The 487,403-nt window shown below is 38.6% G+C and overlaps 5 protein-coding genes and 4 long non-coding RNA genes across 30 annotated transcripts; 4 read left to right on the forward strand and 5 right to left on the reverse strand.

Moving 5' to 3' along the window:
- Nucleotides 1–37,010: 37,010 nt before the first annotated feature.
- Nucleotides 37,011–138,345, reverse strand: TBC1D1 (TBC1 domain family member 1). 9 transcript variants are annotated; one of them, XM_064418414.1, is made up of 22 exons: nt 138,326–138,345; nt 130,027–130,549; nt 90,597–91,130; nt 87,454–87,543; nt 86,383–86,487; nt 85,647–85,779; nt 84,162–84,253; nt 82,406–82,516; nt 79,318–79,446; nt 77,189–77,275; nt 75,840–76,129; nt 74,696–74,824; nt 72,194–72,313; nt 70,925–71,064; nt 60,477–60,662; nt 56,598–56,759; nt 54,625–54,783; nt 49,909–50,153; nt 49,318–49,477; nt 44,603–44,772; nt 41,731–41,901; nt 37,011–38,810 (listed from the first exon to the last, which is right to left on the reverse strand). In XM_064418414.1, exons 2-22 carry the CDS (start codon nt 130,441–130,443, stop codon nt 38,613–38,615), a joined length of 3,828 nt encoding a protein of 1,275 aa, XP_064274484.1. In that variant the 5' UTR covers nt 130,444–130,549; nt 138,326–138,345; the 3' UTR covers nt 37,011–38,612. The 9 variants fall into 9 exon arrangements, with proteins under 9 accessions (XP_064274484.1, XP_064274485.1, XP_064274481.1 ...); XM_064418415.1 differs by lacking the exon at nt 138,326–138,345 and adding an exon at nt 138,024–138,150 and having other exon boundaries at nt 75,879–76,129; XM_064418411.1 differs by lacking the exon at nt 138,326–138,345 and adding an exon at nt 138,024–138,150.
- A 6,554-nt stretch (nt 138,346–144,899) lies between these two features.
- On the reverse strand, nt 144,900–179,844 carry PGM2 (phosphoglucomutase 2). 3 transcript variants are annotated; one of them, XM_064418422.1, is made up of 15 exons: nt 178,992–179,844; nt 178,387–178,519; nt 159,002–159,169; nt 158,051–158,157; nt 157,610–157,694; nt 156,338–156,421; nt 155,580–155,773; nt 154,304–154,493; nt 153,534–153,631; nt 150,914–151,094; nt 150,702–150,795; nt 149,462–149,591; nt 146,808–146,997; nt 146,071–146,204; nt 144,900–145,303 (listed from the first exon to the last, which is right to left on the reverse strand). In XM_064418422.1, exons 3-15 carry the CDS (start codon nt 159,086–159,088, stop codon nt 145,201–145,203), a joined length of 1,677 nt encoding a protein of 558 aa, XP_064274492.1. In that variant the 5' UTR covers nt 159,089–159,169; nt 178,387–178,519; nt 178,992–179,844; the 3' UTR covers nt 144,900–145,200. The 3 variants fall into 3 exon arrangements, with proteins under 3 accessions (XP_064274492.1, XP_064274493.1, XP_064274490.1); XM_064418423.1 differs by lacking the exons at nt 178,387–178,519; nt 178,992–179,844 and adding an exon at nt 171,868–172,618; XM_064418420.1 differs by lacking the exons at nt 178,387–178,519; nt 178,992–179,844 and adding an exon at nt 163,522–163,673.
- Nucleotides 163,766–166,073, forward strand: LOC135299406 (uncharacterized). The gene is made up of 2 exons (XR_010361386.1): nt 163,766–164,141; nt 164,517–166,073. It is a non-coding gene; the product is annotated as an uncharacterized LOC135299406 (long non-coding RNA).
- An 841-nt stretch (nt 179,845–180,685) lies between the features above and the next one.
- On the forward strand, nt 180,686–203,799 carry RELL1 (RELT like 1). Of its 4 annotated transcripts, none has more exons than XR_010361384.1 (8): nt 180,686–181,073; nt 191,103–191,342; nt 193,076–193,147; nt 194,404–194,461; nt 197,061–197,300; nt 197,983–198,160; nt 198,664–198,753; nt 201,340–203,799. XR_010361384.1 is itself a non-coding variant. In XM_064418424.1 (7 exons), the coding sequence occupies exons 1-6, from the start codon at nt 180,716–180,718 to the stop codon at nt 198,152–198,154; spliced, it is 1,140 nt and encodes a 379-aa protein (XP_064274494.1). In that variant the 5' UTR covers nt 180,686–180,715; the 3' UTR covers nt 198,155–198,160; nt 201,340–203,799. The 4 variants fall into 4 exon arrangements, 2 of the variants coding, with proteins under 2 accessions (XP_064274494.1, XP_064274495.1); XR_010361385.1 differs by having other exon boundaries at nt 197,983–198,156; XM_064418424.1 differs by lacking the exon at nt 198,664–198,753.
- Nucleotides 203,800–213,307: 9,508 nt separating this feature from the next.
- Nucleotides 213,308–255,220, reverse strand: C4H4orf19 (chromosome 4 C4orf19 homolog). The gene is made up of 6 exons (XM_064419270.1): nt 255,155–255,220; nt 254,773–254,889; nt 232,686–232,770; nt 229,987–230,041; nt 217,562–217,609; nt 213,308–216,503 (listed from the first exon to the last, which is right to left on the reverse strand). Exons 1-6 carry the CDS (start codon nt 255,218–255,220, stop codon nt 215,579–215,581), a joined length of 1,296 nt encoding a protein of 431 aa, XP_064275340.1. The 3' UTR covers nt 213,308–215,578.
- Nucleotides 255,221–259,362: 4,142 nt separating this feature from the next.
- Nucleotides 259,363–310,425, reverse strand: NWD2 (NACHT and WD repeat domain containing 2). Of its 7 annotated transcripts, XM_064418430.1 has the most exons (8): nt 283,856–283,972; nt 279,219–279,329; nt 276,747–276,966; nt 276,483–276,641; nt 268,072–268,275; nt 266,333–266,477; nt 265,442–266,031; nt 259,363–265,007 (listed from the first exon to the last, which is right to left on the reverse strand). In XM_064418430.1, exons 5-8 carry the CDS (start codon nt 268,207–268,209, stop codon nt 261,075–261,077), a joined length of 4,806 nt encoding a protein of 1,601 aa, XP_064274500.1. In that variant the 5' UTR covers nt 268,210–268,275; nt 276,483–276,641; nt 276,747–276,966; nt 279,219–279,329; nt 283,856–283,972; the 3' UTR covers nt 259,363–261,074. The 7 variants fall into 7 exon arrangements, with proteins under 7 accessions (XP_064274500.1, XP_064274496.1, XP_064274497.1 ...); XM_064418426.1 differs by lacking the exons at nt 276,483–276,641; nt 276,747–276,966; nt 279,219–279,329 and adding exons at nt 288,921–289,009; nt 309,476–310,425; XM_064418427.1 differs by lacking the exons at nt 276,483–276,641; nt 276,747–276,966; nt 279,219–279,329 and adding exons at nt 288,921–289,009; nt 299,862–303,735.
- Nucleotides 309,075–333,798, forward strand: LOC135299410 (uncharacterized). Its single transcript, XR_010361391.1, has 3 exons — nt 309,075–309,527; nt 333,192–333,280; nt 333,687–333,798. It is a non-coding gene; the product is annotated as an uncharacterized LOC135299410 (long non-coding RNA).
- A 66,675-nt stretch (nt 333,799–400,473) lies between these two features.
- Nucleotides 400,474–431,198, forward strand: LOC135299411 (uncharacterized). Its single transcript, XR_010361392.1, has 7 exons — nt 400,474–400,573; nt 413,341–413,406; nt 422,139–422,222; nt 424,260–424,524; nt 425,530–425,580; nt 429,931–430,146; nt 430,903–431,198. It is a non-coding gene; the product is annotated as an uncharacterized LOC135299411 (long non-coding RNA).
- A 38,757-nt stretch (nt 431,199–469,955) lies between these two features.
- On the reverse strand, nt 469,956–479,228 carry LOC135299409 (uncharacterized). 3 transcript variants are annotated; one of them, XR_010361390.1, is made up of 3 exons: nt 479,101–479,228; nt 475,319–475,498; nt 469,956–470,765 (listed from the first exon to the last, which is right to left on the reverse strand). It is a non-coding gene; the product is annotated as an uncharacterized LOC135299409 (long non-coding RNA). The 3 variants fall into 3 exon arrangements; XR_010361389.1 differs by lacking the exon at nt 469,956–470,765 and adding an exon at nt 471,482–471,704; XR_010361388.1 differs by lacking the exon at nt 469,956–470,765 and adding an exon at nt 471,482–471,717.
- Nucleotides 479,229–487,403: the final 8,175 nt, after the last annotated feature.

The raw sequence follows: 487,403 nt of genomic DNA on the forward strand, positions 1-487,403 counted from the left end.
GGCTGGGTGTCCCCTGAGCAGGTACAAAGAGGGAGGCATAAGTCTTTCCTCACCAACCCTAGTGATACAGCCAGAGTAGCCTTCTGACATAGTGACTGCCATGCACCGTGCTGAGAAGATACACTCCACTTTCCCTGTATTTGCAAGAGTTCAGATCTTGCTAGATAAACACAAGAGGAATTGGTATTTCATAGAATCAGAGTGGTTTGGGTTGTAAGTGGCCTTGAAGATCATCTAGCAACCCTCCTGCTATGGGCAGGGAACCTTCCACTAGACTGGGTTACTCAGAGCCCCATCCAGTCCAGTGCTGAACATCTCCAGGGATGGGGAGCCCACAAACTCTCTGGGCAATACTTTACTTCAAAATGGAAGTAAAGAGCTCTTTGCAGAGCTCTTAATTACAAAACAAAAGTTGCAGGCTTTTTGTCAGAAGTGGGCTCTGAACAATTTTTACAATGTGAGTTGTTCAAAGCTCACTTCCTCAGAGTCCCGCTGAGGTTCTGCATCTCTGCACACACCATAGCAGGGTTTCTCTGTCAGAGATCTTGTAGTCTTCAACCTGGTGGGGAGATTTTGGTTTCTTTAAATACACTGGCAAATTTTATAGCCAGAATGAGGAGGGTGCTTAAAGTAAGGCTGGGAAAATCCTTTTTTTTTGGTGGGAAATATTATTCTGCCACACGCATATATGCAGATACACATCTCCAGCTGTAGTCATTATTCCATTGAGCCAGGACAGCATGTAGACCATGGTCTATCACTATTCTAGCACCATATTAAGCATTCATTTGTCAACTGGCAGCAATGGAAGTGAATGTAGTTTCTTGAAAGGCTGTCAGCTTGGGATTCATAGTGTCCTTGAAAAGTCTTCATCAGCAGACAAAGGGTGGCAGGGCTGATGGAGCAGAGGAGGTTACCTTTACTACATTTGGATGTGTGCCATGGAAGGTACCCATATAACAGCAGGGAAGTGCCAGGGCTGGCCCTGGGGCACACTAGAAAGAAAGTGCTCTGGGGAGAGCAGAATCCAGGTATCAGTCACTGCAAATCTGTGCAGTGGTGGTCTGGTAAGGATATGGCTGAACATGGGATTATTCCCTTAAGTATCTATGTTAACAAAGATGTAGTCTGCATCAGAATGGGAAAACATGTAATAGATAATCAGATTACAATTTTCAAACAAATCTTATTCCGACTTCCTGCACTGTACCTTTTACTTTCTGCACTGTATTTTATTTAGGTACTGTTAAGACCTCTTGTAACAGACTGGGCACTTCTCTTGCACAAACACAAACTCACAAGATTCCCTGCATGGGCACTGGGCCATTTTTTCCTCCTGCATATTTTCTACTATAGTGTCCAGGAATTATGCACGTGCAAAAGACACTATTTGGTCTGTAACAGGGATATAATTGTTGAGAGGTATGATGAAAATTCATGGAAATTTAAATCTGAGATAATGCTGGAGTGTATGCAGTTATTATCCACAATGAATTTTAAAATGTTAGGGCAAGGATCATCCAGGTTTATTGCAGTTGCACTGCTGGCATGTCAATCATATTGCATACATGATGGTGTTAGTAGTGCATAGCAGCACAAGGACATAGCCTGTGCTGGAAAGTAAATGATGGCATGGACAGAGCCAAAAACCAGCAGGTAGTTCCTCAGTTCACCATGGACATTGTCCTTCCCACATGGTAGCAGTCCCTCAAACTTGGCTGAAGTGTAGCTCAAGCTTATTATAAAGATATAAAATCTTAATTGGAAGCAAATTTCTGTTTCCTCTTCTATTGACAAAAATAGCTTTCTAAAAGTCCATTACTCTTTTAACCATAGTCTATAAATGCTTTTAATTGCACCACCTTTCATGGTATGACATGAATTACAGATATTTAAATGTAATGCATGGCTCAGGTATCACAAAAAACCAGGTTCTCCTGAAGTGTTATCAATAAAAGCATGATACATGATAGAGCTACAGATTTATGACAAATAAATGCTAATTTTACTTTTCCCAGACATTATAAACATATCAAGATGGTTAAAAAAAATATAAAAATATTTGTTGAAGGAAATTTCCAATACGAAGAAAAGTCTTTTTTCCACTAGGTCTCTCAAAAAAAAAATTCAAGTGGAGAATAGGTGATAAAAGCCATTTTCCCTATTACTGTTTATGGATAGTGCCCTACCACACATGACCAGTGCTGGGTGGAAAGATGTAAATACATCTGAACTCTCTTGAATAATACAAATGTCCTTGTAGATTAGGCTTAAACTGGGTATAATCAGAGTATCTGTGAGAAAATAATTGTAAGAACCATCTGTATAGGGCCATTTGGAGGAAATAAAATACAAAATTTGTTTTTCTTGCATATTTGTGTCAGTAAGACTACTCCAAGTAAACTTAATGAATTATATATAATATATATATAAAATTATATCTATATTATATTAATGAATTATATATAATATATTATATAATGAGAATAATTTCTTCTAGTCACAAGCATCCTAAAATTAAAATAACAAAATATGAAAAATATCAAAGTGATCCCTTCCAAGTAATATCCAGTAAGAATATTTTTGAGATTTCCCTTTTGCAATAGTTCTTTTGTGAAAAGAAAACATTGGGGTTTTTTGTGTTACAGTGCTTATAAAATGGGGGAAATTTTGATTTAATTGTTCATTGACAAGTGGTCTTAGAAGCAATTTTCAAGCAGCTGTATTTTTGTGGATTATTCCCTCAGTGTTGTTCATGACATACGGAATTACTAAATGTCACAAATCACCCTGGGACACCACGTATTGTACAGTGCAGATTATTTATTTTGCCAAGTCCAGGTTTTTCTTTCTCAGCTTTAGAATTTGGAAACAATCCCAAAGGTAATAGGGAAGTTTGAGAACCTTCTCTTAAATATGCCTCTTGGCTGGCTCCCTTTCCTGTTTCCTTGGCCTCTCCAGGGACACATAATCAGTGCTACTCATGCAGTCCTTATGAAGTTGCCTACAGGCCTTCTCAACTTCTTACATTTCAGAGGAAGAAAAAAAATAATTGAGTAGGCTGTTTCAAAAACTAGGCTTTTTCTTTTAATTCATAACATCTAGCTGCTTTACAGTGCTGGATAAAGAAGCTCCATGTGACTGCTCCCAGCTCTCTCACACCTGCACTGTGAGAGGTTATAAATCAAATGCAGTAGTTTGCCTTGTTGTGCTTCTAACCAGGTCAACCTCCCCCCAGAACAAAATTCCAGAAAGCAAAGACCTGTAACAAGTGATTGCTGCACATAATGCTTCTCTATCATTACATAAAGGACTTCATATTAATCATAAAAAGCTGGACTGCTTTTTCAGGGATTTCACAACTGGAGACAACTCGAGGTATCTCAGTTTGTCTGCACTTGGATGCTCCTCAGTTATTTACCTTTTCTTGATTTTGGTACAAAAAGGGTTCGGTTTTTTTCATTTCCTTTCATTTACTAAACCAAACTCAGGACAAAAGGCATTCATGAAATCCAGTACAAGATTAGGATTGATTTATTTATGTATAGTCAAGAGGAAGAACGAAAGCTGAGTTCCAGGAACAACTACATGTTAACATGAATTTGAATCTAGAAAATGAATGGCTGTCTGCCAATTTAAAAATTCACCTTTCTTAAATCTTATGGACTTGCCTTGGATTGCAAATTCAAGATGTGGTCAGGGATGTGTATTCAATTGCCATCCATTAAAACCAGGTAGGGCAGTTTTCTTTATCTCTTCCACAGCCCATCCTCCCTCCAGAAGATCTCTTCTGTTCATGGGCCATTGAGCCTCACTGCATGACTGATAAAATTACAGCATGCCATTGTGAGGTGCTTCACCCAGGGGGAGGAGCCCCAAGCATTCCCACTTGGGTAGAATCTGAGGTGTGGAACACCACAGCATCCTTTTCCCACTGGATTCCCAAAGGATCAGCTCTTTCCCACTGGATTCCTGGAGGAAGACCAGGCCCGTCTACACCACCACTGGACCTTCAGAGGAAAACTGCACCCTTCTACAGGATCCCTGCTCCAACAGAACCACACCTGACCCTCCAGGAGGGCTGCAGCCACCATTTAATGGGACTGCTACCAACACCCTGACCCACAGAGTGTCAGGTTGTATTCTGACTCTGCCAGTGGTTTGTTTTGTATTACTGCATTTTTATTTTTATTTTTCCTAATAAAGAACTGTTACTCCTGCTCCCATATCTTTGCCTGAGAGCCCCTTAATTTCAAAATTATAATAATCTGAAGGGAGGGGGTTTACATTTTCCATTTCAAGGGAAGCTCCTGCCTTCCTTAGCAGACACCTGTCTTTTCAAACCAGGACAGGGCTTAAAAATTATTTGTCAACAATCATTTTATTTATGAACATGTATTATAAAAGGAGAACCATTAGTCTTTCACTTTCTGGAGATGTTTGGATTTCAAAATCTTGCCTCTGTTGCTTTTACAGCTGAAATAACCACCTCTTGCCTGGATGTCAGATGATGTCCTCCCTAACATCCTGCATTTCACACCCTCTCCCCACTAGTATTGTGCAATACCAGTCTTGAAAAGAATCAGCTTTGCTTTGAATGGAGCAGAATGCCTTTTAAAAAGTAGCATGTGGTCAGGTAGTGAAAATGTTGTTACGTAATGTATGCCAAAGAGGTGAATCAAAGACATTTAGGCCTTTTGCTAACTTATTAGGTGCCTCCAAAACAAGGTTTTGGGCTTTGATCTTCCAGCCTTAGTGTCCTTTTACCACTGTTTAATCTAATTATATCAAACTTCACTGGAGCCAGCTAGAGTCGCACACACTGATCATCATGTGAAAGTGAAAGCGCTGTTTTAATTACACACTTATTCCTCTGTGTGGGCAGATGTCACAGGTGTGGTTGTCACATCCTTCCAATATCTCAGACTGCTCATGCAGGAGTCTTGTCAGCACCATCACGGTGAACGCCATGGTCACAGTTCTGGATATGTACACGTGTTACAGAATAACATAAAATTCAATAGAGAATGAGAGCCTCAGTCCAGTACTGGCAGATGAGCACCCTTCTGATGGCACCCTGAGCTGAGGTCTGCTGAGATACATGTCACAGTTACTGAGGTACCTGTGGTCCCTGCTCCTTCAGAGCTTGTTTTGTGCTATCAAGTGGCTCTTTAAGGAGAGAAATTGCCTCCCTGGTTGCCAAATAGTGTTTAGCTCTAAGAACAGAAAGCCATGAGGAAAGAAAGTCTGAGGTGCTGGTGTGCAGAGATATGTAGAAGGTGACTGGGAAGGATGTCCTACACAACCCAGGGAGATGTAGCAGGCTCAGACAAACATTAGCTTTGGTCTGGAAGTGGGTTGTTGTTATCCAGTGAAAAGGGCATTAGACATTGTCAGGAGGCCTGGATTACACATCCTCTGCATTGCTGCCAAGTGCTGCTGCTGTGTTACTGTGTATTTCCTTGGATCATCCCTCACAGCTCTGTTTCCCGTCCCAGAGTCTGACAGTCTGATCTGGCTCTTAGGGCTCTCCTGATGCCCTGACTGCCCTTGAACAGAGCACTCCTGATCCCCTCCTATGCTTCCACAGCAAACAAGGGTGATTTGTGCCCTTCTGAAGGCTTGAATTCACCTGCGGTAGATGTGGACATTTGCAATGCCTTTTCTTTGCTGTTTTAAATCAATTTCTCTTCTAGGAATAGAAGTGTTTATTGTCACCGTCATATTTTCTGGAAAAATCCCTTTGCCAGGATTTCTCTCCAGGGAAGCTGAGAAGCCTCAGAGAAAATAGGAAAACAATATTATCTCATTTGCTTCTCCTGTGTTTTGCTGCTTTGGAATGTGGTTTGAGATTGTTTATACAACAGGTGATTGTTTCATTGGTTTCTGCTGTGAATTATTTTGACTTATTTTCAATTACAGCCAAGCTGTGACGAGGCTCTGGAAAAAGTAATGAGTTTTTCTTTAGTATTCTTTTAGCCTTCTCTCTGTATCCTTTCTGTATTCTTTAGTATAGTTTAGTATTCTTTAGTATAGTATTCTTTAATATAATATAGATAACAAAATAATAAATTAGCCTTCAAAGAACATGGAGTCAGAATCATCATTCCTTTCTTCATCTGGGAACCCCGCTAATACAAGAGTTTAACAAATAAATACTGAGAGCAAAACAGGAAAAGTAATTAATTTTCCAGACTTTTTGCTCATGGTGGAATTCACAGCCATCAGAGAAGTAAGCCCGATAACTAATACACGTATTTAATTTTTTAATTTTTTTCAGATTTTGAAGCTTTTAGGTAATTTGCTGACACTCTGTAGTAAGGAATTCTTCACTGATTCAGGAATTCCTTTAAAGGTCTTAAGCAACAGATAAGTTGAACTGAACTGATGAGTCTGTTACACTCATCATATTGTTCATGGACACAGAGGAAGCACACCTTATATAAGTAAATCCGAAGATTTTTAGTATAGTGGAAAATGTATCAATCTCATTCTAGAATTGTCTTTAGTCTAGACCTAATTGCTGCTGAAATAAAATTATATTTTTTTAGACAAAGTCTCAATTATAGTGATATGGTCCATCTCTTCTCTCGGGCAGCCAGCTGTAGGACAAGAGGACACTGCCTAAAGCTGCTCCAGGGGAGGTTTAGGTCGGACATTTAGGAAGAAGTTCTTCCCATGAAGGGTGATGGGCATTGGAATGGGCTGCCCGGGGAGGTGGTGGGGTCACTGTCCCTGGGGGTGTCTAAGGCAAGCCTGGATGTGGCACTCAGTGCCCTGTGTGCTTGACAAGGCAGTGTGGGGTCACAGCTTGGACTCCGTGATCTCAAATGTCATTCCAACCTTATAATTTCTGTGATTCTGCAGTACTGAAATCATAACATGTGCAGTTCTTAGGAGACATCCTTTTCCTCAGGGTAATGGTCACCCTTGCACTGCACTTCTGAGTCCTGAAGTCAGCAGCTTTGGGCTACTGAACAGGGTGACACAGTAAGTTATCAGGCTCTGAGTGCCTGTGCACAGTTTAGTGCAGCTCTGTGCTTTATCATCCCACATCTGTCTTTCTCTGTGCCATCCCCTGTGTCTCTGCTTCTCAGGGCCTCCACCATTGGATCAGATCCATGTTTCTCTCCATCATTATTAGAGTAGTTTATTAATATTTCATTCTACAGGAAACAACTGCTTATTATGGCTACCAATATAAAACTGAGATTATACAATGCAATGATAAACAAATTAATTATCTGTAGATAGTGGGTTAGTTAGAAAAGTTGCTGCAACAGCTAAGTTCAGTAAAACAAAGCTTCAGGCAGACGAGGGTGAGAGCAACCTGACAAGGCTCAGTCCCAAGGCTATGCAAACTCACTGCAAAAGTGATGGCCTGTCTGTAGCAGTGACGTGGCCATGTTATGGAGTTACAGGGTTGCCAAGGCCCCAGAGTCTCCTGGCTCACATGTGGTAAGGCTGTCCATCTCACTGCAGCAAGCAGTGCTGCTCATGCAGTTCTTTAGGTCAGAAGGCACCTCTGGACATCATCAGCTCAAAGCAGGGCCAGTTTAGGTGGCCTTCAGAAGACAGCCCTGCTTTTCAGGGCTGTTCTTAACGTTGGCTTTTCTCACCAATTAAAATCCAAGGTGTGATACTGTTGTGGTTTAACCCCAGGCAGCAGCTAAGCACCACACAGTCACTCATACCCATCTCCGTGGCCAGATGGGGGAAGAAATAGGAAGGATGAAAGTGAGAAAACATGTGGGTTGATATAAAAACAGTATAACAATTGAAATAAAAATAATTGTAATAATAATTAATTTTAACAAAGACAATATCAATAAATGGGGGGAGCAGGTGGGGCAGAGTGGGAAGATAACAAAAAAATAGAAAAGTAAAGCCCAAGAAAGATGAGACAAGAATGGAAACATTCATGGAGGTGAAATTCCTCACCACCAATGAAATGATGCCCAGCCAGTCATCAGAGGGCAGCTCCCCACCTACACTGCTGTTAGCATGATGCCTTATAGCACAGAATATCCCTTTGGTCAGCTGTGTCCCCTCCCAGCTTTTTGTGCACTCCCAGCCTATGTGATGGTGTGAGAGGCAGAAAAGGCCTTGGCTCTGTGTCAGCACTGCTCAGCAGGAACTAAAACATCCCTGTGTTATCAGCACTTCTCAGCAGAAATCCAAAATAAAGCCCCATACCAGCTACTGTGAAGAAAATTAACTCTACCCCAGCCAAAACCAGCCCAGGTGCCGTAAGGTAAAGAAGCCAGAGTCAATGGGCTTTATTTTCTGTATGAAATAAAATAAACCCTTCAAGCATCCCGAAACTATTACTCTCAAAACTGGTCCTACTGAATAGTCATGACTTCATAATAACCAATTTCAACTTTAAAAATCAATTCTGTTTATGCTGTATGGTTGGTCTAACATTATCTTAGTTGAGCAAGATGGAAAAATAAGAGCCTGGGCAAAGTATTGCTGGCACACCTTTCTAACTCAAGTTCATCCAGCAAGTTTGCCAGCCAATTAAGAGGCCATATCTCTGATGACACTGCACCTATTCCTGTGCAGAGCAGGAATTCCTTGTGGCATGGGGGCTTCCCAGAAGCTGGAGTGTGTCTGCCTGGGTGAAGTGTGGAGCCCAGCAGCCTGGGGGTGAGCAGGGTGGGGGAGGTGAACAAGGAAGAGGATATTGACCTTCTGCTCCCTGGGGCTCTTGGTGAGCTGGGAAAAAATCTGTCAGCAAAAGGTGCTGTATGTCGAGGATCACCAGCTGTATTTACATGCTTTTCTTATGCAGCTGTATTTGTTTGCTTATTTATTTGCTTATTTATCTGATTATTATTGTATTTTTTTTATTATTTATATGCAGCTGTATTTGTATGCTTATCTTGAAAGTACATGTTTTAAAAGAATTTGCTCAATGTATCAATCTACTCAGATGGAAATAATCAACGGGGATCATGGTGTTTTATTTAAATACTCTCTTTGGTTATATTTCATGGGGATTTATGTGCTTATATAAGACATAGAGGGGTTACTTGAGTGAACCAGCCAGTGGCTGATGCCAGAGCTGAAAAAGAGCAGAGGCATCCTGCAAGCCTGCATGCTGAGCTGACTCTAGGCCAGTGTGCCCTCTCACTGTCCCAAGGAGAGTGCTCTGTGTTTTGGAAAGGACAGTGAGTTCAATGTGGCAAAAGTAAGATAAAGTTCAAAGCTGTGAGTTGTAGTGGAACAAATACAGTCTAGAAACACATAAAGGGAAGGTGCCAAGAGGATGGAGCCAGGCTTTTATTGGTGGTGCCAAGCAATAGAACAAGAGACAAAGGGCAGAAACTGATGCACAGGAATTTCTGCCTGAATTTGAGGAAGAACTTATTTACTGTGGGGGTGACCAAGCAGTGGAACAGACTGGCCAGAGAGGCTGTGGAGTCTCCCTCACTGGAGGTATTCAAGAACCATCTGGACCCAGTCCTGTGCCATGTGCTGTGGGATGACCCTGGCTGAGCAGGGAGCCAGGACCAGATATTCCACTGTGATCCCTTCCAGCCTGAGCCATTCTGTGATTCTGTGAAATTAATTTCCAAGCAGCGATAGCAATTAATCATGGAAAGGATTTAGATGCCATGAGCTCTCCAACTCTCATTTCTAAATAGAATTCTCTGCTTAAATACATAAAAACATTTGGAAAAGAAATCATTCAGGCAAGGTTTTGACTTATCTTGTTTACAATGCAAAATGAAAACATTCCTGATAAACAGTCTATAAATTGATCTATACATTTCCCTCTAGTGGCAAAGAGACATAGCCACTATTTGATCTCAGGTTAGTAATTAATCTAATGTTGTTTTGATTTTTGGCAGTTTTCCTTGTAATTTATTGAAATTATCATATTTTGGTTTACTATTTGTGATATTCCAGGAAGAGAAATTACTCCCTTTCTCATTCCTTTTTTTTTTAAGTAAAACATCAACCTTATTCACTTATTGTCCCTAATGACCCACTTAAATTTTCCTATTTCAGATTTCCTACAAGAAAAACAGCAATGAATAAATGTTAGCTATCAGCTCTATGATCTCAGCCTAAATTAAGGAAGTGTGTTGACAAAGTCCTGATTGATTTATGGTAATGCAGACATTTTTCATAATCCCTAATAAATCTAATCTTTCTTCTTAACAAAATTCTTTGTTGTTGTATCCTTAAATGACCTGCTAGTAAATAATTATATGTTTGCCTATATAAACAAGTTCTTAGTAAGATATTAGCCAGACATTCATTTCTCAGCTTGCTCCTTAGCCAGTTTATTCTCAGTTGTCCAGTACCCTGCACTAGAGATGACTGACCAAAATCCTGATACTAGGCCAGAAAACAGGTCCTAATATTTCACCATGCAGTCATGCAGCCTTTAAGAATTGGAGATTTTTGTTGAAAATTATATAGATATTCTAATATTCCCCCCCCCCCAAAGCCTTATTGTTCCAACACAATTTTTTTTTCTGAGGCAAATAGCTACACTGATACATTTTCTAAATACTTTAACTCAGTTTTTACTGGACCAGAGTGGAGTACGACTCAGTGATTAGGGTTACTTGTGGCTGTACCTCTGGACTATGTGGACATGGGCTGAACAGGTGTGGGCTGATTTGAAGGGAAGCAAGAGTATGTAATGAGATTCAAACTAGGAAAACCATGAGTTCATTTGGCTGGGTTGGGACTCAGAGAGGGGCCAGTTGATGCGTGCTGATGAAAGGGGGTACAGAAAGATGTAACTGGGCAGTGTTAGATCAGTGGGAGGGAGTTAAGCCTCCTCCCCTCCAGGCTTGGACCCAGATTTGTAAAGTCTCTTTTGTTTCAGGCCCACCGTTTCTTCTACACATATTTCTGAAAGCCTTTCCTTTGTCCTTGGAAGTGGTGATACACATCACACACTTGACTTGTGAAGTAATTATCTCCTTCTTTATGCCTGCCTTGCAGGGCTCCTCTAAGAGCAAGCTGAGCCCTATCTGCTGATGATCTACTTGAGGAAAACCTTTCCCAGCCCCACCCTTCTGGGTGTTGATAGGGCAGCAAATTAAAAATTCAAAGCCTCTGGCGTAGGGGTGGCTGTTTCAGATACAGCAGAAACTGAAGATACCTCCTCCTATCTCTCTTTGATGTTAATCAGTTATCAAGACATTGGCAAGTTCCAGCACTCTGTCTAAACCAATGATGTAATTTTTACAAGTAGGCTTGAAGCCCTTGGCAAACCCGCCCTGTTTGTTTCCCCATCCTTAAGAGCTTTGTTATTGCTATTCCTGATTGAAATTCAAGGCCTTTGGAATTTCAGTTCATGTTAGAGCCAAACCCAGAACTCTGAAGCTCTCCATTCCTGGACACCTCTTGGGGCAGGGACCTGAGCATGCTTCCTGTGCTAGAGCTGGCCTGCCTGAGCACCACAGGCAGCAGCTGAGTGACCAGGAACATCTTCTGGAGGGTCACCTTGTCCTTGGCTAAACCATAAAATCTCAGTAAGAGATTATATGACAAAATGTGACTGTAGTGGAAATACAGGCATGATCAGTGGGTCAAGAATCTCCCTTTTCTTCTCTCACAAAATGCTAATGCATTACACAGAAGTCCTAAAGCTACTTTCATCTGCTCTCCATGTGAAAGAGCCTCTCACTTCGTGCCTTCTCCAGTGCCACGTAACTTTTTTCAGGCATATGATTATATAAATGAACATTTATCAATCAGTTAATCATCTCTGTTACACAGTACCTTACCATGACCAGAGACACTGAAATGAAGAAAACCATGTCTAATTCATACTTGCTCAGAAACCCCACCTGCTCTTCAGTGGCTCCCTCTAAGCAGCCTTTTTTTTTCCTTTTTCATATGTGCTGTCAGTTTTATGCCCCAGGTAGTGGGAATGCCCTAGCATTCCTCTCTCAGGGCACAGTCACAGGAATTCCCAGGGTGCTCACTGCTCAGAATTGGCAGGCATGGCAGAGGTTACACACAAGACCAAGATGGAAGTAAATGGAAAATTTAACACAGCTATAAATAGGCAGAGCTATTATTTAAGTTTCCACATATAGGAATTGGCTTCTTTAAGGAAGGTCTTTGGTATGAAAATCCTCTAGAGAGGATAACTGGAGAGGCCCCAAATAATCTTGTTTATGTTTGCCAAGTGACAAAAACCAGTAGTTTGCTATTTAAGGGGTATTGTAGAGAACTCCAAAAAAGAACAAAACGTCCTTTTTAAGTCAATAAATATAAGGTGATAAGTAATTTCAGATTATCAAAGATAGCATGGGCAACCCCATCTCTGTGGGGAGAGAATGTGTTTCACAGTAGTTACTACTGAACCTAGCAGTAAGACCTGGAAATGAAAGACTGAAGCTAGAAAAATTGCTATTGGAATTGAGGTACAAAATTTTAATTGCAAAGTTAATTAAAAATTGGAGGATCTCACAGGGGACTGGGACAGATTCTTCACCACCTGAAGTCTTATATCAAGACTGAATGTCTTAGAAACCTTTTCATTATTTCCTCTTGAGATTACTGGACCTTATACAGGAATCACTCAGAGAAACTATGTTCTGTATTTTGTCAGAGGTGTCAACATGGTCCCTTTTGACCTTAACACCTGTGAAAAAAATCAGAGCCATTTTCCTTCTCTGTAATAAGAAGGCATTCCATGACATGTCAGGGAGTACAAATGGAGAAATGTGATAAACTCAACCCAAGAAGAAACAAATGGCTTAGTTACGAAAGGAAATGTCAGTGTTACCATTGCTGTCAGTCTGTCACTGCAGCACACAGGATCAAGTGCTGTGTTTATACACAGAAGGAAGCCAGTCTCTGAGAAGGTAGGTGCTCTGATAGAAAACTGAAAGTCTGACCAGAGGAAAGCATACTCCTTGGGATTACTGCTGAAGTACAGCTGCAGAGGAGGTTCTTGAGGCCTCCAATCTCCAGGCTGGCAGGAAAGGGCAGGCTGGGTTGGGTCTCTCAAATGTATGGGGACACTTATGTAACACCGACTGGCTGCTGACTATTACCATCCAATTATATATATTTGACTAATACTTTTATTCATTGCCATTTTAAAGACCATGTTCCCATGTTTAGGCATTTGTTTCTGCAGAAATAGGGTTTGGCTCTTCAAATATGTGTAGAAATGGAAACCTGAGCTTGATCCTGTTTTCTCTGCCACTCCTTTAAGAATGGGACTTTAAGCTCAATAGAAAGGTTTCCTGGATAAAAAAAGTGAGAATATGGTCCCATGCTTTAGGTTCACTCTGAAACCATCGTAACAGAAGTAAAAACTGTTCCATTTTCTGGGATAAGACAAAGATTGGGAAAGCAACCCCCTCCAAAACAAACTGTGTAATTGCAATGGCAGAAGAAGACAGGTGAATAAAGCAAACTGGATCCACCAAATGAAAACACGATGATGCTGTAACTCTACCTTCCCTCACTGATCTCACCCAGTCCAACGTTCACATAAATCAGGCAGGGGTGTGCCTGAGAGGCATTAGTTCACTGAAGACACCTGACCCAGGTCAGAGACTGCATGATAAACTGGAGCATGGCTCCAGGCACTCGCCTTGGGATTGAGCAGCAACCTGCATAGATATGCCCTGCTGAAATGCATCCAGATGATCTGGTTCATCAGGTCAAAATTATCCTAGCTTCCCACCCCACCCTGTGTCCCACCTGGCTAATCCATGAGCAAGGCTTACCATTCCTTCAGGCTCCTGGTGGCATGGGGCTGAGGTAAGCTGGCAGAAGGCTGCTGGGCAGCTCTCTTACAGGCACACACTCCGATTCACACAAGGCAGCAAAGTACACACACACGTGGCATTTGCAGAGAATCTGCTCCCTAAGCAAACACGAGAATCCCTGCTGATGGCAGCAGATGCAGGGTAGGTCGCTGCTCGGTGCTTTTATGCTCATTCACTGTCCTTGCAGGTGGCAGAACGGGACACCCCGGCACACACACACACATCAGGGTGACACTGGCGTGAGACGGCAACACAGATCAGTGCCAGCCCTCAGCTTTAGCAGCCTCAGTTCACCCCCAAAACAAAGGTGTGGAACAAAGCAGTCCAGCTTGGTACTGAGGGAAGGTGGCCTCCTAAAAGGTGCTAACAGCCTGACCACACTGTCCCAGTGGGAGGAGACTCTTCCTGGGAGATTCCCAAGGGATAAATGCCTCACGAGAAGCTCAGGACCTGACCACTTAGAAAAATCAGGTGAAGATCCATTTTTCTTACTTCATATGATGGAAGTTCATTTTTACCAGTAATAGAAATGCATTTTCATAGAGCTCTACCTTCCATTAGTCTCCAGGCAGGCCATGCTTTCCTTCTCCCCACACCTTTCTCATGCCCTGGGGAAGCCTCTCTGCCTGTCTCCTCTGCTCCCACACCTGACCCTCCATCCTTGACACGATGCCATATCCCACACCCCGTGCACATGTCCTTCCTTCCCCTCACACAACGGGGAGGGAGGAGCTGTGGTCTGGCTGCAGACATCCCAGGCTAGAAGTGTCTCTGCAGAGCAAGCTTAGCTTGAGATGAACGCTGCAGCAATATCTCAGGTGAAATCTGCTCTTCACGTGTGATGGTCCCTTGGGGTCACCTCTGGAAAGGTAGCCCTGTGTTTCTGAGGAACACCCACCAATATTTGTGTAAAGAAGGTCTGGTTGGTCTTACCCACATTGAGAGATAGCTCAGGGAAGTGGTGGCTCTCCCAGCCAGGCTTTCTCATGCAGCTTCACACTGTGATGAGGTGTGAAATCCAGTCCTGAGAGGGGCACGTAGTGAGAAGAATCATACTCTTAAAACCCTTTCAGACTTCACAAAAATAAGAGCAGTCACTAAAGTTACTGGTATAGATTAACTCTGCTGGTGGTCCCTGGAAATGCCTGCATGTCCATCTTGTCAGTGGAGAATACTCAAAGCAATTTCACCTGAAATCTCCCTAAGACTAAAGAGGAAAAATAAGGACAGTGGGAGGTGCATTCGCAGATGGATGGGATGTAAGGAAGTTATCATAACTGTATGACACTGTAGCATGAGAAAGCATCTTTTTATGCAATATTATAAAGAAATTTCAGCAAGGTGTGTGATGCATGCCAACCAGCATTGCCCCAGAAGCTGTCATTGGTACTGGCTGTCTGGCAAGGAGTGCTGTGAGACATTCAGGTTCTCTAATAATTAAGAGCTTGCTCCTGCCAGCTGCTGAGCATGCCCATCTTGTGTCCCTTTTGGCTGAAGGTAAGGACAGTCATATCTGCCTGACAAGAAGCTTTGGCAGGATGACAGGCCATAATTTCATCAATAAGATCACATTAAATATTTACATGATAAAAAAAGTAAATCTGGAATGAAAAAAAAATCAACACCTCTGTCCACCAATACACAAACCTCTTCATTTTCTTGCCTTTCTCTCAATCTGGGTTTTAAAACCTTGCTGAACTGTGGAAAGCCGTTCCAGACCCTGCATAATGAAAATGCAGTCTGTGGAACTGATGAATTGCAGTTTAGCTGTTAAATACAGGACATCCAAACTTTACTGCTGCCACAAGCAAACTTCTTGGCAAAATTTGGAGAAAGCAGACAATGTTGTACATGAGTAGAAGGACGTATCTTTATTAAATACCTCAAGGAGAAAGCTTATGTCTATATCATGCATGTTTTTGTCAAGAACAGTTTGGAGAATTTGAGACAACCAATGGATTCCTAATTTTGAAATTAAGTCAAATTCAGAATACAGATATAGTAATAGGATGGTAAGATCATGTTATGGTCACCTACTGTACAGAGCATCCTGTGGTATTCAAATAAATGCATACATTTTATACATGTTTGATCTGTGGAGAGTTGGACAATTTAAGGTTTTGTTAGTAGCTTGGAATGTTTTTTATGCTGCAATTGAGAAAGCAGCTTTGAAGTCATTCAAAGCAGGGACTACTTTGAGATAATCAGGTTTTTGAACACTCTTGCTACTTCTTCCATTCATTGACTGAGGAATATCATTGGCAGGGATATGGTGAACATCAGTCAAAATCCTGGAAGCCGAGATTTCACAGGTGATATCTGAATCATTGACCAGACATGATGGCATGTAACTGCAGAGACTGACAATGGGAGGAACCTGAAACACACAAACTTGCAAAGCAGGAAGCTGATAGAGCAGGGAAGATAAAAAGGATATTGAATAATGTAGCAAAACACACAGACTGCAGAAGTAGAGTCATTCAGGCTGAAAACTTTGCGAGTTTTGTTGCTGTGACATTAAAGCAGATAATAGTACTGGGACTGGAGGGGAACCAGTCACTTTTACTGTTTCAAAATGATGTGTAAATGAAGATTAATGGAGAAATAAACTTCTATTCTAAACAGAATGTAAAGGAAATGTTATTGAACAGGTCAGAGACACTGGGGACCACAAAGGAACTGATGAGAATACTTCTTAACATTGCTATGCCTCCACATTTCAGACAGTAATGGATGGTTGGATGGATGACAAATGAGAGCACAGCATAGTACAAGGGAGACACATCAAAGCTACTATTAAAGCAAGTGGAAATGGATTAGCCACTGTCTGGGGAAATCAGATATCAGAGCTAGCAGTCAAGCCATGGAGTGGAGTCTAGAGGGTAGAGAAAAAAGACCATAAAGGTTTGTGCTAAAGAACATTTGTCTGGCTTGGAATGATATCAAACAACGCTCTAAGAAAAAGATGAGTTATGGGTCATCTCAGAGGCCTTAAGTGTCTCTTAGATAAGTAATATTAGGAGAAGACTTGTCAGGTATGCCTTTAGACAAGTCTCTGTGGACTGCATTGGACAATGGAGCTGTGTTAAACGGGTGCTTCACGTGTTCTCATGAGGGTGACATTTGACTGTGCATTGGTGATGCAGTGCTTGCCTAATCCTGGTTGGAATACATGGCAACTGGTAATTTAGGACTTTAAAAAAGGACAGTTTTTATTTTTTGCTCTATACTACTACACGGCTGATGGCTGCTAATGTCCAAAGCAATTGTGACAGAGACACATTTCAACTTTTTCTTACCCTGTCACAGCAGTGACATCTCTTAGCTTTCCTCCCTTCTCTCCTTTCAATGACTTTCCTGTTTCTCACTTTGTTCCACACTAGCCAAAACTTTTTCTCAGCCACTTGTTTCCCCTTTACTGTAGCCACTGGCTTCCCTCACTGCCTTTACATAAATTTTGTTGTGACAAAAAAGCAAGAACCACAAAGTCGACTTCAAGTTATATGGAGGGGAGGAACAGACACAAGTGGGGACCAGACACAAAGACCTGTATCTTCACACGTGTTTTGTGGAAAATACAAGTCACTTTCCTTCATGGAGAGGCCAAGCTTCCCTCCTAGGAATCTACAGCAGAAATTGCTCTCAGAGGAAAAGAGAGATAAATGTTTTGTATTCCATACTGGCATGAAGTTAGCTAGCAATTAGTTGGGGTGAGCTAACCAAAACATCGAAAGGAACTATATACAGCACACACAGAGCTTTCATGTCAAGGACCTTGCAAAGTGATTGCACTGTGCTTAGTGCTTATGAGTCCAGGAAACTATCCATCTAACCAAAATACAATCTTCCATTCAGACAGGCTACTGGAACTAGACAGATTTGGAATTATTGACATTTAGAAACTCATTTTCAGAGACAGGCATCAGACAACAAATGGGAAATATCTAAGCCAAAGAGACTATTGTAATGTGCAAAATAAATAATGCACACACTGAATTATTTATTAATTAATTAATGTTGTCATAAACAAACTTTTACTGCTGAGCCTTTCAAAAAACTCATCTAAGTAAAAGACAACTCAAGCTAAAAAGAAGGGAAAATTATTCTGGATATTGAAAGCAGTGAGGTAAAAAATCCTAAGGAACATTTTTACTAAATTTCCTAACTTGGGGTTCACAGAGACTGGAGCTTCCAAAATAGTGATGAAAAAGATGGTGTCTCTAGTGTAGTGATTTATCAAAACACTTCACAAAGTTCTTAACATACATTGTTAAGAACACAAATTCCTCAGTGGCATTTCAAACTAGTTATCCTAATATCCACTCATCTTTAATTGCCAGCGGCTTTGCTCAGGCCTTGTTAAGAGTTCTTCTCTCAAAGAGTACCAGTGGCACAAGTATTTGTTAATGCAAACCTTTTTTCCCTTAAAACAAGTTTCTGTGAAGTGTACAGTTTTCTTACCTTAGAATTGCTTACAGAGAGTTAAGTTATTTATCTCCTTGTCTGCTAACCTCGTAGTCCAAATGATTCCCAACCCAGTCTCAAAGAGAAATATCCTTCAGCTCAATTTTTAGAATCATAGTTTTTGCCTAAAACGCTTTATGGAACTGTATTCTATTACAAACTCACACAGTAATGCAGGCACAATATGAAAAGTCCTGAAGTGAAGTAGACCCAACCATTCCTTGACCCCTCTAAAAGGAAGCTTGACACATGAAGACTTAACTGCTCTGGCAGCTTCCTTGGCTGCTTCCTAACATTTTTCTGAGGAATAGCATCTGGTGGAAAATACTTTCTTCCTCCCACAAAACTACAAGACTTTGAAATCTTTCCTATCCTGAGTTGGACAAAACCCAAGACTTTTGGAAGCGGTTTGTAGAAACCAAGAGATGCCTCACCAGCCAAGAGCCTGGCCCGAGGTGTTCAGCACTGACTGTCCTTCTCCCTGGGCTAGCAAGACATTTGTTCCACCTGCCCCAAGGTGAGAGGAACCACTTATAAAGAAAATAAACAATTATGTCTGCAAAATGACCAATTTTCTATAACAAGCATAGGAGCTTTCAGAGAAACCACCCAAAACACATTCCTTATCACTCCCCAACAGAGAAAACACTTGGGAAGGAAAACAGTGAGTGCTGTTCCCTTGGCCTGGAGCTGGCAGGGTATGGATCCAGCTTTGGGCTTTTTTCTCATTCCAGAGGAGAGCTCTAATCCCAGTCAAGTGGGATGTTGTGACCAAATAGCCTGTTCTGTCCTGGAAACACTCCTCTTTCTCTCCCCTAAAATGAAAATAAAGAAAAAAAGGAAAGGGGAAGGGGAAGGGGAAGGGGAAGGGGAAGGGGAAGGGGAAGGGGAAGGGGAAGGGGAAGGGGAAGGGGAAGGGGAAGGGGAAGGGGAAGGGGAAGGGGAAGGGGAGGGAAGGGAAGGGGAGGAAAGGGAAGGAAAGGGAAGGAAAGGGAAGGAAAGGGAAGGAAAGGAAAGGAAAGGAAAGGAAAGGAAAGGAAAGGAAAGGAAAGGAAAGGAAAGGAAAGGAAAGGAAAGGAAAGGAAAGGAAAGGAAAGGAAAGGAAAGGAAAGGAAAGGAAAGGAAAGGAAAGGAAAGGAAAGGAAAGGAAAGGAAAGGAAAGGAAAGGAAAGGAAAGGAAAGGAAAGGAAAGGAAAGGAAAGGAAAGGAAAGGAAAGGAAAGGAAAGGAAAGGAAAGGAAAGGAAAGGAAAGGAAAGGAAAGGAAAGGAAAGGAAAGGAAAAATATTTGTTTGATACATACACATCCTAGTGAAAGATTCTCAAGCCTAACCAGAGCAGGCAATATCTGATCAAAAGCATTTGGCTGCAAAATTCATGACCAACTCTGTTTGAAAACTGCTACTCAGCGGCAGCTTTAACCACCACCACCGCTCTCTCCAGGCTCCTCCGTGTTTGTTTTTCCACATGCCCTGGTAAATTTGCACAAGGGTTCAAGGTCTGCTGCCGTGCGTGCAGCCTTTGCCAGCCTTGTTTCTGTGGCGGTGCAGGGAGCTCCGGGCGCCCTTTGCAGCCCCACGGCAGCGCTGCCCCCGGCGCTGCCCGGCCGAGCAGCGGGGCGCGGGATGCGGGATGCGGGATGCGGGATGAGGGATGCGGGATGAGGGATGCGGGATGCGGGATGCGGGATGTGGGATGCGGGATGCGGGATGAGGGATGCGGGATGCGGGATGCGGGGTGAGGGATGCGGGATGCGGGATGCGGGATGAGGGATGCGGGATGCGGGATGAGGGATGCGGGATGCGGGATGAGGGATGCGGGATGCGGGGTGAGGGATGCGGGATGCGGGATGAGGGATGCGGGATGCGGGATGCGGGATGAGGGATGAGGGATGCGGGATGCGGGATGAGGGATGCGGGATGCGGGGTGAGGGATGCGGGATGCGGGATGAGGGATGCGGGATGCGGGATGCGGGATGCGGGATGTGGGATGCGGGATGAGGGATGCGGGATGCGGGATGTGGGATGAGGGATGCGGGATGCGGGATGAGGGATGAGGGACGCGGGATGCGGGATGTGGGATGCGGGATGCGGGATGAGGGATGCGGGACGCGGGATGCGGGACGCGGGATGCGGGATGCGGGATGCGGGATGCGGGATGAGGGATGCGGGATGAGGGATGCGGGATGTGGGATGCGGGATGAGGGATGCGGGATGCGGGATGCTGCCAAGGGCCTGCCGATCTCGTGGAGCAGTGCGGAGCTGCTGGGGCTGCCTGACCCTCCGGGACAGTTTGTCGCTTGGCCCCCAGCACGCAGCTCTGGGCGGATATGATTCCTTGGCTCTGCCCCCAGCACACCCTTCCTGCCAACTTCCCCGCATTTGCATTCTGCCGGCGCTGCCGGCGGAACAGGCGCTGCTGCCCCCGCGCCAGCCACACCTGCTGGCGGCTCACAGTGCCCCAATTCACAGCGCAAACCTCCCGAGAGCTCAGCCGCCCCTCCTGCGCCTTCTCCGCTGCCTCGGGGAGTCCCGAGTGGTCTCTCCCAGGATGAGCCCCTGTTCCCTCCGCCCTTCTCCCAGTGGCACGTTGCACAAGCCAGTGTGCCTACAAAAAATCACCCAGGAAAATAATTTTATAGTCTGTGTTAGCTACTGTTCTAAATGTAAAGGGGATAGCAAAGGAAAAGAAAATTCTATTTAACTTTCAGATCCTTGGTAACAAAATCTTTGTTGAGTCTATAACTAAAATATTAGGGAAAGACCATCAATAAATGAGATTTCTTTGGATGAACAGGCAGCTCTGCAGAAAAAAAAAAAAAGACAAAATTAGAGTGCTGTAAAATCAAACAATTAGAGTGAGGTGAAATCCACAGTGGGATCAAGTGGTTGGGGGTGACTAAATTAAGACATAGCTGAAGAAACACAATATTTTAGGCTTGATTTTTCAGATACAAGCAAGTGTGCATGGAAAGTAACCCAGACTCGCTGTGCACCAGCTGCTCTGAGTGAGTGCAGTAAGGACAGCCCAGGCACTGGTACAAGTTGTACACAGCCCTAGGACACAGTCTATCCACGAGTCACTTCTGTCTGCACTTCTTCACACCACAAAGGCAATGCAATTACATGTGCTCTTGCTTTTCCTCATCTCTTTTTTGGTTTTGTGTCTCCTTTTCCTCAAATTCTCAGTCTGTAACTTAAAAAACAAAAAAAGGATTACATTACATAGTACAATGTAATTAGCTTAAATGAGGGAAATCGAATTTACTAGGAGGAAATCCTGGTTTTGCTGGAATGCTTCCTGCTTGTTCTGGATATTTGGCTCAAAAAGATCAGAGGGAGAGTACCTGTTTCATCATCAGTGTGTTTTTCCTTAAAACATCTGGACATGAAATGTATGCATTTACTTTCCTAATCATCATATGTATTTATTCATAGCCTCACTGACTGGCATCTAATGACATCAAAAATTCAACTTATAGCACATGACATACACGGTGTAGCCCCTTCCAGTTCTTCTGCAGGAGGTTTACCCCAATGGCCCACACCAGTTTCAGTGGTGCTGCCCTCTTCATTAGCCCACGTTTTTCCTGTACAAGCTTTCTTCCCTCAGTGCTGCTCACAACTCAAAGCACACGGATGCTACAAGTGAGGAATTCAGCTCAGCTTCACCTCCTTTGCCTACTGCAGGGGGCTCACCTTGCTGAAGAGGCTCAAAACAGGTGCAGCATTCCCAGGGATAGGAATTGAGGGAGCAGTTTCTCAGCATCTTTTGTAGAAACATGTTGCAGTGGGGTGCAACTTGCAGCTGGCCAGCTGTGCTGCTTCAGTGGAGACTTGGAATGTACCTCTCTGTCACACCAGTGATGGGAGTGCATGTGAGTCCCCTGTGCTGGTTTATGTGTGGGCAGCAGTGCACAGAGCTCTGCTCCAGCTGCAGAACTGTCCAGAAGCAGGTGTTTAGCCTGTGGGCAGCCGGGACATGAGCTTATGTTAGGCCATGGTTCCTTTGCCAATTCCATGAATGGCCCAAGGAAGTTTCTTGGTGTCACCCTCTCCCTGAACTCAGCTTGGTTGCTTGTAGAGAGACAGCACAGAATCTCACCACTCTTGTTCTCAGGCAAAGTGATCTCAGCTCTATCAGTCTGCCTTTTCCAGAGGTGCATCCTGCTTCACCTCACCTTGTGTTTTGTTCTGCACAGACTATGGCAGGATGTATCCCATCCCCACTCTGTGTCAGGCTGTGCTCCAAGGCGCTGTCCCTCCAGGATGAACAGACAGTGACACACGAGGATTATCTGGGAGAGCAGCCTGTTCCAATCTGTATCACTCACCTCCCCGTGGCTCTCACATGTTGATGATTTTCTCAAGGCCCCCTCTGGTCTTAAGAGATACTCTCTGGATCTGCCACTCCTGCTCACACTAAATACAAAGCTAGGGAATTTTGGAAAGTGCTGCTCAACAAAATTGGGCTCCTGCCATGCCTTGCTCAAACCCTGCCCTGCTCACACATCCCTGGCCAGTCACAGTGGCCCCACACCAGGCAAGGGGTGTTTGCTGTCCAGGGGTGCCCCTGCCCAGCCTCTCATTGCTCACTGCTGCTGCATATATTTCCCTTGTTGCATGGGAAAAACCATCAGTCTTGGTGTTCTTGGGTGTTTTTTATAGAAATACATTAATTGGACAAAGGAATTTAATCACCTTTTGCTAAAAAAAGGGATGACTGCAGTGCAGACCTAGCAGCAATATAGATCTGTGGTGATTTAATGTTAGGGCCCACTCCTGGACGAACAGCTAAATATTCCAGCTTTCCAAAGGTTAAGATACATGTCTAATTGTGATCTATTTAGAGAAAATAGTTCAGACATCTGATACATAGCCAAAAGTGAAAGGTACTTGCTAAAGTCTTGGGTGGCAAGCAGACTGCTGCCTACCCCTATGTCCTGGCACTACTCACAGCCCCCCCAGCCCTGCAATAACTTTCAACATTTTCTGCCTCTACAGCTGAGCTTCTTTGTCCTGGCTCAGTGCCACCATGCTCTGCACTTTGGTTTCTGCCCAGGAAAGGCAGGGCTATTTCAGGGTTAGAGTGTCTGAGTGGGGCTCAGGACTTTCCAGCACCCATCTCCATTCTGCCTCTGCTTCTGCAGAGCATGGTGAGCACAAACAGAAACAGTTGAACTCATTATGTTCCCACCACTGTGCTTATAAAGAGAGAAAAATGGGACATCTTCTTCAAGGCACTTGAAAAATCTGCAGATGAAAAGTTCTATAGAAGATCAGAGAAATGGAATAATGCTCTCTAACTAGCTCTTTGGTAACAGAGAGATGTAAAATTGCTGGATTCTAAATTGAAGTTGAGAAATTGAAAACATTAATTTTTTTCTAGGTAAGATTTTTAGAAAAACTGTCAAATTACAACAGGAAGTATTAGATTTCATAATATTGAAAGATTATGAGCATAATGACATGCAATATGGCACAAACCTCTTACTCATGTCAACTTAAACAAAAAATCTGCACTTTCAGATCTTTTTCTCTTCATGTATCTAGAAACTGAGCAGTGACCTGGCAGCTGTGCCATGTGTCAGTGATGTGAAACAGGTTCTGCCCCTCACACCTGACCTGGAAGAAAATTGTGAGGTTGAGTATTGCCTTAACTTTAGGAGTCTGGCATCCAAGATATTCTGATGCCCAGAATTACATGGAACAGCAGGTGCAAATTATGAAAAAAAGCAAAGGAAAAAAAAAGAAAGAAGATTTTCCAGCTCTCTTGTGTATTTTCTCTGGAAAAAGCACATTTAGGTTGCTCTGCCAACACTTGCACTGTGTAAGGTTGACTGGGCCTTGTGGGCTGCTGTCACCAAGTATGGACAGAAATTTGTATTGTATATAGAAGATGAGCTGCCCAGAGATTTTCTTAAGGGCTTGTTCTGCAAAGCATGTGAGGAGTGCTGCTCTCTTTATGCATCCAGATGATCACAACGTGAAGAAACGAACAATATAACGTGAATCTTAAATTATGTTGTTATGTTTCAGAGCAGCTGTTTGTGACAGAATATTGTGATAAAATCAGCACATATGTTGTGGTGTGGTGTGGACTGGGTAAGCACAATGTGCTCATCCTTCTTCTTGGTCTTTGGCCTTCAGAGGCAGTTTTGGCAGAGACAGAATCATTTAGCGTCTTTAGAAATAACACCACCTTTGCCTTCCTAAACTAAGGTCTTTCTGACTTGTGTGATTGCTACTCAGCTGGGGACTGAAATAGCCACAAGAAGGTGTCTTTGGTGGTTAAGCCAGCAAAAGCAACGAGGGTAACCAGTGTGGAATGCATGGGATGCCTAACCTTCCTTCAGTTCCGATGCTGCAGCTTCCTGCCTGGACAAACAAATGCAATGTGAGCCCAGAAGGATATCAGATGTGTTAGCTCTGATTGAAACTACTACCTCTCATTGTAAATGTTGCCTCCCTAGATAAGGCACAGGCACAGCAGCTGGCAATGGGACAGTGCCCTTAGAAGTGCCTGCAAAGTCTTCCCTGAGTGTGAGATTCATCTCATGCCTCTTGAGAGAGGGATAAACCTGTTTCTCTGATTTAAAGCAAAACTAACAGTTATCCCTTATTCCATCTAGCAAAGAATAACCAATAAGATCCCAGACTTGAAGCAGAGGCTTTACATTTCTCTCATCCAAACCAAATGGTGCCTTTCCGTAACTGTATCAACAGCCATAACAATGTCTGTAGCCCAGGCTGGATTAATTTATTAATAACAATTAATGGAATCACCTTGCAGAACTATCAAATTCCAGAATTGCTTTTTAAATTGAACTTCTCTTGAATTTTCCTAGGTGGTACCTTTCTTAATCTCTTGTTCCAAGTGAAAGGTGAAAAGTCTTTTTTTAAACTTCATTTTATTACTAAAAATAAAACTAGCACAGATGAACTTTGAAGTATATGCAATTGAGTCTCATGTGATCAGAGGATCCAGTGTTGACAGGGACTCTCTTACTTGATGTAAGTTAAATTATGATATTCTTAGCCAATGCTAGTGGAGAGCTGCTTATTGTTTGCAAACAGCATAAATCTGCTCTTGATTTGTAACACTGGTGGGTCACCTTGAGGAAACAAACCGAACTAATTTTAGGTTCATATTTTTAATACATCAGTTTAGACCTGTCAGCACATTACAGTAAAATTTAATGTTAAGGATTTTGCTGAATTTTATGACAAATTCTAATACAGAAGCAGGTAACCTTGGGTTTCTAAGGTGGAAACCGTGTTTAGCTTTAATGCTATGTGCTATTTAAAGACTTTTAAAAACATTTTCCAGAGCTGCACTGGCCTAAGATATTGCCTGGGAGCGAGCCCGCAGCTGTTTGCTTGCAGCAAACCTGAACTGTGCTTCTTCTTGTGGGGCAAGCTGGCCCCTTTTTGTTTCACAGCGGCTGTGTTTTGCTGAACGCAAATAAATAAATCATGTTTGTGTGACAGGGGCCGCCCTTTGGTCCCCGGTGCAGCCCGCACTCCCTGGGAGCAGTCAGGAACCGAGCCCGCTCCGCTGTTCCCAGCGCTGCTGGAAGCTGCCCGGGGCTGCCCTGGCACAGCCCGGCACCGCTGCCGAGAGCGGGGAGAGCCGGGCTGCAGGGCCTGCCCAGCCTGCGCTGCAGCACACCGCTGCATGTGTGCCTGCACTGCAGCACACCGCTGTGTGTGCCACCTGCACTGCAGCACACGGCTGTGTGTGCCAGCCTGCACTGCAGCACACCGCTGCATGTGTGCCTGCACTGCAGTACAGCGCTGCATGGGCCACCTGCACTGCAGCACAGCGCTGCACGTGCACCCTGCACTGCAGCACACCGCTGCATGTGCCACCTGCACTAAAGCACACCGCTGCACGTGCCACCTGCACTGCAGTACAGCGCTGCATGGGCCACCTGCACTGCAGCACACCACTGCACGTGCACCCTGCACTGCAGCACAGCGCTGCATGGGCCACCTGCACTGCAGCACACCACTGCACGTGCACCCTGCACTGCAGCACAGCGCTGCATGGGCCACCCTGCACTACAGCACACCGCTGCATGTGTGCCTGCACTGCAGTACAGCGCTGCATGGGTCACCTGCACTGCAGCACACCACTGCACGTGCACCCTGCACTGCAGTACAGCGCTGCATGGGCCACCTGCACTGCAGCACACCGCTGTGTGTGCCACCTGCACTGCAGCACACCGCTGTGTGTGCCACCCTGCACTGCAGTACACCGCTGCATGTGTGCCTGCACTGCAGCACAGCGCTGCACGTGCACCCTGCACTGCAGCACACCACTGCACGTGCCACCTGCACTAAAGGACACCGCTGCACGTGCCACCTGCACTGCAGCACACCGCTGCATGGGCCACCCTGCACTGCAGCACAGAGCTGCACGTGCACCCTGCGCTGCGGCACACCACTGTGTGTGCCAGCCTGCACTGCAGCACACCGCTGCATGTGCCACCTGCACTGCAGCACACCGCTGTGTGTGCCAGCCTGCACTGCAGCACACCGCTGTGTGTGCCACCCTGCACTGCAGCACACCGCTGCATGTGCCACCTGCACTGCAGCACACCACTGCGTGTGCCACCTGCACTGCAGCACACCACTGCGTGTGCCACCTGCACTGCAGCACACCGCTGCATGGGTGCCAGCCTGCACTGCAGCACACCGCTGTGTGTGCCACCCTGCACTGCAGCACACCGCTGCATGTGTGCCTGCACTGCAGCACATTGCTGCATGTGTGCCTGCCAAACGCAGCCGCAGGGAGCAGGGGAAGGGCAGCACAGCTGCTGTTTTGTCCTGCATCCCGATGGAGCCAGAGAGGTTTTCTAGCACCATTGCAGAAGTGGTTTTTTGCTCCTCTGTCTCCATTGCCATAAAAGGAGGAGAAGAGCACTTTCCTACTCCCCAGACAAGCTGTGGCTAAAAACAAATGAAGGATTTTGAGTCACTCAGTAACAACGATGGATATCGGATAGCATAAAGCAGAGATCACTCTGCTTGTCCTCTGCATTCTCTGTCAATTGATTCATTGCTTTCAGACCTTTTCAAACTTGTTTCATGAACTAAGAATTCCATGATCCTAGTAATTACAGTACATACAAAGTTTTCATCAAAAATTTTTCAAACCAAAAATTATTTGTAATAACTAGAAACTTTTCTATTTTCCAAGTCATCCGAAGATAATTTCTTGGACATATCTCACAGCTTCCGCTTTCTTTTGGAGTTGCTGGCAAGGAAGCTGCTTTAAACACAAACTGTTTGAAACAACATTACCATCTAGTGGAGAATATGATCCAGCACTGATGTGAATTTCTTAATGCAGAAATAGACACTGTGTGACTTGCACAAAGACTGTTCAGCACTTCTTAATGTTGAATTAGGAAGTCAACTAAATACTCATTTTGAAAATCAGTGCTTGAATTTAGCTGACTGGTTTAACAGAGCAGTAAAATAGTCTTTCAGTTACACTGTAGATCAGTAATATTAGAAATGCAGGAAATCAGTATAAGAATCTCTAGATTAGTTTTAATTCCCTAAGATTTTCAGAAGAAAACTTTAATACTCATTCTGAAAAAGCTGGTCACAGGGCTTTCACTTCCTGCACCTCCACCCTGCCCTTCCTACACTTTCTCTCTGATGCTCAGTTTGTTTATTGGGTTTCTCTACTGTCCCACCAGTTGCTTCCCCTGCACAGGCTTTGGTGAAACAGCCAACCTTCAGTGGGGCCTCCCTGGTGAAGCACGGCCCTAGGAGTGTGCAGGACATGTGACAACTCTCCTAAATCTGTCTGGTCTCATCTGTGTTGTCCCTGACCCACCATGCTTTTTCCCTCATTGCCACATTTACTTCAGCATTGTGCCTGAAACCAGTTTGCAGTTCTAGACTTGGCTAGTTTGTCAATCCTCTTCAGCCTAAACCCTTCTGATTTAGGCAAAAGTTAACTGAGAGGGAAACACACCTTCCTCTGGGGACACGAACTTTATACAGTGCTCAAACGCCAAAGTAGAAAGCTTGACAGAAAAATCAAGGCCAATGTCTGCTTTTAAATCCACTCATGATGAGGGCCACACTTTCACTTGCAGAAGGTTCCCCAGGGCAACATGCACAAGTGTGAAAAGTCGTACTGGGAACTTGGTTCATGTCCTCCACTTTCCCTGCACAGCCCCTGGTATCCCTGAGGAAAGCTGCACTCGTGGGAGTTGCTGTCTGGAGGAGACGGAAGCGCTCTGTGCAGCACAGCCGCAGGGTTGCACAACACTGAACAACAGCGTTGCAGCACCTCCTGGGCTTGGGGACACAGTAGCTGCTTTGCTTTGGAGATTACAGGCTTAGGTCTTAAACTCCTGGGGTAATAAACACATTAAAAAATAACCCCAGCAGCAACAACAGAGCCCCTCCCCCAGAGGCAGTTTGTTATCTGAGGGTGTCATCCTGTTCCTGTTGGAATCGAAGATCAAATTCCTCCCTGGGGATAAATTTGGGTACTTGAATATCAGGCATTAAAAGGAAAGTAAAATGAGACTATAAAATATCAGCCAAAAGTTTTGTGAGTTTTCTTTTTAGAATCAAATTTCTTCCCTTCTGATAAGATGCAGCAGAGAAATACCCCACAATTGTTGGTGTTTCTTCACTTACACATACAGAACATGGTAGATCTGAGAGACAGAAAGTCCTTAAAACTTGTAATTAAGAAGATCATTACAATATGCCCAGGGTAAGACTATATTGAAATCAGCCTGATTTTTGTGATGGGCCTGGGTATGAGACCTATTTAATTTTTAAACCTTCTCCACTAACAGCAATGGCTACATACCCAGGCTAAATGCCTGAAGCTTTAGAATCTGTTTGCAAAAGATTGTTGGAGAGAGCTGGAAAAAGCTCTTTCAGTACAGTCAGAAAATAGGAAAAATGGTCAAATGAATTAAGACAAGGGAATGAGCTTGGCATTTTCTTTGTGGAATATTCAGAACATCTTTTCACAATTCCATTTAACCTCCAGTGAGACTCATAATTGTTTTTTAAATTCCAAATTAGGCCACTTTGGTATCCAGTGAGAACATTAGATTGGATATGTGGGGGCTTGGTAAACTAACACAGCTGACAACTTGTGAGTGCTTGCTTTCAAATGTTGCCTGCTTTTAAATGTTGCTCCTACCTTTAAAAAATGCAACCACGACCTGGTCTCAGACCAGTGCCTTGCCCATCTATGTAACAGCTAGGACTGGAAACAGGACTGGGATACTGGGGGGTCATGATGTACATAATTCCAGACTGGCAACTTCAGTAAATCTTGCAAACCTCCACAGGAGAAAAAGAAAGATGATTTTTTACACAGATGATGTTTCAGAAGAAGAATCTTAGGAAGGCTTCTGACTGGTCTTGATTCTTATAATGGTATTATGTCTTGTGGAAACAAAATGCCTTAATACAATGGAAATTACATAATTAGGAATGAATAATCTATGTTATAACTACAGAACAAATCTTGGGGTGATCAAAAATGACTGAAAAGACCTTAGGAGCAATGGCCATTGCCAGCACATTTAACATGAGCTCCCAGTGGGTGCTGAAGCAAGAATGTTACCTACAAACACGGAAATGCTGGACTAACCAGGGGCATGCAGAAGACCATCAATGGACCATCCCATGCAGTATCTGTTCCTGTCTTCCAATAATTAGGAAAAATGAAAGGTGGTACAGAAGCCCACAGTCTAAAGGGTCAGGGGCTGGTAAAATGCTTCATACTGCCTGCATGCTCATTGTACTTCAGGGAAGAGAAGTCTTGAAGTGGAACTGAAAACACTCAAAGCAAGTCAACATGGAATGGTCTAGGCAGACATGAGCGAGCTCTTTCCATACTCCAGGCTTGCTGGTCACAGGCTAACTCCAAACTGGGAATCTTGTAACTGCCTGAGTTTGAGACTGCACTGAGCTCAAACTAACAAACTTGGCCAGGAAGCAAAGCAATAAGGTGTGGGTTCTTGGTAAAATTAACAATCTCTTTTGGAAGGCTTAGTATATCTCTGATCACAGACAGCTTTTTGTAAATCTGCTTCTTGGGAATTGTGGAGATACACCTTGAAAAATAGCCAAGAATCAAGAATGGAAGAGAAGGAGCTGAATTTGGAACCATTCATCAGGAATGGTGGGTACATGTCTAACTTACATCCTTTTCTGACTGAAAGAGCCAGATCCTGGTATGCATAAAAGCTTCCAGACTGCTCATGCCCTTAGTTTCCTTAGGGAAGAGGGCTGGCAGTGCCAAAAACTTCTGGCCAGAAACCATGCTTGGTAATGAAGGAAATCTGGGAGAAAATATCAAATCTTTCAAGAACCATTCCAATGGTTGATCTGCCTCAACAACAACAACAACAACAACAACATCTTTTGGCTCTGCAGGGTCTTCAATGTTTAGTTCTTGTTTGAACACAAGAAGGGTCAACCCTTCTAGATCAAACTCTCATGGAAAGTGGAAGAGCCCTCATCTCTTGACACTTGCTGGATCATATGCTGCTGGTTTTCCAGAAGAGATGTTTCACCAAAATGCGCAGGACTGGTGTTAGTACAGAGCCAGTGACTCTCGTGGACCTCACAGTCACAGAGGAAACTACCTTAGTCCCCAGTGATGTTTTTCCTCTTGACTGTTTGGCTCATCAGGACAGGGTGCTCAAGTGACAGACAACAGAGCTTGCAGATGTTCTGCTTATGTCTGTCTTGTGTGCATGTCCCACTTTTATGTTGCAAGATAGAATAGCTGGTGGGAGGGGAATACAGAAGAAGCAAAGTATAGTATAATCTTCTCTCTGAATTTTTAGTCAGTGCAGTAACTAAAAATTCCTGAAATTCGTAGCCCACAGCAGTGAGCTGTTGCATGCTTTTTACTGGGGTCTATCTGGAGGTCATACAAAGGGTTTGGGTAAATCCCTGCTGTCAGCTCTTTGCTTCTGAAACTCTCATTTCCTCCTTCTCTCACATACACTTATGTTCCTTTAATCATAGAACTTCCTACTTCTTTTTTAAGCAAAAGCTGACAATGGAAGTTTTTATCTTTTGTTGAAGCATGAGGTTTTTTAAAAGGGGAAACAAGAATTTACTGTACTTGCAACACAAACAGATCCACTCAATGCCCAAATATATATTCCTTACTTTGTCCACAATTTTAAGCACCTGTTGCCTTAATTTGTACCTATTTAGTCATGTCTTTTAAACATTAGCCCCAGTTAAAACAGTATTGCTTTCTGGAACTGAGATGCTGGAACAAATAAAGAGAGAATCTGAAATGCTAGCTTTTTTTTTTTTTTATTCTTTTAAACAAATGCCAGTAATTTTGGATGCCTAAAGATGTTCTGAGAATAGAAGATGCTGTTTATGCCTGCTGGATTTAGGCTAAAACTGACTTATTTTTCCTACCCTGTGTGGAACTTGGCAGCTACCAGAGTATGGGTAGTGGCTTGCTGTGGCACCTTTCATGCCAGCCAGTGTATCTAAGGCAGCATGCAGTAACACTGAAGTCAGCAGTTATATATGACTCCATCACTCTATCCCATTAAATCCTGCAGGAGCCAATTGGGCCACCTGGAGTTTCTGCAGCTACAACTTCTGTTCAGGCATGGTAAAACACCTACATATGTTCTGTCTCACCATCCTTTTTCTTGTTTTCCTGCAAAGTCAGTGCATTAAAGCGATCTTTCTATTCCTTTGACATTGTTTAGGAGTTTAATGCCAAACAATGAAGTTAAGGTCAGAAACATGACAGTCAAACAATAAACCCCAAATTTGTGAGCAAAAAACTTTTTCATTAAATGTCAGGTAAGGTGGCAGGTATCACCAAAAAACGCTTCCAGCAGGGGCTGCAAAATAATGGATCAGCATCATGGACTGGCTTCATGTAAGCTCCAGCAAAGTTACATGTTCTAAGTGTCTGTGGCTGAACTTGCTACTTAAGTTATTTGATTTCTAGGCACTATGGAAGCTTGTTCTCAGCATGATGAAGATGTCAGTGCATCCCAGATATATGCCACAAGCTCTTGGAAGATATTTTTGTATTAACAAGTCTTCTTCTATTTTCCATTCTAGCAGGTCATTCTGACCAGATCACTGTGTTATGTAATCAGGTCTTACTTGACTTTCTCCACTGCTTGAAAAGGATAGAACAATTTCTTTATCAGAAAAACCCTGCTGACACTGAAGCCTTCCTTCATGAGTTCCATCAGGGACTGAAAAAAACCTGAAGATTTTCTGAAGCTTATCCCAATTATTTCACCATGCTCAGATTAGTATTGCCTCTCAGTTCAATGGGTATTTGCACTCACATCTCTTTATGGTATCTCAGACATCCTACTGCAGGTCTTGAAAATGTCATGGCTTTATCCTGTCTGGCCCTACATGCCTTCTTAACAGTGCATCTCTTTGCATTTTTAATAAGCATTGGTTTTTCCTTCTCTCAAAAATGAGCATAAGGTCTGTTAACAACTTGCTGGACACGTTTCCTGTAAAGAATGTGCTTAGAATGACTCTGTATTTACGTACTAATACATTGCTATTTTACCATTTGCAAGGTTCACTGCTCCTCTGTATCTGCCTCTTACCTCAGTCTCTAACCACTGAAACCACCATTTAAGATTCCTTATCAAAAAAATATCAGAGACAATTGGTGTATCAGGCCATTAAACACCAAACAACAACCACATTTCAGGTTTTGTTTGTTTTGCAATCAGACTTTTTGTGATATGCCCTAAGAGAAAACTATGAATAATGAACTGGGAAGACGTACATGTACCACTAATCCCACCAAGAATCCATGACTTCATGAGCTCAAAGTCCCAGCCAGCAGCTGACTCTCAAAGCTGCTCAGCTTATTTTAACTAGTACATGGAAGAAATGCTCTTGAAGACAACATTGCCTTGGCAATTTCAAATCTGCAGCATCACAAGAAATGTCACTATCTACAGAGCCAACAACATCCTATGCATCAAATGCTGGCAACACAGAAAAAAGAGACTGTATATAAGAGTGTTATTAGTATTCACTCATCCTGTAAAACTTATGAAAAAGAAATTTGATAAAACTGAACTTGAAATTTCTTAATGCTGGTGAAACAGTCAACCCCTGTGCCTCCTTCTCCCTGCCCCGCTTCCAAAAGAAATAGGGCAATAGGATAAACCAAATTGTAGCAAGACTTTTTTTCCTGAGGACCATCTTGATTAGAATGACTTGCATGTAACTACTGAGAAATGGAAACTCACTGTCTCACTAGTAACACAGGACCAGACAGATACAATCGAGAATTATCATATTCTGCTTTTACATAGGAAATGAAAAATGCATTTCTATCTCCTTTGCAGACAAGCAGTCTAGTGTGAAATGTTAACAAAAGAAAAGGTATTACAGAAGAGTGCTGGAGAATGACAGAAACAAATAGGTATTTTGTTGAACCTAGGATCAATGGCTGTTGTCAGAACATTTTTATCAGTTGTTCCTAATCAAAAAAGAAATGTAATGAAATTTTTCTAAGATCTCTTTGGTTCTGAAATGATGCATGAGAAAAGTCTGGGATGGGGAGCTAGTACAAGCTTCTCCAGAAGCCCTGTTTTCATGATCTCTTTTCTCTCTGCAAGAGGAGTTTGATCATCTTTCAGCATCTATAGCCCCAATGCTTTTCTAGCACCATGAACATATACGATACAGTTAGACAGAAGGGAAAATGCATTTATACAAAAGAATAACTAGAGTCTTGTACATAATGAAGTCCTTCTTGATTTGCTTTGGGTTATGCTGAAAAGGCCTGCTTTGAGGCACAGAAAGTTCTTGCAGCCTCAGGTTTGTCTAGATGAAAGGAACATTTTCTGGCAGCTACATGAGCAAACGAGTACCTAGTGATCCACCCTAACTCGGGTTATGTAAAACTTAGTGGGTGTAAGCTACACATGTGCCTTCTGAAAGAGATGCCTGGATTGCACTCCTGATGGTTGGCCTGGCTGCCAGCGCTCTTCTCCCGCCCACACACCTGCTCTGGTAAAGCTCTGTTGTAGAAAATTACTTCATGTCACAGGGTGTGACACCATACAAATGCTGTGCAATGATCTAAAGTGCCTCAAGCAACCATGGCATTCATCCAGCTGTAGTCAAAATGTATTCATTTCACACATTTATTCTGGTGTCATCAACACCAAAATTGTGTTTGCAAATATGGTGCAGTGTTTGATGTGGAAAAGAATGTGAACATAGAATTTTGAAATGGATGGGAGACTAGTAAAGGGCCGTGTTACACAGAGCAACCATTGTGCTGGAGGTGCCTAAGCAGGCTCTAGGAGAACAGGCTGGCTTGTTCAGGGCAGAGCAGTGGCATGCACAGACACCTAAACAAGCCCTGACCAGCCCAGCCCCAGAAACAGCAGCAGTGCAGATCTGAAACCTGAGCTGTGTGCTGGGGAGCAGGGCTGCTCTGAGGGGACAGTGAGCCAGGGGCTGAGGGTGACAGGCAGGCAAAGGGAACAACTTACTGACAAGGAGCATGTCCCACAATACTCAAAAAAACACTAGCAAGGCAGGTTAACAGCTCAGATGACCAGTCAAGGCTGAGCTCAGGCAGGAAAGCCAAGCACATAGGTCAGGATCAACAAGGATACATATCCAGATGTAGATGTGGCTGCAGCATAGCTCAGGCAAGGATCAAGCACGGGAAATGCAGCTTAAATGCATCTCCTAAAAGATGGTGCCAGTGTGGGAAGCAAATGGCTTTCCCAGCTTTCTGTTGAATGGTTGCAAGGCCAGCAGCATTGAGGCCCAACGCTGAAATGCCTCTAAGACAGATGTCTGCATTATCTAATTAAGCAGCCTAATCACCAGGAGAGAGCAGAATGCAGGGAGGGCACTGATAGTATCCCACCTGACTTGGCTACAAAGTAGTATGCTCTGCCATTTTGACATACCAGGCTGTTTTATTACTGTTTATTAATTGCAGCACCTATTGTAGTGGGCTTGAAGTAAAAAAATTGGATTCAGTTCCTTGCTCCACTAAATGATGAAATAAGATCCCAAAGGAGAAAAAGCACCAGCTATGTTGTCTTTGCCATGCAGACTACTGTCCTTCATTCAGAGTCCTACTAGCTGCAGTCTTGTGACTTAGTCCTAAATGCAATTCCTGTCAGATTATTATGTTTGAATTTAATTTTCAAAGAATATTTATTGACTGCTATACTACAGTCCTTGCTGCTCAGGACTGCTGGCAGTGCCTCTACTTGAGCATGTGTCAAGCAAGAGCTGGTGTGTGCTGGGTACCTGCAGAGGAGGCACCTGGCAAGGACACAACATGTTTTAATGGGCCTGAGAGAGTTACTTTTGGGAGGGAGGAATAGCTTCCAGTAAAGGACAAGGTTCCAGTGGCGGCATTTCCCATTTTACATTGTTTTGGCAGAGCATTGCCTGACATACCAAGTACACGTTACAGACCTTCTGGAACAATCTTTCAGAAAACCAGTTTGACACAACTTAGAAGATCTGGATTGCACTGGATGCCAGCAACCAGTGAGAAATTGAAATATTTGGTGAAAGTCATTGCCCTTTTTTGTGACTCAGTTCTCACTCTAAACAAGAGAACTTGTGCCTTTATGAAAGTGCTTTGATCTTCCCACGATAGGCACTGTATCATTTCTCCAATTCTGTATTAAATAATGATCTCTGGAAATAGACACCAGAGCAAGAAGAAGTACATCAAACAGTCAGAAGCATGGGGAGTCCCAGGTACCTACCACAATTACTTGCTGGAAGAAGACCAAACCAGAACTGGTGACCATGACACACTGCAGCCTGCCCTCTGTCCATGCAGCGCTGTTCACTGCAAAGGTTTCAGAGATCCTGCCTTTTGCTTGTTGCAAATGTCAACATCAGTTCTTTCCACGTTTCAGGCTAATCTCTCTCAGGACCACTGCATCCATGTAATTCACTAGCACACTTACACTGCACCCCTTGCGGCCTTTGACATGCACCTTTGGAAGCCCAAGTTGCACATACCAATGAACCCCTTCCTTCCTTCTTCACTGTGTTTTCTTTTCTTCAAAGATTAGGCATCACTGCTAGGGATTTTTATCTGTAGAAGTGATATGCAGAAAATGTTGATTATTTCAACTTGGATTTTCTGGGAGTGGCTCATTTGCTGTTTTTGCTGAGGGATTTGATGTATGGATTTGCAGGTGGCTTTTAAAAAATATTGTCTGAATCAGAAATTACTGTTCATATAGAAGACAGTATATGATGACAACTTCTGGTACTCAGAAAATAGAAGACCTAATTTTACACATTTTTAAGGATGCCTAGCTACAGCATAGCTGGAGTATCAAGTATCTGGGACTAGCTCTGGGCTCTATTACTTCTTTCTCACACTTTTGGAAGGAAAAGCCCCGAGCTTTTACAAAGTTGGAAACTTGGTAAGTGGTATTACTTCCCTTTAACTTCTAGTCCAAAGCCTTTTACTGAGAATTTGTGTAAATGCATTACGAAGTGCACTTAGATGAGAACTAGAGTCACTGTTCCCAGAAAGCATGACTGGTAAATAGGTAACAAGTAACTTTAGGCTTTTCTAACTATATAGAAGCAACTGTTTCATTGTACCAGGGAGCTGAATGGAAATTATCAACAATTGTAGACAGCACTGTATTTCCAGGGCAAGTCTCATCTCACATGCTTCTGAACTGGCACCCCACCAACTGTGGTTTTGTTTTTGAATACCAAAAAATGTAACAACATAGATGTAGGCATAGATTATTTTTATTGCTTTTGTTAAAAAGTCAGTGTATGAACTCTGGCACTATGCTGTAAAAATGCAACATTACTGAGTGATCTAACAGTATGAGGTCCATTATGACAAGATTTTAAACATGAAGCGTAAGCTTCACTGTGGATTTCCAAATTAAAAAAAAAAAACAAGCTGAAGAGGTAAATGGATTATTAATAACTGATGTATGTGGAATTTCAATACTAAGTGAATATAAGGTGGACTTGCAAAAACCAAACATATAAAAATCACATCCTGGGTGAATGTCCACTATAGCAAAACACCAGTGTCTATAAACTCAGTGCTTAGCGACTGAAAAAACCGATGGCAATATTCCTAATTCTGAAGTAAACCCCAACAAAAGCATATCCATGGACATTATTGCACAATGTTGCTTTAACTGGCTTCAAACTACTTTTGCATTAAGAAAAGTGAGACTTACTTTTTTAGATATTTAATCTTATTTGAAAGATGCATTGCAAAATAATGGTGTTCTAATTAGAACTTCTATACCCTTTATGAAACAGTTTAAGCATATCTGGCACACCATGAAGCTCTTGAAATGATTCCACTTCTTCAGAAAAAGTCTTTAGATTTCTCAGAGGATGGGTGAGCACAGAGTAGTAAATAAAGGGGAAAAATGACAGTGGACATTACTTTCCTAGCAATAAAAGATGTCTTACATCACACAGCAGGTCAGAAATAAATAAGATGAAATTTGAGGAGTCTGAATAGAAATCCTTGAATGATGCTGCAAGAGTCACAGGCTTCACCAAATTAATGTCAGTATATTTTGTTAAGAATAATGGAGTTACTATATACAGTATGTTTATCAGATAATGCTAACTAACAATACACTAAATTAATTGTAGTTAAAGAAGAAATATACTAAACCAACATACTTAAAAAAAAGGAAGGCAACCCCCAGTTATGCATAGTTACATATGATAATGTCCAGCTCCCTGGAGTTCCATGGATTGACACCTTCAAGCATCAGGAAGCAGTTTTCTGAGGTGTAAACAACATAATTAACAGAACCCAGCCAAGCTGTAGGGGAATTACACCAACAAAAATTTCAAGTCCAATCACAAATCACCTGTAAATGTTACCACTGCACAGCTGCAATGGGGCAGTCATGCATTCAAAGGTTTTTACACTGACATATTTCTTCAAAAGACCTTCTAAAGGATGTGCTATTTAACTTGGTGGTGATCCAGACACAAACAAAACTGTGACAAACCCAAAGCACTTAGGTTTAGAAGCACTTATTGAAGAATCCATACCATATTTACAGTGTATTGTGCATGACTGCACACACTAGTAAGTTTCCCCTGTTTGCTATTTCTTATGTGGCATCTTACTCTTCACAGTATTTCTACATACTAAGAAGAGAAGAGTCTTTCCCCAGGAAACCAGCTTCTCTGATATGGAAACCACCATGCCCATATCTTGCTTTGCCACAGTAAGGTGTGTACAACAAACATGACAACGTCAAATCCCCATGGATCATGGCAAAATGACTCAGTTCTTCCCTTTGTTTCTTGCTCAGCTTCTCTGCTCCCTTACAAATGTGCAGGTCAGTCAGCATCCAGTTCTTGTCTAGTAAGAAGAGGCTTCCCATCTGTATCACTCATCTTTTTTTGCATCTCTTCCACAGCTTTCAGCAGAGCTGCTCGCTCCTGCTCAAGAGCGAGAATGGACTGCTTCAGTTTGCCTTCATTGGTCAATAAAAGCTCTACTGTAGCTTCAAGGTTTTGGATTTTTCCATTAGCCACCTATCACAGTAAAAAGATAGGAGGGGAGAAAGGATGGGAAGGGAAAAAAAAGGTAAATTCATTAATGACTGAAACCATATTTAAACTATTTTTGAGATATATGAATATATATAAAATACTGAAGAAATTATGAAAAATTAAACTCAGAATATAATGCAAAGTAATGAACTTAGAAAGTTACCAAATCTGCAAATTTTATACCAAGGAACTGCAGGTTAAGATAAGCTTCTGTATGGGTCAGTTGGGAGATATTTTTGGCCAGTCACAGTTGTTGCTTTGCAAAACAAAGATAACTCAACATATTAGCTGCATCCTCATTTCATCTCAACATTGAGTCCAATGAATACCAGGTTTGAAGGCAAAGGAGAAGAGGATTTAGAGCAATATGCAAATGGAAAACACATTGTGAAAAAATTCAAAAATTCTCCCTCAAAAGGCTGCACATACTGGCATTCTACTTCATGGTGAAACAAAGTATTAGATGGTTCAAAGTCCTCCTGTGACACCTGTAGGTACTTTGACAATGTCAGATATCTGTTTGGAAGTTTCTGCACTTGGTAATATTTGGAGACAGGATGAGTACAGGGTGGTCTTTGCTTTCAGGAAAGTATTTCCCTTTCTGATGAGCCCAATAGCCATCATGTAATTATGATGGGTTAAAAACTTCAGCCTTTGGGGACAAAGTATTGACAAATGATATTGACCATTGACATTATCTGGTGATGCATTTTCCTCATATCAGCAACGGGTCACCTTCCACCCTATGAAACAAAGTCTGATGCAGCCCACCTCCAAGACAAAGGGATTGCTCCAACACTACAGAGTTAGATAGTTAACTTCCCTGCTGTGATTCTAGCTGCTGACTTGCCAGCACTCAAGTGGAGACAACCTTCGTAATAAAGTGCTTAAGGCTGTCAAGTCTATAGGGACAGGAGTGGGTGTAAGATCACAGAATCACAGAGTGGATAGGGTTGGAAGGGATCGCTGGAGGTTGTCTAGTTGCAACCTCCCTGCTCAACCATGGTTCCCTAGAGCATGTCATTCAGGACTGTGTCCTGACTGCTTTTGAATATCTCCAGTGAGGGAGACTCCACAACCTCTCTGGGCCACCTGTGCCAGTGCTCAGCCAAGCACATTGTAAAGTTCTCATGTTCAGGTGGAACTTCCTATCCATCAGTTTCTGCCCATTCCCTCTTTTCCTATTGCTCCACACCTCCGAGTGGAGCCTGGTTCCATCCACTTCACACCTTCTCTTCATATACTGATGACCTGCTCCAGGAGCTCCATGTCTCTCTTGAATTGAGGAGCCCAGAACTGGACACAGCATTCCTGATATGCCTCAACAGGGCTGAGCAGAGGGGCAGGATCACCTGCCTCCACCTGCTGGCAATGTTCTTCCTAATACACCCAGGACACCATTGGCCTTCTTGGCCACAAGGTTAATGGACAGCTGGCTGTCCACCAGGACCCCTTGGTCCCTCTCCACAGAGCTGCTCCCCAGCAGGTTGTCCCCCAGCCTGTGCTGGAGCCTGGGGTTATTCCTCCCCAGGTGCAGGACCCTGCATTTGCCCTTGTTAAATTTCAGAAGGTTTTTCTGTGCCCATCTCTCTCTGCCGAGGCCCTTCTGAAGGGCTGCACAGCACTCTGGGGTATTGGCTGCTCCTCCCAGCTTTGTGCCATCAGTGAACTCACTGAGGAGGCACCTGCACCTTCAGCCAAGTCATTGATGGAGAAGATAAATAATACTGGGCCCAGTATTGAACCCTGTGCAACACTGCTAGTCACAGGCCTCCAACTGGACTCTGTGCCACTGATCACAAGCCTTTGAGACCTGTCATTCAGCCAGTTTTCAATCCGCCACACAGTCCACTGTCCAGCCCATGCTTCCCCAGCTGAAGATCCTTGATACAGGTATTTACAGGATATCACATCTTAACTATCATCCCAGAAATCCATCTTCCCCTTACTATATTCAACAATTTCCTTGTCCATGTTGCCCAAAGTTTTATGATTATATCTTGCAGCAGAGTGCCTCTCCTTGTGACTTCTTAAGGCTCAACCTAGAACCTAAAACAGGATCAGATCTCACAGGATCAGAATGTACAGCTGAAGCAAATTTTTGTTAGGCAATCTAAATCTGCATGATTGACTAGCTTTTACTCAGGAAAAAGAACCAATGTCTGAGAAATCTAAACTTCCTTCACCAATTATCTTACAAAGTTTATGTCTAACAATAATCAATTGGTTTGAAATGTCTGCTTCTTACCCTTGAAGTCCCATTCTCCATCAAACTAAATGCACAGTCAAAAGTTTTACAGCAAACATCCAGTTATAAAGCAGCCAGAAAACTAACTTCTTGCTCAGATAAGCAAAGAACAGGTGCACTGCCTCTCAAAAAGCTGCAGACTATATATATTAGAAATGATTATTTCACATAATATTTAAACAATCTGGACAACAGCTAAAAAGATTGTAATAGAAAGCATGTCTTTATAGACAATGTATCCTTTCTCTAATGTATCCCTAAATTGTGACTTTGTAATTAGTTTACCAATTTTTGACAGAGTAGTATCCCTGCTGTAATAAAGCAGGGATAAAGTGATAGAAAATATAAAAAAGAAACTGAAAAAGCACTTTATTTTTAGTTATCTTCTACAGATATCGTTTGAATTACAAGAGAAGAGGAAGTGTGTTGAATCAACTTTACACTAACTACAAGTATATGCTCTAACCATCACTCCTCAGAATTTCTTCTGCATGTAAAATTTGATTAATAAATAAAACTTTTAAGTGGCTACATTCTAAATTCACTAGTCCAAACACCAATCCCTCCTGTGATGTGGTATAGGACAGCCTCTACTGAAAAGGTGCATAAATTAGAAAATTAGAATGTTAATCATATATGAGATATAAATTGTACCTGCAGTTCTTCCAGGAGATCAAAGTTTTGTTTGCGCAAGCTGCTGTTTGCCTTTTCTAATTTATCCAGTCTCTGATTGTCATTTAAAGATGAATCTATAAGCTCGTCCTGAAGCACATGATATTCAACTTCATAAGCTTGCAACTGTTTGGCAATATCCATTTCAAATACCTGTTGTATATAAAAATATTATTTGGTGCTGTGCAGATCAAAAACATCGCTCTTTCAAGGCTTTAAAATCTATTGATCTAGATCTAGACTCAGATATTTAATCAATGCATACAATAAAGGACTTATTTTTGGCATTCACATTTCCTATTGTGGAAATGGCAAGCCTGAGACAGTGGAGTGCAATATATTGGCATTGGATCTACTTAAAAACTTTGATACTGATTTGCTGCCTGACTTCAGCAAAACTACTTACAATGAAGGCTTCAAGGGTGTGGACTTGCAGAGTATTTCCCTTTTCAAATTTAATACATCTCAGTTTTGGCATAAACCCTTCTAGTCATACCCAGAATTAGTTGTCAGTTCAGAAAAAGAGTGGTCCAAACCCGCCTGCCACATGTACAAGTGTAAGGCAAAGTAAAATAAAAGCCTTAAATGAAAAACAGTAGACTTTGCTATCTTTATTTATGACTCTATAGTATTTTTACAGACAGAAAGAAAATGAAATCTTCTCTCCTTACACTAACATACCTAACAAAAACATTATATAACATCAAAATAGATCTCTATTATTGTTAACTACAAATCACTGAAACGAATGTTCAGTCTTATCCATAAACATTAAGAAAAACTTTTATTTTAAAAGCAGATAAATACATTGACATGCAGAGTTACCCAAGGGAAAAAAACTACTATTTTCTTTTCCTTTTTATAGGTTTTGGCAAGCATCTGCCTTCAAATTATTCATAATTATGACTCCAATTTCCACTACAAGCAGTGAAGAGGTAGTAAATGAAAAGGACAAGTGTGCCAATCACAGAACATAGAAGAAATGAAAGTTGATTTCAAAATGTATTTGAAAAATAGCCCAAGAAGGGAAGTTCCAGGGTAATTCTTTATTTTTAAACCTCTTGTACTTTATTCATTTTGAAAACTAGTCAAATGTCAAATCCCATCTTAAATAGCTGTTAAATGTAACAGGAACATTTGCCTATTTTATTCATCTGCTCTGTCTACAAAACTTTAACTGTTGGTTAAAGAAAATATCAGTTTATTAAATGTTTCTGTCTTACGTAAAATAAAAAGTTACTTCATAGTTAAATAGCAGCAGAAATGTATGTACTGAGCAAATGCACAGAAGGCTGAAAAAGAATTTTAATTCAAGTTTGTTTACACATAGTGAATTTTCATTTTCTGTGAATCTGAGTATCTCTGGAGAAGACAGCCTGTTGAAATTTCAATAAAACAATCAGTGCAATTCAGCAGGGCAGAATGTTACTTCCTCTCATGACCTCTGCCATCTCTAGCCTGTGTGCTCATGAGGAGGGAGGGAAATCCCTGCTGTCATAACCAGAGTATCAAATCTGAAAGAAGGGAAACATGAGGCAATAAAAGTTTGATTTGAAACCTAGCTAAGTGAAGGCATGTTAAGGCACGGAACCAAAGGCCATGCTGCAGAAGGATGTGGAGCATGGGGATTAACCCAGGAGCTGTGTATGGACTGTGGGCTGGTCAAACAGCTGCTCTCTTCAGAGTCAGCCCTGATCAAAGCAGGGAACTGCTCTTCCTTCTTCTCACTTCTATCTACCCACTTCCAATTTAGAGCAGTCAGGGCTGCCCAAAGAGAGCATCCTTCCCTGCTTCAGCTCAGAGCACATGGTTTTCTGCAGGTCACCTAAGCACTGCAAGTCTCTCAGCCCGGCAGGTAACACACAACCACCTTCACCCCTTGGAAATTCCTTGCTTTCCTTCCTCTTGCACAGACTTTCTAGCTCTCATCTCCTTCCTTTGACAGCAAGCACTAGGAGCCTTTTTTCTGGCCCTAATGTGAGCTGTGTCCCCCAGAAGCTTTGCTGCCAGGGCTCAGAGGGAGGCCCTCACCAGCCCTCTGCAGAGCACTGTGCTGCTGCTTTCCTTATCAACCCACGGGCTTTGATCTCCGGCAGCCCTTCGGGGGCTTGTCAGCATCTGCAGTTCTGCACAGTACAGCCCCTATGTTCTGCACCAGAAATGGCCTTCAGAAACACTGGCTAAAGCCCATCTTCTATTTGCCTGCTGCAGTTTAGATGTCAAGTGTAGAAAACACTTAGGGTTTTCAAACAGGCAAGCCCTAATTGAAATAATTTCTGTTCTTTTTATAATCCATAGGTATAATCTGGACTATTCTGCTAATTTAGCAATATTGCATCCTTTTCCTGGTCTGCTGTTTAAAAGAGTTGTATCAAGGATTCCAAGTTTTGCTGTCTAGAGTCACTACTCACTGCAACAGCCTGCACTGCCCCATGTACTCCTGACAGAATTACAAAGGTGCAGTTGTTACATACTGGGCCAGCACCATGAAAGCCAGCAGAGAACGAGTGGATGTGGGAAGGCTTCTAATTTCATTAAACAAGATTAACATTTGTGAGGCTCTTGTAAGTCAATTTTTGCTTCTGATGTGAGACTTGGAAGGCAAGCTTCTTTGGTGAAAAAAAATTAATTTTCACTAAAGGCTTAATAAAGTTACAATAACGAATGGTTACAATACTATGCAAAGCTACTAAGTCATCCTAGTTTACAAGTCATCTGCTTCCAGAAGTTTCCAACATCTTCCAAACTACAAGGGAGTTCTCAGCTTGAAGTAGTAGCTGTTCTGCCTTTTCTGTCAAGAACTTACCAAAAGCATTCCTTTGCAAACCTCTAATGTGTTCAGTTTATTTCATACCTGACTAATGGTCTTTTCCATCTGTACCAAACCCAAGTTGGGGAGAGTGCTTTTAATAAAATCAACAATAGTTTCTAGATTCTCATGCTGCAGAATCAAGGGCTTGTGGCTTCCTAAAAGGCTTAAAGCCACTTTAAATATAGCCTCTGATCCTTGAAGAAAGAGCATATCTGTGAAAACAAGGAAAAGACGGGTTATATCAAGCAAGCACATCTTTTGACAAGAATATCAAAACAGTAAATTGTCAAAGGACAACAACTTCTGATAGAAGTGACCTGGAGGTTAGATACACTGTGCTGGACCTGTGCTTTTGGCTACAGCTTTAGAAGTTTTATAGGATCAAGATTATTACTGTGAATAGCACAGTTGATTAACACAATCACTTACTAATTTGTTTAGTGAGTTTTCACAAAAAAAACCAAAAAAAAACCAAAACAAGTTTAAGCTAAGTCTACAATAAACTAGGTAGTCAAGTTTATCAACATTGCCACTTTTTGTGCATGTAATAGTTTAGTGGGCTGTTTTCATGTTTGTAAGAATATAAATTTTAATAGGAATCTAATCCAAATGCTCTTTAAAAATCATAATACAACAGAGAAAAAACCTGCACCTGAAGACACAAGTGAAGATCTGAAATTTGGTTTTTCTCTCATGTGGTGGAAAAAGCCACAAAACCACAATACAACATTTAGCACATGAGGCTAAATGCACACTTTCCAGCAGCCTCAAGTTTCAGGTGCATGTGTTTAGTTTTAGTATGTGTCTCAACCATTTCTGTTAATATGCTAATAATGATATTAATAAATACCCTGAAATCTTAGTCATACAGCTGAAGTGTAAGTATTGCAGGTGGCCCTGCAATGACAGCACCTGGCATACCAAGCACACTGAAACCACAACATACAGTGACCTTTCAATGAAATGTCCTTTCCTTTATTTTCTTTTACAAAGTGCCTATGTATTTATAGAGTAAAGAAACAGAAGTCTGCAATAAAGGCATCAGACAAGAAACCCAGTCTGTACAAACAGCATTGCCCTGCACTTGACTTTCCTGCTAACTACCATCAGAATATGCTCTTGGTTTCACTGAAGGGCTCAGCCTGCTACAGACAGAAGCACCTAACAAATGAAATAATACTGGAGGTGATGGAGGTGATAAAGGAACAGAAGATAGTGAGGGGTTTTTATAGTATTTCCTAAATATATATTTACTTTGAAAGGGCTTCTCTCTTGTTCTTTCCCTGCTTTGTACTCGAAGCTGTGAATGCAGCCACAAGCACATAAGAAGTAGCACAGTGATACCAAACCCCAAAAATTAAAAAGAAAAAAAAATATGTCTTGATACTAAAAAAAAAGGAAGAAAAAAAAGAAGAGTAAAGCAGAGATAGAAAAAACCCACCATGCTGTAAGGGAAACAACTACTAGCAAAACTACAGTTATCTCTGATGTAGTGAAGAACCTATGAAAGCACTGGCTAACAGCCTTTCTTAGTAAAACCAAACTCTATTTCCAATTTTGTATCATAATGAAATTCCCCTCTTGCACTCTCTAGCTTGCAATGTTGAAGCCATAACTCATTTCACTCTCTCTCTCCAAGAAAGAAAAGCACAACTAAAAACTAACCACAAATCTCACACTTTCTTGCCATTTGTCCTAAAAGGGGTGTAACATTTTTCAGCTCTGGGTTGAGCTAAATGTGCACTTCAGTGGCAGAAATTATTAAAAAGTGGTAACAGAGCACGCATCTGCCTCAATTCTCTATTGAAACTCAAAAGTATGGGAAAATTATTCAGGGGGAAAGCTCTGTATTAGGACAGGAAATACTGAAGAACAGCTAGAAACACAAAGTGAAAAAAAGCAGAGCTAAAAAGAATGTGTTTTTATGATTCAGCACCTGTCCCATAACGACATGCAGATAAACTCAAAGTGACCTGAAAGTTGTTAATGAATGTCTGTATGACTGAGCTGGTAATACACAGCTGAAATCCCTCTCTCATTTAGAACAGCAAGTACTTAACAAAGACCTGTTTGTTATACACTCCCCATGCTTCATATTAAGTGGGCTCCCAGCCAACAACAACACAGTGAAGGTCCCCAAATTAATGTCAGCATGACTGGCAGCCTAGAGGATTAAAAAAAAATTGTTTCATCTACAATCTTGAAACAAAATAAACACTATTCTATCAAATCTCCTCTATTAATAAGTAAGCAGGGGTACTAAAGAACGCATCTTTCGTAACACTATACTTTATCAGCTCCTGCTCAGGAGAAGTGTTGAAAATTTGGACAGATAAACGAAAACTTAAAAGGAGTTTTGCTGTTTGATTTGTAAAACAATCTAACACATTTCTTTTACATATTGCCTGTTAAGATGCCTGCAAAAAGCACGTTCTATGGAAATCCAAAGAAATGGTCTGTAACAATTATATAATTATATATGAGTTAAATATGGTCTAGTTTCAAATACTAGGGGTTCAGAGATACCATGTTAGAAAATGGCAGCGCAATCTCAGACTGTTAGTAACCTATAAATCAGTTACTTCAGCATCAACATTCTTTCCTTCCAAGGGTTCTAATAAGTGAGCAATGAAAATCTATATATGTATGTTCTGCAAAAGTGTACGAAGACATAGGTCAAAAATGATTGGATTTTAACTTTCCATGTTGCTACTGACAGCCACTGGCAGAGTGACAGCTCTAACTTTTTTTGTTTAAAGTTGTGTTTCAGTGTCTTTAGTATGGGTGAGGAGAAGACTTTACTTTCCAATGTAAGAGTATGTCCAATGTTCCTAACCGAAATAGCTCCAGTAAATACTGTTTTAAGGAAGTTGTCCTTCTGTTCTTCTAAAGTTCTTCTAAGTCTTCTGATGTTTACATTTTTGTAATAGAGTTTCTCACGCACTTTTCGTGTAAATAATGATTGTTTTGCATTCCTTTCTGGAGAAAGAGAAAATTGATAGATTGTTGGTTTGACCAGTGTGGTTGGAGAGGCAGCAGTTTCATCCTCCAAACCATGGTCACTTTTAGAATTCTATAAATATCAAAGTCCAGAAATAAATGCACCTTTTTTGCCTTGAACATCTCAGTGTGTGAGTGTCATTAATTTCATGTCATATTGCAACAGGAAGTTATTAAATACAAAGGAAATACTGAATTTAATGAAAATACTAAATACAAAGCTGCAGGTGTTGGTCACATTGAACTTTCTCTCTAAAAACATCAGAGGTTTCGAAGAGGCAACGGTTTCTGCCACACATGATCTTCTCTTCTTGACCTAAAATCAGATGTGTGAAGATCATGTATCAGTGCCTTCTATTGTAATGCAAAGTCTTGGTTTTCTGAAGCCCTACAGTCCTTCAATGACAGAGAAAATACTAATCTGTGTATTAAGGCAGAAATCCAGATATACTGGATACAGAAGGCACTTTTATAACCTCACTGCAGTCAATCGCCCCAAACACTTCTTACCATGTACAATACTATGAAAGATTAACAAAAAGATGAGTTGAATGTAAACTCGTTATATGGCACTTGCATAAAGCACTTAATTTGATTCCTACAGATTATTACTGTCAGCTACATACTTCTTGATGCACATTAATCTGCTCTGCACTCTTCCAGGAAAAAACCATGCTGTTTTCCCTGGAGTTTGGATGATAGTCATGGGACATATAGTTTTACTCTATACACCATCCTTTTCACTGTGAATTTTTCTAGCATTACTTTTAGCATGCCCTTAAACTAGACAGGATTCTTGTTGGTTCTTCCTGAGTTCTATATTCCTATTTGTGGTAGGCAAAACTTATTGTTTTTAAGTCAAGAAACTGTCAATATTAATCTGCTAATGAACAATTTCTTCAATGCTTCTCTTAAATGACTACAGAAAATGAAACTGGTTTCTCACTAGAAGAGAAGAACTGGGGAGAAAGCTCCAATCCACCACCATACAATGAAGTGGAAAAACAAACAAGTGAAAAGGAAACAAAGCATCTTCTCAGACACCAAACAATCTATGAAATATATATCCAGAAGAGAGCATCAAGGTAAATTCTTAACTGGAATTTAATTAAAAAAGAAAGATTATGTAGATATTAAAAACAGGCAACAGAAGTGACTTTAGAAACTAAACCTCAGATGATTCCAAACACTTTTGGAACTAAAACTGTCAGTAACCAAGACAAGAAACACTAGCTTAAATGCCTTGTATTTCTGCAGAGTAAATCCACCATTACACTGCAAGGGCCATCTCTGTGTGTGTTTTAAAACATAATGCACAAGCTAATAAGCTAATTTTCTGCTGACACTGTTGGAAATGATGATAATGGAGTAAATGGATGTACTTCTCAGATGATGTCTTTGTTACATTTCTTTTCAGCTTGAAAATAACTGTTGGTGTTGAAGTGTCATTGTCATAACACAATGGCTGCTTTCACAGCATCATATTTTACATCCTCTCTAAAAGTGGTGACAAGGTGGGAAAAAGTAACAATGAGGATGAAAAGACATTAGGGACTGCAGTTTACTTTCCTCCTCTCTCTTCCACTTTTACTGATATACTGCACACTCCATAGGATGACCTCTGTTCTGTTCACAGTAAGCAAGGTTTTTCTCCTGAGTGTCTGAAACTGCTTGGATAGTAATGCTGCTTGCTCCTAATACCAAGATTCCACATGTAAGACTTCAGAAGAACAGAGAGAAGTTTTATGAAGAATTACCAAACACTCTGGATACGAATCCAAGGGGAAACTGGGAGGCAAACATGGTGAGAAACCAGGGAGCAGCATAGAGGCTGGGGCCAATCTCATGTGCCTCTAGGTGGTTGTAGAGATCTCGATGGTAGTCATGAAGAAGTCGAGACAATTGGTACATCTGGATCTGCATGGAATAAGAACAAGAGACTAAAGATCAACATGTTTTAACATTCATAATAGCAAAGTTCATGCTTCATACTTATCAGAAACAGGGAAAGGTATTTGTCAATTGATGTTTGGATGAAATTGTGTGGAAACAAGAAATACCTGGAAGCCACCTAAAACACAAAAGATGGGTCACCTGTGAGCCTACAACAGGCTCATTTGCCCACCTCATTTGAACACAACAGAAGTCTTCTTATTTGCGGTTTCCATAGTTTCCCCAGAAGTATTTTGATTTGAAAATCATGCATTTAGGATGATGTATTATTTTACTGGATTATCCTTCCCTATTTTTAAGAATTCAATCTAAGTTCAAGTTTTGACAATGGTAGCTGTACTGAATTATTATTATATAACATTAGCATCTTTTACTTTAAAAAAATGAAATCATACCTGCAAAATTGTCATGTCAGGACGATATTGTTTTCTCAGGCCCATGTCAAACATAAGAAACTTCAGCATTTTAAAAGCATCTTCTTCACTCATATGAAGTAGTAAAACTCCTGCTACAAAACTAAGGCCCTGGCAATATCCTACTTCCTGGTCCAGGAGTGAATAGGCCTTCAAAATGTTGTAGAGTGACAGCTGCCCAGCTCCCAGCTGTGCTGAGAAGTACGGATGTGTTGGAAACGTGCGCCCTGTGAAAAGAGCTGAAGTTACTGACTTAAACTAAAAAATGAACAATAAAACCCCCAAAACTGTATCATATTGTCAAATTAAACAGTCTTTCAAAAATGTAGATTCTTTTGAGAAGTAGATTTTGAGTCAAACCACAGGAAGACCATAAGAAAGTTAACAATACAGAACAATTGACTTGTATACTCTACCACTGTTTTGTTACAGTTATTGCAAAGTTAATTTAGAAACTGTCAGGGGGTGGGGAAAACCTGTTGTTTGGAACAGCTGAATACCTGATTCTTAAGACTGACTCCTGAACATTTTATCAAAGGATAATAAACTATTATAAGGACTGTTATAAGTTGTTTTAACTATTAGGATTGAGGTATAGACTTAGAACATCTAAGTGGGTTGAGGCCCCTTCCCTTTACTTTTTCTTTTTGTCTTTTTCATGTAAATGTGTCTCTTGTCACAACTCGCCTTGCCTTGGTCCCTCGCAGTCTCCATATGCCTTTTTTTACCCCTGCAGCCCTTACAATACCAAGAATTGAGCACCTGTATATAAGCTATGATATATGCTATATGCATACTATGTGAGAGCACAGCTAATCAAGGCAGTCAACAGACACAGCATTTTGTGCAGCCAATTCTGGGCTTTGATTCCTTGAGCTTTGAGCATCCAGAGACTATGTCCAGGATCAGCAGGGGACTCCTGGAAGTCTGAGGGTACTGCTTCTGGCTGGTAAGGCTGATGCTAACCAACCCTTTTCAGTTGCCCTTGATGACAAGGGTGCCTGGAGCCTTTGTTCCAGCTGATCCCTTATATAAGGGAGGGCCACTAATGACCTGGGCAATGGGGCAGAACACACCCTCAGCAAGCTTGAAGGTAATACAAAACTGGGAGGAGTGACAGATAGACCTGTTACCATTCAGAGGGACCTCAACAGGCTGGCCAAATGAGCTGCCAGGAGCTTCATAAAGTTCAACAAAGTTAAGTGCAAAATTCCTGCACTTGCAGGGAACAAACCCGCGCACCAGTATTTGCCACCCATCTGGAAAGCAGCTTTGCAGAAAAGGACCTGAGGGTTCTGGTGGTCACCAGGTCAAAGTTGAGCCAGCAAAGAAGGCTGATGGTATCCTGGGATGCACTAAAAGTGCTGCCAGCAGCTGGAGGCAGCTGATTCTTCCCCTGTACTCAGCACTGGTGAGGCCACATCTGGAGTGCTGTGCCCAGTTCTCTGTTCCCACTACAAAAGAGATACAGCCATACTGGAGACAATCCAGCAAAGGATCACTAGGATAACAGAGGGACTGGAGCATCTCTTCTAAAAACAGAGATTGAGAGAACTGGGACTGTTCAGCCCAGAGAAGGAAAGGCTCAGGAGGATGTTACCAGTGGGCACAAATACCCAGTGGAAGGGAATGAAGAAGAAGGAACCAGGTTCTTCCCAGCAGTGCTCACTGACAAAACAAGAGGCAATGGCCACACACTGAAAAACAGGAAATTCCACTTTTTTTAATTGTAAGGGTGGATAGACACTGGCACAAGCTGCCCAAAGAGGTTGTGAAGTCTCCCTCTATGGACAAAGTCTGAGCAAACATGATCCTAGGCAGCTTGGGCAGACCTTGCTTTGAGCAAGGTGGATTTGGAATAGATGATCTCAAGAGCTCCTTTCCAATCTCAACCACTCTGTGATTCTGTGAACAATGACATTAAAGACTTAACCTGTACAGATTTTTTTAAAAAAATTCCAAAGGCAGATTTTTTCACTTTTAGGAAAAACCCTCCTCCTATCAAACTTCCTCTGTGAAATACCTCGACAGAGGAGAAATCTGAATACCTCTTTTGTTCTAGTATTAAGTGGAGCTTGTTTTCTGGTTGCCCACTTGTTAAATACCACCCCACCCTTTAGCTCCTGGAATGCTGCTGCACTACCAGATAATATCAGAACTCCAGTTTCAAGACAAAGCCCGGGGCAGAGTCCTTCTGCCATCTGGTAGGTGCTCTAGCCTGTCACATGGGACAAGGTATTCAGTTCTGAGTAGGTCTCCCTGGCCAGAGCATCAGAGTTGAATGTTACAGAATAAGTATTCCTAGCTTTCAAATGAGAAGGAGCTTGCATTCCTTTGCTTGAAGGACAAGTTACTACAGCAGAGTCTAAAGGCAGACCTGCGCTGCTTCACTCAGGCAGCAAAGCTCATTTCTGGCGAAGTCATGAAAAAGAGTTACAAACTCAGCAAGAATAAAAATGGTACGAAGTTCTAAAATCCAGTAAATGGAGGAGGAGAAGAACTGCAAAACTCACAAGCTGATGTGCTTCTGAGAGCTCTGATGTTGGCTTAACTAAGAATTTTAGCCTTTATTTTGGAGCAAACATCTCTGACCCTGCCCAAAAGAAACTAAATGAACTGTGATACCGCTAGAGCCTCAGAATGCGAAAGGAAGTACCTATTACTTTATTTTTCAAAATGTAATAAAACAAAACCTAATTTTCTACAGAGTTCAGCAAACACCTAGTCATGGATAGCTTCCTACACTGATAGCACTGTGACATATAAATTGAGCCAGCAAAAGAGCTGCTATACCTTAGCTCTGCATCCCTATGCACATTCTTGGCCTCAGAAAGCACTATTTACATCTGAGGATGCATCAATTCAACTAAGTGTGAGCAATACTATTACAGCTTTGGCTCACACGGTGTTAACAAGACCCATTTAGCCTAATTTGGGAAAGGTTGTCAAGTATTATAACCACTATATAGTGAGAAAATACCTTTTTTCTTTCAAGGTGTAAGTGCATGCTCTCAGAGGATTCTTAAAGACTTAAGAGAAAATGCTTCCGATAGCCTGAAGGCACACAAGTCAGAACATGCAAATCCCTTCTAGCTGCCTGTCCAGTTACGCTGTCTGTTACTGTGCAGCACAGCACTATTTCAATGTGAATTACCAGGAAGTCTTCAGCTTCCTAATTCACCTTATGGTTATGACAGGGCCCAATCCCTGTGTCAGCTAGTGGGCTGGCAAATAGCACCCTGGCAGAAACTACACCTTGCATGAAAACTACCATGAAGTTACCAATTTGCCAACACAGGCAGTCATTTGTTTCTACAAGAAGAGCACATGGCTAAGATGAGAAGTATTTGTGTGCAGAACCAGGTAGAAAATATGAGCAGCTTGCTGAGCCAGTAAGCCCCAGTCTGCTATTTGAGACAAGCAAGCTCAGACTGACTGTGCTCTCTACTGTCCAGGAGCAGACCCAGCACAATCCCTCTGCTAAGGTGTTCAATTAATTTACCCAGCACAAAACTGTTCACCTCTCACTGAACCACTTGAGTGTCCCACCCTTCACTGGCAGGGCTATCAACACCAGGTATGCTGGACAATAGGCATTTGCTAGTAAATGATCTCTGGCTGCGTGTAAGTATTTCTCTCAAACACCAAAGATTGTTGTCTGGCACTGCTCAGTCCAGGGGAATGCCTAGATGTGCAAAGTCTGAAGGGAGGCAGTTTACACACAGCCCATTCCCAGCTGGCATTAAAGCTCCTTGGACTGTTACTTTCCCAGTGCCAAGTCAAAACCAGGCAGGTCTGCCAAGTAGGGGAAAGTGAAGGTGACAGCCACCACCACCCTCTCCCACCTCCGGTCACGCCACTTTCTGCAGAAACACACCTGTTCTTTCACATTCCTATGTATTTTCTAGGCACCGCATTGGTTTTTTGACTTACTTTACCAAGTGTTGCAAAAAAGGAGAAAATAGCCTCTTTATTATCTAAAGCTTAGGTCACCATTTAAACTTGACAAATTTTCTCATAGTTTAGTACCCACTGAAGACAGTCAGCACACTGAGTTTTTAATAAAATAATAAATGGGGGCTACCAGACAGCTCTGGGTAAAGGTAATCCTTCCTCATCAGGCAAGAAAGGGGGTAGATCCACTTGCAGTGAAAAATGCTTAAATGCTCTTTGAGTAGTTATAAAGAGCAGAATTATGATGGGGCAATTTTGTACTATTGCTTTACAGAAAAGATGTAAAAGAAAATAATGCAATGGGCATTAATCATTCAGATCAGTCCAAGTACAACTTTTCCCATAAATTTTTATCATGACATTTGATTACTTGCAGTGCATAACTTCCTTTGATGGGAGTTTTTCATTGCAAATTCATTTAATCAAATGCAGTGATAATGGATTTCTTAAACTGACCCACACAGATCCTCAGGACCAAAGTGTCACTGTTATGCTCTGGAAGACATTGATTTTTTGCCTTCATTAGGGAAGAATGAATACCAAGTTCAATGTGGGAGTATCCCACACACCAGAGCTGTGATCCTCTTGGAAAAACATCAGCTCCTGATTCCTCACACCAGATTAAAAGCAGTTCTTACCAACAACCTATTATTAAATAGTGAAAGGCATTTTGTGTGTTACCTTTAAGCATCTTACAGAGATCACAAGCCCTTTTTTTTAATTTCAGACCACTACTGTACTTACCTAGATCAATAAGAATTGCATGCTGTTGGGAAGTTAGTTGCTTTAGTAGTTCTTTATAAGGTGTGTCCTTTGGTTGTTGTTTACTTGGAAACTGATGTTTAAGATGGTATTGCTCAGCTAGAAACTTCCAGATCTCCCCACGGTGGTGACGTGGTACTCCTGAGCAGAGAAATTAAACCAGTAATTTGTACTCCTACTGAGGGTTCTGCTCCAGTTAACAGGAATTGAGGAAATGAAGATGCCTATTTGCTATACAGTCAGGCAGATCCCTATTGGCAACCTCCAGTGGACCATAGAAGTAGATGAAACTACAGTGCTTTCACTTTCTCAGCCAATAAAACACATCAGCCCCTTAACAGGAGTGATTTAAAGCAAAAGAAATACTATGAACTGCCGAAGGTTAATGCTTACATCCAGTCTGAGAAGCACTAGAAGAAGCAACAAGAATTGCAATACTTGTCTCTGAATATGCTTATCTCAAATTTTTCTGTGCAAAATACACAACAAAGTGCTGCAATACAACCAATTCACACTTTTCACTAATATAGCATGGACTCTGATGTTATGAGTACGTTTTAGGAAGGTGGGGTGCACACATACCAAAAATATAAATAGGTACAAATGAGACGTGATCTAGAGACTACAACACAAGGCAGATAATCAGATAGCAAATATTGGATTTCTAGTTTTGCTATTGGCTTGCTTAATGACTGGTGCACATAAAAACGTTTTAAAGTTTGCATTTATTTCTCTTTAAAAATGGCAGATGTTACTTAACTATTTCATATAAGTAATGACAGCCTTCATTTTTAAACTGTATGCGAAGCTCTGAGAGTAAAATTAATTTAGCACAAGACTATCACTCACTATTAAATCAGCTACACAAGAAATCAATGCACTTTCACTTGGGGAAGTGTTCTGTCTATTCCATAATGCACTGGAACCAGATACTACAGTTTGAAGTAACTTACACTAGAAGTTCTTAGGACTGTTTTTTTCTTTTGGTATATATGTGACATATGGAGGACAATAACAATAGGAGACATCAAGACTTACTCAAGCATACAAGTTACATGGAAAGATAACAAAACACATTAAGATTTGATATTGTTAAAAATATTGGTTTACCCAGTTATTTTAAATGGGCAATTTGGTTTAATTTGTTTGTATAATTGCACATAGTCAAGTGCAATATTTAAAATACTAAACTTCTGACAGTGGTTAAGTCTTGATACTTCCTTTACATGTTGGAAAGCTTTGTAAAGAACTATAACAAGCTCCTTAGAGTAGTCATCTTCACCATCAGTCCATATAGCACTCAGCCTAAGGCCTTTGGGTCCAACCATGGCAAATGCAACACTGAGTAATAGCCCAATTTCTAACAACATTTAAAAAACATCCTTTGGTTGTATTATTTTTGCTGCAGTGGAGACAGGGGTGGTTGGTCAGCCCTGCAGTTGTGAGGAAGACTCTAAGTGGTGTTTGCAGGGACAACGTTCCTGAACTCAGAGAAAGCTCTTGAACTCAGAGAAAAGGCAGTTCTGCAGAGATACCCACGTCTACTGCTTGGGCACAGACATAGCACACAGCCTGGAACAGAGAATTTCCAGAAAACAGTGCAGAGGGCTTCTTCAGTTATTCACACCATCATTTACTAGCATTATCCAGGTGGGTTTTTTAATTGTAACTCTTAATTTATAAAATCAGATTGCAAAAACTGTAATGCGTTGAGGTAGCATACAACTCTCCTGGTAAGGGCAGATATTATTCAAAAAGGTATGCTGTAGCTCCAGTGATAACAACTGCAGCTACCACTGAAAGGGACTGGTACTTGCATTTGCATAACCATGATGGTAGCAAAAGCTGTGACCTGTTTTGTCAGCAGCCTGAGGAACAGCACTAGGCAGAATATGGTTATCCTTTTCAGATACAATTTACATGCATTTCAACAACTCAAAAAACAAACTGTTTACCTTGTCCAACAGCAGAGTGTATTTTTTCCACATCAAATTTAATCTTTGACCTTCCAGGTGTACTCAACATTTTTTCCCAAATCAAAGTTACATCTTTTAAGCATGGTGTGATTTCCTCATAGTCAAGCTTCAGGCGCCTGTTCTGCAAATTGTTTTCAGATGCTAAAAAGTGACATAATGAATGTAGCAGTTAATATTGTTTACTATTTGTAAAATGGATTAATTTAATTTACAACTTTCTCATGCTATTCATATAAAACATTTCGTACCTAAAATTTCATGATTCTGGGGTTGGATTGGTTTGTTTGGTTTTCTAAAGATATTAATTGTGTTTGGCCAGTTAAATTGAATTCCCTACTCCTAATCAACTCCTAATATGAAGAAACATGAGACATGATGACTAATGAAATAAACATATGATTTTCATAACAGAAATTTTCATTTTCCCAGCTCTTCAGTGCAGAAGATTTTCAGCAAATGAAAACACAAACCCAGTTTAATCATCTATTTGTTATGCATACAGCCCTGTAACAGTAGTAACTAAGTAAAAACAATAGCTGGGAAAGCATCGAAGAAACACGGCAGAAATGAAAATTATTATGTAGCTGAGTGTAATTCCAAAGTTTAGAAGTAGAGTGAGAATTTCAAAGGGTGTCTTGGTATAGCTTTTAAGTTTTTTTTCTATGGGGGCATTTAAGTACTATAATGTTCCTGGAAAACAGAATTTATTAATGTTAAACATGTAAACTAAATAATTAAGCATGTTTTGTGACAGTGGATGGACCTGTGCAAGTAACAAGACTGAAAAAATAGAAGAGGAGAAAAAGAGGTGTAGTTCCTATGAGATATATGTCAGTTGTCTATTCCCAAAAGGATGGAGTGATGAAAGAAAATGCTATAAGGAAACCAGGCTACAAAGACAGCACTAAGGAGAGACAAACAGTGGGAAATTTATAGAGAAATTAACAAAATAGGTTTCAAATTTTTAATTAGGCTGAAATGTGGCTGAGTACTCAATGCACCTAGTTCCAGGACAAGAGCAGGTCTCTACTTGCAAAAAACGAAGCAGAGCAAAAGTTCAAAATACATACAAGTCTGGAAAGGCTCCATAGTATTAAACAAAAATTAAAAGGTAATTATCTTACAAATAACATGATTTGAAATTATGTTTATGAAACAATGTATCATGAAGTGACCAGGTTTTTTTTATTAATTTGCCCTCATGTGTTTACAGTGCTTCTTTGTTGTGATGATGCATTACTGTAATGATAACAAGATACTCTTATTTTGAGGACATTCTGCCATATATCATAAGCCTGCTGCTACTTTTGAGGATTTCACAGTATGAACTCATAGAATCACTCCTATCCATTTCAGTCTTGAGACAATCTATGTTAAAACGTTATTATATTATCTTTTGATAATTTAATTCTCCATTATTTGTATTTTCAAATACAAATACTCCTTTATATAAATTTAATAAACAGTTAAAGATTGCCTGACATTTACATTGCATAATGACACTATCAACACACTAAATTCAACTTGTTCTGAGATCTGTATCTACAATTCAGGTTTTTTAGATTATTGAATTCTAAGAGTCACATAGGGTTATCTTGTCCTGTACCCCCACTGATTACACAAACATTTAGATTTTAAAAAAATTAAAAAGAAAAGAACTGTTTATATCTGGAAAGTGTACCTCCTCATCTTGTAGTTGCTTTCACATGTGAATGACTTTATTCAATGAGGTTATTCATGTGAGTTGTGAGGTTATTCAAGTGTTTGCAAGATTTGGACCTCAGAATATTTAATTTTTAATTCAGTGATTAACTACAGATACATGAAATACATCCACTCATACTTTTCTTATAGCTGTATGTTCACGATGAAAGTAATCCAGACTATCTAAACTATTTGTCAACTTATTCATATTTTTGTCAGGTCACAACCAACACATTTATAAATCAGAATATTAAAAACCTTAAAACACAGATGGTATTGTATAACATAACTTAAAAAGGGGCATTTAAATTTCAGGTTGCAGGAAAACAAACTTGGAGAAATCCTTTAATGTTTCATCTTCTGCAAACGAATGTTTTCTGGTGCTTGGCAACTTTTCAGACTTTTCTGCTTTATTCAGTCTTCTTATGCTATGTGCAAAAATGTAACTTGTGAGGACTCAGGTGAGAATATGCCTTTATCAACAACCTTATTTAGATACTGACACTACCCAATATCACACATAAGCACTACTAGTAAAGATGCTGTGCTCACTGCAGCACAGTTATGTGTTGTTTTCAAGTATTGTCTCTTCATGCAGCAGCTACCTAGGACAACTTCCTCACCCCACAGGGCATACAGCACAGCTTGGCCCTCAGTTCTGCCAACACCCACCTCATTCATTCACTAACTAGCTTTTTAGATGTGCATATCTTAATGTATGTGTGATGGTTTTGCAATTTTTTCTTTTGGGCAGACAAAATTGGAGCATCTAGTTAAACTTGCTAAAATGTGTATGGATATTAACGACCTGCGCTTGCCAAAAAACTGACTGCAGGCTGTGGATTTAGACAATTTGAATACAAGAGAAATGTAAAAAAAAAATCAGAAGTGTATATACAAAAACCAGAGAACATTTAATTCCAAATGCCATAAAAAAGTTACAGAAGTTCATCTACAACAGCACTGTTCTAAGCTTGGAGAGGTTGTATAAATCATTTCTCTTAGCACCTCTTGTCCAGATGGCCCCAGCCTCTGGCCAAGGACACTGTGTATCTGGTATCCATTGTGATATTTTATTTTACTGGATTAGCTAGTACATTGCTGGAACACGCTTGTTACCTGTGGCATTCTTAGGGAACTCGGGTGTCAAGTGTTCTTCAAACAGGGTTGAAACAGGAGAGCTACACTGCTGGGAGCAAACAGCCTACAGGTGGGCCAAGTGCTTTGGCAGGCCATATCCAATACCCAAGAGGTGCTCTGTCTTTCCAGCCATGTGTCTTAGCCTGAGTTTAGAGAGGGATTTCATGCTTGGTGTACTGAACTTTTCATACAGTTGGGCCCTCTCTCTACACACTTGGAAGTCAATCCTTCCTCGAGTAAAGACAAGAAAAAGAAATATTGCCGTTTTCATGCCAGGTACCTTCCCTTTTGAGGGTTTAGGTGCCTACCCCCTTCCTTAACACCTAAAATCACCCAGATAAAAATTTCTGTCCTCATCATTCATATCTTCAAAGGAACAGCTCTCAAAGGCAATCACTTGTGATTCTGCATACACCTGTTCTTCATGTGTAAAAATTGCCACCAAAATGGATTTGTCGCAGCCAAGTCATTCACAGAAAAATTGTGGCTAAGAACAACTGAAAATTACAGTTTCTCAAGCCCCTTTGGACTAATCTAAACCATTACCACCCTGCAGAAACCTTGCCTGCACAATGTGGGTGCTACTGCAGGAACCCATAGTTTCATGTCCACATGAACCTCTTTAAGAACTTCCTTTGAGCCTCAAGACTGGCTAAACACAATGTTGGCAATGACCAATACTTAGACAAGGACCTGTGGATGTGAATGCAGAAAAGAACTGAGTTCATTGTACTGATCATGCTGAATTACTTGTGAGAGCTTCTAGACACCAGCCATGGTAAAAAAAGTGTCCTTTCATATCAAGTAAACAAACAATAAGGTGAAGTAATGAAAAAATGATCATACATTGTGACCTACACTAATGAGTGCTGAGGGAAACATTGCTAATCTGATTGAGCTGTGGGTTCCTAGAATGTTTCATTAAGGCTTGGTGCATCCACTACCAAGGCCACAGAGAAAACTGAAAGGTGAATTTGTATTGCAGTAGGGTGTAGTACTCAAAACTTCACCAACCTTGTAACTTCTGGTTTTCTTTCTCCATTCTGAGGAGCAGTATCTGCTGAATAATGGCTTTCTTCCAGAGCTCTCGAAGCTCATGGGGTGTCCGCTTCCTTTCTTCTTTCACCGGCCCAAAGGGGCCATCTTCACACACCGGCTCCAATGGGGATCTGGGTGGGAGATCTCCCAATTCACAGTAATCTTTGAAAAAGAGAAGCTGCTGTTAACTACTTGGATGTCATGAACACAGGAATGAAGGGACAGTTTGCACACATATAGATACACACATCTATACATACACACTAACCCATGTATCCATGTATATCTAGACAGATAGATATATAGGTAAGAGGTAGCAATACCAAGCAAGGTTTCCCAAATCAGAGTTTCAAACAGACTTAAAAGCTGATTTAGAATAAGAATCATACAGGCTAAAGCCTAGAACAATTTTTTCTATAACGTGGTAAAAACATTGTACCACACAACAAAAGCACATCTTGCTAATTACAACTTTACCACAGAGAACTGAAAGGAAAAGGCAAGTTTGAGAAATTACAAAAACATAACCTACAGCTGAAACGTGGCATGACTCAAATAGCAGATAAAATCAAATAGAACACCCACATAATTTGAAGAATAATCTCTAAAGCATGTTTAACAAAGAAAACACACGCCCTTAGCTGCACAAACACACCACCACCTAAGGCCATACAATGGGATGATTACCAGTTCTTAAAGTAAATAGGTGGAAAGAGAGACAGGCACTTTAGACAGGCTTGTTTTCACTTCTCATTTTTAACCATATCATAACCTTATGCGTTTTTTCTTTTGGCTTCAGATGGCCTACCACAAAATATATAATTTTGTCAAGCATGCAGAGCAATTCTAAGACTGAAAACATTACAAAAGAAAGTGAACATTAAATAAATCTCAGGCAAATTGAAAAATCATTTATTTTTAGGAGAGGGTATATAACATTGTTTTACATAAGTAATCAATGTAAGAAGCACAAGCTGCTATACTTTGTTTTCTTAATACCTGCTGTAGTATCACTTAACTTTACAGTTTTATATAGCTTCTCTGGAGGCTCAGTAGTCTTTGACACGAAGTGTATCTAGCAGAAAAATTACTCAACTCACCAACTTTAAAATGAATGGTCAAAACAACCAAATCTCTTCCTACCAAATCTCAAAGAGAAGGCCATAGCAACAGCACTGCTTCACCCAACCAGAATGGCTATGAAATGGCTCTCTGAGCTATACATGCAAGACAGTTCTTTAAAGTTAGTGCAACAAAATCCATTCACAGATTCACCAGCCAAGGACACACATCTGTGTGTGCTATTTCAAACAGCTCCTGCAGAAGGAGCATTCCTGAAGCAATTATTCAGGAATATTGAACAGTGCTCCATGTCTTTATCATTGCTTAACATGGTGGTAAAGATTTTGAATTAAACACACACATCATCTCATCTCTTCAAAACTAACAAAACAGGAAGGTTTTCCCCCCTTTAATTTCTGCCCAGACTGTCACTCTGCTTTGACTCACACAGCTCATATGCAGCTATTCTTTCCTTGTTTGTTCGAAGGCACTCGCACAACCAAGCTCAAATGACTAAGAATGGAAATGTTCACAGCTGTTCACTTCTGCTTTTCTAAGTCTTGCCACTGTCAATCTTCTCCTCTCAAGGAGTCAGAGAGAAGTAGAATGGCTCCAAATACCACCCATTTCCTTATACAACATTTATTTGCTTGTCACCACAAAGTCTAGTGTAAAATACACATATAAAAAAGACCGCAACATTTTCAGCTAGCAGAACAATTTAAACCCTTACAACCTAGACCTGGACCTAGATGTGGATACCCACACTTATGGTATCTACAGCATTTAAAAGAACAATGAACACCACGGGAATGAGAATTAAGCAAAGGTCAAATATTTGACACTTTAATGGCAATCACCATTTCTACAAAGAAAATAGGAAAACTGACAAGTGCACGCAGAAATACAGCTGGTTATGAAAAGTATCAATACAATGAAAAGACTATTGTATTCATTAAAAGAAACTGGGAAACATTACTATTTTTTCTTTACAGGTAAATGGAAAGACTTCAATGGGCTAAGACCTGCAGTTATGGAAGAGCTACGGGCAAATGTCAGCACACAGAGAAGATACACACACTCAATAACTTTCAACTTGTATTGACCATTAAAGGAAAATAATTTTTATTTGATTGCTGGTTTTGATACAATTCTAGGTTTTGATGCACATGCTATACTGTGTAGAATTTCTAAATATAGTAGCTTTGATCCCAATTTCCCTTAGTGCATATTAAGAAATATTTAAAGGGCAATGCTCTTAAGGATAATGCTGGTAGAATTCACTTACTTTTTTTGGTATAAAATAATAAAGAAATAAAAAGACAATCTTCAAAGGAAATTGTTGATTTCCTCTAAGCCTGCATACAATAATGACACCATGAGAAACAGGAATCAACAGAAGTGCTCACCATACACCAATGCAAAAAAGTAAAAGTGATCTAGATAGGAAACCCCTTATCCACTGTACAGTGTCTGTGGTCTATTCACATTTTACATCCACTATGGAGTGCAGGCACATCCTGGGGGAAGCAAGTATCTTCTACAGGTCCTCCCAGTGGTTTATGTATCTCTTTTAGCATCAGACATGCATTCTGATTTTATGTTTGCATATATGTACTAATATGTTAGAAAACAATAGACTATGTCCAGATACAGTTTATGGGTACCTACTTGCTAAAAAAAGCCCTAAACCCAAAAAAACCCAGGCTGGCAAAGCACATGCAAGGAAACAGATTAAACATGTTGCATTCCTAAAGCAAGAACGAACATATTCAGCACCTAGAATCTTCCTGTCTTTAACGTACACATCCTGCTTCCTCAGGACAAATTTCAGGGACAGGTCTTCAAGTACCAAATTCACAAGTTTATCAGAGACATTACTCACTTGTCGTTCTCCAGTGGTCAAACTGTGGCAACACCTGAACTGCTGCAAAGCATTAATTACTGAAGACCACAGTCCTGCTTCCATTTAGGCGGAAAATTTCCCATCTGTTGCTGACTAATCTGATAAAAATCAGTATTCATTAAAAGAAATAATGCTTAAGGCTATAAAAGAAAATCAAAAGGTTACAGAATTCTATAAGCTGAACAATTATGATTATCAACCCTACCTCTAATGCTTCTGTGAAGAATCCTAGGATTGATTTTGCCTTCCAAAAAGCAGCTCCTTTTCTATTTTTTTCTTTTGCTTCTTATCACTTGTGGACATTTAACAGAAAGTCTAAAGTCTACTCTGATAAAGTATAAGACATTCAAAAGCTGCCTTCCTTCCTGTCTGCACGCTGGCAAGATTTACAGAAAGCAAAATGAACCTGTTTAACTGCTCAGGTGGCCTGTCAGAAGTCTGCAGTTGCATCAGCTGTTTGGCTGGTAAAGGAGGGAGGAAGGTGGAACATGAAGGTAATCCCACAAAGCAAAATAAAAAACTCAGACATTTGGTAAATCAGCACTAACCCATGCCCATGAACATACAAGGTGATGGAGAGACATACCACCCAGCTTCCAGCTGCAGAACAGACAAGAGCAGAAACACGGTGACAAGGAACTGAGTATTGCATTGTTACACACTGGGAATCTGGAGGATAGCAGAGAAAGCAAAGGTAAACAGTAGAGCAACTCAACTGCATCTAACTGGCAGCTCACATTCCACTGAACCAAACTGCCATGTGTTAACATCCAAGCAATGTGTACCCTTCAGAACTTTTATGAGATTAGTAGGTGCACTTAAGCAGGATCTGAATGCTTCAGCACACACTGAAAGACTGCTTCCCTGTTCATGTGCCAACTTAGTCAGCTTTTGTTGACTCCTATTCCACATTTGACCTGACCCTAACTCCTTTTAAATATATTGCTTCCTTTGCTTCCACATAAAATTCTACCTCCATACACGCAACTCCTACAAGCCTATAGCACTTTTGTTCTCTAAGGTTCAGGATTTGGCAAGGTGACTCAATAACTGTTAGAACCTTTTATCAATGGTAATTTAATGGTAATTTTCCATTTGAGGTTCATGTTTGGACTGCACTTCAGAACTATTCTTCTGCACAATGGAATTTTACAAGTCTGTGGGTCAAACCCAAGGATTCCATGAGAAACTGCACTTCACTGGGAAAACCACCATCTTTCCTGGGCTTGTGAGAATTTCTTCAAGGTACTGAATTTTAGATGACACTTCTCATGAACCAGATGGAAATGCTGCTCAAATATTCTAGCACATCCATACGTACCTCAAAAGCACTCCTCTTATGCTCCACCACTTATAATACCCAACAAAGGACAAGGCCAGTAGGAACAATGGACTGAGATGGAATTTGTACAGCTCATCTATTCATTTATACTCAGTTCTTGGCTTCACATGGCACTTCAACCCTAAGGTGAAGAGTATCCCTACACTCCAAAAGGATCAACAAATGCATGACACAAAACTCTTAAATGGAAAGATGACACAAAAACAAAGTAAAAGATTAAGAAGGAAGTATCCTGATATATTACTACCAGGGCCCATACTAAAGAAAGCCTGTACATGGAAAGATGGTGAATGACCTCAGTAGTAATTAAAACAGACAACATCTAATCAGAAATTATATGAACAGGGATATTTCATTTGTAAATCACTAATAAAAAATTAGCTTATCAAATCTTTTCCTAATCAATCCACCTTAGTATTAAACAAGGTTTAAGTGACAAACCAACCTAAAAGCCCAAATTTAAAAAACATTCTTTCAGCATCACTTAGTCTAACCAAGCTCAACTGTCAAAACCAAGACAAAAAGGTTTATCTTTGACTAGAAACTCCAACACTTCAAGTAGAAAGCAAGGGCTGATAGGGAGGAGGCTCAAGAATAATGCATTACCACCAACCTCACTACCAAATTGTTTACACATGGCTTTCTACACGCAGTATTTACCAATCACATCCACTCTCTGGGGTTAAAAAGTCAGACAAAATATGGTGAGAATCTGGACAGAAGAATCCATTACGCCTTTTATTTACTACATTATGTTATTTTTCTTTGTTGTATTTTAAACTTTACAAAATTCAGCTTGGCAAACAAATGAGAATTTCAAAGTCATTTAAGTTTCAATTGCCAAAAGATACAGAAATAAAGAGAAATGCAAGCTTCTATAACAGAAGATATAATAGTTCTATTATTTTACACAGCTGCCAGGAATATTTAACTTCATAACCAGATGTGGTAAAATGACCAGGAGCCTTCTGTAATCAGAAAGCTTCAGAAACAGAATCACAAGAAGCAACAAGTTCTTCTAATCTGACATACAACTTAAAGCAATGGCTGAATGAGGAATTATTGAAAAACTGTGTATTTCAACACTATTGATTAAAATCAGCTCTGAAGGCTGCTTTGGACTTTGCTTTTCTTTTAAAGCCACGACTTTTTTAAAAAGTACTCACTAGCTCGAAATTAATCCCATTTGCTAATATTATCAATCCCTGAGAAAGGAATGCCCTGATATTTCAGTGGGCACAGAAGACATCAAACGTTAATCGTGCACTTACTGGCCGTAGCCAAACTTCTATGCTGCAAATCAAGATTGAGCACATATTTGCTCTGAAAGGAGCAGAACTGAGTAATCAATTATGACCAACTGCTTTTAATTAATAATAACTGTGCTGCTAAAACAAATATATTACAAATAGTTTACACCCCATAAACACTCTTAAGCACAGAATGCTAAAGCAACAGCTTATAGTATTTGCAATGCTCCTACAAAATTATTTTTAAAATTTTTGCTTAAATAATGAAGAGATATAGCCCACACCACAAAGCACATAAACAGACAGGTAGGTGTTAACTACAGCTGGCTTAAAGAATAACAGTTCTTCAAACTCAAACTTTTCTTCAGCACATAGGATTTAACAGTTTGACACCTCTATCTGACAGAGGCTGAAACCAAATTAATTTTAATTAATGAGGTCTAAAATAGAATGTAGTTGATTTTTTATCTGAATTTATTTGCTGAATACTGCTAAGTGGTACAAGCATCTCATTGCTCTGGATTTCAAATTCTTTCACTATTCAACAGGCAACTTCATTACATATTGCCCACATTAAAACAAATCACCCATTCTCTGTTCCTGGCAACAATTCTCCAACCTAAAATTGACATAACTGTTACAAAAATCTTGTTGTCTACTTCCAACACACCTCCCTCACCAAGAAAGCTTCAACAAGCACAACTACTTTCCCACCATTTCCTTCAAAAACTACTCACATCCCCTTAAATCCAGCAATTGACTTGACTATGCTGGGAGTTTGACAATCTGCAAAACAGTTCTCCTACCATGACCAATTCTGAACAGTCACTATGTGAGAAGTGTAGTTAAAACTGCCCACTGTACAGAGATTTGTAGATGCTGAATACATGTAAGTGAATATCTTGCTGCACTGCAGTGCAAGGTGAAGTTTCATCATCAGTCTACACAGATTTAAGGATGTCCTGCTCCTGAGAAGAGTAAGGGCATCCACCCTCACCTTCCAGACCCCTGTCCCTGCCTGGTCTATTTCTTGTGTAATACTGTGAGTGGGACCAGAAAACTGACCCAAATGAAAATCAGGGCCTTTGAGTGTGTCCATACTTCATTTGGTTTAAAATGATCACTGAGATGTTGTTCTCTTCACCTTTTTACCAGTGAACTAAAGAGTCCTAGGCCACTTCCATAACCAAAAAAATGTGGCTCTTGAGTGATGCTACAGAAGCAGGAGCATCTGCCTGCAAGTAGGGTGAGGAGATATAAAGGTAAAAAACAAATAATTGAGGAAACACATTTATTACTTAGAATGTTTAAGGCAGAAAGTAGGAGAGACAGAGCTTCAGAAAAAGAATAATAAAAACCTTCTTTCAAAATAAATGTAGTATTGAAACAGATCAAAGTGTGATCTGTTTTGTAAGAAGACTTTGCTTCCCTTTTTCCATCTCTCGACTTTGCAGGATTCAATACTCACTGCACTCCCACAAATGAACAACAAAAACAGAATTCCAAGGATGAGACACGGTGTCTGAAGGTGCCAGTGAGAGGAACTCTGCCCCCTGGTGCTCCACACCACTCGCACAATCACAGCGGCTCAGGGGAAGCCACTAACAGCAGGAGTTGAGGCTGGAGAATTTGAACTGCAGCTTGCTACAGGGGAACTAGCATCACTCAGCACTCCATCCTCCAGCTACTAGCTGTAAAGTGTTAGAAGTCCTACAGATCATTTCACCCATGTAGAAAATCCTTTCTAGGTCTTCAAATTGCACATCAGCTTCATCTTCAGGCTCACCAGGGATCACCTGGCTCTCTTGTCAAGCAGCAAATTGTATAACAGTTCTCTGATGTGCTTAATTGTAAAGTTATGTACAGAAGCGGGGAAAAATACCAGGGGAAGGGGAAAGTGGCAGCACCAACAAGCAGGAAATGGCTGGAAAAGGGTGTGTACTTGGGGCTTTGCTCCCACAACAACCAAAAGTAATGGTTTCTCTACAATGCTTTGTGTTATCTCACAGTGCTTGCCTTGCTGAGCATGGCTACTTTAGTCCAATCATCAGGCAAGGCAGGAATCTCAAATGGCAAGAAAAAAAGGCTTTCTAACATATCTGTCTGCAGTATTTTTCTTCTACTGATTTAGGACAGAATACTGTCCTTCATGTATAGTAAATCCTTCCTTTTAAATCATGGTGTCTGCAAAATAAACTGTACTCCCTGCCTGGTAATTCATGATGCAACCCCCAAAGCACAGCCAGCAACCATTTTGTCCCAACTGAGCTATAGAAAATGAAGTTTTAGCTCAAACTATTTATGAGCTTTTCCTAAAGAATTAAATGAATCAGAAGTGCAAGACAGTGGGACTAAGTGCTGTTTAAGCTGTTCAAGCTTCAAGTGGAAATTCAGGATATCAGACTTTTATCAAGTTCAGTACCTCCAAATTCAAAATTTCAGTAAAAGCTATGTACTAGTTGTCTGGGATTTCTTTTTTTTTTTTTTTTTTAACTTTTAGTAAATACACCTTCATATCCTGCTGTGTTAACCACACAGAGAGCAGCAATGAACATGATGCACTTTGAGACTCAGCTCACCACTTGCCTGTACAAACAAAACCACAAGTGTCAGAGCCTAGGTTTTTCTGTGAATATAAAGCTTCAAGCTGTCTCTAGTTCTTGTGACAACTTACACGTTCTTATGTGCAATTTACTCATTACAACCCACAGAAATTACAGCCACCGAGCAGTTTCATTTTGTTGACAATGCCTGCCCACATGTGGTCAAAGCAATGCACAGTTCAGGCACCCTGGTGGATTTTACCTTTAACACAAAGTTTAGTAAAGCAGCCTAGGTTAAGCTTGAAAAATTGTATCATCTCTGAGTCACAGAGGTCTGGGTCTCTTGGCTGAGAGACTTACTAGCTTTTAAACACACCCCTTTCCCAGCTTCTTTCCTTACTCCCCTCCTGCAGATTACTCTGTAGCAGGGTGTTGACCACGGCACCTGAAGGGAGAAACTGGTCAGTGGAGTCTGCGTCTATGAAGGGGAACTCATAAATCACAGATGTTCCCTTATTCACCTCCCTTCATGCTTACTTTTGCAGAACATGACAAAGCATGTTATCTTTAAAACCTTCTTTGCCCTCTGTCCAATTTGGCTGAAATTGATCTTTTGGTGATACATCAGCTGTTTGTACAAATTAAAGGAAATTGGTCTAAAAAAAGTGAGAAAGACTTAAAAAAAGACACAATATGAAAGAAAAACAAGATGATGAATGACAGGTAGTTACATTTATTTTGGAACTAGAGGGGTTTCTTAGTTAACTATGGTGGTGAGTCCAGTGTAGGACCAGCTGTACAGCAGCTCTCTTTAAGGCTACTGAGACTGGATAACAAGTGAGCATCCTTCACTGCCAGAAATGTTCCAGGAGATATATAGAAGTCCAAATAGAAAAACCCAGTATTTCCTTTAAATAATTTAAAAAAACCCCTGACTCTGAGTTTTCTTCTGTTCATAAACTATGTACAGTGAAAGAAAAAAGAAAATTAATGAAGAAAAAAGCCAAATATTTAAAATTTCTGGTCCTATTAATAGCACATCCTGTTTTCCATCTTGGCCGCACTTGTTTCCCAAACTATTCTGCCTACCCAGCTGTAGGTTGTTAAGATTGTATCTTGCAGCTATTATGTCTCAGAGGAAATGCTTGGGTAGGCAATTTGTGTGGATTTTGTTTTCCTATTTAATATGGGAAGGTTATGTGGCTTTCGAAAACAAGTCAGACTATTTCCAGTCACAAAGGGAGACATCACACTTGTAAAAATAGAAATTTGACATAACAGCCCTTCATATAACATGCCTTTAAGTACAACAGAGCATTCCACATCTGTGTTCACACAACATGCTCCTGAGATCACTTCACATTGAAGTACACTAAATTTGAGAGGCATCTGTGCCCATATATGCAGCTTACCTGACTGTCACTCAAACTGTGTTGCAAGCAGTGCAATTATGATAGAAACACTTCTGTTACGTGCCTACTCCAGTTAATTGAGATCTCACTTTAAGATGCAAAAAAAACATCTCAGTGACACTAACAGGGTTACTTTTTATTACATTTACTATAAGATACTGCTCCTTTCTGTTTCCTTACACTTTTTCTTATTTTTCATACAATGGCCTTAGAGGTAAGTCAGAAGTTATAGCTTACAAAGCTCATGCTGCGAAATTCAAGCTTTAGTGAGCCAGAGGATTTTCTCAGGGATTCTTGGCCCCAGCATGTCCTGTACTATCTGGCTTACATAAAGTGAATGCACAAAATGATGCACATGCATGGTTATGTGAAGTGGTTTTCTTCTAGTCTGTGGGTCTTCAGCTCTACAAAATTTCACAAAATAATTATGGGAACAGTGGAGAATTATGTCTCAAGTGGCAAATGTCACAGACTAGAGCAGCATACATGATGACAAAGCACGCACTACAAAACTCAAATGAGATCATAAAATAAATGTAATTCCTGCTGGTACACCTGGATTTTTCTAGTCTGTAGTTCTATACTCCAACACAGAAAGATGAAATAGAAGCATCCTCTTTTCTTCAGCATAATATTGGTGATGCATTTTTTCCCAGAACTCATTAAAATAGTACACATAAAAATAATTTCTTCTTTGGCTAGTTAACATGAGACAATTTACATATGAAGCTGAAATTTAAAAACTCAACAGCTAACAAGCTGAGTATTACCAAAAAGCAGGTGGCAAACTGCAATGACAATATAATCAGAACACCAGGCAAACAGATCCCCTTGGTGGACACAATGATTCACACCTCACACACTACATACACAAATCAGCTCACAGAAGCAAATAAACCCAGGCTTTACCATCGTATCTGCTGGGAGAATCACAGGCTTTCTGAGGGGTGGCCACTCGCAGGAATATCTGCTGCCTCCACGAATGCCTTCGTGTCCTCACGGGGCTGTCGGCATCCAGGGCCGGCTGGCCGTGCTTGGACTCGTAGTCGCTGAAAGGGCAGAACACAGGACAGTTTGTGGGGAGGTCACCTGGGCTGCAGGAACAGCCACACAGCCCTTGGGAACACGTGGGCACTGCCTTGGGAGTGCAGTGGGCTGTGCACATGCCGGGCCAAGCTCGCAGTGCTCGGAAGGTGAAACTTGCTTTGTGGCAGAGGCTTACACATGGCTGCAAACAGCACTGAGGCTCTGTACAGTCTACTCTTTCCAGTTCTAATTAATTTTCAGTTTTCTTTGCAGCAGTATATTAATAAGAGCATATAAAGATACATACACAATAATGTAGCTTTACCATCACACTATTTACATGCCATCCACAAAACTTATCAATTATTCACAGGAGACACAAAGACTTGCTGATGCCTTTTATCAGTACTCATCAAGGAGCTTTATAAACACCAACTGAACTTCCAACCTGCAGTGGGTATGCAATATATCCCGTCCCAACACAGACTGGGAGAAAAACTTTAAATCTTTCTGTTAGCAAGTCCACCTTTGAAAAATGCAACAAACTCGGGAACAAAATCCAAGAACCTTGGATAGTACTCCTTTGATGTCATCCACTCATGCCAAACAGAGGTTTTTATTCAGAATACAAAACAAAATAGCGAGGAACAATGCTGTTTTTCTATTAAAATTCCCACTAATAACTTTTATCTGTTAGAACTCTAAACTATTCATTGCTTTATCCCAACTATTAGCTAAATTGTTACATGAGTCTTTGTAGAAGCTGAAAGGGATAAATGAAATCCAGATAGCATCTAGGGAGGAGCATTTTACAGATCATCCTCTCCTTCCAGCTTGAGGACACTGACATTGCTTAGGATGAATCATATATTCTCTTAAGTGAAAACTCTTCTATGTCAGGAATAATCAAAGAAATACAAAGATGTAAGTTGCATGACCATTGCAACATCAAAAATTACTAAAATCTGTAATCCTAATGGCAGAGTAGTCTGGGATAGCTTATTTCTTTTGACAGCAGTTACATGCAGAATACACGCAGGTGAACATTTGCACAAATCAAGTTTTGCAAGTGCAAGAAGCATTTGAAATATTTCAGACAAAGAAGTCTTTGAAAATACAGTTTTACCTCCAGGCTTTAAGAGAGAACCCTACCTTGTTGTGCTCCTAAAGTCAGAGGTGTTATTTTCATCTACAGGAGCCAGAAATTTTAAGAAATTTGGCACAGAAGAGGAAGAATGAAGCTTTTTCCTTAAGGCAGTACGGTAGGAGATGCTGAGAGTGCAGTTGGGAAAAGTATAGTTTAGAACCAAGAAGTATAAATCCACAGAATAAAAATAATACACATTCCTATGTTTCAAACAAAAGGCAGCTAAATCCTGAAGATCTCAATATCAAGATCTTCTATCAATATCAAAGTCAAAACTAAAACTGCTAACAAAGCCCTACTTTGAGATATATATTTGTTTGGGCAAACTAAAATGTTCCAATGTATATAAATGTACTTCCAGTGAAGTTATTATTCTTTGCTCTATTACAAGATTTTTAGTGCATGTTTCAAATAAATTCCTTTAATCTAATAAGAACCAATGCAAACTTTATGACATTTTCTTACATATGAGTTTCAATGACTGACTAAGTTTGGGGGAAAAGGTTAGGAAAAGCTGACACTGATAATCTCTGTGCTAGCAAATTAAAAATAAGACTTTGGCAAAAATTGTTTTGTAAAGCATTAACAGGGTTTTATTCAGACAAACTGGGAACTTAAAAGTTAAAAGCTAAGCCTTCTGACTCGTCATTCAGGATTGTGGCTCTATTTATGCAACAGACAGGAGCACTAATCAAATTTCATCAACAGTCTTCTGGCCAACATAATTGTTTTAACATAAATTAATTTCATTTAAAATAATTATTTGTCTTTTAAAATAATAAGTCTGAAACATACTCAGAGGAAGGTAAATAAAATGAAGTAAGAACAACTCAGATAATGAGAAGTTTTTGCATGGAGTGAAATTACAGAAAATTACTTGGCTGACAATACTAGAAAACCTTTTACGAGACAAGTACACAAAATCACATGAGTAGGAGAATTTACTCCTGCAAAAGTAAGTTTAAGAAAGAATTGTTTCTGATAAACCATAATGTTCTATCTGGCTGGCATTTAGCACTGTTTCCTGAAGATGTGAATGGAAGAGAGTGGGGCAGGGCAGAATACTCTGGATGATCACTAGCATGAAGTGAAGCAGGTTCTTTAGTAGCTGATATTGAGATAAAGAAGATAAGGCTGTGGCATGGTGTGCCCTGCAAACAGGGCTCATTTACAATTACAGTGTAAATCCATTACAATTACATGGTAATTTCACTTACAGAATTGGGAAGCTTGACTGTATTGATTTAAACTCATTAACCCATTTGACATCCCTATCAATTTCCATTTTCAGTGTTGCTGCTTGGATGCTCAATATGGCATACCCTTAGAGACAGGGAAAGGAAAGGAGAAGTTGCAACTGTGTGTACAGAATCATTACCAAATCACTTGGAAAAAATTGCTTTGAGGATTTAACTTTCAGGATTCAAGTAAGTCTTACTAAATTGAAGAATGGTACTGCAGACTTGCATTTCCTGCCTTGAGCTGTGTCATACATCTGAGATAAAGCTGAATTAAGAGATTCTAGTTAGTACTCAGCAAGTACAACTGAAGAAAGTGGTGAAGCAGCATTCTCAGTTGAGTGTTTTCTTCGGTTTATAAAATCAGCACCTTGGGGAAACAGGAAACTTTCACACATGAGAACAAAACCAAAAAATAAACAGCAATAGCAATAAAAATTGCTTGCCAATGGCCAATGACTGTTGACAGTGCTTCTGAGGACATTTGGTCTCATTAGCCTTTTGAGATGAAATAAGCAGTTTTAGCTCAAAGGGTTAAGAAAGAGTTTCACACCTTATGATTTTTAGAGAGCCACTCAGTTTCAGGTTCTCAGGGAAACAAATGTTAATGAACTTTTCTTCAATGCTCTCTCTCTATATTTTAATTCTAAGAAAGAAGGCATGAAAAAGTATAATTTGATACTGCTGCAAGTAACCAAGACAAATGATGGGTTAATGGGTTGGGGTTTTTGTTTGTTCGTTCTTGGGGTTTTGTTTTGTGAGGAGTGGGGATGGTGGTGGGGTTGTATGTGGAGAGTTTTTTTCCTACCAGCTCTCCATATTCCTGCTGCTTCTTGTCCCACGTAACTACTTAGTCAACTTGTCTTTAGTATCAGGCACAAAAGAAAAGTAGTATGTTTTTGTGTTGCCATTAACAAAGGACAGAACCAAATGCTTCAGGAAGGACAAACAGAGTGAGCTCTCAGGTTCTTGGCAACTTATCCCTCACACAATTTAAGGAGTGCTGCTGTCTGCTGCATAACAAACTGGTTTGGAACAACTGGCTCTAAAGAAAGAGCCAGTGTCTGAAAGAATTTGATTGATTAAAACAGTAAATTATGTAAGTACCAGCTCTACATTAATGGTGGAGCAGTTAAAGAGCTTCCTCTCCCATAAAAATCTACCACCTTTGGTCTATACTACATTGGTTTAATTATTTGTACTATAGTTTCATATTTACGACACAGGAAAACAAACACCAGCCCAAACTATTTGCAGCTACTAGCTCACCTTTTTTGTGCAAAATGCCCGCTTGGTTCTCCACTGGAATTATGCCTTAGATATTTTAGAAAGTTGGGTGAAGAGGCCGAGGGATTAAGACGAGCTAGAGTAGGAGAACGTGCAAGTTGACCAGAAGAACTTTTAGAGTTGCCGACAGATTCGTTCACACCATATAGTGCGGATTCCAACCAGAGCGATGGAGTTGAGGTAGCACAGAGAACACACAGAAAGAAAGGAAAGGAGGGGAAAAAAAAAATGAAATCCCTTCTCTAATCTTTGAAAGGGAGCTGGCATATGTAAATGAGACATTTCCTATGCTTTTCACAGTTAATGCAGTAAATGTAAGAACATTAACTTTTTTTTAACCCAATCAGCAAAGTTCCAAATTCATGTTTACAGGCTTCAGTAAGGCATTTTAGAATATGACCAATTATAACTCACCAAAAATGGCTCTAACACCCCCATTTCTTTTTCCTTATACGTGCTTCCCCTTGATTTCTATGAGAAAGTCAGGCATATGATCAAGAGTTCCAATAATGAAAAGTGAAATACAGAAGTATTTCAACAGTAATTGGAAAAAGCCAGATAGAAAGGAGGGAGGGGACTAGAGATGCAGAGGCAGACCTTTGAAGGAGGACAGCTTGAAGAGTATTCATATTAAAGCAATTAGTGGTTTGTTTTTGTGAGTAAAATCTAGATAGGCTCATTGAAAAGCTAGACAGGAGCCCCACCTCTACCCATAACTAGGCACTTTAAGTCACTTTTGTGTGCTATTTCAAAGCTACAAATGAAATCACCAACTAGTAAGGTTTTCAGGATCACAGAGGCTACTGGATTTTTCTCTGCAAATAGAAAACAAGAAGTAGCATTTATTTATACTGCTCACATATCAAAACAACAAAAATGATTGTTTGGACAAATATAACTGAATCAAGTAGTTTGTGACATATACTGTGGAACTATACATCTCATGTCTTCTTTCTCCTGGGAAGCACCCAGGGCTAAAGGTGCTTTTAAAAAGAATACCTACAAACCTCCAAGGAGTGACACACTGCATCTCTTATCCATTAAGAGGACATACCTGGTATGCAATTATCATTCCCAAATATGCCCTTAACAAACAAAATCATAGCCTGCTTTTAATAAGGCTTACTTTCTTTCGTGAGGAGTCTCTGTGCTCACTGAGTGATACCTCATAAGTTTCCTCTGAGGAACAGATGGCGATGTTTCGGCAGGCCCCAGAGATTCCCGGCTCTCACTCGGTAAATGGCTCAGTGTGTTTGCTCGCCTCCGAAAGCTCTGCTGGGGCAACGTAACAGCCTGCTCCAGAGAGAAATCCTCAGTGTCGCTGCAGAGATCATCCAGCGATCCACTGGTCTTGACAGCATTTTCCGCAGGAAGCGCAGGAATTCTGTCTTTCTCCTTTTCACACAATGGTGGCTCCTAGCAGTGCAAGAAATAAGGTTATCAATGTGTGGGCTTAGAATCCATCTTTGAGATTGCAGTACCATGTCATTATTCACATCCCACACATATCTTTTTATCAAGCTAGGTCAAAGAAAGATGTTTGATGTTTTATGTCCTTGTTATTCATCACTTAGGCCAACAAAGCAGCGTCTTAATTTTGCAGAGAAAATTTTGAGTAATTTTGAGAAATTTTGAGAGTAATTGTATTTTGTTGAATACAACTCAAAAGAAATAGGGTCAGAACAAAATGGTGATGTTTGGCTAACAGTGAAAAGGGTGGCATTGCAGAATGATGTATCTTTAGCAACCCAATCTAACCATGTAATATTCCTCTTGTCTACCTGCAGATTCACACAAAGAACTTAAGCCTATGACTAGATGCCTGTTTCAATCCCAAGCCATGCATTTTCTTTATTCCTCACCTTGTGTGTTTCCTGCAGAATCAGCCAATCTTTCAAAAACATAAGCAGAAAGAGCAGACTCTTGTTTACATGGCGTCAGGAGTCTGCAGGTGAGCAGGCATTACAGCAGAATCAATAGCTGTATATCTAAGCCTGCAGAGTGTTATGCTGCCTCCAGGGAAGAAGACTGGCTTCTTCCATGCTGTTTGTTTGTATTGTTTTATACAGACTAAAAGTTTTCTAACCACACAAACAGGGAAATTACTTCCTGCTTTAGTTTGTGTTTGTTTTAATACAGTTCTGCATTCATGGTATGAACTTCCAGGGCTAAAACCAGTCAGATTAGGATCAGCAGCATGGTCATTATAGCACTTGTTTTGCTGCACACTGTTGTAAAATTCAGATGATATTATATAATGTATTATTTCACATATTCATACAAAATATATGTTACATATAGTACAAGGCATTTCTAATTCAGTAGGACTTCTCAGGTTTATAACACAGGGAATAGAATGAAAAGCTTAAAAGTAACTTGAAATATTTCACATCTGATCATATTTCATACTTAGTTGTTTCAGGGAATATTTTTTTAAGTGTCTAAATATGTACAATTATTCCAGGCTTTACTTACTTTACTTGTGCTGCTTAAGGTACTGGACATAGAGCTGTCCAAATCCACAGAACCAGACCTGTCCAGTGGACCTCTGGCTTTACTGCCCTGTAGAAATAAAGCACATTAGCAGATAAGATTGTCATTTATAGGGCACACCAAAGAGACTTGGGTAGCACCGTTGGGATCTGTAATTGTCACAGACAGTATCAAATTTAATTTCCTGAAATGCCTAAAAAGACCCTTTTCCCCTATGGGAAACAGAAGCCTCATTCAGGATAGTCTCTGTCAACTTGAAGGATCCTATAGAATTAAAGATTAAGAATTCTCATGGGCAATGATATGCTTTCCATGATATGTACATAATCACATATTTCATGTGTATTAGAACTACTGTTAAAGTATCTTCTGTATTAGATACTTACAAAGACACAGAAAAATGAAAAGGATGCCTTTTACACAGGACTAAACCCATATAAATTTAATACACAGGACAACATAATTTCTGGTATTACCATTAAGTGCCTACAAATCAGAAAGCATAAATATTTCTGTAGAATCTGTGAACAATATTTTTATATCATTTGTTTGAATAATGTTTTTGTGTAACCAAAAAAAAAATATCTGATGAATTTGGATGTGCTAACACAATTATGGAACTTGTATCTTCCTAACTTTAAATTATAAAATTTTTTAATGTTCTGAAGTTAGACCTCATCTTCTCTTTGAAGTTTTATTCCAGGTAAAATATAAAATGTTGTCATTATTCACAACAGTGACTATCTCTCTAGTCCAGCCAAAACTTCTGGCTCCAGATCTGATCAAAATCAAGAGCTTCCATCAAAACAGCAATGCCAGTGAAAATGCAACCAGTGTACAGCTATGCTTACATGAAGGCAGCTTATACCAGTCTGAGCAAACAGAAAAAAATTAGAACAGTACTTCAGCTAATATAACAACACTAACATATTTCATATGTTACACATATGATCACAGCTGCAGTAGGATTTTACAGAGGTGAATTTTAGAAATGCTGACTGGGAAGTAACAAGAGGAGATACAAAACTAAAAAGCATCTCTATATGTACAATTGTAACAGGAAAACCAGGCTTTTGCTATCATTTGTCTTAAGAGAAGAGGTTAGATATGATGTCTGAAACAAGCTTTGAAAACCTAGTTTTGTCACTATGAGTTGCTGGTCTGTGAACCAATAAATTGTACTAGATATTGCTTCAATGTAACCGTCCAATTTCTGTTCCTGAATATTTGTTGTTTGGCATTCTGTCACAACTCTTTTGTTTTAAGGGAAAAGGTCTGATTTTTTAATCCTTTGTCAAGCAGAAGTCCTTCCAAGCCTCCTACTGTTTTCCTCAGACTTCTCTCATGAGGTGCAGAATGAAGGATATTTGAATGAGAAGACATTCCATAGATTTAAATCATGATTAAACTTGACATCTGATTTAATTTCAAACTGTTGCTGTTTACTTCAGTAGCTAATTTCAGTGATCTGTTCATGATAAATATTTTCACAGAATCACAGAATTAACTAAGTGGAAAGGAATCACTATCACATAGAAGCTGAAGTTTTTTCCACTAATCAGTACTTCCAGACACTGTCTACAGAGAATTTTACCAGATGTAATATTGCATAGATGCCTTCATGTTCTTAGTGCCATTCTTTACATTCCTCACCTTTAAATAATCTACAGAATTTAAAAGTTCAGCTATCCCACTATTCATCAGTTCTGTGTCACTAATAAACACATCTCATAAGGAATGCTTAGTCAGCTCCATAGTAGTTTCCTTCCACATAAAGAGAAGCAAACAATTATAATTACTGGTTTAATTTTTTAAATCCAAAAGAGAAATAAACCAATTGTTTCTTTTTATAGTCCTCATATTAATCTTCATATTAATTTTTTAAAATGCCTATATACACACTTTCTCATCTTGTAATCAGTTCACTTCATCCAGGGCTTGGTATTCTCTCTTCCAAAGCCCTGCTGTTTCTGTCTTCTAAAATGTACACTCAAATATTTTTGTCACTGTGACTTTAATAACCTTCGGGCTAAGGCCTGGAATGCTAACAAATAAGACTTTTCTATCAAATAAACATTATGTTCAAAGACAATAACCATGAAGATACTTACACGTGATAAAATACTTTCAAAAGATTCTGTAAGAGACCTTTTTGCTTTGTTCTTTAACATGTCTAATCTGAATCTCGAAGCACTGCTGGACACTTCATTTACAGCATTCTCAGCAGGAGGTTGTGAAGCCTGCAAGTGTTTAAAAACAGAAACGCAAAATACTTAACAGCATGGAGAAAATCTCAGTGAATTATTTGAAGACTTCTATAACCTGTACCAATAGTTTTTCCTGGTGTCCTCAGCTTGTCATGCATTTTTTGTTAGTGATACTTGTACTGAAGTTTAACAAACTATCCAAAAATAAGGACAGGAAATCTCTTAGGAAATGAGTTGAGTGAACTAACATGCTTCAGAAGAATTGCCACTTTCATACGGATTTACAGCTCTATTGATAAATTTTCATTTATGCCAATGTAGAATTGTACGAATTCTAAATGTTTAAGTGTAATAGATTAGAGATTTCTTATGGATTCCCTTTTCTTCAACGAAGAAATGAATCAAAATCTCATCATTAACAGAAACTCTCAACTTTCTCCATTATAGTAAAATGTGTCTTTCTAAGGGACAGGAAGACATGTAACAATCTATCTTCTACATATTTCACCAGTAGAAACATTTTCATCTTAAAGCTAACTGCCAGTCGAGAGTTTTGCTTCTTAAATAAATATTTCAGTCCATTTTTAGTGCTGGTGAATACTAATGTAGCAAACAAAAAAACAATACTATGATACAAATATTACCATCCAAACCCAATATCTGCAGTAGAAACCAGAGCTCAGTTTTCAAGGCTGTTTTGGGAGGTTCATCTTGAATCTGACAGGCACCACAGCCCTCTCTACTTGTCCCTAAATTCAGAGATTTGAATGCTTGATCTGTGCAATTGCTACCGGGCAGGTGAATGATATGTTATAACCATCACCAAATTGTCCTGCCCAGATGTAATTTTAAAACATTCTCTTTCCAGTATGACAACTTTACAGGCTCCTGTATTTTCTTTTTAACTTCTGTTCTGGTTATGCCAGGCCAAGGTTAATTTTTGCAGTAGCCAGGAGCGGGCATGGCCAGGAATTGAAGGATATTTTACACCATCTGTCGTTGCTGAAGGTAGGGGTCTCTCTTCAGAGAGAAGGAGCTCCTTCCAGTCAAAAAAAAGTATCAGGAAGGACCATTCCAGTACTGTCTATCATTGGGGGGTGGATTCTGTGTGAATAATTTCTTTTCTTGTACACTCTTGTGACTAGTATTGCTGCTATTACTGCTCATTTTCTTGCCTCATTGCTGTTTCCAGTAAATTGTTCTTATCTCAGCCTATGATCTTTGCCTTTTGTGCCTCCAACTGTACTCTCCATCCCACCACTGTAGGTGCCTGGGTTGGAGAGTCTTGGTGGGGGCACTGAATGTTGAGCACCATTCCTAAACCATGTCACCTTCCCTCATTTTATTCTCCAAGGGTAAATCAGATGCTGCTTGCTATTACATTCTTAAAAAAAAAAACCACTTATTTTAAAGTGTTTTTGTTAAACATGATCCATGTACTAGTATCACATTTCATCTTTTTTCTCCCCTGATTTAAATATATTTTTTTAAAAAGGCAATAAAAAGCATGAAAGTGAATGTGCAGAGCAGAAGGGAACAGGAACATCAGGGTGTCATGGGTTAATGATTGCTGAGACAAATAACAGTATGTGTTCAAAGGTATCTGCTATTACACAGGCCTGGAGATAAATTATCAGAGTAAATATAAAATGTTATGCTGAGACAAATGATAGATTATGGGAAAATCAGTTCCCCTCTTAGAACGCTGGCATCTTTGCAAGTGTTGTATTAACCAATTTGGTTTCAGGAACTGAGCAAAGAGATTGCAGCGGGCCTTATAAATTTTCAAATCATTGAAGACATACTTCATACCTAAAGATTTTATCTTGCTTTGTATATCCCTATTTCCAAGCTGTTTGTGACTGACCATCAGCTAGCATTAAACCAAACAAAAATATTTTAGGTATGATGACAGAGGACCTCAGACAAAGTTTCTTCCTCTTATCCCACAACTGAAATGCTTTTATCTTAAAAGCATAATTCTGGTGAGATGCCCAAGACAATAAATCAGAGAGTGAAATAGGCAATTTTCCTTCTGTTTACTCAGGAAGGTCAATAATTACCTAGTAAGCCATAAAAGGAGAAGAGATTAACAAAGTGAAAATGTAGTAAAGGAAGATTTGCTGCTACTTTCCAAATTTATTCACAGGTCTAATTACTCTCCATATATTTATTCCCTAGTTTATGTCACAAATGGCTGACAGCAATCATCACAGTGGAATTATCAACCAACAGTAGAGGGACAGTCAAGACTTTTAAAAGGGTCTAAATAATTGGAACTGAAAGTTTTCAGTGAATGGATGGAATCCTTTTTTAAATACTGACCACCTTGAGTTGTCCCAAGGTAGCTACTCACAAACCAAGGCATCCAAAACCACCAATCCCTAATCTTAACTGTGCTGTATAAATAGTTAAACAGCACTGATGGAACCTGATAGAGAATAAAAGGTAGCTCATCTCTTTGGACATAGATGAGAGTCTCTGCTGCTGTTTCTGCAGCAATCCTCCTCATCTTAAGGCCACTTCAAATGATTGTTTGCACACAAGAAATAACTTTCAGTCCTGAGTAAATGTAATAGCTTTATCAATGACCAAATCCAATGTGTTGTCATTACTGACTCAACACTGACAGCGAGATGGCAAATGCCACAGATCAGCTGAGAGCAACCACAAATTCACTATACATTCTCTCACATATATTGAATTTTCATTGCAGTGAGAACAAAGAAATGATTTAGTAGTCAGCCCTGTTTGCATCCCTTCTCCTAGGCCTGAAATCAGACTGCACCAGGGACCTCAAAATCAGAGATATCTGTTTTGGCACATGACAACAGTTTATGAACCATAAGCAAACCCAGTATTCACCACTGCTTACACGCTGAAGTTTCAAATTACAAGTGATGCAAATTTGCCTTTGGAAAGATATAAAAATGGAATGGAAAATTTTTTCCTGGCTTCTCCTTACATGAACTAAAATTGAATGTTTACTTACCTGTTTTGCTTCTCCAACATGAACATGGTCCTTCTGTTTTTCTTCATACATGTTTCTCAAAAGAGAGATAACCAGCTCATTCTCTTTTTGTTCATTTCGTGGTCTTAATTTCTGTAATTGAAAACAACACAAGCACAGTAATTATACATCTGTGCAATAGTTTGCAAATGTTTACACTTTTCATTTGTCACTGTAATAAATCATCAATCTAGGAACAAGTTTGGTCTGTTAATGCTACTACTCCAGTCCACCAGAGGACACCAGTGTCCCAGGCAAAACACCAACACAGCCACAAAAACACGACCTCACTTCATACATGACAGAATTTACACTAAGACAGAGGAAAACTGTACAGATATTAAACTGCCACAAGCAAATAAAGGCTTTAACAATATTTTTGCCAATTTTCTTTCGATATAAAGAAAACTGAACCACTGTAGTTTTGAGTTTGTAGCACACACGGAGTACTGTCCTAGAGACAGGATTCACAACACTTCTCCTAGAAATCCTTCACATTGGACATTCAGATTTTGGGAAATGACACAGGATTTTTTTATAAATTAGTGCACAAGGTGAACTTATTTATCTATGTTGCATTTTATTTTGATCTCAATTATTGTAAGAGAATCATTAAATTATTAAATTATTCAGTTAAATCTAATTTATTTTAAATTATTAATAATTTCATTATTAAATAATTTAACTCCAGAAACCTAACTTTTGATAAACATATACTGCCATAAGCCTGTTGATATAATGCAGAGGATACAGTATGAATTAATGCCAAGGTAGCATATTAGAATAATAAAAGTACTACCTAAAAATGCAAATGATGGTAACAATACATGGATCTGCAAGAATGCAACATTCCAGGCTGTCCAACTGAAAAAGTTACCTGAGAAAGATGGGCAGGAGATTTGTACTTTACTCTTAGTTTTACCAAGTTAATGGTTTGCAGTCCAGAAGCAATTAACAGTTTCCTGCGACTACTAGAAAGAAGCTTTTAGTGTTCTGTTGCAGAACACTAAAAGGCAACACTGCTGCTAGCTGCCCTACGCTAAGGCATTACTCAGCTCATGGAATTGGTTCCACAGAGCAACTTCCAAATTTGGTATTGAGTGATAAATTGCCACATGGAAACAGACAAAGAGACTGAAATGACTCAAAAGAGGAAGGAAACATTACTTTTTAAAAATTCTGTCATTTCTTAATCTTCAACAGTGTTTCAATCCCAGTGACATTTCCTACAATGCATATCATCTGTTTTAAATCCAGCTATGCTTTTCTCTGTCCTATAATAGATTTAATTAAGAAGATTGAAAATTTAACTTCTTTAGTTAGTTTGACAAAAATTAAGATATAGGATAAATTTTAGCCAAGAAATTTTCTCATCTGGGAATACTACAGAAATTTGTTTTGGTCCAAGTAATGGTTTGAACGTCCTCACAGCACAAGTTATTGCCTTCACCCATTAAAAATGTGTCCAGTTTTACTCAATGAGAAGGAAACACCTCCATGGAAAGCAAGGAGTATTAGGAGAAGAAAAATTAGTAAAACAGTCATTTTCATCAAAAGATAAGATTTTAACAGCTCTAGAAAAACAAATGAAATTAAAGCACAAGCTGGCTAACAGTCTATTAAGTCTATTAAGTAAAAGAAAAAGAATTATTCACATAAAATGAAAATTACTTTGTTTTACACAGATGTTAGCAAAAAACACCAGCTGCTTTAAAATCTTGTAGGAAACAAAGCTTACCTGAACCTCTTCAAAAACAGAGGCCTGTTCCTGGTTATTTAGTGTGGTTAGATGCTTTTGTAGTTCCAGTTTAGTCTTTGAGGGGTGCAACCCTACCAAGAGGAACAAAAATTAACACATTTTTCAGAATTAATCAGTCACATAAATATGCTGACAATCTAAGTCAAAGCTTGTCAATTATTTGAGCTGGCCCATTCCATGATTTCATAAGAGGGCATTAGGAAGAACTCTAGGTTGATTGAAAGCTACTACTAAACTCATGTCTTTAAAATGAGGGGCACGAACTCTGCAATGAGGAGATTTACTGAGCACAGACCAGGATTATACTCTTAGCTGAAGACTCCATTATCACACAAGACAAAATAAACCCACAATCTACTGCATTTTAGCAAACTGGTTTGTTGGTGTTTTGTGCAGTGCTGCTTGGATATTGTTTATGGTATAAACAGAATTCCCTTTCATTTTCTCCAATTTCTATGCTCTGGAGAAAATGAGTGAATTTATTGCTAGTGAAAGTCTTATTTTGCCTTTTGATGAAAACATTTATTGACAGACTAAAGCAGGCTACCCTCTCACTCAGATCATTTTTTCTGTTCTCATCCTGGATTAAATTCCTTTCCTCTGTTTTCTGTGGAAAAACAGCAAGCCATCAACAGTATTGTGCACTTCAGTTTCTGATCATGGAGTATTGCCTTCAGAAGCAGACAATATGATTAACAACATGGCTTGATTGAAGGTATTAAGGAACACTTGCCTTTAAGAAACTTCCCAAAAATCACAACTAGCTGAAAGCCAAAACAGAGTGAAAGTACTTTTGGAAGTTCTCCAGTTTCATCAAATTAACACTAGGCAGGTTTTAGTCTAACAAGCCACTACCACGTGATCTGCCAAGCTGCTGTTGCCCTTTATTCACCCCAAACATCACTTAAGTGAACAGAATCTAACAGTGAAATTTGCTGAAATGTAAAGAGGTTTTTTATGACTTGAACGTCTGTTCCTGGGCAGCAACTACAATTCTAATTCCTGCATTTCCATGAAGGAGCAGAGAACACCACAAACACACATATTAAAAGCGTACTGTTCAGTTCCTGCTTAGTGATAGCATAATGCCAGTTTCTAAGTGGATTCAACAGGAGAAGGTCATAGCTATTGCAGCATCTATCCTTCAGAGGTTCCTAATCTACAGTCTTCTGCATTTATAGGGCTAAAAGAGCCAAACAAGCTGCAACTTGCTAATGTTTGCACTTGGAAACAGTTTTCAAAAGTTCAACTAAAACACATAAAGGAGCTTACCTCTTGTTAGAAAATTCCTATTACTTTACAGAAAACCTGACACTACAGTCCTCTAAATAAAAGTACCTGGCTCTCAACTTTCGCCCCAAGTCCCAAGCTCTTCTTAAGCATTATTTCCTTAGGATTTTACACACTGTCCACCAATGAAACCGCCAGAAAAAATATTCAACCAGAAAATTCTTTAAACTTCACCTTCTATCTTTTCACAGAGTTTATGCAAACTTTGCATAGGACACCCTTCACAGAGCTGGGACTGTGCCTTGGAACTTTGTTGTACAGCAGCCACGGTAAAAGCCTGTTTCAATGTCATCATGATTTCATCAACCTGAAAAGAACAGCATGCAGAAAAAAAGAATTTCACTCTTCCAATGTTTTCCTCAACACAAACACAACAGTTTCTTAGAATGATACTGCCCCTTGCTTGGAAATGTGCTTATGATTGAAAACCCAAGCTGTTGGTTGCTATGTCAGCTCTGTGCACAAACACACAAGAACAATAAAACTCATCATGAACTCATGTCTCTTCCAGGCCACCCAATTTTATTACTGTGGTGTAATGAAAGACCCTTCCCTCTATCTCAAAGCCCTTTATTGTTTATGATCAAAAGGCTTACTGCAGTTGTGATGCACTGGTCTTACTTAGAGCACAGAACAGGTGCCCTAAGAGAAAACACTCCCCAGAAAGAAGCATAAGGTCTAACTTAGTTTGTGAAATAAAGATTTAGTGGATTTTAAAGAGGATTTTAACTTCTGCCCTCAAAACAAATGGAAAGGTCTCTTGCAGACTGCTACATTAGTTACATTTTTTAAATACTTGTATTTCTGAGTGGAGTAGAATTTGAGGACATTCAGCAAAATACAGAGCATAGAGCAATAGAAGACATTTAGGGCCTAATATTCTATTTGGCTATTCATTTCTTTCACTTACCAGTGCTTCATCTGTACACTGAAACACATAGCAAACAAAGTGGAAGCCTCCATTTTCTGAAGACTCTCTGCAGATGAACCCAAAGTGATCCACATGTCTAATTCCCTAGCAAAGAAACAATAGCAGTGAAACAGTCATACCTACTTTCAATGTTTTGTACCTGTATTTCTTTCAGGAAGAAAAGAACAAAATAGCATTACATATAGGTCACTTATCCCTGTTAGAGCTACATTAAAGATATCTGGCCATTAAAATTCTGTCCTGTTAGAGAACCTAATACTTCATGAATCTTTAATTTCAATTAAGTCAGACATTGTTTTGTTTTTCGTTTTGTTTTTAATGAAGTATAAACGACCCATACAGCAGACTCAGAGATTAATCAATTCTATTAAAAATGTATTTTACTCTGAAATTTTCAGAATATGTGCCTATATGTTCAGTGATGAAAGCTACTATCATCAAATTAAAAAACAAAGTAATTTATGGAAAACAAAACCTGCAAAACAAACCAAAAAAGCAAAAGCACAGAGGAGCAAACTCTGTGGCACAAGAAACAGGGATTAATAGTGAATGAAGAGTCTCTGACATACCCTGCCCACAGTACATCACATATGTTACCTCTGCATGGCAGAGGACTGTCCTCATTTAAACACGTGCAACTTATATTCTTGTAAAGAATATATTTTTAAAGTATTTTTCAGCTAACTCTTCCATATAATTTTTCTCCTTTCATTCTCACTCACTTCTTGAAAAATATGGCTCAGAGATCCCAAGATTTGCACAACCATGAATCATGCTCACTGCAATCTCAAACAAGAGTTTGTTCCTGACCAGTGTGCTCCTTCAAGCTAATATTATTCATCCACTGCACACAGGAATGAGTCCTCATTTCAGAAATCATGCAAAATGATGGTTTTATAAAATTACTGATTAATTAGCAGCTTTTCAATAGCAATCACTGAAACTGCTGTTGAGAGAATCCATGTGGAGTGCAAGGATTACATGAGCATTCACAAGTAAGAGAATATTTAAATAACAAAAAAAGATAAAAAGAATACACTACAATCTTACCTGAGAACAAAAGGATATTTCTTTAAAGCTTTTCTCAATTGCGACTTTTTTTGTGTCAGGACTGATAAGGTAAACTTCAGACTGGCCAATCTAAAAAGAGCAAAATAAATTGCAAGAGGCTAAAAAGTAACATTACACTTTCTTTTGTCCCACTATACAAATGTTTCCTGAATATAGATCTCAATTTTTTTTTCTACCTGTATATTTATATCAATTAGCATATTACTACCAGAAAGAATACTGAAACAACACTGATTTGGCATGGAGAGTTCTGCACATTATGGCACTGAGGTTTAACAAGACAAGAAAATAATGTTTAAACAGATGAGAGCAATATTGTATCACAAGTAACCTACTTTGCACTGAGAGAAATACACTCACACTCCCTTTTCCTATTTTCTGCAGTCTTGGAATGTACCGTAGTCACAGAAGCTACTGAAAGAGACTGCTTTAAAATTTAAATCCAAGTGTGTGCTTCTTCCTAATCTACCTAATACTTTTTGTGAGTTTTATTTATTTATTTATGGCACACATAACATTTAATTGGAAGCATTTAACTCAAAAACTATACAAATGAATTTACTGGAGTATATTTTCTAATGTAATGTAATCTCTAGGCCATTTGTACAGTCAAAAGATGATGCTAAGTATTGCTGGGCAAAAGTAATTTTTATGGTGAAACTATTGCTTTCATTTTTCCAGCTTTTGGTAACATCTTTGTGAGATAGTAACAGAAAAATTTAAATTCCTCATATTTTCTAGCATGTCAGAGACTGCTAAAAACAAATCTCATATCAGATTTTAGGAAGGCAGGTAGAATTTGGATCCACTCACGAGCATGACTTGGAGACACCTGCTTCAATCAGTACCCAATACCAAAAGATGCACACAAAAACAGCAGCACCAATATAACTGTACTTTCTTAAGAAAGTGGACGAATCTTGTGTGGGAATAGATCAAGTCAGACGTGCCACCTCTGTATGTCTAAAAATGGTCCTGTGCATTCACCTTCCACCTCTTCCTTCACTTCAACCAGTCACAATGGTGCTCCCCAGATGCCTGCTGGTTTCCTTGTATTGTCCCTGGGGCTGATCTTGCCTTTGTTCACGGGGCTATTCCTTCCAACACCTACTCCTGATTACTGCTGTCTTCCCCTCCCTGCAGCAAGAGCCTCCTTCTTATTGCTCAGTCCCACATAATTCTTTCACATTTGGCCCCAAGGCAGTAGTGATCATTTGAAGTCAACTAAACAAGGGAAAAAAACTCAAACCAATGAACCTTTTCCCCCTCATCCTCAATATACAGCCAGGAGAAAAACCTCAAAATACCCCCTCCTCCCCCCCTCCAAATCCTAAGAAACTGGGCTAGGAAAGAGGTTCTTCAGGAAGAAGATATGAAAATTAGGACTCTTTGAACCAAGTGAGGAGAGCTGCCAAATAATTAATCTGAATATTTTTCACACGTCATGCATCAACAACCTTTTCTTCAGTCCTGGGCAAAATGTAAGTAACTGAGAATATACCAGCCATTTTTTTTCCCTCTGAATACTAAGCTACTTTTAAGTGTTTCATATGTAGCCACACACACTGATGAAACCCAAGCATGCTGCCTGCATTCCCTGACTCAGAACCTGCTGAACACTGGGGAAAGGTAACCAACAAACTCAGCTCTGCCATCAGCTGCTGCCTGTGGATACTGAAGGCACAAACTAGAGTTACTTCACTTCCTTATATTCAGCTGAATTTAGACTGGCTGAATAGGAAAAGAATACAGCTGTGCATACTAAACAATATTTTCCCAGGCAGAAAGCAACCCAAGACACAAAGCCAGATCAGCAAAGCCTCACAATTCAGAAATGTGGCCGCCAGCAGGTGACTGACATTCTATTCAGACTGAAGCTGCAGGTGTCTTTGAGACACCTCATATATTGCATATATTTAATATAAATATATTTTAATACATTTGCATATATTTAATATAAATGAAAAATGCACTCACTGGAGTAAGATGATTTGGACCTACCCAGCCCAACTATAAGCTCTCTATTTTTAAAATACGTACCATGAATCAATAACAGAGTCATGATTTATTTAAAATTAGTCATTATTATTACAAAGGGTACCTATATTCTTTATGTGAAATACATGCTCAGGAGACGAAGATGAACATGGCTTTCTTTTTACTAGGGAAGAAACATCTCTCCACCTTCTTGCACTCACTGTCACAACCTGTCACCACCAAACAGAAGCTTTAATTCAGGTATAGCTGACTACAACGTTTTCTGCATGCTACTTTTTACAGATATAATACAGTGGAAATCCTCCTTAAGGATTCTCCTTCCCTGCTTTAAAAAACCTGCTATAATTGCACACACTCCACTCTATTACTGGCCTTAGGAATGCCCAGCTCAACAGCAGGTGATGGATCCAAGATGACCTTAGGAGAGTCAGTCTTTGCAGTACCAGCTCCAGGTTTGTATCATGCTCAGAAGATACAAGCTAAGTAAAATATGTTTATCATGAGGCTTGTAAAGAGGAACAAATACCACACTGCCTGCTTGCTTCTCAGTTCTTAGAAAATAGTTTTGCTGCTCACCTATCAAGGCAAGGGCATTGCTAGACACACCAAAGCAGGGCAGGAGTGGAAGCACGTGTAGAGTAGCGTAGGAAGCTATTACACTACTGCTACACCATTCCACAAATATGCTGGCAGCAGGAGCATCTCCATCAATTCAACTGCTTATTATGGGACAAAGTCTACTAGCTCTCAGTCAATGTTTGGTCCTTCTGCTCTAGTTACAGATAATTTGTTCCCCTGGAAATTTATTTCTGCTATTACTAGCTAATGTAAGTGTCCATACCATTCTGCAATTTTACAACTACCTACTAACTTGCAGTAACTTTGCAAAAGATTTCTTCAGAAGCCCAAGGTTTCAGGCAGTACTGTTTTAAACTATTTAATATAAACTTATTTAGAATATGTAAACCAATTTGCACTAACAGGCAAGTTTAAGTTAAGCTTTGGTAATTGCAATTAAGTTATCAAAGAAGTAACTGCCATCTGTCAGAACATCTGCTTTGGTGTCTGCCACTCCAAACTCCAAGATGTGAAAATGCCACCAGAAGCTGCAAATCTTGCTTTACCGTAAACAACATAGTCCGGTTTTCTGCAATGTCAGTTGGCTGCACAACACTGTGCCCATAGATGAGCTGACTTTTTAGGTTCAGTGAAATTGCATCTTCTTCAAATGACCTGACAAAGCTGTTACTCCTAAGGCTTCCCTCTTGGAAATCCTTCTTAAAAGCAAAGGAACGAAGTCCAGGTTGAGAAAAAGATTTCCTAATTGGCCTTTTTTCCTCCTCTTCATTGACCAAGGGCTGGAACACAGACCGTAATTTGCTGCTGAAAGAGAAACCTCCAAAGTTATTGGCAGTTTCATGTTGTTGGGATGATGAGCTGAAATCTGAATTTTTTGTACAGCTTGCACGATTGAATTTCTCAATGCATTCATCTATGAGTGCTGGAGGTGCATTTTTATGTGCTACTGTCACCCGTCCACAGAAGAGCACCTCAAACTTTTTGGCAAAAGGGTCTTCAACATCTGAGAGATTATTCTGAAACTCTTCCTGACGGGCAATTTTTCCAGCTTGTCGAATAGAGCTTATAATCTCAGGCACCTACAAGAGGGGGGAAAAAATATATATTAGCATCTGGTATTTTATGACAAACAAATTGCAAAATTAAGAGGCTCTCTGTTGCAATTCTCCTGGAAGGATACTTTGATTCAGTTTCAAAAATAAAAGACCAGTTGAAGTGATCTTGCATTTATTCAAGAGATACATTATAGCAGTTAAACACAGAGAAGGAATTTCTCATTTGTCTCCTTGCCAGGAGTTCACCATCATCAACACTTTGTCAAAAGAACTTTGTCCCTTGTAATGCTCTTCATCTTCAGTAAAACTTTTGCCACTGAAGCAACCTTTATAACATGACAAATTCCAAATAAAAATGAAAGATAGAAGTACTTCAAAAAGCACACAAGAAGACATGGACTAATTAATTGGTAAAGTTATTTAATCTATTATTTTTCACTCCCCTCTCTTACTCAAACACTCATGTCACATAGGTTAATGACTTTTGCAAATTTGCTTTTCCCTTCATAATAGCGTATTACATTGTTATGGCAGTTTGGTGGTTTTTTTAAAAAATGTAAGTAGCTGCATTTTTTAATAACTATATTAATTATGTTACATGTTCATTTTTATGCTACTGTCCTAGATGACACTCTTAAATAATATTACCTCATATACAGTGTTACATGCAGGGCATCTGTATGAGACAGCAGTCTGCTAGAGATCACAGATGCTGTAATCAGAACCCAAACTGCCATGTGACACATTCTGAGGGACAGTAAACGGTCTCAGTTGCTGATATGGTTAGATGGTAGTGATAGGCATATGCTCTCTGCTAAGCTGCTGCGAGGCCAATGCTTGGTTACGTCACATTGCTTTGACTGACCTAGGAGATTAAGGTTCTTCTGCAGTCTGTGCTGCTGCTGCGGTAATGAAAAATGTGAGGCCATCATCTATGATTACAGCTGCTAATTCTGCCAGTTTTATTTACCAAACTTACTTTGAGAAAAATCCATGCAAAGAGCGCTAATTTCCTGACAAAACAGATTTCCCCTGTCAAGCATCAACTGGAACTCGCTTTACTTACAAGTATTTGGTTGCAGATAGTACAGAAAGAAGCCTGGGACCAGCAGCCTAGAAGAACAACCTCCCCTACGAGAAAAGGCATCCCTAAACCTAGAGAATATTTTTGAGACCTGGCCTCTGGTTTTTTTTCAGACATTTTTACAGCTATTTATTGCTTAATCATAATGCAGTAATGTGCATAAAGTAACTGAGGAAACAGCAAAGGACTTTGAGGGGAAAAAAAATCTGAACCATGAAAATGGAATGAATATTCTGGATGCTCACAAAGACCTCAACAGGATTCCTTTTATAGACAAGGAAACAAAGATAAAGATATGGATAGGTAGGCAGACAGGCAGATAGATAGATAGTTAGATAGAGGATTTAAAACAGTAAGTAACACAAGTAACACATTACAAAACAGGAACTGAGGAAGCATTACTTCACCCTTCAGCACAAGGCATGAGTCATCAGCTAATCATTCAGCAAAGATAATAGGGAAGAATGGGTAAGAAAAGCAGGGTCAGGAATTTTTAAGTCCATTCTCTGATATGTCACAAACCAGTCAGAAAGCCTTGGGCTCAGGCAGCTTTGTGCCGAACTTCTTTATCATATGCAACAAGAACATCAAGGGTATAACAAATCTTTAGTACCTCAAACAATATGTATTTGCTCTACAGTGAGTTTAAGGTCCACATCAGTTTTATTTACTCAACACTCCTTCAGAGAAACAATTCTGAGTGGCATAACATATCAGACTTACAATAAAACACAAAGCTTCATTCTACCCACATTTGAAGGTGCAACTGCTTTAGCAATTTTTAATAAACATGTTTTACTCCTGTGGGAGTGCCTGGACTCACCAGCCATAGGCAATTTTACTACTGAGCTGCCCAGGATACATGCAGAGACCAGCAATCTCACCTCCACTTTTGCTGAGGCTGCAGAGGCAGGAGGAAAGGACTGAGGCATTTTCTGAACTCTGCTTACTTTGGTAAAGCCAACATTAGCTCTCAAAAGAGGACCACTACCTCAACCACAGTTAAGCTCCCCCTGATGTGTAAGCTACACACACATCAATGACTTTAAGGACAGTTTCCAGCAGTGCAGGTGCTGCAAGGGTTACTGCTGAGCTAAAGCCCTGACAAGGCATTAGGGATCCAGCATATCTATGCACTTACTGAATTTAATTTCGTCAATGTTTTTTGTTAACAAACACCTTGGACATTGACAAAATAGCTATTCAACCGTGGCTATACTTTATATAGAGACAGTGCTTAGGGAAAGACACTACATCACACAGAGGGACTTTGCAGTAGTTAATATACTTTGTGTCTAAGGAGACCAAGCAGGCCTGTTGATGAAAAATGAAGGGGAGTATTTATTTATTTATTTTCACACATGCTAGGGCTTGAATCATGTCATTGATAAGTAACAGCTGGCTTCCGTGCTACACTTACTAAAAAACACAGACTCTTCTGTTCTCACTTACAGACCTAAAAAATTTTCAGCCTGCTAATAAAATTTTATTACTTATGATTAGGCAATTGATGTAGTAGCAGCAGAAGCAGCAGATCATCACCTCACTTTCCTGTGATGCTTATGTACATTAAACATTTATCTATTTTCATTAACAAAGACAAGATCCATGATGAATGAAAAAAAAAAAATCCAAATACTTATTTCCCTGGAACTGCTCTTTGCCTGATCAAGATTTGTGCTATTTTTATCTACCTGCACCACTCCAGACTTTTCATGCAAGTATGGAAAATGAACAATCCACTTGCCCTCTGTATCATCTGACATTGGCTCTCCAAGCAAACAAACTGGGATGCTTAGTAAACAAAGATGAAGTAAACAGTAGTTAAAAATAAATATATTATAATGATTTCAGGTTATTAGAAGATGTAGGCTCTATCTTTTATTTGGCAAATGTTTATTAACCACAGCTGGAACATTTCCAGATTAAGCAGCATGCCACTGGGTGATCAGTAACCACATCTCTTGCAAACCTCCAAAAATTAATTAGGATGTAAACATAATCAGGTTTTATGGCTCTTCAATTTGTATCAGAAAGCAGCAAGGATGAAGTTGCTCCTGAATTAAATTAATGTTGCTTGGAGTCTTTTAAAGGTTGTGGGCTCTTTCTGAACACAAGAATTAGATACACAATATGTTTACACAAGATATAATATATATACATACAAGATATATACACAAGATATTTATCTTTTTTGTTTAATTAGAAAGGTAATTTAATTACAAGCTGGCACAGGTTGCCCAGAGAGATTGCAGAGTCTCTATCCTTGTGGATATGCAAACTCTGACTGGACATGAGCTGAGCAGCCTGCTTTAGGTGAGCCTGCTTTGAGCAGGGGGCTGAACTAGATGACCTCCTGAGGGGCCACCCTGTGTCACCCTGGGGATTTAGATACCAACTGCTTTTATACATACCTATACATACCTAATTGTGCCTTCTAATCTGAACTTGCTAAAACAGTGGGGAAAGACTGTTGCACACAGGATTTCTTCCTGCCATGCAAATCCTCTTTTCTAGCATACTTCTATTCTTAAGTGTTTTCTGACTTGTTTCTTAATACAACTATATAATTAGTGGATAAAGATTATTTCTGTAATCAGAAAAACCACTGCTACTGACCTAAAATTATTTCCCTAAACCCACAAAACTATGTACAGAACATCAGTGTAAACAACAATGAACCTTTACCAAACACAGAGCATTACCTTCTTATCACTTCATGCCAAATAAGCCTGCTGAACAGAAGACACAAATGAAATGTGCTAGGGAAAATGTTTTAGAATGTCTGAATTAGATACAGAAAAAGATCACATATCTATAACCATTAAAAATAACACTGGACTTGTGGGTTTTTTTAAAATGGACCACATTATTTCTGCTATAATGAGAATGTTTACTTTGCAGAGACAAAGCAGGGAACTGAAATGCTGAGTATTCTTGTGATGTGGCTTGTGGGTATTCGAGCAAATTACAAACCAACACCTAGGACTTCCTAACGCATGCTACTCAGTTACAAGACAAATAGCTACAGCTTCTATGCCATGCACCAAATAATGACAAAATGGAGTAATTTTTAAGCATGCATGGGTTTGCTGCATCTGAAGAACAAAGAACAGCTCTTTCCCCTCACATAAATTGCAATTGCATCTTTAGCCCTCGAAACTGGCAGTCACCCAGAAAGTTTACATACAAGCATGTAAGAGGTCAAGGTCTTTATCCTGTCAGTAGATGCAAGAAAGAGTTAGAAACGATTTCAATGAAAACAGCCCAGTAACAGCTGAATGCAACAGCTGACTTTTGCTAAGTAAGACCAGATTGAAAAAAAAAAAAAATATTAGTTTATTTTATACATAGTAGCTAAAAAAGCAAAATGTGCCACAGAAAAAGAACTGCTAACACATCAGCTGGGAGGACTAGGTGAAAAAAGAAAAAAGTGGGATAATTTATTACTCTAGATGCTATACAATGATTATACCTACAGCACAAATCCACCTGTTTACACCTACCAGTCTCTGCATAAGGCTCAAGCACTGGCTTAATGATTTCAAGGACATAGGGGTTTTTGTTTAACCTACGGCAGACCTCCTAAGCTGACAGGAACTGGTCTTATGCAACAGTCCTGAAATTGCTGGAGACTGAAAAACATTAGGGTCAGATTCTTAAGCTGAACCTCAGAAGGTCTCACACCACCCCAGCTAGAACAAAGCCTTGAAAATCTTTCACAAAACTCTTGAAACAAGTAGATGTTTTGCTTAAATTTTGCTAGCTTACTCAAGCAAGAGAACATCAGAATTATTTTTAAGTGCTTTTACTTGCTTTTTTTTCCTGCTCAATAGAGCAGGCTCAATAAAATATGTCAAGAAATCTAATACTGTTTGCTGTTAGTATCTTTCCTTCTAGATTTTATGAGAGAGTACTGCTACAGAAAAGATAGGATACACAGCTATTTAACTGTGGGAGAAGCTATCTAGTTGTATCAGGACAATGACAGCAATATTTTGGTCATCTGTAAGTTATTTACAATCATGGAATATTTGTAAAAGTAGTAGAATGAAGAAATGAAAATAATTTTTAAACATATACAACACAGATAAAAGGTAATACAGCACAGTATTTACTTGCATTTTTTTAAAAGACTGCATAAAAGTTTTTATTTCATTAGTTTGATATGTAATAAAAAGCAACTGGTCTGTTTTCAGTACACTGGTGGCAAAATAGCTGTCCAGAAATGAGTGCAGATCAGTATTTCCTGTCCTTACCATTTTAACCCACAGTAGTGGTCAATGGACTTCTCAAACACTTTTCTCCACTCACAGGATTTAAAGTTTGGCATTTTTAAACCAAAAGCATTTTAATTAACATAGTTTACAAATATTCTTCTTCTTTTAAATTGAGATACTGCACAATTTCTCCTTCCAAAATCACAGAATGACTTAATTTGGAAGTGACCTCTGATGGTGCAGTTTCCCACATTAAGCAAGACAAACTTCCAAGTCAGATACAACTTCAAACTTTAATGAGATGCTGGGGGTCACATACAGCTAAGTTCCACATAGGAATAGCAAGACAAAATTATCTTACTCTCTGTCATTAGCAGAAATTCAAGGTGGAAAAGATCTATAAACTTTGCAGTTCATCTCTATTTAAGTGAAAGGTTTTTCATATTCAGGTCTTATCTCAAGTGTCTTCACAGAGCTTTTTCTTCTACTGTATCTTGCTTAGAGACTGGTCTATAGTCTCCTACACCTCCCTGACTTTTTCCAGTCTTTAACTTCAATTCTTGTTGTAAAACATTTTTACCCATTGACTCTTAATAAACAGTTTTTATTTGATTTTTATTCCTCCCACAAATCACTTTCAAACCCAGATTTAATTCGGGGAACAACGAAGTTCACAGCTCTTCCAGTCCCTGGCTGATGACTGTCCTCGCAAGGTCCTGTTAGTTATTCTGTGCATAGCAAATGAACTAAAGAGACATTCTTACCAACAGCTCCCTAAGTACTTCAGATTCGCAGATGCACAGAGAGACAAGTCACCTTTACTCCATGACTTCACTTCTCAACACATGTGAACCAAAATTTTGCTGCTGTATTCTCACTGCTCATAACACAGCTACAAACTGTGCCACTCTGAGCAGCTTCACCAGTTGGTCTAGAACATTTCTCTCTACGGCACATAAGATGCACTGGGTGTCTCACTTAACCAGGGAACTCATGAATGTCCTTTGAAAAGGAGAACAAGTTGGAGCACAACCAGAGGGCTGGGAGGGGAGGCAGGGTAACAGCAGCAGGACTAACCACAGTGCAGGGATGCTGCTTAGGAAGGGCTGTGAAACCTACAAAAGCAAAACAGAGGTGTTGTTTCAGCCTTAATAAGGGAGAGCTCAGCAGCTGAATATCACCGTGGGCCCATGAAAGGAAGAACAGTCACACAGGTTTACTTGTGGGCATGGTTTCCTTAGTAAGGTTTGAATGGGCATTGTACAGAGAAAGGGATAAGTGAGAGTGATCAGGTTAAGACTCAAATTTTGTAGGGATGCTTAAAAAAGCTTATGAATCTGCACTAAAATTCAAAGGATATCCTGTGTGGGGCAGAAGAGAGTTCTCTGTTTAAATCTAGTTCTTTTTTACCTGGATGAGTGGATGAATGCCATTAGCGTTGTCTGAGATGACTGACACAGTAAGCTGAAGAGTAGAGCTCCATATAGCCAACACGTACTCTTTACTGTTTACACATTATCATGAAGAGCTGTAAAGGGGACTAGACTTTCCACACACATCAAGTGCTAGCTCCAGAAGATTGTGAAAGTACTGCAGATTGATGTCATCAGTACTGTATGCCACTTTCACAGTATTGCATTCCTTTTAATATGACAGGCAAATCTCAGCTTGAGAACATTCCTCATGATTCCTCAGCCAGACAGAAAAGAGTACACTTTTTCCAAAATCACGTGAGTTTGAGAGCTCTCCATGTAATTTAAAGAGGCACAAAGAGGTTCTCTTTACTTTTGGAAAAAAAAACAAAACCAAAAAACAAAACAAACCCAAACCCGTATTTGCAGAATCTGTTCATGGAGTGTTGTAAACAAGCTCAGAAATAGAACTTAAGTGTAGTCAGTACTCTAATGAAGTTGGACTTCTGTTTTGTGATGGTGCTTTCTATCCAAGAGAGGTACATCATGTTACTGATACACTTAAAGGGTTTCTTACACATGCTTTTCATACATACCTTCTTTGAAGCCTGAAATACAAAAAAAGCTGGCTACTCGCCATAAATAAAACTCCATGTCCTAGATTGCTTCTTACTTTCAGATCCTTCTTCACGAAAATGCATGACCCAAAAGCAAACTGCAGTTGGCAAAGTCCCAGTGTGTGTTTAGAATACCTCCAAATGCAACAGCACCTGAATGGTTCTGAAGGGGCTATTCCGATGAATTGTGCTTTTGGGAAGAATACAGGTATACTCTGCCATATACCTGTTGTGCTTATTACATAGTCTTCACTAATTCATGTTTGCCCAGTCCTTTCTGGGCAAATATGAATTAGTCCTTACAATAAAACTAATTTCTTTTCATCCTGCACAGCTTTATCTGCTCCTCCATTCAGTACCATAAACTTTACTGGAACAACTGTGGAATAAATGAAAAGATATTTGAAATAAGGAATTAACATCTTCAGATGTATTTTCTCCATATTTTGTTTCAAAGGTTTCTTTTCACACAATTTCACAAATGAAGACAGCATTTCTAGTCTAGTTGCTGGTCATACCTACAGGGTTCCTGGCTCACATTTTACAAGGTGAGTACTGAACAACGAGGCAATACCTGTTGTAAAGCAATACCTAGAAATATCTGTGTTCATTCATTATCAACAGAGATGAAATCCTTTTTTTTGGGAAAGGTGCAAGATGGAACTGCAAGCAGCTCCCTTCATAGGGCTGAGACAGGCTTGTGACTTTGCCGGAGGCCATGGGGTAAGAAACGGAAGAAAGCCTATTCTTAAATAGCTATAAATGGAAAAAGACAGCAATGGCATTTCAAAGCTTTCAGGACAAAGTTCTTTTCTGTTTTGATTTTTTTTTTTGAGGCAGGGTGGAGAATTTGTCTTTTGTAACTGAAAGGCAATATCAGGACTTAAAACAGGAAATTAGGTGGTAACTTTTTAAAAAATATATTATTAATCAGATTAAATTTCATTTGTACAATAGCATACAGGCTCTCTCCTAGTATCCTTTCCTCCTGGGCTTCTGGCAGTTATCAAAAATGGTACACCTGGCAAAATAGGGGTTAACAAAACAGACAGAAGTGAATATAATTTCTTTACAAACTAAAAAAAAGCCTGAAATTCTTCTGTCCTTCTCATAAATATCCAAGTCCAATCAAGAAAGGAAGAAAACTCCATGTGTATCTTCACTACAACAAAGGTTATTTCTGATATAACCTTTTTGACAGCTGACCCAAATGTGTGTCAAAATCTCTCCCCTCAAAATTTATTTTGATGTTTTCACAAGGGAAGGTAGTGGGGGAAGTCAACCTATGTATGTTTTTGGTTGACATGATGTGTAAGTTTTATCTGCAGCAGAGTAAAACACCATCTCTCAGAACAGAGTTGACAGACTTCCAAAGGAAACAGCCAGCCACACAGCCTTTCTTCCTAGGGCTGCTGGTGGGCGGCACAGTGACAGATGATGTTTTTAATTGGAACAATTTTACTTGAATGTTAAACTTACAAAGGCCCCAGGGGAACTGGAGCGAAGAAGCTGATCAGCTTTTTCCAGCATTCTGCCTGATTGGTACAAAATTCTGATTTGCTTGTGGATGAGCACATTTGTTGCTTTGTCATATAGTAACAGATTTCAGCTGCCGCAGGTCAACTCCCCGGAGAGCAGGATGGGAAAGTAATAACTAAACATCCCATGAAAACTACTCGGACTTTCACTTAAAAGAGCAGTTAGTTCACCAGTTTCCATCCTTCTCTGCTGACACAGAAAAAACCCAGAAGAAAAAATTGCTGATGGAATAATAACAAACTACAATAAATAATTTTTATATTATTCCACATTTCATAAACAAAACCACATGAGCTGCATGAACTGTTTGCATACAAAAAATATGCTTTAGTCTAAAATGGTCAGCCCTCAATGACTGTATGTCAAACAGAAATGTTGCTTTCACAGAATGATAAACTCTGTAGGTTATATTCCAATGGGACATACCCAAATCTGAAATTCCAAAACATATTACTGGTTAAGGTTCTGGGTAAGAAACAACAGTTTTAAAGACAGGCCCCTTGTACTTAATTGCCTAAAACTTCAAAGCACTGCTACAAATTTTCTTTTCCATGACTTGCATTTGAGGAGATTAGAAGCTATAAAAAGCTCCACAGAAACAAAACCAGCATGAAACGTTTAGTGCCAACCATCCAAATTTCCATGACAACGGCTTCAGTGAGTTCATCTCATTGGTACTACAGCAACAGATCAGTAGTTCAGTAAATATAGTGAGGCAACTGTTAAGATCTGGTAAAAGTAAGATATTTGGCTATATAGCCAATAAACACATAAATTCCCCAAAATGGTTCAATGAAAAAGAAAGGAGCTGTTTAGTTTAGCTCAGCTTTGCCATTTTCAGTAGCAGGGAGTGTGCCTGTGCAACTATGCATAAGGACCTTGTTTTCCCCAAACCTGCAATTTCACAGGATATCTGTACCTGAAAATCCTGTTTGGTAGCTGCATATCAAAGGTTTCCCCTGGAAAAAAAACATGCTTTTGATCACAGTGATGGTGCTGCAAAGTATAAAGAGAAACATTCACATGTCCAAAGCTAGCAACTTTTTGCGTTGGAAAGAAGCTTCCATCCAGAAGCTTCCACTCCAGAATAATGTTTGGTTTTAAAATGTGACCATCAACATGTGTGCTTACATACATAGTGCCACGAGAATGGAAGGCTACAAACGTTTTTACACTCTGTTCACATCTCTTCAGTTAGTAACAGACAGAAGTCTAGGGCACAGAAATTCCACATAACCTCTTCAGGCCTGACATTTTCACTAAGGACTAGCCAAAAGGTCAACATCCCAATAAAACAAAAATTCCCTGACGGGCCCCTACTCCCTCCATCAGGGCCACAGTGTGTCCACACAGCCAAAGCAATGTGTATGCTGTTTGTCCAGCTTCTCTAACTGGACTCTCAAGTATAATCTGGTGTGATTACTTCACTATTTTGTTTTGAACCAGGATTGTGTTTGAGAGTGGATTCTCCCATTCCACTTCTTGTATGACAGACTACATTATGGGGATATCTCAAAACATCAGAACTGTCACCCATTTAAACAGAACTAAACCTTCATTTTGTGATACATTTTGCTGCAAACAGGCACTTGGTTCAGAGCACCAAATTAGGGCCAATTCAAAGTGAAAGTCACTTCCCAGAGTGAGGTATAGAACCTACCCTCAGCACCAGCAGTCCCCCCTGAACAACATGTTGTTACATGGCACTTACTAACGTAGATGCAACCTAAATGGGATTTCATCCAGCCTAAGAACAGCAGCTATTGTGCACCTGGCCAGCTGATCCAGGAATAGTGGCCTGGCCTTTTGGGAACTTGAAAGCACAATGGAAAAGAGGCAGCAGAAACCCTGTTGTTGTTATGTGCTAGTCCTCTGAAACAGGTCCACTGAAAAAGTGCCTGAACCTGCCTCTTGCTTCTCAGCAAGAAAACCATGCTTTTCAGAAAGATTTTACTTTAGAAAATGGACACTAAGCAAGTTTGCAGATGGTAGAAAACTGGGAGGAACTGTGACTCTCTCAAAGGTGGGGAGGCCCTGCAGAGCAACCTCGATAAACTAGCAGACTGGGCAATAGAAGTTTAACAAGAGAAAGTACCAGATTCTGCACCTGGAATGGGGCAAACCTGGATGTACAGACAGACGGGGGAATGAGATGCTGGAAAGCAGTGCCATGGAAAGGGGCCTGAGGGTCCTGGTCAATAGAAGGTTAACTCAGCAGTGCCCTGGCAGCCAGGAGGGACAACCCTGTCCTGGGAGCATCAGGCACAGCAACACCAGCCAGGCAAGGGAGGGAGGGGACTGTCCTGCTCTGCTCTGCACTGGGGCGGCCTCACCTCGAGTGCTGGGGGCAGTTTTTGGTGTCACAGTATAATAAGGATATAAAGCTGTTAGAATATGCCCAAAGGACAGCAACGAGGATGGTGAAGGGCCTTGAGGGGAAGCCGTATGAGGAGTGGCTGAGGGCCTCAAGAAGAAGAGACTGAGGGGAGACCTCATTCCAGTCTACAACTTCCTCATGAGGGGAAGAGGAGGGGCAAATACCGATCTCTTCTTTATGGTGACCAGTGACAGGATATGAAGGAATGGCCTGAAGTTGTGTCAGGGAAGTTTGGGCTGGATATTAAAAAAAGGTTCTTTGCCCAGAGGGTGGTTGGGCACTGGAACAGGCTCTTCAGGGAAGTGGTCACAGCACCAAGCCTCACAGAGTTCAAGAAGCGTTTGGATGATGCATGTGGTGTGATTCTTGGGGGTGTCTTGTACAGGGCCAGGAAGCTGGGCTTCATCCTAGTGGGTCCCTTCCAATTCAGCGATTCTGTGAAAATACTCCTATAAAAATTCTATATTTATGCATTAATGCATCTCATTATTTGTTATTGTAACTTGATTAAAAAGCAAGAATAACTGAAAACAATTCAAATACAATCCAGTAGAGTTAACTCAGTGATAAAACCAATACACAGTAGCTAAAGTCATTCCCTTGTCTCAGCTTCTGCTCTTTGAATTCTGGCTGCTTTTCCCAGTTCTGCTGCCTCACCTCCTCATACAAATTAGTAAGCATCTCTTGACATATTTTGTGTATCCTAACTGATATGTAAAATACTACCAAAACAGAGGCTGAGAATGTTTTTCCTCTGAGTCACTGCCATCCATAAGTATTTCAGCTTGAACAGTAGAGCTGTAAAGGCTTCTAATTAAAAAAAAAAAAGACAAGTTGTAATTCTCTTAATTTAATAATAATTTAATAAGTCCATTGAGGATTTACTTGTTAAGTCATTAGTCAACCTCTGTACACCATACACAACCTCAGCTCCTTCAAATTTAAAATAAAATGGTTCAGAAGACTTCTTAAAAGTATTTAAAGCTTTTATTAGATGGCTCAGTAAAAAAATTCCAACAACCCCTTAAAGCAGAAGTTTCTCACAAATGCTGCAGCATCTACATACAGGATAATGGGAAGTTACAAACTGCAAAGAGGTTCTTTACCTGACTTTTCCCTGAAGGTATTTCTATTTATGGGACTCAGAGTGGAACTGCTGCTTTGGTGTTCTCATGAACACCTCTAGTACATATAAAAGACTGCTTCATCACAGTAGCCTTTCAAAAAAAGGCTATGATGTGAAACAGTATTTTAAATCATCAAATGTAAGGCAAATAAAGTTAAACTGCAGTGCTGCAGACATATGTACATACGGAAAAAAATCCAAACAAACCCTTAGTTGTATCATCTATCTTTGATATGACCTGGGGTTTTCCCTAATCCTGCAGGATTTACTAGTAGTTTTGCTAGTGGTTGTCTCAGAACGTTTTAACCACATGAAGAGAGCTAGCACCAACTTCCAGGGTGCCTCTCAGCAAAGAAAAGCAAATGGTGTTTGACTAGAGGCTAAAAGTTCTGTTTTGAATTGCAGAGGACAGAACCTGTACAAAAGAGCAAGCTCAGCTACCTTGTCAGGCTTGGCTTGTTAAATCTGAAGGTCAACCTGAACCTCAAAGAAGACACTCATGAGAAATTAATTCAGAAAGGCATAAATGATTCAAGAGAAAAACCTTGCTAAACTGCAATCTACATAGCCAGGAACTTCTCTTTGGAAAGCTCTGCTCCTTACTAAGCACCCCTAATGTAGCTGACAAATGCAGAGGACACTGCCCTAGACACCTGTGCAGCCACACAAAAGCCATGTGAGCGACTACACTGCAGCCCTCTCCCATCAAATGGGGAACACCTAAGCAGAGCAGGTGCAATTCCAGCCTGCCAGCACAAAAAGAAACGGAAGGATGAAGAATAAAAGCAAATAGTCCCAAAGGGGACTTAAGTGCTGAGTAACTGAGGGGTTTCACCACAGGACTGACTTAATTTCAAATGCTGAGCGCATATTCCTCAGTCATTGCCCGGGCCCCCGCAGGGGAAGGCAGGGAGTGACTGGCATACAGAAAACAGTGCATTTGAACTGCTCGGTATTTTGTGACCATCAGCATTTATCTGAAAGCTGTCAATTGGCAACAACATTTTACCCCAACATAAACTGACCTGGAGAATCACACTGAGCAGAAATGTAGTGTTCTCTGACAAGGGCATTGTGTAAGCTTGGGTACCAAAACACAGCTCTGGCAAAAATCTGCACTTTCCCTTTCCTACACTGCTGGCATCCAGCCTGGGAGACAAGCGAGGGTCTGTCCTTTCAGCTCTGCCCACAGCGTCAATGGCTTCAAGGAGATTCTTCCACAGGCAAAACTGTGGCTTTTGAGCCTTCCCTCCTCAGTGATTCCCAATTCTTCCCCGGCACTAGCTCTCTATTAACTACTTGATTCTTGATACGGTATGCAAGTATTCAAATTCCTTTACAATTAGGGTTATCTGGGATAAATGCACTAGCACAAACAAGAGTTGCACCCCATAGAACACCACCACCACTTACATACCCAAATTATTTATCATAAGCAAGATGAGCTTAAAAGTAAGACAGGTTTAACAAATATGTAAGATTTTTTGGCTCTAGACAGTTTTAAAATGGCTGGTTATGGGGGATTCTGAAGAGACCAAAACTTGATTTGTTTGGCTAAAATGTAAATCATTCACTTGGGGATTAAAGATGTCCAAAGGTGCTCAACTTTGCTAGAAGCTGTGGGGAATAAAAGAAAGAGGCACATAAGTTAAACTGGAGCAAAGCATCCTCATAAATGAGTGCAACATACCCTAGAACAGACCAGCAAAAAAGCCAAAATCTTTACAGAACACCGTTAAAAAGGACAACAAAAAAAAAAAGCAGGAGGGGATTTCTTGGCCATCATGATTTTCAGTCTCTCATTCCTCTTCATTCCTTTGCAGAAGGCAAATTAATTTCATTTATAGCTTCTGACTTAAACTAAGAAGTATATTGTTAGTCGCATGCATGTCCCTCTGGAGGTCTACCAGGCGTTCTATTATACAGAGAATAGTAGGAAAGATGGCAAAACAGCAATTCTAACACAGAACAAAAAGCTACACTAGGATTACAATAAACATAAGTGGCATTTCCAATATTATTATGATTACTTCTCCAGTAATGTTTCATAGCACAAGCCAAGTAGCCACATCCTGCTGCACTGAATAAGACAGCAACATTGTTGATGGCTTGAGAACTTCCTAAACTGTGGAGAGCTCACAGGCCCTTCTGACTGAGAAATCCTTGAAAAAAACCCAAACCAAACTAAAACTTACCTCTTGTTTTGCTGTATTTTGGGAATTTCAGAGCATCTATTGTGAATACACCCTAAAATCTGATTTTCATAGGAGAAGGAATCCAAACAATTGGCTTTCTCAACTCAAAGTCCAAGATTAGCCAACCCAGCTGGGGACAGCTACACTGTAAACCCACGCTGTTCTTCCAGTGCTGGTGGCACATAAGTGGAGGTTCCTCAAGCTTCAGCACCACACTCTATCACTTGCAGCTCCCCTCAGGAGGGAGCATCTCTTAATAATTATAGAAGAAACTTTGAATTAAATTGTGTAAATTTGCTTTGCACTTTATCTTAGTTATTCTCTTTACTGGTTCCTTGTTGGTTTATAATAATTCAGACAACATAAATTGAACACAGCTATTAAATGATATACAGCGCCTTTTTTTTGTAACTAGAAAGACAAACTGTATAAATTTCATAGCTAGCTGAGAATCTAAGGACACATTTACTCAAAATTATTTATACAATTTCTTGCACTAGGGACTGTTTCAATTTCTTCAGCAATCAGTTGTCTAATCCTGGTTTCTGTAAAGCTGCTTCTGAATAGAAATTTGCATTATAAAATTAAGCAATTTGTAAAGAACTATGACAAATCTTTTTTTTTTTTTTACTAAAGCTGTATTAAATATTATAGGAACAGAAATAAAATTATTTCTAACATTTGTCACTGTATTATTACCTCCTACTAATGAATTAATAATGTGTCAGTTTACCACTGAAACCCTGCATGTCTTTTTTTGTGACATTTTCAAGCCCACAATGATTACTTTTAGTAACAATTACTTCAGTGATCTAAACTGAATATGAATAGTCTTTGTGTATCTACCAAAGCACAAAACTGTATTTTCTACTCAGAACAGTGCAAACATAGTTTACACTTCCAAGAGACTGTGCTTTCAGGTGCTTAGTCAAAGATTTCCTTTAAGTCAGTTGTCTAACTTTGTATCAAACCATGCAGGAAAAACAGGTATAACTATTCTTTTTTATTTAAATAATTTTATGAGAGTAAAACAAGTCAGTACTTTAGAATTCATTATCCACAGAGCCATCATAAAGGGGTTCAGCCAGCATCCATAAGGCCAATGGGAGCAACATCAATCCACATATGACTCAAGTGGGGCTTTATCCTCCAGCCCAGAATGGGCCCCATGGCTGAGCCTGGCAGTGCTGCAAAACTCAGCCCTGAGGAGCCTGTGCGTAGGTAAGAGACAAGCTGGGTGAAACTGCAGCTAAAAATGTGTAAACAAGGTATATTAAAAGGCAATGTTTATACAAACACCAGGGAAATCAATTTTATAGTACATTGCAGTAAATTGCTTCACATGTAACTATCTGCAGGCCTGGTGACCTGCCAGGTGAGACAAAACACTTACCTAAGTGGGGGTCACTCATTTTTAAGTAAGGGATGCAAGGGGACAGCTGTCCTTCAAGGGGGGGCAGTTTCCTCCTCCTACAGTTCCTCCCTGTTCTGGAATGGGCCACCATCTTATAAATACTGGAAAGGCTTGCATTTGTGTTGAAAGCCCACAGCAATAGCTCCTACATTTTAACTGATCAGATTTTGGCAGGCAGGAAAGTTTTGTCTATTAACGAGCCTCATTTTATATTTCTAAGTACACTGCCTTGCTTTCCCTCCCAAGTTAGTGCTGACAATTAATGGCCATCAAAAGAATAAAACTAAGTAGTTGTGAGAAATGAGCATTGAAATAATTAGTTTTGAAAGCCCAGAAAGAAAGCACTCCTAAAAGCAGTCAGAAGTGTGTTTGTGCAAGAGCTTGTTTCTCTAAAAGCAGAGTGAGCTTCGTGTGCTGCAAGTTCTGACCTCCTCCGACACCAACTCCTCTCGGACCAGCTGCTTTGCCAAGCTGGCAAGTGAACGACGAAATGAGCCATGCCTTGGGGGCATGCTTGAAGTACGTACTCAGTGGCATCACTCGTCCTTGAGAGCAGCCACCTGTACAGGAGACCGGCACATTTCTAAGGGACGGGCATCAGCCGGAATCTTTCCTGCAGATCGCACCGGGAACCGGGCCTTAGGGTATGCATGAGACACAGCCTGAGGAGGGATGGGAGAGGTCACCACACGTGCTCCACCCAACAGGTCTTCACCCAGAGAAAAAAAGGCAAGTGGAAAGACAGAAGGATACATTTCCATTTTCAGGGTGTGTCTAAAGCAGTCTCTTTTCAAAACAGAATAGAGCAAATCCTTCTATCTGAGAATCTGAACAAAGGCAACAGTCACAGATCAAGCACTTCCCTCTTAGTATCTTCTGAGGGTAAGTATTTCACTTGTTAAATATTCAGGAACAGGAATGCAGAAGTAATTAAGCAACTGACCATTTACACCTTGACAACAGAGAAGGGAGGATCAAGTTTTATGTTGTCCGTTGAATTTCAGGATACACGATTTTTTCCCCCAGCTAATTTATTAAAGGAACCTACAATTCTTGACTGCTGTACAGCTGTTTCACAGACTTGTCCTCTTCTACAGGTTGAACTGTGCCTTGAGACAGAATATCATTTGCAGCTCATTTTAAATTAGAATTTTTTTAAACATCAGCTCAAAAATATATTCTAGAGATCTTTAACCATCTTTACTGCTTTGCATCCATATGTAATTTCAATTACAGTGGAAAATCCTACTGAAGCCCTAGACACAGACGAAGAAAGCGACACATGCATTGTCATAATAAAACCTGTAAGTATCCCACTAAAATCCAACTCACTGTTCTTCATAAATTCAGAGCATGACAAAAAACATGGAAAAAAAAGACTCCAAAACAAACAGTGGGAGCGCTGTTACACATTCCCCAGAGTGTAAAAGTAGCGATACACTTCAAAAGGCACTGAGATCAGGCCTTCTGAGCAGTTCTAATTTCAGCTCCCCCCTTCTGCAGATCCGCAGCAACGTAGAACAAGTCGACCAGACCTACAGCTTCGCTTTTAGCTCCTAAACCCACGCCACGCCTGACAGCAGGTTGACTTTCGTGGCCACTTTGAGTGCTCCTCCTTTTCCCTGCCTGAACAATACAGCAGGGCTCTGCTCCCTTCCCAGGGGTGACTGACTTGCCTGGAATTTACACGCGAACATCTGCAAGCCCTAAGTCTGGACTTTACTTCCCGAGCGCGGAGGGCGCCGCGCCGCCTACCTTGGCCACCCAGCTGAACAATGGTGACATCCTAGGGGCTCCGGCGCGGCGATCCCCGGCTCCGGCCGCTCCTCTCCGCCTCTGCCGCCCGCCGCTCGCACGGCCTCATGCGCCGGCAGGGACGGGCCCGCGCCGGCTCCCGAGGGGTCCCCGCCGGACGGGGCGCCGCGAGCTCTGCGCGCCGGGGACACTGCCCGTGGCGGCGCCGGCTGCAGCCGCGGGGCTGCGGGGCGGGAAGGGAAGGGAAAGGAAGGGCCGCGGCCGCGTCCCGCCCCCGCCGCGCTCCGCCTCCGGCGGGGCTCCCCGCGCCCGGGCTGCGGGCTCGGCAGGGGAGCGGGCTCGCCCTCCGGCAGCGCGCCCGGCAACGCCGGCAACCGCCTCGCACTGCCGGCCCCGCAGTGCTGCGCTGACCGCGGGATTCTCAACTAAACTTTCTGGGGACATCCCGGCATCCAAGCCATTCCTAACATTAAAGGATCGAGCGAAAAAGCATCTATTTGAAACCACTGTGAAATGTTACACTTCCAGTCTGTCTTGCCATTCGTGTTAGCTAATGGCATTTGACATCACACGCTAGCAGCTCAACTTCCAGAAATCAGACTGTCGTGGAAGGGCAGGCAGTAGTGTACATGTTTCCCGCAGGTCCAGGGATGTTATTTGCCACTCAGCCAGGAATGCTCATTCCTGTCGTTGCTCCGGCTGAGCTGACCGGGAACTCCCTCCTCCCCTACTCGGTGGCTGTAGGGCTGCCTGAGACAACTAATTTTCCTGAGTTTGGAGGAAGGGCACAGAACCAGGAAAGGAAAAAAGGCTTGGAGTTCACAGGAAATAATCCCCTAGGCTCAAAACAAAAAGCCCTTTATTTTCCACCACCTCAGAAACAACATGAAGAACTAGATTTTTACAATCATAACAGAAAAGCATAGGAGTCTGCTATGCACTTCTCAATGAACAACTAACAATACACTCACCTGCCCCCAAGCCACATTAAACACTGATGTCAGTCAGGATATCTGGCTTCTCACTCTGTCTGCCATCTCTAGTGTGTTAACTTTGAAACCTGTTGCATGTAGTTGTTATAGTGACATCTGTATTTTAAATACACTCTGAAAACTTCTACATGCTTCTACAGGAATGGGTAGCAGAGTGGTCTTGTGGTGAAGATACTGAATTTGGAGATAGAGTAACAATGAATGAATTCTGGCTTCTGCTGTTAACATGACTTTCAGGCGTGCTACATAACTGCTCTCTCTGCTTTAGTTCACCTGTTTAAAAAAAGATGATAGATGCTGGCCTTGAAGGAAGGAGAAGTGGGCACACTTTGGCACTTGGGAAACAGCTGGAAGTGAGGCTTAAGTGTTCAGCTATAAAAACATATAGTAACGCACAAAATTCTTCAGTGTAAATTAAAAGGTCACTGTGTTGCTTACCTTCCAAAAAACATGCGTTTAGTAATGTAGTGGGAACAATAAATGGATTCATTTTTCAGAATGTTCAAATTTCTAAAAAGACAACTTCTGTATTTTAGTATTTTAAGTTTGGCTTGTGTAGATAACTGTCTCTCCAAAAATACTACATACCCATTTTGGGGAAATGGAAAAATTTGGGGTCAGGGAATAACATCTGTATTCCATAAATAGTAAGTAGCACTTGACACCATCTTATCCAAGTCTATGATCTCTTAAAAATCAAAACAAACCCTATAAGCTGTTTCATGTTATCATGGAAAGTATTAGCGAGATATTTGTGGCTGTTTTTAAAATAGCAACAGTTAAAATACTTCAAAGACACAACTTAGAGCTTATATCGTCAGAAAGGTGATCTTTCTGTTCTACAGATGTCCTACATAAATTTACACAAATACCCCCATGATCTTTTTCTCCAACAAAGTTTTCTCCATTTAAAGAAACTGTTTAGAGAATGAAAGAGATATAAAAAGATAAAGAAGTCATACAGAAATATTAAGAAGAAAGGAAGGTGCAGTTGACCTTTCAACTCAAAAGAGGAGTATTCCTCCTAATTGTCCTCTGATTTTAGTTTCTCTAGGGTTAATGACCATAAATATTTTTATGAATCTTCACAGTGTGTCATCACTGAATGTCTCATAAGAACTTGCATTAAGGGTATAGCCACAACGGTGGTACCTGAGAACTGGCCTCTCCTGTTGCTCTTGTGTTACCACTAGTGGAGATTTTAAAGCAGATCCCATTCCCATTTAAAGTTTTTTATTCTGAACGGTACTTAAACATACTTTGGCAGTTATTCTTCTTATGAATTATCCCCTCTGTCCACATTCACTTGCAACTTTACTTATTTCCTTCCTTCCTGTACACAGAAGGTCTTGATATATTCAGGTGGAAAAAAAAAACCAAACCAAAATACGCCTGCCATTAATGATCACATCCAATATTTAGTCTTTGTTTAAAAACACCCACAATTTTTATCCTTTATCACTTATTTCTCACCATTCTTTAAGATTTCCCTGAGTACTGTCTTATCCTTTCCTGAAAGTTCCAGGTGTGAAGGTTTCTACTTTATCAGAGAAAAAAGAGAAAAAGAAAATAACTACTGTGAGAGTACTGTTTGTGATGTGAATTCAAAATGTAATAATGTTTTGGTTCTTAGATGCAGCTGTAATAAATCATACCACAACAAAGGTGTCTAAGGAGACACCAGACTTCTATGACACCTTCACACAATGCAAGATGCAAAAAATTATTTATCTGAATCCATCAATGGAAAAGAGTAATGAAATCACTGGATTTTATCCTTTCCAAAGACTCAATCAAGCCTAACTCAGTGGCTTCTGAATAGAAACTGTGGTGAAGAGCAAGCTTTCTTACTTCTTTTGGCTAAATTATAAGCAAACATTTTTCTCAATACAAAATGAAATATTAATCATAAAACCAGTTACTTCACCAAACCAGATCTGCACCAGCGCCCTGATGAAAGACAACAGCAAGAGCCAACCCCTAACCACAGGCTAGTAGTGGCTGTCCCTTTGAATTAAAGCGCATAGGAGCCCACCGCCCATGCTAAAGATGAAATCCAGCTTTCACCAAAGCACCTGGGTTGACTTTCTTGGTGGTTTCTAGACACTCAGTGGAAACAGAAATTACACAGATCTGAACAATCGTCTTAGCACTGTGAGTGAAATTTTCTGGCTATTTGCTTACCAGTAGCAAACATGAAAAATGCTGACATTGGGCCGGTGCCCAGAGATAACTTGCAATTCACTCCCTGTGCGGCAGACAGAAGAGAACAGTTCCTCCCAGACTGCTGGGCACTGATTCAGCAGCAGAGTCCTTTCCAACCTCTCCTGTAATACATTGTCTTTTCCACCACAAAATTTGTAATTGCTAAAATGCTTCAATTCAAGTGATACTTGGATTCATTTTCATTTCATTCCTGATTACTCAGAAATGAAAAGTCCTGATGGTGATGGGCCATCTGTACTCTTCCCTACCACCACTGTCCCTTCTCTCTCCAACAGTGTCAGAGCTTGAGGGTTACCAATTGCACCTCAGCAAGAGGATTGAGGGAATGCAAGATCTGTGAAGGGAAAGATGATCCTACACCTGTAGGAGAGAAGTGTAAGAGCACACAGGCCATGCTGCTCACTCAGCAGACAGTGGAATTGAAGTCTTCCTTGGGCAAGTCATATCCTACAGGCAGGGTTACACCAACTAGAGTGAGGTCATGAGAGTCATTAGAAGATAAAACACCTCCTAAGGTTGAAGCAGCTTTCCTGATTGGATACCATTATCTTCAGATTCTTTCCCTGGGTCTGTTTTGGACTAGAAAGTATTTAGGCATTCTTTTTATCATTTGAAAAGTTGTATCTAGAGAAAACAGCTTGTGCTTTTCTTATGCCCTGTTAGAAGGCAGTTGCGGGTGATAGCAGATGCTGGGATGATCAGTTAGTTACCTTGAATGGAATGGGTAATTTCTCAGTATTTGCCCCAGAAAGTTCAGAGTGGAAGGATTTTGATGAAATCCTTAGTCAAACAAGGGACTGGAGAAAATACTACTCACAGCATGTGGAACCCATCATCCTGTAAAGGTAACCACAGCTATACATAATCAGCTTAATGGTAACACAATCTAGCTTTAGGGACCATTGGTGCCCATTCACAAACATTTAGCTACCAAGAGTACATCTAGACTAAAATCATTGTGCCACTTCAAACACTTCCAAAAACACTGATGAGCAAACTTTGGATTGGAAAGCTTTATTCTGTGTTGCATATTTTTTGTCTTCCCACAGACAACAAAATAAAGCTTAAAGCTGTCAGGAACTTTGCCACGGGTTCTGACTAATTCCACTCAAGCATAATCATATGTCTGCATTTGACCGAGATGAAATGTACACTGCTGAGTGATCTAATTGTAATCAAATGATCAGATCTCTATAAATGAGTGAAAAAACACAGCCTGAATCTACAGATAAGTCCAAGCAAGTTTATGAAGATATCTTGTGAGGAGATCACTTTGATCTGAATAGTTGGATGCAGAAAACCCACAAGGATGATGTGGCAAATGAGCAACAGGGAAAACTCAGAGCACAGCAGGGAATTGCCACAAAGAGACATCAGAGGTTCCATACATTTATTCTGTTTAGTAATGAGGGTTTTCTGGAAGCTGTGAAATGAGCAGTAAAACCAGAAAACAGGTAGAGCAAACTAGGAAACTGCAGAACCAAATCACAGAGGTCAAAATAAATGGGGATGCTCCCAGTGTGAAATGACAAACATACACATCAGCCAGAAACCTCCTGTTTCTCCTCCTTGTAGGACAGTAGGTTTTGGTCTTCTCAGTGTCACCAAGCTGAGGGATAACTTAACTGAGCTCTCCAGAATGCTGAGGTGGCTCTGGAGAGAGAGCAGCAGATGCCACAAGGATGACATACACCTGCACACACACCCTGACACAACTGGATAAACAATGAAATATTAATTATGCAAGACTGCTTATTTTAAAAGTCTTCCAGCACTGGGATACAAAACATGTGAAAATTAAATTGCCATTAATGTCCCCTGGCACTAGACACATGACCCTGAAAGGATTTTGCACCCTTTTCCATCAGCTTCCTGCTGCTTCCTTGTGACAAGCACCACAGATCTCAAGAGAATTTAAAAAAAACTCTTAAAGTTTAAAAAAAAATTCAAAATGCAATTAGTTAAAAGTTGTGCTTCAGTGCTTGTTGATCTTGAAGCTTATACGATTAAGTCACATGGGAAAAAAGACAATTCATTTGAAGATATAGATCATTTCCTTTGTAAAGAATCATTATCTCACAGTCGAAAAAATCCTCAAAATTACTAAGCACTTCTACTTCCAATAACAGATAAGTTACAGAGTAAAAAATGTCTAGGAAGTATTGAGGAAAACCTATGAACAGAACATGACACCACTCATTTTACTGGTTAAAATCAAAACACAATTATAATTTTATCAATTCCCTATATGCTGTGGGAGATAGATATATTATGAATGTCTATTTCCATTACATGGGACTTCATGTTAGTTTAGTTAGTCCATATTTACTGTGGCTCACTAGAACACTCTATGAGTAACATAAGATAAAGAATAATGTATGCATCATTTTACAGAGTTATAGCCTAGCTCTTTGTTTGCATAATTAATTACAGATACAAAAATAGTCCCACTGTCCTAGGCATATTATTTTGTACACCTCAGTTGCAACAGTAGGAGACTTGGGAAGTATATTGAGCTTCATAGTATGGAGAGCCATGGAAAGAAGCCAGTCCTCTCAGTTCTCCACAATTTACTTAATAACTCAATAAATTTATTTCTAACAGCATTGATTTCTCATTATTTAATTCAGCCACAATCCCCATAGACAGCACACAGATTCGAATAGGCTTATATTGTAGTTCACATACTCTAAAGCAACCCCCAGTTCAGAAAATTGAAAAAACTCCAACAGTTAAAATAAAACTTTAAGTGTTAACTGTTCTACCCCGAAACAAAAATATTTCTTGGTTTTCCTGGGAACTGCTTAACAATAAGAACTATCAGTTCAGGTTTATCTCTCAGTAGGTGTAGGGTCCAGAACTTACCTACAGTCAATGGAGCTATATTGCAGTTCACATATGATGAGCAGCTGAGTGTAAAAGCTGTTTATTTGAGAATTGTCCCCACTAAAATCACAGACTAAATTGTTAAAATATCCTTATATATCTTAAGCAGAGATAACAAAAAGAGAAAAAAAAATACCATATTGTCCTGCTCTGCTCCAGAATCAAGCTGAAGAAATTTTAATGTCTGTAAGGTTGCCCTCATACTGTAAGCCTCCCTGCTCGGGTGCTGTTGGACAAAACCCTGGTGGAAGAACTGTAGCAGCCAGCTGAGAGCTACTGCAGGCCCTTGCAGTTGATCAAGTACACTCAGCTGCCTGTCCAGCCCTTGCTCTACATCACTTCTCAGCACCAGCCTTCCACTTGATTAAAAGCTGCAGCACAGTCCTTACCTGTCTTTATATTTGCAGTGTAATGTGAAATTGAGAATACCACTGGAACCTACTAACATAATAATTTGCATGTACAGTAATTTTGTATAGAGCATGTAAATCTGCCTTTTTATTAAATTATCTGTGATTTTTATTTTGCTATGTTGTGCTGTTGATTATACTCCTTCTCAGCTGTCTTGAAAGTGGAAAACTTTATCAGCAATGTTCCCTTGCACACATTTTTAACTTACTGTTGCTAATCTCTCCCCTTCCTAACCTCTTCTGCAGACTTATTAACCCTTTGAGTGTATCTTTACCAGTGATATGGACTCATTTGTTTTTGTATTTTGGCTAAAACATACTGTATTTCAATTACAGTGAAAGCCACAAAATGGCAATAAACCATCTTTCAAACCAGGATTCAAACACCGTCTTAACCAATCTGAAAAATCACTTTCCCCATGATTCAGTTGGCTTTCCATTCAGAAATTTACAGTTCCAGGTTTCATTACAAACAACACTCCACATTTAGTTACTTTAAGACAATTCTATTTTAATTCCTAAAAAACACACTGGAAAACATTTGTGAAATATAACATACAATAGAGAGGGTTTTAAAATACAGCAGTAGGATTTGTCCTTATGGCTCTTTTGTGGTTTTGATAAAGCTGCGTTGCTTCAAAGGGCTCAGGATATACTACTGTAAGTCACTGCTGCACATTTCACCCACATGTGCTGACTGTGCTTCCTCCCCTCTGCCAGAACAATGGGAGCCTCTGCATGCTGAGTCAGCCATCCGAAAACCAGGATCCACGCAGCCCCAGCGCAGCCCCTCACCACAGGCTCTGTTAACCATCTTGTCACCAAGAAGGGGAGAGAGCGGCATCATTTCGTGTAAGACTCATCAAATTTGGAAATGTGTACCTATTTTCTGGAATAAAATCTAAAATATTAGTTGAGATGCAGTACACTATTGAAATACATAAATAAATACGTAACTAATCACAGGTCAGTTTTGCCATTTCCTCGTTTCTGGATATTCTTAGTACCAATAGGGAAATCTGACATTCCAGGAGAAATCTGCACAAAGCTGGATGGATGGGTTAGACAGCTGAATTGTTCACTGAAGTGATCTGGTAAGTTCAGACACCACTTCAACTTGCAAGTCTTAACACACCTATTTGAATGTGTTCACAGGTGCAAAGACCCAAATGGATAAGTGAACCTCAGAAGACATCTGAGCAGGTCTTTTAGAATCACAGAATCAATTCAGGTTGGAAAAGACCTGGAAGATCATCAAGTCCAAGCAGTAACTCAGCACTGCCATATTCACCATTAAACCATGTCCTCAAGTGTCACATGCACACATTTTTTAATGCGCCCAGGGATGGTGATTTTACGACTGAGCAGCCTGATCTAATACCTGAAACCCAGTTATTGAGGAGTTTTTTTCCTAATATCCAATTTAAATCTTCCCTGGTGCAACTGAAGCCACTTCCTCTCATGCTGTCTCTTGTTACCTGGGAAAAGGGGCCAATCCCACCTCACTACAACCTCCTTTCAGATCATTGCAAAGAGTGATCCGGACTCCCCTGAGCCTTCTCCAGGCCAAACAATCCCAGCTCCTTCAGCTGCTCCTCAAAAGCTTTGTGCTCCAGACCTTTCACCAGCTCTGTTGCCTTTCTCTGACCCAATCCCTCAATGTCTTTCCAGTTGTGAGGGGCCCAGAACCGGACACAGGACTCAAGGTGTGCCTCACCAGTGCCTAGTCCTGCTCCTGCAGGCCACACTATTTCTGACACAGGCCAGGATGCCACTGACCTTCTTGGCCACCTGGGCACACCCTGGCTCATGTTCAGCTGCGGTGGCCACATTCCAGCCACTCTGCCCCCAGTCCATAGCAAAGCCTGGGGTTGTGACCCAAGCATAGGATCCAGCACTTTGCCATGCTGAACCTCTTGCAACTGATCCTGGCCTATTTATCCAGCCTGTCCACATCCAACTGCAGAACCTTTGTGCCCTTCAGCAGATCAACATTCCCACTCACTTTGGTGTCATCTGTGAATTTACTGAGGGTGCCTTCAATCCCCTTGTCCAGATCATTGATAAAGATATTAAATAGGACATTTCACCCCGGGTATATTAAATTCTCAAGCGTCCCATTGCTTTCAATTAAATTAGTAGAATGAAGGTCAGTTTTAATCAATCTTCCCAGCTTCTTCTCTTAGCATGCAAAATGCTGTAATATACAGTCAAACAACAAGAACTTAATAAGAAGTTTCTCTCACTGTAGGTCCACAATGTCATCACCATACAAAAGACAAAAACTCCTAAGTCCAACTCAGCTGATGTTTCAAGCTGGCATCATGCCTTCCAGAACAGGCCGACATGCCTGTGCAAATGTGTGTACTTAAAGTCAGGTCACTGAGGGTTATCTGGCTAAGGAAAATTTGTCACATATCTAGGTTTTACATGGCTTGTTGGAAGTACATTGTCTCAACATGTGCAAAGGAGTTTATCTTGAGACCTTGACAGTTTCTGTTCTGTAACTTTAATAAGAAATGTAATCAGAAATCCGTGTTTTGTTTATTTGAGGTTCCTGGGAACTCATCTGACTCTTCCAAATCTAGCATGCATATGGATAGTCTATCCAACACAAACATTGAAAGAAAAGGAAAAAAAAAGACAACTCCATTCTAAAGAAAAACTTGAAGCATGTCTTCTGCAGTACATGAACTCCCTGCAGAAACTCCACTAAAAACCTCCTCCCAGTAAAGAGGAAGCCTGCATACAGGCAATGCATGCACTCTGAGATGTAAAAGCTATTCATGTGAGAATTAAATCTCACTTAAATCACAGATCAAGTTGCTGCTATATCCTTATGTGTCTTAAGGATGTATCTGGTTCAGTTCACAGTTAATAACATACATGTAAAGACTATCCAGAAGTCCTGCAAGTTTCTAGAAGATACGTTTTTATACTCACACACATAAAAACTTATTATAGCAAGCTCCTAACATGACTGAGAGCTAATGGTTTTATATCTATCAGGTATTCTGCTGAGGGGAGCTGAAACACACCGCAGAACAGTGGCTGATGTCAAACACTAACCAATGTTAAGCAGATATTGTTTTGTGAAATTTAACACACAAGAATGAACTCCAGAAACAGCAGTATTTCTGTTCTACAGACTTTACATAGTGCTGCTTCTTGTTACATAATAAAATACAAACTCATTCCAATACTTTTAGAGGCATTGAAAAAATATTGAAAGAACACCCCAAGGAAAAAAAAAACCAAAAAACAAAAGAACCCACTAGGAGAACCCAAACAGAACTTCAGTAGGGCAATTTGGAAAAAAAAGTAAAATGGAAATTATACTACTGAAACTTTCTAACTGAAAACCCACCAGCATCTTTCGACTGGTTTCTACCAGTTTTAAATTAAGCCTTCAGTATCTCCACGGTAAGGTGAGCAATTCCCCTGGTGGTGGAAAGCAGAAGAGGTGGAAACTGTCAAAATCGCAGTATCTTACATTTGCTCTGGACAGCCACTAAGTGGCACTTAAACACCTCATCTTAAACCCTGATGAAGCTGCGAAGAGATTGCAGGGACAAAAGGAGTATGCACTCTGGGGAACAATCCCTTTCAATAACAATGAAGTTCTCTTCCTGCAATTAGAAAAGCTTCCTAACGGGCTGGCTACGAGTGCTACTGCCAGCAACACTGCACAGCCCTCCACAGCAGCAGAGACACTGCAGAGAGCTCCGCAGAAGCAGCTGCTTCCTCTCCTAAATCCCAGCTCTCATTTGGGAATCAGAGTGCCTCGTTCCAGTGTGTCATTACCCACTACTGTGTCACTTTGAAATCTGCACTTCAGATGGGAAAACTGAAGTGCCTCATTGCTGCTGGACAGCTGGTCCAACAAAGGCACTTCTAATATAATGATAACACAACTTCTGGAAATACCTCTGAATTCAGCTTCAGTGAGAGACCTCTGAAGGTACCAACACTATTTGTACTGGAAGATGCACATTAGAACATGTTTTCATAATCTGCAGAGAATTAAAAGTGATGAACAGGGCTTTGCTCTTCTTAAGACTTTAGTAAATTATTGCTTCACAGACATATGGCATACGTCTATTTAGAATTTTAATCAGGAAAGAAACCTAATTTTTGTAATAGTGGTGTTGAATCAACCATGTTAATAATCCTCAATATATTCTTGTATTTGAATCATAATTTTTCTCATCTGGTTTTGAAAGTACTTCTGTTCCATTAAAATATTTCTAAATTAATTAATTATAGGTATGGAAACCTCTTTTTTCTACGTGAACAACATAACCATCATTAAAAAAAAATCTAAGGCTAAAACCAAACTGAATAATATATTACATATTATAGGTGTTAACCAAGCAAGTATCTACAAGCATGTTCAAAGTCATTGGTGCAAGTATCTCTGTTGTCTTCAAAGGAACTAGCCTGAAGTTAAAGTGCATACAGAGCTCAGCCTCAAAGACTCAGAAATAAGATTTATGTACAATTTGTTTTCTGATTCTCAAAAAAAAAATCTCCATTTCAGTTAGCCACAGGTTTAGATGCAAATACACCACCAGACATTCAGTGCAAGCTCTACCTTACACCTTTGGGCTGAATGTAGCTTCCAAAAATCCCAAATGAGGAGTTATAACATCTAACTTTTATTCTTTCTTCCTATGCAAGTTCTTCACATTGTAATTAGAAGCATAGCATAAAAGCAACAAACCACATAATGATTACTAAAAATACAATTTTGAAGCACATTCTGCCTGTGTGAAGCTAGTTTTGTGAGGGTCTTTTTCACACAAGAAGCTTGCACATGAAAAGTGTTCAATCAGTTATGCAGAAGGACCAAGCTTAATCCAATGCAAGAGGAATCATCATCAGTGAAGCTGTTTTTATGACTAGCAATAAACCTCAATTACTGTCACTCTGGAAAAAGTGGGGGGGAGGGTGGGAAAGAAAGGGGAAGTCCACATCGACCAGCAGTTTCATACAAAGGACAAACCAAGTATAAGCTGGCATTATCCACTCAATCCTTGTATCAGATCCTTGATGATCAACCTTTAGGGCAAACACACATATCCATTTAAGCCTGTATTTGTCCAGTCACACAAATCATTCTTTAGGAAAATATTTCCCACAGCCCTTCCCACAACTTGACGTCCACAGAGAGGGTAAAAAAAACAGAAATACAGAACAACTGTGTCTACATCAGGCAAGGGAAAGCACTGATTTTACGACAATGATTTTCTGCCATTATTCACTTTGACATATAACAGGATGAGAGATTGTGCTGCTAAAGTAAATACAGCAGTTATATATGCCTCCTCTGCTTTGGTTTTCTGCTCCACTACAGCCAAAGAGCCCCCATCTGATGACCTTGGGGGCACAGCACAAATGTCAGCCCAGGAAAGGAAAAACTCTAAATGAAAACCCAACTGCATGGAAACATAAGGAGCTATTTCAGGAAGATGATTTACTCAATATCATAATTTATGACTTGGCATCTTCATATTTGAATGTGGATGGCTTGCATTTGTCTTTTAGGGCCATTTTAAAATCTGAAAAGAAGAAAATACAACTGCCTGAAGATGAATGTCCATGTTTAAGTAGCTCCAAGTGAGCTAAAGCCCAAACTTCCTAATGAAACTTGCAAAGCACAGAAAATGGGGGGGTTTGGTTTTATTAGTCTCGAGGAAAGATAGCTGCTATCAATCAGATATGAGCTAGAACCACTCTTGAGTCCGTCTGTAGAGACTCTACTAGCCTACATGACAGATACAGTCTTTGTTTATTCATGTATTTGACAAAAATTATCTTCTCACTTTTGCTAACTAAATCACACTGTCCTCAATATGCTATTGTACTGTGCACCACAAAAACTGTTTAGGTAAGACTGATTTTTAAAATAAAAACTGTTATTTTCAAAGCAGTTTTTCCCCCTCTCTAATATAGCTACTTTCTGGCTTTAAATTGCATACAACTATCATTGCACCGAGTATCCACAAAATTAATTTAAGAACTTCAGAACTGTGCATACTTTGTATTACTTAAGAGTGTTAAGTAATTAAACAAAAAATAAAAACCATCTAGTGAGTCTAGATCAGACTTCCTGACTTGAGTTCAGAGAAGAACTTAACAGCATTCAAACTTCCAAACTTCTCCTAGTCTTAAATCAACTTCAGCAAGCCTCAGCAGTGGATAACTCAGAAAATACACTGGAGCTCCCTCATCATTAAGTATTTCTTTATATAGTAGTGTGCATGCAGTTTATATTCAATATTGCTATAAACCAAATAGTATTTTCTGAACTCTTAACTCTGGATACACAACTATTATTTCAACACTCCTTCTATTTCTCACTCAGAACTCTTCCATGGGCACAAGTCTCTCAGTTGGGTTTGGACTTTTTTATTTTCCCAGCAGTCTGCTTGCTGTGTGTTTATTTGAAGCTGTAGGACTGATGATGCTGCAAGGCACTGAGGAGACCCATTCCCTTTGTTTGTGTCTTGCATCCAACACCTTTGCAGAAGTCAGACTTTACTACACCATAGTAAGGTGAGCTGGATAACTTTGTTGCTATATATTTTGTTATTGTTACAAGTTCTGAAACTGAGGGCTTTTAAAATTATTAGTGCTTCCCTAATATGTGGATAGACAGTTTCCCAGTTGAAGACCACCCACCTCATGATGTTCATCTTTTTAGAGCAAGGCTGCTTTGGACTTATTGGGAAGAATGTAGTGATTTTTTTTTCTCACACATTACTAGCAGGACAGATTTCAATGTCAGTGACACTTTCAGAGGATATTCCGAGTTAGGAAGGACCCACAAGGATCACCAACTATTCAGTGAACGGCCCATATGGGGATTGAATCCACAACCTTGGAGTTATGAGCACCATACTCCAAAGAAGGTGGCTCTGTGTGCAGAGGCCAAAGAAGCCTGCAAGTCCCCCTGTGCACCTCCATCTTCACAGTCTTACTTTTAAGATCTATGTCATCCTACAAAGAAAGAACAACAGGTTTCCTGCTCCAGAGCCCAATCCCTTTGGAGTACTCCTGGTGTGGCACTCTATTTCCCTCACCTGCTATGAAAGCCTTATCCCAAAATATTTTATGCTCACTTTAGTTGCCAAATCTATGTCAACTTGCAATTTGACAAAAAACATCTATGGTGATCTAGCAAGGTGCACCAAATGGGTTTTGGAGCAGAATGAAATTCCTATATTTTACCTTAGTCCCTAAAGCAGCTCAGCACAGAGCTGGACAAACATTAGCGCCAGCACAAGGGAAAACAACAAGGAATTACATCAAGGGATGGATCAGAAGAGAAAATAATAACAGAATTGCCTCTTTTGACAGAGGACAGCTATAAAATCTTCTCAGTGTACCATCATAGATTACACTTGAACTAAAACCCCACAGCAGTTTAAGACTGAATGAATTGGGGATCTGAGGCTGGGCTCTAGGTGGCTGTGCCCTGACTCTCACAAAGGTGCACATGAAACTTTTCTGTGGTCATGTTAGGATGCTGATTTCATTGAAACTTTATCACTTTTCCTTTGGAATATTCAAATTGCTCTGAAACACATCACTGAGTGATACCACAGTATAAAGAATAGGGGGAAAGGTGGGAATGTGCAAATCAGCAAACAAAGGATTACAAGGCCATGGAAAGCTGACTAACTGGGTTAAGATGTTAAGCGTGAGCTTCTCTTTGGAGATATGTAAGGAAGCTCTTCTCTGTGTGGACACGAGCTTTTAAAGAAAACTTCTACAGATATGGAGGATGCTTATATATTCTTGGCTCCAGTTACCTGTGCTGGACACCACAGGCCACAAGTAAGACAAAAAGAGTGTTTAGTCATCAGATGAGAGGCCATCACAAATCCACTTATTATGTTTTTGCCTCAGTTCTACTCTTTTGTATTTCTGCTACAATCCCCCAACAAGAAAAGTGAAGGAACAACTGTTCCTTGTTCCTTAATAGCCTTGAACAATAAATAGCCTTGGCATGAACTCTGACCCTAAAATCAAGTGCATGTAACATCATAAGTAAAACACAGCTACCTTCAGTATATTTAAGTTGAAAAATACATGAACAATGCCATCTGATGCAGTTTACTATAAAGTTAACTATTACACTAAGATAAGAAATCACAAGAATATACAATTTTTATGTTGCTGCAGCCTTAAGAGTGAGAACAGGCAATTTTTTTTTACAAATCTTGTGATTAATTTCTTCTTCCTTGATCAGACATTATATCTGACTGTAAGTCAGCAGCACTGGTATTGCACAAATTACCTCCTCCATGTGCAATCACACAAGGTTTAGGGAAATCCCACAATATTTTTTTTATAAAATGAGAGCAAACACACGAGCACTTAGCTGATGCAGCATGTCACAAAGTCACTCAAAGATTTGACAAGAGCCCCGTAAAGGCTTGGAATAACGCTGCTAGGGACAGGGTCACTGGTCACTAAAGTTCCCTGCCAGAAGAGCTCACATACATGAATTGTTTGAACAGATCCCAGGATAGAACTGGTGTCATCACACTCACACTCAAGAAGCCTGTAAAGTTTGATTAATTGTGAGAGTACTGAATGCACAGCTGGTTGTTTGCATTATACAGGATATTCTGCTAGGATTTACACAGCTAAACTTTGACCTACTTTATAAACTGAACTGTGTATGTGCACTTCACAAATATGTATTTGATTTTTCATTTGTTCCGCTGCATGTTTTTTCCTTCTGTATTTTACATTTTCTTCAGTTAGTATTTGGGATACAGAAGAGATGTCCTAAATCAAAAAGCAGTGTTAGCAGTTTGCAATTACACAGATTCAATCAAAAACCCCAAAGGTTCATAAGGAGGCAGAAAACAGCCAAATTAAGTTCTCACTTGCACTGGCATTAGTCCAGTTACTTAATTTTGTTTTATGTTTTTTGCAAAAGAAGATCCATGTTTTAATCTCCATAGATTCATCAGACAGTAAAATACAGAAGAAAAAGATCACCTCTACCTTTAAAATTATCTTCCCTAAGTTCTTTTAAGAAAGGGAAATGGTGCTATTAAAAATGAGATACTTAGTGAGGCTATACCTTAGAGTCTAAAATAAAAACAAGTTGTGTAAGAATCGGCAGTCATGAAGCCAAGCCTCACAACAACTGCTTAGGAGTTCACTGGGCCCCTGCCATTCCTTTTATAGATGAATAATGTGAAGTTCAGCTCTGTGCAGCCTCACAGAGAGCTAAGTGTTGATTATCTGAAACCAGCTTCTTCAGCACTTAATCAGATCATAAACAACATGTAACAGAGTGCTGCATTCCAGGTAAGACAGCATGATCTACTTAAGTGCATAAGCTATTTTAACTCATGAAAGTAGGTGAAGGTTGTTTAAAAGCAAAATAACTGTTAAAGCAATGGGTGGACAAAAAACCTGAAGGCCTCAGACAATAGAAGGTATCACAGCTGTAATCAAAAAGCTCCACAACAGGCCAGGTGCTACATTTCAAGAAGTGCCTCAGTGTAAGGAGATGGGTTCCATCTGTGCTTGTCTTGGGGCAGATTTGGCACAGGTGAAGTCAATCTGCAGTCAAGCTGCCTGGGCCAAAAGCTGCCCCTGACTGATGACGCTACAGAGAGAAGATTCAGAAGCACCACACAGACTTGTGCATGTCTTGTGCAGCTGTGATCCTGTTTAAATTACAGGCGATATTTTTCTATTAAGCAGAGAAGTTCTACCTAGCATTTTGCCATCATAGCATTAACTGCTCTGGTAAACACAAGCATACATTACAGGCTGTATCCAGAGTCTTGGGGACAAAAAATACCCCAACCCACACAAACAAAAATACCAGTACAAAATGTAATCCTTTAAAATTCTGACTTGAACTTTTTACCTTTCTTCATACTCCAGTTCTCCATTGGAAATATCACATAAATATTTCCTTACAAGACATCAGGCTCAAGTTTCTAGGCTTTCCCTCAAAATCTCTAAACCTCCAGTTCATATCACAGAATAAAAAAGGAGAAACTTTCATGCATTCTGAGCATCTGCCTCACTAAAAAAATGAACTAAGAAATGACAGTGCTGTCTGCCAATTTCTGCTCTACATACAGGAATTTATTTTACCCTGTGATCAGAAACAACAAGTGGATGATGCACTCTACAGACAGCTCAGAGTAGCCTCATATTAGCATACCCTGTCCTGATGGGGAACTTCAACCACTCAAATATGTGCTGCAGGAAGAACACAGCAGGGCCTAGGCAATCCAGCCAGTTTCTAGAGAGCCTCAATAAGAATTTGCCAACCCAAGACAGAGACATGATTAGGAAAGCCGAAGTCCACCTGGAGGTGAATCTAGCAAAGGCAACAAAAAAGTCTTTATAGCTATATAGGTGACAGAAGACAGGCTTGGGAAAATGTGAGGCTGCTGCTGAACGGAGCACAGGACATGGAAAAAGGCTGAGATACCGAATGTCCTCTTTGACTCAGACCTCTGTGAAACCATTAAATTTAGAACTGTTAATTTTCATTTACAATAAATATAAAAGAATAATAAAGGACAGCATAACCTTAATTTGCCTTAAATCTAAACTAGCTCAGGGCATGAGTCAGATAAACTATTGACCCGTGTCCCATTTGCCAACCCAAACATCTATCAAGTAAGATTAAACATACCTAAGTAAAACAAATCATTTGATACACCAAAGAAGGATCAACATAATGACATTTGGAATTACTTTTCCAAGCTGAAAATAAGAACAGAAATTACTCATCCTCCATAATGTTTTGGCTACTTCGCATCTGCTGGAGGGTGAATCCCTGCTACAGTATAACCTTAGCCTCACCTTATCTCTTTCATTTATTGGAGGGAATTGCAGGGCATCATACAGAAGGAAAGCTGGGGAGAATGAGCTCAGGAAGGAAATGACACACCTCACCTGCAGTTCCAAACAGTTTAGAACTAGCATATCTCAAATGTAGGACTAAAATGTCAATAATTTTTAAAGTATATAGTTTTCAACAACAACAGTGATATCAATAGCATCACACTTCTGTAGTACTTAAGTAAATGTCAGACCAGAGGCCACTGGGGAGACACCAAGGGTGGAGCATGTATGGGTTCATTTCCACTGCACTCCTACAGTAGCCAAGCACTCTCACCAAGTTGTTCAGCAAGGCTGTGTTCTTATCCTGAAGGAACTATTCTGCAAACAGATTTAGGAGAGATTTAATTTTTCCCCAGCTTCCCCCACCATTACTCACCTGACCTATAAGTAGCCTTCATAAACTCCCTGCAAGCAATATAATTGAATCCAGCTCCATTCCTGAGCACCTACAAAGAATATGCATTAAAGCTTCATCCCCACCGTCAGGCAGAAATTACTCAATCATAAGGCCACATCAGAACTTCTGCAGAATGAGGGTGTAAGGATAAGAAACTCCACTATCTGTAACTAGTGGAACTTACTGAAGTTATATATGAAGGAAGGAACACTCCAGATCCCACGTCTGACAAATCAATTTGGAAAAGAAGACTCTAATCCATAAGAGAAGCTCCTTCTAGGCAGAGTAATCCATCCTTTACGCACAAAGTAGAGTGAAATCATCTTCATATTCACATGCTTCTTTTCAAGTAAGGTCATCTCATCCTTCCCTACTTACTACTACCCATCAGGGAATGTTAACCACACATTGCCATGACGGTACAATGGAAACAATTACAGCAGATCCTACAGAGGCAAGACAAAGACCACAATGGGGCACTACCTTTTCTTTCACTACTACAGAGCAGCATAACAAATAATTCCTTGCAAACAATCCTGACATTACTTAGTGTTAATTACCTGTCTACGGATTTTTTCTCTGAAGTGGCTATGTTGGAAATGCAGCAACAATGAACACAAGAGCCTTGTATTCAGGAAAAACATTGCACGGGGTCGAATGAACCTCCATCAACTCTAAAGCTGAGCTAAATATGATGCAGCAACATTAACAAAACTCTCATATTAAACAGTAAAATAATCCCTCACTAATCAGATATATGTTCTTGCTCAATTTGTATTTATAAAGGAGTAAAACTGCCTGACCTTCCTGGAGTTCTGTACTTTCTGCCATCTCCAGTGGTATGCCTCTGTCTGCATGACTTTCAAGTTTCTTGTCCTCCTCTTAAAGGCTTTAATTGTTTAGTCTTCTACTCAACTGCCTTTGTTTTAACATTCTAATCTACTGTACTTCTCCCACAGACATACTTGTATCCCCTTTTATTCTACTTATCTTAAGGTGAGGATATACACAGAACTTATTTGCAAAGCCACAAAGTACTTTCTACTTTCAATCCTCAGTCAGACATGACTTAATCCAAGAACTGTTCATCAAATACAACCCTACTACAGATTTATCTATGCAGACACAAAGAATTGTGGCTCTTGCAGTTTACAATATTATTGTAATTAGTAACTATCACAAAAGCCTAGATGTCCAAGATTGTTGGCTAAAGATTGTTATGAACACGTAAATTCTGTGACTAAACTTATCTGGACTGCTGATTCTTTTACAGACCTGAAGCAAACAGGAAAAAAAAGAGTTCTTACAAACAAGAGTGCCAGCACACAAATCTGCTCAGTTGCACAGGCTGCAAAAGCCCAATTTCTAAAATTTATTTCTTCTGAAATTGAACATGAATTGTGCTAACAATCCTAAATTCTTTATCCCAACTCACTGGCTTTTAACACACAGCTCCTTCAGTTTGTAACAAAAGCATGTGTGCACTCCCTATTCTTTCAAGTTGGGCATCTGCAAAACAGGTAACATCAGCTCACTCCTCCTGATAAATACAGAAACATCAATTAGCTAAAAGGCATTATATGACCATATTCAGGGCAAAGTAATGACACCCTACAAAGCACAAAGAACTTACTTAAAATGTGGAAATTGCACAAAATTTAAGTAAAAGAGGCAGGGCTTCATTTTGCATTGTAAGAACATCTGGCATTTCCATTACCCTTTTGTTAAAACACAGGTCCACAAATGATGATTAGATGTCCACCTAGACTGCAAAGAAGTCAAGCGTAACAACTCTTGCACACAAGGCAAGTTAAGAGACCAGGTGGAAGGCAGTTTTTGAAAGGATGGATATCTATGTGAATCTAGAGCTAAGCAGTTAAAACAGGCATACAAAAATTGTGGATGTTGTTTCCAAAAACATGTAGACACAGCTGCAAATTTAGCTAGAGACTTAGTTTGTTCATGATCATTTCAAACATGTCCAGGAATTTGATCAAACATGAATAAAAAGTACTTGAATCTTTTGTTGCAAAAGAAAATGCCTAAGAAAATGTACTGCAGGTGATCAGTGCTGTGTTCTCACCATAATCCTGGAAAATCACAAGCACAAGTAAACGCAGAAGCAAACTGAAAAATGCATTTACCAGCTGCTATCCAATGCCAAATTTTGAAATAACTATTTCTTATTTCTGCTCTTACTTACATTAGCTTGGTATTCTACATTTAACTTGACAGGATTTCTCACTTGAATGCTTACGAGTTACAACGTAATGTAATGCCTTTTAATTTACTGGAACTGCAGTTTTATCTGGGAGGATTTAACTAAAGCTGTTTCCATATGTTTTGAGCTGTAAGCTTCAGACCACGGATTTGGAACTGTACAATGTTTTGCTATTGGGCAGGTTGGCATAAATCCCATGTGTGGTGTATATTCACATAATACCTCCAGGGTTCTTCAGCAGGACAGTTCCTATGAGTCAAGTGAGCATGCTGTTTTCCAACATAATGGAGACCAGAGTTGACATTCAAGAGGTGAAGGATACGTCACCATTTTGTCCTCAGTAGTTCACAATAACTATTAAATCTTACTCATTTTTCTCATTCATGAGAGTCCGTGTCTCACATTACTCTCAAACAGAAGAGATCAAAAATTTTAATGCTTCCACTTTTTCAGCAAAGACACAACTGGTTAGGAACTGGTTAGGAAATACAGACTAAGCCAAATCTCACCCACTGCCAGACATGCATACCCAATTCCTGTCTCACATCACACAGCAGCAAGCCTGCATGTCACAGAGGTGCAAAGACTGTGCCTTTCTCCTACTCTTAACCTGCCTGCCAGGCTTGAGAATTATAGAGCTAGGAAAAGGTTTCCACAGAGTCCTGTTGCTAGAGATATGATACATACGGAGGTTCCACACTACCCTCTCCTCTTTCTGAGAAAGGAGGTATCTCTGTTTCCCAGTCACATAGGTCTCAGCTCAGGAAAACAGAAATTTGAGAGGTCTGAGTGCAGGATTAGATAAAGTTCACAGTGACTCGAGAGTGAAATACTAGCCCTAGTGACATCAACAGAAAAGCTCTCACTGACTCGAGGGTCAAGATTTCAGCCCATATCTCAAACTAAAGTGTTTTCTAAGCTGATGAAATTCAGGCCCTGATCCTGTAGGAGATATACACACTTTCATTTCACATATTGAGCAGCTTAAATTTCACTGAGCAATTAACATCAAATAAAGTGAGTAAGTTTTAATGAGATCTCGCCTCTAATTTTCAGTACCACCTTAAGATTTTACAGTGTAGTGAAAGGATTCAAACAGCACAAAAGCAACTCCAGGGATGCTTGCTTTGGTTCTTTTCTTTTTACTTACTTTTGTCTGATCATCAGCCTTAAATACATAGCAGATACTTTGCTGATTTGCTGCTTCATCCTTTATCAGACAAGCAAAGTAGCTTGGATCATGGCTGTTGTGAATCAGTTTGTGGACCTGCTGTGGCTTGTATTCAAATAAACTTGAACAAATTAAAGGATCCCACTGCTGGGTTTCCCCTGTGTCTGGCTCACAACGCAAACTGGCTGGTGAAACACAAAGTCGAATTTGGCTGACGCTGGGTTCTTCTTTGGAAGACTTTGCACTGAGCAGCTGGATCTCGGCCACAATCCAAGGCAGCATTGACATAGTGGTTAGGGAATGCACCGGGAGAGAACCCACAAGCTGCAGACTGAAACTTGCTGAGAAATCACTAGGTGTTTGACACTTTTTAACTTTGAAAGTTATTGGCTCCATTTTACAGTCCTTTAGGGAACGTGGACTAATTCACCAATATTTCAGTTCCATGGAATGACATTATCTGGATGTTGGATGGCTCCTTTGATTAAGGAACAGAAGAGTTCTGAAAGAAAAAGAAAGAGTTATGTAGGTGGTGGAACTCTACGAAAAACCAACTCTCAATAACACAAATAATTAATAGCTTAACATCAGAAAAGAGTTACCATGGTCCATCTAGGAAGTTCCCCCTCTTTACACTGGGCCTTACTATTTCAGGTCCAACAAACATAATTGTAATAAATACATTGCTTGGAAAAGAGACAGTGCTGATTTAAAATTTGCTTTATGACCTTAGCTCAACTATCTAATGAGTAACTAAATTGCAATGAACATTCTTTCTAGCCTGTGTCTGTTTCATGGGCAGCCACATGTAGATCACATGGGCCTATTTCAATCCTGTTATCACAGGAAGAAGGAAGAACTCAGCTGAGCTGTTCTGACCTTCATGACAGTTGAAGTCACTGCCTGCTAAGACACCTTTACATGTGGGGAAAAAAAAAAGTCAACTTGACAACTTTTTTGTCCATCAGTGGATGACTTTGAATTTGGCTACTAACATGGAGCTGTTCCCTTTAGGTATAGTTTGCCCAGTGATTATTGGTTGTAACCAAACAGATTTTTTTCAATAAGTAACACCCTAGAAATCACTGTCATGTAAAAATGCTAGCAGCAGTCAACAGAGTGATTGCTGAAAAACCTGTCAGATAGTAGTCAGAAGAAACAATTCCTACAGCATTCTGAGAAGAAGCAGATGATGATTGCAATTCATGGTTGCATTTTTACACTGGTCAGCCAGACTGGAATACTTAAATGTTAGCCTGACTGACATTGTATCATCTTCATTTCTTAAAATATCAAATGGAATATACCAAATTACACACAACCCTGTTGTAACCCTGTTATACCCAGCACCTAGTACCACTACTGTTATCACTATATTAGTGTTCTTAGTAATGAAATCAAATAATTGTATTTCTTTATAAATTCCATTTCACAATTTCCATTTCATGCAGTCCATGAAAACACAAAGATTGGCATTTGTTATATACTGTTTTAACTCCTCTTTAATTGCCCCTAGTTTCAGCTGTTACATTATATTGTGTGAGACTGATGCAAGGCTGACAGGCCTGTAATTGCCTGTGTTTAAATACCAGGACACTAGTTTACCATCAGTCTTTCAAGAGTTTGCCGTGATAAGACCTATTAAAAACAACATAAATAGTACCAATATATCCTTAAACAACATTTGAATTACTTTTGAACAAGTTTTGAACAAGTGCCATCTATTTACTGTGGTAACAGTATTTCTTGTCTTTGTTCATCTACAAATGTGATCAAAACCAGCACTATTTTTCTCATGAGTTTCCATTGAACTTTGTCCTTCTTTTGCTCTTGTAATAACATTTTCAGACTCAGTTTCAAAGAGTCTTTCACCTTTTTGAAAATGAAAGGAAATTTCAGGAAATTTAAAAAAGCCCCAAAAATTTCAAGACTGAAATTAATTTTGAGCTGTTTAAAATGAAACGAATCTGTAGATGTCTCACTGCAGAAAAATGTTTCTGCAATAATTGGCAAACTGTAAAAACAAGAGAGCTGCAGAAATCACCTTTGAATGCATTTACTTTTTGAAACTTTTTCATCTTTTGACAAATGAACACTGCAGCATTATCAGTTCCAAGAATAGCAAATTTAGCAAGAGTGCAAGTTTTCAAGATACTATTCAATACATTAATAATAAATAGCATTCTTGATGTGTAGATCAAATTTTTTAAAATCTTTTCATAAACCTCTGTGTGTGTATCTGGGCATGGGATGTGTGAGGAAAAGGGTCAAGAAAATCAAGCATTTGTACACTTCATTTTAAGTATACTACAATTGGGAGGGGGGTTTTTTTGTTATTTCAGAAATTAGCAAGAAAATAAGCATCTTTTAGATTAATATAAATGCTTTACATCCTAAATTAAATGGCATTAAGCTGTGGCAGGAGTGGATTAGGTTGGACATCAGGAAGAATTTCTTCAAGGGTGGTAAAGGAAAGGGTGAAAGGGTGGTAAGGATTGGGAGAGGCTGCCCAAGGATGTGGTGGAGTCACTGTTCCTGGAAGTGTTCAAGAAACTGGATGTGGTACTTGGTGCTATGATCTAATCCACATGGTGCTGCTCAGTCAAATGCTGGACATGATGATCTTGGAGATCTTTTCCAACATCAAGGATTCTGTGGTTCTAAATGGGAGAGCAGCTGCAGGAAGCATTTTTACACCTTATCAACACAAACTGCTAAACACAGTTACTATTATAGTTTTCCTTCAGCCAAGAATCAAAATTGTCTCTTTGTTCACAAACTATTATAAACTTCTTCTCCTTAACTGCAGCAATGAAAAATAGTTCAGCAGCTGCAGGGAAGATTGGATTAATTCATAACTACCATGCTGTGTATTCAAAACTACACAAAAATCCAGGTTTTAGCTTCTAGTGCTCTTGTCACTTAGTGGCATAGACAATAATCTCAGGATAAGAAAGCCTTAGAAAACTTCATTCTTAGTTGAAAACAAGAGAACCGAGCTACCACACAGACAATGATGTATTAGCCACACACTTTTTGTAGCCAGTTTCTTATTTGTGTTTTCTGAAAACGCTTCTTAAAAAATGTAGTTAAAGGCATGTAGAAATACAACAAAGTCACCCTTGTTTCTAGCAACTTTTCAAGTTTCTTTTTGCTTTTTTACCCTAGATCTACGAGGCAATGCAGCCTCAAAGAGAAATGAATATCACAATATAATACATTATTTTTCATGCTAACTCTAAGGACAGAACAGAATATAAAAAACCCAAGGTTGATAGTCTGTCATACTTAAGCAAACATTGTACTGCTGGAATGTATTTAATATAAATGTGAAGCTTCTTGGCATTCATCTCTTTTTAACAAAAATAAATACCTTGCAAAGTCAACAGCATAAATACTCCAATGTCTGCATTTGTTATTTCCAAAGAAAAACATTTACTACTAAATCAAACCAGTTAAGTAGAAGTTAAAATGCTAGGTTTTTTCCCTAATGTTTAGGAGAGGCTGAAAGTGCAGTTTCTCAGAGCACAAATTTAGCAGCATCAGAAAGTCTCCTTATCTAACCCGTATCATTCTGCATATTACTGTTCTGCATGTTCCATTTCCCTTTCCCAGACATTCTTTGTTTTCCCCTCCTGTCACTTATTGTAAACAAATCCCACCAGAAATTATGCCAATTTCAAGCTGCTGGTGTTAATGTCCTTCAAGTTCCCCCCGAGGACTAGGTTTTACTTCAAGACCATGAAGTATTTATGTACATGCTTAATTTAGACCTAAAAATAGTTTTGTTCTTCTCATCAGACCTATTCCCAGCCATAAAATTAAGCACATATTAGAGCCAAAGAGTAGCCATGCTCTCAGCGCATCCATGCCTGCCCTGCCTCCACTGCTTGCAATTTTAGCACCTTTATCCATCTCTGGTTGCCACCTTTCAGTTCACCCCCTCTGAAATTTGGCTCTGCAGGTGCCATAGCAGTTTACCATACACATTAGTACAGTAGGCTCAAAGAAGTTTCCTCTTCCTCCCAAGCGTCTGATTAACTCATGCTTATTAAATGTCTATTTCACCTCTAATCCAAGAGGGAATAGAAAAGATATAAAAATACAGCTGTCCACTAGTTTCCTTCTACCTCAACTTTGATGTTCCTTTGGCAGCTCTAAGCACCCTTCAGCTTCATTACACTGGATGTCTCCAGTTGTTCTCCCAGTGCTCACAGACATAACTGGGACAGTTCCCCTTTCTCCTTTCCAATAGCATCTTTTGAAGGGTGTTGGTTGCCCATGCACTCAAAACTGAGAACAGCTCGAGTGGCACTCCTCAGCTGACAGCTTTGCTGCTCAGACACAGTTATAGAGATATAGAGAAGATGAAAGTTATTGTTCCTACTGTTTATTTAGCCTGCTTTGATTCAGCTGTATTTGCTCCATCAGCATAAGAACAGCCAGTCAAACTGTAACACATAAGATATTTACATAAACCACATTAATATATCTATTCCTGCCTTCTGTACTAGGGAACACCAGACTGACCCCTTAATGTGGAAGATACACATGGGAACATATGTGTGCCCTTTGTCCTCAGCTTCTCTTTTGTTCTGATCAACCCAGCAACTTCTCACAAGTGGGGGGTTTAAAAAGCATGCAACACTACACTGATGGCCCTGTTCTAGCAAAATCTGATATTGTGGTTTTTTAAAACTCTAACCTAATTAAAAAAAAAAAAGTTAGTCTCTTGCTCTCCAAAATCAAGTTACATTCTCACCATGTTATGCCACCAAGTTAAAAGGGACCTCTTCAGATAGAAGCAAGTGTGATGGCAAGACAGCATGAAAGGAAAAGCTACACAAATTATTATTTCTGCTATTCTGGACCCCATGTGAAGGTACATGTCTAAGCAGCATTGCATCATGCAGGACAGCATTCCTCAAAACTCACCCTCTCTCAAGAGAGCAAAGACAAGGGCAAGGTGTTGGCTCCAGGTGCCAGTCAGTTAGATGGGCTCAGGTAAGCTTTGAGTTTAGGACTGAGAATATTGTGAGGTTATTGTGTTAGTATGTGTTAGTAACCTGGGAAAGTGAGGCACTGAAAATCAGGTTTGTGCACCTGGGGGAAAACCAGGCAGATCTGGAATAGACTCAAATTAATACAGAAAAAAAGAGAGGAAATAGAATGTTCTAAACCAAAAGAATACCATCCCACCACAAAAAAAAAAAAAAAAAAAAAAAAAAAAAAAAAAAAAAAAAAAAAAAAAGAGCAGAAACTTTGACTGTGGTGAAGTGTTATCCTTCTTTTGTCCTTTCTTTTCAACTGGACTGAGTTCAATACAGACATGCAGCCAAAAGTTTTAAACTGTTGCTCAGAACATTGGTAACTGCAGACTTCACCCTCCTCCAGTTCCTTCCCTGCTTTGGTAGCAGTTGGAGTGCTGGGACTCACAGCACAACTCAAGAGCTTGGAAGATGTGTCATGCAATGAAGCAGTCAGGGCTTTCACACAGCAATGAATAAATGAGGGGTTTGACCTGGGAGCTGAACAGAAAGATGCCATCATCCTCGACCTTTGCAGTTCTTCTGAGACACAACTGCACAGTTACTCCACATCAGGCTCAGGACATGACAGCAGCTTTAGTTTCTGTAAGTTTCTGTAAGTCAGTTTTCCTCCCCTTCAAGAAGCTAAGCAAAAAATGCAACCATACAGCAAGCTCTTATGAAAAACAGCTGGTCTTAAATAGCACAAATTTGTTCAGCTCTTCTCTGCATGGCATTAGCACTGAACCCTGTTGACAAATGGAACCAGAGGCACCGGTACTGACTGCACTTCACCACTGATTATTTTAGCAGAAATATCATACTACTTAAGGATTATGAGGAGCCCTGGCCTGCAGCCAGAATTCTGGAACACTAGCCAGAACTAAAAACCACTTGTCTCCCTCTCTTTCTGATCCCTAACTGAAATTTACATTGTCTTTGCTCAAGCTGACAGATTTCTCCATCCACCTGGCAGGATATATAGAAAAACACAAATGAGAATATATATTAAGTATGTCACGACATGGTCACTGTTGAGAACAGTGTTCAAAAAGTTTTTTTATTTAATTCAAATGGGCGCTTGGAATGACATACCCCTCTTGTTGCAAGGATATTCTTTTTATCTCATAGCTACTTATTATCTGCTGTTTCCCTCTGAAGCTATGGTTTGCTGTGGCCAAAAGCATGCACAGGTCCAGAAACCAATTTGCCTCAGAAATTAGTTTTAATTTCCATTATTTTTTCATTAAATGCTGACTTTTAAAAGACTTAATGTTTAAATTTTGTTAGCAACTCCAGACTGGGTGCTGAATAACATAACCATATACTCTGGTACTAGTTCCAGTAATAAACACACCTAAAATATTTAGCAGTACAGCCAGCATTTATATCACTCCTCAAGTATGTTTTATAAATAGGCTATTAATTTTAAAAAAGCAACAAAATGGTAGTATGTTCTTGATTACAAATATACACATTTATAATCAACTATCAAATGAAGAAAATAGCTGACTGTTCCTGCCCTTAACACCTGTTGCCATTTCCTTAATCAAGTCCACAGAAACTAATATGTTGATGATTGAAGTCTCCTGATGCAGCCTCAGACAGACCTGAAGAAAATATTGTGCTGTTTTATGAATGTAATGCACTAAAAAAAAGAGAAAAGAAATATTTGTAAAATAAAGCTTGCTAGGTAAATTACATTATGAATACCATTCATTTTTATTCAATTGCATATCCACAGCCAAAATGCCTGCATTCAACTTTGCAGCTAACCAAATTAAAGTGAAAAAGTGTCAAGTCATCTACATATCACTGAATGTGTTTCACTTTCCTTCCATCCTGTCGTTTTTCTCACCTGCAAACATTTCTACTTTTGTGTATTACCCATGATTTTCAGCATTCCTATATAATAACTCGTGACAAATTTCTATTTCAGCCCTTAAGAGTGTTGAAAGTATAGTCATATGTATCAGCTCAGAGGTATTCGCTATTCAGAAAATGTATGATTTATTAATTTTGACCCACAATGTTCCATTCAATCTCTGGGCTTAACGCAGACACAAATCCCACCATCTGCACTACTAAAGGTTCCTACAGCAGATCTGCCACGTTAGCCTCCCTCCCAAATAAAACACAGCACACAAAGGCCTCAATCTTTTCGAACTGCGCTATAAATAACCACATTCGTTTCATACCTCTCGTGAACGCAGTTTCAAGAGATCATTCCCCGGTCGGCTCAGCTGGCGAATTTAAAGGGCCATAAGAACACTGCGCCGCCGTGGGCAGACTCAAAGTTACAGCGGGCCGTGCCCGGCAGGAAAGGTTCCCGTTTTCCCCGGGAACAGCCGCTCGGCTGCTCCCAGACGGAGCGGGGTCTGGGAGGAGTTATACCCACCGATTTGGCATAGACGGGCGAGGAAACCGCAGACAAGAAAGAAAATGAACTAAAGGCACCTCTGGTCACTGACAGATTAAATTCAAGCCGGTCTTTTGGTTATTCTGATGAGGAGCCAACACTCCCAGAACAGCGGCACCGGCGCCCCCGTCCGCGCTGCGCTCCCGCCCGGCCGCCCCGTCCCGCAGCACCGCTGTTCCCACAGCCGGAGCTGCGCCTTCGCCGGGAGCCCCGCTAGGAGCGGCGCGGGACCCGCCGGAGCGCGCAGCCGCCCTTCCCGCCGCGGGCACGGGCCCGCCCGGCGCCGGACGCTGCTCCTCCCTCGCAGCGCGCTGCCGGCACGGGCCGCCGCGGCAGGTGCCGCACTCCTCGCCACAGCTCTTCACTTCCTCTGCGCCCAGAGCCGCTCTTCCTCCTTCCCCCCACCCTCCCAAAACGCTGCTCGGCCCCGCCGGCTCCGCTGCCCCGGGCCGGCCCACAGTGGGGGCACGGCGGGCCCCACCGCCGCCCCCTGACCGGCCTGGGGCCGGGGGTGCCCGGGCGCCGCTTACCGCCGCAGGATGTGCTCGCCGCAGGGAAGTGCCCTCGGCGGGCAGCGGCCGCGGGCTGCCAGGCGCGCCCGGACACCTCCCGCGCGGGGAGCGGGCGGGGCCGGCAACGGGCGCCGGGCCGGGCCAGGGGCTGCCCGCCGGCCGGCTCCTGCACTGCCCGCCCGCCGCCTCCTGCACTGCCCGCCGCCTCCTGCCCTGCCCGCCGCCTCCTCACACTCGCCACTGCCCGCCCGCCGCCTCCTGACACTCGCCGCTGCCCGCCCGCCGCCTCCTGCCCTGCCCGCTGCCCAGCCCGCCCCTACCTGCCGGCGGGCCGGGACGAGGAGGGAGCCGCGCCGCACGCCCGGCCGGGCCGCTCGCCAGCGCGGGCGAAAATAGCAACAGGCGGCGGGTCCCGGCCCCGGGAGGGCGGACGGCACGGGCCCTGGCAGAGACGGCGGGCAGCCGGCGACAGGGAGGCGCCCATGTCGCGACAGTGGGCAGCTGAAGCCTCCTCCTCTCGCCCGTGAAGCTCCTCTCGAAGAGCATTTCGGCGACGCTGGCCCGTCTCTGGCACAGCCTCTGGTCTCCCGCGGGAAACGTGTCGTTGTCGCCTTGCGGTGGTGAGCCGGGGCGGATGGCGGGGTCAGCCGAAGCGGGGAGCGAAGCCTGCTCACAAAACTGGAGCTAGCCCGGCTGGAGAGCTCTGAAGCGGTCGAGTCCCCACTGGACTTTGGGCCCAGCCCTGGCCGCAGAGCAGCCTTTTGAGAACTTACCTGAGTCACCTCGACAGTTTCCTCAAAGAAACCACACTTGCATATGCATAAAATCATTATAAGTGTAGGTATTAGTTGGTTTTCCAGTTGCCAGAAATGAAAATGCTTAGTTATACTTCTCTGCAAGTGGAGAAGATTAAGGCATCCTGCATTCCCATTGTGCAAACCACTTCTGCACTCAATTAATTTTCAAGTTCAACTGCTACTTCTTGGCAGTAAGACCACTGATTTTCTTACTTTTGATCCTGTGCACGTTTGTAGAATCAGAGCTTTCTACAGGAAATCTGCTCTGTTGCTGTGAGGGAAACAGTCAAGCAGTTAAATGCAAGCACAGCATTGCCCCAGATTATGAAAAACAAGTCAGATTTTGGTATTCAAGCACATCCCCTACTTGCAAAGTGTAGATACCCATGTAGATACAAAATCCATTGTGCCTCCGTGACCTTTGGCATCTAGGTGTACTTCCTGGCACAGTAAATTACCACTTCACTGGTAAGTGAATTGAGGTGTGTAAGTAGCAGCTCACCCAAAGATCTTGTTCCCAGTCTGTGCTCAGGTCACGGTTGGCTGCTTCCACTTCAGACATGGGAATAGGTACAAGTGCCTCTTGATTTTCGGTGTCACCTTTACGGTCCTTGGAAAGAGGAATGCCATTTCCTTGCAATCAGTACCTGTCTTTGTTTTTAAAACATCACAGCTAAGGACAATGCTGTTACTCCAGATATTACCCAATATCAGTACTGAGTCAAGAATGCCTTTTTGCTCATTTTAAGCCTGTCTGAGCATTATATGCCTCTGGTAACCATGCTCTAGCAGAAGGTGAACTGCAATTCCCACCCAGACAGCTCCAGCACTTCAGCCGAGGCTCATGCATTCCCACATTATCAGCCAATGATCTTAGGAAGACTTTTTTTACTGCTTCACTGTTGCCTTTAAAAAAAAAAGTAATGAAAATTTAATAAAAAAATTTAATGAAACAGAGAAGGACTATTTCTTGCTTTTTGGAAAATCCTTGAACAACAACAGAAGTCAATACTAGAGTATCACAATTAAAAATACTTTCTTCTCCTCTTTCATACTGGGAAAGAAATCAACCCCCAGAATGTTCAGCCAGCCTGCAGTGAATATTACCTAATCATCACCTTTCAGGCTACTTTGGACAGCATTCTTTCTCTGCTTCCTGATGAAACTGTTACTTAAATAGGGGCAATTAAAAAGAACATAATGAAGGGTTTATGTTCCAATCCCTAAAAATTAAGCACCTTTATGTGTTCCAGGGACTGGGATCCCGGTATTCATGTGAAAGCTATGAGCACCAGACTTTCTAATAATTTTCTATTTTCTGAAAAAGTAGTTCTCTATTCTTTTTTCCTTCACAGGTTAGATTTTCTTCACAGTAGCCTGTTAACTAAAGCATATACTACCACATTAACTTCCTCAGACTGAGGAGGAAAATCAAGCTGTGCTTTCCACATCTTGTAAACATGATGTAAAAATAACACCAGTTTAACCATTTTCTCTTTGTCCAATCATGTTCTAAAAAAAAAATGCAAGGAAAACCCCACCACTGCCTTTTGTACAGAACCTGAATATACAGGCTTGTATGAAGCACTCTGTGAGAACACATGGGTAAGGAAGCTTCTTTTGTAGGTTAAGAACCAGAGGTGTCTACTCACTTGGTCCCAGCTGGGGTAGGATTGTAGAACAACATAAGTTTAGGCTGAATGTGCCAGGCCATGAGTCAGGGCAGAATTTGGTGCTGTACCCTTTGAAGTACCACAAAGCAAACAGGAAGTTTCCACCCAAGATGCTTTCAGAGTTCAAGTTGCTCCATAGCCGGGCAGCAGCTGAGCAGTAATGTTTTTGGATTGTGAATTTCAGTGCAGGCACCTATATTGTGTTTCAGTTGCCTTGTAAGCTTCTGTGCTTTTCCCTCTATGTTACCCATAATGATGATTTTCTATTGTTATTAAGTAAAACAGTCTTTTTTTGTGACTTCTGTCATGTAAATTTGTTTAGTACATTATCAAGGGATGTTGCTATCTGTTTTGCAGTGCCCTGACTTAGGGAGTTCTGGATGAAGTACTACATTCTTATCCAATGACATTATATCTTCAGATACTATTTATATATAACCTCAATTCATAAACAAAATTTGCATCTGTTATTATAGCACATTTACCTACTGCATATGCTGTAGGAATACGTGCCAGTGACATTAATTAGTGATTATCTTTGTAGACAAGAGGCTTTCTATTATCACTGATGAGTAGTCAAGAAGGAGTTGAGCTACTGTTACAGATCCTGCCTGCTGCTGTCTCTGTATTTTTGAGCATTTCAGATGTCATGGTTAATCCCCTCTCTCTTTCATTCCCATACATACTTTTGAAAGTGACTTGTTTATGTATTTTAAGCTCATCCTTTTTGTTTGGAAGCTGCTGTTTCTGTGCAATCATCTATATTACAGTTTATTTAGGTGGGTGTTAGGATATAATTGGAGAGTTTAATAGTGTGTCATCCCATTATTCACAATGTTCTGACGGTGCATGACCTCATTTCAGTTACCTGGCAATTGCTATACCGCAGAGTGATGTTGGCTTCTGCTTGGAAGTTGATCAGAAATACTAATACCATGATGAATATACATTTATATAGTGCAAAAATGCCCTGGGGAGGAAAGCAATTCAGCTTAATTACTTTTGATTAGTTTTGTACTTAGAGACAGGAAACCGTTTTACTGTGATTATTTTTATTTACAATTAATTTGATATACATATGGCATCCAGATGCCTTCAGCATCAGAATCCTAAAAATCCCCAAACTTGTTAATACTTATGTTGGTGGTTAACAACTGTTAATTTAATATCATTTTAACATTGCTATTCACAGTGATTGTTAATCAAGGACATAAGATTTGCTTGTTGGTGGTGTGTGAAAACAAAACCCATGACCACTGGAATTTTTAAAAGGATTAGCAAGGAGAAAAACTTTATTTACAGAAACTTTGTAGGTGAATCAGTTACATATTTAAGCACAAATTGTACAAAATGGAAATTGCTTATATAATAAAGCTTCTTAGAATTAATTCCAGTTATCCTGAATGATTTGTTGTATACAGCAAAATTATTAAAGAAATCCTTCTGCAACTCAATACTTGACTATCATAACAATACTTTTAGATAATATGCTGTGGACTAAGTTCATAGTACTTAGATGAAATGTATTTACTTCCAGCCAAACTGTTTAAATCCATCTCTGAATTTTAATTTATTCAGTAAATTTTTTGATACTGTGACTTGTAAAAAAACTAATAACCTTCAAATCAACTCCATTGGTCTATTCTTAAAGCATGATTGCTTTTGGATTTTATTTTGGCAGAGTTTTGAGTACTATGCTAATTTTTCTCAGTCTCTCCCTCTAGCCCCATAGGCCTGATCCCCTACAGGAACAATATTTATAACTGTCACTGGAATTGTGTTTCCATCTGTTATAAAAATCAGACTAATTTTACATATTTTTGGTAATGTAGGGATCTGTCTTTATCTAGAAACAGCCAAGAATTCCCATACACCCAAGTTCAGTCTGGGCTGCAAGCACTCTTTATTCCAGTCATGGCAATTCCGATTTCTGGATACTATACTAGTGCACCTGCTCCCAGTTCAAGGCTGATTTTTTACAAATTACATTTGTCTGTGTTTTAATATCTGTCTTGGGACTAACAATGTCTAAGTAGGCTTCATTATCTTACACAACACTTTAGTGAAAGACTTAGACCAGCTCTGAAGAAATTATAGCTTAACACCCCTTCTGTCCTGCAATATTAACTTCTCTCTTTGCCATACTCTTGCTGCCTTTGTTTTGATTCTTTATTTCAGTTCTAGATCCTCTTTCTCTGACGCAAGACAAGGTTAGTAAAGACTTTAGCAATAACAAGTTTTCTCTTGTAATTTTGTAGATTGTTGTAATTGCTCAAGCAGTTTGATAAACCGCTGTGGGTTTGGCTGTTTTTTTTGTCATGCCCCACCCCCCTGAAGTTGTGAACTTGTGTCTAGGATAGAGAAAGGAACAGACCAAGTAAATTCCCTGACCTTAGGAAGACAAAATTATAAAGATTAGGTCATTATCCTATGTCTGTACCGTTTGTGAGGATGCTCTAAAGCAATCCTAAGGATGTTTCAGTATACAGGAGCGCATTTCAGGTCTCACTTCCAAACTTCTAACATTAGCAAAATCCAAATCCAGGTTTGGCATATAAAAGCACATGTAAAATATGTCTCACTAGCCTGTGGAGATGTTAAGATAAATACATAAAAAATTCAGGACCTGTAATCCTCCATCTTCAGGCCTTCCCCATGAATTCAGTAAAGCATCCTTTATCATATTCTGCACCAAAAGAAACGTGAACTCTCCCAATAAAAAGGAAAGTAAAAGGGATTATGGAATTGTTTTGGTGTGATGGTCCCCTTTAAAAATCACCTAGTTCAACTTCCCTACATGAAGCAGGGACACCTTCCACTAGATCAGATTGCTCAAAGCTGTATCCAACCTGGCTTTGAACACTTTTCAGGCATCCTACAACTTTGCTGGGCAACTTGTTCTCATGTCTCACCCCACTCAGTATAAAAAAAAAAATCTTTCCTTGTGTCCAATTAAATCTACGCTCTTTCACTTTAAAACTGTTTCCCCTTGTCTGTCACTACAGGCCCTGGTAAAAAATATGTTTCTTATAAGCCCCCTTTATATATTGAAAGATCTCACAGCCTCTTGTACAGGCTGAGCAACCCCAGCCCTCTCAGCCTTTTTTCCCAGCACAGGTACTCTAAACCTCTGACTGTTTTCATGACCTTCCTCTGCACGTGCTCTAACAGCTTCACATCGTTCTTGTGCTGGGATGCAGTACTCCCAGAGGGGTTTCACAAGAGCACAGTGGAGGGAGAGAATCACCTCCCCTGTTGGAGCCCAAGGCTGCAGGCTTGTGCAGACCCACAAAGCTTCTCCAGCCCTGGGTGTAGCTCATCAATGCCCAAATTGAAGGCACTGCCCCAGCCTGCCTCCTGAAGAGCCATTCCTCTGTCTGTCCTTTCGAGCAAGGAGGAAGCCAGTAAGAAGCAGATCCTTTGTGTGGGATAGTGCTTTTTATCCTGCCAGTGTCCCCCCCTTACATAACTGGCTCAGGCATGAAAACTCCCCTGCAGAAAAATACTGGGACACACACATGGAGGCTTGAAGGTATTAATTCCTTCTGATGGGGCATAATTCTCTCAACTAGGCTGACTTGAGAGGCTGCTGTCATGTCTTAGAAGGTGTCATAAACTACCAAAGATACCTGAAGCACCCCCAGACTCATTTCTGAGGCCTCTCACAGGCCTGCACATGATCTGCAGTACATCTGACTGTGTAAAACTTCCTCTCCTTCCACCTCTCCCAGGGCTGCCTCCCCATATCCAGCTTCACAACTGCTGCAATCTTCAAGTTGCACTGAAAATAACAAGCACGGAAGACTTAAATTCTGGGAGGATAATCAAGCTTAGAAGTTTTGCATTTATAAGAAGTATGTAGCTATGGTTGTGACTATTACTGCTACACTGATATCCAAAGCAAATACTGAAAATGCAGAAAAGCCCCATATTAAAGTCAACTGGCAACCTGAAAAAAACCCCCTCAGGCTTTGCCAGCACAGACAAGAGCAGGCAGTGAAATTGAAACTTCTGCTCTAAATTAGACATGACCAAGTCATGGCAGCACAGTGTGAGAGGCTCCAAAACTAGGCTATGCATTGAACTAATTATACTTAGTTCAGTGAGGCAAAAAAAGGTGCTGTATGGTATTCAAAGACATTTTAGTACATTTGTATCCCTAGCCTGGAATATTATATATAGTCCCACAGCAAATAGATATTGAACAAATTTGCTGTGACTTTCTTGTTTCTTTGGGCCAAAATCCCTAAGAAAGATCACTACTTCTGAATCATCTGCCCCAAGTTGGTCAAAGTCTCACCACAGGCTTTAAATACTTCCTGTTAACAGAAGAACTTCCTTTGCAAATCTAAACGTAGACCAAGTTGCATAGTGTTATCAGATGATATGCACACAAAACAAATAAGACACCACAAAACAGTCTGTTTCAGATATAATATTACTTATATTTAATTAAAAGAAGTTTTGATTGAAATACATTTGCAGTCAACTTTTAGTTCATAAAGCTTTTACGTCAACTTATTGGGTTTTTTTGGTCCATTAAGAGAAAAGGTACTACTTTCCTTCCAAAATAAGATACTAGAGCCAAGAGTACCTAAAAAAACTCTTAAAAGCAGAAGTCTTTATAGTCAGAGTTCTCAGATGTTTGGTCCTAAAAATCCTTAACTTCTTAAATAATGCACTTCTAATTCTGCAAAAGCCAATCAAGGTAGTAATTTTGCTATTTCACTCAGTCTTTCGTTGAAGTTTGTTTTTCTCTGGTTGAAAGAAGTGTTTTTCAAGAGCGTTGACCAATTCATCTAGTTCCTTCTTCAGCTGTTCAACATCACTGGAAAACAAAAATCACACAAACACAGAAAACAGTGAAACAATGGAAAAGCTGAAACGTATAGTTTTAGTGTGAGGAATTTTAAAATCTGTTGCATTGCTTTAGGCAAACATTTTCTATTAATGCTAGAAGTCTATACATTTGATTTCTTATGGCAATTCACTTATGTTCACTTTCAACTGATATGCATGAAGACTATGAAGAAACACAACTCCACAACATAATCTAAAGTAGTATGGCCAATTTGAGTTCAGAAGATCCTCTATTACTAAATGTAAGTAACTAGAAGTGTAATTTTTATACCTGTAGCAGTATAAAAATTCTTAGATGACTTTTCATCTGTGAAAAAATATTACTTTCATTATATAAGTTAATTGTTATCTTTAAATTGTATGATTTCCTAGGCTACTGGTTAAGGATATAATTGCTAAACATAAAAGGGTCTGAAATATATTAGAACACTTTATATTTGATTAAATATTTTTAAAGCAACTTTGTATGTAAAAAAGGGTGAAAATATTTGCATTTATTTAAGGTGGAATGCTTTTCCTAATACATTTTCACTGAATGTAGAACCAAGTTCAAAGAAATTTCAGTGACAAGAATGTGTCAACAAATTTTGCAGAGTTGAAGCTTTATACAAATACATTCTCTAAAATGACTTTAGTAATATTATTTGACCATGAAGAGCTCTTGTTTCTCTAAAACAATACCAAAAAGCCACAGAGACCCTGTTACACCAACTGTACTGCTGTAAGTGACAATACCTGTTTCCAGGGGGTGCACAAAGTTCAGAATAGTATTTGATCTTTGGTTCCGTCCCACTGGTTCTCATTGTGGCCACTCCTCCATTAGCAAAAGTGAATGTTATCATTTGGCTGCTTTTACTAGTAGGAAGTATCTAGAAATATTAAGAATATTTAAAAAAAAATAGAAAGAGGCTATATATAAACCCATGATTTGATGTTAGATAGTATGACAAAAGCATCAGCTAAAATTATAGTTTAGTTCTGTTTTCTTCAACATTATGGTCTTGAGACCACAAGGACAGCCTTGCCCTCAGCCTGGAATCTGGCAGAACTACATCACTGCTAGGTAGCTCATTTCAAATCGTGACAATTTTGTACTGCTAATAGAAGTTGAGTTGTCATGGCATTTCCCAGGAGGAAAGGAAATGGAAATTTTGGAGAAACACAGAATCCAAAGCCATATCATAATAGACAGTTTAACTTTCACTCCCAAGAAAACAATGCAGATTGCTGTAGCAAGGCAGCAAGATGCTCCTACTGTCCTGCACAAACTGTCTTGGAGAGAAAAACACCACAAAACCTAACAAAAAACCCAACACCACCTTGGCTTCACTTCCTCTCACCAAGGCATAACAATCGTCACCAATCTAAGTTATTTTATGACTCAGCATGTAAATATGTTTAGTGTTTCTCCACAGAATGTTTTATGTATATACATCACATATGATTTACATGTAATTTAGAAAGATACTTACAGCCTTTTGATCTGGCTGGCTGCTGTCATATCCAGTAGTTAGATCCCTTATTCCAGAAACTTTAAATCTACCACAAGATTTTGGGTATGTGTTTTTTCCATCAAAATTTCTAAGGTTGTCAAAAAGCTGTTGAATAACTTTAGGATCATGGCAGATGAAATATGAAGCTTTGGTAATATGGAAGCCGTATCTGTGAAGATGCAATATTAGTGAATCCAGGAAGCAATGTCCTAAGAGTTGTACACCAGACACATTACACAACCTTCCAAAAAGCAACACTGTACTCATGCTCACCCAACTGAAGCATTAGTTCTTGCCCTTAAAATTTTAAAAAGGTCCAAGCAGCTTAATTATCCCATATTACATACTTCAGATAAACTTCTCTGCAGATGTATTTTATTTTAATGATGAAAACCGAGAAAGTTTACAGCAACACCAGAAGAAAAAAGGATCCCATTATTGCCTTGAAGTGCTCTAACCACCATAGGAAGGGAAGAGATTACATCTAATAGCTTCTTTGAGTGGATTTCAGCTGACCTTTTCTAAGTAAAACAAATTCTAGACTGGTTTTTCCAATCACACTTCAATGAAGTCTTTCTACTCTCCCATTAAAATGTTTTTACTAAACCAAACTATTCTGAACATTGTCTCTCTACCTGTTTGCTGCCAGGTAATGTGATGCAAAGACAAATGACCCGGTAACACTGACTTTTCAAAATATCATGTTGTTGAGAAACATACAAGCCTGGGCTGGTTGTTCCAGTGAGCTCTTGCTACAGATCAAGACTTGATAAATATCCCTGACGGCAGTGAAAATCTGAGGGGCAGAAACTTCATTAGTACTAGGATGTTCACGCTAGAAATCTACATCTTAAATAGGACCATGTTTAGACCTAAATGGATATCTTGAAGGTTAATAGTAGTTAAATTAGTCTTAAGAATTCAGTAATGGAATTAACAAAACCTATCCTGTATCTGAAAGAAGTGGTAAGCCTATTAGGACCATGTCCTTTTTCTGATCTGCATTTACTACGAGACAGATTCCCCTTCTACATTTCTAAAGCACAAAATAGAGTTTCTTCTGCTTCAGCTGTAACTCACAAGGCAAATCTAACAAAAAAGTAAAGTAGTAAGAAGTAGAAAACTGCAACTCTATTATCAGCCACAAACAAAAATCAAACACATACAAAACAACCTCCCAAAACAAAACAAGAACCCTCCTTCCAGCTCATTATCAAACAACAGTTCAATAGGGCAGATTTGTATCCTTCCCTCTATCTGTAGCTTTGCCACAAAGAGTGACTATGTGCAGTGACATCTTACAGACTGCTTTTACGCTAAAGCAGCTCTGAGTCCTCTTCAGTGCCTATGTACACAGCAGCACTGTGGCACAGCACAATTCTACTCAGGCAAATATTCTGAGGTCAACCTGAAGCAGGTGTTTACTGCATTAGTATTTTAAAAAATAATTAAAAAACCTCAAGCCAGAGCTTGACTATTCAATTCTTGAATATGCATTTCCAGCTACCAGCATTTAAGTGAATTCTCACATCAGATGCTGCATTTGCTGCTCGAGGTATGAATTCCTCTTTCACGCTTTTATATCACACAATTTATCTATGCAGTGTAAGCAAGTCTTTGGCACTTGATTCCTTCCTAAAGAGACAATGAAACAAGCATGGCTAGTGCTGCACACAAATGAGAACTCAGGACTGGCAAAACAAGCAGCACAAAGGCTGGAGTTTTCCATGAGTCTCTTGCAGGTTCCACACTCCCTTGTTAGTGTGTATGAGACGTGAAGAGCTGGAGAGTATCAAACAGCCTGTGCTGCTCCCTCCTCTAAAACAAACAACCCAAAACCTCCACAAAAATCACTCCCTGCCTTATGAAATCCAATATTCATCTTTGCTATTGATTTCTTTGAACCCATTAAAAAAGAACAAAAGAAAAGCAGTGCCTCAGAGGGATACCCAGCTGTATACAGCCAAGAGTAATGGCCAGTCACAGCCCTTCTGCATAATCAGCTCAAATCTCATTAATCAGGAGCAGAAAGAGAAAAGGAGAACCAAAACTCAACAACAATAATCTATCAAAAAAAGGAGACACATTAATACAATAAAAGCCTAACTTTAGAGCCAACTAGAATGAATTTAATCACAAGTAGCCCTGCAAGAACAGAAGCTGGCTTCTATGTAGAGCATAAATAAGCCAGAGCTACTTAGACCCATTCAGCCATTAGTATTTTTGAGTGTCTGGCTCTTTTAAGCAGCAAGAAGCACTATAATCTCTGCACCTCAGCAATACAGCTGGCCAAGCTTCTGTAAAAGGACCCAAGTACAGAACTTCCCAAAATAAAAAATACCTTTTGGGCAAGTGAAGAAAAACACCACAAAGATCTCATTACTAATAGAGAATTAGTAAGGTAGTTATTATTATATTTAAAATACCTCAAAACAACACAAAACAAAGTCATAAATATATTCATGTCCACAAGGCAGGAACACTTTCTGAAGATTACTATTACAGAATTGTCTTAATAGTACAATAATACACATTTTATTTCTTTATAAACTATAGGTTGCCATTGAGTCCCTATTAACCCCAGTATGTGGAATTGAGAAAATCTGGAAAATAAAAATTAAAATTGAACTCACTCATCATAGACAGCTTTCAGCTGCTGAGACAAAGATAAATTCCTGGTTGCCAAAAAGCTGGCCATCTCTGCAGTTATAACAGCAGCACTGACACCATCTTTATCCAGAACAGCAGGACAGCACATATACCCTAAACAAGGAACATTAGTTATAATTAGACACATTTTTAATAGGAAATAGGAAGAGGAGGGAAGGTTAGCCAAACATCTTGCAAAGGAGAAATGCACGTTACCATAGTACAGACATTTTAGAGTCAAACCAAAAGCAGAAAAAAAAAAAATCTATCTTCTAATCACTGTTAATTTTAATAAGCAAGGTATTCAATGGAATTTCAAGACAGAGTTTTATCATATCATCATCATCATCATATCAGTGCTACATGCTCCCAGGTCCTTAAGGAGCTTTCTAGAAAGAAATGCCACACTGCAGGAATAATGCAAGTATAGCATTGTCTCAGATGTGATTACCTTATTCGATGGTATAAGGTAACACTGATAACTATGTGTGCAATTAGCCACATTTTCTCTGGTTTTCAGGTATTGAGAAGTAAAGAGCATTAGAGCTTTACAATTTCCTCCTCATGAATTCATAACTTTCATTTGTTACTTTCAACCATGGCTTTCCAGTTCACAAATGTAATTTGGGGTAGTTTTTACTTTATTTTATTCTCATTTACACTGAGCTTAAATCTGTCAGGTAAAAAAGCTCAAGTTAATGTCTGAAAAAAGGCATTTGTTTCTTTTTGGTAAAAGAGCTTTATGCAGAATTTGGAGTTCGAATCTGCATAGCCGTGCTACAGCCATGCTGTAGATATACACTCCTAGCTCACAAACTTTGTGCTAAGCAGAGATACAAAGGTATTAAAAACTAGTATAAATTAGCCAAATAGATAATTATCTGTAACTCACTGGAAATACACCCATTGCACTGAGGACACCCTTTTGTTGCCATTTTTACTTTTTTTACATTTTACTTCATTACTGGGACACTAACAGAGCACTGGCAAAGGCTGTCCAGAGAAATTGTAGAATATCCTTCCCTGGAGACATTAAAGAACCATCTGGGTCCAATCCTGTGTAACATGCACTAGGACACCCTGCTTGAGCAGGAAGATTAGACAAAATGTCCAACAGTCCCTTCCAACCTCACCCCTTCTGTGACTCTGCAATTCTGTCACTTTTTGCAATAGTTCTATTTTGACTATTTTGCAAGATATGAAAACATAACATTCTTATATTACCTATAGCCTCCTCAAATGCAAAAAGAACAGCTTTCCCCTGGTCCATGAGCTGTTTGGCACGGTTGCCCATCCACTTGAAACCTGTCAGAGTTTCCTACAGCAGTGAGGAGAAATCAAAGGCATTAAAAAGAAAAGCAATGTTTTATGAACATATGACACTTTGTAGGAAAGATACTAAAAGCACATGGAATAATGTGTAACATGTTGCTTACCTCAAAGTGAAAACCTTCCTTTAGTGCAATTGCTCTCAGGATTTTGGAAGAAACAGTACTGGATAACATGTAGACATCTTTAATGGCACGAGTATCCCTACTGTTATTTTTCCAGCAAGTGAAGATCCACCAGCCTAAAAGAGCTCCTAGTTCATTTCCAGAAAACACTTTCCATTCACCACTACAGGCAAAAAAATATTAGAAAGTACATGAAATCAAAGGATAATATGGGAGGGTAAAAAAGAATCTATTGGTTCTTCTATAAATGAATATTAACAAATAGATCACTGCCTTGGAATTCCATGTAAGAGTAACAAGGTATCACATGTTCATTATGAACAAACAAAAAAATTCCTCCCCCAAAGTATTCTGAAACTGTTACCTTTCTTCTCCATCATACACATAAGCTTTTGCAGTTATGCAAAGATGAAACATATTTTAAGAACAAAAATGTTCAGCGTACAAATTATAAACTCAGTGACTAAGACAAGTGACTAAGAGACACAAAAAAACAGTTCTCAAGTGATCAGTATTTTTAGTTGACCTAGTGACAAATACTTTTAATTTAATCACAAATACATCAATTAGTTATTGGGAAGAATGGAAAAAAATCTTAAATGAGTATAAAAGATTAATATTGATGTGTTGCTAGAACAGGAAAAAAACGAAGAAAAAAAGAAAGACAAATGTCAAAATTGCAAAAAAAATTCCCAGTCACAAAAGGGGACAGAGACACTTCCAGACTGACAAAACCAAGACCTACAGAAACAGTACCTGTTGTGAAAGAGAAGCAGACTCAGTCTCCTGCATTTACTGATGCCAACAGGCACAAAGCAATGCACAGCAGCAACTTAGTGTAAGAGTGCTGAGCGAGTGTGCTCTACAGGAGGTTCTGTCAAAGAAGAAGTACAGATACTGTAGAAGCCTATATTACTATTTGATTAGTGTATGAAAAGCTACAGCAGAAGTCTGACAAGACACAGGACTGAAAGTTAGGAGACAACTAAGACTGGCTAAACAATGAGCATAGAGGCAGCAGAATGAGAGCACCACGCTCTCACTGGTAATGGATGCAATAAACTAACACCCCTCTTCAAGTTTCTGGTAGCTCAAAGCTTTCAGACAAAAAGCATGAGTGATTTTGCCTTCTTGTTTTAACCCATCATAACTAGCATCATCTGAAACTCTTTATACCTTTTTGTCAATGCTGAATTGCCAACTGAGGCACATACAGACCACTGAAATAAGAACCTTCCAACTAACACTGTCCAAGATACAGCAGTGTCCACAAAAGACCATTCTTCTTCCAAAGGCAGAGAAACCTCCTTAGTTCATGCTGTGAGGCTAATGAATTTAAAAGCACCACAAAACCCCAAAGAAAATACTGCCACTTTTAAAGCTAGCTTTTTTGGTTAACTGTTGAGCAAAATGGGTATTTGCACTGTCTCCTTTAACTGGACTTTTGAAATTTGTCTAACTGATACAGATTCAACTATTTAATTCATCCACAACCACTGAGGACATCCAGCAGATGCCCATATCATCCCTTGGGTACCAAAGACTGTTGCCATAATTTTACATCCCTCTTCTGGCTCTCATGCACAGGGAATTCATATATGCTGGCCCAGCAGATTTTTTTTCTGCTCCTCTCTAAGCTGAAAACCTTGAAGCTTATTTTTAGTGATGATTTACAGTTTATAACTGCTCAGATGAGTTTCTGCTTTATCAAGGTAGATAAAGGAGAAACACCAGTATTTGTAGATACGATACCAAGTGCTTGAACTTCAGCTTTCTTTTATTGGTCAGACAAAACCACAATACAGAAATGTAAACAATTGTAGAAGTACAGGATATCGGAAGGCATGAAATCAGGGGACAGCTATATTGAGTGAGAACTATAGGTTACATTTCACAAATATGAACAGTTTATGGTAAGCCCCTGACTGAACAAGTCTGCCTGTTGTGATCCCCTTATTTGACTGGGTATGCAAAGACAAATAATGCACATATAGGTGGTTCTTGAAGGGAAGAGTACAAATGACTACACCAAGAAGTACCAAACTGTGAAAAACTTTAAGGTGAAATGCAAATACACAACATTGTGTAAAGATGTGGGAAACTGAGCAAGAGAAGCACAAATCATCTAATGATTAGTAAAATGTTTGGTTGAACAGGATTTGACAAAGAAGATACTCATACTAAAGAACAAGAGATTATCAGGGAGCTACAGATATTCTCCTGAATCCAAGTTACTTTTTAATAAACCAAGAGTGAAAAAATGTTTATCAGTCGTACGCGAAAAAATCTAACTGAAAACCTACCTTTGAAAAAGTATAGCACAATGACAACAATTCACATGCTTCTGTGTATGCCTAAACTACAGCAAATGTCAACTATTTATTCAGGGTTCTGTACACTGTCTAATAATGATCATTATTTATATCCTGCCTCTACTGTGGTCTGCTTCATACAGTCTTCTCACATTTCTGCATGTTTTCAATTAAAAAAAATTATTACTGTGACTATTCTTCCTGTGCAACACAAGTAGAAAGAATTCTCCAAATGAGCCTAACCTTGGGAGTAAAAAATGTCAATGGTTTGCATTATTTTATTACCATACCTCTCTTGTTTCTCTGCCACTGCCAGTCGATCAGCATCAGGATCATTTGCTAAAATGATTCTTGCTCCATCTTTTTCAGCCAAAGCAAAAGACAATGTCTGGAAATGTGGCAAGCAGGACCAGATGAGTGTTAATATTCCCAAATAATATTTTCACTTTCTTTATAGGTTTTAAGTAATTTTCCCAATTTATTGAATCTCAAACACCTGAAATCATTATGTCTCTCTCAAAAAACTCAAAAACTTCTAGCCTGGCAGCAGAAGAACATAGTCAGGACATTTAACTTTACCTCCATCATTCCACTTCTGTAGTCCAACTTAAAAGCTATCTAAATTTAATAGGATCCTTCAATAATGATGTGTAACAGAAATAGTAGCAGAAACTCTAACCACCTATCAGGACTTCTCCTGCCCCCTCCTGGTGTCAGAACAAATGAGTACAAGCCTTCAAAAAACAAATGAGAAGATTTTTATTGCTATTTTATATTTTAAAATTAACTATCACTTTGTCCCATGTGCAGATCCTGCCCATTCTGCTAGAGCACAGAACAAAGCAGCTGAAAGTTATAGCTAATTACTACTAATTACCTACTGACTGGTTCAAAGAGGGTTATGTCAATGAAAGGATACCAGCTAACTCTTCACTAAATGTAAGGCTATGAAACATTAAAAATTGACATTGTACCAATGTCTACAGCTGTGACTTCTGGCAAAAAGGAAAACACTGAAAGACAACACAACTATTAAAAAAAAAAAATTAAATCTATTTACCAGAACACCTTTGCCTTCTTCAGGATTTGGATACTTCACTGTGGGAAAGTCTGGATCAGGATCTTTCTGCTCCGGAACAGCAAAAGGAGGGCTAAGGTCAAATGCCTTGAATGCCAACTGCACAAATTTATGTCCTACGCCATGCACAGAAGTATGAACAAATTTCAGGTTTGTTTCCTTGTTTATATTCCTGAAATAAAACAGGTTAACAGTAAACTTGGACATAGAAGACCTGACTATGTTTGGAAACAGTATTTTATGTCACTGTTAAAATAATAAATTAAAGGAGATCAGATTTTAAAAGCAATGGCTTGAAAATTGGCTTAGCCTAATTTTTCAACAATATGAGTCACTCTTGGCATCCAATATCCTAGTATGTGCAAATCACTGGAGAAATAAAGACAGTACAGTCTACACATCACAAAGAAGTCAAGCAAAAAACAAATACAACTGACTAAAACTCTTCATCCCCAACTCTAGCATTTAAACCACTCCCAAAACCTGAGAACACAGCCTGCCCAATTTGAGCACTCATTTTAAGGAAGTAAAAAGCGTTGGGCATACCTAAAATCATGCAAACTCCTAGGGAGACACTTAATTCCAATTCTGAAAAAGCAGTGTAATAGGCCCAGCTTTCTAGTAACTCCTGACTGTTTTTAGCAAGAGTCAGAACATGGTTACTGGTGGTCAAAATTTCTACATTAAATAAGCAGATCTAAAAGGTTGATACTCATCTACTACATAAATCAATTCTAACTGTTCACCAAGAGAAACATCCACTTCATTTTGCTGAGTAAAGATTTTACTGAGCATGTGATAGGAGTAGGCTGTTGTAAGGCACTCAAGGCTACCAGGAGCAAAAGCAAGGATGGAATGACAGAGCCAAGGCCTAGTTGTCTAGAACTGGCTTAACAACCTGCCTCACTGTCTCTGAGAATCTTGTTTAAAGGCTGGTGGGCTGTCCATGCCAGCTCACCTCCAGCAGCCCCAGTCTTGCTGTGACCCTTGGATGACGCATGGCCATGAAAATACAGGGAGCTATCATCAGAAATTTGCTCACTTTGCTGGGTTAGACTTCTGCCAGGACAGTTTTATAAACTGGCTCATGACACCACCACACAGCTGCCAGCGCAACCCCAAAAGATGACAAAAAGGCACAGGCAGAACTGGGTCGTGGCAGGATTGTGACCATACTCACTTCCATCAATTTAAGCTGCCCTGCTAACATACTACTAGATGGAATATCCTTTTTCTTAAAGGAATTAACATCAGTCACCTGTAAAAGCACTGTTTCTGTATGTCTTTGAAATACTCCTTATTGACCATGGCATATGGATCATGAAGCAGTGGGCTGCTGTCAATCAGTTTGTCATCCCAAGCCTGAGGCCATGGTTCTTGGTTCTCCTCAATAGCCTGAGAAATTCCTTTGTCATGAGGGGAAATTATCTGAGCACCGTTTTCCCAGTAAACCTAAATAAAAAATAGATAAGTGAGTATTTGATCATTAATCTTGTAAGACAGTTTTGTGATGTTTTTTGTTGGTTAAGGTGCAGTAAATTCACTAGAGTATTACAGCAAATTAGGCTTAGGTATGCCCAAAGTATTCTGTTCATCTTCTCAGTGTTTCTTCTCACATCCCATTTTTATTCTATTAAAAACCCCAGTTTAATCTTATCAAAAGATATCAGGATCCATAATGAAACACAAAACAATGCCCAATCACTTACTGAGAAAAATTCCATTTTTGTATTTTGGAAACAGTCTGTACATGACTGCCAAGCTACTGAATGAGTGGTGCACAGGCAATTCTGCTGTGTTTTTTTTCAGTGGATAGCAGATTACAATGGCATGCTGCTTTCTAGAGTGAAGATTTTAATTATATTATTAGTTTAACATGATACTAGCTTTAAATACATAGTAGAGATAGAGAGATTTGCAATTAATTTAGTCTATACCATGATAGGAACTATATCAATTGCATTTAGTTTCTCTACATGGAAAAAAAGAGCCAGAAAATAGAACACATTAAAATACCTTGTAACCATTGTCTTGTTTTGGATTATGGGAAGCAGTAACCATAATTCCAGCACAAAGCTTCAGATGAGTTACTGTGTATGGCTGTAACAAGAGAAATTTACTTAAAGTAGAATGTGTCACATATTATATATTATTTCTTCTTATGCATATATAATACTTCACAGTATGAAAAGAAAGTCAAGATGTGATTCCTACACAGGCACTCCCTAAAGCAGAAGCTAAATAGTACTTGCTCCACCAGACTCCATGTGGCACAACTTTAGCCCTTGTTTTTTCTCGTGCATTTTTCCCTTTATATGCTATTAATGTTGTTCCAGATGCTTTCTGAATCTCTAGTGTTTTTCTAGAAGGATTCCAGATTGTGAACAGTGTTCCTTACTGTGGAATGACTTGAGGTACCTGAGGCCTTAGAGGGTGCCAAGTCTGTTGGGGTAATGACACAAGTCAGCACGGGGCAGAGAACTTGCAGCTCAAGCAGTCTCATCCACACTGTCTTTTGGGAGCAGCCTGGGGAAGCAGCTACTCCATCAGGGTTCAGAAGATAATTGTTTTGGAGAGAGCTTTCATAAATTAGCTCAAAACAGATGGAGTGAATTAAAAATGAAGCATTATTCATGAACACAGGTCCAATTTGTGTTTACTCCTGGGTCTTTATTTAATAGTGAAATGCAATCAACTGCAGTTCTTGCAACACCACTTTAAGCTGCACTATGAAGAATTTGACCCTAAATCTAAAAAAAAATTGTATTGGTATAAGAATGCTATGTAGCAAGTCTTTATACTACTGTGTTCTGTTTGCACTGCTCACTGGAGCAACTGGTACAGGGAGAAATGATTGCTTTTAGGACAAGGGCCCAGAGCAGGGCTTTTCTGTGTTGCTCTGGAGACACCTGGTGTTCTGATGGGGGCATCGTGGACACAATCCAACAACCCTTCTGGCAAAACATCACTGCACTCCAACAACTTGGTATTTTGGATTCAATGCTTGCCCTTGCCCCTCATTCCCTCAAAAAAAAAAAAAAAAAATCCAGCCAAATGTATGTTTCAGACTTCAGACTCCACAGCAATCTGCTGACATTCCACATTTTCCCTTCTTTTCCTATGGATGTTGTAAACTATAAATAGTTAAATAAGTACAAGACTCCCTGCAGGAAGAGCTTAAAAAGTAAGAACTGGTTTGTGTAGTTATCCTTAATTTAAGTAATGCAAAGTATCTGACGGAATTTATGTACATTTAAAGCAGATAAAAACATATAAGAAAAAACTTACCACAAAAGGAGTTGGTATTATATCAGAGAATAGATAAACTGGAACTCCCTGACTGATAAAGGTGTTGGCAGCAAGTCTTGCAAACCTAAACAGGAAGAAAAGATATCATGGGAATATATTAATTTTCTTGCCTATTAGTTTCCTAGAATTCACAGATTTCCCTCCTACTCTAATGCAATTACAAAATCCCAACAAAAACTCCATCACTTACCAATATATCTCAATTATTGTACAGACCCAATTTAAATGTGTTCCCTCATTATTCCCAACAGACAAAGCACAACTCAAAGAATTGCTCTGGCATTACCAGTATGTAAGAATATTGTAAATCCCACACATTAATTCACTTTACAGAAAGAAAAAACAATTGAAGTAGATATAAATCCATCATGGATCACACAAGGTGATCACAAAATACTAAACACAAAACCTAAGAAGTACCTTTTGCTACTACCCCCACTGGAAAGATGAGCACGAGCATCAAACCCAATCACAACTCCTCTCTTTTTCAGGTCACTGAAATTCTTCTCAAGGTATCTGCAAAATCCCTTAAGACAACAACAAACATTACATAAACAACAACCTCATTAACCCAATCTTGATGTTTAATTTACCATCACATTAAGATAATTGCTAAGATGTTGATGTCTTAGGAAGCTGAGCACACATAGCATCTCACTGAACTGCTCTGGGATTCAGCTTCAGTCCAGAACCAATAAATACCAAGAAATATCAGAAACCTTCAAATCAATATCACATACCTGGAAGCATTTAAGTACTTTTTAAAATATCAAAATCAACTCCAAAAAGGTAACACAATTAGTTTGAATTGCAGGTTTTGAGAAATTATTCAGCTGTCATAGGTCTCACATGAGGAAGAAAACAGCTGGCCAGCATTTCAAGTTTTCAAATCTCACTCTTAATAATGGCGTCTCTTTAGCACTGATAAATCATCACTCCAGGCTGCAGTTATTCAAGGTTGTGGGTTTTTCCCTGAGAAGATCTACTTTAGGATCCATGTATGTATACATACCTTCACTGCATGTAAAACCATGTCTAACACACACAAAGTTTAACCAAATATTGGCTACCTTTGGGGTTTTTTTGTAGCTGTTACAATGGCACTAAGTGTTACACTTGAACTTAACAGCAGCTGTGTATAAATTAAATTGTAAATCAAATATGGAAAGTAACTTCTTTTAAGGGTTTAACAGCTTCTCTCTGCTTGTTTTCAGAGACCAGCACTCAGCTAATAATTTAAATTACTTCTGAAAACTGGAAGAATAGGAGAGAACTTGTACTTCCATAGAATACTCATTTCCTTGCCATAAATCAGGCTCTTCCATTCATTTACACAACCAGTTAAGTGAGATAAAGTGCTGGATACAATACCTGGGTTGTCTGGATAATAGTCAAGTCATTCATGTGGGAAATCCCTGCTCCCATGGCAGCTCTGAGCCCTGCTGTGCCAAACTCCATCCTCGAGCCAAAGTATTTCTGCAGTTCTCCAGCATTTCCTTCCGCAAGCAATTGTTTCACGATTGCGTAAGTTTTTGGATTCTGTTGACACAAAATTCAGACATTCTAAATGAGGTTTTGTTCGTTTCAAGAGAAGTGACTTTCTGTCCCAATCTCTGGGTTTCAGTATCAAAACATGGCACACAACTTCAAGAGCACCAGAACTCATGCTGTCTTAATTTTAGATCAGCAAAACCTCAAGTATTATTTACTTTAGATTTATCTCCTTAAGTGAACACGCTACCTGGACAGCAGTGTGTGTATGTATATATGTATCTCCCACAAACTGGGATGTTAAAAAGACTTCCAAGATGTCTATTTTAATGTTTTCTATGTTTAAAAACAAAACAAACAAAAAGCAGCACGTTCACAGTTCAGAGAATTTTTCCTCATCACAACACAAGAACTACACTAAACATTTAAGAAAGCAAGGTAAGCTGATTATTAAAGAAATTTTTTTTTATTTATATAGCACTACATGTAGAGTTTAAAACAAATTAAATCATAACCTTGTCCCAAGACTGGGTAGCATCAGAGGTAGCAGCAAAACTAGGCAGACTGGGAAGAAGATAATTTCCAACATGTTTGCAGGTAATGCTTGTAAAAATAAACATAACCCCAGGATGAAAGCCTAGAAACTACAGCCAAATTCTTAAATAAAATTACTGGAGAGTGGCAACAAAAAGGCCGTGTCGGACCTTGAGAACAGTGAGAGGTTTCTAACTTTCACTGCTTTTCTTGATATATTGTTTCCACAGATTCTCTATTGTTAATTACTCTTTTTGTTTCCAGACTTAGGGAATTAGCAAAGTCCTGTATGCCTCAACTTCTTAACGTTATAACATGAGACTTGTGAAGTTCAGCATTTGATTTCTTGAGAACTTAGGAGCCAAGAGGACAGACGGCAGGTGGCAGATTCCTGACAAGATTATCTGAGAGGCAGCAGGTTACTCACTGCATGACTACACACACTTTACTCTGGAGTACAAAGATTCTCATTTCCAAAGGGACACAAACTTTGATTTCTAGGCAATTAAATGAACTCATAAGAGTCACAGACTTTACTATTTCCTGGATGACCTAGGCATGCTTACAGCAAGGGAAAGCATATCATTCTAGGCAAAAAAAAAGGTAAAAAAATTAAATGTAAAACCATGTATCTTCTGCAGCTTCAGAAAATGTTCTGAAGACACAGAGCGTAGGCATGTAAGTTTGCATACAAAGGTATAAACATTCTGCACATCAAACGAAGACCAGAGTCAGGATGTCCTAACCACTGACCTGTGCACCCACTGCCACAGGACAAACAACATACAAGTTTAATTACATACTGGAAAAGCTAAAGAGCCTTTAGTGCTAATGAGCATATTGCATAATGAAGAATAAAATAAAGAATTAAAAAAAATAATCCAGCTTATTGAGCACAATAAACAATTAGATACCTCAGAATTACTGATTTCCAGTGCAAAAATTATCAATTTACCAGTCCAAGAATGTTGTAACTGACACTTCCTTGCAGGCAGCTTGACTCAATTACCTATTATTATTGGGTAATTACACTCTGTAAGAATAAATATAATTCTATGTTGTTATAGAATATATAGGGCAGCATAACTGAGTTTAGGCTGTTTACAAGTTGACGTCAAGTTTTTGCTGTAACATCAGGCCTGTGTCTCAAAGGTAAAGCCCAGATGACACCACTTGCATCCAGTTTTGTACACTGCCTGATCACCTTTTGATTTCTCTGTGTGAGCTTTGTGCACACAAGTCATCTCTTAGTACTGAAATGAGCATGTTTTTAGGTAGATACCACACACATTTCTACAGGTGTTTGACAGACAATGCAAAAGGACATCAGGAGCATCCTGCAGCTCTAACAGCCAAGGAGTTTTTTGTTTGTTGTTAGTGGAACTTCCCAGGTTTGGTATCTACTGTGAAACTAGAGGGATCCTCCAGTTTTTTAAGTCTGGTTAAATGTACATGTCCAGCTGGCTGCTCAAGTCTTAAGAGTTTCTGTCCATATAATTTTCTAAAGAAAACTTGGTTGCATTAATTTAGTTGTTCCCCACTGCCTGCCTCCACCCCACACCAAATAATGGTAAAAGCCAGGCCAAGTCTGTTCAACAAGGCAGAAGGATTTTTCCAGAACTACTGTTATAATTGTTTATGGCTATTTTCTCCTAGGAACTTGTCTATTTTTTTCTTTTGTGGAGAACATTATGATGCCATTGTACACAGCTAAGTAAAAACTAATCTTTGTTTTGGCTTTTTCTTCTGCTTAAACAAACTCTTCATAATGTCTCTACCAAAGAAGGACCAAATTGTATCAGAAGGATGAAATGCTGGCTTTTTCCTTTCTAATTGATTCTCTCAGGTTATGCTTTTTCTGCTCTCAAATTAAACCAGATATGAATATAGGAGTACCATTTTCTGTGAATACAGAGGCAGATGATTTAACACCAAGATAATAACCACTAGTGCAATTAGCTTGCACATCACCTGGTAACACTCGAGTTATTTACTTTAATCTACACTACAGGAAGGCCCAAAGAGTTATCATCAGTAGAGGACTCCTCACAAGGTTTTTACAGGAGAGGAAAAACTAAACAGATTTTATTTTTACTAAAACTAGAAGCTACCTTCCATTCACAATTCTATGACTGATAATAGAAAGAATGAAAAATATGTTACTCCTGTAATGAAGAGTGATGAAAACAACCTGGTAACAAGCACAGTAATTGTCATGGAGGTAGAAACTTCCAGTTAGGTCAGCAGGACTGCCATCAGCCATAAGGGCTTGCTCTTGCAGACGATTATTTTGTAAGAAACATGGCGCTGATCATAATTAAATATTAACCCATCTCTGCATGTCAAAAACGAACTTTTTTTTATATCAGAGTAAATGGACAAGGGTTACACCTGTTCTTCTGTTGCCCAATAGAAACACGCAACAGCTCCCTGAGAAATTAAAACACCTCATCATTTTTGAGCAATCAGCAATGGGTATTGCACACTAGTCAATTATTACTGAATCAAAGATGTAAGTGCTAACAGAGGGCTAAAATTCCAAAAGTAAAGATGTTATAAGGGATACTGCATTATATTTCCAGAGGGTTTAACAAAATAATCAGAATAACCAGTTGAAAAACAAATTATTACACAGAAGACAGGAATATAACTAATGCTGGTCAGTGAAGTTATGTAAATAAGAGGCTCTAAAACCAAACTATTTTCTCAAATTTAATTAAACTAGGAAAAAAAGGCACAAAAACCTCATTTGACGTGATGTATTAGCATTTCTGAAAAGAGGAATAGTTTGGCACTGCTCTATCACTAATAAAACCAGAACTGGGTAACTGGTCGGTTAAACAGTTTACTGATTTTAATGAAGAATCACAGAAGCTCGTCATTAGGTACTTCTAATGACATCCTTTAGAACCTGGAAAGAATACTAAAAAAGAGAATTATTATATGTTTCCACCAATATTTTTGAAATAAGCAGAAGATGCCTCACCAAACAGGTATGTGTGCTGCACAAAGCTCAGAGAGCATTGTTGAGTACTCAGCTCAGGGGAGTCAATTAGTGACTGAACGGGGGCAATGGCCAGTGCGTTCTAATACAGCCAAATGAACAAATTATATTTAAAGGGACATAAAAAATGCAAACCAAACGTGCCAATAGATGCCTGCATCTCAGTGGGACCTGCAGCAGCAATCAACTACATGACCATTTCCAGAACACCACTATGGCAAGATATTTCTTCAGGTATGTGGAAAACAGAAACACATAGAAGATTTTACTTCTATAGTGCTGTCAAAACCAAAGATAGGTGTCAACAGAAAGGGAAATAACACCTGAAAAATACAGGACTGACAGCTTCTGCATTTCCAAGAGTTTTTGAAATGAGCCCCCATGTCTTTTGGGATCAATATTTTAGTAAACAAGAATTTGAAGGTACCAGGAGGTTTTCAACACTGAGAGGCAGGTAACACGGCAATGCATGCTACTCTTTAATAATTTAAGTCTACCAACTGCCCTGCGACTGAAGCGGTCCGGAACAATACGGGCCCTTTTGGAAAAGGCGTTCAGTACAGCCGAAAGCCAGACTGACAGAGCGGCCGGGACGGTTCTGAGCGGCAGGTGCCGGAGCCGGGGGGCCCCGCAACCCCACCTGCGCCAGCCCCGCCGCGGGGCGGGAGGCGATGGAAGGAGGGGTGGAGGGGGAGCGCCCCTCTGCCAGAGAGCCCTGAAAGCAGAGCCGAAGGAGCAGAGAGGTGCTTTTACCGCACCCCGAACCGGTACAAGGCAACAGCCGGGCGCCAACCGCGCCTCCTGACCCTGCGCCCCCGTGGCCCCCGCCCAGCCCGCGCCTGGCGGCGCCGCCGGCCCTCACCTTATCCCAGAGCAGCCACTGCTCGGCCGCGCGGCGCAGCGCGCCGTCCCCCGCGGAGCCCCGTGCTGCCATCCCGCCGGCCCCGGCCGCCGCCGCCGCTCCGCTCCTTCCCTCTTCCGGAGCGCGCCCGCCCCGCTCCGCTCCGCCCGCCGGGCCCGCCCGGGCCGTCCCACCTCCGCCCCGCCCGCCTGCCCGGGCCGGGGTCAGGGCCGGGGCCAGGGCCGGGGCCAGGGCCGAGGGCACGGCCGGACAGGGCGGCCCCGCCTCCGTCCTGCCCGCCGCGGCTGGCTCGGGGCCCTCGCTTAGAGCGGGGTTTAATAATTTATTTTCCCGGGGCGCTGAATGTTGTCAGGTGGGGCTGCGGCTGCCGGCCCGGGGGAGCCCCTGGCCCCGGCCCTCGCACTGCGCCGAGCCAAGGAGGAGGAGCGCCCCGAATTACAGCGGGAAATCAGCGCTGGACACAGCCGCCTCCTCCGCAGCATGGCTGACGGAAGAAAGTAACGCTTGGTTAGAAGTGTCACATTCCACGGGCATTGGACTAAAGCGACTGAGATTCCTTTTTTTATAGTCAAGATAAATGAGGGATGAGCTCGGGAGCATTCTAATTTAGGATAAAGATTGTAAGTAGATGATCTTTGAATGGTCCATTCTTTGGATCTGGTCCATTCTGACCCAAAACATGGTATGATTCTAAAATTTTCATAGAAATAATGACTTGTACAGATACTTGGAAACCTTATAAAGTTGATTAGTACATTACCAGAATGCACGTGAACAAGAGAAATGCTACATCACTTGCAAAAATGTTAATGCACATCCTTCTGATATTCACTACTGATCAGTGAAATAATTATTATGATACCCTTACAGAAACACTGTTAAGATGAAACATCAGAGGAACCAAAGAATAAGAAAATCAGAAAAAATTATGTTGTTTGGCCACTTTTCTAACCATCTGTTTTCTCTGTTGTTTTGATAATGGTCATTTAACCCAGCTCCTCTGGCCTCTGCACCTCTCTGGCTGAACACAAATCTTACCTCAGCTGCAAAATTAGAAAAAAACCCAAAGTAACTGAATTTCACTCTGAAAATGGATTGTATTCCTTCTGCTGGAATTAAAGAACAGGTTAATATGGCTTTGATTGAATAATTATTATCACTTATAGCATGGAGGCTTTGAGAGAAGCCTGAGCTGCCAAGCTGCTGCTCTGTCTAAGCAGTTCCTATAACTAAGCTTGTGTTTTGACTAAAATCCCCTGAAGATGCCATGATAAGCCCCTCTATCCTGGTTGATTTCTTACATTTTTTTTTGGACATACAGTCCAGAGAGCATTGGACCGTCCTTCTTGCCTAACAAGATTTCTTTCATCAACTTCCCAAAGTACTAAGGGAAAGAGCAGTCGGAGTGCTCTGGAGCTTCAGGACAAGGTGTTCTGGAAGTTTTCCCTATATTTTATCAGCCTTTATCAGAAGCTGGGCTAGACCAGGTGATGCACATCTGCAGGGAGTGACTGGGATTTCCCTGTGTAACTCTGCAGCACAAGCCAAGGTAGGGGAAGATCCCTGACAGCGGTGCAGATGCAGAGCTGTGTTGTAGGTGTTCTGAGGCTGCTGAGAAATGTGAGGTCACTGTGAAGGTGCCATAGAGGAGGAGCAGGTTAATTTGCCAGGGATGCCAAGTCCTGAATCTGAACTCTTGTAAGGGAGCCAGGTGCTTTCCCACAGTGCTGGAGTAATTGGAGCATTCCTTTCCCCCCAAGTTTAGAGGATGCGGCAAATGAGGAAGGGGCTGGCCTTGTGGAAATGTCACTGAACTTCTACATGCTGATCAAAGGCAGGAGAGAAGTAATCACAGGAAAAAAGTAAGATTTGCTTATGTGAAGAATGATACAGCCACTACAAGACTGACTGTAAAGCACCATAACAAAGTACTGCCACTGGCTCAACTGAAGGAGGTGCCAGATTCATGGAACATGTCCTCTTTCCCTTGAATGCCTGAGGTTGGCTATAAATCAAGCAGGTTTTCTTCAGGATGGATCAAAATGGTTATCAGGATCCATTACAGTATAGGCTCAGCTGTGTCACAGAAAAACTCTTTTGAAGTTCTTGTCTAATACCTTTTGGGACAGCTCAGAGCAGAGTGGCCAGAACCATGCAAGTTGCAAAGTGCCACAGTCCTAAAAACTTCATGATCTACTGACACCAGAGGAGGCTGAAAATGACAGAATAGCCAACTGCTGCCCGCAGCTGCTGTGATGAACACAGTTTTTCATGAAAATGATATAGTGTAAATTATTTCAAAATACTACATAACAATAAGATCCTTCCTAGTGATTCTTTCGAAAAGTGAATTTCCAAGAAAGAATTCAAAACCCAACAGTATTTCATGAGAAGCCCTAGATACTGAGTTGGAGAAAAAATGGTTGTCTACATGTTAAAAATCAGCTAAGACTGAAACATAAAAGATGAAGGGTTTTTCCTTTTTTTCCCCCATTTGTTACCAAACCCAGATGAAATTGACAAAATAAAACTTCAAGAATCCATTCAATAAACCAAGTTTAGTTAGTTTGCTAACTTTATACTCTTTTTTGGAACTTAAAATACTGTGTCTAATTTTAATTTGGATCTTCTTCAAAACAGGTGGAATCCTTGCTAAATTCACATTAATGCTAGAATTTCAGAGCGGGGTACTTTGTGGGGTACCTAAAGCATCCCTTTCTGAGAGGAGACCTACACTTTCCTGAAGTGAAACGTTTCAATGAATACTGAATGTTATAACTTGAGCTCAGTGTGGCTGCAGCTGTAGTGTGGCTTTTCACACCAAGTATGAACTAAATGGCATTTGTCTCTTGGCTCTGTTAGGCTTTAGCCTTAGCACCACAGCACCAAATTGCTTTATTTAACTTGCAGATAGGAAGAGGAATGAATGTATTAATAGTGCTCATCAATATCTTCGGTCAAGTTTTGAATTTTATGTTATCTGCAACTATACGTTGTACAGAGGGATTTTACTAACTTATATAAATACCTGAAGGGAGGATGCAAAGGAGAAAAAGAGCCAGGCTCTTTTCAGTGGTGCTCACTGACAGGACAAGAGGCACAAACTGAAACAGAGGAGGTTTGAGGTGAACATTAGGAAATACTTTTTCACTGTGACAGTGACTGAGCACTGACACAGTTTGCTTAAAGAGGTTTTGGAGTCTTCATCCTTGGAAATATGTAAAAGCCATCTGGACATGGTTTTGGGCAAGTGGGTCTTGAGCAGGGAACTTTGACCAAATGACCTCCAGAGGTCTTCTCCAGCCTCAACCATTCTGTGAATCTGAGATGTTGGTACATTCTGTACTTCATGAGATGTTGTATGTTCTGGCAAGGAACCTAAATTTTTCATTGCTGACTTCTGCAGTATTGATACAGCTGTAGAGAAAATTTGTGAAATGCTAACAGAAAGTGAATGTCACAACCAGTGATATTTTCTTGTTGTATGAACAGATATTACATTTAAACTCTTCTGCCCACTTCCCCCATTTTCAGTATGCTTTTAGTGCATGATCATTCTCCATTTGCAGCCAGCCAGGACATAACAATTGCTTTTTGTGTCACCTACAGAAATAAAAGGATTAAGGATTATAGAATATTACTGATGACAAGTTAAAGTTAGGTTTAGGTTCTCAGAACTTAGACTACATACTTGTCTTAACTTCACTACTTTAAGCAGTCTGAAAATTTAAAGGTATTTTATTAGTTTTCACTTTCATCACTAGCTTGAAATACTAGTAGGGGGCAGGAGAGAAAAAAGCTTTGATTCTACAGCACAGATTGACTGGGAAACTGTCGTGCACATTGCACATTTTGAAAAGCACATACAGCCCTCAGAAGAGGATGTTGTCTTAAATAAAGCACTGCTCTTGTAATCTGATGAGAGGTGAGGGGGAAGCCAGGGAAGAAAAGGAAGGATATGGTGGTTATTGTATTCATGGCTTGAATTTTAGTATTTGTTCTCCACTGCTGTTGTCTACCAGCTAACCCAAGGATGTGTCAGATTATTTTATGTTTCCTCTTTGAAGTTTTTTCTCCATTGTTTATTGTAAGTTTCTTGTTCACAACTGAAAGACTTTTATAATTTCCACTGTTTGGCATAGACTCCTGATCTCAGTCAGGCGGATTAGTCAGGCAGATGAGTCCTCAGTCCTGATCTTAGTCAGGCAGATCTTAGATCCTGTGGCAGCAGAACTACTAAAACATGCCTTTTCTGTCTTGTTCTAGACTGCATTCAGTTTCAGCGATAAATTAACTTATGTTTGTTCAACACATAGGACAAAGTCAGAGTTAATGCCAGTTCTTTTCAAGTATATTTTGGACTGCTGCACTTTTCTTACGTCTTCTTTTTTAGTAAAGACCAAAAATACAAGCCAAAGTGAAAAATAAAATGAGTCTGACTAATAAACACATGATCCTGAACTCACCCCTTGTGCAAATGATTTAAATTATGCTGTGACAAAAAAAAAGAAACATTTGATGTTCTGGTTTCATGGAATTCAAGAGTAATATGCACAGTTTATTTTGACCCAATTCCTTTATGAAAGAAGTGAGTAGGGTGCATTATTTTCATATATATTATTCAGTTTGGTTGTGATTAAACTTTATTCCCTCCCTAGGAGACTTTCTGGATATCTAGCAGAATTACCAGGCCTACAACTTGACTTGAATAACACCGTGCTGTCTGTTACAGAAATGGGGTTGAGAGGGATTCTGACAGTTCTCTCACCCTGAGTAAAAGAAAGCTTTCCTTAACCAAGATTAGTTATCCAGAGTAAAAGTAAAAAAATTGAAACTGGTTGCAGCGTAAATACACTAGAGAGATACTTGCCTTAACAACAAGTTATGAGGATTTTCATAGCTTGTTATGAAAACATAGCAAGTTTCCCAAAAATGTTAAGCTTCTAAATCCAACTTTAGACTTCTAAGTAAGCTGTTTCTCAAAAGTGCTGAACCTGCAGCAGTTCCCATTGAATGCTCAGGCTTGTCAATGCATGGCTGAGAGGCACGATGGCAGTATCAAAGGGGAAAGGCGGTTGCTTTAAAAAAACTGGCACAGTATGCTTTTATAATATATAGCTACACTCCACACTTTACACCATTAAAGTAGAAATTTTGTTTTACAGACAGCAAAACTGAGCTCACATGCAAAAGATTAATCTGATGTCCCATTGATGAAGGAAATAATATCTGAAATTTGGAAAGTTGGTAGAGTCACATTTCCATTAGAAAGATGCTCTAAGACGGCAGCACTAAATTCCCTACCTTATTTTTTCTGAATAAATAAAAACAATCTGCAATTGAGGAACTGACTTTAAAGATGTAGCATCTTATAAATGCAAATTATTTACTCTTGGCAGAGGAGATAAGCATATCCTACTGAAACCATACAAGAACTAAATGAAAGGCTACATTGAGAAATTTGTACAGTATGTCTTAAAATTACCTCAAACAATTTGGACATTGAACTACAGTACGCTTTTTAAACAGCCTCATTTTTAATCTCCACAAAGTTTCAATTAAAATGAAGCACAACAATTAAACCCCCCCAAACGCCAAGTTGATGCAATGATTTAATGGGCACAGGCTGCCCTCTCGCGGTCATAGCAGGAACAGCCACCGAGGTCACCCGCGGCTCTAAGTTGAGCCTTGCAAAAAAATTCCCACGTTTCTGCCAGATAATAATTGTCGGATAATGTAGTGTATCCTGTATTCCTGTAATTACTACTGTAGTAGTATTCCTGTAATTTGGGGCAGAAGCTTCCTCTCCGTGTTTTTAGATTTAGACAATCGAAAACGAATGCCAGTGAATGAAAAATACCTGCACTCTTTCTTATCCCACTTCAGTATTCCTGTTTCCAGAGTGTTCCAGCATCAAGAAATGAAAAGAAATACTGAGAACATAATAGCATTCCATATTTGGAACATTTCCAGTTACAGACATTTGACCAGGCAGACTGATATAAACCTACAAAAGTCAGAAAATTGAAAAAGAGGTTGGGAGAAAGTGAGGACTGAATGACACAAAATCCCAGATGTCAGTAGGGCAGCTCTCCACAGAATGATTTACTATACGTGGGTTTATTGTTAAGCATCCACTAGAAATAGTACAGCCCTCAGAAGACAGAAACAACCAGCAATATAAGCATTACTTATCTGTAAAACAGGGGAGGGATAACTCAGCAAGGCACAAAGGAGCAGAAGTAATCCCTCTTCCCACCATGTCCACCATCCTAAATTAACCTGAAAATACTACTATCTCTTACTTGGCAAGACTTGTAAGCAGCAATCTGTGTGACAGGGAAGGATCACATGCAAATGTTTCCCAAAATGATTAAACCACAGTGACTATATTGGAGGTGGTAACCTTTGCAGCTGTTAAAATAGATCTGTGTTTCTATTTTAAGGTCCAGATCTCCTTGCCCTGCAATGCTCAGCTGAACTGATCTAGATACCCAGCCTTATTTATGTGCTGCCTAACTCCAGAAGCAGCTGTGGACTTTGTGACTAGAAAGTAGATCAGTTAGATGTCCTCTAAAAGAGTCAAATCTTTGGCTGACCCTTTCAAAAGTCACAAAGCAAAACCAGTTAGGGATTTAATGAAGAGACATGCATGCAATCAGCATGTCCCCACCTTTGCTGAAGTAGAATATTGTGCTTCAGAAACCCCCTGATTTCACTCAATCACCCCCAAATTTTGTTCTCATCTATTCTCATGGGTCCCCTCAAACACACTGTAGTGTTGTTTTCACACCAGCTTTGGCAATGATGACAGTGACAGTGTGCCAGCTTACCAGCTCTTGCTCCCCTTCCTATTCTGTGTATTCTTATCACATCTGTTTTTTTTTCAGCCCTATCGTGGGTCCCACATGATCAGTAACATTTATTGGCATAATTTGTCTCCTAAGAGCAAACTGTTATTCACACTACTGCTTATTCTTCTGCTGCTTTTCAATTATAAATTGCATGAAAGGCAGGGTAAAAAGCTACACTGTGTTTAATCACAAATGTGAGTCTGTGGCAAATGCCAAACCACTAACATCTCATCTGATACAGCAGTTACTCTGGGCTGTCCAAGGGGCTGCTCCTCCTCCTGCATCCTTCTGACAACCATTCTGTCAGAAAGGCAGAAGGAACAGCTGAGAGGGGAGCAGCATGAAGTCCCTGCACTAATTGTAGCGACTGTTAGTATGTAATGTTTTTTTCTCTCAGTGGAGCTTTCAATACTATTTGAGTTGGATTTGTGTTTTGAAAAAGGGTATTTTAAAGGGGAGGAAGATCCTCTTGTCAGAGTTTCTTGCAGTAGAGGATTAAATGAAGGATCTGACCTTATACAGCAGCACTTCTTTGATCTGCGTTGCACTATGTTGTTAGAGTGGTGTAAGAACAAACACCATTGGAAAAAAAACCCTTTGCATTTTTTTAAGTCAAAATATTTTGAACTCAAGCAATGTGAAAATATTCAGCAAGACCTTACCTTTATCAGAGGACCTCAATAGCTGAGACAAGGTTACATTTTATAAACATCAGGTGGAATTCCTGATTATGGAATCCTGTTTGTACTGTGCTATCATACGAGAAGCAAATATTTGGAGACACAAAGCCTTTTGTTGACTTAACACTCTGGAGTGATGCTATGGAATAATTTAGGGTGTTTACTTTAGGAGGCTCAATAAAGGTCAAATGAATCCTTAGGAAAAAATCTCTTGTACAGTATACTGCCTATATAGTCCCTGTGAAGAGATTGAATAATCTTTTTACCTAACATAATTCTAGTTGAAAATATCTCTCTATATTATACATTATCCATGTGATAGATATATATTTCATACAGATAATATAAAGAGATGTATTCTCTCAATCTAGGTTCTAATATAAGTTTAGGCAATGACTCTCTTGAGGAAGCCTGGGTTACACACTGCTCCTGGAATAATGATTATTAAGGTCACAATTATTGCAGGTTAGTGTTTGGTGTACATAGTGATTCATATAAAAAATATCCTTCATAAGGCTGTCCTCATCTTAATGTATTAATATTATTTGCATTATGCTGAGATAATGCTTTGCAAACCTAAGCTGGTTATAATGCAATTCTGTTTGCACATTTTCATTCCTGCCCCCATTTCCATCAGAAAATGCTCTGGCAGGAAGAAACTGATTTGTTTATATATATATTTAGGGTTTTTTCCTGAAAATATAAAGCAAAAACACTTTATAGAAGACATTTAACTTGGCATAAAATTAAATATTTTATTTGAAACTATTAGTAAGGAAAAATGAATGACAAACTACAAAGGAGTTTCTTACCTTCTTTCCCAGTTGTCCAGCATTTGCTACGTTCTCCCAGAATACTGAAACTATATATTCTGGCAGTGTATTAAATCATCAAGCTACGTAATGTTTTGAGACTTAGACACTGTTTGAAATATTAAAAAATTTCAAATAATCATTGTGGTAGCAGCAAAAAAAAAAAAATATCCTTGTGATTAGGACACAAGGTACTGATAACTATAGTTTCTGCTGCTCTAAAGATTTGTCTGGTTGTACAGAGCAGGACAGAATCCACAGTTGAGAAACAGCAGAAATGCTCATCCTTCACAACCCTTTGATTAAGACTCTGTTTAGTAAAGCAGGATGTATGGATTTATGTCCTTTTAGTTCCAAAACAAAATCAATCGACTTGTGAACATCTGAAAAGAAGGCTAACACTGGGCTTTTTTGATTAAAACCTGTCTCCTCCCTCTGCAAACATGGGAGCCTGTTCCCACCTCCTGCAGAATGTTTATTCTGTTATTGTACTGCAACAAGTTTGACTGCATTTAATATACAGTTTGGGAATATCTGAAATAATATATTTTAGTTAATTTACTATATACTTTTGCCCTCCCCTCCCATCATCCTAGGCAAGAAAACCTAACTTGCTAAGATTTGAAATGTATGGGAACAGCCTAACAAAAAAAATCTGTTCATCTACAAGATGACTTTAATATTAATTAAATTATCATACACATCTGTTAAAATCCTGTAAAAGATATTTGTCTCAAACCCTACAGCAAGAGTAGGTGATACAGCAGAGTAACCAGGACAATTAACCAGACCATATGCTCCACCCAAAACATGGAAAATCAGCAGCTCCTTTATCTCCTATTGCTCAGGAACACACAACCTGCTTGTTTCTTTTTTTAAAAAAGCACACTGCCTTCTGGTAACCAAATGACTGTTTAAGTGCAGTTTCTATCAAAGCTAACTATTGCAGTTTTTGAAAGTATGGCACTAGAGACAGGCAATCTCTAAAATAGTATTAATTTAACTAGGGCAGAACCAGATTGGTGAGAGATGTTCAGTGAGAAACACCAGGATATTTTCTTATTGCCAGAAGATCCTCTTCAAAAAAACCACAGTGCCAGAGTCCATTTTGCTTGCGGAGCCTTACCCTTCTCCCCAGAGTGACTCTCATCATTCCTGCTGGCCTTTGGTACTACTTGTTTCCTGATTATAGACTTTTTATCCTCAGTGAAAACTGTAATCCATTTAAAGTTAACAAAGTAGAAGTTAATCCATAGATAATACATTCCTTGGAAAACTGGGACTTCTCAAAATTATATATTTTACCTTTTTAAACCTGTCACAAACACCGACTGTTAATGAACTGTTAAAGCAAAAATGACTCTGATTAAATCATACTTCAGAGCTCATCTTTGTCCTTAAATGAAAAAGAAAAATCTGTCCAAGTCTTGTAAGTTCTCACCATCAGGGGATATTATTTCCTGACCAGATTTAAGAAGCTTCTCCTTCCATTGACTTTTCCCTAAACTCTCATCCACCTGCCTCTTCTGCTCCACTCTATCCCTTGATTCCCTCTCAGGCTTCAAAACGGAATCAACTCCTGAATCAACTGTGCTTCAGATCCACATTCTCAGGTAGTTTATCCAATGTGCATAAGCAGTCAGCACAATTTCAGATAGTGAAATCATTATTTCAGTTCTTGTCAATAAACTATTGTCTTTCAGAGAAGAAGAGCTATTGCAAGGTGCTGCTTTGGTATGAAGATTACTAACCATTAGGCTCAGAGAAGGCAAGATAAGAAGCAGCAGAAATACCTAATACTCACATTATTTTAGGAAATCCCCAAATAAGTACTTAGCATGTTACATTTAATAAGCATCCATAGAGCCATGTCCACTTTATGTCTTACTGAACTAAAGCTTTTATATTTTTCTACATTTATTTGTGTACAACTGCTTTGAAGTATTCTCTGTCTCTAAACAATTGGTGACCTGACCTACCAGGGATTATACATAAAAATAGAAACACTGTTGTGAAAACAGTAAACTGGAATTCAAATTCAATCTTTTCCTTCTCTCTACAGCTTTTCAGTGGCTTCTTATCTAGAGAGTTTCATATCAAAAGCAGTGGAAATAAACAGGTCCAACAAGATTTGAGGTTTATCTCGATAGATCTGTTCTTCACTGAGTTTTACACCAAACTCCTTGCATGCAAACTTGGTGAGTCACATTTGCCTAAAGCAGAGCGTGCTTCTGAAATATTGAAGAAAATAAAGGCTGTCCTTATAAGACTTTAAATTGTAATTTAGTGATTACATACTTGGCTCTGGGCTTTTACCTATATTATTGTATTGTATAGTATTCTTGCTTAAGGATATTAAATCTTGTAGGTAAGAGTTCAGTCAACCAATGTGAAAAGTTTAATCGTATCAGGTTATTATCAGGATCACTTTCCTGACCTTCATTCTCTGCAAATGAATGAGGAACTGTTACTGCAGTAGTGTTTTATTTTACTGTAATAGTTTCAGCCTCAGTATTATTTTCAAGGAATGTGCTATTCCACCTGCACAGCCAGCATGCTCAAATTAAAGCAAGGCTTGTTATGAGAAAGTAAGCCTCCAGCCTAATAACTGAAGCACTTAAGTCCTCTGCTAGAGGTCTCTTGGAGACCTCTTTTTTTCCCAGTTCAGTAGTTTCCTAGAAGTAGATTCTAAATTTTCTGGAGAATATTACTTATGAGTGATGAAGAACTAGAAAGCAGCTTCTGAAGTGAGGATTGAGAAAGTGGCTAGCCAGTGTAGAGCTAAGTGTAAACGCTGCTGACAGACTAGGACCATAAATCTTGAGATGGGAAGGCCAAACAGATGTATTTATGTCATGTCTCCTTGCTAGTTTACTGTCATTGCATTCTCCTAGCCTGATCTTTGTTATGAATACAATCTTCAGCAGGTTATTTAATAAAGCTGGGTGTGGCATAACCTGCACAAGTTACTGCTCTTTGGCTACCTTTTTCACTTTTATGTCAGACCCAGTATAGAAAAATAATCAAAATGCAATTGGTTTAACATTAGCATTTTATACATTAAAAAAACACCTCCCAGATAAACAGTTCCATGAAATCATGAGAGCAAAAGCAGTACAAAGCTAATTTTTAAAGAGTCCAGGGTAAGCATATTTGCCATGACTAATCACTTCTTGTAATGGTTTAAATGCTATCTCTCATATGGTGCTAGAGACAGCTGGAGACAAAATACTTCTTTATAAGGTTTGATCTATAAAAAAGGACAAAAAGGCTGCCAAGCAGTCCATTTTTAGCAAAGATCAAATCTCCTTGTTGCATTTGGATAGAGTCACTCCAGAATTACTACATGGAAACTTAATTAATATTTATATTTTACAAAATACTTTGTTAGTCTCCTTTTCAAATACATTTACTATCTTCTTGCAACATAGACAGTTTGCAATTGATGTTCAAATTTCAGAAGCGAAGGAGATTTACTTCAAATTTTATCTGAAGTTTTGAGCATTAAAATAATTTAACATGAAAGTCAACTTTCAATTTTTCTGTTTTCCTTACTAGGAACTGGGATAGAGAAGAGGAGGAAAATAAATACCTTCAAATTGGCTAGATAAAACAAAACAACAAATCAATTTGGTTAATTAAAATATCCAAGATTTTTAATTTGTACTGATCTTTTTACTAGCTCTGGGAAGTGGAAAACATCTGTAATGCAACACACACTGCCAGTCTGCCCTGGGCAGAAGATGGGGAGTGACTCCAATGAGAATTACTTTCTGCCCTGCTTTACACAGCCACACAAAGTCACTGAAGAACCAAGAAATGGTTCCAGGTTTCCACACGTCTCCATGCATGCCTCCTGCTTCCCTCTTAGCTGAAATACAAAAGCAACCTTCCCCAGTTACTTTCTTACTTCCATTTTATGAATGTTGCCAAAATTCTTAGACTTGAATCAAAATATTAATAAAATACATCCTGATTTCTTTTTGTCTGTACACTTAGTGGTTTAGGCATGCAGAATGTACTCTTAGTAATGAGGCAACTAATGAAGCCAACCCCTTCATGCTTTGTCACTGCACAAAATACTACTGAGCTTTCTTCAGTTTTCCAACCCCACTACTATCATTGAATTCCTCAGTGAGTGTCCAGCTATGAAAAATTCAAACTCCATCAGATTAATACATAATAATGTATGAATGGGGAATAGGAACCAGTAGATTTTGATTTCAGTATTATAGACTTTTGCTTCACTTTAAATGTACTTAGCATCACAATATAAAATATTCATATAGTATTTACATGCTAATTTTTACTTGCTAACTATCGTGTGATGAATTCCTTAACAAATGTGCCAGCATAAATCCCAGGAAAAAGCTGCCATCTGTAGGGACTCCATCTACTTTGTGTTACTTCAGTTTCTGCCTCTACCCCACCCCAAGCAAGCCAATGTGTACACTGTGTATTCATAAAATGGTTCTCCACAAAACCACTAATCTTCTTTCACAACTCCTTTCAGCCTAGGATGGACTTGTTGTTTTCTTGTGATCCCCCTGTCAAACTCAGAAGCTGCTCAAGATCCTCTCTCTCCTCTGTGCTCCAAAGAACTGATCTAATAACATGCAACTCCTTATATTCCACTAAAGCCCAAAGCTGCTGATTAATTTAGGAAGCACCTGAGCCTCCTAAGAGCCATAGCATAAAGGCCCCCAAGGCACTGAAGACATGTTTGGTTTGAAGCCTAGCACCAGGTTAATGGCCTAGCATGCCTAAACCTGGTTAGCATCCAGAATATCAACATTCTTCTTCAGTCCCCTGAGGAAAGCTCCATCTACCATGCATTCCTGGGGATACATCCATGGAATACCATCAGGAACTGGCGTCTCAGGAGATGGTTTAAGCTAAGCATGGTTAAACATGGTTTATGGTTTAAGAATTACAGCTAATTGCCCCACTTCCCTCTTTATACCCTACCACAACTGCTATAACGTTAAGGGCTGGCATCCTGGAGGGGTGTGCTAGGCTCCAGTTCTGGTTTCCAATAGTTTATTTCGATCCACATGCAAATGATTGTATAGTATTGGCTCTGTCCTTGGGACAGCATCAATAACCTTACTCTCTTCTTCTCTGGCAAGTAGAATCAAGTCCTTTTTTTTTATTCTCTCTGGACCAGAGAAACAGATTTTCTCCTCATCAGTGGAACTCATTACAAACAAAGTCCTTTCCAAACCAAAAATGTAGTGCTTAAACTATTTCCCTGAAAGATGTCAGCCACCTGACCCCTGACCTTACACATGTACAGCTAAAACTGAAACTGAATTCCTGCTTACAAAGTCCTGTAACAAAACTGATTACTGCATTAGAAATGTCATGAAAAATACAGGGATATAAAGAGAGTGAGCAGGAGAGAGAGATTTCTCCTAGAAATATACTACCCTTATAGCTTAGTTCCTCTACTGATATTTTCTCAGCCTGAAGGCTGAAATATTGTAAAACTCGGCAATTTTTTGAGTATAAAGTTCAGAATCTTAATGAAGAACTGTATCTTCTTTACAGCTTTGTTAGGTTTAGGGATTTATATTTCCATTTAAGAATAACAAAATCATAGAATGGCTTGGGCTGGAAAAGACCTTAATAGTTCCAACTCCCCTGCCATGGGCAGGGAACACAAACCTTACACTAGACGAGGTTGCCCATTAGCAATACCTTTCAGCAATGCTTTTACTTTCATCATCAGGAACAGCTGCTTGCTGGGAAAAGTGGAAAGAACTGATTAGGAATCTAGCTTTTATATATTTTGATGGGAGTGTTCCTTACCACTTTTCCTTCACTAATGGCTTGATAATATAGCTATTTTGAGTCAGAAATACCAAGTGTTTCCAAGTGTTGGGGCTTCATTCCACTAGGCAGCTAAGCACCACACAACCAAACATGGAACACCAAGGTGAGTTATATTGCCTGGATCTAGGAATTTTTAATTTGAACACATAATTTTCCAAAAACAAATATACAAGGTGTAAAGTAACCACTCCCAAGGAGTGCTTCTTTGATGTATATAAGTGTTTTAAATACTATTGGCATTTGGATGCAGCTTTAAAACATTTTGGAAGTATTTTTGCCTTCAATATATAGATAATAACTTCCAAAGAATGCTTGTAGAAAGGATACTTAGAAAACAGAGACAGTCTTAACCGTGATTCTGGTAATAAAAGCAATTAAGTTATGTGGGAATATGTATAATTTGATTTTCAAAGGGAATTTCAATTATCCATGTTTTACTAGCACTAGCATTGATTAGTTTTACACTGAGGTATTTGTGCATACTTGAAATAGATGAATTTCAATATGTAATTACATCTATATATAATTAATTGTGAAATTAGCATCCAGCTAGTTCAGTATAAGTATCTCATTAAGTCACATAAAAGGGCTTGGTGACATGAGATTTCCAGTATCACTTTCTTTGTTTTGATGTTTAAGACACTACTTAAGACGTGCAAACAATGGTTCCTGTCTTCTACTTACCTCTGCCAATGTTCTTTCTGTAACTTTTACAAATGAGGACCATTAGTTGTCTGGTTTGTTCAGGTATTATTACCAATGAAAATGAAATCCTGGAAAGGTCTTCCAATAAAGAAAGTCAACACTGGAATTCAGTCTGGAGATGAAGTTTCAAGAATTAGTAGTGGATAGAGCCAAATACTATTTAAACAAAATTTCTTGACGACTTTGCAATATAAAAACTACTTGCATGTTTCCCAAATGATTCCATTTTCTAGTAATAGGAACAAACTGAAGATACATTCTAGAAATAGCTGACATAGATTGGACCAATTAAACCTCATTAAAAATTAGTTTTGAGATTGTTAAGGAAACTTAGTAACATTTTGAGTGAGATTTATTATTTTTCATAAAAGCTGATGGGTGGTTTCACAGATCTTCTACTGGCTAATTTGATAGTTTCCCCATGCCCAGGAGTGTTTGTTTCCGTGGATGAAGAAGGGCAGGAAGCTACTGCCTCAGAAATTGTGCCAATTCCCTGCTTGTAAACCCAGATTAGTTCTCTAATCTTAAAAGGATAAAAAAGCACAGTCTTTCTGAAGTCAGAGGGAGATTGAGTTAAAACTTACCTCTGGAGAACTTGTTTCATGTAGGCAGACATGGTTCAGTAATCCTGCTGCATTTTTCCATTTCCTTTGAGTTGGGATCTGCAGTGCTGCACTTTACCCAAAAGAAAAGGAAGATTGTATCTCTCTCCAAGTCCGTCACTTCTGTGACATTGAGAACAGCTGACAAAGAACCACACCCTCAAAAAGAGAGTAAATAAAAATATGAGGCAGAAGAGAGGCAGCTGAGGTAAGCAGCAGTACTTTCTGTAGAAAACCCAAGAGGAAGAAATAATTGTTTTTAAAAGTGTCCTGTGAAATAATTTTTAAAAGATCCCTGTGTCCTGCTGCTTGACTGCCTATTGTGTTGAAAAGGACAGCTCTGCTAGTTCCTCATTAGCTTGGTTAATAAACAGGTAAGTCTCCCACCAAGAGTAAGAAAACATGTTAGTTTTCATGTTCTTGGTTACCTACTCGACTGGGAAGAGGTATTTCCAACTATAAACATCTCAGATACTGAATCACCCTAATCTTTTAATACTTGCATCCCCGAAAAAAAATAATTGCATAAAAAATAGCGGCTACAGTTAGTACCATGAATAGAGCTGACAGTCAAGCACAGAGGAAAAGGGTTAAAACTTTTGTTATCTCCAGAGCACTTCTTTTTTGTCTATTGCAGAAATGTACTGTTGTACTATTTTTTGAGAACATAATTTTCTGCTTGTTTTTTTTACTAGAAAATGAGACTGGGAGGTAGTGAGGGGAGGAGATAACAATTGGGGTGATTGTCCCAAACAGAAAGCTGACAGTCTGGTATTTTGATGGGTAAAGTTAGGGGCTGATAAGGGTATTTCTGCACACAATATTGGTACCAGATGAAAAAAAAAAAAAAAAACATTCAAAAATCAGTCCTTATAATTATTACAATATTGTATCTTAAATGAGTGGAGTTTACTTTAGGTATTCAAAATCAGTAATAGCAAGTAAGTAAATTATTTAGGTTAGAATAATTTTGAGTATTCTATTTGGAAGTACTGGGAAACTATAGTTGCCTCTCATGTGGTACAAGAATAAGTCTTTAGTTTCATGCCATGTCAGTAGAAAAGTCCAGCTGTGGATGCTGAAATACAGAGTGGACCAAGCTCTAATCATGGGAGTTAGTTTACCAGAGTATAACACTAAGCTCAAGTTTAGCAGTGAAGATTAAAGGAATAAAGCATGAATTTCAGGCCTCGTGCATGGGAAGAGGTAACAGAGTAAGTGCCCCCACATGCTACGGGACTGTGAATCCAGGCCACATTTAGTTTCTGAATGCTTGCGTGTACTGGTCATAACGCTGCCGTGGTGGCAACACCCTGCACAAGGCCCTGTGGCTCCGGGGGCAGGTGCACTGCCCTGCCCTTACAGTAAGGATCTCCATGCAGCTCTGGGAACAGGCTCCGTGCTGGTGCGGACTGCTCCTGACACAGCCCCACAGCCAGCACGGCCCCTGAGGCACAGAAGCGTCTCCCGGCCACAGCAGAAACCCATAAAGCGACACACCCAAACCCGCCCGGCTGAGAGGCTCCCCCGTGGGCAATTCCATGAGGCACAAGAACCATTGTGGCACAAGACCAGTGCCGTGCAAACGAGTCACCTCGGGCCCTTTAGGACACGATGTGCCGCGCCCATCTCGCCCCCTCGCTGCACCCCAGCGTTGCGGTTGCCGGGCTCAGGAAACCACGGCTGGGAGCTGTAATACTAAACTTATGTGCGGGGCGCCTTTGGGTAAACCTCACAGGGGCGTACAACAAACGCCTTCGCCGCCCATTACGGCCGGGCACGGGCAGCCCGGCTCGGCGCTTCCCCACAGCAGCGGCGGCAGGGCGGGCGCTGCGGGGCAGCACCGCCCCGGGCCGGCGGCCCCGCGCAGGCGCCGTGCGGGCAGGGCGCGCCCCGCCGCGGCTGGGCCGGGCCGGGCCGGGCTGGGCGGCAGCGGCCCCGCTGCCAACGCGCGCAGCGCGGGCGAGGCGTCGGGAATGGCTCCGGCAGCGACCGGCGGGATCCCGCCGACTGCGCCATCGCTGGGCCTGATGGCTGACGGGCTGGGCAACAGATCCGCTCTCGGTGGGTCGCTGCGGCCTCGGTCCTTCGCCGCGGTGGGACGCTTCAATCCGCGACCCCCTCGTTCCCCGCCGGCCGCCCTTGTAGCGCTCCGCGGGCTGTGACCTGGCTGGGCGCTACGGCCTCTCTCGCCGCTCGGATGTCTAGGCTGACCCCGCTGCTTCTGCCGGGGCCCGACGCGGTTTCCTCGGGGCCCCCGGCGTTCGAGTCCCTGCGGGGAACGAGGGAGGAGAGCGGCAGGGCAGGGGCGCGTCCCCCTCTGCCCTGGCCCCGGGCAGCCCGGCGGAGCGGGCTGGGAAGAGGCTCCGCGGCCGCAGCGGCTGAAGTTTCTCCCGCCTTCTGCGGAGCGCGGCGGGGGCGCTCGGGGCGGGCGCTGCCGGGCCCCGCTCGGGCGGGCTGCGGTGCCCTCAGCGATCGCCCGGTGCTTACTGTCGTGACAGCCCGGCTGGGGATGTCGGAGGGTATGGCCCGGAGTGGCGAGGGGGAAAAAAAACCAAACAATCAAAAACTGTAATGAGCTGTACGAGCTCGAGTTTGTCAACTCCTCCGTAGCTGATTAACTGAGAACGGATGGCTCTTACGATAGAAGTTCATTAAAGAATTGTTTCTATTTTATCCTCACTTGTGAGGTTAAGCTTGGCTCAGTGTTTAGGTTTTGGAAATGAAAAGTTGACTGTAACCTTTGAGAACTCTGAAGAGCCCTTGCACACATACAATCACCAGAGGAAGTTAGTTTAAAATGACATTTTCTTTGTTTATGTCTAACCACAACTGTTATGCTATTAATAATCTCAAAATGAAACTGAATTTTTTGCTGGTGTAGTCTGAAGTGCTTTTTTTTGATGCATTGTCTGTGATGCTCAAACACTTATTAAAAATTGATGCTCATTTCCACTTTCAGCTTGATCCCCTGTAGTACCTTTGGGTGGTATGACATAAGTAAGAATGCACCAGCTTGTTTGAGGGTGAACTTTGAGTTTAGTGGAAGCAGTTAAGATGGCCATACTTATTAACAAAGAATAAATCCAGAAGTGTTCCTTGTCTTTCTGACATTCCTTTTGTATATTTCTATATTACTTGGTGCAGTCAAGCTTGGTAAGAAGGGTTTGAGATATCTACTACCTGCTGTTTATTTTCTGAAAGCAAGAGGAATGGAAGGCTTGTCATCCGGTGCTTCAAGAGAGTGGAAAGAAATAAGTACCACTGTGCACCTTGAATTTCAGATTTATGTTGCCTGCTAGCTGCTGTCCGAGGACCTGAGGTTTTCTGTGCAAACTATGAGGAGGAGAGAAATTGTGGATTTTTCTTCTCTTCTTGATCATGACCATATGTATATATATATATATATATATTTAACAGATAAAAACCAGTTTGCTCTTTGGCTGTTACTTCATGGAATTGCTGCATGTTTTTACATGCTGTGATTACAGTTTACCTACTAGTGGTATCTTGAAGAGGCTGTAAACAGATCTTTTAGTAAATGAAAGGATGTGTGTATGTAGGTTTATACTGACTTTTTACAAATGTTTGTACTCAGGATTGCTTTATTGAACTTGAAGGTGGGTGGAGAACTCTTGGTATGCTGTGTGCGTTTGTGGGATTTAATAACTACAGCAGCAATTCAGTCGTTTGTCTAGGTGAATAGGATTGTACTTATTCAGGCTAAAATTTGGCAAGTCTAGCAAGAGATGCAAGAGCTATGAAAGAATTTTCTTCTCAGAGTTTTACAAATGCTTTCTGTCAATGTATCTGCTATATCTCAGGATCGCAGTGTACCTCTTCACATAAGAGATACTTTGGTTTGGGTTAAAATTGATTTTTGACTCATGTAAACTAGTGAGGATTGTTGTTAGCGTGCATAAATTCATTGATAGAATGTGCTTGATGGCACTGATTTAGCGCTGCTCACTAGATGCTGATTGTACTTGTGAATTTAACCAATGGGATGCAATAGTACTAAATAGCTGATGTGTCCAGGAAGGATTTTATTTCATTGCTTTTTAATGGTCATACTGGTGAATTGTGCTTTATTAAATGTACTGTAGCTGTTTGCAGAGTGTGTTGTATTTGAAAACTGGAGTTTGAGGAACCATTTTCCAACAGAAATGCAAACGTAAAGCACCAGTTCTGTGTATTTTTGCTGTAGGAGCTATATGCTGCTCAAGTAGTGACCAAAGCAATTACACCATAAGCCCTGCAATTTAGTACTGGTAAACAGTGAACCATAAGCTTTTTGTCTCTATGTGTTAATGTAGCATTATCAATCACATACTGTGTAGCACAAAGAGCAGGCTAAATCTTACTTCCCTTTATATTTAAATTTTCCCCATTTTCAACAGGAAAAAAACTGCTCTATATACTGTTAATTTTTTTTCTCATAGAATTCTAAATAATGTCAGATGCCTTCATGGTGTGGTGACTGATGATTGACTAAGTTTGGTCTTCCATGTTGGTTCTTAACAAGCTCTCTCTAGCTGTGAGGGAATTGCAATGCTTATTGCAATTATTTCAGCACCCAAAATCATTGAGTCTTCTATGCATTATACAGTAATACTTTCAGCTATATTTTTTTGCTGTGAGTAGGACCTACCTTACATAGCAGGTACCTGCTTTCTGAATCCCCACCCTACCCTCAGGCTTTCCGAGAAGCCAGTCTAAAACTTTCTGCTGACAATTTACTGAATGTGTTGATAGGGTGTGTAATTCAGAAGAAATTTGCATTAGTAATGAACTTGTCGGGGTGGAGACTTACCTCTCAGTGTAGAAAGCTCTTTCCAGACCTCCTGCAAAATTTGCCTACAGTCAGAATTTTTGTAGTGACTTCGGTGAGCCAGAAGTTTTGTCTCTAATGTAAGAACCCTTATCAGGCAGTGGCCTGAGTTACTCAGAAAAGCTTGGTGCTTTATGGTTGTGAACAGTGTTGGGTACCGTGGATGCTGTTTGGTGTCTCAGGTCATGCCTGAGACTTGCTGCCTGGGTCTTACTGTTGGGTGTTCACTAAGTAGGTGCATTTAGAATGAGCTTTAAGGAAACTTGGCTGATACTTCTGCTCACTTTCTTGAGATACTGCTTTTGACAAATCTGATGAAGGCTTTGAAGTCTGTTCTTAACAGACATTTTTAATCCACCCTGCTTAACCTCTAAGGCAGTTGGCAGTGTGTTATTAGTTGTCAGTATGTTCCTTCATCATGTGGCTTCCTTTTTGTCATCTCACTTCCTGCTTATTTCATTTCTGGTTGTAGGTTCTGATTACTACAAGGAAGCTAGAAGTTAAGCGGAATTCACAAATGTGTTGAATGTTCTTCTTCGATGATAGGTGGCTTTCCTTTGTTATTCACTTTAAGCATATTCCCTGAAGTACAATTTCCTTGAACAATAGACAAAGCAAGTGGTAGGGAATAGGTTTTCTTCACTTGAGAGGTTTTTTTTCTCTAGAAAATAAACTTTTTTTAACCTGTTCTTTACTGACTTTTCTAGTTTGTCTGCTCTCTTCTGTAACTACCACCTGACTAGTAAGGCAGAGAAGCCCTCATGTTTCCTCATTATTTTTTTGTGTGTGTGTTTTGGCCAGTGGTGTATTTTGTCTTGTGATTGAAATTGCTAGTAATTTCATCTGCTTAGTTTTGCAAAAGCAATTTGACTGTAGTGTCCAGAATAAATAAGTACTATTTGAATCATATAAGTCGTAAAAAATATATTTATTTTGAAGTTGCATAAAACTCTTCTTGTTAGGTTTACTATCAGTAAAATAAAGACATATGTTAAATGAATACATGATTACCATCAGAGTAAAGGATTTACTTACATTGTTTCCCTGCTAAGCATCTGAATTCAGAATCTAAAAAAAATTAAATGTGACTTGAAATAGAAACCTCTACTGCAGCTCTGATAGAATGCTGTATCTCTGAGTAAGTTGAAAGTACTGGAGGGAAATATACAACTGATTTAGAACTTCTTTTCTTTTAAGGAAATATCCACAACTTCTGAAATGCTAGGAGGTAAAAGCTGGCATTGAATTAACTTCATTAAAACTCAAGTTTTTAAAAGTAAAGTTAGTTTCTTAAATTTCTGAGATGGAGGTATTTAGTGTGTATTTAGGAAATTGAGCTAATAAACAAGGAGTTTTTATTTTTATGCATGAATTTAAAAGCGTGTAATTTAACACGAAAGAAGTTTTACACTAAATGATACTTAAAATGAATGCTGTAAATGAAAGAGTACATCCAAGTGGAGCAATCTGATCTAGTGAAGGTGTCCTAGCCAGTGGTGGCAGGGATGGGATTACATAGTCCTTAAAGTCCTTTCCAGTCCAAATCTTTCTGTGATCCATCCACCTTTGATATCTGTCCTGGAGGTAGGAAGCATTGTTAGCGTTTAATGTAGTTCAAAATTCACTTCCTCTAGAGCCAGGAGAGGATGACTACGTGTCATCATCAGGTGTCTTTTCCTTGCAGGAGGAGCTGGGTTCCCTGCTGCCTGACCATTTCTCCCTGGGGCATTGCCACAGAAAGCTTAAGCAAAGCTTTTAGCAGCACTGTGTGGGGTGAATTGATCCACAGGTGATCCAGGTACGAAAGAAAGGAAAAGACAAAGCACCAGAAAAACCCCCAAAAGAACCAAAATCCACCCATGCAAACAATATTCTCTTTAATTATTTTGAAACCTAAGTGATGGCCCTTTTTTCTGCAGATGGGCAGACTGGCCCATTAATCGTGGGGAGGAGGAGAAATGCCTAAGCTGATATTGCTACTGAGGCATGTTTTCCAGCTCTGCTTAGCTGAGATGTTTGAGCACATCCTGTGCCATACCATAATATTTCATTTGTGTTGTACTTAAATAGGTTGTATGTGATCATATTTAGTTTGTCTAAAAATTAAGGCCAACAGTAGTTTGTTTCTGTATACTGTGAGATTGATATCTATGTTTCATTTTCATGCCTAAAAGCAGGGAATATGATCCTGTAACTCCTTAAACGTCATGGACAAGAAGATAGTGAATATATATGTACTTACTTTTAGCAGGTAGATTGCTCAAATAACCAAATTCATAACATGTAAACAAACATTTCTAAAAGACGTGTCATAAAAGGCAAATGGCTTGGGGATAATGAGGAAAATCCATAGTAACTAATTAGGATTTTTTACCACTAGGGCAGAGAGAAGATTACATTGTTGTTTATGGGCCACTTTCTCTAAATTAAACAATACAAAAAAAAAGTGGAATGTGCTTGAAGGGTGTAGATTCTACCTGGATTTAGTATCGGAGATTTAGAAAAACAGGGCATGATTTTAATGCTGAGTTGTATATTGCTAATATAAGAACTAAACTGTTTTGGTCTTGGTTATTAAAAGGATTTGTTTTTCAAGAATCTGAGTTGTACTTTAGGCAACTCAAATCCTATTTTTCTTAGGATTAAGATTAAATATTTCTTGAACTTTCTTATGTGTTTTATTATAAAATTGTCTCTATGTAAAAATTGCAATTTAATGAAGCATGAAATATTTTTCCACTTATCTGCTAACTTTTTTCCTCTTATATTCTGTTTCCTGAAGGTGCTGTAATTTGTCTTGAGCAATTGCTGAGGTGGAAGAACTCTGACTTTGTATCTGAGTAACAGTGATTAGAACCAAAAGACTTGTCTGAGGTTGACTGTCTTTATATTTTACTTCTTAGGTAAGGATGAAGTAAGGGCAGGCAACATTCAATTTCAGTACTCGGCATATATTATTTTTTAAGCAAATGAGTACATGGGATATGAATTAGTAGCATGAGTGCAATTTATTATTTGCAGCTTAATCATCACTAAGCGTGCTGAATATCGCTTCTAAATAATTTCATTTAGATCACATCTTCAAGTAAGTTTCATATGTAGACTGGTATAAAATGGCTGGTGTATAAAAATGCCAGGACAGCAAAGCACTGAAACAAATCAGTTCTTTATGAATTGACTCAAGTAAAGGAAGATTGCTATGGCCTGATTAAAGCCATTGAGAAGCACCAGCATGCATCATGAGACTGAGGTGAACTGTCAACAGTCTGATATAAGAATAATGTGCCTCTGGGGAAGGGGAATAGGGAATGCACAGTGAATGATGGAGCTGTGACTTGGCACATAAAATATATTGCCTGTTTAGGTCCTCAAGGCTTGGCTTTGCATTATGCCATAATTGCTGAGGGTTTTGAGGCCAGATTGTGTAGGGTGTTTGATAATGAAAGCTGAATGCTTTGCTCTGCTTGTAAGGTTACACAGCACCAAGGACTTGATTCAGCTAGGTTAATTTCTTGTAGGATATTTTTGCTTTACTTTTGGTGAATTTTTATGTCTGAACAAAAAATGAATGGCATCAAGCAGTTTCTGGACTTTGTGCAAATAACATGTTTTTATAGAAACGTTATCAATACAATGTTTTACTAGTAATGTTTGTTTCTTGTTTAATTTTTAGGTGTCTAGTTAAAACCAAAGAAAAGTCACATAGGCCTATGTAAATAATTTGGTATGTTGAAGTATCCATGTTAGTTGAATGAATTTTTAAACTTGTAAGTATGTTTTCCTTCAGAGTTCAAAACCTCTGTAAACCTTAACCCTGTTAATAGACTAATCTATGTTACAGAGTATTCACTGGATAAATTACAGTTTTTTCAACATTCTTCTGTCAGTAAAAGAAGTGCCACTATAGGCACAATTCTCCTTTTGGAGATAGCGTAGGCACAATTTGCTCTTCTGGAGGAGGGTGGTGATGGTGTTAAATTGTATCTATGTTTTCAGTGGCTGTGTCAAGCTGTCAGGATTTCAATTATGTTGGACATTATTCTTTCTTTTAATAGAATCATAGAATGCTGGGCCTTGGAGAGGATCTTAAAGAGCATTCAGTCCCAACCCTTCTTGCACCACCTCCCAGTAGACCAGGTTGCTTGCGGCCTTATCCAGCCTGGACTTGAACACTGTCCTCACAGTTAAACATTTTCTGCACATAAGTAATGCCAATGCCCTTTTTTTGAACATACTCTGAGACTGTGGCTCCATGTTACTACAATTACTCTGGGAAACGTTCTTCTAGATGTACTTGTCTATCCTTCTCATTGTTACTTCTCCACTTCAGCATTCTCAGTCAGTGGATTGTCTTAACAGAGGAGTTTGCCAAACCTCAGGCTATACTGATTCAGTAAAATGACTGCTTAAAAAATAAGACTTTTTGTGGCCCTGTTTCTTGAAAGCTGGTTATCTCAGTAATCCAGTTTAAAACTGTTTTCAGGGTTACAGTCTGTCAGGAGCACAGTGGGTGGGGTAGCAGAGAACTGAATGGGAAGGGACATCCTAAAGCCACCTTGGATCTGGAGGAATTGCAGTGAACCACAGCATGGAAAGCCTGAGGCATGGACTTCTAGCCATGTTTTAAGGGCCCCTTGCTCTCGCTGTTTGGTGGGAATTTCCTGCTATGGTTATGGAGAAAATAGATACTTGTTTGGGCAGTCCATACCACTGTTGCCACAAAGAGAGGCAGAAAACCCAAAAAGCTGAATTGGATAAATTTTATGACCCTTCCACAAAATAGCTTGAGTAGCAAGTGGATGTTGATAGTAGGGAGGCGTTTCCCATTCATTCTTAAAATTAATACAGTGCAACAAAATCCAAAGTATCTATCCGCCTGTTGTTGTCGTCTTAGATTTGAACATGAAAGGTGCTTATTTATTAATACACTTAAGAGCTTGTGTTGTGTACTGTTTCAGTTGGATTTCTTAGGTTCTGAGATGTTGTAGTCATCTAAGTAATACTTCTCTGGTGTGATGGCTTTTCTCCTGCCTTGAAAGTAAATGAAACTGCTTTTGTTAATTAACTGGGGTATTTTGTGGCTATGGCTACCTGATGAGTTAGAAAAAAAAAGAAATTATATTTTGATATATTAAAGCATGAATTATGAATTCTTAGAATGCAAGTAAACTGCATGTAAGATCAGCCTTCATAGTTACATTATTGTATCCCTTACCCCTTCCTGTCTTTTGTTTCTTTGCAGTATAAAACAATTGCAACCTTAAAGTGTTCAATTGTAGACACATTTCAATTATCCTACTCAGTCATAGGTTAGAGATTCTGAAGGTTACGTGTTGGTAAATTCTGCACACAGCCATCTGTAGGATTGCTGGCTTCTTAAAAGTGAATAGTTTTCTCTTTTGGTTTTGGGAACAAACTGGACCATCTGGTTTTGTCCAAAGCAGAAATCCTGAGATTCTGCTTTAACATTTAGTTTTGAAATCAGTTCGGTAATTTGTTTGCACTTCTTTCTATTTTTCTGCACTTCTACTATTTCCTAGAAAATTATTTTAGCAAAATGCTTATTTGCATCTTTTTTTTTTTCTTGTTGCTAATTGGGGTTTATCAGTTGTTATTTAAAATAATTTCCATTGTTTTCACTTTGAACAAGTCTTGTGTATTGCATACTACCCAACTGACAATTCGAGACTGTTCTGAAAAATTCAGAAATATTTTAAAATAAAAGGTTTACTGTTTCTAGAGGAATAAAGAAAACTAGGGTAAATACCAAACTTCTCATTGCTGTCTGTCACCTTACTGATGTTTCTCAAATGCAGCATAGTTATGCAGCCAGTGCAGGAGATGTTCTGGAATAACACTCTTTCTGCAAATTCTTGGAGGCTTCAATTTTTTTTTGTTTTTGAAAGGAAAGGATTATTATTCTAGACATTTGTGTTGTAAAAGTGTCCCTGTCATGTAAATTGTTTTCTGCTGACTCTTCTCTTGTTCAGTGAGTTTGATGAATGGAACAATTGTGAATTTCCTTGTCAACTTCAATACAAGTAGATGGGAAATACCTTGAAATAGATGGATAGAAAACAAACACTTTCTGGTTGTCATTATTTCCTACTCCAAAAAAATTGTTTTCCGCTGGAGTGGAGGAGAAGAATAGAAGGTAGAAATGCATGTTGAGGAGAGTATTGTGTAAGTGTTTATTATATGAAGTGGGGAATGTGTATAACTGTAAGGGTTTGCAAAGGTTTTGAGCATGCAACGTGTAATTTTGGATTTATCTGAGCTGTTGAGCTTTTTATACTTTGATATGAGAGAAGGTACTGTGTTTTTAGTGTCTTTGTGTATATTGGACGTAAAAGTGTGTTAATATTGAAGAGGTTGTCCAGAAATGTGGAATGTTCATTATCTGGATGGAGCTTACGTGCAAAACCTGATCTAATCAGTGCTGCATTTAGCAGCATTTGGACTGATGAACTTCAAGTGTACATTCTAATGTAAATGTTCTATACTTTTGATAGGTCAGAATCCCAGTTTGTACATGGAGTTTACATCTGTGAAATTCGAAACTTAAATGAAACAAAAGTGCTTCATTGTGGATATAGTGTGTGAGAATGCTTCAACTTAAACTCTTTGCAAGCAAAAATAATTCTTTCATGTCCTGTTTCAAGCTTAAATACAAAATTATTTCCAGATCTCAGACAAAGAATGAGCCCATCTTATTCTGATGAGTAGGGGGTGGATGTTCTTTCTTCTGAGAATTCTCACTGTCAAAAGAAAAATAAAAATCAAGGCTATTTCTTTCACACCTGATAATTTTTCTGTGCAAGGGTCAATATTAAATCCTCGATTTACTCTCATATTAGGGAAGGATCCACATTTTATTGGTAATTTTGCGTGAACTTCAGACTGGAGGAATGGTATAGCATTCTCCACACTGATGTGAACAAGGAGCAATGGTAGTGTTATTCTTCTGTGAAATATGTGAGCCCTCTATTTGAGATTACAAGACTGTCAGGCTACAATATGATTGGTTCTTCACTGTTATATTGAAGAAATATCACACAGGCTTTTTGGGTGTTAGATGTTTGTAATTGTTTGGTGAAGAGGGAATAAATGCTGTTTCTGGTGTAAGTTCTCAGCCAGCAGAGTATGTGTTTTCCTCATCACTGCAGAAGGTGCTGTGGGGATTTGATCATGCTTTTAATTTTCTGAATTCTTTCAAGTGATTTACAGTGTATAGTGATACATTTGTTTATTGATTTACATAGATGGAGAGGTTCCGTGGGTTTTGTCAAGCCATGGCTTACAGACAACTACTTTGACAACTAAAACGGATGGCAATGATGGCAAGGCTGAACACCTAGAGTATATTGCCTTTGCTTTGGTTCCTGTTTTCTTCATCATGGGTCTCTTGGGGATCCTTATCTGCCATATCCTTAAGAAAAAAGGATACCGTTGTACAACAGAAGCTGAAGAACTAGAAGAAGAAAAAATTGATGAAAAAATAGGTAATCAAGTCTAATAAACAAATTCCTATTTCTGTGCATTGCAACTACTATGAAATAATTTACTGTGAGACTTCTGTCATTTCTGTGTCTATATTTGACATCAAAGCAGTATTAAGAATAATATTTTTGTTATTACATGTCATTTGGGGTCTGATCTCTGCCAGTCAAATCCAGGCGTGTTCTGCTTTTCCCATGCGAGTCTGCTAACATTAAGTAAGAGCTTAGAGAGGGATCAAAGTATCCCTATATTTGTTTGCAACTCCTCAGATGGAGTCACCAGATCACTTTTCTGCATTCTACGTGCTGTTAACAACAAAGTATTGGTGTACATAGTGCTAGCTGAGAAGTGGCAAAAAACTTCCATTTAAAGCCTAAAATCTTAGTTTTATGTTTTGCAATCTTAATTTGTTCCTGTTGTGCTGTCATTCTCTTCTCCCCTCTCTTTATAAAACCAAGCCTTTGGACTGAATATCCTTATTGTGTTTTATGTCATGCCGCTTGTAATTTTTCCTTAAAGATGTCTTCCACATTTTATCCTAACGTTTGTTCATTTGTGCCCCTGTTTTTTATTGTTCCTTATTCCCATCTATTCTTACTTGGGGAAAAAAAGGGTGTTACCAGGTGGGAAGGGCTATACTAACATGGTGTAGCATTTGTAAAATGTAAGTAAGAGCAAAAGTCACTTGTAAATACTCCTCTCCCTTTCTCCCAATTAATTTCTTTCAGTAGTTTCATAATGAGTGCAAATTGCAGTGGCTCTGTGGTAAGGGCAGAGCCATGCGGTGCAGTAATGATGTGCCAGTGTGTTGTTAAGCATTAACTGCCTGGGGCAGCTGTGCAGTGAGTGAACCATCCGATCTGTTGGTTCCCCTGAGTGGAACAGGGGAGTGGCACTGAAGCGGGGACATCCCCTGTGTCTCAGTGGCAGGAACGAGCTGCATTGTTGCAATTACATTGCAAAGTTGCAGGTATTAAGACTAAGCGTGGGTACAGAGGTGGGGAAGCCCCTAATTTATTACATAACAGAAGAATTTAGAGTCTAGCCTATCAAACTTGCCTCAACCCCATTTTTAAAAATAAAACATTAAAACAATCATTAGGGAAGGGCACAGTTTTGCCTCTTCATTGTTTTAGTTCCCCAGTTGATATCTTATTCAGTCTTTGCAGATTATTCTAGGGGAGCTTTTAATATTGTTAAGGGGTGCATTGTGTTACAAAAGTTTGCAGGTTTTTTTTTTAATTAATCAATTGTTGTGTCCTTGAAGATGTGGTGAAAATCTTAAATTGAATCCCCCTCATAATAAGAGCCACTAGTACCTGTTTTAGATAGTGGTTTGAGACAGTTTAGCATTTTGTTTTGTTTTTTTTCCCCCTCCCTGCTGTTAGGATTAGAAATGCTGCTCTCTTATTTGTCTCCTCCTTACTATCTAGAGAAGGAATTTTGAAGTATGTTTGTGAAAATACTGAGCGTAATTAGTTCACAGCTCAATTTGTTTGGGCTAATGTAGAGATGATAAACCTGTGTTCATAGTTTTACTGAATAAGGACAATAAAGTCTTACGTAAGCTTTCCCTCTATAGTTACAAAAGATCTTGCCTTTTTTTTTTAAAATGTAGTTTCTTTTGGTGTGTGTTCTGTTTTGGTTGTGACGTTATCATTATTTATTTTTAAAATAGTTCAATTCTTGATTCATAAGGCCAAGATACTGACAACATATTTATTTCTTTGCACAGAAATGAATGAAACTATACATGAGAATAGTGACACTGTGGGACAAATTGTTAACTACATCATGAAAAATGAAGGTATAGTATTGTGTCATTGAAGTTAGCATCCCTTGTGATGGTGTTTTACAAAAAATATGTTTTTTTGGATAGTCTGATGTATGGTATGTTCACATGCTTTCATTTAATAACCAATTTATTTATTCTTAGATCTTTGAAATGGTCTTTCAAGGAAGTAACTTCAAGAACAATAGGGAAGTTTCTTGCTTACTTGAAAATTGTTTTATATGGTAAAATCAGGTTATGCATTTCCAGATACTTTAACTCTTTAGGTATTTGGGGTTTTTTTGATTCAGCCTTTTGCTTTGTTTGTGAAGCAAAAGCTCAATGTTGCTTTCTTAGTGGCAGTGTTTAAAGCCTGTGGAAACTGTTATGTTTTGACTAGATTTAACTTCTTGTCCTGAAGTGGTTCTTGCAGCTCTTGTCTGATGAGAGGCTTGTGTGTAACTGAGACAGTTGGGTATATAGCACTGATGTGGAATTCTGTATGTGTTATCTGCATGTCTGTGCAAAGTAAAGGATAAAGATGTGACTGAGAAAACAAAATCATAGTTAAGCACCCTGTGGAATGCTTGGTTAGTTCAGAATGTATTTGCCCATTAGAAGAAATGTTTAGCAGACTGGATGTTTTTGTAGGACAAGAGCCATCAGCCTTTTGATTTTACATTTGTAAGTTCTGACATTGAACTTGGTTTGAGTTACCTCTGAACGAAGACTAGTCCTCTGGAAAAGTGATGCTTTTGGGTTTGCATGTGGGGATTTTTGGGATTTGTTGTTTGGGCATTTTTTTCTGTTGTTTGCGGTTTTTTTAGACTATTAGTGCTTTGAGCTTGTTTATTTTTCCTTGAGATTGGGATTAGGTAATTCATGTGTTTTGATAGGAAGTGAGCAATTGATGGTTCTTGGCTGATAATGAATTTGTGTTTTGTAGGGCTCACTTAAACTGATGTTTTTAATCTGAAGTTGGGATAAACGTGTGACGTGATTCAGAGATCTTGTTCAAGAGATTTGTGTAGATGGCTGTGTTTCATGGCTTGCATTGGGGTGGAGCTTTGCGTGCAATATGAACTGCAATTTTAGTAGCTCATGTTAAGGTTACCCATAGAATTATATTAACATTTTTTCCTGCAGTTTTCTTTTGTGCTGTCTTGGAGATACATAATGCAATCATCTTCCTTTAAATGGCATTTCTTTGAGAAACTTTTATTTTGGTTTTATTTTTTTTTCTAAAGTTAGAACCGTTCACTTTTGAAGAGTTCTGTTTATTCTCATTGCAGCAAATGCTGATGTGTTAAAGGCCATGGTAGCAGATAGCAGTGTCTTTGAACCTGAAAGGTAATTACTCCTCATTTTAATGCATGTTTCCTGAGGCAACTAAAAGCATATGCTTCCAAAGGAGTTTGTTTCCTGAACTCTTCTAAGACTACATCGCTTGCTTGAGTTACCAGCTAAGAGGATAATACTTTGATTTTCCATTGTGTTTGCGTCCTTAAATTTTAACATATACCCTAGGTGGGTTAGTGACTGGCTCTTCTTCTTATGTGTTCTAGGTGCATGATACAGTTTTTCTGCATTTTGGTCTAAAAACTTACAGGAGCTGCAAATACTGGTTTACTTTGGGGTGAAGTTAGGTACAAGGTTGCTTAGTCCAAAACTGCTGTGGCTTCAAAGAACAGAGCAGCACTCATTTCATTTGTATAGGTGCTAACTTACCAGAGGTATCTTTTTCTGTGTCTGCTTTTGGTTTACTTTTTTCTTTGTAATTGTAGCAATAAACATTGGTTGGCCTACCTCTTAGGATTTTTCACTGCATGTCTGTTTAGATAATTATGTAGAGAAAGCATCTCTCCCTTAGATGCATTGTACGTGTAAAAAAACTTGTAGGTGCATCATATGTGTAAAAGTGCTTGTATCTGTACATGAGTACTTCTAGCTATATCTAGACTACTCTCAATACTCTTCATATATAACCCTGTGTTCATGTTCAAGGTGGAGGAGATGGAAGTTCAAGTAGAATTGTGTCACTTGTAAAAGAAGTAGGAGTATATAGTTGCAGCAAAACAAAGAGTTGAGTATAGAACCATTAAACACCTGTTCTGATGGTGAGAACCTTGGTTATGGAAAAACCTGAATTTCCAAAGGGATTTCTTCTCAAGTATAGATATTTTAAAATGTCTATGGTTCTGTAGAGATATTTATTTGAATTTTTTTGCATAGGCATGTGTAATGTTATCTTGGGCAATTTAGGCTATAGTTTCAGTGGTGAATTAAAATATGAAGAATAAGGAGGAGAGAAAATGATTGTTCTTACAGAATCTGGCAGATACTCCTGAAGCTTTTGTAATCAAGTAGAAATCCTTTGTATTTCTTTGCAAGTTCAGTGCACTATGAAACTTCCTAATTATAGAAATACTTAGGGCTGAATAAAATATGCACTTCTCTCAGTTGAAGCCATTAGTTCTATCTTTGCTTCAGGTATTGCACTGCTTTTATTTTCCTTAATAGCATTTTCTTGTTTATTCAGAGACCATTAAATATTTCTTGTCAATATTTTTATTTTGAAAATGAGCATCCAAGTAACTCCCAGTCTTCTCTGGCATGTTTTACTTCTTTAATTTGTTCTTTCGGTTCCCCTTTGGAGTCTCTGCAGTTTGTTTGTATTTCTTGAAATAACATTTCTAAACCTGCATGGTAGGATCAGATCTGGCACGATTAATGCTGAGTAATGTAAATTTAGGTTCACAGGCTGTATTTCTGTTATTTCCATTGTTTTGTCCTTTTTAAGCAAGAACGTTGTTAATGATTCATGTTCAGCTCATGATCCTCTTTTTCTGAAGAATGGCCATCTGTCTTGTTGCTTTTTAGTCTAGGTTTGGGTAAAGGCTTTCTGCTAAAACACTGAGAATTTGTGTTGTCCTTACTGCAATACATCCATATTTTTAGTAAGATTTGTGTATGTGTGAATGTCTTTCATAAATGTGTTCTCATCATTCTGATTTCTGATCTTGACCTTTACAGTTGCTATGGGTTACCCAGAGTCTATTGGTACTTTAGCTATTCTTCTATTCTGTTACCCAGTGTACTATATAAAGCACTGAATATCACCAGGACCATAAAAAAACCCACATTTAGTATCACTTTGCAGTTTTACAGCCACTGCAGATATATTACTTTCTGTATGTGTTTTTAATTTTTTTACAAGGTGTGCTGCCTTACTCTACAGTTATTTCACCTTTCATGAGCTCTGGCCTGCTGTGTAGCAAGACATTGTTAAAATCGATGTTAAAGTCCAAAAAAAGTACAGCTGGTTTCTATCTATGCTATCTGTTTTTCTGTTTTTGAGGAAAATCAGATTGATTCAATTAGTTAATCTCAAATGCCTTTTGGTGGTTGTACTGCTTTTTCTTTCTAGGTACTTAAAATTTTATTTTTTTCCCTTGAAACTGAATGATGTTGTTTCCTCTTGTCATTGTGGTACACATTTCAGTTTTGCCTCCTTTCAATATTGTGGGACTGTGCTCTTCTTCTCGGAGTTCCTTGTGATCCTGTAACAATTCTGAAATACTTTCTATAGTTTTCCAAGGTGTTTTTTTTGTGAGTGGAATCAGCTCATTAAATGTCTTCATCAATATAAGTTCATGTAACCTGTTCTCTTCTATTTAGGCTGATTTTTTCCCCCTCTTAATTTTCTTGTCTTTTGTGTTAGTTACCTTAACCACATGACTGCAGCTGAATTAGTTTGTGAAAATTATTCTAATTGCAAAAATATAATATTGGAGGGAACCGTAAGCTGGACATCCTCACAAATAAATGTTTCCTGTAAAAACTGGTTATTCACTAGACATAACTGCAGGTTGGATTTCATCCTTTTTCCTTTTTAAGAAACAGTATTTTATGGTAAACATTAAATTTTCTTTATTTCTTTTTCCTACAGCCCATTATCTCCTACCTCTCCTGAGAGTCCAATGAGTCCAGGGACTCCTTTGTCACCAGGTGTTGTTCCATTCAGACACAACTGCAAAGCCCATCACTTCCATACTGTTGGAGGAGTGGTGGAAAAGGATGTTTGTACTCGCTGTAGCCACAAACGATGGCACCTTATAAAGCCAGCTCAAAAATCTAAAGAGAACAGAAGAAGTCGTATTGGAGAAGTTACAGTCCTTTCTGTGGGAAGGTAAGGTCATTTTGTTAGGTCATTTTAGGTCATTTTGTTGTATACTTCTCTTAGAATGCTACAGTGGCCAGTGTTGGATCAGATATCCACTGATTCTGCTCTGTTTATAAGATCAGTGATTTTTTTTTAATAACCTGTTATTATTAGACTGAAGTTATTTCTGGAAGAAGTAAATGCGATTTTCTTTTTTTTTTTTTTAAGAACTAAAAATGAACTTTAAAAAGGTGGAGATTACTGTGGGTGTAAATTTGAGGCTCTTGCTCATTTGATATAGTCAAAAAAGAAACAAGAATTGCACTCTAATAAATTTCTCTGTTTCTGAATTTGGTATTTCTCAAGTAAGTGTGAGGCTATAGAAACCACTTCATTCTATTTGTTATTTTTAATTTCTACCTTATATTGTAGCTGTCTTTGAAAATTACTATTCTAAGAAGTGGTATACAATCTGTGGATTCTGCTTCAAAACACAGTTCCCTGAGAAAGTGTGATTCAGCAGTAGTGAGCACTGCAGTAGGTGATAGGAAGGAAGATGCTCTGAAGGGAAGCAGTGTCCATGTAGGTGTCTGCTCTGACATCTTGTTCTGGGGTCCTGGACATTGGTTTCTGCCTATGCTGTTGCTCCTGAGAATGATCTAACTCACCTGTGGGGAAACACAAGTGCACTTTCTTTTGCTCACCTCAGATTTCGAGTCACAAAAGTGGATCACAAATCAAACTCCAAAGAGCGGAAGAGCTTGATGTCCGTTAGCGGCGTGGAGAGTGTCAATGGGGAGATGCCTGCCAAGCAGGATGTGAGCGAAGCGCCCGCCACGCCTGCGAAGCAGGAAATGCAGGAGAGGAGAAGCTCTGACTAAGGGCAGGTATCAAACATTTGAAACTCATACTGAAAGTGTTATGTTGGGAAATATGTGAGGGTAATCAGTACAATTGAAAATGCATCAGTTCTGTGTGAAACAGAACTCATCTTTCAATTTCAAAATTTTCTACACAAGTCTGAAGAAATTACATGTGGTCATTCAGTTAATGATAAGTTAGGAAAGGCTTTTTTATCCACCAAATTCTTATATAATTGTTTATTCAGACTTTGTAATTAGAGTAGGTGTTGAAATAACTTTCGTGGGTGTGGCATCACTAGTCCAACAGATAAAATGTCTGCATATTAATTTTTTGGCAATAAACAAACTTTGGCAGTGGCTTAGAGTTAGTGGCAATATGCTTATGGTCTGAAAAAAACAAGTGCTGCTGACAGTTGTATCATTGGAATAACTACAGTTATTCAATAACTATAGCTGCTTCCTTATGCTTGCTGCTTTGTACTGTATGCTTGTATAAGATGATTGCTTACTAGATACTTCTCTGATAGATCTGTGGAGCTTTGACTAATAGCAGTGGAGTCACATGAAACTGCTGATCTCACAGGGATCTAACTAAGCCTGGCAGTTGGGGTTTTCTTGTGAGTCATTAAACTTCAGTGAATTGCTTGAGTTACTCTATTGAGCATGTGAAAAACATGCCCAGCATGGCTTTGAAATGCAATCCTCAGTGTGTTGTGGTTTATTTCACAGTTTAGAATGTTGGGGGGAAAAAAACCCTGGAAGTTCATATGGTTTGCCTCTATTTGATGATATGCTGATGGCTAATATGAAGGGGAAAGGTGATTTTAAACAAATACAATTCAAAAATCAGACTTGACCCTTGAGGAAGAAAGGTTCTGGGATGACATAGTAAAAGTATTGGACTTGAAGAAAGTGAACAAAGTGCACAGTGCCAAACTCTCTGTATGCTGAGAGAGAGGATAAAATTATGTTGTCTCAAACTATTGGCTACCTCAGATGGAAGAGGGAAATGCACAAGAGAAAATCTGGTCTGTTTAGAAAAGCAGCAAGACTCAAATGCCCTTGAGTATCTTGAGGTTAAAGTAGAGAGCTGGTATGGAGTGGGATACTTCCTCCCAACCCTTCCTGGCAGCACAGGTGTGACTGTTGAACTAAGCAGAATGTATTTGTCTGGCATCTATGCCTCGTCACTCAGTTTTAGCCAGGTTTTGGAAACACTGCTGTAGAGGAAGAGAGACTTGGAGATGTGGTATGCTTCCAAATAATAAAAAAGTTATGGAGGATAATGAGGTTAGTTTTTTTTTTTTTTCCCATAGTAAATAAGAAGACAGGATAGGCTAAATTTGGCAAATCACAAGTGCTTAGAGTAGCTGCTGTTTCAGTGTTGTACTGAAATCTCTGAAGGATCTACAGATTGTCAGGGAAAGGGAAACAGTACTCTTATTTTCTGATTCAGAATAATGTCCTTGTGCTCAAGGTTTTTTCATGTTGATGTGGTTTCTATTTCTTCCCTTTTTAAAAATCAATACCAGCTAAATGCAATAGGAGATAACATCTTCCTTCACTAGATTGGCATTTCCATGCCCAGGTTTTGTTAGTTCTGTGACTATTTTTATTTCTTTTCTGTATCTCTGGTGGTAGGGATACAGAAATCTCATTAGATTGTTCATAATATGATTTTTTTTCCTACTTAAAGGCAAGCTAGTTATCTTCTCTTTAAACATGAGAAATAGAAAGAATAGGGTATATATGAAAATAAACTCCAGTGCACTTTGTTTTAAAAAAACCCCATAATTTTAAAATCACTCAAAATGTTTTGTACTCCAGTTTTCTCTCTAATTTTTTCTTTCCTCTCCTAAATAGGAAAGCTATTCCTTGTAATTACCTAAAAGTTCTATAAATTTAAACCATTACTACTTTAATTTAAAAATAAGCTGTTCTCTAGAGACATATGATAGTAAAACTATAAAAAAATGTCCATCTATGGCAGTTTTTTATTGTAGAACCTCCCCTTAGGATTAAAGTTTTGCCTCTTCTGAAAACAAATGTTCTAATAGCAGAGAAATGGTTCAGCAGAATATTTTAATGGTCTTTCTAGTCCAACAGAGCTATTTTGTAAATCATCTAGGAAACTAGCCAGGTCTGTTTGATTTGCACTACAAAACAGAAACAGATCTTGCTTGAAAAAGGGTACGATACTGTTCCCTAGCATGGTTCTAGATCAGTTTTTGTCTACTGTCATGAGAAGCTGTTCACATATAAACAGGTAGTAGTTAGACCTTTACTTCAGCTACTTATTTCAGACTTCTAATAAATTATTGTAGCCCAATTTACCGAAACTGAATAGATAAACAACATTTCAGACTTGTGCCTCTAGTTAGTACATTTCTGATTAAAGCTTATGCTTTGGGGGAATTTGACTCAGATCTTCAGATGGAGAGGAAGAAGGGAGACATAAATGTGTATTTTACTGCTTCCAGAACAGGCCTTTCTGTCATTCAGAGGCAGTAGATTTGTGGCTGACTTTAACCACCGTTACTGAGAGTTCCTGTATGAGGTGGAATTCCTGAGTTGGACAGTACCTGAATGAAGTAGCATTGCTGATTGCCTGTATTCACTGCTGCTCTCAAGTCCAGGTTTTTTTTCCCCTAAACTGATGTGTTCTGAAGCTACCTCTACAGTGTTTCAGCTTATCTAGTGTCTTGCTGGCTGTATCACTTAAAGTTGTAGCATGTCTTCTCTATGTCTTCAAAGTCCATGTTCTCAGCAGACTCCATTTCATCAGTTAATTTTGTTTCAGATATGCTTAATGGCACATAAACAGTGGTAGATACACAGCTGATAATTGAAGTCAAAACTTTTTGTTGAGCTCTTGGACATCCATTTTAAGCTACTGGGTAAACAGAAACTGGTACTGGTACACTGAAGCAATGTAACATTTTCCATTTGTAGTACTTTACACTGTGGTGTGATTTGTCAGTTTGTCCATGTGTTTGACCATGCATTTCAAGAGTACTATCTCAATTTTTAGTTCCTCTTTATGATTTCTCATGCTAAATTTGGAATGCACAGCAGCTACATCATGCAATTGTGGATTTTTTTTTCCATTTCAGAGCACCTGCTAACTTTTTAATTGATGTGTCCATCCTGAAACTAATTGTGCTATTTAGGTTTATTTTTAGAATTGTTTTCTTCTGTTACAGGTGGAACTTTTAGAAGAAGATTGTCTGCAAGCACTTTGGAGAAAACTGAAAATTCCCAAGAGATGCATACTATTTAAAGAAATGTATTTATGGCAATGTAGCATTTCACAAGTTCTGTGATGTCATTCCTGCAAGGTTAAACACTTAATGGTTTTTGACCAGTAAAATAGTGAGATTTAGACACTTAAATATTGTTGAGCTGTGTGGACATCATAACGAATGGCTTCATCTTGGAAAGAAAAAATACGTACAAGTTTTTGGACAGGAAAGGTAAAAGCTTTATCAAGTCTTAAACTTTTTTGTACGTAGATGAGCATTTATGAGCTCAATATAAAGAGTAATACAATTACCTCGTGGATAAACTACATTCACCCCAGTGATCCATCTGGATTTTTCTTCTGTTCTGCCCACTCCATAATTGACAAGTGTTTGCTGAAGATAAAAGCCAGCCTTTGAAAGATGAAAATATTCTTTTAATCCAACTGCTTGTAGCCAAGTAAAACATAGAAGGAATTAATTGTCAGCCAAATCTGCATCTGTGCCTTCAGAACATAAGCCCTCGAACTCTGTGCAGGGTACCTCCCAGGAGAGACTGGTTCAGCTATATGCAGATGTTAAATTAAATCGTTGCTCCCCAGGCCTGTACCTCTCCCTCTCTGCAGTTGGATGAGCTCTTCGTGAGGTTACTTTCCTCAAGGGCTTGTGTTCTCCTGTTTTCTTGGAACTGCTCACTCATATTCGAAGAGGGCCTAATAGTTTTGCTTTTCTTTTTTTGTTCTTACCCACAGGTTCCTTATTAAGTTAAGGCAACATATTTCAAGCTTTAGATAAGGATATGGAATATTGGGCATTAAAAAAATATGGAATTATACTTAGTATATATGGAATATATACTTAAGTGCTTCAGAGTGGCTTTATTGGACTGAGGGTAGTTGTATTCATTGGCAACAAAATCTTAAGCCAGTGTTACTCCTTTCATATTTTAAGTGTGACTTAATGCTAAAATTACCATGGCATTGTGATATTAATTTTCTGTATCTACTTATGATCTTAGCTTTGTCCTGTTACTTGCTCTGGGGAGAGAAATCTCTGTAATACTTCAGCAAGCTTTTCTGTGTAACAGAAAATCATATCAATGTTCCGAGTGCCTAAGAATATAAGCTCTAATATAAAGCTTTTTAGTAGAGATTGCACTATATTCTGAGAACTATAACTTAATCTGCTTTATGAACTCAAGGAAAATCAGTGTATGTTTTTGAAATGGATTTATTTTAAATTGATACCTTCAATCTTTTTAAACAAGAGCTCTAAATTGTGTTTCTTCATATCTGAGAATTGTGTTTCTTCACTGATTTATGTATGCAGTGTTAACAATGTGTACAAAATTACTCTTCTTGCTTCTGTATTAGTTACTCTCATGTCTTGTCGGGAAACATCAAGTTTCACTGTCGCTGCAATTATGTGCTGCTGATGGTCTTCATTCTGTGTGTATCCACAAGATACTGATTGGTCCTATCAATATGTACTTTTCAGTGATGCTACATTTGCCAAAAAACCCACCACTACCCACCCAAACTTTGAAAATAATTAATGTTTTATTGTTCTTTTCAAAATGGATATTTTTAGAGATAATTGTCTGTCCTTGAGAACTCAAAATAATGTTTGGCTGGGACTCTAACTTCAGCGTTTAGTACTGTTCCCTGCTCCCATAAATTTAAAATCAGCTTGTGAAGCCTCTTCAATATTTAAGTACAACATAAACACCAACCTTATCTTACAGGCACACATTAAGCTTCACATGATTATTTGTGTGAAGAATATTTCTAGAAGATTTAATTAGTATTGTTTGTAGTAATAAGCTTTCAGTTTCCAAGAGATTGATAGCTATGAGTATAAAGTGTTACTGGAAAAAAGAAGCAGTGGAGAAAACAGCAGTTTTCAGATGATTTTCAGAAAGAAGATACGAAGTTACAGACTGTCCCCAAAGCTTTTTTTTAAAAAAGGGCAGTTTGTCTTGATATTGTGTTTTGATACATGATGGGTTAGTACGGTGAATAAATGGCAAAAGGATGGAAGAAAGTTTAAACGGTAATATGTATTTTTTTTTACTTATTTTAAAAGTAGTTTCTATTTTGATTCTATTGAAAATAAAAGAGAAAAAAGAGATGGAAATATGTTGGATATGTAAAATATTGTTTACCTGTATAAAGTAATTATGTAAGGTATTATGAGACCTGATATGTGCAAGAATTGAATTTATGCATTGCTACCTAAGTAAGAGAGGATTTAGAAACTGTGCCTGTTTCATTGCCTTTAACACTACACTGCTGTTGTAGGGGTATGCATATTGCCATATTAGTCTGCTTTTCTTAAATTTGCTTATCAAATGTATTTTTAACGAAATAGTTTATATACAACTTTTATACTACCAAGCAGTAAATAAAAAATATTGATTCTTAAGCTTGCTTCTGACTTCCTTAAGCCTTCAGCCATTGAGTGAAATTTAATTTTTGCACCATCTGAATGCAAAATGGAATCTTTTTGCCTCTTAAGTTTCTGTTCATGGAGATAGTGAGAAGGTTAGTTTATAGTGTGATGTACTTCAGAGCAGTTTTATTTTCTTCAGAAAGGACAATTGCAAATACTACTTCAGTTTCATATTTAAATGAAAAAGGCAGAAATCTGTGCTTTAACCCACGCTGGTATCTTAGATTTAAAATATCGAGACTTTTAACTTTTTATTATATTTGATACAGAGCTTTTAAAAATACTCAACATTATTCTTAATTTTTTCATAAGGTAGGGAATGAAAAATCACAAATGACGGGAAGCTCTTTGCAGTTGTTTCCTCTCAGCCTGTGTCCGTCTGTGATACTACAATGCTTAATTTGTTACATTGTGTTCTCACAGATGACTGTGATCTGTAAAGGGCATTAAAAATGGGTTTTGCTGCATGAATAGTGTGAAGGAGCCTTAAAGCAAGTTGTGGCTAGCTGAGATGGGATTATCAGTGTATGATCCTGTTTACAGGTTTGGGGTCCTTTATTATTTCAGTGCTCCTAGCAGTATCACACTCCTGTCTGTTTTGAGCTCTTGTTTTTGAATTTCAGAGGTTGATATACAGCTGTGTTTTATATTGAGAATGTTAAAAAAAGAAAAAAAAAAAACATTAATAAAGTCCTTCCCGGTCTTAATCTTCAGACAGAATTGAGACATTGCTGCTGCTGAAGCTTCTGGAAATTCTACACACTATGTGAGTCTCATTTTGAGGAATTTCTTTTTTGGTCTTTTTTTCTTCTATGTAAGAAACTCTGTATAGTACACAGTTTTTATTAGACAACATGTACATATATTGAAATACAAGAGGATCGCTGTATTAAAGTTTGAGAAATTCTGTTATAACTGGACTGACATAAACAAGTTCTTTAAAGAAAAACAAAGACTTTTTTTCAAATGGATTTTGTTTTCTTCACGTGGATTAATTCTTGTGTTACTTTTCCCCAACGCAGGCACTTCATTTGTAGTAAGGAATTATTCCAAAATTCAGGATCTTACCTTATGCTGTAGTCCAAGGAGCTACTATGTGTAATAAAATCTGATTTTACTAGTAAAGAACGCAGAGCCCATGTGCAGTGTATTTTTGAAAAATGATAAGGATTAAAGTGTTTCTTTTGCTTCTGAATCTCTTCATAAAAGTCTCAGTTGAAAGCATGCCATAGTGTACCTGGTTTCTCATTGGCATATTCTTTCTGAACTATACCCCTGTTATTCACATATACAGAAACTTGGACAAAATTGGTACTCCCATGTGTGTTGTGTGTCACTGGTGAAAGTGTTATTGCAGCCAGCTGCTCTCGTTCTGGGGGAATGCTGAAGCACAGGTGCTTTCATTTTTATTAAGTCTGCAGATGTTGCAGTTATGCACTATCTAGAAATGACCCCAGACTCCAGTATTCCTGCAGAGGGTCTGTGTACAGCTTGAAGTGGCGAGCCCTTTGGAGGCTGCTGGAATTATAGGGCTGCCACTTTCAGTGAGCAGAGCTGAACTGAAAGACACAGAAGAAGGAAATAGGCACTAAAACCATAAGAAATTATAGAAGAAAAGGGTGCCAGATAGATTTGTTGTCGGGTTGTTTTCTTTTTTTTTTTTTTTTCCTACAAATGAATTGAGGTTGTACTTAACTATACTCATAAAAAAAATCATGTGGGTTAAAAAGATCCTTTTTTTGAGATTAGCTTTGTCTGAAAGAGAGGAGGACATATGGGTTGGTTTGGCTTGGTAATGCTAAAGTGCCTACTGGGTTGAATTGAGGCTGTCTGTCCTAAGCAATTAAGTTTCCTGGCTGTTTAGTGGTTGTTGAGGATTCCCACCTGTGACCTGTAGTAAGAAGTGTGAATCAATTTGTATCTATTAATTTAGGGTTTCTGGGCACTTTCTTTTTTATTCCCTGCTAAGTGACTAATGCTACTGCTAATGGGCAAACAAGGAAAGAGTGGTTAAGTCTTGGCTATCTAATATTAATGAACAGCATGTAAGACTTGGACAAATAAAAATTGATTTCAATTTAATTTTTTTCTCAGTGTTTTGTGAAATCCTGCATTTTGGGGTTTTGTTTGAGGGAGGCTAGGCTCACAATACTGGCATCTGAAATTTCCACTTGTTGATTTCTTTTTTTTAATTTTGAGTATTTTTTGCAGCAGTAGGGAGCCTGCTCTAAGGCGCTGCTGGTTTTCTGTACTCAAGCCATGATTGGGTGTTACCTCTTGTCCTGGATGCTCCCTTTTGTCTCTCTGAGGGGGCTGGCTGATTCTGGAGCTACCATTGCACAGAGCTGGAAAGCACCCTGTCAGCCTTGGAGCTTCCTTCCTGGCAGGTTAAGGTCATCTGCTGAGGCAAAACTAATAAAAGGATATGTAGGGCTGGAGCAGGATAAGGAAAAGGAAGCTGAACAGTTTGGCAGGGTAGGCGCCTGTTCCTTTAACTTTCAAAGAAAGGAGGAGAGATGCCAGGCTTCTAGTGCTGGAAGCAAGAAGGTGGCAGAAGCCTTCAAACAGACATTAGTGTCACGATCTGAAAGCTCTATGCTGTTACACTAAGCAGCTTCCAAATTATCTGTGGCTCCCAAATTATCTGGAGGAAAAGAGTGGGTTGGTGGTGTATTTTGCTACTAAGTTTAAATAAGTGAAGCCAAGTCCCCTGTGGCATGGACTTAGTGCAGATCCAGTTACGTGGGTAGTGCTTGCCCATCTGTTTCTGTGTGTCAGGCCTTGTGTGGGTCTGTGTCAGTCTGTGGCTCAGAACACCTGCTGAAACTGAAACACCTCTTAAATTATATCTGGGCAGCTCTAGCACTGTAGAGGTGCAATGGTGTGGAGTGTAGCTGCAGCTACAATACAAAGGAAGATGTATTAGCAAATGCATTTTTCTACCAGTGTAACCCCTCAGTTTTAGATGTGTAAACACTCTGATGCCCCCTTCCCTTGTCTGTTTTCATTCAGTCATCCCAGTCCTGTCTCTTCTGGGCTGCAGAGTTGTTAGAGGTGCAGCAGAGGCAAACAGGAGGCACTTGTGCTGGTATACCACCATTGTGGTGGTCTTGAAATGGTTCTGGGGAATAGAGGGCATTGGATTCAGGACACTTTGCATAGCTGTCAGCATGGAGCAGAACAGCAAGACAACTAACAGACCTAGCTGGTACCTGATGCAGAGTGACAGGTTTGGGGAGGGCAGGTTCGGAGAAGAGGCGGCAATGGAAGTGTGAAAGAGTTGGGAAGATGGACTGAAAAATAGTCATGATAGGGCAGAAGCAGTCTGAGATAAACTCTTGTCTCTGAACTGTTCTGAATATTTGATTTTTGTTTCGTGGGTGTCATTAGCTATCCAGCTAAATACTCAGGTGATAATATGGTTTGATTTTCATACTGAATAAGATAGTATTTTGAAATTACCATATTAAAGTAGTGTTTAACTAGTGGTCTTCAATATTGATTTACAGTAAGAATAAGTATCCAATAAAATCAGCAATCTTAGGAGAGCCTTAAAATAAAATACCCATAAAATTTCTCAAATCTTGTTTTCAAAGGACTCTACACACACATGTATGCTCAGAGAGACAGGAATGCAATTTTTCTGTTAGGTGCAAGCAGATTTTGTGTAGAGTACCTGAATTTCATACTGCTGGCAGCAGAGGGAGCTATGAAGCTATGAAGCTTTTACTGACAATTCAAAAAGGTCTGAGTGGGTCAGTGTAAAAAAAGAATTGAACCAAAAACTTTGAAAATGTCCCGATTTAATGGGAGATCTGAGGTGCTTCATGGGGCTGGGGCAGAGCTGTGGCTAGTCAGGACCCAGCAACTCAGCCCCTCTCCTGCCCTGCAGTGCTGTGGAAGTAGCTGCTGCAGTTATTAAAAGGAACAATGTAAACTTCTCTCTGAGCCAAATTTTTAATCAAAGCAATGAGGAAGAACAGGATCTGTGTGTCGTATGTCAAAACAATAGCAGCGTGCATCGCCTGGTAATTAACACTCATGCATGAATCTGGAAAAGTAATTCCCAGTCAGGGTGGAGTATGCATATTCTTTTGTAAGGCTTTTGATAATTTGTCTTGATCTTGATTAATGCTGGATCTCTAGTATGGCTGTTTTTTTGTAGATGCTAATTGGGTGAGTTTTTTATATAAGTCTATGTAAGCAGCAGATTAATGAGTAAAAGGTAACCAAAATCAGACCGGCATTATTCTAGTAAAGTGTGATGTTTGCTGGTTAGATAAACCCATGTCACTTTTACCTACTGGCACTGAAATGTGCCATTAAAAATCTGTAATATTTCCTGTTCTGGAGACTTGTTCCAGAGAAACTTCTGGCCACAGCAAAATATGTTTCTGTGCTGCATCTTGTATTGACATCGTGGTTCAAGCCCAGGCAGCAGCCAAGCCCCAGGCAGCCACTTGCTCACTCCTGCACCAATGGGATTGGGGAAAGAATTGCAAGGATAAACACTGGGAAACTTTTGGGTTGAGATGAAGACAGATGAAGACAGTTCAGTAGGGAAAGCAGAAACCGTGCACATGAGCAAAGCAAAACAGTGAATTATTCACTGCTTCCCATGGGCAGGCAGGTGTTCAGCCCTCCCCAGGAGGGCAGGGCTCCTGTGTAACCATGACTTGGGAAGACAAGCACCATCACCCCAAATGTCTCCCCAGTGGGCATGATATCCTGTGGTGTGGAATCTCCCTTTGGTCAGTTCAGGCCACCTGTCCCAGCTCTGCTCCCTCCCAGTTTCTTTTGTGCACCTCCTAAGTGGCAGAGCACGAGACAAGAAAAAATGTCCTTGACTTAGGATAAACACGACTTCCCAAAAAACTAAAACATCAATATATTGTCAATGCCATTATTATTCTGAATCCAAACCACTATATTCTGAATCCAAGCACTCTAACAGCTACTGAGAAGAAATTAACTCTATCCCAGTTGAAACCAGGACAATTGAAATTAAGGATATTTGCATGGATCTTTTTTTTTTCCTGAGGATTTTGTGAAAAAGCTAATCTGAGGAACACCCTAAATTATTTAATGCATTATTTTTGGAAGATGATGTCAAATAAGAACTAAAGAGATGTGAGATGGAAGCAACCTAAGTTATTAATTCTTGGCCAGATCCCTATGATTTGTCCTCAGATACCTAAACAGAGTTTTAATCTCTTTCATTTTGCTCTGTAGTTATCTTGCCTTTGTCACTTTCCTTCCTTTCATTTTGCATAAGTCTACATGAATTACTTGGTATTGGCTCCAGGTATTAAGAGCAGGGAGAGGATAGGATATGTGATCACAGATTATTGAAAATCTGGCCATGCTTGAGGTTAAGGTAAATAGCTGAGGGTGTTGCCTTTCTCCTCTCTGCTTCTGCACCCTCATAATATTCAAGCTAATCTGTAGTTTGGAGTAAACAGAAGGGAACTTAATGAGCAAATAAATGACTTAAATTGCTGTCTTCGTGTTTTATTGTGGCATTGGTTGAGTACTTAAGTTGTCTTGAACCTGACATAATATTGGGATGCTGTATCTCCCGAAAGGCTTTTGAGGTTTTTTGTTTTGTTAATGAAGGAAGGGTTTCTCAGTTATTAGTGTATAGTAATTGAGCCATGAATTAAAGGAAAAACCTGTTAAATCCTGTTTATGATAAAGTCAGTCAAGATTCAGAGCTGAGTATGATGTAACCTTGATAGCTTTGATCACAATCATTGTGAGGTGTGTGTACTTCAACAATTGGATAGAAACAAAATGAAGAGAGGTGATGTTTTTCCTCCTTCTTTGAGAGAATCCTGTTTTCCAAACTAAGCTGTACAAGGGAGTATTTATTTACTCTGACTAAAGGAGAAATAGGTAGGGAGTGGGGGAGTAGCTACATGTAATAAATTCTGTTGTGAAATTGGACTAAATGATTAAAAAAAGTTAAAATGGCATTTAACAAAAAACACTTTAAAAGTTATTGCTGCTTATGTTAAGGCATTAATTTGCTATAATTTATTTTGATTTTTATTACAGAGTCCAAGATGCACATTTAGATTCTTCAAAACTTTCAACATTTCATAGTTTGAAATGGAAGAAGTCCCAAAGGAGGTGGGATAGAATTTGCAGAAGTGATCAGCAGTAGTACCATTTCAGGGGCAGGCAGTATTTCCTGCCTTCTGTTTACTCAACGTTCAAGGATTGTCTGAGCTGAAGTTTGGGATTGTGAGGGTCCAAGATGAAGGAAAACTTAAAAACAAACCTTCCTGAGATGCTAAGTGTGGATAGATAGAAGGTAGGAGACTAGAGATAGTGGTGCAAGTAATCTCACCCCTAAAGAGTTACAGCTGTGCCAATTATCAAGCATTAAGAACAAGCCTGCCCTTAATAGGCCACAGCTGGATCCAATTAAGAGGGCTATTATAAAAGAGCAGGTTGGGTGGTTGAGAGGGGAGATGGAGTTTGTTGGCTGTGCTGAGAAGGAGTCAGTGCTGTGAGGAGCTGCTCATGAGAAACCGCCGAGAAGGTATGAAACCTTTGCAGCAAGACGGCAACAATTGGTGACTCTGACGTGATCAAGGACCCCAGGATGGTGCTGGGTTCCCCCTGAATGGCAGTGTGTGCAGCAGGACATGAGCTGTGTGACAGAAGTGGCAATTAGCATAGCCACAGCAGCAGGGGGTGCCTCAGCAATAGCATGGCCCCTGAGGAGTACGGGGGAGGTTTGCTAAGTCATTGCAACACGAGCATTGAAACAACAGCAACATGGAGCTCTGAGAGGCAGAGTCAGGGCTGCACAGACAACATCTAAGAGAAGCCTAAAAACTGTATAGTGGCCATCTCCACAGTAACCCAATGTGATTGGGAGTGGGCTGCGGGGCAAGGTGCAGCCGGAGATGGAGCCCAGCGTAGCATTGAGAGCAGCAGGGGAAGCTGCCTGATCTGGACCTGACAGATTTCGACACCTGAGGTACAGGTGAGCTGCTGGGGACACAATGAGAAATAACATATCGAGTGCTGAAGAGATTGTTTGTTTGATATACGTGGAAAAGAAAAAAGAAAAAAAAAAAAGAAAAACACACACAAAAAAACCAAAACCAAACTGTGATATTCCATAAGCATAAGTTGTACAGCTGTAGATATTGTCAATATTCTAGAAATATAAATATAATTGTTTCTGATTATATGTAATGTAAGTTTGGGTAATAAATCAGTAGAAGAGTTTCTGATGGTCTGTAATGCAAGTTTAGGCAATGAATCAAAGTAACTTTGTAATTAAAAGAGAAGGGGGAATTGTGGATAGATAGAAGGTAGGAGACTAGAGATAGTGGTGCAAGTAATCTCACCCCTAAGGAGTTACAGCTGTGCTAATTATCAAGCATTAAGAACAAGCCTGTTCTTAATAGGCCACAGCTGGATCCAGTTAAGAGGGGTATTATAAAAGAGCAGGTTGGGTGGTCGAGAGGGGAGATGGAGTTTGTTGGCTGTGCTGAGAAGAAGGAGTCGGTGCTGTGAGGAGCTGCTCATGAGAAACCGCCGAGAAGGTATGGAACCTTTGCAGCAAGACGGCAACAGCTAAGTAAAATTGTTAAAGGAGAAGGGAGTCCTAAGACTAATGTCTCTAGCAGTGCATGTGAATGCATAAAATTTTATGCATTCACATAAAAAAGAAGCTTGGCCAAGGGAATAAGCTGGGGAGTTTGTGTTTTGATTTCACGATGGTAAGGAAAAAAGTCTCTGCCAAGGGCATTTCATGTTGAAAAGACCAATGAAAAAATTTTAATCTGCTTCTAACAATTACTATTAAACATTTTGCTGTATCTGTGTTCTAAACTGTAGGGCACAATGTCTGGAAAGAAAGTTTTATTAACAGAATTGCTTAAAAATAAATTAGTTTTTAATGTAGAATGACTTTCATAATTTAACTTTGTGTATTCAGCGTGTTAAAGAAGTTCTAATACATTTAATTTTGAAGTGATGCTCTTGTGCAATTTAGTGGATTCCAATTTCCATCTACATGCAGGGAGAGATACCAAAATTCCAGAGAAATAATCTATTAAGATTCATTGTTTCAATGTAATTAGAATGTATAATATAGGCATTTGAATATATATGTGGAATACCGTATATACAGACCTTAGTAAATGTTGAGATATTGTGTTCTCATTTAGCAAAATGAGAAACATTGCTAAGAATTAATCCTTTGGAAACCTAAATCACATTTAGGAAATTGAAATGACAAATACAACATAAGGTCAAGATTAAGTTTTTAAATTTTATTTCTGAGTCAGTGTTTCTTGTTTCACCCTTCAAATGATGATTAAAGTGATATTATACTTAATCAAATCTGGAATATCTTTTACAAAATAAGATTTTCTTTTTCTGAATTTCAATTTTAATGGGAAGTCTCCATAGCAACATAGGGTTGACCTACTGCCAAATGTGAAGGTGCTAAACTTTGTCTTCCTCAATGTCTCTTTGCTTTTGAAAGACTGCAAATTCCCTTTAAATTGTTACTGACTTTGAAGAATAATAAATAAAACATGAACTTCCAATATGCAAAAGCTTTCATAGAAATATCAACTCCTATCGTAGTTTCCCATCCTGTTACCTGTTCTTTATTGCTACATATGTCTTCACATTTACCTATAAAGGATTACGTCAAATACAGAAACATTAATAATGATAGATATTGGCCAACCAGCTCCCATATTATTTTTTTGTATCAAAGCAAAACTGAAAGACTTAAATGATACTTCATAAGTGACCCCTCTGAATGTAGGAAACATAGTTGATTGGTAGCTAAAGTTACAGTGTGTGGGTGTCTTTAAAAAATATGTAGTTTTTGACAGAAGTCTTAAGATACAGTTTACTCTTGCTTCCAGTAGCATTTTTTTCTCTGTGATTTTCTGCTTTCACAAGTTACTGAATTTTTCTCTCACAATTGCCTGAGCAAAATGGATTCTTCAAGCTGGCAGTGTTTGTGGTTATTTGAATCAACATCAACATGATGGACTGAATAAGATCTGGTTCTCACATAGTTATTTAAAATCTATTTGTGGAGGAAGTTGTGTGTGTGTGGCATTTAAAAATTATTATTTATTAAATAAGTGATTCTTTCACATTTATTGTGAAAATTGTACGTAATCTGAGAAAAGGTAAGAATTCCTGACACTTGATCTTGTCATGGTAGGGTTGAAGGTATATAAACACATATGTAAATATAAAATGCATACAAATGTTTTTTGTGGGTTTTTTTTTAATTTAAAAATTGCATTGGGATTTTTAACTTAGCAGATAAAAGAAGTCTGAATGCACCTATGAGGTGTTACCTCATAGGTTTATTTTATGTAAGCTTTCCATATGATGTAGGTTTGAGATATGCAGATGCCTGACTTTTTTTTTTTTTTTTCTGTGAGAGAACTCCGACCAGTTATTTCTAATGCAGTCACTAGAACTGCTTTATGCTGGATTTTGCCTCTTTTATTTGTCTTTGGCTGCAAGACATGCACTGTCTGTGGCTCAGCTGCTCTCATGCAGAGGGTTTCAGGCGGGTGGCCCATGGTTGCAGGCAGTTCCCCTGGAAGAGTTGATTGGTTTGGGTTGTCTTGGCTGTGTCTGACCAGGAGCTCTCCTCTAACATGTTTTAGTGCTTGGAGAGCAAGGTGAGAAACTTGCTGTGATTTGCACTTGAAGTTTGAGCTGGGAGTTCAGGTTGGAAAAATCGAATTGAGTGAATATTGAAAAAATCAGGTAAGTTTTCTGGGGTGTTTGTTGCATTTCTCTCTGTAACATCTTTTTTACTTGAATTGTTTTTCATGGTTCATGTCATGGTGCAGCAAGGGGCTGCTGGCTCCCTGGGGCTGGGATGTGGGGAGCAGTAGGGGTTCCCTGGGGACAGCAAGACTGGATCCCAGAGCCAGTCTGTCCTGCTGCCCCAGCCCAGGGCATGGGGCAGCCAGCAGCACCAGGACAGCCCCTGGTACATCTCCAGCAGGACCTGTGGCTGGGCTGGCAGGTCTGACCCCCGGGGGTGAATGGGGTCCTGGGCCAGGGGGAGCCCTGGGCAGGGACAGTCAGGACTGGTGACACTCTCAGCATAGTTCATTATTGGCAATGTGCTGGCACTTCCACCCACTTTCAGTACTGTAGTAGTCTTTGAAAGACAAATGGTTATGTAAAACTTGTATGCACTTAGGAGAAGGCTTAGAAGGGCCTATTAAAATAGGGAAGTGGTAGAGAAGTCAACAGTACTACAGTACTTTAAAACCATATAAAGCTTTTTTATTTTACAGATACAATGTTGTGACTCTTGCCTGTAGCTGGATATAGTTCTCTAGAAGATGAGACTTTAGGTTGTTTTAATTGCTCCTAGGAGTATCATTAACGTTTTGAGAAGTCAAAATCAGTGTATACTGTAGGCAAATACATTGTTGGTGCTTTTCGTGTATCTAATGAGGGCTATATCTTATTGAACTTCTTAAATGTAACTTTTATATTCAGAAAATGCATAAAGTACAAAAGCCACCCGATTATTTCTCATATGGTTAAAAAATTTATTAGGCATTCATAACAAAAACTTGGAAACCACAAAATTTCAGTATAAAATGTTAAGCACTTTCTATTTCAACCATACTTTTCCTGAATTGGCAGCACCAAATTGGTCTTTACCTCCTTTTTTTTCTTCCATTAGAAATGCAGCCCTCCAAGAATGCAACTATTTTTAGATCTTATGCTTAATCCAGTTTGGAAGCTTGGTCCCTTTTCTGGTATAAATTTAGGGACTACAGCAGAGCTAAGGAGGTGTCCACATTGGCTCTTGCTGTTTTCATATAAACAAAACACATCTTGCTGGGGATGTTTGAGACACAATCTGTTTGAAAACTGTGTTGTTGAGATAGGTGACATGCACCTGGAAAATTTAGTGGAGTTCAGTGTTTTGAGACTGTTGATTTACAACAGTTTTAATCTATCCGGACTGGTAGGGAATGAATTTTGATCTCTCTGGCCTCTCTGACAGAGCTGCTTTTGCACATTAAACTGACAGAAAGTTATCCACTCTCTTGGTTTTGGCTGGACTTCTGCTGTTTTAAGGAACTGACGCAGCAACACTTGGGGTATCAAACACAGTCAAGGGAGAGGTGTGTGGGGAAAAATGATGTTATCATTCCAATGCCAGGTGCACGTGCACAGATTTAGGCTTAATCCATACTGGAACCATAGCCACAGTAAAGTTCAGTCCAAGCTGCCTTCCCTATTTCATGTTTCAGTAGATCACAGAACTTTGGTTCATTTATGTAGTTTTTTTCTGCTAATGATGAAAATATGTGGTTTCTAACTCTATGGCTTCAATAGTCGTCTTTTAAATAATGGGAGTTTTGTGAACCTGGAATATGTAGTGTGCACAGACCCTCATGAGATAAAAAAGGAAACACTTGCATGAGTGCAGATGAGGTGGGTGTACAACTGAATATTCTGTGTGGAAGAAATGATGCTTTGCCCTCCTGTTTGGGCCCACAGAAAAGAGTATTACCATTAGTCAAGGGAGGTCTTCTGTACCTCAGGCAGTAGAAATTAAAAGGCTGTATAAAACAGCTGAAGGGACCAAGGTTTAGTCCCAACTCCTTTTATATAAGCTGCTTACAACAGCTCTCCATGTGTGCTGTATATCTGTTCATATTGATCCAGAAATAACATCTGGATCTTACCCAGTGTATTAGAAAGAAACCATCTAGTACTCATCATCTTCCATGTCTTCTCCTGCTGTTGCAGCTTCCAGTGCAGCCAGAGCTGCTGCAACTTCTGCATCTTCCTCCTCGATTCCTCCATTATGGTTGGTGTGTGAGGGTGCCTGTGGGACTTTGGTAACAGCCACTGATGTGATACCAGCAGTAAGGCTCTCACCCAAACTTGCAGAGTCAGTTCTAAAAGGTTCAATACTGCTCTCTTTCATGGACCAAGGTGGAATTATACAAAGGTCCTGGTCCTGTATTGCTGAAGCACCAGTGTTTTGGTCTGAATGTGTGCAGTTGACTGAAAAGCTGTCTTTTTCAACATAGTTCCCAGTTTGATTGCCATTTTGGGGGTAATCAATATCTGGCAGTCTTATGGTATTGTTTTCTGTTTCCAGTATTGAGTTTCCTTTGAGAAAGATGCTGTCTCCTGCAGACTGGGAGTCTGGAATACTGATAGGCACATTGCTGGCTGCCTTACTCTGATTGCCTGTCTCTAGGTCAAGCTCTTGTCCAGACCTATTTGATTTGGTGTAAAAGTCTCTGTTGCTGGCTGGAGAAGCCTCTGACTGGCTGGAGGTTCCCTTTTCACTGGCTTCTTTCACTGGGCTTGTATTGGGGTTGGGTATGGAGTGCTGAGCGCAGGAGTTGCCACTGTTGACTGCAACATCAAGCTTTGCAGCACACTTCACAAGGCCATCCTCTTGAGAATCATTGCCTCTGTGATTCCAGAGAGTTTCTTTCATATTGTTGGCCAGATTTTTGTTTTCTGTTTTGTTTACCTCATCCTCCTGGAGTTCATTTTTGGGCTCTTCATTTTCACTGTTCTCTTTGGATTTATTGCTGCCTTGTTCATTGTGTTTATAGCTATTTACTTCATGAATGCATCCAGATGATTGTACTTCTTCTGGATCAAAGATATAGCTGGAGTAAGAAAAATTTGTAAAGGATATGTTAGTTATGATGCTAATCAATATAATTAGTAAAAAAAGATTAAGCTTCCTTTTTAAACTGAAGATCTTGAGGAAGGAGTGTCACTGAACTTTACTTTGGGTCCTGAGAATGAGTTAAACCAAATGGAAATGCTGAATATGCTGTTGGGTGCTGTCTCCCGTGACTGATCATAGCTAACCCCTGTACTGAGATTCACCAGGAGCATAAGGAGGATGTTGGAGAACTGTGTGCTAGCCATTGCTTGTTTCCAGCCTTATTTTTTTATTTTCTCTGGGGAGGTGATTAGCCAATGAGTAGTCATAACATGGATTGTTAATTAATATGTCCACATATAGTTACTAAAATATCTTCAATTTTTTCCTGGTGTTCTTTCTTTTAAGTCTTTTGTCCTTTTTTCCCCCCACCTTGAATAATTTTCTTCCTCTTGCTCTATAGTTTCTTTTACTTACCTCTCCCAGGGTCTCTCTCTTTTCTTTATCTTTCTTTTTTCTCTCGTAGCACCATTTTCTCCCCAGTTCCTTACCTGTTCTACAGAAGTGGCCAAGGGGAAGTAGTAACCCTCAAGTGGGGCTGAAATGTGGTTTTTATAAAACTAGCTAGTCCTCCTCTCTAGGGAGACTTTTAATATAGGAATTCTTCCCCCAGCTAACTACATTTAACAGCTATGATGGAAGCAAGGAACTGTTGTTCATTTGCATTGCTTGGGAGAGAGGAGGATCTGACATAATGTGTGCTCCTTGTTTCTCCTCAATTGAGGAAAGCCCATGTTACCTAAATTAGAAAAAAACTTTACTAAAAAGTTTTCAATTCCTTTTGTGGGATAGGAATTATGGAAGCGGACCTTAATTACAGTAAATTAAAAGGACTTTCATAGGAAATCTGTATGCCTGTACCTAAACATGCTGTAAACGTTGAGAAAACTCCAACCTTTTACAGTGGCTAATTAAAGCAACAGGTGTGGGGGAGCACAAACACATGGTTTAATGCTTTTCTTTTATTCAGTCTAAGCAACTCTTGTTCTATTGTACCTTTGTATCATTTTGCAGCACCTGCACCCCATCTGGATTTTTCTTAATCTGAAAAGAGAGAAAAGGAGGGCAAGGGAGAGACAGAGTGAGTGAAGCATTATGAAATTAAACTATGAGCAATTGCATTGAAAATGATGCTCATATTTAGAAGGGTTTGTTAGCTAAAAACAAAGACATCTACACAAGAATGGATGGAGTACTGTTCAAGGTCTTTGTGGGTTGTTGTCGTGCATTGGCAATGGTCTTTAACTGGGGAAAAATCTGGGGAAGAATTTAACAATTCTTAGTGATGTTCTCTCAGAATAGTTTCCTGAGCAATTTAATGACGGGGAGAATTGTAAGTCAGTGTATTGGGTGTGGGTTGTTGGTTTGTTGTTTGGTTGGGCTTTTTTTTTGCATTTTTTTTCCACTTGACACCTGTTGGTAAAGTTCTCTACCATGAATTTGCCCAGCTGTTTTTTGCAACAGTAAACTGCTAGCATCTACCACATCTTTTACTTAGTACTTTCACAGACCAGCCTTGCCTGTGTGAGGAGTCACCTGCTTTTGTTTGACTGGAACCTGGTTTTTACTAGTAGTGGTGCCTCGTAGTTCTTGTATTAGAAGAAGTAGTGACTCTCATGTCCAATTGTCACCAGAGGAGAGGTCCTGTACTGTCCCCTCAGTGGTCATGTATTTAAATGTTACTCGTACTGACATTCTTTTGAACGTATGAACTGTCCTTGTGCTGTTCTCTGAGTCTTTTTGCGTTTTAGCATCCTATTAAAATTAAGTGTGGGAACTACAAATGCAGAGTTCTCAAGGTGTTTGAAACCTGAAAGAAGCAGATTTTTCTTTCCTAATATCTTCTTGTTTCCATTCACTTGACCCTGTGACATCCATTAAGCACTGAGGTGACATTTTCATGGAACTTTCTCTTAGTGAGGCACAGATGAGTTCCTGGAATGGGCATTTTGTTATAAGCAGTATGTTGCACCTCCATTTTACTACAGTAAAATTCCAGAGTTTTGCTAGAATTGGAGACTTTCTGTGTTTTGCTACACCATTGCATGACCCAGTGAGATGCTAAGTACTGTCTATAATATGGTTCTTATGCCAGAGTCTTCTATGATGAGAATAAATGGTTTGCTGATTTGGACCCTTGAGAACATTCCTGTTCTGAACCTAAACTGAAGTCTCAAATCTGAACATCCAAAACCCCTAAAACGCCCAGTATTCTTTATGGGTGGTGGCTATCTTGTTTTAAGTTAATAAGTCGGGGCAGGTTGTTTAATATGTTATTCAGGCTCTTTCTTTTTCTCTTGAGGTACTCTACAAACTCACATACCTTCGCCAATGCCTAAGGACAATGGCTCACTTCCCATAAAACAGAAATTGATGAAGCAAGGTCAGGGTATTTTCTGGAGTAATTTATTTACAAAACATCCAAGGAAAGTAGTATTGATTTATTCTTCTCAGACATGGTTTGAACTGTTCACTGGCAATTATGCTAGTAGAAATGTAAATCAAAACAGTTCCCCTCTAAAATCTGAGTACTTCTGGTGTTAGCACTGAACTAAATACCTGATGCCAGATGTTTCATTCTTGGAGCCTCGAACAGCCTACAAGTCATTCAGCAGCTGGTTTTATCCCAGGGTAGAACTGCTCATATGTATGCTTTTTGTCTTTGTGTACACAAGAACTATTCTGAAGCAGAAATTGCTATCAGGAGTAACCACCTTGATGTAGCTGAGTGCTTGTTGGAATGGCTTTTAAGCCAGCTGCTTCTCTCCCTGGATTACAGACTCCCTTCCACCTCTCTGCAGACTGTGTACTGGGTACTCTCACCCCACATACCTCAGCAACATTGCAGCAGGAATTCTGATTCAGGGTTTTTCATCTGAAGAGGACTGCCCTCTGAAATGCCCACACAGCCTTTGCCTTGGCTTTAAAGTTTATAGGTTTGGTGAACCCAGTTCTGATTTGTATGTAGACCAGTTCCAATAACAGATGTTGCTTCTAGCTGAGAGTGGGCACTTCAAGTCAGGGTGCTTCTGCTTAGAGTTTTATCTGACAGATTTCCTAGTCAGGGATTTTATTTACAAATTTTGTGATTTTTTTTTTTTTTTTTTTTAAAGCAAAAAATATTGCTTATAGGTTTTAAGCATTGGGAAGTCCTAAATGCTGGCTTATTATTCTGTTGTAAAGACATTTGTGCTTGTCATAGAAGGCAATTATAAATTGAAATTGCTCTTGTAGTTTTCACTACAAGAAAGCCCTTTCCTGGTTTTTGGTGTGTGTTTGTTTTGTTTTGATTTTTAAATTACAGCTGCTGTTGGAATTATCTCTGCAGCTACTACATTATGCTTTTCCACTGATTAGTTACAACTGGATCTGTCCTGTGGCATGAATAAACTATTACATACGGAAAACAGTGTATGTTGTATTATCCTATGAATTATTTCACATCCCTGAAATAGGAATATAGTTTTACAATGTCACTGTCTGAACGCTGGCTTCTTTTTCCCCCCTTGCCCTTTCCTTCCATTAATCTTTCAAGTCAGGCTGGAAAATCATTTTGGGGAACAAATTGCTTTTATAGCAGGAAAAAGCATGCTTTAATCCTACTTATCTTGTTTTAGATACTGAACTCTAAAGGCTCATGTACTGTGTGATGTTCATAGTTGTGTTAATGGATAAATAATACTAATAAGCTGCTGTCTGGAGCAGTTTGAGTCAGGCAAGTTCTGCAGGCTTGTAACAAAAGAGGGTTAGAAACTTCAACGATGGATGATGTTAACTGATACTGAATTTAGAAACATGGCATCCTTATTAAATGTCCGTTCTGTCAGATATGCCTTGCTGCTAAATTGATGAGATAATTTCAGAAAAACATGACATGATGTGGAATGCTGTCTTGTTGAACACTTTGGGGGCTATTTTTTCCCCTGGAAAAAGGCTACCTGTCTAAAGTGGCAGTAAAATCCTTGGCTTTAACATTCAGATTCTCAGAATTGAGATCAAACTGCCATTAATCCTAGATATTATTCTTTCTTGACCATGAAATTTCTGAAGGCCTGTAAATGTAAATGTCTGTCACAAGTAATTATGCAGTTACTTAATCCGGAACACTAATAGATCACCTGGCATTAAAGCTCTGCAAAAATGTTAAGTAGAGATTTTTTAGAAGTTTTTTTAGATGTGAACTGGACCACTTGGATCATTTGCAGGCATAAGATGGAGCTGTTGAGGTAAAATGAATGAAGGAGGCCTAGAACTAATTTTTTTTTACTCTCCCAAATTTTGAACTTGAATTTTTCAGCTTTTAGTTGCTGCTGAATCTCCTGAAGTATGTCTCTGTGGATGAGCTTGTACCAGGTTCTACAAAATAATCATATTTTTGCAGTGTGACAGTGTAGAATAGCCTTGTGGTTTGCATATTCAGTATCAGTGCTTGTTTCATTTAAAGTGATGATTCTTTTCTTCAGTGAAAGAGATGGAAGAGGTCCAGCTTTGTGTGTTTACCCCAGCCACCCCGCAGACCTTTAGCTGACTGTGTACAAGATAGTCTAGGTATAATGTGCTTGCAATGTATTAAAGAAGTGTTCACAGGGAGACAAGGATGACCTGTTATGAAAGATTGACTTTCTTTCTTTAAAGCAATATGATACAGAAGAGCAACTTCTTAAAAAAAGTTAGAAAAAATTCGAACAATGGAAGGAGGTAGTAATTTGTCTTAGTTTGAGGAGAGCAGGACACAATTCCCATCACTAAAACAAATGCTGAAAAAGGGAAAGTGGTTAAAAACATTTATGGTGGCGCCAGCTAAGAGAATGAAGTGGGACTTCTTTTTCTTTCAAGTGTGAGACCTTGATGGAGATAACAAGAATAATGCCTGACTCCAAACCCACAGCCTTGTGTTTCAAGTCAGTGTGCTTTAAGAGAAGTTTGCTTTTCTTTATCAGATTTGAGAAACACAAGGTATCTGACTCTAAATTAGGTAATAACATAACTCATATTGTCTATATAAACTGTGGCTGTGTTATGAGTAAATAAAAGGAAAACATAAGATAATGTCATGAAAAAGAAAGAAGAAATATTTTTGAGTCATAAAAATGGTTTGGCACCTTTTTCAATATTTTTTGAAGTTTATATAGAAACAGAAAAAAATCAGTCTTACTTTTGTTCATGGTGTATTTTTTATTCTGTCATGATTTTTACTTTTAAATTCCTTTAGACACCTCCAGGAGCAGAGGCAGAAAGCTGAGGGAGACAATATTAAAATAGCTTCTCTAGTAGATCTCAACAGAAAAACTCTGATTTTAGATCATCATTTTAAATCCAGTCTCTATTTTTTTGTTTTAGTTTGTTTGGAGTTTTCATCCCACAGACCCTGATGCTTCTGTTGTTTGGCTTTTTACTCTCCTCCATCCTTTCCCACTCTAGATTACCTTAGCAAGTAAGGAGATTTTTCCTACATGGATATTATCTGGGCTGAGCCTGGATGATGTATCTCCCAGGGGCCTGAGGCACCTCCTTCTGATGACTTTTTCTAGTAGAGGCATCTTTCAGACTTGATCCTGCCAGTGTCTTCCCCATCAGTTTGCTGTGTTTTGCACTCCTCAGTAAAACCTGTCCATTCTGAGGATAGTGCCCTGAGGTACCAGACTTTTTGTCATGGACAGAAATAATTGTTCATCAAAATTAAGTCTGTCTGCCTCACTAGTAGTGCAAACACAATTGACTTTGTTGGTATTGCTTTGCTAACATAGATGCCAAATTCTAACCAGCTAGGAGACAAATGCACAGAAGCAAGTATGGGAAGAGAAACTGTTTGCATAGAAATATGTGCAGAGGAAATACAGAGAATGTGGGGTGGGAATAACCTTAGAGAGCTCTAGGAGTTGACAAGATTCTCCTAACAGGAGGTGCAGTTGCTTTCTGTGCTAAGTAGGCATTCACACCTCTCAGATGATTTCAGAGACTGTTCTCAGCATGTGCTGGGTCTGACAAAGGCTCAGAGGTGCCTAGGCTGGAGGAAGGAAGTGCAATGTCCACGCTCATTGCAGGGCAGGTGGATGAGATGACCTTTAAACTCCCTTTGAACCCAATCCATTCTGTGTGTCTCTGTTACTGAGGCGTGGAGGCAGAGGAATAATTGATCTGGATGACAGACAGTATAAAAGAGGCACACTGTAGGAGGAGTGGTAGAGTTGAGAGGAACTATATTTAGAAATTTAGTAAACATACAGTAGAAAAAAATACCAGCCCGTGCTAGAGGGGGAGAGAGAATAACAGGAAAAACCATGTAAAGGAAAAAAGATGAGGAACATAACTTAGCCACACTGTGCAGGCTAATCACTACTATTGTTTGAATGTAATCTGTAAGAACTGTCTTAATTAAAATACAGAGAACCCTTATGACCCTGTGAGCTTTTTCCTGACTTGCTTTGAGACCAGAGGCCTCAGAACAGGTGCAGGCTTGGCGAGTAGGAGAACCCAAACCATCCTCGGCCCAGAATTATCAGAACAACCTGATCTACTTGAAGATGTCCCTGCTCATTACAGAGGGGATGGGCTAGATGACCTCCTCCAACCCAAACTGTTCTATTATTATACCATAATATAATGGTGAGAGCACAGTTTGTGCTCAAATCTTCACTGAGACCAATACTTAGAGCTGGACCAAAATCTAATTTAATTTTTCCTGACTGAATCTTAATCTGGAAATTTATTTTAAATGTACTTCAGGGAATAACTCAATTGACATATATAATTTAAAAGAAATGAACTAAACCGAGGAACTGTAATATGGTCCCTTATAGGAAGCAGATCCCACCTCATGGGCTATTTTAGTCTGTCTGTTTTTTGCTAGCTGAATTGATTTCAGTCTTTTTGTTCCTACTTTCTTAAAATGCAGCACTGGGGTGTTGTTCCTGTGCTTCAGCCATCTTGCAGTCCAGCTCTAGTGAGACACCTGGCTGTGCCATCCTGCTGACAGGGTATGACCTGTGGATTGACTTTGAGTCCCCCTGCAGTCCTTCCTATCTGTGCTGCTCTGCAAGAAAAGAAAACTGTGCAAGTGCTTTTTCTGCTGCAGCTTACTCTCCTCTTTTGAGGGAGGCAGGCTCTATATTTGGGAATAAGGAATGTCAGTGTCTGACAGAAAGAGCCTTATGCCACCCAGCCAGCACAAGGTGATTGCCAAGGTTATTGTTGATTGTCCTATTTTTCTTTATTTTACAGAGCTGAAGAGCTGCACAGGTCTGTCAGCCACTTTTATTCTCCCCTGAGAATATTATTTGCCTACTGGACAGCTTGCATGTATTTCTAGTGTGGCTAACAGTGAGGACAGGAGAAGCTGACACATCAAGACTCCTCAAAAACTTGTATAAAATTTCTTGAGCCACAGCCTAACTTCAGTGGTGGCTTATGGCTGTCACTTTTGGATGTTTAGCTCCCACTGCCACCCTCTGCTTGTTCCTTTTCAAACTGAACCCCCTATTTATTACAGATAAATATGATTATTGCTTGAATACAAATAATCCATACACTATCATCAGTTCCTAAGACTGATAACTTATTTTCAAAGGTGATTTTTCCCTTTCTCCCTGGCCAGGCTGAATTAAGCCCATGGATTGTACATTGTACAAGGTGGCCTGATATTTTGCATTTTCATGACTAAAGTGTCAAACTTCTGGGTGATATTACACACAGATGCTGTGTACAGACAATGGCTATTTATTTCAGTGAGGGAACAATGTGATCTGTTCTGTGTGCTATTCAAGACACGAAAGTTGATGTTGCTTTTGTGTGTGGGATTTAGTGATATAAGTTAGGCTTCTTCATAGTAAAGCTATGAAACTGATTTAGACTTGTAGTTTTTTCAGGGGAGAAAAGTGGCTTTAATCAGTCCGGTTATCAAAATCTAGAGGGTCTCATTGATCAGAAGCATGTGTTGCTTGTTATCTGGAAAATTAAAGAAGTCTCACAGTTACAGCCTCATAAATTTGGATGCTTTGTATTTTGACATAGAGTAGTTTTTTCATTACTGTGGAAGTAGGTCTGATATCACAAAAGGGTTTTGCTTCATCAAGGTGATGCATAGCAGAATAACTTAATCCTTAAATGATAAAAGTATGTGAGCAGTCATAGCAAGGGGCAAAGCAAACTAAGTGACACTTCAGCAGAATTGTTTCTAATTAGCAGAATCCCACACTTTTCAGGAGATTAAAAAGAAAGTGATTTAAAGGTTCAGAGAGTTGGAGGACCTCTCCTCTGAAGATACACTACAAAAGCTGGAGTTGTTCAGCCTGGAAAAGAAAAGACTCTGGAAACCTTGTTGTGGCCTTCAGTACTTAAAGGAGGCTTATAAAAATCAAGGAGAGCAACTTTTTATACAGGTAGATAGTGATGGGACAGGGCAGAATGGTTTTACACTGAAAAAAAAGAAATTTAGATGACATGTTGGGAAGAAATTCTTTACCCAGAGAGTAGTGAGGCACTGGAACAGGTTGCCCAGAGAAGCTATGGATGCCCATTTCTCAAAGTGTTCAAGGCCAGGTGGATGGAGTCCTGAGCAACCTGGTCTAGTGGGTGGCATCCCTGCCCATGGCAGGGGGATTGGAACTACATAGTCCTTAAAGCCCCTTCCAAACCAAGCCTATGATTCCATGAATATCAAATACTCAAATAACAAACACTATACTTGCCAGATGAACCATCAATATGGCACAGCTAATCATCTAAGTATGGCCTGCTCACCAAATAACCAGTATTCTGTCATGATTTTAACCTTTATTTGTGTTGTGTCATCTGAAAAGGTGGAAAGGAAATTTGCAATAGTAACAGTTGAAAAAATGCAATTCCAAAAATATGCAGTTCCAGGATCACAACAGTAGCAGTCAACTCTAACTGCCATGTACCTGAAATAGTACTATAATAGAATAAATTGTGTATCATATCTTTGGATTATTCATAATTCCATCCAAGCTGAGAGGTGTGTCTGCTGTGTAGGGGTCAGTCATGCCCTCTACTTGTGGGTGCCTGCTGTGACATTTCTCAGCACAGGGGAAGAGCATCCTGCCAGCGTGGTGTCGGGCTACTTTGGCAGTCAGTATGGACAGAGTAGTGGAAATATCTGGCTACATTTGCTTTCTCAAAATGCAGAGAAAGGTCAGATTTAGTCTGCTCTGCTTATAAGAGAAAAATACATGCTAATTATCTTACATATGTGTAGCTGTACTACCATGAAGCTATACCAGTATAGCTGGCAATGGCGGTACCTGCTAATTGTTATGTGCCTGTGTGAATACTTCAGCTGGAATGGGGAGCACCTGGATTGATGCAAATGCAACATTAGAAACTGCTCCATTTCTTTACAGCTGCTCTTTCCCCATACTTTCAGGCATCTAGCTGTGTGTTTATCAGATGCTGACAGGTTTTCTGCTCCCACATTGCCCCTTCACGTTCTTGCTTTTCCATGCAGTTGTTTTGCATCAAACTAAGAGGCAGCAGTGGGCAGGTCTCAAGGCAGGGAAGTTTGGGTGTTACCAGTACTGCTTGAGCACACCTGCACTTGTTTGCATGTGTGTTTGCTGAAGGGGAAGGCAAAGAAAGGTAGATGCTATCAGTTTTACAAAAGATGTTCTATTTTGATTTGTAACTTGGTCATTGTGTAAGCTGATAATAATATGCATAGCTATGTTAAATCCTGCTAGGCTCCTCCTCAAAATGTCCTTCTTTTCAAACCAGTAAGGTCAGACAGATCTTCCACTTACTCCTGGTGGCTTCCTGACTGTATTAGTCAGCAGGAAGTGCCATGTTTTATTTTCATAGTAGATTATTATTTCTACCTTGACAATTTTGGGGTTTGTGTCATTGTTGTTGTTGTTTTTGTTCTGTTTTTAGCTAGTTAGTTTTTATTTTGTTTTTAAGAAGACATTCTTGTACTATTTAATTCACTGACTACTGTCTCTGGTAGCTGCCAACTTTTATAAGCATTTGAGGGAGTAAGGCCAGCTCACATGGAAGATGGACCTTTTTGTGATGTGTTATTGCTGTAGCAGAGTGTCCTAGAGGATACAAGGGCTACAATCTGGAGGTGATCTGAACATATAATTTTTTTCCTGTTATGCTCTTTGCAATTGATTTAAAATATTTATAAGATATTTAAAAGGAAATAAATTCTCTCTGACTAGTTCCTCATCACACACCGCGCTAGGTCACGGAACATTTCCCTACCCCCAGTATTTACCATACAAAATGAGTGTTTTATTTTTAAGGAGTAAAAGGAAGAGTGGGGAAAAGGGTACAACTCTCACAATCATTAGCCAGTTTGCACAAAGGAAAACCAAATACATCTGATTGCATAAACACATTCATTTCCTCTTCAGCTAAGCTTGTTTTCTACATTTGGTTTTTCCAAACTTACATAGTCTAGTGTTTAAATTACTGAAGTTTGTTTTCTGTCTTTTAAAATTATCAATCCCATAAAATATAATAGCTTGTTTAATAGTGGGGCCTAAAACCCTGAGTCCTGTTTAGTCCCATATTGTATAGAGACAAACATAGAAATGTGCTCCTTCCCAAGGGATTCATGGTCTAAATGTGTGACAAAGTAAAAATGAGAAGCAGATGGTCATGTACATGTGATAGAAACAATCAGCAGAGGAGCTATATTTGAGTCAGTAATTGTGTTAGTCTAGGCCTGAGTGGGGATCTGTGTTTGGCAATACAAGTGGAGCCTCAAATTAGTTGTAGCCAATTTTTATGTAACAGAGGGACTGTGTCTGAAATGTAATTTTTCTTGAGAGGTTAAAGTGTCTCTATGTGATTCTGTACAACTGTGCACTTTGGAGGATGGGTTCTGGGCTCCAGACTTTCACCTGAAAATCCTTGGTTGTATCCAATGACTTTTAAAAACATTTAACATAAAAACAGCTCTAGAATTGGGTCTTGAGATGGTGCTGCCATGGGTCTACAATTCACAAAGTTCCCTTGCTTATACTTTGCTTTTTCCCCAATGGCCAAATTGAGCAGTCTGCTTGAGAGCATGCCATCAAGGACATGATTTTGATAGCTGTGAACGTGTCTTAGAGAGGGTCAAACTGAGCTGGGGATCTTAATTCATGATGGAATTCTCTAACTTTTTGAATACTGTGTAAAACAATCACTGCCTCCTCTGTGGTTTTGATTGGGACTTGATGTGGTGCTGTATTCTGGCCTGGAAGTCACTTTTTCTTAGATTCCTATTTACAGAATCAGCTGATTTAAGCCTGCTTAAATATAGAAGTACTTTCTAGATGTGGATTGTTTCTCAACTACATATATATGTATAAAGGCTTATTTTTTTAGCCTCCTGGAATAATTCCATGCAGTTTTATGGATGCTGTTATCAATGAGAAATCCTACTTGGGGCATTCAAAAAATTGAAAATATCAGACAGTGAGCATGAAAGCTACAGCATTACTGCTGTAGGATTTAGTCTGTGAGAAAAAATTGACAAGTCAGAATGCTTCCTAAGCATATTCTGAGGCCATTTGTCCTGTTCAGCCTGGTGGGGGCTGAGGGGAGACTTTACTGCAGTCTACAACTTCCTTGTGAGGGGAAGAAGAGGAGAAGACACTGATCTTTCCTCTGTGGTGACCAGTGACAGGACCCAGGTGAATGGTCTGAGTGGTTTCAGGGGAGGTTTAGGTTGGGCAAGGTTCTTCACCCAGAGGGTGTTTGGGCCCTGGAATGGGCACCCCGGGGAAGAGGTCACAACATCAAGTCTGAGTGTTCAAGAAGCATTTGGACAATGCTCTTGGGCACACAGTGTGACTCTTGGGGATGGTGCAGGGCCAAGAGCTGGACTTGATGATCCCTTGTGGGGCCCTTCCTACTCAGCTTATTCTGTGGTTGTGCCATGTACATTGCCAGACAGTGCCACTCACTAGCAGCATAGCAGCACGCTGTATACTCTGAAATCAAGCTCTTTTTGGCCCATCTGCTGGAAGCTGTTGCCTGTGAGTTCTGTGCAAAAATAATTTTTTATTTTGGCCTTCTGTAGAAATCTGGGGCCAAAGATAACAGAACCTTTAAAATACGCTGTTGAAAGACTTTGAATCTTTAGGTGACCTTGGTGAACAGAGTAAGATGGAAAAGGAGAGATAGGTGGAGATCTCATATGTTTTAGATATTGTGAAATTCTTGTAAGTTAAAATAAGAAAATAAAACTTAGGAAATCAGCAATGAAGTCTAAGCAGTAGTCCTGTAATTCTATCTTATAGAAAACTCTTGGTTGCATGTCAGTTCTATGGAAAGGCTCAGTGCTTCTTTGTTTGATTGTTTGTTTTTTCCCTGTTGAGTCTCAGGAAGAGGGTATGAAGAGACACTTCTGGAGTTTAGCAGGCCTTTATCCTTTAAGTATGCCATACATTTTTACTTCAGGGAGCAATATTCTGAAAATAGACTTTGATGTCCATGGAGATTGCTTCAAATACAGGATTGGAGTGTTCTGTGTGTATGTGTTTGGGCAGGATTTAGGCCAGGCAGGATATGTGATCTCAGCTCTGGTATTCAGCTGTAGCTTAGTGTGCCCAAAAATCATCTTGTCCTGAATACTTCAGATGCTTCTGATTTGTTTATATCATATGAAATATTGCTAGTGGCAGGTATTATGGTGGTATTGTTTTTGTGCTCAGAACATCAGCCTCCCTTTAAACCAAGAAAATTGGATAAAGCCATAAGCAGTTACAATGAGTCAATAATTCTCTTTTGTAAAAACAAAAGTAAAAAAAAAACCCCTAACCCAGCAAAAACTATGGCCTTGCTCCCATAAAAAAGAAACCAGCTCCAAGAAACCCCCAAACAAAACGAAATCCCTCACAAAATCCAACATATTGACCAAGTAGATTTCTTAACATAGTCATCAAGTTGTGCTTTTGTGTTTGACCATTTAATGGTATAACCTGCAGCTTTTTATAGGGAAATGTTTAGAAGTCAGTGTGCTCTCTCTCTCAAACCAAATGAATAATTCTTATGTTTTCCAATTAGTTTTCTTTTCCCATATCCCACTCTTTCCTCTGCTTGCCTTCCATTCTTCTTGTTCTTTCTGTACCATTTGCCTGCATTTTCACATTTTCTCTTGCCATTTTTCACCTGTGTTAACTGTCTTAGATTGATTCAGTTATTTATTCCTGTATTTCTTCTGTACAGTGTCTTTTTCTCAGCTTCAGAGAGGAAACTGGCAAGCATTTATTTGCTACATCAGGAAACTTATGGGTTGGAAAGAAATACTGTTCTGTTCTGTCACTAATGCTTGTAGCAGCTGAGTGTTGTCATTAGAAAATATGTGGAGTATTGTAGGGAGGGATGGTTTATGTTGTGGAATGCTGAAGTTACAATAGTGAATGGCCAGTAATTTTTAAACCTACACAAGGAGGAAAAAAAAATAATCCTACCTTTCCAATTGTACTCCATCGACTGCTTGAAAGATTTGTTTTAAATGTCTTGGTCCTGCAAGAGTAAAACACTTTGCAAGCGGTTTCTTCACGTGCACACATAAGTAAGAAGGTACCTCTGAGGCATTAACTGTCTACTGCAAACAATGTGGAAATAGAACAACCTCCTCTTGGTACCATTGTGAATTTTAAATTTAGACAGTGATCAAAAAAACCACTTGAGTAGTATGCTCATCCCCTTGAGCTGAACTGGAATGCTAACCTGCTTAAAGTGAGCATAAGCTTTGCTACAGTGGATTAGGACTCATGTGAAGTGTTTAAACAACAACAGTGAAATTAGAAAACTTTCAAATATGCAGTATTATGGGACTTTCTTTCCTATGTGTTTTATTTTTTCTTTTTCTTTCTGGGAGCCAGGATATTTACAGTGTCCATTAAAACTTCATATGTGCTTGTCAGAATTTCACCCTTCAGATTTTCACAAACTTTGAAACTTGAGAAATGCCTCTGGCATTGCAGTATCTAGATATTGGTAAAGCTGCTGTTCTTTCAGATGTGCTCCAGCTAAATGGAAAGCTCAGCAAAGTGTTTTGTATTAAGAATTTCTAAAGAGATAAATAAATTAATGGGATAATTGTGGAATTAGAGTATAACAATACTGCAATGCAGATGCTTTTCCTCCTTTTAAAAATACAAATATTTTCACTATTTCTTAGAGTGAGAGAAATGTGAGCCCATGAGGATTTGTGCCTGTATGCAAGCCTATAATGACCATGAATCACCAAGTTGAGCTCATTTCTGTGAAATGGACAATGTATTTTGTTGTGGGTTTTAGAAATTGGGCCATGTGCTTTCTTTCATTCTCAGCATCTCTCTGCATGAGTGATGACTTGAAAAATCTCAGTGTAGCTTATATTACAAACAACAAATCCACACAGAGTTATGCTTGCACCATTCTTGAAACCTGCAATGCTTTTCTTGTAAGAGAGTGAAGTTTTTGTTGTCCTTGAGATCCCTTTCAGCAGAACACTCCTAGGATCTAAGCCAGGGTAGTTCATTCCTGAATTCAGCACCCATAGGCAATGGGGCTGGGGAGGGAAAGTACAAGGCAACAAGGACACTACAAAAGCAACATTCTCATTGTTGCTGCTGCTCTTTTTGCTATACTGTCATTGTATACATATTCTTTGCAGTTATAGTTTTCATAATTTATGGGTAAACTCTGACAGGTTTATATAAAATGTCACTATCTAGCTTCCAGGTTTGGAAATACCCCTGGCTGTGTATGTAGTTTCATGGTTGCTGTTTGCCTACAAATTCAAGAGGACAACATTGCATAGTGTCTGACCCACGAGTGACATTTAGAAGACTTTCTATTAAAAGCCTGAAATATGATTGAAGCCTAAATGCAAATTTAAGTGGCCTGGGTATCTGATGTGACTTGTTGCTAAGGAGAATCTGGGATTCATTCAGCCTCGGTTCACTGCGTTGCTCTGTGCCCTTAGAGCAAGTCACTTAAGCTGTATGTCACCATTTCATATCCTTCTCAGAGCTTATGTTTGTGCTGCACTTTGAAGATTTATAGCCCTATTCAGTCTTACTATACTGTTGCAAAGGGTTGAATCTTTTTGTGCATCTGTTAAAGGTGTGATCAGTTCTTTATGTGAAGTGAATAATAAAGTTTATGAAGAATGAGTCATGGTGTGTTCCTGTTTTTATGCAACCTTTTAATGCAGTCATTTTATGTCCTTTTTGCATTCTAATTTATTTTTAAATATAGGTATCGTTATTAGTTAATTATTTACAAGATTCCTCCTTTTAATTTTTTTTCAGATCTCTAACAATCTTACCTGCAGTATAATTCTGTCTTGATGTCCTTATTTGTTTTGTGTAAGCCATGGCCTAAACACTTATGCATACAGTGAAAATAAATGAAAAATAAAATCCATGGTCCAGTTATGAAAGGATGCAGGTAGCTTGTTTAACTAAACTTTCAAGTGCATTCTTAACTGCTGTAAATTCCTTTTGTCTGTTTAACAAATTCTGAAGTAGTAGGTTAGCCATAGGATTTTCCTTTAATTTATTACTGGGTTTTGTTTGTTTATTTTGAATCCTGTAGGAAATTCCTATAATTCTGTAGAAATGTAAAATGAAAATGCCAAAAAGGAGAGCTGCCGGGAGTCACAGCTGCTGGTAAGTTGTCAGCACACTTCTTATATCATGTCCAATGATAACTGGTTTGATTGTCAACTTCTGTCTGATGTGTGTACAATTGGCTTTTTACCCAAAAGTAGACAAAATGTTCTATATTTATTCTTAAACTTGAGTTTGAAGTATCTTTTTTTTTCATTGTATTTGGACATTTTTCCTTTTCTGCTTGATGGTGATAGTTTGGAGCATGGCTGTTAGCCCTATAAATTGCATTTGGACATCTTAATTAAGTATTCTTTTTACCATCATCTTTGCTTAGCAACATCCTTTCTGAGATATTCTGGGAAACTTAATACTTGTCTGATGTGTAAAACAGTGTTCATAAATCAAGGTATGTTGCCATATACTGCTTGCTTCTTGCTTATATTGTTTAATAGTTTTTATACTACTCTCTTTGAGCCAGAAACATGAAGCCTTACACATCTAGTCACTCCATCTTATTGCACAACACAATCACCGTGAGACTCAGCCTTTGGAATATGGCTTACCATGCTGGTGTAGGCTGTTAAAGTGAAGAGTGTCTACATGGTTGTCAAGGATCAGCAGCAAGTAGCTTTCACATTCCAAAATAACCTGGAATTTAAACAAAATCTTTAGGCTCTCGGAAGCTCATTATTAGCGTTTTCCACTTCATTCAGTTGCTGAAAACATGCTATCTCAAAGTCATAAGACCAAAATGAAAATGAAATTATCTAAACCTGCTTTGACATAGACCATAGGTATGCTTCAGATCCTGGGTGTGTTTTGTGCTGAACAAAATTGGCCTTTTTGACACAGTTATTTGAGAACCTTCTTGTGCTGCTCTTGAATCTCTTCCTAGGCTTTTGGTTTTAAAAGTTCTGTTTGTCCTGCACCGGAAAGGTGCATGGGGTGCTGCATTCTCTGAGCAGGCTGGACAGTTGTCACTCTGATCCACCTATGGTTGTTCTCCATTAGGGGCTCCCACCGTGAAGGTTTCAAGCACCACACAGAGCCTCTCTTTGCAGTGTGTGAAGTCAATGAGCAATTTTCTTAAGAAAAAGTTTCCCTCACCTAAAGGATCAAAGAGAACTAACATGGTTTATCAAACAATACAGGGCTTAACTCTTTCTTTCTGGAAATCATAACTTGGTCTTCCAAGCTGAGCTGAAGATCACTTGGTTGTAGACACTGGGTGTTTTCCTTTGTCGATAAAAAGTGTTAAAATTCCATGATGTCCTCTAGAATTTCACCAAATGCTTAGCTATCAATAGTGATTTTAATTACTCATTTAATTCTAATGTCCTGAGGTTTGCATTTCCTTCATAGTTTCCTCCCCTTCTCTAACAACCTTGGCGCTTGTGCTTTTTGTACCATTCAAATATTTTCTCTGCTACAAAGTCTATTGTTCAATAACTTTTCTGGGAGTTCTTTTTGATAAGTTCAATTCTTCATTGCAATTTAATTTTCAGTGGAACAGACCTCTAATTTCCATGCATTCTTTGTGATTGTGCCCATGTGTTTACACATGGATTGTTTACATATGGTTGTATTAATGTCCTCTCACTGCAGTTTGATGGTAAAACTCTGATAAACCTGGCTAGGAGTGGATTCAAAGCCTTTAAGATTCTGTTCCAAGTTTAGGAAAAGGAACAGTTTTGTGAATCAAAGCTGAATTTGAAAATCCTGAATTGTTTCTATGAGTGCTTGGAGTGAAGAAATAATCTTCCAACTGTTAAACTGCACACTTCTCTCTTAGACTTTATGGGGATGAGAATAAAAAAATGTAGGTAACTATAGTTGTCTTGGGTCATGGTTCACTGAAGGAATTGAGGAAGAGAAGTGAATAGTCAGTTTTCTTTACAAAAAGTACATATGAATTATAATCATGTTGAGGTTATTTTGTCAAACTTTCTTGAATTTATTTTTTTAATATATCAGTATGTCAGCTCTTGAATTCTGTCATCACATTGCTCCTTGTAAATATCAAAGTTGTCACCAACAACAAGAAGAATGTAAGCAAGTAAGATGCTATGCACCAGTTAGCATTTAATGAACACTGTTTAAGAATTCTTTGAAATCTGACAGATCTCCTTGATTCCTGAAGCACCTCATCAGTAACTCAAAAGGCACAGGTTGTTTCCTGAGTGGGAAAAAGAGCTGACAAAAGGAAAGATCTTGATTCACAGCTGAAAATAGGCTATATGAAAGAGCTCTGTGGTCTTGCCAGTGGTACAAGAGTTTTCTGGAGAATTACTATATTTCTATTAGCTAAGGCACCATGGGATGGTGTTGTCTGCTGATTCTGTAACCCAGTATCGTGTGCCCATTCATGCCTAGGAAGAGGTTCTCAGTCACAGTCAACTGTTAGTGAGGCCCCTTTGAGTCACTGGCAGAAAGAGTTTTATGTTCTGTTTGCTCCACCACTTTTATAGACCTTGCTGGATACTTTTTATTTCTTCCTGGTAACTAGTGATGGTGAGCTGCTTTACATGGCAGTATCCTTGTTCCTGGCAAGCTTTCTGCTGTCTGGCTATGAATCACAACAAAATAAATTTGCCTTATGTTTTACAAAGTGGTGTACAGAATCATAAAATAATTGATTGAAAGACAGATCCAGAGCTCTGGCCCAGCCCTTCACTCTGTCAATATAGGTCAATATAGGTCTATAGCATGATAGGAAATGTACTATGCCCTGGTTTAGCTCATTAATGCATGGGAAGCTTTGATCTTTTTGGCCGTGTCTACAGAAGCAGCATATGGCTCTGCTGGGCAGGTAATGCAATATAATCTGTCTATGTTTATATAGTTCTTTATTAGTAAAAATCTCGCAGGAGCTGAGGGTGAAAGTTCAGTACCCAAAATTTTCCACTTCTGTAACAATTTCCTGTTCCTATCTTGTATGTTAAATGTCTTCTGATTGCTTACCTCCAGCTTTCAGCCCCAAATGCTAGCAATCTGCCACCTGTTTAAAGAACCTAGAAGAAGAAATAAACACACTGGTGTATTGCTGTGTATTTATTTTTGCATATATCATTATGTGCAATATAGAGACATTGATATTCCCTCTAGAAGGGAGAGTTTGTGGTAATTTCCCTGGGTCTGTTATTAGAGAAAATGTTTTGTAGATTACACTGTTCTACAAGTGCCACTTTCTCATTTTAGAGTTTTTGTTGATAGGACAAATTAATTACTGGATAAGAAATGCTTTTTGTGATTGGCACCTCTTACAGCTTTATCCTACAAATTGCCTGGGCAGGCACAGGGATGTTGAGGTACACAATTTCAGTAGACACTATTCAGCCAGCACTGAGAAACCACGACAGACAGTTCTTTGCGTGAAATAGGCATTTTTCTTTCTTTGAAGAAACTGAGGATGTGCAGCCTTTTGAAAGTTTAGAATCTGAGAAATCGACCTTTCCAGATGCTTCAAAATTAATTAATGAGAGGCAGTGAGCAAAACCAGTTCCTGCAGCTGTCAGTGTCCATAAATCATCTCTGTTTTTACTTTTGAACCAGGACAAGAGCATGGATTTAATTAATGGGTTTCACTTGCTCTGGAAACACACAGTAGAGAAATCACCCTACCCACACCTTTCACAGATGCTGTAAACATACAAATGTTTTTGTGTATTTACTCCTGAATGATTTCCAGCATCATTGTGCTAGATACAGTTGAATGCCTCAGGCAGGTGGCAAAGCAATGACTGCGACAAATCCTTGTTCTTTGGACACCCAGATCAGAGCAGTGCAGGTTAGCTCCTGTTTTCTTGGTTCCAGCCGACTTCTGCGTAACAAAGACATTAGTAATGACTGCTGCAGAGAACTCCAGGGGAAAACAGAAAGGGGGAATTTGTCTGTTTTCCGTGACTGGGAATTCAATTATAATGTGAAAAAAGTACCAAGTAGATTTATTCTGCCACCCTGGTTAAAAAAAAAAAAAAGGGTAAATCTTGAAAATCTCTTTCTTTAAAAAACTGTCTTTGCAATGGATCACCAGGAATGTCTCTGCATTGTTTGATTTTTATTGTATTATTAGTTCTACCTTATTCTGCATCAAAGAGGCACAGAAACTGTGAGGCTGGATCACACTCTAGTTCAGTGCTGTAGTCAGCACCAGGTACCTCAGAAGGAATAGTGCAAACACCCTTGGTATTATGGGGAGCTGGAATTACATAACATTTACATCACATCAATCATGGTTTTAAGTCCCGTGTGTCTGAAGATTTACATTCTCCTAGAACATTTAACTTGTTAAAAGTTAAACTTGATTGTGTCATGTTCACTGTTGTGGTGCTGGAGAGTGTTTAGGTTTTTTCTATGAAAACTCATTATATACTCTTTCCTTTGGTAACATATTTATAGATGGCAATTGCCCAGACTTGTTATGCTGGAGGAGGAATTTTCTTTGCTCCTGGGCTAGTGCCCTTTTTGACCTGGCTGAATGTTCCCCCTTATTTATGTTATGTATCATAATGATGACACTTTCCCTTTAGTCTGCAAAGTGTAGGATTTCATTGTCTAGATATCTAGACGATCTGAAAAATGTGTACTAAGAAATGTGGCTTTTTTAAATAACAGGGAGTTATTCAGAACATTATTTGAGCTCCGCTATATGGATGGGACTTTTGGTTATTGTGGATGTCTGAGATGTGGTGATAATCTCCAAGTAAATTGGAAAATAATGGTTCTTTATTCAAATACTAAAAAATAAGCTTGAAAGTACTGAAAAATGGTTGAATGTTGCTTTTTTGCCCTATGCCCCACATAGCCTACAAGAGAGAAAGCATTCTGAAAAATATAGGTGCAGAATGGCATTAACCCTTCTATGATTGCTGGAACCATGTGATGTTGTACTAAAAGTATCAGTTCTTGCTATTTTCTTGTTTTTATTGTTGCTTAGAGAGTCTTCTAGGAAAGGACGTATCTGGGACCTCTAAAATTCATAACAACATTGCCAGACTTGTGGTGAATGCATATGAATATTTACCTGGAAGTTAAGATTTGGAGTAAGTGTTAGGAGTGCAAGACACTGCATTCAATCTTGCAAGACACTGCATTCAATCTGGCAAAATCCTCAAATCTCTCTTCCTTTCCCTATGATGCTCTTATCCTGACATAATCCTTGGTTTTTAAAAATTCATGCCAAAAATATCCAAGACAAATTTAAATTAAAAAATGTTTCTCCTTTTCTACATTCAAATATTGAAACACATTTGTAGCTGCACTGGCTTGACACTGACACCAGTAATTCCAGGAAATATTCACAAAGAATGCCAGGCACTGAGCAACTAGTCTTTGTATTTATTGCAAAAGAACATTTTTTCATCTAACCATAGAATAAATATTTTACCTTTCTCTTCTATGTATAGCATGGTCAATTGAATACTTTGATATTTTTTGAAGTTATTACTACAGCTATATCTGACAGCATTTTATAGCATAAAAAGAATTCATCATCTTGATTTCATCAAACACAAGTTTGTGTAAAGGCCATTTTGCACACCCTGAGGTCTTATGTAGGGGTGATTGGAAAAGTAAATCATCATCCCATATGCATTACTGGATAAGGCTGTTTTCAGTATAGGGAATATAGAAGAGGCTGCAATTCTTCTACTCCTTTTTACCTAGGTTTGCAGCATGTATTAATATGAACTGTAATTTACTGCTCTTTAGCCATCATTGCTGTGTGTTCTACTGTGTCTTCTCCATGGCAGTGGGCCTTTCTTCAAGGGGAAGAAACTTGTTTGGTCCTTAAACTTGGTGAAGTTGGACTGCGAATCACTTGTATTTGAGTGTTAAACTTGGCTCTGTATTGTTTTATTACCTGATTGCTGAAGCTTCTGACAAATTAAAGGCAAGGCCTTATCCACAATCATATCCTGAGTTTAGCTGTTCACAGAATCATGGAATATTCTGAGTTGAAAGGGATCACAAGGTTCATTGAGTCCAACTTTGAAGTGAATGGCCCATAGAGGGATTGCACCCAGAGCCCTGGCAGTATTAGCACCATGCTCCATCCAGCTGAGCCAATCTCACCTGTGTCTACATCTGCCAGGAGCTTTGTGGGGATGCCCTGGGGGAATGGCTTGTTTTCAGCCGTTGTGCTGTAGGGGAAACCACTGAGGATCAGTGCCTGTAGTGCTGTGGTGTCACCAAGCAGTAAGAGGTGACCTAGAGCTAGGCAGAGCCAAGGCTGTGTTGTAAGCCTCACCTCAGGTTTCCCTGATGCTCTGCTCCCTGCAGGCCCTTTCTGTAGACCTGCTGTGAATCTTCTCTTTGCTTGCCCTTACTGAGGAGCTTGTGTTGTGTGTTTTTTCAACAAATCATGTATTTACTGGTGGAGGGGAAGGGGAGATGTACGTGCTGTAGATGCCTCTTTCCTCTGCCTTTTTCTTTAAAACTGTCTGATGTGGCACATGCTACCTGATGCAAATATATCCCTATGATATATCAAAGCTAGTCTTGCCAGCTTTAATCTGGGTTGCAGGTATCTGGCTCAGGGCCTGTTTCTGTCAACAGGAACACCCAGGCATGTCCCTATCTCTAACTCTTTGCAGGCAGTGGTGACAAAGCAAAGTCTAATTTAGCTACAAAAATTAGTAAGGTTTCTGAAGAGTGTAATTCACTGTCATAAGCACTTTTGTTGGCAAAGAGCCTGGGGAGCCACCTCTAGAAATAGGGTCTCCCTCGTGGTTTTGAGGATGTGGTAATGGATGACATTAAATCATGGGCTATAATTCAGAGAGTGAGAAATTTGCAGGCTGATTCTGTAAGTAAGAAAATCCCTTGAGGAAAGACATTATGCCTATAATTCTGTCAGTCAGAAGATTAGAGTCAGTCAAAAACTAACTTACACGAATGGTTGAATAGTAAAGATTGTGCTAATAGAGGTAAGAAATTTAGATGAAGCCTTTTGCTTAAGGCTATGAAAATTGGGTGACTTTGAAAAATGGCAAAATATGTAGTAGAAAAGTGTTCTGAGCTATAATTAGTTGAACATGATATTTCCGTTGCAACATTAGGAATAATCATAATTACTTAAATTTGTGGTTGGAAGAATCCCAGTGTGCTTAGCATTTGGTTATATAGTTGGATAACATATGTAGCCTTTAGGGCTCAGATTTCAGAGCGGGACTAGTCCATTATAATTTGTAATTGTGTGACTATTATACTGACACAATTAAAGAATGAGCCAATGTGAAACAGAGGTGCTTCAGATGACATTTTGAATCCTTAATGCTAGGAAACACAGACTTGGGAACAGGCTCTCCTCATCATTGCTGTTATATGTATATATATACATACATACATATATATATACACACACATACATATATACATAATCCTACTCCCCATAGAGTGTGGAAAGTCCTGCACTACCAAATTTAGTTTTTAATAATGGACATTCTTCTAGAAAGGTAAGTGAACTGCAGTGGCTGTTGCTTCTTCCTCCTGCTTTTGGGAGAGTGCATCCTCCTTTTGTGAATGAGTTTTTCTTGAGAGGGTGGAACCATGTTTTGTCTTGCTTCAGAATTATGAAGAATTATACTGATACTGTTCCACTGATGAAGAATGGAACAAATGGATGGGCCCTTATTCTATAGCTGACATACATTTAAGTAGCTTATCTTACATCAGTAATTTGTGTAAATTGCTAAAAATGACTCGTATATTTGGTTTACTATTTGTTATGAAATATTTGCACCCACAGTGTGAACACTCCTGTCACATCTGTGGGGTGGGGTTTGCAGTACAGGGGAGTTGGGCTGATGACTCTCTGGTGTCTGCCTCAGAGCAGCAGGAGCACTTGGTCCTGGAGAGCCAGGACTGGAGCAGGTGTCAGTGAGGTGAAGTGTTAACATGAGGCTTACTCAATGCTTATTGCCTTTCCTGCAGCTCCCCAACTCGGGTGTGGGAGGTGTAAATCTGTACCCAAAGGCCTGAAAACCCCATTGCCAAAGCAGGCAATAGCTCTACCCTTTTCTCCTTCTGCTTTCTGTGTGTGCAGAGACCAGACTGTGGTGGGGCACCTCTTCTGGGTGAGAAACAGGAGTTTTTAATTAAAATTGAATGTTCACATAAGGGCCTAAAAGGCACATAAAATCCTGCTGAAGCTAGATTCTCCTCATCCATTTGAAATTTCTAGCTTTAATGTTGGCATTATTTTCATCCTCCAGACAAATTAAAGCTCAGGAGGAGGCATCAGCAGTGAGTCCTCTAAGCAAAGCAGGAGTAGCAAAGATGAAGATTTTGAAAGTCATTTCAGCGAAGCAGGCAGTAATGAAGAAGATTTTCAAAATGCAAACGGTTCCCTAATGTGGTTTCTAATGCCTTTTCAAACTGGGTAGCAAAGGTGTTTTTCAGATAAGCTCCTGCAATTCAATTAGATTGACCTAATTTCTACTTCTTCTCTTTCTGCTACAGTTTTCCACACTGATACAATTTAATTTTCTTAAAATCATGTTATGGCTTGAAAGGGATTTAGGTACAGCACTGTTAATTGACAGAGTTTAAATACAGGAAATGTTTGCTAAAGCTTGCCTACTCTGTATGCTCATTTAAGCTAAAAAAACTTAAAAAGGACGTTTTTGATTTGGGGAGATGAAAGTTTTTAGAAGGAAAGTAAGCATTGTTGCAGTCCAGGACAAATATAGCTTTTAAATTAGGAGCAGAGATTATAGGCCCACTCTTGTATATTTATATCATTCTCTTTGTGCTGACTGCTCACAGTGATACATGAAGTGGCACAAACTCTCACTGAACACCTATAAACTCAGTCGTGTGCATCACATCCCACAGTTAGCAGAATTGGTTATGCATTTAAAGCAGCTTTATCTAGAAGTAGAATCCTTACTGGGCTTTTTTCAGCTTCTGTTTTTTTTCTTTAACCTAATTAAATGCTGATTTAAAATGCATTGATGACATCAACATTTGAATAAGATTATGGTATGATGGTTCTGGGTTCCAAGCCTTTGAAATAAATAAAAGTTGTTTTCAAACCATGAAATTACTTTTTCTTGTAACCCATTCCTTAATTTAAAATCACTAATCCTGTGAGACTGACAATCCAAGCAACTGTTTAAGCCTGACGCCTAATTTAGCCATAGAAATGGCGCTGCTGTGAAGCAAAAAAAAACCTAATAAGTAATCCAGATTTGAATCAGCACATCATTCATTTATACAGAATTGCTTCAGTTTAACTATGCCAGTGCAACCCCACCCGTTTTTTTTAGAATTGTGAGCAGTACACATTGGTTTTTCCACAAGGTGCTTTGGCAGTGGTTTTGCAGCTTGAAGCAATGCTACTGTGGTATTTCATGCAGGCTGGGTTGTCACATTTCCAGTGCCAGGAGAGCCCTGCCGTGTGCTGCTGTGAGAGTGCCTTGCTTGGCAGGTATTGGTATTTACTTGCAATATGCATATGCAGGATTGAAACCAAAGGGATAGTTCTAAATGGTAAGAGACATCCTCTCTGCTTGCAGTCTTTGTTCACTTCATCTGTAAAGAAGGTCTGAAATTCAGGTATTTATTTCTCTGTTGTAGCTTTAAGTACTAACTGGTGTGATTTGTATGTAGTCCAGGGATTTTAAGCAGACAACACAATGAAAAGTTGTTATTATTACTCAATACTTCTTTTGATTTTAAATTCAAAAATGCAAAATTTTGATTTTTTTCAAGATGTATAACGTCTTGAATGAGTTTTATTGAAATTTTGAGGTTGCTGAGGATAGATAAGTCTAACGAAGACTTTCTTTTTCTGCAATGCAGTCACAGATGACTGATACCAGCCCTTCGGTCATGTGATTTCATCCTTTCAATGGATGTTTCCTCAGCTTTGACAAAACCTATATTTTAATGTTGAAATCAGTTAAAATTCTGGAGTTCAATTATGCACCCCAAAGCAAATACTGATGCAGTGGATGTCTTTTACAAATCACATTTAACTGAGGGCCTAAGTGATTTATGGGGACTAAGAATAAAGAATACCCCCAGTAAGAACTTTTTTTTCCTCTTAGCTGTTTAAACTTTTTCTCAGGTTCTACTGACAGGGATGTTGGTATGGACCAGGGACTGGAGCCTGTAGGGGTCTGTGCTGTCCCTTGCAGCATTCTAAGTCTTTTCTTGTGGTGATTCACTGTATACACTTCTTAGATTTTGACATCTAGAGGCATTCCCATTTATTATGTATATATTTTTTTCAAATGGCATGTGTTAATAGGGATGGGTAGGGAAAGGTAAGTCTGATTTACAAAAGCCACAAATATGTAGTTTTGTTCTGGTTGAGAAAATGTAATTTTCTTGTGGTTTGTTTTTAAAATTCCTTGTGAAAATACTATTTCCCCTTTATAGCATGATCCTTGTGATGGTCTTTACCTATTTGAGAGAGCCTTGAGGTTCTTGGGCCCCTGGAAAAAATATCAGGGCTTAGTTTTTGTGCTCCTTCCCAGTCTGATATCCAAAGAACTGGGCTGCTGTCCTAGTTTGGATCACAGCTGGAAAGATGAGATGGTGAAGAGACAGGAAAATGGTTGAGTTACTAATGGAGACCCAGAGAGCTGCTTGATTCTATCAAGTCGTGTCTTGTTCATGTCAAAAAGACATCAGAATTCATTTCAGCTAGGATGGACAGACAAATCTGCATAAAAATGTAGTGATTGCTCTCCTAACCCTTCTGCTATCTGATCAAGTTTCGGTCTACGTCTTGTTGTCATGAGGTGAGGAAGGGGTCTGAAGGAATAAGATATTTTAGTCCTTTACAGGAAAGAAGGCCTTTTCACACAGTGCTATCTGGCATATTACTTCCTGAAATCCTTTAACTGTACCAAGCTGTATGTTTTTATTTTCTCTGTAGCAAAATGTTACAAAAGTGACTTATGAGTGACTTGCTGTGAATTTTCCTGTCACGATTTAAATTCTGTGATGCTGAACTCTGCTAAGAGTTGGCCCTCTTCTCACCTATTCCTTGTGCTCTAGGTATTCAACAGGAAAAAGTGAATTTGAAGCTTCACAATTAACAAAAGTGCTGAAATCAACAGCAGTCTGCTGTGGCTAGAGTTTAACCCGAGTTCATAAGGTGAGAGCCTGTGGTCAGAGGCCTTGACAGCTGCAGAAACCATTGCATTGCCCCGAGACAGCTGGAGCTGAGGGTGTCTCTAAGGTGACCCCTGGCCCTGGGTGCAGCACTGCAGTGGCCCCTGGCAGCAGGGAGGAGTGCTTTTCCCCAGAGGTGAGGCAGAGAGACAGCTCTCTGCTGATTTCCTCCTTTCTACCTGTAACAAAGGTTGTGTTTGTTAGTCACTTCCTTATTCAGGTGGTGTTTAATAGCCAAGAACCAACATGGGAGTTTGCAAAACAAGCCTGTGGTTTTATCTGCAATACCTCTACTTGTGACATGGTGCTGACACTAGCACTGCTAAAGCCTGAATTGGGACAAGAAAGAGAAAACCCTTCAATATTGTTACCTTTAGAAAGGAACACTCTGCATGTGATGCTGTGCAAAAGGAACAAAGCTTGGCTAGTTCAAGCTATATTGAAAAACCTGTTGTTTTTTTTTTTTTTCCCCATTTATTACCTTTTCAGATAGTAGAAAGCTTTTCAAATTTGAAAAAAGTGTGGAAGCTTGAGAAATGATGATTCCATAGACAAAGCCTAAGAAGAAGGAAACAGGTGGCAAACATTAATATGAAGGCAATCAGCAATGTGTTTTGGGTGGAGCAATGATTGGGGAGGACAGCTTTGTGATTAACAGGCCTGACTAACTCCCAGCACTCTGGTAGTGCTTCCCGCTGGCACTGCCTGCCTGTGCTCTCGGTTGTTCCAGATGTGGGTGCACTGCAGGAGGGGTCCATGGGACACAGCTCTGGTCCAGCTCCAGCTGCAGTCAAGTGCCATTCCATGGCAGCACCATTCACAATTCCCTACCTAGCTGTATGGGATATTAGTTTTTTAATGCATGAGACACTGCTTAGCAAAATCTGTTTAGTTGTCTTAAGTCCTCTTACAGGGCTTGACAGCAGCATGCTGCTGGTAGATCCCTTCTGTCTGAGCAAGGCAGCTTGACAGCTGCATTATTCAAAGCAACCTAAAGTTCACAAACCTGGTGTTTCCTTGACTTTGGAGAGTCCCTGCTGCTCTGGGTGAGCACTGAGCCACCTCATGCCCAGTGCAGACACAAACCCACTGCTGCCAAAGCCACATGAGGCAGTGGTCACCACAGGTTGTGCAATACTCTCCTGATGACACCCATGATATGGGATTTCAGGTATCTGCAATTATGTGCCTCCCAAACCCAAAGGGATTAAAACCCAGAGCATTTATTTCTCAGGGATAATATATTCTTTAACAAAAAGCAAGATGGGATTGCGTTGTTCTCCTTATTCTCCCTAAAGTAAGGAAGGTTGGATCCAGTCTGGAACAGTCTGGTAATCTATAAATTAAATGTGGTTTAAACATGGTGTGTGTTATTAGGTGTGTCTGGGACAGCCAAAGCAGTGAGGCCTTTATCCCTTGTGGCGCTTGTAGATGCTGCTGTAAGACAAACAAGGAAATGCTGCAAACCCCTGATGGCAGCTCAGAGACAAGGCACCTGGAGCCTCCTTGCTTGGGGAAACTCTGCAGGAAGGGAGGGGACAAAACCCCAAAATATAGTGGGAGCTGGGTAATTGTACCCTGTGAGTAACAAACACCTCGGAGTCTTGCAGGTGTCTCACCCGGGTACTTCAACAGGCCATTCATGGAAAGCTCTGTGGTAATCCATAGCTGTCTTGCTTCCTTAAGGAAATCTTCAGGCATCCTGGAAAGCAAAGGAAGGGCCTGGAAAAAGCAGGGTAGAGCTCAGGCTCTGTTTCAGGCCAGCCTTTCTTACCAGATCTTTCAAAAAGATTTATTGACATGAAGGCTAAATCATATTTGTGTTGTGTTTTGCTGGACTAAAAATATATTGTTTCTCAGTGGGAGAAAAGTGAATTGGCTCAGTAAGAAGATTTTCTCAAATCAGGCATTTCTAGCCTTTGTTTTCCACATAGGTGTGTTACTTTTCCCTTGGGAGGAAAGTATCAAAAGATCTCTCTGTGTGGGAAGGTGGCATGGGAGGAGGGTGAAGCTAGTTCTGCAAACATGCTTATTTCAAATACCACCCTAGAGAGAGGCTGCAGATTTTTGGAGACCAGGCTCCATGTGGTAGGTGGGAGGGGGTTTCTGTGCTATTGATTAATTTCAAATTGTGTGGGATTTTCCTGGCATAAATGCAGAGGGTCTTTGCCAATTTAAACTTAATTTTCCTTCTGTCAAAGGAGCTGCAAAAGCTGTGTGAAGAGGATGTTTTGGGGATGAAGGACTCCAGTATCTGCAGGCCTTGATGGAATTAACCTTTCCATCTTGTCTGGGAGAAGGAGCATGACTTTTCCTGGGCAGTAGTGTATTTATTCATGTAGTTTCTTTTACAAGAAACTTTCTTTTCCAGAGCCTTACTCAGGAAACTCTGTACGAAGCACAGAAGGGGTTTTTTTAATGTATCTTTGAATATTATGCTCCTTACTGGGAATGCCATGGAGATGAGGAACACCAAAACAACCTGAATAAAGAACAAATCCTGCAGGGTAGCAGTAGACCTGTACAGGTTGGGGAAACAGAAGGTCAAATCTAGAAAACGGGAGGCTCCTAAGGGGTTGAATCCTTGGGTTAGAGAGTTTTCAGTGCCAGTCTCTAGGTAAGCTGTTCAACCAAGTTAGCACTGCACTGCACAGTGAGTTCTGTGGACAGAGCAATATTGCAGGCTGCAGGAATGTGAGATAAACTAGAGCTGTACAGGCCAGAAAAAAGTCTGTTGTACTGAACAAAGAAATCTCAGTCTGTGATTAACTTTATTTCATGTCAAGAGCAGAATATACAAATCCAGGCTCTCTCATGGCGTGCTAGCGAATGATACAAGCCCTGCAGCACACAGCATACCACTGCTGGATTATTTGTCCTAAATGCACTTTAGAGAAATTCAGTCAGGTTAAGTTTATGCTAACAAATACTCATTTAATGCAGCTGTTACAGCAGTGCAAAGCACGGGTTGGCAATAAGCCATGCTCCTGGGGCTCATCTCAAGTACTGGCCTTTCTTTTTGAGCATTTCTCCTTTTTACATCAAGCTAGAATGATATAGAGAATGGAAAAGAATTTCAGAAAATAAGAATCAGTGGTTTAAAAACATCATAATTGTTTGACAGAGGCAAGTTTAACATATGTGGCAGTTTAACAAGCTAAAGAATCAACAGATTTGGGGGAAATATGAACATTTAATTTATTGGGGGGCAAATAGAACCCACAGGGAAAAGAGACAATGTTGATTTCTCTATTTTAAAGAAAATTTATAGTGGAATAGAGGATAGAGGAAAAAAATGCATTTTCTGTGTCTGTTAGAGTTCAAGTTATAACTGTATTTTCCAACTGGAATGGAAACAGAAGGAAAAGGTACTGAAACCTGTTTATAAGTAGCTCGAGTTTGCAGAGTTACACCCTTGGTTTGCCACTGCTAACCCGAAGTGAGTCCTACACAAAGGAGTAGGTATGACCCACAAAACACATGCTATAAATTCATTGTTCAAACCTGTATTTTCCTGGCAAGACTGAAACAGAGGATGATGAATTAACAGCTTGGCTGCCTGCCCAAATTCATAGCTCCTAGCAGGTCAGAGAATCAGACAGCTATGCACAGGGCACGATGTGTGGGCTAAGGCATATACAGAATAATGGATTTTGAGAAGTGAAAGTAAAACCTGGAGAACAATATACTTGGTGCAAAAGATTCAGGTTTGAAAGAAAAAAATTGATTTTTGCTAATTTTAAAAAACAAACCTCACTGAGTTGTCCTGTTTGGAAACAGTAATAAAAATAATTTGATCACTTTCTTCATTATTCCTTATTCTTGTTGCTTTTTAATTGCATCATAATATGAAATCTAGATAAGTAATATGGCTTGCATTATGACACCTGGAGAAGATGCTTTTCTCATCAGAAGAATTTTAGATGTTGTGGGAGCAAATTTACTTTATTCTGTGAGCAAAATTATAATATTGTTAATTATGTCAGGTAATGGTGGTCCAGAGTTCCAATAAATGCCTGGCATGTTAAGGGCAGCAATTGTTTGTGATCAGGTGTTTCAGTGAATGGTGAGGCTGGGGTGTGCCTGGCTTGGGCAGTTATTTCTGAGACAATCTTGCAGCCTGTAATCTAGAACTGCTTAGACCTAGACACCTATGGGGATTTTTGTGAAGAATCAAGTATGTGTGCTAAAATTAGGAATTCTTCTAAAACAGCATAAGCTATGTAATTCAGTTTCCTTATCAGATTTTTTCTCTGTCTTCTTTCAGATCAGACAGCCTGAAAGATATTAAAACACCTTATGCATTTATTTTTCTTTCACCTTTTTTTGGGGGGGGTGGGTGGGTGATGATGGTGGAGTAGGGTGTGTCTTTTTCCCCAGATTCACTGCTCAAGATGCTTCTCCTACACAAAGCTGCTTTTACATAACAAGTGTGGGGAAAATACCAGGATGCTTTTTTTAACCTCGTTGTTCCTGAAGATTTGGCATAAAGATTGGTCAGCAGGGAGTAGAAAAGCATAGTTACAGAAGACTGTGAAAATGGATAAAAAACCTTTAAAACAGAAAAATACTCAAAAAAATAAGTCACACTTAAAATTTTTCAAGCAATAACTCTGATACAATACTTTAAAAAAGGCCCTTTTATGACTTTCCCTCTTACATGAATTCTTTTTGATTCAACGGGCTTTTCTTTGCTTTTAAATACATCACTTCGATTAAAGTGTAAAGCATAGAGTTAATTTAATCTAGAGCTCTTTAGAGTGCAGGTGAACTTTTCCATTTGGTTATTTTAAACCAATTTCCTTCACAGACATTGAGTGATGATGGGTGGCTAAGGGAATGATTGCACACAACAATTTCTTGAACAAGAGCAAAGAGCTCTTATGTTATAATTACAGTAACTGTTTCTCAGAACAAGGCAGATCCAAAGTACGGACCACTGCATCAAAAAGGTCCAAATGTTGCTAAAATGTGATAATAGTGAGATAGCAGTGAAATACAGCTGCATTTCTGTAGTATTATTGAATTGCTGATCTTGATTGCATTTGCAATCTTTTTTAGTCTCTCAGGAAAACAATACTTGAAAACTGTAGGAAAGGATTCATTGCCTTAAAAGACTTAGTTTGGCATCAAGACAGCTTAGATAATTTTTTTTTTCTTCCTTTAATCCCGTGTAAAAGAATGGGCTATATTCACCAAAATGATCAATGAAGATTGCAACATCAGGTCTAATTTGCTGGAGTATGTTTTGCTTGTGGAGTTGTTCATGATGGTGTATGCTAACACCAGGCTGACATTCCCAGAAGAACTCCTTTCTCCGGGGACTATAAATGGGGTGTCCCAGGTCACACCGTCATAAAGCAAATACCTGCTGCTTGTGTTGGAACATTATTTATTGGTCAGTCTGACATATTGCCCTGTGACAAGAAAGTCACTGGGTTGGATTTTTAAAGAGTGTTAGTCTCTAGAGGCAGATTTGGCTCTCAGGGCATTTGGGAGACTTGGGTTCAAGTTCTGCCTCCTACCCAGAGATGGCTGATTTACCTCCTTGCTTCTCAAACCTGGCTTTCCCCCACATGGGAAATCTGGGACAAATAGTTTCAGTCTCCAGGAGGAAAGTCCAGCCACACTGATTTCTGTGGTGCCACTGTACAGCTTTATTTTGGAAGGATAGCAGGGAAATGAAAGAAAGCTGAGGCTGTAGTTTGATGGATACCGGGTGCTGGTAATTGGCTGTGAAAACAGCAAGCTGACCTTTCCCTGCTGTCTCTAGCTTTTTGCCCTTGGCTTTCCTCTGTTTTCTTAAATTGTTTTTGAGGTTTTTTATCATCTGAACCCTAGCAAATCCCTATGTTTTTACTCTATATAAACAAAAAGTGAATGGACATGTTTTATAGAAGGTGATTAATGGGATAATTGCACTGAGCATAGTTTTTAAAGTATATTGGTAAATAAAAACTAGCCTTTTAGTAACCTGTGTGCATTCATCCAAAGCAATGGAAAACACTCCCAAGTAATTTTAATTTAAAAAGAGATGTTAAAAGACAAAACTTGGACATGGTATATGGTGGTAGCTTCTTGGGCCCCTGGTAGTCTTCCATTCAGGACTAATGACTGTAGGTTTTGTTTCATTTACCTTGAAAATGAAATCTTATGGTATTTTTGGTGTTTATCTCCTTATCTACATTTGCCCCTGAAATGGCGCTTGGCAGCTGAATCTGTATTATCTTTTCTGTGCAGACATTGCCTATTCACTACTAATGTTCAGTGGAGACATGCACGTACTCTGACAACGAAATTCACAGCTGATACCAAGCCATGCAACATCTGCTAAATTCACATGGGGAAAGGGAATATAAAAACAAATACACAAAGGGCACAGCTACTGAGATGGTAAATATTGTTTTTTCCATGCCACACCCAAACCAGAAATAGAGACAGAGGAGGCCTTAACAAAGCTTGATTCAGGTTCCTGACAGCTGACACCAACTGCTTGTTTTCCACTGAGCTGCAGGTGAACGAGACTGCTGACTTCAAAAGGATCAATTAGCCTGAAACTCAGGCTTCTTTTACTATGAGTAGATCAGAAGTAGTTGAGAAGAATAGCTTCAGGGAAATGTGTAGTGTTAAAGTCATGTTAGTGCAATTGCTATCAAACTTGCTTGCCATAAGAGAGGAAGAGTGGATAACACTTTTTTTGGAGGTAATAAATTGCCTGTACTGTAATGGGAAAGTGTGGATTCACTAGCTGGGCAAGTGGAGCCTGGATTGGCTGTGGGCTGCAGTGCCAGGAGTGGGAGCTGCCCCTGCACAGTGGGCCTGGGTCCTGGTGGGGGGATTTCTGCACCAACTCAGCTGTGGGAAGGAGCACACAGCCCAGAATGGAGGGGAGGAAATTGCTGGGTGGCTGTGCCAGGGCATAAGTGGTGCTTCTGAATCCTAGGCAGTTGCACAAAGCTCAGGTGCTTAATAAGGTAGATAAAACTGGGCACTCCCAAATCTACTGCTGACAAAACAGGGTTTCAAAGTAGCTGTGCGTTGAAGGGAGAAGTGAGTGTAAGAAATATAGTCCAGTCTACAGATACAGTCATTGCAATAAATTCGGTGGGGAGGGTAGGTAGTCAGGGGAGGAGCAGACCTGCAGGCTGGTGGGCCCCCAGGACTGCGGACATGTGGCTCCACATGGCTCATCTGGGTCACTCCCTGCTTCTCCTGCCTGAAGGCTGCTGTCAGATGCTCTGCATCAGAGTGTATCATAAGAGCACAGCAATGCTAACCTGCCTGGAAAAGGGCCTTGATATCCAGCACCTGCTCTGAGCATGGCAGATTGGGCAGATGTGAAATAATATGTTTTGGTATGGTCTGGAGAGCTTCTGTCTAGCACAGGCAAACCTGTGCTGATGCCAGGCTGTTTCTGCTGGCAGCACTGTGCTGGGTAGCACTGGCCCCATTTGCATTGGGTTATTTTTTATTCCTGTCCTCTGCTGGCAGCGTGAGGATTTGATACTGTTCTTACTGGAACCAGTGAGAAGAGTTGCCAGGGTGGACTTCATACTGAAAGGGTTTTTAGTCATTGGGTATGTGTTATTCTTGATATGGGGTACACTTTTGCTTGTTATTTAGCTCCTTCAGGAAAGCAGATTGCCTGCAACAGTAAGGCATTGGACCTTGTTTACACAAATTCATACAAATAACTGCTCTTTAATAAAAACCCATCATGATATTAAAAAGCTAGAAGTGATGCAAAGTTGAGCCAGGTCAAGCTGGTAAGAGTAAGCCCCAAGGAGAAGGCTTACTCTTCCTTGCTATCCTAAATGGAAAAGTAACTTGTGTGAATTAATAATAGACTACTCAACCAGAAATATTTTTCTAACCAGAAAGCATCTGTGGCTTTGCAGCAAACATCTGTGATAAAAGTGAAAAAAAGGGAGTTAAATAAACTTGTATAAAAATGGCAGACAGGAAAAAAAGTCACACAGAAAAAACCCAAAAAACAACTTGGGCCTTTTTTCCCCCTGCCTCCTGCTGTAAGTGATTAAATGTTTGGTCTCCACACTATGTATTCAGTTCTTAATAAAATTTTAAAGTTCTTCCATATGTCTAAGTGAAAGTGACCCAGAGGAGAACTTACAGGAAAATTGCTGTCTTTTTTTCCCCCTTTCCAGCAATCCCTTTTGACTTTTCTACAGTAACTCAATTATTTTGTCCATTTTGATATCAAACTTTCATTAAGTAAACTTACATTGTGTTTTGTACCTGTTCTCCTTAGCAATACATCCTGCTTGCCAGCCCCGTTCTGTAGGTCAGCAAAAATCAACAATTTTCCTGCATCATTGCTTGGACATGAAGTTTTGACATCATGCTGGATTTGGACTCCAGCATGATCAGGCGCTAAATGGGGTGCTCCTGGTTTAGGAGCAGTGGGGTTTGGCCACCTGCTCTGGTTAGCCATGCCCTCCCCACCATCACTGTTGTGTGGAAGGCACAGGCATACTCTGCTGACAGGTGATCATATATAATCCTCAGAAAGGCAGGGTCTGAAGGAAAAAATTTAAGTTCCAAACAAATATTTATTGCCTGACTACATTTCATCATATTTCAGTGGGTTGAGTGTTTCCTCTCTCCTGTCCTTTGTGAAGCAGTATCAATGAGATATAGACAATGCTGAGGCCATGTTTAACTGGATACAGTGCAAACACAGCAAAAGACCATCCCTTCCTGAAAGATGTGAAGAAAGGCTTTCCTAAGCTTTCGTTCAGTAAAGTCTGAGAGCAAATACTTCTAGCAAGTTTGTTTCCTTGAGGTCAGGTACAAACAACAGTGTGGTTAGAGAAGGGCCTCAGCACTCACAAGTGTTTGCCTTGCACGGTGAACCACTTTTAAGCAGGCTTTCCAAGGAAGGAACTCATGATCCCCTTCACTTGAAGATTTGCCCTATCTTGCCAACTACCTAGAGCTGTGCAAAAATTATCGGGTTGATTTTCAGTACTAGCCTTAAATGTGGAACAAGTTCCCCGAGATCTGCAAACTGGAAGATCTGGATTGTCTTTTGATCAATGCTTGTCTCAGCTTTGGGGTAAAGAGAAAACTATTCTAAACTTCAGACAGTGTTTTAATTTGTATAATTGCTTGGCTTTCCCCAAAATTCTAGGGAAAAATTCTCCCTTAGGTTTCTAATTGTCTCATTTTCAGAGAGAAGAACATCTCTCTTCTTTTGGTTATGAGAGGGAAGTATTTGATTTGTGTGTCTTCCCTGTGAAACAACACTACATTGTATCTATATTGATGTGACAAAGCAAGAAAATAGATTTGTTTGTTTCATCAGAAAAGAATAAAGGGTAATAATTAGAGCAGTACAAATTTCCGCACTAAGAGTAAAATTGTGGGCATGAAAAAATATCTGAACTAGTGGAGTGATTTGTATTCTTTTCTTTAGGAAAGAAGTTAAGGAAGGCTCTCTCTCATTCAATGGCCACTCTGTCTTTTCAGTCACAGAGTAACTTCAGTGTGCATTGTACCTTCCACCCTACAAAGACACTTTGTGTAATTAATGTTCAAGAAATGTAACTACTGAGCTACTAAGCTGGTTTACCATGACACATGCAACTTGTACAAACATTTCTTAGAAGAGACTGGCCATGGCCGGCTGCTTTTCATGTTTTGGGTGCAATGCCTTCTCAGTGAAAGCCTGTGGTTGCCTGTTTATTTGGGGGCTGTGGTGTTCCTCTCCTGAGATATAAATGTAGCTTAGCAAATAAGCCCCTTATCTACAACAGTTTCTAAATAGATTTTTGTAAATAATATAGGCTCAGAAGTCAGTTACAGTAAGCTCTGAGCAGTTCTTTTAAAGTGTAGTGGTTTATTGCTGCACTCCCATCGGTGCAGTTGGGAGCTACTCTGTCAGGACCTTGGTACAAAGAGTTTGATAAAGAGACACTCATGGCTCAGGCTGATCTAGACTGTACTTACATTTTAGCCCTCCTCAACATGAGACCTACTATGTTTCAAGATGGGCACCCTGAAAGTGAATGAGAGTTTTTTGAAGTGCCACTGGTAAACTTGTTTGGACTCAAATTTATTTTAAATACTGGTAAAGACAACTCCCTTTCTTTTCCCAAAGAAAGCTGAGAGCTTATCTGAAGCAAGTTGCTGCAGGTATTATTATTCTCTCCTTCTTTTAGTATCTTCTAGGATTATGTAGAAACAAGAAAAAGAGACGTGTTTTATACAATTTATAGAACTGTAGAAAAATGACATTACTGGTAATCGACACCCAACCATTGTAGGAGGAAAACAATAAACAACACTTGCTGCTTTTAAGCAGTGGGAATCCTCAGGATGTGGCAATCCTATGATGCACTAGAGATCTTTAGTAAGTTTGGATTGTGTAACCATCTAGAACGCAGTCTTTAAATTCCTATGGAGGTATTAAAAACTGAGTAATTAGAACACTGTCTGAAAACAATTACAGTTTACCAAAAATTGTCATGAGAAAAAGATCTTTGTGATAAAAATGCTAATGCTGTAGCCTGGAAAACTCCTATACTGCAAGTAAAAAAAATTAACTCCTGCAATACACCCAGTAATTGTCAGTGAAACTTTATCGTGCCATGTGAAAACTGATTTGATTTAATGCAATTTAACTTCTTAATTTAAAATAAACTGGTTTTAACTGACTTTCCTCTTACTCTGTATTTTGCTATTTTATTCTCCTTTTATGGAACACTGTAGTACCCCCCATCTATCTTTCATTTGCTTTTGTAAGATTTTATTTTTAAATGTACCAAATTCTAGGAGGAGAATTTAGAAATAATGTAAGTTCATTGAGGAAGTCAAATCTGTTAAATACAGTAGGATTGGTGTGAAGGAAACAATGTGCAATTCATGATATAAGGAAGTTAGAACAGTTCTAAATCTTTTCATTTCAGACATCAAAGACATATTAACTCCTCTTTTACCCCACATACTCCAACTCCACCATTTCAATAATTAAGAGATCTCTAAAAACATTGCTTTTTAAATAGGTTTGGCTTAAAATTTGTTTGCTTTGATTTTCACTGAGCCAACTCTATTTCTGAGTGTAAAAACAATCCTGACTCTACAACAGGTGGAACAAGTGAGATCAGATATTTTCAGTATAATGTTCTTAGACTTTTTTGAAAGCAGAAAACAGAGTACAAAATATGCCCTGTAAACTGTTTCTCTAAAAGCACGATATTAAAAGTTTAAAAGAATTTTTCCTACCTGTAGCTTTTGTGTGGATCAGGAAGTGTAGCTTTTCCTGATTACAATCTTCCATGGCTTAGCTTGGCTTCTGCATTTGAATGTTAAATATGTAAGAATGCCTTGTTTAGCTTGGGAGTTTGCATGACCTCTTAATGAGACTCTGTAGTTAGTGTCATTGGGTATTAAGGCATCATGTGACTGTAGATGAAAATAAAATCCTTTAAAGTTTGCATTTAATACTTCCTAGAATCTGTAACCCTTTACCTGCAAGCTGGATAAAAACCTGATAGAACTCACCGTTTTCTGGCCAGGGTTAAAAGAAGGAGAAGCGGAAGAACACGTGCCACGTAATTCCTTTCCTCCGGGACAGTCACAACGACCACAACAAAGCCCGAGCCTGTCAGTGTATTCACGCTGCCATTTGCATATTCTTTAAATTAAATCTCCCTATATCACAAACAGTGCTGGAGGGATTTGGCAGAAAGTTCCTGTGTTGCATGTTGCCTGGCAATGACATTTATTCCCCACTGTTTTGCGCGATTCTCTAAAGAGAAATTCAGCTCTGAGTTGTATTTGCTGGCATCGTGTCACATTTACCTTTGAAAGGTGCCGACTTTCCTGGAGTCATTTGGATTTGAGTGGGGTGTTTCCAGAAGTGATATGAAAGATGTCCTGTTGCCGCAACCAGCTGAGAGAGTTTTCCCTGTACAAGGCAAGCACCTGGGTCATGTGTGATCTTTGCCATATGTCGATGTACCTGGAAACTGTAAAACAACCTCCTGGAAAGAACTGGCACTAAGATTGCCTGGGTCACAGCTGGGGGGTGCAAAGCAGGGCTAACAAAGCCTTCTCGATAACTAAATCCCTTAGGGTGTGGTTGTTGTTTTTTTTATATTTTTTTTATGGTTGTTGTTTTTGGGGGGTTTGGGGGTTTGTTTGTTTGTTTTGTGGTTTTTTTTTAAATTTTTTTGTTTTGTTTTTTTGTGGTGTTAAGCCTAATGGAAGCACTTAAATGAAGTTTGGCTGCCGTATCGAGTAGGCGTGCTGTTCTCACTCTAAATAATGCCGGATTTACAGCTGCCTCCCTGCCTTGCAGGGATTGCATCCTCGCCTTCCCTGTGGAAGGAGGGTGCTGGATTGAGATCACCAAGGGCTTGGTTTGCCCTGGTATCCTCTGCGGTGAGCTGGAGCCGAGGCTTCAAACCCCTGTCAGCGGGCTGGGCCTGGCCGGGCCCTGCCCGGAGCAGGGACTCGGATGCGCCGCCGGGCCCCAGCCTGGCGCTGCAGCAGCCAGCACACATGGGGGCCGAAACGGCCTGTGCCAGCAAAGAAATCTATAAAAGCTGCTTCGGATATTCTTATTTTAAGCAGACAAGTAAGTCGTAACGTGAAGACCAAGCGTCATTTGCAGGATGTGAGGTAGCGTGCCGCAAAGCTCTGCAACAGGTCTTTGGCACGTTTTAAATATTTTTCTCCTGCAAACACTTAGTTTTAGCTGAAAATGAACTTGAGCCAGGAAGTTCCTTAGTACAAAACCTTCACTAAACTCCCCAAAAGCATTCTGGTCAGTAAATAAAGAATTGCCAGGCTAACACATCCCCAGGCTGTGAGGGAAGGAGATGGAGGCGGGAGATGCAGAGTGCAGGGATCCCTTCAGCGCGGATCTGCACCTGTGAGCAGCCCTGTGCTCGGACCGGCCTTATGGTCCTGCCCAGCCGGAGGTCACCCCATGGCCGGCTCTGTGGTATTTTACCATTGTTCTTGTGGCCGCTGGGCTAATGAGGTGGGCTAACAGGCCGAGGAATGTCCAGTCGAAAAGCTGTGTTTTGAACCAGAGTGCCACTCAAAACAAGCACAGTGAGGCTGCCTTCCCCATTCTCCTGACGCTTGGCATCCTTTTCAGACCCCTGCCATGGCTACTGTATTTTTTATTCCACAGACCGTTCATTCTTGAGATTTCTCGAACCAGCACACGGTATTCCTGTCCTACTAGAGCAGTTCTGGCCCAGCCCCTGCAAACCCAACCGTGCTGTGCTTCTGAAACTATCGTTTTCTTTGAGTATGTGCGAACTGCTGGGATCTTTTTGGGTTGATTGCCTGACAGGTTTTCACCCATGTGTCCTGCAGGAAATGATCACTTGTCTCACCAATCCATAGCGCTTGTTCAATAACACGGGTGTAACACTTTTTCAAAGGAAAAGTAGTTGAGACATTCAGCCTTCAGAAATCCTCTTTTCCCTCTAATCTCATTCTTGTACCTTAGTTCACTGTTTTGGCTGTGGTTTTCTGGAGAATGCTCCTGCTGAGATAGAAGGCTGCCTTGAAAAATTGCAGCCTAAAAGGCTAACTTTATGACTTCATATACTATTGTCAATGTGATATTACAGTGGGAAGTGCTGGGCAATTTACTAGCAAGCAATGGGATAATGTAGACAAATGGCAGCAAACTATCCAGTTGCTTTGGGGATGTTCTGTTTTCATTTGTGCTACAGCATGTCTGGATTTTCGCTTCATGTCCCACCTTGCAATTCTGTGTATTTCACTTTAAATATGCTAACTAGATCTATTTTAGTGTAGAAGCTTTCTCACATGCACTGAAATGCATGTGAAATCAGAGATGTAGTAGGAGAGCAGGCAGATGATTTTATTTATACAGTACTATGTGGTGAAAGCTCTGACAGTGGGAACATGTGAACATGCCTCAAATCCATTTTTGTATATTCCCTGCTGAGGCTGGAGAGGAGACCAGTGAGCTAGCACCAAAAGAGCAGGTGCTGCACATGGAGAGTGTACCATGGCTGGGAAAACATCAGGGGCTTTGCCGAGTTGGGGTGGGAGCTTCACCCACCCCGGCAAGCAGGGGCAGCATAGGTTTGGGATGACAGGACAGCAGAGGCAGGGAGAAGAGCTTGCTAAGGACAGATGTTAACAGTCACTTGGGGAAATGTGTGATTTTAAGAGCATGTTATACTGGACTGGAAACATTCCCTCAGCTCTTCTGCTCATTGGCCTCTGTTTTCAAGTGAATTGAGCACTGTATAGCTTGTCCTTGATAGTGAAAGACCCTTTTTCACAGAAGGCTGATGGTTCAAGCTGCTCCTTCTGGAGGAACACAGATAAAAGGACTCATCCTGCCTTGGGAAGGATTGTGATGACTATTCTTGCAGCCTTTGACCTTCCTGTTGAAACTGAGAATTGAGATTTTGAATTGGACCCACACTGAGAGCATCAGTTAATGTCATATAAGTCAGGAGACTACCTCAAAAATGCAAGGAATGGTGTTCTGTAACCAGGCTGGAAAGGTAAACCACAGGCAAAAATGTAGCTCACTGGTCTCCCTGCAGCCATGTGGTGATCTAGGAAGAGTAATGTTCGTAACAGGTTACAAGAACCTGAATTACCTTATATCTGTAGCATAAGTACTTTATAATGATTCTTAGTAACAAACCCTTGTTAATGAAAGCTATCCAGAGGCCCTAGTCCACACTTGGATGACTACATGATCAATTTTATGATTATATTAAAAAAATTCATTGATTACATTAAAAATATGATTATATTTAAAAAATAGAAGAAATAAAAATAGATTTCAGAAGCCTGTCCTTTTGCAGTCTTAATATTTATATTAAATGAGGTATTTTTAAATCTTTAATCAACAAAATGAAACAATGCAGATTGTTGTTAACAGCTTTATGGAAGTGCCTCAGAGGACCCATTTTATGACATATTATACAGACACATTAATAGTTTTTGACAAAACTGTTTTAAACTGGAACAGTCCCTTCAGCATACAAACACCATTTCAGCAATCAGTATTTGCTTTAAATTCTCATTGCAAAATGGCCAATACTTTTGTTTCTGCAGGTAAGGGCTTGAGTGTGCATCATGGAAAAATCAGGGCTGGGGAGCCACTGAAACATGAATGCCTTCTGAATGCAACCTTTTCCAGGCTACATGTTAACCCACATTTTGATGTTATCTGATAATAATGTGAAACAAAGTCGAATGGCCACAGGCTGTTTGAAATGAAGTCACGGGCCATGCATTCCCCAGCTGTGGTGCAAAGGAAATGACTGATAAAAATATTTTTTCTAGCTGACCTCTGGCTTACCTTTGTCTGCCTAAGAATTTCCGGCTAATTCCACGTTAAAGCTTTCTTGCAGCTACAGCTTAGTCCTAGAATCTTCTGTGTCAGAAAATACAGACTCCACCTGAACTTGTTTATAGATGCACTTTATCTAAAAGATAAATGAAAGCTTTGTTCTAGAGATGCAAACAATGCTTCTTAACAAAAAGTAAATCATACTATTCACTGTTCTGTGATTACATTATACTCCATTACTACCCCAAATCAGCCACTCTCCTGGCAGACAGAAGATGTATTTTACCCTTCCAAAATAATGAAAGATCTAACTTTCCAGTATTACACAGGTTATGGACAGGGAGTTCAGGACCAAAATGCACAAGTCTTGCACCATGTTTGAAAGAAGGTGGAAGTTGCCTACTTTTGGGACAGGATCCTGGGAACTGTGGCGCCTCTTCCCATAGCTTAACAGGTCTGAACTGGAGTGGGGTTTCAGGTCCCTTTTCTTGTGCTTTTTACTTTTGTGTTGGTCACAAAAGCCTTCATGTCTGTTGATTTGCATACTGTCAGTATGCAATCTAGTCATAAACATCATCTAAGAAGGGTGGGGTTTTTTTGGCACATCTTATTGTATTTTGAATGCTTGATTTAGTTAGCTGCAATGGGAGAAATTGGAATACTGGAATTTTTCCTTATCAATACTGTCCTTAAAAATTATTTGTGTACAGACCGAAGGAAGCTGCAAAGGCCACATGCTCCTCTGCCAGAGTGGAATTTCCATGAAATTAAGAGACACACAGAAGTCTGCTTCCACAGTTTATTAGTACAAACAATGCATACACAAGACTGTATATTTGTTTGAAGACTGCAATAGATTTCTAATTTAACAACTCTGTAACAAAATTTAACTAAATTTGACATTTATGAAAATATAAATCTCTGATTGGGTAGGTTCTCCCAACAATACAAAGTTTACATAAAAACATTCAATATGATCTATTAGTTGCAAACCAGTTAGGAAAAATCATTCAAGTCACTTAATATACTATATTGGCTTGTACACTGAACATTCACACACTACATTAAGTTCTAGCTTAGCATTCATTTCTTGGAAATTTGTGATATGGAATTCTGATTTAAAAAATAAGATTATTCTGTTTAAATAATTTGAAATAGGGTGCGTCATCTTTAAGATATGTAAGTAGGGGAAATTTTTCTTACGCTTTCAGATGTTGTCCAGTATATTTTTTTTACTTAGGAAAATGTAGTGGTTTTTTTTACAGCATTTGTCATTATTTCACAATTTCTGCCTTGAAACTGGTAAAACTGTACAAAAGGCTCAGAACAGTTTCTAAAGCAGAAAGTGAAGGTTGTATGCATGTGAGAGTAAGAAAAACCTATTACAAACTGGACTAAGAAGGGACCTGTTGACAGCCTTTACATTTAGTGGAATATTTCAGCAGGTACACAAACAGTCTCAGAGTGTTTGGTCATTTGATCTGTATTTATCATGGGAAAGAAGAGAAACAATACTAAGGCAAATGTTATATGGACTAATACATGGCATGTCTGAAAACTACCAGGATTACTTTGGAGATATAGGAGATACTTCAGACTTTCTTACAACAAAATGGACAGCAACCTTTTAACATAAAGAAATTAATGTCTTTAAGTGTTCATCAGTAACATCCTTCTCTTTGAAAAATTTTCATTATGACCTGTACTAATACACACTATGAAGACGAAACATTTCCCTAAACCAAAAATAAAACCCCAATCCCTATACTTCCTTTAGAACTTAGGACTCTTATAATTTTTATCACAATACAGAAACCTGAAATCCCTGCATGCAATTTAAACAAAAAAGCTTTCATTCTGTTCATTGAGGTGAACAAATACTTGTTGCCTCACATGCTGACATGTTAGCAACTGACTGGCACCTACTCCTTTCAGCCCAAAGATTAAACCCAATTAAAAAGAAAAATAAAAGTAGATATTTTTAAAATGATGATGGAATGTATCAAGTGTTCCAGGTTGGCAGGTGACATCTTGTCATTGCACCATCAAGCAGAAAAGCACATTTTTGCAAGTGGGTATAAAGTTGACTGTTAGCTATAGACCCATCTAGGTGACTTGGAATATAAAATAGTGGTCTGACTTCTCACCAATTACTTAGAGCTTTAGCTCTATTTAAAACAGTCTGTCAACCACAGATATTATCACCTAACTTCTGTAATAGCATAACAATTTTGATAGTATTGCTAGAAATTTTTAATCAAGGCCCTGGTGAAATTCTGGACTAAACCTTGTATTCCGAAATTAAAAAAAAAAACCCTGCAGCCCCTTTGCTTTACGTTTGCTTTTATGTTTACAGAAATGTAAGACAGGAAAAAAACAGCTGGTCTGCCCTCTGCTGTTTCTATCTGTCTTCCAAGAAACGCACTGATTTTTACATTAATTCAGAAGACATACCTAAGCAAGTGTACTACTCAGATAAGCTCACCCAGATGGTTACTCAGTTGTCAGATGCAAAACTGTGTCTGCAATCTATGGCTGAGCACACTTTCTCATAGCAGTAGCTGTGTCTTTTGGTTGGTGTTGCTTCACTCACCTCAGCTTCTGTAACTGTAATGGGGCTATCCCTTGCAAATACTTCTGTTGACTCCCTCCAAATGCAGTCTGCAGTCACTTTGAAACTATAATTGTGACACTTTGGCCTAATCACTTGTGTTGTGTTGTTGAAAATCTGACGGCTGTTTGAAGTAGCAATTTTGATTTTCAGTGCAGCATCAACTCGATCCACTACCGTGTAAGTACCTATACTTCCATCATCAAATCCAATAATAATGTTTAAATGTCTCTGTGAGAGTGCAAGAAAAGTGGGAGTTTTATAAAGAGAACAGGCACCGATGTTTTTGCCATCTGCTAGCCTCATTACAATTAAACTAGAGACTGCACCATTGTCATCATCTTCTTCCCCACGGCAACAAATGTACACCAGGTAGCGGCCATCGCGAGACAGCCTCTGCCGCCAGATGACACCTGGAGCGTGAACCACACGAAGTTTTCCGCTGTGTAGATCAAGCACATTGATGTTCTCATCACCACGGGTTATAATTCCTAGCTTCCCATTTGGAGATATTTCAAAGTCTTCCAATTTTTTTAAGAAATTGGTAGGCAATTGTACACGTCTGCAGATGACTTCCTCTGTTAGGCTCCAGATGTTCACACTTTCAGTAGATGTTATAAATACTATAATATCTGGGCAGTCTGGTATCAACTTGATGTCCACAATGCTTGCACCATCATCACAGCAAAACTTCTTTGTTATACTGCCTGTCCAGAGACTCACTGCCAAAACTTTGTTCTTTGCCATTCCAACTACAAATGTATTTGCAGTTGTTATAAATGCATTCTGTAAGGCAACTAAAATATTGCAAACCCTATGTCCTGTAGCCAGTCTCCAAACTCTGGATGCGTTTTGCTCACAGAGAGAGACTACAAACTGGTCATTATGAGTAATCATTAGCTCTGAGATTTTTTGCCCATTAATGCGAAAGATATTTTCACCGCTAACCGTGTGCCATACATACTGGCTGCATTTATCATCTGATGTAACCATTATCTCTCCAGAAGAGGTCAGCACACAGTTTTCAACAATACCTTCATGCTTGAACACAGCTTCAATAAATCCAGTGCTGAAGTTCCACTTATGGACAGAATCTGATCCATCCAATGTGTATATTAATTCACCTCTGGCTGGCAACACCAGTCTTTGGATGGGTTTGCCAGACTTGTCAATATTGGACATAGCAGTTATGATGTCTATATCCCAGATAGAAAGGACACCACTGGTGGATAAGGATAGCAGCATGTTATGATGATTTGATTTAATTAGCCTGACTATAGTTCCTGAGATTTCCTGTAAGCTTGCCATACACTGTCCAGTATCTCTTCTCCAAACAAAAATGGCTGAGGTATTTTCCATTGAAGCAATTATACAGTTGCCATTTTTGGACAACACGGCAGATATAAAGCGCTCATTGTGTTTAGCTCTAAACTTTTCAGCCACCTTCCACACACGAGTGTCAAGAAGTTCAATGCTGAGAGCCTTACAAATTAAAATTGCACTTTGGTCTTCAGAAAGCTCTATGCTGACAACTTCGCTGTCTTCTCTTCTGCAGTCAAAGTCATCCGTAAGCTGGGGTTTTGCAATTTCCTCTGTATTCCAAACAGAGAGGCTACCCTCACTGTCCACCATCACCATTTCTTGGGCTGTGTCTAAAATGAGAAGGAATTTCACAAATCCACTTGAAAATTCAGAGGTCACAGTGGTCAGCTTCTCTCCACTGCCCAAGTGGAAAATGGTTGCGGTGTTCAAATACTGCCCGCAGAATGCATAAACTCCATCTGGAGAGCACTGCACACAGGTCACTTCGTACCAGCAGTGGAAGTGATAGAGAGGCCAACCATAAAGCAGATCTATTACAGTAACATCTTTACTGGCCTCCAGCCAAGCAAGCGCATGGTTGACTGATAACGTAAATCCATTTATAAAACTGGAGTCCCCTGCAATTCCACAGTGTTTTGACCCCTTAATTTCCACCTCAGAAAGAAGACAGGAATTTATGTTATCATACACCAAAAGAGTGTTGTTTGTTGTAGCTACTACAAGATACTTTTCATCACTACTAAGCTTCATCCCTAAGATAACAGATGGAGCAGTTGTAATTTGCCTTAGTAACTGGCGGGTTTCTACATCCCAAGTGCTAATGGAGCCATTTTCTAAAGCAGCAATAATTGTGCTGGGATTAAATGTAGGCAAAATCTCAGTGACATGCATGCAGCTGGATGACAGTGGCAGGCGTTCGGGGCTGTAAGTCACATCCATGGAGGAATGCAAAGGGACAATAGAGCAGTACTTGGGTCCATCCTTGTCACATTCTAGGAGGAGATGTCTGAGTTTGGGCAATGAACTTACTACTGGGAGAAGTCTCTGCTGCAATTCAGCGGAGAGTGAACCTGGGTATTTTACTACTTTGAACTTTATACTGCGGAGGGTACTGGCCAGAAATTTCAGCTCCTTTTCTTGAGAGTAAGTGTAAGCTAGTTCTATGTCAGAAAGTGCTTTATCAAACTGCCCTATTCTAATCATGGTGTACAGCCAGCTGAAGTTCATGATGACTCCATACAGAAGATCATCAGTTCTTCCACATCTTGTTAAGTGATGAATGAGCTCTGTCATTTTTCTGTGATTAATAAAAAAGATATCAGGTTCCAATGGGTTACACTGAAAGACCCAAGGCTGATCTGGAGCCTGCCTGTCAAAAGCCACCTGATCCATGCAGTGCTTTTCATCCTCGTTCATGCCTCTACTGGCACGGTCAGGACAACCACTCAGATATTGGTCATTGCTGTGAAAAGGTTTTCTTCGTCCACCTGACCAAACACCAAGGAAATACTCTGCCATGATTGTGTGCATTTCACGCAAGTCTTCTTCATTGTGCAGGTACAATTTCTGGGCAATTAGTTGCAAGTGCCTATTTGCCCAAAGAAGCAGTGTTACATTTTTCACCTGTCGCTCTATTAAGTACCCCTGTAAGCCCTCCTTAAGTCTTGCAATGTATATATATGGAATTCTCAGTGGGTTACTCTCTCTGAGTCTCTCATTCAGTTCATACATAACACTGTTGTCAAGGGCTAAAATATCCTCCAGTTCCATTTCACTCAGGCCAGATTTGGACATAGTGATGTAGCCAAGTGCTCTTGACAATAGTCTTGACCCACACTTGTTTTCCAGTGACCAAAACAACTGCTCTATGCTTTCGTGGACAGTAACACAGAGGGAGGACTCATCCACATCCTTGTGAGATCTCCAGTGCCTGACCTCTCTGAAGGTTAAGTTCACAAACATAGGCAGTGTGCACTTGGAGAATGCCTCGTTGACATAGATTTGTTGCCCTGATGTTACTTTCCTTTTAACTCGCAGCAGCTGATGTTTCAGTACTTGACTACACATCTTTCTGTCCCTTGCAGTCAACTCAATATAGTTACTTTCTTCATGAATAAGGCACCTCAGTTTTTGCAGGATCCCATGCTTGTTTGGCAGTGTTGACAAAATTATCCGTACTGAACGTGGAAGGTGAATGGGAAGCCACCAGAGCTTTCTACCATCATCACTATCTGTTAGCTGCTCTAAAGCATCAAATATAATCACCAGTGGCCTGTGAAATGAAGACTCATTCAAGAGATTTATGAACAAGTCCCGAAGGTCATGAATCTTTTTTGGGTAACTTTGTACGAGGCAGCGATAGTTGACTGCTAGTTGTTCACAAATGCTTTGAAGTATATTCTTCAGATCTGTACTTGTTTCAGTGGATCCCAAAAATCTTATAACTACCACAGGATCAGAATCTGGTCCCATCTCTTCTTGCAACCAGGAATAGGCCTAGAATATAGAGCATAATTTAGTGTATACCTCAATGAAGCATAGTAACAGAGTTTATTAATAGTGATAGTCTATATATGAATAAACATTTGAAAATATTACTGGTTGAATAGAAATCCTTTCACTGGCAGAATCCAAGGCAGGTGCACTGAATGAAATTCAAATAATGTATCATCTTTGTTTAGCTCAAAAAAGCTCACATCAAAGGGGACATGACTACATTTGTTTTGGCTAAGCACATGATACAGATACATTATTGAAAGGTAATATTTTTCTGCACGTGTACAATAATATGCCAAATATACGTGCTATTATTTTTATTTTATGTATGGAGGGCTGATAGATCTGTTGAGAAAAGAAAGAATTAAACTAAGTTTGCCTTTACACACAGTAATGCTCTCAACGTGACCTTAGTATATAAGACACTTATTTACCTTCTTTGCTGCTTCAGCTAACAGAAGAGTCTTCCCTGTGCATGGTCCTCCATATATGATAAGAGGGTTAATGTGTCCTATTTTTCTAGGTAAAACATATTTGTGAACAATGTTTAATGCCTCACATCTGTATTCATAAAAAGTGGAATATGTTTTACATAGTGATGAGTGTTGAAGAACTTCATCGTACAGCATGTCTGTCTCCGTGTCAAAATTCTGCTGCACTGTAGCTTGGATTATGTCAATCATGTCTTCATAGAACTGTTTACCAAGTCCTTCAATGTAATGGCTCTCCACTTCTTGGGAGTAACCCAGTTTCATGTCACAGTGGGTGACGGATGTGTACACTCTCAGATTGGACGATGCGACAATGGTAGGAATGAATTCATCCCTGAGCTTGATCAGTTTCTCATGGGCTTCAGGATCTCGTAGAAACTTCCCAGCTTTATGTACCACGTCCATGTATTTTCCCATCTCTGGAATTTTAACAAAACGCTCAATGTTGGCAATTTTCCGGATGTAGCAAACACACTTCTTTAGGAAAGCTGGTGTTTGTTTACCCAAGGCAAAATCAAGTTCATCTTCAATAGCTGAGGATGAAAAGAGAACACAGAGTCTCTGTCAACTTTTCTTTATAAACAGCTCAAGAACATGCCCTACCCCCAACAGGCAGACTCGATTGCATTTGTTCTCTGTAGAAACAGAAAAAACAAACACAGAGAATTTGCTTAGTGCTTTTGTATGGGTTTTAGTCTTAAGCAGCATAACAAACCTTTATTCCCCCCTTCAATTATACGAGAAATGCCAACAGAAATATATTTTTATGTTTGTGGAAAGGTTGACAGAACAGACAATAAATGAATACATAGAAATTGTTAGTGTGAACCTTACCAGAGGAAAGATATCTCTTTGCTTGGCTGTGTTTCATTTTTCCTTTCTCATACAGCAATTTCACAGCAGTCTTAAAAATCTTCTTAATCTCTTCTGATATATCTTGCCATTTGTTCTCATTCATGGAATTTGAAGAAGATTCCATCTTTTAAAAATATCCATAGTTAAAAAGTAGGTGTAATACATACATATACAACTTCAGAAAGAAGTCTAATATTCAAGGCAAAAAATAACATGGTAACAGAGAAACACAAACACTAACAGAAATCAATAAAAGATAAATGTTTTATACTGCAGATGATCATATTGTATTCCATTTTAGAATTTTAAGAGTTAGCTCCTTGGAGTTTTTTCTAAATCCCTAGTGTAGGCAGCTAATGCAATATTTTTCAAGAACAAGGCCAATAACACCTTTATAGAAAGAGGGTTTTGAAAATCAAGCCTGAAATAATAATAAAGCAGCAGCAATACTGCTAAAATTATTGCTCCTTTAATGAAACGTAATAATGATAATAATTTAAACTTGCATCTCAAAACTGAAAATGGGGTTCCTGGTACCTGTAATTAAGTGCCTTCTATTAGTGACCATATTTTAAAAATGCAGGATTACATGTGACATTACAATCATTCATTCATTGCTATAGTAACACTAATCTCAACTGTCATCAGAGAAGAACTCTAATACAAATTCACTAATCCTTTCAGATGGTATCTTGCAAATGCCATGCTGGTGCTTTCTGTAAAGCAGCTAGGTTTCATTTACTGCTGGTGAAATATTTCAGGGGTCTCCAGTTTCTCTGGAGTGTGGAATCTCCAGGACAAATTCCCTAGCAACTCTTTCTTGACAGAGCTGACTATCTTTTATTACTTTCTGTAAGTTTATGAGATGTATCTCTGTGTTACACCTTTAAGTTGCAACATCTATGTTACAGGTTTAAGTTATGAACATCACTTTTAAGTTAAGTTATGAATATTAAGTCATTTAAGTAATGAACATCTTTTTATTTAGTAACATATCAGTCAGTAGCTTCAGGAAAAATTCAAAGATTTAAGAACAAAAACCCCCAATAATATAATATACACTCAAAATGAAGTGAAAACTTTTAAGGACTTCATTTTTTGTACACTAAAGTATGTCCTTACGTATATATTGAATGTGTAGGAGGTAGAACTGAGCCCTGAGAAATAAATACAGTTTTTATCATCATCAATTAAAGACAAATGCATGCTTTAAAAATTATAATTAACAGTGTTGAAAAATCTTATAATATAGTTAATAAGTTAAAAGTATGATGTCTGACTCAGGACAGTGCTAAGCACTTGTTTGACAGGTTTTCTTCTATAGGGATAGAAGGGAAAATGTGTATTTCCTCTGCAAGTCCTGTTCATTGAAATCTAGCAAATGCACAGTAAAAAGCAGAAGAGCCTGAGCTCTCCATATTACAACATCAGGGAAGGGAAATCTGTACAACTGTCCCAGTAGCCCTAACAGGGCACAGATGGCCCAGGTTCACTTGCTCTAGCTATCAGAGAGCACATCAATGCAGGACTTGTGCTCCTTGGTGTTCTGTGGCTGCTCCTTCACCGTGTACAGGAAAGGGGCACCACAGCAGCAGCTGTTCAGCTGTGGACAGGGCTGTAGAACCTGAGTCAAAGACAGCAGCAAGTGCCTGGCCTTGGGGACTGCCTGCCACTGCAACGGCTAGAGAACATTTTGTGAGCAGGAGACTGTGACTTACCGTGTTCTGGTAGTTCTTCAGCATTTCTGACTTTGGTCTGAGGTAATATGCTGGCGGCACTGCGTTCTCATCCCTGCAGTACCACTCTTCTAAAATCCTTGTCTCTAGCTTGGCCTCTATAGCAGCATCCAGGATCATTTCAAATTCTGCTGACTCAACCTCCCCCGGTATTCGGATGTTCCCATACTTCTCTCCCAACAGGCCCTATGTAGTTACAGAAAAGTAGGGATTAAATTTTTCTTTTTTATTATGCAAAAAGCATTCTCGGGATCTGAATTTCCTAAAAGTAGGTCTGGTAGTAGTGTAATGACTTTGAAATCACTAGGAAGGGAAACAGATACTGTGTGACAGGAATTACTGTTAAGGGTACTGTACTGAGCTATGTTTTACTATGACAACTTAGAAAATTTCAAGTAGATGCATTGTCTCTCATAGTACTAACTAGTAGTTAAACAAAAAGCATTCAAAAGAATGAAAAAAATAGCCAATATACTTAGCATGGTATTGACTCATGTATTATTGAGTTCCATTAGTCACAGGCTGAGATTATCCTCACATGCAAAAGCAAATTGACATTGTGGCTCATACCAGCAAGGATCAGTGTTGCAGAACCACAAGCTGCTTTGCTGTCTTCTATTCTTGTTGTCTTTGCCCCAGTAGCATGCCACTGAATGAACAGTGGGGCAAGGAGCAAGCAAATACTAAGCAGAAATTGATCAAACCCAATTTTCATACTACTGCATAAAAGTAAAGGTTTGTGGAAGTCAGCTCTTAAACTGGGGCACAGGAGACATTTCCCTTAAAAAATGAGGATTAAAATACTGGTGGTGGTGGCCTAAATGTAGATTTTAAAAATAAATTTATTCTGCAGTTTACTGTCTGTAAACATTTTGTAAAAATGTGACTGTAATGTCCTACAACTTCATAGACAATAGTGTTATAGGAAATTACTGCAATCTTTTGACAATTTTTTCAAATTTGTGACCATCAGATCAATTCTGCACTTGGTCCACGGAAGTCAGTGAGAATTCTTACTTAATTTAAAATGTAATTTTTAAAAATTCTTTCCTCATTTAAAATGTATTCAGCAAAGATCTTGTGTTAATGAGAAGGAGTACTTAATGTGGAGAGGAACCAACAGTATCAGAATCCTGATTTGAATCAGAAAGGTTTCTTGGTAAAGTAATGCAAATGCAGATATAGCAGTGCCCTAAAAATGTAAATGAGCATGTTTGTAAATAATATCTAAATATACATTATTTTTAAACCACTTGTCATAATGAGAAGCTGTTTTAAACTGTTCCAGCAGAACACCCTGAAAATCAATAACTGATGACGATGATGAAGCCTGCTTCACTGATTATAAAGGCAGGAAGCAGCAGGACACTTTGCTGAACCCAGCTATGCTGGCACACAGCACTCCAGTGGCTAACCATGCCAGATGCTGCAGCCCCAGAGCAGACATCAGAGCAGTGCACCAACTCTTCCTAATCCTTCCAGGGAAAACCAGTTAGCTCAGACCACACCTGACACTGTGTCAACTAACCTGGCTGATTTTTGCCTGGAGCACACTAGGGAGAACTCATGAACTACCATGCTGGCTCTATGGCAAGCAGTTGCCACCCTCCACAGAGCAGCAATGACAAGGAGCTGCTGGACAGGAACAAGTCAGTTCTGCCCCCTGCTCAGGAGAAGCAAAGGAATGTAGGAATTGTGATAGTTCATACAGCCCAGGACCCAGTTTCTGACAAGTTACAGCATCCAGGTCCTTCAAGAAGCTTCTCCAGTAGAGAGGCTGTAGGGGAAACTTGAGTTTTCCTGGATGCCCATTCAGATCCCACCATAGGTCCATTCAGGGCACACATCAAGGAGTCATGAGAATGGAATGTATGTGTTCAGCAACCAGAATCATATAATAATAATGAAATGAAATGAAATAAAATGACCCAGTCTTTCTATAATCTAAATTTATTTTTGATTTGTGATCATTCCAGCTAGTAGCTCCCCTCAGAGAGGGCTGTGTTGCTTCACATAATGAGGTAGCTGGGGAAAATTTCGAAGCTTTTACTGTTCTGATCTACTCATAGAGCCCTGTAATTTTGGAATTCTGAAGCTGCAGAGGTTAAACAAAATATAGTATTATTTTCCTTCTTCATTTAAATGAGGTTAATAACTTATGCTGAATTGGAAAGCTTCTTCACATTCAGGTTGACATAGAAATCGCATAAATTTCTCTCAGAGGAGCTTTTACCTTGTATAGAAATTATTACTTAGAATTTATTAGGCTCCACTTTTTCTAAACGTAAGTCCAGTGGATTCAATAGACAGTTCCCTCAGCAAAGATCAATAACTGGGCCCTTCATTAACAATACTAAAATGTCAACATTATTATGTCTGATTTTAATGTATTGCATTTAATCAACTAAATTTGTTTTAGAATTATTCTGTGTACTTTTCTGCCTTTCTGGTACAGGTTATGCTGTTCTCTCTTCACTGTACTATAGTTGAATAATGACTGGTTTCACTTCAAAATGAAAAGACATGACTTTTTTTTATACCTCTCATCTGTCATTGCAAAAGACATTATGTAAATAATCTTGTATTAGGGATTATCCTCCTGACTACTTGAGCAAAACACAATAAAAAAGAACTTTGACATGATCCAGCAAACCCTAAATATAGTGCTGAGCAGGTGTATCATTTAGAGCAGGGTCATCCCAGGCACTGCACTGCAGCTGTGTTCCACAGAAGTTACCTGAGGTTTTGGTATTAATTCCTGACTCAATGTAACCATTTGAAGAATATTCTGGTAGAAAATTTTATGAGGTAGAAAACTCTTAATGGAGTCACTCCTTTGCTTTCTGGTAACTTCAGACCAGCCTCACCTACAGCCCAGTTTTACTGGCCCTTTAATGGAGGCTCTGAAACAAAACTCTTCATTTTACTGGAGAGTACTCTTCATTTACTGGAGTAGTTTTCTGAAGGACTGTGGTATCACAGCCCAGGCTGGGAGCAGGAGGCATGCTAAGTGCAGCTGTTTTCTACTGAGAAATTAACGCTGAAATGCTGGGTTACACCACATAAACACACCAGGCTCCTGGGGAACAGTTCTTCACCCAAATGCATCTTCTCTAGATGCACTGCATGTTTTCCATTAGCAGTGGCACTAGCAAATTTAAAAAAAGACTAAGGGGTATAAACAGACTATATGTATTTGCTGGAATTTTAATCCACTGTTTGTTTCTAAGGCTGCATGACAGCCTTAGGATGGGTCCATCAGCAGACCCAGGCTGTGAAAACTCCATCTTCCCATGTTAGAGGTGAGGACTGGAAGTACCTCCTTCACTTCATTCTTTTGGTGTCATTCTGGTTAAATTCCTATCTATCTGTATAAATGTAATCTATCAGGGTACCACAAAACCACCCAAACCTTAGAGGCCTCAATAAGAATCTCAGAACTTCACTTTTCCTTCAGGAGCTTCAGTGTCTAAACTGCATCTGTGTCAGAGGCTTGCAGCAGTCTCTGGAAATATTTGCCCCATCTCCATTTCCCTATGCATTCAAGTAAATGCAGATTTCTTCTTAGAAAAATAAAGAAAAATGAAGCAACAGGATTGAAAGTAAACAGAATTTCTCACAATCTGCATGTTGTTTCATACTTAGTCTGTAAACAAGAATTACCATTTTCAGATCCTTTTGAAATATATTATAGTACTCAACAGTAAGAACCCAAAACTTCAATTTGTGATAACAACATTGTAGCATTTTGATGATTATTATAGGGAATTATTTTTAAAGGGAACAGTAATGTTTACACTGTGTTCACTATCAATAGACAGTTTTATATGCAGGCTCGTGAACCAAAACCTCCCACCTGATGAGTCATTTTCCTCTAATAGTAAAAAAACAAATTAAAAACTCATTAGATTGAAGGTGATTGAACTGTATAAGACGACCAGGCTGATAAATGTAAAAAACCCTCAGCAACCATTTGTGTCTAACTAAACTTCACAGAACTTACACAGAGCAGCCTCAGCAGTAGCCTTGTTAGCTTTCACAGAATCACAGAATGGGTTAGGTTGGGAGGGACTGCAAAGATGATCTACTTCCAAGTCCCCAGCCTTGGGCAGGGACACCTTCCTACAGACAAGGCTGCTCAGAGCTGCATCCATTGTTGTTTCCATCAGGAGTGCTTTGTTGAGGCTGAAATCACTATTAAATAAAGGTTAAAAAACTACTGTCTGTATGATGGGAAGTATTTTTCATTCTAATATTCTTGGTGTGAAAAGACATCAAAATTATAGGTGCAGTCACAATCATGATCAAAAGGAGGACACAAAGAAAATTTAGATTTAATCTTGATATATGAGGGATTCACATGGCATGTTGTATGATTAGTTCAGACATTATCACTAAAATATTCATAAATTCTGATCCATACATTATCTTAAAGGAGAACAAGCTGAAATTTTAGATATATTTAATTCCAGCTAAGAGATATGGTGGCAATTTTAATAAAAAACAGCTGTCAAATAACAGCAAATTATATTAATTACTGACTGCTTTAATTAATCTTTTTTTACGAAATTATATATTGACATCTGCAAATGAAGACATTTGACAAGTCAGATTTGTAATGATTTATGGAGTGGTTTCAGGTACTTGCCATCTTAAGAGGAACAATTTTTTTGCCATTTTGCCAACAGAGATCTGATCCAACGATCTTTTGCTGAGTTACTTGGAATCAGTCCTGTGTCTTGGTCTTTGCAAAGACATGTGACACTGAAGTGCATACATATGGCCTCTCTGTCTGTTCTCAGAGGAGTCCTGGACTGCCAGCTTTTTGAAGAATAAGCATTCAACAAATCATTTTTGAAGGAATGAAACCACAGATAATTTTTTAACAATATACTTCCTTGTGTACAGGACTAAGCACTCCTTAAACAATTTGGTTTTGCAAGATCCATGAGAAATTAGAAGTATTATTGTCCCCATGCAACACAGGAATTAATTGCAGGGAATTAAGCCTGGGCTGGGACAGGTATGCAATGGTTAGTCATAACCACATAGTGGAAGCAGATTTCCTAATTCTCAGCTCTGTCATTCTTACAGAAACTGCTCACTACTGAAGGAGGAAAGCCTTGACCCCTTGTGATGACATCCTGAGTGACTTAACATTTCAGCCTGCTAAATTAATATAAGCTTAGACTAAGATCACTTATTCAAAGTAGAACAGCTCCATTAGGAGAATGAGTTTTTCACATTATTGAAGAGGTGCTCAGTGCTTCACACTGTGGGCTGAAAACTGGAGGGATTTAAGTGTTTTTAAAACACAGTGGGGTACTAAGTTCACCTGTTGTCAGGGGTTAGGAAAGGCTGGTCTTACTGATGTCCCAGAGGTGTCCTTCTACCCATTCCCAGGAGAACTGTGGACTGTGGATTGCAGTCCAGATCATGCCATGCCTCAGCAGGAGGCCTCGCATAGAAATCTGGTGTAGCTTGTGGGCAATCACCTGGAGCAAAGCATGGAATAACAAAGCACACCCATGGTGCAAAAGCCCAGTTTCAAAACCTCTCCTGAACTGGAAGAAGGACAAGTCTGTGGTGACCAGGTATAAACCCCACTCATCAGGGGTCACAGTCACACATCCAATGCCCTGCTACTGCAGCTCCTTTCTGTGCAAGCAATCTCATAGCATTGAATATTAGCAACTGAATATTAATTGCAATAGAAACATGAATGTTATCTTTCCACGGTTTGCATGACTAACAAGGGCTACAAAGTCCTCTGGATCCTTCTCTCCCCAGTGGTCACTTACTATTCATTGCCTTCCGTTTATCCTGGGGCTAGAGACCTAACTCCTGGCACCCTCAGCCTTTGCTTTTAGGCTTCCTCCCTTTTGTAGTAAAATCCTTCTTATGAAATAAAACCTTTTTTCCTCTTTAAAGCCCTACCTTTCAGTCAAACAGCCATTTTTTCTCAGACAAATAAGTTTTTTTCTCTACTGCTTACTGGGATGTTCACACATGCATTAAGTGATAAAATGTATGTTACTATGCAGTGGATAAGACTTCTTTAGGCAAAAGAGACACATAAAGAAAAAAAAGTAAGGGAAATATTGACATTTATATTTAGGACCAGTCTTAAAAGACCTCAGATTTAATCCAAATATTTTTTTCTAAAAAGCATACTTACTGTAACCAGTTTCCAATACCCTTCAATCTCTTTCAGTTGCTATATTTGTATGTATGGAGACAGAATCACTTCAGCGTCACTGCAAGAAATGCTCCATTGTTTTCAAATCTTACTTTTTACATGCATGCTGACTACATTCTATGTCTTGTCTTTCATATTGCATTTGGAGGTGGTGAGACAGCACATTTGCACGTGCAAACCTGCCTAGGAAGCCATTCAAGTTGAGGAAGGCACACAAAATTGTAACATGTTGGCATCCTCGTCTGCAAATATACAGTAAACCACATTTTGAAAATCTGAAACAAATAGTCAGTATACCAGCTTTTAAGTGCCTTTTATTTAACATCCCATCCTAAGAAATTTAGTACAACTATAGCTCTTTCTGGTTTCTTGCAGGTATATGGTAACTCTGTTCTAACAATATGCTGTAGAAATCACTTATCTGATATCAAATGTGCAGGTCCAGCCAGACATATTTTTTGGGGAAAAAACCCCAAAACTAAAATAACAGGATTAGCTGGGTCCCTGCCTGCCAGGCCTTGAAACCAAGAATTTACTACCAAAAAACAAACAAAAAAGAATGTCCTATTTTATTATTTTTTATAACTTAAGGGAACAATAGCCAACTCATTTCAAATTCAAAGCAGAAATTATAATGGCTAAACAATAGTGAATCATCAGATCTAAAGCCAGAAAAGTATGTTCACTTCAATTTATCTCAATGGAATATACATGTTAATTGCTTGTTAGGACAAACTCCAAGCTGCTGTACCAGAAACAAAATCCAAGGTTAAGAAAGCTGTAGTTACTATGGTTAAACTAAGCTGATTTCTAGGAAGCTGGAGTTCCAGAGTAGATGGTGCCCAGGAAATGTCCTGAAAATAACTACCTCTACTCCTTTTTATTGTACTTCTAGCTGCAATGAGGTACAGTGCAAGGACCTCACAACAGAAACACAGGGAGAATGTCCTCCAAATAAATACATTTGATGGCTTTTCTTGCCTATCGAAGGAGAAAAGTTATGTTGTACTGGTATTAAGTCTCCCAAAAATACTACCACTAAAAATTAAAAATATGAAAAAAACCACAAAAATGTCATAATCTGTGATTTCTGAGATGTACAGGTCAAACTGTCCTTTAGAGCAGCATTTTTCTTATCTGCCAAGAGCTGTAAGGCAGTGCAGCTTATCAGACAGAACAGTAGAGCTGCTGTAGATCTCCTAAACTCCCTTTCCTACTTTTACTACATCTCAGTATGGAAACTTGTAAGTTCCTGATACTTTTGCCACTGATTCAGACTGCCTCTCTATAAAACGAGGCTAATGATAGCTTGCAAAATAAGCCTTTTATTTTGAGTATTTCTATTTTGATATGCAAAGGATGTGTATTTATGTACCAGCAGCGATGGAACTGTTATTTTACACTGTTTGTCAATGATACCACAGGCAGTATCAAACATTTTCATTTGCTTTTTCATTCCATTTGCTTCAACCTATGGAGATATGTTGAAGCTGTGAATAAATAGAATTAAATTTAGAACTTCAGCTGACTGTAGAAAACACAAGAAATACAATTTTTAATTGAAGTTGCTGAAGCGAATAGGAAACTGAAGGCATAATAAAGACATTTTTACACTGAGAATTGTTTTCCCACCTGCCCGGATACATATTTATGTTCCCTGGCTTGAGAAATATTGCAGTGTGTTGTTTCACAGAACCATGCCCTAATTTCTGTTTTCCCTTTTTCCCTGGAGGCGCCGCAGGAGCACCCTGGGGAGACTATATGAGTTTCAGAAACTTGAGAAAGGTCTCGGTTTCAATTTCATGAGAAACAAAAAGGACTGTTGAACTACCTTGTAAGAAAACTGACTGCATTTGGGACTGGAAGCATGAAGTGCAAGTGCTGAAGTGTTTTGCTTGTGAGTACAGTTCCTGACATAAAGGGTGTAGAAAAAAAAGAGATGGCAAAGTTTCTTGATGCTTGACCTGTCTTTCAGACAATTAAAGAGAGCAGTCAAACCTGGCTGTAAATGAACCAGTTCCCTCAACTCTGAACTAACTTCACCCACAGTGCAGTATTTTAAATCTCAAAGCTTTTCCCAAGTGGTAGGGAGATATGAAATAAGGATGAGTAATTTCTCAGGACATAGTGTGTAGGAGCTACCAGTCTGTCATACAGATTGAACGTGCTTCCTCAGAAGAAATTCATGACCTACTTCCTTGATACAGTTTGCTTCTTCAGTACTCTCTCCTGGCTGAGAAAAGTTCAATGGTCTTCCTCAAAAATGTCCCTGTCTTCTACAGGATCATGCAGCACCAAATTCATCCTCTTGCTTTTTCCTTCACTGCTTATTATTGCTGGGTCTTTGATCAGCCTGAGCATAGATGCAGGTGAGAAAAATAAGTCAAAAAGATTATATTTAGGGAAGAGGTCAGCGAATAAAGATAGCATAGAGGAAGAACTGGAGATTTTTGCCTACCTCTGCCTAAAGATCTGAGGTGCTCACTCACTCTGATTGTCTTCTAAACAAATGTGTTATTCTCACTTTGCTCTATTTTTGAAATTGCATGGGAGATTTCTTGACAGGCATGTATATTTTTCCTTTCACATAAAGCTCAGGACCTTGCAGGTAATTCCTACTGCAGTCCAGATTTCTGTCAACTCTCTGACAGGTCCTGTAACACTTGACAAGAGTGGAACTGGGTAGAAAAACAAATCAAAAGGGTAGGTTTACTAAAAGACTGTTGCAAATAGCCCAGACTGAAGTCAATAACCTTGTCTGTGAAATCACTGCCCTTCTTACAGCGAATGGGGCATGCACCTTTGTTGGAAACAGCAATGAGATCAATATTGTCTTTTAGAGGAAGGCATGGTGGTGTAACCTTCCCTGCTTGGTAAAATAATCACAACACTCATCCAAGCCAGAAAGAATTGTGATTTGAAACCCTGTCTTGCATCTCACAGGCGAAGAGTGGCTAATGGGAAAAAGCTTCTCCTCCTTCTGCTGTTTAATGTGCCTTCCTGAGTACCCAGGGACACAGGTATCATGCAGTCAGAAAGGAGGAAAATACTCTGAGCCTATCAGTGTAGTCCCTGGGAGGACAGGCTTCTGGACCCCAAACATTGGAGTCAAAAGCTGGCACTCCTCCACATTTTTACTGCCCTCTTTGGTATACTCTGTATGCAAGAAGGGGCCGTATCTTTATTTTCTATGAAATATGCTCTTGTATTTATCAGAAAGGCAGCTTAGTTTCTGCATTCTCATTTTGGGATGGTATTTATGTGTTAAACGGTGAGGCAAAGAGCATAGATCAAGCTAAAAATGAAATAGTGCCTTTCTATTGGGATATCTTCATGACTTTTCTAACACTAATTTTTACATAATACATTATCTGATTCACAATTAATGGTAAGCATACAAACAGTGACTGTTAAGTACTGCCTGCAGGTAACGGGACAGATCATTAGCCAAAAGTTCAAAAATTCTGCAGCAAATGTCCATGGAAATGAAAAAACATAGCAAATATATACATATATATATCCCACTCACCTGAATGAAAACACTGTCACGCCTGTGCCATGCATTTTATGACTGAGAGGCAGAGGATACAGCCTGCCAAAGCACGTGGCCAGCTGGTGAACTGTGTTTCCAGCCAGGAGCAGCACTGGTATACCAAAGTGTTTTAAAACAGTTTCAAAGTACAAAGTAATTTCTGTACTATGCAAAAGAGCTAACAAGAAAAGAACATGCAATTTACTCATAATAATTGCAGTCTCCCTAGTTTTCTAAGCAAATATTCTATGCTTCATTTTTTCAAGGTGTAATGAAATAAAAAGTTACTCTGTGAGGTTCTCCAGTTATGAAACAAAGAAACTTATTACACTGCATATTAACAGGACACAAACTCCAAGAAATCACATTGCACTGAACGCAAATATTTTAAGAGAGAAGAGGCAACAACTTAGGGATGCATAACAGTATCACTATGTATCACACCGATCCTTTTTCCTATTTTACTTTGTAAATTAGCATCTTTCATTGAAGAAAGAGGGATCCTGTGAAATTATACATGCTGATTATTAAAAAAAAAGAAAAAAAGAAAAAAAAAAAAGAAAAAAAAAGACCCAGCTACTGCTAGCTGGATTTAACAATAATCAGTCTGAAAAGTGAACTAGTTATTTTTGGGGTAGGTATTTCTTTCTGGGTCTGTTATTGGAGAACCAAAGAATCTCTGAACTGGATGTCCATATTTGAGAAAAGGGAAAGTATATATGCTAGTTGCAAGCAGCACTGTTAATTTCTCTCTTTGAACTTACCAGCTGCCTGATAAATATTGTAAAGTATGCTGTTTTTTTACACAGAAATAGCATTGCAAGGTTTAGAATCCCCTCCATCTCTCTCATTTCTGCAGAAGAGCTGATGCTGGATTTTTGACCTACAGATTCATTTGTAGGGTAGATCATTACATTTATCTGATTATAGTACTACCTCAGAAGATGGTTTGGTAAAGTTCTTGAGGGTCATGAGAAAATAAATTGCATAAATCTCATGCAGCCTATTTCTTCCTCTACACATTACATAGAATGATGGAAATATGACTTCAGGTTAATCATATTCTTGCTAATATGGTCATTCATATTAAATATAATACTTAACCTTTCTGGAACGCAGCACCAGAAATTGTATTTATGTCAAGAAAAAGAAGTACAGTGGCTTAGCAGAAAATATGTGCAGTCTTCTGACTGAAAATGCAAGTTATTTTTAGACTACATAAAAAAACCCATGCAGCTTCTGTGTTACATGGAAAAGCTGTCTGATCAATCTTGTACCTGTTTCCAATGGGCTAAGTACAAAAAATGGGTAAGTATTTAAGATCTAGAGAATCAGAGATGATTCACAGGAAAATACATTCCCATCCCTAAAGCAGATGAAAGAATTCACTTACAATACCTTAATCATGTAATATCACCTCATGCTTGATTTCACTTGCTGTGTATATGTGCTGTTCTGAGCCAAACTATAGGGAAAGGGATGGACATCCTTTGCCTTTTAGTGTGGAGGCTGTGAAAGAAGAGCAAAGTTTGCTGGGGGGAAGTTGCGTATTTTGTCTTTAAAATTGATCACTGTCTATTTTGAAGGGTTTCAAAATACACAAAGCTCTACTTTGATTATTTACAGAAGAATCTTTCCTGTTGGCCAAGTCAATCTAAAATAGGATTAATATCTGCAGACATGTACTTTACTCCAGATTCAATGCCAAATAGTCCTATGGAACCATTTCTGATATGACCCCAAAACCACTTATATTAGAGAGAGTTTTTGTTTGGATGGTTTTAAAATCAGATGCAGAGTGAGAAGAAAAGTAGTAATTTGGTATTTCTTTCTTGGAATTTACTTTACTGGAAGAGGTGAACTGTTCTGCCATGTCTGGCTCCACATATTTTATCTTCATTCACTTAAAAACAAATATATAAAAATAAATAGAGCTGTGTCCTTCGGGAAAATTAAATACTGAAATGCCCAAGCACAGATAACTCCTGCTGAATTCCCCAAAAGCACTGGGTCCTTATCATTCCTCCTGAACTGTATGTTTTAGCATAGATACATTTGACTGACTTTTGCCTCCCTAACTTAAAGTGTTTGGAGAATTTCCCAGGAAAGCAAAAGCAAAATATAACTTAGGCATTCCAGACCTTGTGTACATTTAGTTTTTACATTAGGAATAAACCTTAAAAGTAACATCAGAACTGAAACTGAAGTTGAGGAGATCCAGCAGAGCAGTGATAACATAATTTGGAATTTTCTCTGAGCTGGAATGCACTCAAAATTAATTATCAACCACTTGTACTAAGAAGAGAGACTGCAGCAATATGTTTCATGGAACATGAATTAAAGCATGCTTTATACTGAAGAACACAAAGACACAAACAGTAGAAACATTCCATTCCATATTTTACCATAATTCCTCTGCAATTTCTGTGTGATTTAAGGACACGCCAAATATTGTAAATTGCTAATATTCTTTTAAAATCCTACTTTGGATTTTGGAATTGCAAATTTATAATGCTAGGTCCTTTATGTCTATGGAAGTTTATAGAGTGTTATGCTTCCCTAGGAACTGTTCAGGAAGGGATTCATGTGTTGCTCCTGGATTCAGGCCTGTCAGTTGCTTCCTCCTTGGACTGAAAGTGAAGAAAAGAGCTTTTACACATCCCAAATAGGTCTGTGGAAAGAGGAGCTTCAGAAATACTTTGTGGGTACCTCAGCAGACCAGTGAAAACACAAAGCCTGATGCAAGATCTCAGGTTACATTTGTTTAGATGTGGCAACTCTTGAGGACGTGGTGAGACCCAGTTCAAAATGTTTGGTGAATCCCATATCTCTGAGTGGTCATCTGTTCTCCATCAGCAAATAAGGAAGAGAACTGGTTATGGATGCTGTTAACAGGTTCAGATTATGAACAAGCTGCTGGTAATTTGAGAGGGCTAATCTAAATTCCAGTTGTTTTTCAGAGTATTTTGAGAATGTTTTTAATATTCTTTGGCCCAGATGTTTTAAATTATAGGTGGAGATAACCTTTAAGGTTTGCACAGTCCCAAGCATTAACTGAGCAAACCTTTACAGGTAACAGACTGACATTTAATTTCCATTTCTCTTTTTCATTTTACAATCTTTCAGGACATAGTCATGCAAGGACAGCAGCTCAGGCAGAGACTGTGTGGTGCTATGCAGATGGAAAAGCACCTATGTGTTATAATTTGCAGGATGTACGTAAATGCAAAGGTGCCAGTGATGCACCAAATCCATTTTTTCTTTGGCATTGTTGTGCAATGTAGAGTTTAAGCAGTTCACAATATACTGCATTTCAATCTTCCCATGTAGATTCCAAAGTCCAGATATCAGCATAAAATTTGTATGAAAAGTATTTTTCCCTCATAAATGAGTCTTCATAAATTATTCTATAGATTAAAAATAGCATGGTATGTATTTTACCTACAGTAAAAGCTATGAGTATTTAAATTATTTAAATCATAATATAATAGGCACTGATTTTATACAGCAGAAAAATCCCCAAACAAAAGCCATAACCTAACAAACAACCCCAGCCTAACCAAAATCCAAACAACTTCCCTCTCCCGTATTAGTAGAGGTCAGGCAGCAGTTAAGAGAACTGTACATTTCCAAAGTCAGTGTTCACAGGAAATGAGTTTTGCATTTTTTTCAGAACTGTGCTCCTCCTTGTCCTTATGAGTACGTGTTAATTTTGATTATATTGTTTCATATTTGGAGAAAAGCTTGGGACTTCCAACTTATTCACTGCACTAATTTAAGGACTGAATTTCATTTTCTCTCAATCCAATATTACAATGCCATTAAAAACACTTTCTAAAATCAGTATATATCAAGTAGCTAATTCTGAATAGTTCCATTTAATCCCAGGTCTCAATTCAAAAAGTGGTAATTGATAACCAGAAAAAAAAACCCCAAAACCAAACCAACCAAAAAAACCCAAAAAACCACCACCAGCTGAAAAGAAGTGGCACATTTTATAGAACTTTCTCAAGAAATGGCAAGTTGCCCAAAGCCTGCAGTGCCAAAGTCAATTTTTCATAATATTACTATAAATTAAAAATAATTATGCTTGTTGGAGTAGAATCATCTTCAATTTTTGTTGTAAATGAAATAAACTTCATCTCACTATGGTACAACAGAGAGAAAAACAAATGTGCACAAACAGATTTCTGTGATTTTGCCAGTCTAGTCACTGGGAGAGCAACTACTTTGGCCCATACTTGGAAAACCTGAAATAAAACATTGAAGTCACTGGCTCACTGCAACCTCTTTGCTAACTGTTTCATTCTGTTTAAAAATTCTGATTCAGCTTGATTTCTTTAGTAACAATATCAGGCAGGCAGTTTTTAAAAGCTTCAAGACTCTGAGCTGCTAAAATATGCAGCAATAGTATGTGACAAGGTTTCCTTCACTATCAGGGATTTTACAAATCATGTCTAAGGACACTGGGTGTTGCTACATGAAAACCTCCATGCCTTTCTGTTCCAAATCCAGTTTTTACATCAAAGAGAAGATAGAAAGTAGAAAAATAAACCCTGAAAACTAAATATAGTCACACAAGATGAAAGCTACCCAAACTCTCTAGAGATCTGGGCCAGTGTGTGCTTGTGAAAAACAGTGTCATGACAGCACCAAACCCAGCCCAGACTCTGGACTCCAGATGCTGGGTTCTTATGGAAGCCTTTGTTCTCCAGGGCTCTGAAGCTAAAGAAGGAAGTGGGGCAAACAGGTGATTGAATAAGAGCCAGAGAGATGGTTGTAAGGGTGTGATAGAAGTACAGAATGACACGTGCTACAGTCTGTTCCTTGTCTGATCTTTGGCATGGAGAGACGTGATCTCCAGCCTTCACAGCAGGCAGTGTTTTGTATCCTTTCCTTCCCACTGGATTCACTTCACAAAATCTTTAACATTCTTCTCTTAAAAAAATAATCAAGGACTTGCAGTTTTTTCTCTGCCTTATTATGACAAGACTAAGATTTAGAGTTGACTTAGCTACGTTTGGACACAAATGAGAAAAAATTTGTACCTTTTGTAAAGTATTTTTTTGGCAAATATAGTACAGAAAAGAAAATTTGGGATAGTGAAAGCATGGTCTTAAGACTGTTTTGTATTGAAGTCTAGCAAGTGACCACAGAGAGAACAATCAGTTGCTTATCAGTATATCAGAGGTGACCTTATCACTCTCTACAACTTCCTGAAAGGTGGTTGTATTCACGTGGGGGTTGGTCTCTTTCTCCAGGCAACAAGTGACAGAACCAGAGGACACAGCCATATTCTGCTGTGTCCTAAGCTTCACCAAGGGAAATATAGGTTGGACGTTAGGAAAAATGTTTTTATGGGAAGAGTGATAGCGTTCTGGAACGGTCTGCCTGGGGAGGTCGGGGAGTCACCATCCATGGATGTGTTTAAACAGAGAATGGATGGAGCACTCAGTGCCATGGTTTAGTTGAGCTGTTATGGCATGGGTTGGACTCAATGACCTTGACTGTCTCTTCCAACCTAGTGATTCTGTGATATCACAGACTCAGAGCCTCCTAAGGCTGTCACTGACCTCCAGTCTTCAATCTCTAATACCTGCCATACTAAACTGTCCTGGGTTTGTGACACGAAACAGCAAATGCTGACCAGACAAGGTAGTTCTTTGCTGCTGCTGCTGCTTTTTTGTAAGTCTTTCCGGGCCAGCTGACAATGCATGTGTGAGAAGTACCAAGAGTTAATTAACTGTGGCCTCCTTAAACAAGTTGTCAATAATTCTGTTGTGATAGTGGTACAGTCATACCCATCTTGCTATGAGGACTGATCATTAAAGATCCTTCTTTCCTCTCCACTAATACTGAGTAATCACTGTTAATCTACAGAGCTGCATAGGGAAATATTTGCATAGCAAATGCACAGCAGTGAGCATAAAGTATTTTAGAAAGAAGAAAATCACGCATTTGTTACTGAATCATGCACATTAGGATAGATAACATTACATTTTTCTTGTAAAGTAAAACATTATTTTTATACCCACAACAAAGCATGGACCTGCAGAACTTTTCAAGCAATCTTCAAGCAGCTTCATGCGAGTCTTCTGCAGCTCAGGACTGTCCCATTCATCTGCTTCTACTCCCCAATATAGGTCTATAACCTAGAAAACAGTAAACAACAGTTACTTATCATATGCCTTTTCTACCAATCAAATTGAAAATTAGCTTTGCCAACATCCTCTGCACTAAGCTTTGCTCTTCAGTGCGGTAAAACACAATGAATTCTACATCTGGTCCTTGCACAGACTGGCAGGGTTTCCTCATACAAATGAGAATTCCAGCCTCTTACCTTCCCTCCCAGATAGTCCCTCCTGGGACATTCTCTCATTTCATAGTCATATAGGGATTAGCATGACAAGATCTTGATTTGATGCAGTCTTTTATTTGCTACTAGATTGCATATAATGGGTAGGTAAGAATAATGAAAAAAGAAATGAAAAAAGATCCTGGCTCCATGAAAATTAATGGGAATCTCACTGTGGATCATAGTCAAGACCATGACTTGACACCCAGCGTCACTTGCATCCACAGGATACAAACTCATCCTGTGCACATGGCTCAAAAGAAAGAATAGCAATGGTTTTACATTATCACACTTCCTTTGTTAGCTGATCCTTGTACTTTGGAAGCAGAGATTGTAGAGATGTGCAGTGGCAGACAGCTTGCTGTGCAGACTTTCATATTTAGCTACAGACTCAGTTTCATGACGTTAATTAGTTGCAAACAAGCTCCTGGAAGAAACTATTCATGTTATATTTATTTGAACAAATTAAGTGATGACCTGTGATTTCACTATACATTTTAACTAAAAGGCTGAATTCTTACAGTGGGAAATCAAATTTAAAAGGATAGTGATCATATGTGTGAATTACTTTTGGAACAAAACTCATGGTACAGGCTACTACTCTCTCATTTACTACTGATTCTTAACATCTGGTATGTAACTTTAACCAAAAAAAAAGTCTAAAAGGATAGTTTAAAAAAACCAATCAAAAGTGTGTTAACACATGAATATATTACAAAATTACAGTTTATTTTAATTTTTTTCTGTGGAAGCACTCTGCAAGAAATAGAATCATAAAATTAGCTGTTGCCCAAAATATAAGAACTAATAATGAGTTGATTTGAAACTAAATTTCAGCAGATTACAGCTGGGTTACTCTTGGGAAATTTCTCTTACCAATACCAAAGTTTATGAACAAATCCTAGAGCTATTTATGCCCATGTGTAATTGCACTACCAATAGTATCATTGATAATTTCTGCCTTAAAAGTTTGTGACTCACATCAGTGTCTGCTGCAGCAGGCACATTGTTACTAAACATGGCATGTAGTGTCCTGTGTGACTCATGATGAGTGAAAAAAACCAGGTATGGAACGCATTAAGTGTAAATAAAGATATTGAGAGTATTTTCTTGGCAGTGTAAATGTAGCTTACACTGCCAAGAAAATACACTCAATATCTTTACTTTTTACAAAAACTCTGTTGAAAAATTTTGCAGGAACATGCATTTTCTGCTCTACAAAACTGCATTTCAAATAACCTTCCTATTTCTCTCACTTGCACAGATTTCTTTTCTTTGTTTTTAGTCTCATTAAGAAAAAAAGTGTTGCCCTCTTCCTCTCTACTTTCAGTTATTTATTAATACAACTTTATTATCGAACATCATATTGTATTAATCTGTGATTACTTGCATGATGTATGATAAGACTTAAATATTCTCATTATAAAATCCTTTAGATACCAATCTTAGCATACAGTAAAAAAATGTTTTAATTACTTGTTGAATGAATTTATTGTGCTGCTGAGGTTCCTCTGAAATGTGAAAGTAATTTCTATTTTAATTAACTGTTCAAAAATCACATTAATTCTGAAAATGTGAAGAAGAAACTCCCTGGAGTACCAGATAATTGCAGGGGCTCAGTGGCTGCTTGTTATTTTATGGGGTAACAGTTTTGGTGCATAGTATCTTAACATGATACAATTTGGTCCTGCAAGAGTAAATATTTTACCGAACAAACCCCTAAAGACACCTAAATTTCAAAGAAAAGGTCTCATCAGTTGATCATTAGGCCAACTAAAATAAACAGGGTTTACAAAATTAAAGAAATAGAACAAAGAGACAATTATATCTGATTTTGAAGCATGTGTTTACTTATACTTGGAAAACTGTGTGACAAACACTCAAACTTTCAGCAAGGCTGCCAAGGTCATATAACAAGTAGTGCCCTCTGCAAGAGTTACTTACCCACAATGGATTGACACTGCTCTAGTTCAATTCCACACTAGTCACCTAACAAGAGATTTTCCTTTCATTACTCAGTGTTTCCTTTTGCTTACTTTAGCTTTTGTCCTACCAATCTTACAGTTTCACAGACTTTGCTTTGGAGACAAATTTTTTTAAAAATCACTTTCATGAGCTTAAAAAGGAACAAAAAATTCCATTAATGTAAAATTCTACTTTCCTTCTAGCATATATATCCTGTTGAAAATTATTTGAAACAGTTCATTGTTTTGAAGAAGTGTATGTTGCTAATTAACTATGTTTGGTTAGCCTCCCAAAATTTTCAGTTACAACTACTTTCTTTAACCTCTCCATCATCTCTTGTAAAAGTACTGTATTTCACGTCAAAACCACCATGAGCTCTGGAAGTTTTTTCTCAGCTTATATGCTTTCTTAGCCAATAAATGTGTCTTTTTCTGAAATATTTTCTATTACAATGAAAAAAAGGGCATCAAACCAACAAATTCATAGTGTGACTGAAGATAATCAGTTCTGCTTCCACTCAAATGGTGATTATGTTCAGTAAGAGCTCCCACCAGATCGATGACACCTCACAGATCTCATGCTTTGCAACAACTGAAACAGTTTTGAGTGCAGCCAGTTGACTCAGTGAAACTTGGGAGTAATGCATGTACTCAAATGCTTTTCACTGGGGTCATGATTTATTAGGTAGAGGGTGTCCTGAGTAGTGCATTTGTGGTAGTCACATGCGAGGTAGCTCTTGTTTAGTCAGTAGAAGATTACATACCAGGATGAAAAGTTATGTGCTCTGCTCAGTACAGAGAAATATAAATTTACCCCTGTATCTGAAAATTACATATTTTAACACTGCACAAAAAAATGTAGTCTTGATTTTTCATGCTAACCTAAGAAATGTAGTGTATCAGGATTGGAATATGAAAAAAAAAGGTCTTACTAAAGTCTACCTCAGAGTCTCTTTCAAAACGCTTTGCTACTTTTCCTTGGTTATTTTTGTACATCTTCCTACTATGCTTACCCAGAAATGTGATAGCTTTCTAGCAGTTTTCTGAACTGTGTCAATAGAGCTGTCTTTCAGATGTCATATCACATAAAGATGCTGGTGTTGAAACTATATGATAAAATAATTTGCTACCATAAATATCAACTAGAGTAAAGTTAATTGTTTCTCCCCTAAAGACTACATTACAATCTGTTTGAAGAAAGACATGTGTCCTCTCACAAAGAATTCAGTGTATTATGATCTACTTGGAAGAAACATTTCCTTCACCAAGAAGTCTCCTCAAAGATAACAGAAATAAGGGGTTGATATTTTTGATGAATATCACATGGTAGTAATACAACAAAAACATTATTTAAATATCTTTTGCTATTCTTTTCATGTACCACTGCAGCTGGGACTTCCCAATCAGCTGATGAGCTAGGACCTTCAGATGAAATTCTTTTATAGCCATAATCAAAAATCATTGGAATTTACCATCATGCAGATTCAGCAACTCCACTGTGACTCAGGGAATTAAACCCAAATATCCTAATTTAAGAACTTGTTATTTTGATTAAAAACCAGCTGCATGTGCATCAAGAATAATACGCTGGGAGGAACAGGATGTTGCATAAAAGGCATTAGCTGTTTCCAAGCTACACTCTGGAGAGATGAATTTTTGGGGTCACTAAGTATGCAAGGAAAACTTGTGGATGCAGAGCCAGAATTTCTGGAAGACTGAACAACATTTTTGCAACATCACAAGCTGAATTTGTTTCTCTTAGCAGAGAAATGGTTCCAGGCCTGCTGACATATAAAAGACTGTGAATTAGGACAAATCTGATTTAAAGTAGCAGTGACTTTAACAGTGATGCCAAACACACCTGTTTTAAATCAAATACAACTCTTTTGATTACCAGCTGGCTCTTGCCAAAGACGTGTATGGGTCTATGTCTCTCATAGAAAGAGAAGAAAACATAAACTGACTGAAGCAATGGGAATGCTACAGTTGACATTAAAGAAAGCAAGTTCCATAGTATATAATCACAATAAAAATGCACCTAGTTCAATTCATTTTGGTAATCAGTTTTGGCATTCACCTGGTTAAATTATTTTCCACATTACAGTGGAACTTAAATATGGTTTCTAAAAACACAACACAGTAATTCAGATGTAACATTATTTCTTCTTATATACTCTGAATACCTAAAAGAAAGGTGGTGCTTTTTCATCTATTCAGGATTTACCTCAAATCTGCTTGTAAAATAATTTAAGTACATCAAAGGCTGAGAGAGTTAGGCCTGTTTAGCCTGGAGAAGATACAAATGAGAGGGGGTTATCCAAGAATACAAATAACCTAAAGGTGGGTGTCAAGAGGAAGTAGCCAGGCTCTTCTTGGTAGCACCAAGTAATAGGACAAGAGGCAGTGGGCAGAAACTGGTGCACAGCAAGCTCAACCTAAATATGAGGAAGAACTTCTTTACTGTGAGGAGTAACTGTAACTTCTTTACAATGCGCTGGAAGAGACCCGCCAGAGAGGGTGTGGAGTCCTCTTCTCTGGAGGTACTCAAAACCTATTTGGAGGCAATCCTATGCAACTTGCTCCAGGTGAACCTGTTTTAGCAGGGGGAATGGACTAGACAACCTCCAGTGTCCCTTCCAACCCCAACAATTCTGCGTGTGATTATGCAAAATAAAGTTTTTGTAATTTTCTATTTTACCAGTTATATTTAAAATGTTATCTGTTCTAAATAGAGTTAATTTCAATACAAATTAATACAAGATTCAACACAACAAAACCTACCTGAAATTCCAGGCCATAGTTTTCTCTGCAGAATTCTCTCAGCTTAGGATACACATGTTCTCTTAAGGCTCTCCTTTCTGCTATTGTATCTGTGTTGTGGAAAAATATGCTATTAACAATATTTATATAAACTCTTAGTCAGGGATACAGATTTTTCACTTAAAAATGAACCCTTAACACACACAGAGAGCTAATGAAAATCAAGTGCTGGGATCTAATCCCCAAATTGTATGTTGTACAAACACAGGGAAGTGCTAGCATATGTAAATATATGTAAAATCACATAAATGTGTTTGTATGTGTCAAAATTATGCTTCATACACATTTTAATGTTGCAGCATATTACAATTCAGTAGAGCTGAATTCATTTTGCAATTCAGCAGTCAGAATTTCTTTATTGTTTTGTCTTCTATTTCGTTTCCAGAAAGCTGAATTTTACAAATAAGAAACACCATGGAAAAAAGAGATACACCTAAGATGAAAGAGATCTCAACACTTAGAAACAAATCAATAACATAAACTACCAAGATTGTCTCAAATGTATCACTTTCTTCATCATCTTTAATCTAATAGTATCTTAAAACCATTATTCATCATTATTAGCATTATTTATCTTTTGCCCAGGTGATCCCTCCTATAATACCAAATACCCAGTTCTGACATCATGTAATTCTTACCATGCAAAATGACATGTTTTGATTATGAAGTACAATATGGCAATGACACCACAATTATTATTAAGTTCAGTATGTCCAAGTAAATATTAACACATTTCTATAAAACATGCCACTTGCATATCTGATCAAATATGACATAAACTCGGTTAGTAGTGAAATTTTGTATAGATAATAAATTTTATTCTCTTTCACAAGACTATGATATGTGATGGATTTTGCTACATTTTGCAACCAAGTTGAGACCACACAGAGATAGCACTGTTGCTAAGTTATTTTCAAAAACAGAAAAAAGCTGTTGTAAACCACTAGCTCTGAGTGCCATGTGATGAAAAATGAAGTGTTAACTTATAAATGATAGGGAACGTCTACTGCAGGTATTGCATTATTTGTGTAACTGCCCTGAAACAAAACAACAGATTACAACTGATTTGACGCTTCCCATATTGTTGCAAAGAAGAGACATATATGAAAATCTAACAAGGCTTTAGAGCCACAGCTGATATACCTGAGTCAGATGTCTGTTCATAAAATCATGGTCACAGACTTATAAAGTTTTCATCTAAAAAATCTAGGAAAGTGTGAAATCTGTAATTTAATTTATTACACCAAATGAGTAACATCCTTCTCAATGTTTAAGCGTATCTTTGAAATATTACACAAATGTGTGGTGTCATTACCACTTTTTTCACGAACAGAAAGCAATCCAGAAACATCCAGATAATTATTTCTCCTGAAATCTTCATCAAGGTAAAAAAGTCTATAACAAAAGGTTCAAAAGTACAGTCAGGTTTAATTCAATTTATCTGAATTACCACAGCTCTTCCTTCACAAACTTCTGATGTGGAAAAAAGTCAGAGATGCTTTCAGAAAACATCCCCTCTAAGTGGAATAATGTAATACAATGCATTTATGCTTTAATGTTTTAAAATATACTATCTTATGTGTTCTAACAATGGTCCAAGAAGCATTAAAGTCTTTGCTACTGTCCATTTGACTGTCCACATGCCATGCAAAGTGAGATTCTAAATCTCACTCTCAATGAAGTGTAGATCTCTTACATATCCAATCTGAACACTGTTAATAAGAGACCCTGCTCTGGGCTACATTTGGATGGGTGTAGCCTTAGTTTCTCTGGGGTAGTCACTGCGCTCCTCTCCCTGACACTCCCTGGCTTCACCAGGAGTGCTGTGCCCAGCTCTGGGCACCCCAAATCAGGAGGATGGGGAGGAAACTGGAGAGGCTTCTGAGACAGAGGCCAAAAGCACATGGCCTGCACAGAGATATAGAGGGATCCGGGCATGTTTAGTCCAGTGAAGAGTGTAAGAGGGAGCCAATGCAGCCTACAATTACTTCCAAGGCATTTACAAAGATCATGGAGCCAAGCTCTTCATGCTAGAGAGTACAACAAAGACAATGATAACATACTACAGCTTGGAAGTTCAGGCTGGGCACCAGGATAAGCTCCTCCATCCTTGGAGCTCTTTAAGACTCAAGGAGGCAAGTTCATGGCTGACCAAGTTTTTGCTGACAGCCCCTCAGGAGGGAGGTTAGCCCTAGTGACCTGACCTGAGCACCCCTTGCAGTAACCTGCGGCAGTCCTCAGGAGAACTGGCAGGTTTGGCTTAGTTATCCAGGCTGCTTGGACACTGCCTGGGAAGACTTCGGCTCCTGTCTGGGCTAGTGGGAGCAAAGCTGTAAAGGAGCTGGTCCCAAGGACTCAATGTCAATGCCACATATTTTTCAGGGCATTTTACTTTACATTGAGCTCAACCCTCACAAACATTTGGAATGTATTTGGTGAGAACCCGGAGTTATCTTCCTGTTTTTTATCAAAAAGGAATCCACGCACACCAAGACCCCTCTATGATGTGAATCAAAGTGTATTAGATAGTGATGATCAAGAGATTCACTTCACTTGCAGATCTGGCTGAATACAGACACATCCTACAAATATTTAGGAATGGAGTGAAAAAAACAGCACTCTCAGCTTAGAGCTGCCTGTGTCAGTACATAAAAGGGATGGATGAGTTGCTCCCTCCTTAGGATCCACCGTCATTAATTTTGTCTCATACTTCAGTGTCTAAGTCATCCTTTCCTTGCAGAATGTAGTACACAGCTAACAAGGCTAATTAGTCAGAGGGTTGCATGATGCCAACACAGCAATATTATTCTGGCTGCAAAGCAATGGTGTTGCTGTACCTTGTGATAAAAGCTAAATGTGTAGTGTTCTTTATTTTAAATACTTCATTTTTTTACCTTCACAGTAACTGAGACGCTTAGATCAGTCAGTGATAGAAGAATTTGTATTCTATTTTTTTTTGCCTTAACACAGGTTAATTTTGGCATGCAAGTTTATGAAAACACAGAGCATCATATCTTCATGATCAAGTAGAATAAACTTTGTTGAAAACCGAGTTATTACTCAGTTACTGGGATAAACCAAAATGATTCTTGCATTTTTAAATGAAAATCAATCATGACTACAGCTTGGTTATTACGGAAGCAACAATCCATAGTTATTGTTTGCCATTACTTAAATGTGACAGCAGACAGAATGGTCTTACTAGGGATATAAAATAGGTGAAGTTGCAGGAACAACAACAACAAAAAGGAAGTACCGAAAAAAAGCAGAATTTTAAATGATAAATAGGAAATATTTTGCCTGAGGTTTACAGCAGATAAAACTATGTTCTTCTACTTTTTGTTTATGCCCATAGGAGTTATACCGCAGAACCCCACTGGCTCTGGTTTTAGAACATGGTGCTGATCCCTGCAGCTTACACATGCAGAGTCTTGATCAGAAAATGAAGCAACACACTGCAGGAGTAGTGCTACTTTGTAATATCTTAGAAATGAAATAGATAAAACATTCCTTCAACTAGAACTGTGGTCTGGGTAAGACACTTGGCACACCCATTCTGTATTTTTATTCCTACTTTCATATCTAATGGAGTGTGCTTATCTAATTGGAATTTGAGTCTGGTGCTTATAGTAATTAATTTAAAGAATTCCTGTATTTGAAATCAGCTTTGAAACTTTAAGGAAACAGAAGTGTATATAGTTAAGATGAACTCTGGTAATTAGTATGGATGGCAGATAAGCTGGTTTAATTAAATATAATCTAAACTTGATTTAAAGTGACGGCAAATCTGTGAAGCTGGCAGCTCCTAACAACGTCACACAGGCAAATTCCATCTTCCAGGCTGCTGCTGCAGATGAACAGATTAACTAAATTACATTCTTCTAGCAGTGAAAATGAGACAGTAGTTGTGAGATGAGCTTGCTACACCTCTTAATGTTATTCTGATACTCAGAAATACAAATAATAGTTCACAATAAACTGTGGGAATGAACCTACATCTGAAAAAACATAAGAGAAAACTTAAACCCCCCCCAACCCTAAACTTGTCTCCAGTATTTAAACAAACCCAAAAACCCACGAGACAGTGACTTTCTGAGCACACATCTTCTATACAAGAGCCATCTCTTGCAGATGGCTGCCTCCTAAGCCATTCCATACCCAACTGTCCATACCCAAAGCCATTCCATACCCAAAGCCATTCCATACCCAACTGTCCTGCACACCCCTGCACTTGGAACTGACAAAGAATGTCAGTCCACCCTCCTTCTCCTCGTGCTCCCGGGGTAATCCTGAGGACTGAACTGAATGAGTCACATATCCATCTACATCCTTTCTCCTGTCCAATAAACACAACTGTTTGTGTGCAGTGTGATTTCTGAAGGCTTGTAGCTCAGTCAAATCACTGCCAGTTTTCATTAGACTACGCCAAGGTGCTGCTTCTCAGCATGAACTATTCCCATGCCAAAGTCTGACCTTCAAACACAAGCTGTTCTGCTATTAAAGTCACTTTTTTAATAGAGCAAGTACATTTTTTTCACTTTTGTATTAGTAAACAGATGATGTGTATTTACAAACAGTTGCCAAACATTCATCTCTGGGATAAAATAAGTCATGGAACACAGCCCTGTTGAAGAAAATTTCGAAATGTATATGCAAGTGAAGAGTTAACATGGGCCTGTTAAAATTGCCTATTTTCAAGCACCAGATATTCCATCCTAAGACCAAATAGTTTATCTTCTTGCTCGTGCTGTACTGGTCTGAGTTCAGCCACAGGGATATGTATGGCTGTTTTGATGTATGTGGGTTGCAGTCACAGATGATTCTCCTCAGTCAAGGCTTGATGCAGCAGAACAAGGAGATTGCTCAGCCCCATTCTCCTATCATGTGTTGCAAAGGACGTGCCAACATGGGGACAGTGAACCCCACTCACCATGCTCAAAGGAGCAGCACATTCCAGTGGACAATCTGTTAATGGAAAAGTAACCTGTGAGTACCCATGCATGGTGCAAGGTCCTCAAGCAAAGGAAAATCCTAAGCAGGGAGGGTGTTTGCCCTGGCACTCTGACTGACAGAGGAACATGGCAATATCCAGCTTGAGAGAGCCAGCAGGAAAACTGCTGACTGACATAAGCTGAGGCAGGCAGCTGAACCTGGAAGAACCCAGGCAGAAAAAAAAAAAGGGAAAAAAAAAGGAAAAAAGCTGCTCCTGCAGCTGTTCAAGGCACCACAGAAAGGAATGTTATATGGGGTCACAGAGCTGTCTACAGGTGTCATCTCCAGGCAGTCATCCAAGAAAGAACAGCTCCTCCCAGTACACGCAGAAGAAACAATTTCTGTATCACCTCCTCCATTCTTGGTCTCTTGTGCTTTGCCGTGGGTCAGGACAGACACTTGCTGGAGGTTTTCACCTCATGTCTTTCAGCCCACTGCTCTGCTGCCATAGTTCACACCATTACATTTATTACCACATAATGCTGGAGTCTCTTGTGCAACTATGGAACCCTGGATGAGCAGTGAGTGAACTTCTGATCTAGTCCTGAATGCATGTCCACTGACACCCAGCTATCTGCTTTCTCTAAGTTTTCTAAATGCTTAGATTAGATAGAAGGGTAGAACAGATTCCTACCATAGGATGTTTCTTAATGCATTGCAATATTAAAAAAATGTTGGTACTTTATAACCATTGTCTGTTAACTGCAGTGAGAATTTCTGCAATTTAATTATCTAAGGTTAAAAATTACTTAGCAGCAGTGCCAAGTAAGAAGTGGCTGCCAAGCCTCTTAATGCTAGTACGTTCTTGACTCATATGAGTGCTCAACTGAATTATTCCTTTCAAACTGCCCTTTTCACTGATAATGCACAACAGCACTGGGTATTACCCATGCTACTACAAACTTCGAATACTAGGAGGTAACGTGTCCCTAAATATTATGGAAAACTTGTCTCTGAAAATAATACCATAATAATAAATAATTTTCATTTCTATAGTGCCTTTTATCTCAGAGCATTTTGCAGTGAGTTTGAATCATGTAGCAGGCAAGAGAGAGGAAAAAAGACTTGAGCTCCTTACTACCCTTGTCTTCCTAGAAAATGAACTCCATAGACACTGATGTCATTTTTTTCCCTTGGAGTTTCTGTGGGGAGAGAGCATTAGAATAGGCATCCAGAGCTTCCCAAGATTAGGTAGACCAGGAATGGGAACAGGTTGATCTGAGTCAATTCTCCCAGTGTCCCTTCCCCATACAACAATGCCAACCTTGAAGTCTCTACTAGCTCTCTGGAAGGCAAATAAGAAACTGGACAGACTGAAGATCACTCCTTAATTCAACTAAACCCCCCAAAATAACTAACCACCCAAATAAATCCTGATTAGCAAAACACTGCAACATTATGTGATGTAACACAGCTGCGTGTCCTCACTCCACCTGATGGCCACAGCTCTCAGGAGATGCGCACAATCTGTGTGACTCAACCTTCTCAGTTCTTAAAAAACATAAATACAAGACTGGACTAAGCATTTCAGCCCAAAGGAATGTCTGCTTGTCATGAAAGTCAGAAGAAATAATGAAAAATAGCATTAAGATGGTAAGTAATTCTGAAATGTGTCTCTCAAGTGGGAAGAAATGACAGGATGTGATTACAAATTTGTGATCTACACCAGAACACTCAAACAAACACACTTTCAAAACAAAAGACCTAACTAGGCAGGATTCAAAATGTAGAGTGTAATTATAAGCCTAAAACTTCTAGTTGTAGCAATAACCTCTTATTTTTTAGCCCCAATTCAAACAATACCTGATTTGAAATGAGACATGGTTTTGTCTGAAATGTTCCATGTTGTCAGTTCAGTAAGATGACAAATATAAGAACCAAATATACATTAATTGAACATATGAAGCATGTATTTTTTTAAATTACATTTTTAAAATTATAATGGCCAGATTTCACAGTGTCATTTTATAAAATACCCTGCATCTTGACTGGTAATATGCTTAACCAGTGCCACCTATTGGTTTAACAATAACACCCAAACAAATAAAAATAAAAAGGCTGGATAGTAAAATCAGAGGGGTCCAGACCCATGTGAAAATACATAATTTAGGGGAAATATCAGTATTAAACTGATAGAAGGGAAAAAGTAGTTCCTATATCCAAATATCAAGACTCAAATTTTCATTATTCACGTGATTGTCTTCCCAATTTGAAACAAATGTTGGTTTCTAACAGTTCTATTTTGTGCGCAGCATGCTTAAATAAAACAAATTTGGAATTGGATGCAAAAGTTGGCGAAGTTAGTGGAAAGATCTGCCAATCCCAGCAGATTTTAAATGAAGTTCTACATTTGGCAATTATTGAAAGCCTGTATCTTTTGATACCTTACTGACTTCCAGAGTCTGCATGAAATCTCTCAATCCATAAATAAATCAATCAACCAGCAAATAAACAGTACATACTCTTGTGTTGCTCTAGTGGTGATGACATGGATGAAAACTCCGAAGCAGAATTTTATCTCACAATGTGTCCTAATTAACTAACCTCACATCACCCCTTGGAAACAGAGCACCCTTATAGATAGATGTTCTTAAACAAAACAAGAAGAGTTAGGTAGACCTGGAATCCTTCCCCAAGCCTGCACGTTCCCCCAGACCACTGCTCGGGTGCAAGGGTGTCTTGGTGTCCCCTGACCGTGATTCGTGGCACACAAAGGGATGCAAACGCGTCTGCACACAAATGCCACAAACAGCAGGAGCCTCAGTGACACCGCAGGCAGCTGGGGTAGAGCTTTTTGCACTCTGCAAACTGCGCACGAGGAAGAATTCAAAAATGTCTAATTCCTTCATTTAATAAAGCAAGTCAGGAAAAGCTCCTGAAAACATGACAGTTTGCAAACCATTATTGTGGTACAATTAAATGATGTGACAGGAGAAACTGCAGACACAGCACAATTAGAAAAACCAAAATTAAGTCTGATAATTATCTCTGCAGAACACCAAAGGTTATGAAAAATAAGCACTGGAAAACAACAAGGCCTGTTAGGACAAGAATTTGCTACTATGATCAAAATTAATGTGAAAGAAAAAATTCTTGTGAAATCTAAAGGAGGAGTTCTGAATGAGTTGTGGAAAAATGAATAACAGATGACAGAAATAAGGAACAGCGCACTACAAAAGTTATGGGCAAAAATCCCATTGATTCATTGAGAGGTGTCAACTCACACTTCAAAAAATTATGGAATTTCCCAGAAAGCAGAAAAAAAGGCTTACAATGCTGGAAAAATGTATTTAACAATTAAGTTATGTGCACTGCAATAGCTTTGCTACTTTTTTTCTCTCCTCACTAAACCAAAGAGAAAAACATCTAGTGTGTTACTATGGCACCTAAGGTAATGAGGCTGTGGCAGTCAATAAAGCAAAAGGATGTCACAGACATTCTTCATCCTCACTGCAGATTCAAGTGCTGGAAGAGAATGAAGTAGTACGTTGTAGGCTTTGAGAAAGCATAAAGCACGGCAGAGCCCTAAGAAAACCACAAGAAAGCCAGTCTCATAAAAGCACACACTTATTTCACAGTACAGCCTGGTACAGGACCATTACACACACCTCATTCTGAAGAAACTCCAATAAACACACCTATGTGACTTCACATCTGGCAGCACTGCAAAACAATGGAAGAGGTTTGCAAGCACTGCTGACTCCTCAGTAAAGTTGCCCTTCCTTTATCAAAGTTTTCTGCTTTAAGTGCACAAGTCATGGAGTTCCAATCCAACTTGCATTCTTCCTTAAATTTGGTACAATACAGCCACAATTTGGGTGACTACAAAACTGGAGAGGTCTGTTGGGCCAACTGGAAAAGCACGACTGAGAAATGTGTGGGCTTCAAGTGAAAGATGTGAAGGCTTTTATGCCAGCAGATGAAAAACTCTCAAACCTGACACTTTTGGGTGTGCAGAAGCACCCACATAAGAATAAGAGATGCTGCTTGCTATCAGTGCAGTAAGTTTGCATCAATACAGTAGGAGTTTTCTTTGCAATGGATTTTTTTCCTTGATGCTAAATGGAGAGGATTAAATAACATCACTGAACAGTCAGAACAGCTCGTGGCTGTTGTAGAAACTGTTATCAAAGATGAATAAATGAAATGACAACCCCAGCAAAGGAGAGCAGCTGCAAGAGGGCATTAAGCCCAGGACAACGGGACTACATGAGGGAGGGATGCCAGATACTCCACTACGGCTTGCCTGAAGAAGAGGATCTCAACTGATTTTAAAGCACTACTTCACTTAGTGGCAGACAATTTCAACCTAGCTATTAACACCCACTTACAGGCCCTGCAGTACAACCGTTTTTAAATTGAGAATTCCAAGTAGGGCCTGCACTGAAACTCATTGAACATGGCCAAATAATTTAAAAAGCTGGCTCGTTTTGATGGATTATGTAATGTCTGAGAGGCAAACAGTGACTGACATGTAAAGGAAGAGTGATTTATCAGACCTTGCTCTCCTTACCCTTCCAATTCTAATGATTCATCTAAGCATTATTTTTAGTGAAGATTATATAATCCAGTCGAAAAGGCCATTTTTAATAAATTCCAAAATGTACCTGTTTTTATCAGTCAATCATTCTTCTGATGCCTTGATTTTCCTAGCTATTGCTTTCTTGCTCTAGGTTTTATTAGTTTCTTCTGCTTGCCAACCACATTTTGATGATTATATGTAAAAGTAACAGTAAATTTGCAGTTTAACAATCTTGAGAAGTTAGCAATTGAAAAAGGACAACACATTTTAGTCACTTTGAGAAGCAGATGCAGCTGAAACAAGTAAGTTTAATTTCTCACAAATACATTATACAAGTATAATACAGAAAATAATATTTAAGAAAACTTCCAAATGGCATACCAATTTGCTTAATCGGTGACTGAACTACAGAATGTTTCCCAGATTAGCACTTTAGAATTACTTTAACCATCCTTACCTCCCCTGATTGTAATACCCAATGAGTTATAATTACCTTTAAAGGAGGATAAAGACCTGTGCTGCTGTGGTCTAGTGGCAGTGTAGAACCCGGCTGAAAGGGTGGACTTGACTTTATTTCTATTTCTTGCACTGCCAGACAGTATCAGTCTTTCTCAGTGCTTGCAAAGGTATTGTCCCTTGGCCACAGAATAGAGAAAAATTAGTCTTTTATCTGCCACACCTACACACACTTAAAGGCAACTGAATCTATAACTGGAGATTTTGTTTGAAACTATTTTGAATTTACATAATGACTGTGAGGAGCTGACTGTGGCATTAACATTGGAACAATAAACCAGCAGTGGAATTGCTTAATAGAATTATATAATATTATACATGGCTGATTATAGAAAGTGTAAAATAGAACATTTTTAATTAAAACAGGTAGAGTGTAAAGAGATTATTTGCATTTTAATCTCCGTTTTCTAAAAAAAAAATGTAGGAATAAATGATGAACTGTATTTTCTACATGTCTTCTGTTCTCTTTTGAGAAGTATCCTTAACACATTAACTGACATTAAACAAATCAGACCAACAAATCTCCATGTGAATAAGAGAAATCCTGTAAATGAGTCTCCCAGTCATAAATAAACCACCAAAGCAAAAGCTGTAACATGAGCCGTAACATTACAGACACTTCATAAATACCTCATTTTCAAAAAAGCTTTAACTGAAACAAGCAGACCACTGCAGGAGTTTATTGATTTGTATTTGTCTTTTGTACAGATGCTCAGACATGGTAAAAGGATGAGGAGAGAAAATCTGGATTTGAGAAATTTGTGAATAACTACATACACCAGTTACTGAAAGTTATTGAAACTCATTCTAAATAAGGAAGTTTTCAGTAATTTTTTTTTACTTTTGGTAATTTTAGTGACTAATGAGCTTACTTTGTGCCTGTATGTTGCTCGTAAGCACAACCATAGTGCTATCGAAGACACACCAATGCAGCATGCTCTGAAGTCTGCCTTCCTGGGTGTTTTCTTAATTGGAGACAGTTCATGAAGAGTGAGGTGATCTGCCAGGAATGGCACAGGTCCGTTCGCTCCTGCTTCAGACACGAGGACAGATCTGAAAGCCTCAAGAGGTCCCTTGCAGCCCCTGTAGTCTGTGATTTGCACAACAAGAAATGACTAATGAAATATCTGTGTAAGGTCCCTGGGACCTCTGTTACAGCCACACACCCCTGCTTTAGGTGGCACATCACGGAACTCAATGGCACTAACTCTGCTCATCACAGATGGCTCAGTTCTTTATAACCCCATGTCAAAAATTACTTGCATTTCAAAGTAAATCATGATCCAAATTTTGCTAGCATTGTGAAGTACCAAATTAGGGATCACACAAACAGAAATGCTTCAATAACGTGTTTCAAGAGCACTGTATAATTCTTCATCACTTTTAAATGTAATACAATACATATATAGATAAAACAAGACCATTATCAGATAATATGATTCTATAATTTTCCTAGTATTTTCTAGCAACCACTCCTAGAAAGATCAACACTTACTGTTCACTGATATCTGAGCTATCAAAAATATTATAGAGTGAAAAATACAAATTTTCTTCAGAACTTACTACTTTGTCTTGCCAGAAGAGTACAGGCTGTGAATCTAGCCACCAGGACTATTATCAAGGATGAAAACATTTTTCTTTTGATCTCCTTTTCTAGAATTTGTGGGGCTTTTATTACACAGCAGTAGGTATGTAAAAATAAAAATATTAACTCCTGAATTTCAAAAAATCACTTATACGGTGGTCATACAAGATTTATGTTTAATTATGACAGTAAAGCGAGATCCTCTAGATGTATCATGCTGGCATAATTAGGTGTGGAAAATTCTTGATAATAAAGTAATGCTTAGATTAGAGACCTGCATAACACTCCTTTGGATCAGACTTCACACCTTATGCTCCTTAGATTGCTGAATGCTGTCATTTCCTTATTTATCTCTTATTATAGTTCCATTTTAATAACTCTGTAGGAATAAGGACATTTGGATACCTAGGCCTTCACAGCTAACCTCTCTTTCTATATATAGATAGACAAAAATGGATCACTACAATCATGGTTTTGGATAAAGTTACTCTTTTAGGAAGATCTGCTTCTAGGTACCCTTTCTCCACAGATACTCTCATGTTTGCTGTTTGAGATCTCTTCCTTGGGTGAATGCACCCAGTCTTGTTCATAAAAAAATTCCCACTAAACTTAGCAGGACTAGGCATTTTACTGGGCAATAATCCGTCTCAAGATTTGGGAAGGTTGTTACAAGTACCAAGACAGGTTATTAAGCACAAAGACATCACCATAATTTTGTCCCTGTCATGATTTACTATTCTTTCATCACACATCTGAAATTGCCAGGGTCAGAGATGAGTATTGGGTTCCCCTGGTCTAAATCACTAAGCCTGACCTTACTGCATTTGCTTCTCATTTATCTTGTGTGTAACAGCTGATTTGCATAACTCTTTAACTATGGATAACTCCTCTCATCTAAAAATATTTAACCCACATGGTTACTCATTGGTTCTCAGTAATTTAGAGGTAATCTTAATCTAATATTTTAAACTTAACTTAAACTCTCAAACTAAAGCTGTCCAGATAGGTCTCTTAGTCATTAATTCTCCTTTCATCTTAATGTTTTGTAAAACTTTACTAGTTAGAGACTAAATAAGAATTTCACAAATAACATTGCTATGTATCATGCATATACTATAATGACTATCTCAACACCCGTTTCAGTTTGGAGATTCATAAAGCCCAGATGAGACTGTGAAGGTACTCAATTGCTAGGACGGTGAAATGGGCTCTATTAGTAAATATTTTCAAGGGTTTAATCATACCACAGAGGAGCGTTACTATACTGAAGAATGCAGCTCTGCCACCCCAGGAAATGTTAGGAGCAGGCTGAACAAGAGTATTTGACGGGCTCTGACTGTTTAGCTATTTGATCAGTCCCAATGATTGATACATACAACAGCATGACTCTGGATTAAATTCAGTGTGGAAGTCCTGCCATTTTCTAGTCTTTCCAGTTTCTGCCAGGAAGTGTATTTTGAACACTCTGATAAATCTAGTCTCTAAAGGCAACTTTTTTCTCTAGATGCTTATTCTGCACAAGAATGACAGTAGCTGCTCAGGCCTAAGGTCTGTCCAGCCCAGTGTCCCATCTCCAAGAGGGCAGTAACAGTGGTGATAGAGGGAGCTAAAGACAGATGGAGCCATTTAATTATGGTGAGGTGGCTTACAAAAGTTACACTTGGCACATGTCCTCCTTACCCAGGACAGCACCATGCACATGGCATACTGCACTGATTGGGCCTTCTTACTATTAACTCTGCTACACTGCTTGTTTTTCAGCTACCTGTGATTTAGCCCTACTCTCCTTCTGACTACAGATTTTCTAAGTAAAAACTTCTCTCTGATACAAACCCTATATTAATAAGACTAGTGTCAGGCCTTATTTTAGAGGAGCACTGACACAACCATTATTAAATTGTGTTCTCTAATTCTATCTATTATTATCCTTCTTTAATTAAAATTCCACTAAGGGGCTAAAGCAGTTTTCTTGAACAGTGCTGCCTATATTTCTTTGTAATCCATGCACATGACTATTTATGATATTCTATTTATATCTACCACCTTCAATATATTAAAACCTGAAATTACTGTAGGTAGATACTACTCATGTATTATTACTGCAGCCTGAAAGGATATCGCACTGCAAAACACCACTTCAGCTGCTAACTTCAAAGAAATTTCGTTTTAGATTAAAAAATTACCACTTCGGCACTGCCCCCATATCTTGAGTTAGAAGTTTAGTAATTCCTTTAAGTTTTCTTTTTGTGACATATATTTTAAAATTGTCCAAACAAAACTTGATGTCTAATGTAGGTTTTTCTCTCGCGTGTTCACAAATCTGTGGACACATGCCCACACAGTCATTGTATGCAAGTTTCCTAAGAGGAATTATTTTGGTGCATAAGCTCAGAGATAGGATGCGAAGTTATGCAGTTATATACCTCTTGTACTACACTGCTCTTATGTGATTACACAAATCCCACTACAGAGTACACGTGGCCTTGAAACACAGCCCTGGAAATCCTCTTCAGCTTGCTGCCCAGCAGACTTGCCTGGCAGAGAGGTCATCCCACTGCCCTTGAGCAGGCAGAAAAGAAGCTCACTTCTCTTGACTGGGGAAAGCTCTGGGATGCTGCCTGCTTGGTGCTGCCTCTCATTTAAAGGTCTCATACCTTGCTGAGGGAGCAATTCCCAATAAGGACCTGATTCAACACCACTGCTACTCATCATCTAATACACTGTTTGAGAAATTAATATCACATTAAATTCTCCCTCACTGTACTTAGAAACTGTGTCAAGGGTCCAGAAGCTCACCTCCATCACTGAAAGAAAGCCACTGCCCCTAAGAATGACGCACAGTCTAGCATGCAAATACATCTGAAGAAATAAAGCAATATCTGCCAAGTTGGAAAGAAAAAAAAATTGTAGGTAGGTTCTGCTTTGTTTTAATATTTCTTCAACGCTATGAAAAGCAGTGATACTCCTCTGTAAAGCCTTCACTTTTACAACAGCATTCAACAGAATCTAGGCAGCTCTTCAGTATTGCTAGAAATACAACCATGAGTGATACCCTTTGAACATACTCAGTTCTCACAAGAGAACTGAGCACTAGCAGCAAGTTTGAATATAGTCCATGACAGTGTGATTTGAGTGTCACACATCCGTTTATACCATCCTATGCAGTTTAGAGTATTTTACATAATTTAGGTATGTGTGCATATGTGAGTACAGACAACTGTAGATACATAAAATTACAATTTTAATATTTTTAATATTAAAAATAATGGACATGTGGTCAAAAAATTTAAGTAGATAGTGACCAGGAGTTTCAGGTAACTGCTTGTTTCTAAATAGCAAGAAGAAGCCACAAACCCAACAAGTTACATAGCTTGCTCTTTTACTAAAATACCCCCACCCAACACCTCATGGTTATAGTACTGTTGCCAAATGCACATCCTACCTTGTGAGTCATGAATGAAAATTTTGTGGAAAATTAAACAAAAGTTCTCAGTGTTTCCATTTGCATATTTAGTACATTTAGAGGAAATCCTTAGCCCAGTCCACAGGCTACATAAGCAGAAAACCCACACGAAGAACAGGAGGACATGAAGAGCAGTTCTTTTCATACAGATTGTCAGATTATTACAGTTTTTCAAGTTTATCTGTGTGACAGAATAACAGCAACAAAGGCTTGAGGATCTACTTAGCAAAAAGCCATCTTGTACTGGCTCGTTCTGCCTTGCAAAAAAAGTTTAAGTCTACATAAAACTTGGTCATACAGTCTCAAGGAAAGTCAGATCTTGCTTTTTGCTCAATCACCCCAACAATGGAGCTGTTTCACAGCACAAGACAAAAGAGAAAATTATACATAGGAGCAGAAGTACTGGAAATGGCAGGTTGCTTTCCAACTTAATAAACTGTTGGTATCTCTAACCTCTGGACCTCCTGAAATAAGACCTATTTCAAGTCAAGGTTTTCACCAAGCCTGGGTACTTTAATGATTTTTCTCCCCAGACTCTGAGATACTTTAAAACTACTGAACTCCTTTCCCCTTCCCCCCGAAGAGGTAGCTTGGTTTTTGACTCTTAAACACTACAGTGATGTGCGTCACACAAGACCATAAATAGGTACAAAATTAGGTAACCAGAACTAACACTTAGCACAAAAAAAGTCCTGGAGTTATTTGTCTCCACATCTCCGCAACACCTCCTTTGCAATTTCATACACTTGAACATCTGTGGTTTTCTTTCGCTAAGGAATAAATTCCACTCAGATTACATAAAATTGTCTTTATAAAAAGATCTTCATGTAACGTATCCAAGTAGGGACACCATATGGTATTTTGGGACCGGTCACAACAGACCATCATTAACCAAGCATTATTCTGGCTTTTCAATATCTTTCCACTTTAAAATTTCCTCAATTATATTTTCCTTAAGGAAAACAATATTTCAGGTAAAAATAATATAACAGACCTGGAGCATGCTAAGAATGTCAGATTATGCCTTTCTCTTCTCATATTGCAATAACTTTGTAAATAAAGCAATCATAATTCTTCATCTGCTTTATCTACCATCAAGTTCTAAACTATAAATTCACATGATCTTTTTTTCTTTCTCATGTACATAAACAGATAAAAACACATGTAATTCCTGCAAAGCAGCCTATAACAGCAGGTCCAAATGAAAACACTGGTAACACCTGTTTCTCCAGTCATTATTTAATTCTTCTCTAGTTAACAAAACTAACTGCTGGTGGCAATTTTGCTTTACATATCATGAGAATAAAAGTAAATTTTGCATTGAACACTTCACTAAAACGGAGCGTTTTTCAAATTAATACAATGTTCTGGATGATGCATGTCAATGGAAATGAACTAAGGTGAAAAACTGAATAGTAAATCAAGAAAACTCAAAGTCATTCAATAGCATAATACAAGGAAACCTCACGCTGGTAAATCATGGGGAAGCCGGTGATGTTCCATTTTTACAGGCTGGTTTTATACTGTGCTTGTACAGTGGAATCATTAAAGTGGTGGTAATATCAGTAGTATCTTCTAATAGAATAAGATCTTAATTTTATATTTCTGCATGTATTCATAGGACTTCATACTTAAGATTGTTAATCATGTCCAAATTAGTAGTTGGTTTAATGGTTTTAAAAAATGGGTACTAGAGACACAGAAACCATGAGGATTAAAAAGGGCTGTCAAAACAAAGCTTGTTCATGATCTCATCAAAGTTATTTGTTTGTAAAACAGAGGGCATTAATAGGCTAAAAATGGCTAAAAACTATTAACTGTCCAGCAATCTAGTGCTGGAACTCAGGAAGTACGCAAGGATGCTGCTCAAAGGAGAGCACAGTATGTAGCTGAAAGAGTGGCTGGGAAAGGATCAGCCTTGTGTGTGAAGTGCTAGATGCAACTCTGTTTACACTTCCAGATCAGGCTGGCTAACACCACCTGTGTCAGGACACACTCAGGTTCTATATAAAGGTATTATCATCCTGTCTGCAGTGGAACCACCTGTGTCTAGGATTTGGCTTTATACACATGCTTTGTCAGTGCATTCATTTGTTTCTACTGATTACTGAGGCATCTTCACAACTTAAACTCCAAGTGCTCAGAGTAAAAAAAAAAAATCCATGTCTTAACTAATTGAAACAATAACATGACTTTAAGTCAAACTAGCAAAGGACTGATTTCCTCACTTTCAGAAGAGCCAATAGGATTTTAAAATGTTCAGAGTTTTGACTGCTTGTTTCAATTAACTGGATTTCAATTGTCAAGACAAATTCCTAACTCAATTTTAGGAACAAGTTTCAATGAGAGCTCATAATATTTCCTTATACCACCACGTAACTTCTCCAAACAGCCAACTTTGCAAATCAAATGGTTTTATGTTTGAAGTAGTGACAAGAATCATTGGACTGTTCTGAACCCATATAGGGCTGACAACACAGTTCCATGTAATGGAACCATATAGGAGTTTATACCTGCTGTTTTTCACATGAACTGTATGTTCATGGCAGGCATCTACACTGGCACTATTGGGTAGCAGAGAATCTGTCATTAACTGACTTGCTCTTAACAGTGCATAGATTGCTACATGGAACAGTAAAGCACTCATTACAATCAGGGAAAAATTACTTACTTATCACTTTGAAATAATGAAAATATCTTGAGAAAACCAAAACCAATAAAAATCTTCAGCCCCTCTTAGCCAAAATGCCTATTTAAATGCATATTCAAATATTGCTGATTGTAATATCTACTGAAATGTGAAAACAGATTTATCTGTATTCAAATAGAACAACTTATAGAACAACTTCCATGTTTCTAAAGATCCGGTCATTTTCAGTCATGTGAAGATGGATTAATTGATATCAACAACTTGAGCAAGACAATGCTGCTAACTACTAGGGGTAAATACAGTTTCGTTTATCTACAAGATTTCCTCTAGTAAACAAAACTGCAAAATGAAGCAATCTCGCTCCTACTACCCATGCTCACTGTCTCCAGTTGTTCTTTTTAAGGACTTCTAGTTAAGTAATTTTTCAAATAACCATTTTCTAGTTGCATAATAAAAACAATGTATTTCAGTCACACTGAAGTATGTTTATAAAGAACAAACCAAACACTGATTACCAGAGTTCTCCCCTACACAGTTACTAAATATAATTCAAGAAAACTTCTTTTAGGTTTGTACACTTTCAGTGGTAGATAAATTTTTCTTGTGACTGCTAGCAGGATTAATCCACATGCTTCTCTGACACCACAGTTCAAGTCTACCTCTGTGAGTCTGGGGGCTCACTGCCCTTTTCAGGAATGCTCTGAATCAAGAAGAATGGGTATAAACTGTAGTGATAGGCTGAAAATTAATGAGAGAGGCCCTAGTCATGCAAATATAAATTGTACCTGAATGTGTTAAAAGGTTTACTGAGTAGGAATACTTCAACATTTTCATCGAGAATTTCTGCATGGTGAACTTTTTCAAGTGTTTTACCAACAACAGTTCTATCTCAAAGTACTTTACTAGATGATGTCTAAACCACATTATAGGCTAATTCCTTGTTTATCCATGTTTCCTTTTTCAAAAGTCACATTTAGTCAGTAATATTTCAACAACAGTTACCAAGAATAACTAGTAATGGTTGCTCCTATCATTAAGAGTCCTTAAATGTACATAAACAAAACCTGTAGCCACTCTGAAATTTTAAAATTTTAAATCTTAAAATAATTTTTAAAAGCAGGAGCAATGTCACAGATAAAATATTTGACATGAGGAGTGTTAATCATTGTGACCATGTGAGACTACAAGAAAGATAATGTAAACAATCCTAAAATGTTTGAATTGTTTTCTTTCAGTGTTGGGATTTTTTTCAAAGGTGGTATTTTCAAATTACAGTTCCAGGATAAAATCCTGGAAATTGATATATATGGCTTTGAATCTCAACCTTCAGAATGAGTTAAGTGGGTTTTCTATTTTAGCAAATAACCAGCTAACATATCAAGCTACCCTAAATGCCATTCACATCAAATGCACAGGCATCAGCAGCTTCCCCGTTAAGGCAATGCTGGCATAAATCCATTTCTAATGATCCACAGTAATTTTCTTTCAGAGTTTCAGTTTTTCTAAAATCCACAGTAATTTTCTTTCAGAGCCAAATAGATTTTTTTTTCAATTATCACTATTTTTATATCTCTCTGCTTGGATTGCAGCAATAAACTGCAAACATTTCCATGCCCTGCTTAAAGAAGGTCATCTTTTTAAACAAACAGGGATGTTGAATATGAGACCAGAGTGTTTCCTTGTGTTGAAAGCAAGTAAGAAGTGCTGGAGGTGTGGGAGTTCTTCAAAGCAGCACTATGCCTAGTTTTTTTGCTTGTGAGCACTATTTCTCATACTCCTGTAAGTACTTGTGCCAAGACAATTTTCACTTCAAAGTTCAAACTATTTTGTCGTTTCAGGCATGATTTTCAGAACTCTGATGTTTGCATAAAAGGTGACAGTATTGTTGAATTAGAAGTGTTGGGGGGAAGGTGGTGGGTGGTGGTGTGAAAGATAATTGTGAATACAGTGGGCTCCTTTTTTTACAGACAAGTAACGTCACAAGTGTGAATGCTTAATTTATTATTTCCGTGCTTCAAGTGGGAATATGCTTCAGCAACTCCCATCTTACATGTGGGAATGACACCTCCTGAATGTATGCAAATTCCTCGAATCAAAGGGTAATTTTAAAAATAGGCTTTAAACAGCAGGATGCCTAATTAATTCAGGTACTGGGTATACGACCCCGACTTTATTAAGCTTAAACTGCAGGTTTCAAGGCGTGCTTCCTTGGAAGCAGAGTATAGGCGGGATCAAAGGATCACCTTAGCTGTAGCCTCAGTCGGCTAAGACCTGCATTCATTGTGCTATAAAATATACCGGAAACTCTTATTAACCAAACCCCCCAGGAGAGCTCTTCAAAACATCCCCCCTGAAAAGCCTCCCCTTCGCTAGAAGGCACCCCGTTTCCGTGACTCCAGATGCCCGAGTGCCCTGCAGCTCCGAGAGCGCAAAAACGAGAGGATGCCCCGCGCCCCGGTGCCTTTCAGGCGTGTCATTTACAGACATAAAACTTAAGGAGCGACGTACACCGGTGCCTCCGAACCCCGCTCCGAGCTCGTACACCCACACCCGGCAAAGCCCGCCCCACAAGCCCGCTGCCCACACGCCTGGGCCCGGCCCGGCGCCCCGGCTTGACCCCGCCGGGACGGAGGGGCCCCGGCCGTCCGCTGCGGAGAGGGCCAGGAGCCGGTCCCGGCCCTTGAGCGGGGGTGCCCGGGAGCAGCGGCGGCGGAGCGCGGCCGGGGAGCGGCGCGGGCGCTGCGGGCGGCAGGGGGAGCTGCGGGGCGGGCGCGGCAGCCGCGGTTACCTTCGGGGTTGGCGCTGATGAAGACGCGGACGCTCCTGCCGCTCGGCACCAGGTGGGACGGCAGCGCAGAGAGGTTGCCGGAGAACGCCGCCCGCCGCAGCGCCGCGTCCCGCGGGCAGGGCAGCCTGCCGCCCGCCCCGGCCGGCCACATCCCGCAGGGCGAGCCGCCGGCTCAGAGCAGCCCCCGGAGCGCCGCGGCGGCGCCGGCAGCTCTCGCCACCGGCTGAAGGGCAGCGGCCATACGGACCCTCGGGCTGCCCGGGGCCGCCGCCTGCCTCCGCGGCAGCGGCGGTGCGGCTGGGGCTGTGGCCGCCGCCCGGCGCCGGAGCGCGGGGGGAGCGAGGCGACGATGCGCCGACCGCCCCCGCGCCGCTCCCTTGCGGCGGCCGGCGGCGAGGAGGGCGCGGGCAGAAAAGTTTGCGGCGGAGCGGAGCCGGGCGCGGCGGCGGCAGCCGGACCCCCAGCGCCGCCCGGCCGGCCGCGGAGAGCGGCGGGAGGCTGCGCGCCGGGAGCGCGGTCCGGCCGGCGAGTCGCTCCGGTTCGCCCTCCGCCTGCGAGGGCTTGCGGCGTCCAAAGCGGGGACGCCTCCGCTGAGGCTGACGGCGCCTTCGCTCCTCCGAGTGTGTCACAGCCCCGGGATCGGATTTTTATAGGAAAACTGCTGCCGGCTCATCCTTTGGACTCGGAAGAGTTCAGAGCCCTTCTTGTGTTGCGTTCCGTAATCTCCTGCACAGGAGTCCCACCTGCTCAGATACAAAGGAGAGATGCTCTTGCTGCTTTTTTCTTTCCTTTGTTTTTAATCAGTTATTTATTTATCGGAATAAATGAAAAGCTGCGGTTTGAAGAATGAAAGAGACAGGAAGCAGCGAGACGCGCCGCCGGCGGGATGCGGTCCCTTTGCAGCAGTCAGTGGCGGGGCATCCCGTCGGGCAGCGCCGATGAAATATTCAGGAGGGCGGCGGGGTCGGGCCGCGGCTCCGCCGAGCGCGGGGGCGGGCGGGGGCGGCGGCCGGGCCCCGCCGGAGGGCGGCGCGGAGCGGAGCGGCGGCCCCTGGGCGAGCTCGGAGTTTAGAAACCTCCCCGGGAGGGGCGGGCAGGCAGGGACACGGCAGCAGGGCGGAGAGGAGGGGCTGGGGGGGCAGGGGAGGGGTGGGCACGGGGCTGTAGGCAGCCTGGAGGGTCTGTTGGGAGTCCTTTCTAGCGGGGAGGATGGAGACTTAGACACAGGGATTTGTCAAACACTCTGCAGGTGTTTGTCCGTGTTTGAAAGGCTGGTGACAAAAGTCTTTAAGGCGGGTGGTGTTTATACATTTCATGTGCTGTAACTGGTACAAAGCTGATTTGTCTATTTCCAGATATACAATACAGTATGTACAATGTACACGAAACAGTCTTACTGTGTTTTAAACGCAGTATTTAAGACCTGTGCTCGGTTGCGTTACCCCCGGCGCTGCCGTGGTCCCAGCCGGACGAGTTGCCCGCTGTGGCAGCAGTAGGGGAGCCTGAGCTGGCTTTCGCAGAGGCAATGCTACTAAAGTAGGCGAAAGCAAACTGCTCAGCTCTGCTTCAGAAACGAAGGTGACAGCCAGATGGGTTCCTTAAGTACTGATGAGCAGATTTGTTTAAAAAAAATCCTGATTTCTTAAAGAAATATGGCTTATGTAGAATTGCATCCCGTGTGTATTTGCATGTGAGTATCAAGGAGTAAATTTGGTGCTGTTTGCTTGCTGTTGCTTTGTTAGTTCTGCACCCCATAAATTTTGGACTGATTGCAAACAAATGAAATAGAGAGGTATATTTTGAGGTATCAGTTCTCAAAGAAAGAACATTTCTCTAAATTCTGTGAACATAGCTGGGCATGGGAGAAGGTGCTTATGTACAAAAAGAAAAAATATGCAGGATATATTTCAACCATTAATATTGAAACGTCAGCATTGGGCAGAAGGGTTGTGGGACTGTTGGGAACTGAATGTCCAGGAACTGGAAAAATCCCACTTTTAATCCAAATGTATTCCTGTAGGATTCAGCAGTGTCCAATAAGGAGCTAATCTCACTTGAAGCCTGTCATGGTAGACATGCATATTTATCTTCTCTCTGGATTCTCTGATGCTCTGTTTAAGACAAGCCTGAAGCTTTGCTATAATTCAGTTTAAAAATCTGACAGTCATGAGATGCAATTCCCTAGGAAATGAGGCTTCATATATGTCACTGCCTACAAGACTGTTGGTCTTATCTGCACTTCCCTTAGCCTTTGTGTAGCCAATACGCTTAGGCGTGCCTTTTTCTGGCTGGTGTCATGAACAGGTAATTTCTCTAATACAGAGATGAAAAGCAGCTCCTTGAGGCTGCCGACAGTTAATGAGTGCACAAAGGAAATGATTTATAGTGTGGGCTGAGTTATGTCTTATGTACTTTGCTGAGCCTAACTCTCAGCTGGGCCATCTCCATTGCTACTCCTGCATAAACTACTAGGCAGTTCTTAGGTAGGAATTTACTTGTGGAAGCAGCTCCTGGTAAGGATGCAGAGACTATCACTTCATATTGCTGCTGCCTTAGTGTTATCATCATTTTCTCAGACAGCTTATTTGGAAGATGAGGCTCATTGATCTACCCCTTCACCATGCCAGCCATAATGCAGTGGTTTTTTAATACTCTTTTTGGCAGTCATCTTTACTAAATTGAAAACTTGAGTTTGCATAATTTGAATTCTTTTGAAATTTTGTCTTTGACAGCATTGACAACAACATCAGCTTTTAACTGAACATGTTGTTTCATGAACCCAGGCTGAATGAAATGGGACCAGGCGTATCACTTCCAGCTGTTCACCCTGTCTGTTTGTTGCCTGGCTGATGCTGTGCTGGTGGCAGGCATAGCTGTGTTGCATATGAAGCAGGTAGTCCGTGCAGCTTGCAGGCTGCCACTGTGCAGCTCAGAACCTGTGCTGATCTATATTACTATTTTGATCTGTGCACTGGATTGCCTTTATGCATGACTCAGCTTCCTGTCACGGTAGCTGCCACCTCTGTGAAAGCTGAAATGGACAGATGCCTCAGAGTGGTAATCTCTTCTGCTGCCTGGCTTCAATCTGTTTGTGTTTGGGGCTCAATGTCCTAAGCTTTAGCACCTGTGAATATAAAATGCTGGGAATGAAGTACAGTGAGCCTGAAATGGAGAGGATAAAGAGATGACTACAGAGAAACTAATTTATTGCTGTACCTGTGACTTTATCAGCATGAAAGCACTCTGGGTGAACTCAGTTGGGAGATTAGTTAGTAGCTTTTCTCAAATTAAAAATAATTATTTTGTTAATTCAAAAAAATAAAGCAATATCAAAAAACCATTATGTAAACCGAAATAAAAATCATGTCTAGGGTTCTTCTGTGTTCATTATAAACGTACATCAAAATGATCCTGTTTCATGTTGAATAACATGTTTTTAAATTGTTCTTTTAGAAGTGATATGTTAAAATCAGTGTCTGTATTTGAGTCCCCACACTAGTTATGTGGAAGCCACCTGGGCAGAGGTTCTTGTCCTGTGGATGATGGTAGAGCATTGCCTGAAGGCATGATCCCCAAACTTTCACCCTGACTTTGTTGTACTTGCAGCAGATCTACAGTGTCTGTCATTAAAGTTAGTGCAGGAAGTCTCCTTGTATCAAACAGGAGTAAAAACAATCTATAATTCTGCAATCACTTCATATAAACATGGCTTGATCCTGAAGAACAATAAATCTGCATAGTAGCAGGGAATCTTTGCACATATGCACTTGGTGTATGTTTTTTCCCTTTCAACAACGTTCTGGTTATCCTTCTGTGCTTATTTGCTCTGAGTTGAATTACATTTAAATGGAGCTACAGAATGGTAAAACACATGAAGTCTAGTTATTCCTGATGGTTTGATCCTGCTGTAATTCAAATAGAGTGGTGCTTTATTTCTTGAGTAGTCCCACAGGAAATGGTAAGATACTGAAGGTAGGAAGAACAGTTCAGTACTCCTGATTCACATCCATCATGGTCAGCAAGAAATGCACGAAGTTGTTTGGCTTAAACCCAGCATGATATGGGTTTGCAAGTTAAAGCCAACTTTCTGAGTCAAGTTGTTTGAAAATGAGCATTACAGATCAGTTCTACTATGTTGAAGAACTTTGGAAGTAACCTGAGTGATATGCCACAGGTGGTGTTGTGATGCAAACTTAACTATGAGAAACACTTATTCTGTCTGCAAGCTAAATTTATGTTCTTGTTCATATGTGTTCTAATATTTCAGCATATAGTGGGGTGTACGAAAGCACTTGGAGTAGTTCAATTTCAGTCTCAGTGCTGTCAGTGGAGACAGGCTCAATACTCCTTTTGAAGGCATACCTGTAGCTGGCACTTTGGAAATCCTATGCCAAGTATGTGACAGGGTCACAATAGTTGAAGGGTTTTATTTATATCTTTCAAGTAAAGTGTTTTGCCATGCACTAAAATACAGGCACTGTGGTATATACCTAAAATACCCATCAGTTCTCCTCAGATATTTAGAGCCTGGTTCTGCTAGGGGCTCCATGTGCAACCCTGCTATTGTCTTCATTCCAAACCAGTAACTATTTGCAGGAGTTGGGAGGGCAAAGTTTTAAAATCAGGTCAAAAATCAAGGTTTGCAAATTGACCAGTATCTCATCTTTCGTGTGGAAATTAAAAGATTCCTGTGTAGAGTTACATCATCTGGTGAAGTAGTAACTCAAAGTGTTACTTTGCTGCTCCCTAGCAAGCTGGCCCAGTTTTACGAGCAGGCAATGAAGGCAGTTGCCTAGAGCGACAGACAGAAGGAGGCAATAAAATCACATTCTAAGCAAGAACGAGACCCTGTGACTCTGTGCCTGTTTTTGGCAGCTTAATGAGGACTCAAGTGCATTCCCCAGGCACCGTTCGCCTCAAGGTGCTGATGTGCTGAGACTGAGCAAGCTCCTACTACAGGAGCCATGGCTGTCTGAACATCCCATCTCTTTGTGCTTGTCTCTGCTTCAACTTGCTGCTGCTGCAACTAAGTGGAGAAACTAAACTTTATATGCTCCTCCTCTGTTCCTTTTTCTTGACAGTGCTGTATTGCTTTTGCCAAAATGGTTAGATTGGCAGGAGAGTAGGGACAGATGTGCTGAGACTAGAGAGCTCACAAAATTCATGCTTCACTAAAAATCCCCTTGTTATTATTAGCCTTTCAAATTAGGAATGACAAGCTGCTGAGACTTACTGAGTTTATATTTATGTCAAGAAACTGATTGCAAGAAATAAGACATGTCTTAGTAAATCTTACATGGGTACTGGATTGCTATTTGGACCTTTTACTGCCATCTCAGGGTTCAGTTAACACTACTTGATATAGGCTTCCATTTTCCATCCAGTTTTGGGTGCTAAAAATCCTTTGCTCCACTGATTGTGCTCTGACACCTCTAGACTTTTGGGATGGGTCTCTTCCATGCTGTGAATAGGTTGCTGTATCAGGCTTTGCTAATAGACTCGGTGGAGACCAGTACCTCTGACCACATGGTTAACAAGCTGTAACAGAGAACCTGTCAGGAATGACAGTCATTTTGCCCTACTGCTTTTTAGAGGAGCTGCTTGGAGCAGCAGAGATTTGTGAGCTGACTGCAGGGACTGAGGTGACACTGTATTGGTTTGCTTTAGGTTCTCAGTTGGTTTGTCGTGCCATCCAAAGGCATGCCCTGAAAGCATTGCTAGGTCAGCCTTCACCACACATCAAGGTCTGTAATAGAAAGAAAGGAAATGTGTATGGATTACAAAAAAACAGACAATCTAGTCTCATCAGAAGTAATAAGAATTTGGAAAACATACTACATTTCATTAGACTTTGCAATTTTAGTCAATCACTGTGTCATCCAAAGGAGATTTAGGGGAGCCAGATTATCCCACATTGGCCCACTGGAATGTTCTTACGCTTTGTAACACCTACATTACTTCATCCAAAAGAGGATGCTAAACTTGGGTTTCATAAAACAAGGACAAGTTTGAGATTCCATATTTTTAATCCAGGAATACATTTTTCTTGTGGCTGAGCTTGTCATAAAATTGTGCTAACTTCTCAGTGTTCTTTGCACAATTTCCTAAAGTTTTTTCTTTTAGATTTTCCCTTTTGTTATTTTGCTTTTGAATATGTAGTAATGGGATACGTGTTAGGTTGTCAAATCACTTTCACAAATGCTAAGGAGAGGACTCCAGCCTAGAATATGATTTACAAATGTGGAGGAATAAGAGCAATCCTGGCTTTCAGGACCAGTCAAGCAATGTGATTATGCATCTGTAAAATACACAGATTATTTTGTATTTCAAGGAAAAGAGAGAGGTTAATACATGATTGGGTTTGTACCTTTGTAAGCACAGCTGTACTTCATATCCACTTCCAAGTTTTAGTTATTTTAGTCTAAATTCTGCCACCTGGGAATCTGCCTTGACCCCTGGCTTGACAATGGACTGGAAATTGAAGAGGTCTGCACCTTGGGGTTTTTTTGTTTGTTTATGTTTTTTTGGTGTGGATATTTTTTTAAAATCTCCGTTAGAAATTTTCTGTTTTCTTTGGTACTGAGCAAGGCAAACATAGCCTTTTCTCTAATATTCTAAGTGGCTACAGCACATATATGGTTTTGTCTAATCTTACACTTAATTAAAAAGGTTCTTCAGACCTAAAATAACATGATTTTTTTTTTGGTGTGTGTTAGTTTCTACTGGAAGATTAAAAGAAGCCTTTTAATTCATGCAGAGTTAGAGTTCTCTTGCACACATATGTAGATGTACACTAACCAAGCATAGGTGCATACACACATGTACACACAAAAGACACACAAGGATGTATGGATAACTAAATTCACATGGAGTATGCAGTAATAAATTCAAATTTGCCCATATGCCTTTAAATTTTACCTTGTTGCACATAAGTGTTTTAGCAACCTGTAATTAACTGACCCATCACTCTCTTTTACAATCCCTTTTCATAACTCAGTGCAGAAAAGAGGGGTGTTCATTTAATGAACAGTTTTCAGCTCTTTGTCAGGGTGTGTTTGGAGACATGCTTGCAGGTCACTGTGAAGACCCTGTTAGAAGCAGATTTTTAACTTGTGAAGGGTCCCATGTAATTTCCTAAGTTAGAAAGTATATAAGCATTTCCAAGAGCTGAGTAACACCCAAGCCAGAGGAAGTTTCATGTTTCTTTATTGAAGCAAACTTGTTCCTCTGAAGCACAGGAAAACTAACACCTAAAGTATCAATTAATTTTGGATGCCCTCTCTGAGACAGCAAGGACTGCATTTTTTCAGAGTAACTGCTATTAGATACTCAGTAAAAGGGATGATTTTTTTATCAGCTTTGGTTATAGCTGAGAGTGTTCAGTGTTTTTGTGTATCAGCCTTAGGTCTTCCAAGTCAGGTTCCCAGAAAATGAAGAACCTAGAGTTAATGACCACCCCTGACAATTTAAATTACTTAATTAGCATCATAGGAAATCTGGGGTAGGAGCCAGGACAAAATGTCATTCCCTCCCCCTCTGCAATGTTCACTTTCTTAGCTGTGAAAAAAAAAATTGGTGCTTTCCTTTAATTCCTTGTCCCATTCCTAACCTCAGCTAAAAATAAATTTGCAATCTGCTTTATTTTATGGTCCCGCATCATCCTTAAAGGTAGTTACAATAAAATAGGCAAAATATGCTCCCAAGTGCTTTTAACTTACTCATTAAGCCACACTTTCCCTCCTTAGTCCACCCTTGGAGTCTTCTCACATATTTGGTCTGCTTCCCTAGGGACTTTATCCTACTCTACTCCCCATTTCGTTATCCCATTCTGCTTGTCTTAACCAGCTCTTTCATACATCTCCCAGATTCCTGTCCAATATGTTTGTCCCTTTCCATTGCCCAACACCTGTTTTTCCCTTCTTCTAGCTACGGGTCCGCTTTTTGTGCAATGTGAGTGTCCCTTTGTTGTTCCTCTCCCTCCTTTCCCCGCCTTGTCCTAATTTTTTTGGCCAACCACTTACTTTTATTTCATCTCTCCCTGTGCTTTCTGGGGCTTGTGACTTCCCTTAGCTGTTTTGAGCTTCTCTTCTCCCCAGTTCCCTATTTTACTTCATTCTTCCCTTTCAGCAAGGGCAGTGGGGTGGCCCCTGCTCCCCCCTGACAGACACTTCTCCTAGGACAGTGAAAAGGAGCCTTAGTCTTCTGGAATATATACTGCTAGTGGTGGCAAGCATGGTAAACTCCCATATGATTACGACATTTGAGATGGACCTAAAGGCTTCTGGGTCTAGAAGTTACTTATGGCAGCAAATAAGACACACATTGCACTGTCTCTGAGGAAATGCAATCCAAATACAAACCAGAAAGTAAAGGAAGAGGAGGGACAGAAGGCTGAGATGTTTCTCTGAGAGCCTGTCCAAGTTTCTGTGTCACTGCTTTTGCATAAATTGTTGTGGCAAGGAATCTTGGAATCATATCCGAAACAGAAATTAGGAGAGGCTGAGCCTAGGGAGAATGTGCCTGTCTGCAGCTGAGTTAAGAGAGGCCCATCTGCTGTGCAGGTTTCATGAGTGTTTTCTTCTTCTAAGTGAACGTAAAATTTACCTACTGCCCAAGTGGCAAGTCAATTTTAGATGCAGAAGTCAAAATATTCATGTTGCAAGGTTGCTGGTGAATAAAATGTAACAATCTGATTTTGATTTTGCATTTGTGTTTCTGTGTATGTATTTATTTATTTGTGTACATTACATGCAGAATAAAGTCACTGCTTTCTGATGTGTTTGTGCTAATAGAAAATGATGCCATTTACACTCCATTGTTAATGTGATTTTATGGGATTTATTGACATTGCAAGTTTATTTTAGACATATGAAGACCTGGGGGAGTAGGATTATAACAACAACATTAATTTGTCTTCTTAGTGCTAAGAACAAAATAAAGGAAAAAAAAAAAAAAGTTGCTAAGCTTTGTTTAACCCGCAGGGGTTCTGGAAAAGCATCTGTCACTTTTTAAAGTCTTATTTAGTATATGCCATCATTTTTCATCTGGATCCTGAATTGATACTACAGCTGTGCTGGGGGAAAAGGAAACTTCCACCTTTCCAAGTCCAGAACAATATACCTAATCTTGGAGGCTAGTAGTGAGAACAAAAGGGAGTGTCTTTGCATGAATCTGATTATTCTGGCACAGAAGTGGTGCAGTGGATTTCTGTGTCTAGTCTACTGTTGCTAATAGTGATTTCTGTAAGTTGATGGAGCACAGAGTACCTTATTACCAAATGTCTTCACAGACATGTTTTGCAATCATTGCCATGTCACAGTTGTACAGTGCTGTGCTCTGAAGTGTTCTGAAGGCCCTTAGGCAGCCTCAAAAATGTAAAAACATTTGCTGAAGAATCATGAAGACAGCTATCATCATCCAAGGGTGCCAAGGGTGCATTTTAATTCAAAATCTTTATCCACAAAAAGAATTGGTCATTTGATTAATTGCTTCAGTAAAATGATTTTAATTTTTTTTTACAGAAGCAAGAATAGTTTAGTCTGTTCTTGGCAGTTAATCATATTTGTTGAACTACTTAAATAATTCAGTAACTCTCTTCCATGAGCTATGCATTGCTTATTGTAGGGAATTACATCAGTCTCTTCTTTCATCAGTGTAGGTGTGTATAAACCAGCAGATGCAAAAATAGAATTATAGAATCATCAGGGTTGGAAGAGACCTTTAAGGTCATCAAGTCCAGCCATCCACCCAACACTGCCCCTGTAATCCCTAAACCACATCACCCAGTGCCAGATCCAGATGTGTCTTCAACACCTCCAGGGATGTGACTCCACCACATTCATGGGCAACCCATTCAAATGCCTGAACACCCTAGCAGTGAAACCTTTGTTTTAATATCTAATCTGAATCTCCCCTGTCTCACCTTAAGGTCATTTCCTCGACTCCTCTCACTGTAGGTATGTTGGAAGAGACCAGCCCCCACCTCCCTACAACCTCCTCTCAGGTGCTTGTGGAGAGCAGAGGTCTGTCCACCCTGAGCCTCTTCCAGGCTAAACAAACCCAGCTCCCTCAGCTGTTCCTCACAGGACACGTTTTGTCCTGTGAGGAACAACAAAAATGTTTCAGGGCTCCCAGCTCTACAGTCATTGAGGTTGCTGTTAGAGTGAGATGATGTACCAGCGCCTTTTCTGCATTCGTTTTTTTGGAAGAAAATCTCTCTGTTAGCCTTGGGCTGGTTGGGAGCAGCAGCAGGCACCAGGCAGAGACAAGTGCCTGGACACTCAGTGGCTGCTTAACTCCAGGCACCAACCTCTGACTCAATCTTTGCCAAGTTCTCTGTGAGCAGGTAAGTGTGCTTTACATGCCACTTGATATTTCCTATCAGTTGAGCTGCCTGAAGGGTGCAATCACTCCTTTTTTAGTTTTCCTGTGTAAGAGTCTTGGCAGATGCTCTTCCAAGAGACACAGTTTTCTCTTGTTTGTCTGGATGCCAACTGAAACCAGTTGGATGGCTTTAAATCTTTTATAAAACAAGTATGTAAAAGCTTTGCTTTAAGGTGTCCAACTACCCACAAAAAATCTAAAAATAATAAATTCCCTCTTCTTCAGAATTAGAGCTTGTTCTCCCAGTAGGAGTGTGTGAAATTGCTTTATTGGCTTTTTTGTAGCTGCCTTCTATTGACAGAAGTGAGGCCTGAAGATGCAAAGGGACAGTTCATGTTTGGGGAGCCCAACCCCAAATTCTCCTCGAGTCTCAGTTGAGGTGGCTGGTTTTACTTTTTCTCTACCAAAAAAAAAAAATTCTAAGCAATTGAAAGCATTTTATCACACCCCCCCCAATTTCATTTGTTCATGAAAGCACATAAAAATGTAAAAGATGAGGAGAAGTGTCTTCCTTTGAGGATACTCACAATTGGTGATTTCAGTAGGAGACAGAGCAGAGCTAGAACTGGGATGAAGCACATACAGTTAAACAAATTATTAAATCTGAGTCAGGAAGATGATTCCCTCCAGGCCAGGCAGGGCATCGAATGTATTTACCCCACTAATTCTCATGCCTACAGTAATTTTTTGTCTTTGTAGTGCTGTATGCATGACAAAGTATGCAGGCTTCAGTTTGTTACTGGGTGTTGAAAAATGTGTTGTGGTGTATTTTAATATGCTGTTAGGTAAAATGGTTTTCCTTTAAGTTTTTTTGGCCTCAAATATGTGTTATGTGTTCTCTTCAATTTGCTGATGGAATTTTCTACTGAATTAGGTATGGTCAAGGTGTCAGGATTTAACTCCAAGGCCTGTCAACATTTGCAATGACTAAACAAGTTAATTAGGACTAGCTCATCTGAGAAATGTAAGGATATAATTCCAGGTGATCATGATGCATCTTTGGCTGCTGCTGAATCCTTAGTTCCATAATTGCTAATTTAGGTCATTCAGCCTTATGGTTTCTGAGAGCCTCCTTCCTTAGAAAATAATTATTTCCAGGGATATGTAGAAACTAGAGAGTCAAAGCTGCAGCTGATGACTGAATAGGTTTAACAGTAAGTTTATATGCATCATTTCCTCATTAGTAAGCTGTGAGGGAGCTGAGATACAAGCTGTAGTATCTCCTTGCCTTACAGGAATGATGGAAGCATTAGAAATCATGAGAAAAATATAAGCATAGGACCCTCCAGATTGCACCGGATGTCCATTACAAATTTCAGTAGTTGTGATACTTAAGATGAAGGATTTGAATTTAAAAAAAAATGAAATAATCTAATTTGCCAAATCAGAATTTGGCCAGGACAATGGACTTGAGTCTGCTAGTCTTGAGAGGATTACTTTTGGTGCTGTCATAACACAACTGCATAAGATGTCATTTAACTCGTCACCTGGAAAATAGCATTTTGATCCACATTCTCTGCTAAATTCAACTTATAGCATTGAATCACTGAGAGCAGATAGGTGTTACAAGTTACCATGGCACCTCCTTGGTGATTTCCACTTCATGGTTCCCTTGAGCAGCAGTGTCTTTTGAATTTTTCACAAACACTGCATCCTGAAATGGTGTGTTTGTATTGTGTCCCTTTTTCAATTTTTGTTTCAAGGTATAACACCAAAACTGAGTTTTTAAGACTGAATGTTTCTTTTTGAAGACACAAACTTGAGGTGTGAAACATTAGCAGCTCAGAGCAGGTGCTGGTGCTATTTGCATTGCTGTTTCTGTCCACCTCTGCAGCACTGCTTGGCAAGTAATGTGGCTACAGTTTGGCAGTATTTTGGGACATCAGCAGCACAGAGGTTTCTTGACATAGGTGTGACTTGTATTTAGGAATGAATTAAAGTTTCATTCTTTATAGAGAAGGTGTCATAGAGGTTGCTTGCTGCTCTCCAAAGGAGATGGGCAGCTGAGCTGTTCGGAAGATAAAAACACAGTTCTGAATCATTTGTTAAGCAAATAACTGTTTTCAGTTCAGAGTGCAGTATTATCATGATTGTTCAGAGAAAACAGCACTGAAAATGTCTGGCAATAGTAAAGTCTCACAAAATTTAATAAACTTATTACTCACAAACAATTATGTATGACAGTGAAACGTATAAAGCTGTTTACTTTTGTACTCTTAAGGGCTTTGGGGACATTTTTAAACAGTATAGAAACAGATGGCACCTTATAGCTGTTACATTTCAGAGTCTTGCTGTGTTTTCAGGACACACTAAGATGATCAATGATAACATTTTTGTTTTTGCCATATAGATTCAGCTCTCTTCAGTCCTCACTTCTGCCTCTCCAACTGGGGCTGACTTCCATCTCTGTCAGGATGTGCTACAAGTCAAGGGGGATTTTCATTATGTACACTCAAATGGCCATTTCTTCAATGGACATGTTATTTTCTCTGAAATCCTGTTTTCTTGGACCCTGTAGGAGAGCACTGGAGTGAGAGATACAATGAATTATTTATTGGACTGACTGTGTCAGGTATGTGGCAGTAGTGTATTTCAAAACAGTGAAAAACAGTGTGCAGTGGATAGCAGCAGTTTGATGTGATTTTCTGCTTATAGTGGCTTTTCAGTCTCTAAGAACCAAAATTGAGAGTATGTATTGAAGTGGATGTTGGACTGCTTTCCTGTTTGCAGACATGGCATGAGCTATATGTGTTCTTAAAGCTCAAGGCTTGGGGAATGCTCTTGTTCTCTCTGGCCTGATGCAGGCCAGCATTCAGCTCTGCCTGTGGCTTCCAGAGTAGCACACAACTGAGGAAGGAAGAACTGCTAGGAAAACAAGCTGTGGGGAATCCAAGCTCAGGAAAAGATCATCTGGACCTGGAGTGTTCTTGTCAGTGAGAAGGTCACTTGGGAGCACGTGCAGGGGAGGATCCTGTCTATGGGAAGGATAGCACAGGGAAGGATAGCACAGGGAAGGATAGCACAGGAGGTATTCTGACCCAATATTAGAGATGCCTTTGGCAGAATTAAGGTGCAAACAAGGCCATATGCCAAAGCCAATAGTAGGGATTATTTATTTAACAGTAAATATGAGGTAGAGAGAGGTAGAAAGAAATAGGGAACAGAGAGAGTAGGGGAGAGAAAGAGAGTGACAGAAAGACAAATTAAGTAGAAAGATAGTCACCACTTCTGTAGATCCAGTAGTGTCTCATTGGTCATCTTCTGGTCTTCTCAGTGGTGGGGGTCCCGCAAAACTCAGAGCTCAATGAGTTAGGATATGTTCAGGTACAGGTGGCAATGCCCAAGCACGTTCCCTGGGGGTAGATTTACATTGTCTTTTACAGCACTGGATCTGTTGTAGCATTTGTGCATTGTGCAGTCCTCTGGTGGGAGGCCTCAGAACAGTGTCTAAGGGGCACTTCAGGGGTCTTGGATGGTTTGTGCACCCTTCTGAGACACGGCACATGCCTCTCATGTGAATGCCCCATGTGAACGTCATTTTCCCTTGGGGCTATGGGGAGTTTTATAACCAAGCTAGTTTATATAAGAGAAGACAATTGGCACAATAAAAAGCACCATCTGCAGGGTATGCTTCCTATCTGGCCCAAAACTCAGCTTGTAATCTCTGGTGGTAGATGTTCACTTCCTCTGTTTTGTGCAGACTAGAGGTTTTGCCATCACCCCAAAAACTTGCCTGCTCCCTCTCAGTTCATGGGGATGAGTGTGGAAACCCAGACTCAGCAAAGGAGTCTGTGGGCTATAGCTTCCCCCAGCCTTGCTTATGTCTTTTTAGACCTGAGATAATTGGACTACAGAACCACTTGTGTTTTATCTCAAGCTCCTTTCAGGTGGATTAACTCACTGTCCAATTTCCCAAAATCCAGGAGGCCTCCTGGATACATACACCATAGGGAGGGTGGGATTTGGTGATGCAGATGAGCAGTTCCTTCTTTGAACTCTTTGCTACAGTGGACAAAGTCGTCTGGTGATCTTAACAGTGTTTAAGATTAATGATTTTTAAGTCTGTTACAGGAGCCAAAGAGCACATGCTCTTGGGAGAGTTCCTGGGAAACAGTGAAGGGGCTTCTTGGGAAGAGACAGCTTCCCACTGATTTAATGGTCTAAGCCTTCAGTGCTACATAGAGAAAGTAGTCCTGTTCTAACATTTGCCTGGAGCCGATGGCAGAGGATGATTTTAAACTTTATCAGAGGCTACCAACCTTGATGTGGCAGGAAAAAGGAAGCCCTGGAATATGTATTTACTCGGATCAGCTAATTTTCTCATTTGTCTAAGGTGTTAATTATTCCTTAAGAAAAAAAAAAAAAAAATCTATATTTGAAGATACTGTAAATCCAGGTAGCACACAGCTGTCATTTATTTTTCACGAGAAAAAAAGAAAGGTCTATTTCTGCTCTTAAAAAATCTTTTCACCTTCCTTCTTTTAAAGCACAATGACAGTTAATGATTAATAGACACAGTCCACACTGCTGCCAGCAGGAAGCCAGCATAAGTGTGGAGGAAGTCTAAATAATTGAAGGGAAAAGGTGACAGAGGCAGCCATTAGTTCTTCTGGATAAGAAATTCTTCATTGCCTGGCTATTTGCCCAAATGAAAGGAAAAACCTACTGTTTGAGCAGCACAATCTGTAGACTTCATTATGCACTTTTCTTGGGGACAGAAGAAGCAACTGGGATCAGTCTTTTTAAATTAATAGAAATTAGTGAAAAATCCCCTCATTTTTAGTTGTGTCATAACGCGTTATTGGGCTTGCAACATAACCAGCTTGTCAGAAGTAACTGGGCAGCATTCCAGAAACAAACACCCTAGAGCAGAATGAATGATATCACACTGGACACTTGCCTTCACAGAGTGACTGCCCTCCTGGATGTCCTGGTGGTCACAAAGGACCCTGTGTACTTGCAAAGAAGGCTGGTAATGTTTAGGACTGAGCAAAACAAAGTGGCAAATGTTGAGCAGAAAAAGAGCTTCAGTAGTTCCACCAAACTGGGTGACAAAAACCAAAATTATCCAAAATAAACAAAAAAGAAAAAAAATAATAATTAAAGAAAATAAAAAGAGCAAGCTTTTGTTTGTTTTCTGAACTGTGCATTCTGGAACTCTGTGTCATGGGCTTAAGTAGATTATATTATTTCATATTCTTACAGGGAGAATGAGGATCCTTTCCAGGATTTTTTCAACAAACTGTGGATTACTGTCTCATCTGACACTTTGCTTAATTTAGTTTCCTTTAATTTCTAGTCATAATTTAACAAGTGTCATATCACAGGCTGTCCTATCTTCTATAGAAAAAGTTTTCTAGAGGAACGGTTAAATGTGCTCATTTGAGAGGGTGGAAGCAGCAGTTCCATCCAGCTCTAGATAGCATCACATTTTGGACAAAGCTCTCCAGGCCTGTGAGGTGATTGCAGCAGAAGCAATGGTGCCCTGTGCTGTGAAAGGGGTGTGCTGCTGCCTTTCCCTTGGGTGTGACAGCTGAGCTTTCTGTCAGCTGTGGAGTTCTGGGATAGAGCTGTGGTAGCAGGTATAAAGAGAAGCATTCAGCAAGGCAAATTTGATGTCCTTGACTGTGGCAGGTTTTCTTAAAAGTGTTTGTGCCTGCTACTATCCTCCCTCTTGATGAGGTCTTGATGCCTCTGCCCTGGTGAGTCCTCATGTGGTGTGCTGTATCCAGCTCTGGTCTCAGTACAAGAGGGACATGGATCTCCTGGAGTGAGTCTAAGAGGCAGTGAAGGGCTACGAAGATGATTAAGGAACAGGCTGAGGCAGCTGGCTGTGTTTAGCATTGAGAAGAGACGACTGAGAGGAGACTTCATCACTGTATATAAGTATCTGAAGAGAGGGTGTCAAGAGGACGGAGGCAGGCTCAGAGGTGCCAAACAAATGGACAAGAGATAGTGGGCACAAACTGATGCACAGGAAGTTCCACCTGAATATAAGGAAGAGCTTCTTTAAAGTCACCTTTAAAGGTGACTGAGCACTGGCACAGGTTGTCCAGATAGGTTTTGCCCACAGTCCTGACTAATGTAATTTAGAATGACCCTGGTTGAGCAGGGAGGTTGCACTGGATAACTTCCAGTGGCCCCTTCCAACCTTATCTGTTTTTCAATTCTGTGATTCTGTGATTCTGTGAACTGGAATTAGTTTTTAATGCTTTTTCATCCAGGATCTCCTGAAAGTTCTTTTAAAATATCTATAAAAATATAAGGAGATCTGCCAAGCATAAGCTTGCACTTAATATTCTGGTGAAGAGGATATTTTCATTGCACAACTTTTTTCTGTACAGGCATCTAGGTATTTACACATGTTCACTAAGTGCTCATCAAATGGAACATCTGCGATTTTGTATAAACTGTAATGGCTCTTCACAACCAAACTTGTATATCTGGTTGATGTATTCCAGAAAAGTTCCAAAACAACAAAAAAGAGAGTAGTAGAGGTTTACTTCCCTTTTAAAGGAGTTTTAAATGAAGGGGAATCACAAATGTATGTTTGATTCTTTTTGCAGAGAGGTCACATTCATTGATAATAGTAGGAACAAAAGCTGAAGAGAGAAACTGGAGTTAAAAGGATTTTATTTGAGAGGATAAGATAGTACCAGTTCCTTGGATGTCAATGAGAAGGCAAGACACAAAAAGCGAGAAAAAGAAGTAAAGTAGCTAGCAAAGTCAAGCTAGAGGAGGTTATGGAGGAGGAAAGAGGTTCCTCCAGGAGGAGCAGGAGAAAGATGGTTGAATGCACAGGAGTAGGAAGAGCTCCTCAGTCCAGACTCAGAAATGTTTAACTTATTTACAGACAGCCCTTATGTTGTGACTGAACGTCAATGATATATTCTGTTGCTTATTTAAATCTGACATATCTATAATAGTATTTCCTGGAGGTATTTTGCCTTCAGAACCTCAGGATGTAGCAGCCACCTTCCCACAGTGACAGTCAGTGTAGGAAACTGCAGAGAGGCCGTGTCCTGATCCCATCACTATCTCCCATCTGGTAAGGTTGAGATAATTTTCCTTTCTCTGGTTAAAAATGTCTCAGCAAAAGGCAGTTGCAGGAAGATACCAGAGCAGTTCCCAAGGAAGGGGTCTCAGAGAGGAGTTATGGAAGGATGTGAGGCAAAAAAAGCACTTTGAAGGATGAAAGATGGAGGGGAGCCTGAGGATCTAACCTGGGAACATCCAGGTGTTAAAGAGGGGGCACATGTAGTCTTGATGAAGAGTGAAGACTTTTGTTGGATTGAGCTTGCTGAAGCAAAACTCATGTGATTACTGTGATCTTCTAGAGGAGATGGAATATAAATATTCCTTTTCAGAGGTACGCACACAGTTTGTTATGCACACAGTTTGTGTGTTTAAACTATTACATCAGTTCTAATGCTATTCCCAACAGAAATAAATCACAGAAGAGAGGCTTCATTTTTATTCCTCAAATAAGACATAGTAATTCTTCAGAGATTCTCAGTTAGACTGGGGAAAAAGTAAAAATCATAAGTGATGTGTTTTGATTGCTACTTCCATTATGTTTCTTTTCTAATCCTGAATTTTTTTCCTACCATTTTAATATCTTTGAATTTGATGCATTATTTCTAGGTACAGAAAACATGAAAACTGCAAGAATGATCAGTAAGTCTGCTTACATATTATACTTTGTGAGGATAGTTTTCATTAAAACCCCACCATATTTACAAAAAAAACCCCTCAGAAGCTGATTTATTAAGTTTCCTGGACACTATGCAGTTCTCAATGGATATTTTCCTGAGCTCCTGTGACTTTTGTAAGTCTCTCCTCATTTTGCACAGGATTGTATTGATGTATCAACTAGTTTGCTTAAACTGATGAGAAAGTCTGTGTTAGAGGCAGGTACTACCAGATTTCAAATCCAAAACTTATATTTTAAATGCACATTTTAAACTGGTCACTGCTCAGATGGATCACCATAGTAATTGCAATTTGACTTCCTCACATGAATCAGATTAAGTAATATTTTCAGTGCATCAATATACTTATTCTATTATCCTGTGCTTATTTGAGGTAGAAAAGTTGCTGCAGGTGCCTTCTGCTTTCATTTTTTCAAGCTGGCTTGAAAATAATTTAATCAGGTTTTATTCACTAAAGAGTATCTCCATCTTAAGAGTTCTCTTACTGACACAAAGGTCAATGAAATCATAAGGGAACCATCAATGTTTCCATTCCACATCCATGCTGTAAAGTCTAAAGAATCTTCTATTCATTCTACTTGCAAGAACTTCCTTAACATTTCTCAGAAGCAAGGGAGAGTCTTTTTCTCTGTTTAGTGGGGAACATCTGTCTTTAAAGTTCTCAGGTCTAGAATCAGATAAGTAGGCATAAATGTATGCTTTTTCAAGATGTGCTGCTCATGTACAGAGGTGCAGCCATTAATATGTTGTTAGTAAGCAAGGTCACTGATCAAGGCTGGGTCCTTACCCACTGTAAGTATATGATGTTTTTTGGTTTTTTTTTCAGATAAGAACTGGACTGGAACCACCTTGTTTTCAAAAGTTACCAAGTAAATTGTTTTAAAATATTTGTGTTTTTTTCAATATTAAAAATGTTTACTACACTTTGGAGATATTCTGTGAACCTCTAACCCTTGTCCAATTCATATTGGCCAGGTGCTGAATTCACTGAGGAGTGGTTTAAAATGGCAGGGTTTGTGTTGGCTAGAGGGAGGGGTTTTGATTCCCAGCTCCACTGCAGAACCAGAGTCTTGGGTTATTTATAAAAAGATAACCCTGAAAATGTGGACCTTGAAAGAGCTGTGCTCCTGTCTTTGGGAAGGTCCTGAGGAGAGGCACACCATGGAGGGATTTTGATTCTGCTATAGGCTCTAAGACCTAAAACACTCAGGCCTAGAACACTCAAGCATTTGGCAAAAGGTTGTCAAGTCCAAGACATTTTAAATAAAATTTTGTGTTCCACACATTGACATTTTCTGACAAATATTCATCAGAACATTTCCATTGAATTTAATTCCTAAGTAACAGAAGCCATAAAATTGCACCAAGCAGTCCTCAACAATAGGATGTATTTGGGTCAAACTACAGCATGCATCTCCAGTGCTAAATTAATATCCTCTCTACTATTGTTAGTCCAGGCAGCTCACAGCTAGTCAAAGCACAAGATAAGCTGATATTAAAAATTACTGAGCAGTGGCTAAGACGACCAGAGAAATGTTGGTATATCATGTAATTATCTTCATACATCTGGAGGCTCTGTTATTACTTAATCAACTTACATATTTTATATAGGGAAAGCCACTGTGCTATGACTTTGGGGTTATTTACATGCCTTTGTCTAGTCAGATTGAATGTAAACTTTATGAGAAAAGTAACCTTGAAATTTCCAACAAAAAATATTCAGATTATTCAGATATTCAGAATATCTGAACATTATGAACAAGGATGATTCTCTATAGATTTAATTATAAATGGTGTGCGCCATAATTTAAACATGTTTCTTTGAAGAACCTAAAATCAGATTTAAAAAATATTCTTATAGTAGATAACTGTAGGTTTTGTTAGGATTTAAGCTTAAGTTCCATATTGTATTATCACCACCATATGGATTATCTTTGACTCACCCACCTAGACACCACAAACTGTTGGTGACAGCGTCTGGAGCTCCTGCTCTGATTCTATGCTAGATTATTTTAAAATAGAGATAGCAACGTTTCAGACATACTGTCCATAGATGTGACTCTGCTGTGGGAGCACAGTGACATAACAGTACAGCTACTTTACTGCATTGCTGGAGGGATAAGATTTTTAACACCTGTTCAGATATGAATGATACATTTACTCCTCATATCTCTACACTGAAAACTCATTTTGCTCTGAAGATAAAAGTAGTTCCTTCTGTCAAATCACCAAACGCCCCCATTTCCACCCAGGAACCTGCTGACCCCTCAGAAGCAACCCATTCCTCCCAAACTCAAATCATCTGTTTCCAGATGGAACAGGTCCATGCACTAGAGCAAAATTTTGAAGAAAGTGGTTAGACTAAAACTACATGCATGCCCTGGTTGTCACGTTTTCAAGTTGCCCCTAATATGTCAGTCTGTTTAGAACAAATACTTACAGGGTAGTTGTAGCTCTCCTGTGGGAGGAAAGAGTGTTTGAGCTTTTTACGAGAAGAATGTCAGCCTTATTGAGAGGTAGCAGAACAGGATGGAAAAGGTTTATTAAGTATCCAGAGAGCAAGTGACAAATACAAAGGAGGCCAAAAGCCAGGTGAAAACCTGGCTTGATCCCAGCTCGGTTTTTATACTGTGTCCTATTTTTCACTGTGTGCTTGGATGACTCCAAATCTATTATGTGGTAACACTGTGCTCTGGTAGGTACATATGAACGTGGAGTTGGGGTATAGGCAATGCTCAGAGACCAGCCATGGGGAAGGACGTATAATCCCTATGCCAAGTGAACATATTCTGGAGTATGTTCTGTGTGTAGCAGAACATACCAAGCCATCCATATATAATATGAAAATGCCTGCTAGGGAGATATTCAGTCTTTAGAAGTAATTCATACTTAGAAGTTCAGAAAGCAGAGTTTAAGAGGCTACAATGAATGTTTCATTCTCCTAGGAATGTATTTGCTATTATAAAATCAAGTTCGTCATGTGGACACTCAAGTTTCTTTCATGATTTTTCTACTCTAAACAAAATTTTGGCTGAGGATTTTGTTTAAAAGTTGGAATGCTCTGCAGAAGATAGGAAAAAAAAACTACTGGCAAATTAGATACTGTTAAGCTAAATCATACTGTGCAGATCTTCTGTAAAAAATTAGCTTCAGAACTTACTGTGCTCCTTAAATTAGGTCTGTAGTAGAAAGCAAAATTATTTGCACTGTGAGCAAATTAATTAATTTCCTGTTCTTTGAGATATGCCTATTGTGGGAGTAATTCTTCAGTGTCAGTTTAGCCACAATATTTATATGTGTCTGTACACCTCTTTGGAGACAGAGCTGGTAATCCGTCCTGTTAAAGGCTTAAATACTTCTTTGATACTAAAATATTTTTCTTTATTCCATAAATATCTGGTACCCCTGAAGTGGATATACTTCCTAATGTGACAGTGAGCTACAAACTTGGAGCCAATGGGGAATGTCAAAGTGAGCCTTTTGCAAAGCAATTAATGTGATAAAACTTTTTAGGCTTATAAAGAGATCTGTCAGCATTGCAGATACCTGGAAAAAGTTTTCAATTCCTGTAGTTGGCTTTAACAGCTATAATGGGGTATTTTAAAAATGTTTCAGGAACTTTTAGCAGTGCTGATCCCAGCAGAACAGCGAATATGGTAGTTTGTAGAACAAGCACCATTCTGAGCATAAATCCACCCACCATTTGTGTCTTGACCCCAGGCCCCAGCTGTACTGGCCTCTGCAGGGACTGTGCTCTTTAGATTTACCTGAAACAGGGTTATAGACTAACTAGGTACCTACTATCCACTTAACCATGGCTCCTCTGTGGAGGAAAAGGGGACCTTCCTTTGAGAGGCTCTCATTAAGTGCAGTGGATGTTGGTTCAAAGTCTGAAAATACCTCATTTCTTCCCTTCATGCCCCCATCTAACACCTGAAACCCAGGTTAAATACTGCACATTGAAAAAATGGCCTCTCGATTTTTCTTGCAATGGGTATACAAATGCATTACTTTGTATAGTCGGGAGAAGGTACTTACATCTGACTTTTTAAACAAAATACAGTGCCAGTAAAAGTAGCACTATCCTGGTAATTGTATTCACATACCAATAAATGCACTGTGCACTTGCTTCATACTATAATAGAAGTATAATTTTAAATTGCTCTTCTCATTTAATTTTTCTGCTCATAGTATTGGCCAGAGGAGTCAAAATGTTCATTCTTCATCAAACAAAAATTCAACAGAGGTAAATAAATGGTATTTGAAATTGCTGTATTTACCTTGTAGGATTTTACATGAAGAAAAATATGTGGATTATGTCACTGTCAGATTGCTGTCCCATGTAAGACATGAGGACAAGTTGGACAAGATAACATTTGTAAAATACAAGACAAATGTTATTTCAAATGGATGCTGATATTTATTGAGGTTTTGCAGAGTCATCATTGGATTTAATTCAATATAAAGGTCTGTGATAAAAACAACAGCAACAGCAGCAACTCTTGCACTGCTGCTCTTGCTGCTTTGGGGATTTTAGCAATATTACAGAACAATTGCCAAGGAAGAGAAAAAGCCTGGAGTACTCAAATTGTGACATTGCACCAGAAGAAAAAAAAAGAAATTGGCAACTTTTTACAAATCAATCTTACATTTCAGTTGGAGGGGAAAAAAGGATGTTAACATATCTCAGTATTTATTTGACATGCTATGTATTTAAGGGGACATTTTAATGCTATTCATGATATATCATCTGTTTAGAATATAAAACACCACCCAAACTGGTGTTACTCTTTGACAGTCTAGGTGTATGTCAGAACTGAAACTCATAAAAGTCATGAAAGTCACTTTTTTTTTGTTTTAAATTTTGTGATCTTGGCCTCTGTGGAAGACTGCATTATTTAGTTTTTTCTTTTTTCTTTAGTGTCACACAAACATACATTAAAACATGCACTGGTAAGACATAAAGGATCTATCACCGACTTTCTGACTTATGAATGGATGAATTTTAACTCAATACCTATGGTGTGTCATTTACCAGCAGATAAGGCAAAATTTGTGCTGTTTAGTTCACCAAGAGGTGGCAGCCTTCACTCAAGTCCCTCCTAACTTGTTCTCTGATACAGGTCGACCAGATGTGTACCTGGCATTGACAAATGTGTACAATGGTTGGTAAATATCTGAGACGGATCCTCAGACTCTCTGCAATTGGTATTCTGTATTATTGACTGATAATAACTGGGAAATGACATAAAGTGTGTCAGCTATTGTTTGTTATATTGCTTTCTGTGCAGCTTGTATGAAAATCTAACTGGAAGAGTTTTAGGTAGGATTTTCGTGGGTTAGTTTTTTAAAAAGTCAGATATCCAGTTTAAACAATCATTTGGGCTGTCATAATTCCCAATGAGAGAAAATCTCCTCTACATTGCATCCTGAGAGTCTTTAGAATGTATGAAGTGAATAGCTGGTTAAACATGCCCATCTCTCCCTGCAGGCTGTGGAGGAAACGGAGGTAAACAGTTAAGAGTAGGTCTGAAATTGAAGAATGAAAGTGACATGTCCTGAATATTTGTGTCTTTAAATTCTATCTGAAGGCAAGCATTAATTTTCATTTTTCTTCTAAGGTCTTGTGGGCATGTGTATGAATGAAGGAAACCTAAACAAAATATTCCTGCTGATCTTCATTGCCTCCTATTTACATTAGGAAAAGAAGGTGAGAAAAAGCACATCCCATTTTTTCTAGACATTTTGTATCTTTGAGAAGACAATTTTTATTATTTTGTGAAGATTCCGTAGAATTAATAAATAAATAAAATTTATAAAACGTTATTAAGGCCAAAGAGTATCTGAGGTGGGACTACATATTGTGAGATTTTGATTTCTTATACTTTGCATTGTGAAACATGCAACAGCTTTGATTTTAGATTTTTCTGACCTATGAGGACAAATACTGATAAAAACCAGATTGAGATATGATGCTCTGTTTGTGATTTAATCTCCCATATGCCTTTTGAAAGCAGATAAGTAATTTCCATCATCATTTGCATTAATAAAATTCTGGAAAAAACATGTTGGAGAATGATTTCTCTGTTGGTCATAACAGTTCTTGACATTTGCAGAATTCCTTTGATAGCTGAAACAGAAACATCACAGATGAAGCCTTGAAAGAGCAGAAGAGTTGGCACAGATAATCCAGATGCAGTGACTGTAAGAATAACACAGCCATGTGGGTATGCTGCCAGTGTCCCATTAGATCACAACACTCTTCCCCTGTTTTTGTGACCCCCACTGACACTGTGCTATCACACATTGCTGGCTTTCATGTCATTCTGGAGGTCCTTGAAAAGGTGATTTAAAACACAGGGAGCAGCTGCCAGTTTTTAAACTGCTCACCCATTCCTCAGTTCTAACAGTGGCAGTTTTGAGGAAAGTAGAGGTATTTTATCTGTGATGGTGATAGTTTTCTTGTAGTTTTCTTATTTCTAGGAATAAGATCTGAACTGTGCATTTGTACTAAGGAAGATGTTTATAATGGTTTTAGTATTATTTGTGCACTTCAGAGGCTTCTCATTCTGACTGGAGACAACATATGTGTGTCTTAGGCTATTCAAATAAATGAATGTCTGGGCTGGAATACTCTGCATAGGGATGAAAAGGAGAGGAAGGTTAAAAGCTAAATGAGATCATTCAGAAGATTTACAATCAGCTGTGAAAGCTGTTTCCCTGCACTAAAGCTAATCAAGACAATGAATTTTCATGTTTGTCTTGTACTGCAGAGGAAATTGAATCAGATGTCTCCTGGGGATTCTGTTATTATTTGGTATTCACACACTGGCACCCACACTTCTTCAGCTGCTGGCAGTGAGAGAACTTTGATGCACACACAGTAACCAGGCTTCTTACAAGAAAGTGAAGAAACAACATTTCCCTACATTCCCTGGCATTTGTTATCTAATGCAGAGAGATCCAGCACTTAGATAATGAATGTCCTCATTCCCGCCTGTTGGGTGGGCCCATTTTGTCAGCTGTATGGGACAGATTAGGGTTTTTGGATCCCTTGTGGGCTGTGTTTTGTTCTCACTGCTCAGAGTAGGGGAAGTGGCTGTTGCCTGACCCAAGGAGCTGGTTTGTACTGCTTGGGACTGGTGGCAAGAGGTGAAGGATTCGTACCTGCAGCAGCAGCCAGAGTGGTCCCCTGTGACAAAGCACAACTGGGGCAGAGAGAGGAGGACACACTGTTCAAGCATCATGCTTTTAATTTTTTTTCTTTTTTAACATAAGCCTGCTATTCTATTGCTGTCTCAGCTTCTTTTTTTCTTCTTTTTGAGAGGAGCACAAAATAAAAAGTGACCCTTTTAGTGCCTTGGGTAAAGAGAGAAACTACTAAGTAATAATTCAGCTGAAACTATAATATACATGCCCAGCTAAAGTAAAAGCTGGCTCAGGTCGTCTGTTTTAGAAGATTAGTCTTGGTTGGGATTAACTGTCCCTGGTACTAGCACATCATGTTTTGGTAGTTAAGACTTATTCAGTCAATTCCTTTCTGGTATCTCAAGATTCATAAACTATAAGCCAGTCTGGCTTTTCAGAATCTGCAAAAGGCTTAAATCAGTAAAAGAAGAGTATTCAGCAATTTCTGGAACATAAAAATGTCACAAAATAACTGTCCTGGTTTTATTAGGTCCAGAAGATATAATGAAGACTTTTCTTTTCTTTACAAAATGAATGTGAGTTAGTATTTGATTTAAGAAAATATTTTCCAGATTGCACAAAACTACAGTTTTTATAGATTATTTGAGGAAAGCTAAAAAACCCCTCTGAGCTGCTACTTCATGAAATGCAGTTACTCAATATAAGGATTTTTAAAAAGCAATGTCATTAGGTTTCTCTGTGTAAAAACGGAAATTGGGCAGGGTTTCATCAGAAAGAACTAAGTCATTGACATTCCAGCTCTTCCTAAGCTGTGAAAGCCTGTTAAAGCTGTTACAGACTCATGGCATATGATGGCAACCAGAGTCAGCTGTCCCTGCTGCCCCATGGAGCAGGTGTTCCCCATCCAGCTCTAATGGGGAAGGGGGCAGGCCAAGTGCCACCTGCACCTAGAAATAAGGAGAGGAAAGCCAGGCTACTCCTCATAAGCTTTTCTCTTGTTTGCTTTGTGTTCTTTGCTTCTCTTTCAGAAGGAAATATAATGGGAGGATGGGTTTGCTGACACTGGTGGTTTTTGTTTTTCTTTTTAATGAAAAATGCTCTAAGTGGGCTATAAGTTTCTGTCTACTTATTCCCTGGACATTGGAGGACAAAAGGGTAAGTAGAGATTTGCTTTTCCAGGAGCTAGGGAAGAAAGAGAGACAAACAAGGGTTCCTAAGGAAGGGCCCTGGATTTCTTTTTTAGAAAAGCTGTAGGAAGTAGGGTTAGAAAAAAGAAAAAAAAAAAAAAGTAGCGGATCTTGTAGGTGTGGTCATGTTTGTGGTGTTGTACTATGCTTCAGCATATTTGGATTTTTAATTCTGAACATAGGAGAAATACTCTGTGAATGTTCCTGGCTGTTTATGTAAATTGAGAGGGAATTCATGACTCCTTTAGGAGAAGTTGGAGAGAAATGTAATTAAGTGTACAGCTATGTAAGAAAAGAAGCTGTATCTTATTGGTGATAAAGGAGGTGTGCTCTACTTGCTTATGTTGTGGAGTTTTCCATGGAAATAAAAGAGGAAGGAAAAAAAAACCTAATAAAAAGCTTTCTGGGTAAAGTTTTTATGATTTTTTTCCACTTGGGATGAGCTCACTCCATGAGGCCCTGCTTTTACAAGTGTACACAGGCTGCCTTAAAAAGGGAATATGCAAAGCCTGAGGAAGTGCTCTCATGTTTTGTAAGGTTTGTAAAGTGGCTATTGAGGAAGAGTCATTCAGCTGCATATCTGATACCTTTGTCAGGTGATTATGCTTAGAGGTTATTGCTCTACTTCAGAAAAAAGAGCCTATGCAAGTGTGTGCAACTCAATCTGAGCAATATTTCTGTTTTGTGTGGGTAGTTATATTTTTACTTACAGCAAGTAGAGCACTAATAGTGTAGTCAAGTTTGAAAGGCTTTCCTGTGGAGATGCTTTTTGCTAATGTGCAAAATACTTTTCTTTAATGATTTGAAATATCCTTAAATTGTGAGGTACTGAACCATCTCCTCCTCCTCCTGTATGCACACCTCATGCATCCTGGTTTACTGCTGGTATGGTGAGGTGAACTGGGATGTCTCTATCATTCTCACCAGAGGGGTTTGTATGTAAATGAATTTGGCTCTCCAGAAAGCTTTCACTGCCTTTGCATGTGGCAGGAGAGAAAGCAGATCCTTTGTCAGGACAAGGTGAGGGGAAAAGAGGGCTTGCTTGGTTTTTAAGTTAGTTAGTAACCACTGCGTTGTGGTGGTGGGCTAATTATCCCTACCTGATTGTAGAATTAAAAGTCCTATGTCCTTCTTCCTCACTGTTCTCTCAATTCAGCATGTTTTGCTTTGTGTTGAAGTCTCGCCTTCCCCTGAGACAGCCAGGATATGCCCCTTTCCAGCCTGAGTGCTGCTCTTGTCCTGATTGCTCAGCCATACAGGCGAGTGAAGCTTATGTCTGGGGTCTGGGTGAGTGAGCAGAGATAGTGGTTTAAGTTTTGCAGTAGCTTCTTGAAGACTGGCCTCTGCTTCTGTGGAAGGTGCTTCCCCATGAAGTAAATGTGAGCTTGGACAGAAGAGTTGTTCAAAATCTGTGCAGTGAAAACTCTTTAAACCATCCCTTGATGGAAGGAGAATTGGTGACTTAACACCTGAAAGTTGTCTGTGTGAGTATAATGGAAATATTAATGTGCGTAGTAGCACTTGGGAATTTTGGGAGATGCAAGCAGTACTTCCAGCTCCAGTAAACTGACTCATAGTTGCTTATGTTGTCTGTGAATGCCCAGCCCTCTCCCACACCTCTTCTATAGCTGCAAAATAGCTCTGTGTGGCCTGCAGGTGTTGAAGCAGAGGAATACTGGGCTCCTTTTCAGGTGTCAGACATATGCTCTTCCTGTAAAGGGGTGTTTAATGCTGTGAATTGCATTGAAATTAGCTAGGTGCTGATGCAAAGAGGTTCTCTCTCCAGATGTTCTGGATGTACTTGAGCTGAAAAAACCCAATTTCTCAATGAGAGGAAGAGAGATGCCATTGTTTAGATGTCACCCTGTCTATAAGTGTTAGGTTATGCTAAAGCTGCCTTGCATTAAATTGTATTTGGCTAAATTACCCATAAAATTAATATTTGTTTCACCCTTTGTGCATCTCTTGCCCTGAAGTTGCGGAGCATTGAAGTACTTTGGTATAAGCAGTACTAACATTGTTTTTAAAGCTGGGGTGAACAGCAGTCAGTGCCCCAGGAAATATGGTTATTATTACATTTGTTTTCTTATATTAAGGTAGCTAATTGTGATGTGTAATGATATTGATAATACAAAACTTTGCTTTTTCCCTGAAAATCCACAGGTATGATTTTGGGAGGTAATTAATGCAAAAAAGTAGGCCTTCCAATATGAAGATTTTTTTTTATTAAACTCTTGCTTGTATGATTTTAAAAATTCAGAACAAAGTAGAAATAGTTAAGTCTATCAGGAGATAACTGTCATAGAAGCATGTGGTGTTTTTTTTTTTCTTTGAGTGGGGGGAAGTGGGTGTAGGAAAATATGTTATTATTTTATTAAGATTTATTTATTTTTGCAACAGGTGAAGTGAGAACCCTTTAACTTGGGTTAAACTTGAATATAAAATATTCAAACTTAATATTTGAGGAAGTATTCATTAGACTGACTACTTTGATGGAGTGATTTTTGCAACATTCTAAAACTGAAAGTGCTTCTAAATTTTGATGCAGAAATGTATGATATAGAGAAGCCTGAAGCCCCTTAAATCATAAAAACTGACATGCTGAGCAGCCATTGTGCTGGTCATGAAGTGATAAATCTTTACCAACTTTTAGGTTTTCTCCAAATGCCTAGACCAATTATATTTCAAAGCATTCTTGAATCCTTCTAGTGAAGAAAACTGAAGTAGGTCACAGTGACATTGACCTTTGAATAAAACTCAAACTTGATTTGAAGAGGAGCCTTAAGGCTCCTTTCCAGCTGTTAAATTTGACCTTTCATCATAGTCTGTTTTGTTCTGAACACAGATTTTCACATATCTACATATTCATGTCAAACTGATGCTCCTGATGGCAGTTACTGAGCCAGGTACTCAAAGCAGAATAGCAAACAATTTTTGGTAGCCAGCAAGCAGTCTGCACAAGATTCAACCACCTAATACAGAGTAAAATCTCATTTCAGCATAAAACCTGTTGGGTATCATACAAATGATAAGTAATGTGCATGTTGGGATAAGTAGTTTTAAAAATAGCTTCAGGAGTAGAATAAGCAGTTTTTACTTTTCTTCTTGCTATGTGGATGAACTATGAAAGTTTGTGTTATTTCTGTCTATGTAAGGCTGCTTTAACAGGAGCAGATGGCAGCCCATGAATTGTAGTGTAGCTAGAGAGAAAATAGGCCCTCATCACAAGCAGCTAGTCATGAAAATTTAAGGGCTGTATTAGTCTTGATATAAATGTGCATATAAATCTTGAGTAAGTGTTGATGGGTATAATTGTGCTGGCTCCAATACACTACCTTGTTTGCTAAACAGTGAATTAGCTGAGGGTGAAGCTGCTCCTTCAAAAATAAATGGTTTTGTGTGAGCTGGAATAAAGTAGGTGTGCTCACACTTCTAGCAATTACAATTTTGACTTTTTACGTTTCATGTTGTGCCAAGTTCACTGGTGGAAATTTCCTGATTTTTCTAATTTTGCATGTATTAGAATTCTAGCTGGTAAAACACAGTTTCTGTTTGCCGAAGTGGATTTTTATTGCAAATGTGAGCACTGAGATTTAACTTAAGAGTGAAATGAATATATTACATGTAGTGGATTCAAACAACAATAATCTGTAGTTACTATTGAATTTTTACTTAAATATATTTATGGTAAACTATGGAAAGAAATTTGCAGGGGTGTAATGTGCATTTCAGGTGGTCCTCAACCTTGTGTGCTCTTTTGTTCCTCTGTGTGAATTCTGCACTTTAGTTCTTCAGATTTCATGAATGCATCCTAATGTAGACAGTTTTGCCCTTGCTGTGGATCAGTAGGCCATGTCCTGTGCAGTAAATCCAGAGTTTTTCTGGTTTTCTGTCATTAGTAAAAGAAAATGGAGTTGTGAGTTCTTTATACAGATCTATTGGTGCATGGTCTCTCCTGATGGTTCTAACTGGTTTGCCTTCCAACTTAAGTGTTTTTTTTTTTTATGTTCCAAAGGGGTAGTCCATGGAAATCCTCTGAGAATTGGAACTACCAAAGCCTAAGCCTCAAGTTGTCAGCCTAGTGTCTGAGGAAGGAGGGTGAGCAGAGAATTAGCTTTTTAACTTTCTGCTGACTTCCCTGAATCTGAAGAGACCTGAATTTTCTGAGACAGGTGGTCTTTGTCAAATTGAAATTGGCTTGGGTTCTAAAGCTTACCTTTTCTACCTTCGAAGGCCTTGTAATGCACATTGAGAGTAAAATGTTATGCATATTGGCTTAGTTTTATTCCTTCTTGGGAGATGTGCTGATTTTAGTCAAGGATGCATTAAGAAGAAAATAACCAGCTTCGTGCTACACATGGCAGTTCACTAACTCTCCCTACAGGGAGGGTGAAATCTGAGCATATTCAGTATGAAATGCTGCCTCAGTGACACTGCTACCTGAAAGATGTGCAGGTGGGTTATTTTCTTTAATGTTCTGAAGACACCAGAAAATTAAAAAGGGTATTTTTGTCTGTAGGGAAACCTGTGAGATTAAATGAGACTGCTTTTGAGCTGAAGGGTTGCTTTTAAGATTAGGACCAAAGACAGATGAGTACCAAAGCATGTATGGTTTGTCAGCTGTGAACTGGCATCTCTGTGGAAATGAATTGGAAAGAACAATAGACTTGACAGAACAGCTCTCATATGTGCAGTACTGCTAGGGCCTCCAAATAAATGTGAGATCTCTGCAGGTAGGATTTGAAGGCTTTAGAGCATTATAACTTTATTTTGTTAATCCAAACTGGAGCTGAAGCAGTAGTCCTCCCTGACCTTGCATGGCTTACATTGTAAGTACCTGAATTTATGGCGTTGGCTGGCTCTGTAATGGGGTTGCACTTTTCAGCTGCTTGGTGGTGGGAGGCCAGTAGCACTTCAGTTTTGTCACAAGCCAAAATAACTGGGCCTGGGGGCCATGCTGAGCTCTGTTTCTGATAGCTAGTTCAAAGCTGCCTGCCATACTGACTGCAGGTTCTTAATTTGGGGTATGCCTGTGTTGTTCTGTCTGGAAAATGGTATGTGTCTTGCACATGGCTTGTGTGCGAATCAAATGTGAGGTTAATACAGTGACCTACTGAGCTGAGGAGGAGGAAATAAAAAGAAATGAGAAACTAGTGCTCTACATACTTTGGAAAGTAGCACATTTGGACAGGGACGCTCTATATTTAACAGAATATCAATCAAGAGGTCACTTAGGTAGAATTGTTCGTGGATAAAACTGTCCATGAACAAGGAGGAGAGCTATAGATGTAGTTGTATGAAAAATGTCATGGTTGTGGAAATAAATGCAGGTTCTGTGAAAAAGAATATGCTTGAGATCAAAATGGTCATGTACTTATTTAACTGATGATATGAAAATCAATCCAATTTATTGGACAAGAAAGAATATAAAACGGGAATTTTAACCCTGGAAATCAGCAGGAGTAAATGGTTTTAAGCTCTAGTGCATAATTCATATTTCACTGACTTATTTTTGTTCAAGTTAGGAAACTAGAAGGATTGTTGCATATACCACTACACTGGCTTTCCAAGAAGAAACGAGTTCTGCAAAAAGACAATATAGTGGAAAATTTAAATGCAGCTGTAGAAAAGGAGAGTTATATTAATCCTTTTTTGTTGCAAGTAAACACTTGTATAAACTGAGACACTTATTTAAAAAGTGCTAATTGGCATTTCAGTTCCTCTTCAGGAAAAGCAATCACTTATCGCTTCTAGTACATTATAAATAAACTGGTGAGAAGTACTTATATTCTTATTTACAGTGAAATGCATATTTTTGACTTGTATTTTTTCAGCTGGGGGCTGCTGCATCAGTATAGTCCAGCAGAGTCAGAGTTTTATTTTTTAAAAATCAGAAAAACACCATATCTGGGTGAAAATATATGGATCTTGAGTAAATAATTAAAAAGAAAGTAATCTGAGAACTAATTAATATTGTAACTAAATTTTTAGTATGCTTATAATGATAAGTATCAGTTGGCAGGCTAGTTCTTGTCCCTGTCAATGTACAACTAAAATTAAACTTCCATATTCGTCTTTTGTCTTGCCATAAAAACACCAATTTTTTAGACATTAAACAAGGGGTGGGGGGGGGGAAGTGTCTCTTCTATTTTCACTTTTTTTTTTGTAGTAGCATTTGAATATCATGCAAGTTTCATCTTTAGGTTGTGTGAAGCAGTGCTTGAATTCTACATTTGAAATTGTTTCCAAGTGACTAAACCTCTTCCTGATATTTTCTGCTGTTTTTGAAAGGATAGATGAATTAACATTTTAAAATAGGGAATGAAGCCATTTCTGGACTAACTACTAAGTATGGAATCAAACCCTAGGAAAGACATTTAAAGAGATTTTGGATTGCTGTATCTAATTTTTTTTATTGGAACATAAATTCTTCTCCTTATAGACCTGCAAAGAGCTAGATTTATGCTATACATATTCATGCTCATTTTCTCTTAAGCTTTATCAAGAATTATTTTCTTACGACTTGTTGTCAACTTTAACCTGAAGCTATTCTTCACAGATGATATCTATGAATTTGAGCATTTTCAAAACTGAATTGAAAGGAGATCTTGCTGAAGGTTTAAGATGACAAAGGAAGAACTGTAGTATTGCTGAATAAGGAATGTATTACTAGAGATCATGAGCCTGGTCCTTCATTTATTTGCACCTGGAAGTCTTTAAATTAGAAGTTGAAGTGGTTATTTGCCAGAGTTGCCTTGATTTGGTAAGTCTGCAGCCTGTCTTCACAGGTAGTAGTGTTTACAGGAACACATGGAAAGTGATTTACGCAGCATGTAAGTAAATCTAAACAAAGTATTATGACAATTATGGCATTTTCTAGTCAAAACTGAATGACATCACAATTACTCCCTAGTCCCTCTTAGCAGCTAGCAACTCCCTTTGCTGTAGATTGCCTGCTCTGGTGAATTTATTTAGTTGTGTCTGCACGATTCCTAACAAAGCTGTGTCATGAATCATATTGAAGACTAATAAAATTAAGTAGCAATGACTAGCTGCTTTTGAATGAGCAATTAGTTCTCTTTGCCTCTGCTGTACCCGTGACTATGTGCAATATTTTCCCAAGAACTTATTTATGACTTGGTTGTGATGAGCTCATGACCTAATTTTAGATATGATCAGCGCTTGTAACATTATATCTTTAGTATAACTGCAGCTGCTATTATTTGTGTAAATGACAGTTTTTTTAAGAAACTTCCTTCTTGCTGGATAACCTATATATACACTATATTTTTGGGAGGTTGTGGTCTTTATGAGAGCTAGAAGACCATACCAAGTGTGTGTGTGTCTGTAAAGAAAAGAAACAGAATTTTCAAAAGTTCCCTCAGATTGCCCAACAGCATTTGTGTCAAGTAAATTAAGTAGTAAAAAAAAAGTCAGTTAATTCAGTAACAGCAGACGTGGAGGCTTTTTTTTAAATGGTTGGAATATTCAGCTGGTTATCAGAAGTGTTCTGTGACAGCCCTGGAGTAAGTGATGGTGGAAGAAGGATCCAGTAAGAAAAGTGTAATGTGCTGATTCCGACTGGGGTAGAGTTAATTTTCTTCTCAGTGACAAGTATGGTGCTGTGTTTTGGATTTGTGCTGGAAACAGTGTTGATGACACAGGGATGAGTGGAATTTTTGTCACAGCTGAGCAGTGCAAAGCCTTCTCTTCTTCCCACCCCATCCCACAGGTGGAGAGGCCGGGGGTGTAGGAGATGCTGGGATGGAGCACTGCTGAGCCCAGCTCACTGGAGGGATGTTCTGTGCCAGAAAGGGAGAGGAGGAGGAGGAGCACAAGGGGGTGTTTGGAGTGATGGTGTGTCTTTCCAAGTCACTGCTACGTGTGAGGGAGCCCTGCCTTCATGGAGATGGCTGAATGTCTGCTTGCCACATCTGCCTGCCCTTGGGAAGGGGTGAATGAATTACTTGAGTTGATTTGCTTTTACATTTCCTGTTAAATTGTCTTTATTGAAACCCAGAATTTTTTTTCCCCTCAATCTTCTCCTCCATCCCACAGTGTGGGGCTTAGTTGTCAGCTTAAACCATGACACCTAGTAAGGGAAATGATCAAATATTGGTCATTTTACATTCTATTTGGGGTCTCAAAATAGGTTTTTATTTTAAGTGTAATGTGTGTCTGAAAACAAGCTGAGTTTGTAGAAAATGTAAATAGCAAAGTTCCCATTTGAATGCAGGTTTCATGCCTTGTTGTGATTAATTACAAGTTGTGATGTGACAGAAATTTCCCATTAGAATTGGGTAACAAGAACACCACCCTGCTTTTCAGAAATGTATAAGCAACTGTTAAATGTTTATAGCCTAATGGTATTGTGGCTGGGATATCTTCAAAAGTACTTGCAGACACTACTTGACATGGAGGCAAGGAGAAGAAAGGAGAAACCTTAGCTGTGTGGAAGTCAAGTAAGGGTCAAATGGATGAAAGGATTTTTAGAAGAAATAAAAATAGAATTATCTAAAAGCAGCAGGCTTGCCTCTTTCCATTAGGTTTTTTTTAATGTAGAAAATGCATCACTGCTCTGCTTGAGTTAGAGTGTGAAATGCTTTTAGATTCAGCTTTTAGTATAGTGAAGGAGTGTTACTGTAAGACATAATTTAAAAGGAGGACACTTGCTTGGTGCAGTTGTCTTTCAGATGTGCATGTTAAAATCGTTGTAAATGTATGAATAACGAAGAGTAGTTGGGATGTGACGTAGGCTGCCCTTTCTCCTGAATTGCTGTCTTGTATCTGTGCTTTCACTTTTCTAATTTTTCTTTAGAAAAAAGACTAGAACAACAGAAAATAAAAATCCACAAAAATTTTTTACCCAAAGTGCTTTTTTTATCTTCTGTGAGTAGTTTTCTCCCTGGAATGTCTGGAACTGGAGATGAAGGTGGAAAGCATCTGCTATAGCAGAGAAGTCTTAGAGGGTGTCCTAATATTTTTGATCTTGAGAGTTGCCCTTTTCTGAAGGTGTAAGAATCCCTGGAGGTTATTTCACTGTGCATTGCAGCAAAAAAGTGAAATAGGTGAGAGGCCACGTGTGAAACAGCAGCTGCTGCCTGCTGCCTCTCCTGCTTGGTGTGCAGGTGCTCAGGTGAGTTGTGCACAGGGAATGAGAACTGCAGTTCCTGCTGTCTTCCTTCTACCTGTCTCCCTTTCCTGTGGTGTCAGTAAAATTATAATTCCTCCAGAGGGGTTGAGATTATTGCTATAGGATGGAGAGCAAAGGCAGGAAATCCTTTAGACCATGCTGAGCTGGGTGAGGGGGGGCCCAAAGTTTATTCTTTGGATCTGTAGCTCTCCTGTGTTGCTCCTGAACTAATTTTTTGTTGTATGTTCATAAGCCTTTTTGTCTGTACTGGATGACTTTTGAAGGGATCTTTATGCTTTGATAGTGTAATTTCTTTATTGGCTATGTTTAAGTAGGATAAAAATGTTGAAACCGAGTGGGAAAAATCCAAATACATAGGAGCTCCAGAATAAAACCAGAAAAGTGGCTTAAAACCCTTACAACTGTCCTATCCTGAGAGTAAAAGCATTATGTGAAAATACTAAAGAGGTACCATCAGCTTAATAGACATGTGAATGAAGGCTTCAATGGAGTGTTTTAAAGTATTTGTAACCTGTCATTGCACTAGACCTGCTGTCAGGTGACAGAGATAGTTGTGTTGATGCTGATATCAGAAGACACATAGCAGACTTCTGAGACATACGTGAAGGACCAGTTTTCACTAATCAGAGGCATGTTTATCTGAAAATCTAGTTGGTATCTCAGCCTCAAAAGTGTGACAGGATTAAAAATGAGACTGGATGTTGAATCTCAAATAAAACCCTGCCAAAAACATTTTGTTGCACTTTCAGTTGGTTTTGTCTGGGTATGTATCACACGGGATCACACTGTAACACAATTTCATTGTGTATTGTAACCATAATATACTATTTATTGAGAGTTGACATTTTTATATCACAGACTTTCTAGCTGTCTAATATATATGTAGCATACCGATGTAAAAATATGTGTATTTAGTGTGTATATATGTGTCTATTAGCATTTTTGCAATCTAAAATCTCTATTTTGTGCTTATTTCTGATCTTTTCTTGGGCCTGTTTCTAATAGTGTAATTATTGCTTTTAAAGATTAGTATTCCTTAATACTGCTTTTCAAGGAAGTCAGAGTCAGGCTTTGCTGACTACATTTTCTGCAAAGGTAAGTATTTCAAAGGGGTTAATGCAAATATACAAACTTTCTAAACTTAACTGATTTTATGAACTTAACTGATAATTTATTACTGTCTTGATAATGAGAAAGTGAAGTGCGTGTCCTTGTACAAGTCCTTTCCTAGCCAGGGACGGAACTAGGTCACAAAGTTTTATCAGAGAAGGTGCTTTATTTATGGCTCTGGGATGAAGTTTAGTGTTTTCCCTTTGTGAGATACCATGTAGTTCTGAAACACCTGCTATGGATGCTCTAGTTCTTATTAATTTTGAATTACAAAGTTGCCTTGGAAGAAATATGGAGCAGTTTATATTAAAAACTCTGAGATTTAACTGAGAAATAACTTAATCCCCAATTTCATGTTCAGTTAAACCAGAAGCCTGTTTGATTTGTAGAGAGAGCATATCTCTTTTTTGAAGAGAGCATATTCCTTGTTCTCTTTTGGGTTTTATCCTTAATGTCCAGTGGGGAAAAAGACCCTAACAAATATAGGTTGGATGAGTGACCCTTTTTGTTTTTTAAATTCCTTTCTTAATTTGTGACTGCCATCAAAGAGCAGGCTTAGTAGAGACAATTTTTTGAAAACAAATACGGAGTGAGGTGCTAGCAGTGATGGTATTGTAAAGCAAGGAGACATTTCTGAAAAGCAGGTTGTCTAATGAGGGAGAGAGAGTGTGAACTGCATGGGAAGAGGTGACATTTGGTTGCATGAAACCACTCTAGGGTTTCTGATGACATTTGTTACTTCCTCAATAATTTAAAATCAGGTGGTGAGTAATGGTGCTGTATTTATCTACCTTATTTAAATTGCTAAACAAGTTACCCGAAGTTGAGGGAAGTCCTTAGTGTTCACCAAAAGCCATGCAAGGCCAGTTCAAATGTAAGCATAAATAGGTTTTCTGTGTGAGTATCTGGACTGCTAGGCTGAGCTTCAAAATCCTTTCAATGTGAAATGATGGAAAGAGCTTGTATATACTTGCTAAGCAGCTATTTCCTTAAGTCCTAGTCTGTAGTCATTGCCTTTCACAATGTTAGTGGATTTTTATTTGGAGACCGGGTTGTTTTTATTGAATCTATCAAGTTCTAAATGCTCCAGGGCTGGTTTCTTTGATAGTCTTGCAATTCTTAGCAAAAAAAGAGAAGAAAAAGTGTAACAGTTGAGGTGTAATTAATTTTGAATGCTGGAACTCATTCCAGCCTTGTGTAAATCTGCGTTATTTGAATGCTGTCATGCTAATTCACCTTTCTAGGATTGCAGACTGCAACTGGAAGATACCAGATTTATCTAGTTTTAAGACATGTATCTTAAACTGGTGAAAACTAGAAGGCCTCAAGGAAAAATTTCAGCTAAGATTGTCACTCTGTTCTCTGAGCTGGTTACAGACCTGTACAATTTTGGTTTCGCATCAGCAGGCTCACTTGTAAGAGGAAGCAGGTACACAAGTGATACTTATTCCCCAGGTCTTTTACATTCATGTCATGCTTCATACTATTAGCGAGGGATTCCAGAAAATTTTGCCACTGGCAGCAAGGGTAATACAGCCTTAAGAACACTTGTAGAACAACTGTGTTTTTTGTTTTCCTGAACACTGACACTGCAGCACCGACTTTCTCCATGTTCCTCTTAGCATGTAAGGTTTTTCTCTGTATTGGAGAAGCTCTGTAACAGCAAAATCTGACTTCTGAAAGAAAGGGATGAGTGAATTTTCTTTTATGTAATTAAAACAGAATTGTTGACTTCTGTTTTATTTATGACTGCCTTTATGAATGATGGTAACAACAAAGATTGAATTAATCCTGTTTTTAGTAGAAGCAAGTCTTAAATGTAGGCCAAGTAAAGGCTAACTTAGAGATTAAAAAACATTACATTATTTGAGATGTGCTGGTATTTTTTTGCAAATATAGGCATTCAGGATTTCTTCACATGGAGGAGCTGAGTGCATGTAGTTTTAATTATCGGTTTCTAAGTTTAAAATATTTGCTATATGATGTGCTGATTGTGGAGACTAGGGTGATCAAAGCTGAGGTTTGAAAGGGATTTGTGACCTTTGTTTCAGAGAGAATAAAGAATTTTTGAAGATGGTATGTTGGAAAGCCCTCTTACAAGTATTTTGCCAGTCAAAGTGGAATTTGAAGATTAGCTGCCCATACAAGAGTGCCAGGCAGGCTTTTCCAGGCAACATTGCACACTTGACTAATTTTCCCTTAAGAGATCCATGTTCTTTCCCTTCGGAGTCCCATGCACTTGAGGTTACTGAGACTCAGACTATAAATAACGTGGTGAACAGTGTCTTGGAGCTTGATGGTTATTATTAGGAGAAAACAGTTCACTGGAATAGTAAGAGATAATGGCTTGTGTGCTCTTGAGAGGCTTGGACACTAATATGGGGGAGCGGAATATTGTACTGAAAATGTGCACACTTGTCTTTAATTTCTGATGGGGTACATCTTAACATGGACAAGGTCCATTGTAAAGTTTCTGCATCAAATTGTTTTTTTGTAGGGTTGTGGAAGACTTGTTAAAAGGACATGGGTAGGTCATCTGGTCTGAGCGCATGCTCAGGGTAGGATTGTGGTCAGTGTTAGGTCAGCTCAGTTATTGTGTGGTTCAGCCAAATCTAGAGAGGACTCAGGACAATCTTGAAGACTGGAAACTCCATGACAATTTTAATTAATCTGTTCCAGTGCTACATTAATGTCCAGAGACTGTCTAATGTTCAGACAGAAACTTCAGAAGGTGATGACTGATCCAAGTGGTTTATGGGAGTGGCATCAGTGAACTATTTGCTCACAAAGTATGTCAATAGCATCATAGAGTGATTTGGGTTAGAAGGGATGAAAGATTCCAGTTCTTTGCCATGGGCAAGGACACCTTCCGCTAGTCAGGGTTGCCCAGGGCCTCATCCAGCTTGGCCTTGAACACTTCTAAGGATGAGAAATCCTCAACTTCTCTGTGCAATAAAAAAGTTTTATTTTTCTTAGCAACACTTGAAAAGATGTATACTACAATTGAAGGAGTATTCCAAATACTTGTTTCAGAAGCTAACAACAAGAGCAAATGTAGAATTACAAAATAGCTTCTTGCCTTAGATAGAAAATATTTTCTATTTAGAAAATATTATGGTTTTTAGAAAGTATGCATTAAATTTGTTATTCCTTGAAGGTAGAGTAGGAAGAAGGTGAGCTTTTCCTGTCACATGAAGCTAATATCATGCAAATGCTGCTAAATGTCTTAATTTTTGAGTCTTGTATTATCGATCTCAATTTAATGGTTTTGAGTCAATTTGCAGAAGGTTGTTAGGGAAGATGCCACAGAAAGAAGCTTGATCAAAGGAGCTTGTAAAAAGTGTAATATAGTATGACTTTCAGTCATGATGATAAATATGCTGTTTGTGGACAGTATCATAATTGCTGTAGATTTGATTTTACTTTTAGAATACCAAATGTGTTTTAATGTATTCCTTGCTCTCGTACAACAAATGGAACACTATATATGGTCTCTTAAAGCTCCTGGAGTATGGCCACTGTTCTGCTTTTGAATGGTTCATCTCCAAAGGCCTTGCAGTGTTTCTACTCTTTTATAACTAGGAAAAATCATTAGTTGTTAACATACAACTTCATGTTTGCTACATCATGCCTAATTTTAAAAAACCCCTATGATAAATGCTGTGAGTTTTGGTGAGAACAGAAACCATAGCCATGCTTAGTCCTTGCAGCTTTCTTAAAAAGAATTTTCCAGTCTAAAACTTGTGTTAATTTATCAGAAAAAACACAGTGGATGAAGCTGCTGTTCTTTCTACAAATACCTGTAATGTGTTACCTCTTTTCCAGATGCTGACACTTAGGATACATCTACATAACATGAGGCACTGTTCCTGCAGAGCTTTGAATGAGGGTGCTTAGATGATCAAACTGCTAGAGATGCATCACAGCACATAATCTTGGGGATAAATAGTCCTGTTGAGAAGCAGAAGGTATTTTTCAGGGGAGTGCTGTGCTAATTTTGGTTTCTTGTTCTGCAGATATGCCCTAAACTTTTCTTTGTTCTAAATAACATGTAAAATATTTTTTCCTTATCCACCATGCAGCTACATATTTTTCTAAAAATTTCCCTGGTTCTCTCAAAGACAATCTGATCCAACAAAAGACTATGTAAGTAGAAGTTTAGCTTAGCCCAGGAGATCACCAACTTTAAAAGCTGCTTTGCTGTCACTTTTAAATAAGAGAAAAGGTTTTATTTTCCAGCTGTGAATAAGGCATTTTTTTGGAGGGATGGGGGTGGCATTCAGTGTGGGAGCTGGTGTTTGAGCACAATTCTGTTCTTTCTGATAAAGGCAGTGTGAGTACATGGGCCAGGAGTGTTCTTTTTATTGATAAGTAAATCTTTAATGGCTTTATATTACACATGTGATAAATTATTTGATATTATGAGATGTAATAGTAAATGAGTAAATCATTACTTGCACTAACTATAGCAAATGGATCAGTTTTATCTGCAAATCAGGCTGCTGAAGGTCATTCCTGTCTGCCATCCCCAGGTATATCCATTTAAGATACTTAAACTTATTTTTGATTTAAAAAATCGTAGTAAAATTATAATAAGAATATTATTACTTTCAAGGCCATATGTTATTGTTAGCAGTGTTCTGGAAATGGTGTTGGTAGCAATATGAGAATTAAAATAAACCTTTCTGATGGGTACAAAGAAAATTTTTTATCAAGATTTAATTTTTAAAAGCATGCATTTCTATAACCAAAGCTCTGCTGGCTTTACCTGAGCTGGATCATACTAACATAGGTGTCCTACATTTGGGTAAAACTCCTTATTGCAATTTAAGATTGAAAATGAACTTGGAATAATCTAGTGTTAGGATGAAAGAGACATCTACTCAATTTATGCTTCTTCATAACTTTTTAAGTTCACAAGCTATGACATGGCCTTACAATTATAAACAATTCAATGTTATTTTCAAACTTAATTTAACTTCTATTTAATGGCAGTCACAAAATGAATATCAGGTTCAAGGAAAAGAGCTTTCAACTGGAGTGTTGTGTAGGAAAATGTGATCTCTAAAAACAGTTTGTTATTAGCAAGGAAGTAGACTCCACTGTAAAGTCCTTCATGCATTAACTGAGCATGTTTTGATTTATTTGATATTATCAGTTACAAAAAGCAAAGTTAAGCTTTGTTTTGCTAGTAAAACCTTTTGGGTGTTGTTCAAGGCTTGTTGTTCTGAGAGTCTTGGACTTTGACACTCAAACACATTTTTACCATCCTGGATGTTCCTGTCTGAAGCCTGGCAGCAGTGGTTGAATCCATATCAGCCTGTGGCTACTGCACAGGTTTGGTCCAGCAGGAAGCTGGAGGAATGCAGCATACTGTGGGTAGCTGTAAAGGTTCCTCTTGTCTTATTTTGGCAGCTTAATATTTGTTTGCCAGCAGACTATTGCTCCTCAAAATGCAAGCAAACACTTTGGGTGGGTACACAGTAATGTGTTTAGTGTAAGGCCACTGTACCCTGAGGACTTCACTGCAGAGTTCTGCATAGACAGCTGCATCCAAATAATTTTCATTTGGTTTTAAGTCAGAAGTTTACAGATCTCTTTAATTTGTTAGGTATGTATTGAAGCACAATCTTCAGCAATGGGGATAGAATTAATTCATTGCTTCATGTTCTTGCTTGATAGAAAATTGTGACCTAATGAAGCTGTTACATTGATTTAGAGTGTTTGATTCTTGCCACAGTCCTTCACTTAAATATCTGTAAAAAAGAGATCTGTGTGTGTTAGCAATATTTTCCTCAGTGAAGAGATGTGCTTTTTCTTCCCCTTAGGATATGTTGTAAGCTTGTTTGTGTAGATAATTTAAAAAAATTGTAACTAGACAAAGATATTAGATACAAGTTGGTTTAGAATTTTCTCTTGTGAAATAAGGAATTGAAGGAACAGTTCCAAAAAATTGAACCTGAATGGAGACTTAAAGTAGTATTTCCTTTTTATGGTCTAACAATTACTGTGTAATCAAATCTGGAGATGCTCAAAATAACCCCCATAAGATTAGGTTCTGTATCATCAGGATTACGCATACATAATAGTTATTTCATAGGAAAACCACATTCACCTCAAAATGAGAAATGAGTTAATGTATTTTCAGTTAAGCTTCCTGAAATGGGTGCCTGACTCAGTAAATTCATTTTATGTTTGAACATTTTAATCCATCTAAAGATTTTCTGATAGTGTTCCAGAAGTTAGCAAGTAATAGAAAATTCATTTATTTGTTCATTTTTTGGCTTTGAGGTGATTTGCAATAAGTGATTAAAAAAAAAAGAAATATAAGTTTTTGTAACTTTGCTGATTACCACCATTACTGTGATAACTTTCACATGTGGCCAAAATATTAATCTTCTGTAAATGCGGAGTCACAAGACTTTAGTTGTGTGGAGTAAAACACATGTCTCAAAGGGCATGCGGTTGCCAGACCTTCCAGCGGGAAAAGAAGTGTGATCTGTTGATGGGGTGTGTCTGCTCATCCAGCTCTGCAGGAGAGCAGGAACATTGTGCTCAGAAAAAGAATCTGAAAGCAGAGATGTGAGGTGAGCAGATTAAAATGTAAACTTGCACTCTTAGCTTGAGGTCACTGTTGTTGCCTCGTGCTTACATTGGTATGGTCTGCGCACTGACCTTTAATCTGGTTTTATCTTGGAGCCAACTGGCTGCCTTAGCAATACTGCATAGCAAAAGAAAGTGGGGAGTCTGGCTTCTCTCACACTCCATTCCTATGGCAATTTGAAAAACTGGCACTTGCAGTTCAGAGAAAAAGATTAGAAGGTACCTGGGAAGTTAAACTGTGGAGAAATTCAATAATAGCATTTGTTTTTCTTCTACTCTCCTAAGCTTCCAAAATATTCCTCACATAATGTTGAGAAAATGTTTGTAACCTTTTGTAAATGTGTTAACTTTTAGGATTAATCATCCGACAGTGGGAAATACTGAAATATTTTGTTGAAAAAACCTCCCCACACAGTAACAAAACCTCTTAAGTATTCTTGAGTATTAGATTAACTGGAAGAAATCCAGGTGACTTTTTGGAGTTACCTGTTGCTAACAGCAATGATAATTTTGTATTTTGCTGTGCCAATTGAACTGTCTCAGCATGGGCAGAGTTAATGATAAAATATTCTCTTCTTTTTGTTTTCAGAGATTAGAAAATACCGATTAAACTGCTTTATGCTGTGCAACCCCTGATGAACCCATAATTGTGTCCCTGTTCTAGCAAAATATACAAACACAGTCTTGTGGAAAAAGCAATACATTTGTTGCTGAGAAAGACATAGTAAAACCCCAGGGTGCCAAGTTTGAATGCTCCAGTGCTAATTGAGACAGTCATGCAGATCTGGAAAGAGTTAGAGATAAGATTGTGCCTTTCCATCACTGCCATTAAACAGAGGCTATTTTTGGGCTTTGTGATCAAGTAATCAAATCTATGTATCTAGAAAAGGACTGAAATTTGTCCTCTGAAATTAGAAATTCTTAAGAATTATGGTTCTTTTGAACATGCAATTCTCTACTTAATGTTAGGAGGATATTTCTAGTCTTTAGGGAACATTGTGATTCCAAATATTCACATAATTTTTCTAGTTTAAATTTTGTATTATCCAAGAGGAGGTGACAAAGATGATTAAGGGACTGAAGTGTCTCTCTTATGAGGAAAGGCTGAGAGAGTCAGGCCTGTTCAGCCTCAAGAAGAAACAACTGAGAGGGAACACCATCAAAGTCTATCAGTATCTGAAGGGAGGGAGGCAGAAGGATAGAGCCAGAGGCTTGGGGTGCCAAGCAATAGGACAAGGGGCAAAGGGCAGAAACTGATGCACAGGAAGATTCACCTGAAAATGAGGAGGAACTTTACTGTGGGGGTGACCAAGCACTGGAACAGATTGGCCAGAGAGGCTGTGGAGTCTCCTTCACTGGAAATATTCAAGAACCATCTGGACACAATCCTGTGCCATGTGCTCTGGGATAACCCTATTTGAGCAGGGGATTGGATCAGATGACCCACTATGATCCCTTCCAATCTGGCTCGTTCTGAGAACAGGAAAGGGAAAACAACAAGTCAGAACTCCTATTTTAAACAAGTGTGGGTTTTTTTGGTGTTTTTTCCACTTTTGTCTAACTCTGGGAATACCTTAGAGGTGTATTGTATAGACAGATCTGCTCAGAGACCTAAACAGGGATGATTTTTAGTGCCTTCTAAGTGGATAGAATGTTGGTTAAGGACCACTATAGCACAGATGGCTTGATTCAATTGTATAAGGCAGCAAAGTGAGCATTCTTAAAATATTTACTTCTTTTAACATGACTTAGCAATGACATCTGTTCAAAGGCTCTTTTGAAAAAGGCAGGTCAATGAATCACTGTGAAATTCCAAATTTAACTTTGCTATTTTAGTTTGTTATGATTGGCTCATGTTTCTTTTCTGGGCATACATGGGCTATTCTCTTCAGTGTGAGAAGTGATTAGTATTCTGAACTACAACAACAGCATCTCATTAAAATCATTAGATATCTTTGAATCTACTGGCAATGCCTTAACTTTTGACTTGCCAGTTGTGACTCAATTTTTGCTATGGTGTAGAAAGTTTTATGCTGGGAAGTTTTTGTTCCTTGTTGAACTCCAGAGAACTGAAGAATTACATGACTGCAGGAGAAGTGCTGTGTGAAGACTGAGCCAATGACGCTTTCAGCATCTGTATTTCCCTCAGCTGTTATCTGATATGTAGTGGCTGGTTGGGATGCATGGAGTACCAGCTGTTGAATTGCTGGATCAAAGGTGCTTACCCACTGCTCCCAGTGCTCCCAGCTGTGTGCTTGAGGACCTGTTTCTAATACCACTTCTTCTGGGGATCACACTGATGCAGCCTTGTCCAACTACTAAGAAAATTTTAATGTAACTTATTTTTTTGCAGGCAAAATTATTTGTTGTATACACTACCTTGTCATTTGCATAACAGCTTCACCATTAGGTATCAGGAAATGACTGTGTAGGTGTTTGTGTAGTTTGGATCTTATATTTTTAGAGGGAATCATTGCTGCAAAGTACTGAGGAATTGTCAGTATCTATCTTGTGGAAAGCAAGCATGAGTAAAAATAATCACCACCTGCAAGGCCTTTTTAACTTGCTATTTAAAAGCCATAGGGTACTTATTTCAGCCTTAACAAGAATATAATAAAATACTAAATGAAAGCTAACTTACAAAGAAACCAAGCCCTATGGTCTGATTTCAGAGTGTGATTGTCTTTCATGTGCTGTTCTTTGAAGGATTATGAAAGAGGTGCTGTACGTTCTCAGGAAAGTCTAACTTCGAGACCCTGTGGCCTGTTCTTTACTTAGATTGCAGCTGTTTGATTTCTTTATGGGCCAAAATGGTCTTTCAATTTACCTGTCAGTTGCAGAATCATGGAATAATTTAGTTCGAAAAGGAGCTGTGGAAGTTGCTTTGAACCCTGTTTAAACAACAGGAGGTTGGAGATGCCCAACAGTCTGGGGTTTGTCCGAATGAAATTTGATTGCTTCCAGGAGTAGCGCTTCCACAATCTCTCTGGGCAACCTATCCCAAGACTTGACCACTGCCATGATGAAATTTCTGTACCTAAACAGAATGTCTGTTTTTGTAACCTCCTTGCTTCTGTGCCCTTTGCAGAGGAGTCTGGGTCCATCTTCTCTGTGTGCTACCTTTAAGTGACTGCTACCTAATCTCATTTCAAAAATGAATAAATAAACCTACATAAGGTAGCTTACAAAAAAACCTGAAAATCCATATAGCACAAGATGGACCTAAGACGGGCATCATCTTAGCTTTTACAATGGTCCTACTTGTGCATGAGCAAACTCTTTTGCATCTAAAGGCATGTGTTGGTTCTACTGCTACATTTACTCGTGGGTAGGGCAAAAAAATTCTAAAATGTCTGGTAACCACTAACTTAACCCGGATATAAATTAATAAATAAATTATAATTCTTACAGAAGACAGAATAATCTATATGTCTTATTGAGTAGAAGTATGTCCAAATATTTTTCTTTTTTGATAAAAACCCCAGCATACTTAATCTTAGAATGTACTTAAACCTCACTGCTGGTGAAAACTAGAACTGGGTTGTTGTATTGGAAGTGGACCTCAAAATAGTTTAGAGTTGCTCAAATCCCTCTTTAGAAATTGTCTGTAATATTTGAAACAGTTAGTTATATCCTTTTAGTTTTCCTTGACAGTACAGAGTTCTGTTGCTTCTCAGACTGTAAGAGATGTAAAGAAGGAAATCTAGGCTGTTTGAACTTCTGTGAAGCCAAAGTGTATTGAACATGTACTGTTTCTTTCAGTTTACACTTTGAGTAATCTTATTTCACAGAACAGATACTGTATGTCAAGCCAGCTTTTGTCATATCTTAGAGCCCTCAGCATTTCAATGACTTCAGCTCCTGTAATTTTCTTTCTGTTCCTTATTCTTTACTCGAGTTCTTGATTCACGTTATGAATCAATTATCTTGCTCCTATATTTATTATAGATGGAATAGTCTGGGAGAGTCATGCTCAGCAATGTACACTATCCCTCTTCATTTTCTTAAACTTGCTTTGAGAATTATTTTGCATACAAGTAGATACTTTTTCTTTCATATTTGTTTGATTTAGTCACTTACTAATATGTAATCATTGTTTCATGGTCAATATAAAGAACAGTATGTCTTGTTTTATAACAAATTTTTACTTGACTTTTATGACAGATTTCTCTGGTTGTTCTCCTAATTGAAACTTTTTTTACAGTTGCTCTGTAAACTTTAAGCAAGATGTTGCTGAGATGGTTTCTGCTGTAACAAACTGCATCTTTAAATTATATCATATTTAAAATGCAAATATGTGAGCCTGTTCTAGGTAGAACCTTTGAATGTCTGCTAGTGCATGTCTGCCAGTGCTCGTATCAGCACTGGCACTTGTAACAGTAAAATATTAACTTCTTGGATTTGTGGTACTTGGACCTTGCTGTGTGTTAGCACATGCCTGGATTCTTGTCCAGTTTGATTGGGACCTTGTAGTGACATTGGCAAGAAACAAAAAAATAAGATTTAATATGAGGTTTCTATAAAAGTTTTTTTGTGTTCCTAAAAAAAGTGCCTTTTGTGTCTGAAAACCTACCAAATATGCACCTTTTAGGCAGAGCATAAAGATAATGTGAGAGATGGAGAGGGATTACTGCATTGGAAAGAAAGAATAGTTTCTTATGAACCTGAAATTTTCCAGTAGAGATGCCACAGATTTGAAAAGCAAAAAGGAAGACTGACTTTCAGGAGTGGAACAGCCAAACATAAAATAATAATTACTTGAAGCTTCATAGCTATGACCATGAATAAATGGTAATTAATAAGGATACTGGGAAGTATCTGATGTGAAGGTCAGGCTGACTTATGCTCTGCTATAATCAATGTATAAGTAATTATATTGCTCTAATTTTTGTAGAAAGGACTGAGCTGTGAAAATCAAAGCTTTTAAAAATATGTTGGAATATGCTATGTTCTTGAAAGTAAAAAGTGCCATGAAAAAGCGTAAGAGACCAGATGCAGGATACAGAACAGGAACAGGAGATGGACAAAGACACAGATGCATTCCTCAGTGTTGAAAACTTAATAAAAAAACAGGTGTAGAAACCATTAGTTGAGGAAATCTGTGCTGTCTTGCTACCACCTTTTACTGTCATGCTAGAGGCGCACATGAAATCAGGATGTGTTCTGCCAAGACTCTGCTTCTGCAGTTCATCATTTTTCTCCTGCAAAAGATATGAACCTCCTGTGGCTTTAAAACAGCTAGGAAGCAAGTCTTGCACACTCTACAAAACTCCTGCAACATGAAGTGCTAGCAGGGGGATAGCTGTGAAATTGTAGCTGACAACAGAAGCTCCGTTGTAGGAAAACCTGTATCATTAGTGCTCTGCAAACCTTTTCAAAGCGTGGCACAAAGAGGGAAGAGGAATTGGTAATACTGAGGCCGGGTGCCCTTAATGAAATGATAAAAGGCCAATATAAAGTTTTATGAAGTCCTGTTTATAACTCTACATGTAACAAAGTTAGAGAAGATGCCTTTTCCTTTTGAATTTCAGCCCGATATGTCACTCTAACAGCTCAAAGCTGTTTGAGTTTACACTCAAAGGGATAATCCTTTTACAAGAGATCTACTGTGACATCAGGCAGTATTTGTTTTTGTGATGTGAGCTGTGGCAGTAGTTGTCTGACAACTTCTTCAGTTTTTTGTTTTCTCATGTTCCAGTGGTTACAGGATGTGACTGTAGGCATGTGATGTAGATTTTGCTGTCTCTGTAGCCAGCAGCAATGTTATACAATGCCTTTGCACAAACATGTAATCTGTAACATCAGCGATGTTGCCATGGAATGTCAGTGCTGTCCTCCTGTGTCCATTGCTAATGGCCTAAAGCATTGTAGAGAAGAAAACCCAAAATATGATTGCTGTTATTTAAAATAGGAATGTTTCAAGTGTCACTTCTTCTGAAGGCTGATCGATCTCTATTAATGAACTTCTCTCAGGATCAAATTTCCTTTGCTGGAGAGTTGTTCCTTCACAGTTCATGGATATGCTCTTGGCTGCCCAGAGAACCAGTGGCACTCAGCCCCTCTCCTGTGCGTGGCTCAGGAGCCATGCAGTATTCTCTTAACCCATATAAAAGATCACAAAGTCTAGCCCTGCCCAAAAAGACCCTGATGGTCCATGTTCCACCAATTTTTCTCGCTTTCTCTGTCCAAACCTGCCATGCTGCATAAAGCCATAAGCTCAAAGAAATAAAAGTGAAAAAAGGGTTATAGTTCTACGTTTTCTGGTCTCTTAAAAGGCACTGAAGTGAAAGTACCTGAAGAGCTGTAAAGGCTCTCTTGTTTAAGTTGTCTGGCTTTCAGCACCGTAACAGATTTGTTGTTCTAATGTTGTAAGCTCAAAATTACAATGTTTTTTCATTTAACATTACTGCATGCTGGGAGGAGGAAGATCAGGTCTCGACACCTGCTGCTTTCATGTCTTGTTAGGAGACAGTCACTTCATGGAAAACTTCATGCTAGGTACTTAAAATAAATAGCAACCAGCTGCTTGCATTTCTTTTTAAACAAGTCAAGCATAATAAATGCCTGTTCACTGTAAACGAATATGAGAGGGAATGTCCATTTCTTTAGGTGAATTTTGCTCTCTTATTTATTTAGTTGTGGAGTGGTACTGTCTCCCTCTGCACATGAGATATCTACTTGAAAATCTCATTAGGATTATGGCCATTTCCCATGATTTTCAGAGGTGTCTCAGATCTTATCAGGAAGAGGGTCAACAGATAAATGAATTGTTCTAATGGTTTTACTGACATTTCTTTCTTGCAAACAGCTGGTAGGCTCATGACACTACTGAGGGGTTATGAGGTGGTATGCTGGTTTCAGCTGGGGTTGAGTTAATTTTGTGAATATGTGATGAATGTAGGGTTGATTATACAGAGATTTTTGTTGTTGCTGGGCAGGACTCACACAGAGTCAAGATATTTTCTGCTTTTCATAATGTGCTACAAGTTGGGGGTGTGTGGGAGACTGGGGGCAGACACAGGAGGACAGGTGACACGAATTGACCAAAGGGATATTCTAGACCATAGGGGATCATGTTCATTGTATGAAGTGGGGAGAAGAAGGAGCAATGGGGGGGGATGTTTGGTATGTTGGTGTTGGTCTTCCCAAGTCACAGCTACCTGTGATGGGGCCCTACTGTCTTGGGGATGTCTGAACTCCTGCCTCCCCATGGGAATCAATGAATTAACTCCTTGTTTTGCTTTGCTTGTGTGTGGGTTTTCCTTTCCCTATTAAACTTTCTTTATCTCAACCTATGAATATTTTACTTTTTACACTTTGGATTCTCTCTCTGATCCTGCAGGTGGGAGAGTGAGTGAGCAGCTTTGTGGGGCTTAGTGTTCAGTGGGGTTAAACTGTGACAGGTGGGCAGCTTGTGCATGGCAGACACTCATTTTGATGATGAAAGATCAACCATGAAAATATGTTTTGCATATCTCCATAAGAAATAGTACGTCTTACTCAAGTGTTTGGATGTGTCCAAGTTGCAGATTAGCTGTGTTGGAGAGGGTGCACAAGGGTCATTGAGTTCAACTCCTGGCCCTGCAGAGAGCCATCTGTAAGGGTCACACCATGTGCCTGAGAGTGTTGTCCAAATGCTTCTGGAACTCTCTCAGGCTTGTGCTGTGACCACTGCCCTAGGGAGCCTGTTCCAGTGCCCAGTGACCCTCTGGGTGAAGAAACTTCTAATATCCAACTTCAGCCTCCCCTGACACAACTTCAGGCAATTCACTCAGGTTCTGTCCAGAGAGAAATGGAATATATAGCTATAAATGAAGACAGATTGCATCTCTTACAGGCTTAGATTTAGAGTAGCTCTGTTACTTGTTTTTCTGTGAAAACAAGGTTAGATGTCTGTGTTGAATCTGTGTTCTTGATGAAGACATCTTTAAAAGTGGTCCAATGGCTGCAGAAAACTTATGCAGAAAATAAATGCTTTCTTTTGAATTGGCTCTGCTCACAGCATCAACTTAGCTGCTGATGTGAGATATCAATGATTTCTGAGTATAAACAATTTTGGGGTGTGTTGTGAGACTGTTCAAATTACAGTCTTACAAGGGAAGGCAAACATTTAGAAACTGTTTCTGTAAGGAAATATGATGTGCAATGCTGTTGATGTTCAGTCATGTCATTACAGTTGGTTTCATAGCAAGATCTCTATGATACATGAGAACAACTTTAACAACTTTAAATAAGGTCTCAGCAGCTCTTCTGAGCCAAAAGCCTGGAGTGGTGATCAATAGCACTTATTTTTGGTCAGGAAGAGAAATAGAAACAGAAAACTTTTCTGAATCAGAATGAAAGAGATAATGGAATCCTCTTTTTGCAACACACTCTTTGGTTTGTATTACATTTCAATGGGCTGTCCTTCCAGGAAGGAGAAGGAGCCTGCTCTCATGGGGCCCTTTCTAAGGAACATGTGGGAGGACTGAGGTAATCCACACTACTTATTCCTCCTGAGATTAAACAGGAAAGTGGCTTCCAACTATTAATTAGGGAATTCATAGCATTGTCAAAATAATGGACTTAATCACGGGATTTTAATCGTAATTTATAATGGGGTAACTTCAAAATTTGTTCTGAGTTGTCAGTTGAGTAACACTTCAGAAAACTCTGCTGCAGTGACAGCAGGCACTGAATTTGCTGCAGCAAAGAAATCTATTCTGAATTACTCTACAGGTTTGCTCTTGGTGTTGGCTGTGGGAGTAGCTGCGGTCATTTACAATGCAAATGAGGAAGGACATCTTTCACTTTAGTCTTAGGCATAAGCAGCTTTCATATTGGAAGACTGAAAAAAACCATAATAGTCTATACATTGTAGTCCAAGACTGTATCTTCTCACTGATCACCTGGTTGTTTACTGCTGTATTTTTTTTCAGTAGAATCAAACACAATCTCAAGGCACTGTCTACCCTTTATTGAAGGAACACTTGCTTATTTCTCTTAATCATTCTAGAACTTTACCTGGTCTGAGTTTTAAGAAGACTCTACCTCTGCAGTTGGGAATGTAATTTGATTTATCTCTTGTTTTATTGACTATGTAATAGCTGTTTGGCTCTTAAAAAAAGTTAATCATTATACAATGCAAAAAAAAAAAGGAAGAATTTAGATGTGATGGGCTTGAAATGCATGTTGTATCCTCTGTAATCTCAACAGAAGTGGGAAATCATCTCTGGTTTTAAGAATTTCAGTACCAAGTATGGAAGTGAACTTTAAAACAATTTAGCTAAATCACAAATCAGTTTTGAGACAAGATAAGCACCATTTCAGAAGTATGTCTTCTAAAGTGATTTATATATTGGCAAAGTAATGACTGCACAGAAAAGGTGAGAACTGCATCATTTGCAGAGGACATGAGGATGGAGCAGAGATTTTGAGAAGCTAGTTACAAGGAGAAGCTCTGGTGGAATGGAGAGATCTAAATTTTCTCTTTAGGTCTTCAGGATACTGTCTGGTCAGCACTGGGGTTGAAGAACTGTGACTTTTATTAAGATTCACCAAAAATAGATCTCAGGAGGATTTTGAATGAGAGTGCGTGTGTGGGGGAGGGGGATGGCATATTGGAGTGTGAAGGTTTTTTCCTTTTTTTTTTTTTAAAGAGTGGGCAGCATGGAGGGAGTGTGAAAAAGTAGCAGGAGAAGGAGACAAATGGGCGTTTCTGACTAAGTTGTTGTGACAAGAAGCAAGGTCCAAGGGCTAATTTAGGATGGTAAACCTTTAAGACCAGACCTGATCTAACATGGAAGCGTGGAGGAAAGTACTGTAGAGGTTTGAAGGAAAGATGTGATGTGAATAAAGAGAGAGATTGAACAGATGTTTATTAGAGTTTCCAGAAAGCAGTGCTGAGAGAACTGACAGTTTGAAGGTCTTGAGTGTGAGTGCTAAAAGCCATTGGACAAAGAAAACTTAGCTGTCCTTCATGCTGATCAAAGTTTAGTGAATGAGATGTGAATGAAAACATGAGGATTTGTAGTGCTGCAAAATAAATAATGGTGACAGTAGAGGGTTTGTCAAAAAGAATGGAAAAATGCTGATGTGAGGGGGGAAAAAAAGTATATTTTGTTTTTTCTTGCCTCCACTCATTCAGGACATGTGCTAGCTGACAAAGGAGAGACCAGATAAATTAATAGGTGCAAAGGCATGAAAAATCTAAGGAGTAAAGCAGATGGGAGACTGTCAAATAAGAACACGGTAGGTGAGAAGCAGCAGACTTGCAAGTTCTTAGGACAAGGCACAGCAAAACCTGAATTCCAAATATTTTGCTGCCCAGCAGCCATTCTCACCTATGTGTTTTCACATTACAGTCCAGGCTGGTTTTTTCTTGCCTTATGTTATGTGTGGTATTGTAAATCCTTAGCTCTCATGCATGGGAGAAATGAATATGTCTTGTGTTAAGATAAATACTTTTCTTGAAATACAATTTGATTAAACTAATTGAAACAAAGCTGTTAAAATGCTGAAGACCTGAAAAAATGTATTTTGAGTTATAAAAACCTGTAGTTAAATTCTGGCCTCATGGGCTCATATTTCTCTATGGCAATGGAAATTTGTCCTCCAACTGTGTTTTTGCTAGGTCAGTATTTTCTTTCTATGGATCAATATCCAGGTTATTGAGACCTTTTGAATCACTGGAGTTGCACAGAGGTCCTGTTCTTCCTCTGGCATCTGCATCAGGACTGTGTTGTCTTGGCTTCTTGTGCGACTTGTGACCAGGCACATGCTGTCAGTGGCCCTACTTCAGACCTGCTGGTATTTAATTGGGTTATTTTTAAGGAGATCGACTCAAGCTAGGGGGGAGAAGATCAGCAGTGTTGATATCTGGACCTTTTATTTTTGCACTTGAAAGATCCTCTCTGTCAAGACAGGGATTGGTATCAGAACTTGTATCACAAATGTCAACCAAGTGATTTGCTTCAGTCTCAAACTTTCAAGCAGCTCAGAAGCACATCTAAAGCCCTAAAGGGCCATATAACAGTAGTGTTTAACACAGCCCTGTAGCAATTATTACATAGCACTTTCTTGAAGCAGAGCTGGCTTCAATATAAATAAAAACTGAATATTTCCTGGCAGAAAAATCATATATGAAGATGGAAGAACCTGAGCATGCTCCAACTAAGTCAATTATGAATTTAGATAGTGTTGTAGTTTCTTTTTTCCTCTTATACTTAATTATGTATATTTCACAATTCAGGTTTAACCTACTCTTTTCCCACTCAGTTTTGTTGTTAAAAATCTACAAAGTTAAAAATAAGCTACTTTTCAAACTGTTTTTTCAGTGAGGCACTTCTGCCATTTAATTTAAATACAAAATGCTCTATGTTTGTCATTCCATTTCTTGACATAAAGCTGATGCAATTTTAAATATGGTTTAAATGGAAAAGGACTGAAGACATGTTTGTCTTCATGTTTGAAGATATGTTTGACTGTCTCCACTTTCTGCAGAAACAACAAGCCTAGCAAAGGCTTTTAGCAAGTCTCAAGCAATGCCTGTTATAAGATTATGTACCATAATACTCTATTAAAAAGTATTTTAAAATGGCGCTAGTAAACCATTAAATCTTCTTAGACAGCTTCATTTTAACTTTTGTGTATATGGGCTTTTAAAGTGGACTTAGAGGCTGATGAAAAGTTTGCAAGACAGTGTGAAAATTTGGTGCTGCCTTGATAATCCTGAGCCATAGTGACACTTGCAGATGGATACAGGCCAGGAAAAGCCTGCAGCTGTGTCCTGTGCAAAAAATGGCTGTAACAATTCCCAGGGCATTGTTCATGGTTGGACACTCTGTGGAGAGCAGTGAGGAACTTGTGCCTTCTGCTTTGTAAATCAATGAAAGTTTGACATCCTTAGTAACAGCTCTGTATGTGTAATTCACGCATATATACCCTGTCTTATTTGGAAGAATTACTGGTGGAAAAGAGACATCCAAAACATCTGTTCTGTCTGAGTAGGATTACAAGATGCTTTGTCAAATGGCATCTGAGAGAGTGCTGTGGTACAGACACATCAGCTTTTGAATTTGGTAGGGATCACTGGCATGCTGCAGAAGAGCCCCTCAGCAGATGGGAAGTGAAAACAGCTTCTGTCCCTAACAAGGTGGGATGACTTTAATTCACTGAACTGAATGTAACAAAAAAAAATTGTTAGTTATCCAACCTGACTTAATATTTTGTAATAGTACAGTTTGCATTTTTGGGCAGAATTTGTGTATCTTATTTTTTTTCTTTTGTTTTCTGCTTGTTCCCATGGTTTTGGCTAGTTGCATAGAAGACTTACAACGGGTTTGTTTTTATTTTTTTGTTTATTTTGCAAACAATGGGAATTTATAAGCTTTCATGGGGATTTGAATTACCCATGTAAATGTCTGACAACAGACAGGAGGGAGACTATTCTTCCATTTGCTTGATGGAAGTCTTATGCTTGATTTTAATTTGGGTGTTTTTTTTAATATGATTACTGTTTACTGCAGTCAACAGTTCACTTATATAACCACTGCTGTCAATTTTTGAGGGCTGGTGTTTTTCATTTGTGTCTAAGTGCTTGAATGAAATGTCAAGGTTTGGAAACTTAGGTGTAGGTCTCCTACGCTTCTAGAAATACTGTGTCATTTTGCTATGAAAAGGTAATGAGAAGTCTTAGAAGAATAATAATCCAGTTGTGGGGGACATTTTCATGCTTTAGGACAGCTGGGAACAGGAGATGTGAAGTTTTGTTAGCAATTCTGTTTACTTTTCTTATCTTTGAAACTTGAGCCTATATAGCCCTTTTACGAAAAATGTGTTAAAAGCCGGAAGCTATCAGTCGATTCTACTTAAAGCCACTTGAAAAATTGCAACCTGTATTTTTAGAATAAGGGGTCCCAACTTTTTTCTTGTATGGAAAATACTTCCAAATAACACTTAAATTTCCCTGCACCTGCACAGGTTTCTTTTATATATTTATTGAATTATTAAAAAATATTGAATCATAAGTATCTGGGATGAAAATCAAGCACCTGTCAGAGGTAGGTGCTTAATTTATATACATTTCTTAAAAATTACATTCTGGTATGAAGAAAAAACTTGGAAAGAGAGAAATTTTTCCTGTCTAGAACACCAGCTCTCTCAGGCACAGCAGAACAGCTGTTGTGAGACTTTGCTGAAGGTGCTGAGTGGGCTGTGGTGCCATGCAGTAACCTATAAGAAGGGTAACATGTTGTGAATAAAAATAAATATAAATGTCAATGATGATGAATTAAGGTTTGTTTGCAGACCACACGGTAATGTTTATTTATATATATATTTTTAATACATACATATAAAAACACTTTGATATGGAGAGGCAAGTTCAGTGCAAAAGGGAATATGAAGAACAATCAAGAATTGTACAAAGACCTTTATGTTATTAATAAGGAAATATGATTGAGAACTATAAAGCCTTTAGATTTATTCAGTTAAAGGAAAAAGTCATAAAATCATAAGATGGTTTGATTGGGAGGGACCTTTAAAGATCCTCTGGTTCAACACCTTTGCAATAAGCAAGGAAACTTTCCCCTTAGACCAGGTTGCTCTAAACCACATCCAACTTGACCTTGGCCATTTTCAAGAATGGGGCATGCACAGTTTCACTGGGCAGCCACCATCCTTCATAAAGAATTTCTTCCTTATATCTCCCCTCCTTTTACTTTAAAACTGGTGCCCTTGTTGTGTAACTACAGACCCTTGTAAAGAGTCTTGCTTCACCTTCTTACACACCCTCTACTTATTCAAGCTCTGTAATAATGTCTCCCTGGTGTCTGCTCTTCTCCAGGCTGAGCAGTCCCACTCTGAATCTGAAGTCATAGGAGAGGCACTCTAGCCCTCTGACCATTTCTGGGACCCTCCTCTGGGCCCACTCTACCACGTCCATGTCTTACTTGTGGATCTCAAAGTTGTAAGTAGTATTCCATGTGGACTCACACCAGAGCAGAGAAGAGGGGAAGAATCACCTCCCTCAAATTTTGGCCATGCTTTTCTTTTTTTTTTTTGGTGCAGCCCAGAACACAACTGAATTTCTGGGCTGAGTGTGCATTGCTGGCTCATGTCCAATTTCTTACAAAAGTTAAGGAGTATCAATTGTTCTTCCCTTTCCCACAAATGTAGTCACTCTAGTATCTGGAGTGAACTTCTTTGTTACTGACCAGCAACTCATTACTTGGAAATAATAATAATAATATAGTAGTGAGGACTATAGCTGTCAATAAATGAGCAAGACCAAAAGTCAGTCTAAATTTTAGCAGGCTATCTTTGATACAAATAGCATTAAGAGTATAAAGTTTGTAAATTGATATTTCAGTGAGAAATTATGCTCTGTGAAGTTTTATGGTGGCTTTCCTTTGTTATTCAAGAACTAGAAAAAGTGATCACCTTGCAGATTCTCTATCTTATAAGCACAGATCTTAAGAGTAATTTCAAATCCCAGATATATTGATCATATTTTCAACTGCTGGATAGTGACATGGCTCTGCCTTCAGTGACATGTTCAACTAGAAGAGTAAAAAATCTTACCCTTTAGTCTGGAGTAACCTCTAGCAAATATGCTTCATTGCACTTTTGGGATGAAGGCTTTTATTTACAGTCACACATTTTAACCAAGAGAATGAATGGAATAATCATGCTAAGTATAAATATCCTTAGTTGCTTATCCTGGCAATTTTCCATGAGATAAGTCATCTATGGAGACACAGAAAGTAGTGCAAAGTAGTGTTGAATGAAATAAGTGAAACATGAGATGTTTTGGCAGCAGATTAAATCAATTTTCAGATGTGGTGAGGAATGATTGTTTTAGTATGTTTCTCTATGTACTACGGCTTCTTTAAGTTTTAGTAAAATAATAAATAAAGATATCATACTTGATGAAAATTTTTAATTAATGGTTTGGGGTTTTTTTTAAACTCTTTCTGAAATAGAGAGGAAAGATTGGTTGTGCAAATTGGCAAAAGTGACTTATAGATGAGTCTGCCTGCGATTTTGTCTTAGAATCTTAATTTCCAAGCTCTCATCTTGTCATACATGTTCATTTCAGTTATTGAAAGAGAGCAGGTTTTCATAAGATGAACCTTTTTCTCTGAAAGCATAATTATTTTTTCTTGCTGAAATGGTAGCCTATTCCATCTCTTTGGATTCTGTTTTAGAAAGGTATTTTATTTAGAAGCACTAACAGGTGTTCTTATAATATGATTCTATTTCTTTCAAGCTCCTCAATGATGTTTGCTTTATCTACAATTCACATGAAAAATTACTGAAAATAAAATGGAAAATAACCTTAGGTGATAAATATATACTTGTTATTCTGACTACATGTTAATTATTCTCTGACACGTGATGTAAATCTTGATCTCTGTAGAGGCTTTACTTATGGAGGAAAGATAGGTGAGGAAAGAGGTTGCATAAAAATGGGAGAGTCTGTTATAAAAGTAAACAGATGTCTGGATCTTTTTATCCAGGTTTCCAGAATGCTGTACTGATATTAATTTGAATATTGGGTTTTGAATTAAAACCAACCATTCTGTAACCTGATGTGTAAATGTCACTATTCTAGCAAGGCAGAGATATTAGTCATTCACTACATACACTTGATCTGGCTAAACCCAAGGTTTTAAAGGATGGAAAAAAATGAAAATGTATTCACTACCCTGAGAGTGAGAGTTTCAGTAACAGAACTTTTAACTCAAAAAAAAAAAAATGTAGGATTTGGAGCTGGGCTGGAAAATATCTTGTCATGGGTTAGGCAAAGTAAATTTAGTGCAGATCTAGATGCTGGGATGGGTAAATCTAAGAACACATGAGCAGAGATCTTTTGCCCTGCTTGACTCTAGCTCTCATGAGCTTCCTCACTCTTACACAATGCTGCATTCTCTAGGTCTTGCTTTCTGTTCCTGGCAAAGAGATTGCTGTGGGTCCAGGGAGGCTGGCCAGGAGGTTGTGGTTGCTGCTGTGGGGATGCTCACTGTCCCACAGTTGCAGGTATTAAAGACTCTGGTTCTTGCGCACCACTGGCATTTTGCTCCATACATCCTTCATCTCCAGGTTTTTCCCTAGCACTGATCAGTTTCTTTGTGTCTCCTAGCTCTCCCCTTTTTTCTAGACAATCTGTTTTTGGCAAATTTTGGGAATCACTTTTGGGAACATTTCTCCTCTTTGTGGAACCTCAGGTCCCTGGTTATTTTTGTTAGTAGTCTATGTGCAGAAGCATATTCTGTGATGAGTTTTCTAATCTGTGGTTATGTCTCATCTTTTTCTGTGAGTTGGTGAATTTCAGGAGGTGCTGCTTTTGTGTAGATGTTATCAAAATATGGAATCAGTCCATAGTGGTAGCAAGTAGCAGATATTCTTTGGCTTGAGAGTTTAGAAATTGTGTTTTGGATATTCAGTTACTCCTTATGCACTCCCCCATCCCCTCTCCCCAGTTACGTCCCCTTGTGTTTGCATTCACAACTTAAGCCATGTATTTCCTATAATTGTGAAAGATCAAGTGTTGTGATGGACTGTGAGTTCAAAACTGCCTTGTTTCTGGTTTTGTCTTGAGACCAGGGCTGAAATGGAGACATGGTGTGATTACCTTATTTTGAACATGCAAATATCCACTGCTCTTTAGTCAAATGAGAGACTTGTGACAGGTCATTACTCATTCCTGTAATGATCTTTTTGAACTGTATGTACAGAACCTTATTTTAGAGCTTATTTTAGCAGCATTAAGTTTACTGTGGTTTCTCAAGTGCAAAAAATTGTTTTCTAAATTAAGATATTTTTGCATTTCCTTGAGAGTAAAATTTGGCTTTCAGATAAATATGCAATGAATTGCAAGTGAGGTGAGATTGTTAATTTTTAGCAGAATGGTGGTTCTTGTTAGACATCAGCTATACTGGAGGTCAGTGTAAAAATCTGGCTGAAGCTTAAAGGACTTCAAGCAGAGCTGGTTACATTTTTGCTTTGAAGACAAATTTACTGGTACAAAGTACAATATGTTTTTTTCTTAAAATATCTGCTTTTGCTTTCAAACATCTTGAGGTTGGTATTCAACAGCTGTGAATTTCCAGGTAATTAGCATAACTCTCTCAGCAGGAAAGTTGTCCTTCCTGACAAAGATGTCACTGTCAGTGATATTTTTCTCTTTGACTCACATCTGCTGCAACTGCTGTATTTTTATTCTGACAGGTCAAACAGGTGGACATCAAACAAAAGCTCTATCTCCCAAGGTGGTATCAGATGTGATTCTATGAGCGAGTAAAATTGCTAGCATTTTCTTGTTTAATTTCTTTTTCTGGGTATTGTGTGAAGAATCCAGAGGGCCACATTCTCCAAACATAACATCTTTATGAAAATTATGGCTTCAGATGTATTTTTTTCATAACATGTATAATATATTCAAGGCCTATGAAAATGCATACTCCTTTCCTTTGTGAATTAACTGAGTAAAATCTGGAATGTTGACCACTTGTACAGAAAGCACAGAACTTCTTGCTCTCCTGTTATGGATTTGGAGTTGGCAGTCTCTGGATTCTGATAGAAATTCTCCATGTGATTTGATCTGGGTAATCAAATTTCCATTATTTCCTTGCGGAGATCTCCCATTAGAATCCTAATGAGGGTAGGTTTGGTGATGATCACCTAAAGAAATGCACTCAGTCTGCAGACTCTTAGGATATGATAATTTTAATTAAAGGCAGTGAAGAAAGGATCTAAATGTCAAAGGTCCTCCATCCTCCGGAAGTTATATCTGCATTGAGGTGTTTGAGAAATGGGACACTTGTAAAGGCTGTGAAGTTGTCAGTACTCTGGCTGCTGGTAGAAGAGAACAACAGAGTTTATAAGAACCTCAAAATCTCAGGAGGCAGTTTGGATGCTAAATTGGTAGGAGGCAGCAGTAGACTACATTAGAGAAGTTTAAAAATTCCACATTACAGAAATAATTTCCATTTCACTTTCATTCCATTTGGCAAAGTCTATTTCAATAATGGGTTTTTTAAAAATTTCATTTTGAAATTAACCTAAATCTCTATGTAAGGCTTTCAGTTGCAATTGGGACCACTTGAGTAATTATAGAATTAGAAACAGAAGGGAAGCTTTGTGAGAAAACCAAGACATTCTAAGTGCTTCTTGAAGATGGAATAGCTTCCTAGGTGCATATATAATTAGGAAGGTCTTTTAATGCTTAAGGAAAAATAGTATTTTATTTAGAATATTCTAGTCACTTTCTGCAGTTGTTTTTCTAGGATGCAACTACATGCTTTTTTCCTCTGCCAAAAAGAAAAAAAAATCACCAAAACCCACAGCAAAACCCAAGCCTAACAGTGAAAACGTACTGGATATACTCTGAAGGCAAGATTGAAACTGAAAAATTTTGGGTATGTTTCTCCTAAGAACAAGACTGTTATTTCCTAGAACATATAGTAGTTAAAAGTGTAGCTTTTGATCATGCTCCATTCTTTTTAATGCCAATATCTGGCTGCCTAATTCAGTATCTGAATAATAAATAAGCCTCGAATTTAACCTTCTAATCCCCATATACTGGGTCGTTAGTCCCTCTGGGAACTTGTCCAGTGCTCCTTCTCAATCACAGTCATCCAGAGGCTGTTGCCCAGGATGGTATCCTGACAGTTTCGATTATCTCCAGGGATGGAGAGTCCACAGCTGGCACAGGTTGCCCAAGGATATTGTGGAGTCTCCCTCTCTGGAGATATTCAAAAGCCATTTGAACATAGTCTGGGGCAACTGGATCTCTGTTGTCCTGCTTGAGCAGGAAGCTGGATCAGGTAATCTCCAGGAGCTCCTTCCAACCTCAAACCATTCAGCAATTACAAGTAGACTCAAGATGTACTAGCAAAATCCTCTTATACTTAAAAAAAAAAAGTGTTTGTTGGCAGCTGTGGATATCAGGAACTGCTGTTCTACAATAATGAATGTTTGCTTTAGTCTTCACTCTATTCACACTCTGAAGAGCCTGTTCTTCCACGCAGAATCAGATGCGCAGTTTTGCACATTTTCCTCTACATTAAAAAAATATGGAGATATCTTTGGGCAGAAGGTCAGAGGACTTAGTGATCTATGTCTCCCAGCGCATCAAGAAAATATTTGGAAAAAAAATGTTGTAGATGAACATAACATGAGACAAATCTGATTATTTTTAAAATTTATACACAAGATAAAAAAGTTTGCTCTAAAACATAATTTGTAATGTCTCCCAGTCTACTTGAAACTGCTTTCAGAAAGAAAACCCAAACTTTAGGTTTGTGAAATCATTGTCCCTAAAATGAACATGTCACCTTTTCCTTGTAAGATTCAGCTTTTGGGATGTTGCTGATCTCATAGCTGAGTGATAGAGAGGGAAGTAAACAGTGACACTTGCTGTTGCCGATTTCCCTTTTGGTATTGGAGTGTGTTGGCTATTGTGATGATGTTCAGAACATGGTATTTGGATTTTTAGTAACTCTTGACTTTTCTTGTCTGAAAAAGAATGTACACAAAGCAATGGTACTGAAGAAACAGATTCAGCACAGCATCAGATTCAAGAGTCTTAATACATAATTCTGTAAGAATAGTATTTTTAATTTATGATGATTTGTAGGATATACAGAATCTGAATAGACCCAGACAAGATATAAATTTCTGAGCAACTGTTGGGTTTAAAGACCCAATACTTCAAAAATTAGCATTAGGATTAGTATTCCTGGTCCAAAAAGTAGTTAATAAAGGTTCTCTAAGGTTCAATACTCTTCCCCTCATCATTGTGTATTGAAGATTTCAGTTACTGCAAGAAATAGCTTTGGGGCATTTTTATTTTTAACTAATTTTTGTTGTTCTGATCCTTGAAATAGCACTCCTACATGTCTACGTCAGAATGTTTAACCTGTGTGGAAAGCAAAGCTGAATATTTTCAAGATCAAAGCAAAACACCTTAAATATATGAAAGTTTCTTTGAGTATGAGCAATCTCTTGTGATATTGTCAGGCAGCCTAACACAGGAGCATGCTGAGGATGGAATACCTATATTAAGAAGCTAGATGCCTATCTAACATAAATGTATGCAGGTCCTTGCTCTGCAGCCCTCCCCACTGGTTTGTGACCTGGTGTCTACAAGGAGGGGTCACAGTGCACTGGAATATATCCCATTTTACATGAAACACTCTGTGGAATGACTGCCCTGTGGACAGCCCTAGAGCCCAAGTGACATTCAGATGCCATCGAACTTTAATACAGTACCCTTGAACAGGAGCCTTTCACTGCAGTTTTCTGACAACTTGCATTGAGCCTCTGGTGTTTGTGCACCAGAAAGGTGCCTCAAAGCAAAATTTTTGTTTTGGATGCTTGCTCTGTTTCTGTGCAAGCAGAGTGTGAGTGAGTGGGTACATTTGTGTGCATATATATACTCTCAAGACCCAGCATTTCAAAACACATTCGTCTGAATTTCAAGCATTTCAGGAAAACAGTGTAGACATGAAACATGAAAAAAAATGTTCCCCTGAGTAGCCCTATTAGAGCAATGCAAAAGCAGTAAGCTTCTAATTCTTAAATAAAAGGACTGTCTGTTGTCAAAGGAAAACAAGTAATAACAGCTCTGCTGAAGTCAGGCAATGTCAGATTATGGTGATGTGAGATCAGAAGGCACCAGGATTCTGCTATTAATCATAAGTGGAACTTCTGTTTCCAATAGAATATAAAAAATTACAAACACAGTCTTTCTTAAATATTACTTCTTACTGTTGTGACATGACTCAGTGCTTTCATGGTGGAATAAGTTGATACCTCCTGGTGGTATTTTGAAGCATTCTCACAATAAGGTGGGTTACTTGGTTCACATCTCTGACTTGGTCTGCCATCTTTAATTCTTTATGTTTTGCTTTTTGGAAATTCAGTTTTGACAGTATTTTGTTCTAATGTATGTTCCAAACTCTGTGCTGGCAGCATGGAGTGATGTTACTTTTAGGCTATGAAAATTTCAGCAGACTTATTTAACTGTTTTGCTTAGCAAAAATCTAATGGATATCCATGGATTCAAAATGTTAGTGTTCTTGAAAAAAGTACGTTGCACTTTTCACTATGAAATGTCTTCTAGAGATAAGATGAAAGCAAAGGTTTCTTTTGTTTAACCGCCTAAGTAAATGGGGTGCAATTGCTCACTTAGATCCATGGACCTATCAAAATATAGTGAAGGAATAAATTCTTCCTTGAAGAGGTATTTCTTCTATGAGTTGAGACATTTCAGGGAACTTGATTGCTGATATACAGAGATCTGTATTCCTTTTTTTACCATAGGGTTGTTTACCCTATGACAATATCCTGGTTATGATTTGGATTGATATCAAGAATGTTCTGCCATTGAATATTAGAAATTTTGCATTTTAACTTGGCCACATGGATGGTTTTCAATATTTTTGGGTAACCACACTTGCAGAACCAGCACTAACTCTTCCAGAAATTCTAATCTGTCCATGCCCTGAACTGTTTAGAAACAAGACTGGGAGCCAAAGGAAAGTCTGCTGTAACAGTGATCCTCAGTTAAAAAGCACTCCTTTTCATGATCAGCATGCTGGTGAAGAGGACACAGCTTCCAGTATGGAAACTGCACCCTGTCAATTGAAAGTGGGGAAAGCATGGACATGAGAGCCCACACAGGTACACACCTTGCTGCTGTAGTATCAGGATTGCCCTCCTGTGGTGAATGTTCAAATGCTTCCAGTGAATTATAACTGCATTGTGGACACAGCCTATATTTTTCAGGTTGAAAATTTTGCAAATGATGCTTGTTGTGTCATTGTGCAAGTCAGGTGTTATCATGTAGGTGAACATTTTGCCAGCCATGAGTAGCTGCAATGATCTAGAAGAATAGAAAGGTTCTCTCAGGACTGGAGATTTCTGGTTGCTTTTCTGTAGTGCACAATTGCAATGCCTTAAATCCATGTGCAAATTTGTGCAACCCTCACATATGAAATAACAGGTGCAAGGCCTCAAGTCCAGAGTTCTCAGTTACTGAAAAAAGTTTTACTTTGTTCTAACTCACCTTTCTTCCATAGTCTTATAAGGCAACAAAATTTCTACACGAAATATATATTGAATTGCAAAAGTGATCAGGTAATAGATATTTTTGAATTATCGGTTCTGGTTTTGGCTAGAGTAGTAATTTTCCTCAAAGTGGGTGGTGTGGAGCTGTATTTTGGATTTCTGCTAATCACCAGGTTGATAATATAGAGATGATTTTGCTATTGCTGAACAAGTCTTCTATGGAGCCAAGGCCTTTTCAGCTATTTGTACCAGCACACTGACAAAGATTTTGGAGGTCCCTGGGAGACTGGGTGGAGACAAAGCCAGGACAGGTGACACGAATTGACCAAAGGGATATTCCAGACCATGGGGGATCAGGGTATGAAGTGGGGAGAAGAAGGAGCGGTGGGTGGGGGGAATGTTTGGCATGTTGGTGTTGGTCTTCCCAAGTCACAGCTACCTGTGATGGGGCCCTACTGTCTTGGGGATGTCTGATCTCCTGCCTGCCCACGGGAATCAATGAATTAACTCCTTGTTTTGCTTTGTTTGTGTGGGAGGCTTTTGCTTTCTGTGTTGAACTTCCTTTATCTCAACCCACGAATTTTCCTGCTTTTATCTTTGGATTCTTTCCATGCTTCTAATGGTAGGGGACGGAGTGAGTGGCTTTGTGGGGCTTGGTGTCTGGCTGGGGTTAAACCATGACATACTGTTTCTAATTTTCTTTTGCTTAAGTGTTGTAGATTATGACAGAGTTTTCAAGGATGTTTATTTCAAAGTTGCGTAGAATCTGCATCCTGGGGGCATGTGGATGGAAAATGAATGAATTCTGTATCTCCAGCATGGAATAAAAGGTTTAGAATATTAAATTTTATTTTTTGTCCCCAGGGTTTCATGAGATGTGAGCAGATGGGACTTTGATTTCAAGTGTAAGTCCAATGATAAAAAATTGGAAATCACACCATTAAAAAATTATAAGCAGTAGGTTATAAATTTTTATCACTTCCTATTGTTAATTAACCTTTAAAAGCTGATCATGTAGAGAAAGCCTAGGGTTTGGTTTCTGTGGGAACACTTTTTAGTGGTAATGAGCACCTGAGGATTCTTTTCTCTCCCAGAGTGAACATGACATTTCAATTCTTGCAGATTTGTGCATGATGCCAGCACCTTTTAGTCTTTTAAGCGTAGCTAGAAAGTTTTGTATTTTCTGTATAGATGCAGAAAGGGCAGTGATTTGCTTCTGCTTAGGCTGGATGTAATTCCACTCACATTCAAGAATTAGTCTCCTGAATAGCACTTATTTTAAAAGTGTTGCTGGGAACCTTTCACTGACATTTTGCCATCAGCAGGAGTAAAAATGAAAGCCTGTAATGATGACTTCACCTTTACTTATATTTATCCAACTGGATATGGTTGAATTTTTGTAGCCATTTGAAATTACTCTCTTCTTTCAAACAACTTGAATTGCACCAAAATAGACATTAAAAATAATAGCAAAATAACATTATTTTAGGACCTTGAATGAAGTTGCTTGAGATGGCGCAGAAAGCTTATTGGACTAGCCCAGTTGTATCTCTAGCATGAGATTGTTTTTTAAGAAAATCTAAGCTCATGCAAAACACTTGCAGGATCAGTCTTCAGATGGTGGAAAACACAGTGAATAAAATGCATGGAAATGGTATTGAAATACATCATAGTATAAAGTGTATGCAGGTTAAGAAAGATATGTTTTTGATCATAGTATTTAACAAAAAGAGTGTAAGGAAAAGGTTGCAAATACTTTCACAAGTGACAGAGACAAAATTCTGTATCATGAAGTTATTGGTGTTTGGAATTTCTTCATTGTGATTAAACCATACATTTTCTTTTCCATGGAAAACCACAGTCTAGTATAGCTACTGTGCTAATAATTAGAATTTGATGGTGGGTAAGTTAAGTATCTTCTGAACCTATATGGTTACTTTGTGGTCTTTTCTTCTCTTTACTTTGGGAGAGCTTTTCTGTAAGTAAGAACTGGAACAATTATTTTGGCCTCTTATTAACTCTAACCAATACTGCACTGTTGCTATTTGGTATTAAAAATTTATTAGTTCGACCTACCTCAACATGAGATGAGATAGAAATAATGGCCTGTCCACTTGTTTTTCACTTACAAAATATGTTGTTGCCTTTGGTTTGCTGTATTTGTATTGACAGATGCAGATGGCCAAATAAGTCATGGTACTGAGAAGGGTCCAGTTCTACCTGGCTGGGATACCTGACCTTTTCACAGATATTTGAGCAACATGATGAAAAGGTCTCCTCCAAGCAAACAATCTGCCAGTATATGGCCAGCAGTATATATTCCTTGTAGGAGAAATGAATAAAATTTGTATTATCTGACTTGTGGGAAATTATTAGAGGAGGAGGAAGACATGAAAAGGTAAATTTTTCATTTTTTTCTGCTGCGTATACAATTTCCTGTCAAGTTTTGCTTAGCAAATCAAAGTCCCCATTAACTGATGTTTATGTGAAGTAACTCACAAGATAGAACTTCTGATCTCCTTAACAATCACTGTTCATAGACTTCATAACAGAAAAAAATACTGACAGCCTTAGTTTCTGACTTTGAAAGAATGAAATAGTACCTGAGAAATAAGAAAAAAAATACAAATATTTTCTAATTCTATCATTAATTTTTCATGCAAATACTGTTAAATATTCAATTTAATATTTTTCTTGGTTCTTGCAAGAGCGTGCTTCAAAATAAAACAGTGAAGGGCGTATGTTTTATTTAGTATATATAAATACTGTATCAAGCCTCTATGTAACTCACAAACATAATACTGTGGTTTATATTTGTATAAATCATAAAAAATTAGATCCATAAAACATCAGAATATGAAACTGAAAGTATCATTTAGACCTTCATGAATTTATGTCCAGAATTTACATCTATTCTGTGGTCTGTTGGATCCTAATGGCTAAGGTATTGGAAAACTTTTCAAGTAGGGTGAGAATTTTAGAGAAGAAAAAGCCCTGCATTATTGTCATTAGCTATGAAATATTTTCATTTTATTGGAAGCACATTCTCCTTCTGCTGCTTGGACCTTAGTTTTGCTGTTCTAGTGCTTTATGTTTCTCCTCCCTGTGCCAGTCTTTCTTTCAAAATGCTGAAGCCTAGCTGGAGTTAAAATAATTGAATTATGGTAGTAACTTCTGAGTAGCAGCCAAAATATTCTCTGCAGTCAGAGGAGGCTTTTGATGCACTTGGCTTCTTCAGTGTTTCAAAACACCTACTCTTTCTCAGCTTTTAAATTAACAGTAATGAAATCTGAACATGAAGGAGACAGAGTTTGGAGAGGCTTCTTCTGGAGTCTAAATAAGCATCTCTAATCTTGGCAACTACTTGTTTCTGATAACTTTTTGTAAGAAAGACTTGAAAAGAGGGAAACCTTGCAGTAAATCACTGAGGAATATCCCTCAAACAGTTGTAGTCTGAAGTAAAAAGCAAAAAAAAAAAGTATGGCAATGACGCTGGAGGGTGTAAAGCTCTCTTCTCACTTGACTCCTGTAAATACTACCCAATGAAAGAATAGGAGAATGGGACTACTGGATGTGCCTTGGGCAGCTGCAATAGGCACAAACAGCTGGCAGGGCATTGCTACAGCCCAGCCATGCTCTGCAAATGTCATTACTAGTGCCACCAGAGCTGAGCTAATGACAGGGCTAATGATATTGGCAGCAGCCCAGGCAAAATTAGTATCTCAAGAATTGCTGCCTTCTGCTCTAATGAACCTGCAATAGTACTCACTTATTTTTAGATTGGTCGTCATATGGCTTTTTCACAGAACATTTTATCAAGCGAGTAAAAAGAAAGAGGAAGTATGAATAGTTAAATCATCTGGCTCTTACTTTTGTCAGCTTTCTTTCTTATATAGACACTGTACTTTGAAAGCTTTACTTTTCACTGGATGCATCCAATGACTTAGGTCTGAAGATACCTCTGGTATCTTCAAGACCAAAGGCCCTTTTGGTTACTCATACAGCTTTTTGTGCACATCTCCTTCAGTGATATATGTGTCTGTGCAGCAGCTTATTTAGGAGGCTGGCAGGAATGACTCTTTGCATTTGGGAAATTGGATCACAGGATATAGAGGAATTTTTTTAACTTTTTGTAAAACGAAGTATGTATCTTGTCTCTAGTCTTGTGCTGTTTGCATACTGAATCATTTCCTTCAGATTTCCAGGGAAATTTCTACTTCTAAGCACAAGGGTGTTTTCTCAGGTTAAAAAAACTCAGAAGATTAAATTTATAATCTGGCAAACTTTTTTGTCATCTCTTAAGTGAAAGATGCCAGAAAGCAAACACACCAGATGAGGAGCAAAGACTTCTCTTCAGAAGCCCTTGAAGACCTGTACAGCTATGGGGAACATCATAATTTGTCGATTTTTCTGGTGTTATGAGGTACTGGCTGACAAATGACTGGGTGACAATAAAGACACTCCTGTTTCCCATCTGTATGTCTGTGCATCCATCCATGACTTGCAGAGTTTGCATTTTCTCTGCTTAATGTGTTTGTGTCAGAATCTTTTTTATACTGTATTTCAGATCCTGTTTAAGAAAGCTGTTGTCTGAGGTTGCCTTGTATATGTTACAGGAAAATGTAATGGTGATCATGTGATTTGTTTTTTCCCTCATGGTCTATTATATGAATATATTGCCTCTAATCATATGGCTGTTCATAGTAGCAGATCATGCTTGCAAAACTGCAGCAGTAGGGAGAATTTTGTGGTCCCTCTGTGGCTGCAGGGCTATACATAAGAGATGTTGGAAATGGTACCTCGCTGGCTCACTATTGTGGGCAATACTCTTTCCTTGTGTCTGACTTAGCACAGCCTTGAGTTATATATTTCTTATTACTGAACTGTCTCTTTCAGTTGAGGGTGGGAAATAGGTAAAAGACCAGAAATTCTGCAAGTCTGTTATTGCTTCAAGATTGTCTCAGAGTGAGTTTTCTGCATTCTGCCTCAGAAGTGATTAGCTAGCTGGGACTTTTTTTAAAGCTTTTTCTGTTCTAAACTTTGGTGCTTCTATTTTTCCTGGCAGGATTCCCAGGGTATCTTCCTTTCTATAGAGCAAGATGAAATGACTGACTTCTAAAGCCGAGCAAGATAGTTGTATTTGATCCAGTTTGGTGTGTTCTCCTACTCACATCATCTGTGAAACTATATGTCTCTGTTCATTTTTGCCTGAATTGGCATATAATTCTGGAAACAGCAAAGGTGAATGACCTTAAAGTTCAGCTCCAGAATACCTAATGCCTATTTTAGTGTATTTATAAAGCTGTTTTAGTTATGAAGGAAGAAGACAATCTCCTGCCACCACCTCCTTTTCTCTCCTGCTTCACGCAGAAAGTGAACTATAGGGGTGGGGACTCTTTGTAGAAACAAAAAGGAAAAGGGGGAGTTAGTTCTCTCATGAATGAGAGAAGGCAAGTATCTCACATCACTCTTCACCTAATGGTGAGAAAGAAGCCTCATGTCTGTCAATTAGTATTTGTCCTGACGATACAAAGTTTTCTGGTTTTGAGCTTCTTCTCAGTCTTATTTGATTTTAATTATGATGCTTTCATTATTTTTGGGGTTAGCTCCTTACTTATAAAAAAATAAGTGTTTATTATAAAATAGTTGTGTAGAAAACAGACTTTACTTTCCAAAAAGATTCTTTTTCTATAGCTCAAGAATTCTTTTTTTGGTGTAGGAAGATAGTTTTAAAATAGATGATACTATTTGTTTCTTAAACTTTCATCCTTGATGTGCACTTGCTTCATGCTAACCTTTGTTTTCTTTCCACTGGTAAACAGAACTGTATCTAAAACAGTTTTAGTTAAATACCATTTTCCTTTTTGTAAACACCATTTTCCTTCTTTTAATTAGAGGCTGCAGACATCTGAATTTGACTTTTATTTTACTGCCAGCTCAAAGAACATAAACAGCCTTGTGTTCCATGATGAATGTGTTCCTGTAAGTCTACAGGGGAGGTCAGGGAGAAAACCCCAAACCAAAACAGTCCCTCACAAGCTGTGCACTCTTGAGCTGGGTAGGTCTAGCATGTCAAATATCAACATGGCTATCTAATGTCCAGTAAAATTAGGCTGATTATTTCCTGTTTCATTAATAATTTCACTGTGAACAGGCACTGTTTGTATTTTAGTCCAGAACAGATGATCTGTACATGTAAAAACCCAGTGTAAATGAGCTACAGGTACATAATGTCCTCTGGGGTTTGGCATTATTTAGCAAATTAATAGGAAACAGTTGTAGTGAAACTTACTTTTTCATCCTAGAGTTACACCTAACGTTGCTTGTGTTCTGTCTTAGGAATAAAGAAATAGCTTCCAACAAAACATTCAGGTAAATTATCTATACTATAATACTCAGCTAGAATGTCTTGAAATTGTGTATTCCATTTGTAACTTTCCTTCCAGTACTGCAGATTTGAGGTTTCAGTGGCAGGACCTGTTCCTCTCTCACACAGAAGCTCTGTCGACTGGGGCATCTGAGCATAGCCTGCAACCCTGCTTGGGCAGTGATGGGGGCTGCTCTTAGGCAGCCCTGTGGGAATTCAGCAAGCACTGAGTCGCTCATTCTAGGCAAAGAAGCAGTACAGATCCCTGAAGAGATCTGACAGCTGTTGAAAGAACTGAATTTTTGTTACTTTGTAACATTTCAAGCCAATTTTTAGAATAAATTTCCTTGGAGCTTGGGATTCCTTTCTGTTACATCAAAGAGGTTCGGCTCAAGCCAACTCGATTGCAGCAGTGCTGCAAAAGGGACCAGAAGGAGCTGAGCTTTGTGCTCATAAATACATGTTCTGGATTTTAAAGGCTCTGTTTGAGTTGTGTAGATCAAGGCAGATCAACTGTAAACACAGCGCCTTTGGAAGATGATGGTACCATTTTAATCAAATTAATAGGAGAAATATTCTGACTTTCAGTTTGAAAGTAATTGAAGATGATCAACTTCTTATTAGGCTGATTATCCTGGAAGCTATAAAATGGGTTTGGATATTGAATAGTTTTGATTGGCTTGCAATAGTTTCAGTGACATTAATTTGATGTAACTACCAGTTTTAATTCTTTACAATTTATTAGTCTAATCAGATCAGTGTAGCAAGGAGAAGGTAAAAAAAATTATAAGTTTTGCTTCCTGAATATTTGTATGATTTTAAACACTTGTGTCAGGGAATCTACTGTGTCCACAAATACAGTGGAAGTCTCCCCTGAACATATATCCTAGGATAAACAAACTCCAGATAAATTTTGTTCCTTAACTTTTAATAAAATAATTTGTAAGAAAGATTACAAAAGGGTAGAGACAAAAGTAAGAGAAGTCAAATGACTTAAAAATCAAGATGACTTACAGTTTTCACTCTTTTAAATAAGCAAGGTAAATGTGCTCAGGTTTTTTTCTCAGAATATTCACCTTACATTTCTGTCTGTTTTATGTGAATGACTTGTAAGACTTTTCAATAATGATATCTTTCATCCCCATTTCAATGGAAATGGACAAGATGTGTTCTGTGTTACATTAGGAAAGGAAGAGAATAATTACAACTGATTAGAGTAAGGCTTAAGGGGTTCTGGAGATTCAATTAGCCAGTGATCCTCTGGTCATCTGGCTTTAGGAGCAGGCCCCTCTGTCAAGGAGAGTATCAGTGCACCTCTTCACAGTAAAGAAATGTGAAGCAAGTGCCAAGAGAGCCATCTGTACTGTATTTTATTCAAGATGCAAAAAACTGAGGATGGTGAAAATATAGTCATATAGCCAAAGACATAAACATGGTGACTGGTTCTCCCCAGAACATCCAAACAATTGATGTTCATTAAATGAGCCCTGAATGAAAAGGGTTGTTTCAGTTGTTTCATTCTTAACCACTTGGTTTTTACAGTGGCTATTTAAAACTCATAATACAGTTGTACTCAACTCTTCTACGGAGCTGAAAGTTCAAAATATCTCTGCCTAAGTGAGACAGTAGCATGAAATAGCTTAAGTTTCCTGGTGGAATTCTTGAACAGTTAAAACAAATATCTGAAAGACTTCTGTTTTGAAGTTTCTTTGTTTCTAATTTTTAAGTATCCATGGAGGTGTTCTGAGAATTTTTCCCTTTTAGTCATGGTGAAGGTAAAAGTACAATGAGAGGTATATTTTATTTGTATTCATATGACCTCTTTCAGTACTACAGCCTCTTTATTAGGCATTAAATGCTCTTTTTTAGGTCCATTAAATGCTCTTTTCCCAATGGCAATGAGCAGACTTTCCAATAAACCTGTGTAACCTAGTTTACTTTGTAGCTCAGAGTGTGATGCTGAGATCTCATGAGGAGAGATGTGCCATTTCCTTGCTATTTTGGGAAGCAGTAACTGGAGCATTTACCAGTTTGCAATACAAACATGCTAACGTTTATGCTCCTCTTTAAAATTTTTCACTTATCCATATTAACAGTGTGGGTGGCCTACTTAGATGGGGGTTTGCCTTTGGTTCTCTGGTCTTAATTCATCTTCTTCCATTCTAATGCTTTGCTCTTTTTATCTATTGCTTTTAATTCTCTGTCTTAGGAAATGCACTTAAATTGCACAGTCTCTTGTTTGTCTCTGATTGTGGGGGAATCAAAGAACAGAGAAAGACTGTCAGTGAAAATCCAGCATTAATAGGTCCCAAAGGATTACTACAACTTATGACTGCTTCCATTAGCACTAGAGTAAGTACTAAATATTGAGCAGTCAAGTAAACGAGAATACTGTGACTTATCTTGGATGATTCATTGTTTGACTATAGTTTTGAATATAAGATAAGTAAAAAATTTCTCAACATTCACACAGTAGCTTTGCGCACGTGTAAGCAGAGGGTAATCAGATGTATGGGACAAAAGCATGGACAGTTTTGAGTGCTAGTCTCAAAATGATCTGGTATGTTGTACTTCATGGTATAGGTCATGATAAACAGGACTGCAGAAGAGGCTTACTTGTCCAACTTTCTGGAGCTGCAAAATTATTTCAATTCATGGATAGATCATTCACAGAGAGGTATTATAAGTCTACCAAATGAACTGGTAAGACTGAAACTGACAATGGATAAAGTATATAAGGATATTAGTCCTTCAGTAGTCTGATGTGAAGTTACTTTCCCTTGAGGGTTTTCTGTGCTTTCAGATTTGGGCACATCATATGTTGATCCAGAATACTGCATAGTCTTGCTAATAGCAACTGTTTGCCATTTGAACATAATGTGTGGGTCAGAGCCAAGAGCACAGAACCAGAATGTAACTGATGATCAGTCATTCACACTACTGAAATATACTTCTCTTGCTTAATTGTGTTATTTTACTAAGTATTCTTAATATGGGTTTTTTTAGTCCCATAACATTGGTGCAAATCAACACAGTCAGGAGAGCTGGATTCCAGTTTTTCTGTCCCTAATTTTGAAAACTTTTGTTTGGAGGCTTTGTTTGGAATTTATCCAAGCAAATTTAAGCCACCTAGAAGCTGGGTGTCCTGTGTAGCTTGCTGAGTGACAAATAGTTCCCCAGGAGCCAAGGGGATGAATCAATGGGGATGGATCTATACTTTTCTATTGATTGCTCAGGCTAGATGCTAGATTCCAGGCACCTAACTGTTAGGTGATTCGACTTGGGTAAGGTGAGTGGCACCATAATTAATTATTTTCATTTGTTTTTTAAGAATATTACTTTAGTTGCTCTGGAGAAATAATTTTCAGAAACTGAGTTGCTGGTGACAATTTTTTGCTGCCAGTTAAGAAATATATTGCTTATGCACTCTGTTCTATTAGTTTCTATTGCTGTAAGACTGAGTTTGCCTATTATCTTTCTGGAGATGCTGAAAGGGAGGACAGAAAAATTACTAGAGGTAAAATATGATGGAATTTTAAAACACATTTTGCAGTCTAAAGCCTGTGTGCCTTTTGGACAATCACATCAGCTGAAGGTATTGGTCTGCTGTTTTTCTCTGACCTCACACTTTGACTGTCTCCATTTGCCCTTCATGTGGGAGCAGAGTATGGTTCTTTTCTTCAGTCTGTGCATCAGCTCTTTTCCTCAGGGAACAAAAGATAATGGATGGGCTGAAATTTTTAAGGCATGGAAAAAAATTATGTTAAAATACAGCTATTGAATAGGATACTTTGAGATAAACTTGTTATTTTCAACTTGAAATCTCCATCCCCCTTTTTTTTTCCAGCTGTGAGAAAATGTTGGCAGGTAAACAAGGCTTTGCTCTTTTTAGCACTGAGATACACACAAGAGTTACAAGCTAATATTCAGCCAAACCAGATATACATCTATTCAAAGATATGGCATAAAGATAATGAGCTGCAGTGGTCTTGTAATTGTAGTTCATAACATGGTTTCTGTTTTCCTCCAGAGCAATCACTTTTGCATCACACAGCAGTCAGCAGATAATCTCTTCACTGACACTCATATCCAAGAGATTCTTATTGTGCTGCTGACTTGTGATAACAGCCTCCTTGGGAATATTGTCTGGGTTATTTCTGTTGGGTTTTTTTTTTTCCCTTTTTAACACATGGCCAGAAAATACTGAATGTTCCCAAAACAAACTGGTGTCTTCATAGATGTGAGGTCACTTCAAAAAACTGATACAATTTTTTAGGGTTCTTAGACTTCCGAGCAGAAGCATCTTCAGGGGGGTGTAAATTAAATAGATATAAGAGGCAAAACAATAAGTCAAGGAGAGGAATGTGTAGGTAATAAATGGAATACCATTTGAGTATACTTTGGCAAGGGTGGGGGGAAGATAAGAAGTGAAGAGATGATCTAGTTATGCTCAAATACATCAGAACTAAGAAAAAAATGCAACATGTTATACCCTGTAGCCAGACTTTTAAATAGGTTGGATGCCCTCCAGTAATTTAAATGAATCTTTAGCATGACTCATGACCAGGCTGAGCTTTGCCAGTTTCACTGCGGGGAATTCCTTCTATGTGAAGGTGACACTTTGTGGCCTGTATATTTTTTTGATGTTGTGTGTCTCTGTGCAGAGTAATCATTTTAATAGAAAGACCATTAGTATTTTAATATCATTTATTATGTTTTATGTAAGACTATAGCAACAAAAAAAGGTTATGGGATAAAATGAAAAAGTAAAGAGTTTTTAAAGTTTTTCTTTTGTTATTGTACATACTAGTTCAGTATTCAGGGGAAAGATTGAAGTATGAGTTTCTACTGTTCAGAATAAAATTTCCCATTTACAGTTATTCCAGCTATTGCTACTATTAATTATTTTTTTTTTTGCTTTATTTTTTGGTCCTGAATTAACTTATGGGAATTTTGAAAAAGGAATTATAACTGTTTTTATTCTACTGTGTGTTATATATCAATCTAGAATCTCATGTATTATCATGCTGTAAAAACAAATAGATGGTTGGTTTTGGAACAGTTCTGAGAAAAACTTTGAATCACTCTATTTAGCTTGAAAAAGTTTATCTTCAGAAAAAAAAAACAACCCCAAACAACCTAGATAAAAAATAATATTGTCTAAATAAGAAAAAAACTTCATGCAAGCACACCCTCCAGTCAAAACAAAACCTATACAGTTCCCTGAATGTGCTGCTTTTTAAAAAAATATTATTAATATATTCTACTTATCAGGCTGAATTATGTTTTGTCTGGTTGTTTCTGGCTATACATTGTATAAACTTCTCAATCTCAAATATCACTTGTCTTGCAGAGTCGGGGCACAGTTACAACAGTCTCATCTTCTGGTCAAGAAGAGCACAGGTCTGTCTGAAACAGACATCAAACTCTGAAGCAGGCTTAACTTCAAAAAGTTAAATACTGTAGTTTTAATTTATGTATAATTTATTTGTATGTATATTTTGAGACTTGTGTAGTTCCCTTACTTTCGTGTATTGCTGAAATGGAAACACCATTGGTTGATATGCCTGCCAGGTCAGAAGTCCTGTGACCTAAGCCAGTGGGAAAGCCTAGATAAAAGCCCCCAGATATACTACATAACATGTCCTTTTTCTTACTTAGTAAGCTTTACGAAGAGCAACATCAACACTTTGTTAATGGGCACTACAACACTTTCATTTAGTTTGGACAGGGGTTAATTTCCCAAACAGCACAAAAATATATCCAGAGTGAGTTAACCTGTTTCTGAAACCACACCCTTTATAGACAGACTTAAGTTTGCAGGTGTCCAGCTTTGGGTGCGTCATCCTGAGTCATCCCTTATTTTGATAAGGAATATTGTTACTCTATTACCACAGTATTTTGACTGAGCCAATCAAGACTCTTGAGAAGGAGTTTATTCAGTCAAACAAAATATCACTGACACGTGGTTACACAATTGCTATTGGGAAGTGGTTGCCAATGACAACAGGGTTTGCAACCAGGATGTGTGCCATATCTGCAAAATACTTTATATTTAATAAAATATTTAAAAATTATGCCCTTCTTGGTCTGTGGTTAACCCAGTTGATTAATTTCCATAGGTCAGTGTGCTTGGCTGTCAGGTTTTAATTCTGTTCATTCAAGTAGCTTTACTTGTTTGATGTTACATCACAACAGGTTCTCTGTAGATTTATGCTTTGTCATCATTCAGAAATTGATGTTAGCATTGACTTTTGTGAGCTTCCTAACTTTAATTCTTTAAAAAACAACTGTTGTTTTAAAATTTTGCCGTTTTTCTGTAGCTGTATGTTAATTTCTACTTGCTGTTTAGAGCTTCTAGAAATAAGTTTGTATCTGGTGTTGTGGTTACCTGAACTGTTTTTGTGTTACAATGGGATCTAAAGAAAGAACTGCTTTGACATGCATACATCACAATTGCACCGATGAAGTGTTAAGGTATAATCATAAGTCACAGTAATAGCCAACAGGTGGAAAGGACAAATTATAGAGAAATAAAATACTGAGACTAAATTCCTGGTTAATGCATCCATAATTAAAGTCCCACTATCTTCCTTTGGAGTAATGATTTTTAATATGCTGTTAAAAATATATTCTAGTTACTCATAAAAATATTTATGGTCTATTCATTTATATTTTCAGTCAGGCTTTACAGTAAGCATCTGTTTCTGAGACAAGCTGCTCAGAAGTTGTTTAATATTACTAAAGAAGGAAAGAAAAAATCCTTTTTAGTTGGAAAGTTATATGCAAAAGAACTAAAACCCCTCTTTTCTCAGGCTCTTTATCTCAGTTTTTTTTCCTCTCTTTTTTCTTCTTTTTCTCTCAGCTTCCTCTTTTTTAATATAAAAAGCAGTTTTTCTAGGTACTTCAGCTTTCACATAGCACCGTGCCTGTTCATTTCTGCTGTGATGACTGACACAGATAGCACAATGAGAATCCATGGCAGACCACCTGGCAGTGTTCTTCACTATAAACCATGAAACTGTGCGGGCCACTGAGTGGTAGGACAGGAAACTTCATAGCGTAGACATTTGCATGCCCCAGGGGAGTCCAGGTTTAGAAAGTGGGGGAAACAAAGTTAAATGATTTACCTCCATATTGACAAAGTGGCATATATAATCTTCTCTTGAAAAAAATGATGCTCAACACTTTTGGAAATACAGTAATGTATTTAGTTGTCTCAATATGGATTTGTGTACACAGTTTTTAAGGTCCAAGTTTGTAATTATTGGCCTTTGGGCTGTGGGAATCACAGTTCTTGACTGCTTGGAGGAAGCTCTTCTCAGCATTCTGTTCAAGTTGTCTCTCTTTTTCTTCTCAGTTTTCTATAATATTTTTCTTAATTTTTGAGCTGTTCTGTATAAATGCCATCTATGTAACAGATGGCTGCACTTCAGTGGTAGATGAAGTGCTGCCTTATATATCTAATTTGTAACCTTAAATGAACAGAAGCTATATTTTAAATTGCTGATTTTCATGAAAGCAGTCCAAATCAGTTCACTAACAAACTTTACATAATGGTGTCATGGCTTGAACTAAAATGGAAAGTCCTTAGTTTTGGAAAAAAACCTAAATAGTTTACCATTTATATAGCCATCTGTTCTATCAAGGATTGGATGTCTTTGTAGGCTCTCTCTTCTAAACTTTTAGTCTGATGTTTAGTGGCTATTTTTCCATCTTATTCAGAAAAAAAATCTAACAGCTTTTCCCATTGTTGTGTGAAAAATCACATTATTACCCAAATTGTTTAACAGCATAATGCCTGCAGAGAAGTTTCCTAAGTATTCCTACTTTCTGAGAGTTGTTGTTCAAAGTAGTTGTGGCTCATATAATGATGAAAAATCACAGAAGGGTAAATAGTTTATTTTCTTTCACCTAGGTCTCTATTTTTGGTATCTCAAGTAAGTTTAGTTTAGCACAGCTTCTGGGTAGGTGAAATATGTTGCAATGGTGTGAGACTGCAGGTTGATTTTAGAGCACCTGCAGCTTTAGGAGTCCTTACTCAATGAAATTATATAAAGATCTGATCTAGTATAACCATATGCTGCTCTTTCAAACACCTCCAAAAATACCAACAAAATTAACTTTATACTGTGGTGTTTTGCTGGATGGGGCTTTGCTGAGCACACTGCTATGAGCACAGATGATATGGAAAGTTGAGGCAGTTATAGGAGCATTGCGTGCTTTTGATGGACAGAAACACAATATATTTTTGTTTGATGTGGGTCAAATTTATGCTACAACTGTGCTCAAATCTGGTGTTTAAAGCTGCAGAACTGCTGCTTGAAAACTTAGTTGGCAATTTTTTCTATTTTAAATCTTAGATATTTTCTGAAACTGTTACTGCAAATCAGAATGCAAATGAAAAAAAACAGGGTAAAATATTATTAATTTGTTCTGACAGAAAAGTACTGCTAACTGAGAAATGTTATACATGTTCATAATCAAGCATCTTGTAATTTACATTGCAGTTTATATGTATATGTGCACACACAGTGCTGAATTTGTGTAAATATACACAGATATGTATATATGTACATTGCTCCATTGTTATTTTCTTTCTCAGAAAAAAAGGTATTTTTTAAAATAGGCTGATTATTGGTTAAAAAAAATATTAATTAGGGTGAGAAAATTATTAAAGATAATTTTAAAATAAGTAAGGAAAAATGAATATGCCTTTGAAGTGGCAGATCCTGAGTCATGTGATTGAGTAAATAACAAATTGAATTCAAGATACAGGGTTATAGAAGTTGATGACAAAAAAATGGATCATAAGAAATCCTCAGATGTCCACCTGGTGAATTCAAACTTGGATATAAACAGCTGGAGCTAGGTGGAATTTGATTTAAAGGCTCATTCAGTTGCCTCTGCCCTAGCTTGCTTTCTTATCCCATCCTTAAACTTAAGGGATAATGCATTTATCTTGGATTGAAAAAGACAAAAGGTTTTGCCTTTTTGACATAAAAGTCACTAATATTTTGAATAAGGGTTTAGTCATAGTGGATAGAAGTTAAATATTTTGGAGACCTGCAACTTCTGTAGATCTTAAGATTCTGAAGACTACTGCTTTCTCACTGTAAAGCCTTAAGAACAATGTCAGAAAGTCTATTTGGATGCAAAATAGATAAGGATAAAATTTTTTATTATCGTATTAAAGCCACCCACCCACCCAAAAAATAAACCAAAATCCAAAAAACCAAATACCCCCTTATACACAGAGACAAAATTTGGACATACTTACTGTCTTTCCTATAATTTCTTCTGTTGGATATGTACTTAATATGACAGAGCAGTGAGTTTCAACTGCCCCAGGGAAAAAATTATATCTAGGTAACATCTGTAAGTGGAAAACAGAAAAGCTGATGCCTGTGGTAGCCTGATAAGTCACTGGATATATATGTTTAAACAACAAAAAAAAAAAAGTTATATTCCTTCATTTATCCTTGAGGAAAGGGTATTATTATTGTAGTTGCAGACAAAGGTTCTGAAAATACAGCTACCACATAACACTTGTCACTTTAATGGTTTCCTAAGTCTTTGTACTCTGAAAAAAACAGTGATGCTTTATAAATAACTTGGATCAGGTTTAGCACGGCTTCCAAAACTTCCAAAGTCTTAAAATTCCCTCAGATTTCTCAAATTTCTGCACAGTAGTGTCATCAGAGAGGTTAAGCGGAAATTAAGGTTTGTCTTAAATGTTTTGTATCTTCTGTATCTTTTTAAAATATACCAGGGAGTAAAAATGAAAGGATCATCTTGTTTTGACATGGTTTATTGGATGTGTTCCTTATGTTCTCAACATTTGTGTTTCCTACCTAGTATGACCTCTGTATGAAGGATTTCAAAGGCTAATTTACCAACATGTAAATGAAATTCCTTTCAGTTACAATATATAGTGTTCATAGAGCATTTCTAAATGGTACAGTTTGGTGTGTCACACAATTAACTTCTTAAAGGTTTTATTCAGGAAATAGCTAAAATGGTCTTCTGAATTGTTATCATGACTTGCATGTGAGACTAGTCTAATTTTCTCCTTATATAATTTCTTATCTGTTAGAACATTGTTTTTGATGAAGGATGGAATATATTCACAATAAATTGCCCATGGTAATGTAAATAAAAGCAGATACAGCTGACAGGCAGGCTTTTTAAAAGTCAAGGACTAATAAAAATTAAGGATAATAAAATTATTCTGCTTGGACAAATACGAGCTTTTACTATTATGTGAGTTCATTAGAATGATGGAAAATACTCACTATTTATATAGGGAAATTTTTTTTGTCAAAATGAAAACTGACTTCTTGGACTGCTCTAATATTCTATAAACAGCTATTTTAGTGGGGCTCTAGGAAAATATATTTTTATAGGAAAATTTTTGTAGCCTCATATGGTCCTTAAATATATGAGAGGTTTGGTGAAATATTAGAGTAGCAAGTGAACGGTTTTCAAATCATTATGGAAAACAAAGGATTTGTTCAGAAAGATGAGGATCTGATGGTTGCACAATGAATGAAGCAAGGAATTTAGATACCGTGGGGATGCGTAGTCCTTGAAATCATAACAGGATATGATATTAGGTCTTGGGCTCTGAGAGATATTGAAAAGAATAATTAGACCAGACTTGAAGAGTATTCGGGTTATTCTAGGAGGTACAAAATATATGCAGTGCAGTCTTCCTGTGGAAATTGCATCAATGCAGATGCATCACAGAGGGAATAATTCTCTTGGAAGTCTGTTTTTTCTGCCTGTCATATTGTAGATCTATCACAGTTCAGAACCTTAGTCTGGTAGTTTGTATTGGGGAATATTGAAGTTTCACAGAAATAAAAGTATTTTCTGGTTTTTTTTTTTTTTTTTTTTTTTTTTTTTTTTTTTTTTTTTTTTTGTTCACAACAGGAATGATGGTTATATCCATATTGAGGAAAGAGTGAAGGAAGGAGGGATCCCAGTGTCCTTTGAGGCTGAGGAGGAGAAAGGGATGGAAGAAGGTGTATACAGTAGGTCAAGCCTGTATAGGCACAAGGTTTTATATCTGGTTGGTCAGTGGTGTGGTTTTTTTTTTTTTAATGGAGCGTGTATTACTCTATTTTTGCAAGCACATGTTTTCTCCCATAGGTGATTGAGCCATTTGGCATATAAGGAGGCAGAAATGCTTTTTTAATTAAAAAAAATACATTATTTATATAAATAATTCATGACTAAGTGACATATTTCAGAATTTTAACAAAATGCTTCAGGTTGTTATTGAAAAACAAAACCTGCAAACTTGTGCTCATCTCAAGCTGAACATTTTCAGAAACCATTTAGACAATCAAGGTATCTTTAATCTTTAGTGTTCAGCCAGCAAAATAGAAGGATAGTAGTTAAATACAAATTTTAGACTTTTGAGAGTGAGTCTTATATTTTTAAGTAAACAATATTTAACCTAGAGACTATTTTATAGGCACTGTGGGAAATATAGACACTACACAAAATATTTGAAACTTCTGTTGTTACTAACTTAAAACTAATTTTTCTAGTGGTATTTTCTTTGGATTGTCTCTCTTTTTAAAATATGTGACTAAGGTTTTCTCTCTTCTATGTGTAATTATTATTCTGCAATATCTGAAATAAGAAAGGTGTCATTTGTTCCTACATATAGACTGAAAGTCATGTTGAAATAATTGAAATTATCTCTGTAGGTAATTTTTCCCCCCTCTAATACCTTATGGTAAATTTGCCAATTTACTGAATTACCAGCATATACTATGCTACCTTATGAAGACTTTGACTGCCTGAGGGTTTTTAAAATATGATTAATGGTGCCTTTATTTCCTTTTTCTTGTAGAAACAGTAAAATAGGTGTTCTTTCTGAGCATCTGATGCTCTTTCCTGAGTTCAGAAACAAACAAGAAAAAAACAAGAAAATTTCTCTTCCTGATTATTTTTTACTCTTGTTATAGCAGAGATGGAACTTAATCTTTAAAACTTTTTTTCCTGCCTCACTAGATATGATTGCTTTAGTATTTAAGTATTGGAAAATATATGTGAAAAGGATTGCACTGAATTTTTCTTTTGGATAGCATGCATTTATTGTTATTTCTTAAAAATCATTCTTTTCAAATGAGTTTTGCTCATTGCATAGCAGTGCCAAAGTAAGCAGCAGCTGGTTAAGTCTCAAAAAATGTATTTCATCTTTATAGCTCTCATCTTTTCATGCATCAGTAGAAAAGTCTGAAAGGATGTAAAACTGCACCAGGCAATATAATGGGCCTTGCACTGATTATCATGATTTGATAATCAAGGAACTGGTTGTCTGAAGTCAAGTGGCACATGATCTGTGATAGGGCAATTTCAATTATTCATGCTATTGTAGGAGGCATATTACCATGACTGCTGCTGATGCTTGTACAGTGTGAATTCTCTGCTTCTGACTTGGTTTCTTAGAAGTAACATTGAAGATGAAAGTCAATTTGTAGCATACAAAATTGAATTTGTGTGTAACCAGGGGGTTATACTCATGCAAAAAACCCCACAAAAATCTCTGAGATATCTTTGAGAACTTTGAAATGACAGCTCATCATACCAGAGTGTCACAGAAACCCATACACAGTAAGCCAGTGGACTGGATAATTTGCTCAGATTGTGCTGTAGCCCAGTACTTAAAGCAGAGCACCATGATGTGTGGGTGGGTGTCCCCAAGACCTCAATCTCTGCAAGCTGTGCAGACCATCTGAGAAAGAGCTCCACACTCCATCCCCAACAGCCAAGCTGCTGATCCTGAAAGAGCTAAGAAACAGGTGTAAACTGACAGGTACAAATTAGATGTGTAAGAGTAAAGACCTCTTTGGACTTGGCAGTGTATTAAGGGATCCTAGCAGAATGACCAATTCAGGACAAGGTGCAGCTACCCACCTCTCAGCAGCCTTATCCTCTTTTCCTCTTCACTCTGTTAAAACACTGTATGAGAAGAAGGAAGCCAAAACATATTTTGAGAGGTTTCTGAGTCTAGGTAAGCAAGGGACATGATGGAAAATCATGTTATGGGTAAAAAATTCTATTCCATCAAGTTTTTCCTATCCATCTGTTCTCATATAATAATGTTACAGCTGATGTATTGCATTTGAATGATTCTCGAAATTGAATCAGTTGTCACTTCTTTGGGTGGTTTTCATTCTCTGTTGCATTAAATCTAATTTCTTGCTCTTACCCTGTCTTTAACAGCCCAACCTCTTAACTTTCCAGTGAATACTCCTTCAGGCATCCTTGCTTTTTCCCTTTTCTTTTCTTGTCCTGCTAGGATGTGTTTCATTTCTGCCTTTTGTGAGAGTCTCAATAGTCTGTGCCAAGAGTTTAAAATAACAAATTTGATTAAATGAAAAATACGTGTTTTCAGCTCTTTGGAAAACAGATTGTCTTTTGTGCACAGCTGCCATTCCTGTTTGGATCTTCTAACTGCTACAGACTAACAAATATGAATAGTAAATATTGCACAATAGATGAGATATAAGATTTTATGATAGGTTTTCTTGGGTTAGATTTAAAGGTGAGGATTTTAATTGTCTGTAAAATCTAGAGAAAACAGTGGTGTATTAAGGTATCTCATTTTAGTAAAAATTGACTGCCTTAATTTTTCAGTTAAATCAATATACCAGACAGTAACCCAAGTTTTCTGAAAGATCTAAACAAAAGAACTATCTCAGTTCCATACAGTGACAAGGATGGAGAAAAAGAAAAATATCATGTATTACTACTTTAAATGAAAGGGCCACTAAAAAATGCTTAGCTTCTAGAAGTTCCTTTGGAAGAACGGAAATATTGTAATTCAGTAAGAAAATAGTGTTTCATAATGAAGCAGGTCATATAAGTTTAGATGACTGTAAGCCTGATTAAATTCTAACCTTGCAGCCAGATCTTTTGGTAGTTTTTTTTGAAATTTGAAGGAAATTATTCAAGGAATTTATGAAGAGATCTAACTCAAAAATAGCTTTTCTACTACAGGCTTGGTATTTATCTTTTTAAAATTTTAGTGAAGATCAACAGTAAGAGAGGGATGTCAGGAAGTAAACACCTAATGAGACATTCCAGAAGTCTTCTAGTTGGAATGGAAAACATTTATTAAAAAAAGGGAAGAAACTGAAAAAGACTGGTGATTTGCACATGAGATTAGGAATAACCACAATATATCAGGAATATAATTTCCCCTTTGTTTTACAAAGCACAAAATACAAACTTATTTTAAAAAATGTTAGACAGTGGTAAAAATAAATAAATCCCAGATGATTCAAATTATGTTCATTATCCCATGAACAATAATCACTAAAAACTACACTTTTATGTACGTGTTCTGCTTTGCTTGGAACAACTTCTCTCTCTGCTCAGTTTATGAAGGGAGTTTATTGTTTTAGGACTTTTTAAGGGCTTATCTTTCAGAGACTGTTATGGGTAAAAAGGTATTCATACGCTCATGTATTTTTCTCATTTTTATTAATATGATCATGTTCTTCTGTTTTGATCTGTTTCATCCTTATGATGAGCTGGAAGTATTGTTAGAAATGTTTGATTTCAGAGCAGCTGAAATTAATAATGAGCATATAGAAGCTGCAATTTTGTAGAGATTTCTGGGAAAATGAAGCTTTTCTGGATATTAATAGAAGGGAAGTGTTTTAGCACTTCACAGTAGCTGGTAATTACCTTTTCAAGAGCTGTGATTTTCTCTCAGTTTGAATCCTAGCTTTTCTTTGGCATAAGGCCTCTTGGCCATCACAGTAGTTCCTATTCTCATACAGAAATGTTTAATTGACTTAAATTTGGAGAAGCATTTGGAATAATTTTCTACAAATTGCACAAACATCTGGACTGATTTTAATAGGTGGAGCTGGCTCATGAACTTGGTTGTCTTTCTACCCTTACATGTTGTGGCCTGCTGGCCAATATAGGCTCTTGGAAATGGCAGTTTTTGGCACATTGATGTCCATTGAAGGAAAGTTTTAAATCAATGGGAGAAGGGAGTGAAGATCGTGCTCTTCATTTAATCTGATTTTTTGCTCTTATCCTCTCTTTAACAGTGAAGTGAAATTTATTCATATGTATATTAAGTTTCAAAATTTTTCGGCTAGGGGAGTGTAACAGTAGACTGGATGACCTCCAGATCCTTTTAAGCTTTTGGTTTTCTTCCACTTGATGATATTACAAATAAATAAAATAAGTGTCATAGTCTTTAAAAGTGATTGGGTAGCCAGTGTGAAGAGGATACTTTTACCCTTTTAAAGATCTCAGTAGCTGCAGAAGTCCACACACCTGGAACTCCACACATCTCTTAAACCCAAACTACATTTAAAATTTTTTGAGATCAGTGTTTCATAATTATTCTTTCAAGCTGACCAGTAAATCATGTTGTCTTAACCTTTGGAAAGAGCTTATATCATCAATCCTATCTATTCTGGAACAGAAAAAAGGCAAAAAATAATGTCAAAATACAATAAAAAAATAACTAGAAATTGGCAACTTATCAGTTCAGACAGATATGAAGTGATACGTTAACATGTGAGCTGGCACATTAATATGGTGACTGTAAATCAACTTCTCCCAAACTCTTAAGTCCTGTGATTAACATAATATTCACATAAAAGCAGTACATTTTTCCTCTAGAAAGAGAAAAACTCTAATTTTTTTGCCAGAAAGTGTTTTTTGATTTTTTAAAAAAGATGGCAGAAAATTGTTATGCCTTTTATAATTTGGTAACAAAAGTCTTTCCCTGTTAGATGCTAATGAGAGCAACAATTTGCTGGAAATTGGTATACTTTATGGAAACAATAGTATAATTTTATCATTAATGGATAAAATGCTTTTAATATCTCATCTAAAACAGCCATAGACAAATTTTATATCTCTGTTTTGGGAAAATGAGAAGTTGATTTGCATTTTTTAGCAACTGCAGTCTCTAGTAGCACAAATTCCTTCCAAGCTTTTGCATGGCAAATGCTGAACTGCTACCTATTTCTTACTTCTACAAAAATAAGTGTGTTTTCATTGCTTATCACATTATCCTAGTGCTGAATAGAATGTATGCTGACAAATTTGTTTCCTAGTTTTTGAGTTATTGACACTTTTCCCCTTGATTAATCAAAATAAACATAGTTCAGCTTCAACTTATCAATAAAACTGTTATTAAGAGCATTCTAACTCAAATAACATTGTAAGCTTACTCAGGATTCAAGTATTTCACCCTTTTCAATTCTGTTTGCTAGTTTAGAAATGTATTTGTCTCTGAGGCTGGTCAATTTGGGATTTCTTTGAGGTGTTTTTTGGCTACAGTTCTCATGTCTCTTGGGTCACTACAGATGGAAAGTTATGGAAATAGTTTTTAGGCAAGGTGTGTTTCTAATGAAATCTGTAGTGATATTTGAAACATGAATATCTGCTTCGTTAACTGGTCAAGGACTGTGGTGTGTAAAGGGAATAACCAGGAAAATGATAAATATACAGACACAGTTGTCCAACAAACAGATGATAAAAGAAAAAAAAACAAAACAAGGACTGATGTTTTTCAGCTACTAAACATTAAATAAACTATTCAGATACTGGTGTTTTGTAAGGTTGAATTTGGCAAGATGAATCTTACATTCATGTCAAAGATCAGCAGTGAAAACAATTTATCCGAGCAACTTAACAGGAAAAGTCTAGAGAGTACAGATGTGTAAATGGTGGTACAAGGAGGTGCTGTTTGTCTGTGTGGGTGCAGGTCCATCATTTAGTGTGCTGTTGAGTGACCACTGGCACAGGCTGACCAGGGACTTGGCAGAGCTTCCCTCCTTGCAGATATTCTGGATATATCCAGGTATGGTCCTGGACAACTGGCTGCAGGTGGCCCTGCTAGAGCTGGGGATTGGGACCCAATGACCTTCAGTATTCTCTTCCAAACTCAGCCATTCATTGATAATTCACTGTGTTGAAGCTGCAATTGCCAATAACTTTAGTAAACAGCATTCTCTGTAGCTTGAGAACACACAGAGTCTGAAGCGTGGATGTGTGAGTAGTGACCAGCAAATGCCATGTTTGATCTTAACCAAACTGTGTACCGCCTCCAACTTCAGTTATCCAGGCACATTTCAAGTGTCTTGCTTATTTGTCATTCTTAGGAGAAGAAATTAGATTTTTACTTAAATGTATGTTATGTTATTATGCATAAAGGTAAACTGAAAGGAACATGCCTTTTCTTTTTCCTTCATTTCACTTCTGGGGATAATTTGGTTCCTTCAGAGATGAGGTTTATGCTGACAGTTACTAGAGGGTTTACTTTTGACTCCTAACATGTTGCTTTCATTTTAGTTTACATGGCCTCTTGAATTCAGCCTAATTAAAAAGGAGACATTAATCTGCATAAAAATAAGTATTAGAATTTCAATATCAATACATAAAATATTTTCTTCCTAGTTTCAGTTGTTTTCTTTTTTTAAAGAAACCAATGAATTTGGTGTCTTTTTTAGTTTATAATGTGTTATGTGATATTTCTAGATGCTTTAAGGAGCATTATTTTATATCAGTATTAAGAATGTATAGAAAAAAAGATTTTTTTACTAATTTTTAATTATTTTTTCCACATGTCAAATGAATAGCCAGTGTTTTCAAGACCTTTTCTTAAAGCTGTAATGTTCAAGTAGATAATGAACAAAAGTTGCTCTTTAATCACTCACATATTAAAAAGCCATTTGTATGTGATTTTCTTCATCTTTGAATATCAATATATGAAAATTAAATATAAAAGCTCTTCTGAAGATTAAAAAAATCAGGTAGCTCATATCCTTATACAACCCCACCTATACTTTGACAATGTTCAATTTAAGAAATTTTAAAAAAATGTAATTCCATGTGTTTTGCTGTATTAATATACTGCTTATGCAAATTTTCTGATGAATACTACCGTTGTAAGTTTATAAGCATATATGTTTTTATTCTCTATTTAAATATGTATCTGGTAATCTTAGCAGGAAAACTCATACAAGGTTGGTTCTTCACACCAGGTGAATGCTCAAAGCACTCTTAAAGCTTGTTGCTAGACTGCTGACAATGAAATCATAAACACTGTAACAGCAATTGTTTTTTGCAGTCTGCAGATCTAGTCTAGTTACAGACTGGAATAAACTACTCAAGAACAAGGAATATCTCAGTGTCTGCCCATCTGAGAGCAACCATCATGTGTCCTGCTCTCCTGCAGGATGAAAACAAGGCAGGCAATGGCTATGTTAAGATGAGGGAAAGCCAGAGGCGAAATAATGCATCTTGTTAAGAGCTAGGATGTTATCTTCACCTGAGTGCTGTGTTGGCATGGTTACCCAGCTCCTAGGTTAGAGCTGATCGTGCTTGGAGGGCTCAAGGACTTGACAGAAGGGTTATCTACAAATCTCTCTATTGGATGTGTGCCGTACGTTCAACAGTCTGTGAGGCATAGGGGTTTGAGATCTTGACAATACTCAACAGAGAGCTGCTGGAGATACAGTTTGTTTTTCTTAATCTCAGTCCTAAACAGTCCTGGTTGTGTATTTTATTGAAATAGTTAATCTGTGGCTTGCTGGAACTTGTGTTATATCTCCTGGTTTATTGGAAATGAAAAAAAAAAAAAAGGGGGGGGGGGAATGCTATAAAAAGAGACTTGGGGAAAAAACAAATTAGGAATCCAGGTACCATGATCAGAATTTTCCTAAATTTTGAATTATGTTTTAACAAGAGTTTAAAAACAAAAACCTACTAATTTCCCTGTTGTTGATCTGTATCAATCAGTTATCCTGGCTCCTACTGTTGCCAGCTGTCAACAGCATGTATTATTTTCTATTTGGATGGCAGTGGTCTCCTAGCTTGCTTGATTTTTCTAAACTGTGTGATTTAGGAGAGTACATCCTATTTTACCCTAGTAACCTGAAAACATGTAGGTGCAGATCAATTCAGAAATCACGTACAAGTTCTCAGGGACTCGTGCACAAGCTCTGAGTTTATGGCTTGGATCTCTTTCACAGAACCTTTAACTTTCATGGAATATTCTGAGTTGGAAGAAACCCACAAGGATCATGGTAGAAGCCAATTCAGAAAGAAGTTTTCCTACTTTTTCAGGGAGATTTTGCTTTCTATCTGTACCTTTTAATATGACTTAGCATGGTGCATTTGTCTGCAACAGACAATTAGACATCTGTAGCATGACTGGACAACGAATCCAGCTGATCTGGAATGGTGTTGAATCCACTGTGACTCCACAGGGCACGTAGGTACTTGGTCAGCAAGATCCATGGATGCACTGGGCTATACTCACGTAGTAACAAATTTTGCTCAGTAATACAGTGTATCTTGATTGTGTCATTTCCAGAAGTAAGTATAGAAAATTAAACCTGTATTCAGGATGGGGTTAGTTCTGCTCCAAGATTTAGGTGGAGAATTTGAGGGTTGATAAAGCTGCTAAAGAAAATTTTGCACCTTATCCTTATTGAAAGGAGAGATGAAAAGTATTTTTTATTTTTCTTCAGTACTGTAAAGATTTTGGTCAGAAGTCCTGAATTGTCTTTAACTCAAATTAAAATATCAGTGGCTTTACTGAGCTCATTCTAGAAAGCATCTTTGTCAAACCACCTGCAATGTTCTGTAAGGGCAGACAGATACTGATTTGCACATGGAGTGATTCCTCTGAGATGCATGGTAGCTATGGAGTGCTGTATGTTGCTATGGTCTCTCTTATTTGCTTTAATTAAAACATGGCTCTGGCTGAGCAAATCTTTTAAAATATGTTCTGTTCTCTTGCATTCCTTTCTTGTGATGGATTGGTTATGGGATTCTTTTTCTTTCAACTGATAGTTTCTGAGAAGTCATTGACATGGATGGCAGTAAGCCAGGCAGTGGTTTCTTTCTTGTTTCTTTTCTGTCTCTTTTTTCAATAGGTCCCAAATCAAATGCTGTCTTTAAGGTAGGCGAAGACATGCCTGTTTTCACTGGCTATATTTGCAGCTATTATAAGGAAAGCACGTGACACTGACCCTCCACCTTCCTTTGTATGTATTTTTCAGAAATTTGCAATTGCTTCTTGCTAAGATTCCTCATGTAGGAAAGCATATGTTATCTTCCTGACATTTAAGGACTTGCTCAACCATTTATTTCTTTAAACATTTCTTTAACTCTTTTCAGTGAACTTAGTGGGAAAATCAGAAATCAATACTCTCATTTTATTTAAACCTTTTTCAAGTTCTTATCCTAACTAATGAAGTTGGCAAGTTTCACTTAGTAGGGCTAACACAGGTAGTTGAGGTCATTGTACAGGAAATACTGGATAAGTTAATGGTGTTCATGTAAAAATTGTAGAATCATAGAATGGTTGGGGTTGAAAGATCACCTAGTCTCAACCAAAAGATAAAAATGAAAATCCAGTAATTGATCCCATAATGGAGATTACTTTTTTGATATGATAGATTTTTTTTTTTGTGCAAATGCTGGTGAAATGCAAATTAAATTTTTACCTTAATTTTCTTGTAGTATATACTTGTAATATAGTCTTATTGTAACTTAAATTATAGAAATTTACTGCAAATATGCTCAGATCAGAACACATAGAAGTAAAATGAAGTATCTTTTGCCAAAGCATATTTAGAATTCTACTTTCCTTTTCTCTTTCAGTTTATAATTGTTTTATTCAGTTTTTAAAAGGACAGACTATACATAATTGCAATATATTTCTCCCTAAGCTCCAGATAAAAATTGTTTTCCAAGTTCATTTTAAGTGTAGAATGAGGCTGTTGAGTCTCAGTTCTGCAAAAGCTTACATGTACTTAAGTTTTTGAACTGATCATATTAAAATGCCTGAATGAGTAAAGTTACTCCGTAGGCATTCCTAAAGAGGTGATACTGTAATCTGCAATCTCATTAGGCTATGTGGAAAATTATAGAACGGTGGAATAACAGCCTTGTAATTATGATCTATAATTATTATGAAATTACATGAAGCTGTACTATTCTACCTCAGCTGCTCCCCTATAACCTGAGGTATTTATAGGAGAGCAGAAGGCCTCTCCCACTGGTAGTCACTAATATTCCTACAAAAGCAGTTCATAGGGCAAAAGAGAAATTATTCCTACTTATTACCGAATAGATTAGAAGGTGTAATTGTCTTCCAAGTGTATCAGTGAACAATAAAATGAAATAATTAGGGTCAAAGAATGGCCTGCTTCTGAGCAGCCATAATTTACAATATGTTGCCATTCAGAGTTCTGAGGATGAATTATTATGATAATTTTGTCACTGTATACAGTACTTGCTCTTTCCATCTATTCTGGATGATAAAACAAGAAACAGATACCGAATAGGTGAATTTGGTGTAATTAAAATTCTTTTGTCTTTGCACATCATCATTGGTTCTTCATGGTGTAGAATGACAGTCATGTCTACTCACAGTGTTATGCATCACAGCTCTTCACAGAGCACAAAGCTTTTCATTCAGTGAATTAACTTTTTTTTCTAAATGCCAACTTTTGATGAGCAACCCCGGCTGGCAATTGCTATCTGTTCAAACTCTCACATCAGTCAAGTCCTAAGCAGTTATTTTAATCAAAAGTAGAATATATTGCCCAAATGAGCCAAAGCTATTTCTAGAAGTAAAAGTAGCAACACTAAGCACTTAGTGTACAATAAATTACCTTATATAACTTGATGGATAATGATTATAGACTTGGAGCAGTATGTTAACAGCAGCTTCTAGCACTGTGGATATTTCCTACAGTGCACCTGTAATAAATACAGCAGTGTGAGAATCCTAAGAATTAAGATTCATGAAATATCCATTCAGTTCCCCTCACAGTTTTACATTTGGTTTTGTTTTAAGATTAATTCCTTTACCATTAGTTTTCCAATTCTCTTTTTCTCCTGTCAGAATCAGCTGCATTTTGCAGCATCAGAAAGATTTTGGTGCACTTGAATGCCCACCAGGCTGAGATACGTGCCAACTTACCGTCCTTTGTGAGCTCTGATAGCTGATAGTGATGGGATGCAGACCTGCACAAGTCACAGTAATGGGTTTTGACAGGTTCTGTGAATTGTTAGTTTTTCTTAAGTTTCATTCTTGTCACTATTGCCTACGGCACTGTGAGCAGAATGACAAAAAGGGCAGTGCAGCTCCATTAATGAGCTACCTGTGCTGTTCATGCAGGAGAACAATCAGCCTTCTCTTATTCCCCCAGGACATTAAATTAAGTTTGGCAATGCATGCATAACTGCTGCTGAGGCCTGATCCACAGGCTTAGTCTGTGGTCTCCTTAATTGCATCTATACCTGTAAGCTTATGAAATAACCCGCTTGCATCTGCTGCAGACAGAGCCAGATCAATTTGGAAGCATACAGGTACAAAACCAATGTTTAGTGTACCTAAATGCATTTTGTAGAACATGAATACGCAAACCAACACCAAGCTATGCAGGGCAGTTGATATGCTGCAGGGAAGGGATGACACCCACAGGGAATGTTACAGGATGGAGAAGTGGGTTTGTGAAAAACTCAAAGTTCAATAAGGCTGACCACAAGGTCCTGCACCTGCATCAATCTCCCACAGAAGTGCAGACTGAGTGATGAATGGATTGAGAGCAGCCCTGTGGAGAATGGCTTGGGGAACACCAGTGGTTGAAAAGCTGGAAATGAGCTGGCAATATGTGCCAACAACCCAGAGAGCCAACTGCATCCTGGTACATCAAGATAAACGTGACCAGCAGGTTGAGGGAGGTGCTTTTGGCCCTCTACTTATGTGAGACCCCAGCTGGAGATCTGTGTCCAGCTTTTGGCCCACAAGTACAAGAAAGACATGGACCTGTTTGAGTGGATCCAGAGAAAGACCAAAAAATTGATCATAGTGCTGCAACTCCTCTCCTATGGACAAAGGCCAAGAGAGCTGGATTTTGTTTAGCTTGAGGAAGAGATCTTACTGCATACATTCTGTCATTAAAGTGGGTTTACTAGAGAGATGGAGCAAGAATTTACCAGGTCCTGTAATGACAGGACAAGGGCACCAGTTGTATACTAAATAATATTTATATAAAAAAAAATATAAATAATAACATTGCATCAGGCCCTCAGCTTTCATGTAACAAATATTTTTTTTCTGTGAGCACATGGAGGTAGTACACCCCAGGAAGAGTAGTGGCATCTGTGGTTTTTTCTGCCAGGCCTCCATACAGGAGGTTGCAGAGCTGCTAGAAGTAACCACATAAAAGTCAGTGTAAGTCCACATACAGTCTGCCCGAATTCCCTGATCCGATACCTGGTTTAACAAGCCATGACTAGCTATAACTCATTAGCTGTAAGTTACAAATCTTAGTTAACATAATTAGACTGATTCAGAAATGAGCTTTGAATCTTGTGTTGTGGTGCATTCTGTGAACTGTTTGTTGACTTGTTTATGGCTGTATTGATCTCAGTTTCTATATGGGCTTTTTGGTGTTGGTTTATTTTCCCCTTATGTTTCATAAGAAACTAATGGATAAATCTAGACATTGAAATTGTGAACTTTTCACCCCTACTGTGTTTTGTAAAGAAACACAGAAAGAAATTAAGCCAATCTCTGGCTGTATGGGTCAAACTAGGTAATTCCCCCATATTTGCTCATTGTAGTGCACAATTGGAAGACCAGGTAGCAGCACCACCAGCAATGTGCTACATTCAGAGATATTCAACTTTATCTTGAATTAGCTGTGTGTGTGTGTGTACCCCAAGACAGCACTGGAAATCCTACCTCTTCTGTTCTGCTCTTGATCATTGTCAGTCATGAGAGCTTCTCTGACCTGTAGTGAGTGAAGGTAATGGGGTATCTCAGACAAACAGCACAAGTAGTCATCCCCTCAGTCCTGCTGGAAATGCATTGCTTCATTTTGTACGTGGCATCTGTGTAGCTTCCTGGTAGAACAAAAGGGGAAGAGAGTATTCACCACGCTGTTTTGTGAAGGAATAGTCTCATCTGATCAGTTTAGGTGCTGGCTCCTAGACACATTCTGTTTTCTTTTAATATAGATGGAAATAAGTTTATATGAAATGGTTTTGATTGTTTAGAAGTGATAGAAAGGAAAAGAAAAAGATATTTATAAAAATTATATGAAAAGGATGTTCTCTTAAGAGACTTATGGGAAGCTGTTAGACCTGTGTGGTGGGGAAATAATAAAGTTGCAGTCAGTTTTGGTTTGAGGTTTTCTGCATATTTTCCCTGCCTCTGGCAAGAGGCAGGTAGAGCTTCTGTCTGAGAAATTGGTTTACAGTAAATGTGATAGTACAGTTCTGCAAATTTTACAGAAATAGGAATGCAAGGGATATCAAGAGATGTTATGGTCACTTATGCCACATATAAATAAGATTTCTGAACATAATACACCTTCACCTCTGGAAGATGCCTGTTTTTGTGAGACTAAACTGTTGAGTTGGGCAGTCTTAGAGTTATCTAACAACCTGCATCTTGTGTACTGCCCAATAAATATTATATTAGCTCAGTAAGCAGGTTGTCATAGTGACTGAGTGATAGGCATTGTCACAGTTGCCATGTGTGACTTGCTGAATCACAGACTTCATAGAATCATTAAGGTTGGAAAAGACCTTCAAGATCGTTGTGTCCAACCTTCTAAAGTGATAATACACAGAGCTCACTTAGCTTTGTAAAGGTGCCAATGTAAGTGTTGCAAATATGATAGGTCATCCATTATTGGTGTTTTCTGTTTATTTAAAATTATGTACCAAGGAACCTCAAATACTTAGTTAATAGACCTGCCACAATTACAGTTGTAGTGCCTGTTTTAACAGGGAAACCGTAGGAGATGCATAGCTATTTTTGCCAATTTCATCATTCTTTGACCTCTTTCAAGCATGTAGCATTGCACATTTTCATGCTATGGAAATTGACAAAGAGGCTCTGTGTAGTGGACAATCTGCTTACAACCCTGCTGCCCCTGTAAAAAGCTTTTTCTTTGCTTTGTTTACATTGGTACTCTAGCACCTGGCGATGGTGAATTAAAAATAAGATCGATGAAATAAACAGTGTGTGTAAATAAAGGCTAGTAAACTCATTTGATTGACTTTTGAATCACAGGAGTGAAAATTCATAGACTTTGTTGCCTGAATTTAACCTTATTTTGTTATGTTTACTTATTTTTAGCCCAGCTACACTGATTATATATTGGCAGAAGCATTCACTGACTGTTGTGAAGAGTGTAAAACCATCTTGTACCTAGGATTTACAATCTGACTTTATACTCAGATAAGCAGAGAGGAAATAGTAGTGTCTTGTGTAACTTGCATGCTGAAGAGTTCTGGAAGCTTGTGTTATTAATCAGCCTTTTCCTTGTCCTGGCTTTCAATGAAGAATATTTTTATCTGCACACACAGAGAATGACTCATTGAAGCCACAATTCTAGAAAGTACTATTTGTAGTTTAAAAAACTTTTCTTGCTCACAGAATTGTAAAGTGCTTTAGTTTTAATTTGCACTTATATTTTCACACCAGTGAAAGACCTACAAGTACTCTGTTGAAGACTCAAGCATATAGATCCATCTTTGCTGATTGTGGTAAAATCCTGGGATTGCCTAGTATGGGAATATTTAATGATAATTGCCATCCTTTCCCTTTATTTATATGTATATTGAAAAGTCACTGCATCTCATTTTCTTCTGTGGAAATTAGTAGAAGAGCAATATTGACTTATTTTACATGGCATTTAGAACTGTTAGATCATGCTTCCTTAAAAATGTTCTAACTTCATAAAAAACTCAAAAAAAAACCACTCAAAAACTTAAGTTACTTCTGTATATTTTATTTTCCTAAAATATCTTTGAATAATTACTTAATAGAATTTTCTCAAAAATTACTGGTGCTCAGGAGAAAATTGCTTCTGTAAATCAGAGTGAACTCTAACATTTATGAATAATGTGAGAATCTGTTTCCCTCTCTATTCTCACAACTTTATTTGAGAAATTAGATATATCTGCAGCCTCCCAGTTTGATGTGATTGTTAGAGTTTAAATGCCTTACATCTGATTATTAGTTTTTATTTTCAGATTTTCAGTCATTGGATAACAGCTTAAGTTCCGTTGGCAATTAGGATCATAGATTCTAAATTGCTTATTCTAACTTGTATGCTTTCGTTAAAGAAATGTAGAAAAAAAATCTAGTCAGAACCCATTCACTTAAAAATATATTTAGAGATTCTGCAGTCCTGTGTGGAAGATCCCCTTTCAGCTTTCCAATATCCTAATTTTAAAGGTGACCTTCACAGAGGTTTAACCAGGGATTTAGTGGAAGAAAAACATGTACTTGCAAGGAAGCCAGAAAACTGACTGAAAAGTGCAGCATGGCCCATCATCTGTAAGAAATATCCTGCTCTGATTGTTGGAATTGTGCTCTGAGCACTTCTGCTGGAGTCTGATGAGACTTGACACATTTAATTCTGTTAGGAGCCTGGAATTTTAGTCTTTATTTTTGGGTTATTTTTGATAAAATATTTTTGGTGTTCAAGGAAATATTTATGAAACCTAGTAAATAATTTGAAAAATTATGCTTATATGAACTGCTACAGAAAGCTATACATTTAAACCAGCTAAAAGTCAGGACCTTAAAAAGATCCAACTTATTTATTGTTTGCTTGATTATTTTCCTGAATTTCATATGTCAAGTGAAACATAAGTACTGCACCATAAGAAATAAACTGATAAAAAGCTACCACAACAGATTTAATACAGCAGAAAAGTAACAGGAAAAAAAAAAAAAGGTGTTACCTATTCTGTGGAAAAGTATCAACCAATAAATGCAGAGGTAATAAGGGCAGCAATCTAATTATACATTTTACAGAATGCGAGCTTTAGTTCTAAATATGAGCTGCAAGCATTTAACTGTTTCAACTTCTAAATGACAGAAAACAATGAAAATTAAATTTGAGGCATGTTTTGTGGACTGCCTTGTGTCTCATGTCATATAATAAACTTTAAATGGACTAAAAGCGTCAAAAGCATAAAATGTCAGTTGAACCTAGGACTCAGAAGTTTAACTCCTTTTCAATATTACCAGTGGAAGATATGTCAATAACCTTTATACAGCTGAAGCTTCAGTGCAGTTTCCAATATAAAGATTATGAGAGGCGGAGATCTTTCAGGTCATGGACTTTTTTTTTTTTGGTTAGTTTTTTCTTTTTAGTTAGAGATATTTCTCCCTCTTGATGTGAAATTTTCTTTGTGCATTTTCTTATGTGACTACTCAGGATTGCCAGATAATTTACAGTTGAGTCCTAATTTTAAAATATATTTTAATATCTGCAAAGGTTTTTAAAACATTGCTCACTCTTTGCCAGAAAATCATTCATGATTTCTAAAGATGAGACCTTGCAGGTACTTTGTTTAATAAACAACCATGAGACAGTCAAAAGGCTGTACATGTTAAAGAATAGTAGGAAAAAACCAGAATACAAAGGGGAATGTAGCACAAGACACTGGACCTATCTGTCTTTCTCATGTCTGAAGCGGAACAAAGACACTGAACAGAGAAAGCAGGTTTCCTTTCACTGCTCTTTATTGAACCTTCTATCTGTAAGATGAAAGAATGTGAATAAGAAAGGCATTCTTCTGCACCACCAAAAAGCTGAGAAAAAGCTGATCATTCATACTGAAAGTTCCTGCTGATAACATCTCTAAAATTCTTAGACTTTTTTTTTCCTGAGGCAATTTCAAGTTAAGTCTCTGGTGATTTCTCCCTAAGAAGTGGCTGACACCCAGTTCTGCTGGCATTTGCATGGTGCATATGCTCTAGTATCAGGCAAACATGAGAGCGTGTTGGCGCAACAGCTTTGTCCTTGCACACTAGTCCCAAGGTATGGAGCATTTTGATCATTAGCAGTACTAGCTTTGTGCCCCTTTTTACAGGAAAGACATTGAGTGGCTGGAGCGTATCCAGAGAAGAGCAGGTGAAGGATCTGGAGGACAAATCCTATGAGGGAGAGCTGGGGGTATTTAGCCTGGAGAAAAGGAGTCTCAGGAGAGATCTTGTTCTCCATAACTGTCTGAAAGGAGATTGTGGTGAGGTGGGAGTTGGTCACTTCTCCCAGGTAATCAGCAATAGGAATAGGCTTCAAGTTGCACCCGGGGAGGTTTAAATTGGACATTATGAAAAATTTCTTCCCTGAAAGGCTTGGCAAGCACTGGAACAAAGTTCCCAGGGAAGTGGTTGAGTCACCAAACTTGAAAGTATTTAAAAGATGTGTAGATGTGGTCCTTAGGAGCTTAAAGGTACTACTTAGTGGTGGACTTGGCAGTGTTAGGTTTATGGTTGGACCTGGTGGTCTTGAAGATGTTTTTCCTGCCTAAATGATTCTAAAATTCTGTGTGTCAATTTATTTTTTCCATCATTTGCTCTGTTATCTTTCATCTTCTCTGCTATTTTAAAAATATGAGTAATGTGCAGAGAAAACACCGCTCTGTCATTTAATGAGACTAGATTTTAAAATGTGAATAACTTAAGCAGTGAAATAGGTTTCTCAGACAAGAGAGTTTCAGGACTGAATGAGAAAGTATCTACCAACTGTGTGTAGGTGTAAAGGACGTGTAGACAAGGCCTGATTTTTGCCTTGAAGTTAGCCCTACTTTAAGTAGGAAGTTGAACTGCTTGACTCCCCTGAGCTGTCTCCCAACATAAACTTTTTCTATGGGGTATAATGTGCAACATGTTCTGCTCCTGCCTTATAAATGTCATTCACCATTCTGCAGGAGTTGGTTTAGCTCCAACTGTCAGAAAAGTAAAATGTATTAAATAGTCTGACTTATAAACTGAAGATAATACAGAAGTGATTTTAACAATTAATACAATGACAATAATTTTGGGCCGTAGCTTCCTGTTTCTTCATGTCAGTTCTCTATTCTGTTTGAAAACCAACATTTTTCCTGTCATAGACTATGTGTAGATCTTAATTAAAAAAACTAGGTAAAATATTACAGAAGGTGAAAGATTCTAAAGACATGCTGTATGCTAGCATCCCCTTTATCCCATATCTCCTTCCATGTGCTACACTAAAGCAACAAAAGGCGAGACAACCTACGTTCAGGAACCCTACGTTCCTGATGATTTTGCAGTCCACTGCTTCTCTACCACTTTAATAGTTCCTAGGGGCTTTTGTTAATGAAAGATGATTCAGGACAGTTCTTGTTTGTCCAAGTTTTCATGAAGAATCAAACTGATTCCCAGTAGCCCATGGAGGAGTAACAGGAACACTGTTTCAGTATTTAGCTGGTGCACAGGCCACAGGATGATGTTTCTGCAAATGGAGGATCCCTGATGAACTGCAGGATGAAGCATTATATGAGAAGACTGCCTATAAATTAAAGATCTTGACAAGTTATTCTCTTCTCAACTAGTTTAAAGGAACACAACTATGGATTAAAGGGGGAAAAAACCCTGTATTTTGGCCAATATAATGATTTCATTTGAGATAGAGTGCAAAAATAAGGACAGTAAATTCAGCCTTCCTATCTTCTGTCTGTTTGTGCTGTCTAGAGTTCGTTGCTTCTTTGAACAAAACTGTGCAAAGTCCAGCCCACAAGAAGTCCTAACTGTTCTATAGGAAGCCCAGGGGTTTATCCCAAGTCTGACTATGACCCTACAGAGAATACCACAGAAGAATCATTGCAGCAGCCTTGCTACCTTGTCAAGAAACTGCTATCTGGGTTAAATAAAACCTAAATGAGTCTACAAATTCATAAAATAGACTCAGTTTAGCTTGAACTGTAGGTCTGAGGTACTCATGTATGCTCATATTCCAGCATCATATAATATGGTAGTTCTGCCCGTGGTGTAAAGCAGAGCAGGATCAGCTTCCTAAAGTGTTCCTTTTTTTTTTAATATTCCTTTCAGTAAAAATTTTTAGAAACTTTTTGTCAGAAACAGCTAGAGCTTTTGTACAGTTGTACTGTGGATAGGTAGTTACTGGCAACTGGGTCATAGCAGATCTTTTCTTTTTTCCCCTATAAAGAATTGTGTAGTGAAGTTGAAACAGCAATAAATAGGTAAAAATGATTTATTTTCATTGTAGATAAAACTCTCAGCATCAAATAGGAACTTTGATGTATTTGTATAAGAAAAGTTAGAAAAGAATGTTTGAATCATTCATCATGAAGCATTCTAAAGCTAAAAGGTCAAAAGTTTCTCCCATCTGTCAGAAAACAGTCTCCAAAAGCCAGAAGACTGCCAGAAACATGCTCAGTCCAGCTTGATTTTGACCATTGGGAAGTGCTGAAAATGAGGAAAATAAAAGAAATTAGGTTCAAAATGAAAGGGTAAAAGTTATTTTCAGTTGGACATTTCTTTAGAAAGAGTTGTTGATTTGTGACTCCCCCAAAATATGTATACAGCTCTGAAAAAATGTGAAGTCTAATAAGTCTTAAAAACAGAGAGAAGTAAAATATTTCTGTAGCCTGCATTGCCTTTTCTGTATGCTTCATGAGATGAAAAAGTGATATTAATAAACAAAGGAGTCAAAGGGCCCTTGGGTGACTCATAGGGACAATTCAATATGTCCTTCTGCATTATAACTTGAAATATGAGAGAAAATGAAGGAAAGTTTTACATAATTAGCAAGATAATCTAAGCTTGCTACAGTATCTGGGGAAATGATAGCATCTGGAAACAGAAGGTCTTTAAGTGATACTGCTGAATCCAGGCCCATTTTTGTGAATTACTACAACTTTTTAAATTTTTTATCTTTCTGCACATTATAGAAAGCACTAGCACTCCCAAATCCAAGTATTTCTTACTTTGCTTTCTGTTAAGGAAATGAGTTTTGATCAGAGTGCTTGGAATGCTATGGTTTCTCTGTTATACAGTAAATGTAAGTCTTTCTGAAGTCTTGCCGAAGTATCCTAAGTAATACCTAAATATGACCTATACTTACAAGTGTTTTTACTTTTATGATTTTATTTTTTAAATATTCCAAATGAGTAATTTCTTTTTGAAGTGATTTTAGAAATATAATAATATATATGTATTTTTATATATATATATGTGTATATGTATATATATGTATATATACAAGTATATGCATACACTATGTTAATTTCAGAATTTTTCCTCTTATTTTTCCACATTATTGCTAACATATTAGGTTAGCACATTACTGTATTTGGGCTTATATTTCTTTTCCTATTTTAGTCTATTTCTATGTTTGAAATCTCTTTCCCATCTTATTTGGATTCCTTCTCATTCCTTCATGTTTTCCTTATTTCACTCTCAATTTCTGCATTTCTTTTTAATTTTTCTTACAACAATAAATATTAATATGGGGAAGAGATTCAGCTCTGCCCTCTTAGGCCACCTTAAAAACCCTCCACGGGTTTGTCATGCTGTCTCAATCTTTGAAATCCATTTGAAAATCTTTCGTGAGTGATCTTATGTGCAAACTTTCATTTCCAGTAGGATTTTTGCTTGTCACTTTATGCATACACTCAATGTGTGTAAAAATATAGCTATGTATTATTTCAGTCTGCTTCTCCATTTCCTTAGGCTTTCTATTTTTGTGCCTTTTTTTTTTTTCTCCATCACTCTCCTCCTCTCATCTCCACCCCGTTTGCTAATATCCATCCTTTTTCTCTTTGAGTTTCTTCTTCACAAATAATAACTTGTGTTCCTGGAATACAAATCTGTTGCAAATTCTCTTGCTGATTTTTCTGTTTCTGCTACTTGTTCTGGTAATGATGAACCCTGACATTGCCTGAATCAGCCCCTCCTTCTCAGTGCTATATCTTTAAGATTCCTCCTTGTGTAGTGCAGAGTGACGACCTTTACTTGGGCTGCAAAAAATTCCATAGCAATAAGCAGCCTTTCACCCCAACTGCAAACTGCAGGGTTACACCCAAATCCTGTGTGATCCTGCATTTGGATGTTTGGAGATCCCTGACTTGCTCCTTTGCTGGGCCCTGGAAATTGCATTAGATATAAGGCAGGACGTTTCCTCTAGGATTCTGGGACAAGGGGCTAATTCAAAAGAGCATATTAAAAACACCCAACAGAAACCCAGTATTTATTTCACTCAGAGGTGTTACATCCCACAGAAAAAAATGCCTAATCTATTCACCTGAGTCCCTCTGTTTCTCTCAAGGGTAGGGTGTGTCCTGATCTGCCAAAGGAATCATCTCTCTGTGCCTTGGACTGCCTTTTGTGGGAGGTACTTTTAAGACTGGATTATCATCTTCTCAGAAAATGTTTAGCTGTCTAAATTTCTTTTTCAGTCTAAAACTCTAAGATTTATAATATCATCCATAGACTTTTTGGATGCAGCAATCGCTCTTTCAGCCATTATCACCTTTCTCAATTTCCTATCTTTGGCTACTGTTGTATATATCCTTTCTTGATAGCCTCAGGCAGGGTAAAATATAAGTCCTAAAAATTTTCTTGACTGTACAGGGAAGAGCTTTACATGCCTGGATCTTGGCAGCAGTGCCTCTAAGTAAATGTGGTGATATGTGCTCAAATATGTTTCTCATGGAAAGAGCAGAGCCTCTCAGAGTGCTATAAATAGAAACAGAGTTACAGAATAATTAGGAAATGGCTATTATGCCTCAAATTGTGTGTGTATCTGGTGAGGAAGGATTACAGAGAGCAGGGAGTGCTGTAATTTATTTGGTGTACATATTCTTGCAAATCCAAAGTATTTTCAGATATTCCAGGTGATGTTGAATTCTGGCTAGCAAGAGATAACTGCTCAGTGTATTTTTCCTACTGCTAAAGCTATTTTTTTTCTGCCATCTGGAACTTAACCTTATGAAACAAATAAAACTTTAGTATGTTTTTAAGGTTTTTTTTTCCCTTAAGCTTAACCCAATAATGTGTTCTTTCTTGAAGGGGATAGGGTTATTCAATGTCATGTTTATGTGATGGTGTAGAAATTGTGGAGGAAAACATAAATACTTTAAAATTGATTTTTATTTATTAATTAAAATGCTGGAGAATTTTCAAGGTAAGTGTTTCTGAGATAAACCAAGAAACAATATCTGTCAATGTGAAGAATTCTGTCCTTAAAACCTTAAAAGCTCTCAAGTTTGGAGTAAAAGCAACATTTATACTGTGTCTAAATTAATTTGTAGAATGAGATCACTGCAAGTGCATCCTTATACCTAAATATATTTATTCATTTTCAAAAACTGGGCCTCATTTGGTGTTCTGGTGTATCATTACCAAATTTTGGTTTTTTTCTTCTCTGAAAGAAGAGGCTTTTAGTCAGGTTGCCATACCTGTAGCATATTTCTATTTTCAATTTCTTAGACTGAAAACAAATATTTGCTCTTTGGATCCTTAGCAGATATTGTCACTGTTTTGAATCTCACAGCCAGGACAGATATACTGGGTTCAATGAAGTGGGCACTGAAAGGTCATACCTGATAGCTGGCATACATGCTGATTATTGTGTAGCAAAACATTTTTCTTGTAAGCATTTTTTAATAATGCAAGCGAATACTTCAACAGTTTGAGAAAGATATACAAAATATTTAGAGATTTTCAGAGCTAGAACACTATGACTGTGCTATCTGTAAGTGTAATGATTCATAAGAACTTCAGAGAAAATAGTAACACAATTTTTGACAATAATAGCAAGCAAAAATAGCAATCTCTAGTAACAAGATTTAATAAAAGTAAAGAGACTGCCAAAATAGACGTACTTGCTACTGTAAACCCATGGGTTTTGCAGAAAGACATAGACACAAATTACACATAATAAAAATATTTATTCTATTGGCAGCACAAAAATTGCCCATCACCTGACTTGTAGAGTGTTCAGACTCCCCAGATTAGTTTATGCTTTGTCTGATTGCATACTAGCTATCAGATATTGCTAGCTTCCAATTTATTATTCTTCCTGCATAGATTCTCTCCAAACAAAATAAATAAAAGAACAAATATTCTGCCTTGGGGATGGGTCAAAATAGGAAGAAAAGAATTTATATTCTTGTACTAATTTTTCTGAATAGCTGAAGTACCTTACAATCATTTGTACTATGACAAAAGCTTCTGAGTCTGTGTTGCTTAATTCTTAAGATTCTGTTAAATATTTCTGGGCTCTTTGTCATATGCCAGAAATGAAACCAATCTCACATGGCAATGCTGGAAAAGATAAAGCCATATCTATTAGTGTTTTTATCTTAAGACATTATCTGAACATTTTGATAGCATGATTTATTTGCATAGATTTCTAAATATCTTTTGATATATTGATCAACAATATAGAAGAATCAGTCAGGAATCTAAAATAACCCAAACACAAAAACAAGGAAAAAAGGAAAAGCTGAGGACTTCTTTCCAAATTTTGCTGAAACATTAATGATTATTGTCCCTAGGTAACCAAACATTTATCTCACTATAGAAGTATAGAATAGAGAGACAAGTTGGTTCTTGCAAATTTGGTGTAGAATCTCTGATCCTCTGGGATGGCAAAGTAGAAGTGTGCAGCAACTGGTCCAATACAATTTCAGTAAGAGGTGATACAACAAAGGGAAAGGAGTCCAAAATTACCACCAAGCTGAGACAGATCTGCGCAGTCACACCCAGTTAGCCTCTACACAGTCACTGGGCTGGTGTCACCAGTGCTCTACCAAGACTAGAAAGTGGGGTCAGAAACTCTTGTAGAGACAGAAACACTGTCTCTCCTCATCATTTTTTCTCCTGAAGCAGAGTGGATATCTTTTTTGAGTGAGGAAAGTGCCTTTTTACATGCAATACAGTAGTGGCTGTAGCATTCTTTGGCCAGAGGGTACTTCTACTCCTTCATTCCTGGCATCTTTCTAAAGGCTAGAGCTGCATTTTGCACTGGCTAGCACAGGCCATGTCTCCATGTTATGGAGACAGACCTGGAGCCAGTGACAGGAGGCAGGGATCCCTATCTTTCCTCCTCCCTGCAGCTGATCTCCATTTAAGGTTACATGAGATGCAAGGACAGAGTGACGGCCCTGGCTGGAGAAAAGCATCAGCCTCCCATGAACAGCCCTGCAGATGGTCTCTGGAACACTGGGCAGTGGAGAGGTGGGACTGAACCCTCTCACTCTGGAGGGCAGGGAAGGCCCAGTCCTAAACCAGTAAATTTTGGACAGAATCAAGGGGATTTCCATCATCATCATCCATCTTTTACAGGAAAGTGGTCCCCAGCACATCAGTTACATGGTGCAGAGATCTGCTGGAGCCAGAGCTGGTGGAAGGCCCAGCTGTGCAGGTGTGGGGTGCTGGGGTGCAGTGGAGTGACAAGCCTGTGCTCACTCGAACTGTGGGACATGGGACTGGTCCAGAACAGCAGCTCTTTGTGCCTGTTGGATGTAAGAGTAGTTCAGGAATTACATTTTTTTTTTTAATGGCAGTAACTGATTGAGGGGGAGGAACAGGGATAAAGTTCAGGATCATGCTTCTCACCTCCAGCACTTTTTCCTGACCCTCACAGGTGTAGTGCTGTGATTTTATCTGGTACTTCACCATGGGCTGTGTTAGACATGGGACAAAATGGCTCTTCCCTCATTAGCTTTTATTTCTGTAGGGTAAGAGCTACCTGAGGGCCTAGTTTATTTCTACTTTACAATAATGTGAGTGGATACTATGTGAGAGTTATTTATATATTCCAGTGTATCCTAGTCTAGTTACTGACCCATCATACTGCTGCTTTCTTTTATGAATACATTTATTGAAGGAGGATACTCCAGAAGTGTGGAACAGTGCTCCAGATCTTTTGAGTTCAACCACTATTATACAATCTGTATTACAGAAATTTTTGTATTTCTAGTGATAGCTGTTTTTCTGATTAAGTCATATGGTGTTTTACCGAGACTTTATAAAATAAATTGAGTGGGGTGGATGCACTGAGGCAAGAGGCAAACAATTTATAATCCACCTGGAGTGGCTTTCCAGGAGGTCTGTATTGAACCTCTTTCACATGACTCTCTTCTCTGGAATCTAATAGATTTCAGGAGAGTCTGTGAAAGAAAGTCTGTGATGAACCAACCAAAATTTTGAAATTAAACCACCAATCCATTCAAAGAATCCTTCAACTTTAATTTAAGCAAAGATAAAGGTTAAGTTATATCTATGACGCATACTTTATATTTGTGTCTCAGTTTGCTCCATCTTATACTGGACCATATATGGAATTGAACATGCCCAATCTCATCCTTGTCTTCTACTGTGTGGATTTTCCACAAAATCGTCTTCTGACTCCTAAACAATGTCTTTTGTGATAAATTATTATTCTTCCACAGTTTTTATTATCAAAATAGTGACATTAGTTTTTCTTCAGCTAGGTTTTTGCCAAGAAAAGCAAACTCACAATTTCATCCTTTGGCAATCCATATGACTTATAATTCACAGGGTGTTTGCCATTGTGGCTATTGTGTGTATTCTGCAGCTCTTTGCCAATAGTAGAAAATATTATGTAATAAAAGAAATAAAGAAAAATGGAGTTGGTAATTTAGATATTTAGAACTGGAATGTAGTCCAGATTGTGGCATGAGTCTAAACAGCCTCATTGCTCTGGAGCAATTACAGAATTAAAAGACACAAATCATGTACTCCACCAACAATAAACAAAGCAAATCAAATAGTCCTTCCATCCCCAGACAATGGAATTTAAGGTTACAGCTCTAACTTTACATCCTGTTGGGCTTCCTTCTAAAGTGCAGAGAGGGGAGTGTGTTTAAGAATATATGAAGCAGGTGGACACAGTCAGTGCCACTTAGGCAAATGTGCCTAGATAGTGTCATGTGAGTGTAGGGTAACTAGCAGTGTAAAAAGTGCTTCATCCCCTGACTCATGAGTTGTGAATCTCCATCTAAACTACAGTTTTGGATTCCCGGTGTGAGGAAGATGTTAATGTAGTGGAGCAAATCTAACAGATGGCACTAAAATGAATGGAGTGTATAATGTGCAGGAGAGATGGGTTTGTTCAGTCATAAGAATGCTAAACAGGGACCTTACTGCTGTTATCAGCTCCCTGATGGAAAGCTACAGAGAAGGTAAAGCTGGACTCTTCTTGTGCACTCTAAATAGGAATGAAGGCACAAGGTACAACAACAGAAAATTCAATTAAATATCAAATATACGCTTTACCATTTAATGATCAAATGTAGGAACATGTTTCTTGGAGAGGCTCCACACAGAACTTTCCTCCTTGGAAGTATCCAAATCTTAAATAGGTAAATATATGAAGAAACTGATCAAACCAGAACTGATATGAAACAACGTCTGGAGTAAATGCTCCTCAGAGATCCTGCTGGGAACTCTCAGTGGGTATATAAACAGATTTATTACAGCTGTTGTTTAAGAAGATGCAATAGCTGCTTTGACAAGATAACATTTGTGAATGTTTCCCAATAGTGCTAAGCAGATGTTGCCTAGAATGAGTAGGGAAAAATCATCAAAAATGCAGAACCCTTCTCTGAAAACCACTGGATTTGCACCTTTTAGATGTTGTAGATGTTATTTTTCTGTACATATTCACAGAATCTTAAGAATATCCTGGGTTGGAAAGGACCAGCAAGAATCATCAAGTCCAACTCCTGGCCCTGCACAGGATAGCCTTAAGAAACAGATCGTGTGCTCAAGAGCATTGTCCAAATGCTCCTTGTACTTTGGCAGGTTTAGTGCTGTGGCTGCTTCCCTGGGGAGCCTGTTACAGTCTCCAATCAACATTTGTGTGAGAAACGTTTTCCTGATATCCAGCCTAAAGCTTCCCTGATGCAGATTCATGCTGCTCCTTTGGGTCCTGTCACTAGTCACCAGGGGGAAAAGATCAGTGCCTGCTTCCCCTTTGAGAGAAAGCTGTAGACTGCAATGAAGTTTCCTCTTCCCCTTCTCCATGTTCAACAAATCAAGCGGAGTTGTTACGCTCTGATACCAAAAATGCACACAATATTTAAGGTGAGGCCGCCCCAGTGCAGAGCAGGGTGGGACAATTCCCTCCCTTGCCCGGCCGGTGATGTTGTGCCTGGTGCCCCCCTGGACAGGGGTGGCCCTCTTGGCTGACAGGGCACTGCTGAGTCACATTCAACTTGTCATGGACCAGAATCTCCTGGTTTCTTGCTGCAGGGCTGTTATCCAGCCTCCCACTTGCTAGTCAACATGTACAACATGATTGCTTTATTCCAAGTGCAGAATCCAGCAAATGCCCTTGTTAAACTTCATATAGTTGGTGATTGCCCAACCCTCTGATTTGGCAGGATCTTTTTGCAGGACCTCTCTGCTTTTAAGGGAGTCAGCAGCTCCTCCAAAATATCTGTCATAGGCAAACTTGTTTAGTGTACTTTTTGGTTAATCTTACAACAAATTTATGAAGACATTGAAGAATACTGGCCATTATGCTGGACTTTGGTCCTGTGAAGTTGTGCTGACTGTGACCAATGACTGCGTTGCCCTTCAGGTGTTTTCCAATAACTCCTAGAATAATCTTCTCTGTAACTTTTCCAGGCCCAGAAGTGAGACTGACAGGCCTGTTCCCAGAAATATTCTTCTTGACCTTGTAAATTAGGAAAAGCAGCCCCCAGTTGATGGGGATTTCTTTGGATTCCCAAGACCATTCAAAAATCAGAAGTCTCATGATAATGAGCTACTCAAACATTTATGTAGTCATATAATCTCAGTGAGACAACCAGCAATTCTGAGGATGCAAGTGATTGCCCTGGCATATGAGTCATGCTAGTTTTAGCAGTGCAGTTTTTTCTAGGGAAATCAGGACTACCTCAGAAGTTAGGGTTGTAAATGATTGCACTGATTATTGATTACATGGGGAACTGCATAATTGCTTCACCTCAGAACATGATTAATTTGTTGTTAGTGGTTGAATCCTGCTACAGGAGCATTAAAAGGATGCATTTAATACATGGGTTATCTCTTCTGGGTTGATTAATGCTGGGAATATTTTTGTGGCTCTGAAACCACACATACACACATAATTGTAAATGCAGTAATTTTTTTTAATCCATCATACATATGTTTATAAGGAGGCCTTCAAAATGAAGGAAGCATACAAGGGGTGGAAGCAGGGATATATGGCCTGGGAGGAACAGGAAGATCTGGCCCAAACATGCTTGGTGACAGGGTTAGGAAAGCCAAAGCCATGTGAAATTGAATGTGCCCTTCCCTGGAAGGGAAGTGGCAACAAGAAGGGCAATAAGAATGGCTTCTGCCAGTTTATTAGCAGCATAATGAACGTGAGGGAACGTGTGGGCCTGCTGCTGAATGTATCTGAGGGCACAGTGACAAAGGATATGGACAGACCTGGGATAATCAACATCTTCCTTGCCTTTGGGAATCCCACATCCCTGAGATTGGTGTGGAAGTCTGGAGCAAGATAGACTTACCCTCAGTGGAAGGGGACCAGTTTAGAGAATATCTAAACACATGGAATGTATTTAAGCCTGAGGGACTCAGCAGTACACAGAGAGCTGACCAATGTCACTGAGAGGCTGTGCTTGGTTAGGTGTGAAAGGTTGCAGTAACTGGGAGAGGTTTTGGACTGCAGGAAGATAGCAAATGTCATCTTTCTATGAGGAGATGACTGCACTGGTGGATGGAGTGTAGTATTGTTTTTTGACCTTAGCAAGGCTCTCTAATATATTACCATCCTCACAGACAAGCTGAAGAACTATGAACTAGATATACAGACATTCAAGGAGATCGAAAAGTGGTTAAACTTCAGGGTTTAGGGGGTTGTAACCAGTAGCAATGAAACCCAGTTGAAGACTGGGTTTCATTCATCAGTACTTGTGGTACCCAAGGATGATACTGGTTCCTGTACCCTTTAATGCCTTTGTTAATTTTCGGGATGGTGAGTGAGAGTGCACCCTTAAAAAGTTTGGAAGTGATGCAAAACTGGGAAGGGTGTTTAATAGACCAGATAGAGGGATGTACAGTCGTTCAGATAGATTGCAATAGGTTGGAAAAATGGACTAACAGGAGTGTCCTGGCATTCCACAAAAGGAGATACCAAGTCCTGCACCAGGGGAGGGATAACCTCAGACTGCAATACATGCTGGGGACCAGATGGATGGAAAGGACCTTTGCAGAAAAAGACCTGAGAATCCTGGTCAATAAACAACCTGAATTAGCAACGTGCTCCTGTGGTAAAAGCAGTCAACAACCTCCTGGACTCTATTAGGAAGAACGTTGCCAGCAGGTTGAGGGAGATTATCCTTCCTTTTTGTAGTAATGACCAAAGAGACAAAAAGAATGCCATGGAAAAAGAACGTTACCTGGAGCCTAGTTGCATGCTTAAGAGGCAACTTCTACAGTGCAGACTTTTACAAATTTTATATTAAATGGTAATAGTAGATCCTCTGTTTCAGGAGGGTCTGGGTTTAGGTAATTTAGAGATTTTAGGCCTCTGGCTACAGAGGCTACACATTTAAATGAATGTCTGAAAACTTAGCTGGAAGGAAGATGGTTGTATTCTTGTTTACTATTTGTTCTGTGCTTATATTTATATTTGATATAAATATTTAGAAAATGGCTCTCCTGATTTATACCTGGCTCTTAAGAATGGCAGAAATAATTCTTAATCAGGTGCTTTGTTTGCCATGTGACTTTGTTGAGTCTTACCTGCTTCTTGTTGTCTATCAGTGTCAGAAATGCTGTAAGTGTCCCCGCTGTACTTCAGTCTTCAAGAGAATAACTAAAATGTAAACATCATGAATCACATATATTTGGCCTGTTTTTTATAAATGTGTTCAGAATATTGTATTTGCAGAGAGTATTTATATGCTTCAGCAGCAGTTAGAGTAGATAACTCAGAATTTTGGGAATTAGGCAAATTCAGGAATTTCTTTAGCTGAAAACCACATGATGCATACTAATGATTTCTCATACAAATTTCTGAAAACTTCTCTTTTGATTCTTCTTTTATCTATGGGTACTGATGCTGGGAATCACCAGGAGGCTTTGCTGGAGATATTCAAGCATTATTGACTACAATAAACCAACATGCAGTAACACCTTGGAAGTACACAGAGTACAGAGGTACACCTTACAGTAACCAATATAACACAGAATTTTCATTCTGCCTCTGAGGTTATTTTAGTACACAAAATAACTTACAGTTCTAGATATCTCTAATATTTTTTCAGTATATAAAATTACAAAGAGACAGCTTCCATATCTTTAGTCCATGCTTTCAGTTCATTACAGTAGAATAAATCCTAGTAGCTTAAATTGTCTTGCTGTTATCCTATAATTTTATTTATGAGAATAGAAGAAAAATGATGAGATTAACTAAGAAGAGGAAAATAACACATGCTATTGTGTGCCTAGCTAGAAACTCTTTCAGGAACTGAAAGTTAGCTATATAACATTAGGCACAATACTATTTTGGAATAAGATTTAGGTCTTTTTAGACAGCATCAGTTTAGAAATGGTAAAGTCATAGGAGCATACCTGCAATTCCTAGCATTTTTTCCACTGTATTTTTTCTGCATGTGTCACTCTGTCATGAAGATTTTTATTTCAGAAATGTAAATCTTGCAAATGGTAACTTCAAAGGTCAGCTTTAATCCATAGTTAGTTGGACTTTCTAGAATGTATTTAAAGATTCCTGATAAAAATATTTGTTATTTGTGACAATGTGATCCTACTATAATTAAACCATTAAGCTAAATGGGCTTTACAATCTAAAGATGAAGCATTATTTGAATTGTGACACAGTTATCAAATTGCAGCTGGGGCCTTGCCATTGTCAGTGGAAAAATATGCTACAGGATTCAGAAACATGCAATTTAGAGTCAAATATTGTTGTTTGCCATTATAGAACATGGGTGTTGAAACAGAGAATACTCAAGAGATTGCAGTGATTGAAGTGTATGCCTTTTCATACCCTGCAAGTGCTGGAATAATCTATTGTGGATAACACCAAGATATGTCCAATGCAATATTGCTCTCATATACTTAATTTTTAGTAACTGTATGGTGATTTTGAATACTCGTTATGGTGGATTTTTGGGTCCTAGCTAAAACAAGAAGACCTTCCAAATGAACTAATCCCGTTAGTGGCATTTGTTACAAGTATTAAAAATGTGGGAGAGAAAAACCCCCCAATATGCAGAATTCCTCAGACTGCGCATTAAATACAATTTAGTCTTTAGTGACAGACCAGAATGGTTTTTAAAACCATCATGCATCAGTGAAGTATTTTGCAGCAGGAAGAAGTGCTGCATGCACTTCCTGAGCATCAGGGTCCTCTTGTGATGACACCAAACAGAGCAGAACAGAGCACAGTCAATGCCCAAGCAAAGGAGGTGCCTGTGCTCCAGGGTGGTGCAGAAGATGAGGATTTTGTCTTTATCAAGGACCTCAGGGTAGTTAGGGTGCTAGTCTGAAGGGCTAGAAGAAAGGCTTTGGATATCTAAAGACTGAGCTCAAGTTCCTGTAATAATCACTGTAGCTGCTGTGTTTTGTGCTGAACACACTCTGACCAGCAGGACTAAAGACTCTCCTTCTCCAACTGGACCTCTCAGAACATGCAGCTGCTGACTGTGAATGATGTCTTTAGTCCTCAGCCTGAGGTGGAAACTACATTACAGGCTTTCCTGTGTGACAATTGTGGTCTTGCTCTGGAGTACCATTCAGTTGCCAAAAATCACATGGTAACAGGCTTGGCAGAAGGTTGAGGACTTGCTTTTTGGTTTAAGGTCAGGAATCTTTTCCAGACCCTGGTATACTTGTCATCTTATTTGTGTGCTTCCTATACTGCAGTCAAGGACAGTTAGAATAACTGCGATGTGAGGTAAATGGAAACTATTTTCAGTGTTGGTGAAATTATTTTTTTAAATGCCAATCTGCTATAATTATTTCACTGGGGGAAGCACTGAAGAAATTTACTCTGTTACATACCAAGCAGAAGTTCTGAAGTCAGAATGAAGTCCTCTGTATTTTGCTTTCTTGACTTTGAAATGTTAAATGTTACATATTTCCTGCTATGGTGAGTTGAACCCAACTAGCAGTTAAGTTCCCACCCAGCCACCTGCTTTCTGTTCCCCTTCCATATTCCCCCTTCCCTGGAAGGCAAAAGCAAGAAATACTCATGAATCCAGATGAAGGCAGGATATTAATTTCCTTTAATACAAGAAGGAAACAACCCAACAAGTGATGCAGAGGCGATCCCTCTCCACCTGCCACTAGCAGACCAATTCACCACCAGCTGCATGAGGAAATAAAAGCTCTCCAGGTGATACCCTCACTGTGCTCCTGGGTCCTGACAGAGTTGAGCACCAAACTGCTTGGTGCTTGCAAGAGAGTGGAGATTCTGGACTTTCCCACCAGCAAAACAGTAAGAACTGACAGGAATTTCATACTGAAATATGAAATGCCTATGGGAATGAAATGTTTCAGGGCTAGGAAGTATCTGAGATTGTGCAAAACTGAGTTCTGGTTTCAAGAGAGAATTTGGCTCTGGAATGTTTTTCCAGCTCTGTCCCTGAGTCCCTAATCCCATTATATACTACATCTAACTATGAAAAATGCAACTATTTAATGAATAGCTGTTGAAAATCCTAAATTATTCACTGAAGAGTTTCAGAGCCTTATTAATTCTGGGGTTAAAATCCATTCCTGATCAGTCAAGTGTCTGTTGTGGAGTACTGATAAGGTGCAAAAGCTTACCTTTTAAATTACTGTCTTTTAACCTATGAATACAGTTAACATCTGAGGACTTCTTCACTTTCTGTGAGAATGACAAAGCCTGTCAATGAAATGATTGGTATCTTGAGCTGAACTCTGCAGAATTAATGCTTTCAATTTAATGAGTGTTTGAGTCAGTTCTTGTAGTGTAGTTCAAGCTGAAACCGAATGCTATTTTTTTTCCTGGAAGCTTTTCTGTTTCCCCTTTTCCTATGAAAATGCTGATGGCCAGAGCTTGCACTTTTGGCTATTTCCCACCCAAGCTCTGACATTGCAGCAGAATGTTCCAGGTTGCTGATGAAGTCATCAGCCTTCTCTTCACTACAGAAAAAAATTTTAAGGCTAAGTAAGTAGTCATCTGTTTCTTAATGACACTCAGTTCTTTTCAAGCTCACATCCAATATAATATATTTGTTTCATTTCAATTTAAAAAAAAAAGTATGGAAACTAAAGTTGTTTATTCTTCATAAGGAAATTAAGCTTGATTCTTATTTAAGAATGCTGCAAGCATACATAAGTATAGGCTGTGTTGTGCTAGTTACAAAAAAAAGTTGTGGATTTTGGCACTTTAATTATAAAGATGAGCGAATAAAAGTGTTTTTTTTTCTTTTTTTTTTTTTTTAAATTTAAGTCTTAATTTTAATCTTGTCCACAGGTCATTCCTACCTGTCCATTCACATGAACAGACAACTGACAGTCTGACCAGGTGAATGTGAGCATTGCTGTTTCAAAAATAAACCATTTCACATTCCTATATCTGCTTAGGTAAATTTCAGCATGTAAGATAAAAAATAAATTGACTTATTAGCTGTCTGCAAGCCTTTAGTTTGGAAACTCTAGTGGCTGGGGTGTGATGCAGAATATTACTGGACCCAGTGAAAAGGAAAATCAGAAACCTCTGAGACCTTGCCTTGGAAAATGCAACAGCAAAATGACCCACAATGGTTGAAAAGAAGTATAGCTAGTTCAGTGAAAACGTCTTTCATGATAAAGTATTGAATTTTTTTAAAATCTTAAATGTATCATGTGTATATACTTAATAATGACCTTACAGAATTGTACAACAATGCTTAAAACACAGCATCCACCCACCCCCTCACCAAATAAAAGAAGAAAATATAGAAAAGTGGTAAAATATATTTGAGATGTTTGTATTTCCTGAATGACCACATGGTAAAAAAATAATTTCAATGAGCATTACCAAAATATGTTGGGAGACCAGGTGTATTTATGTTCTCCTATGTTGCGTGTTGACCCCAACCAGCAGTTAGGTGCCCACAGTGCCATTTGTTCCTCCCTACCCCATCTTTCCAGGAGGACAGTGGGCAGAATAGGAATGGCAAAAGTGAGAAAACTTATGGGTTGAGATAAAGACAGTTAAAACAAGTGAAGGAAAAGGTGGAAAAACCTCAAGCAATGCAAAGGTGGCCACTCAGCACCTCCCATAAATGGAGCAATGCCCTGCCAGTCTCTGAGCAATGACCAACATGGAAGCAGTCCTCCTTTCTTCCTCTACATGATTTTTATTACTGTGAATGATGTTTCATGGTACAGAATATCCCTTTGGCCAAATCAGGTCAGCTGTCCCGTCTGTGTCCCCTTCCAGCTTCTTGCCTATCTCAGCCTACTTGCTCATGAAAATTTTTGCAGAAGTAACTCTGATTTTTTGGAGCTGTTATTAAATTTCTTTTTCTCTCTTAAGCTAAATGCAATTTATTTAAGATATGCTGGGTTTTTGTCTTTCAAATATGAGAGCAGAGATGTGCCGATATGCTCTGAAAGGGTGGATTGAACTCTGCTTGCACTAGGGTTTCTTTGCAATTTAATCTTTTGTCTCGGTCAGTTGTATAATTTTTTCTGTTCTCAGAAAATGTGTTTTGACCTTTTATATCTGTCAACAATTTTGTTTATAGGTTTTTGAGTGATGGGTTCTGAAGGAATTTTTTTGTTTTCTGTCTCTTTCTTGAAGCCTCAACAAAAATATCCAATCTGTTGCCTGAAGGTTTTTATTCTTGTGACTATTTAAAGAAAAATGTTCTTGTTCCTTTTTAAAATATGTATTTTAAGACTATTTATGCACAACTTTAATGATAATTCAGTCTCATCAGCTTTGATATCTGATTTCTATTTACCATATAAAAGCTCAGATAGCAAAGCACCATACTACATCTCAGTACTCTGAAACCATGGACAGAACAAACTCTGAGCTGGTCATGGGTGCTCATGGTGCAGATCTGTAACAGTTCTAAGTAGAGAATGGAAGAGAAATTATTCCAAATACTCAATGTGTGATATCTAATATAAAGTAACTTCTCTCAGTTAGGACACTGGAGATGTAGTTAGCATCCCTGAAATTCATAATTAGCTCTTACACTGGATTTTTAAACTGTGGATGCTGCTTATATGTATGTGCTTTAGTAGATTATGTGGTTTCCTGGGGTGTTCTGGCTGTACTCCAGTAGTGACTCCATTTGTGTGTGGTGTGTGTTGAGAAGAGCACTGGGAGGTGGATTGTCTTCAGCAGAGTGATGTTTTGTAGACTATCCCCAGCATGTTATGGCAGCCTGGTTTAGTTTTTAGGCTACAGTGCTTTATAAGCTGTGTTGTTATAAACAAGACAAGCCTTTACTAGGGAACTACAGAATATAAATCTAAACTGCATTAGCTATTCTATTTATGGGCTGGAAATAAGAAACATTTTGATGGTATTTGGGATATGATGGAGACCTGTGAGTGTATGCAAAGAGCACAGCCAAATTTATTTTATATAAAAGACAAAGCCATTGATTGGATGCTTCTTTATTACTCTGCTATGGAGCAGCATCAGGTCTGAATTACCTCTCCTGCTCTGGAGTACTACTAATAGCCAGATCTCTGCAGTAGATGAAGAAATTTCTTTACTTTTTCTTGAGAAAGAACTGCTAACAGAAAGGACCAAGCAGCGGAAATAACAAAAATCAAATGCTGAACCTAATGAAATATGATGTTTAAGCCCTCTCACTGCTTTTGTATGTGACTTTCTGTAAGGTACAAAATATCATTGACTGCTGAATTCAGACTCCCCACAACACTTTGGAGAGTAGTTAGTCTCATAAATGGTTTGATTGTTTGCTGAAGGCCTCGGTGCTGATACATTGTTGATTTCTGAAGATGAAGCAGTTCTTCGGGCACTATCAGGGCCCTCAGTAATTCCTGAATCAGCGCTGCTACTATCCCTTTTCCTCTGAGCCATCACTGTCAAGTTCTGCACTTTTCCCTGGACTCTGAGGAATTGCATGCTTTAGATAAGAATTGTCCAGGCATGTTTAGCAAACCTTGTTACTAGCTGAAAGCAAAACAGCTTTGTCATCCTGATTTGCCCCCGACCACAGCTGCTAACTGGGACAAACCAGGTCCAGGAAGTGCAGGACATTGAAAATCAAATCCATGCAAGATTCTACAAGGAGTTTAAAATTCTCATGCTCAGTTTGAATGTGAATTTTATATATGTGCAAATTTTATTATGACAATGACTTCATTTTCTGCCATTACGTTATTTTTTCTTTTAATTTTATTTTGCAGCATATCCAGTAATATTTGAATTGTCAGTTAAATTTTAGTCTGTTCTTTATGTCTTTAGCTGTTTTGATGTTTGACTTTCTGCTTTTTATATTAGAGAGTATATATATATGACATGCAATTTCAGTGTTTTTTTTCTGGCTAGGAAGAACTGTAGATTAGCATGTTATTAATAATAATGGCATGTTATTGCCACTAATTCAGGCAAAATGGTGACATGATATTCAACCACAAATAGCTTTAGGAGACACACTGTAGGCATGCTGGTAGGACAATAAATATATCTTGTTCTCGTTAAATTATTGTTTAAAGCATTTTGAAAGAATGTTTTTGCAGTAATGGGACAAAATAGAGGATATTGTATAAAGAAGCAGCAGAGATCACCAGCTTAAACAGATACAGAATGAACCAATGAACTATACCAACCAATGAACCAATACAAACCAATGAACTATACCAACTCTGCATGGCACGTGGAATTGTCTTTCATAGACAAATCTCTACTTATCTTTACTGGCTGAGTAGATGCTAGGGAATGGTTGTTTCATGTGACAAGATTTTTCTGCCTAGAAACTGTTAGATTGTGATTGAGAGATGTTAGCCAGTAAAATCCACATTGGTCTGTCAAACTTTACTGACTGATCGCTTTGGCCTTCTTTCAGAGTAACCTCTAACAGATAATTAGCAATTATCTGTTTTGTTTCAATCACCCACAGGGATTATTCTCTACCTTTCATTAATTTGGAGTGCCATCCATAAGGCTTTTGATGGTCTGTCATCCCCAGGATACTTCTCTGCAGATTTTTATGTGTTTTGTGATAGAGGGAAAATGCTGAAATCTAAGTATAGATCTGTGTCAGGGAAAGGACATGGTTATTGGCTCCACCCTCCATCCTCTCCCTCACTTGTGAAATGTGCAGCTTCGTTCCCTGTTCTGCAACACACATCTCCCAGGGCTGGGTGTGATCCTGCTGCAGCGCTCTGGAGTGTTCCTTTTGGTAACCCTGCCACACACCATCAGTGATAAACATCACTCTACTTAATTTCTGCTACCATTTTCCTCTTGAGATTGATAACCCTGCTTCACTGCTCCAATAATGTGAATTAGTATGTAGTTTTTTCATGCATCCTTCTACACCAAATATTTTGCATTTTTAAGGTCTGTTTTGCTAGTGAAGAAAGAAAGGGGGGAGAGGCATGAAACAGAGCAGGAATATTCATCCACTTTACAGTTAAAAATATACAAGACTGAGCATCAAGTACAGCTCCACTTCCTCTATGCCCTCAGAGAAAACAAAAACCAGTTAATATATTATATTTATTGTAATATGATCTCTAAGTGCAGTTTAAAGATGAGGTGAAGATTTAATCTGCATTGTAGAGGAATCTTTTGAATTTGTATCTTAGCCTGAATACTGTGATGAGTTCATTCTACAATATTCTACTGTTTCTATGTAACATTTAATTAGTGTTTTTGTTTTTTTTTTTTTTTTTTTAGAAACGGAGAGACAAGACTATATTAGATTTCAGAAATTGAATTTGGATGAACACAGATTTTGGAAAGCTGTGTATTTAATACAATTTTCAGACTGTCTGACTGTGAGCCAGTGACATTGTGTCTGTGCACAGTACACAGAAAGTTGAACAGGACTCTGTAGCCAAATAATTTGATTCACCTTCATAGTCTAAGAAAAGACATATGCAAATTGTTAAGGTAAAAAAACTGAATAGACAAACTTTGGAATATAACAGGACAAAATTTACTGAACTTTTTTGGTCTAATTAAAAAGATGGGCGAAGTACGATTCATTATAATGTCTTTGAAAAAGCTGCTAAATCTTAGAATCATAGAATGGTTTGGTTTGGAAGGGACCTTAAAGCTCATTTTGTTTCAACCCTCCTGTCAAGTGCAGGAACACCTCCCACTAGACCAGGTTGCTCAGAACTCCATCCAGCCTGGGCTTAAACAGTTCCAAGGTTGGGGTATCAAAAACTTATCTGGGCAACCCATTCCAGTGTAAAATGATGCCCTATTTTTAGTGCTAGGCCTAAGTTTAGGATTTCTTCTCTAGTCTGCTTTAAAAATAATGTATAAGGTCATAGAAAAGAGTATGGAGAGTTAGAAGGAGACATATTTCCATGGAATTATATGATGTTCAGATAGTTAGGTCCATCGCCCATAGATGTTACTTTTGTTTAGAGAAGGAAACCAAAATGGGCCAGTTATTTACTATAAGTTCATGACTAGACTTAGGAATTTTGAGTGCAAACTCTGTTAGCATTGGATACTGAGTGTGCAGCTGGAGATGGTTTACTGCTGTGCACTCATCAGTCTCATCTTCCTTCCACTCTTTTGTTCTGCACTAATTTTTTTCTCTTTTCCTTTCCAAGTTCACTACCTGTTCTTTTTGTAACCCTTTCTCTTTAATGTCTACAACTCTTAATCCTTCTACCATCTCACCTTTTATAGACAGACTCCTCTTGTGTGCAGCCTGAAGGGGACTGTGTGTGCATCATGAAAGGACCTACAGAAGGTCTATCCTTTTCCTGATAGCCAGTGGTGGAGTTCAGCACTTGACATCAGTGGAAAGAAAACATCAGCGAGGGCCCCCACAGAGCCAAGGCTGGCTGTTGACAAAGACATCTCAGGTCCCCACAAGCCTGGGCTGGAAACCTTAAGATGGAATGGTCGTATACTAGATATCTGCAGAGCAGCTGGAACATACACTGTAGGAATAAAATTGGATCTCTCTTAATTTAAAAAAATGTGTCCTGGGCACATGCGAGTGCAAATCTTCTTATAGATTGCCTGTAAGTTGCTGATGTCTTAAAGGAGGGATAAAAGCACAAATATTTCTTCTTTTCCTACTTGAAAAATGTCTGACTTTTTTTTCCCCTTTGTAGAAGGCTGAAATCATCATAGTCAAGAAGATAGAAGCTTATTTTATAAGAGCCTAGTTTTAATATTTTCGAATGTAAGAAGGATTGTAATGCTATATTGTATTTCAACTGTTTTTATGATAGTCAAAAGGATATAAGAAAGAGGCCCAATGAAGGACTCAAAAAGAAGAGTTCGAACTGGAATGTTCACTCTGTAAAGTGTTGCTAGTGGTATAGGAAACTGCAACCCCAGTCTCAGAGTGGAAGGAGTCAGGCACTGTGGTGCAAGCATTCTGACAGACAACATATGAACTGAACATTTTTTTGTGCTACATTATGTTCTATTTTTCTGCCTCCTTTTTCCTGGCATTTTATTTCTGAATTTCTCTGAAGATTTTTAATGCTTGCTTTAATTTATCTATATTTCTTTCTGGTTTTCTCCTCTCTGCGCTTTCTGCCTTCCCCTGCCCTTGCCTCTCATCCTCTTCCAGGATGTATCAAATTTGGCACTGTACCAGTTAGTCTGCTCAAAGGAGAATGGCTATTTCTGAAAACTCATTTGCTGAGAAGGGTGGAGTTTGCCAAAGTCCCTATTCAGTTTAAGGGACAAATAGTTGGCTTTCTGCCTGTCCTAAATGCATATTCAAGCAATTGTCCTAAACAAAGCCAGGATAATGAGAAATTTCATAATGAGCTGAAAGCTGTATATTTCCTCTTCTTATTATGCCCTAAATAGTCTAATGATCTCAAGTTATTATTTAGTTAGCAATATGAAGTTTAAGTGAGATGGTTATGAGGACAGTGTTTGATGCAAGAGAATTTTTACAACCCTTTAAAAATAAAAAAGGGAAATTATTCTCTTTATCCTTAAGCAATGCTCTTTGCCGCAATACATGAATGAATTAGTGACAAATAAATAATCATTGAGTTTTCCTTGAATGGAATTCTGGAAATGTCTCCAGGCATCATCATGAATTGCACTATCACAACCTTAAGTTACCTGCTCTCAATAATAGAAGCAGGCAAACAAAATGCTATCACTGCATATAAGACAAAAACCCCCCAAACCAACCCTTACTGATAATGATTACAAGTGACAGTTACTTTCATGCCATCCATAAGCTAGGGTTTGAACTTGCAGTAGTGCCACATCTTATTATACAAAGTGATTGTCGCAAGGGAGAGGAAAACAAACAAAAAATAACATTCATATAACATTGAGGAACACTCAGTTAAATAGGAACGTTTAACTCCAGCAGTCTGCTGTGTCAAAAACCACAATTATTAAGTGTCTGAGATATATCAGATTTATATGAAAATCGCACTTGTGTTAATAAATAGCACACATTTTCATCTTCCATAGCTTAAGAACCAGAAGAAATATTAGGTTAAGAAAGACTAAACTACATAGTGTCTCAAATAATCAAAGGGAAGAGATCACTTCCTCAGAAAAATGAATGAATGAAATTCTATTCTGCAGTCTGAAACTCAGAATCTAACAGGGACAGTCAAAATTCAAATGTGTTTAAATGAAAATTTTTAGATAATACCTTTTCTGCTTTTTGATAATAGTGGAGTCTCCAGTAATGTGGTTAAGCATGCTCAAAGCTTGTTCTGAAATAATTTTTCTTCCTGTGTATCCTAGCCTTTGCATGGGTTTGGTTTTGCTTAGACAAAACCATTTCCATTTGACATCTAAACTTTCTATCTGGAAGCTCTCCAGTCTGATTTCAGGAGAAGCATTCTGCCTGTTGGTCTTATCTGATATTCTGCACTTGTGAATTCAGTCATACTGTCAGATTTCAGCCTGAATCTTGTGCTTGTATTATTTAGGAAAAGGTCTTTCATGCTTTAGATGATCAGGCTGAAGATCAATCTTTTTGATGAGGTGAAAATAACTACTTATTATTCTCAAAGAAACAAGAAAATGATGGATGGGTAAATGCTGTTAAAGACTAAAAGGGAAGGAGGGCAGGAAGTGTCTCCTGCCTATGTCTCCTTGTGAAAACTTTCAGAAATACCTACTGAGCACCACTGGTTATACACTGAATATGGAAATCCAAGGTTTTGCATAATGCCTTTTGTCAGGGATTTTTGCTTTTCTGCATTCATACCAAAATGCATTTTTTAGGACAGAAGTAAAAGTTCTTTTTAGCAGAATGAATCATGCTATATGCATATACTTTTTGTTCCATGCATCAGTTAAAAATACACTTTCATCTGCTACAGCCTAGTGAATTTTGAAATGTGCCCATACAATGACATTTCTCATCATATTTAGTATTACAAGACCTAACTTTTATCCAAAGTGTTTATCTGAAAAGGAAGAAGGTAGGCTTTGAGGTCCACCTTATTTCTAAAAGTATTTTTGGTATCACCTCAGCTAATCATCAGCAAGAATTTTAGATTAGCATGTTGTTAATTTACTTGTCTGATTAGGCTGTTTACAAAAAGTAAGAAAAAATATCAATCTCACCATTTATTGCAATTACTTCAAAAATATTTTAATTACTCATCTCCTACTGTGTGGCAATGTTTGTCTGAGGTTTTCTGTTTATCCTACAACACCATAAGGGAGACATGCACTAGAACTTGCCTTATGATTCCTGGAGTTCTTTTTTTCTGTGTCTGTTTGAAATGAATCGGTGCAAAAGAAAATTATTACTGCTTTGAAAAAAAGCACATTTCTAATCCTCTGCACACACTTGTCAAATACCAGAAATGTGTTAAACCCTTGACATTAATAAAAGTTTGATCTACTTCATAACTCTCTATAGTAGATGAAATTAATAATTCTTGATATACAGAAAGTGTTGCAGTTAGACTTTAGGGTTTCTCTGATTGTTCACCATCCATGGAAAATAATATGCTAGAAATATATTTGAAATGGTCTTCTCTATTGTTGAATCTATTGTATAGAACTGAATGAGGACATATGATGCCTTTAACACATGCTTAGAAAATTGCTCTGCTGAAGTGGACATGAAGCGTGCTATTATAGCTTTTGCCTCCTAAGGAAATCTACATAACTTCAATGCATTTTAAAATGGTGGGGATGAATATTCTATATATGACAGAGAATAGATTTTCACTGAAATGCAATGCATGTTAATATGATCTGATAGTGGTGGTCCTTAGTAAAATCTGGCCACATCCATTTCAGAGCCTCAGCTTTATACTGAGATTCAACACACAATGATTCTTTCTGATACATATACTATGTATCTATGAATATCAAGCATATATGTATGTTTTTCTTTGCAAAATAGGAGACAATATGCAATAAGATGCAAAACTATGCAATAACTTTGCATGTGTTATGTAGGAAATGCTGGAATCCCACAATAACAGTGGTGTGTTTTTTTTGAAAGACAATGTATTTATGCAAAAATGAAAACTAAATTTCATTAAATAAGAGTGGAGATTATTCCCTTTATAGTTTCGCATTGGTTGTGTCACCTCATGTGCATGATGTGAACCAGGAACTGTGACCAAGAACTATCATCAGAAGCTCTCACAGTGTGATTGAGAATAAGTTAAGGACTAATTCTCTTTAAGTTAGAACTTTTTTAATGCCCAAATGTTCCTTCAGTTACCCATCAAGACTGCAAGTTGTGTAAAATAATTGCATGCAATGCATATCATGCAGAAGTGATACAGGTTTTCTGTTTAAACTGTTTTTTTCTGTTTTTTCCATCTTCAGTGTGATACTTTAAAAATGTGTTAAAGAACTTTGCTCTCATTTATTAGTTTCAACAGGGTTTTTGACTCTAAAGTTTGGCTGTAAATCACAAATGTGATTACTGCTAGAAATGTAGTTGTTTTTCCCATACAACCTTTCCAATTTTAAGAGGAAATTGCAACATTTTATTGAGAAAAGCATGGTTTATGTAGTGATTGCAATGTTTGAATATGGAGTTAGTAAGGCAATTTTGCATTTTGAGTAATTTTGGATTTTTAATTTGTGAGCTTCTGATTACCACTGGAAAAATTTGGGTTCTAGTTTTCAGAAAACATTCAAACATTTAAAACTTTAAATTTCATTGAACTAATATTTGGCTTGAATATAACTTTTAAAAGCTTTTAACATTTATAAGCTAATGTTTACATGTTGCTGTAGAGTATATTCTGTAGTGGCATTCAAAGTTTTAATTTTTTTTGACCAATTCTTACATTCAGTTCTAGCAGTATATTTTGAAATAGTAGATTTTGGCAGATGAAAGTTAACATAATTCAAGCTTTTCTCATTTGATGACAATGTAGTGTTTGTATTTAAGCATATGCTTAATTTATTTCAGGCAAAATGAATATTCATTTTCAAAGTAAAAGTAGGCTTTACTAGCATTGAAATGGAACTATTTAATGGTCTAAGTATTCCCTTGAAGGCTCTGAACATAAAATTGATATTTACTTATAATTTCATTTTATTTGTCTGCAAATGACTTTGTTTTGGTTTTAAATAGTTTAGCTATGCCAAGTTGTTTCCTGAATCATCCTGCCAATCATTCCAGGATTCAAACTATATGTAAAAACCTGTTGTTTCTGTCAGTACCTGAAAACCTAGCTTGCGGGATAGATTCACCAGTCATTGAATGGGTTTCTCTCTTCTTCCCAAGAGAATTATTTCTACCAAAGTTTCCTAACATTCAAAGTCTATTTGTTGAATATTCATGGCAATTGAATGTGAAGTGGATGACAATGTCATTGTGATTTTTCTGTAAATTAGAAGAAGGGAAGTGTGTTGGGGAAGTCCTGTAGTTACGGTTGATTATGAATCTAACATTGCAATATTCTTGGCTTAAGAGTCTTGTTCTGTAAGGACCCATTTCTTGCCATCCTGAGTCAGCTGTATAGCACTCATCTCTTCCTTTCGTTGTCAGAAATAAGGTACATGAGCCCAGATAACCTGACTGGCATATTTTTCTATTGGAAGAAATGTCTGTGAAGCAGAGTAGGTGCTTACCTTTCCCACTCATTCTTGGAGAGGAGCCTCTGGCTTTGGGGAGCAGTGGAGAGCAGGGAGCTGGAGTTGGGAAATCCAAGACATAATTGCCTGCACCTTCCTCCCCAGATTACACCTGCCACTTGTTGCATGTGGCCAACAGAATCTCTACTGCCTTCTGCCATTTAGGGATGCAAAAGAAAAGCAAAGTAACTCTTAACAAAGGAAGGATGGAAAATAAGAGCCAAGTACCCCCTTTTTTTTTTTTTTTTCCCCCTAGGGAAAGGTCCTCGCCAACCCTTTAGCCTTCAGTCAAATTATACAGTGAGTTGTTACTCATATTTTTCAATTGTTTTACAAAAGTTTTACAAAGATTTTCCTCACTGATGTCTTGGTGTGGCTGACTCTGTAGCTAGGTGATATACACCATGACATACGTGGTTTTGTGCATGGCTTTTAAGTTAAGCTAATAATACAGTTTTAATATTTAAAGCATCATATTCCAAAGATGGAGAGGAAAAATACTTGGGATAATTTTATTGTGTTCCATGTATCAGTGTGATGTTGTGAGGCCTGGGGGAGAGTTCTATTTTGTTGGCCAGGAATTTTTGTGATTTAAATTTCTTATTAAAATAATGGAAAATTAAAAATAACTGGCATAAAGAAAATGCATGTTTTCATTAAACAGATTAGAAATAAAGATGATAAAGATACACTGAAAACTTGCAAGTTTTGCTATGAAATTTTGTTCAAGCCAGTGCATAATAGAGAAAATTTATGGTTTTTGAAGCCACATCAAAATTTGAATTTCAAATGAGAAGATTTAGAGTTTTTTTAATATCCAGTTTGGGTGGGCTTTTTTGTTTGTTTGTTTATTTCCTTTTTAAAAAAAATTATTTAAAGCATATGTCTTTCTGTCATTTTATCAGTCTCCAGAGGAATACCATCCTGAATAACAATTTATTAGTTATTTCTAATTCCAAAATTTCTTTAAAATCATTCCTATATAGAAAAATTAATGACCAAATTTTCAGGTAAAATTTGCCCATAGTTTAACCTGATGCTTCAATATTTCTAAGTCAATTAGATTTTTTAACTGTTGACTGTTAATGGGCTTATGGCTTAATCCAGTTTTTAGGTAGAAATGTTAACTAAATAAAAGTTAGAGAATGATGAATAATATTTTAGTGAATGCCACATAACTAAGAAGGCTGAAGGTCTTTCTTAGGAGTAGCAGGCACACACATACAGCAGTGTGCAGTCTTTGGAAAGATAAAGACTGAAACAAAAGTGTAAGCGAAATAATTTTGTAGAAACTAGCCTGAAGTACTTCTATAGTAAAAAGAAATTGTTGATAGCTGCCAAAGTTACTGGAAGTGTCAGTTAGTTGCTGGAAAATCCTGATATTTGTCAGTTCAGATATTTACACCTATTTGAAGTGAAATATGTAAGCATTGCTCTTCTTGTCTCTCGTTTTCTCATACAATAGTTTATCTGAAACATTGATAGAAGGTCATAACTCGCAAACTAATAACATTTGGGTGAAGGGTAACTCACGATCAAAAATGTTAGAACCTGGAAACATAGTTCAATTTAAACAGGTTTTGTGCCTAAGAAAAGAAGGATGTCTTGAGTAAGGAAGAAAATCAGCCACTGTATTATATGAAATGAATGCGACTAAAGAAACGTTCCTCATTAGATCAGTCTTGGGATAATACCTTAGAAGTGAACAGCACTAGAAGTGCATTTCTGCCTTCACCTTTTTAGTTGTAACATTCTTTTGTGTTTGTCTTGTCAGAGAGAAGGTTAAAGAAATTGTGAAATGCCAGGTTAGATTTATGTGGTCTTGTTCAACAGTACATAAGGTAGACCTTTAATATCAGTTCTACAGCTAACTTCAGTGCTGATAGATGCATTTTCAAATGCTGAGAGCATCAAGAATGTCTTGGTACTTCAGGAAATTAGCACTGCTATCAGAAAAATGTTGAAAACTGAAATTCTATATGACAGGTAATGGAAGCTTTTGTGTTATTAATAATGCAGAAATTGTATTTCTGCAAAGCACACAGGCACAGGTCTTATGTAGAAATGCAGGTCTTATTGCAGAAGTAAAACTACCTCTTCAGATTAAAAGTCTGGACTAAGAAATAACCACAAAACATGTGTCCCAGATTTGGGGAGAAAGCCCAACACTTTTCCAGGAAATGTGCAGAAGATTTCTACTTTTTGCAAGTTTGATGTGGTTTGTTAGAAATTCCAGTTTATCTTTCCAGATCTCACTTCCACAGCAAGATGTTTATTGTCGGGTGGCCGTGTTGCTGTCATGGTGCCGAATTAACTCCCTACTGGACAAGGTGTCCTGATTGAGTTATTTCATCAGTTACCAAGCAGCAGATAAGCTCTTGTGAGGGGCGAGGTGCCCTGAGCTATTTCACCAGCTAAAAAGCAACAGGTAAGCTTTTCTGGGGCAAGATGCCCTGCTGTATATGGCTTTTGAATATCTTCAAGGATGAAGAACTCCAAAATCTACTGAGCAGCCTGTTCCAGTGCTTAGCTGCCCTCACAGTAAGAAAGTGGTTCCTGGTGTTCAGAGAGAACCTCCTGTGTTTAATTTTGTGTCCATTGCCTCTGGTCCTGTCACTGGGTATCATTATAACAAGTTCTTTTTGTACTCTCCCTGGAGGTCTCTCTATACATTGATAGGACTCCACCAAACCTTCTGTGCTCCATGCTAAATAGTCACAGCTTCTGAGCCATTCCTCACAGGAGAAATCCTCCAGTTCTTTCATCATTTTAGTGACCCTGTGCTGCACCTTCTCCAGTAGGGCCATATGTTGAACTTGTCTGTTTTTCAATATACATAAAGAGATACCCTCCTTCATGATGAAATTTGGTCTCAATGCTCCTTGAAAACTGCTACCGGGTGGAAGCTCAGCTGTTGACTAAATTTATTACTACTGGGCAGCTAAAATAATGATACAAAATAAGTAAGTGGGTACATAGCAGAATTAAATCCCTGGGTTACCTGCAGTATTGAAAGGAAGTTAACCATAGCCATACTGAGCTCAATTTGGGTTGTTAACTTGCATTTCAGCTTTGTACTTTTTTCTTTAAATCCCCTTTTTATTTTTTTTTCCTTGAGATTTCCCATCTATTACAGTTTGTTTGTCACAATCTGCTCTCTTGTGAGAGTGGTGCCTCATCCTTCTAGTGCTTTTTGGTATTGCTGTAACACCTGTTTTTTTAGTGTCAGCCATCATAGTTGAGGATTTTCTAGCTCTAATATGTCTACTTGAGCTTTCAGATTTTGTGTACTTATCTGAACTAATCTTCTATTCCTTTGAAGTGTGTCTGTTTCTAATATTAATTATGAATGATTTCAGTGTGAAAAATTTTTGGTAAAAGTGTATTAAGAAATTTGAACTTCAGACTTTTTAACTGGAGGAGGGTTGAAGAAACCTGTTCAACTTTTCATGTCTCTCTATTAGAATGTGGTCATGGTAATAAGAAAGAAATTAGATGGTGAAAGCTCTGGAAAGTACAGGATGATTTTTGCTCTTCATTCTAAAGAGACCTTCAAATACACCCTGCTTCTGCAGGAAAAAAAAAAAAAGTAAGCTAAGTCATTCCAGGCATTAAGAATTCCAGTTATAGTGTTCATTTGCACGCAGATAAAAATGTGCTATGTGATTTTGTGTGTCTTTCAATTTTAAATTCACTTACAAGTGTGCTAATAAAGTCAGGATCTGGAGAAGCAGTGTCTATTCTGAAATGAAAATATTATAACAGGGGCTGAATGACTTTAAAATTATGCTTTTCCTGTGTTATAATGTTATTAAATTCCCTTTCTCCTTCTAAAGTAGCTGGAAAACAAATTGGCAACTACTCTAATTTCTCCTTTTATTCTTAACAACACACTATTGCTATCCAACCCACGGTTTCACATGTATTTAAAAAACCAGAAAAATAACACTCCCTGTGTTTATTTACATTAGTTTACATTGATCAGGATTTAAAAAATTGTAGTACAATGCAGTGTATAAGCTGATTTCTGCAGCAAATCACTGAGGCAAACTACAAAATTGATTCCTCCTATGGAATCTATGAAAAATGGAAAATCTAAGTAATGAAGGCAATAATTTTACTTGAGTTAAACATACACTATAGTTCACATCACTAATGGGTATCTACTTGGTGTTTTGAAAAGACTAACTTAGCAATTAGAAAGCAATTATAATCCCATTCAGGTGGAAGACAATTTAAACTGAAATAGAATGATATTAATTGGGAGCAGTTTAAGAACATTTAATTAGATGCCCCCAAAGCCCCAATTCAATAATTGGAAGGGAAAACCAAGCAGTTTAAAAAAGAAACTAGCTTAGAGAGGAAATAAGCTTTATTTTTAAAAAAAATCCTAGAGAAGAGGAAGAAGAAAAGGTAGAGGAGAGGGTAACTTGTTAAGAGCCTGCATTACCTGTAAACTGGTAATTTAATTTAGAAGCTAGTAAGTGGAAGAAAAATAACAGAAAAAAATGGAAAAAACCCCTTAGTGACTAGTGAAGCAAAGGCTCATATCTTACTTTCTACAGGATATTAGCAATCATATATATCCATATAATTCTACTGCTAGGTGAAATTCTTGGAAATCTCTTTAATAAGGATTTTGTTTTCAACAGCTATTACTATATTTGTGGGTATGGTGCCAGATAATCCTATAAATCCTGATAAAGAAGGAGTAGCTGCTTCTCAGTTAAAGCTATAGTGACTAAGAAATGACAGCTAGATAATTTTTAAATTAGGAGTGTGAGTTTTTGAATTATTTTCCATTAGAAGAAAACCAAAATTTCTATATGACCTGATCTTTTTGGCTTGCTAAATTAGACTAATTGATAACTAGTTTTCCAGTACAAACCTTTCAAAATTCAAGAATATATCACATAAAGACTTAAGGAGCTTCAGTGCAGCCTGACATATTTTCTGCCATTATTTTGACGATGGTGGGAACCCAAAAGAATTCCTTTTTTATTATGTTTACTTGTTTGTTTTTCATGGGAGATCCTGAGAGACAGAAAGTGTAGTGGAAATTTTAAATGCTTTAGAAAAGATAAAGAAGAGAGGAATTGTTAAGGTAGAAAAGGTCACATTTGGACAGATCAAATTTGAGATGAGGAGACTGTTTCTAAAATGTGATGTCTGAAAGGAAGAATACAAGAATTAAAAAGGAAAAAAAATACCCCTGAAGACCACTCTCATTAGTCTAAATCTGAACTACAGAAGTGATGGTGAAAGAAATCTCTCTCATACCTACATACATACACTACAGCTCATGTAGAAGGAAGATTTGTTCTGCAACTTAAAAATCAGATTTGTCTTTGCAATCCTAATGATCCTTTTATTTGTGAGGATGAGTTGAAGGAGCCTTGTATTAAAATGGCTTCCACACTCCTTTCTAGCCAAATCCAAAATCTTAGCTCTGCAAAAATATATAATGAACTGCTGTGCAGACTTGTGATCTTGGGACAGCTTTGAAATTTGACTCTGATTCTACTCCAAGTTGCCTGATTCCTGTTCATTATCTGAGAATGTAATGGAGCATTCTGCATTATTTTGGTTCCAATAAATTAGTCCTCAAGCTCTGTATAAATTGTTTGCTAATGCAGTAAAATTTTTGTAAAGATTTTCCTAGACAATAATCCCATCATAGTATTAAATCTGCATCGCATACTCTCTCTGAAAGTTGAAGTTTAAAATTATGATTACTGAGAAGTTGGCTGCAAAATTTTTATCAGAATTTGAAGAAATCAATTACCAATAGATCAGTGTGTTTGCTTTATTATATGTATTGTGTCTTATAGCCTACACTTATCTCAAACATCAGAGCCAGCCTAATAGGACTATCCAAAATTAAGAAGATGAAAGTATTAAGAAGCAGGTATTTTAAAAAACACTCATATCTGACTAGCCAAAAATCTGCTTTGGGAAAGCTGTATCTTCTGGTTTCACCACTAACATAAGTTTGAGTAAAAGCCTGTAAGCTTCAGTTTAAGGTTCTTGCATGACTTATGTTTGTTTCAGGTTGTGTTGTACAAAAACTGGGCAAACTAACATTGAAGTGAAAGCACCTTTTTTACTCTCCCCACTGAACCAAATGCTAGTGCTGATTTTCCAGACTTGCTGCATGTAGAAGGGGATGTAAGAATATTTGCATGTGCTTGCACATTGTGTCTATGTAGTCTTGAGAGTTGTGTTTCAACATTAAACAGTTGTAAAAAAATCTTTTATGTTGTACTTTCCTGGTAAGGTAACAGGAGGCTGTTGGTGTTGAACTTCAGCCAGGAATTTACAACCTCCAGATAAAGCAGGTACCTTTATCTGTTAGGTAATGTAGGTCATAGCTTAGAGTCTAAAAGATGTTGCTGGAAATAATTGACTGTTTCTTCATTTACAGGCTGGCACAGAGCATGTCTGAGAGCCTGTGGTACCTATCAGACAGTGGACACAATGGTGGGAAGTTTCAGTGCTCCTGCCAGGGAGGACAGGGTGGGGCTGTGGTTGCTGCTTGCCTCAGCTCTCCCAGCCCCAACCAGCATTGCTTATCAAAGCCTTGAAGATCCTTCCCTGGCTTTCTAGACTATTTCTCTTCTCGGGTTATTCCTCCTCTTCCAGCTGTGGTATAGGTGTAAGGTGCAAGGAAAAAACAGAGCCATCATGTGTGGGGAAGGGGAGAAGAAAAGGTTAAAGCTCAAAACGGTGGTAGAAGTAGTGGTGGAATTAAGATAGAACGGTACATAGGAAGGCAGGTAGAAAAGTGCCAGTGTAAGGCCTCTGGACTCAGTATTTACCATTCTGTTAGTTTTTTGTTCTTTCTCCAAAACAGAGCTGTGTATTTGTCCTTCTCTTCTTATTGCTGTCTGCTTTTCTATCATTTTACAACTTGATTACTTTTATTTGGTTTTTGTATGACATTTTGAATGGTTTTCTCTGGGGAAGTGTCCTCACAATACCTCAAGTGGATTGTTTTTAAAAACTGTATTGTTTTCAGGCTATGTCTGAATTACTCCTCCTTGACATGTTTACCTTGATAAACAAGCATTTTTAGAGTCCTGCAGAATATTTCCCAGTAGAGCAGCAAGAGCCCAGAATGTTCCCTAAAGGTTGCTTTGTTTAATGTCAACTTCTCTTCAGTTATCCAACTTTGTTTTTGAATTAATCAAGGAACACATTTTTTCATATCCTTATCTACTCTAAATCATGGCTATGTAATACCAAAATTGGGACTTTGGGTATTGTTTCCAGCTGAAGCATGTGATAGCTTTAATACTAACAAGCCTATTCAAGCACACTTCTCATAAGAAAAGTAGTCCTGATGAAAGAGAGAATATTGCCTCAAATTAAGTTCACTTTGAAGTAGTAGTAACTGAAAATAAACACATTAATAATACTTCAGTATCCTTTCAGGATACTGAAAGAAAATGCAAACAGAGCTTATGAGTATCCTAAATACTGAGTGAGATTCACTGGTAAAGGGCTCCATTGAAGGGAGCAGGGGCTTTGTTTGGGTTATTCATAGGTTCAAGAAATCCATGGCATTTTGTGTGTGTTTCTCTTTGCTAGTTTCCCCTGTCTGGAGCAGGGCACAGGGAGGTGCTCAGCTTGTTGGGTTCTCATAGAAAGTGCTATATGTTTTGGGAGGGTGGAAGTGGCAAAACAAATTAGAAAACACTCCTGCCCAAAAGGTCTTGTGTCTCCTTGTATTAGAAACAAGAGTGAGTCCTGTGCAGATTGTGATTCATTTTACCTCATATTAGGCACGTGAAGAAAATCTAACAGGCTTCATGCACATAGAGCTTGCTCTCAGCAACAGAACATCTTGATTTATTTATATTCTGATCTTCCAGATGGGTCTGTTAAAGGAGATGGACATGTAGACCAAAACAAAACAGAACAGGATAAAAAAAATGGGGTGATGGTGTTTTCTGGACATTCTTTTTTGGTGGCAGTTTTGAATTTTTTTGTTCAAACTAGTTTCGTGTGGTTACTGTAATTCTGAATCTGCTGTATCTTGTAGGTAATAAAGCAACTCAGCCTTTACTGAGGGAGAGATTCAGGAGTGACCAACTGGGGCACATGACGGCAAGGTAATGGAAAGCACTGGCATCCCCAAGGGGAGCAATGTCCATGGAATTGTCTGAGATCTGGGAAGGCAGTATTTAGGATGAACACAGCCCTGAGTAGAGGGTGTGCACATTTGTACTCTGAGTAAAGAACTATGATAACATCTGAACAGCATGGCTCCTGAGAAACACTGTTGATTCTTTTCTAAATGTCAGGAGTTCTCCAGTTTGTGTTCTGATGACATAATTTTTCTCTAAGTAAATAAAAGCTGCTCTGGTTCATGTCTTTATTTATTTATCTGGGTGATTTTTTTTTTTTGTGGGGCTTTTTTTCTTTTTTTTTTTTCTTAATTTGGCCAACTCATTTTGGGTTTTTTGGGTTTTTTTAAGGGTGTATATGTTTTTGCTACAAAAACCATTTTATCTTTTCCAGTTGTTATGTTTAAGGTCTTTTGAGGACATTCAGATAATTGATTAAATCATTGAAAGTGGACTTCATTATTTGTTATTACTTTTGATTTGCCTATTAGATCTTCATACCAAAATTACTATTCTCAGAGTGATTAGGTGATGACAATGGAAGATTTTACAGCTAATGTTTCAGGTGTTCTTCACCTGCTTTTCAACCCTGACCAATACATGAACCAGTTATTTCCAGCATCTGTGTAACCATTCAAGTATGACATCATTTAAAGAGATAGAAAACAAAATAATCTCTGTAAACCAAAATGGACAGGTCCCATTTAGTGTCTTTGTTGTACTTAATGGCAGGAGCAAATCCTGCTCCACAGGCCCAGAGGAGTGGGGAGTTTGGCTGACTGATCCTGAACGGATGGTTTAGTGGAGGAGAAAGTTTTGGAAATCTGTGTTCAGGAAACTATTTCTCTGTCTGCTATAAATGGCCTTCTAAACTAAGTTTTAATTTAAATAGATCATAACTTGGTATGTGTAAGACAATGTAACTGTCTTTCATCTCTGTCTTCAACAATTTTACTTGCAGAGGTGTGAAAGATAAAATGTTAAGCTTTAAAGATGAGTGACCTATTTTGTTACATATTCTTCTGATCTTTACAACAAAATTAGAAAAGCAATTTGCTTAATAGTTGTGCACAAAGCATAGACCTATTTTAGTTCTTTATTGTTTCACCTGTGTACCCATCAGTGCTGCTATACCAATTGTGTGTTTTCACCAGATGACTTGAGACTCGTCTGTAAGGGCAGGGGGGAAATTCAGAGGAGACTACAGGCATCCCTTTCTGCCTTCATCAGTAGAAGACACAGGGAATCTGAGTGCCTGTCTTATGTTTTTTCAGATATTCTAAACTACTGTCTTTACCTGTCATTTGGAAGAAACTTGTCGTAATTTCAAATGCACTAAGCAGGGGCAGATTAGCTGCTGAACTCTGATGTGAAGGTTTGCAGTACATTCATGTAAGGTCACTAGTTTTTGTTGGGGAAGCACCCAGAATAAATGTTAACTATTGGAGTTTCCACTGTTGATTGTATGAGGACAGGCTCCTATGCTGGTCATTCAGTACCTGTATAACAGCCAGAGTACTCTGGGCAATCCTCCTGCAATGCATTGAACTCTTCTGATGCAATAGGACACTCAGCATAGCCCAACCTTGCACCATGTCTGCTGCAGGATTTCCCAAACCAGGTGTGTGTAGCCTGGATTGCATTTTGACCTGGCGCAGAGCAGCCCATCCTCCTCTGCCTTTGCCTGTCTCATAGGCTCTGCTTTAAACACTTGTGGCCATATTTTATAAACATCCAGATGAGTCATCTCTTCAGCTGTCCTCTGAACTCATCCTTTCTGTTTCCTATGTGCTTTTGATAAAGTGCTTTGCAACCGTTTTTAAAATCAGAAGTAAATTTTACAGAGTTGAACCTATCAGAGCAGCTTTGGAAAAGAGAGGATTTAATCCAGGATGCAAGGACTGTGCTAGCCGGGATGAATTGGCCTGTTCTGGCCACTGTGTTTGCTGGAGCTCAGGGCCTCTGGAAATGCCTTTGCCTTAGCCACTGTGACTTTGTGCTGAATTGATTATACTGCAATACTGGGAGAGGAGGGATAATTCCCATGGAACAAACTCATGTGTCTGCAGCATGGCACAGTAAATCCTCTCCTGGATGTGGCACTCAGAGCTGATAGATGGAGTTTGTTTAGTATGTGTTGAATTGAGGCTGTCTGTCACAGGGCTCCATCTTTAGTGGGACTTGCTATTAAATTGTGGTAGGTCACGCTATTAAAATGCTGCCATATAGGATCCAAACTTGAGAAAATTACCTTCGTGGTAATACCAGGGTAGGTAAAACTATTTGCCAATGGTACTGAACCACATCCAAATGAAATTTTTCTGTCTTTTACCAAAAGTGCACAAAAAATGAATTTCAAAGCTAATTTTCAATAGCTTATGGATTCAAAACTTTAAGTTCATGGGTAAAAAGATGAGGCAGATGAACTGCAGGGAAATAAAAGTGTTCACTGTTGTTACCTGTCTAAAAGCTGTTTGTGGCATGTTTCTTGACATATGTTTAGCATACAAGGGAATTATTCTGCCCTTGGTTTGGCATAATGGACAATTTGAAATTAGATGTTGTTGTTGCATCAAAAGAATGGTCTATGTTTCAGCCCCATTCAAAATCACTGAAGAGAACAGCATCATCAGAGCAAACAAAAGCAGTCCCATATTTAATTTATGAGCCTTAAATAACTTTTCCATTTCACAGGAACCACCTGTAGACTGCCAAGGTCCTTGCTTAATAGATTTTGATGTTCAAAACACTTCCTATATGATAAAATTTCTTCATAAAAAAAATTAATTCAGTAATAAAAATTATTTTGATCTTGTTTTCTTTTTGCCATTTCTTCCAAGTGCTGATTCATTTGCTGAACTGTAAGCTTGAAAGCTTATCCTTATGTATGTTATTAGTTTGATAAACTATTATGGATTTTTTTGCACCCCACTAGGAAAGTCGGTGTTGCTGTTGGTTTGATATGTGAATACTTAGGCACTTTCACAGCTGGACCAAAATTTTTCTCAGAACAATAGATAGGCATGTTTGAAGTACTCCATTAAGATTTTTTAATTTTTATTTTGAGTTATTACTTGCTGCTTCCTGGAAATGTCAGCTTAAAGGGAATATATATGAATTCCAGTCCCTGTCAGTACAGTCTAAAAGAGCCTTGTTGTGTGCTAGTACAAAATGTAAATGCACTTCATGAATAATAAACTTTACTTATTAGTGCCAGCAGGACAAAAGTAAAATTGAAAGCAAGTAAAATTACTACTTAAATATCAGGCTGTGGGAGTCTACTGCCTTTACCTCAAGATCAACCTGGGCAGGCTAGTTAAGGAATAATTAAGGAAAATTATGTTCTCCAGTATGATCTCTGGGATTGCTGTTTTCTGTAGCAATCTAGTAATGAACCCTGAGAGGATTCCAACAGAGCAGAGAAACAAAATGTGATCCAATTTGTTCTCAACAATTCTCACTTCTTTCATAGTAATATATTACATAATGAGCAGACTTGCTGGTGTGGGGTTTCATAACGTTTTGACTGGAAGACTCTAAGCTGGTTTTACAGTATTCTTGATGAGATTTTAATGTGAGATATTGAAAAGAAGTTTGATGTCTGTGAAATGTAGGGGGGAGATACTCTTGGAGGTGAACTACTGCACTAGTTCCATGACAAATGATAAGTGCTAGCAGTATCAAAATAATTGTCCTGGGAATTATACCAATCTCTTGGACATTGTCAAAGACAGTGTTAATAAACACCCAAAGGCATTATGTTGTACAGGCATAAATGAGCACACATAGTCCCAAAATTACATCAAATGGTACAAAATAACAATGAAAAATCTTTTAAATTATGAACTTTTTTTTTGCTTGCCTGAACTATTCCAGGAGAGTATGAGAATCTGGGTAGTAATGCATATAATCAATGTATTCCACGCAATTAAATTTCTTTAAAGACAGTATTTCACTGAAAACTGTTCATTGTCAAACTGCAATTAGTTTGCTAGGACTCCATTCTGTACCTTACATTATCTAAAGTGCAGTGGAAATAGATTCTCAACTTGCAAAACCACTGTATTTTTGGTGCTAAACAGCTGAATGAAAGAGAAAACCACACCCAAGAGTACATGATCAAAATTAAGTGTTTGTGATGATATCCCTTTGATGTTTAAACCTGTATAATAAGCATGATAATGAAAAAACTCAACTTTTTTTGAGCCTTGAGTTTTTTCAGTTCATAAAAGTGTAAGTTGAAAAATGGCTGCACAGGTATCAAAACTTATCAGATATACTGTTTGGACAAAAAAATGCTGTCAGTAGAACTTTGGAAGGAAAGGGGAGAGAGTTCACCAACAGTGAAACTGAAATAAATCTACACATAGAAGAGAGCACAGCAGTTTAACTTTCCATTGTTATTAGTTTTGAGGAATGTCTAAACTTAGGGGGAGGTTAGGTTGTGTTATGTCCCCCTGCTGTCAGGGAAGAGGGAGAGGCTCCTTGAGGCAGCATGTTGGGGCTGTGGCTGGACTGACATGTCCAGTCCATCTCTGGGGAACCCCACCACTTCCCACTGGCAGCAAATGAAAGGATTTGGAGATAGAGATGATAAATTAATAGCCCAAAATGAACACTGGGAAGATAGATATATTTCTCCTTGTCTCAGCTGTGTTGTATAGTATTTACTTGAGCCACAGCAGGTGATTCAGTGGGCTATTGACCTTTCTCAGTAGGCAGTTTGCTTGTGATTCTTTGACTGGGAGGAGCTGTGAGCCTTATGTGTCAGGAGCTGGGCAATGTACCTGCTGATTCAGCAAGAGCTCTGCTGGTCTTTCCTAATTGTAAATTACTTGGTCTGATGAGATACTGAAGATTAAAGACATGACATTCAAAGTGTAGCATGTGTATTATAAGGGAAAATTGAAACTATTTACCCCTCCCCCTTAATAAAATTATTTTAAAAATAATTTCATCCAATCAGGGCTTGCATGTTAAAATGTATGCCTTGTTAATTGCACAGTGTACTTATTTGTAACACCAGGACCATACAGGATTAGACTAGAGTGTTCACACACTCAAGTTCTTTGAACTTCAGGTTTATTATTATCATTGTGATTGTGCATTGAACGAGTACAATATTTCCTTGACTTATGAAACGTGCTTTGACACAATTACAGTATTCATGCTCTCTCAACTTAAACGCAATATTTAGGATATCATAGTATTATGTTGAAATATGGAAATTTATTAATATTTCCACAAGAAAATAAATGGGATCAGACTATGGAAAAGATAGAATTAGACTTCAGAAAACTCCAGTGGTAGAAACAGCAATTTCTTTTTTTTTTTTTTTGGTATGATAATGGCACAGTGTGGCCCAAGACAGTGAGCTTTTGGTGAACAAAAGTGGAAATTAGGGTCCCAGTTCTCACTGACTTTCATAGGATCTGCAGGACAATCACTGAACAGTCACAAGGAACCAGATAAAATACTTCACTGTTTGCTGCCTCAGGTTTGTTTGAAGAAGCTGATTTCTAAAATGCTCTTGGTCTTCCTGCTGCCTCTGGCCCCTGAAGAATGGAACAGAACAGGTCTCAGCTGTCTGCCCATGCAGTGGGGTGTGAGGACTGAGCAGTTGTAGGACCTCAGCTCTGTCAATGTACAAGAGGGCATCAGCTTTTATGGTTTCTGTTCTCTCTTTCTAAAAGTCTGTTTCTGCAAGTCAAAAATCCCAGAAGGAAATGTTCTTAACACTTTGTTTTAACTTAGATTGGTTTTTTTGCTACTATTTTCCTCTGGATTTAGTAAGTAATACAGGAAACTACTTACTTTTAAAAAACTTTTCTTTTTTTTTTTTTTAATAGGTATTTGTTGCTTGATGGCAGGACCCTTTTTCTTAGGATGCTTTCCTTTCTCTTTGATGTACAGTGTATACACTTCAGTGTATTGAGATGCTTTGTAGATACCAGGACTCAAGCTAGCATGTGACTAGGAAAAAAGTATACTGACAGATGGGTCCATTAATCTTTCAGTAAAGTCTGCTGACACTATTGTCATCTGTACTTTGCTTGACACAAGTGACAATGTGTTGAAACACGGGAGAAAAGCAGCTGTGCTAAGTTTTATGCTTGTCTAGCTACAATAAGACCAATAAAAATATTATCATAAAAATGACCTGAATTAATCTGTTTTGGTAGAAAATATTATGGATTTGCAGAAGTACATGCAGTGAAATGAGAAGTAATTGCAAGTGTATTGAGAAATGCATACCAATAAAAGAACAATGTAAGGTTAATATTTCAACCAGAGAACATATAAAGATCAAAGTTATGTGTTTCCATGTGTTGAATAGTAGATGACATTCTATCTTGGAAACACTGTTTTGAAGAATTTAATTTTCTAGCGTAACTGAAATCCATGTGAAAAGATGTAAGAGGTATGTTGATTCTCTTAGTGTGGTTATTTTTATGAGTAAGCTGCTCTGAGAACATAGGTCCATCTCCCAAATAGAATAGAGAATATGTATTGGAAGTAAATTTTCAGATACTAACCTTGATCAAACCAGAAGCAGTATACTTCACAGAGCATGCTCTGCATCATGTTAGCAGTACATTCCCCGTAACAACTCGATGTTTTGTGATTTCCTGTGGTGCAGTTGGCTTGCAAATTTGGAAAAGGTCATTGATAGTTTCTTTATATAGTATAAAATAAGCAAGATCTATATGAATTCCTATACCTCTGCTGCAGGAGGAAAACCAGTGTTATCATGCTGGATGAGTTTGCCATCTGAAAAAAAACTGACTTTTTTAAGGTCAGGACTAGAACATATTCTAGTTTTAAACAATTGATGAAACTGTACTTGTTAGCAAGCTAATGTTTTTAGACTAGTGCAAAAAATGTTTTCAGTAATTAAAAAAGTTTTCTATATTCACACAGGGAATTACTACTACCCAATATCAAAGACAAAATGAAAGTTGCTCATTTGCGCTCTGGGGACACAGTAGTCCAGCTCGCAATCTTTCTTCTTGATACAGGTAGGAGTTCCTCTTCCACAGAGAAGCAGGTGCATGCTGTCAGTTTTTGTCTTTATTTCCCCATGGAATGCTTGCTGTCTTATTAAGACTAATTGTTGGGTTGCTGAAAACAACGGCAGGGCTGCAAGATTGTGCACTGAGATAGTTAACCTTCTGTTTTCAAGACGTTTTCGTTCATCACCACGACTTGTTACATTCTTGTGAGCTCCATGTTCTGCCCCAAATATGTCTTTGTACAGAAAGAAGTTTCTTGAAGTGGCTTTCCTGTCATTCTGACTTTCTGAAGGAATGGAAGGAAATACAATAGAATGAAAATCCTTTGTGGTGTCAGTGTTCTCCTTGAAAATATCCCCATATGTTACTGAAGGTCACTCTGCTTCTGAATATGCTGCTTCTCACTAAATAATAAAGTCTGTTTGAGCAAAATATAAATTGGATTACCACTTCATGCAGTGCTATACATGAAAATGCATTATTTTTACTTCATCTGGAAGCTTTCTTGACTTTAGAAATAATAAACCTTTTTTAATAGATATCTGTGTTTGGTTTTGGGCACCACAATTTAAGGAGAGTGTCCAAAACCCATAAGGATGATGAAAGATATGGGGGGGAAGCCATCTGAGGTGTGGCTGGGGTCACTTGGTCTGTTCAGCCTGGACAGGAGGACACTGAGGGAGACCTCATTGTGGTCTACAACCTCCTCATGTGGACAGGAGGAGGGGCAGACACTGATCTCCTCTCTGCAGTGACCAGAGACAGGACCTGAGGGAATGGCCTGAAGTTCTGTCAGGAGGTTTAGGATGGATATTAGGAAAAGGTTTTTCCATGAGAGGGTAGTTGAGCACTGGATCAGGTTCCTTATGGAAGTGGTCAGGCACCCAGCCTGACAGAGTTCACGGAGTGTTATACAACACTCTCAGACGCAGGGTGTGAGCTCTTGGGGGTGTCCTGAAGGGCCAGGAGTTGGACTCGATGATCCTTGTTGGGTCCTTTCCAACACAGGATATTCTATAATTTCTGCTCTGAAAGTTGCTTAAACAAAATGTTTCAGTAAAGGTATAACTATTTGAAAAGTTTTTATTTTTTTTTCCCTAACACTCACACACAGACACAAATTTTTAATATGAAAAAGAAATTTGTATTCTTTTTTGTTTTTTTCCCTGGTTCTAGGAAATTTCTGCCCATGATGTCAACAGCAAAATTATGATTGATTGAGCCTCCATTATTCTGTTGGTGAGGTGTGTATATACCTGACATCTTCTGCTATGAGGTGTGTATATACCTGACTCATTGATTCATTTGTAGTCCTTATGATTCTGTGACTTAGAAACTTAGCAGCATGAAAAGAGAAGAAATGGCGCTCAATATCTTCCAATGTTGTAAAGGTTTTATGTTATTTCATTTTTATTTTCTTGGGTTTGTTTCAGTAAACTATAAACAAACAGAGTATTACCATTGCTCTAGTGTCATTGAGAAGAGGTTTTGCACTCAGGCTCATCACACTGGACTCTGAAATGATAACAGATGTGCATCCACCCAGGAAATTACAGTTTTCAATAAGAACCAGAGCAGCAAATGGATTTTCATGCATGGAAAAATAATGTAATAAACTAAGCAAGACCCTGGCTTGATGAATTATATAGTCATAGAAGGGAAAAAATACAATTTGTTTAAATTTCTGAAACTTCAATAGAGCTATAAAACAGGAACACTTTCTATTCCAAATAATAAAATAACAAGCAGAGTCTTACCAAGTAAATACATTTATGAGTCTGAAGCTTCACACTATTTTTATGTATTTCCCTACAGACAATTTTATCTTTTACTGTCAAGTACTGAAAATAGTTAGGAAATATTAGGTGTGCTTTTATATTTTTATGATGCAGTGCTCTTTCTCAGGAGACTCATGATGGTAGGAAGAAGGAAAATCATATTCATTCCTTTATAAATCTTTCTATTCCCTAATTCCTTACTGAAGTAAATGAAAAATTCTTCACTGAAGTCCAAGGATGTCATACAGACCTTGAGGACCGAAAAGAAACAGGAGCATTGTGAGTAAAAATGAGTCTAAGTCTGAACAAAGAAAACATCAGAAAAACTGTTTATCCAAATCAAAATTTAAAGAAAAGTTTTAAATCTAATTGAAAGAGACAAATGGTTATTCAGAGTAATAGAATAAAATATTATAAATATTTAAATATAAATATATTAATATACTACATGGCATCATAATTATAATAATAGTTTTAAATGTATCAATATAAATAATAAAAATAACAGTAATAATAATTTGATAATATATTGTATGTAGTATAAACATAATGTATTTACAGAACCAAAGAATTGGATTTGGAGGGAACTTAAAGATCATCTAGTTACAGCCCCCCTGTTGTGAGCAGTGATACCTTCCTAAAGACCAGGTTGCTCAAACCCCATCCAACCTGTTCCAGTGCTTCACCATCCTTACAGTAGAGAATAATGAACATATTTGTGTTCCTTTTTTTTCCACTATGGAAAGCTGATTTCTACCTTACTCGTGAGGCTTGTACTACCACTTTTGCTATGGCAATTCCTTGTTCTTTCTTTAGTGCCTTGCAAATTCTGTTGGAAAAAGGCTGACTGTATAAAGCACCACATCAAACCTTGAATCGCCACTGACTGCTAAATAAACAATTTTCTTTCTTTGCTCTTAGAATCTACACAATGTCACCTCACTGGTTTCTCACTTCTGTTATTTTCTTTACTCCCCAAACCTTCTTGCATGCCTTCAAGGGGGTCTTTTCCCTTATGTCCACCTCAGAACTCACATACATTTCTGTTCTTAGGTGGTGTTGTGGTTTGGCCCTGACTGAGTGACAGGTATGCACCAAAGCATGCACCTCTATCAGTCCCCTCCTCATCTGGGCAACAGAGAGAAAATACAATGAGAGGTTCATGAGTTGAGATAAGGGCAGGAAGGAATAACTCACCAATGGGCAAAACAGACAGCTTAGGGAAATCAGTTGAATTTATCACCAATCAAACCAGAGCAGGATAATGAGAATTAAAAGAAATCCTAAAAACACCTTCCTCCCTCTTTCCCTATTTCCTGGGCTTAATTTTATTGCCAGTTCTCCACCTCCTCCCCATCAACCTGGGGAAAATGGGGGTTATGGTCAGTTCATCACATATTTTTTTGCTGCTCCTTCCTCCTCGGGGAGAGCAGTCCTTCCCTTGCTCCAGAGTGGGGTCCTCCCCAACTTCTTCAGTGTGAGTCCTTCCCATGGGCTGCTGTTGTTCATTAACTCCTCCAATGTGGGCTCCTTCCACAGGGTGAGGTCTTCAGGAACAGCACAGTGCACATGTTGCAGTAACTGTGACCCTGAGTGAGGCCACAATTTTTATTAATTATTGATAAACTGATAAAAATGTGCTATCTGCTTCACAGTCTATAAATTAGGGCTTCTGCTTCAGGGATTTTATAGTCTCCTCTATTAGCTGCTTTTTGAAGCGAAGTGCAGGAAAGGCTCTGCAAGTTTTTTCTCACCTTGTGCTTCTAAATGAAGTACAGTGTCAGTCTTTTGTTGCTCAATGAGTAATTCAAGGCATGTTGTCTGATGTTAGTACTCACAGCTACTGTTAGAGATTGCCTGGGAGGGTGGGTATGATCCCAAATAGGGCAAGTGGCAGAATTAGACTTTGCCTTCCATTTGCTAAGCTGATCTGCATTATGGGTCCCAGCCAAGAAGGGGCCAATACTTTACTTACATAAAGTAAAATATGTAGAAAGGAAACAGCAAAAGTAATTCCTTTTAAAAACATTGCGTTGCTGTTTTAGCATTTCATAATCCATTAATGAATTAGCTGAGTCACACAGACAATCAATTATGCTAAGTACATTTATTAGTAGCTGCCACACCTAAACTAATCACCTTGATGGCTTTGCCATAATTTAAACCCAAGTATTCAAGCAAAATGCATTAAAATCATCTATTATGAGGCTTAATCAATCACATTTTGGAGCTCTAGGGAAGCTAATTCATGCATTTGGGACACTACTAAAAATTAATTGCAAGATAGAGAATACATGTTATGAATGCAGCCTTAAGTGTGTTTGCCAAAGCAATAACTGTAATGGAGGTCAGAAGATTGGACATTGCTTGAAAAAGTTGATGTCTATTTACTCTAACTTAATTAAATGAAACACTGAGTGACTTAATGGATATCACATACTCCATAAATAAAAAAGGAGTGAAACATAATTCATCTCCCAGAAATTGCTCAGCAATTTGCAAAATTTATCAATATCATATGATTAGAAGGAGAGAAAAGAGTAATAGATTTAAGTAGTTCAGAAATACAAAAAAGTAGTGAAATAATTAATTTCATTAATTTAAAAAAGTTGATTTAAACACAAAAAAGATCCACATTGTACATTCATAACTTTTAAAAAATTTGCACAGAGAAAAAAATTAAAACAGAATTCTTAAAAATTCTTAATTGCTTGAGTCTTCTTCAGGAGGACCTTTACAGAAGGAAAAAATCTTCGCCATTTTAAACAAATTATATATTAAATTTAACCACATAAAAAAGAGCAGTGGAAAAAAGTTGAGCATGAAATATGAATGCTTGATGCAGCATAGCAATTGCAAATGAAGGAGTCATTGACAGAGAGCAATCTGTGTGCTACAACAATGTTTAAAAATTAAGAGATGTACCAACATTTAACTTGGAACAAATAAGGAAGCCATTACACTGAATAATTTAAATTTAGCAATTTTCTGCCAGAAATCTTTACAACATATCTGTGCTGTATCCTGCCTCTGAAGAGAAAGTCTTACAATAAATAGAATCTGAAGTGGTGTCTCAAAATGTTTTATTTTTACTCCTATGTTATTTCTGATAACATGAAAGTTTCCAAAAAGGAATTTTGAACTTAGGTCAAAATCCACCAAATGGTTATTAAATTTTTGACTAACTTCATTCACCACCCTCTGTTACTTTGTATCATTCTCTTTGTTTTCCTAGCTTTTATGATTTTTGCATTAAACACTTCTCTTTGCCTTCCACTACCATTTGTTCCCTTCATCAGTCATGGGTCAGAGCTAAGTAATTTATGTGCAATTCTACTTAAAATATTGTTTTTGATATAAATTTGTGTACTAGGATATGTGTAAATAAACCATGCTCCAAATGTCTATTACTTGTGTGACCAGACTACTTTTTGGTTATCAAGAAAAGATCTGGCTGTTTACATGAAGCAAACATCCCTGGATAATTTGGTTTTTCTGAGGAGGTAACATCTTGAGGAGGGCTAACTGTGCAAATAAAACTGAAAGTTTTAATGGAGCTTTTTAAACCTGAATTTACCTATTTAAATGGACCTTTATGAGACCTGTGCTACAATGACACAGTGTGTTCCTTCCTTGCATTTACTTTTGTGGACATTTTAGATAAACTCCCAGCAGCTGTGTTTCCATGGTGATTGAATATTGCTTATTACTTCAAAGGCAGTAATACTTAAAATTTTCTAAAATCCATTGGATTTTATCTGAACTGCTCTAAAACACAGTAAAAATGTAGAGACTTGAAAGACACAGACAAGATACATGGGCACCTGCTTGATATTTGTCTGGTTTATTGCAGGGAGCAAGAGGCAGTAAAGGAAGGTTGAACACTGAGGAAGTATTTCAAACTGTGCTGTTTCCCCTGCTTTATGAAAGACTCAGTGGACACACCCCCAGCACTGTTCTCCATGTCCAAAAAAAGAAGTGGGTGTGCAGCTTTCCATTTGCCTTCCCACATCTTTTGGGGTCTTGTGCTTTATCAGCACCAGTTCTGGGCAGGGGAATATCAGGCAAGTGATCTTGAACCTGATTTTTTTATGGACACTCTATAATGACTCAGGCTAAAAAAAAAAAATCTGAGTTATCTGAGTTAAAATTTTCGTATTTCTGGTGAGCCAGTCTTTCTGTTGATAGCAGGGATCAATTGAAACCCTGGTGCTGTGTGTATCTTGACAGCTAGCCTACGTTGTGCACAGATTGCTATGTTAATTATAACAGTTAGCTGGTGTTCTACACAGGCTCTATGCTTTCACTTCTGAAGTACAGGGCTCTTCTTTTCCATTCTAAATTTCAAATGATAGGATACTAATTATGAGGTGTTGCAAGAATGGCAACAGATTTTTATAAATTTGAACTGGTGTTGTTTTTGTCCCAAAATTGTTAGTTTGATCCATACCTGTATTAGCTATGAGAATTCATCTAGCTTTACGTGTTTTCTTTTAGATAATCAGCTTCTATTGTCCTTAATCTGTTTTGAGGAGTGCCCTAATTTTTACCTTTTAATTCCTTACAAGAGAGGGCTTTACATAAACCCATAGTAAGATATGGTAAGAGTATAAATAGGTCTGTCTTATTTGTACTCTGTCTTGATCTTTTTCTGGTAGTAAAAGGGTGATAAGTGTGTATTGTTATCCTACGGTAGTGTGGGACAGAGCATTGTTAGGGAATGGTACTTTAAATCAATGAGCTGTATGGAAGGTGTCATGCCTGTTTAAATACTTGATATTTTTGAAAAATAAATTCTGCTTTCTTCTTAGGAGCTGAACTTGACACCTTTTTCACAGCCTTCTTTCATTCCCTATTCCTTGTTTTTTGTGGTAAAGAAGTTTTATTTGACCATATTTGAATTACTCTGTGTTTCTGGTCACACATATCTTTCGGCAGTTTTTTATCCAATCAATATTTTGGATAAAGATTGATGGCAATGCACACTAGAGAGAAATTTCTGTACTCTAACTGGAAACACATTTGAACTGAGCTGTGTCAATTGGCTGCACCTGAGCCCAGAATCAGAGTAATAAACAAATAAAATGGTGAAAATTTAACTTTAAAAGATCCATGAAATGGAAGATACAGCACAGTAAAAGTGGAAATAATGGTGCTTCCTGAACTTAAAATGGATCATTACAACTGCAACATAGACTCTAGGACTTGTGTGGCCTTTCTGGAAGAGCTGACTGAGCTACTCCTCTGAGTTTGGAAAAAAGAACAGCGCATAACTGGAATCAAATTTGAGAACTGATTTTGTTGAAAAATACTGACATAAAGAGAGGATTTTCTGTCACTAACCATTGAGCAGTTGGTAATCCTGATCACTGTAGCATGGTTTAATGCATTTCTTAAGGGCAAAAATGACCTCTCTTCTGCTTTCTTGAGCAAGCTGCCATTTTAATTGCCTCTTTCAGCCCTGCAACTTTTTTCTTTCTTAATCTCTGTCCATGATTTTAATCAACCATCTGTCACCAGAGGTGCTTTACCCCATGTTGTATCTATGAACCTTATTGTAACAGAAGAGGAGAAAAACCCATCTGAAACAAAAATTAATGAAAGAACAGTGAAATAAAAATACATACAGCTCTGTAAGATACCCAAATAAGTTCATTTTATAGAAATCAGTTGTTGAGGACTGAACTTAGCTACTGAAATTCTTCATAGTCAACATTCATTTCTGCTTTTATAAAACATAGAAGAAGACATAATGGTTGTAAACAAATCTATTTCAAGTGAATGGGGATTTGTGCAACCAAGATGGTATTCTTTAGAATCCAGTTTTTGAGAATATTTCAGCAGAACATTCAGAGCCAGAGTGTGTTTGTATTTGTGAATGCACTTAGAGCAATGAAAGCAAATATTTTCCAAGGCCTGATAAGAGTGGCACTCAACATCTCACTCTGTTTAATTTACACAGGGTGAGCTCCAGTATGTCAGGTACTATTGTGTGTACATTTTCTGGCAAGTGCTGGCATAGTTATAAGGGTTATTGCTGTATCCAGTTCTGTTCCAACTGGAACACAAGTCTTGGTGCTTTCAGGCATTACTGTTTCCTAAGTTAAAAATTTAATTTGCTAACAAGAGAATGATGCAATATACCAATACATACTCTAAGGAATAGTATCTGGTAAGGTTAGCTTAACTGTTTATGAGGTGCTAGAATTTCTAAAATATTTTTATTTTTCAATGGAAAAATCCAAAGAGGAAAACAAAAAAAAGAGCACTTTTATTGTTTTAGTTCCTTTTAAGATATGAATTTTAAACTTTTAAAAAAGTATAAAGACAGAACAGTATAAATACTGGACAATTTTCCTCCTTTGATAATCCAAAGACTAAAGTAGTAGGATTAAAATCTCACTTCCTGATTCAATAAATATTTGTTACAGATATTAAAAATTACAAATATGTGAGAACTAAATGCAGGCTTTATTTTACAGGACTGCTGCCAAACAACACAAAATACTTCTGTTGAACTAAAAAGAGAAATTCTTTCATTTTTAACAAAATAAAGATGGATATTTTTTTATCTAGCTGAAGTCAAACAATAATGATAGTAAGTTTCTTGATCTGAAGGTGAACTGATTGATTGCATTAGCACAGGATTAAATTACTCTGATGTATGCAATAATGAGTTTTATGTAATTGATATTTGTTACATAAATTGCAAGATACTGTTTTGATTTGGGACTAAAGAGAGAATCATCATCTTAAGTTGTCCAGGTCTGAGGTGACAGATCAATGTAATTAATCTGCGTGGTGATTGTCTCACAGGATAGAGCCTGAAAATGTTCCTGGATCCACCAGGTAAAACAATGAGGAGAGTCTGGGAAATAACCAATGGCAGATACAAATCCTGCAGGAGCTGAGAAACCACAGAATAGCTTAGAGTAGGTCACTGTACATCTGCCAAGCGATGGACAGATATGAGAGCAGATCTAACTAATTAGTAAAGCCTTCATCCTTCCCATCTGGTGATTTAACTCTGGTGTGTGCACAAGGTGGTCTTTATTAATCAAATTGAAAAAAAGATGCCTATGACTCCCATGCAACATTTTTAGGAGCCGAGCCAAAACAGATTCCTTTGGCTAAAGAGTTTCAATGCCAAACAATGACTCAGGCTTGGTTTTGGCTATTCCACATAAGCTGAATTAAAAAAAAATAAATTAGAAAATGCAGACTTGAAAGTCATTATCACAGCTGTGAGATACATATTATATTGCAACACATATGCAATAAGAACTGGTTTTTAAAAACCAATTTCTGTAGTGGCTAAGTGGTTCCAAGTAGCTTCTCCATCAATGCTTATTTTAGTGTCTGTATCACAAACTGTGGTCCTGAGGGCTTCTCTTTCCAGTTAGTTGCTTGGCAGTGCACAGGTAACAGTTTCAATGCATAATTGAGGTGGACTTTTTTTTTTTTGGACATGTCAAGAAACAACTTTGTCTGAGTTAAACATCTGTTTCACACCTAACCTGACCTGAGATAAAAACCAAAGCATTTTCTGTGTAGGGCCCAGCAGGTGGTAGTCCCACAAAGGGTAGCCACAGGAGGATGGCTTTCTTATTTATTATGAAGTGTGATAGAGGTATAGAAGACTAAATTGTTTTTTCTGAAGAGAACTCAGATCCACCTCTTTCACTGATAGAGTGACATTTTCTATCAAATGCTGAAACATGCATCATGCCAAGAGAAAGAGTAAAACAACATGCTGAAAATATACACCTGATGAAAAAGAAAATGTAGGCTTCAAATCTTGCAAGATATTTCCATAATTTATTGGGGGGGAGGGGGCATTTGCATTTGATCTATCCAGCCATTAATTAAAATACAAAAAAGTTTGAAGAGGGACTGATAATCACAACTCATTAACCTTCAAATTTTTTTCTTCATTTTTTGTTAAAACACTTTGATATGCCCCCTTAGACAGCCTAGGTGATTAGAGCAGTCTCTGTCAAGATGAGATGTTTGAGCCTAGATGGTAGAAAGAGATTCATGATTACTTCCACAAATGTTAGAGGTATCACAAAACAACAATGGTATGTGGTATAACAGCTTCTGATGGTATTATATGTTTCACAGTATTTTAGGAGTTTTAAATTCATCTTTGAAGTGATAAAAGATAGGTGAATGAAGAACTTAAAGTGTTAAATGATTATTTGACAGAAAAACCAAGATTTTTTTTCAACATTCTGTATCAAGAAAACCATGTCTTCTAATTTGAAAACCTTTTTTTCTCCATTTTCACTTGTTGAACTTTCAAAAGTAGAACTGTTGCTAGAGGATAAAACTAAAATATAAGGGTGATATTTTAGCACTCTCCACCAGAACAAAAAGTACTAATTCAACATCTCACTAATGGGTTCCCTTTTAAGTCGTTGGTCAGAACAAAGTGAATGCTCTCTTTGGATAGACTGGTAATAAAAATGACAAAAATCAAATTGAAGCACAGAAAATAATGTTTTGAGATCAAAGCTAAAAAAAGTAAAAGCAGGGTTTAAAAGCTCAACATCACACAAGAAAGTGAAAGATGCAATTATGCACAGACTGAGAGAGACTGCATTAATGAGACCTTATATTGTGAAGTTACAGTGTCAGACCACTGTTTCTCACTGACATTGTACTTGTGAATATAATACTTTCTATTTGATAAACTTTTTCGTTTGTTGAGGGCAGTCTCTGACTTGAATATTGAATTCTGTTCTTTAAAATTAGCTTGTGATTTCCTTGTCTCTTTTGGAATTGGTGGAGGAACATATTTTCACTCTTGAATCATATATTTAGTCCTGCTCATAGTTTATCATGTAACACTCTTTCCTCACACCTTATAAAATTCTGTAAAATTATTTTTAAAACCTTACCTTTTTAAAATGAAATTCCCTATTTTCCTCTTGATCCTGTTGTCATGCCTTACTCCAGAATATGCAATATGTGAAGCCTTTTTCCTTCATTCAGATCTGACTTATATTCCAGAACATTATCTTCTCCATTTTTGTGCTGTTGAAACCATCCCTAAATTTGTTTTACTTACTTTTGCTGAGCACTTAGTTCTTGCCATCACAATTATTGCCAATGCTTTATTGCCAAGTTCAATTGTCTTTCTCTGACTTCCTTTCAGATCCCAAAGTTAAACATCTCTGGTTCCAAGTCAGTTCTAACATTGCAGATGGAATCACAGTTCTCTCCCCACTTTTACTTATCCTAGAAGAACCTTTATACTGATAAGTAGAACCTTGTCCTTGCAGGTGAAAGTTGAGTTTAATCTTTAATGTGAAGGACTGTTGCTTTTGCAGATTTTACTTGCGTTGATAGGCACTTATTCCCACAAAGACTCGGGGATCTCCTTGTGCCACCTGATTGACTATATTTATTTTTTCCCCTTGTACCTTTCCTTCCCCTTTCTTATATAAAGGGGAAGGAAAATGTTATACTTTGTACATCTTTTTTTCCCAACATCTTGCATAACAGTGAATCTCCAAGGTTCTAAGTTTTGTCTTCATATTGCTGCTGTATGTCATTTGCAAAAGATGTCTTTCTCAACAATTCATTCTTGCTGATAGAGTCATGTCCATGCATTGTGTCTCCATGTTGCAAAATCTTTTCTGGCTTGGTTCGTAAGACCACTCCCTGTTGAGGAAGTTTTGCAACACATTTATGATTTTCAGAAATAGAGATCAATTCTTGTACTCTCTGATCAACTCTCACCCTTTTCTCCAGCTCTCTTATTCAGGACGCATGCTGTTTTGAGACAGAAGCAGCCCTTTGGAAAGTACACTTCAAATATGGGTAGCATAGCCTTATATACACTCTGCATTTTTCTTTATGGAAAACAGTATTTTATTCAAGATATATAATTCCTTGCCTGACAGTTATTCATAGAAATATTAATTAAAAAAAATATTCTCATGCAAAGTAAACAATTCAAGGAAAGTAAAATTATATAAATACATCAAGCTCAGATTTCAACTGTCCTCAGTTCAGCAAATTCAGTGTGTGGAAGAAGGAGTCATCTGTGCTTAGCTTAGACAGAGGGCTCATGGCTACTTCCTTTAAGAAAGGTTCTTTGGGCATTTGATTGTTATCTTAGAGTCTAGGAAGTGATCAACGTGTTTAAGGAATGATGGGTCCAACAAGGAAAATTACTCCTCTGGGTCTCCTTGTCTTGCCACCTTTTATCTTTCTTTCTCCTTTTGTAAGGTCTTTTGAGCAATGTTTGTCTGGTATGCACAGGTGCATGGCTTTGCCCATGCTGCTCCTATCCAAGCTGTGATTTCATCCTGAAAGACACTATCAGCTGCAAGGACCATATGCACTGGTGCAAGTCACTCATGTTCACTGGATCCTGAAACCTTTTGACCTATGCTAGTGAAAAAATGTCCGATTTGGTATGGTTTAGCTGGTATTCCTTCTCCTTTTCTTCTTCCTTTGTTCAGTTTGAAGGCCATGGTAGGTAATATGTCAGTAGTATCTTTCAAGTCTTCCAGTATATATTCAAACAATGAGACTTTGAGTAATATCCCAGAAGGGTGTATGCTGAGAGTTGTCAATTTAGGCATGATTAGTAGTAAAGTAATAAACAAGCAGAGAGTACTGAAAAGCTAGATTAGTTGGTCATCAGCATGAAAAAAAACTCACAATGTTTTTTATCCATTCTGTGTAAGCAATTACTTTATAAGTCTTGGGATATATTCTAGGACATTAGCTTGTTGTTTTGTTTATTATTTGCTACAAATCTATCTGCTGTGTTCTGACAAGAGATAATGGTATATGACTCATCTATTTCTGGAAATGTTTCTTCAGTGTACACAGATGGTGTTTATAGATCCAATGTGAGGGGTGAGCTATTTGAGAACAGTGATCTGCAATGTCAAAGATTTGTCATATATATTTTTCTCTATACTGAGCAGAAAAACTATCCTTTCTAGACTGGTTCTGAGGTGTTTGTATCCATGAAGTTCAGAAGACAGAGGCCATTTATTATTCTTTTGTCTGTGCTAACACATAACTCATGCTTTATGTGGAATGTAGAATTCTCTTTTGTCAATATCTTTTGCTTCAGCTGTTGTCATGGTAACAAGTAGCATCTTTGCTGAAATTCAACTAAAGTTTAACATGGACTTTGACTGTTGCAATATATTGCTGAAATTTTGACCCAATCTATCACCCTTTTAATTCAAGTTTTGTCTTACAAGCAAGCATGTTCTGTTCTTGCATATAAGCAGCCCATGGAAAGTAATAAGCTGTATATTGCTTGTAGCAGCAACAGGTTTAATTAACTAGTTATTCCTTGATATTCATATTTTATGGCATTCAGTTCATGTATTTCAGTGCATAAGAGTCTCCAAGTCTTTTCTCTGTCATTCATTATTCTGCATTTTAGCTGTGGTACCATCAGTCTATTCTTTTGTCTCATGTATATGCAATGCATATGTGTAATGCCCAGGTTACAGGAAAATGGCATAGAATTTTGAAACTAAAAATTATACATTATACATGCTTTCCTCAGACTATGGAGATAAAATGTACTGTTTAATTCATAGTTTTTCATGCTTGTGCATTTTACTGTGCGATCTTTCTGACAGAATATTGTTTACAAGCAGAAATAAATTCCTGTTAAACATTTATTGTTCTGAAAATTAGTCTCAGGAGATATAGAACAGCAATGTTCAGTGTCACAGCAATTCCTCAGTGTCACTAGGGAATTTTGGGGTATTTTCTTATTGTTTGAGAGATCATAAAAGATTCTGGTATTTCAAAGTTTACTTCATTTGATTTAAAATATAAAAATCCAGCCATATATTGAAATATACATTGCCTTGATCACTGCAAAGACATTTTTTAAAAATTTTAAAGTGAAATGGAAGGAAAAAGTTACATGTTTAGGAAGCCTTTATGGCTTTTGCTAGCATTTTGTTTTTTTCTGATATAAGGGACCTGTAAATTGATCAGATTATGAGTTCATGCCATTTTACAGTCTCTTCTACTGCCTTTCTAAACAGAATGGTATGAAAGCCAAGACTAATTCAGAATTTCTGGAAAAAGAACAACAATTGCCACTGTGCTTCATTCAATGTGGTTCAAGTGAAGTATATTTTGATATGTTAGGATGAAGTTGCAAAACATTTCTTAATGGCATAGGCTGAGTTAACAGTTCAAGAGAAATTTCAGTCTTCTTTTCCTTGCTATCTTCTTTTTCTGTCCTCCTTCCAGGACCAGATTTCCCTGCTTCTCTTGTGCTGGTTGCATGGTAAATCAGATAGATTATTAAATTTCCCTTTTTAACTACCAGAATAGAGTTCTACAATTTTCCTGGCACTGATCCAAAAGTTACAGTATAGGAGAAGGGTGAAAGGAGAGTGTCAGAACCTTTTCTTTCACACTCAGGAAACCTCAGCTAAACTGAAATATCTGATGTCATCTCTAATAAGCTTCACTACCTCTTAGCACATAGGAAGTGAATGAAACATGCTTACGTGTCCTGGAAAAGTATTAAATAGCTGCTGAGAAGGAGTTATTTAGAGATTCTTCCTGGAGTGTAAGATAAGGAAAATTAACCAATCCTCAAATACATAGAGCCACTGTCTTCCTGATGCAAATTGTGCAGAACTTCTTGCTAGAGACTATGCAGCTCAGGTCTTTACCTAATAGAGCTAAACCCATTGATGGCATCTATCTTTGAACAGCAGCCAAAGAGGAAAATGCCCAGAATATTATTAAGATGCAGACAGAGTTGGATGTGACCCTGAATAAGTTTTATTAAAAAAAAAAATGCACAGGAGGCAGTGATGTAGAATGTGCAGAGAAATGGGTTAGAGTGGGAAAAAATGAATGGTCAAGCTCTGTCTTGCCAAGTTTGGTTTTTTTGTTGAAACCATGGCCAAATCCCCACAAATTTCTGAGAAAAATGTGTGCAAGTTGGATGATATCTTATATCTACTAACAAAAGGTAAAGAATTTCCTTAAGAATATGAAGGGCATTGGATCTAATGGATGAGATGATAGAAGTAATTGCCCTGCTGGAAAAACTGGTGAGATATTGTCAAGCTGCAAAATGCAGATGCAAGTGTGAAGTCACTTTGATATTTTAGGATTTTTCTTAAATAAGGGTAATCTAATATTTGTCTGCAACTGATCTTTCAAATGACTCTTTTTCATTTATATTGTGTAAGACACTGTTTGCAACATTGGTGATTAATATTGAAACAGCAATTATTTCTCATTTATTACTGTGGATGTCTCATATTGTGTTTTAAGCAGTTGTGAATATTCTGCAAGAAGGCAATAGCAATGATAATTTTCTCTATTACTACTGTAATTACCTATTTCCAACCACAGAGACAGTGCTTGAAATCATCAGCTCTATCAGGAAGAAAATGCTAATGTTTTGTTCTTTTAATCACTTTTCTGTTTCCTGTTCTTATGTTTTATAATCTAATTAAACAAGTTTTAATTTTATTTTTTTAAATGTAAGTTTTCATATTAAAAAAAAGTTTTTTACTGAACAGTAATTATGTTCCTGAAGTTCACTACAGTGAACAGCAGCATTTCTCCTTGAAGACGGTTTGTGACTAGAAGGTGTAAAAGCATACAAACAGCTGTCTGTGCAATTATGGCATGTAGGCTTCACCCTTTAGCATCTTTTAAATTTCTATTAAGTGCTGAAAGGAAAGCCACATATTCTTTGTATCCCTTGAATATACGGTTTCTAGAAAGAATATGTATGTTTCAAGAAATTGTTTACCATTGGATTTTTGCTTAAGAATATGAGTATTTATTCGGGTATATGGTACATATACAGTTATATTTTCAGAATTCTGCATTTTCTTAACTGTTGAAGTAGATAGTACATTAGAAACCTACTTTTCTGTGGGCTCGGTAAAAGAGATGGACATAAAAGGACTTTGTCACATCTCCTGCTGTTTCTTCCATCTATGAGAAAGCAAATCTGAGATCTTTAAGACCCACTTTCACTAACATCAGCTCAATGCCACTGACTGAGAAATGTTCAGACTGAGAAAACCTCCTCAGAAACCAGGTAACAGTATCTCTCTTTAGTCCTCTTCAGCTCAGGAATCACAGACACTGTGCTGGTGACATAACATCCCTACTAGGGGTAGGAAGAGAGAAAAGCCAGTCATGCAGTCATGTCCATTATGTCTCCATGTCTGCTTGTGCCTTCATCAGCAGTGGGACAAACAGGGTGTAGATGGACAGATGTTTTCAGCAGTCTGTTGCAGCTGATCAAAGATGTCCTTGCGTTTGGGACACTTAAAATATTTCCCCCTATACAGATGTTATGTGATGTAAGGGAAAGTAATTTCATGCTCTGTTTATCCCCCCACAGCTCATTCTCTTCCACTGTGTTGCTGATTGTAAAATTGTAATACCTGTTCAGTCTCTTACTATTTTCCCAGTGTGGTTAAGATTTCCTACAGGTTTGAAAGAATTTAGGAGGGAACCAACAGACAAAAGGAGAGTATTCCCATTTGTTTGTCCATATGCATAGGGATGAAGTGGAAACATTGATTCCTTAGGGAGATGGTGGAAAAAAAAGAAAATATTTCATTTGTGAAATGGAAGACATAGTAGCTATTTAGCTACTACTTTCAGTGAAATATTGCCTTTTCCTTGGTTAAAGTTATTAGATTTGTTTTGTGAATTATCCTAGAGGCTATGTAGAAAACAAGGCTATTACCGTTGTTAAGCAACAGGACTTTGGCCAAGATATTTTTACAGTGACTGATTAGCAAGCCTGACTGCAATATATCTATCTCTCTATTACTTTAATTAAATGGAAAGGTAACATCCTCTAATGGATTATGGCATAGTGCTGCCTACCACTAAATGGGCTGGTTGTGCCTTGAACTTGCACACAATGGTAAGAGATGAAGAAAGGACACACAGTCTTCGATTTTGGCTCTGCTGAAACCTCTTAGTAATTGACCTGGGTCCTGGTTCAGCCTGGCTCAGTAATGTGAACACACCATAGCACTGAAATAAAGCACCTTTACTGACCTGGGCAATGTCTGAGGAGCTCAGGGTGCAGGCGAATCTCAATTCATCCACCCACGTAGGCAGATCCTGAGGCTCTTCAGAAGAGGATCAGGGTGAGTTAGAACCAGTGTGGGTAGCAACCACGAGTAGCCAGTGAGACAAGCTGACTATCCTAACGGGTCCAAGATCTTGCTTTTGTTCTCATACTAGTCAAGGTTGAAAATTGAGACCTCTTCTGATCTTTCAAATTACTGAACAAAGCTCACTTTTTAATTTTAGCCCCCCAAGATGTAGAAGATGAATATTCAATACCTTCTCTGACTGAGGTAAACCTCACATTTTCTCTGTCATGAGAGTAACCTAACCCAGAAAATTTGAACTATCCTGTCTGGACTGAACCTTTTGCAACAAATAATGATATTTCAGAGATAGGGAACATGATGCTGAAGCCTAATGATCGTCCCAAATTCCAGAGACAGATAGACCTGGATTCTGATCCTTTCTCCAATTTAACATGAGGAAAACCAACAGTGTCTGATCTCTGCTATGACTGCACACTAAGCATTGGTGACATGCATGAACAGGGGCTTTTGGACCACAGCTTCAGCTTGAGAGACATCTGTCAAAACTATGCTTCAGGAAGCTAAATTTCTTTTTGGATACCTAGATCTGATGGGTGACATTTCAGTACCCCTGAGGAAAAGGTCAGCTTTTGTGTATTTTTTGCACTGCCTATAGCAGACTCTGGCAAGGAAGAAGCAATCAATGGCAAGCTGACTGAACTGGAACCACCTGCCTTGCTGTAGGTGGCATCAAGCCCTTTTAGAAAGGCTTTTTAGAATAAAGCAGATGAACTGAAATTTGAGAAATGCTGGGTTGTTCTTAAGTTTTAATTGCTTTGTGTTGTTTTGGTTTTTTTCCCCCAAGTTATTTTATTAATTATTGTAGCACTGACCAAATCTTTTGCACTGTAATTGGGAGAGGAATTTCTAATTAATGCATTGTATTCCTTAGCAACCAAAACATTTCTAGACACAAATGAGACCAGTGCTAATGACACCATCCAAAAATACAATGGTTCTGAATCTTTACTGAAGATGAATACTGTGACAGATTTTATTTACGAATGCATAAACAACAACAAGAAAAGAAGATTACAAGTCTGTCAGATAAGATTATTATCTAAAAGATGAAAAGAGTACTTAAATATTTCTAGTGTCTGATTTTTAGCTTGTCTACCTTCACCATGTTTTTTTTTTAATGTTTACTTGTAGAGAGTGTTAATCCTTGGGCTATCATTTGACATTTCTATACACGTTTGCCCCATGCTATCAGAAAGATCACTGTTTGTTTTTTCACAGTTTTTGTTCTGCTATATCTGACGTTTCATGCTTCTCTGCTTGTAGCATATCAGCCTTTTCTTATTGAGAAGTGAAACTGTAAAATTGAATGTTCCAGAATAATTTGTAACATGCCCTTGATTGTAATAGAACTCCTTTAATATGACAATTTTATATTTTGAAACTTCTGACCTGGTTTGGACTTGAGCTTGTTTTCTTATTAAGGGAAGAGATATGCTAGAACATCAATTTACAGATCTGGAGATGTTATAATGAAGAAAACCAAATCTGGAGTTGCTAAAAGGAGTATCCTGATCTAGTTGCAGTAAATGTAAGTGCATATCATGTCTTAATCTAAATTAAAAAAAAAAAATATAAAGAGAGAAATGTTATGCCTGTCATGGGATTTCAGCATGGAAAGCTGAGACATGTCCACAAATTAACTTTTTTAGAAAATTAAGGAATTTGGAGAGTTTTCTAGAAGAAAAATAAGTATGGAAATAAACTAGTGGTGCTTGTTCTCTGTTCTAGTGAATACTGGCAGCAGATGTCACCCAGATCTGCTGTATGGTTTCCTACACAGTTAAATTATTAGAAATTTAACATGGTCCTGGACTTAATGTAGTTCCAGCCCTCTGAGTACCAATTTTGCAAGAACTACTCAAGTGCAAATGGGAGCTTTGCCCTTTGGGGGTCATGTAGTGTTGGATGGATGGGGAGATAGTTATCAGGAGATGCTGTGTTTCATGTATCCCAGTAATACTTCCTCTGCTGTGCTTAATTTACAGAACTAAGACTAATGATACATGGCTCTAGATGACCTTTACTGTAACTGGCAAGGATGTCTTCTTTCTTGCCTTGATTGTGAATACAGGTTGTTTCTTTTTAAAGAAAACCTCACTAATAGTTGGTATAGATAGTTTCACTTAAGGAGTGAGGCAGTAGCAGGAGTGGTAGTCAGAGGCTTTGAGATCCCTGGTGGCATGGAAGCCACAACAGCATGTAGGTGCATGCAGAGTAAATGGTGTCTGTGGAGCCAGTAGCTGCCCACAAGGCAGCTGTGACAGTCTCTCCGTGGTCTAGTCCTCTGGGTGACACACAAATATTGTTTCCATTTCTGTTTCCATTGATGAACCACCCTGGTATAAGAATGATGTTCTTTGTCCCCATCTGTCTCTCTTTCTTCCATTTCTAAAACAAGAGAGTAGTGATGATATTTAGTGATTATACTGTTGTAGCAAAGCATCTTGAGATTGACAGATGTTATGGAGGAAGGATATTAATGTCAAGAGGCAGTTACTGCCACAGCTGTAAATCTGGATAAAAAGTGTCACACTGAGCAATTCTGACAAAACAGCATTTTTCTAAAGAAAACGGAACCATCTTGTGGGACTGCATTGTTTCTAACACCATTTTTGACAGGAATGTATCAGAATGAAATGTTTTACCTTTTTGTTTAATTTCTGTTATATCAATATATTTCATATGAAGTCATTCTTTTTCCATGTCTTTTTTCTTTTGACTGCTTCTGGATAAATTGCACCTGTGAGTTCTCTTCTAGATTTTGTCCTGTGGGTTCTCCTACTAGGGGAATCTTTCTAACCCAGAGAGGCGACTTCATGACACTGCCTGTCCTCAGTCTGATTAGTGGTAAAAGAGGGCTTTGTACTCTTTCTTTTTATTTTTTAAGAGAAGAAACAATCTTTAGGTAACAGTCATTGATATATTCAAATCTTTCCCTGTGGATCCCCACAAATCTTCAGTTTCAATATGGTGCTTTCTCATGTGTTTGAAAATCCTCTGACTGTGAGAGTGCAACATGGTCAATGTTAAAGGACACTTTCCTCCTGGGGGCCTGGGCATGTCAGTAGTAACAGAGACACAGAATAGCAGCTTTCAAATAGATGTTTATTCACCCCAAAGTACATAGGATGCAAACAGCCTAGGGATCACCTACTGCAACACTCTCTGAGATTTGGAGTCTTGAGAAATGGCCTTAGCTCATTGCCACACCACTGCAATGGCCTCTGTCTAACTTGGCACTGAGAGACAGACTTTCCTCTTCCTGCTGCATGTTCCCCTCTGCTTTCCTCCAGGCTGAGGTCCTTACAGTTCAGTTGTCTTTCTAACCTTAAGAAATAGGCTGGTGAAAGATATTTGTTACTGACTGATTCACCAATTATTTCCCCTGAGGAGTTCCAGTATTCTGACTGAAGATATCCTAATGAGGGCATTAGTTTATTTTCTGCTCATTATGGCTAGCAGATCCCTTTCATTTAACTTCACAGAGCCAAGCAAAATAACGCCAAATGGGTAAAACCAGATACATCAAAGCCTCAGACATAAAATAAGGAGGAAAAATAACTACCAAAATAGCATCAGCATATCATATTGGTGAGGGTTAATAACAAAATATTTTCACACCTCAAATAAAATAATTAAATTAGATTTCAGACAAGCTATCTAAAATGAGGATTTGATATGCAAGGAAGCATTTGTGATAGACTTTTAGTTTTGGTTTTATGCCATCTTAGTTTTTTTTATCTTCCCTTTCCATTTCTATCCAATGAAATAATCTAAAGATAGATCGGAAATTGGGATTGTACAATGGTCAGAGATAGAAATACAAAGGAAATTCAAGAACTACAGTGTAATTCTACTTGCTTAGCTGTGTCCCCACTCTATTGTTACAGTAGCCATTAAGAAATTCAGAAAAAGGATGAAAACATGGGATTAGTTTCAAATCAATAATTTCTTCTTGTAGTTCTTGGGTCTCTTTTATTGGATGGAGCTATTCCCAAGTATACATTTTGTATATCTGACTTTGAATGAAAAGTGTTTAAAGAACTGGAGAATTGAAGAATGGGATATGATATAATATCTTACATCTTTCTTTAATAAGACATCTAGACAGAGTTTACCTGATGTATAGTACTATGTCTGAGTAATAAAATATGCACTTTAACAACATGAGAAAATTACTCTGAAGCTGCAGAAAGTTGAAACTAGCAGAAAAATTATAAAAAAGTAAGGAGCTCACGAAACAGATGGTAGAAGATAAAGGAAGTGCTGAGGTAGGGACAGTGGCTGTACATTGTTCCTGAAGGTATTGTTTTCAACAGATAATTTTTAATGTTTTATTTAATTTTGTAGATATGAAAGCAAGGGAAAAGAGCTTTAAAATTTGCATATGGACTCTTTCCAAGGCACTGTTTGTTGTTGGCTTCTGGTCCAGCTCCATGTACTTACAATTTCAAGTAAATGCCTGTAAAGTCTATTGTATGATATGGTAGAAAATAATCCCCCTGGTAATCACAGTTCTGAAAGCCTCTTGGAGATTCATTGCAGAAAAGATTTCTTTTCACGATGCTTCAAATACTTCATCTTCTTATAAATTGATCAAAGCACCTATCCCCATTATCAATCAATGCCATGTTTGTTTAGCTAAACTCTTTATTCCTGTTCCTATCTCCTGCTGGAGGCCAAATGATGGATCCAGGCTACTCAGGAGTAGGCTGTAATAGTTGTGTAATGCTGTTAGAGATCAAAAAAAACATTACATGATTTATTTTGTTAAGTAGGTGTTTCATTGCTCTGACTTCTTTGATGTTTGTCTATTTTTCCTGTGGCAAATCCATGGTAAAGTAGTATGCAGAAACAATTTGTAGCTGGAAAAAGATAAAAATCCCTCCTGCTTTACTTCAGATTGTAAGGCAAATAAAACAGTTTATAGTTTTTCTGAAAAGACAAAGACATCCTCATTCTTAGATACAGTCCTAGTTTCCTTATTTTTTAGGAAGAAAAGAAAAATCTTTCCAGTGATGTATGACAGAGCTCAGTAACTAAAGAAGATACTGCTGAGAGGAATTGTCTGCTTACCATATCTGATTAATTTTCCCTTATACCTTTCAAAAAGGAATGTAATTTTTGCATTTGGATTGCCAAACTACAACTTAAAACCTAACTTCTCTGGTAGCCAATGCATCCTGTTGCTATTTAAAATAATTCAGTGAACTGCCAAAATAGGATTCTAATCAGGCTAATACATATTTTGTATGCCACAATTCAGGGAAATATTTCCATATGTTTATGTTTTAAATTACAGAACAAAAAGTAAATAAATGTTATTTCATTTTTAGTGTTAATTGAACTAAAGGATAAAAACTTTACCTTTAATGAAAGTTTTTATTTAGTTTCATTAAGAATCCATACAGTGGTGTGTGGTGTATTTTAAAAATATTATGTTAGATACTGATTCTTCAATTCTGCACTTTTTGTCAGTGAAGCATTTTTAGGTAATAATAGTTTTCAAATTATCACAACTATAATTTTATTGTGTGATTTCCTATCAGATGACCTAATACTGTGCTCTATTTTATTTTATTACTGTTATCTAGTAATTTCACTCATCTATTTACCAGAAATAAATGTTGATATATTTTTAATCAGTCTGACATGAAAAGCAAATAAAATATATGTTTATATTTATTTGTGTAAAAAGCTGCAGCTCATAGGCATCTCATTCTCTTATCTGTGTTTTCTTATGATCCACTAGTATTGTATACTCCACTGCTACATGAAGTGGGAATGAAAACTGTCTTATGCTCCATAGACAAATGAGTCTTAATCTGCTGATGGTATATGCAAGCTTTTACCTGGTGCCCAAAAAGGCACCTCAAAATTGAAAGGTTATTATTTGAGTTCAGTGTACTCACTATTTAGGTTAATGCTGGAGAGTAAAGAAAACATCCCAGATGTTACTGCCAGCAAGATTTTGCAGAAAGTAGGGCAGCAAGGAAGGCAAAATGACCAGAAATTTTCCAAACTGAGATTATCCTTTATCACTGTATATTCTATAATGGATATTGAAACTAGGCTTTCACAGTGAAGAAAGTTCTTAAAAGCCTGAAAACACAAGAATAGCCTCCATGTTTCCTAATATACATATGCCTTAAAATTAAACTAATTTGCACTTAGATATTGCTGAAAGAGAATGCTCTTTAGTTTTGGGAACTCTGAACCCAGGGCAATATCAGATAGACAAATTTAGCACAATGACTCTTTTTTTTCAGGCACGTGTATGTCTATATTGGAAGTTAGATGGGATAGCCTAAAGCTGAAAGTTTAGTTTTCCCATTTTAACAGCTGATAGACAAAGGAAAAAATATGATTATATGAAAATTAATAAAAAATCAGCCAGTATATTTTAAGTTTCCTTTATAAAAAGAAATGGCAGGTTGAAATAGCAACATTTTCTAAATTGCTTCCAGGAATTTCTGCTAGTAGGTATTGCACTGCAGTACAAGTAGTTGTTTCTGCTACTGTAGAAGCATCTGGTGGATCTGAACAAGCTATGCCCATGCTTCGTTGGGGGCCATGTGAATATTGGAAGAGGGAAAAATATTTTTGGTCTCGGCCTTAGGTCTGTATTGTGTCAAATGTTTGAGCAATAAATTTTCTGTGAATATTGATGCAAAAAAGATGAAAGATGCAGGCTCAGAAATTCTTTAGTGCCACATTTCTTCTTATCAGAACAAAAAATTTCCAATTTTACTAATTCTTTATTTCGTTTGTGTGTATGCACACATACACATATTGCAAATAGAGAAGTTAAACAGTAAAACCAAAATGTCATATATATTCCTTTTGCTGTATTTCTGTTTGGTTTCTTGGAAGTGTGTATCTCAGTGTATATGACAAGCAATAAGGAGCAAGGATGAAGTACAAAAACATTTTGCTTTTACCTGTGCATACAGAAAAATTGTATATCTTGTTCTGTAGCCACCAAAAATGATCTGAATTTCTTCTTTCAGTGGTCTGTGATACTGAGAAGACAACACTCAGAACAGCATGTCAAAGTGTCTTCCAAGACAGCAGTGATGTTGGACACTTGCACTCTTAGGACAAACAACTGGATGTAAGGACTGAAAAAGTGGTGAACAGAAAACAGAAATTAAAGTAAATTTTAGGTTTTTTTCCCTGAGTACTATGCTGATCTTTTCATATGTTTTCTATCTTTGTGTAACACATATAACCAATATCTTTTATAAAACTAATCCTTTTCCCCTTTGAGGTTTTGTAAAATTAGAAAGTAAATTCTTGAAGTTTTTGGTGATGTATTTTCTATTTTCAGCCTGTATCTTATGTGCTCCATCTCATTTTTGTGGCTTTTTTATGCCATATGTAGCAACATGAGAAGACATTAGTAAACCAGAATGCTTACTCCTGGTTTTGGGGCTCCTGAGACATTTCTTCTTCAAGATGGGTTCAATAGCCAAGAGCTAGAAATATGAGAACTATAAATTTAAACTTTTTGAAAGCATGTAGGAAATTATTATTAGGTTACTATTAATAAAATAGTAATAATAATAAAAAATTAGAAAAAGTAGTTTCTCTTTTAAGAGTCACTGTTTTAGAATATATGATTAAAAAGAAGAGTTATTAGATACAATGGCAAAAATCATAATGAACAAACAAGGGCTGGAATGCATTGCAAGTTGTAATCACACTGAGCACGTACAAAAAGGGCGGGTATGTAAACAAACCCCCTTTTCATTAAGGGTAATTGATTTACCTAATTGAGAACTATCAAGGGAAAAATAACTCAGTCTTGGGCAGAACAGCTAGCTCACTGGAAATTCTGATAATAAAAGAGTTTAAAGGTTGGATATTTGAATGATACTATCAATGAATATTTCTATCTAAGAACTGGTATTTTTCTTCCCTGAATTTATACTTAAAATGCACCTTTTTTCGCACCTAGGGCATCACTATCTACAAGGACTGAAATATAACAACAGTGATAGAACATATTTTGTCAAATGCATTGAACAAAAGGTTATGATGAGCCTATGGCAAATAGACTTTAGTGGAGCACTGAAGCAAAAATGAGGAGAAATGGGTTCTTCTTCTTTGTTTTCTTTGCAGTGTGATATCAAAGTAACACAGAACGTTTTGGGTCAGAATGGGCCTTAGAAAAGTCTGTCTATTTCCAGCCCCACTACGGTGGACAGATACAACTTGCCTTAGACCGTGTTGCTCAGAGCCCCATCCAGCCTGGCCTTGAACACTTCCAGGGATGGCACATCCATGGTTTCTCTGGACAACCTGTTTCAGTGCCTCACACACCCCCAGGTAATGAATTTCTTCCTAGCATCCTACCTGAACCTACTCTCTTTCAGTTAAAACCATTAGCCCTTGTCCTTTAGCTACAAGCCCTTGTCAAAATTCCCTCTCCATCTTTCTTGCAGAGCCCCTTTAAGTATTGGCTCCATTTCCGTAGAGCCTTCTCTTCTCCAGGCTGAACAACTCCCTCTCTCTCAGCCTGTCTTCGTGGGACATGTGCTCCATCCCTCTGTTCATCTCTGCTGCCTCCTCTGGACTCACTCCAGCAGGTCCATATTCTTCCTGTGCTGAAGATCCTGGAGTGGGACACAATACTCCAGGTGGGGTGTCGAGAGAGCAGAGTAGAGGGGGAGGAAAATCCCTCTTGATCTGCTATAAGATTCCCTACTTGAAAAAAGCCGGGAGATAGTTTTTGACCTATGACTGCTCATAATTTTTTTATGAATCAAGACTGGGCTAGGTCATATTCTCTAGTTTACAAAAGTAAAGTAGGCTAAAGTTATACAGTTTGTATAGTTTCAAAGAAGTGGACTGCTATTCGCCATTGTTCAACAAGGTTTTGGGAAGGAAATGAGCTGACAAGTCTGTCACAGACAACTTCCTTTGGGCCCTATCAATAGTACACTACTGAGATTTTTAAAGCTGCCATCTTTTCAACATCTATTGAAAAAAGAAAGGGCATGTGAAGCTGGGGTCAGAGGGTCTTGCCTGTGTACTTGCAGATAATACAAATCAACTTTAATAATTGTATGATTATATCAGGGCAGTATTTATGTATTATACTGCTTATCATACTATTTCTGGTACATTAAAAAAGACTGTACTTCAGGGGCTGCTCTCAAAGGGACTGTCATCAGTGTCTAAATATACTTAGCTCCAGAAGGCAGGGTGGAACTGTTGCAGCCTACTTAAATTTAGGCTTTTAAATTAAAAAACTTCAGGTGCAGCAGCCAGTCTGACAGGAAGCCTTGTTTTTCTGCTTGTATGATTTTGCTGTGAGCAGAACATAATCAGGATAGCACTCCAGTTTTGGAGCATGTCCTAGCTCTTGCTTGAGTTCACACAACTGTATTATTTGTGTTAGACAAGAGCTAAAGCACAGGAATCAAAATTTTTGAAAGTCTAAGCATTTATGTATGGATCCAAGCCATTTTACTAACCCTTTTGGATTTTAGTCAATCTGTTTTGTAGTTACAAGGAATTTCAAAGAAGTAAGAGTAAATTAGAAAGGAAAAGTTTATGCCTGCAGAGTCTACTATCTTGAGAAAACTTATAACTGTGTTTAATCCAGGTATAAGATTCCAATGTAATATTTTACAAAAGTCTGATAAAGGTGAAATCAATCAGAAGAGAGCTGCAATCCCCATTCTTTTTCTGGGTCCTTTCTGACATGTCTGACAATTGCAATGACACTGAGAATTAACCATTGTTATTATTCCATTGAAGCCTAAGTCACAGATCAGTCTGGTTGGCTTATGTATGTTTAAATCATAACAAGAAGATACAGTGGGCAGCTCTAGTGAAATCCTTATTCAGCAAACTGCAAATGTTCACAAATGACTTACAAATATTGCAAATAGTACTCACCAGAAATCATGGCTGTAAAAACATTGTGGGATTCCTGCAATTTTTTATGGGACTTGCAAATAAGTCACAGACAGATACAAGCAAGAAAAATAATCACAGAATCGCTGAACAAGCAAGGTGGGAAGGGACCACAAGAATCCTTGAGACCAGTTGCTGACCCTGCACATCACAATTCCCAAGAGGTGTCCGGGGGTATTGTCCAAACACTTCTTGAAGTGAAACTGTCAGATTTGCCGTGAACACTTCCCTGGAGAGCCTCTTCCAGTGCCCAACCACCCTCTGCGTGAAGAACGTTCTTCTAATATCCAGCCTAAACCTCCCCTTACACAGGGCAGGCTATTCCCTGGGTCTTCTTGCTGGTCATCATAAAGAAGAGATCAGTGTCTGCTCCTTCCCTCAAAAGGAAGCTGTAGACTGCAGTGAGGTCTCCCCTCAGTCTCCTTGTCTCCAGGCTGAATAAACAAAGTGCCCTTGGCTACTCCTCTTACGGATTCCACTCAAGGCCATTCACCATCTTTGTGGCAAGCAAAACCCTGCTTAGGATTCTCTCTAATAGCTGAATACCCTTCTTACACTGTGGTGCCCAAAACTGCACACAATATTCAAGATGAGGCTGCCCCAGCACAGAGCAGAGCAGGACAGTCCCCTCCCTTGCCTGGCTGGTGATGCTGTGCCTGATGCCCCCCAGGACAGGGTTGGCCCTCCTGGCTGCCAGGGCACTGCTGGCTCATGATCAACTTGCCAGCTACCAGGACCCCTACGTCCCTTTCCATGGCAGTGCTTTCCAGCATGTAATTTCCCAGTCAGTACATACCTCCAGGGTTACCCCATTCCAGAAACAGAATCCAGCATTTTCTGTTGTTGAAGTTCATATGGTTGGTGATTGCCCAATCCTCTGATTTGCTGAGGTCTCTCTGCAGAGCCTCTCTGCTTTTGATGGATTCAAGAGCTCCTCCCAGTTTTGTATCACCCGTAAACTTGCTCAGTATTCCATCCAGTCCTGCTACGTAATTCATGAAGATATTGAAGAGGACAGGGCTGAGGATGGAGCCCTCTGAAGCCCAGTGACAGGTCACCAGTCTGATGTCACCCCATTCACCTTTGTACCTGACCTGTCAGCCAGTTGCTCACCCACCCCATGGTGTTTTTATTCAGTTGTGTGCTGGACATTTTGTCCAGAATGATCCTCTGGGAGACAGTATCAAAACCTTTATTGAAGTCCAAACAATTTACCTCTTATTACTGGTTTCCCTTGATAACTAGATGGTTTACCTTGTTGTAAAAGGAAATCAGGTTTGCTAAGCTGGGCTTTCCTCTCATCAAGCCATGCTGGCTGTGACCAATGACTGTGTTGTTTTTCTGGTGTTTTGCAATACCTCCCAGAATAAAAATCCAAGATTATAACTAGATGGAAATAAGATGACTAATCTCAAAATAATTGTGCAAGAGATCTGAGCTTTCAAGTGTGGATTCTGTGCTCAGAGTGTCTTCTGGTCATAGGTTCAGTTTACACCTGTTGTCAGGCATAGACACAAGCATGAAGCCTGGGAGCAGCCCTGTGTGTTTCCTCCTGGCCAGATATATGTGGGTCCCTGTGGCCCATTTGTGTACTTCTCTTCTTTGAAACCCTCTTCAAGGATCAGAAATGGAGCATTTAAGGTTCTCATCAATGGTCTTGAAGGCAATTGTGTCCTTCCTGGAAGGTAGCTGGGTGGTACTATGGAATTAATGCATATGTCGTGTTTATGACACAGAGTATTGCTTTCCTTCTCATGTGTTCTAGCTTGTAAAGTAGGAAGACAACATTGCACATATTCCTTCTCAATAAAAGAGAATGGAGGAGCTTTTTTAGCTTAAAAACAGCACTGACCTTCAGCTGATAGAAAAAAAAGTACACATGTCAGCATATTTATGTGCATGTACAAGAGTGTGTGTAATCTTTTGTGGTATTTATACTTTAAAAATAGCCTATATGTTTCATAATTCAAGATAAATTAAAATATTTTGAAAATAATAGTATTAGTTATGATAGCTGGTATTAGACTTGCTCTTGTCTCTGTAATAACAGTACCAGTTAAATTGCTATGATGAGGAAAGCAATTCATAAATATTGCAGTAGCAGATGTGACTGGGGAAGTGGTTTGCAGTTCCAAGGCTATCACTTTGATTGATTGTAGTGACAGTGAAGTTGCTGGAGGTTATATTTTTAAATTAGACTTGAATTTAAAATAGAATACTAGCTCTCTCTTTTGCGTCAGAATCTGTTATTTATCTCTGATACAAAAGAGAACATGATCTGGAAAAGTACACATTACTTAGACTTAAATCCATGATTTTTAAGAGTAGTCTACCTAGAAATAGTTCACATTAATTGACTTTATTGAATTTATAATGCTCCAGATAATATATCCTGAGGAACAGAGTGAAGCATTTATAGAACCATGACGTAAAACAGTGTGTGTAGTGGTTTCTATTTGTATATCTGAGCAGCTCTGCTCTTCCCATTGTATCAGCAGGCCATGCCAAAGTGTCATTGTGCATCATGAACTGATTTCCAAAGACCTCCTTTTCCTGAGGCAGAATCTTTGTTCCAGTGCAGGGGAAGGAGAGTGATGAGTATCCACCTCATTTATACTTGTACTCTTACTGTGGGTAACTCCCCAGAGCACAGCAACCTCTCTTCATTAGAAGCATTATAAAAAAATTGTTGTAATCTCTTTTGGATTTCATGGGGTCCTTTGAAATATGCAAAAAATTGATGATTCGATATTTTCTTCAATATTGAATCATGTCAGTTTCCTTTATATCTCCTTTATATCTCCTTTTTTTCCCAGTCTTTCAATCTGCACAAAAAACATTTTCCTGTGTACATACTTATGTACACATATGGAGTTTCTTTCAATTAATTTATAGTTAATTTGATGCTGCTTTGTCATCTGAAGTTTATAATGTCCATCTCACTTTTTTTTGTTTGATTTGAATGTCCTGTGGGTAATGCAACTTAAAGGTAAAATAGAGGAGTCATGAAAGCAGTATGCAAAACTTTAGATCTTGCATACTAAACATAAAAGGAATATATTTCAGTTTCTTAGCAACACCTGCATAATGATTCAAAAAATACATGCCCATTTTGGAAGAGATTCTAAGGCCTATTAGCACAGCATATTGATAAGCCTTTCTTAGAACATGCATGTTCTGTATGCTGATTTTTTAGGAATATGTATTGATCCTGTTGACCCGCACAGTGGGTACTTTTAATTACAAGTGGCTGTTCCTGATAGTCTGTTTTTCAGTAAATGTCAGAAACTCTGCCTTCTCAACATACATAAGAGATATTTTGATGTAAATAAGAAAATATCTGCAGATCAAAATAAAATTTTGACATTGCTAATTTAAACTGTTGCCTTTTCATATTAAAATCATGTGAATTTTGTGCCCTACTATTATGAATGAGCACTGAATTCTGGAGATGACTTAAAATCGACTGGAGTAACTACTATGCCAGAGGGTCATGCTGCCATCCAGAAGGACCTTTAACAGGCTGGGGAAATGAGCTGTCAGGAACTTCATGAAGTTCAACAAAGTGCAGTCCTGCACCTGCAAAGGAACAACAAGCACCCATACATGCTAGGGAGCAAGCAGCTGGGAAGTAGCTTTGAGAAAGAACTTGGAGATCCTGGTGGTCTCCAAGCTGAACATGAGCCACCAATCTGCACTTGGAGCAAAAAATGTTAATGGTTCATTTGAAGTGCCGCTAGTAAGTCAAGGGAGGTGACCCTTTCCCTCTGCTTACAGCTTTGGTGAGGCCACAGCTGGAGTGCTGCATCCAGTTCTGGGCTCTCTGCTACAAGAGAGACATACTGGAGAACTTTCAGCAGAGTGCCACAAAGATGGTGAATGACCCAGAGTATTAGGAAAGGCTGAGAGAGCAGGCAATGCTTAGCCTAGAAAAACCTTGGGGTGCTCTCAGCACTATGTACACGTACCTGAAGAGAGGGTGCACGAGAGATTGAGTCAGGCTCTTTTCAGTAAGCAAACAAGAGGCAGTGAGCGCCAGCTGAAACAGAGAAGGCTCAAGATGAATATCAGGAAAGGCTTTTTCACTGTGAGGGTGACGGGTCACTGGCACAGGTTCTCTGAAGAAGTGTGGAATCTCTGTCCTTGGACGTATTAAAAAGCTGCCTGGGCATGGTCTTCAGCAACCTGTTCTAAATGGGTCTGCTTGAACAGGGGGTTTGGGCAACGTGACCTTTGGAGGTCTGTTTCAACTTCCACCATTCTGTGATTCTATGACCTCTCATTTCTCATTCTTCTAATTTTATATCAGCTTTCATGCTTTGGTATGCAGGAAGCAAAACCAACCAGAGACTGCTGCAGGACTATATGCATGGTAATCTCAAAAAAATTATACTATTTTTGCTAATTTTAACATTTTAAAACATTTTGAATTTCAACAATTTTAAATAATTGAGAAAAACTTTGCTTTAATATGGGAAACATCTCAGAAAGGTAGAGTTTAATACATACTTTAATTTTATCTGTGGAATTTAGCCTGGCATTTTGTTCCTCTTGAACTGTGAACATTGCATGTATTTTCACACTGCTTTTCTCAACTGTTCCTACTAGGCACACACTGATTTAATCAAATCTTACAGCTGTAGCTGAAAAGTGTTCTGAATCATAATAAGGCTTTTATACTGAATATGACTTCATTTAGAAAATATTACTGATGCAAGATGACAGATTCATTAAACTGCCTAATTGTTCAATGTGCTTATACTTCAGAAAATTCCATTTTTTAAAGTTAGCTGACTTGGTTATCTAATAATATTTTATACACCTTGTTTTGATTTACAGTGTTGCTTGATGAATAGCTCTTATGAACCAAAAAATTAAACCAATGATCCAGAATTATCTTATTAAGACAGGTGAGACTTTCTAGATTGGTGCTTTTCTATGTGAGGAAGAGGATGGAGATTTTACATGGAAACACAAGATTTATTCCTTAATGGATTTGGTCTTTGTAAACTGCAAAGAATCAAGGATGCTTAATTTTTTTTTAAAAGATATTATGCTGTCACTATGACCATTCCACTTGCTTGCTAGTAGCTCTATTTCATTATTGCAGTAGATGCAACCAAAATAATTGTTTCTTCAATAACTAGACTAGGAAAGAAAAAAGGACAGCTAGACATTAGAGTAAATTTGATCACTTTGCTATACATTGAATTTACTTTAGCCTATTGTACTTTTTGATGGTTTTGTTTTTGAAACTACTGTTCAGTCCTTTGAAACCGAACTGGTTCAGTCTTTCTCTAGTAAAACCATAGCGTAACCTTGATACACTATTGTAGTGATTAAAGTTTTTTGTTTGAAATTAAAACATAAACACAACAGCTTTCTATGAGATTCTGTTAAGTTTTTACTTTAGCCCTTACTATTGAAGAAGGAAATTTTGGGAGACCCCACTTAGTTTCTAATCTGTTGTTTGGTTGTCTGTAGTAAGGAATAACTATTTATTCTTTCAATGTCACATCATACACTGATCTCAGGTATTGAAGATTAATCACACTCTCATTCTCAAAGTAAACATTTCTTCTCTAAAATTTTGCTGTGTTTTTTCTAATTATGATCCCATTTCATGATATCAATGAAATATTTTCATTCACAACCAAGTCTAATTAATAAAACATCTCTCTACAAAATTAACTGCTTAATAATTTTGTCAGTAGAAAAACTGAAATTTGCCATATATGGTGGGGGAACGACATGACATTGGTCAACAACGTGCTAGAATCAAGACACTAGAAATGGGCAATAATGAAATGAAAATATCTGGTGCTCCATGTGTTCATGCTGATTTAGAGGACATGGGGGTAGAATTCGCCTTAAGGAAACAGTGCACAACACACTGGAGTTTAGCAAGTTGGCATTTGGAGTTTATATTCTATAGAAAATGAAACTTCAGTCAGGATCATTTACATTGTAGTAAGAAAAAAATGTTCTAGCTTCTATGGTTAGTTAATATAATGGATGATTGCTGATATAGATCTTATCTGATCTTGCTTTCAGGGAAAATACAGAAAATACAATGTGAAAAGCTAATTGCATAAGCATCTATTTCTGGTAAACACAAGCAGCTACGAGAGAAGTGAGCACTACCCTTTCTTCTGGGAAAGATGCAGAGGAAAATTATGTGTGTACTGCAAATAGTATCCCTGGGTGTTGCTCCTTCTCCAGCATTAAGCACAGGAGAGATGATGACAAAGCTTCCAGACTGTCATGCAACACTTGTAAGTGAAGCTCACCCTGGCAGTACGTAGAGATAAAAGTTGAATTGGATGAAGGTGTTCTTCGATTTGCATTATCAAGTCATATCGTAATGTTTGTTTTCTTTTTTCCTAAAGGATTATATTTTTGTTTTCTCCCAGTTGATATGCGTGATTTTTTTAGACCCCTATTAGTATATCACAGAAGAAAATGCAGTTTAAAGAAAATGAGGTGTTTCATGACAGGGCTAAAATCAATATTTATATAAATCTTTTCAAAACCAAAGAAGAATGAACCCAATAAAATCAAGAAAAATAATTAGTAAGCTTCTTCAGGAAAATTTCCAAGCAGTATCTGGAGTTTATTAGTAATTTTGTGACTAAGCTCAGGTTTTGAATATCACTCTTTAGTGTCTGAACAATCCTATAGTGTTAAGAAAACAGAAATTAAGTCGTTCAAGATGTGTACCAATGGAGTTATCAGGTATGTCCACTAAAAGAAACAACATAAGTCACCTGTTTAGATAAAAATCTGCCTCGTTATTGTGTAGAACTTTATGGTTACAAGAATTGTGGCATACAGTACCCCTGAAATTCTACTGTGTTCCACTTTTTAATGAAAAATGGATAGGAGAGGTGTAATGTTATCACTACAGAAATCATATTCATTATTCAGTATTTGCAAAGTTCTGACAGCATGAGAATCAGTTGTTGTAGTCAGTACTTTCAATCTTTCTTCTCTGACATTTAGTGCAGGTAAGATGGCAGACACTATATTTATCCATGCCCTTGGGTTTGTAATAATTACTATTTTCTGCTATTTTTAGTTTGCAAGAGGTAGTGCAGGGAAAATTTTAGGTAGATGAGAAGTCAGATACATGGGTTCATTTGTCTCAATGTCTCTTATCAAAATATTAGACCTGTAACCTTTTCAACCTCTTTATTTATTAAATACTACATTTCAGATGTAGTATTTTACAAATAATAAATTCATTCTGCAATATAGGAGATTGCATTTAAAAGTGTATGGTACCTGAACGTTTCTTTCTGCTTTTCACATTCCAAAAGTCACACTTTCTGTGTCTATTTGTCCAATTGCATCTTATCTTAAAGTTTCCTTGGAGTTATGTATGTCATCACCATCCTCACATCTTATATGACCTGAAGGAAAATAAGGCTGGTGTTTCTTTCCATAGTGATAATAGGATTTTGTACAGAAATTCAGGAAAGCTAAAATAGTAAAACTTAAAATTCAGAAGCTTATGTGAAACGTGATTTTTTATTTATTTGAACATATGTAATTTTTATGAATATAATCCACCCACACCTTGAAGGCAGATGCCACTGGTATTTTCAGAGATTTCCTTCAAATCCTAATAAACACATCTGTGTACTATTTTTGTCAATGTCAACATCATGTGATACAAAAAGATAGATTAATCCTGTTACATGGTAAATTAGGCAATAAGCTAAGGGCATTTCCATTCTCTAATAAACCAGGGAATATTTCTGGTTTACCCTCCTTACACTGGAAGTTTTCAGAATAGTAGAGGTGTAGAAAGCAATGAGAATGGAGTTGCAGAGATTTGGATGCTTAATTTTATTTAAGTGAACTATGTTTGGATTTATTTTCAATTTCATGTATTTCACTTAGAGAGCTCAGGGCTGTCCATCTTTCCAGGTTTAAAAATAAGGCTCTGTTTCAAAGGTGCGTGGTTGCTTCTGACAAATGGATGCATGTTACAAAACTTGCACTTTCTGCTTCAGAAGGATGATTAAGTGCCTCCTACTTACATACATAGACTGCTCAAGGCAGATTTATTAGCCTAGAAAAGAATCCTAAAAATACTTTTTCTTCTTATCAATTTCCCATGAAAACTAATACATGCTCTATTCCTTACAATGACTTACTGCTTTGTGGTTAGCAGAATACTAAAAAAATGACCAGAGGTACTCGAGCGATTTAGCCCATTGTGCAAATATTTAGAAAGGAAGGTGTCTATTAGTTCATAATTGTTTTTTAAAAAGGGCCATTTATTCTAATATACCTTCTCAAATTTGATGTTATTTTCTCAGCATATTCAACAACTTGTGAACAGTATAAAATGGAGATGGAACCCCCTCATTACCTACTGCCTTTGGAAAGGTATTTTCTCTGAACATGTGTAATACATTCTGCATTTTGAATTCAGTTTAGGAAAAAGACTTATTGAGATAAAAAATTTCATAATTCATATTTTTCTACTTGTGTAATCTTGGAAAATATGTTTTTTCTGTTTGAGATTGTTAGAATTAGGTCTTCCTGTTAATACTCTGCTAGCTAAAGCAGGTTATTGTATCCTCTGAATTATTATTTTTAAAAAATACATCCCTATACATAAACATTCATTATAAATTATGATTGAAATGGAAAAGTATCTACACTAGCAGATCACAACATTAAATATTCACCCTGGCACCAATAAAAATTACTGGAGTAATGTCATGGTAATTTATACCCAGTCTTCCAAGTTTTCTGCAACAACTGACTGGACAAATTACAGCCCTGTTGAGACAGTGACTTGTCTTTCTGATGTATTAGTAATGAAAAAGGTTTCTTTGGAGGAATTATACTGTACTGACTCAATTTCTTGTGCTGTTTATGACACAAATAGTGTAAACACTGATTATACAAAATTTTCTGTATGGTAGATTTTCTGGATTGGAGCCAAGTGGGGAGTGAAAGAAGGAGAGAAGCAGAAACTGTAACCTGCTGGAGGAGGCAACAAACCAATGAATATTCTAGAAATTGGACTGATCATCTTAGTTTCTCTCCCAAAAAGTTTGCACCTGAATGGGACAGACTTGT

Source organism: Passer domesticus, chromosome 4, assembly GCF_036417665.1.
Source record: "Passer domesticus isolate bPasDom1 chromosome 4, bPasDom1.hap1, whole genome shotgun sequence".
Lineage (NCBI taxonomy): Eukaryota > Metazoa > Chordata > Aves > Passeriformes > Passeridae > Passer > Passer domesticus.

Bases quoted from the DNA above. Each gene is read 5' to 3' on its own strand.
- TBC1D1 (XM_064418414.1), bottom strand. From the start codon at position 130,443: ATGGAGCCAATAACTTTCAAAGTTAAAAAGTGTCAAACACCTAGTGAT. The intron at 85,780-86,382 runs GTAAGTGAAAGA...TGTTCTTTTCAG, and splicing joins AGTGTACAGATGAAGCACTG to GTTGATGAAATCATGATGAC. The intron at 74,825-75,839 runs GTAAGCCTTATT...CAACTCTAAAAG, and splicing joins GAGACTCCTCACGAAAGAAA to TTCTTCTGGTCAACTTGCAC.
- PGM2 (XM_064418420.1), bottom strand. From the start codon at position 163,593: ATGGCAGCACGGGGCTCCGCGGGGGACGGCGCGCTGCGCCGCGCGGCC. The intron at 157,695-158,050 runs GTACTTCTTAGG...CTTCCTGTTTAG, and splicing joins AGTGGGGGTAGTAGCAAAAG to GTTTGCAAGACTTGCTGCCA. The intron at 151,095-153,533 runs GTATGGTAATAA...TTTTGCCTGTAG, and splicing joins GTGGCAGAGAAACAAGAGAG to TGGTGAATGGAAAGTGTTTT.
- RELL1 (XM_064418424.1), top strand. From the start codon at position 180,716: ATGTGCGGGGCGCCTTTGGGTAAACCTCACAGGGGCGTACAACAAACG. The intron at 181,074-191,102 runs GTGGGTCGCTGC...TGATTTACATAG, and splicing joins GGGCAACAGATCCGCTCTCG to ATGGAGAGGTTCCGTGGGTT. The intron at 193,148-194,403 runs GTATAGTATTGT...TTCTCATTGCAG, and splicing joins CTACATCATGAAAAATGAAG to CAAATGCTGATGTGTTAAAG.
- C4H4orf19 (XM_064419270.1), bottom strand. From the start codon at position 255,220: ATGGCAAAGATCACACATGACCCAGGTGCTTGCCTTGTACAGGGAAAA. The intron at 230,042-232,685 runs GTAAGCCATATT...TTACTCTTGCAG, and splicing joins TAACAGCCTACACCAGCATG to GACCAAGACATTTAAAACAA. The intron at 217,610-229,986 runs GTAGGATTATTT...CTCTCTTTTCAG, and splicing joins GATGGAGTACAATTGGAAAG to ATTAAGAAAAATCCAGATGG.
- NWD2 (XM_064418426.1), bottom strand. From the start codon at position 309,626: ATGTGGCCGGCCGGGGCGGGCGGCAGGCTGCCCTGCCCGCGGGACGCG. The intron at 268,276-283,855 runs GTGGGTATAAAA...GTAACTACATAG, and splicing joins CTGCAGGTCCATGCTTTGTT to GGCCTGTTGGGAGAGAAGTA. The intron at 266,478-268,071 runs GTAAGTCACAGT...TATTTTTAAAAG, and splicing joins TGAAGAACTACCAGAACACG to ATGGAATCTTCTTCAAATTC.